Genomic DNA, 532,692 nt, shown 5'->3' on the forward strand with positions numbered 1-532,692 from the left:
CAGGCAGGCGATCGGATCGTGTATTCGTCGTTGGCTGAGCAAATACTTGACAGAGAGAGCGTGCGCTGTGTGTGTATGTGTCTGTGTGTGTGTGTGTATGTGTGTAGCTGTTGGACGAGCAGACTACCTTATTGCTGGGCTTACAGCAGAAGACTGACGATTGATCGACAGGTTCGTTGGCTAAATCGCCGCGACGAGACGCGAGCGCGAGCCACACGACCCAGTCAGTCGAAAGAGACACAGATACATTTTGCCTTTGTAGTTGTATAGTGTCTGTGTGGGTTGTTGTCGTCGTCGTCGGCGCTGCTACCTGTATGTGCTGTACCTAAGCTAAGACGGCCGCCGCGTTACTCATACGCCCCCTCTGCCACCACTAGCACTCTCACCTCCCAAACACACACACACACAGACACTCTAGCAGCACCAAAACTTCGGGGACATTTCTTCCTTTTTGGAAATATAAAAAACCCCTAAAAAGAATTTCTGATCTCTAGGTGGGATTCACAAGCGTACAGCAGCAGCAACGACATCAACAGACAAAGTGAGAGAGGGAGGAAGTGTGTGTGTGTGTGTGAGAGAGAGAGAGAGAGGTAGAGTGGCTCTGTGGATTGCTGATTCATGCGGCCAATGCGACGACAGCAGCAATATCGGTCCCATAGAAGGTGAAAATAGCAGCCGCCGCAGTCGCGCTCTACACGATATGACGCCACCCTAGTGCGACAGGTTCGAATCGGTCTCTCCCCTCTCTCTCTTTATGTGTGTGTGTGTGTGGATGAATGGTGGGGTCGCTAAACAGTAAACAAGATCACAAGGTTGCCTTGGGGCTGTGCGCACGCCAAGCGGAAGAGACGCAGTCACCACCCCAAAAAAAAAAAGCCAAAAAACCTAAATGATTAGGGCGCGGACACCTTGTACTGTCTATATGTGAGTACCCATATATGTAAACTCATTACCCATGCCACTCGCCACAAATGAGTGAAGGTCGCTTGAACAATAATTTTGTGTGTTTGATCGATGAAAACGGAATGGAAATGAAATGAAAATGTCCAAGTAGTGTGCAATAGAGGAGGGGGTGGCCATCGTGCAGGAGGGTAAATGGGTTTCAGTTTGTCGCCTAGACAAGGCTGCGTGTTATACACGTGCGCCGATCAATGCTTAGATTCACATTAATGGCAACTACGTGGGCAAGTGGACTTTCACGTTTTTTTAATTAAAGGCATACGGCCAAAAGGCCCAACGAAGAAAGTAACCCAAGATAAGTGTAATGAGTGCACAAGGATATTTTGGTCAGAGGCTATAAAAATATTACAAGTTATGTGGCTTTATGTGAGAAGGTTGCCCCATGTCTAGAATCGAGAAGAGCCCACAAAAACAGACGACGACGACGACGACGGACGTCGACAACACCTTCGCGTTCCAATTACAATTTGGCAGCCGATCAAAAGGCGGCCCGCCCGCGGTCAGCATATACATACATATTGCGGTGGCGGTAACGACAGAGGCAGTGGTGCTGGTGCCTGATGCTGGTGGTGGTGGTGGTGGCGGCACTTGTGCATGCCAATTTAATTGCACAGCGACCGAGAGAGACAAACAAAAAAAAAAAAAAAAAAAAAAAAGCAAAACGTTGGCGGCGTTTACATCATGCTGGTTGGCCAAAAACAGCCAAAGGTGTGGATGTATCTCACCACCACTACTAACACCAACACCAACAACTACAACAAACTGATACAGTTGTTTGTGTGCGGTGCCTCAACGCCCAATTTGATGCCCAATTCTTGTTGTTGGCGCGCCTGATCACATGCAGCGTCGAAAATAAACTGTGGCAAAAATTTATAGTCAAGAAAACAAAAACAGCAAAGAAAAAAAAATCAGAAGGAAAAAAAAAATCAAGACAAAAATGTGCGCATTGCTAATTGCGTCTAAATTTAGCCAGATCCCCAGAGCAGAGCAGAGGCATGTTAAGCCCAGCCGCTGTTAATGGTTGTTGGGTGATCTAACAGTGGCAGCGACGCCCACGCGCCAAAAAGCAATGCTCCCAGCGGCAGCAATGCTGCTATGCTGCGGTAACCAGTGTCCATGTAACTAAAAATAACAGTGGAAACGGCGTCAGACGACCAACAGAATAGACACACACACAGAGAGAGAGAGAGCGAAAAAGCACACCCTCGCTCCAAAGGGTTACATTAGTTGTGATCAAAAAGTTGAAAATCTCTCATTGGCTCTCAAGGAACTATAAATGAAAGAGTATTGCTAAATTCGTCAATAGTCAGGAGACCAATGTATGTATGTATCAATCTGCGCGCGACTCTCGCGCATTAAAATGCCATAAAAATCGCCAACGCGCGTTTGGATTTTTTTTCCTTTTGAAAATGCGCGCGCCATTTGGCTGCAAAAAGCAATGCGAATGCGATCAATTGATGTTCTTCCCGCTGTTGGTGCACTTAATGGCGCTGTACATTTTGGCAAACCAGTCACTGAACAGATGGATGGGAGTGGGCAGGCGCAGAGGGGTTGGGAAGATACAGACACACATTTCTTTCCCCACATATTTCTTGTTGTTGTTGTTGTTATTGTTGTTATAATTGTTATTGTGCAAAGTATTTTATTACTCATTAACGTAACGACGCATTTTGGGCCAACGGGCCGAATTCTGTACCTCTCTCGGCCTCTGTGATATTTGCCTCGTCTGGTTTCACCTTGCCCATAAGATGAGAAAGCAGCAAGGCAAAAGGAAAAGAGGCAAGAGAAATGAAGGGTAGTGGGTTGGGCTGAGGGGGTCGCTTATTTTCAGCTCAAACGTCAGCAGCAAACCGACGACAGACATTCTAAATTTAGCAACAGGTAAAAAGTTGCAAAAATAATATTGTTTTGTTTTTATTCTTTCCCCTTTCATTTTTCTGGGTTTGGGTGTGTGCAGATATTGAGTGTTATTTTTTTGGTACACGGAAAACAAACTTTTTTGATAAGAGATGAATGATGAACTTGTTTTTTATTTATGTACTAAATAACGGTTCAATAACAAAACATGTTTTCCTTTTAAACAAACTATTCCATTGCCCGGGATATCGAAATGAACTGCCTCATGGGGGGAGCAACGCATAAAAAGTATTTGAAAGCTTATAATTTGAATTCAGGAACTTAAGATAAATTCATTCCAATGGTCTGAAAAAGAATTCCTAAATCCATGACATCCTAATGACATAGATTCGCCAGTGTCATTTCTAGGACATGTTTCCAAAAGGTTATTTAAGACAATTTTAAACGCACTTTAAAGGAAGTCTTCAGCTCTTGAGTAACATGGTCATTGTTACTGAAACCATTAATGTCAAACTCATACCCTGGATATACATAGAAATCCACATCTTCCGAAAAGAGAACAATGTTATGGTAATCAGAGTAGATGTAACTAAGATCTGTATTATCCTTTGCATCCCCCTTCTCAATGTCCGATAATCAAGGGCTTAGCTCGAGGCTAAAATTTCCCAAAAATGCAAAAAGAACTTGACTTTTCGACTCTTTCTTTGTGGATCGATTGGTATTTGGGGTGGACAAAATCCTGCATGACAGTCCCGACTTAGAAAGTCAAAACAGCGGGCATATTTTGTGTAAATATTGAAAGGTTTTTCTAGCAAAAACAGTAGCAATGTCTGTGTACCACCCCCAAATTCTGAATTCCAACCAATACAATCGAATCGAAAAGCCAATCCTTTCGCTGGAAGTCAAATACAACCAAATTTAACCATTTTTCGGTAGTCAGTTAGGGCCTTTAGCAGTAACAACGCCCCCGTTACGTTTACGGGGCAAAACGAAAGGATTTAGCCCGGGGCTTTTGGATGCGACCGCGTTAATTAAATCGCTTTAGACACGCACTGAGCGTGGCCGCAATCATAGGCGAAAGGGTACCGAAAGGATTACCAGAGCAACGGAGAGACATATTCTCTGTGAGGAACAGTAGTTGGTGGTGATGGTGGCCACAGGTATCGCGGGTTTCTATTAACAGGATGATCATGCACATCAAAGGGCTAAAACCACACACCCATAAAACTGGACGTGCAACAATACTAAACGCGTGTGTGCAACCAAAAACGGACTTGAAGGATGTTCACAGATAGATAGCCCAAGCCGACCTTAGCCCGTTCATCAACTCTTCTGTTTATTGTGTACATACGTATGTATGTATATACCCCGTTTGGGCCGTTTTTCGGTTTTATTATCTATACTATACCCTTTGGCTGGCTGCTTTTTACCTAGGAGTCGGTGTCGATGTCGATGTCGGTGTCGAAGTCCGTGACGTGTTTGTTTATTTGCCATAAAAGGATTATGGGCGTGGGTTCAGGTAAAGGCTACCAGTAGGGTTACACCGCACGCCCCGGGTTTCAAAAGTTAACCCGTTCAACGTATCTAAACATCTCACTTTTCTCTCTCTAACACTCTATCTCATTCTAACTGGTTATCTATCTTTCTCTGATTATCTTCTTTTATTTAGTATTTACTTCCTGGTATTTATGTGTTATTTTTCCTGTTTTTTTTTTTTTTTGCCAACAACTCATCAATTTTTCACTAAAAAAGTCAACTGCAAATCATAAAAAGTAAAGAAAAGAAAAGGTTTTAACTTCTTCTAACTTCTTTCGGGTTGCATGGTATTGCGTAAAAAACTAACGCATTTCCCAAGAAAATTGCAAAAAAAAAGTACGAAATTGCATAAAAAAGTGATTCTTTGCCAAACAAATATTTACGAGTTCGTCTAAAAAACAAAAATCGCGACTCCTTAGAGATTCAAGGTGAGGATGGATGGGTAGATGGATGGTTGGTTGGATGGATGGATGGGTTCGCAGCATGCAGAAGGATTTTATGGTTTTATTTAGGGTTATTTACGGTACAGACACACACACACACACACTGAGAGAGAGATAGAGGCCTTTGCCATCTCTTTCTTCAATGTCAAATCAATTGGCGTGCAAACGTCAACTCGTCAGCGCGTCAATGTGAGGATTGAAGATACAGGTAAAGACATCACACAGTAGAGAAAGGGAAAGAGTGGAAAGAGTTCTGCTTGCTTACCTAGTACGAGTCTCGCGCCGAGACGAGAAAGAGGTTTTCGGGTAGAGTTTAGAGTTTCCACGGATTAGGCTGTGTGGCTGGCTGGGTTGGTTGAATTTTTATGATCCAAACGCTAATGTCTTGCATGTCCTTGATGAGCCATCGGCGATCGGCTGCCTGATTCGCAAAGAGTTTTACGACACGCACACGAAACACACTCAGAGAGAAAGAGAAACACAGCGAGAGAGGGAGAGGATGCGTCGGTTGAATCCTTGCCAATTTCCGGGAATATTATTTGCGTGGCTAACTGTTTTGCGGCAAATGATGCCGCCAGCCAACGCCAGAGGGCGATTGATGCATAAATCCATCCTCAAAGCAGCCGCCTAATTCGCCTCTTTTTTTTTTTTTTTGGCCAAAAACCTATCGAGTTAATTTGGGACTGGACTAATTTGCTTCCCCCCTCTCTCCTTCTCTCTCTCTCTCTCACTCTCTTTAACTGCTAATGATTGCCTGCTCACCGTTAGATGGTCTGACTAACTGCTAACCACATAACTACATAACTAACTAACCAACTAACTAACAGCAGCAGCTGCTGCTGCTTCTTCTTCGTGGGTAATCTACATACATAAATATTTAACTAATGACAGGATGTGTTTACTCTGGCATAGTTCGATCGCTTCGATCGCTTCAAAATTAATAGCAACAACACAAAGAGAAAAATAAAAACGGCCAACAAAAAAATCAGTTCCCACCGATTTCCTTTTGGCTGAGTGGGCGTTCTGTTTGGTAGCTGGAACAAAAATGCAAAAATGCCATTAAAAATGAAAAGGCAACAAGGAAAAAAAAACAATGCTGAACTGCAGTCATGTACGAGAAGTAGTATATAGATCGTTGAGGTGCTAAAAATGTTTTACGAGTCTCAACAAATCGTGACCAGACCCCAGGATCGATACCAGACCCAGGCGAATGTTGCAGTGCTTCCTCAGATTGAACTGAAACAGCAAAGCATTATCTGAGGACAGGACAGGACAGCAGGAGAAGGTGTTGAGCGTATAAAAAACGCAGTGAAATCAACCAACAACAACCAAGAATCGATCATGGATATATTAATAAATTATTAAACGAATTTATAATGCCCTGCAAACTTCGCAGACTTCTATTTAGCTAAGTGGTCGGATAAATACTTAATCCCCTCGAAAGTTACTGATTCTTAGGCGAAAATTTTAGACTTTCCAGATCCGTTCATGTTTAGTGGTCTGGTAAGACAAAAGTAAAAGTGGTTTAGTAAGACAAAATTATTGATATAAATTCTAATATATAATTTATAATTACAACTTGAAATAAGTCGTAAGTAGTACTCGGTCAAATCTTATTTCTTCAAATAATAACATCATTTTCATGATTTAACAATCTAATTTGCACTTTGAAAAAATCAAAACGACAACTGATTATTGTTAGATCATCTGATGAACAGAATATGGATAAATGATCAGTTTTAAGGATTACTTTGGATTATAGAATCTATCTTACTTATGAATTTACCTCCATTTTATATAACTATGCCTATATACATATAGTCTATAGTATCCTTTGACATCGACAGAGTATAATCAACTGACTCTAAGGGAATCTGGCGTGCAAAATAAAAAAAAGGAAGCATCCCAAACGACAACAATCACAAAAGGCAACCTCAAAGAAATCGACTCTGGCATCGATCATAAATGGGGAATGAAAGAATGGTAAGGGGAGAAAATTGTGGGGTCTCTTCTATAGAGATGCATGTCTGTGTGTTTATGCGGGAAATGTATAAGTGTGTGTGGATGTCTACAGAAACAAAGCAATCCCAGAGTCGTGGTCAGAGTCGGTTCGGCTGGTTGGCTGTCTGGCTGGCTGGCTGGCTGGCATTGCATGCACTATTGAACTTTTTGAATGAAACCGACAGGCTCCAGCAACAGCAGCAACAGCAGCCCGGCCCAAGTATCAAAGATTCAGCCAACGGGCAACTTGTAATTTACACTCCCCAGCACTAGGGTGGCGTTGCCTGAAGATGTTGAATGCAGAAGTAGCAGCAGCAGCCTTTAAATAAGTGGAAGAGGAAGACAACAGTCCAAGCATCATCGTCACAGCGGGCAGCTTGTCACGGCGGCGTTGGAGTTGCCAAGATCATGCCCAGCGATTACCTAAACGCACACACACATACACACCGAGGAGACATGGTAGACAGGGGAGTAAGTTGCAGATCCTTGAGCTGCGGCTGCATAAATTATAATGTGAGGGGTCTCAATGCTGCTGACCGGTTCCGTCCTCCATCTTCATCTCCATCTCCATCGTCGTCGTCGTCGTCTTCGTCTGGCACACTTATTGCGCAAAATGTGCGCTCCACGAAGCATGGCCACCACCAGATCTCTGCTGGGCTGAGCTGAGGCTAAGCTAAGCTGGAAGCTAAAAAGACTTGAAACTTGCGACCGATCGTTTTGACTCGCCTCGCCTCACCTCACCTCGTCTTGCCGCACGGTTGCATTGCGTCGCGTCGCGCCGGCGCATTGTTTTCATTTTATGGAGATTAACATTCTGCGTCTGCTGCCACCGCCGCCACCGCCTCCAATGTTGATATCAGCATCTCTGACAAGCATCCGTTGCAATAAACTTTTCTTGCTTCTTCTTCTTCTTCTCCCTTACCGATTTTTACTTGTTTTTCATTTCGGCAAGTCACGACCCGCGTAATGAGCTGCTGCTGCTGCTGCTCCACCATGGTGGTGGCTACTAGCTGGTGGTTGGTGGCCGTAGTCAGGGTCTCTGTTCTTCTCTTTGTCTTCAGAGGAAGACTGTCCCACCGTCTGACCGTCTGACCATCTAACTGACTGACTGACTGGCACTATTGCCAGTTGATCCATAAAACAAATGTTCAAAAAGTCAGCAACAAGACGAGATAAAAAAAAAACAAAAAAATGTTAATTTTTTCTTATTGGGCAATGCGCCGATAATTAACCTCGTTTGCATCGCCATGGAAAATTGTATAATGTGGCTGAAAATTGAAATTTAATTTATGAACACAAACTGAAAGAGACCGCCGCTGTCGACTTGCACATTAAATTGATTGATTGATTGTTAGTCAAAGTCCAGTTCAGTTCGGATCATTTCAGGCTAGAATTCGAGAACCGAGAAACGGAAATTTCATTTGAAGCCAGATTTACTTTGTTTTTTTTTTTTTTTTTTTTTTTTTGATTTTATGATCGGCACACCTAAATCCCGTTTTTAACTTTTAGCCCACAAAAAAACAAAAATCACCCCATGAAGCGTATCCTCCGCAAGAAACAACAAAAAACCCTTGTTGTTTCCATTTTTTTGCATTTGACTTTTTGGCTTTTCGACTTAAAAAAAAAACCTAAAAATCATTTCTAAATTACATAGATTCCACTGGGTGGAATCGAGCATCCAAGGTTAGGACCTTCGTTTTTTAAGCCTTTCTTCTTTCTAATCAACAGCACGAAAGTTCTGCGAAATTCCATAAATTCTGCTAAACCCGTTGCTAAAAAAAATTGCTCTTCTAAAAAATCGCGGCCAAAATCAGTTTCAACTTCGAAGAATTTCATAAAAAACAAAACAGAAAAAAACAGCAATAAAAAATAAAAATAAAAAAAGAGAAAGGAACTCTTTTACAACTTCGAACCTCGACCTGAAACTTGGTTCAAAAAGAGTTGAGAGCAGAGCAAAAAGGCTTAAAAAACGAACGAAAACAAGGATCATAAAATCGCAAAGGGAAAAAAACAGAGACTATCGAAAACAATGCAACACAATTACCACAAAAGGATGCAATTGTCTGCACGGGGCAACCCTTAAAAAAAACAACAAGAAGACCGCAACAAAGAAGTTGGCAAAGGATATCAGCTCATCAAGCAAAAAAAAAAAGGCTTGCAAGGATGGCGAGGGTTAAAAAACGAAAGTCAACCCGGGAAAGGAATATAAACAGAGAGGGAGAGGGAGAACAAAAGTAAGGCGCGCGTATTGCACATTATTAGCCTGAAGAATGCAAAGGGCAAAAAGGACAACGATGAAAGGATGCGAAACTGCAGACAGACGACGATCCCTTTTGGCATGTGGCAAACTAACAATATTTGCAATCTTCTTCTCATTCCGCGTTGGCAATGTCATAAATTGTCATCGAGCGTGGAATGGTAAGGAATGGGAAATGGTTTACTCATTTCCAAGGTTGCGAAAGGATATACAATTTTAATCCCTTCTGCTTCGTCAGTATTTGCCAATATTTTGATTTCGAAACAAAACAATACGCCCACACACACACACACAAACACAGACACACCACAACAGACCGGGTCAGGTCAGGGCAGTTTGAATTGAAATTGGTATCGAAAGGGCAACGGGAACGGGAACAAGAACGAAGAAGGGCTTACTGGAAGGATTAGTCGCGTTTAACCATGACGCGGATTTTTCACGCGAATTGCCATCACGGGGCGTTCTGTGTTGCTGCATTTAGCAAAGGATTACGGCCCATTTTAACCATAATTAGAGACAACAAGTTGTAAAGCCATTAAATGCCAATGCGACATGTCGACATGAATTTTTGGCTACCACCATGTCAAGATGGCAAATCAAAAGTTAAATGCAAACGATTCAAGGACACATTCTATGTAAATTCACATTACAAAAACTTCCATTGCACCAATTTTTTGTTACAATTATTGAGAAAAAGTAAGGAAACAAGAAAAAAAACACACACACACACAAAAATGAGAGCAAAAACGGCCTCATAAAACCCAAAAACCCATCCCAGTGAGTTCCGCTCTACTTTTTTACAATACTTCTTTGTGCCTTCCCTTTTTTTTTTTTGTCTCTTTGTGTCTGGTCGACCTAGTGATCTAGTTCGGGTGTCTATTTCGTTTTAACCCTCTCATTTTGGGCCTAAAAACCGCGTGCAGAATTTTCCTGGAATGAGTCCTAACTCCTTCCTTTTTATGATTCCTTGTGTTCTTTGCTTTACTTTGCTGTGCTTTGAGGCAATATTTTTGTACACAAAGAACTCTTCTCTGACCATTTCGCTTTAAAATGCCCAAATACGACTTTGGTTTTCTATGGTTTTTATGATATTTACTCCAGTTTAACATTTTAATTGTAGCAAAAACGAGAGGCAAAAAAGAAAAGATGAAAAAAAGGGTGCTGAATAGCCCAAAAACTATTTTTATTGATGGCAGCGAAAGTGTTTTTGGGCTTGGAAGCATATTGTCAAGGTTATTGGACCAAATGATGCGACCAACGACGATGGATGGATGACAACGACTTGGACATTTTCTCATTAGTAAAGGTTAAATTTGCTCATTAAAGCGAAAGGTAAAAGGCAAATATGACACTAAAAACGAAAGTAAAACAGTAAAAATAGAAACGCAGCGACAGACAGACCAACGAACGGACAGACAGTGAGTGAAAGGGTGAAACTACAGCCATTACTTCAAACTTATGACCCTGTGTAAATATTAGAAAAATATTAAAAATACTTTTTATATTTGTAGTAAACCATATTGCAATGTTGAGGGGGGCTAGAAATATTCGGAAAATTTTATGCATTTTCTTCACTTCGAAATGCCTCTTAAATGATTTTCCCTTGCAAAAATTAACAAGGAGATAATTATAATTCGCTGCAGAAAGTCAACTTAAAAGTTAGAGAAATTGTTCACCTTTATGAAAGGCTTCCGATCAACTTGATTTCTGTTTTTGATCCTTTTTTATTTGGGAGCGTAGACCATTAGTCAATCAGATTAGATCTATTTTGTGGTGACACGCTTCTGGAGACTATGAATTTGAAACAAAGGACAGTTTTCAGTTACCTAATTGCAAATCTTGAGAAAGCACGCGACTCAAAGAAAAAAAGGACAGAAAGACCACAAAAATTGCAACAATTATTAGCTAAAAATTGGGTCGTCAAGCCGCAACGAACAAAAAAACACCACAAAACAGCAGGAAAAACTACAATATAGAAGGAAAAAAAAGAAAGAAGAGAAAATCTACGTAATCCAGGTCAATGGAATGGCCAAATGTGGCTTGCCGCAAAGAAGTGCGACAATTTTTGCGCGTGGTCTGAACTCATAAAAAATAATTAGAACAAAAAATGCGAGCACTTTGGTTTTTGCTAAAATGTCTTCCCTCAGGACAATCGGGAGGCAGGACCTGCAAAATTCGCAGTAAATAGAGAGCAGGTCATTTAATTTTTTGCATTCTAGTTTTTCCTTCGCACTTATTTTGGGCTCTGCCTATTTTTTGCATTGTTCCTTTTTGGTCACGTCACGTGCTGTGTGTGTGTGTGTGCAGTATGCCAGGATACGCAAGGATCCTTGAAACGCGTTTTGTGTTAATAAATTATGCGAAATTATGTCATGCAGAGACACCGAAAATAAGTGAGAGAAAGAGAGATAGATCGACACATTTCCGCTAAAAATGAAATGAAACGAGATCAGAACATTGAGAGCGCGTTTTCAAAAATTTTCATTCTTATGCCGCAGCGTGGAGGAGAAGAAAAAGGAAAGCAAAAAACATTTTATGATACTCTCATATAATTTGTGCCCACTTACGTAAGAATTTCGTGACATTTTTCGATCTGTATCTGTCCTTTTTTGCAATTGTATGTGAATGTGTGTGCGTGTCTCTTGCCTTGAGAATTTACGCAAAAATCTCTAAGAGATGGCAAATAGTTTTCGACTGGCTTTTTATTTTTGGACTCATTAGGAATTTTTGCTCTCGCATTATGTATGGTCAATTTTTATTCCCTCTGTCCAAGGACACAACAGGCTCCGCTTTGCTCTTGGTCATGGTGTAATTAAAAAAATAAAGAAAAGAAAAAAAATTTCGGTTTTTAATAATCACACAAGTTTTGAGTCTCATTAATTATCATCAGGTCTCTTCTTCTCATTCGGCCAAATCGTTTTGCACATAAACAACATTATCAAGAGTCTTGGGCAAAATGCGATTAAGTTGGCAACATTAACTGGCGACAGCAGCACCAACAACGACCAAGAAAGGCAAAGAGGAAGCTCCCGGGGGGGAACTCAAACTCGAACTCGAAGATGGAGAGGAAGACATTGGGCATGATGCCCAGGTTCAGGTTCTCCCCACTCTACACTCAATGGTTGGCAATTAATCAAAGTTTTTGCAGTCAGAAGCTTAACTGAGATATACACAGCCACACACATACAGATTTCACAGATGCAGATGATAAAACTTTTAGATTTTCGTAATATAATCGTAATTGACTCAAGGGCCAAAAGGAATAAACATATCAAAGTGAAAACATTTAGAGATATGTAGATGTGCTACAAAATCAAACAAAAACTTTCTCTATACGAATTTCAATATCTTAGGCTTATTCAAGCATTCTTAACTCAATTGTTGGTAATTAAAGGATTTTCAAGGAAACTCCTATATTCTAGTTCTACTCAGGCATTATAACATCAAGGGCCCAGGATTTAGATTAGGTATCAGACTAAGAAGAAATATCTCAACTGGTTGTTGGGCGATTTAAGATAGGAGAATATACAATAAAAATCATAAAATTTCAATCAATCTAATCTACTAGAACAATAGATTGATTTGATTAAATAATGACTTGCTACAATCAATTGATAGGAATCTCAAATAGGGCTGAGGGCTAAATTTAAATACGCCTGGAAGTTTTGTTTTAACCTATAACCAACTAATAGAATTGTTCTGCAAACAACGAGTCTCTTCATCTAAGAATTGCCATCAGAAGAATTATATAAAAAAATTCTGTTTAGATTATCGCTTAGATTATCGCGGACTTGAATATGTTTGTTGTATATTTAAAACACTTCGCTTTTTTTGGCTTTTTAATATAATTAAAGTTTTTTCTTCTCCTATTTCTTTACATTAGATACAAAATACTACTCAAATACTTGTTGGCATAGCCGTCAGTAGGATAATGAAAATCAAACGCTACAAATTTACAGGCTAAAAATAATATATGAAGACTGAATCATGTGGTAAGTCGATCTTATTTAGTCGTATTTAGTTTAAGCATTAAGATATTCTATGTGAATGTTCGTTTAATGGAAAGTTAAAGTTAAATTCTCCAAAAACACGCCATGTGTCCTTTAAGAGATTATCGAACGATGTTGGAGATAAGTCATCCAACACACAAATGTGTAAGCTTTAAAACCAAAAACATATACTATACGAACTTCGCTTTATAATATTTATTCATCTGATCTGGATAGATCAATAAGGACTTGGCGTTTTAGTATATAAAAGCATATTAAATGTGTTCTACTTTGCAAGGATATAAACCAAAATTGACCTCATCGTATTTGCCTCCCCTAAAAAACTATTACCCCATCATCACTCTATTTAATTTTTTTTTACGTTATGTTTCGGTGTTTTTTTTTTTTCTTTTGCAATGCCCTTTGGCAAGAGAGCTTCTTTACCAAGTAACTCCTTGGCGCAAGAAAGGCATCCCTTTTAGACACTTTTACTTTTATATCCTGTTAACAACCCATAATTTGGCCAATTTAACACTTGTAAACGCGCTTTCGCCGCTCTAATGAGGTACAAAACGCTTGCCTTTTTGGCCAAGCCAGAAGAAAAAGAAAAGGAAAAAAATTAACATATAAAACTGGACTAAAGCAAGGAACTCCTCTCTGACCCAAAAGCTAAATTGCATGTTTCTTCCCCCTCAATTGCAGCGAGCTTATAATCTGGCGCAGGAGTTTTTTTTTTCGTTGTTGTTTTTGTTGAAGCCAGCTTAGGACATATTAAAATGTGGAAAAAAGGTTCAAGTTTCAGTTGCTAGTCTTTCAGTCTTGAATCTTGCAATTACACAAATCTGCTGGAAGATTCCGAAGACTGAAACTTGGGACCGACTTGGCTCTGCTGATGCCGTCTGGTGTTAATTTATGCGTTTGGGGTCCATAAGAAATCGCCACCAATTACCCACGAAATGCTTCAATTATGGCCTGCAAACAGCTGCTGCTGTTGCTTTTGCTCTTGGTCTGTTGTTAGCGGTGAAACCCTTTTTAGCACTTGCTTTAAATCCCCAAACCATTCACCAATTCTTTCCATTGAATTCTAACTAATTTAGCAGGCAAATTCTTTCAAGTTTTGCTTACTATATAACTTTGATTCTACGTGCCTCAAATGGATTTTTCTTTTGTTTTTTTTTTTTTTTTCTATTGTATAACTTCAACATACGACAAGAACAAAAGTTTAACTGGGGCGTCATAGTATACACGATGGCATCGGGTTTCGACAAAATCCAAGTAGAAAAAAGCTTACTCAACCTGACATTGACCATAAGCGTGTCAAAGTAATCGACAAAAGGCCCCACCTCTCCTCCACCGACTCTCCTCCTCCTTCCTACCAGTTTTCACTTCACCTTACCTGCGATTCGCTGACTTGTCGCTTGTCATTAGCTCCTTGTGTGTCATGCCATTAAAAACAATAATAAATGAATCAACAACTCGCAGCACATTCATTGGAAACCTTGAAATCGAAGATGCATCCAGCCATATCGTTATATCGTTATCGCTTGACAAAAACAAAACAAAAAATGAAGCAACAAATTTACATATACTCTGGCGTACTCCGATTCCAAGTTTAGAGTGTTTTGGTTCAGTTCGGTTCGATCCCATCCAGTTCTGCCCTACCCTGCCCTCTCCGCCTGGTCGTAATCAATTGAAGCTACCCGTTTCACGCAAAACTACCAGCACCTCGATTTGTCCAACTGATTAATGTGTGGGGGCCCTCTTTTCAATTGAGGACATGAACAACAAAAAAAAAGACTTGGGACTTGCAAATGGTTAATAAGGGGTACATGAAGATTCCCATTCGTGAAAGACTCAAGATGGAATTGGCATTGCTGAATGGAATAAAGGCACAACATCAATGTTAATTGGCGACAATTGTTGGTTTGTTCGAGTAGAAAGTTCGATTGCCAACTGCCAACAGCACCTGCTTGCCAGCAACAACAACAAAAGCTGTGATAATTAGCCCCAACAACGGGATACACAAATACAAATACACAAGCTCATTTGGCAAAAATCAAAATTAACAGAAAAAAAAATCAGGGGAAAAAGCTTGCTGACATTTTTATAGCTAGGACGGAATTTCTGAACTCAACTATAAGTGATTTAAGAAAAGGGGGCATAATTATATTGTCCCTCCCCTCCATCCTGAACCCTTACGATTCGTCTTGATGATTAAGCCATCGTGTGCTCGCTGCTCACAGTTCATAATAGGAATAATTCAGTCTCCCTCAAAAATACTAGAAAAATGTCAATACTAATAGAACGAAATTCCAATCGAGTAAGTAATCGTAAGGATATAAAGAAATATTCACAAACTGTGCACAGTTTAAAAAGGAAACTTGAAACCGCATCAGTATTACGTATTAAAAAGGATTTTAAATAATAAGGAAAATAAAAGGGCGTATTTAAATTTGCTCAAATTTAAAATTCTAGCCCAATTAAACATAAAGCCCAAAAATTTAAGTTGATGGGGCAAAACTAAGGAAAATAAGAGATGCTGCCTTTGCTGTGGCGAGCAACTGAATGAGGAAAAGTGCTTTGAATTCCTGTATTTATACCAGTTTCGATCAAAGCCTACCCCGATGAAAAGAGCAAAGTAATTAGTGTGGCCGTACTATTTTCCGCGCTTTGCAGACTATAGAAAGGTGCGCTATCTTACGTTCAACCAGAAAACTCCAGTCCTGGAATTTGCTGGTAGGCTCTACATTGGGTATCGCAAACTCTTTGCTCTTTAGAGGGTTATGAGGCAGTTGGACTTATAGAGAGGTTAAAGCTGTGATTCCACAAGTCCAGTCTTGTTTTACTGAAATCTTTGACCTACTTAAAAAACAGAATATTGGTCTCGAAACCGACAGGTGGGCTGTGATAAGCAAGAAATTGGGTCCATGTTCCGAAAAAAGTGTAACAAAAAATTGTCGAAATGAAGTTGCGATTTACATCGACGCTGATAGTGTCTAAACTGTGCACAGTTTAAAAAAGAAACTTGAAACCGCATCTGTATTACGTTTTTAATAGGATTTTAAATAATAAGGAAAATAAAAGGGCGTATTTAAATTTGCTCAAATTTAAAATTCTAGCCCAATTAAACATAAAGCCCAAAAATTTAAGTTGATGGGGCAAAACTAAGGAAAATAAGAGATGCTGCCTTTGCTGTGGCGAGCAACTGAATGAGGAAAAGTGCTTTGAATTCCTGTATTTATACCAGTTTGGATCAAAGCCTACCCCGATGAAGGGAGCAAAGTAATTAGTGTGGCCGTAGCTAGTCACAACGAAAAATACTTACCTAAGCTTATCTAAAATGTAACCTGGGCAGTCTTAATTGGAGTTGGATTGTCTTTGAGTCTTTTGGCAATTGTTTTTGGTAAATTAAAGTCAAATCTTTTGAGGGTAGCTTTAGTTGAATAGATTGCATTTTAATTAAAATGTCCTTCCTAGCTTTCTTCTCTTTATGGAATGAAATTAATTGTTAAATGTCGAAATAGAAAAAATTTGGTGCCCGTAATGTTGCTTTTTTTTTTTATAGAAAATATACCAAATTTATTTTGACGTTTTATCGATTACTTGATTCTTGACTTGATTTCTCAGTATTATACTTGAAAAAAACTCCAAAGCCATACGAGTACTTACATACTTTTTCACTAAAAACATTCAGTTTTGCAATCTCAATTGCAATCCGTACAATGGAAAGTCGAGCCACTCCCAGATTTTTTTTTTTTATTTTTCCTCATTTTTGTGTGTGTGTGTTTTTTTTTTTCATCGGACTTCTGTGTAAATCTGGTAATGGCAGGCCACACAAGAGCGCGCCCAGCCACTTGTTCGTTTGCCTCCTGGTAGCTAATGGATCTACACCTCTGGGTGTCCCTCTAGGTCTCCTATGCTACTTACATACATACTCTGGGCTACTTAGCAAATACAGCAGCAGCAGCAGGAGAAGTCAGCAGCCAGGGGACTTAAAAACTCGCTCCCCAGACAATTGCCACATCATGCTTGTTTGCGTGCACATTAACGCCGACGACGATGAAGATGAAGATGATGATGATGATAATGACGACGACGACGACGACAAATCCTTTTGGCTGCTTAGGATTTGGATAAAGAGAGATTGAGACAGAGACACAGAGAGAGAGAGAGAGAGTCATCTCTGGCTGGCATCGTCTTATATAAACATTTGCACAAGGCACGGCATTAGGACAAAGAGGCAACCAAGCGCGTGATCGTGATCGCACAAACAGACGGAATATGTACATATACATATGTAAGTAACGAAACGTAAATGGAAATATCTATTTTGCTCTTTCTCTATCGGCCTCTTCTCAATGTCCATTTGGGTGGGCTGGAACGTGTACAAAACTATTTTGATAGCCACCGTTTGCTTCTCTATATACATATGTACATACATATGTATACATATTTTGTAGTTTTTTGACCAGACATATTCATTGGCGTCAGTCGCGCGCGCTGTTTGCCTGAGAAAATCTCTTCAAAAGAAAAGTGATTAATGTAATGCACGGGGCAGCATCCCGATTCTCAAATTCCGAATCCCTTCTTTGGTAGTCGTAGAAGTTGGAGTTGAGAAACAACAACATAATCAAGCATCAACATTCTCACATCCGTTCCTCTCTCTCTCTCTCTCTCTGTTTCTCTTGATGTTATGCTAATGGAGCGTTGAGTTCGTCACCAAAGTCAACAAAGATTCCTGGAAACGTAGTCATTGAATGGGGACCCTTTTGGGAGCTTCTATTGTTTCAGGTACGGATTTTGTAGCTTAAAAGAGTTAAGCAGTTGAGATTAGATCCGCTCCTGACTCGGACCATAGCCATGCTTGGTAGATAAAGTCACGCATGGTAGGAAAACATATTCACATCAGCGGAAGTTGAGACCACGGGCACGCGCTTTTTTTTTCTTCTCTCTCCCTCGCTCTCTTTCACTCTCCGTTTCTGTTTCTGCATTTGCATTACATTTGCCTTGAATTGTTGCTGTTTGTTGTTGTTGGAGGTCTTTGGGATCTGGGATATGGGATCCGGGGTCTTGGGTCTGGGGTCTGGGTCGTCATATATCTAACAGAGAAATTTATTCAGACGCAACTTTGTCAACTGTGCCTAAGAGAGAGAGAGAGAGGGGATCGGACCAGACGGCGTCCCATAATTTGCAATTCGATGCTCTCTTTGCCAGGCGTTTTCTGCGTGTTGGCATTTCATTTGGCTGGTGGTGGTGGTTGGTGGTTGATGGTGACCAGCAGCAAATGGCCAGATTTGCATATGAATGAGCCTATGTCCATCCATTGTCTATGCCCAGTTGAAGCATTGCATGGCATGGCGTGGGTTAGGTCTCGGTCTCGGTCCTCAGTCTCTGAGTCTCTAAGTCTCCAATGATGAGCATACGTGTTTGTTGTCGCCTCGTCGTCGATTTGCAAACGCAATTGTGATGCACTGTCTTATTTTTTTCCTTGGTCTCTTTCTCTCTCACTTTCAGGGGCTTCTTTTTGTTTTTGTTTTTTGAGTTGGGGCTTTTGACCGTCGCCGTCGCAATTAGCATTTGAAGTTGCATTTACATTTTGTGCATAAATCAGTTGTCAGTTGTTTGGTTTTGCTTTGCTTTCGTTTTGGTGTTGGCTTTCTGTAAACAAAAAAGCCTTGAGAAAACATAAATCCTCCCCAGAAAGAGAGCACAAATTGACTCTTCATCTTCGCATGGGGCACCTGCTACTAGACTCGATCCAAAATGTTATAAGGTAGCCCTTTTGCTAATGACTCTTTCGGTATCTCAAAGATATCTTGAAAAAAAAACTCCCCAAACCTTATTTACATTAAAGGACTCTTTAGAGTTATATGTATATCATAATTTTTCGAGTGCTTTAATTTAAGTGGTCATTCTCATGATGATCTTTTAAATTCTCAATTGCTTAACCTTTTTTGTTTCTAATGCTTTGTCTGGTTCTTAATTAAAGAATTTTTGTATTTTAGTAATGTTTTAATAAAGATTTTCGCGCAAGAATTAAAGTGTTTTCAAAAATGCCGGAAAATGTGTAAGTAGCGTTTTTGATTTAGATATAATTCCCAACTTGTTTTGGCACTGAAGTACCGCCTTCTCTCTGAAAATCATTTTCTCGATCAATCAATGTATTTTAATTAAATTTGCATATGAAATGTTTATTTAACTCCGTATTGCAAAATAACAGTTCATCAATATGATATTCATTTATTGAATGGGAGCTGCTTTATTTATACATTCGTTCAAAATTTAAATCATTTCTAGAGTTTCAAAGTTTTTGATAGCTCAACGCTTGTAAACAAACTGCAATATTAATTGCTTCCACTTTGACCAGCAATTACATGGGGAAAAAATAAAGATTTCAAAGATCATTTTGGTTGAACGAAATATTTTCAATTTTCATTTGGCACACATTGCCCCATATTTGGTCACGTTTCCCTACTAAAAAGCAAGAGAGAGAGAGGGAGAGAGAATGAACAACAGCAATAGATGCTGGGCTCTGTGGCCAGTTGGATGGATCCAACTGGGGATGATGATGATGATGCTGACGTCAAACATTTAAACGTAGACCGTTTCGCTAATTTGGCTGTCAGTGCTGCGCGGCGTTGCGGCCCATTGATTAACAGAAAGAAAGAAATTGCGTGTGTGCGAAACAAAATTTTCGCTCAATGAGCTCTGGCATACAATGGGATAGATAGATAGAAATCCAGACGTAAGAGTCTTCATACATTTTTTTTTGCAGTCACATGAGTCGGAGGCGGCGGCAGCGGTAGCGTTGGCCAACAACTCATTATGGGCGAACGTGGAACAACTAAACGGAAACGTGCGTCAGCCGATTACGAGTAAAATATATACATACATATGTATGTACGTATGTATTTATGTACATATGTTTATGTTATATACCATGGTAGACGCGTGGCCCAGAGCTTTGACAGTATTTTACATACATATATTTTAAACACAATCAGTCCCCGTACCTGCATAAATGTTAATGCTTAAATTGTTGGCGCATCGCTTAAAATATATTACACTAATTGCACTTACGCACGGAATGTTTAACCTTCGTGCAGGATTATCAGCGAGTGGTGCAGGTTTAGTCCCAACTCCCCTGCCCCCACACACCGAGTCTCCATTACCAATTCGCATCTTAACAGTAGTTAAGCGATCGTTTAAAAGCCTCAGTCCTCAACTTTAGTTTCAGTTTTTCACTTTGTTTTTGTTTTCTTTTTTATTCTGTTGTTGGCCCAACAATTGGCAATTTTTCAATGCGAACAGCGCTTAAAAGGCGATCAGTGCGAGCAGATAATGTCGGTCGCGATATGGCACCTGTATGGCCAGTCCCATGCCCAGGCTAAGGCCCAGGCCAGATGAATTGCGCCAGGGAAAGAGAACGAAACGCAACGCAACGCAACGCCATGGATCGAAAGGCCGCCGCAGCGCTTTGAGGAGCTAAAGGTTGGCAGTGGAGAGAGAGATGAGATTTGTATGGGGGATTGGGATTGCTGTGCGTCAAGGTTGGTTGGCATTGGACAGACCAACAAGTCGTTGGCTTTATGCGTTGGACACAACACGCGACAATGAATTTCGCATATGTCACAAGGCACAACACACAGAGAGGACTGAGGCCAAGACCGATGCCCGGACCGAGACCGAATCACGAGAGCATGTTGTATGGAGGCTGTGACAACAACAGCAGCATCCCGTGTAAACAGACAACAACAACAACAACAGCAGCAGCAGCAGCAGCTGAAAGGCTGATGCTTTTTGAATGGAAACAATCACTTTTATTTGGGGGATTGTCACGCTACTGAGAAGAAAATGGGGCATATAAATAAGTTCAATTAAAAGTCCACGAACCTTAACCTTAACAAAACTAAATAACTTCTTTAATGTGGGGAACATGAGGGAAATCACCTAAGATTTTACCTCAGAAACTTCCTTCCAAAATGATAAGATAGGTCTGTAACTGGAATCAGTTGGTGGGAGATAAATCAATTTCATCTTAGGAAGAAATTCATTCTTAGTCAACGAAGTTTTAGTAGTTCAAGAGGTATTAGTCTAACTATGAAAATTTCCTGGTGATGCAATTAGCTAATACGTTTTTCAACTTAAATATATATGTTATATGGGTTTAACAACTATTAAAAATTGGGCTTTATCTGTTGGCCACTCATCAGGGGTTTGTGGTTTATGTGATGAGTAGTTTTTGGGTTTTTTTCTTCTGATGAGTAGTTAAAGCAACTTAATTTGCACCGCATTCGATGTGTCCCTTTGGCCGAATGATGAAATCACCTTTTTGGCAGGAAAATAAGAAACCTTGGCACCCTCAGATATCGTCAGAGTCTCTCGGCAATAAGCGGCGATCACAATAAATGCCAAGCATCGATGGTATTTTTGTAGTTGTTGTATTTTGTTTTGTTTTGTTTTACAACAACCACAAAAAAACGTAGAGAACGACTACGACGAATATCGGATAATTTTTTGTTTTGTTTTTTTTTTTTTTTTTTTTGGCATGTCTGTGCAATTACCTTTATGTTTATGCGATTTCGTAAACCAAAGACGAGGAAGAAGAAAAAAAAGGTTGTATAAAGCTTATATATGAATATATATACATGTATATGTATATATGTATAAGACACTTATATGACTAAAGCTGGAGGACAACAATGGAGGCAACAGGTGTCCAGGTTTGAAAATCAACGCTCACTTAGCCAACAGCCGCCAAAAGTTGAAAAGCAAATCTTTTTTATAACTATATTCGAAAAGAAAAGAAAGATAAGAATTGTATTCTCATCATCATCATCTGGCGGCATTTCGGGTTGAAATTGGATGAATGCTGATTGCAGACGATTTTCAGTGGATTCGCGAAGATATTTTGGCCTAATGATGGTTAATTTAATGCCCAGCAATGAACGGAAATGACACTAAAGAGGCTCAAGAGGATCTGTCTCTGTCGCTGCTGTCGCTGTCTCTTTGGCTTATAAGGATCTTCAGGTTCTTGGCAGCTTGTTTTCGGCAAAAGGATAAAGGGAGTCACGTGCGGCTACGCATGCAATTTACTAATTTGGTAATCACCCAGACTAACTAACCGGAAATTGCAAATGTATTACCAATTACCATCAGATATACTTAGTGTATATGTACATATATATATATACGTATATTAACCTGCCAAAAACAGATTTGAAAAACCCCGCCAGGTCTATTTGGCATACCATTAAATCAAAGTTTATGAAGTCGCCACCCACAGATAGATTGGTTTGTTGTTCCTGCTGGAAATATCTGTGTGTGTGCGAGAGGGGGGCCTACGGTGGCTAGAAGAGGGCAAACGTGTGCGCCCTGCCAAAGTAACAATAACAATAACATTAACAAAATGCAAATGCCGCACTACCCACCGTTTCGCCTGCCCCTCCCCTCCTCAGCCAGCACCTTCATCTTTACCACCTCCACGAATCTCTTTTACGCTTGTTTGCTTGATGTTGTTTTTGTTATTTTTGGCGATCGCGAAAAACAAATCAAAGGCAAGTTCACGCGTCATCGCCAGCAGCTAACAGCCAGCAGCCACTGAGGCGAAAAGACAGCCCACCCGCACACCTCCCCACCACACACCGCACACACACACACACACACATACCAAAGCACAACAACACGCCCACGTCTGGACTTAACAGACGCGAGGAAAAAACTTTTTCTCTAGTCCCTGGTTATTTTTTTTTTTTTTTTTGTGTTTTGTTGTTTTTTTCTTATTCTCAAAATTTTGACAGCCGCCGTCTCGCATTGACGTCATTGACGTGGTGCCAAAGAATTTGTTTTTCATGAAAAATATTTTTGCAAGTTTACAGTATTTGTTATACACTTGGCAAAATATGGGCATATCGAAAATATAAGAACCCTTTTTGAGAAAGAGAGAGAGAGAGAGAGAGCTCTGGAAAAAACGAACAGTTTAAAATCAATTTCAGAACAAGTTAATTGCTGGAATCGAAGATATTTAGTCCTCTATTCCTTTTAAATTCCATTTTGAGCGTAAGAGGATTTCCAATCCTTTTGGATGTAAATAACTGTCTTTGACTAAAAATTAATACAATAACTAATGAAGACTACTAGATCTAGCTTAAAAATTTTAAAAATTAAGTTGGTTAAAGTCAGCATCAAATGTTCTTCTTATAAAAAATTGTCTGAATATGATAACTCTTCAGCCCATTCTCGTCCAAATTGCTCCCTGAGAATGTAGAGGGAAATTTCCAAGGTCATGGATTCTAATTCCTACTTCAAAATTAGATTTAAAGAACTTAAATATCATTTAATGTACGTTTTGATTAACTTGAAAAAGTCTAGACAATGAAACAATGAAATTTCTCATAGCATTCAAAGTAAATGTACTGAATGTTAGCGTATTTTAGCCATGAGAACTTAAATGCAATTGGCAAGAAGCAGAAAAATGCAAATTGTTTTACATGTTTAAAGACTAACAACTAAATTTAAATTGTCAATGTCTAATAGGGGTTTCACATTCCTAGCATTTTCTACTCATAGTCCCATAAGGAAGAGGTGAATAACAGTTTTTTCCGAATGTCCGGTGTAAATATGAACTACTTTTTTTAAAGAGAGTATTATAGATTCGTTTTTCTTATGATTCAAATTGAATTTTGCTTTGTGTTTTTTCATCCGCATAATGAAAAACTCATTTTGAAGATGGTTTTTTAGGCCCACTGACGGCTGATGGCTATTTTCATTTCATTTTAGTTCAGTTTGGTTCAGTTCAGTTCCTAGGGGCCCCCATATCATTGGCCCGGCTATTGCTTTTTGCCAATTTTAACTTAACCTGATGATGATGATGGTTTTGTACCGATGATGATCGTCATCACCTGGTTCTGGAGCGCCCATGCTCCTTTCATTACCATCTCCCTTCCCTCTCGCATCCTCTGAGTGTGTGTGTGTGTGTGTTTTGGCCTCTGTTTAGAATCAGAATCTGCGAGCAAAACGCGTCATTGGCGCACGTCAGTGGCCATCGTCAGCAGCAGCGCCATCATTGAGTTCCGATTGAGGGGCTTCTGCAGCTTTTGGGTTACACACAGTCGATATGAGTGTGAGTGTGTGTGTGTGTGTGTGTGTGTGTGTGTGTGTGTGTGTGTGTGTGTGTACGGGGGCGACTATGGCCACTATTTTTAGTCATGAGACGAGCCGCTAAAGTATTTTGGTCATGAGTTTTAATACAACAACAACCAGATCTAGCTATTGAAATGGCATTTTCAAAAACGGACAGTTTTATATACGTATATGTATGTATGTATACATACATATATACCTATAGATAGAAATATTTTGTTTTGTTGTTGTTGGTGTTGTTGTTCTATATTCTCCAAAACAAATTATTTATACGCAACAAAGAATTTTTGCACGGAATTTTATTTATAAATCAACTGCGAGACGACCTTGTGTAAGCGTCGTCCTTCACCCTCAAAAAAATCCAATGGCATAAATTATTGATACACTTAAAAAAGGAAACGAAATGTTTATTAAATCAGGACTAATCAAAAGTACTTTAAAGTTTAATTTAGCCCACTTATTATTGTTTATTTCACTAGATCCATAGAATACATTGTAAATGCAATGTAATTGTTGACTCGTAATGAACAACTTTGCTGAGTTTGGACAAGAAACGAACAGTTCAAATGGTTCCTAATATTCCACATGATTCAAATTGATTACTATAGAAGCTTATTCAGATATTACAATCCATATACGAAAGATATTTATATTTATTATTCCATTGATCTAATGCTTATGAGGCAGAGATACATATAGACATAAAGTATCAGATTTAAAAACGGGTCTGGTAAAAGTCGTGTCTGTCTGCAATTAATCTTGGTACCTAAGGCTTTTCTATTCGTAGCTAGATTAAGTTGTTAAGTTCAACCAATTGGACAACTATGTCATAGAAGAACTAATTAAATTGCTGAATATTGCAGTGAACGATAGAGAATTACTGTGCATTAAAATGACAAATACTGAAAACTCATAAGATCTACTGATTCGTTGTGCTTAGCTAAATATACCAATTACTCATTGATAAAACTATTCATAACTGTGTCATAAGTGGAGGATAATACTAAACGTAATACTAATACTAGTCATCTAGTCACCTAGTCATTCTCAGTGCAAAAACGAAAAAGAAATGGGAATGATATGAAATGAAATCACTCATCACCTTCAATGCAAAGAGGCAAACAATAAACAAGATTCTTATAGTTAATAATATTGATATTTTTAGGAAAGAATGTTCTCGTCTTGTAAATAAAATTGTTTGCTATATCCGAGCGTGTGTATTTAGACGGAAAGAAAGGATAAAACGAAGAAGAGGATGGGAAAAAGTTCTCTTTTAGATCGAGCTCATTATAGTTATTGTAAATTTTTGCCACGCGCCTCTTCCAACCAACAAACACTGTGGCCCGAAGTGCGCTAATTTTTGTCTGTAATCTGGGCCAACTTTTTTTGTTCTGTTTATTTTTTGTTGTGGTTTGGTCAACCTCAGCGACACACGCAGTGGAAGAAAGAAACAAACAAACCCAAAACAATGCAAAAAATGGGAAAGAATGAAAAAAAAAGAAAAGAAGCAACCTCAAAAACCAAAAATATTTGCCAAAAATAAAACAAAAATATATTTTGCATACACAAGGAAAGAAAAAACAATTGTAACAAAAAATTAGAGCAGTCCAAAAAATTATGAGATGCTTGGGCATAGACAGATCCCTATGATCCTCTCACTGATCCTTATTTGGAATTCGTGAACCCAAAAAAAGAGAGCGAAATAAAAATCCCGTTTCGTGGAAGAACAACAGCGGGACATTTGGCCTTGTTTTTTGCTCGGAATTGCGTAAATTGCATTTAGTTCAGGTCGCGTTCAGTTTCGCTCTCAATGTCCTGAATTTTTTAACAACATGTCATAAACAAATGTTCGCTGAATATTTTTTCAGTACCAATTTGTGCCCAAAATACAGGCAAACAAACAGCCAGACGGGATAAAGATGCCCATTTACTGTGTTAGTAGTTCAGTGGCCATTTTTATGGGCAATCTATGTAAATAGATCTAGGTCTAAAGAGCGACTTTTATGGCCGCAGCAGCGGCAGCGGCAGCAGCAGCAGCAGCTATTGCATAACATTGCGTTCAGGTCTTTAGTTGCCTCTAGGGCATGAGGTCATCGTTGACCTTACGCAAAACTAGGCAGCAAAACATTACTCTCATTATGTCATCGGGAAACCAAGAACAATAGGAGCAGGCACACACAAACCCAAATCCAACACACACACACACACAGGCAGATCATAAAAATCACAGAGCAGCCTTAAGCCAAAATAGACAGATAGATAGAGAGATCGAGGCGAAGTATGGGGAATCAGTCAGTCAGTATCAAAGAGGAATTCATTATTATTTTGTGATTGTCTTTGTTTGTCGAATTGTTATTCAATCTTCAGAATGGTGCATAAATTCACACTCCTTTATGGATCCTTATTCTAACGGTAGCCACACACACATCCGCTTGCCAGCCATAACCATTTGTGATTATTCATTAGCATCCTGTGCACACAGGTAGCCCACATATCCTAGACCCCGCCGGGAGCTGTTTATCCCTTGACAATTATTTCCGGTATACACTCAACTGGAAATCCCTTTTTATCAAGATCGCCCTTTTTGCGTTACGCCCACACCAACTAGAGAAGATGAAAGGGCAGAAGTAGTGGCGAAAATCTAAAATGCTCGCAAGAAAAGGGAAAATTGTTATTTTGCGGTGATGTTCTCTGATGATGTACACAGCAAGTCACACTCTCTGGGGGGGCAACGTCGCCACTGCCAAAACCCAGTGCCACGCCGCCCGCCCTCCCTACACGTGTTAGTTAACCAATAACCCAAGAACTCTGTCTCTCTCACTCTCTGTGTCTGTGTCGGCATAAAAGTGACGATTAAAGCCAAGAGGACCTAAAAAGAACAAAACGTTGAGAGGGAACAAAAATTAATACCAAGACAGTCGTAAAAACTCAATGCGCTGAGCTGTTGTTGTTGTTATCCAGAGTTTCAGTTCAGTTTTAGTTTATTCGTCCAACAGTATCCTTTATGGTCGCCTTTTTTTGCCGCAGATTGAGCAGCAAGATTTGAAAGAGGGGCGCGTGATCGCCATCAAAATGCTCGTGGAGGCAATTTAAATTGCTGAGCTGAACGCTGCGGCGCGTGCAACATTTCCAGCAGGTCGGGAGCACAAACAAAAAAAAAGAAGAGAACGACTGAGAGCACCAGGTAGACATCGAATCGAGAACCTGCTGGCTGACGATGTGGCCCCCAAAAAGCAACCCAGCACTGAACGCTCCCCCATGGAAGTAGCGAAGGCAGGGAGATTACCTCCTCGCGTGCTGCCTGGATGGGTGTTGAAATATTATTTTTTTCATTTTTTCTCTTTCTTTTTACTTGTGTTTTGGTATTTTAGCCTTTTGTCTGTTTATTTATAACAAGCCGCGAGCCTTGACACTGACGAGAAGACAAGATCTCTTGGGCTCCTTCTGGTGCCATCCTTGGCGTGGCCAAGAGGGGGCGAGGGCTGAAGCCAAAGACAAAGAAACAGCAAGAAGTCAAGGTTATGTGTCTAGGCAACTGCCGCAACAACAACAGCCAAAGCAACTTAGTATGTGTCCAATTTTTGCTTGCTGTGTTGCATTGCAACATTGTTTGTGGCTAATTTATCGTTTGCCTGGATTTTTCGTTCATTCGCACTAAATTGCTGCGGGTAATTTTAGTGGCTTTAACTCCCCAGTAAGTGAGTGCAATTTTTCGGCCATTTGTTTGATGATCTTCTCCCAAGCCCCGTAATCACTCCTTCAATGGGGGCTACAATGTAACCAACCGACTAATGTCCTTTTAGGGCCTAAAGAAAAAGTGTAATCTTATTTATTTTTAAGAAATTTTCGTATTGTTAGTTTAATCTGTATTTAAAATGCCCGCCAAGTGTTATCGATTAATGATAACAACGCACAAGTAATCAATTTTTTTAAAGCGCCATCTGTATGTGCGTTTGGGAAACTTTCTTATAATTTTCAGACTTTCACATATTTTAATAATTGTTGAACTTAAGCTACAACTTAAGTTTTTATTAGGTACTAAAGGGTAGTTAATTGTCAGTTAAAGTTGTGGTTTTCGTTTCAAACTTGTTTTCAGTTTGCATTTGATTTGTTTGGCAGTCTGGCAACATTTCGTTGAACAACACATTGGCGCCATCTACATATGAAGCTTGCATGCATTAAGGATTTGATATGTTGAATTCATTTTGAGAATTAAACTAGTTAGAATATTTGTTAGCCAATTAGAAAGTGGTAACATAGAACACAATATTTTTCCAATGAAAAGTTAAAAGTTTATCTATAATAAAAATAACTTTTTTCACAGAAGTAGAAACTCTTAGGCCTTTAAAAATCAATCATAACATTCCAGCGATAAATTGTTTCTGAAGTTTTGTTCCTTGAACTTATATTTGAAAGTACCAAAACCCCATTTAAGTCGCCTTTTTTATTTAAACCACAAAATATTTAACACGTTTAATTTCAAAGCCTGAAATGTTTTTATTTTTCTTGTTCAAACTGATTTGTGTGTTGTACGCAAAATTATAGATTTAAAACAACTTTGCCTGAGCTCATCTTCACGCTTTCTTGGTATGAAATTTTCGATTTTTATTAACACAAACAAGCATTAATATCAATTTTAGTTTCACTTGACTTGGGGAAAGATAATTACAGGTTGTTCCTGCTTATTCGCACGAATAACAAGGGAACGAGGGTCAACAGCAGCTGCTGCTGGTGCTGCCTGGTAGTTGGTTATATTTACTTGATCCTCCCCTTTCAAAGTTTGACTGATGCGTGGCTGTCTAAAGAAATCAACGCCAATTGGCATCAAAACAAATATTTGCCCGAAGTGGCAGCTAAAGCTTAGTCGCCATGGCTAATGTCCAGGATCAACAAGGCTCGTCATCCGACTCGACTGTGGCTGGCCTGTTGCTGGCGGCTGTCTTTTCACACCCTGATCCCAATCCCTGATGCAGAAGGTGCGAGTTGGCACACCTTTTGCAGTCAGCTTTTGCTGACTGTGTGTCAATTCTGAGAAACTCTGATTTGTTGCACCAAATTAACGCTTTATTGCATGTTTGTTTGGTCAGCGAGAGAAAGAGACGAATGAGGCTACCTACCCTCAGGGTCTTACCTTTCCATTGATGGCCAGTGCCGTTAACTTTTGAATAAGTTCCAAAGTGCAAATTATAGTCAAGGGACAGGAAAAAATAAAAAACGAAACCAAAAAGACGTTTTTAAAACAAAGTTTAGATTGGGCTGCCTTATGTTTCTTTCCCAAACGATCCAAAATAGATATCTTTCCACTTTGAGCTTGCAAAATTCGATTTTCTTTCCAACTTTTTGTCAAAAGTGACTAAGTGTTGGTTAGTTCTTTCTTTTCTTGTCATTCAACATTGTTTTCAACTAATTTTTGGCCAAACAGCTCCAAATTATAATTAAACCGCCCCTGTGTTTTAAGATGCGTTTTGCTTAACTAAGAAATTTGTATGGAAATTTAATTTAAGGCAAACTTTTGGGTTTTTCTTTTCTTTGTCTTCATTTCTTTTTCTTGTTTATACAATTTGCATTTATCACAACTATTTACACTTTACCTCCTTCTTGTTGTCATCGCCGTCTTCGTCGTCGTCGTCTTCGTTGAGTATTCTCCTTAGAGGCATATATAGCTCAGCTACATAGCTTGTCGTCTTAAGGGGCTTAGGCTATTGGCCTGGCTATTTTGACGCCATTGCGCCTTATCACATTTCAATAGTATTTTTCGGAGTACCAGTTCCAGAGTTTAGCTTTCAGATTTTTGCTTTGTTTTCCATTGTATTCTTCATCCAGTTTGTATTTTGCACTAGGCCGAGACTTTTTCGGCCATTGCTGTATCCTTTAGGAATTGTGGTGTATAGACATTGACCACTGAATCCCAACCACAATCGGCCAATTGGTGGCTACGATGTGGATTCCAATCGAGACCGCAAACAAATTCCGTATGTTGTTCGTTTATCTCTTGTGGAGCTTCGCCGCAATCCAAATTCCAAATGCTAAATATACAGAACGACCAAAATCAATAAATTGACAGAGATAAAGAAACAAATCAAACTAACTAACTAACTAACCGTGTGGTGAAATCATAATTAGCCGATGCCAATACCGATGCCGAGTGCGGTGAGCAGGCCAAACGTCTGACTGCAAATTCGCCGGAATATAGCTCAAAGATATGTGTGCGCATCTTACGTAAATCCCAGCCACGTATTAGACCATCCGAACCTCCAGTCACCAGAATGTTCCTATCGAAATGACTCCAATCGCAGGCCAAAACCTCACTTGGATGCGCCTCGATGCTCATTAGGGGTTTACCTGCAAAATCAAGAGAATTCCATAAGTTCAATTGTCCATCGGTACTTACGCTAGCAAATAGATTCGCAATGAGTGGCGAAAACTTTGCACAATATATCAAATCTGTGTGCCCCACAAATGTCGTTAACGAATTCTGTCTGTTGCAGTCCCACAATTTGAGTGTACAATCCCAACTGGCCGAGAGTAGTGTATGATAGTTCCATTTCTCGCCCCAATCCAAACTGTATATCTCGTTCTTGTGTTCCTGCAGACAGATCAATGGCTGTTTCGGTGTCTGTTGTCCCATAGCCGCTTCAGCATCCAAACCCGACCATATTTGCAATGATCCATCCCCCGATGCAGTGGCTGCAATATCAGCGGCATATGGACACCAGGCCACATCAAACAGACCATCCGACCACTCCAAACGGCATAGCTCAGTTAAATTCTGGCCATCGACTGTATTGGGAGTTTGGGCAAGCAAAAAAAAGAGAACCACCGCCAGCAAGACCGTACAGTTGGCTGAAAAGGAGAGAAGAGAAGAAGGTTAAGAAAGAAGTAGAGATGGGCACCTGGCATGTGGCACTTACCTTGTAGCCAGCAGCAAATAATTTGCCTCGAAAGGTGAAAAGCGCAGGCTATAGCCATGACGATCGGTTGTTGTGTGGGTCTGCATGGTGACTTCTCTTAGGAAAAGTTTGCTGAAAAGGAAAACGTTATAGAACTTTTACTTTAATTCCATTTCAATTTCAATTAAATGTGTGCTTTATATTTCGCCAAGTCAGCAGCACAAAATCAATATATTGATGTTTTATTTTATAACACGTTGACAAAGTGCTCCAGAAATTTCTAAGGTTTCTCCAGGAACAACAACAAACAACTGTTGTCAAAGAAAACTAAACATGGACCAGACGCAAGCGATAAAAAAAAAAAAAAAAAAACAACAACAAATTCTTAGTTCTTGGAAAATTATGGTTAAACGAATAAGTTAATCTCTATGTAAAGACCTGTCGCCCTGTTCTGTTCTTTAGGGCGGCTGGAAACTTATTCAACACATGTGACATGACCTCGCACGAGGTCGCACACCATGTCTGAATGTCTGACTTGACATTAGACAATCTAGATATGTATGTACATACATATGTATGTACATGCATACACACATCTAATGCGGTCAAGTGAAAACTGCGCAGAAAAGCGACCCACCCACCCATTCGACATACGCCTGCCTCGTTAGAAACCAACTGCATAACGCGCAAATCCACTTAGTGGACATTGGGCCGCCAAATGGTGGTGGACAGGGCCAAGCCAAAGGTATATAAGCAAGTTGTAGGGCCCATGGGTTTTGCATTTTCCTCCGCTAACGAGAAATTGTGCACGTTACGAACGAGAAGCGTCGGTCGCGAAATATCAATTGCTTTTTTTTCCAAACTCTTTCTCTCTCTCTCGATCTATCTGTCAATCTATCAAACTAACTACTTAATTAAGCGACATGGTTGTTTCCGTCAAGGTGTTTAAGAAGGCCACGCCCAACGGCAAGGTAACCTTCTATTTGGGACGTCGTGATTTCATTGATCACTTGGATTATTGTGATCCTGTTGATGGTGTTATCGTTGTGGAGCCGGAATATTTGAAGAATCGTAAAGTGTTTGGCCAATTGGCCACCACCTATCGCTATGGACGGGAAGAGGACGAGGTTATGGGAGTTAAATTCTCCAAGGAATTGATTCTATCACGTGAGCAAATTGTTCCCATGACCAATCCGAATATGGAAATGACTCCAATGCAAGAGAAACTTGTACGCAAATTGGGTAGCCATGCCCATCCCTTTACTTTCCATTTCCCACCCAATTCCCCAAGCTCCGTGACATTGCAGCAGGAGGGTGATGATATGGGCAAACCCTTGGGTGTGGAATACACCATTCGTGCCTTTGTGGCCGATTCGGAGGATGATCGTCAGCATAAGAGGAGCATGGTCAGTTTGGTGATCAAGAAGCTACAATATGCTCCATTGAATCGGGGACAACGTTTGCCCAGCTCGCTGGTCAGCAAAGGTTTCACCTTCTCCAATGGCAAAATCAGCTTGGAGGTAACATTGGATCGTGAGATTTACTATCATGGCGAGAAAGTGGCTGCCACGGTGCAAGTATCGAACAACTCCAAGAAATCGGTGAAGAGCATCAAATGCTTTATTGTCCAGCATACCGAGATCACAATGGTGAATGCCCAGTTTAGCAAGCATGTGGCTCAATTGGAGACCAAAGAGGGTTGCCCCATTACACCAGGAGCAAATCTAACCAAGACCTTCTATCTAATTCCCTTGGCAGCCAATAACAAGGATCGTCATGGTAAGAGAAAAAGAGAGAGAGAGCGAGAGAGTAGTCTGTTCTTATCATAACTAATACGTACTGATCTCTATTAGGCATTGCCCTGGATGGCCATTTGAAGGATGAGGATGTCAATTTGGCTTCCTCAACCATGGTCCAAGAGGGCAAATCGACTGGCGATGCTTGCGGTATTGTCATTTCTTATTCGGTGCGCATTAAATTGAATTGCGGCACTCTGGGCGGTGAAATGCAAACGGATGTGCCATTCAAGCTCTTGCAACCGGCACCTGGTAAGTAAAAACGTTGCATACTCTTATCGGATCTCTTACTCGAATCTCACTCTCTTTAGGCACCATTGAGAAGAAACGTTCCAATGCCATGAAGAAGATGAAGTCAATTGAACAGCATCGCAACGTCAAAGGCTATTACCAGGATGATGATGACAATATTGTATTCGAGGACTTTGCCAAGATGCGCATGAACAATGTCAATATGGACGATTAGAAGCAAGACAAAAACAAAAAAAAAGAAAAAAATATTGACCAAAACGAATATGAAATGGCTCGGAATGATATAAACGGGATGAATTGTTGTGAAAAAAAACGCATCGAAAGCACTGAAAACTTTGTTGCAGCAGTCTCTCTTTCTTACACACACTTTGGAGGCCAACATCTTTGTATTATATAAAATATATATTAATCGTATATCGTAATCGTAATAATGCTCTCTCTACAACAAACAAAAAATAACTCAAACTTTAGTGGATCTGGAGTTTATCTATATGTTTATGTGTATGTTGAAACCATGTTGAAAACGCAGATCTCGTGTCTGAAAACTTCTATATTATAAATGTGTTATGACTATCTGAAACTTACCTTATTTGACTCTTCTTTTATTGCTTCAAATAATCCAAAGATTGCTCTGTGAAATATATTTTTTTTTTTTTTTTTTTTGTGTTTTTGGGTGCTTGGCTAGCTGTTAAGGCTTTCAACTTCAGAAGTCGAATGATCTTAGAAACTTTTCAATGCCACGACGAAGGGTTTTTGTTTCTCAACTCATCTAAGGGTTGCTGACAGGGGGTTGCAAAGCCTTACTGGCCACGGGTTCGTCCTTTTTACGCGCCACACACGCACACACATGCGCACAGAGGTAAAATTTAACCCCTAAATGGGCAGAAATGAAGCAACAGGCTGTCATCGACAACCAATCAGAGTAAACGCCAACTGGACATGGCTACATACATATCTAACGGAAACCGAAAGTACTATTATAATTATTATTATCATTACTATTTGAACTTGACTGACCTTGACGAAAGCTGGCAAAGCTGGCGGCCAGCTGGCAAGTTTAGCAATTCAAATTCAGTTCTTGTTCTCAACTCTTTGTCATCTAACGTATGCAATTTTTTGTTGTTGTTTGTTCGTTTGTGCCTTAGTTACTTATATAACCCAAAAAAAAAAAAAAAAAAACATTAACCCAACAACCGCAAAAAAATGAGAGAAAAACCAGAGCGGAGTAATGCAGAGTAGACTCCAATCCTCAGACCGTTGGACCATTGCACAATATGGAGAAAGGTGTAACTGGGGGGAGAGGCAGCAAGAGAATGTAGGAGGGGGGGACCAGAAAACTGCACCAGCTGCAGCAGCGTTCGATCGATTTCACACACCGCTGACTCCTCTGCTGACTTCCGGCATTGACCAAGCCCCAAAAACAGTGAAGAAAAAAAGAAACCAACCAAATACTGTAAACAAAATCAAACAATGTATAAATGCCAATGTTGTTGTCAAAATGCTGCCACAAATTTGACGAGAGTGCAACGTGATGGAGCTATTACCACTTAAATCGCTTATTTTACATCTATTGCTTGTGGCTGCCTTCCTTTTGCCTTCGGCCCAACTTCAATTGATTTATCCAAGGCACGTGTATTATGAAGCTCCACGTTTGCGTCGCCTTGAGTATGCAACCAATCATCAGCCATCAGCCGGTTATATGGCTGCTGCTACTTATGGCCCGATAGCACCGTCACCTGGAAACTATCAATTGATCAACTATCGACCCAACTATCAGCCACTGGCTTTGGATTATCAACAATCGCAGCAACAGTTGCCGTCAATCGTGCCACCGGCACCACCTGCGTTTCCCATCTATCCACAACCGAGTGTTCAATATCAACAGCGTGCAATTGCCCCTCATGCTGAATTGGCCAAATATCGTTATGAGGGCAACTATATACCGATTCAGAGGATTCCCATCTTGACCCAGCAGCAGCAGCAACAACATCAACAGCAGCACATTCAAGCCGCCCAACAGCCGCAGCGACGCGTCGAAGAGCATCTCTATAATGTACCACCGGCTTTATTTACCAGCGATGTGTTGCATGTGGTGCCACCACGACAAGTGGCAGCAGTACCACCACCACCACTGCCATCATCGACAGCTGTGGAGCGGCCAAGACGCTATGCTGCAGACCAGGATCTGAAAGATGCTCAAACCGCAGAGACTAAAACCAAAGAGACCAAATATTATCAGTAAGTGCTGTCCAATGTTCTGTTACGGATGGATTGAGTTTGTTTAGTGATATCCACATACATATATACATATGTATATATATGAAGTTACAGAGTCTTCTGACTGCTCCTTTTGGAGGATCGAACGACTATATTATGTAGCTCCCATAGAAACAATTCAGTGAAAATAGAATTTTAGAGCAGTATTTTAGGCGTCTATCAAGACAATATTCTTAACTTACTCGTTGTATATCAATACAGCACAAAATTATATCAAAATCGGACGATATAATAAAATATTGAGTTTAAAATTAACTGTTAATTGTTTATTCCTCAGTTTAGTAAAGAATCTCTGCTATTCTGTATCTATATTATAAATAGTGATTGCCATGATTTCATGCTTCATTAGAAGTATCGAATGACTATATATTATATATAACATTCGAGTTTAAGGTTTAGTTTCTTTAATTTCTTGGTAGTGAAATCCGTTTCTTTTATCAAAACTTGATCAATCAGCAGACATAATTTGCTAGATCCATAAAAGTTCAGCATCTCTAAGGGAGGATATCAGATCTGTAAGGAACCCCCGAGGAGAAGTCCACCGAGATTTCTTGGCTGATTAAAAGTTGTCTAATATTTCCAATTGTTATTATAGTGATATTTTTATGCGCTTCAATGGACCTACCTCACGTAGTCATGGACATGTATTAAATCATCCAAAGGCCCAGGAAAGACGCTTTGAATCGCAACGCGGCACAAATCGTTACAAGGGCGAGGTGAATTGAAATGTTTTTTGCAATGATCACTTTCTTTCTCTCTTCTCTGACATTATAAATCTCTTACAATTATTTCCCATCTAGGTGATTTGGACAGATCGTCAGGGCAGTCATGGCGAGCATCGTTGGGATTTGGCCCAAGGAAAACTCTGAACTGAAGTGAACTGAACTTAACCCATAAAATTTGCATATACATTTTCTTGTTTTTGTTTTTTTTTTTTATCACTCTCCCTCTCCTCTCGCTCCCATTTATATATATAAGTACGTATATAAAATCGTGACTTTTCATAATTTTGGCGTATTATTTATTTAAAGACAATGATTTGGCGTGAAATTTGAATGGAGAGACGAACAAAAGATTTGCATAAGAAAGTACTTTGGCTTCTCTCTCTCTAGCTCTCTCCTTCTCTCCTTGGATGATATCCTTTCGAATGGGTATGTGGTCTTAGGTCAGGGAATTTTCTCACGCCGCCCGAAAGTGTCCGGAAAGTGGACAGTCCGGTTACACTACTTTTTTTGCTTTGCTTCTTGTTTATAAGCAAAAAGGTCAATTTCTCTGTGGCTATTCTTGGTCTTGTCTTGCAATGGAAAAAAAACTGGTTTTAGGCAATGTCCTGCAGCAGGATAGTTACAAGACATATACAGAGTCCTGCAAATGCGGGTCATATGCAAATGCCAGAAGGAAAGGGGTTGCTAGGTTGCAGCGGATTCTTATCCTTATCTTGTCTTGTAAGTCGGTGACCTCTTCCAAAGGGGTTGACTGGGCTGGGCCAACTTCATTTGCATACAAGAAGATGATGATGATGATGGAATGACACACACACACACAGTTACATACTGCCCTCGGGCAGCAGTGTCCAGTTGTGTGTAGTTTGTACCCTACTGACCAAGTCAATCCTACATTCAGATACGGGGTGTAAAGGATTTAGGTTCAATACTGAGATATCTTGGCATATGTAAATTTTCATGTGTCCTTTTTATTCTACCTCTATATATACATATATGTGTGTCTGTGTGTGTGTGTGTGTATGCGGGTCATTAGCGCCGCTGCTGGCAGCTTCTCAAAAAACTATCTTCTCTGTCTGTCAGTCACTGTCCAGAACCGGTTACTTGTTTTCTTCTCCTCTCATTTGGACGATAAGGTCATCATCAAGAATGATCGGAGCTCGAGCTGCATGCATTACCCTTTGGCTCGCTCGGTTCTCACACTGTTTCCACTAATTTATGCAAGGACATTGCAAAAGGACACTTCTCAATCTATCTCCATCTCTCTCTCCTTATGTCTATTTGTCTCTGTGTCTATGTCTGTTTGCATTGCTGTGGCGTGAGTTCTTTCCTTCATTCAATGTTTTCCCAAAGATCAACCGGTTTGACCGGTCCGGCCGAAGCTTTGCCTGGCCTTCTCTTCTCTTGGGTGACCACGAATCATCATCAGTCTGGTCTTTGGTCGTCGCCTTCGTCTTCTTCTGGTGAGAACTTCCACATTTAATGACGAGGATGGCCTTTGCCTGGCCTAAGCAACTGGACGAACGGGTTACCTTTCCTCGATTGTAATTTCTGCCCGTTTCTGCCCGTGCGTCGTCTTGATCTTAAGGGTTAACACATTGATTTATGCGGATATAAAATTTGTTTACTTGTATCTTCACAATGACTGAGGAGCAAAAAAATAAAGAGCATATGAACCATAGAATTGCAAATTGTTTGCTATTCATGCTAACTTGAAAAACTCTTCAAATGCAAAGAAAACTTTTGTAATACAAGTAGAATCTTAGGATTATCTAATTCAGGAAAAAGAAAACGAACAATTTCTTCAAAAAAAACACAATTTAATTCAATATTCTAAAAAAGAATGTCGTGGGGGAGGGGAGAGGGGAGAGGGAATATGTAAATTCGCTTTTAGGCTATAAACTAAATGATGTAGATGCAGATGCAGATGATATATGTATATATATATATAAGATATATAATAATAATATTATAATTTCTCTGCCCCTTCGTAATTGGCATATTTACAAACTACATGGACTTTGCGGAACTTTCAAGAAAAGTAATCAGAGTAAATCTCCTTAGATCTGATCTCAGAGCCAATACTTTGTCTCTCACTGGTACTGATGATATTGCGGTTGCTGCTGCTGTTGCTGTTGATATTGCTGTTTGCCGGAACTATATTCCGATTGCACCTTATGCCCTCCGGCGCGCAACAATTGCGTTGGGGGTGGTGGTGTTGGTATTTTGACAACAATGTCGGTTGGTTCGCGAATAACCTCCGCCTTGAAACCCTCCTTGGGATCGGCCGTATACTTCACGGTGCGGATAAAGCCATCGGAATCAACCACCGAATAGCTGCCCTTAATGACCGAACCATCACGGACTTCCTTGCGATTCTGATAGTTGGTGAACTCGTCGTCTTTCACATCAAAGCCAAACTGGTATGAGGAGTTTGCCTGCAAGAAAACGGATATTCAAATGTTATATAAAGTGTGATTTTGGGTTACAACTCCACTGGACTGGAGGTGGAACTGGACTATTTGATTTATCATTTCAAATGCGTGAGGCGTTTGTGTGACCCACTTTGCGTGTGTGTATGTGTGTGTCTGACTGGCCAGAGATACATTTCGATTACATCATGGAGTTTGCGTGGGTCTGCCTACTGCACACCACAAACCCAAAACCAAACCAAACCAAACCAAGCCAAAGACTACCGTCCTACAGAGACGGACAAATCACGCACAAGTGAAAGTAATTTGAAGTTGCTTGCATATTTTTAATGGCCCACAAGCTCACGAAATCAAAGCGCAATTGCAACTCCAGTTCCCTATATCGATGGTGTGTGATGGACTTGGTTACGCCGCTTACTTATGCAATCCGAAAATATTAAAAAAGTAATAAAAGCTGGGTGCAGGCAGACTTCTCTCTTGGCCGAAAAAACACTTCAATAGACCCCCAATTGGAGGCACACTCGATTCGTATTCAACCGTAACCAATATTTGGCCCCGGGCGAGGTTGAAATTGAAGCATAATTTATGCACAAGGTTGAGATTACTGCAGCAGATCGGTGGCAGTTTTTCTGAGGATGCCACAACAACAAAACAACAGAAACCAACCAGAGACCTTCACCAAAAGCATTCTAGGCAAATACAATCGCAAAACAAAACAAAAAACGTTAACTGGGTTAAGGTAACTCAGAGAAACGTGGCCTAAAGGAGTGGCCAATTCTTTGCGATTCTTTGCGTCGTGCGCCCAAAAAGAAGAAAAAACTGGCAAAAAACAAGACATAAAATGAATTGGAAAGGCAAAATCCAGTTTGTTTGTTTGTCTTTTTTTTTTTTTTTTGCGTGTGAATGCATTTTCCTTACAATCGCAGAGAGAGGTGGGGGGAGGATATATTGTTGTCTTTTTTTGGTGTCTATATAGGTCGCATTTTAAAAGTGATTGTACAAGAATTTGCTGCCCACAAACATTTGCAATTTAATGGAATCCAAAAAAAAAGAGAGAGAGTGGAAGAACATTCTTAATAGCATTTTTTTTTAGATATATCTTTTAAAAGATCAAGTAAACTAAACTAAACTAACTAAGGCTTTTTAGGTCACTAAATAGGTTTTGTCTAAATAATGAAAAATATTCCTTAAATCAATTTATAACAAGATTTATACCAAGAGCTACATGTATTCTCAAGCTAGACAAGATTCTTTGATTTCAATGAGAAAACTAATTTGAAAGTATTATTCTTCAAAATGTTAGTGGCGGGAGGGAGAGAGGAGGAGATAGCCACCATAAAACATAAACTGGTCTATCGCAAGGATGGATTAACATTAATTCGGTAATGGAGATCTGTCAAGCTTCCGCATGAAAACAGAGACAATGTACAAACACATTCACAACATACATGCATATGTATACACGTTTTTGGTTAACTCGACTAAATGGCCAAGATACAATGTAAAAACATATATGGCCATTCATTGAATGGAGATGGTGGAGGGAGGCTGTGTCTGAAAACTGAAACTGAAAATGAAACTGAGACTGAGGCTGAATAAATGTGAATGAACTCTGCAAATATCTTGGTCTCCCACCGCTGTTGTTGGTTGCTGGTTGCTGTTTGTTGCATGCCTCAATTGTAATTATTAGCAAAGCGAAAAGGAAAGTGCGCGAAAGTCGAACTCGAACTTGTTATGGCTTTAAATGTGTACTTACATCATCGTATTGCTCCTCCTCCTCTTGTTGCTGCTGCTGCTGCTGATGATGAAGCGACTGCAATTTGTGTTGTCCTTTGCCCAACAGAGGTGAGGACGATGATTGATATTGAGGCTGGACACGTCTTGGTGGTGGAGCAGGAGCAGCCTGCACAGGCTGACGATAGACTGTTTGCTGGGGCTGTGATTGATACTGAGAATACAAGAATTGTCAAATTAGGACAAAGTCTTCTTGGGGAATTGGGATTGGATATGGGGTATAACCGACCTGTGGCTGCTGTAGATAATCTCTGACTGCGGGGGCCACATAACCCTGTTGTTGCTGCTGCTGCTGCTGTTGGGCACGTATCTGTTCTTGCACTGTATCCTTGAGACGAATCTGTTGTCCTGCATTCACGTATTGTTGTGTCTGCTCCGAATTCTGCTCATAGATGGGTGTGCCGTCTTCTGGACGGGCTTGTTGCTGTTGCAACTGTTGATAATACTGACGCAAATAGGCGGGATCGACGCCCTGTTGCGCATGAGCAAAGTCGCAAATCGCGACCGTGGCCACCACGATAAATAATAGCTGCATTGTTTCTATATGTATATGTCTATATACGTGTATTTGTTCACTTTAATATCGATGTTTTGGGGCGTCGTAGCATGCGGAGCACTCAACCCACTTCAAAGCCAAAAATGTATCTGAGTTGCTGGATACCAAATTGCACTTTTATATCGACAACGGGGCAATGTAACATCGACTCGTTCATAGATACAACAGTTCGCTCTCTCTCTAGCTCCTTTTCTCTCTCCCTCTCTCTCTCTCTCTCTGTCTGTCTGTCAGTTTGTCTGGTGTTGGCGCTCTCGCTGTGGCAAGTTTATTTCTCTTTGATGCTCTCGATGGGTTTTTTTTTTTTGGTAATTGTTGTAAGTAGTTGTGGTAGCCTCTTTTCTGATTTACAACAGCTGTTTGGCTTAAACAGATAGCATTTCCGTTCAGTTTGTTTGGGGCCAATGTACAAGGGGTGGATGATAAATAAATGGCCTTGATACTTTGGGATCCCTAAAACCTCATTTTAAACTCTATATTAATAACGTAGTAATTTATATTACTAAAAGTTATCGCTTTATCTCAACAGTGTCTCAACAGTTTTTGCGTTAGATCTTTCAGTTCAGGAGGAATTAATCTTTCTAAGAGCCAATTTGTCACTGATTTTAAAGGATCAAAGTTATAAACTAAGGACCTAGATAAAAAAGAATTATAACTGCTTAACCCAATGGAATTTGATAGAGCCTGAGCCTAGGTAAGCTTCTCTGCCAAAAACTTGTATAAAATGAAATTATATTCTATATTCTGAATTCAACCTCAGTCACATCGTAGTTCACTTTCTCTAGTTTCTCATCCACTTAGGATAACACTTTTCTACATTCATTCTACTTTGGTGATTAAAGAAGACCCAGAATAACAAAATGTAAGACTATCGCCGCATAGAACCCAAAATGTGACTCCTGAAAGAGGTTCTTTGAAACAGGTCAAAAGCAATTCATCAAAAAGAAGTCGTTGCTAAGGTAACTCCTTCTCCCGATTTAAGAGGTATGATTCAGTAGAAGATTCCTATATTTCTATATGTATATCTATTTACTTTATTTTGGAATATCTTATTGAACAGCCCTCGATAATAATAATCCTCGACCCAAACCCAAATTGTCATTGTTTTTTTTTTTTTTGCTTGTTTGTTTTGTTGGCTTTGCCGTTGGACCTTTTTGATCATTTGCATGGGGGGGGCTGAATGATATGTGTATTACGTGAATTTGTTACATTTTTCTATTTGTTGTTGTTGGGGTTGTTGTTGCCCAGTAACAGCGAGGGGAGACTGATTGTCTTTTAGCCTTAATGTTAGCTAACATTCAAGTGAGTGAAGTTGGACAACTGATTGATATTTGGGGCGTTAAAAAACTTTCACGAATTTGTCATTTAACATTAAAAATCGTTGACATGTCTATATACAACACGGATAAATAGATTTATATACACACACACACACACACACATACAAACGAACAAGCAAAGTGCATGTATTTACGTACAACGAGTAAAGTAAAGTCAAGTAAAGTATATCAATATGTGTGTTTATGGCAAATGTTGCAATAAATTTTCCAAGCTATGCAATCTCATAAATAAAAATGTAAATTACGACTATCTGTGGTTAGTCCGTCTTTCTCCCTCTCCCTCTCCCTCTCTCTCCAACTCCTTTGGCATGTAATCAACTTAACTGAAGATGTAAACGTATTTATTTTTATACATTTTTTATGCAATTATTACAGCTAATCTTTGGTTTTGTGGGTAGTGCAAATCTCAAATTCATCTTGAGTAATCATTCAACTCCAGTTTGATGGGGTTCACATTCTTGAGGTCAATGTATTTAACTAGACTTTGCCCAAAAAAAAAATAGAAACAAAAATGTCTATGGATAGGAGACGATATGGCCAACTATTGTTTTGAACGCATTTGACCCAAATCGTTAAACAGTAAAGACTGAAAGACAAAAAAACGTTATATCTGTTACGACCACGTTGCGGTTGAATAGTTCCAACGATCTTTGATGTCGTCGATTGCCAAATCTTTTGCATTTCAAGCCCTTTTACACCAGATGCGAATACCGTTGCCATGTGATCGATCGCACGTACAGAGACAGAGACAGGCCGACATATAGACAGACATAATGCCATTAAACACCGCCCAATATAATTTGATATTTGTAGTCGTTGATGCGATTACAATTACCTACTTAAAGTCTTAGAGTTACGCCCCAAATTTCCATGGAAGATATTTCAGTTTGTTCGTTTTTTCCCCCTCTCATTTGATGATGGAGATGTCGGCAAGGTCATCCTCTCTGACTGTTGACCATTTAATGGGGGCGCACTGTGTCTTACTTATTGTTAGCCATGAAGTGAAAGTACACTAAGTGTGCGTGTGTAACACACACACACACACACACACAGGCAAAACAATTGTTATGCACAATACAAGACATAGTTAAATTCACAATACACAGAGCCGGTTTATTATGGGGTGGTTGACGGTGGTTTAACCAGACTTTTAATTGAATATAGTACGAGATCTATTATCCTTTGGTGAAGCAAAAGATTAGATATTAACCAAAAGGGGGGACAAATAATGCTCAAGGACACCTTAGCAATATATGTACATATTCCCATCAAATACTTCCTTAAGACTTTTTCTAAACAGTTCTACGACTTTTCTTTTAAATATCAAGACCTACTTAGCATTTAGTTAGCTGTAGTTAAATCTCTTAAGTTCTTCCTTTCTTCTTTCATATGGCAATCCGCTCCTGGACATAGATTACTCACACGTGCAATGTACTTAAGTGACTTATTTCCATTCAAATTAAAGTCCAATTTATGTGCATGCTCATGTTATAGACACACACACACATATATGTATATAGAGAGTCTATATATAATTTCAATATAAATATGTTTAATTGCTTCAATGATTAATGATAGATTATGTGTTATGTTTGCATATGTCTCAAACACTTTATACATTTGCTTGGTCATGTTATGCAAAAGATATTCAGACTACATTTTCTATCTCGCTCGCTCAAAGGATAACCATTTCCAGGTCAGAAGGGTGACTTTAAAGGATCTGTAGCTACCTGATAGCGAAGAGTTGAACTGGGATGGACGACTCAGAAAGGTGTGCAAATTAGTGGCAAATAAAATTGTTTCAGTAAATTTTGTAAAAATTGTTTCTTATTTTCATTCAAAATTCCGAATCAAATTTTCAATTCACAATTTTTGAATTATTTACTCCTTTAAATCGAGGTTTTACTGTATATGATTGAGTAGTAACATCAGCCGAATCCATCTAGCAATGTCAGTTCGTCCATTTGAATACCAAGTTCACAAGTTCTCGGATTGTTGATGTTTAAATTTTTCCCACAACTAATATAGTATTATTATCAAATTTTGTACACGAATATCTACTATCAGTGTCTAACGGCATACTGAATTTCATAAAAATCCAACGACAAATAGCTCTGGTATGTGTCTAAATGTTTGTCAAAGTAGTTTTCTAGTGGCGCTAAGGTGCAAGAGTGCAACAAATTCTAATTATGATTTACATTAGTCTTGTCGTATTGGAACCCTTCGATGCACTTGGTTTATGGTATGCCATTGGCATCGACAGTGGCGGATTCTCGGGGAAGGAACCCCAAAAACTTGGGTTCAGCGATTCCTCTCCAAAGTTTGTCCAAATCAGTCAACTGAAATTATTGTATTTATGTATATATATTTATTATATTTTATTACATTCAAAGACTAGAACCACTCGCAATTGACATTGAGTCAATTAGAATAACATAAAATCGAAAATAATATTAAATTAAATTAGTTTACTTTCATTTGTTGTGTTTTTCTTTATTGCTATTGCAGAGATAAGTTTTGTTTTCAGTATGGTAGGTTCGTAGTAGATATGTATGTAGGTTTTAGGTAAGAGATTCCAATTCAGTTTTCATCACAAAAAAAAAAAAAAAAAAGTATATAGAACCGTAGTTTTATCCAATTTATCATTAAGCTGGTTAGTTGTTGTCGTTTCTTTTTTTTTTTTTTTTGGTTTTCTTTTTGTATAATTTATTTAATAAGTTAAACAGAATTTCATAAAAATCCGCTAAATATTTGTTATGAGTTTAAACTGCCCCCACTCTGATGTCGATGTTGTTGTTGTTTGTTGTTTGTTGTTGATGTTGGTTGCTGTTGTTGCTGTTGCAATTACTCCTTAGTAGTCGGTGGCACCAACGACGCTGTACATCAGACGATTGAAGGAGCCGCTCTGGCGTATATTCTCATCGTGAGTGTTTACCACCTGCAAAAAATAAAAAAAGTAATTATTATGGATTTAACTACTACTTAAGAACAAGTTTGTTCAGTACTTACATTGTACGGCGGCCGGGATACTGGCGCTGATACTGGTTTCTAAAGAGAAGAGAGAACAAGAAAATGTTTTTGATATCGCTTCGAAAATCTCTATGGAAAATCACTGTGGAAAATCCTATATATGTATATATGTATGTATGTATGTATGGCATGGCAAAATGTTAATGAGCGTTTTCAGATGTTAAAATGGCAGCGAAAAAAAACTATATACATATATATTGGCCAATTCATGTTGCTGGTGATTTGAGGAAAATATACATAGAGAGAGAGAGAGAGAAATGTTTGATTAACAATGAATGATGGACATACGACTTGCAGTTAGTAATTAACATTCTGCTTAGAGACATGAAACAAACAGATAGATTAGAAAGAGATAGATGTATAGTGACTCAGAGAAAGAGAAAGAGAGAGAGAGAGACAATAGAACTGTACATGAGAAAAATAGATAGATAGATAGATAGATTGAGAAAGAGAGAGACAGAGAGACGCAGAGACATGAAACAAACAGAGATAGCACAACTAACATTTAATTGACTGTACATGAAATTGTATGAAATAGATATATACACATATATATAGAGACAGAGATAGTTAATGGAGAGTAGTTGTTTTTTTTTTTTGTTTATACACATATTTTATGAGCGATCTAACGAGTATATAATATATATCCCAACATTTAGATTTGTTTTTTTTTTTTTTTTTGATTCAACACTTTTGTTTGATTGATTGATTGAGAGAGTTTTGGGATAAATAGACAGAGAGAGAGAGAGAGAGACAGAGAGCAAGAGAGAGAGTGTTGCGCACGATCTTACCTTTCCTGGAACCAATCTATTGGGCTGATAGACCCTAGTCTGAACAGGTATGGTCACTTCCTGTGGCGAAGCTTGGCCATGGCCATGACCATAGTTGCTGTAGTTGCCCTCTTCTTGAATGGCTCTGTAGGTTTCGCTGTTCCTTGGATCGTATTGGACAGTTTTCTTATAACTGTGTTTTTTTTTTTTTGAGAGAGAGTGTTTTGTGTTTTTTTTTTTTGTTTTTCATTTTGTTGATCGGTTTACATTTTCCATTTCATTTGAGATCGTTAAAGCGCCATTTTTTAAATTTAATTTTTTTTTTTTACATTTTTTTTTTATATTTTGGTTTGGGTTGTTTTTTGGGGGAGGGTTATGAAATATTTTTTAATTTGTAATTTGTAAATGTTATTTTTGTTGGTTTAATTCAAATGAAAATATATTTTTTTGTTGAGATATTGTTGTTGTTGGTTTGTTTTTTTTTTTTTACATCAGTTGAGTAGCGTGTGAGAGAGAGAGTTGTGTGTGTGAGAGAGAGAGAGAATAGAAAGAGAAAACAGGATGTGCACAAAATACGTTAGAATTATTTTGTTTTGTTTTTTTTTTTTTCGATTTTTTTATAATTTTTTTTTTTTTTTTTCATTGTTGTTGTAGTTGTCGTTAAACTTGACAATTTCGCAAACAATTTCCAAAAAAAAAAGGAAGTAATAATTAAAGAATTAAGAAATTAAATTCAATAACAAAAAAAAAGAATTGCTTATAAACTAAGTAAAAAGTAATTCAAACGAAACTGCATAACAAAAGTAATTAAAATTAGAAGTTTGTATGATCTTCTTGTTCTTATTTTGTTATTAGATTTAGCATGAGAATGGATTAATATTAGTGAGTGGTTTTTGGCTGGGTGGGATTGCTGGGGGGGAGGGAGGAGTGGATAAATGTCATGAATATTGTTTGTTTGTTTTTTAGGAACTTTTCGTTATAAATAATAATTCAGCAAGACGTCTTTTTTCTCGTTTATGTAGTGAAGTAAAATTTCTTGTTGGATTTTTTTTTTTTTTTTTTGATTAGTCTTAGAATTAGTTGTGGAAGGAACTCTCAATATAGACAGTGAAACTCCAATATAATGGACGAAACAAATGTCTCAGAAGTAGTGTTGGATAAAGCTTGATCTTGATTTGAATCAAATCACTGAATTTGTTGCTTACTTCAGTGATCAGTTCTTCAGTTGCTCAATTGTTGGCCTCTTCTACAATTTATTTTGATGATCACATCTTGAGCAAAAAAAGATCAACGAAGGTAGAATATGTTCAGTTGATCAGTTTAGTGAACAACTTTTTAACACTTTAATCAAAAGTACATTTGGCTAGTCAATGGATCTCACATAGAAATTTGTGGATCCCCTCAGATACATTATATCAAAGTTTCACTGTAGTTTGTATATACGCCGCCTGTAAGTCTGTATAAAGATTAGGCAACTGTAGGAATTTTGGCAGGGCAGGGCTAAGGGGCTGGAGGTTCGTGGCGTGGGAAAGGGAATCGAAGTAGTTTGGTAGGGGGGGTGGCGGGGAAAATATCTAGTAATTCAGCTACTAAATAATTGTGGATTATAATTGCTTATTTTTTGATAGATTTTTTGGTTTTGTTTTGGCTTTTGAATTTGTTTCATTTATTTTTGTTGATAGAGTTGCTGCAGTTGTTGTTGGCGTTGTTGTCGTTGTTGTTCAGCAAGTTGTTCTTTTTGCTTTTGTTGCTCCAGAATTTGACGTTTTTGTTCCAGGAAAGATAGATCGATGAAAATTCTAATATTAATCGTGCAGCTATGTTCTATAGTTGATAATCTAATACTATTTATTTTATAATTTGTTTTGGTTTTGGTTCGTTTTTTTCTGGTTGGTTTTTTTTTGTTGGTTGATTGGTTGGTTGGTTAGGCAAAAAGTAGTTAACAATTTGTTGTTGTTGTTGTTGGTTTTTTATGATGATTATTTTGTATGTACAGCATCTGTGCCTAATAATGATAATCAACGTTTTAGTTCCCCCTCCCCTTACCGCCCACAACTTTTGTTGCCACACCTTTGCCATCCTAAAATTTACCTCAATCATTGTCAAGGGAATTGGAAAATAGTTTTTTTTGTTTATATTAAAACTACTATAGGAAGGAAGTGTTTGTGTATTGCAAGAGAGAGAGACAGAGAGAGACAGAGAGAGAGAGAGAGAGAGTGACAGAGACAGATACATAGAGGACTGACATTAAGGTAAATTATACAAACATATAGACAGCAGATCACATGCAATAATATATATATATATAAAAACGTGTATCATGTTTTTTTTTTGTTGTGGTTGTTGTAGTTGTTGTTTGCTGTTGTTTTTGTTGTTCTGTAGTAAGACTTTTATATATAACATTGGATATTTGGTAAAGGATATCAATTGGACTTGCACTTGTTGCGGTTCTTCAGGGATACAACAATACATAACGGTTAATATATATATGTATGTATATATATTTACAGACAGGCAGGAGGATTTATGGATAATATGGGTATAAAAACATTGTCAAACATTCCGATTTTTAAGGATATTCAATATGCCTTCGAAAGTCAAAGTTCAAGTTTTGTTTTCAATTCAAAATACAATCCAAAAAAAAAATATCAATCATTATATCTATAGGAATCAGAATATGCTCAATAGATAAGAGGTTTTTTGTTTATATATGATTTGGTTTTACTTTTACCCGTCAAGTTTTGTTGGCAAAGGACGATGCAAAGGACTTTCCTTCAAGCGATTGCTATCGCTTGTGGCAAAGCTACAACAATATACATAGAATATATATATATATATATAGAGATATATATAGGACATACAACATCTAAGGGGGCTAATTTTTGTATAATGATGTTTGTGTGTGTGTGTGTGTGTGCTGTTTGCGTGTTTTGGTATTAGTAAATTTGATTTTTTGTTTGGAGCCTTCGATTAGTCGATTTAACCAATAGTTTCTATATTTATTAATATAAAGACTACTTAAGATCATGTCTCGCTTTATTAGTCTGAAGCTAATTGAGGCGCTTTTGTTTTTTAAATTTACTATTTTCTACAAAAAATTTTGATTTATATTTAAAAATTCTCAAATCAAAAAAAGAAAAAAGGTTAAATAAGAAAGGAAAGTAAGAAAATAGTTTGTGTTTAAACATTGTTTCAATTCTTTTCAAGCGTAAAATTCCAAAAAATAGAAGATTCAATAATTAGTGTTTAATTTTCGAGTTTGTTTTTTGTTTTTTAATATAGCATGAAACAGCTTTTGGGTTTTATTATTATTATTAATTCTGTTTATTTAGTTGCCGTGTGTTAAACAATTTTCATAGATGACAACTTACGGAACTGTTGTTCTGATGGTGTCCTCAATGTTGCTGTTCGAGTAGAGGCCGATGGGCGAGTTGAATTGCTTGTGGAAGACCTGGAAGTTGAATTGAGAGATGAGATTCGGATTCCGATTCGGATTTGAAATTCGGATTCACTTACTCTGCCAGTGTCGGCATCCTGACCAACAACCTTGTGCAACATTGTATCGGCAACGCGTTGCTTCATGATACTGTCATGGTAGTCGTGTCCTGGATGGGCGCGCACAGCCGGATTTGGATAGTGTCTCAGATAGGACTCTGTGGTGGGAGCATCCTTCTTCACTTTGGCACCGGGCAAGACCAGTGGAGTTGTTCGGTATGGCTGGAAAATAATTTCAAAATGAAAAATAGATCAGTAAAAGATTAACGACTTTGTTTATCCCAAAAAAAAAAAAAAAAATCAAACGAATATACACAAACATATCAAAATAAATCAAAGTGCGATTATGGTTTAGTCGAGTAATTTTCTAGAATTTTCTCTCATGTCTCATATGTATGTGTGTGTGTGTGTGTGTGTGCGAGAATTTTGTATAAAGTTTATTTACCAAAATTCCATTTTATGTGGGGCCCCGCTTATATACTTTAAAAATATACCAACCCCCAAGGCAAATATTTATAGGCGCTTACGTAAGCGTTATTCTTTGCCAGCAGCAGCAGCAGCAGGCATCAGACGGACACACAACATCCAGCGAATTTGTATTTTTCTACAATATTTTTGGCAGTTTTTATTTTTACCATTCTCTACAGTTGAACGAATGTGTAAGTAATTTAATCTACTGCGGAAATTAATTCAAGTAAACAGCTGCAGAGTTCTAATCAAAGAGTTCATATTTCATTAAAACCAATCACTTTAACTGCTGTAAGGAAAAGTAAATTTTACCGCCAACAGTTTGAATTTTCTGTGGCTCAGCCCTTAGGACTTTTACTTAACTTAGGACTTTTACTGAGCCTTAGGACTTTTACTCAACCTTAGGACTTTTACTCAGACCCTTAGCACTTGCCAATTTCTGGCAACACTGGCGCGCCTTTTTATTTTCCCTCCAAATGTATTTAATACAAATATCACAATTTATACCACAAGTCATTAGACTAAATTAATTAACGTGCTTTCCAAAGTGTAACAGTATTAACAAAAGGAAAAACTAAACGCCCCCTAAAAAAACACATAACATTATGGCTTCTGTGCGTCGGTCCACTCGCTTGAGCAGCGTAAACAAATCGACGTCGACTCTGACCGCTTTGCCGTCGTCACCGCTGCCACGACGTTCGGAAATTTGGCGTAGACGACAGTCCCGTCCAGACCCCGATAGCGAGGAGGAGGAGGAGAATGATCGAGATCGACATCGAAATGATGATGATGATGATGTTATTAGTGTAATTTCAGAGAATAACGAAAACAGAAATTTGTTGAATAAAATGGACAAGGCGGTCGCAAGACGGAGATCCAAATTGGGTGGCAAACCGGAGGCGGCGGAACCAAAGACGCCACGCAGCAGCAGCAACAGAAAGGCATTAGCCACAGCCAGCGACGAAGAGACAATTGGCGATGTGTCGCCACCGAAACAACGTAGGAAGCAACCATTGCCACAGCACTTGATAAGTCCCACACGTCTCATGAATCGTCTGAGCATAGACGAGCGCCCACCATCCACCATAGAGGAGACCAAGACTGAGCAACTGAAGCAGGTGGAGGAGGAACAGGATCAGGTGGTTGAGGTTGATGTGGAGGAGGAGGAGGAGGTTAAACGTAATAAATACCAAAATGCCCGGCGTGTCCTCAACAGTGCAGAGACACAAAATCTACCTGGTCGTGAGCAACAATTACAGGAATTGCGTGATTTCTTCACAAGCCATTTGGAGAAGCAAACCTCGGGCAGTTTATATGTATCGGGACAGCCAGGTACTGGCAAAACAGCTTGCCTCTCCCTCCTCCTACGTGATCCGGAGCTCTCAAAACGTTTGCAGCGTGTCTATATCAATTGCACCAGCATTGCCAGCGTTGGAGCTGTCTACAAGAAGCTATGCACCGAACTGCACCTAAAACCTACAGGGCGGACTGAACGTGATCATCTGGAGGCCATACAACGACACTTGCGGACAGCCAAGCGAATGCTCTTACTTGTTCTCGATGAGATCGATCAGTTGAGCACGGCCAGGCAAGCTGTCCTCTATACGATATTCGAGTGGCCAGCTCTGCCTGGAGCCCGTATACTTTTGGTTGGCATCGCCAACAGTTTGGATCTCACAGATCGGACGCTGACACGTCTGAATGCTCGATGCGAGCTAAAGCCAAGACTGATGCACTTTCCCCCATACACCAAGCAACAGATTGTCGACATATTCAAGTCACGCCTGGCCGAGGCTGATCTTCTCGATGTCTTTCCTCCCGTCACCTTGCAATTGCTGGCCGCCAAAGTTAGTGCCATCAGTGGAGATGTGCGTCGTGCTCTGGACATAGGCAGGCGTGTGGTGGAAATAGCCGAACAACAGAAACGTGATGGCGAAAAAGAATTCAATATGAAAGCCTTGAATTTGGATGGGCAGCACCAGCCCCAGCCCCAGCAGCAGCAGCAACAAACTGAAGGTGAGTCCATGAAATTCTCAATATAAATCACCCAACTAAACACCATTCACTTTCCAATAGATATTCTCAAACCCGTACAGGTTACCCAAGTGGCCGCTGTTCTAAACAAAGTCTATGGAGCTTCTCAGAATTTGGAGGAGGATATTGAGGCAGCTTTTCCGCTGCAACAGAAGCTAATGCTATGCTCTCTGGTGCTAATGTTGCGCAATGAACGCAACAAGGACATCAGCATGGGCAGACTCCATGAGGTATATCGACGTGTGTGCAGCAAGCGAAATATCCTCGCTCTCGACCAGGCAGAGTTTGCTGGCACTGTGGATCTGGTGGAGACTCGCGGCATAATACGCATCATGCGGAAAAAGGAGCCCCGGCTCAATAAAGTCCTGCTGCAATGGGACGAGGAGGAAGTCCATGCAGCACTCAGTGACAAGCAGCTAATTGCCTCCATACTGAATGACACGGCCTGTCTAGGCAAATGATTACAACTCTGACTCCCCACCCAATCTTCCAGCCACACATTCACCTTGGAAAGCAAATAGCAAAGAAACACACACACACAAGTATAGATATATATATATATATAGAGAATAAGTATAAATAATTTCTGTTTTTTTTCTTCTTTTTTTTGTCTTTCTAAATTTAAAATTCATGGCTGGCGCACAAGCATCAAAAATATTTTGAAATATCATTTGAGGGTCATTTTCAATATTTTGCTACTTTATTTTTACCTAATTCTCATATAAATTTTTTTTTTTGGCTTTTAATTGAATCTAAGTCTTAACGTATTTTATGTTCTACCGTCCCCCCTCCCCTAACCATTGCCTCAGTTCATATTTAGCTAAAATTTTGACATAAAACTCAAAAAAAAATATTGTAAAAAAAATCATTATACATACATATATATATATATACTTTTATTTGATGTTTTAGTCTTTAGCAATCTAAGAATAAGTATAGTAAAAACAAATCAAATAACTATCCTCTTTAAAAACTGTCTATAAAGTAGTTGAAGTGAAATTTGTAAATTTCTTGACTGACTCTGAGATTCTTGGCCCACATTCGATTCGGCTTAAGATCCAAGTCATTAATAGAAATAACTTTTTAGAAACTGTTTCGAGTTCAACTAAGTTAAAAATTACTCAAATTGAAATATTTTTCAAGTGAGAAAGCATTCGATCTATCTGGACATATAGAATAAGAACTTAAATGGCTAATCACCCTCAAAATCCGCCCCTGTATTTGTTGAGTCTTGTGCTCAAATTAACGCCAATGCTTTTTGTCTTGGATTTTGAAATTAATTTCATTTATAATCATATTGTTTATTTATTTAACTTGTTGTTGTTGTTGCTTGTTCTTAGTTCCGTTCTGACTATCCCCCTCTCTCTTTCTCCCACTCTCTCGCTATTTCTTGCTCTGTCTCCCTCTTTCTTGTTGGATTTCTCTCTGGGGGCCTAAAAATATCCCGACGGGATCGGATGGTATGAATTACAATTGAGCGCAAAAACCGAGCAAAGCAATGAAAAATGAAAAGAACAAAAACAAAAACAAATTATATGTTTTCATTTTTCAACAAAATGTATACGGAAAATTTGACTTTCGGACGCATATTGACGAAAGGCCAACAAATGTTTAATAAGCTATACATAAACATATAGCCATACATATATATCGAGAGAGAGATAAAAGAGATCAAAAGAGATTCATATATATAGGAGTAGTATATAAGAAGCCAATACCACAAGACAGGAGAAGAGAGAGAGAGAGAGAGAGAGGTATATATATATATTCTATATGTAAATTGACTTTTTTAATGATATTTTTAACAAATATATGGGGAATTTGTAGGTATATAGATATATATTCATATTCATATAACCATGGATATATATTATTTTCATTTCACTTGTATTTGAACTTGAATTCAATGTACAAAATATTTGAAGGCAAAAGGTGAGGCATTTCCATTCGAAAACGAATTGTTTATGCAGTTTCCAGTTTCAGTTTCATCCAGTTTAGCTAATCGATTAACGTTTAGGCGACATAACTTTAAACCTTCTACTAATACAAAGAGATTCTATCCGTAAGAGACCATTCCGCCTTTGCGATTCGAATTCCTTATTGGCTTAAGGCTTAAGCCAATTCATTTCGAGAACAATTAAGTCAACACTTTGAGATTTTGTTTCATATTCACTTGATTGGGCTTACTTGATATTGAATGCATTCATTAAGGTCTGGCTGCTCCTTGTAGTAGACGGGGGATCCGTTTTTGAACTGAACGTACTCCATTTTATATATATTCTTTGTGAAATTTGTGTTTAAATTTAAACTCCTTTTGAAATTAAACAAAACGAAACAAAAAAAATTACATACATATAGAAAAGAATATTATGGCATTAAAAAAAAAAGAAGAAACGATTATATAATTTTAAAAAAAAATGTAAAAAAATATAGTCCCGTTTTTTTCTTTGCTCTAACTATAGTTTCATATTTATTTGTTTTTTATTTTTTTCTTTCAATTTTGTTTGTTTTATTATTATTGATTTCGTTAACTTGCTTTTACGGCACGTTTAAATCGGCGCTGATTTGAGATATATATCTGCTTCTTCGACTTCGACTACGACTTGACCACTGACGGAGAGATCGTTTCACTAGGACTAGTTTTATTTTAAGGATCTTTTTGCAAAAAAATTTATCTTAGACTTGCTCTCGACCTCTTATTGTTGTTTATTTTTCAATATTCCGAACGCAACTGATTTCAAAATTTTCAAATGCTGGCGAATTATTGCTATTTCGACTGCTCCGAATTCCAATTTGTCTATATAGAGATGGCTACTATATACATACATACATATACATATATATATATATTTGTATATACAAAAACTGAAGATGTGTCAGTGCCATATACTGATTCTCTAATACATACATACATACATATATGTTGAGAATGTACCATCCCCATCATCATCATGATGATGAGGATGATGATGATGATCATCAGAGTGCCTAGTGCTGACGGTCAGAGGCCGTACGACCCACGCACCAATACCAATACATTATTTCTACATTAGTGTAAAAAGAGAGGGGATTTGTTCAGGTATAGATATATACATTTATCTATACATATTTGAAAAAAACAAATGTTTTTGTGCAAATAGATTATTCACAGAGCGTAACAAGAACAACAACAAGACCAAAACGTATAAACTTGGACTTGGATGTTGTTGGGAGCGCATTTCATTTACGCCCACGCGCCATTCATAGATCACCCACCAACCAACCGCACCCCCACCCCACCGCATCTCCATTCCCCTCCCATCACCATAGCTGTGGTCATAGCCATCTCCATCCACCATCACCTTCATAGCCTATATCTATCTACATATATACATATTTAATTTTGTTTGTCCTGCCTGAGAAAATACAAAAAATTGCCATATTATATCTATTTTTGCATATATATAGAATCAGTGGCGGATTTTCATTATTTCCAAAAGGAAAGTGGCTAGGATCTAATTTCTTTTGGATATGTGATAATCCCTGGCAATTAACGATTCGAAAAAGGATCATAAAAGGAATCTTCCTATATGGATTTGTTTAACTAGATTAAAGTTCTATTATTTCTATTTGCTTATCTGTTTTTACTCCATTGTGCTGTAATTCGCAACCACTTTAAGCATGATGAAGAAAAGTCTGCTGAGGAGAAAACTTTAATCTTCTTTGAAAAATCGAGAAAATCGACTTAAACAATAAGTTTTATACCCCTAGAGGTTTTTTGGGGTATTTAGATATTTTTTTGTTTACGAATTTAAAACTTGGAGTTCAAAATGATTTTCAAGAGAAGTTTCAAAAATATGTCAAATGGACTTTATTTTACTTATCGAATATGAAATTTTTCCAAAAATGTTTTGAGGCTTCCTAAAATCCAGTTAAAGTTATGTATTTTATGTCCTTGTATTGCTCAATATCTGAGTTTGTGTTCTCTATGAAATGAAACCCCTCTTGGCCTCCGCCACTGCCAACATATGTATATCGTTTAATTGCCGCTTTTGTGGAGCAATTTTAAATTTAATATTTCGAAAATTAGGCACAACTCGACAGACTCGAGGTTATTATTGTTTCGCCCGATTGCAAAAACATAAATTGTATGAGAGAGAGGAAAAAAAGAAAAGAAATATGGAAACGGATTTGCAAAACACACACAGAATATTGAAATATTTTACACGCCAACAAAATAATATTGAGCCCAAGAACATTATTGATGGATATTCATTTTGTTTGCCTTTCTAATCTTCTAATGGTTTAGGAATTTGTCAAATATTATTTCGTTACATGAATCTGTTTGACATTGCTCTCGTTGCCTGTCCAAGCCAATTGCCTCTGGACTGGACACATTATTTGATGTTTTGACACGTCTCATATCCAAGAAATATGAACGAAAACCAAAGCAAAAGCAAAAACAAATGCAAACAGGTGTAATTAACCTTGAGAGAAACAAAAAACAAATTGGGCGTCAAAGAACTTTCAAGTTCGTCTAGGTAGAGAGGTAGGGAACAGGGGAAAAGATGCTAACAAGAATCCAAGGAACTCATAATTTATACACGGTTATGCTTTGTTTTCTCGACCTCCCCCAACCCCCCAGTCCAAAAGTGAAGGCTGCAGTCTCCCATCTGGGGATATACGGAGAATGAAAAAGAGGGCTAGAATATTTACATTTATTGGGTGTTTATCAAAAAATGTTTCCATTCGTAACATTTGATATGTTTTTTTTTTCAAGGTGTGTGTCGTTAAATATTTGTATATACATATATAAGATCTTTTTAGCCTCTGAAATCTTTTAGATAAAGAATAGCACAGAATTCATTTCAAATGTAGATCAATTTGTGTAAAAAGTATTTTTAAAATAAATCTTTATTTTATATACCTAATTTTTGATGTAAACTTGGATAGATGTTTGGACAGAATATGAGATAAGGAGACCTTTTCGATTCCATTTCTAATACCGATATAGTTACACCTAAATGAGAAGTCGAGTCCATATAGCCAAAAGCTATTGGATTGGCATCTAAGCTCTTTATGACCATTTCGGATCAGCTTCCTATAACATTTATGTAGGTGAGAAATACCTCTTACAGTAGGCGTAATAGGAAAGGGACTTATTCAAGGATATCTGTTGAAGGAAGTAACGATTTTTAGCTTCTTTGATTTTGACTTTTTCTTTTAAATTATTCTATTAAATATTTTTCGTTTCAGACCTTACAAACCCCTCTCAAAAGCAGATTCAACTGAAGTTGTTTTGTCTTGGCCATAAGTGGATATGAATAGCCAAAATTGGTAAGCTAATGAAGTATATGGAATTCTAATTTAAATGTTCACATTGAGATATTTTATGGCATATTATATAGTGTGAGATTTCAAAGTGACAAGCAAGAATTGGTCTAAGTTTAAACAAATAATTAAGACAATTAAATTTCTCTTCTGCCTTATAAGAATGAAGATGCTTAAGTAAGATAATTGTTTATGCTTTTTGTTATTCTAATCTTTTTGTTTTATGTAGTGTGTAGTCTGTTTTATGCTTTTTATTGATTAAGTTTCGAAAGACTTAAAAGCAAAGCATTCATTAATTTTTCTAATTTTCCATGCCATTTTCTAAACTTCAATGATGTCATCAATTGCAACGCCAAAAGCTCTTAGTCGTTTTTCGACAAATTTCAGACTAGGAATTTCCATTTGGAAATATTTCAAACTTTAATTGGTTTTCATTTTGTTTGTGTGAAAGTGACATGATTTATTTATGGCTACTTTAGGAAACTTTGTAATCTATGACAGGTCTAAATACAAATGTATATAGAATTAAGGTTAATAAGTCTCTGACATCAGGAATATAATTGATGTCCCATTTAAGATTTCTCTAATCTGCATTACTAGCCTTGGGCCCAAGTAGATCGAGACTTTCTAAACAAAAAGGAATGCCAAAAATTGCACATACGAAAGTATTCGGAAACGGAAACATACCTGATGATTCTTTTTTAGACCATCTAATAGGGGAATATGTAGGGTATAAATATAAATGAACTACCTTGATATTATTTATAGTGCTGCACATTGACAAACACAAAATGTGTGGATGACCTTGACAAGTGGCAATTTTGTTTGTCTTGATTCATTAGCAACGTCATCACAATCATCACGATCATCATCATCATGGACAGAGTGACAGAGGGGGGAGGGAAAAGGTGTGAGGAGGACTTTCATTGGCATTGCCAAAAGATCACAAGTTAGCCCTCATGGCTGTTGGCTATTGCCTCTTGGCTCTTGGCTCATGCCTCATGTCTCACATGTATCACCTGCCTGCAGTCAAAGTGGCCAAAAATATTTCAAATAATTGTTGTTTATTTTTGTGCTCTCTTTTTCTATTTGCGTCGTATGTATAAAAGTATCTCTCTCACTACCGTTGTGTGTGTGTGTGAGGAGGGCATCTTTATACATACATATAGTTCTATATAGTTGGGAATCTAATGGATTATCATTCATTTCCACCTGCCATGCCTGCCTGCCTGTTTGGCTGCCTCTGGACTGCGTCACTGCGGCCTCTTCCTGTTGAGTTGAGAACGACGCCCACAAAAATTGAAATTCACAGCTAATATTTGTATCAATATTAGTCGATTGTTCTATATTTAGAATGTGTAAACAACAAAACCTTGACCATTCAAAATTTCAATCGTCTGATGTCAGCGTGATCAAAAATATTACAAAATAGATACCAAATTGAACAGGCTGTAAAATTATCTTTGACACTGTTAAATAGAAATTATTTGCATACTTTTAGGCTTTACGTTAACTGCATTAGACATTAAATTGTCCCACTGAAAGTTTCTTATTTCAAATTGCATTGGATCTTTACGATAAACATTATTATAATTTAAAGTTTTTGATTAGTAGCTACAAATGGGGCAACTTCTTCAGGACTCTTTTAGAGCTCATTATGCCCTTAATGGATACCTAATACCCTGTTAAGTAGTTAGCATAGCATAAAGTGGCGGAGGTAAGTTAATATGCAATAAGCATTTCAAGAAACATATGAAATAAAGCAAACATTGTGTTCAACTCAATTTTAAAGTTACAAAGCATTTGTCAGCCCATTGCATACTTCAAGGGGCATACAATATCCGAAATCTGGTATGACCGCAATTGAAACGGGGCATGTTTTTAAGGCTTTAATTTATTGACTTTGAATCATATTCCATGTATGAGATTGGACTATTAACGCACCTGATTAACAATGGCTGCCTGTTCCTCTTGCACATCCTGCTGATGATCACGTGTTGGTTTTGGCGTGAAGACCTCCGGAGGTGCCACATAGCCACCAGATGCGTTTAACTGTGGAAACACAGTCTGTGGCAATGTGTCCACCGGCAATTGCAAAGCACGCTCAAAATGACTTGGCCCTGGCAAAAATGGTGATGGACCACGATGTGGCAATAGATCCGGACTAACTGGTGCTAAAGTAGAGTTACTACGCGAAACGCAGCCGCCGCTGGCGACTCCAGTGTCCTGATTGACGCCCTGCGTATAAGCGATTGTGTTGTCCCTAAAGGAGGAAAATCACATCATGATTGATTTGGAGGAAATATCCCACTTGGAATGATTCTCACCTGTGCACCACGAGGCCGATCTCATTGCCGGCACCACGAAACAGCTGCTGGGCATCGGCGTGACTCAAATCGCGTGCATCATATTCGCCAATTTTGGCAATTATATCGCCCCGCAGCAGTTCGCCATATGAAGGGCTGCCAACTTGCACCTGACAATTAAATAGAAGACGAAGAAGAATGCATATAACTTAATTACAAACTAATTTGGCAGTTCACTGACTAAGAAATACCCTAAAGATGACGATCCCGAAATTATTTCATAAAGGATTTCTGTTCTAAGAATTCGCTTTTTGGAGCCAATATATTTCTTTGTGTTTCACTTCAAGATAAGTCCCTACAATAAACAACTTTGAAATGTAATCAAATGGATAACAAATGAAGATTTTGTGCATTTAAAACTTTATTAAAAGTATTTTGAGTATTTGAGCTAAGAATCATATCTCTTTCAAGTATTACTCTGAATATTCTGACTTCGAAAAGTAAAAATCTAAAAGAGTTGGAGTTGAAGGCGTTGCTTATGATCCCGTAGATCATAGTGTGATGGAAAAATATAAGACAAAAATAGTTTATGAGTAAGTATTTGCCTATGACTAGCTTCGCTTGCTGGAATCCAAGTGCCACAGTTCAGATTTGACCAGATTCGCTTAAAAGAGTTGGGCAAAAAGTGTTAATAACAGAATTGAAAGCCCAGTTTATAGCAAACATTGGCGTAATTATGCAAATTTTTGTCACAAGTTTGAGGAAATTGCTTTTCTAACTTCTTCTAAACTTTCCATTCTCCAACTGTGGCAAGCTAACAAATTGAATTTGGTCCTTTTGAAGCCCTTTCTATCTAAAATAAACACAACCATTCGAAAAGTTTGCGAATGACATTAGCCATTGAGTTTTCAGTTTTTTTACATCGTGATAAGTTTTTTGTGAATTGTTTTAGGGCTTGCAGCAACCAGGGGCAACCTTGACATAGATGGGAATGAATGTATCTACATATGTCTGTTTATGTAGGAGACGGCAGACATAAATATAATTATGCTCATGCCACATATTCTGTTTACAAAATGCAAATTCTATTTGCTTGCTGCGCCTCAATTAGTTTTACTGGCGTCGTATTGTTTTGTTATTGTTGTAGTTGCTGCTGGTTTTTTGGCAGCCAACGTTGCAACAAATTTGCTTTATTTTTTTTTTTTTTTTTTTTTTTGTTTTGCGCTTTTCCTAGTTCTCTAGAGATCTCTCAATGTTTGTCGGCAGGCAATTTTGTGTGCCAGTTTTCAATTTGCTATTTTGATTTGTTGTTGTTTATTTAGCCATTAAATAGTGCAAAAGGCGGGCAAAGGCCAAAAAAGAGTTTGGCAAGCGGGTTTTTGATGAATGGGCTGCTGCCGCATTAAGAGAGGAGGTGACATTAACCACAAAGCTACAAAAACCAAAAACCAAAAACCCAAAAAACTGACCAGAGGCAGATCTTGACTATACGACCATTACATAATAATTGTATTTCCTCCTTCTGGGTGTTGTGTGTCTATTTACCCTGGTTATAATCAACGGAGTATCCAAATCATTGCCACCAACCAAACGTATGCCCCATGGTGTGGCCTGACCATCACGTTGCAAGACCACAGCAAATTCATGCAACTTTGGGCTCATTTCTTCTGCTTTCTGTCTCTTGTTTCTTTATGAATGTTTTTCGTTCAACTTTTGTTCTTTTGATCACTGGATTTTCTTGCAATGGGCTTTCATTAGGCTTTCTTTTCTTTTTCTTTTGCTTTTTGTCTGTATATTTCCCCTTTTTGTTTAATTTATTGTGTATACATATATTAGACCGATTGCTTATCTTTTCGTTCCGAGGCGCAAGTGGCGCGTATTGCAGCCCGTACAGCGTTTTGTTCGATCGCAAAGCTGCTCAAGTACTAATTTTAAAATACAATTCGTATTCCTTTTTGCAACGGCAACGGCAACGGGCCAGATCGTGGTATACTACGAGAATGTATTGAGATATAAGCATATACTACTCGTATATGTATACAACCAACTGAGACTACATGCTGAGAAACATGAAATCAATTTGCGAATCTCAAATATTTCATTATCTCTCTTTAGCCCCACTGGGTATAGAAGATATGTCAATTGCTTTGCTGCCGTTCTTTTGAGTTGTAGTCATGGGTGATGGGTCTTAGAAGCCTTTTAAAACCCTTAAATTCCCCATGATCCTCCTTTTCCTCATTTGTTTTCGAAGCAAAGGTTTGCCAAACTAAGTTTAACTAAGTCAGTCTACCCCTAAGTCAGTATTAACCCTTAAAGAAAGGCTTGATAAAAATTATGATAATTATGATAATAATAAAAAATGTTTGTATAAGGATGTCTCTAGATTTGGATAAGATGAAAACGAAGGTTTTAGAAATTGGTCAACAGAATTCTGGGGAAAACTATAAAGAATAAGAAACGTGACGAATTCATCCGTTTCTACCCACCGGGCTGCATATCCTATTTCGGAATTAAATGGACTTTATTTGCGCAGCAGAAATTGATTTAATGTGTAATGTGTAATTTAATGTTAATGTGCAAGCAAACAAGCATGATGTGGCAATTGTCAGGGGAGCGAGTTTTTAGGTCCCCGTATGTCTTTGGAGTTTTTTTCAAGTATAATACTGAGAACTCAAGTCAAGAATCAAGTAATCGATAAAATATCGAAATAAATTTGGTATATTTTCTATAAAAAAAGCAACATTACGGGCAACAAATTTTTTCTATTTCGACATTTAACAATTAATTTCATTCCATAAAGAGAAGAAAGCTAGGAAGGACATTTTAATTAAATGCAATCTATTCAACTAAAGCTACCCTCAAAAGATTTGACTTTAATTTACCAAAAACAATTGCCAAAAGACTCAAAGACAATCCAACTCCAATTAAGACTGCCCAGGTTACATTTTAGATAAGCTTAGGCAAGTATTTTTCGTTGTGACTAGCTACGGCCACACTAATTACTTTGCTCCCTTCATCGGGGTAGGCTTTGATCGAAACTGGTATAAATACAGGAATTCAAAGCACTTTTCCTCATTCAGTTGCTCGCTACAGCAAAGGCAGCATCTCTTATTTTCCTTAGTTTTGCCCCATCAACTTAAATTTTTGGGCTTTATGTTTAATTGGGCTAGAATTTTAAATTTGAGCAAATTTAAATACGCCCTTTTATTTTCCTTATTATTTAAAATCCTATTAAAAACGTAATACAGATGCGGTTTCAAGTTTCTTTTTTAAACTGTGCACAGTTTAGACACTATCAGCGTCGATGTAAATCGCAACTTCATTTCGACAATTTTTTGTTACACTTTTTTCGGAACATGGACCCAATTTCTTGCTTATCACAGCCCACCTGTCGGTTTCGAGACCAATATTCTGTTTTTTAAGTAGGTCAAAGATTTCAGTAAAACAAGACTGGACTTGTGGAATCACAACTATAACCTCTCTATTAGACCAACTGCCTCATAACCCTCTAAAGAGCAAAGAGTTTGCGATGTGTCCTCATTAGCAGCGGCAATATAGAGTCTACCAGCAAATTCCAGGACTGGAGTTTTCTGGTTGAACGTAAGATAGCGCACCTTTCTATAGTCTGCAAAGCGCGGAAAATAGTACGGCCACACAAATTACTTTGCTCCTTTCATCGGGGGAGGCTTTGATCCAAACTGGTATAAATACAGGAATTCAAAGCACTTTTCCTCATTCAGTTGCTCGCTACAGCAAAGGCAGCATCTCTTATTTTCCTTAGTTTTTCCCCATCAACTTAAATTTTTGGGCTTTATGTTTAATTGGGCTAGAACTTTTAATTTGAGCAAATTCAGATACGCCCCTTTATTTTCCTTATTAATTAAAATCCTATTCAATACGTAATGCAAATGCGGTTTCAATTTTCTTTTTTAAACTGTGCACTGTGCAATATTTCTTTATATCGATTACTTACTCGATTTTCTTTGTATTATTACGGACATTATTTTCCTTATTATTTTAAAATCTCACTTAATACTTTCATTTTATCTTTAAGATTACTTACGATACTTTGATCATGTTTATAGGAATTCTAGTAAAAACCGCTCGATTTTTTTTAAATTTTACAAATTTTTAACAAACTTGGCCGTATAAAACTCAAGTTAAGTTCACAGTAAGTCTATGTACATTTAGCTAATCAATGAAAAGGATAAATGGCAACAATGAAACGAACATCGTTTAAAATCACTCAAAAACTTGATCAAATAAGGCAAATGCTTGAAAGTTTTAGTGTTGCATACTTCTAGGCAAAAAACTCCTGCGCAAAGAAATGGTTGGGAATAAGTTAATTTAATCTTGATTTTAAATTTTCTGTGTCCTAAGAACATATATAGCTATGTATGTATATATATTTGTGTCTAAAGGTTTTAAAGAGTATACAAATTTCCATTGAAATGGCCAAGACAAAAATTTAGCACTTTCGACGTCACTTTCGCTTGTTGAAAACTTTGTCCGATAAACTTTTCCATTTAATTGCGAAAAACAGTTGAAGCAATTTATCTTTAGCAACATTTTCAAAGGGCCACACTGTATACATATGTGTATGTGTATGTGTGTACACACAAACTCGGTCCAGCTGCAGAGCGACCCTGAATATGATTGCCATATGTCATCATCTTGATCATGAAGAACGTTCTGAATACCTTATGTAAATATATATTCTTTATGATGAACATTGATCAACGTTTTGGCTGCTCAGCATTGGGCATGGCCATCTGTTGAACGGTTTTATTAGTTTTTTTTGTTGCTTCTTTCATGAACAAAGGAAAGTGTAATTAAATTTATTTACTGCCACCAATCAAAAGAGCCCAGCAAGAAGTACAGACATAAATAAATTAGAGACTATATGAAAATGTTTGATGCATTAGTCAATGGAAATAGTCACGATCTCGGCAGTTAGGTAAGTTTTGTTTTACGAAAAAAAATAATTTAATATTATATCTGTAATAGATTTTGGGGGGAGGGAGAGCAGAAAAAAATGTTTCCTTTGTTTTTGCCAAGATTTTTACAAACGGAAAAATCGCTTTTCCTGCTTGTCTACTCTTGTTTGTTTTTCTGAGTGTGATTGGGGTGGGGGTGGAATGATAAATTTACATATAGAATATACATATATACACAATATACATACATATATACATTTAGTTTGGCATTTTAGTTTGCATTTTATTTATTTTTGGTTTGGTTTAGTTTTTTTTCTTCTTCTTTTTTTGATTCTGAAAATGAAATGAATTTCATTTCATTTGCTAACTATGTGATATGGAATTTATGTTTCCGATTTTGTAATCCGCCAATTTTGCCCTCCCCCTTTTCATTGACAGTTGGCCGCCCTTCTGGTGAATTTGAAATTGATTTTGTCAGTGTTTTTTTCTCAATTTCAGAGTTCATTTATGGCAAAATATTTGATCGATGCAATTAAAGGCATTCAAAAATGATATGGAAAATTGCAAAGGCATTTGGCAAAGATCATCAAGCACACAACATTTGACATTTACGTCAATTTTATATACATATGTATTTATATTTTCAAATGGTTTTTGGCCAAGATAATTTATGAAATGTGGAAATTTTGAGAGAAAACTGCAGCAGCAGTGGCCAATTAATTAAATTTTTGCTTGACAAATTTACGAGCCGACAGGCGTAAAATGTTATTGAACTGATTTCTGAAACGAATTGGGGCCACACAGACAGACTGACCCCCTTTGCTTCCCGCCCAGTGACAGCTACGACGATTGACAAGCCATATGAGCATGGTGGTTTATTCCCATTCTTTTTTGCGTTTTCTTTCTTTATATTTTCTTCGAACTTACCCCCACAACATTTTGTTGTTGTTGCTGCTCATCAGCGAAATGGACACGCTTCTTGAGACCGCTGCCGCTGCTGCTGCTCCGACGCCGCGATGTTAGACGACAAGGTGGCGGTAGGTTCTGATGATGATGGTAGTGGTAGGCAAATGGTTTGCCCACCTGCCCCCTAATGCTGATGATGATGTTGTTGTTGCTGTTGGTAGTGCTACGTCATGTATAAACTCGTAACCGGGTAATTTCCAAAATGCCGGTCGCTTATACGATGTTCTGCTGGTCGTCATTGCTGGCCAACGACTAGAGTAAACAAATTGAAAGGCTCCGCACTAGTCATAAGTACATATATGCATAAACAATTGAAACAAGAGAAAACAAGAAAACAGAATGAAAAAGAAGACCAAATGTGTGCGAAGCGCTCGCAAGTTGCTCGATGCGTCTGCTCACCGTTACGTGTGTGTGTGGAATATACACACACACAAAACAACCAAAAACGAAACAAAAATTAAAAACACAACCGTAAAGGAAAAATGTTTTGAATGGGTGAGCCAAAAAAAAACGAGCGCAAAATGCAAAAATTATTAATCATGCCAAAAGGCAACTTATGAGTTTTGGCTTGTGCATGTTTGTGTGCGTGAGGCCAAACAGCTGCTCAAAATCGAAATATTTAATTTCAATATACTTAAATTTAATATATCAAATCAGATTTTCAAGTTGATATTTGGTTCATATATTCAAAAAGTCGTTACGTTGCGTTGTAGCTTATCGATAAATATCTATCAATAGGCATTTATCGTTGCACATCGCTGCCTATCGAAAATCGACATTTCGGAGCAAGCCTATTGGTAATCGACATTATCGAGCAAAACCTATCGGTAATCGATAATTTCATGTCACGGGCAAAATAAAACAGCTGTTTTTCAACGCACAACAATTGCAAACCAAAAATGTCTATACTGTAATTATTGAAATTATTAATAAAAAATAGCAACAAAATTTATGCGTCGCCTATTTACAACGGCTCAGAGTCACATCATGTCAAAAGCGAAGGGAAAAACGAAGGCAACCAGTAAAACAACAACAACACCGGTGGAGAAAACGGAGTCGCCGCCACTTCCCATTAACTTGGATAAAAGCGGAAATATTGCTATCAAAATCTTGGCTAAACCAGGAGCCAAGCAGAACGGCATCACAGACATTGGCCTAGAAGGTGTGGGCGTACAAATCGCAGCTCCACCCAGCGAGGGCGAGGCCAATGCCGAATTAGTCAAATATTTGTCCAAAGTTTTGGGTCTACGCAAAAGTGACGTATCCCTGGACAAAGGCTCCAGATCTCGTAATAAAATCATCTTAGTCAGTAAAGGTGTATCCACAGTGGATGCGTGTCTGGAAATGATACGCAAGGAATGCGATTCATAGAAGCGCAGTAACTGTAAATTTGTTCGGAAATAAAACTTATATTTTTTTTATACGAATCCACTAATAATACTTATTTCTGCTTAAACTTTAGCTCCAAGTGTATACAGGGCAATTTGTTGAGGCCAGGACCACCAATGGAGAAAGAGAAGAAGACATCTCCGATTCCAACATAAAGTAGCTGCCTAGATGTCACGTCATTGGGAGCTATTGGGGCAGTCATGGGCAGATAAAGGACTACCATAACCTATAGCTGTCGATTGTTTCTCTGATGGAGAACTAACATTCACCCAGTTTTCAATGAGTAGATTTTGGCGAGTGGCATGGGTCATTTTAGGAGAGGAATCTGTTTGGATATAGTAGTTTTAGCAGTTTATGGGGAACGAAATGCTCCCCGTATTGGCCCCATGGGTCCACTTGTATCTCCTGGATAGAAATAAATAATACTTTCGTTCCATTTTCCCGCTTTAGCTAATCGAACCAATGATTCAGCTATCTACTAATTGAAAGAAAAGTTTTACTTTAAGGACTTTTCCTGGTTCTTTTATTATATAATAGTTTACTATTTTATTAGATATATATTTATATATATGTATATATCATCGATTCGATCAATTCTTAAGTCCAAACATTTTTCATTATTTTGGTTTTTTATGGCTATATCAACTATAAGTCTTAGTGAGCAAGTTAACATATAAAAAATATTATATATGATGGATTCAATGAGGAAAAGTTCTTAGACGACAACTGCTTAGTGTGATTTGTGTGATTTAGATGAGGTGCGGGGGTGATTACCTTGACAGATTACTTAAGCATATAAAAAAAAAAAACTATATATATATATGTCCGTATCTAAATTATGTGTGAATGATTTGGACTGTCGCTTATAACGCGGCAGCAAAAAAAAAAAAAAAAAAAATAAGCCAAGTAAAATAAAGGCCTAAAAATTCCGACAATTTGAGTTGTTGCGAGGATTTATGTGTGAGTGTGTGTGTGTAAATGTGCGGGAGAACATTAATGTAGTAACTATTTGGTAGCTTAATCAACCTCCTCCATCTGAGAAGCATCTTCAGTGTCATCCAAGAGATGATCGACAGCATCGCCCGCACTCTGGTTGTCTTCGGTGGTCATGGGCTCATCCTATTTGGTAGCTTAATCAACCTCCTCCATGTGAGAAGCATCTTCAGTGTCATCCAAGAGATGATCGGCAGCATCGCCCGCACTCTGGTTGGTTTCGGTGGTCATGGGCTCATCCTCATCAATGCCCAAACCCAGTTTGATCATGCGATAAATACGACTGGCATGGACTGCGGGACTGTCCAGGGAGAAACCAGAGGATAGCAGTGAGGTCTCGAACAGCAAGATGACCAAGTCCTTGACAGCTTTGTCATTCTTATCGGCATCGGCCTTTTGGCGCAGAGTTTCCACGATGGGATGATCGGGATTGATTTCCAAATGCTTCTTGCCGGCCATGTAGCCCATGGTGGAGGTATCACGCAGAGCCTGGGCCTTCATGATGCGCTCCATGTTGGCGGACCAGCCGAACTGGGAGGTAACAATACAGCATGGGGAATCCACCAGACGGTTCGATACCACGACCTTCTCCACTTTGCTGTCCAGAATGGATTTCATGAGTTTGCACAAATTCTCGAATTTGGCCCTATCCTCCTCACGCTTCTTCTTCTCGGCCTCATCTTCTGGCAACTCCAGACCCTCCTTGGTGACAGAGACCAGCTGCTTGCCCTTGTATTCCTTCAAGTGCTGGATCACATACTCATCGATGGGTTCGGTCATGTAGACCACCTCGAAACCACGAGCTTTGACACGCTCAACAAATGCAGAGTTGCTGACCTGGTCCTTGGACTCGCCAGTAATGAAGTAGATATGCTTTTGGGTCTCCTTCATACGGGACACGTAGTCGGAGAGGGAGCAGAAATCATCCCCCGATGCCGATGTATGGAAACGCAGGAAATCTGCCAATTTGGCGCGATTGTTGCTATCCTCATGGACACCCAATTTTAGATTCTTGCTGAATTGATCATAGAACTTTTTGTAGTTCTCCTTATCATCGGACAATTCCTCAATGAGCTCCATGGTCTTCTTCACGAGATTCTTACGGATGACCTTCAGGACTTTGTTTTGCTGCAACATCTCACGAGAAATGTTCAAAGGCAAATCCTCAGAGTCGACCACACCCTTGATGAAGTTCAAATACTCGGGAATCAGATCCTCACAGTTGTCCATGATGAAGACACGACGGACATAAAGCTTGATGTTGTTGCGCTTCTTTTGATTCTCGAAGAGATCAAAGGGAGTGCGACGAGGAATGAAGAGCAGGGCACGGAACTCCAACTGACCCTCAACGGAGAAGTGTTTCACAGCCAGATGATCCTCCCAATCGTTGGTCAGAGATTTGTAGAACTCTCCGTATTCCTCCTGGCTAATATCATCGGGATTGCGAGTCCAAATGGGTTTCGTCTTATTCAACTCTTCATCTTCGGTGTATTTCTCTTTGATGGTCTTCTTCTTCTTGGCATCGCCCTCCTTCTTGTCGGCATCTTCATCCTCGCCAACATCTTCAATTTTGGGCTCATCGGTATCCATCTCCTTCACCTTCTTCTCCTTGTCATCGCCCTCCTTGGTCTCATCATCGGCCTCATCATCGCTGACTTCCTTCTCGCGTTCCTTCTCCACCAGCAATTTGATGGGATAGCCAATGAACTGGGAATGCTTGTTAACAATCTCCTTTATCTTGCTCTCCTCCAGATATTCCGTTTGATCTTCCTTAATGTACAGCACGATCTTAGTACCACGTCCCAGAGGCTCCGAGTTATCAGCCCTCACAGTGAAGGAGCCACCAGCCGACGATTCCCAAATGTATTGCTCATCATCGTTGTTCTTGGAGGTCACAGTAACCTTATCGGCCACCAAATACGCCGAATAGAAGCCCACACCAAATTGACCAATCATGGAAATGTCAGCGCCAGCCTGCAGCGCTTCCATAAAGGCTTTGGTACCAGATTTGGCAATTGTACCCAAATTGTTAACCAAATCCGATTTGGTCATGCCAATGCCCGTATCAATGATGGTCAATGTGCCGGCTGTCTTGTTGGGAATCAACTTGATGTACAATTCCTTGCCGGACTCCAGTTTGGTGGAATCTGTCAACGATTCATAACGAATCTTATCGAGGGCATCCGATGCATTCGAAACCAATTCACGCAAGAAGATTTCCTTGTTTGAATAGAATGTGTTGATGATCAAGGACATAAGCTGAGCAATCTCAGCCTGGAAAGCAAAGGTTTCTGTTTCTTCTGGCATCTGCAAAAAAAGGAAACAAATTAATTACATGATGAATATACAAAATGCTTTTGGCTATTCTAGAAGAAAGGGCAAACATTTTATCTTTAGTACTTGAACGGATTTTTCTGGAAAAGTTATTGTTAATTAATTTTTCAAACAGTTTTTCTCCAAACCTTCATGTGAAAATGTAAAAAAAAAAAAATTGGTCGTCCCTTACCCCCTTTCATTCCATTAACAAGGAGATGGAACAAAGAAAGGAAGTGAGGGGAAAGGGGATCGAAAAATCTAGAACGGCAAAAGAAAAACGCATTTCGCTGGCCTTAAATTTGACTTCAACTGAATATTTTCTAGAACAATGACAAATGATGCAATTAATTTTGTTAAAATTTAAATCACTTGCAGACGGCGCTTTTTTTTTTTTTTTTGCAAATTGGCAACCGGCTAAACAAATGAAAAAATATTTGTATTTTTAAAAAGAAAAATTCATGTTGAAGGAAAAAGTTGCTGAAAATAAGTTTTAACAAAAGGAAGCCCAATTTTCATCACAGGACAAAGATTTTTCTAGCAAATTCGGTGCGAAAAAAAAAAAAACCGTTACTAAGTGACTAATCACAATTAAAAGACTTGCAAAGACTTGAATTTCATTCACAAAAAAAAAGGAGAACACTTTTTTTATAGAACTTTGCCAATCAATAATTTTGCAATTTGGGTCAAGGAACTCCTTTTGTTCTTAAGCCTTTACTTTTCACACACACACACACACACACACACACACACACAGACAGGGATATGCAATTTGTATTAAAAAAAAGAAAAAAAATATGTAACAGAAACTTACCTTGTTTAATTTTTATTTACTTTTATTTTTTAATTATGTTTATGCTCTTGTTTAACGATTTACTTTTGTTTGTTTGTTTGGTTTACTCTCTCTCACACACAAAAACAGCGAAACTGCTCGGCGATGTTCAACGTTCGAAATTTGTTTAAAAACTAGAGCCGGCATATGTCGGGCGGCCTGCTTTTATAGCAAAACCGGGCCCAAGCGTAGAAGTTTCAAGAATGTTCTAGACTATTCGAGAATCCAGGGCTGCAGTTAATTCCTGTTAGTGTTGTTAAACTCATAACTTGTCAGGGCTTATGTTGAAAATTAACAAGTATTTTTATATGTTTGCAAAAATTAATATGCTTAAAATGTAGTTTTGTTGATCAAATGAACAACAAATGAGTTAATAAATTATTTAACATTATAACATTATTTTTTCATAGTTGGCGCCAATTTGTGATAATGCAAAAGAGTGACTGTTAAATTTGACATTTACCTATGTTAAAGTTAACATAAGCGATTTGGCGGTAATGTTCGACTCAGACCTTAGCACTAGTTGGAGTTCGACCCAGACTTTTCTAATACCATCAGTGTTGCCATTTTGGCTTATTTTAAGCTAGATCTGGATTATTTAAAAATGAAATAGCTTGGAAAGTGGTAAAATGCTTATATCTTGAAATCTAGCTTATGGTGACTCTAAATTTCTGGCAACACTGAATACCATGCACCCATAAGGTGAATCAATTTATGGGCTTAATTTCACATGTAAGCTCAATTTATAATTTTAATCATTAATGGAGTTAAACCTAAACATTCTACTAAGGAACATTATGTTAGAAATAATTTTGGTTTACCAATTAGGCGATTGAGTTTTGCCTTATGAGGTCCTTTTGCTTGCGTTTATTTACATTGTACAAACGATTGCAAAAACCTTGCAAGGTTTAGTTGGTAATACTATGTATCTTTACTTATTAATGATTTGTTTCAATAGTGTGGAAAACGTTAGGAATGGAATCGTGATTTTGTGGTGGTCCGCAGCTGTTCTTCCCTCCTAGTCTTTGATTCTCCAACAGATGTCACCATATTGAGGAGTTTGAGTTTACTTCTTGGATGCCTCTGCATCGGGTTTGGGATATTTGGTATTATAGATGGGTATCCACTCGGTGATTACCTTCCACTCGGTGTAGTAGACGAGCGTGAGTAGACCGGCCAATCCGAAATAAGCCACGGACGGGGCACTGTAATGGAAGGACTTTTACATACATATATGAAATACTTCTCCGAAAGGTGGACACTTACAAGGACTTGACCAACTGCGTCTGACCCTTAGATGGCCGATGTTGGCAGTATAGATACAAAAACATGTCTTTGATGCCCATTTTTCAGATGATTTGATTAGACGAAGTATCGTAAAGTAATGACAAGTAAATGCTACGCCTGTCCCGATCAATGATGAGTGAAAGTAACCAATTAAAATGTAATCAGTTGATGAACTGATTACTAAACCATTGTTTGGCCCAATGAAAATGAAAAGGGGGCCTAAGGGTGTAGTGTTTCATGTTTTCATTGACGATTAATCAAACGTGGAGCGGAGGTTGGAGAAGGTTCTTTGCTGGATGGAGGAGGGAGAGGGAGAGGGGCTGTATCTCTATGCGGGTTGTGTTTTACGATGAGCTAAATTGAAACATTACGAATTTAATGATGGTCCTGACCATACACCGACCTAGTCTATGGATGGTTCGTCGGCGATGATGTTGATTTTGATGATGACGAAGGCCACGTGGAAAACTGCAGCAATTTGTCAGAAATGAAAATCATTAGCCTAATTTAAGTTCGGGTTCTATGTAAATGCGTGTGTAGAAACATTTCCTTTCACTCGATTTTCGTTGCCCCTCCCAGATTGTGTCTTGAAGTCACAACTTCTTGGCTTCCTTGGTTTTTGCCAGACACCATCAGAAGCAATTTAAATGCCACACCTTTTGTGTCTGTCGGTGTTCATCCACACACATATGACATTCCTAACCCACTGCTTACCCTTTTTAGGCTGTCCATTACGGACTTGGCGACAGTTCAAGGATATGCCAAAGGCTGGGCCTTCAACCAGCTATCCAAATTAAAGTTGAGAAATTTTCTTGTGTCAACATTGATAAGCAGTATCGAGTGATCCCAAGAGAGTGCATGTCTTTCAAAAAGTAAGAGCCATCAAGAAGCGCCAGCGACTGGAGAAGGTGAGCACACTTGAAGTGTTTGATAGCCTTTGGTTTGGCAAACAATAAAACATTTATAAACAATGAAAACAAATTACTATTATTTTTATTCATCTACATATGTATTTTCCGTTCACTTCATAATCAAAGAGTTGAGATGGTGAAAAAAAGAAAGCCTAAAAGTATGCAACGAATGTGAGCTTTGATTGTTTCTGTGTGGGAAAAGTCTCCGTCGGGGGTTTTGCTGTATATTTATAATAAAAGTCTGATCAATTCTATAAACATAAAAGTAAAGTTTGTTATCTCTAGATAACAAATTTTTGTTCTTTGGTTAATCTAGAATATTTAGGTGCGCCCAATTTTTCGAATGCGATAGTAACGTCTGTTAAACTGTTAAGTTAACATAATCATTAGAGATGGGCGCCGGCCTCTTGTTTAAAGCACTTTATGACCTGAACACGAATTTGAAATTAAAGGAAAAGAAGTGGATCGTGCTTGCAAATTTTTTGAACTATTAATTTCTTTCCAAAACTTTAAGCCATTCTTCTCGTGCCTCGTGACTCGATTTGAATGCTGATGCTGTCGATGTGCAGCACGAATCCCAAAGGTATGAATGTGCACATCTCTAGCTGGTTGATAAATTTCAAACCAAGGGCGGCAGATACATATATCTAAACACAGTTAGTTAGTTATTAAAGTTCTATTAATATTAATTTTACAACAATTTATGTCTGCATCACAGTTTATCCTTAACATCACTTTCTTGGTTTCAAAGAGTCGGAATTTTTCGAATATGTGTATACCCAAGTGGGCAGTCTATAAATTTTCCAGTCAATTTTAAGACAGATTGTTGCCATTACTTAAGTGACTTATCTTATCCCAAGAAAGACGTCATAACTGACGTACAGGTTAAGTTCTTTACGAAAAAATATAACAAATTGTTATTAAATTAATGCGAAAAGAAAACACTCGACTGAAGTCGGTTGAAATATGATAAAGATTAAGTACTTTCAATGTCCAATATTTATCTAATCTCCTTGGTCAGTCAAGGATCACAAAACATTTATAGATGCATCGATTGAAATGTGTCATTTTCTCTCTAAATTAGATTAGAATTTCTGACTTTCGAAGATTTCGCAAAAATATTTATTAAGACTTGTTGTTGATTTGAAGTTCATCGTGAACCCAGATCGTAGCAACTATTTATTACTTTTTGAATCAAAACTCATTTGTTATTACCATCATCTTCCAGTTGTAATGAACTTAGAGCAAACTTGAACGTCTGTCATATATGTAAGTAAACACATAAGTGAACGAGTATAAGTAGAAATACTTAAAAGAGGCCCCTGCCTTGCAACTAGCTCATTGTTTGTCTTATCATTATAGTTAATGACTTTAGTTTATACGAATATATGTATAAAAGTATATGTATATACATCTGTATAAACTCATGACATTTGCATGCCTATGTTAAACTGAACAACAAGACAATGATAGACTATTGTGGGTTATGGATCAGTGATGAAAACCAAAGAATATTGAATTGACATTTCGAATCGGTGGTAAATTTTGGAAGTTCTGATGTTAAAGGAATCCTTCAAATTAGTTTTGTGTTGTGGGAAACATCATAAGTATAAATTGAATCCATTATAAGACTAATAATAAACTCAATCAATTAAATAACTTAGTTGGAAAAACATAAAGATTATCGCTTGCCTTTTCTTCCTTTATCTTATTGAATCTTTGTTTAAAAATCTACAGAAAACTAGTTTTAACAAACTACATTCTACCAATTCAAAATGAGGATGAACTTGGCCCCCCTAAAGTATGCAATAATCTGAACAACGAATACTTTTCCAGCGTATTGCATATTTTAAGGAGCGAAGTTGCTCTCATCTCGCAACTCCAGACCCACATATGCTAGTATTATGCATCAAAGAGAGATCAAGGGTTTAAATTTTCCCATGCTAAGCAGTGTCAAGGTGCATTTTCATAACTCTTGTCGATTAGTGTACAATTTGAGTCAATTCCAGTGATTGTCATTGCATGATGTTTCAAGTGGTTCTCTTTTAACATATATGTATATAGTTCAGTTTGATATAGTTTAAGGGCGTGTCTTTTGCCCTCAACGATTCTTAAGTATGCAGATGACCTGAACTGCGGTCAGTTTTAGTTTTTGGCCACCTGCCCCCGTAGCTAGTTCCCACGCAATTTGTTAGACAACTCGGCACACACACACACACACACAACCTATTATCTCTTTGTTCATCTCTAGTGACAACATAGAGAAAGAGAGAGACACAGAGAGAGACAAGCCAGAGATACAGAGAGTAACAGCTAGCCAAAGAGAGAAAAAGACGCTAAATTTTACTGTTCGGCTAGCTGTCAATTTCAGTTTCATTTCAAACGTCAGAGCCAGCGGTTCGGTTGGCCAACAGAATCGTTTCGAACCGTTTCACAATACACAAACCAAAACCGAAACGGTTGACAAAATTCAAAATAAGAAATATTATTACAAAATTCCAAAACGTTTATTTGCATTTTTTTTTGTTGGTTTGTTTATAAATTAAAGAGCAATAAAAGGTGTGTGTGTGTGTGTGTTTGTGTTTTTAAGTGACATTTATTTGAAATTCGCTCTACGAAATTCAATTTCTATATCAATTTCTTATTTCAACATACACATATAGATATATATAAATATACATCGTTAATTGTCAAGTCTCTCAAATTTGTTGTTGCTTAGAAATAGACAATTTGTATTTGTTTATTTATAAACTATTGCTGTCATGCCAAACAAAAAAAAAGAAAGACAAAAAAAAAAACAGAAACAGGTTTTCCTCTTGACTTTAATAATCAAATCTAATAATTGTTATATAACAAAAAGCGGGATGGGAAATGAATAATTATAATATACATAATCCCCAGCTCGGATCAGATTGAGAAACACCTGAAAATCGGTTTTGATGAGCTCAACACAAAATGTTGATTCTAATATCTTTCTTTCTTTCGACCATTTCTTTTTGGGGGTCTCATTTTGCATATGAATGAAACCGAAAAACAAACACGAACGGCAAAACACACAAAACAAAGCAACATAAAATTGCTGAAATTTAAGTTACAAGTTACATTAATCAAGTGGGAATATTTTTTCATGTTTTTGTTCTCCAATTTCGTGGGATTATTTCTTTTAGCTGGCACGAATATCGTTTCTTTGTGAGAGACAAACTCTTGATTCAAGTTCAGGGCACTAAAGAAGATTCTTTATACCATGCACTCAAATGGTCGGAATGGTATACTAAAGGCTTTAAAAAGTATGTGAGAATCAGAAGGACCCTCTTAAGGATATATATTTTTCATCAGCAGTAACAGTCGAGTTAATCTACTCGTGTTGATCTGTACCAACACCTAGATCTCGGGGACTATGAAAGCTAGAGCCACCAAATTTGTTATAAAGACTTGCATAGCTCATACGCTGATCAAGTTTATTTTAAATGCATGCCACGCCCCCCTCCGCCCCCGCCATTAACGACTTTCCCAAAAATTATGATAGCTAGAGATATCAAATTTATGATGTGGGCTTAATTAGCTTCGATTTTTCTTGTTTGAAATTTGCGCCACGCCCAGTTTTGCCGCCTGTATTTCATTCAGAGCATGGTATACCAAAGTCGATGGGATGACTTGTCTTTTATCATGTTTTTGTTAAACTGTTTAACTAAAAAAATGTTGGTAAACAAAAAATAACAAGTGCCAATTTGTTTTTATTATCATTCGCTTTCTCTTCTTCTTCGGGACATAGACGCAGCAGTTAAAGGGTGATAGATAGACTCAACTATTTCTTCGAAAATAGAATTTGCGCTAAAAATTATGGCTAGGTTTCATGTTCGGTCTTTGGACTTTCCCTCCAGCCATCCAGCCCTCAGGTACTCCCTTGACTCTTACCTGCTTACCTCCTCTCATACACCTCTCCGGCCTTTCTGCACAACTTCACAGACCATTTGCAATCAGTTAAATGAGTTCTTTTCTCTTGCTTGCGTTTAGTGGCAACTAACAATTAAAATAATTAAGCTAAAGACAAATTATTCTAATGCTTGGGGCAATTAAAAAATGCTTTTAAATGGTTCCTGCTCTTTTTTTTTCATAAGACACCCAAGATAAGGTAAATTACGTAAACAAATGCCTCAGACTCCTTCGCGCAGGGACAATTCCTTAACAGATTTTCAGATTTATTACTTTTGACCCGGGCACGCGACACAAACCGGCAGGGCAGTTAACTTTAGCTTAATTAAACACACGCATAATGTCATAAAAAACAAACAGACAAAACGAAATATTAAATGGCCAAGTGTGTATGTGTTATGTAGTGAGTAAGGAAGTAGATCCTGACCACATGTCAACGCCTACAACTTGCACTAGACGGTATCCCCCTTCTTAGAGGGCAAAACCAAATGTCAGTCAGTGTCCTTTTGGTTGTCCTGCGAGTAGGAGGTGATTCTCATCAAGTAAGTCCTCTAGATCTATCCTTGCACTTGGACTTTCAATAACTATTTAGAGTATAGAAATGTCGTTTTGAGTTTATTATTTCTTTGAATTGTTGACACTTGAGTATTTGTTGTTGCTGCTTGTAGTTTGTTGTTACCTCAACTACCATTCAGCTTATAGCCAACAAAGAAAAAGTACTATGTGGGCCAACTGCTAGTCTTTGCTTTACCTGAAAATGAAAATAAACCGGTTTTCCTTTTGGTTTTTCTTTTTAAGTTATTTTTTGGTAGTTGTTTTTTTGTGTTTGACTTTATTATTATTATTTTTTGTGTGTGTGTTTTTCCTTCCCCCTTCTTTTATTTATTCGCCTTGGTGCGATCATTTTCATTTTTGGTATGGAAAAATTTCATTAGAGAATTTTTGAAATATTTTTCCTTAAGAAATTTCCGCAGACGTTTCAAATAAATTTTCATTCTGTGTGCTCTCTTCTTCTTGTTGTTGTTGTTGCAAATTTGTCAAACTGTTTTTAAATAGTTTTTGATTTGATGCCAAAATGCTTTTTGGCCATTTTCTTCACTTAACCTTAACTTTCTCACTCTTCTTCTGACACTTTTTTTCGCCACTGTCAAAGTCAACAAAAAGAAAAAAAAGTAGAAATTTCAGTTTCCTTTTCTTCTCTAACAATGAGTTGAATTCCTTTAGCACCCAATAAATTGTCAAAGGGGGGAGGGGAAGAGGGAAGAGAGCAATATCTCTATCTCTTCTGTGTCTCTGAATTTGGTTATGGGTTTTCTCTGATTGGGACTGGGACTGGGGCTGGTCTGTTTTGTCTTGTCTTGTACCCTTGGGGTCAAGCATAGGCGGCATAATTTTAAATATTTTATACATTCTTAACACACAACAGATCCAACACCAACACACTTACACACTCACACACACATCACACACCATCGAAATATTTTGTAATGTGTAAGGTCGCCTTGGGGGCCCATCTATCTCTTCTTCTTGTGGTCTACCCAAGTGATAAATTAGACATTTAATGCTCAGGCAGACTCTGATCATGGGTTTTTTTTGGCATACCCTATATATATTCCTCGGGGTGTATTCAAATAAAGAGTACAGTAAGTGTAGATAGTTTCCCCCAATGACAAGTTGAGTTTCCCGACCCTTCAAGTGATTATCTTTGTCTCGTCAAGGGCTTAAAATTAATCACTGACTCAAATACAGGGTATTCTCATAGTCGTCAATCTATTGTTTTTTCCATCAGATGGGCGGGGTGAAAGACTGGCGGGGTGAAAGATCGTAAAAGTGTTTTGGTATTCTTCTAATTAAACATTCCCAAAAGCAACTCGGTTAGTGCTTAAAGGGTTTTCGGGACTGAAGGTCTGGCATATTAACTACTCTTGTGTCTAGACATAACTTTAATTTATCTACATAATATACAAATCGAATCGAAATACATATATGTATGTGTATGTACATATGTATGTTCCGGTAGTTATATTTTTTATATGGCAATGTTTTTTTGTTTGTTGTGTTTTTGCTGACGTGTTTGGCATTCAAGTGAATTGCGCTCGAGAGGCATCGAGCATGGGGCTCGATGAGGGCATCATCATTATGATAATTGGGCAATCTTTTGGGTGCTTACGGTTGGGTTTAGTCTCTCTGTTCTGTGTAATATCTCCCTGTTTGCCATTCGTTTTCTCATTTTCCTTTCAATTTGCATAGATCTGCTAATTAATATGCATTGCCATAAAGTAATTTTCAATAAACATTAAACAGGCTTTGGTTTCTATACTACACAATTTCACAGGCAGCTGTCAAAAAGGGACCTAAAACGATATAGTGCTAAGAAAACACATTAAATTAACACTGGAATCCAACTTGAAATGGGCGAAAAACGAATCTAACAATGTAGAGTCTTCTCTGCAAAAAGATAGAAATTTAGTTTTTGATTTGTTCACAGAACTTAGAATCAAACAGAACCTTTTCTTCCCACAAACAAGATCAGAATTCGTTATGACCATTTTGATCAGAAAGAGTATTTGAAATGCCAAACTGAGAAGAGACGCTTTCAAATAGTTTTCCAAACAAACAGATTTGAAAAGTGTCAAAAATGCTTTTAAAAATGCTTTTTGATCTGCTTGCCAATAGAATACATATAGAGATTAATGACAGCGATTTCAAAACAATTTGTTATACGCTACCTTTTAATGGCAGCAACAATAACTAAATGGGAAATGTTTTAAAAACCTTGCATGCTATTTTAATTATCATTTGTTAGCAATTACTTTCAATATACATACATATATGTATTGAGATATGTACTTAAACATTTCTCCAGCATTGCATAATATGGGAATATAGCTCAATAGGTTCAAGAGTTCACTGATCTTTGGTCTAAAATATGATCAAACAATGGCAATCTGGTTTTCACTCTGCGGGTCTTCCCATTTTCCTGGTTACGAGGGGCCGCACATAGAAATGAATATTTGGATAGATGCGATTTTTATCTGCCAATGACTTTTAGTTGTTGGTTCCAAGCAAAAGTGCCAACAAAAAACGCCAACAATAAATTATAAAACTGTTTGCCATATGTCAAAATTTTGATACTCTTAGATTTTGGAATTCAAAACTGATTATCCAAAGGCGATGGGGAAACGATAACTGAGACTAGATGTTAAATTGGCTGAATCTGAATGGCTTAAAGGTATCCAAAATAATGGCAAATTGGTTGAGTAAACTTGGTATACCCTTTCGCATAGGGTGATTGCAAAATCTGTCTATAATTTATGGCCATGCTCTGAAAAACGTCAGAAATTCTTTGAAACAAGATGAGTAGAAGAAAAAAAATATTGAGAAACTTAAACTAGCACGAGGCGAAATGAATTTTTTTTTTTTTTTTTGTGGGGGGCCAGGAAAGAGGTATGGAAAATCTGCACTAAATTACCCAAATGTCACGTACGTTAATCTAAACATAAATATGAAACTTAAATATAAATCCAAAATGTTAATAACTAAATTCTGGGATGAGCTCATAAACGGCGAGAGGAGGATCGCATCGGATCGGATTGGATTGAGTGGAATCGAAATTGGAATTTTAATTTCGCATTTTGAGAAAACAAAGCGGCGAATAAAAAAATTGAGAATGAGCAATGAAAATGGAAAAACAAAGGCATAGCATTCAATTGATGATTAGGTGGGGCTATAAGCCAACGAGCGGGGGACAGTGGGGGGACTGTGGGGGCACTGTGTGCGGGGGCGTTAAGTGGGGGTTAGATGTGAATTTACATTGCCAATTACAAAGTCATAGAATGACGACTCGGCCAATTATTTGCACTTGAAAAAAAAGAAATAGAAAATCAAGAATACAGAGACAGACGGAAAGACTCAGAGAGCAGACAAAACGATTTCTTAATGGAAGTGGACGAAAGAATGAAACTGAGGCAAGCTAGAAGATGCGTAAGATACGGTTTTCTTTATATGAATTTCATTTTGGCCTTGGTGAGCCAACGAACAAAAAAAGTGGGCATAAAAATAAATTCAAAACAAAATTTCTCAAGCCTAATTGCAGCTGTTGAAGAGGGGCAGACGATGACGTCACTGGGGCAACTTATCTTCTTGTGGTTCTATAATCTGTAACAGGTTGCCCAATTGCAATTGCCGCATCCAGTGGCGGATCAGCAAGGCATTGGGGTTAACTTCTATAGATAGTTTGGAGCAATTGCGTGATGTTTTGTGGCCCAAGTGAACTAAAGTAGTCAGTAATCTTGTTGTATCTAATCACTGTGTTTAGTAAGGCCTTCTATATAATCGTTCGTTCTGACATTGCAATTACAATGTCGAATTTACAGTCAGTCCGGGACGGACCTGAATGTTGTAAACAGTTTTTCTCCTGTTCTGTTTCTTTTCGTTTACTTCCGAAGGGGTCGGTGAGGGGAGTGAGGCAGAAGGTCTAAGTTTCTAAATTCTATTTTTTGGGGTGTTTCTCTTTTTTCGTTATGTTTGTTGTTTTACGTTTTCTTGGGTCTGTTTTGACTGGCAGGCGGCATTTATTTACTTTGGCCAACATGTTTCACCAAAATGCATTTACAACAAAGAGAAAAAGAAAAAAACAATCAATAAATAACCAAAAGCAACAATTTGTTTAAGTATTTTTATGGTTTTCTGTGTATTGAGAATATTGGAAATGCCATTGTGGTTTTTCAGTATGTTCTTTTCTTGGATTTCAACTTCATTTCCAGAGTCTTTGATTCTCCAACAGATGTCACCATATTGAGGAGTTTGAGTTTACTTCTTGGATGCCTCTGCATCGGGTTTGGGATACTTGGTATTATAGATGGGTATCCACTCGGTGATTACCTTCCACTCGGTGTAGTAGACGAGCGTGAGTAGACCGGCCAATCCGAAATAAGCCACGGACGGGGCACTGTAATGGAAGGACAATTATATGAAATACTTCTCCGAAAGGTGGACACTTACAAGGACTTGACCAACTGCGTCTGACCCTTAGATGGCCGATGTTGGCAGTATAGATACAAAAACATGTCTTTGATGCCCATTTTTCAGATGATTTGATTAGACGAAGTATCGTAAAGTAATGACAAGTAAATGCTACGCCTGTCCCGATCAATGATGAGTGAAAGTAACCAATTAAAATGTAATCAGTTGATGAACTGATTACTAAACCATTGTTTGGCCCAATGAAAATGAAAAGGGGGCCTAAGGGTGTAGTGTTTCATGTTTTCATTGACGATTAATCAAACGTGGAGCGGAGGTTGGAGAAGGTTCTTTGCTGGATGGTGGAGGGAGAGGGAGAGGGGCTGTATCTCTATGCGGGTTGTGTTTTACGATGAGCTAAATTGAAACATTACGAATTTAATGATGGTCCTGACCATACACCGACCTAGTCTATGGATGGTTCGTCGGCGATGATGTTGATTTTGATGATGACGAAGGCCACGTGGAAAACTGCAGCAATTTGTCAGAAATGAAAATCATTAGCCTAATTTAAGTTCGGGTTCTATGTAAATGCGTGTGTAGAAACATTTCCTTTCACTCGATTTTCGTTGCCCCTCCCAGATTGTGTCTTGAAGTCACAACTTCTTGGCTTCCTTGGGTTTTGCCAGACACCATCAGAAGCAATTTAAATGCCACACCTTTTGTGTCTGTCGGTGTTCATCCACACACATATGACATTCCTAGCCCACTGCTTACCCTTTTAGGCTGTCCATTAAGGACTTGGCGACAGTTCAAGGATATGCCAAAGGCTGGGCTTTCACTTATCAATCCGAATTAAAGTTGAGAAATTTCCTTGCTATTGCAGTTTCTATAAAGATGCGTTTGCTGCTCCTTCTGATCCCTTTGCTGGCCGTGTTGGCCACGGTCTCTGGCCAGGATGACTATTGTTTTGGCAAGGATTCAGATCGCACACAGACCCGTCAATTCTCATCGAAAACAGCCTATCAGATTGTCAAGGGCACCAACATTGATAAGCAGTATCAAGTGCCGGGCTGTGAGCCAAAGAAAATGTGGATTTTCCACAGACATGGCACACGATTGTCCAAAGCGTCTGACATCAAGAAATCCACCCGACTGGAGGAGGTAAGTCCCAAAATATTCCTCTGATTATTTGCAGCCTTTCTTACAATTGTTTTGTGTTGATCTTCTCCTTCAGCTCCGGGATGCAATTGTGAAAAATTATCGCGTTTTGCGCCAGAAACCAGATGAGAATCCTTTGTGTTCGGAGGACTTGATAGCCATACAAATGTGGAAATGGAACAGCAGCATTACTCCCGATATGGAAGAGCATTTGACTAGTCAGGGCTACGATGATTTGCGTGGCACAGCAAAGTTATATCAACGTTATTATCCATCCGTGTTGCCCAAGCCATTCAATGACACATATTATCAGGTAGGAAAAGATATTGCTGTAAAATTTTCAAGTATAAACGTTTCGTTTTGATTGCAGTTCCGTCACACGGATACCCAACGCACAACGGAGAGCTTCAAGGCGTTTGCCGAAGGACTTTTTGGCGCAAATAATGGAGCTCATCCTGTGGATATACCCGATAGGGATTTGTTCTTGCGTCCCTATGACTATTGTACGGCATTCAAGGAGGTTAACTATAAGGGCGAAGGTTCGGAATATTATAAATATAAACAATCCGCCTTGTGGAACAATACCATGGCTGACATCTCCAGACGTTTGGGGTAGGTTAATGGCAGTTTCTTCTCGAGTTTGCGTGCTAAAGTTGAATGTTTCCCCCTTTGTTACTAGATTCCTATACACACTCGAGGAGGAAGATATCAAACTGATGTTCGATATGTGTCGCTATGAGCAGGCCTGGCAAGTGGATCGCACTAGTGTCTGGTGTGGAGCTTTTCTGCCCGAAGAGGTGACAGTTTTCGAGTACGCTGAGGATCTAAAGTATTACTATGGCTCGGGCTATGGCTCTGAAGAGAGTTCGCGTCTCAATTGTCGTGTCGCTCAGGATTTGCTGACCCATTTGAATAACCCCGTATCGCCTCATGTTGTGGCCTATTTCGGCCATTCGACGGGTCTGCAGACACTTCTCACTGCCCTGGGCATCAATAAGGATGACATTGCTCTGCGGGCCGATAACTATAATAGCTTAACAAATCGTCGTTGGAAGTCCAGCATTATAGATCCATTTGCTGCCAACTTTGTGGCCGTCAAATATGAGTGTCCGGCGGCTCTCGAAAAAGAGAAAGTAGTATTCTTCCTTAATCAGGATGCTGTGCAATTGGATTGGTGCAATGTTGGCCTCTGCAATTGGGCAGATGTCCAGGAGAAGTATAAACATATAGCCGATGCCAATTGTGATGAATATTACTGCCGCTCGGGCAGTCAAACGCTGATTGTTCAGTCCTTAACTCTTGTGCTAGCTGCCATTGTCTACTTAATGCATTAGCCAGTCTAAAGTGGCTTAGTTTAGTTATCGATCTTAATTCTTTTTTTTTTATATTGTGTCTTTTTTAATGTACAAAGTTCGTACCAAAATGAATGGCTAATGAACAAAGGCGGCTTGCTGCATGTCGGAGCACAAGTATTTTTCGATATACAAACATACATTTTGTTAATTTTTAATAATAATGACCAGCACCTACCTTTTTCTCACTTTTTTAACAACAAAAACAACAACAACATAAAAAAAATACAACATATTTTCTTAACTTAAAAGCCAGCAACGAAACGGTTAAACAGTCAGCAACAACAAAGTATAGCTTTATTGAAACTAAATCTAAATCAAAAACATATTTAATAAATAATTCAAAAAAGTAACGTTTCATGTTTCACTTGGCAGACGAAAAATGTATCCATTCAATTTGATTTGTTTATGCCATATATGTATGTATGTATATATATTATAAATATTTAAATTTATTTAAATTTAAAAAAATAACAGAATAACGATCGAGTTGCCACTGCGTGCTTTTAGAGTAGCCACTCCGTGCTTTTAGTGTTGGAAAATTCACACAAGCCAGTATTTTATATGGTTAAAATACAGGTTTTTAGTAAAGTGTTGCATAACAACAAGGGCGACCGCAGCTGTTGCCTGGGTGGCAACGCGATCGGTGGCCGCCGCTTGTTTTACAGCTAAGCTTAAATTAATTTGTATTAATAAAATTTTGTGCAGCCAATTAGAGTTTATAGATTGTTCTGGTAATTTTTTGAAATCAATTATGTGAAATTGAAACAATTAATAGAAATGGCGGCCATAAGACGATAAGTGCAACAAAACAATTGTCTAGATATCAACAGGTCAGTTACATCAATCCAATGGAAAACTCACATACACACATACATATGCAATTTTACAAAAGTATTTCTGACAATTATAAAGTTTTCAGATTGAAGTGGCCAAAGGGACTTAAGGAGGACTTAAAAACCTAAGATCGACAGTAAATAAACATTTGTCAAAGAATATGCGGGAAAGGAGACTCCTACAGGCAAGACGTTCTGCCGAGTCAAGATGGCGGCAACAGCTTCACTTGGTGTCTTGTATCGTCTGGTCCTCAATGGTATTTAGCTGTTTTACTTTTAAAATTGTGTCTTCAATGTATTTTCTTTCTAACTTTCTTTCAGGACTGTCATAATTTCAAAGAAATTTGTGTGAAACATCTAATAGATTAGTCAGACAGTTATACAATAATTGGAAACCAACGAAACGGTAATAAATTAAAGTATGTAAAATCACAGGTAAAGCATTTTAAAGCAAGGTTATATTCTAAACTAATACCAATAATTTTCCATTTCAGAACTACGTGTAAATATTACCAATGGCAAATCAAATTCTAACATTTTGTTGAAGGCTAAACTGAGAAGAATTGATGTTTTAGGGGTAAGCTAATAAAAGCTACTACAATTTATTGAGGACTAGTTTGCTGCGACTAAACTATTAAAACCAAATCTATATTGTATTTTCAAATTCAAATTTAAATTTCTCTCTGTTTAACAGTCCCTTACAAAATTCCCGCCGTGTTTAAGTGAACGAAAAAGCTTTCTACAGCTTTCTGCCTTTCCATATCTAACGTAAAGCTCTCGACTTGAAAATATTTGAATTTTCGTTATGTTTAACGTTCGCGGGCAATGTTTCAATTTTTGTTCAATTTCAATTTGTTTCAATTTCTTCTTTAACTACTACTGCTACTTGTTGAAGTGCTGCAGTAGTCAATTTGTTTTCGTTCAACTAATGAGATTAGATTTCCAATGTATGTACATATGAGTGCAATTAGGAACAATACTTTGATTTACATCTTTGAAAACTAATTGATCTACAATTTTAAGTTCAAAATTCTATTCTAGTATTGTTGCTTGACAATTTTATGAAGTTAGTTCTCAGTTTTGGAGACAAAAACTATGTCTAACAGTCAATCTTTGTTGGTCCTTTATTTGAAGGTCTCAAATTATGTTAGTTCTGTGGAAAAAAAGCAAATATTTCATTCTGCCTTAGGATAAGGTAAGGCCATATGCCAGTCGAAACAAATTCCATAACTAAGCCTTCTCACCAGCCTCTTACCAACTCATAGCCTTAGAATAATTTGAAATTAATTACTATCACATGAAGAGGGGGCCTCAGGGCTCTGTTTCTAACACTTTGCATAGAGAAGAGTCGGTTTGTTATACTTCCAATACATTTTTTCCCTTTTTTTTTTGCTCTGCTTCTGGTTGGCACTTTAAAATCCTCTCGCATGACAAATCCTTTGCGGCGTGAAATTTTTGCCAGAGGCATATACTGTTTTTTTTTCTGTCATCCTCTATGACCCATTTTTTTTGTTTTGCTGTTGTTGGGCAAGCTTTTTGCAAGAATCCAGAATTCAGGACCAGGAGCAGTAACCAAAAAGAGTGTGAGATAAAGACAGTGTGAGAGGGAGAGAGGAGAGGAGTGTAGCAGTCGGCTGGTAGATATGCTATGCAGTGTCACGTGTTTCCTGTTAAATGCTCTAATGATGGGTATTAGGCCAGACTAAGTGCCACTCATAAGTGCCGCCGCACACGCACCTGACTCTCATCTTTGACTCCAATGAGTACTCTGGGCTCCTGTGACGCCTGTGACTTTTGGCTTTGCCTTTGCCTTCACCTTTGACATCGAAATTTACGCAATATGCGTTTTTTATTTCCACTCCACTTCACTCTACCACCCCTCTTCGACCACTAACCACCTCCTTCATCCAGTCAGTTCTTCTTCTTAAAGAGCGTTGTCAAGGTAGACACTAACAAAGGTTGGGTCTGGTCCATGGGACAAAAATTTTCATGCTTTTTAGTTACTTTGCTATGTGCCAGGGCAGAGCTGTGTACGTGGCCCAAAACCAAAAAAAATCTCTCCTACCAATTTTCTTCATAGTTTTCATTAGCAAATATGACAAAACAAAAGTTGTATATGTGTACGTGCTGTGTGGGTGTGTGTGTGTGTGTGAGAGGAAATTGTGTGTGTGGATAGACTGGGAACCCTTGTTATGCCTTAAAACGTTATCCTAGATAAGTGTTGTCTACTTTTGTGGAATGAATTTAAAATAATTTTGGCGAAATTTTTAAGTAGCTAAAAGTTATAGCAATTTTTTAGCTAAATTTCATACACTTAAAGAAATCATAAGTTCTTAGCTAAGAAAATATGAACTTAGAATCGTTCAGAAATCCAAACCTATTTGTTTTCTGAAAAGCGATTTTCGTTTGGCATTGTAGTATTTGATTTGTGCTAGTGTATGTATATGAGATTCATATAGCAACTTTTTGGTTTCTCTCTAAGGAGGGGTTTAGTTTAACGTTAAAGTTAATGGTCGCTCATTTGTGCGGGTTTTGGAGCTATGAATAAGCAATTTCTTGACCCTTTACGCCAACTGCAAATGAAAGTTTTACGTTTGCCTCTAAATATGGCCTCGGGATGGTTGGTTGGTTGGTTTGGTTTCGTTTCGTTTTGGTTGCTTTTCGCCTGGTCAAATGGCAAAGGCAACAGGCAACACAGGCTCTGTGTGAACTTGTTTTTCCTCCAATCCTCTTCAAGTCCCGACTTTCTTCTAGCCAGCACGTGCTGTTAGGTAAACTGAGCCTTTTTTTTGCTGCTTCTATCTGTGTGTGAGTGTGTGTGTGTGTGTGTGTATGCGTAACCTAACTCTCCTGAAGCTTTTGAAGTGCGGCCAGGTAATTGGTTAATTATTAGGCTGCCAAACACTAGAGTCTCTTGTTGGTTTGAAACTTCTTTGCTTGCGGCTATGAATTTTCAACAAAAATTTCGTTTTTCTTGTTTTTTTCTACGGGACCTACTGACATTATGAGAACTCAGATTACATAAATGGTCAACGTCAACTAGTTATGTAGCAGCTTCTGGCACTAATTGGAGATATATGCACCTTGGATTTTTACAGGTAAAATAATTTCCAAGAATATGTAACAATATTTTCCCTGTTGTGTGCCAAAGGCGTAGTTCACAAGGGGTCAGTTTATCATAGGTTGATATAAAGGTGTGCTGTAAATATTTATTAGTCTTGTGAATCATGTTGAATGTCATCAAGTTCTCTAATAAAATATTTGATAAGAGAAGCTAGAAGAATGCAACTTAGATAGAATTGGTTCGACTTAATAGTAATTTTGATTCTCTTCATTAGAAATTGGGCCAAGAATCTGAATGTCCCGTCTCGTTTGCATACTTTCAGGCTGCCTTTGTAAAAAATTAACTTTCGATTTGAAATAGCCACCCAAAAGTAAACTACGAAGATTCCTCTCCTTTTAGACAGACAAGAAGACCTTGTTGTGTTTCTTCCTAGCATATAGACTGTGATTAACTCTCAAGTGGTGCCAAGAAAAACAATATTATTAACTCGACAATATTTGGAAAACAGGAGCATGTAGAATTAAATGAAAACGAGTGTGAAACAATGTGTATAAATGAATATTGCTTAAATGTGCATAGAACTCCCTTTGTTGCAGACAGTCCTTGCCATAAGCAAGTGTACAAGAAGACCTCTGCACATAAAAAGATCGCTTAGTCGTTATACTTTTGGTAGATAGTGTACATGTGAATTCGAAACTTGAAAACAGTTGCTTTGGCAATATTTTTCCACTTTTAACAATAGAAAGTTAGAAAATGTGTGTGCCGAGTGAATGAATTGGATACCATTTGGCAGAGAACATTTTCCCACCTCACTGTACCTCTTCCCATCCCAACCAAATCCCTGCTCTCTTTCTCTAGGATATCTCCGCTCCTGTTTTTGCAGTTTTATGCATTGTAATACTTTCTCTCACAAAGTTTTTTCCATTTTTCACCTGCACACACACACACACACACATTCGCATTGGAATTGTCCCCTGCTGTCCTCATACGGATGTCTGCATCAACATTTTTGTCTTAACTGGCAAAATTAATAGACTGACCACACAAAATGTTGTAATTTGAGTTTTCTTGGATTTATTAGGCCTTTGGAAATTGTGAGTAAAATTGCCAACAATGCACTAACACTCTCTGTGCCCCTCTCACACTCATCAGATTTTGCTTAGATAGATATGTGTACCCTGCAGTTGGGGTGGTAAAGGATATATTGCTTAACACATGGCCCAAACTTAGTTAGGCACACGATGATTCCAGGAATAAGAGGCATACATACATACGTGATGAAAGGTCTCTTTCAGCTTCAATTTTGGCTTCCGCTTTTTACAGGGATTCGTGTATAAAAATAAACTGACCCCAGAGGCTAGTAAGGATTTTTTCTTTCACATTCGATTGGAATTTCTTTTGCCCTTCATAAATTTCATTGGTAAGGCCGTGACTGAATGTGCCTGAGAATCAAATCAAAATCAATTGTAAGGTATCCCTGAAGTCGGCCTATTGGGAAGTCAAGTACGCATATTCTTCTTGGTGTTGTTGTTGTTGCTGTTTTTTTCTTCTTCTCCCATTTTAATTAAGTTAAAATGTTTGCATTTCACTGCAAAAACAAACAAAAGTAAAAATGTGTCAAAGTTGCTGTTGTTGCTACTTTTGCCCCTGAATTTGTTTTATTCATATTTTGTATTCGTGATTGTTTGTGGCATTTTGTTGTTGTTGTTGTTGTTACTCTCTTTTGTTAGTATTAAAACCCTCTCGTTTATAAACAGATTGCAAAGAGAGAGAGAGAGAGAGAGAGAGAGAGAGAGCTAGAGCGAGAGCGAGAAAGAAATAAATATATATCCATATATAATCTGCTGTATTAACTGGCTGATTTATTATTATTTAATAATGATTACATGGAAACAAATATGCATACATATTCATACATAAATTCATATATTATTTTATTCAAAGTAAACAAAAACACAAAAAAAATGAAAGAAATTTTATATTTTGTGGTAAATTGTTGTCAAATTACGAGAAAGTATTTCTGTTACGTGTCACCTTTGGAGTGCACGAGGAGAATGCAAATTTCCCAATCCACTCCACAATAATGAACAAATGATTGGAATTTTTATTTCATTTCAAATAGATTTAATTATTTTAACATGACACACAAAACCAAAAACGAAAGACAAACAAATGCCATAATTGTGGTTAAAATGTTTCAAATATATAAAATATAGAGCATACTTGATAAATTGTACCTTTTTCGTTGGTTTAATACTGATACACCGCTCCGCGTTAAAATATAAATCGTTTGATTTTTCATTGTTTATGCTAGCCTTGGCATTATAACATGATAACCGAAACATAACATAGTTTTATGTGCAGTTCCTTTCGATTATTGCCAGTGGCCAAAAAATGTTCAATTTTTGTGGAGTCCTAACGCAATTTAACGACAAAGATATTTTTCGTCGAGTTGGCTGTACAGGCATGAAATGGAATCGATTGACTGCAAATTTTCCTATTAAAACAACCCAAAAGGCCATGAGGCAACAGAAAAAAAACGAGCTGATGTTGCAATTTCTCTTTTTTTTTCTTTTCGAGGCAATTTCCTGTGCAAAAGAGTGGCCAGCAGTGGCTGATATGGGGATATAAAACAGGGGGATAGAGGCAATTTGCCCCTTAATGTATGCAATCTATAGAAACTACAAAGAACTTTTGGTTCTGTTTGCCATAGAAGATCACTGCTAATTGAAGAAGTGTTTTTTTTTATGAACGATAGAAGACATAAACTTAGTCTAACAAAACGATTACAATACGTTTATGGCTTTGTGCTTCCTAAATTCCAAAGGCAACCCCCTCCCAGGAAAGGAAAGAACAATAAAAAATTGTGTTTTTTTTTTGTTGGGGGGAATTTTGAACTCTGGTTGGCATTAAATTATGAATTCATTTTAATTTTCGTACTGTCTAATGTCATTTTTAGCGCTCAATTAGGTAGAAACCCCAAGCAACAGGACGCATATAAAGCCCTCGACACGCCCCCTGTAGCGGGCATTAAACTTCTCGACACTTGACACAGACGGCGGGAAAGTATTTTGCGTTTATTTTACGTACTTAATTTTTTGCCTTCTTTGTTTTTTGTTTTGTCTCTTTTCGGTTAAATTTTTATCGCTTAAAACACAAAGCTTGTATGAAGAACACAAAAACTCAAGTGCCAGGACATCAAAAAATACAAAAAAAAAAAAAAAAAAAAAACCAACAACCAAAATCGCAGTAAAAAAAGCTAACAGGAATGGGGATAAAGAACGAGAGGATAAATATTACGCATACGCCACATGTAGTGGAATTTCCAGCGATTTACGAGCTTCCCTTTTGTTTCTTCTTCTCTCTGTTATGTTACATATAAGGCCCTGCAGTCATTTTTTTGCTCTTATTAAACGCTTGCAATGTATCGCATAGCATGTGTAAGTGTATGTGTGAGTGTGTGTGTGTGTGTGAGCGTACTTTCATACATATAATGTCTCTGTCAAATTGCGTGTCTGTCTGTGGGTGTGTGTGTGTGTGTGTCTGTGTGTAATGCAGAAATTAAATTTATAAATATGCATAATTTTAAAATAACATGCCAGAGACAGGCTGTCAAGCTAAAGCACATCTCATTGAAAGAGAGGGAAAGAAAGAGCAAAGGACACACACACACACACAGAGAGAAAGAGAGAAATCAAAAATCCCTTACTTTACAATTTCAATAAGTTTTTAATGTGAACTTGACATGGGTAACCATGAAAGATTTTCGAAATGAAGCACCAAAAGTTATTTTTCAAAAGTAACCCATAAATATTTTATGCGGGAAATAATATTTAATCTTACTTCTTTGCTAGTAAATTCTAAAACCTTTTGCGTTTGGGTTTAGTTGTGAAATCGTTGGTCATTATTGACAATAGAAATATAGCCTAACAATTCAAATTAACTTCATGACACAATTTACACCTGATGCACGCCTTTAATGATTACATTCCCTGGTCTTGTTGTTGTTTAACAAACACTGATTGATCAAAAACACTTTGATTAGAAAATGTTTGAGTTTACCCTCGTGTATCAACATCATCATCTTGACTCGTATGTTTTTTTTTGTGACTGTGAAACAGTTTTCAAAGTTGATATTGACAAATTTCGTTCAATTTATTTTGGCAGTCAAAAGCTTATACACACACACAGACACACAGACAAACACATGTGTACACATGTTATAGTGTCCTTATTTTTTTTTTGACGTTCCTGTTGCTGCTGTTACTTCTTTTTCATGTTGTTGTTTGTAATGTCCTTCCTGGGGCTACTCCCATCATCATTGGATGATGATGATGATTGCTGGCCTTATTGTTTTGATTTTGCCCTCAACTTTGACAATTTAATATGCAATCAAGCGGGCTGTCATCATCAGGATATACATATGTATATATATTAATGGCGTATCCTTGTCTTATACTCGTATCCATAACCATATCCTTTAACTTTTCCCCCTTTCAATTGTTACTCATGTTCCGCTTTGAGATTCATTTTTAATTGCTCAACTTTTTGATTCGACTATTAAAAAGTATTCTTCACACAATTGATTTTCACACATACATACATACGTACATATGTGAGTATAGGTGTGCGTGTGTGTACAGATATGTGTTAAAAAACCTGAAAAAGCTGAAGAAAATGGACAACTCTCTGGTCCATTATCTCCGTGGGCAGCCAAACCAAAGTAATTTAACTTGATTGAGCGAGCACTTAATGTTGTTCTCTTGAGTTGAATTAACACGCGCAAGTGCATTAATTAAGCCCTAAAGGCGCCTATAGCCATGGCAACGACTGTGAAAAGGATAAGGCATAAGGCACAAAACATAGCGTTAAGGGATAAGGTAAATGAATGAGGGGAAAGGGAGTGCGGAAGGAAAGAAGCCCAAGTCATATAATAAAAACATCTGCATGATTTTCATATCGACCAAAACGCACACACAAAAAAAAAAGGAGAAGAAGAAAAGGCTTGAGAGCAAGCAGGAGCAAGAGCAGTGAACATAAACCCTGCACTAATTGTTGGCCTTCCAAAGGACCATATAAAGTTACATTTTTATCAAGCGTAATTTAAGCTTTAACCATAAACAGAGCCACAAACGGACCAAGGTCCACCCTCCCAAGAGCAACCTTTGAATAAACTATCTTTTGGCAAAAAAAAAAAAAAAAGAAAAAGTAGCCATAAAAACCTGCAACCAACATAAGATATTCACGAGTTTTATCTCTCGTTTTTGTATTGATTTAACCAAAAAATTGGAATTCATAGCCGACCTTTTGGTTGAAATTTTTTGTTTTTTTTTTATTGATATATAATATTTTTTTCGTCGTTTGTGTGAATATTTGGTGTAGGTCAACGATTTGCACGTTTTCGATATGATTGATGAATGATTGCGACGGTTACAGAGTGAATTTGCAATTCGTATTGCCAAAAGTCTGCTTTTCACTTTGATTATTAACAAATGGAAAAAATGATCATGTTGGGCGAAGGTTTTTAATGCAATAGTTAGTACATCGTTAGTATAGGCCTTTAATCTAACAAATCTCATTTAATATAGATATAACAAATCAACTTCTTCATAATGTTCATTTATTGGCCACCCTGGGCTTATCAAAATACTTTGCTTGATTTTAGCTTTCTTCTTGCCAATTGGTATTATCTGTGGGCTCATTTAACTCGCAGCCCCTAAAATGTACACACTAGCACTTGCTACCCACACACACACACACACACACACACACACACACACACACAAGCTCATTAATTTTTCAATAGCTCTGACAGCCTAAAGAGCAACTTGAGGTCAGGTAATCTAACCAAAACTGGCATCATCATTATTAAGAACGATGATGTAGCGGTGGCTTAATTACCAGCCTCCAGCTATTTTGTGATTAACAACAACAGTTTTCTGGCTAAACGCCAGATGACTAAAGTTAAGTTCAAGTTAAGAAGCTTTATATTTAAGCCAAATCCACATCCTATTTGCTGGCTGTCAGTCCGACAATCAGATGAGGCCCCTCGCATGAATTTATAGTCCAATTAATTATAGCAACGACAACATTTGAAATGCAGAATGCTATATATTGAATGAGCGATGCTAAATGCATGTTGTGTCCTTGCAAATTTGTTTCACACACAGAAAACGAAAAGGATTATCGTGTCGAGATTTCCCTCCTCATTCGCTCTCTCCCCCCAATCTCTGGCTCTCTGTTCCTCTCTTGTGTCTTTCTTTCTCCCTTACTGTGAGCGAAAGTAATTTCAGTTCCGTAAATAGCTTGTGTAAATCGATATCCCCTCTTGCAACCTTTTTGATACTCTTGCAAATGGATACATTCAACTTGGCTATAACTTGGGGTAAGGAATATTGCTATATATAGATAAGTATAGCCCTGTCTAAATTAAGCTAAGTTCCCGTCTTTATCGTAGACTATAAGGCCCCAGAACCTTGAGGGAATGTGCACTGTTTAGAGTATAGAAACTTCGTTTGGTTTTGTTTAGGGTTTCATCTCGAGCTCTGTCATTTTTTCCTATTTAAAATATGTATGTATATGTATATGTATATGTATATACATAAATATTTTAACTTAATAAATGCAGTTGTTTGGCGACCCCAAGTCTGTTGTTGCCTTCTATTCGCCTTAGACCCAATATTTGCATAAACTAAACTGAGTAAAAACACTTTACTAACTAGGCAGATCGACGACATGTTGATACCCTATATGGGCTAGCAGTACGAACAGCTAGATACTTACTTTAAGTGGCTTCGTTTGTTCTTAAATGAAATGTCCCTCAGTTGTGTATACCTTGATAGTATATAAACTGTAGGGTATCACAAAATGGGAGTAACGAACTCAGCTAAGAATCTGTCTTGCTTTTTCTGGCCGTGTGCCCTTTATTTTCGCTCCTGTTCTTTTTTCCTTGCCCTTGCCAACCAAGTTGCCAACGTTAAGCAAACACGAGAATTTTCAACATTCTCTAGAAGACCCGCGGGCGCAGTTCTTGAAAAAGGAAAAGAGTTGAGCTTAGTTTCGTTTTTGTTGTTCTTGTTGTACTCAGGTGAACTTTTGTCGGCTTTAAAGGCTAATGGCTGCTAAGCTAGGGTCGATAAAGGGCTTTAAGCTTTATTGATAATCAAAACAAAAAAAAAAAAAAAAAAAATAACAAAAATATTCTCAAAGCGCTGTAAACTAGTAAAACTTGTAAATAAAATGGCAAATGAAATCACAAGTCAAAGTCAATGAGGCTCGTACAAATTTATAGCTTAACATATTCAAGATGTGTGTGTACTATAAATTACAATCCCCTGGACTGTAAACCGCATCCCTCTCCATGCAACACACACACACACACACGTAGACGCATAAAATATTACACATGAGTGGCTTTTAGGCAAACAAATAGAAAAAAAACCCAACATGAGAATCATTTCATTCCATCTGCCACTTTAAAAACGTCAAGAAGATAAAAAAGAAGAATATTCAGCAACAAGTCGCAAGTCAAAAAAAGAAGCAACAAAAAAATGACTACTTTCTTTTTAGCACAAGTGTGCGTGTGTGTGTGTGTGTACACCTATTTCATGCCGGAGACTTTTCAGGCAACAAATTTTGAAGATGACACAAAAAGCGGAAATTGTTGCCGCCTTTTAGGCACGCGGCAGGCAAAATGCAAAAGACATCGCCCATGATTTATTTGTATTTGTATTTCAGCCTTCTTCGTGTTTATTAGATTAGGCAAGAGGGTGAAGAATTTTTTAGGTCCCCCGTCAGAATTTAATCAAATATACATATACATTATAACCTATAAAACCCATAAACTTGTTTAATTTTAAACGAAAACTCTTAGAAGGTGAAATTTTAAAGGCTAACGATAAATTGCACAAGTGAAATGTAACTAAATCTCTTGCATTTCGTTTGAATAACACATTCGTGGGTTATTTACATTTCACATGCCGATGATGATTATGGAATTTCTCGATTTGAATGCCAATAATTTGATCCCACCTTCCCAGTCCTGGAATTGAACATAATTATTATTGCAAAACGTTACCAAAATTCGTTATTCATTATGCCTGCGTTTGTTTTTGTTTAACTCACTTTGAATTTCTGTTTGAGGTTTACAAATTCCGTTTAAGCTCCCCCTTTAGTTTACCTCTAATTGGAGGCGGCTTAGCGAGTGATTTGTTTCATGTACACGGCCAAATCCCTTCCTGTTTTGTTGTCGGCAATTTTGTGTTTTATAAACTATGCATTAAATTGTTGCCAACCATCAAAAATCTAACAAAATGCACATGTCATATTATAAGTTGATGATTAAATAATGTATTTTTGCATGGCAAATAAATGTCAACAAAACTATTTTTTCTCTTTCATACATATTACATTACGAATTGGTCAGAATTGGTCAGAAAAAGAGAATACATAAAGAATGGGGGAAAAACGGAGAGAGAGAGAAAAGGGGAGAGAAGACGAAAACAAAACCTGAAACTGAACTTTAGAGTTTAATTGAAGAGTCTCTTCAATACAATTTTGGCCTATGGACAATTGTACTTCCTCATCACTTGAATCTGACGGTTAAATTAACACCTTAACAAAATATATATGTATCTATATTTATATATCTAGAGTTATAGTAAGAAAGGTCAACAGTTTTGGAGAGCGGGGGCTTCCACTTGACATTGCCCATGAATTCGAAATCGAAGCAAAGCAAAATGTGGAAGACTTCAACCAAAGTGTCCACTTCAAAAAATAAGAAGCCGAGGTTTGGTTTTTGAGCCTCAATTTTAACGAAGTTTCAATACTCTTGGTTTTAGTTTTGTTTTAAAACTAAATTAAAATAAAATTGCTTTGTTTAATTTGAAATATTCATGATATAACATTTACATTTGATAGCAAAAGTTATCTAACATTGTTGTCTGTCTCAAAGGAGGTGCATGATATGTTCACCTTGTTTTCAAAATGAATGTACTCTTGTTTGTAGAGTATACGAGACATATTTCCAAATTTTACTATAAAATCTGTTGTATCATTTGGTTAAATCATCAAACAACTTCAATCACTCGAAGCAAAATCAAGCAAAAAAAGCAAACATCTTTCAAAAATGGTAAGGACTAAAAGGAAAAAGGAATTAAAAGGAGCGTGTTATATAGTTTTTGCCTCTCTTTTGCGTAGAAAATCTTCTCTCTTGGCAGTGTTTTAACTCTCTCAGCAGTGGCCAGTTTGGCAGCAGCTAATCCCCGTTTTGCTCGTGATGTCTCCGAATTGGCAGACATTTCTGCTCCAGTTGACTACTTGCCACCTGTAACGGAATATTTGGCTCCCGCTGAGTTGGCTGATTCCACCGAGACTTCTCCCTTGGGTGATGATGGCTACGAATATCGTACTGTGCGTCGCCTCAAGCTACGTCACCGACGTGATGTCTCCCATTTGGCTGGCCCAGCACGGCAATATTTGCCACCTAGTAATCTCTATTTGCCGCCATTGCCAACTGTAGCTTCAACTGTAGCTCCAGCACCGGCTCCGGTCGATGATACCGAAGAAGTTATTTCGGCTGCTGAACCCAAGGTGAATCGTGAATATTTGCCACCATCGACCGAAGCGCCCGTGGAAGTGGAAACCGAGGCTGCTCCAGATGCCCCCACCGAAGTGCCTGAGGTTCATTCGGCTCAATTGCTTGACGATGGCTATCATTACAAGCAGCCAAATGAACAGCCCACCGAGTTGCGTGAGGCAGCACCTCGCGAGTATTTGCCACCTGTGGCAGCTGAAGATGATGTCCCTCCTGTAGAGGAGGAAGAGGTGGTCGTTGTGGAGGGTCCTTCGAATGGCGAGTCGGCCGTACTCACCAAGGATGGCTATCAATATCGTCGCGTTGTTAGACGTTTCAGATTTTAAATTTCTGATTTGATTTTCTTCAATTTTTCTTTCGTTTCGTTTCCGTTTTTTTTTTTTTTTTGTCAATTTGTTATATATATATATTATTTTTTTTTGCTTGAAATAAAGTTGTCTGCTCAAAATGTATTAAATTATAGTTTGTCTTTCCCAAAAAAGGAAATCATTATAATTTGTTACCATAAATATTTATAAAGTGAAAAAGTAACGACGCAAAAATCTAACAAAAATCGATAGCAATGCTAACATTTTTATTAGGATCCAGCACCCAGCTCCAGGTCCACACTTTTCGCCTACAGTCTGTGTCATATTTATAAGGTGACTGAGCTCAAGTGCCCTTGAATTTTCACTTTCAATTTTCCCCTCATGATTGCCTCTAGAAGCCTTTCTTAGAGGCACCGTATTTTAGCCATTCCAAAGCCTTACAAATATGTCTGGCATTGTTATATAAATCTTCTTGTTTCTCTTGTTTGGCCACTTCACCCTGGCCCCTGCTTCTCGTAAAGGTGTCTATGGGAGGCCTTTTGAATTTTTAAAATTCAATTTAAATTTATGTGGCACAGAAATTGCGTGTTAACCAAAAAACACACATACACACATGTAAGGGCCGAATCAACTGAACCAAATCGAAGTTCAACAATTAATGAGACATTGCAAACGAAAAAAGCAAGAAGAGAAACTGCAAAGGGAAAACTATGATCTAAAAATACCCCAAATGGAGCGGAGAGGGGGCTTTCCATAATAAACAGGAGGCAACATTTGCCTCAGTTAACCGAAAAATATATAAATTGGTTTAAGTCCTAACTCCAATTAGCTGGGCACTCAACCGTGATAATTAACTGGGCTCAAAAACACAAAAAACCGAAAAACCGAACGAAAAAAGGGATGAAAATGTGAGAAATTTCTACAATTTGTTAAGCATTGTTCAGCGTGGCGTATGCGTAATGTTCAACCGGAAAAAAGAGCGAAATTTCAAAGTGACTTGACGTTGACGTTGATGTTGATGTTGATAAACCAAAAGTCATATTTCATTAAAGACGAGTAAAAACCAAAATAAAAAGTGGAAAGAGGTGGGGGGCTGGGGCGAATAGGTACCTGCGGCTTTCTTAATTTCCCCAGACAATTTTTCGCAACCAGAAAAAAAAAAAAAACGGAACAAAATGTAACCCAAGATTCAGGCTAATTTCGTTTTAGCCAAAGTTTTTATACCCTTTAATGAAATTGATGTTTGTTGTGTGTTTGGTATAAATGATACAGTGTGAAACTGAATAATTAGCTAAAATGTGCAGATTCTGGGTAAGCGATAGAGAGAGAGAGATAAATAAAGAGACATCAAGTCTAGTCAATTTGATACTAATCCATTTCTTTTTGAAGGGCATTTAAAATTGATGCAGAAATGGAAAATATACATCCATATAGATATATTTTTTTTATTTTAACAACTTGCAACTTGAAAGTGGAAGAAACTGCTTTATGTTCTGTCCTCTGTCCCTCTTGCAAATGAATGAAAACAAATAAGAAGGAAATGAGAATATGGCAAGGCAGATAACAGAGTAAGTGAGAGAGAGACAGCAAAAGAGAGCGAGCGAGGTCAACGTACAGCAGGAAAAGCAAGAAGAACAATTTGATTTTGTTTGCTATACGTTTTGGTCCTTGGTTTGTTTGTCGATTTGTTGGCCAGCAACAAAAAAAAAAGTTTAAAAAGCGGGCTTAAGTTGAAGATACTGTATAGGCGTATAATGTATAAACCTTCAGGTTCCATCTGCTGACTGGCACAACGCACAACTCCCTTTCGTCCAATTTAATGCAAATGCAGCAAAATGAATGAAAGAAATGAGAACGCAAGTTCATTGAACACAACAGACAGGATAATGACTCTACCCGAAAGGTAAATTTAACGATTTATGTTTTTTAATTACATACCCCCCGCTCTCTCTCTCCCTTTCTTCTCTCTCTTTCTGTCTCTCACACACCAAAAATAAACACAAGAGGCAATTTGAAAAGTGTCTGAGGGTGGAAGGGGAGGAAGACAACATCTTGAATTTCATTCAATTTACTTTTAATTATTCGCCATTTGTTTTCATTTTCAGTTTCAGTTTCATTTTCACAATTTTCACTCACCGCCTTGTGCAAACTTTTCCATCTGCAACTGTTAACTTTTTTAATATTAAATAATTGTGCCAACAACTACAATAAACAGCAATTGACGTGTCGCTTAAATGACTTGACTCGTTGATCCAATTTGAGTGGCAACAGTCAACAAAGACACGCCATACACACAGAAAAAGAGAGAGACAGAGAGAGAGTGAGAGATACTGAGATGGATAGAGATAGATGGAGAATGGTTGCCATCGAGTATTCTCTTCGATTCCATTTGTTTCATTGTTTGCTTTAACTGTTAAAACACAGGCAAATGTCTATCAATTAAAATTGTAGCCTAGCATCAGAGGGTTGCCGATTTAATTAGTTGACAATTGTTGAAACTGAGGGCGAACATATCGAGAGCGTACAGAATCACATCATGGTCCATGACTTAATGTGATGCTGAACGTAAAATCTATTCTTAGTTTAAAACGTTTCCCTCGATCGAATTTATATAATACTCTCTGCTTACTTAGTTTGGTTTTTGTCTAATGCGGCGTATACGCAATGTACTTGGTTTGTAATTAAAAAACAACACACGCACACACACACACACACACATACACACATACAGACCCACAGCTGACATTTTCATAATTTCACACTTAGTTGGGCATAATTTTTAAAGCCTCTTCCTCTCCCTCTCCCAAAAAAAACCTGCCGTGTTGTAATCACAAAAATTTTCCAAAAAAAAAACACACCTAGATGTAAATTTTTGGGCCACTTTCTTTCCCTTCCCTCTCTTTCTCTTGCTTAGCCTTTTAAATGGGGGAAATGTGGGGCGGGGCGTGTGAAGAACACAAATTGTATTGCGCAAATATAGGAAATTGTACAAATATTGAACGGAAATATCCTGCGGCTTTGGTCCCTGTGTAGATATTGACATATGTATTTTGAAATACGTTTCGCTGTGAGTGGAGGATAACTTAACAAACAGTTGAAAAAAACTTTAATGCACACAGCTTCAGTTGAGATGAGTCTGTGTGCGTGTGTGTGTGCGTGTGTACTCTCTCCGTTGTGTGTGTGTTTATGTGGCTAGGGCTTGATGGTTGTGTGCGTGGCGCCAGCCTTGGCCACAGGATTTTCACTACTTTAAGCCCACAAAAGGACAACATGGCAGGTTGCAACTTTTGGTGGTTGACGTTGATAATTTTACACCGAAACTAATTATATTAACTTTGTATGTCGGTGCGTGTGTGTGTGTGAGTGTGTGAGTGTGTGTGTGTATGTGTATGCGTTCCTGTGGCAAATGCCGCGGAACGGGCTGGAGATGCAACACAATTGGAATCTGTTTATGTAATGCATATGTAAGTGCTCTTTGTATGTAACTTTGTCTTGTAATTTCCAATTAAGCTCAATTGAGGGCAACAAAGGAGCTATTGGAGTGGAGCTTAATTGCTACAAGAATCGCCACTTCAAGAGCTGAAGTGTTGTACCAAATAAGCAAAGGTGGAAAAGGCTTGCACATAATTACATTGACAATTTGGTGTGTGCACCACTTGAGCAGTTAGAATATTTTCAACAATTTTGCCAGTAAAAACTGGAAAAAAGTAGTCTTTAAACCTTACTGATGAGCCAATTGGAAGATGCCTGCCTCTACTTGGCTAGTATAGACAACTGTAGATAGAGTAAGCAGGCAAAATACACCCACGAAAAGAGTTTTAACATCATTTCAATTATTTCTTATGCCATATCCTATGCCATCCTTGCTAGAGTGAAACATTTCAATTCTCAATACAAAATGCTTAGCTGTAAGTTACTGAGAAAGTAAACTTTTGAGTATATTACCATTTTATCAAGCAAACTCGTTCGCCCTTAAGGCTCCATCTCTCTCCCTCTCTCTCTCACTCTCTGTCTTAAGCGACATCCTTCTATTGTCCCATGTCCCCTTTTTTGGGTTCGTTAATGAACGCACAAAAAGTGCATTCAACTGTGCGTGAAAATGGTGGCGACAATCTACTAAAACCAAATTCACCGCCGCAACTACAACAGCAATAACAACAAGACGAAGAAGAAACAAGAACAATACCTTAAGGGGAAAGTCACAAAAAGGGTTGGATGAAACTTTTTGAAGTTGCCCCGCAACCATCACCCATTCAGTACAACCCCTTCAACCTTCAGTCCCCGATGGTCTGTGCTTATCAAGGAAGCCATTCCTTGACACCGATGGGAAGAAAATTGCGTTAACTTTTTAGTAAGTCACTTGATTATTTTTGGGGTAGGTGCAAAATTGCTTCAATGAAGTTGACTTGTTTCTACCGTTTAACTTTGACCTTGGCTTGATTTGGGTTTGGGCGACAAATGGGCGACGTTTAGCGCATAATTGAGACAATTAAATTCACTTTGACAAAAAAGGGTAAAAAGAGAAGCTCGACAAATCAACACCAAAATGAAATGTAATAAATAAATGTCCAACCCAAACCACCAGAAAAATTTCCCAAAAAAAAAAACAGAAGACAATTAAAAATTTGCAAAAATATCTTAAGATATTTCTGCGCACAAAGCAAAAAGGAGTTTAGTTCAGACTTAAACTTAAAGAATGTGGTTTTAAATGAATCGTTTAAATTCAATTTTTGATTATAATAGAGGAAAAAGCAAAAGTCGGAATACCAAAAAAAGGTTCTCAGTCCTCTCATTGATTTCATTCGGTTCTGTATTCATTCAATTAAACTGAATGTAAAATGAATGAAAGGATTCGAACGCTATGTCAACATTGTGATACCCTTGCATAAAGGGGGCATATTCAATTTGGTCAAAAGTGTACACAGCATAATGTATCCTTTTATGCTGGCGTACATGACGTATGCGTTATATATTTCTTTGTGGCAAATTTGTTGACCTTTTGCATATACTTTTTCAGCAGGCACATTGAAAATGGGTTTAACCTTTAAATTGTAATTAAATTTGGTATATGTGAAAGGTTTTTCCGTTTTTCCTTTTTTTGATGCTGATGTTGGTCCTTGCATTTTGAGCTTTTACCTAAGCTGCTGGGGTTTTGTTTTAGATGCAGTCAGTCCGCCTGTTGCATAGCTGATATCCGTACACAATTTCTCCGCCTCCGCCACATAGTTGCTCTTTTTCCCTTGTTCTAGTTAGTATGCATTGCATTTTCCATGTTGGCAACGAGCGGCAACACACACACATGGGATGAAGGCTTAAGCAATAGCCTCTATGACTCTTTGGAATGATTTTATTATGCAGAAAGTGATATTCCATCTACTACAGCCAACAACACGACTCGCCAAATCCAGTGGGGAGTAGGATGGAGAGTTCTCCACACACGGCCTGCTGCGTCTTTCTTTTGCCTTTTTTTACTTTTTGTTTTCCCTTGACTTGGTAATTGGAGCGTAATGTGTTAAAGTGACAGGCACGTGAATTGCTTCTAATTTGTTGACTCCGTTTTCACTGCTCTCTATCCCCCCTCTCTCTCTCTCTATCGCTCTGTCTCTTACTTTTTCCCGCTATAACTGTTGCATATTTCATGGCGTGATTACATTCTGTATAATTTTTTATCTCCTCCAATGTCTTTGCTCCTCGTGCTTTTTCTCTCCCCCTCTCTCTCACTATCTCTCTCTATTTGTGTGTGTGTGTGTGTTAAAGTTTTCCCTATAGTTGGCAAGTTTTGCATGCAAATGACACCCAAGACCAAAAAGCAAACATCAATCAAAGTTCAGGCAAGGCGTTGAGAGCGAGAAGGATAGATAAAGACAGACACACAGAGAGAGAGAGAAAGGGGGAAAAGCAAAACAGATAGTAACCTAAGTAAGCCAATCGACTTGACTTGGCTAAGAGTATGTGTTGTATATGTATTTAGTTTTTTGCATACTAATGAAACGTTTTTTTTTTTTTACAAAAAAAAAGTTAGTGTGAAATGCTTAAGACTAAATAAACTTCATCTATCTTTTGAGGGGCTACATCATATAAAAGTATAAGGTTTTCGTAATCCTTTTTAGACTAGGTATCCAAGTTCAATAGAATGGCATTCTTCTCTGTTTAGCGTCAAGATAGTTTGCCCAATTTTAGCCAAGTTAACCTGTGAGGAGCCAACATCATTTGGAAGAACGTTTCGCCTCCTGGGCAAGTAGCTTATGCCTTTTTATTTGTGCCAATCCTTTAACGAAGTTCAATATGTTTGGGCACTCTTTCAGAAAGTTCAGTAGAATGTCGAAATCGCAGTTGAACTTTTTAGTACTTTTGCGCAAGAAGTCACAAAAATGATGAGGAAATAGAGTCGCGAGACAAGCTTTTAGGAACTGGCTGGCTACCTTTTGCCCCCATAGACAATCTGACCATCTTTATTGAAAAATTTTTGTTACATTTTGGAACAGGAACAGGAATGTGCGCGAAGCCATCAAATAGCCGTGTTGTGTTAGTTCATTAGCAAAAAAAAATGTGTTCCAGTTTGTTGGCTTAGTTTAGTTCAATCGGTTTTTGTGTTTTTTGTTTTGCGTTTCTTTCCTTCGTTTTTGTGTTGCCATCGAAATATCCCCAAAGTGGTCACATGAACGCACAAACATGCGTTTCCGCTGGTTATCCTACAAAATCCAAAGCCTTTTACTTCCAACCAACCCCTCTTCCCCCCCGTCCTGTATATACGAGTGCCGTGTACTAGCGTTGAAATATTTCTGGTCTACAGTTGCAATTGGGCAACAAATTGTTCAGGGTTTTGGGTTTTTGTTGTGTCTTCCTTTATTCTTTTACCTTCTCTTATTTTTTTTTTTTTTTTTTTGCTGGGCCAGGTTTCATTGTAACATTCCATTCGATTTGCTTTTTTACTTTCGGTCTAACCCACAGGCACTGGGCTCTGGCACCGGCACCGGCACCGTCACCGAGCACCATCATCGGGTACAGGCTAAACAAAAAGGAGAAAATTCTTAACTAAATATTTTGATTTTCTATTAAGCAAGAGCAGAGAACAATGTTTTTCCAATTTCTACTAATCCTTGAAAAAAAATTACATTTTGAATTGAATTGTTTTGTGTCGACGTGGGCGGTGGAGGGCAGCAACACCACAGTGAACGGTGCCGGTGGTGCTGGCGGTGTTGTTTGAGCGGAGTGTACAAAAATAATAATTTTTTTCTTTCGGTTTTTTGCTTGTTTGCCTGTTTGCTTTTCCCGCACGTTGAAAAATTTTTTTCCCTTGTTTGCTGCAAAACGAAAAAAAGAAACGCGGAAAAGAGAATAGACGAAAAACAAAAAATAACCGGAAATCATGCAAAGATAACGGAGACCAAACCATAGACACACCTACTCATCTGAATAAGTATATAGACAGACAGTCAGACAATCAGGGACGGAACCGAAAGAAGCTTCAGTAAATTTAAAAACTAATAGAATCATTGTATGAATTTTATCAAATATTTTTCGACAAAGGACAATCTATGATTGGGTGAGAGAAGAAGAGATTTTGGCAGCCCTGACAAAAAAAATCTGCTGTTTCTATATAATTTGAAGTAGCAAAATGGTAGACTAATATTTTTATTGATAAAATGGATTTGTGACAGCTTAACTTGGTTTATGGCATTTGCATTTGATTGAATATATTCTTAACAGGGAGCGATCCAGAGGGTGCGGGCCAGTCTTGGTTAGACAATGATATATTGTATGTGCGGTTCTAAGTGTGTGTCTTTTCACTTTTTTTCACAGCTTTTCATTCATTTCACTAAGCTGCTTAAGAGAGGAGTTTGGTGCCATCTTCTTCTCTTTGAGTGTATTTGTATGTGTGTGTGTGTGAGTGTGTGATAAGCCGCAACTTGAAAATTTTCAACTCTTAATTGCTTTACCATGATGCAGCAGCTATGTATGTATGTATATGTATATATATTTGGATGTATATGTTTGTAGGTATCAAATCGAATACCTAACAAATCGTCGTGACTTTTGTGCCACATTTATTTGGTTCTGACACAAAAAAAAAAAAAATACCGAAGAGAAAAACTGCTTCATCATCTGTAATTGAAGACACTTGACATTGTAACAGATTTACATTACATTTGACCTTGAAGTGCATTCTTCATGGCCGTCAAAATGAATGGAATTGAACTCTTTCAGTCTTTATCGATGCTGTTCGATGTCGTTTTCCCCTTATTTGTAGAATGTGAAATAAATATTTGACACATGAACAAAACAAAAAATAAGTCTCAAAGATTCTTCAGCAACAACAAAAATATACAATAAAATAAATATAAATAGAGCAAATAGATAAACAATTGATGATGATTTAAGACCCCAACAACAACAACACACACATGAGTTTAGCGATCAATGACCAAATACCAAATACCCCACCAAAAAAGTAAAAGAAACACTAAATTAACCATGAAAATGAAACGTTACCTGAAGACCATCGCGATGGACAGACAGTAAAGCTGGGGAGATGGGGACGTAGGAAGGTTTGGAGCTCAGTTACCACTACAAACAGGTTTAAAGAAGTTTACTTTTTGAGTTGGTGTTAATGTTGCGGAAACCCAAGCGCTAAGTGCGCCATGTCTTCGATTGCTTCTTCTTCATCATTATCGTCATTGTCATCATCATCATCATCATTTTCTGCTTCTTCCTCTTGCGGTCGGTCGCTAATTTATCGTATAAATAGTAAAACAATTTCATCAACTTTAACCATACGCAACTATCTAACACATTGAGCAGGTCAGACACAAGCTCTTTCAGTATACCAACATGGTAAGTTCAAGTTCGCATTCGTTGTGCCCTTTGGGTGGCCAAACGAATTCAAGGATTAAAAGGACACAGAAATGATAAAGTTTTGAAACATATTTCTCTTGGGCTTCTTTTTTTTGTTGTTTTTTTTCTTGTGCTTATTAAAAAGTGAAAAATGTGATAAAAGTAAAATCAAAATGAAGAATACGAATCAAAATTGAAAAATATCGTTTAAAAGTAAACTCACTTTGTCAACTTCTTTAGTAGCAGGCTTATAAGGATACGATTGTTCATCTTACTTTTTGTTTGCAGCAACAGTTTTCTGCTTTTCTTTTTGCCATTTCACTGGCCATTTGTGCCATTAATTTGGTCGATTGCCGAAGCTTGATCCGTCGCGATGTTTCCCATCTGCCTTTGGAGTACCTGCCCCCAGTGGTTTTGCCGCCCTTGCCTAGTCGTGACTATTTGCCACCTGTTGAACAACATGCATCCTCGTTGTCACACGTCTTGCAGCCACCTCGTGATTATTTGCCACCCGTAAATAATGAATATTTGCCACCAGTGGAGGAAAATGAGGAATTAGAACTGCCATCCACAACCACTGAAGCAGAGATCGAAGAAACCACCGAAGAAGTGATTCCCACAACCACAGTAGCTGCAGTTACAGAACCTCAAACCGAAGCCCAACCAGAGGCAGAACCAGAAGTTGAAGTTAAAACCCATGAAGATGTCATCGAGGATGAGCAACCCAAAGAGGAAGTAGAATCGGCAGTCCTAGAGGCTGATGGCTATCATTATCGTACACCCGAGGTGGTGCCCGATCTTTTGCCCACCAAGGAATATTTGCCACCCTTGGATAACAATAATGTCGTGGCCGAAGAGGTGCCCAATAGCAAGGAGGCTTCTGCTGCTCTACAAGATGATGGCTATCATTATCGGTCCATCAAGAGATTGCGTATCTAGTTGAGACTAAAGAAGATGTAGAAGTTGCTAACGAATTTCCTGTTGATTGCAAAATAAAATTGTTGTTTATTTTTATATTACTAATGCAAAAAACAAAAACCCACATACCCACATGAATGTATTTGTAAATGGTGTAATAAAGTGTAAAAATCAAAGTAAATGAAAGTCTTGGTTTGTTTGCATTGTGTTTGAGTCTTCTTTGTGCTTGTTAAAGTTAATGGCAATGCTGGAAGACTGAATTTCTCATGGACTAGCAGAAAAGATGAATATGGTTAAAAGAATAGGTTTACCTAGAAGTCTTTAACCTCTGGATAGACCTACCAACTTGACCCGGTCCTTACCTTATATGTAGTTACTTTGTATTTCTCTTTCCACATGTTGGTTAATCATCCCTGTACTGTAATTATTCTATTGAATAATTCGTTAATTTGGATGTATTAATGAACAAATAATTATTAGTTTTTATACCAAAACACTTTAACTCTTTTAATGTCCTTAACAATGTGGCGTGTGTCCTTAACTGTAAGCGTTATCAATCAATCAATGTATGTACATAGGTATCACATACAAAATGACCGCAATTTGAAACGTAAATGTAACTTGAATTGTGGTCGATATCGTTGCCATAATCTGTTTTACACCGTTTTGGACTTGGCCAACAAGAAATAATAATGAAAGGCTTACAAATTAATCCGTTTTTTGTTTTTATTTCGTTTTCTCTTGAACTATAAATAAATTGGTTCGTCTGTATGGGGTTGTGTGCGTATGTGTGTGTATGAGTGTGCTTTGTACAAGTCAATTAGATGGTTGCCACGCCCACTTATAGGCAATGCCTCCCTTACGCCGTTGCTTTGAAAAACATTTCATTTATATTGATGACAGGAAATTAGAAAAATGTTTTCTATCAGCCCACACAAACAACTTACAGAGGGCAACACGCACACACAAACACACACGCGGACTTATAAAACACACATACACACAAACACACCTACATACGCTTTCTTGTCGTCAAATGTCGTCCTGCTTGTATCCATGTATCCTCGTGAGGCTTCACAATTGATTTGTGCTGCTGCTTCTGGTTTACTTTTTCAATCCTTAGCTACTTGTTGTTTTTTCCCCACTAGCTCTTCTTTTACTAAAGGGTATGAACCTTTTGCCTGAAACTTTGTCTTCCTTTTAGTTTTGATAAGGCTTTGATTACCCTCGGTTGATTAATTTTAGATTTTAATTAATGATCAATTTATATAACTTTATCAATGTTGATTGAAATCAAAACTACTACATTTATGCTATAACTTTTGCTGAGATACAAGTAAGAGTATTAAGAATACGGTCTGCCTAAAGGCCGTGTCAAGAAGCCTCTTTGTTGTTGTTGTTGTTTCATTATCGAAATGAGAGTTTCAACTGAAACTCAACAAAACTTGATTCGACTTAACTTTCAATTGGTGGCATAAATATTTAAAAAACTTTGAAAAAAGGAGCACCTCTAATATAAATGGGCTTTTTATGTTGCGGTTGTTTTAGCTAAATTATTTATGAACAAACAAAGCCCGCCAGTTCGGCCGCTTGGCGATTGAAATCGAAATTGAAAGCAACAAGTGGCTTCAATCCACCAAACGATTCAATCAAGTCAAAAAGGAAACATGAACAAGGCATTCGAGTAACTTGTCTTAAGTTTTTCAGTTTGAATGCATATTGATTAAAATATATTTTTGCGTTTCAGTCTTTGTTATTATTGCGTTTCTTTTTATTATGTCTTTATGTTAGTTTTGGCCGAAAACAAATGATGGTGCCAAAACAAACACCTGTAAGATGACCGCCACATTTTGTGGGCGAAATTGAAAATCAACTTTCGTTCAGAATGTTCAGTTCAGTGCGAAAAGCTTGTTCGAAGGAAAAAGCTTTTCCTTCAACATTCGACGAAACTTTCGTCTCGAGGAAAATTCATATAAAAAGCCAATGCAAAGGAAAACACAATTCAGTTGCGGGTTAAATATTGCCGAAATAAGGAAAAACGGGCCAAGCTCCAAATAAAGAAAACGAAAACACAAAAATCAAACAAATCATATCGTAGAAAATCATATTTTTTTTGGTTTTTTTTTTCGTTTTGGCCATTTATTCGCAATAAAATAAAGAACAATGAACGTTAGGCGCCAAACCCATCTCAATGGATGGAAAAGTGACCCAAATGTTGGTGAAAATCAAGTGATCGTTAAATGCGATCGCCAAAAATGAAAAACGGAAACCAAAGTGATCAAGTTTTCACAAAAATTGCAAACAAGTTGATATCAAACAACAAAAAAAGTAAAAATAACGATATGAAAGAGATTTCTGAAATGATGATCAGTCTTCTGCCAAGGCAAACCGAAAAGCAAAAATAAAAAACATTTATTACGCAAAGTAAATTAAAATCACATTATGAATATTTAATAATTTTATATTGCAGTAACTGTAAATTAATTGTCAAAGATTAGTTGAAACTCTTTTCGTTTACAAGGAGAGAGATAGAGAGAGAGAGAGAGGGAGAGACAAAAAAATTGCAAAATTTAACAATTAAAATTCAATTAATTTACAAAAGTCAAATCTAACTTTGTTCGGGCTACCCTTCCCTTTGGCTTTTTCTCTATTTGTTTGTTCGTTCGTCATTTGTTGTAATGCCATTTTTATGAAGAGTGAAAGACCAACAACAAGTTGTTTTTGCAAATTGAATGAAATTGCATTTTAGCTTGGTTAAATGACATTTTTGTGGGCTACCACATTGATTCTAACCAACCAGCCACCACTCTCTGCATGCACACACATTCCCCTCCGCGCCTACGCCTCTGCCTTCTCTTACTCGTAATAAATGTACCTACGACAAAATGAAATAAAAAGGTTTATTAATAAAACGTTTGTCAGTACACACACACACACACACACACACACACTCACAGAGAAGAGTGAAAAAAGATAAAATAAAACGCGTATACGCAGTGCTGGCAGGCAAAATAAACGTTGCTCGACAAAAGGGTTGGGCAAGATGGTTCGTTAGATGTAATAGTTAGTTGCTATACATTGAAAATTGTTTTCACATTTCCCATAAATAAGACTATATAAAGATATATGATTCTCTGGAAATTTGTATCGATGCAAGTGCTAATGAAAAAGTGACAAAACTTTTTCCTGGGCTACCCTTTAAATGAAGTTGACTCCCACTCGAATATTGACTTTCAGTGAAGTGGCAAAAGATAAAAATTTCGAACTGCAATTTTCTGTTTTTTTCTAAAATTAAATTAAATTTGAATGAGAATTATTCTTCTTTCTAAATCAGTTTGAATTCCAAGTAAGTGAAATATTGCCCAAAAATTCAACGTTTTTAAGAGCAAATTAAGTGGATAATGTGATGATTTCTGATTTCAACAAATTTATTTAAAATCGAAAATCTAAAAGTTATAAACAAAATCCAAACTTAAAAAATATTACATGGTGACAAAACTTTCTTTCAATTCAGTTTAAAAACGATGAAATTTCTCTTTGCCAGAGTTAAATCGTCAATATCGCTGATCCAGATAGAGAGACTGTAGATAGAGGAAACATCTTCCTACCAACCTTTAACCTTTTGTGCCTTTAATGTGAGAATGATTTTTAAATGTGTTAAATAAGGAAGAACAATGTCTTAAGAAAAAAGGCAAAATCTGCTCTTGTTTTGTCAGTTTCTGGTATGGAAACAAAAGAGATACATTGTTTGATAGATTGCTATTGTCGCTATATCTAAAATATTAAAGCGGGATGGCCTTTATTCAAGTTAAACCTTAACATTAAAATAAATCTCTTTTTTCTGTTTTAAGGGATCTGAAATTGTAACAGAAAGAGAAATCTATTCGTGATAAGGATACCAAAAATATCATTCCAATGCCCAAAGTTAAATCTATTTAAGTTTAGCTGGAACATTTAACCTTTTAACACGTTGTTGACGACTTTTGTTCAAATTATTGTATGCAATTCAGTTAACATGATGAACAAGTTTCTAGTTTCGGGGTATTGTTTGACAATCAAAATAGCGAAATTATTTCGCCCATTATGTCAAGTGTAATGAGCTAAATAGATATTAATACATACATATGTATCTAGTTTTGTTTTTTTCTGTTTTACTTTTCGGTTTTGTCAATCGGCAATTGTTTGTTTCGCATTACAGTGGGTTAGTTGTGACAGTTTATATGATAGCTCTGAGGCCGTCTGTGGCTGATGGTTTTGTTTCACACATTTGTATCATTCTGCCTGATTTGTTGTTGCAACAGTGAGTGTGTGTGTGTGTGTGTTGAAGCGCGAGAGCGCGCGTGTGTGTGTGTCGCGCTGCTTTTGTATTTATTAATAACAAAGTAATCAGACATTGTAATCTCCTCACAAAGCGTATTACATGCTGTAATAACAATGGCAACCCAAAACACCTACCACACCATGTCAAACCAGGAAACATTCTCCTCCCTTTCATTTGCGTTCTCTCTCTACCCATCTCTGTGTTTCACTCTGTCTCTGTCTCTCATACTGTTTGCCACATTCATAGCCGATTTCAATGGCAGATTTATCTCTCCCGCTGACGCCGATATAGCCGCCTGCTGTTGGCTGCATCCTTGCTGAATCCTTCAGCATTGTTGTTAAGCGCTTCCGGCTCAAGTACCACCAGCAGCAGCAGCAACAACAACAGCAAGCGACAACAACAAAGCTACAGAAAATTGCTTCTGTTTTCTGTTTCATTTGCTGTTTTCGAAAATATTTTTCTCTTTCTATCGCATATTCGTTTTGTTTTTGTTTTGCTTTCCCTTTTTCTTTTTTGTTTCTGCATTATTTTCTAATTTTTCGCTTCATTTGCTTAGGCGAGAAATTTGAGCCGAATCATTTCTGTATTTCTGTATTTTTGCATTTTTAATTTGACTTTTGATTTGCGCTGATTTGCTGCTGACTGCCGCCTGCCTGATTGCCTAATCAGTGTTGTGTGGGTGAAGGAGGTGAGGAGAAGTGCCCAATTGCGGCACATTGCGGCGCGAAGGCGTGTCCTCTTGATGTCCCGTTGGCGTGTGTTTATGACTGTTGTTTGCCATCAAATTTGCCTCGTATGTTTTTCCAATTTCCTATGCAAATTGCCAACAATTCCACTTCTTTTGGTGTCAGTTCTTATACTTTTGTTTGCCCAATCATTGTTTTTCCGGGTCAAAGTAATAAGCAACAAATTAAATTTTCACCATCTAACTGGGCGTATACGTAATAAACGAAATACATTCTCATGGTCGCTATGACACGAAACCCCAAACAAGTAAATAATTGCAATCTAATTTTCGCAACATTTTTCATTATAATTCATCGAAATTTGCATTCGATTAGACTAATTTGAATACAAATTAAAAACAATTGAAATATAAACAGATATTTAGTTGAATCGATGTGCAGGACACAAATTTCTTGAGCTCAATATCAAAGCTATCAGCAAATGTCGCTGATATGGAAATCAACATACGATTTAGTTTGTATTCTTCTTTGTGTAGAAAACAAATAATTTAAAAGGAAACATTAAATTTCTCACACTTCTCTAAGCCCTTTGCTTTTAACCTCTTTAATTTCGTTTTTTTCTTCTTTTTTGATTTTAACCAACCTTTGGGCTACCAAATAAAAAACACGCAAAAGCAAGCTGTCAACCAACAACAAAAGTAACCCGCCAAGTAACAACAAAAACACCAACAACAAGTAACCACAACAAATCAGTTTAATTTAAAAATTTTTTTCTTTACGCTCGCGCTTTGTATGTGTGAAAAAAGGTAAAGGTTTTTTGTTTTTTTCTTTTATGCCAGAGATCCAACAGCAACAGAAACGCCAGCATGATAGAAACAGATCCAGTTGAACGAGGGAAAGTCGTCAAGTTTAGAATGTACAGTTTGTAGGAAAATTATCAATACTATAAATAACTCCAGATCGTCAGAGATATACTCGTAATATAAAATTGAGTATGACTAGCCAGACTATGCCAGTAATTGAACTAAACTAAATGGATCTGTGGGTAGAACAAGATTTGGAGATTTTACTAAGCAGCTTATAACTCTCGCCACTCAACCAGCCTTCAAAACACTTATTTGCTTTTCGTATCTAATAACAACACGTATAATAAAACCGAGAATTTGTTTCAAATTGTCATTATATCTTCATGAGAAGGGTTTCAGGTTCGATTGTTCATTCAATATTGACTCGAAAAAAAAATGTTGCATACCATATGGCGCAAAAATTTCATGTCAATGAAAGATAAATAAATCACTTTTTAAGAGTCAATCATTGAAATCTGAATAAATATCAATTGTACGCTTTCGGTTACAAAAAGCATAGGAAATAACAATGGAAAATGCTGCTATATAAAATTGTAAAGTTAACCCACGTAAAATTTATAATAATTATTTGAGATATATTTCTTCTTCGTTGCCTTAAACAAGCATTTCATTTTGGCAGCAACAATGTGAACGCTTTTTAAAGTTAATGTTATTCTTTAATGCATACGAAATGTTAAAATAAATAATCATCACAAAGACTAACACGACGATACAGGAAAAGAAACAGAAGCAGTGGCAGAAGCAACAGTAGCAGCAGTGAAAGCTGAAAAGCGAGTAGAGTAGCAAAAAAAAAAAAGAAGTTGGGAATAAGAAAGAAGAAGCGACCAAACTCACGCCTCGCATCCCCGTGTAAGGTATGTAAAAATAATACAAGACATAAATTCTAATTTTGTGTTGCCGAAGTTAACATAAAGCAAAAGCAACCTTCTTTGTCCCTTGGTCCTTGCTGCTTCCTTTAGTCCTTGTGTCTCTCTTTCTTCTTTATTTTGGTTGTGTTTGTTTTTTTTCCTTGCTTTGTTTTGTATTTTGGTAACTTTCTTTTTTGGACTGTTTTTGCTTTTAATTTCAGTTTATTCATAAGGCAGGCGACTACAAAAACAGCAGCAACAACTAAGCACTTAATTATTTAATTATGTTGCACGACACACACACAAACACACACACACACACACGAATATATTGTCCCCCGCCAACTCATGCTTCATTTGGTCCATCGACTCATTTTCCCTCTCTCTTTTGCTCCTAACCACGAAAGCTGCGTTTTTTGTGTTCTGTAGCCGGAACTCAACTTTTGGGCTTCTGTTTGTGTGTGAGTGTGTTTGTGTGTGTGTGTTTGTTGGTTTTTTTTTCGGTTAGATGTGTGAGGGACGGGTATCTACTACACCCTGTGGTTCTCACTTGATGTTGCTAGTGTTGGCTTGTTGCCTAATGTCAGCTTGTGGTGCACAGTGCACTTGGTTTTTGGTTTAGTTTCATTTCCGTTTTGCCAGCGTTGCGTATGCGTAATATGAAAATGTTGCTTGAATTATTAAGTATACGTAATGAGCTAGTAAATTTAGTTGCCACCACATACACAAATACCGCACACTCACACACAGCATACACCTGACATGTTAAGAGATAAAAATGCTGTTTGAATGTTTGAAGCAGGGACCAAGACTGGGGCGGTGGGCGGTTGGGTGGTAAAGGTTATATAGTTGGAGTAGATTTTGTGGTCTGAAGCGTTTAGCAATTAGTTAAACATAAAGTTTATGTTATGCTGGCATTGCATGTTATCTTTCTCGTTCCTAATCCCCCCGCATATTTGTATTTTCCATCTCTCTTCCACTTCCCTCTCTGCGTCTTCTGGCATTTGGCTAACTTTTTGGAGTATATACGCACTTACATATATTCTCTGGTATCTAGGAATTATTGTGGATTTATGTCGGCTCAGCAGTGAGCAAGTTTTTCAGTTCATAAGTTGAGCAACTAAATGACTAAATATCTGGTGTCAGGATAGGAAGGGGATTTCATTCCAAATATTTACTTATTCTTAGGCTTCGGGCTATAACTTTATAATTAACTTAATGTCTTCTACTTAACCAAGTGGAAGCTTATGAAAACATAAAGTACATACATACTTGCATGTAGTTTAATACATTTCGTTTAACACAACTATTTTAAATCAAATTTAACTGAGTAATGTCTCAATATCTACCAGCTTGATTTTTGAGCAATTTGTTATGAAATTAAATTAAATACTTATTGAAAGTTAAGTGTACAGTTGAAATAGACAAAAAGGAATAAAGGTTTCTCTTTAGATTGAGTGTTTGTCAATGCTTTAATAGGATCCTTTTTGTCCTCTTTAATCTGTTCTATTTGCTTTGCCATGTCTCAAACCATATTTTGGCTTGAGTTTCATTCTTTTGGGAAAGCGTAAAGGAAAAGGTCTCTTTTTTTTGTAATTTCGAGAAAAACCTAAAACCTTTTAGTGGTCCATTGAAATGGCATTGTATATCAATAGCATTCGGAACGAATCGGCACTTGATCAGATACACATGTATGTATCGTATCTGGCTAATTTGTTAGAACACGTAACTAATTAGTTACCGTAGACAGTTGGCGTGTGATTAGCATTGCTGGTTGGGCAGACGTTTTCCTTTTGTTCTCGATATGCCCAATTTATGTGCTGTGATATCGCCGACCAATTAGTAATTGAATATACATTTGTGCATGTATGCGTGTGCGTGTGATTGTTACAATATCTTTTAAAAGCCAAATCCAATCAGCTGTTGAGTGCGTTAATTTATTCATGAGTTTTTGCTAGATAAAGTTGACTGCTGTACACCCTCAAGGTCATCTCTGAATTAGTGCCGAACCCGAAGTTTGGTTTGCAGTCCACGCACGCATTGGATGGGAGACTCTGTTACAAGCTGTCCTTGCCAGAAGGATAATGGTGCCAAGCATCCAACCAAGAAGTCGTGAGAGGGTTTTTTTCCTTGTTGAAATCAAAAGATGTGTGGTCCAATTTGGTTTAATTCCATCGGGCATTAAAAGATGGAGATGTTGCCTTTGGTCAGCAGATGGTCTTGAGGTCATGCCCTTGAACTTGTCACTTGAATTACTTTGCAATGCCACAAATACCAATATTGTCTCTGATTGTCGCTCTCTCACTCTCTCTCTTTTTCTCTATCTATATCTATTACCATCTCTGTCTCCCGTAGTTTCTAACCGGGACTCAATAAAATTTCACAAATATTGCTCATTGCGGCTGCCGTTTTCCTGTTAGCCCGAAAATTGTTAAACAATGAATTGAAAAATGTTTTTGTTTTACATTTTGTTTACTCTCTCGTGTTGCCCATGAAAATGTAGAACAACAACCATTCAACCGAAGCCACCACCCCTTCCCCTACCCCTAACTGACCCTATATTCTTTGCCCGTATAATAAAAATAGTGAAATGTATAAACAATAATAAATTGTTGGGTTTATTGTGCAGTCGCCGTGCTGTATCGAGAGTCCGTCGCGAAATGCACTCGAAGCGAAATTTGAATCGAATCGAATTTTCACCAATCGGCTAAAGTTGCAAAGTTAGCACAATTGATAAACTATTCGGATCTGTATGTGGTCGGGGTTGAGAGACAGAGAGAGAGGGAAAGAGAGAGAGAGAGAGAGAGAGAGTGTGTGTGTTCCTATTTGTTGAAATACCACAGAAATTTTTAAACCAATAAGGCCAAATAATAGCTAGAAGGCACAACAGAAAAAAAGGGGAAAAGCAAATCCGGGGAAATCCGTTTTGCGAATTGGTTGCTAGCGAAATAAGTAATTAAATAATTTACTTTAAACATTACATTAACGATAATCGATTAAATGAAAAGTAATTTAAAAACGTAGCTAAAGGCATAAAAGACAATACTAACTGTTGATGCAATCGCTTGACCAAGAGTAACCAGCTAAACGATCACTTTATACTAAACAACGACTACTGAAAGTCACAGTGTTGTCTTGGTTTTGACTTGATGATCATCTTGACCTCTCACCTTATAGACCTGGACTCCAAGCCATCTGCAGTTGCCTTCAACTTGTGATGTCTCGCAGCCAAGACATTGAAAGGCGAAGGTTTCCTGTCGGCTAGCTGGCTGGATGTCTGCCAAATCGCCACTTGACATTGGTTCTTGGTGTCATTGTGGCCGACTCAGAGTCGGTCTGTGCGTCTGTCTGTCTTTAAAGTGTGCCAAGAAACTGCTGGGGCAATCCTCTGCATCTGCTTCTCGTCCTTTGCATAATTTTAATGAAATTGCATGAATGCAAGATGAAAGAAAGAAAGAAACGGGGATGGGGAGTGGGAGGCCTAGGAGGTTGGGGCATGTTGTGCTGGTCTTCTAACCGCAAACTAAATATGCAAAAGGACATGAGAATAGCTAAAGGCTCATTGAGTCTCAAAGCCATATATGCAGGGCATGTCCTGGCTGGCAGGAGCACAGTAGAAGAAAAACGCATAAAGGATAATGGATTTAAAAGGCAAGAATAAACACAAAACAAAACAAAAAAATAGGAAAACAAACAATAGAGACTAGTGACTACGAACTGAGTCTATGGGGCGTAGAAGAGTGTAGAAATATGGCCTGTTTGTTGTGTCTGTGCCTGTGTATGTGTGTGTGTGTGATTCGGGCTTTTCTTTAGCTGCCTTACAATGCATTTTCCTGCCTTTCCCTTGGAACAATGAATGAACGAATAAGGGGAAAACCATCTCCGTATGGACTAGAATAGACTGGGTTAAGCTCCACCCAGAAGAAAAATGCAAACGACGTTGCAGATGGAGATGCGGATGATGCCGCTTGCTGCTACTGCCGTCTTTTGTGTACAATATCTGTTTGCCTCCCTTCGCCCCAAGGCAATTTGTCTCTTTTTGGCTCGAGTTAACTTGATCATGTCACAAATTAGTAAGTCATCTTGGCCATTTTCCTGGCATCCTTAGATAAACCTCTTCACCTTTTTTTCCCCGTCCTCATTGATATCTTCTGCTGAACTAAAACTACTGGCATTTATTGCCTTTTACTTAGTACTTCCTCTCTTTGCTTAGCCAACAATTCTGTTTACTTTTCATATTCAATACAAACAGAAGCGGAGGCAGTGGGGGTTAGAGCATTACATTCAATGCCAGCCCAAACTTTGCAAAATTCATTTGCCTTAAGTACACTGCTTTCAATTACCCACAATCCTGCGATTACTGCAGTTAATCCTTCGAGTGTGTGAATTCCATTTACCCCCTTTAAGGCCACGCCTTTGCATTTTACACTTTTATTGCTTTAGTTTATGTTGGGTTTTTCTGTGTTTTTAATCAAATTTATAAGATAAACAAAATGTATATGGAATTTTGTGCATAGTTTTTCATTTGCTAAGTTTGCCTTTTGCCGTTTGATTTCCTTGCCACAAGCACACTAAGAAACAGGAAGAGGCTAAGCTATGCGATTGATAGAGAAAGAGGGAGAGAGAGAGAGACAAATGTGGGAGGTAGATAGAGTTTTCCCAATCCCAAGGGTATAATTTTTCATACTCACCTAATGAATTAATTTCCATTGCAAATTCCTTTTTTGCCACCTATTCGCATCAAATGAAATGCAAACAAATAGCAAAAGATGATGATGCGTAAACAAAAATGGTTAGAGATGGTGGAGGGGGGTTGGAAAATGTCGAATGTCGAAAAATGGAAGAATAAAAATTGAACAGTTTGCCATGGGGCTTAGTGGTGGGTGTGAAGTGAGGGTGGTGTCGGTGGGACGTGGTGCAGACGAAAATGTGGGGCATAAAAGAAAGGAAAAAACAAGGCAAAACACATGGTAACATAAACAATTCTGTCTGCGGCTAAAAATATATGGAAATTTAGTAGTGGAAGTGAGTAACTATATTTAGATGGGGGTTCAAAAGGGTTGCCAGCGGGGGAAGCACAAGTTCTCACTGGATAGATATGTATGTTTATGTGGCATGGCAGGGAGTGAAGGGGTTTGAGTGCTGATGTTAGTCGATGGCAGCAAAATGCCAGCAGCTGTTTTTGCCCAGTTAATGAATGAATATGCATGAGCAAGAAGAAGGCAACAGCAACGGCAGCAGCAGTAGCAGCAGCAACAGCAACAGCAGGAAAGTGTGTGAAAGTAGCTACAATTTCTCACAACACCCCTTCCCAGCCTGTTCTCCCCTCATTATCATCCTCTTTGCCTCTTTGTTTTTTCCACTTACACATGTCGCCTTTTTTGTTGTTCCATTAATTTGCTGCGCTTATCAAATATTGTTTCTATTTTGTTTTTTTTTTTTTTGTTTGGCTGTTTCTTTATTATTAATTTTTGGCACATGGTAGAAAAGTTTTGCTGTTTTAGGTTACGCTTAAACTTTTTTTTTTTGTGGTTTTTGGTTTTGTTTTTGTTTATGTTGTTATTGTTGTAGCCACAATATTTGCCAGACCATTAGCGCCATTAACATAATGAATTGCCATTGAACTGTATGACAGTTTATAGAGCTAAACGAGACATTGGAATAGATATAGATATGGCAATAGATACCAATACATACATATGTATGTATATGTACTTGTTTGTTGAGTGTGCAAATGTTTGTTTGTTTGGCTTTTACCTGGCGAAGCCGCTGACATGACAGTGATTAACAAGCTTTTTCTAAGGGATTTCTCAAGCTATATTCTACATTTTCGAAAATGTGTTAGAATTGACAAGATGAAAAATTGGAAACAGTGAAATGCTCTTTCTACGCTCACGAAAGTTAACTTTAAAACAGATTTTAAAGATACTTGGCTTAAAGCCAACAAACGTACAGTATTAATTATGAAGTATGCAATAGAAATAAAGGAATAAGATAGGAAAGCGTTTGTGACAAGTTGAGTGTCTAAATCGACATCATTGAATGTATGTTAAGTGATGCCTCGAAATGTCCTTTGACTTTTGGATGCCACATCATCGTCATCATCTATTCATTCCAACCCATACCATCCCATGCTGATGTATAGCAAAATTCTCAGCCTTATGGTAGGGGTAGAGACCAAACAAGGATGAGTGAGAGGAGGAGAGAGCATGTTATGGCTAATTAAATCAGCTGCTTGATTTCGTGATTGTTTGCCAGTTGTTTGTCAACTTGAGTTGCGGCTTAAAGAGCCATGAATATTCTGTATGTGACATTTAAAAGTCCCCCCTACCATCCCCACTCCTACACCCTTCCAACGCCACCAACTTGTTATCCACACCCGTTTTCATAATATTTGCCATAAATATTTAATACCAGATACTAAGCCTATTTGATGCTGACATTTATGAGTGAGAAATTTCCTCGTTTGCCGCGATTCAACAAGAGCTAACAGCCAACACAGCCAAAATGCCAGCCCCAATGTCTTCCTGCCTTCTTCCACCTTCCTGTCTGTCTATCTGTCTGTGTGTGTCAGTCAGTCTGTTTGCTTTTTTGTTGTCTTCTTGTCATAGAAACTAAGAACTATTTGGCATATGTGGGCGGGTAGGGCGGATTGAGTATCGTGTTTTAGCAGACTTCCTTTCTACTTTATGTCTATTTTTCATACATCTACCAACTACTACCGTATGCAAAGAAACTTTCTTTCCCAGACAAGACTTTTAGTGGCTTTTCAGTCAAAAGAGTTTCCGATTTTAAAACATGGCCCAAGAGAAGAAAGTATGTAAGTTGTAAAACAAAAAAAAAAAAAAAAAAAACGAAGAAAAGAAAAACGAAAAACAGATTAAGGTAAAATATTGTGAGGAGTGGCGTTCAGTTATTTTGATGTTAAAAATCATGTGAAAATTGATATATTATATACATACATCTACATATACAAAAGCCTTGTGGTAAAAATTGATAAACAAATTGAAATTATAAAGTGTTTCATTATGGAATTTTAACCTTCGTCTATAAAATTCAATTAAAAATACTTGAAATACTTTATGAAATATATGCATACATATATGTATGCAAATGTGTATGATTGTAGTTTATATTACGATCTGTCTGTCTATATGCCTGTCTATCTGTCTGCCTGCCTGTTCTCTCTGCGTGTGGTACGAAAATTTCCATTTAAATGGGCAAAAAGCAGAAATGAACATTTTCCAAATGATTTCTCAGTGAATGGGCAGAAACTTGAACTGATTCATGAAAAATTCGCTTTTTCTACGAAAAATTAATTTCCAAATAGTTGATTTTAGTGCTCTCAGTTGTTGGCGGTTACTTGTTTTTATTTTCTCTCTTTTTGAGCTAGATGCTCTTTTAGCCAAATGCCAAAAGGGCATATGAGGGCAAAAAAGTTGGCCATAACATTGAAAATTAAATTGCATTTTTTACCTGTAAACTGATTGAAATTGGCTTTGAATAATCTGTTTTGTAAAAATGTGAAGGGGAAATATAAATCTTTGAAACACAGTACAACTTTCTAGTAAACTGGACTGCATGTTTATTGTAGTGTTTTTGTTTTCAAAGGGTATTGACAATTCGGTGTCATGGTTTCACTTTTTTTGTGTTGTTATTTCCCACTTTTTCACAATTATCTGCTGACAGTTGTAATTCAATAGGCACCTGGTTTTGTCTCTCTTTCTCTCGCTCTCGCTTTCTATGTCTGTCCCTTTTGCCCTATCTTACTCACCCACTCTTTCAATGTTCATTGTACTCATTTCCATTCCATTTTTTGTTCAATTTTTCAATTTTCATTCGTTCGTTTTTTCTCGATTTTGTGTGTGTGTGTGTTTTGTGTTTTTTTTTTTATTTTTTGGCAACAAAACAATTTGTTTATAGCACGGCGCATTGTGTTTTTGACATATTTATGCCGGTGGCCGGGCACTTGTGTATCCTCAGTACACCCAACACCACCACTCATCACCCGCCAACCCACAACCCACCGCCCGAAAGCACCTCATCCTTGAATTTGCCACGCCTCTTGCTTATTTTTTTTAGCTTCCTTCTTCGTTTATTTTTTTCCTCTTTTTTTCGGCTGCACTGCCTTTGGGCCAAAAACAAAAGCTGACAAAAAGGCAGGAGCAGCAGCAGCAGGAACATCGAAACAGCGGCACCGGCACCGGCAAGGCAAGGAGCTGCCTTAGATGGCAGCGACATGGCCCCGGCTTTAAGACTTTGCTCCAGTCCCGAAAAAAAAACGAAGCAAAAGTAGAGGAAAGTTGTTTCCTTTGCCGCCTGCGCCTTATTGTTGTGGGTTCTTGTTGTCTGTGGCACAGTTTTGTTGTATTGTAAAGCTAATAGAGACACAAAGAGGAAGCTCACATATTTTTGGGAGCACTAGGATTCTTGTAGTTTGATTCTCATTATGTCAAGTTTTCAATATAGGATTTGTAATACCGAATGTTAACAAAATTATAGAACTTCGGATCCGATAATCGGATCAGGTTTCGAGCCCTATAATAATTACTATATAGATTAATTTCTTATATTCTTTTTTCTTCAAAGACTTCGATTTCAGCTGTTAAGCCTTCTCTTCCCGATTTTTTCATCTGTTTGCCTAAGTCATTTCAACTATTCTAATCCTTTTATATTGCACAACATATTTCATTTTTATTAATGGCTTTTCTTTTCAATGACCTTTTTCCTTTGAGTTGGATAGAAGTAAGAAAGTGTATATAGATTTCGCTCAATTGGATAAAAACCCATTTTGCAGCCTTAGCTCCTGGCTAAAACAGAAGAAAAAAAATTAAAAAGAAAAGAAAAAGAACCTGAACGAAGGAAAAAAAGAAATCCTCTCTTGCCGGGTTGTTGGTTCTTGTTCTTGTTGTTTTTGTTGGGGTCTTGCGTGTCTGAAAAGCATTTCGTGCAAGTTAAGTGGGCCGGGCCTTAGAGAAAAGTAGATACGATACGATGCGATACGATATATTTATTGGCATTGTCAGTTTTTGTTTTTGGCTTGAAAGTAAAATCGAATTTATTGTTTTAATGCCATTTTGGCTGTCGCCGTTTTGTTCGTTGCTGCGGCTGTCGAGCGCAAAAATTGGCAATTTGTTTAGAAATTAGCGCGCTCTCCTTTTCAACATGTAAAATGAAAATCAATTTTCTTTACAGAAATGAGCTCGACAACTGGAGCTGGAGCAGGAGCAGGTGGTGGAGGAGGCACCACCGGAGGCGGCAGTGGCGGTGGTGGCAGTGCCAGTGCCACAGCCACAGCCACTCATATCTTTCGTTCGTTGTCATCGGAAAGCCAGAAACGAGAATGGTCGAAGCGACTTTCCCTTAGGGGAATGCGACATGGTGGTGGTGGTGGTGGTGGCAGCGGTGCGGTTGCCGGAGGAGCTGGTTTATCAGCCAGCAAAGAGGTGAGCTAATTGACCTGCAAATACAAATCATTTCTTAACACTTGCCACTCTTCTGTCCTCTTCTCTCCCCCACTACCCCTAAAATGTATCCATCCATTCCGTTTGCCATTTAGGAAAACAAGCACAGAAAATTCTTTAGCCGTTCAGCTTCATTGAAACAGGCTGGAAGCAGCAGCACGCAAACCTCCATGGAATTGCATGTACCTGGTCAGTCATCAGGCGGAGGTGGAGTTGGTAGTGCTGGAGCGGGAGCTGGTTCACCATCATCGACAACGAACCAACAGCAAGCGCTAACACAGCCATCAACACCCAAGAAATCCAATTGGGAGGTGATCGAACATTTCAATACGAATGCCAAGGGAGGCAAGGCCATGGTTAGCAGCAGTTTGATTGCGGTGAGTCCCCCCAACAAGAAAATTGAGTAGAGGGAGCATGAGTTTGGACTGGAATCGCATAGAGTGGAGTGGGCTGTGGATGGTGGTTTGGCTGTGGATTGCGGTTGGGATTAGGATTGTGGCATCAATTAATTTACGCACCTAATGGACAGAATGTCGCTGGCAGACTTTGCCATTGATTGAGGGGGGATTTAAATATTTAATTTAATTTGGTTTGGTATAACAGCAGCAACAGGATAAGGACTAGGTAGGGAACAACAGCATCAATAGAAGCAACCGCACCAGGTGGCATCTAAATTTAAAATACAATTTACTATCAACCGAAGGAATAGGGCTTACAGCGTTAACAACGAAATCTACATACATACATATAAAGAGAGTTAACAATTGGAAACCGCAACACACTTGTTCTGTCTGCAGAAAAAATTGTCCTAAGAACTACGAACTGAGACGAAAATTCTTTGAAGTGGCATGCTAAACTATGGATGTAACCAATTAGGACACAACTATGGTTAATGTGAGAGAGCATAAATTTTGAAATGAAAATTGGTGTCATAATTAATTTACAAAACTTCACAGTGTTTCACTGAAATAGTATAGGAGTTAGTTGGTCCCTGTGGATTGGTTTTAACAGAGAGACCAAGACACCTGCAAGTGTGCCCAGCAAAACATTCAATGTCCTGCCCAAATATGTATACTATATAGTATATACCTATATTTGTATGTATGTATGTATATGGAGCATTTGCGAAAGTAAAATGCCAACTTGCACAAGGGGACACTTTACAACCATGTGGATGTAAATGTATGTGTGTATGTGTGTGTGTGGGAGTGTGTTTGTGGGTGTAGGTACATGAGTTTGTATTTGCTCTTCGTTGTCAAGAGTCAATTGAAAAAGTTTAGCAGAAGGAAAAACGCAGCTCTGGCATACAAACGCTTGGCAATTTGTTTAAAAATGCCGCGGGGATGCACAAATACGCATAGAAAGAGTGAGACAGACAGACAGAGAGAGAGACGTAGACAGAGTGGGAGAAAGTTCAGGGCAATTGTATATACATATGGTTGTGTGTGTCTGAGCGTGAAAAGAACGTTTAGTGGCAATTGTATTTAAGAATAAAAAACCATTGCATACTTATGAGGGCAAGTGATAATAATAATTCACTTTCACATTTAATGGCAAGTCCATTCCTTTATGTGTAGGTGTATATTCAGGTTAATGAAGGATAATGACAACTTTATTTTTTTTTTTTTTAAATTGCTTATATGCATGTTCAGTTTTTATAGTTTACAATGTGCGTTTATTTCTTTCTACTTACTTTTTACAGGCCGGCATCACGCGCTGTAATATAGATGAATCCATGGATTCAACAAACTCCAGTTCCACCTGCCACAGTCCCATGATCTATCAACGTGATGAGGCCCAGCTGTTGCAACAAAGTAAGTGGAAAGAAGCAGAGGATGTGCGGAAAAGTGAGAAGCGAGTAAACATTCTTGCGATTAGCTGGTAATGGACTCCAACATCTTCCATTCAGCTCGTTAGATGGACACGTTAGCTAGGACTAAGGGGCAATAAAAATGCCAACACGCATGTCACTCATCCCCTTACACAGCTCTCCGCGCCCCCTTTACAACGCCTCAAATGTCACAAGTTGATTGTCATTGTCATATTGAATTTGACGAGGCTATTTCTTTCCTCTCAAGCTTAGTCTCTCAGTCTCCTTCTGGTCTTCCCGCCCAGTCTTCCAATCTCTGTCGCCCATTCTCCCAATCTCATACTCAGATTGGCATTTCTCTCACATTTCATCCACACACACACACACACACACACACACACATCACATCAGGCACACTCAAACAGAGGCACACACATCTTTTCCGTTTTGGTTTTCTTTGCTTCTATCCCCTTTCTTTGCCCCTAAATCGTGATGTGTGAGCTATGTATGGTTGCCTCGGTTGCCTTCGGTATGCCTTCTCTAGTTTTTCGTTTTGCCCTTTTTTCCTCCATCATTTTCCTTTTCTTTCTTTTTTTTCCGATTTACTTTTCCTATGAAAGCAATGGGGTTTGCCTTTGATATACGCAAATTTCTATAGAAAATTTACATAATCACGTTTGGCATTTATTTATTGATGCATATAAAAACATATTTTCAGATGTGCGTATGTTGTGTTACTGCCTCCCGCTGGCCCCTCCGCCCCTTAACCAAGAACCTAGTCCTTCTCTCTCTACCATTCATTCAGTCGATTGTTGTTTGCGGTTCGCATTGTGGTCACTTTTACAACAAGAGCAACAAATAAAAGCCTGGTAGACGAGGGGATGCGGAGGTGAATGGTATGGGTGGTTGCGGGGTCAAAGTGACGGGGACAGTTGAATGATTTTAATATGCCGATTTGGCTGACATTCTCCATTTTACAATACAACATTTTATGGCATTGTGTGTTGCATTTTGAATCAAGGTTGCTTGTTGCTTTTTTTCTCTATCTTTCCCTCTCTCTCCCTCTCCCTGTCTCTGTTTCTCGTTTCCTTCCTTCAATTTTCCTCGATTCCTGTATCCCCCGGATCACCTCTCCCTCGTTTTTTCTCGTTTTCTTCATAAAATGTCAGACGCAGTCAATGGCAGAAAACATTGTTGAAGATGTCGACAATGATGACGTTAGAAAAGTCGAACAAATATATAGCCCCTTACAAATCTACAAGAAAAAAAAAAAACGTATATATACCTAAATATTATGTATTTGTGTATGTGTATAAGACGTTAAGTGAATTTCAATGCGAGTTGAAAAAGAGAAGTGAAAGAGATTTTTGGCCATTGTATTGTATGCTTTCATAGTGAAGTTAAGTTCACTTATCAACATCGGTTGAAATAAGTTGAAACTTGGTTTTTAAAAAGCAATTTCGTCTTCGGCAACGTAAGCTAGAACTTTAGTGATAGTTCTGTATAACACTTACCAACACTGTTTACCAATTGAACCTTCTTCTTGCCATGACATGATAAGACCACAAACAATTAAATGCACATTAACTTTGAAATTACGCATAGTATTTAACCAACTGTAAATAACAATTGTAAATTGGAATTAGCATGTCGAATTGCATTTACAATACATACAAAGGTCCTCCCGTTCTGCCATGAGCTAGTTCAGATATGAATGGATAACGTAGGAAGCCACATTGTAAATCTGTTCGTTCCAGCTCCCAGCTTGAGTCTGGCCACAGTGTAATTAATTTCTGGTCTTCGTCTCAGCCTTCGGCTCATTCATAAAGCTAATGCATATTTATAAGGACTTTGGCTCACATTACCACAAAATTCAATTTTATCTGCTTGTGCTTTCCACATTTTCCACAGGTGAATCTAATGCCAATGTTGAGGCGAATCATTCAACTAATTCGACTGGCGGAGGCGGCGGCGGTGGTGGAGGAGGAGCTGGCGGAACTGGAGGTGGCGGAGCACTTAGTCCTAGCATATCCTTTTGGTTTCGCTTGAACCGCATCATTTTACGTCTCTGTTCGACGCACCAGTTTAAGAATCTTCAGGTAAGTAGCTTAAGCAAAAGAAAGCTTAACAGGAAATCCTTTTTCAAGAAAAGTTTGCAGAAAGTTTTCTTTTTTTTTTTTTGTGGTTGCATGATTGTTCTCTTTCCGCATACCCTGCCAAAATAGAAGAGTACTTTACTATCGAATCAAAATAGAACCGAGTTCAATTAAACATATGTTGGCATTGCCCCATCAATCGACACGGAATCAAACTATGATTTCTCTCTTGATACATTGTGTGTTTTCAATTGATTTTTGATTTGATGTTCCCCGTTTTAATATGCAAATTCCTTGACCTTATTTGTTAACATTGTAGGTGGAAATGCTATATCAGCGATATTTTTTGCGCATGAATCAAAGTAACACAACGCATATTTTGGCCCTTCTATTGGCTCTCATTTTGGCCCTGTCGTGTACTCACATAGTTTTTACCACATTGCAATTGCGTCGGACGTTTGCAACAAACTTTGCCCCATCCTCATCCGCGTCGTCGTCAACGACATCGTCGTCATATGCAATAAAAATGGAAAGCCTCTATCTGGACATGAATGGCACTGCCGGTGCCAATTCCACATTTATCCCACTCAACACCATGCCTTCCATGGTCAGTGGCAACTTAACGACAACCGCAACGACGCCAACAAACGTTCAACAAATTGCCAATGGCAGGAATTTCAAGTCCAACCGCGACCTTGTTGATTTTGATGTTGATGTGGATGTAGATGCGGATGCGGATGATAATGTTCGCGACGACGACGGCAGGACCAGAAGGCAGAAACGGAAACATTATCGACGACGCCTCCACAAACATCGCTATAAGCAACATCATCCCCCATATCGAACCAGGTGAGCATCCATCCAACACGAGAAGCAACCAGCACCAGCCTAGCCGCTAGATTGATGATTTAGTGCTTAGGGTTTGGTGTTTTTGGGGTTTTAGGGTTTGGGGTTTGGGGTTTTATGTTGCGTTTCGGTTTCGGTTTTTGCGTTTGCGTTTGGCATTTTGACAGCCAGCGCTTTGAATGGCCTGAAAGTCAGCCCATCAACCCACCGTTGTCGGTCCATTCGAGCCGACCAACAAACGACCGAACGCCCAGGAAGGCGAACTTAAATTTTATGATTTTTGATAGACATTTTGAGGTTTGCAAATCAAAAATAAAGCAAACCACGGCGAAAACTTCTACGGCTTAAAGTGAAAACTTTTTGCCAGCGAAAATGGGAAGCAAAGCAAAAAGTGAAAAAGCAGAAGCTGAGGAAAATAACCAAACCATTGAAATAATCATGGTCGTAGCCAAAGGGGGAGAAGATATAACTACTCTGCTGGAACTATAATATATTGACATGCTTATTTTAATTTTTGTATTCTTCAGTCATAAATTCATTCTCATATATGTACATGAAACAGAAAGTGTTAACTTTATGAGCATTTACTTGTGAAAGCGTAGATTCTGTAAGACAATGATTTTAGGTCTTCTTCTCATAGGGCAAAATCTCAGCTAAGATAGTAATGGTTAGAGGCAAGATGCCGATTGGATATTATTATTTACTTTTCCTCATGCAAAACAAAAAGTAACGTGCATTGGCTACGCTTGTGGTGAGGTTATTTCATGAATTTCTTGGAATTTATGTGGTGAAATTGTTTGAGTAAAATGTTTTATAATTATTTTTATAAGCAACTTTTGGCAATGTTTTGCTAAGAGTTATATTGTAATCTTCTTGCTCTTGGGCCTTGCTTCCGAAATAGAAATTGAAGAATAAATATGTATGTATAAATATCTTTTGGACAGTCGCTTGTCATTGCCAAAGTGACAAATTGAAGTATCAAAATGAAAAGAAGCTAACAAAAGTTATCAATTGATGAAATTTTCATTTACATTTAGATTTATTTTTTTGTATAAATATTTATCAAAACAACAAGATGGATAGTTATATTAAGGTGTTTGTCTGTGTGTGCGTGTGTGTGTTTGCCCTCAACCTCAAACTGAATTTCAGATACAGAATGCGAGCAAAACGTAGTCAAAATGGGGATGTGAATGAATATGAAGCTTTGGTCTTGGCAGAGGAAGAGAATGACCAAGACCAGGACCAGATGGCCATGGAGTTGGAGAAGAAGGCTCAACTGATTGTTGACATTGCCCGACTGAATGCTGATGTTGAGCCTGATGCTGATGCCGTTGACGTTGCCGTTGCCAATGCTGATGCTGACAACAAAAACGATGTTTACATTGCTGATGGCATTAAACGCATTACGTATACGCCGCTTGTCCACCAATCGAATACCAACAAAAGCAGCTACAGTAACGGTAGTAACATCGAACGTGATGAAGTGTTCAGGAATACATCCTCCTCGAAAGTTGATGATAATTTGGACACTTCATTGACTTACTACGCGCACATTCTGTCATCGGTGATTACGCAAATTGATGAGTCTGTGTTGATTTTTCTTATTGTGATGCTAATCTGTGGCATTGTCTATGCATGTGAGTAGCAAAATTTCATCTACAATTGTTTCCATTATAGTTTCTAATTATATGAAATTTTCTACAAACACCAACATAAACACCAACACCAACACCAACTTATCCCCCCATTCTAAAATATTCTCTTAGTTCTGCTTTGCATACTCTCAAAGCCAGCAATGAATGAAATATTCCTTGTGCTTGTCTCCTATGTCATTTTGGGCACATTCCTGGCCATTGAAATTGCCGTTAGCTATGCCATGCAACCCAGGTTAGTATAAGACATACACACAGACAGACACACACACACACACACACACATACAAACATACATACATATATCATGCATAGAGTGATAGAAAGCGAGAGAGGAGGAGGGAAATGTCTTTGCAGCTGTTGCCTGGCAGCCAGAAAATTAATCATTTACGGCTCGCTAATTGCTTACCCAACAATCCTAACCGGGGAGGCAAAAAAAAAAAAAAAACAAAACAAAAAAACAGAAATGCCAGGGCAACGGACTGAAAGCAGAAATACAATTGCTAGAAACCAGAAACAGCTGCCTTATCAAGGACCACAACTCCTTTAACCATTAGACATTGGATGTAGGTGCATCTGAATGAGAGAAATCTTACACATAAAAGGAGGCAATTAAATGTAACAAAAATAGTCATCAATTGCCTGTTGTTTTGATATAAATCAAAAGTTATCTTTAAAGTGCTTTGATTTATACATAAATGCAGAGAGCTTTCTTACTCGACTAGCCAAGGAGATCAAAAGAAAACATTACTTGCCATGACAAAAACAAATGTTCAAAGATCGAATCTAATATGAATTTAGGATGAAGTAGGGATTTAAAATTAAATATTCCATGTTTTCTCTTCATGTATAGCAAATCCTTCAATGGCAGCTCGTGCTGCATCGTTCTCATCTATATGACATACACGATGTTGCCGCTGCGATTGCGGGAGGCTCTTATCGGTGGCATCCTGTTGAGTGCTGCACATATCTATACCTGTTTGAGATACACAACCAGTGCCAGCGAGCAGCAGGACGATGAATTCCAGTTGATAGAGGCCGATACAGGCGTGCATTGGCAAGAGGTGAGACAAAAACAAACAATAAAAAAAGAAGAAGCGATGATTGCAAATTTACCTCCCCGTGGGAGACAAAAAAGGACTCTGTGGATGGCTGCGTTTTTTTTTTTTATTGTTTATCAACAGGTTCTGGGTGCCACAGAAACCAAATTAATTTGCTAGCCAAACAAAGGCAGTTAGCTTTAATTGAGCGAGATGACTGTAAGAGAGTGGGCAGCGAGAGAGAGAGAGAGGGACGCGGAGGTGAGATTGGTGGACACAGTTGTTGGCAGGCGGCACGTGTCTGCTCAGTGCCTATCGAGAGAAAAACATAAATAAATGAAATTAAATTGCCGCAAAATTGAATGAAATCGAGCTGCTGCTGCCACCACCCAAGAGGCCATTTGTGTCCTTCTGTGTCCTCCTTTGTCCCTTCACCGCGGACTCATCTCTTGTGTTGTGTTGTATCCTGTCTTGTTCCATGTCCTCTTCTGAATCATAACTGCCATTTTATTGTATTTATATCTTAATGTCATTAATGCTTTCCATTATATCATTTTTTGTTGTTTTTCCTGCTCTCTCTCTTTATCCCTCTCTGTCTTTCTTCTCGCAGCTGCTGTGCACATCGGTGGCTTTGGTGTTGGCCAATTTGACCGGTATATACACCCATTGGCCCAAGGAGAAGGCCCAGCGCAAAGCCTTCATAGAGACGCGTCAATGTATCGAGGCTCGTTTGAGAACTCAGCGAGAGAATCAACAGCAGGTAATACAAAGATTTCACACTATGTGTTGTTTGCTCTCTTGCCTCATCATCATCATCATCAACATCAAAATCAACATCAAAAACAAAATGTGCATCAAAGAAATGAAAGTCAGCGGGGCAAATGATAAAGATTTGCCTTTTGATGCTGCTGCTGCTGTGGCTGATGATGTTGGTGAGACGACAAACATAACAAAGGAACCGTCAACCCACGCATCAACGTGCTGGGCGTGTAGAATAATTTAGGAAAAGTCTCCTTTCTTGCTGGCAGTCAGTCAGTCAGTGACTATGTCAGTCAGTGGTTCAAAGACGCGGCAAAACACACTTGCAAATTGGGGGCCCAAAAAAATGTTGAAATTAAATTTTCGCATATTCAAAAGTCTCTGTTTCGTTCTCTCTAACCATTTCTCTCCATAACTTAAACTCCCAAGGAAAAGCAAATGTTTTATTTACAAAAGAAAGTCTTTAGGCTTGGCAATGTTTTTCAATCGGATCCAGATAATGTGGTAAATCGTTTTCATTAACAATGGAAATTGGAAAATAAATTTTTAATGTCTTGAGATCTTTTTGCGATTTAATTGAATTATGGCCATGGAGAGAAAGAAAGAAGGAGTGAGAGCAAAAGAGCATTATCCTTGGCTACGCCACTGATAAATTTATATACATATATGTATATGTACATATGTATGTATATAAATGGATACCAAGTGAATTCTTGTTTACTGTTGCTGCTGCTGCCTTGAACTTGAATATCGGCTCCAATTCTTATGCTACGCATTCTGAAACCATTTTGTACATTTGATTTTCAACTTATTGTTGTTGCTGTTCTGTGTTGTGTTGTTCTTGTACTTGTTTCTCGTTAGGAACGGTTGCTACTCTCTGTCCTACCCCGACATGTTGCCATGGAGATGAAGGACGATATTGCGGGCCAGCCACGTGACACACAGTTTCATAAGATTTACATACAGCGCCATGAAAATGTCAGGTGAGAGCAACTACTGTGCGTGTGTGCTAAGTGTGTGTGTGTGTGTGTGTGTGTGTGTGTGTGTGTATGCTGAGTGTGTGAAGTGTGAATTTATTTGCATGCAAAGTCAATAAATTGTTCAGCTGAGAGTCTTTCTGTCTGTCCCGCCGGCTGCCTGCCAGAGTGTGTAACGTGAGCAATGAATTTTTATGCAAAAAAACACAGGAAAAAAAAAAACTGCACAACTCTTCTGCTTTACCTTTCTTTATACCCCCACCCACACATACACAGGCACACAAAAACAGACAAACACGCATACGCATACTCCTCAACATTCAACGCAGTTAGCGAGGCATAATAAAGCATACTTTTGGGAGCACCTGTTTGCTTTTTTTTTGTGTTTTTCGTTTTGTCTTCAAAGGCGAAACGCTGTGTACTCTGCACGAGAAAGATATGGTTTTGTTTTGAAGCAAATAAGTGGCTGCCACTTAAGTTAGATTGATGATGCATTGATTGATTCCACATGAAATACAATATATTCATATTTACCCATACATTTATTTACTTTTAATGGCACTCATAAACATAATTCTGAATCAGCATGAAGAAAACATTTGTTGATTATTGTATTAGATACAATTTAGAATTTGCCTAACCAACCAGTCTTTGATAGTTTCAAATATTAAGTTGGACTGAGTGCTACAAATTGTTTTCATTACTTCAGGTCAAAATCTAGATTTCGAGAGTAATTGGAATGATAAACTCTTCGTTCACTTCTAATATGTATAATATTTAAGTGTATTTATATAGAGTATTCAAACGCAAGCAATCTTCATACATACATACATATACATATTTCATTTTGAACTCCCGCTTTTGTATTAAATTACGCGCTGAGCCCGAGCCTGAGCCTTAAGCCGTTCTCAGTTACGAGTCGTAAAATCAGCAAACAAAAGTAAAAACTCTGCTAATGTGATGCTGTCGTCATTTTCCACCTAAGCGAAAAAGGATTTTCAATGTTGAATAAATAAACGAACAACCGGGAGATGTGTATAGAGGGATTGGGAATGGCGATGGGCAAGATTGTTGTTGGGTGGAAAACCCCCTTAAAAGTTGACAGTTGCCAGTGCAGAGTCTTTAAGCCTTAAAGCTTCTTGCCGATATTATACCCGGCTGTGGCTTTTTTTTTTTTTTTTTTAGTTGAATATATTAAAAAATTCCATTGAAGCAGCTGTGTGGAAGGCACACACTTACTCACAAACACACACATACACACACACACACTGAGACCCATCACATAACAACGCATATGGTCCAAAAAACTATGCCCGTCATTGACTTTATCAACATCGACAGACAACAGGCAACCGCAGATTGTAATATGCGTATTCTCCTCTATCTTCTCCTTGTCTTTTTTTCTTTGCTTCGCTTTGACCTCCCACTCTTTCTTTCTCACTTGTTCCGCCTACACTTACTTAAACTTTCTCCACTTTGTTGTTGTTTTCGGTTGTGTTCTGCAGCATTCTCTTTGCGGACATTTGCGGTTTCACGAGCCTCTCGGATCAGTGCACGGCCGAGGAATTGGTGCGTCTGCTCAACGAACTTTTTGCACGGTAAGTTCAGAGATGAATGATGATGGGTTGGGGGTTTTGGGTCGGGGGTCGGGTTGGAGTCGGAGTCGAGGTCGGGTCGGAGTCGGGGTCGGGATGAATGTAAAGACAACCTCAGGTTCGGGGCATAATTAATGAAAATGTCCCGACCTGCCTGCCTGGGCTTCTTGCCTGTTTTTGGGCTCTCGTTTTCTGTATGTGTGTGTGTGTCTGTGTCTGGGTCAAAGTTCTTGCCTCGAGAAAAGAATGCCAGACACACACACACACGCACAACCAAAAACAGAAACAGAGTGGAGCTCGGGGCCGAATTAATTGCACATTCGACTGGCCAAATAGAAATGGAAAAGAGGAACAAAAAAATCGGGGGCGGAGTCGGAGTCGGAGTCAGATCCGGATCTGAGTATTGCTTGATGTTGCTATACTGCTGTATGCTTCCTTCTGGGTATTGGCCAGCTTAGGACTCGTTAGCAAAATGCGGCAACAGCTGCAAAAGCAAACGAAAAAAAAAGAAAAGAAAAATAAAATCCCTTTTTCAGTTAGAAGGCTTCCTTGGCCTATTTGCTTGGTTTGTTCATTCGTTTGACCAGTTTATGGATTCGCTTCGTTTTGTTATTCACTTACCGTTAATGGAGTATATTGACTACCTGAAGAATATTATATATGTCTTAAAACTTTAATGAAATAAAATGAAAATCTGTGAAATAAGAACATGTATTTTAATAATTAGCAGTGCTTTGCCAAAAGGTGCGTAATATTGCAGGGCATTTCACATATTCGTGGTAGAGCACGGGGGAAAATGAAATTTTCTTTTGATTTTTCATCAACTAGTATATGTGTTTGGGTTTCTATATATACATATAAAGGTGGTATACATCTGCTTGTGTGTGTGCCTCAACTCTTGCAACTCAACACTGTCTAAACCCTCCGCTCACATCAACATTTTTGTCCTTTGTTGCAGGTTTGATCGATTGGCCGCCGAGCATCATTGTCTGCGCATTAAGCTCCTGGGCGATTGTTATTATTGTGTCTCCGGTTTACCCGAACCAAGGCCGGATCATGCACATTGCGCAGTGGAAATGGGACTCGATATGATTGACGCCATAGCGTAAGTAGTCCGGAAGAGACCGAGAAAGAGTGAGAAAGAGTGAGAGAGGGAGAGGCAACATGTGCATTGGCTTTTGTCTAAAACACATCCAGTGCCTCCTCCTTGACTCCTTTTGCCACAAGATTTAACCACCCAAGCCGATTCGAATTGCTTTTCTCTTCCACCCCATTCCCATTGCAGATTGGTGCGTGAGGTGATGGCTGTGAATGTCAACATGCGTGTGGGCATCCATACAGGACGGGTCCATTGCGGGGTTTTGGGCCTGGTCAAGTGGCAGTTCGATGTTTGGTCCAATGATGTGACCCTGGCCAATCACATGGAGAGTGGCGGCATACCGGGGTAAGTAACACAATAGAGTCACCATTTTCATTACATTTAGTGGGCTATTAATTACATTTTGGACAGATGCTGAGATCCTTAGATCCGTCGCTTACCACTTCAAAGTCTTTCCTTGTGCAAATCTTTTCTTTTTATACCCTTGCAAAAAGGGTATATTAATTTTGGTCAGAAGTGTGCAACGCATAGAACGAAGCATCTCCGACCATACAAAGTATATATATTCTTGATCAGCACGACGAGACGAGTTCAACTAGCCATGTCCGTCCGTCCGTCCGTCCGTCTGGATCAACGCAGACTCCTCCTAGACCGTAAGAGCTACAGAGCTGAAATTTTGCACGTAGGCTTGTATATACTGCAGGCGTTGTATATCTCGGATTCAGCCGGATCGGACCACTATATCATATAGCTCCCATACAAATCCCAAAGTCACGAACAGTGACTTTTCTCAATAACTTCGTTATTTTCTATGCTATTATCGTGAAACTTAATATTAGAGAGTTTACTACGCCTATAAGCGACTATGCCAAATTTGATCAAGATCGGGTGACTATATCATATAGCTCCCATACAAACGGCCAAGTCACGAACAGTGACTTTCTCAATAACTTCGTTATTTTCTGAGCTATTGTCGTGAAACTTAATATTAGAGAGTTTACTACGCCTATAAGCGACTATGCCAAATTTGATCAAGATCGGGTGACTATATCATATAGCTCCCATAGGAACGATTGGTCGAAAACAGTGACTTTTGTAAATAACTTCGTTACTTTTAACGCGATTGCTTTTAAATTAAACATTTCTTAATTTAATATATATGTTAATGACTGTGCCGAATTTGATAAAGATCGGGTGACTATATCATATAGCTCCCATAGGAACGATCGGTGGAAAACAGTGACTTTGATCAATATCTTCGTTATTTCCTATGATTGTAGGCCATTCTTTCGCAAACATAAGCCTTTTTAGATAAAACGTTCTTCCACATTGATGGCTAATAGGTAAGGATAGAGTTACCAAAAAAGTTGCAAGGGTATACAAACTTTGACGCGGTCGAAGTTAGCCCCGGCCCTCTGGTTTTGTGCTCAATTCAATTCAATCCGTATCCGAATCCCCAATATAAATCCCATTTCTGGTCCCACTTTGGTTCTTGTTTTTGGACAGCTGTAAATTATGTTTTTCTCACAAATGTAGGCGAAAGGGAGAAAGAAAGAAAACCACACAAAAGAATAACAAAAAATAACAAAACGCCGTTGACAAGTTTGTCTCATTTCCGTTTTGACAACTCGTCCTTGTGTCTTTTCCTCTCCCTTTCTCTCTCTTTCTGTGTGTGTGTGTGTGCGGCGCAATTAAAGCCAACTTTGGTCAGGCCAAGAGTTCCTTCTTTCAAGAGTTCTCTTCAAGTGCTCACCCAAAGCGCCTACATTTTGGGGCGCGGCCCATTCAACTTGTCTAAAAGTGTCGCCTCCTTTTGTTGTTGTTGTTGCTGTTGTCCTTCGCCGCTCTGAAGTGTGTAATTGTTGTTGCAAAATTTTGCATATTCTCCTTCTAGTGTACGTGGTGTGTGTGTGTGTGTGTGTGTGTGGGCGTCAATTTATTGGTAACTTGCCACCAGAAACTTTCTCTTCTCTCTCTCCCTCTCTTGGCCATCTCCTTTAGCCGCCAATCGATTATAAGCAACAACGAGAACTCAACTCAGAGCACGCCCCTTGATAAGTGCCCAACAATTTTGTATTTGAGTGTGTATTAGTGTGAGTGTGTGTGTGTGTTGCTGTTGATTCAGCTGCATTTTCAACACTTGAGCAATTTGTTTCTGCTTTCGCGTTATTTTTTTAAAAACCGCGTACCCTGTAAAATTGAAATATGCAAGTCAAAGGCATATAAATCTCGAGTAAAGAAACAAAATTTATGCTTCATTCAATTGACGCGGTTAACTACAAATGTCTTCTTCTTTAACGTAAAAGAGATTTACCTACTCAACTTGTTGAGAACAATTCATGGCTTATGTGTAGGATATATGCTAGTCTATGTTTTTGGTTGTAATGGGTTTCTTTCGGTTTTTTGTTTGTTGTGTTTTTGTGTTTTTGCTTGAAATTTTACTTCTTGCTTATTTGCATATTCAGTGCCAGAACCAGAGCCCTACCCAGCCTTAGGGCCAAACTTTGACTTCAGTTGAAGTTTAAGTAACTGCTGAGTTTATTTGGGTCAGCTGTGAGACGGCAGCTCGTTTGTTAACTTGTCTCGAATGAAATTAAAAGCAAATAACTGCAGTGGGTGGTTGGGTGGCGTTTGGTTCGTTTGGGTTGGGTTGGGTTGGAGCAGTAACCATTTTGCCTGATAAGCTGCAATTTGGAACAGCTTGGAGCTGGCATGCGAAAACTTCGTTAACCGAAGAAACGTTGCATTTGAAACTGCATCGTAGTCAATCCATAACAAAGCGTCATGTAATTATCAATAGAATCAACACACACACACACAGAGACACAGAGGGAAGTTTGCAAGGGATGAGAATCATCTCAACGGCACGTGGTGAAATGGCAATGGCAATTTAATAAACTCAAAGCCACTCTAGAAGCCAAAGCAAGATGCAGACAAACTGTAGCGGCAACATTAAAAAGTCTTTACCCGTACGATAAACTAGGGAAAGAAGGGATATGTAATGCAATGTAATCCAAGAGCTGCATCTATATACTGTTCCGGCATCTGAGGCCATATGGAGAAGAGAGAGAGAGGTAGGTTGAATTACGAGGAGGATATGGGAAGAGGAAAAGCTACTCTCAGACACATCCCGCTACACATGTTCTCTCCGTTTGTATGCCTTGCATAAGGATAAACAGATGCCTCATCTTGCCTTGCCTTGTTGTCTATTCAATTTGTTTCTCCACATTTCTCCCCACAAGTGTATACATATGTATATATATATATATATATATATCAACATTTTACAGACGCGTTCACATTACCAAGGAAACACTCAAGTGTCTGGATGGTGATTACGAAGTGGAGGCTGGCAAAGGAGCGGAACGTAATTCCTATCTCAAGGATCATCAGATTGAAACGTATCTAATTGTGCCTGGTGATATCTATAGGCCGGTATGTGTTTATGCAAACGGAATGAATGATTATGTTGAAGATGATTTTCAATCTCTTCCCTCTAACCCCTTTCGTTTGCCTTGTGTAGCACAAAAAGTCGAGAAATCGTTTGCAGGTTAATGGCAATATATCAAAAGAGCTTCGCATGATGGGGCACGGCACAGCTCAGAAACATACATCGAAGTAAGTGTAATTCATAAAGGAAAACTAGAAAATCTGAATTTTCTATTGCCTACTTATTGGGGGATCATTGAAGCCCTTATTACTCATTTTGTTTACGTTTTTCCTGCGTGCTTTTCTTATAGATTCGGTTTTGGCGATAGCGCTGAAAGTGCCAAAGATCCCGAAGATGAGGTCAACGAATATCTAATGAGAGCCATTGATGCTCGCAGTATAGATCATCTGAGGGCAGAGCATTGTCAGTCGTTGCTTTTAAGCTTTAAAAAATAACACTCTCGAGAGAAAGGTGAGTTAAACACACACACACACATACTTACACATTCACAAATTTCGCCATTGCATTCTCCCTAACCTCTCTTTCTCTCTATATATATTTTTTAGTATGCCAGTGAACCGGATCGCATGCTGTGTGTATATTTCTACTGCAGTTTGTTGGTGCTGCTGGGTACGACTATTATGCGCTTGGCTGTGTTCCAAAGGTGAGAGAGAGTGGAGTGAAATGGAGTGCTAACACGGGGGGGATGGGGGGTTTGGAGGATGACCTTTTCCAAGTGCTTATTCCTATTTGTATTTGCTTTTGTTAGTGTCAGTTCGCACACACTACACAATATAGAATACACAGAACACTCTGATGCTTCAACTCTCCTGGGGGGTGGAGTGTGGCAGGTGGGTCTTCCCCCCACCACCCCCCTTCACTACATCTGTACCTGTCTGTGTGTGTATGTATGTATGTGAACTGAGGTTGTTGGGAAAGTTGGGGGTGGGGGTGTTTGGGCAATATGTTGCCAAAAAATGTGTTATTTTATTTAAATTTCCACCTCTGTCTCTCTCTCGTTCTCGTTTTCGTTCTCGTTCTCTGTAGTTCCCTCCTGTCGCTTTGCCTGTCCCTGGGCGCTTTGTTGCTGTTGATGTTTCTGGTATTTCTGGTGGCTTGTCATAAAATCAACGCCAAGGTAAGTGAGCAAAATAACAGGGGGCGCAGTCCAGCATTCACTTCAGTGAAGCGAAGCAAAGTGGAGAGCGACGAGGACATACTGAATATTGCATTTCACATTGATAAACTATGTCCTTTTTTCATTTTGTTTTGTTTTATTCTCTTCTCTCCTTTTTGTTTTGTTTTTTGTTGTATATAAATTATTTTCAGCTGCCAGTTGGCATCAAACGCTTCTCATTGCATATTCATAGCAATCGCAGGTTATCGCAGTTTTTTGCCTTTGCCACAGTTGCATTGATTGCACTCACCACTCTCCTGGCCATGGTGAGTACTTAAGGGCAAGGGGGAGGGACCGGGTGGTAAATGGTCCATTGGACACCGGACATTGGATATTTGGTACACACGGAAAATTCGTTTCTTTTGCGGGGTGTGGGAATATCGACTTAATTTGTGCCCTGTTTAATTTTCCGCCGCTTTTACTCTATAAATATTTGATTAACCAAACGGCATAATCCTCTCGACCTTCTCGGGTTTGTGTTGTCAGGCTTGAGAGTGCCCCACCCACAACGGCTCATGGCCCCCTTTTGTGCCACGCTTAAATTGCCCAACACCTTTAAACTGCCTTTATATGCAAGTTTTCCACTTCACTCACATTCCACTCTGATGGTGACTTGTCAAATTTATATAAAATATTTGTCATATAAATTTCCCTTACAACACAGATAAAAAAGTTTTCGTCGCTTCATTTGACATTTGCATACATGGCGTATGCGTAACATGAATTTAGGCACAAGCCAAGACCAGCTGAGAAAGCAAGAGAAAGTGAAAGTTTGCATAATTTGGGGTATATTCTTTTTTTCTAACGATTCAATAATGGAATTTTTAAATGCCTTACCCCACCTCAACAATGTCTATATTTAATGTCCTCTACTCTCCTCCTCTTCATTTCATCATTCATCTAATAAAGCCTAGGAATCTTTAGAGCTCAATTGAAGTATTAGAGTATTTATTCATTTGAAAGATTGTCCTCAATTGTTTTTTTTTTTTTTCTGTGTTTGTAGTAAAGAGCATCTAAGCCTCTCAAAAATCTCAGTTGGCTTTTTCTCGATTTGCTGTTGTTGCTTTGGCTAACAAGTAAAAGTTTCTAGAAGCGTTGCCATGTGAGGGAAGCATACTGAAGGGGGGTTGGAGGGGGCAAGTGAAAAGGAAAATTTATGTTGCTTTTCCTTTCTTTTTTTGTAGGCTAAAATAAAATGGGGGCGCGCTTGTTGCGCCGGGGTTCAGTTGAGTTCGTGTTGCCGTTTTTTTTTTTTTTTTGGGGCCGCGTCAAAACAAAAGTTTTTCCATTAAAGTTGGCCATTGGCAAGACATTGGAGAGGGCCAAGAATGGTTCTATCTCTTTCTCACTCCCTTTTGCACTATATACGATGTTGGTTCATGCATGAAGGCTAGCCCCATTTATGGGCCACTTGTTACCTGAAATTTCACCCCAGTCCAAAAAACACGACAAAAAAAGAACTGAGACAGAGTCTAAGGCTCTGAGGCTGAGTTCTTTGACATTAAGCTGTCACTTTTCTGTGTTTAATGACACTTTAAGAGCAGGACGGCAGCTCTATATATATATAAAGATGTACAAGTAAATATATATAGGTATATTTATATGTATATACTTTGTGGGTGCCGAGGTTTAATGGCCAAAATGTGGATCGTAAAAGTGTCTCTCTGTCAAACTAATTAGCATTGCTTCTGCAATTCTTAGTTCCAGGAATCGTATAGACAATTGTCAGCATTGGAGAACAAGTGGTTTTATCTAAATATAAATAAAACATCGCATGTCTACGATATTAACAAGGATATGCTTAAACAACAGGAGCAACGCCTAACCAGTTATGATTTCTATTTGGCCTACAATGTGAGTAGATAACTCTTTCTTTCTCTCTCTCTCTTCGTATCTCCCTTACTTTAAAAACTATTTTAATGCATGTAATCTATTTCTGTCTTATTGCAGACATTTCTTCTCCTCACATTGCTCTCGATGATGAGCTGTGCCACGTATCAGGTTCTACGTATTCTACTCAAATTGATGCTCCTGCTCTTTGCCTCTGGTAGCTACATGGCCTGCTCAAGCTATCTCTATATGCGGCATAGACGGGAAATGTCTGTGGATGTCGAGTTGAAGTAAGTATGCAAAAAAAAAAGGGAAAATGGGGGAAACTGTCCTCTGGGGAAATGGTTAAGAGGCAAACGAATGGAAACGAAATTATGCTGGTAATGCAATTTAAAGTAGCAGCAGGCAAACCAAGGCAATGGCAATGGCAAAGGCACCAGCTGAATTGCATTTACTGCAGCCGCAAACTGCATTAAAATTGTATTTAGCACTTGCCAGTCGAGTTGCTTCATTTATCAGGAAAGAGGCTCTCTCTCTTCCTTCCTCTCTCTCCATCTTTCACTGCCAACAGAAAACCTGCATCTCAGCTCCAGCTGAGAAAACTACAAAATTTTTCCACCGCCCACCCTAGAAGAAAACCTTCTCACTCTCTCTCTCTCTTTCATTTATCCTATTTTCATTCATTTCTTCTTTTGCTTTCAACTTTTCTTGTTCTCGTTCCCGGTATCGTGTCATCATCGTCTACCTCGTCTATCGTCGACCTCGTTGCTCTGGTGACTGCATTACAATTTAATGGACTGGAATAAACTTGGTCATTGTCACCCATTTGGGTACTTCTTCTACTTCTCTTTCGTTCTTGGATTTTGGATTTTGGTTTCGGTTGTTCGTCGTGTGTTCCTGGCATTAGCAACGAGGTCGCTCTGCTGCGCTATATAATTGATTCAATCTTTTTGCTGGCCTTTATGCTAGCTTTGATTTTTCACAGCCATCAGACCGAGGCCACTTATCGTTTGGACTTCATTTGGAAACTCCAGGCAACGGGTGAGTGATGAAAATAAAAAACCTAAAACAATCCTTAAGTGCACTAGGAGAAAACTACCAAAAAAAAAATATTTAAATTCATGTCTTTTGGGACAACTACTTAATGAGCTCATCCTAGTATCTATCATGTTATATAGGAGATCAAAGTCTATAAATACATATATATCCCACTATTAATGATAGTTTCTGTGGATAAGTTGTTACCCTTTCCTTCTCTTTTTTTTGATTTTTTCCAAGTGCATTTTCATGTTATTCTTCTGTGGCATGGCCATGAAACCACACAACTTTTTGAATTGAGTTGGGCTAATTAGCATTTTGGCCAAATGAAAAGTTGGGAAATTATTTTTTGCAATAGAAGGGATAACTCTAGATGTATTTATGCAGATATATGTATATGTGTGTGTGTGAGTGTGTGGCTGCTTTCCATATTTGGCAAATTGACTTTGCTGCTGCTGCTGTCAGTCGGACGAAGTGAACAATTCAGTTGCCAAGCTTCCTTAGCCTGACAAAGTTTGAGCTGCTCCACAAAATTTAAGCCACTTCATTAGTATTAGTGCACGGGTCCACGCGCCCATTCACCCACTCAACCACTCATCCACTCTACGCGTGTTCCCTGAACCAAGCTTATGCAATGGGTTTGTGTTTCCTTTTCAGTATCTGTTTTTTTCCCCCCTCCTGCTTTCTATCTGTTTCTATACCCTGTATTCCAAAGGCGAAAGGGTCTAACCATGTTGCCAGAGCCTATCAATCAAAGCAGAAACAGTTGGTAACGGCTTTAGCCAAAGGAACATCAAGATCTTTAACTAAAAGTTAAGAAGAATACAAAAAAATAAGGGACTAGTTGGCCGATAGGTGCGTTAAAGTGCTATTTTACTGATAAGAAGTGAGCTCAGTTATCTGTTTTACATGTTGGGAGAAGGAAGGAATAGCCCTATTTAGTGCAGGGTAGACCATGGTCGGTTCGAAGACTTTGTTACTTAATATGTTGTTTTTTTCTCGGAGCTCATGCTTCGGTAAACTGATAAACTGATATTTCAATTTCACGCTCATGTTTTTTTCCTTTTCTCTTGAATTTTTTTCTCTCTCGATGGTTTTCTTCGTATTTCTTATTTTGGTTTTTTCTTGTTTTTTCCATTTTTGGTTGGTTTTTTTTTTTTTTTTTTTTGGAGCACAGAGGAGAAAGAGGACATGGAACATCTGCAGGCTTATAACCGTAAACTGCTCGAAAATATTCTGCCAGTTCATGTTGCCGAGCATTTTCTGAGCCGCGAGAAGCACCTTGATGTGAGTATAAGCCAACTTAAACATGTATATAGGCATATATATACCCTATACGTACATGCATACATACATATATACATACCTAACTTATACATATATACATATCTGGGTAGATGTTATATTTATGACGCATGCAGGCAAAATTTTCAGCATATTAAAAAACTTTGTGCCTGGTGAAATCGGCGCCAAATGCAGTCAGGCGGCAGCAATATGGAGAGAAGCGGCGTAGGCGAGGCGGAGGCGGAGGCGAAGGCAAAGATGCTGCTGCGAGTCACGGACCAGAGACGGCGAGGACAAGCGGTGGCTGAGGTTGTTGATATGACCGCGTGTGTGCGGCTTTGCCAATGCTTCAATGCACAACCAACAAGGGGAAACGGCGGCAACGGCGTGGTATCAAAACCGGAGACCGGAGTCTACAGGCCGGAGGCTGGAGTGTGAAATACCTTCTTTCCACACATTAAATGCAAATTCAACAAGCATCAAGCACGAAATGGCAACATTTGATAGTGTCTCACCAAAAAAAAAAGAAAAACAAAAAACAAAAATGCTAAGACTACTGAATAGCTGACTCGGTCTATGTCTCGGTCTCTGCCATTTGCATCTCCCGCTTCTTCTTCCTGCATCTCTGCATTTCTGCCTTCGAGTCGACATCCTCCTATTCGGATTCTAATTCTCAGCCTAAGCCAATGAGCTTTTTACCAGCAATCCGAAATCCCACAAAACCAAAGCACTCAATTGATGCACTGAGAGAAACCTTAAAAAACGAGAAGAATTTTGCAAATGTTTTCTGATATTGACGTACTTACTTAGTTAATTGGTTAACAATAAGATACAAAGAAGAAGAAGGAATCATCTGTCATTTAGGATCTTTCGGCTATTAATCAGTTAGTTAAATTCGAATGTTTGTTTAGCCCAAATTATGTTAGTCATTCTCTCAGTGCATCGTTTAGGTGAAGAGTTTTAGATAGACATTTGAACAGCTTTTCGCATATTTAATTTAATTTTGCTTTCTGGTTTCTACTACTATTTACCCATTTGCACTCCCCTTCTCTCTTTCTCCTTCTCGTTATCTCACTTTTCCTCTCTAACTCTGTATATCCCAGGACTTGTATCACGAGCAATGCGATTCGGTTTGCATACTCTTTGCCAGCATACCAAATTTCTCAGAATTCTATGTGGAATTGGAAGGCAATAACGAGGGAGTCGAATGCCTGCGTCTGCTCAATGAGATTATAGCCGATTTCGATGAGCTGCTAAGTGAAGAGCGTTTCCGGTGAGTTGCCAATCGAAAACCGACTGACTGATTCTGACTGACTGATGATGGTGTTCGAATTGAAACTCCCCTTCCTTTTCCTTCGTTTGCCACAGATGCATTGAGAAAATCAAGAGCACTGGCGCCACCTATATGGCTGCTTCCGGTTTGACTGTGAACACTTGTGACCAAGTGAATTTCACTCATGTCACTGCCATGGCGGACTATGCTCTGCAGCTGTTTGACAAAATTGAGGAGGTCAATATGCATTCGTTTAACAATTTTCGTATGCGAATAGGTAAGCATCGAAGAGGACCAGCAGCAGCCAGTTGACAAGAGAATAAGTTACTCCGGAAACCCTCTTTTTAATCTTTCTTTTCAGGCATCAATATTGGTCCTGTGGTGGCTGGCGTAATTGGTGCCTGTAAGCCGCAGTATGATATTTGGGGGAATGCAGTTAATGTCGCTAGTCGCATGGACTCTACAGGACTTGTCGATCACATACAGGTGAGTGTGAAATTCAATTAGATCCCTTTTTGCCTACACAAAAAGCATTACTGCTCTCACTCTCTCTCTCTATCAATCCGTCGATGTGTTACTCGTTCTATGTAAATCCGTGAACAAAAACAAATCTATCCACCAACACCAAGTTGACCATCAAAAAAGTAAAGTTTTAGTGTCGACGGAAAAGTTTTGCCAAAAGTAAAACTGAGGCCAACAGACTGTTGAGGCACGGACAAACGGACAGCTAGTCAGACAGTCAGTTAGACGGACGCATGTTTTCATACATCTTTCATGGGCTACACAGATACACAGCAGCTACAAATACAGATACAGATACAAATGCTTATTTGATTTTATTTGCCATCAATAAAAACGCACGAAAGGAAATTTGCAGAAAAGAGAAAAAAAAAAAAATGGAAGGAAGGCAAAAAAAAGAGAAACACAGCAAAAAAGAAAAAAGCAAAAAGCTTCGCGATAACATCGACTTTGACGAACATTGTATACCCTTGCAAGTTTCTCTGTGTTATCTCTCTCTCTCCACCTTAAGGGGTCATTCGGAATTGTTATTTATTTTGTATTTCTGTTTCTCTGCCTAAGAGAATGTCGTCCCTTTTTTGCATTTCCAAATATTACTAGACTCGGGCTAGGCATAAGGAGGAGAGAGAGAGAGAACTACACAATATAGTCATCTGATCACAGTCTGACATAGAAGATAACAAAAGTATTAAACTAGAACTCAATCCAACGCGATCCTTACCAAATAATGGGATAAGAGTCAGCAAAGTCCAAGATAGAGAAACAAGAAACTAAGCTACAAACAGATCAAACAGGATATATCCTTGATCCAGACAGAAGGACGAACTTAACCACACGAAATCGTATTTAGACGGATACGCTTTCTTCTTTTGCTTTGCAGAAAATGAATGTATCCTTTTTTCGCAAGAGTACACAAAGAAATGGAAAGAGCAGAGAGAGAAATAAATTATTAAGCGAATGACAAGTCGGTGCGTCAATGGGAAGCGGGAGTTTGAGCGGGGAAGGACAAAGGATGGAGCGTTTGGGACGAAAGCAAAGAAGGTAGATTGGGTGAGGTGGGAATAGCTGTAGGTGTTGGTGTTATCATGAAATATTGAACCAAGGGTTGCCTCAGTTTGCGGGTAAATAAATAAATACTCAACCCGCCGACGGGTTTGCTCCACTCCAGCCCTCCGCTCCCCTCGTTTGGCTTCTTTTGCTGTTGCTGCTGCAGCCATTGAACTTGTCAACTTGAATTTATGTTATCGCCTTTCCCTTCTTTTTCTCTCCCACATTTCCATTCCACTTTTCTTTCGGGTTTCGTTTGTTGGATTTTTTCAACACTTCTAGGTGACCCAAGAGACCCAACAGATACTTGAGAATCGTGGCTTTGAGCTCACCTGCCGCGGCAGCGTCAATGTCAAGGGCAAGGGGTCCATGATCACATATTTTCTGAAGGGGGAAAGCCAAGACGCCATTGGAAGATTTGACTAAAATCGAGATAGAACCACCCAAAACTCTCAGCCTGGCCAATGAAACGAAACCTCACGAAGATGAAAAAAGGAAGAGGAACTGAAGCTTAAAAAGGAGAGTGAAACGGAAATGAAATCCATGGTTGAACCTTCCAAAGAGGACACCAAAGCTGACACAGAAGACGAAGATGACATCGATCTCAATTCGAATATGCAAAATCTGACAGCTCAGCGTCGAAAATCTCTGTGCAGGCAGCATAATATATCCTCGTCGTTTGGCACCAATGTCAGCAGCTCCACTGGCATAACACCCTCGATCTCGAATAGCTCCAGTGTGGTAACCATTGGCACCCTGCCCGCCCTGCTACGCAACTCGAATAATGCCCCCAACAACAATGACAGCTGCTCCGATTGTGGGCCAAATAAGTGCGTCCTGACACCCACAGCTACGGTGCCGGCACGAACTTTGGTGGCCGATCTGAAAGATGAGATAGCCCGCGATGAGAAAAGTAATCTCAAGGATTCCATTGAAAATCTAGAGATACTCCTGAAGAATAACATCAGCCTGTCCGATTTGAGTAACAAACAGCAACAGAATCTGCGCGGCGAAATGGTTATTTCCGGAGGCACATCCACCGCCTCCTCCACTCTAAGGAAAAGGGACACCATTGTGAGTTTCAATGTCACCGAATCTCTGACGAATACATCGACAGCCACAACTCTGACCACGAAGAAGCGTCGCTCCATAGTTGCCACCATGGCCACAGCCAGCAGTTGTAACAGCAATCCCAATAGCAACAGCAGCAGCAGCACCACCACCACTAGCACCACCAGCACCACAACTGGCAGCAGCAGCACAACAACAACGACAACCACCATGCGTCTGCTATCGAACGAGAGTCAAAGTTCGACACAAACGGCCCCCGGAACACTGGAGACAACGACGAGTATCCAGCAAATGGGCCAACAAGATTGGCAGCCCAATCGGACGGCCAGCCTGGAGCCCAATCGCAGTCCCATCAAGACATCGCAGTCCATGAGTCCCATTGGGCTGACCACAGAGGTATTCGTTATACCCAACAGTCGTAGCATGATATTGATCAGTAGCAGCAATCACAATAGTAATGCAAGTAGTCCAAGATCGGGTCTCCTGCAAGATGTTAGCACATAGAGTGATCTCTCGTCGAGTTCTCACCCCCGTTCCCTTCCCCGTCAGTCTCTCATACAATTAGCTGTCTATATCTACTAAAATATATGTACATATGTATAAATAATATCAGAAGAAGAAGTTCTTCTCCTACTAGATCTCGCATTTAATATATATATATATATACTATACATACTGTATACTTATACATATATATATATATATAGAGCTTTACGTGTTTGTTCCACAGTTTCATATCACAAGTGAGGAGAGGAGAGTAAGGAAATTTGCACTTCAAATGGGTACCAAAATGAAAAATCGAAAGAGAATTATAGGCTATAGGGATATATACGATAGATGATAAACTGGCAGACGATTGATATAGGGCTATATATGTATATACATATAATATGTATGTATGTATGTGTGTATAGCAGATAGTTTCGTAAGGAATGTGCAATTTAGTTGATTAAGGTCCCTACTAAATATGTTTGTTAGTTATTTACTTATCTTATCTCCTTTTTTCCTTTGCATTAAGTGTGAACAAAAGAACCGAACAGAAAAAGAAAACGAATTTAAAAAAATCTAACGAAAAATCGAGAGGGAGAGATAAAAAACAAAGAAAATAAATCTCTTGATACAAATATTACTATATAGAAATACTATATGTATATGTATGTGTTAAGCTGGCAATTATATCTGTAAAAAGAGAAAAGTTAATACTACGAAATGAGAAAGAGAAACTTGTGAGGGAAAGAGAGAGAGAGAGAGAGAGAGAGAGAGGAAAGAAGTGTGAACGAGAGAGTGAGAAAGAGTTCATGGAAGAACAAAGATTCAAACAAATTGTTTAAACAAAGTTTTTTATCTTAAATATTAAACTCTAGAGAAGGCAAACATATCCCCGCATCTCCTTCCACCCCCCCCCCCATGACTGTCTCTCTCTTCCCCCACTCCTTCAGTTAAGTTAAACTTTCTCATATTTCTGCTTAGTCATAAGTTGACGCCTAATCTAGTCCATGTCTAATGGCCAATTATATTGGCTAACCTATTAAGACCATATCTGCTTCTGGGCCTGGGGTCTTAACTGCAATTTGAAAGCAGTTCATAAGGGATTGATCTCTTCCTCGAACTAAACCAAAGAACTCTGTCAATTTGAGGCTGTCGACAAAAACACAGAAGAAGAAAAACAGTCTAGAAAAATATTTACAACAAATACGAAACAGAAAATATAAAATTAATATATACTTATACATATATATATTTTTTTTTTTTTTTTTTTTTTGAAAACTTAAATGTTAATTGTCGTCAAGTTGTTGTTTTATGTGTAATGTTACAACAATATATAAAAACAAGCAAATTATTTCAAGTTGCGTGTGTATGTGTCTCAATGTTGCTGAAAAATCAACACAAAACAAAACAAAAAAATGAAGAAGAAAAACAAAAGAAAAATTGAAAATTTAAATTAAAAATTACAAAAGAAAAACAAACAATTCTCGCTGTGATTTCTATGAAAAACAAAAACATAAACAAAAATGAACAAAACTTAATTTTCTGTTCATTGCAAAAAGTCAAAAAGTAATAATTGCATAATTGACTAAACTAAACTTGCTTTTTGTTGCTTAGTTATAAACTATCGATGCCCAATTACATACACAAACACATACAAATACAAATACAAATACACACATATGTATATACATATGTATGTATAAATGAAAATGTCTTCTTTTCACTTGTCATTTCCACTGAGTTTTCTCTACATACATACAACACAACAATAAAACAAAACAAAAAATTGATGTGTACAATGAATTTATAAGTAAAAGCAAAAGATTTGTCGTTAAGTAGCTTTGATGTTGAGTTCAAACAAAAGAGAGTTCAATAGAAATCAACAAAACCACAAAAAAAAAAACCGAAGAAAAGAAGAAATAAACAAAAAACCATAATCCGAATTAAATGTATCAAGCAAAACGTTTAAACACAGAACAGACAAAACACATCCAAATCAAATCAAATATTAAATAAGAAATGCAAAATGTGTTAAGTAAATTATTTGAAATCTTAAAAAGTTAAAAAAACATTTTATTCATTTGCTTCTTTTATGTATGTTTAAATTTTATGGGCTCGTCGCCACAGACAATAGTAGGCCATCAGATGGAAGCCTAAATACAGACCCATAATGGCCAATATATTCCTATACAGATTATCCTCATTGAAGCTATACTTGTCCAGGACATCCTGGCCGGTGTGAAAGCATGGCAAGTCGGCGCTCTCTTCGAAGCAAGCTGCAAAAGGAAAATGTGAACAGAGACAGAGAGAGAGAGGGAGAATCGAAAGTGTATTGAAGTGCTCCAGGGTTTCAAGTGGCAATACTCACTGATGTTTTGCACTCCCGACCATTGGGCAATTGTCATGGCCTCGTTGGCATATAGCATCCAGGAGAGAAACTGTGTCCAGTAAAAGGCCAACGGCAAGGAACTGCATCGAACAGGTAAATGAAATGGAAAGAAAATGTCAAAGTACTTTAACTTTTAGGCCAAACAAAGAAAGAGTCAACATATTCAATATCAGATGTCTGTGGGAGGATCACCGATCTGAACAACTATTTTAAGGATGTCTTACGCCAAGTAAGCACTAAATTAAGTTTCTCTTAACTTTCCATTGATTAAAGGGCATGGCAAGAGTATTTGGTATAGGCGCATTAAGGACTGTGAAATGAATGAGTTTGCCCCTTAAAGTATGTGCCATTTCTTAAAAAGCAAACTCTTAAACTGCTTATTGCATACTTTCGGGGGGCACACTTTTTTCATTTCCCACGTCTAGATCCTTCTTTTCTTGCTTTTTTGTTTAGTTTGGTTTTCATTGTTGTTGTTAATTTTTGGCACTCACCTAATTTTAATAAAGATGCCCGATGTTATCATGAATATATAATCAAGTGGCACCAAATAGGCCATGGCCAGGGGCACAGAATTGAAGGCAGTGGAGAAAAAAGCAACCGCAGGCCGTGGCCACATTCATAACCAAAACCACACAAATTGCTGTGACGCCAAAGGCATGGAAGGTAGACCTCAGACCCGTTAACCAGTAACAAATGATGACAAAGAGTAAAGGTTCAATTATCATTCCGGGCAACTGAAACAAGAGACAAGGGTTAAAAAGCGACACAGATAGAAAGAGAGCGTGCGAGAGAGAGAGAGGAAGAAAAAGAAAATGTACACTTACCATGGCCAAAATATTTGCCACATAATATTGAGCGGTCGAATAGAGACCCGAACGTGTTTCTCTCATGAACAGAGGAAATCCCTGAGGGAACACATTCAACACCGAATACATGGGATGATATGTATTCTCCGATATCATTATGAACAGGGCACCCTGTACGGCCTGTACACCCAGTTGGGTTAGTTCAGTAGTGCCGGCAAAGCAAATGCCTATGATAAAGGCCATGGCAATCTTCTGCAAGAATCTCATCCATTGTATGGTCGGATCTCTGAGCAGGGTCAAAGTGGCTCGCAGCCAGACGACATGGAAACGCTTATACCAGGCAACACTGCGGAAGGACTCGACTTCGGTATCGAATGGAAAATTACCCGACTGAGCCATATGAATTTCCAGATTCACCAGCATATCACGCTGCTTGGCAGCCGAGCTCACTGCGAATTGATCGCACAAATGTTGAGCCGATCTCTGAGAGGCCTGCTCATAGCCCGGATCGGTGGCCAAGACGCCAATCAGAAAATCAGCTGGGTTATATGCCTCTGGGCAATAGTAGCCATGATTGGCAAAGAAGCTCAGCGCATGCTGCGGGGATCCGGTGAAGGCCACCCGCCCATCGGCCAACAGCATGACATTGTTGAAGTTATCAAACAACTGGGAACTCGGCTGATGGATGGTACACAGTATGGTGGTTCCCTTCTGGGCCAATTCGTAGAGCGTGGCTACCAATTGTTGGGCACTGAACGAGTCCAGTCCGGTGGTGGGCTCATCGCAGAAGAGTATGACGGGATTGTTCAACAGCTCGACGGCAAATGCCAAGCGTTTACGTTCGCCACCCGACAGAACCTTCTTATCATCGCCACTCCCGATCCGTGTATGGGCGGCCGATAGTAGTCCCGTGCGTTCCAGCAGCTCATTGATAATCAAACGTCGCTCCTCACCCGAAACACGACGATCCAAACGCAGATGGGCCATAAAGTTTAGATGCTCCATTACGGTGAGGGCGCCAATGAAGAGATCATCCTGATAGACATAACCGCTAATGCGATGCATAAATGGACCAATCCGACGACCATTTATCAAAATATCACCTTGAACCACAGTGCCAGCTGAAGGAAGAGAGAGACAACGATTTAGAGGCAGGCGTAAACTAAAATAATCTAAAACTGATCTGATGTTATCTTATCAATGCCATCATCACCATCATCACCTACCTGGCTGCCTGTAGGCAAGTGTTGACATTAACGTTGTCTTGCCGGAGCCACTGTGAATGGAATGTTATGCGTTAATGCGTGTGGGAGGGAAAGAGATAAAGTAATTTAAACCGACGTTGGACAATAGTTTTTATTATTTTTTGATAGTTTCCACTTGACTGACTCTAGCATATAAGTTTCTCGCCCTCAATTATCACAAAGAACAAGAGATCGAGACGAAAAAACTAGAGTAGCATTCAAATAAGTCTTGCATTTCTGTCCACATCGAATTTGAACTCACCTGGCACCCATTAGGGCCATCAATGTACCCGCCTGAATGGCTCCTGTGGAGTTATTTATAATACGTTTCATGCTCCTGCCCGATCCGCCAACATTTGTGTAGACACAAAGGTCGCGCCATACCAAAGTGGCCCCCTGCTCGCTGGGCGACCATTTGCTATAGCTTCTCAGAGGTAAGCTGCGTTCTGAACTATTCCTTTTAGACAGCTTCGGTGTGCTATCCAGACTGGGTATGTCGCTGGTGCTAACCAATTGAAGCTCATGGTGTTCCTGCGGTTGGCTAGCCTCTATATCCACAAGTTTTATTTCAGAATCTGACATTATCTACAGTGGATTAACGCAACTATAAATAATATCTTGCCTAGTTTAAAAAAAAAAACAAAAAAAAAAAAAACAACAACAGCAACAACAACGACAACCAAAACACAACAAAAGGTGCGCGTCTGCGAACCGTTGTAGGCGATAGCTAGAGGGCAACTAACCGAGCATTGTCAGTATAATCAGAGAAGTTGCTAGTAGACAGACGGCAAATGCAAATGCAAACATAAACACCAACATAGAGGGGGAGTGGGGGGAGATGGAACCGGCTCTTTTAGGGTGGCCCTCAGCTAGAAGTGGACGAGAAGTGTAGTGGCAGACATAAGCTTCAAATGTCTCCAATTACCATTGCCATCGGCCCATCCAGAGGGAAGCCCTCCAAGCCGTTTTGAGGCATCGAACCAGCAACCGGCCAGCCGCCGCAATAATGGGAAAGCTTCGCATTGCTAGCTGGAAAAGCTGATTGTTTGTGTTTTGTTTTGCTCTGTCTATTCGCCAAATGGCCGTAAGGCGACCACTAGCATCACGATGTTGCACTCTTTGGCATGACCGCGGCCATTAAGAGAACAAGGACTAAAACTACCGCCTGCTTGTCCAACGAACAATGCAACACACTAGTCCTTCACACCATGTTTCTCCAAAATCTTTCCTACAAATTACGAAGAAATGGTGATTAGTCAATTTTTCAAATAAGTCTGATTCCTGAGAACTTTTGCCTATATACATAGTATCAGGAGATTAGCTACTAAAGCACCAAAAGGTATCCCGAAATCGATAACCCTGCGATTTGTAATTTTTTTCTACCTAGTAAAGATTTTGCTTTAATTTTGCTGAGATATTAAGGATTTTGTGATTTTCTTTGTAAATTCTTCTACATAAAAAAAACAAAGAAAAAATGCAAAAAACTATAAAATCCTTGATATCTCGACTCCCCCGTAGGACTATCGCCATGTCCTTTGCACCCACTATAGCCCTTGATGATTCGAATCTTTTGACACCACCTTTGTCCTGATCCTTCAAAGGACTTGCGAGATATTTGCCTTTTTTTTCAGACAAAAAAGTCCTTTTATCTCAGATTCCCGAAGGATATTCCAGGATCTGTTAGTGTCAGTCGATGCGGGCCATCTAGGACTATCATTTGACCAAAGGACATCCTGATCGTCCTTGAAATGGCCGAGTTATAAGGACATTTATGGTATTTTTGCGACTTTTTGGCCATTTTTCTGACTTACCCCCTTAGAAAAATTCGAGCAATATTTTTGGAAGGATATTGAAAATCCTTGAATGCAAATCGATAGTCCTGATCCTGGAGGATCCGAAAAGGTATGTCCCGTCGAAATCAGTTAATGTCCTGCGAAGATATGGCCTCAAGAAAATTATCCTTTTTTTGTTTTTTAGCTCTAAAAAAAGCAATTCGTGGCGCAGGACGAAAGGACATGGTTTCCTAGGATGTCCTTGATGATATCTACAGAAAGGCATCAAAAAAAGTTGGTGTCATCTAATGATGCAGGTCACAGAAATGATCGAAAATGTCCTTTTTCTCATTATTTCGAAGGACATTCCAGGATCTTCCATCATCAGTCGATGCGGACGAACAAGGACTTCCATCTGGCCAAAGGACATCCCTCTTGTCCATAAAATAGCTGAGTTATGAGCACTTTTGCGGTTTTCATACTTGTAATTTGTAGCTTATTTAAATAAAAAATTTATGTTGCATACTTTTAGGGTGAATAATATAAATTTTAAAAAAAGCGTTGCCTACTTATTGGGGGTAAAAAAGGAATGTTAACAATTTCGAGTATCCTTTGAAGGATCGGAACGAAATTGGTGTCAAACGAATCCTTTCGCAAAGGACAATATTCCGGTAAAAGGACATCCAAGTAGTCCTACGAGGAGCTGAGATATTAAGGATTTTATATTTTTCGGAATTCGTTGCATACTTTGAGGCGTTTGAGCTTGTGGGGTACCAAAATTAATTTTTGTTGCATACTTTGAGGCGTTTGAGCTTGTGGGGTACCAAAATTAATTTTTTTTGTTGCATACTTTTAGGCGTTTGAACTTGTGGGGCACAAAAATCCAAAATCTGCTGCATACTTTAAGGCGTTTCAGCTTGTGTGATCCGCCACAAGTTCAAACGCCTAAAAGTATGCAACAAAAATTAATTTTGGTACCCCACAAGCTCAAACGCCTCAAAGTATGCAACAAAAATTAATTTTGGTACCCCACAAGCTCAAACGCCTCAAAGTATGCAACGAATTCCGAAAAATATAAAATCCTTAATATCTCAGCTCCTCGTAGGACTACTTGGATGTCCTTTTACCGGAATATTGTCCTTTGCGAAAGGATTCGTTTGACACCAATTTCGTTCCGATCCTTCAAAGGATACTCGAAATTGTTAACATTCCTTTTTTACCCCCAATAAGTAGGCAACGCTTTTTTAAAAATTCATATTATTCACCCTAAAAGTATGCAACATAAATTTTTTATTCAAATAAGCTACAAATTACAAGTATGAAAACCGCAAAAGTGCTCATAACTCAGCTATTTTATGGACAAGAGGGATGTCCTTTGGCCAGATGGAAGTCCTTGTTCGTCCGCATCGACTGATGATGGAAGATCCTAGAATGTCCTTCGAAATAATGAGAAAAAGGACATTTTCGATCATTTCTGTGACCTGCATCATTAGATGACACCAAGTTTTTTTGATGCCATTCTGTAGATATCATCAAGGACATCCTAGGAAACCATGTCCTTTCGTCCTGCGCCACGAATTGCTTTTTTTTAGAGCTAAAAAACAAAAAAAGGATAATTTTCTTGAGGCCATATCTTCGCAGGACATTAACTGATTTCGACGGGACATACCTTTTTCGGATCCTCCAGGATCAGGACTATCGATTTGCATTCAAGGATTTTCAATATCCTTCCAAAAATATTGCTCGAATTTTTCTAAGGGGGTAAGTCAGGAAAATGGCCAAAAAGTCGCAAACTTACCATAAATGTCCTTATAACTCGGCCATTTCAAGGACGATCAGGATGTCCTTTGGTCAAATGATAGTCCTAGATGACCCTCATTGACTGACACTGACAGATCCTGGAATATCCTTCGGGAAGCTGAGATAAAAGGACTTTTTTGTCTGAGAAAAAAAGGCAAATATCTCGCAAGTCCTTTGAAGGATCAGGACAAAAGTGGTGTCAAAAGATTCGAATCATCAAGGACTATAGTGGGTGCAAAGGACATGGCGATAGTCCTGCGGAGAGCCAAGATATCAAGGATTTTATAGTTTTTTGCAGTTTTTTTTGGTCTTTTGGGACGTGGAAGAATTTACATTTACATACTCGGCCATTTGGAGGATGATTTCCATGTCCTTTGGCTAAATTGTAGTCCTTGATGACATGCTTGAACCAATACTTTCCTTTGGTTATCCTTTCGTTTTTTTTTTTTTTGCAGCTGAAAAAAACGAGGGCCATGTGAATGTCCTTTAACCAGATTGGAGTTCAGTACTCGCAGTGATTTGCCAGTGGGACATTTTTCTTGCATTTGCTACATAATTGCATTTACTCTTGAACATAATAAAACTAAATATTACAAGAATTCTTAAAAACTGACTTTTTTTTTAAGGAAAGTTAATTTTTGTCCTTAGTTCCAGGATTCTTTGACGAGTTTTACATTCGGTGAGACCATCAGATAACAATGTACAAAGTATATTTCAAAAACTATGACAAAATATATATTTTTTTATTATACCATAAATTTTTAACTATTTACGCTAAGTTGAAATGGAAACAAAAAAAAAACAAGTCACTGCTGGCAAACCTGGAAATAAAAAAACAGAATATTTATACATTAGTAAATGTACCACATAAACTGTCACAAAACGATTATGTACATATTGTATTTTTCAAAATCGTAAGGCTATTACTGAGTTGAGTTGAAGCACTTCAGAATTTCAATATCAGTTGTCACTGATAAGAAACGGCGTGTCTGGAAGGGGGGCTGTAAAATGTAGCTATTGTAGTCAGTATATGGGGAGCCCTCTGACAGATGAGGTCGATTTCGTTATACTTATAGGCGCGTATCCCGAAAGAGATGAAATTTCTATACGAGCTGCAAACATTTGAATATTTTAAACAGTTTTTTTTTTTTTTAATTTTGTCGCGTTATTGTCGAGGATGTTCAATTTGTGTTCAAATCAGTGTAAATGAAATTACCCCTAGATAGGCGGCGACAACGTGCGGTTATCTCAATCAATTAGTCGGCAATTTAATATATATGAATCTCAACTCGAAATATTACCCAATGTTACGGCCACAAATATTGATCTTGAGCGGATAAGGTGCCCCAGTACGTGTGCAGGCTAGATAAGCATTTAATAGGCGGCGACTAAAAACCCATCATAAAAACGCCGGCCAAAGCTAATTAAGCAGGGAACAACAAAAAAAAGAAATTATAAAAGAAACCAGAAAACGCTTCTGTTGAGTCAAATCAAATTTAACAGCCAGCCACAGCAAATGGGCAAGTGTGAGGAAATCACAAGAAAAATGTTAAACTGCATTTTTCAAACAATTTCAGACTTGTAACGAACATTTTGAAAAGCTTTCAAACCCAAGCTACTCGGACTTGTGTGAGAGCAAACGCAAAAAGCTCTTGCTCTGTGACCCAAAATAAAAATAACAAAAACACATGCACATACAGAGCACAGAGCCCAGAGCATAAAGAGCCAGAACTCACCCCCTACTAACTCATCCATTGGCAGACCACATTGGCTTTGGTTTTTGGATTTGGTTCGCGCCGTGAGAGTGAAACGGAGTGTAGCGACTGCGCAGAAAAAATGAGTGCCAACGCTGCCTCAGAGGTAATATCAACAAATGCCGCCAAAAAAACATATTAGTTTCGGTTATTTCTTCAAGCAACGTGCGTGCGTGTGTGTGTGATTTTAGTTAGTTACTTATTATTTTTGGTTTATTTTATTTTTTGTTGTTACTGCTAAATTTAACAAACACGCCAAGTGTCGCCGAGAAAGCAGCATTCTCAATTCATTGTGACTAGCCAATTTAGATTGGAGGCACGCGAAATAAATCAAATCGACAGAAATAACATAATAAGAGACGATGCCGCGTTGTCTCATTGATTACGTATAAAAAGCGCCGGCGAAAACAACAAGAAGACAAACAGAAAACAGAAACCAGAAGCACAAACAGAACTAAAAAACAAAACATCGTCGTACAGTAACCGAAATAAAGCACATTGCCAGAGCATTCCGGTGACCTTGACCATCACAAGCGCACATCTAACACGGTCGAAGGTCAACATATTCCAGCCAATTCCGCTGCCAACCATGTATAGTGAAATACCAACTAATAATGTAAAGGCAGACATGAATCGAATATTGTTAATACTCTCAAACTGATTACATCTACATATGTGCATTTCTAATTCAAATCTCTTATCAATTTTGTTTACTACCTAAGCCAACTGTTGTGCACCATTGAGTGCAGATTTCTAGTAAACAAAACTGAACTACATAAGTAAACAAATGGCCGACCGGCAGTGTCATGAGTGGTTGAAGCGAAATCGAATTACAGAAGAACTTGATATGCTCGGGAGAAACGCATTTCCTTCGCTTGAAAACAGAAAAACAATCCGTTTGTTGTTGATAGAGTGTCGCGACTTTCGGTTACCCAGTAAGAGCATTTGTTGTTATTAGCTTAGCAGAAATACATAAATCCACCGTTTAATATGGAATTGAGATCCTTTTACAGTTACTGTTTGGCGAATTACACAAATAATGACATTATTTCTAAACGAATGAATTGCAATCAGCTAAGCATATAATTTCAAGTGGTTTGCACGGTATATTCATAGAATAGTTTATATAAATAAGTGACAAAACAAATACAGAGAGCACTTCGGTTAGTGTGAAAGAGTGAAAAAGGGGGGGTCGGTCGGTGGAGACGGAGGAAGCAAAGAGAGAGAGCAAGAGAGAAAAAGCTTTCAAAGCCGGTTTCCAACAAAATACATTCTACGTTGTCTACTTTCAGGCTGACGATGGAAATACACGACACAGGCATACAAGTCAGGGCAGTCTTACGGCTAGTCAAACCAGCCATGAGGATGCCATTCAGAGCAACCATGAGCCAAACTCCTTTTCCCTATGGCAATGGCTGTGGCATGTGATCACATCCATATCGGTGGAGCCGACCATGTTCCTATATATGTCCGCCTTCATGATCACCTCGGTGGTGGAGCAGAATTTCTTCGTCTACAAGGCATGCCGCGTGAACCATAATTTCAGTGAAGAAATCTGCAGCAACATCAACAAGGCGGAGTACAATGATTACAAGCTTCAGGTGCTGGTGACCACCGCTTGGTTTCATCAATGGGAGAACATTTCGGCACACATATTCCCCATCATTTTGGCCTTATTTTTGGGCTCATTCTCGGATCGTCGTGGTCGCAAATTGCCACTTCTAATGGGTTTGACGGGCAAACTAATTTACTCCGTTATGATTGTGGTCAATGCCAAGATGGAAACTTGGCCAGTGGAGTATATTATCTATACGGCCACTTTACCCTCGGCTCTGACCGGAGCCGATGTGGCCATATTTGCCTCATGCTTTGCCTACATATCGGACATATCCACCGTGGAGAAGCGAACCATAAGAGTGACCATATTGGATGCCATCTATCTGAGTGCCATGCCCACTGGTGTGGCATTGGGCTCCTATCTGTTCTACCATGCCTTCAATCAATCGTATGCCTATATGTTTATGGTGAATGCTTCGTTGTTGGCTCTGGCCATAGTCTATACAATAATCGCCCTCAAGGTGAGGCCAAGTGCAGAGTTCACAATTGTGCAGAAGTTAATCCATTTTGGTTCTTTTTGTTTTTGTTTTTGTAGTGGCAAACCAATGATCGGCAACGATCGCTGCGAGAATTGGGGTTGTGTGGCTTTTGGCCAGATTTCTTTGATAAGCAACATGTGATTGATTCATTCAATGTTATGATAAAGCCCCGCAGTGGCCATCGTCGTGGCTTTCTGATCATTCTGCTTGTGTCCATGATTTACTATACATTCCAACGAGATGAAGGCACTTATCTGTATTTCTACACTCTGGCCAAGTTCGACTGGGATGTTGACTTGTATAGCACCTTCAAGACATTCAAATCGTCAGCCTACGTTATTGCCATGCTCCTGGGTGTACCCATAATGAATAAGCTCTTCGGTTGGCGCGATACGGTAAAGTAATTTGAAAGCCAACACCCAAGTCGATCCACTATATCTTTGGTCCTTTGTGGTCTTCTCTTTCGGCAGACGCTTATTTTCATTGGAACCTGGGCCCATTCGATTGCCCGTGTATTCTTCTATTTCGCGGAGACACCGAAACTCCTTTATGCTGGCGCTGTCGTCTGCAGCCTGGGTCCCATTGTGGGTCCCATGTTGCGAGCCATGACCTCCAAAATCGTTCCCACTTCGGAGCGTGGCAAGGTTTTTGCCCTGCTATCGGTTTGCGATAATGCGGTGCCCTTTATTAGCGCCGTTTGCTATTCGCAGATCTATCAGGCCACCATCAATATCAACTACGGTGGACTTGTCTTCCTGCTGACCATTGTCTCGCAAATGATTGTCTTCTTCTTGATACTGTGAGTACAACTAACCAACTACGGACTAAGAGCCATGCAATCCCAATCTTTGACTACTTTCAGCTGCATACACATCAAGCTTGCTGGAAATTCCTTGGCAGTGGCAGAGATTACCGAAAAAGAGAATGGACTAATCACCAATGACGTCGAGTCGGTGGCCCAAAGAACACCGCAAGCAGAGACAACAGAATGATTCGAATGTTTCCTATATTTTATATATATTATATATATATTTTTTTTATCAAACCAAGCATGAAATTGTTATTCAAAGTGTTTTTTTTTTTTTTTGCTCATACATAATAATAAGACTTGTAAAACATAAAAGGACATCTTGAAATATACATATGTATAGTAAAGAGAGAGACAGAGAGAGAGAGAGAGAGAGAAATTTCTTAAACTTACCGCATTCTATTTGTTTTTGGATAGAGTCCTTTGCTTTTCAGCATGTTCCACCACTTGCTCATCGACAAATAGTCCTTTGCGTCGACGTACACTGTCCATATAGACTTTGGCCCGATTGGCTGAGTCGGCCTTCTCGCCAAAGTGCATCAATTCCTCTTCGGTTGTGGGCAACCAGAAGGGATCTATATCAATCACCTGTAGGAGGCGAAAGAGAAATCGAAGAGAAGAGATGAGAGAAGATGAGGGGTGGCGATTTTAGTGTTTTGAGTTGTGAGCCAAGACAGAACCTTTCTTCCTGGAAATCATTTAGTCAAACAATAGGGCCAAAGCAGGCGGCCACTTGAGCCAGGACAATGGGCAGACTGACTGGCAAAGAGGCGTCGCTAGGTCTATGCGCCTGCGCCTGCGCCTCCGCCTCGTTCTCAGCCTCAAGTGCGATGCGATGGCGATGCGATTTAAGGCTATTGTTGTTGCTGTCGTCATCGTCGTCGTTGTCGTCGTCGTCGTTTTGGGCAATCAGGGAAAGCGTGCATTTTCACATCTTCATTGTGTCGAACTGAACAGGACATTCAAATGGTTTTCTGTTCTTTAATGACTTTTATGAGGCAGAAGGACGACAGCGACAACGACGACGAGGACGAGGACGACGACACGCAATGCGTGATAAGGCACAACGGGATACGTGGAATTCTCTTACTTTTCGTGAATGGCGTGAAAATTGTTTACTGCTTTCTGCTTTGCCTAGTGATTGATGATACATACATATGTATGTATGTATGTATGTGCCTACATCTCCCTTTGCTCCCTTAGTTGCCATTGTTGTGTTCTGTTGTGGAAAAGGACGCGTTTGAAGCACTTGAGACACACACACACAGCGGGCGGGTGTCAGGCGTGCTTCGCAGCCTCCGTTCATTGGAAACCCTCAGAGTTCGTTTCATTATCATTCGTTCTTGCTTGGTTCATTTTTAACCATCAATGGACACGTTGGAACTTTTTTTCTTCTGTTTTATTTTTTTTATTATTTGTTTCCCCCTACCTTTGATTGAGTTGCCCTTTTGTCGAGCACAGGATTTTGTTTCTACGCGCAACTGGGGAAACTTTTTTCTCTTCTGCTCTTTGTTCCACCTCCTTTTTTTACTTCTTCATCTTCATCATCATCATCGTCATGATTTTTTGTTGTTGTTTTCGTGTACTTTACTCTGTGTGTGCCATCTGTTCGCAGTACGCTAAACTGCGGGCCTCTTCACCCGCCCCCGCTGCCAGCCTCCCCCCCGGAATCCTCCTACACCCTTCATGTAGATGATTATCGGGCTTAACGTTTCGCTTGTTTAACAACAACTAACAATGCTAACAGAGGCAAAACCGCATTTCCCCTAACCACCCGCCGCCCCTCCACATTTTCGACAAAGGTTTCTCCTCCGAGGATAGTTTGCTATCCTTTTGGGCTGAGCATGCGCAACAGCTTTCTGCTTGCTTTTTCATCGTCAGCTTCTTCTTACTCTTCTTCAAATGGCATCTACGCACAACGGTTAGCCATACCAACACACACACACACACACATGAATCTGTATATACTTGTGTATGTACATATATAATATGGCAGGAACCCTTTTTGGCAGCTGAAGTGCTCCAGAAGTGCGCAAAGCTTGCGTCTGAGCCAGACCAGACAAATGAGCAGCCGCATTCGTTGTCGATACGCAAATGCACTGTAAAAAATAAAGGTCAGATAAGCCCCTCACAACTGGACCAGAGAGAGTCAACCACTCGTTTAACAGAGAAAGAGAAATGGAGAGAATGAGGTTGAATGAGGAATGTCAAAAGGCACAAATGCCAATTTTCCTTTCAAAACTACGAATCGGTTTAGATCGTTCGTCCTGTTCGCCTCTTACAAACACATTGATAACACGGTAACAGCGATCTTCGTTACTCATTGATATAAACAATTTGTTAGTCATTGGATTCAAGTATTGAATATCAGTTCAAACTTCGGACTTGATTTCTGGCAGTGAACTTCTGGCTGGCAACTAAGTTCCCCTCAAGGTAGGCCCATAAAAAACACACACTCAAAGGTTGTTATCCACACCATGCTCCAGATTGCAGACAAGTCGAGAGACTGAGTCTCTCCAGCTCCAGCTCCGACTCCAACTTCAATTCCGAGCATCACAGTGCAGAGTGGAAAAAAGAGCCAAGTGCGAGGGGATAGCAAAAGAAATATTAAGAGGGAAAAAAATAATATTGAAACAGCCGCGAAACCAAAACAAAATCCAAAAAGCAAAACGACGTGACATAAACACAAACACACATGGACACACACACACATCTCTCACATGAATGAGTGTTTGTGTGTGTGTGTGTGTTTACCTGTCCAACAGAACGCGGTTTGTATGCAGGTAATTTACGCGGCAGCTACCGAAATACGCTGACGTCGTCGTCATCGCCGTCGCTGTCGCCGTCGCCTGCTCTGTACCTCCATAGCGGCCGTCCAAACGACAGTCCATTTGCCCATCCATCCGTCCGTCCGTCTGTCTGTCCCTCCATCCGTCCCAGCCAAGAGCAAGACGAAGTTGAGATTATTATCGCGCGCCAGAAACAGAGCCAAACCACAAATGGCTGGCCGATCGGCTGTCGGTCCGTTTGGGCGTTGCGCATGCGCGCAGAGTCGACTCGACTCGACGAAACGACGCGTCGTTCGAAATAAGAGTCGATAGGCCACAAATGGTGGGGAATGGGGCAGGGAGATGGAGGAGAGGCAACGAGCAACGGACGAGCATCATTTTGACAGGCACCACAATGCAAACCACGTTCCACTTAAGAGACAACAACAACAACAATGTCGAGAAAATCCTTTAGCATAGTCACTTGGATAAACACTTGCCGGCTGGATATATGCATATATACCGAGTAAACGAGGGTCACTTGAACAATTTGTTGAGGATTCAGGAAATGGTTTCAATTCCAACTTTAAGGAAATCTCTGATTCAAAGCTAATCTCAAAATGATAAAGGATTATACAAGATGTGAATGGAAACCTTAGGCATAATTCTCCTCCTCACTCTTAAAATGAGTTCATAGTTAATGCGAATGGTCCGATAAGATGAAACTCCTCTCCTCTTGGATGTGTGGATCAATCACTTGATTTAGCCTGGTTGACGTGGAATTGAATGTTCTTTTTGGGTAAACTTTTGAAGAAACCCTCGATATATATGTAAACACACCGATGCACACACATACACACACAGATGGAACCAGGCAGACTTTAGGGCATTTACTCTCCACTTCCACTCGTCGCCCTTCTTCTTCTTTGCCTTCTTCTCTACAACTTCTACTTCCCGCTCTTCGTTTCCCTTGCCACCATCTCATCTCTCAGCTCTCTTTCTCCAAGCCATGGCCACTTGGGACTTTCCCTTTGGTGGGGGATTACGGATTGTGTGCTATAGCGTGTGGGGGGAAGGGGTAGGATGAAATGGTGGGTGGGGGGCTAGGAGTATGAGGTCGAGAAGGAGGTGCGGGGTCAGGTACAAAACGAGTTATCAGATTATTTGTTCTTCGTTGTTGTTGTTGTTGTTGTTGTTTTTGAAGTAGTTTTCTGAAGTTGTGCCCTGCATGCAAAGTGCGACAACAACAACAACAATAAGCAAACAAACAACCAACAGCAGCAACAATCATATGCAACGCGTTAATGATAAACACTCCAAACAAGAACAAGCCAAAAGTTCCCTCCACATCCCCCAACCACCACAACCACCGCCATCGCCAGCACCACCAGCACCACGCTCTTTCTACCAACCATCAGCTCACTCCACTGTAGGAAGAGAAGTAAGACCAGTAGCCAACAACATTTCGTTGTTCAGTTTTGTTATTTTTGTTGTTGTGCGCGTGTGTGTGTGTGTGTGTGTGGTTGTGTGTGTTGCTCTTGGTGTGTTTGTGTTTGAAGTTAGAGTTGGAGTTGGTGTTGGTGTTGTTGGGTGGGGAGGGGGGCGACTTGGAATTGGGTTTACGTTTGGCTTTGCCTATGGGGTCGAGGTCGGTTGCCTGAACCTCTTCCTGTCCTCTGTAACTTAACATAACTCCATCATCTAACCACATCGCCTCCTCTAACCAATCTAATAACAATCTTCAGCATCAGCAACATCCCGATATATGTATTTAAAGGACATTCCATCTTGTAACTACAACTGAATGTGCAATAAAGTGCAAAAGTTATGATACATTAATAAGTACACACATACTCTTACAGACACACACACACACACACAATAGAATCGGACTACATTACGAGATGCAACGCATGAGCTAGCAAGCTCTTTTAAAGGACTACATGAAACATTTAACAATTCATTTAACGAATAAAACTATCCAAAGTGCAAATAAACATCTTTGTCTGGAAGATCACTATGTTTTTGACTTTCTTCGGATCTAGGGACGATGACAATCGAATGCAATCTTCTATAGATGCAGGAGAAAGTTGAGAATCACTTGGAGAAAAACAGAATTGAATGGAGAGAAAAAGCGAGTGCGGGTAGTTGTGAGACAGCGAATCTTTATGAAATCGGGAGAAAGTGCTAGAGTTGTTCTCGCAGTAAGTGGTACCACCATATAGCAAAATCTAGGGAAGAGGAAATCGGACAAGATGGCACATCGGTGAAGAGAAAGAACCTAGAAAGTGATGAGGGGAAGTGGGAGCTTAAATCGAGAGACTACTGCAAATAGCTCAAAAATACACGAGATTACTTTGCATAGAAAAAACCCCCAAACAGACATTGAATCAATCAAAGCGGGAAAATTCCCTCACCACAATCTCTCTTAGATCCACCAGATCACTTCCTGTTCCTGTTAACTATTTTAGTTACCCTTGTATCATTCTTTTAACTTAGGTTTCATGTAAAGTCTGATAACTTATTTTGCTTCTCACAATTATTTTCCGTTGTAGCTTTTGGTAATTTGCATCAAAAAGATGAAGAAATAAAAGGAAAGGGGACAAGGAGGGGCGGGGCATGTTGTTGGTATTAGTTTGCTGCAACTTAACGAACTTATTGTAGGCCATGATGCGGCAAGAAAATTTTGAAATTCTTGTGTCCATTTCCTTTTGTGGCCCATCCCATGGGCCGACGTATGGCCCCAATGGCCTCGATGGCCACTTGGCCAAAGAAGAGGGATAGAGAGAGAGAGACGCCTTCGTTTTGTTATTATGGGCACGTGACAACTGCTGCGCCCACGGTCCTACCGATTGCCCACACAATCCCCTGAAATCTGAAAGATGGGTGGGAAGTGGAGGCATGCCACGCAGAGACAGGGACAGAGAGACAGACAGTGGGCGATGTCCAGTGTCAAGAAACTTAACTGTTTTAATTGTTCATGCTAAAGCAAATCCTAATTGCTTTTAGCCTGCGACAACAAATAAACAGAAATATCTTGTTTTATTTTTTTTTTTTTTTTTATCGCCGTTCCTCTACTAAAAACTAGTTGCCAGTTAAGATTTCTACAACAGATATGTACATACATATATATAAATATATATATATATAACCAAGAGATCGAGAGATAGAAGTGAGTAAGAGATGGCGGACAGGCTGGTTGTCGAGGGAATGGGGCGTTTGGGGGTCTAGTTCCCCAGTTTCCTCATTTCCCTCACTGGAAATGCGTACAACAACTTTAACAACAGAAGCAAACAGCAACAACAACAACAAATGCAACGTTGTCGACAACGAACGACGCCGGCAAATAGAAAATCGCCGGAAGTCATTATACAAAAACTTGTTGTTATCGATTGGTTAAGCGATATATACTCTATACACTAACACACACACACATGCATCTACATACCTACATATATACATACATACATTCGTACACCCGACAACAGATTTTTAAATTTTTCATAAATTTATTATCAAATCAAATTGAATGTTACAAAAGTTTCTATTTCAGGGAAACTCTTACATCTGGAAATACCAAACAATTGAGAATGAAAGGATCCTTCAAAAGGATCACAATACCAGAAGAAGAATTCTTAAATCGGACTCCGATCGATTATGTAATAAGCTAATGCTAATATAGGCATCCTACGATTTCTACACCATTTAAAGGAATTCGTTTACATCAAATAATGTTTGGAATTATCTAAATACCATAAAAAAATAATCAAATATAACAAAAATGAATTCATTCAATGTAAGCAATGAATAATAATTCAAACATCTTAAGAAATTTCAACTATTTGGCTAACTCAAGATGCATTGTTTGGGTTTTATTGACCATTTCTTTTACTGAACTCATTATTGAAACATTTGTCGCCTGCTCAAACAATATTAATCATTTTTCATTCTTTTTGTTATTTGTTGGTGTTTTTTTCTTTTCTTTTCTTTTGAGCCCTGGGCTCATCCGTTGCTGCTGTTGCTGCTGCTCTTAGCTGTTTGGCTTACAGTCTGAAAGCGTTTGAAGTTGGTTTTTAGTGTCGTCGTCGTCGTCGACGTCCCAACTCTCCACTCTTAACTCTTAATTGTGGCCCGCGCCGAATTATGGCAACGACGGACGACGACGACGATGACGATGGCGGCAAGGTCAGAAAATTTAGAAGACCAAACCAACCCAAAAAATATATTAAAATTAAAAATTACAAAAACAAAAACCAAATGTCTGTCCCTCTGTTCGTTTGACCGACGTCTCATCTTCAAATGGAAGGGCGGGAGGAGTTGGTCTGTTGGTCGGTCGGTTGGCTGGTTGGTTAGTTTGTTGGCTGTTGCTGTTGCTGTTGGCTTCAGGTTACTCTTCTTCGTTGAAATATTGCACACAGCTGCAAGCCTCAAATGGACCATATAACTTTCAGTCCAACTGTTGCTGCTGCTGCTGCTGTTGGCTGCCGGTTGTGGTTTTTGCTTATAAGACTTCAGACAGAAGGTAAACTGAGATTTTTTTCTCTCTGTTGTTTTTTTTTTTTCTTTAGCGCTGACCAAGCAGCTAGAAGAAAAAGAGAGGTAAGAGTCAGAGAAAGAGAGAGAGAGGTGACCGCAGCAACAGATCACAGCCAGGGCACGCACATGGCACTTGTGCCAACAGCTGGAGCCAGAGACAGCGAGTCAGTCAGTCAAAATTAAAGTCAGAATCGAAGATAGCTCCCCAGGGGCGTAGAAACAAAACAGCAACAAGAACATAAAAGCCACAAGTAAAAAAACTTTAAGAAGAACTTTGAAGATGAATTCTTACATCTCTTTAAGTTCGAGTTATTTCATCTTTTAATGACAAAGACTAAAACTAAGAGTCAGACAATGGTCTTCATCTTCCTAGTCCTTTGAATTCTAAGAATCTCTAAAATCAGGCTGACCCACTGCGTAGATGTGTCCCTTTCAATTGGCAATGCTCCCCCATTGGAAATTGTTCCCATCGTAGTCCAACTGAGGCTACTTACCTCCCAATGACTGAACATCAACTGCGGACAGGCTAGGCCAGATGTTTGTTTGCGCATCTCCTGGGCAAAGTTGAATGATTCAATGACGGGCAAGAGGCAGGTTACAGCAAAGTTCCCACTGCCTTGGGTGAGGTCACCGGATAAGATTTTGCCATGTCTGCGTCCAATTACAGCATACATTTTGCCTGGAAACGATAAAAAAAATGAAATAAAATGAAAAAAGAGAGTTGAATTTGAAAAGTATCAGCTGATTTCTTTAGCTAGAGACCAGAAGAAGACAAAGTAAAGCCCTTCATCATAATGGGTCTCAAGGTAAAACTGGAAAAAACGATGGTGAAGCCTTATCGCTAAAAATAAAAGAGAGAACGAGCGAAAAAAAAAAAGAAAACCAACAAACCAAAAAAAAAAAAAAAAGAAGAAAAAAAATTGGCGCGCTTTCCGAGGAAACGTATAAACTGAACTCAACTGAACTGGAGTAGCTTCGCTGGAAGTTGTTGTTGATATATTTTTTGTTGTTTTCTGTTTCAGTTTGGGTTTTTTTTTTTTTTTTTTTTTGTGGCATGCGCTATAAACACATTGACGGCAACAGGAGAGGGACAGAGGGAGACCAGAAGAGGCAGGAATTAGTTTCCGGTCACTAAAAAACTATACAAAATAAACATCACTAGGCAAAGGCGAAGAGGCGCAGCCGCAGCAGCAGCAAAAAGGTCCCAAAGGATGCAGTTGTCCAGCACAGCGGAAGCAATGAAGGGTCTAGCACGCGAGCAGCAAGCCGAAAAAACACACACACATATACATACATACATAGAGACACGTACATACACTTACGCATATCGGCACACAGATACAAAGACATTTGCTACATAGATACTCACCTATACAATGAGCAATTGGATGCTGTACGCCAGCAACATTGGCAACCACAGGCCGAACATGTTCATTCATTCATGGCCTGACTACGTCACACACACGCACACCACAAGCAGTCCCTCTACCTCTCACACACACACACACACACACCTATATAACAAGCAGACACACACACACACACACACACACACACACACACACATACATGCAAGTGTCTGCTCTGACAAGCATTAAGGCAACGTCGTCGTCGTCGCTCTCTCGTTCTGTTTGATCAGTTCGAAAAGTGAGTTTGTTGAGCGCAGACAACGACAACGACGACAACGGCAACGGCAACGCGTAAACTGAAAACGTTAAGAACTGAAAACGCGAGAATGTAAAAGTCTTGTAAAAAAAAGAAACAACATAATAATAATAATAATATATATACCATATATATATATATTAATATTAATAATAATAATAATAGTAACTGCAGCAACAGCAACAACAATAGCCAAGAAAACAACAAAAAATCAACCACAATATCATATATTTATATTTCTATATATATATATATACATACCTAGTTACATTCACCCGAATACGAATCGTATATCAATATCGGAAACCTGATTTGTTTTATTTTTTTCGTTGTGTTGCCTGTGTGTCGATCATGTTAAGCCATGGGCCAAGTTCTAGGCATCTACTGTAATAGTAGGCAAAGCAAATAATACAACAACAACAACAAAAGCAACAGCAACTGAACACTACTTCCAATACATTTACAATTGCAAAATAGTAAAGCAAGAAGAAGAAAACCTCTATATTGACCACAACACAAAAAAAAAAAAAAAAAGTGTCAATTACCAAGATGTTGCCGTCGTCTCTGCAAATACAAACGTTGATGTTGCTGGTGTTAATAGTTCAAGCTCACAGCACGCGTTTACCCTTAGAGATATATGAACTGACAGCAACAGCAGCAGCAGCAACAACAGCAACATCAACATCAGCACAAGCAGCAGCCGCAGCAACAGCAACAGCAAACGCAGCAGCATCGTCATCGTTAGCGGCATTAACCGCAACAACAAAAACCACAACGACAGCAACATTGACTAGAGATAAGCATAAGAACTTGGAATATTATATCTATGATGCCAAAGATAATAAGCCTTCAACAACAGCGGCGGCAGCAGCGACGGCAGCAGCCACAGTTGCAACAGTTGCAGGTGCAGCTTTAACAGAGACTTTATCAACCGTTAAACCTACAACAACTGAGCATATAATGAGTGTAGTCAGTCTCTCAGCCGAAGAGCAGGAGCAAACAGAATTAGGACGAAGATCAAGGCAAATGTTGCAGCAACAGCAGCAGCAGCAGCAGCAACATCATCTCATTGCTAACAATATTAAGCATGGACATGGTCAAAAGGATTTGCGCATATTATATCAAGTGGGGGTAAGTTTCATAGATTCTTAATTGAATGGCTTCTAGGCAAGACTTTGAATGTAGTTAAATACAAATGTTGCTGCTGACACCGCAGCAACATTTATTTATTTCTTTCTTTTTTTATTATTTTCCTATCCATGTATGTGTATATTGATCTATGCAAACAACTTGGCATGGCAATGGGCAGCAGGTTGCATAATGTATAAGTCGACACCTGCTCAGGCAAGTTTGTAGTTGTTGCCATTTGTAAGACCCACACGCCAGCAACACCAATAATAACAGCAGCAACAACAACAACAACAACAGCAACAACATTATTGCCAGCAGGTTTTGTGCCTTAATGCAACGTTTACTATATACATTTGTTGTTGTTTGATTTTGGTTTTCGGATTTCTTTGGTCTCTGTTTTTGGGCTGTGGCTATATTTAGATGCCGCCCTATTGGAATTATTACACTTGACACCCACAAATCGGATAAACAACAACAACCACAATAAGAGAGCATATGGCACCATTTAATTGCACTTTTGATGTAGATGAAAAATGAAAGTTGTTTTGCAGCAGCAGCAGCAGCAGCATCAGGTCAGCCTTAGTTGAACCGCATTTGATCAATTAAAGTCAGTCGGGCGATACCTAAACCAATTAGCTGGTCTCTCGGGCAGGTCAAGAGTTCAATGTGGTCTTATTCTTTTTGCTGTTGGTTGGTTTTTTGTTTTTGTTTCTTTTTCGTTTCGTTTCGTTTCGTTTTATGACTTGGCAGCACGAACAGACGAATAACCCAAGAAAACTTATGACTAACACGAACATGGATCATGAATGAATGTTTATATGGGAATATAATGGGCAACATGACGATAAGATCAAATTGTTCTTACTTAAAAACGAGAAAAAAATTAAGAAATGTTGAGTCAATCACACTTACATGCATACATATGTACATACATACACACTCACACATACATAGGTCAAGTCTATTGTTATTTTTCATAAGGCATAAATCAAGTGACTATAAAATAGTCTTATATATGTATATGTTCATGTTAAAGGGAGAGTTAGACGACCAACATATCATAGATCAAAAATCTATTATGTCTAATGACAAATAAATAAAAGCAGCAACAACAGCAAAAACGCCCCAAACATATACGTTATTTGTGTTGCTGGTGTTGTTGTTGTTGTTGTTGTTGCGAGTCGCAAAGGCGTGAAATATCAACAACAATCAAAATGAAAATATTGACAACATATAAACACAAGTATGAATTGGGGCTAAATATGAAAATAGAGTCGACACGAAAATACCCTCGAATTGATTGATAGATGAATAAAAGTGAGAAGAAATCCCCTCAAATTTGAATCCTTAATCTTTGTTTTTTGTTTGGATATCGTTAATCAAGAATTTGTATATATCACATATGTGATCTTTCGCACTTACTGTCCCAATATGCCGTTTAATATCCATTCATAGCTCCACCACACCTCAGCATAATAATAGCAGAAAAAAAAAACAACACAAAAAATCTGCTTATAGATCGGTTTTCTGCTCTGCTTTGCTCTAAAACTCATCAGTTTTTTGGTGTGGCTCATAAATTTTGAAATCCAAATGTCTGCAATAAATTTTAAAGACATAAAACACACGCACATTTACACACACACACACACACACACACGTACACACTCATACATTGAAAAAGAACAACAACACCTAAAATAGACAACAAAAAACCGAAAACAAATTTCTAATGTTGTGTAGGAACTTGCAATAAAACCAAGACCGAGAGAGACTGAGAAAAGGAGAAAAGTTTGTTGTTGTTGTTTTCTTTTGGAGAGAAAAAAACAAAAAAACAAAAAGTTCCCATGCTTAAAAGCGCTAAACATTCAGTTCCGGTATTTAAAAACGTTGCCCGCCAGTCAGGGAGACGAAGAGGAAAAGGGTGGCGGCAGTAGGCTGCAGGGTGTCAGGCAGGGAGGGAGGGAGGAGCATTCAGCCAAAGCTGAATGAAAGAAAATTCATGAATGAAATACGACCACGACAACGAGATGGAGATGATGGGAGAACGAATGAGAAGTGCGGAGTAGAAGAATGGGGAAGTGGTGCTGGTTAGAGGAGATGTGTGCTGGGTTGCACGGCGGCGGGGATAGGGGCAATATGGGAGGAATGAATGAAAACGTAAAATGCTGGATGAGCAGAGGCTAAAGGCAGAGAGCAGCGGCAGCAGCGACGTCGTAATGACGACTTCAACTTGGAACTTTTCGCTTGGCTGGGCAAGTCAATCTATGAATGAATGGCAAAGCGACAGACCATTCAAATATTTGTATGAATGGATAAAGCCAACAACAGAAAGACAGTCAGACAGACAGCAAGACAGATAGATAGATAGACAGACAGACCGACAGACGAACGGACAGACGACAGATACACATAGATAGTTATACAGACAGCTAGCAACATCAGCAATTTGTTGGCCATATACAAACAGATCAGCTCCTCTCTACGCATATTTGGCCTAAACATCATCTCCTCCTCAACGCCGTCATCGTCGTCGTCGTCGTTTTCGTTGTCGATGTTGTCTGAGTGCGCGTGGCATGGCCAAAGGGGATCTATAGATAGAGAGAGGAATGAGGAAGGGGGGTTGTGATGATGATGATGATGACGATGAAATCAAAGTGGTAAAAAGAAGTCAGAAGACTGCTAGAAATTCCAATTGACTGAAAAATGCATAAACAAATCAAGCATGGCCTATAGCATAAACAACTTCTCAGTCTCATCTCTTCCCCAGCTCCACCAATTCTCTCTCTCTCTCTCTCTCTGTCTCTATCTGGCTGTCTTTGTTGGCCAAGTTTGCTTGGAATTTGTTCTTGTTGGTATTGCAACCAGCTGCAGCCAGGTGTGAAAATGGTTTCTCCATTAACAAACAGCAACAACGGCACTGCAAAGGGTCTATCTTTATGTGGGCGCACTAGACGTATGCGTAATGCCGAATGAATTCAATTTTCATTTTCGGTTTTTGTGCCTACTTTTTGATCTTCGTTTGCAAATTAAGACGCATGGCTTCAGCTTAGACCACATAGATTTGCAATTAACTCTAATTCAATGCTCAACAATACTCAACCGATCAGAGAGTCGTTGTTTGTTGTTTGTTTATGAAAATGAATTCTACGAATTTGATTTCCTTTCTTTTCATTAATATCGAATTCAAGTTCCAGGAAATCATCAAATCAGCATAAATAAATTCAGATTGAAGCCGAACTTTTTCATTCAAAAAGGTTTTTCTTGTTTTTGACAAATTGAAATTGGATTTGGATGTAAAATCAAATGTCAAAATGAATTTTGAGTAGATTCAAAGGGGAAGTTAAAAGCAATATGAGAATATCGACCAATAAGCAATAAATTTAATGTGAAACGACAACGGAAGATAACAAGAAACAAATCGTATTCTCTATCTTCATCTTCAAGTGTGTCTCCTTTCTATATGCATTGTAGGGCATTTCATTCAAGCCATTCACAAACTTGATCTGACTGATCGCTAGCTTTATCTTTGGCATACCCAATAAACACCTTTTAAGGAAAAGGGTATATTGGCATGAATAGAAAGCAGAGCTCCCTTTTGAAATGGGCAAACGAGACAAAACTGCAGGGTATAACAAAGTCGTGACATTGGAGAGTTTCTTATTAAGATTTTTGCATATTTCTTTCTTTTCCATAATTAAATATTTTTGTATTTAATTTTTGTTCTTTCTTCGTCTCTCCTTTCCGCTATGGAATTTTTATGCTAAATTTAGAAATTATTCAATTCCAACAGCGAATGGTTAGAAGAGAGTAGAACAACAACAGCAACTGGCAATATCGCATCAATATCGGTTAAGTATGTATGTCTGGCTTGGAATATTAGCATAAACAGACAACAGCAACAACAACAACAGTATTGAATACTTTTCAAGTCTCCCCATTGAGAAAAATGCCTCAAACCAGCAGCAGCAGCAACAGCAACAGCAACAGCAACAATAACACCAACGGCAACAACAACCTGAGCCGACCAACGGATGCTTGGATACCAAAAAACTAGTTTGCCCACTTTTTATGTCTTTTTTTTGTGACTGGCGCGCGCCTCGTCTCAACTTTTAGACTTTTTATAGACATTTATTTATTTACTTTTTTTTTTTTGGTTTTTTGTTTAGTTTGTTGGTTTTTGGAAATATATAAAATATTTATAAATTATATATCCATATCTGTATCTCTGTGTGTGTGTGTGTGTGTGTGTGTCTTGTATATGTCAATGGGAACTTCTTATTGAATTCGGAGAAGGGGAGGGGGGCTGGGAAGCTTATTTTTCTTTCTCCCGGAAATGTTTCCGTTCGTGAAAGAGATAGACCCCAGATAGTTCGCTTCGACTGACTGGAAGACCTTGTTACAGTTGTTGTTTTTTTTTTTTTTTTTTTGGTATTGATGGACACGTTCCAATTTGAAGTAGCTGTGGTGAAGGGGGGGCGATCGGCAAAAGGGGAGGGGAGGGGACCATCGTGTATAAGTGTGCTAATTACGTGCCCCAAAGGCGCAATTTGTTTACAATAACACAAAATGAACAAACGAGAGAGCAAAAAAACAAGAAGAAGAAGAAAAATAAAAACCGATGGCGAAGCACAAAATAAATTAAAACTATAAATAAAGAGAAGAAACGAGATAGACTATGAATTGTTGTTGCTGGTTGTTGTTGTTGCAGTTTCATTCATAAAACTCACGCGCTGCAGCCAGCCCAGTCAGTCAGTGAGTAAACAACAACAGGCCACTCGAGGGGTGATCGAGGGGGGAAATGGAGTCATACAGACGGGCAACTTGATCGTAATTAGCAACAAAAAACGCATGAGGCAAAAAAAAAAAGACGTAGCAACACACACACACACAGACACACACACATTCATTTACTTCATACACAGCCCAGTTTTCATTTAGGTTTCAGCTAGCTAACCATTAAGCATTTCATTCATAAAAAAAGAAAAAAAAAATCACCTCAGCAACATCAACGGCTGCAGCAGCAACATTGGCTACAACAGCAACAAGTCGTAGTCGTCGTCGTCGTCGTCGTAGTCATTGTTGTTGTTGTTGTCGGTATTGTAGTCAAGATTTATTTATTTGGCGGCTTCCACTGTAAAAGGAGACGACAGCAACAACGGCAAGAAACACAACACAGCAGCAACTGTTGCTGCTGCAACATTTTGCGGTTTTTTTTTTTTTTTTTTGGCCAAAGCAACAATTACAACAGCAGCACATACAAGAAGAAGCAGCATAAAAAAGCGGCCACGTTGTTTGTTGAATGAGTTAGTGAATGAGTGACTGAACGAACGAACGAACGAACGAATGGATGGATGGATGGATGGATGGCTGGATGAATGAATGAATGAATTGCTTTTTTCCGTTGAGGATGGAGAAGATGTGGATGTGGCTGCGGCTGTGGTTAGTGGATGTCCGTGTGCGTAGACTACAACAACAACAACAACAACAACAACAACAACGTTCATTAATTGTGACAATCAACAAGCTACGCAAAAAACAAAAAAAAAAAACACTGGGGAAGTTGTTGCTGTTGCCGCTGTTGCTTTAACTGCAATTGGCTGCTATCGGGGCACAAATATATATTTATATACAAATATATATACAAATATATATATATATATAAAGCTATAGTATGTTTGTATTGAGGCAAACCAGTTTGCCAGTTTGCCAAGCCAATGCAACAAACAATCCCCTACTACTAACTCCGCTTTCAGCTCCCTCCTAGCTTTTGCATCAACTGCTTTTTTTTGCCTTTAGTTTGTTTTCGTATTATGGATATACTCTTTCATTTCATTCAATGGGTATATGGGATGTTCCAGTGAAATTGAGCCATCAATTTAAGTTGTTGACAAAGTGTTGGTAATGTTTATGACATCTTGGAAATAAGTTGACTCTAAGCGTTGAAATAGTTGACAATTCTTCTGAAAATGCATATTCCTTTTCAAGTCAATGTTATAAGTCAATTGGTTTCCATCAGATTTAAGTGCCCATACATTTGATATATGTATTTAGTTAAAGCAGAGTAGAGTATCTAGTCTTTGGCTTTACTTTAGTTCAACTTCTTTGTTGCTGCTGCTGGCTGCTTCCTTTTAGCATTTTTGCACTTTTATGAATGAAATTTTTGCCCCGTTGTTGTTGTTGTTGCTGTTGTTGCTGGTGCTGCTGCGGTTGGCATATTTCCGTTAAGGCTGAGCAAAAGTGGCACGGCCAGTTTCAGTTCTCAGTTGCCAGTTCCCAGTTTCCAGTCTCTCTCAGATCCAAACTCAAGCTGTTCCCAATTCAATTCTTAAGCCTGAAGGCTATGCAAAATATTTTGAAATGTTTTAACTTCCGGCTGGCCGGCTACCTCTCTCTCTCTTTCCTTCTATTCCTCTCCCTGTCTCTAGATCTTTTGAGAGAAATTTTTACTAGAATTTTGAGTGACGTAACAACTTCCGTGTGACTTCCGCAGCAATAACAGCGATGCGATGCGAAGCTTCTTCTTCATCTTGTGTGTTTTTTTTCCATCTCTCTTCTTTCAACTTCCGTTTTCTAACAGCAACAACAACAACCACAACAACAACTAGAAGAAATTGTTAAAAATTTAATTGAATTTTCGTGTAAACAGAGAGGAGTTAAGAAGGTAGCGGAGAGTTTTTGGGGGTAGGAGAAACGAAAGATGATTGGTGTCCAGAGGCTGAGGCTACGGCTGATCCCGGGCATCTACATATAGCATAGTACTTCCGCCTTGCCCTACGGCCACATGTGCCCAACAACAACAACAACGACTACGACGACGCCAGATTGCATAATTCTTCTTGCTTATTGTTAAACAACTGTGTGAGAGGTGGCAGCAAGGGGTAGGGGGAAAAAAAGATGAAGGGAAAAAAGAAGATGAAAAAAACAATGTGAAAAGGAAATGTATAGAAAAATCATTAACGCACAGACAAAAGATAACAGCAGCAGCAGCAAAGAACGGGAAGGGAAGGGCCAGAGCCGGGGTAGGGGCAATAGCTTCTACCTGCTGCTGCACACACTTGTGCCAGGCGGCTGCCATCAACTCATCTAACGGCAGATCCTCTACCATATCGACTACCCCTACCCATAATAGTCTTACCCTTACCCATGCCCAATGCCCATGCCCATGCCCTTGCCCCTTGTCGTTGTCTTTTGTGCGTCAACGCCCTCATGGGAACTTAAAATGAGTGAGGGAGATGAGAAGCACCAAACGAATCCAAGCGATCCAGAGACCAACTGTTGAGCCTAACAACTGACATCTTCCGGGTTTTCTCGTTTTCCTTTCACTTCTATCTTTTCTGTTCTCATTTCTTCTTTTTTTTTGTGTGTGTTTGGATGGAAATTTATGTCACTGATTGGCAAAATATAAAATGAAAATTGTAGTTGTTTTCTATTTTTTTTTTTTTTTTTTTGTGTGTAATTGATAGGATGGGCAGGTGCAAGATGCAGTTATATCCATTTTCCTTGATTGATTGCCCCCTCCCCTCGGCACCTCTTCGACTGCTCGTAGTCTCCCCCATGTCAGCGTGAAATTCTGCCCAGTCATTGTCAAGCAGAAAACTTCCGCTCCGTTCAAGTCAACACATAAGAGGTGGTTGTTAGGGGGGCAAGACAGAATTCCAGTCATGAGGCAACAATGAGGAATGAAGATGCCACCACATGAAGCCGACGTTTGTCCAATGGGTTCCATGGGGTTAATTCAATTCAATTAACCAGAGTAAGACAGAGAGAGAGAGTGCAAAAACAGAGACAACTAGAGCTTTCCATTGAAATCAAAAGTCAAAAGAGTTCTTCAATGCTTGCCGACTCACGTTTTGCCCAAACGGCTTGTAAATTCCAAGGCAAAGGGGAAGAAGGCAAAGAGATGGAGCATTGCGAGTCCATTGTCTTTGGCGCGTTCTCAACTTCCGTTGGGGTCTTAAACTTTGACACATCGCCAGGCAAATAAGGGGGTTAGACGGCATCGGCATCGGCATCAACATCAACATCGGCACGGGCAATGGAACCCCAAAAGCAAATTATAAAGTGTGGCACCACCAGCTTCCATCATCATCATCATCGGCATCATCACACCATTCTTTGCCGCAATTCCAGGCCCAACTCCATACCCTCTTTATTTTTCCCTTCACACTGACTAACTGACTGACTGACTGACTGGCTGAGATGCTGTTAAACCGGATATCCGCTTAAAGTCTGTTTCTTAAATTCTTTTCATTCGTAAATTCTGTTATACTCTTGCCAAATTTGTTCACATGTATAAAGCTGTACGATTCTAGGAATCCATTTACCACATCATACTTATAATGCGCTGGCGATCTCATTCGAGGAGACTATTTAGATCAAAGTTAGCTCGATTAAATACTATGATTCCCATCCTGCAAGAGTACAAAAATTGTGCTACGTCATCTTTTCATTTTCCATAACGTGTTAGGCTTAGACTGTTTTGTTCTTTCATGGATTTTTGGCAAACTTTTGGTAAAATGCTTAGCATTTTCAACTTATATAGCAACGTTCGATATTTCTTTGAAGTTTTTCCCCTTTTTTCACAGAGTGAGAGAGAAAGAGCTCGAATTTCAAAGAATTTCTCACGCTGCTTACATCGAATATCGAAACAGAGAAAGAGAGGGACTCTCCTCATATCCTGTCACTACAAAGGAATCTCAATAATGTCGAGAGTATGGAGCTTGAAATCTGAATAATCAAAGCAAACTTGTCGGCAATGAAAGGGTTAAAGTGGAGTAGTGACAGGAACTACCCTAAAGAAAAAGAGATAAAAAAAACACAAACCGAAAAAGAACGAATGCAAGAAAAGAAAGAAAGAAAGCAGGTGTTAGCACCGGGAACACAATAAACTAGGTCAAAAACTGTATTGTGGGAAGCGAAAATGATTGGAATGGGGGCAATGTGGGTGGGGGACGGAGGGGCATCGGGAATAGAAACACAAAAAGCGGAAGTAAATAAAACTAATAAAGCAAGAACAACAACAAGGAAGCCGGCAGACTACTTCCGCGTAAGCAAAAGTAAAAGCAAAGGCAAAATGAAAAAGGTAAAAGGTCACGACGGCGATGACGATGAAGAAGTAAAAGGAGAGATGGATAAGAAGGAGGTACGAGGGAGGGAAGAAAAAAGCAGGCAACCTGTTTTTTTGGTTTGGATTACTTCCTGTTTCTGTTATTCCTGCCACAGTTCCATCCTGAACGTTCTTAGGCTAATCCCTTGCTTGCTGTCTCTTTCCCTCATTCACACACACACACACACACACAGACAGACACACTGTGCATGTTTCTCGGCGTTCACTTATTTATTTACTTCCGCTTTAGCCGACCGACGCCTTTGCACTAAATCACTTCCGGACTTCCGGTTTTAAGACAGCACAAAAATGCCATGTATGAGTAGGAACCGTCCACCAGCAGCAGCAGCAGCAGGTGCAAAATCGAAAAAAAACCTTTCTTTCTTTCTGTTCCTCCTCATTTATTTGAATGAAATTTTCAAAATTGAAATTGAAACCAAAAAAAAAAAAAAAAAAAAACAAGGATCAATCCACAACAAGAAAATACAGAAAGAGAAAAGGTAAAGCGACAGTTCCACTTAAAAAATTGATTGCTTTTCGATAATTTCATGGGAAACCTGTTGTTGTAGTTGTTCTCGTTGTTGTTGTTGTTATCGCTGCCAATAAAATCGAATGACAGAAAGGTGGAGAGATACAAATACAAATACAGATACAGATGGCAAGATACAGAAAAGATGAAGCCCTCAAGTTGCTAGTAGTAGTTGGATTTTATGTTATGGCCAACACCAGGCATCACAGCAGAAAGGGATCCAAGGATAACATCAGTTTTTATTGCAAAGGATTTAAGTAAACATTTCGCACATTTTCCCTCCCCAGTGTTGCCTTTCCCCCCCTTTTCTTTTTACGAATTCAATTAATGAAAAGTAGACCCGAAATCTAAACAAACACACACACAGACACACACACAAGCAAATCCGATATCCTTCTAAAGATATGTTAATCAAGTTTTTGTATGGACATGTGAACAACATGGAAAAAGACGAGTAGCCAGTCGAACAGCCGCTCGCCAAGTTAAGGTTAAGGGTTTTAGGCTTGGATTCAGATTGCTATTGAAATTGAAATAGGTTTTAGGAATGAGGGGGATGGGATTTTAAGTGTTTGCTCTCTTGCCAATTTTGTTATAATAGACAATAGATGGCAGTAAGAAGGCCATTGAGATGCCTAATTTCATATGCAAATGGTTCTATACATATGTATATGCTCAATGATTTTACAATAGCTGAAACTATAAATACGTTTATTATTCACAAGGACACAACACCGAAACGGAAACGCTTCGTTTTGAGTTAGCATTGAGTAGAATTCCGAATTAACCAAACAATCAGAAAACTATGAATAATCGCTTAAGGATTCATCAGAAATTAATGTGATTTTCCATTCGATTGCAGGACTCTGAAGATGATCTCCCAGTTTGTGCACCAAATGCAGTTTGCTCCAAGATCGATCTCTATGAGACGCCTTGGATTGAGCGGCAATGTCGTTGTCCGGAATCGAATCGCATGCCCAATAATGTGATCCTGCACTATCATAGCAACCATCAAGGAGGCGAGAGACATTCATCATCATCATCCTCTTCGAATTGGATGAAAGAGAAGCTGATGATGCAGCATAAACGTTTGCTGCTCAGTGAATTTCAGGATAAGAAATTCGAAAGTCTGCATATGAAGAAATTAATGCAAAAATTTGGAGCTGTCTATGAAGATGATTTGCAATTGCCATCGTCGTTGGATAACAACAACATGGAGTACAATGATGCCCTGCCGGCAGCTCACGAAGCCTACGAAGAAGTGGCGGATAATGAATTTCCTCGAGCCAACGCCCATATGCGTCACTCGGGTCACAGGGGGTTTGAAGGAGACCATGAGCTTTATTGGCGGCTGCCCCAGCAGTCTGGGTATTGAGGATGGCCACACCATAGCGGATAAGACGAGGCACTACAAAATGTGTCAGCCAGTGCACAAGTTGCCAGTTTGCAAGTGAGTTTGCCATCTCTTCAATTAATTAACAAACAGAACTCAATGAATGTTTCGTATTTTCTAGACATTTCCGTGATTATACTTGGACATTGACAACTGCCACAGAGCTGAATGTCACCGAGCAAATTGTCCATTGTCGTTGTCCCAAGAACTCGGTGACTTATCTGACCAAACGTGAACCCATTGGCGATGGCAGTCCAGGCTATAGATATCTCTTTGCTTGCTCCCCATTGACGGTAGGTCCTTGAATGACAAACATTTCCATTAGATACTAATCGATCTCGGTCTGCTCCCTGTTTGTCTTTTAGCGCCTTCGCTGTCAGCGTAAGCAACCATGCAAATTGTTCACAGTGCGAAAACGTCAAGAATTTCTGGACGAGGTCAACATCAATTCACTCTGCCAATGCCCAAAGGGCCATCATTGTCCCAGCCATCATACACAGTCGAGTGTCATAGCTGGTGAAAGCTTCTTGGAGGATAACATACAAACCTATTCGGGCTATTGTATGGCCAATGATTGAAAACTTCCAACTGAGCAAGAGAGCATTCCAAAACAAAAAACACAAACAATTGAAAAGAAAACAAAAACGAAAAATAATAATTCCAACACACACAGCAATTTTGTAAAGGAAGCAAAAAGGATTTAGGAGCAGCTACTATGTATATCGCGTAAAGACGAGTATATATATATATTTATATATGTATATATATTTATCGACTGAGCCAATTGAGTCTCGCCAAGTTAACAAATTTAGCAACTAAAGAAAAACAAAAATAAAACATCATAAGAAAACGAGCAGCATAAAACCTACAACTAAAAGAAGCATACATATTTTTTTTTTTTACTAATTTTATGTCATTAAATTGGAGTGTTTTAATTAGTTTTAAGCAGAGTGACAGAAACTAAATTATCAACTGTAACGCAAAGAGCATAAAGCATTTTCTTTTCGTTATGAATATTTATGCAAGAATTTCTATAATATTATGTGTGAGTGTGTGTGCGAGTGTGAATGCGTGTGTATATGTAATATATGTACTTTCTTATATAAATTGTATATACTACTAAGCCAGGTTCAATTTGTAATTTTAATTTGTGTAAAAAAGAAAAAGGAAAAAACAAAAAGCAAGAAGCAAAGAAAACAGCAAACTTCAAAGAGCAAAAAATTACCAGCTAAACACCGAAGGAAGAAAGAACTTAACAAAAACCCAACCCAATGTGTGCCAAACGGGGGTGCAGTTTCCTATCCTTTCTTATCCCATTTCCATTTGTTTTTTTTTTTTTTTTTTTTTTAGTTAGAACCATTTTTTGTGTTATCTTTAAGTCTTATATATACATACATACATATATACATAACTATATACGCCTTTTGTATATTTCATTAACTTGACAGAACGAGAGAAAGACAGTTTGAAACTGTTTCGAGTTTGGCTCTCTGACAGATGTATTTAGTGCAATTTTATATAAAAAAAAAAACACAAAAAATAAACAAAAATAATACAAACAAAAGAAAAATAAAAATAAGAAGCATTAATTAAATCTAAAGTGCAAAAGAAAAGTTATGTGCACTCTTTATAAGAATTTTGAATTGTCAAGCAGATGGAAATGCACTTAGCTTTTTTGTAACCTTCCCCCTCCTCCCCCTAAAAAAAAAACAAAATACATATATCACATATTACTATATTTTTTGTATATCCCTCAAATTATGCTTAATATTATTTAAAGAGCAACGAAAATCCAAGACAAATTAATTTTGTGTTTTATAATATAAACTATCGAATGAAACAAAAGCAGCACACGTAAGTCTTTTTTTGATGGGATATTTCTTTGGAGAGATCTGTTGGCCTTTTACTGAACGTGGATTGCTATGTCGTGAAACTTCTTCTATATTAATAGACAAGAACTTAGTACACTATAATCCTAACTTATATTTGTTGGTTCAATTATGTTGGTTATAGTTCTGCAGCCTAAAAGTATGTGCATATCTTCGTTCAGAGTTTTAAGCAAAAGAGTGAAAAGAATGCCTAAAAGTATGCACATTATTTTTAATACTATTAACAGAGCTCTGTTAGGTGACTGTTAACTTATGATAACAGGAGAAGGGTGTTTAAAAATCGATTAGAATGGCTATAAACTCAAAGTAAAGATAATAAAAGTCTCTGGAAACTTGTTAAGCAATAATTTTTTGAAAATTATACTATGTCCTGTGGTTAAAAATATTATCCTCGAAGTAGGTAGACTATTTCTATGTTATAAAGTATTCGAAATTTCAAACTTTTAATTTGCAAAGTTCCCCCAATTTCACAGCTATAGAACCGCCTATGATGCACATCGTTGCATTTCAATGACATTTGCCACTTTATGACCATAGATAGGGAAAATCTTTACTGGCACCTGCCTTCATCAGCTAATTTACCTATTTACCATTAAAAATTATTCAAGCAAAAAATTCTAACATTTATTTGCACATCTTTTGCTAATCTCTGCTCAACCAAAAACAATTAAAACCGAGGCAAAAAACAAAGAACCAAAGAAACAATGATTAAGCCAGCTGAAAATGCAAATCATTGGAGCAATGTTGATTAGAAAGCGGCAGCAGGCCAAAGTAGAAGTCAAACTCGACGGCAATATAATTAAATAAATGCCAAAGCTGCAGAGAAGGAAGTGAAGTGGATACAGGGCAACAGCGGAGCAGAAGAACTTGGTTGTGGCATGCCACAAATTCAATTAACGCCAAAGAGAGTAAAAACCAACAAAAAATAATATGGTAAGTATAAAAAAAAAACATAATAATGATAATTCCAAAACATAAATATAAAAACGACTCTAATCAAGGCATAAAATAAAAAAACAAACCTCAAAAGTAATGCAAAGAAAAAAATAAGTACGAATCGTAAAAGTATAGTCAAAAGAAGATCTTCTTTTTATGGCTTTAACCGGAAGCCAGTGGCAGTGGCAGCGGCAGCGGCCAGGGCAACAAGAGCAGACCAAAAAGAATTGTTGGCTCTCAGGCGAGTCAGTTGGCGGTGGAGGGAGGTAGGGCGGTGACAGCAAAGAGGTGAAGAAACATAGAATTATGAATGTTAAGACCTGCACTTACAAGTGCATTAAAACGAGCTATGTAAGCTGGAATTATTCATCATAAGAAAATCATAAAAATCTTATTAAGCGACTAATTAGGCGACAGCATCTTGAATCTTAAAGAAAAAGCTGTTAAATCCCAAAAAAAAAAAAAAAAATACATACATACATATCTCCCAAACAACAAACTGTCGGAGCGACAGAATGTAAGAGAGACAGAATGGGCACATTGACTAGTCAGTTTATAGGAGACCAACTAAACTGAAATTCAACTTGAATCAACTCTTTTTCTTAAGAAGCAGCCCAGCAAAACACATGAAACGTTAATTAGAGTTTAAGCAGCATCAGCGGCAACAACAGCCGACACATTTTTCATTAGGTTTTTGGAAGGGGAACAGAGAGGAAGACTCTCGACCTCGTACCCGTACCTACTCAAGAAATTTGCCGCCACAAATTGCAATAGTTAGGTAGGAAAGGAAAATAATTCATTCAGTCAGTCAGTCAGCCAACCAGCCAGCCAGCAGCAATCTCTTCCACTCCCTCCCTTCGCTCGCCACACTCCACCACTCACTCTCTTTCCACTCCATTCGAACGATATTGGGGTTAAGAAGCAATTTTAGTTGTTAACCGTTGACAATTTTCATCCAGGAGCTAAGTAGACAAAAAGTGGGTGACTATAAAGTTTCAGGTTAACAACAACAATAAGGAGAGACGGAATCCATAGACACAAGAATAAAGATTGGTATAAGCAAAAGAGCTAAGAGCACATTTAGTGGTAAATGGAAGGCTTTGCTTTTAACGAATAGTTACCAATCGAAATGTTCTATCACAGAAATAAACATTATTCTAATTTTATTAAGGCGATTATGCAAGACAGACAAAATAGCAAAATAATACATTTGTGGTTTTCTATGACTATTTTAAACTGGCTCAGGATTTTAAATTTATAAGTCCTAATTATTTGCAAATGCTTTGAGAGCTTCTTAACCATCTCTTTGCCATCATTAGAAAATTATTGGGCATTGGTATTGCAGATTTCCACTAATTCGATTGACTGATTAATCGTTACTTTTGTATCTCGAGGCAAATATCATAATTAAGTTTCAGTTTTTGCCACCACCTACTACTCAGTCACCTACTTAGCATATCTAATCGAACAACAATCGATTTCATCCATTGATTCACCACCACTTTGATCATTAGCTTCGTTTGCCGAATTTTTTTGGCGAAAGTCTTCAGCTGCTGTATGATGGAAAATTGTGCTACTGTTTTAGCCAAATGCTATTCGATCCGATAGGTAGATAGTTAATTATTACCATATATGTATGCATGTATGTATAACATGGCTCTCTTCTTCAGAGCTGTTAACTTGTCCCATTATGATGACTTTTGTTGTTCGAATTTACACATAAAAAAAAAAGAAAAAAATAGCTACTGTTCCTTCATTTGAGAAGACAACAGATATTGATTGATTAGCTTGGGGATCAATGAGTAGCCGCTGGCAAAGATTTGCATGATGCTGTGTAGTTAGAGAGAGGGCGGGTGACGGTGACTAGTCCAATGGGGTGGACGAGGTGGGTAGTATATCATCTAACAGATAATTTTTGTGTTTTCTTCTCTCTGTGTGTGTGTGTGTTGAAAAAGATTTATAAGCGTCATTAGAAAATACAACTTTCTTTCACATCATTAAAATCAACAGCTAACAAACAGCCAACAAATAGCCAACAAACAAATTAGACAGCATGACAATGTCCATGAGAGGTCACAGAGCTGAACGCAGAGAGCAACAACAACAACAACCCCAAGACCCTAAGAATCCAAGAAGAAATTTTTCGGTTACAACAAATTTCTTCATTTTGCCCCTCACTAATTAGAAGCGATTTGTGCGAGGTTGAGGCTGAACTGAACTGACATGCAATCAAATTCAACAAAAAAGAAATGTTGAGGAAAAAGTCCGAGGAAAAGGGGTGGCAGGCAGGCATCAACTCCATCTCCATATCCAACTCCATCTTCAGCTCCGGCTCCACCACATCTGCATAATTATGAGGTGCTTATGCATCTACATGAATTTAATTGAGCAACATTATGGCAAATGGTGGGGAAGGTCTTATCAACCGAACAAAATGAGCAAGAAGCAGAAAAAAAAAACCTACAAAATACAAAATACGAAAAGAAAAAAAGGTAAGCCCCGCTCTCAACTATAATTATTCTTAATATTTAATTTGGATTTTTATATACCTTTCTCCTCGACTTCATCTATATCATAACAGGAAGCTATACAGATTTCACCTGTCTTTTTTTTTTTATTTTTTTTTTTTTTTATTTATATATCTGTTTGTAGTTTCTTCTTCATTTCGATAGAAAGTGAAACTTTTTTTCTTATTTTAGGCCATTTGCTAGGCAATTTGTAATTTGGCTTGTACTTTTTGTTTACTGTCCAGTTCAAAATGCGATAATTTTAATGCGATAAGACATTAATCAATGCTAAGTATTTTTAGTACTACTGATTACCGATAAATTATACGGCAATTACTGCACTCGATCAGTTTACAAATAACGATTAACCATTGCACTCGAACAAATAAGTTAATCTTATCAATTTTTAGGTCAAGCCTTCTCAATCTTCTTTAGTTAGACAAGTCGAGTCCAAATGGTCTCGACAATCCGATCGTTTGGATCTACTAAGACTCCTTCTAGAATCCAGACCATTGTAAAGTTGTATAATTGGCTAATTGCTTCTCTGGGAGCTAGTGCTTTCATCTTGTTGAAACTTGGCACAGATGTTTAAAGCCGTATTACAGAAATAGAGTTATTAAAATTAGTTTTTCCTTCGATCAGAAGGCAGCGTTGATTCACATGACATTATAAACACCTCAAGTCCTGCTGATTAAAACAAATATATACTTTATAGTGGTCAAATAAAGTCAAATTATTCCTTCCTAAACAAAATTTATATACACTATTAGCAAAGTCATCCGGAATGTGCAAGTTATTGTTCTTCAAAGTTGATAAGACGTAAATAAACTTTAGAATTTTCCACTGATTATTCCTATGAGAGTTAAATGTTATTATTGTTTAAATTGTTTACTATATTTCTCACTACAATGTCTACTTATTATTTATTAATTATCTCACAAGCTGAATAATTATATACGTTCTTTATTTCTTTCTTTTCTGAAATTAATTGCCAAATTTTTGAAAAACAAAAATCAAAACAATTTCAACAAAATTTCAATATTTCGATTTGCTTTCTCTCTTCTAATAATCAAAATAAAGAAATAATTTGCTTCTTAGACTGGGAATTCGTTAATTGAGAGAAAATCTTGGCTTTTGAACAAATTATGTTAGAATTAAGTGGTCTTGTTGAGTGCATAAGACACAAGAATTTCTCAAATTTTTTTTGGGCTATACAAAAAAACGATTTATGCAGGTAAAGTGAAAGTATATAGCTATATACAATATACATATATAGACCATGGTATATGCAAAAAAGAAGAGAAAAGAAAAAAGACACCATTATTAATGGATTTCTAAGCATGCGATAACAAAGTTGGTCCGAATCTCGGCCATAAATTGCAACAATAAAGCCATAAAAAAAAAGCTGGCAATAACAATAACAATAACAATAATTGTAATGGTAATAGTTAAACTGCAATGCAGAGTCATCAGACAACCAAGTTGCTGCCAAGGTGCGGCTTCAAAAGAAAGCCTAAAAGATACAAATCATGCATAACACAAAACACACACAGAAGAAGAAGGGGAGAAAAAAGCACAAGAGGCCGCCAAGCAAATGCAATGAAATTGAAAGTAACGACGACGCGATGGCTCGGACTGCCTCTCAGCTCAGTTCAGCTCTCCTCACTCGATTATTTTCTAATTACAAAAGCAAATCTCATCTAGCAGCCAGAGACTTTGGGGCCCGCGCCTGCGTCCCGGCCATATACCAAGAGAGACACTGAGGCACATCCATCAACCCAAGCTCAGGTCCATAGTCGTCTTCGTCGTCGTCGACTCTCAAGTGCCTTTGCCATCGTCATTGTGCCTTTGCCATGAAAATTCAACATGAATTTTTCCAATTTGACGTCTACTCAACTCACTCGAAGGTGTTAAGTATGCAAATGACAACCGAATGCAACAGACAACAAAGTTATGTGTTGTAATATTTACAAAACCCATCATCATCATCATCAGCGCATTTTCATCATCTCCATCTTCATCGTGCTGACGATCATCTTTACATGATCCACGTAGCGGTGGCGGCTCCCTTAAATCCAAAAAAAAGCAGCCATTCAGCCAAAAATGTGCCTCATCGAAAGCTTTACTGTGGTAAAAGTTAGCTAGCGGTTTGACCTCTCAGGCAGATTCGCATCTTTCAGATACTTTTACATGCTCAGAGACCAACAACTCCCCAAAGTACTTTCTCTACTTAGAGTTTAGCTAGCAAATGTTTTTAGCAACTTTATCTTTGTTTTCTTTCTTTTTTTTTTTTTTTTTTTTTTTGCTGGCCGCTCCTAATCGAATCCGGCGAAGAGGAGCGAACAATCGTACATAGTTCATAGTCGTCGTTTTGATGTTGTAATTGAGTTTCATTACAAGGCAAAGCTGCAGCCAACCGCCCTGTAAACACTTGTAGAATTCCATTCGATTCACATGAGGATGATTGTGGAGGGTCGCGGTGTTAGATTTCGAAGCAACTAAAGGCCAACTTTAATTTCAAATTGAGATTTAGCACTTCCGTAAGCGTAAATGAATTTTACTTTTTTTGGGTTTTTAGCACTAAAATTTTACTTTCGCTACACAAATAAGTATCAGCACACACAATGGCAATTTAAAGTGTGTGCTATATTTATTTACTTGTTTCTACTCATTCTCATTTTCTCCATCAACTTCTTTCCTTCCTCTCTTCTCTCATTTTGTTTAGTGCTAGTATTTACTTGGGATCTACAAACAAAACGCAGACTAACCAAACTAAAAGAAAAAAAGGTACATACACATTTAGCATTCAATGGGGCCAACGGGGCGAATGATACCCTATTGGGTTAGCTAGGGATCGAGTATATGTTGAGCACGCTGCAGAAAAGGCTACAAAATGAGATTCGATTTCATAATTTGATATCTTTAAAGATCTTCTATTCCCAAATTGAAGTAAAGTCACTCTATATGAATCTTTTAGAATCTTTAGAGCATCATTGGCATCCTTTGTATCGTCGACCCTGTTTTGGACTCATTTCAGCTAATGGGTATAGACAATGTCGTTACGATTTAGTACAAACAACAAACAAATAAAACTTATTTAGCTGTTTTTTCAACTATTTCTTTTTTTGGTCATGCGAATTCCATTTGGCAATGCGGCGGGTTGACTGTTGTTTCTACTTCTTCTCAAAGAATTGGCCGAATGTCTAAAAAGACGCAACGGACCATGGGAAATTGAAATTTAAATAAGAAGAAAAAACAAAGTTCAAGTTGCCTCCCTCAAGCATGGGCGAATTTTTGGAAGAAAGTACGTGAAGAATCCCAGGGAGTTGCTACTCAGGCATGAACCGAACAATTTGGCCAACAGCCAAACAAAAAAAGCCACTTGATCATACAGTTGGAAGAGATCGTGTCCAAGTGGTCATGCTGAGTAGTTAATAGAGGCGAGAATGAAGGGAAAATTGAATTTGAAAATCTAAAGAAAAAAAAAAAAAACAAAACAACAAAAAAATTCAAATCATAACTTTCCATTTTCAATACTACAACAAAAAAAAAAATTGGCGAAAAAAAAAATCAAATTGATATATTGACAGGCAAAAACCCCCCAAAAAAAAAGGTGGAAACACAATTTAAAAGCAGAGAAAATCAAACGACGATTCACATATGAAGGAGTAGAGGAAAGTTCCCCCTTTTTACCCTATCTCACCCTCTTGGCTCACTGTTTGACATAAATGATGATGAATACGCGTTGGCAGGCATCATCAGCAACAGCAACAGCAACAGCAGCATCAGCATCAGCATAACCATCAGGCAACTGGCATCTGGCATCGGCCTCATCATCCGTAGTCCGGAGGCAGCAGCACCAAAACATCATCATCATCATCATCAGTTAAAGCAATGGCAAAGTTAATGCTGCTGCCAAAGTTGCCAACACTTTCAATGCCGCCACCAAGTTGAGGGTGTTGCTGTGGAGCCACCGTGACTGTCTGACTGACTGACTATCTGTCTGACAGCCTTATGTGACGAAAGGCCGGAGATTGACATGGAGTAGCTTTATAGTAGGTGGTTTGGTTTGGTGTATTGCATTTAATGAAGCTGCCGCAAACAATGAACAAAAAAATGAAGGCGACATCTTCTTGGTACCCAGAAAAATGCTTCAATAATTTAATGCAAATGCATCAAAATAATTGCATTAAGTTGTCAACCCGAGCATTGCTTAGCTGCTGCAACTTTGCCTCATAAATAAACCAACTTTTTAAATACATTTTTAATGAATCTCTCCTTCTCCCCTTCTTAGAGAGCTTGCATGTCTTACAGTCATCTTTGCGCGTGTGTATATGTATGTGTGTGTGTGTGGTCTGGATGACTGACTGGCTGCGAAATGGCAAAATGACAGATCTAGTTGATGTTGACAGATTGAACTCTATTATTTATCCGGAATTTGATATCTAAATATTCAATACAAAACCAAAACGTCAACAGAAATTTTTTCTTTTTAAATTTTCAAAGCTAAACATTATATTACACGTCGAACTATTTATTAAACTTAATCTCTGTTGCTTTATATTAGAAAATTAGAAGAATGAATTAATAAAAAGAGAGAAAGAACATGTGTAATTATTTAAGATGGTCTCATTAGTTGGTTTTAGGTAGTTTCAGTTAAATAATGTGTTGCTAACGCTTTCCAAATTGTTTTTCTCTAATTTTCATTGTTGGGCTGGGAAAATATAAATTTTCTAGTCTCTAATCCAAAGATAAATGTCTTTACAATCAATGAGAGCGTCAGAAGAGGCGGAGAGAAGGTCATTTGTTTTATGAACATTTTCTCAGTTTAATCCGTTTGATAAATAGGAATCAATAAGCCTTTTTTAGAAAACTTTTCACATTAAGACCATTGGCCATAATTAACAAAATATTTGTGACTGTGTGTGTGTGTTCTTTTGCTGTTTGCTGTCACTTTTTAAATCAATTTAATGCTATTTAAGATATTATTAGAAATGGAAAACCGCAGTCGCAGAATAAAAGAGACGACAAATTTAAGAAGGACACTAACAAAAGAGCCAACAATGCCAACTGAAAACAGGCACAAATACAACAACAACGGCAACAACAACTGCCATGTCGACCAAAAATTTTCACAGATTGAAGAAGATGGAAAACCCAAGTGCCTGAGTCTAAACTATAGAGACGAAGATGGCTTCAGAGTCAGAGTTGCAGATGGAAGTTTGAGATGAAGTCTGAGGGTAATTAAGAGCGTGGGATGAAGTTCAAACCGATGCGAAAATAGAAAAAAGTAAAAAGGAAAATCATGAAATATGATAAATATGCGAACATTTTTACAAGCAATGAGACGATGTACCTACACATAGCCACGAGTATCTATACTCTCCCTCTCTCTCTCTCGTTTTCTCTGTTACTTTTGCTCTAACTGAATTTGAATAGTTTCCCAAAATGAGGACAGGAAAAACACTTTCTTCATACATGCACGAACGAATGGTATGGTGTATATTTTTGATATAGGTATATATACTTGTAAATATATCTAGCAATTTTCTAGTTAACATAAGAATGCTTGAATTATGATTGGAAATTTCGTTTAGCATATTCTTCTTTAGGAAAGAAAAAAATCGAGAACAGTGAGAAGAACCAAGAGGCCAAAAGAGTTAAAATAACTTTATAAACAAAATGCAAATGCCTCAACGACTTGCGTACAAAAGATAAGGCCCAAACAAAAGGCCAACAAGATATTGCTGTTGCCTGTTTGTTGTATGTTGTATGTCTGTAGATGTAGATGTCGTTGTGGGTCATAACGTTTGACACCTTTTCGATTGGTTTGGTCGGTCAGCTGCAACTAACCCAGTTTTTTTAGGTTTAGTTCTCTCAGTTCTCTACCCAAAGCTAACTGTCATGCCCAACAACAACAACAACAAAAAGTGTCCCATAAATCCACGTTTCAGCTTCTTTGCTCAATGCTTCAACTAAAAAATTAAGTAACATTGAAATAAAGTGAAAACGCACAGTTCCAACTGGCGCATTAAGCCATTAGCTTTTTGGTCAATTATAATGAATGGAAATTAAAGAATATTATTTTTCGAAATATAATGTTTTGTTTTTCTGATTTTACTTTGTGATATGTTTTTGAACTTTGTGAAATGTTTCTTTTTATAATTTTGTTTAATACTGAAACTATCTCTTTTTTACATGCAAATATGTTAAACTAAAAAGTTAAAGAGCGTATTAGAATGACCCTTGGGTTGAAAAGTGATTCTGGTTAAGACGAAATGACTGTGTGCTGCCATAAACGTCTTACCAAGAAGCGAAAGCAATTTGGTTGAAATTTTGGTTTGTTATACCAAATTATAAAAAATGTCATAATTAGGCTCGGTTTTTTGTTTTGTTTTTCATGTTGGATAACTGTTTAGAATGGCACAGGAACCACTTAATTTTCCCGCTTTTGCTACCCTCTCTCTATCACTATCACCACACACGGTCTGGAAGGTGATAACTTTCAACGGTTTCACATTGGAAATTACATTTGGTGACTGTTGCTGATGTTGATGTTGCTGCTGTTTTTGTTGTTGCTGTTGTTGCTGCTGTTGGTTGGATTGTTGGTGTGGGAAATTAATGAATTAAGCAAAGAGTCGTCTTCTTTGCGCGTCTACTGTTTGGCGGCGGCAAAAATAAGAGGAAAATGGTAAAAGACAACAACAAGAAATAGAGAGAGAGAGAGAGGGAAGAAAAAAAATGGAAAATGGAAATGGAAATAAGTAATGCTCACATTACAAAGATGCGATATGCTGCCAAGTGGCGAGACTTTAACTCATTTCCACGACACTCAAATGAGCAGAAATTATTGCGGTTAAGTACGAAAGAAAATTTTCGGAAAATCGGAAAGTAAGCAAGATAACAACAACAAACACATTGATATGGAAATAGAAAGAGTAAAATCAAAAGGAGAGAAAGAAAAGAAAGAAGGAAAAGTTCATTTTAGTGGTATGTGTATGTGTGTGTGTGTGTTGTGTGTCTGCCTTGTTAAGAAGAAGAAAAATTGCAGTCATTGAAAGGGGGAAATTTTCCATACTAAAGCCATCTCGATTCCTTTCCCTCCGACGGCCGTCGGTCGTCTCTTTTGTTCGATAGAAAATCGTGAATTAAATTTAAACAAAATAAATAAATGGGACAAGTGAGCCTCACAAACGATAAATAGAGAAAGAGCGAAAGAGATGGAGATAGTCGAGTAAGAGGGAAATTATAGGGCCTCCTCTTTCGTCGTCGCTTGTCATTGATATAGTTAAAAATCTTTAAGGGTTTCTCTAAACGACTTTCAAAATGCCCTAAAATAATAAAATGTCTAATAATCTCTTCCCTTATTTGAAAGATATTAAATTTCTTTTAGCTCTACTAAATTTATAACTTATTTATAACTAAATATGCCATTATTTAAAAACTAATATGCCCAATTTTTACTTTACTTTAAAGAAGAGCAAGTGAGAGAGGTAAAACATCATCAGTTACCAATCTCAGCAGCTGATTTGCCATTTGCTAGAAGAAGTCAGCAATCAAATTGGCACATTAGACAAATTGTAGCCATTCGCAACCCCAGCTCCAGGCTCTTGCTTCGGCTTTGACTCGAACTCCATCTGCATTTCCATGATACCGCTTCCGCTCACCAAACTTCATCTACATCGATCTGCTCATCTTGAGAGCTGATGGTGGATACATCTCAATAACCCGACCGCAGTTGAAATATCAACACATTTTCTGCCCACACAGAGGATCATAAATCAAATGTTTGCCAATAAAACCGCATAAGTTAGTACAAAGTTTCCAATACCAATACCGAGCTAGAGAGATACCAATCAGCAATCATCTGTAGTGCAAGGAGTATATAACCCAGGTGCGATCAAATGTCAGTGGACCCCCACACACCTCAAAACATTTCTCCTGCCCCACCCACAAACCTAACATACCTTGCCTTACCTTACTTACCTTATACCCCATCATCACAAAATCTTCAACTGAACCTTCTTCTATCTGGCCACAATTTAAGCCATCATTGACCCATTTTTTCACACTCACTTGGGGAATTCTATTGCTTGACGAGAAGGATGATGACGATGCTGATGATGCCCCTGATGATGACGATGATAATGATAATAATGATGATGATGACGACGACGACGACGATGATGATGATGATGATGGTCCATGTTCTGTAACGTGTTGCCATTTAATTGGCTTCGTGTGAAGTAGTTCCAGAGCTGTCTGCCTGCCTGAATGCCTTCCTTCGTTTTTCTATTTTTTTCTTTTTTTTTGCCAAATACTTCGCGTATGAAGCAAAGTGTCAAAGTCATCAAACAGCAAAAACAACAACAAAAGACTGCGTAACTTTATCGTCGGCATTTTCTTTATACTGGAATACCCTTTAATAGGTTCTTTCTACTAAGAGGTAAAATAACTCACGGAATGCTCTAGGTATTTAGTCACTATGAAAGCGACCATAAAAGATTCCTAGACATTGAAATGATTAATGAGTGAATTCATCAGTCATTGTGCATTATCTGATCTTTAAGCCTAGGATGATAACCAGATTTGAAGCTGCTGCCAAATTAGTTAATTACTAAGCTAAAAGGTGACCCCAATTGAACTACTGCAAAACTGCATACATAAGTAGTTATTGTCGGGTTGATAAGTAATACGAATTCGGATCTATTTATCTAATTCTGTTTCTAATTCAGTTTCCCACTTGAAAATAGATAATGGATTCTAGACAAATTGGCAAAAGCTTTCTCAACAATATAAAATAAAGTTCTAAAGCAAAATTGAAACCTCTCTAAAGCTGAATTTCAAATATTTTTAAAAACTTTTTGTTGGTCATTTTACTGTGTCCTTCTAATCCTTATAGAGTATCTAATCTTCTAGCCTATCAAAGTCATTAATTTTCGGTCTTGTCGTCGTTTTTCTAAACATTTTTCATAGAATTTTTTTTCAACGCTTTTAGTGAGTTGTTTTATTGTTTTTTTTTTTTTTTTTTTTTTGTGTGTTGTCATGCGCTTTAATTAAATTTTGTCAGTTTGCTACTGTTTTTTTTTTTTTTTTTTGGTTTGTGTAATGTCATGGCCAGAGGCCTGACAATGTTGACAATGACTTGGTGTGTGATGTCACTCACAACAACAACAACAACAACAGCAGCAATAACAAACAAACAGGCAAGACCCAAGACAAACACAACAGAAACCGGCTAGTCTGATCAGGCCAATTGAAGGCGAGGAGCTGAAGCTGGTGCTGGTGCTGGAGCTGCAACTAAAGATGGGGCTGGAGAGCTGGAGTTCATGTTCATGGCTTTAAGTTGGCATGCCAAAAGACACAAACCAAATGCATAATTACAAATTCATTTGGCACAATTATTGTATGCCATTGCCAGTAACAATTGTTGTTGCTGCAGATGCAGTTTGTGGCATCAGTTGGTGGCACGACACACATTTAATTGCATTTGGCAAACCAAGTAAAGATAAGCCAAAAGGAACGAAAAACACGCGAATTGCGAATCTCTGGCAAACGCATGACATTAAATTAGAAACTTAATATGAAAAGAGACGACAATGAGGAGGGTAAAGATTGAGGTAAAGTCTGCAACCTGTTGCTGCCGTTGCCGTTGCCGTTGCAGCATGAAATGTTTATTCTTCCTCACATTTGCCACAATTTTTAATTTGTTTTTAGTGCTTGTAATTCATTTGGAGGGACGGAACGATAAATGGAAATGAGATGCAGCAATTAGTCGTGGGGGGTTCTTCTCCTCCTTCTTTTTTCAATATATATTTATATACACAGAAATATATACATATATATATATACATACGTATAAGAGGAATATCCAGACGACGAACTGGTTCGCCTAGCACCTAGCACCTAGGCCAGCCTAGCTACAGCAGGAGGCGGCTTATCTAATGGACATCATATATAAATTTCATTGAGATAAAATACAAGTTTGGTAGCTTTCACATGGCAAGAGAACTTACAGAACTCACAAATGCAGAAAGAGACGAAGAAGAAGAAGAGAAAAAAAATTGAGAAATAAGTGAAATAAATATATGATGATCATATGGGTAAACCGAATCAAGCTAGGTGAATAGTTTTCTTGAATTTCATATGGTTAGGTTAATCGATTCCATTCATTATTCTTTAGCATTAATAAAAGAAAAGATAAAAATTATTTATGATCCATATAAGCTAAAACAAATAAATGGAATTGGCAACTAGCTAGAGATTCTCATCACTGATGGTTAGAACTCTAAAATCAATAGGCAATCGTCGAGATACTTGTCTGACTGTTATATTAGCTAGAAATTTAGCATATGCAATGCTGTAACTTCAATTGCAACTGGCAGCTGTTGCTTGGGGAAAAATCTTAGTTAGTGATCTCCATGAAGTAATCATTTAGCTAAACATTCAACCAGCTGATTGCCGGTACTAGAATCAATTTGGGAAAAGAATTTTAACTCCATCACCAGCTGGCATCGAGAAGTCTCATCAAGCCATAGCATATTGTTGATGACCTAGAAAGTGAGCTGGGCGATCCTCTATGCAACTGCAACACATCCTCATCTAGCCACCGAAAATTGCTGACTTTTAAGCATTTCAAAATCAATTTGCAGTCGCTGGGTAATTACTATACACTGCCATAGAAAGAAAGAAAGACAGAGAGAGAGAGAAAGAGAGAGCTGTCTGACTGCTGGTGATGATGATGGTGGTGGTGGTGGTGGTGCTGCTGCTGCTCTAGGTGGTGGTGGTGGTGGTGGTGCCTACTAAAAAGATTATGCAATAGTAGCGTCACGTCAACTGGACGGGACTTGATTGTTTCAACACCCAAACTCAAGTCAACGAACCTGTGACAGACAGACTCACAGACAGACAGACAGATAGATGGATAGACTGGGCAGTAACTTGGTTAAGCAATCGCATATGCAACGGTATTAAGACCCAAAAGGGGAACATTAACAAGCCGAAAAACAAAACAAAACAAAAAAAAAAACCAACCAGAAGAACCCTCATGACCTGCAGCTAGTAGCGGGCCAATTGCCTTGAGAAAATATATATTCTTAATAAAATAAACCAAAAAAAAAAAAAAACAGAAGACTAACTAAAAGGAGTGAATAATGAAGGAGTAGGTTTTTAGTGTATAAATAGGAGTAGAAGTGGCTGTAGGAATGGGTAGGAAATCTTAGCTAATGAGCGCCCCAAGGCGCCATCATATGTCATAAACAGCCAATAGACATAGCGACAATTTGATTAATTGTAACTAAATGCAACTTGGGTAGAGATGGGGGGCTGGCAATGGCAATGGCAATGGCAACTACAACTGCCATCAGATGCAACTGCTCCTTTTGCGTGCTTGACCACAATTAGAAACGGTTAATGCAGGAGGCAGGAAATTCAACCAAGAACAACTTGGGCACAATTAAGCAAATGACAAATGGCATCAAATTGCAAGGAAAATGGCGCCACCAACATTCCAACAGCAACAGCAGCAACAGTCGCAGCCAACTACAGCAACATCTCCGTTAGCAGTTGAATGCAGTTTTAATAAATTTAAATGTGACCAGCTAACAGCAACAACAATTGGTAATTGTAGTCAGGCTTAACAGCAATTGTTGCCATGTTGCTGCCGTACAAGCAATTGTTGTTGCCAATGTAAGAACTAAAGCTGCTTTCTTCATGCTTATCACTACATTTTTGCCATGAACAGTGAACACTCTGAAATAAAGTCCATAACCAATAATCAAGCTAATAATTCAAATTAATTTCGGGGAGAGCATTAGGAAAGAATACCAGAGACTGAGAGGGAGCGAGAGGGAAACAGCTGGAGAGAGAGATATACCTAGATAGAGAGTAAGCTATTTTTCCTATCAAGATCACTATTAGAATAAAAATAAAGACAAAAACCAGCAAAGGAGAAAAAAAGAATCCAAAGTTGAGGAAAAATTACCGCCAAAGACCAAAAGATCAAACCAAAGAGAAATAAACTACAAACCACAGCAACTGCAGCAGCAGCAGCAGCGGCAGCAACAAACCGAGAGAAAAAGAGATGGCAATAAAGAGGAATAAAATAAGAAGATTGCCATTGGCACTTGAACAGCAGCAACTTCGTGCGGCGTCTTCTTCTGAGGCAAAGAAAAAGCATGGACAAAATAAAAAACTAAAAAGGCAGCAGCAGCACCACCACTATAGAGCAGAGGAGAAAAAAAAAGGGCAAAAAGCATTTTCCAGTGCCTAGTAAAGTTCAAGAGTTGCTAGTGCTAAGTCTAAGCTATAGCTGGTTGCTGTTTGCTAGTTACTTTGCTTGCTAGATGCTGCTTGTACTTTAGAGATGATCGTCGTTGCTGTCGCTGTCGCCGTCGTTGTTGCTGTTGCTGTTGTAGTTGCAGTTGCAGTTGGGTTGCATATTTTTATGGCCAGGCCAAAACGAAAACAAAAAAAGAATGCAGACGACGCCACCGCCGCTGCCTTTTTGCCTGTTGCATATGCATAAAAGATAAGACAGACAGAAGAAAGTTGGCCCCAAATGTTGCTGTTGCTATTACTATGGCTGCTGCCGTTCTAGCAACATTTAGCCACGCAACATGACCAGCACCCACTCAACTGGCAAAAAGGAGGTAACAGTTGCCGGCAGTTGCAGTTACAGTCTTCTTTTTAACATATTTTTATGCCATAATCATTATAAACGCCTTTTATGTGTGTCAAGTCACATTTCTTGATCTTTTCTATAACCCGTTTCCATATGCTAATGAAGCAAAGCCTTTAGCCTTGTCAACATTCGCTACCCTCTCTCTCTCTCTCTTGCCGTTTCCTTTCTCTCTCTTTTATTTTACTTATATTTTTTGTTTTAGTAAACGCCTTGGGGCGAATTTGAGCTCAATTAGTAGGGGGAGAGACCCTAAAAAAAGTTCATTTTCTCACAAATTATAGACACATTTGCCAGCGGGCAAATTTTGTGCAGCAACAGCGCTAGATTCATGGCAACAACCCAAGAGGAGAGGCATGTGGTGGAGTGGTGCAGAGAGAACAAACATTTCCCGCATCTATCAGGTGCATTGATCTATGGCTAGTTTTTTAATTAACGCTCAGTTGCTTTTATTGCCTTGTACTCTCTCATACTTGGAGCCGTATTTGCTTGGAGGTTTCTTATTGTTTTATTAGGCGAACGGAGTATCCCATAACGAAGAGCAGCACACAAGAATATAAATTTCCTTCATTAGGGCACGTCCCTGCTATTCAGCCAATAGATCACTGATAGAAAACATCATATTCAAAACAATGAGAATTAGTCTAATTCTTTCTACTTTCAGTTAACACAGTTGGCCAATCTTTGAATATTTTTTAAATTTCTTCATTAAGACATAAATTCATAATGCGGCTGGCTTAGCCTACAACAACAGCCTAATTGAGTTAATTTTAATCTTTCTGAAAATACTTTTTATTTGGCATCGCAGAAATACATCTACCCTGTCTTTAATGAAAAGGTATCTAGCAATTAAGAAAACTAACAACAAATTATACTTAATATCCTTAAAGTATTTAACTAAATTGAAAGAGACAGACAGAAAGAAAAAAGCTAGGAGAGAAACCAAAGAGTGAGTGAAATGGAGAGATTAAACATTTTCTTTAGATAGTCCAAGGTGTTAGTCGTCCAAATCGATGACAGTTTAAATGCAGCAAGTTGACATTGAAGCGAAAGCAAAGTCGTTGTAGAATCTGGCCGAATTGTTGAGAATTAGAAAAATGTCAGGTGTGTTATGCTTTTGTGTGTGTGTGTGTGTGTGTGTGCGTGGAATGACTAATTGAATAGTCTCTATGTAGTACATATTTATATATGTACATACTTATATATTTATGTAGCTAAACGTGTGCCTAGGCCAAGGCAAGCCCAACACAACATGTTGCTAATTAAAAGCATTTATTTGTCGTCATTTTCAACAAAGATTTACAACATTTTAAGCTTGGCAACATTTTGCTAAGCTTGACAACATGTTGACTGCCAGAGCAAGAGAGTGTTTAACTCTCTTTTAAGCTCTGCAACATGTTCGGCTTCAAACCGGTCTCTGGGCTTAGAAAGTGCTGATCCATTTTCTGGCTACATTAAAAGAAAACTAGCATATTTTGAATAGAATTGAACATTATATCATGTAAGACGAATCAACAAAAACAAATTTATGGAACATTTGATTGATAAAGTGGAAAAAGAAGAAGAAAAATATTATTTCAGTTAATCAACTTGAATTTTTCCTTACTAATTTTATCTGAATGACAACACAAGATGTCACTTTAGTGCAGACCTTTAAAATAGTCAACCCTTTAAAAGCTTTCTATGTTGAAAATGTCCAATTAAATAATTAGATTCTCTTATGCATAGACTACCTAAATTATTTTCGATTAGCCAAGCTTTTTAGCGTTTTTTAATATCTAGCTTTTTTTAGAGAAACAAAATAATGAGCATCACTGATCCGGCCTGGCCGTGAACTTGGTGAAAGAAGAGAAGTTGCAGATGATGATGATGGGTTAGTCGGTTGGTTGGCTGGTTGGTTGGGAGAAAATTTTTAAAAGACGCTGCAACTCGTTGGCCTGGAACATTTGTACTTTGATATTAGAAGTCTGCGGATCGTAAACGCTGTGAGTATTGTGTGTAAAAAAACAAAGCAGCAAACAAAATATACAACCACAGCAGAAAAACGACAGTGCAAAAAAAAAAAAAAAAAAACAAATAAAAATAATAAAAAAATATAAAAAACACAAGAACCGAAAAAAAACAGTGGGACTCCTTGGACATTTTTTTTTTTTTTTTTTTTTGTTTTGAGTACGAAAAAGAAACTGGGAGTGGGACTTGAAGTGAAGTTACAGTTAGTTGACATTAATACGACTAGAAAGAGAGAGAGAGAGCGGGACAAACAACCTCCTAAACGTGAATTGTGTGAATAAACCAAATAAAACCAAAAAATAAAAAGTCGAAAAGCAGAAAATCCTCAAATTTACAATTTACACCCGGTGCGCAAATTCTAGTTGAGTGTTAGCCCACAAAACAACGATGCGGAGCTATTCGCTGGCATTTCTGGCAGTTACAACAATATTCTTGTTGTGTTGTTGTTGCTGCTTTAGTTTAAGCAACGCCGAATATCCGGGCGTCATTGAGTTGGTCGGCTATAGCAATCGTCGTGCTAGGACATACTTTGTCAATGAGGCGCCAACCCTGACTCCACCGGCATCGAAAACCCGGGCAGACATTGAGACGGTGAAGAGGAATATGAAAAAATATGATCGCCTCTTGGAATTGGATACGAAAAATCTACCCGAACAGCAAAAGGATATGCTTGCGAGAATCGTGGAGCGTGTGGCCAGGCTTAAGGAGTCGTTGGATATCGAAGAGCAGCAGCTAATCCAACAGGAGGCAGCCAGTTCGTCCAGCTCATCGGCAAGAAGTAAGACCACACAAGAGACCGAAGCTGAAACGGAAATGGAGCAGAGTACTCTACCGCCCACAGGTTCAACGGAAACGGAAACCGATCCCACCCTTCTGCTAGATGAAACTACCTTGCTGGAATTGCAAAATACAATGAACGAACAGGCGGCCATACAGCAGGCAGCCGTAACAGCTCAAACGATGCTAATGAAAGAGGATATACCCACGACAACAGATTTGAATTTGGCAGGAACTAACCGGGATAGCCAGGAGACGACCAGCATACCACAACCTACCACTGCCGAATCGGAGGCCACCAAACAGAGCGATGAAACGGCTGAAGACGAAACTGAAGAATCTTCGACATTTAGTGTGGACACATTAACCGATTCTGCAATAACCTCATCAACGGAAGATGAGGAAGATGATCAGTTTGTGGCCGCCCGTTCGAATAATAATATTGCAGCAATCACAGCTGCCGATGCAGATCCTCCAAGTACGGCTACGACATCCGCCTCATCATCATCGTCAGCAGCAACAGCTGGCAGCCAGCAGCGCACATTAACCACTCACATGGGCAAGCTAAAGAATCGAGCCACCAAACGACCCTTTGGTCACAAGGTAACAGCGGCCCTTAAACGTGGTGGACAACGTCCTGCCGCTGCTTTGGCAGCAGCCAATTCCAAACCCAGCACAGCTAGCACCAGCTCCAGCACCAGCACAACAGCTGCCATTCAAAAGCAAAAGTTGCAACAGAAAATCGCCCAGCAAGCCACCAAGCAACAACAGAAGGTAACATCACCAGCTGCTGGTGGTGGCGGAGGAGGCACTGCATCATTGTCTTCGGGTGCCACAAATCCAGCATCATCTGCCACACCATCCTTGCCCATCGAACAGTTATATACCCGAACACCTCAGGCGAATATTCCATTGAGTGTGGCAGCAGCATCTTCCTCTTCTGCCGCTGCAGCAGGAGCTGCCGGAGTTGCAGCCACCACCTACAGCAACCAGCAGCAACAACAACAACAACAGCAGGATTCCATGGTCTATGATGGTCATGTGAATGCCTCAGCTTTGATTGATAGCCTCAATACACATGCCCGGGAGGAGTATTACCAACAGAAATTGGCAGCCAATAGCAATAAGGATAATAAGGTGAGTAGTTCTCTTCAAACATCCTTTCACATTTACCAAGTTTCAAACGAAATGTTCATTATCATTAAGTAAAAATGTCTTTGGGATTTCATTTCAAATCGAAATAATTAGAGAGTCCATCATAGAAAGAACTATTTATTAATATTTATGGATATTATTTATGCCATTCCACTCCAAACTCCATTGTTTTGGATTGGAGAAAAGAAAGCATTGCCAATCAACTTGTCAACGTCTGCGCTTCTGTGCAATCTGTTTCACCTAATTGAAATTCGAACACAAGGAAATTCCTTACTTTATTCAGTTGTCAAAATGGAAATTCATTGCCCATTTTTGCTTCTTGTTTAGTTTTTCTTTCTAATGCCAATGACTCGGCGATTAGGAGACAGTGTCTTTGCTTTGACTTTGACATCTTGGGTGCAACTAATTAGCCGAAAGACCACCGAAAAACCACAATTGTTTCTACTTTTTTTTTGTCTTTGTGTTTGTAATACAACTTGCTGTCATTTACGATTTTCCCAAGACAATGGCTTAAAGGAAAACCGTTTTGGAACTAGACGACGAAGAAAAAAAAAAAAAAAAAACCAGAGGGCCGGGGCTAACTTCGACCGCGTCAAAGTTTGTATACCCTTGCAACTTTTTGGTAACTCTATCCTTACCTATTAGCCATCTAAAAAGGCTTAAGCTTGAGAAAGAAAGGCCTACAATCATAGGAAATAACGAAGATATTGATCAAAGTCACTGTTCTCCACCGATCGTTCCTATGGGAGCTATATGATATAGTCACCCGATCTTTATCAAATTCGGCACAGTCATTAACATATATATTAAATTAAGAAATGTTTAATTTAAAAGCAATCGTGTTAAAAGTAACGAAGTTATTTACAAAAGTCACTGTTTTCGACCAATCGTTCCTATGGGAACTATATGATATAGTCACCTGATCTTGATCAAATTTGGCATAGTCGCTTATAGGCGTAGTGAACTCTCTAATATTAAGTTTCACGACAATAGCTCAGAAAATAACGAAGGTATTGAGAAAGTCACTGTTCGTGACTTGGCCGTTTGTATGGGAGCTATATTATATAGTCACCCGATCTTGATCAAATTTAGCATAGTCGCTTATAGGCGTAGTAAACTCTCTAATATTAAGTTTCACGACAATAGCTCAGAAAATAACGAAGGTATTGAGAAAGTCACTGTTCGTGACTTGGCCGTTTGTATGGGAGCTATATTATATAGTCACCCGATCTTGATCAAATTTAGCATAGTCGCTTATAGGCGTAGTAAACTCTCTAATATTAAGTTTCACGATAATAGCATAGAAAATAACGAAGTTATTGAGAAAAGTCACTGTTCGTGACTTTGGGGTTTGTATGGGAGCTATATGATATAGTGGTCCGATCCGGCTGAATCCGAGATATACAACGCCTGCAGTATATACAAGCCTACGTGCAAAATTTCAGCTCTGTAGCTCTTACGGTCTAGGAGGAGTTTGCGTTGATCCAGACGGACGGACGGACGGACGGACGGACATGGCTAGTTGAACTCGTCTCGTCGTGCTGATCAAGAATATATATACTTTGTATGGTCGGAGATGCTTCGTTCTATGCGTTGCACACTTCTGACCAAAATTAATATACCCTTTTTGCAAGGGTATAAAAAACAGAGAAGACAAAAAAAACACACACAACACTAAACCGTTTGAATGTCAAATGCAAAAAAATATTGGAACAACTCGACTCTGTTAAAAACTGTAACAAGAAAAGCCACAAGCGACAACACCAACAACAACAACAGAGACAAAGAGACAAGAGATATCGTTGAAAGGTGAAGAGAGGGGAAAGAAAGAGTTCAGAGTTTGAGGAGACAGTTGGGGAAATGGTTAGCCTGATCCGCTGGTCACTTGTTATAAATGAAATCCAAGTGAAGGCCTTCAGGCCTTCTAAAGTTGAAGCTTTCCCATTGCAAATCGATTGTCATAAGCTGGTGGTTGGTGGTTGTTGGCTTGGCGTACGAACGATTGTTAGACTGGGTCAGTATTTTTAGTTGCTGGTGTTTCTTTTTTTTGAGTGGGGGGGTGCCTTTTTAAAACTGAAGACAAGAGAATTGAAGTTCCAAGTCCAAAAAGTCTCTCATCTACAATGATCATGACGATGATGAGGATGCTGCTGCTGATGATGATGATGATGATGATGACGACGATGGTGGACATCATCATTATGATCATCTCGATTGAAGTAGAAATACTTGGCAATTTGTTGCCACTACTGACCTATAAATTTTTGATGTGCACCTAACTATGGATGATGATTGGAGGCAACTTTAGAGTTGGAGTTGGAGTTGAGTAGAGGTAACCAGAAACACCAACAGAATAACTGCAACAACAACAACAACAACGACGACATAATTTATGGCCACAGCCAACGACTCTTGCGATGATTCCTCAACGGCGGCAACGACGACGACGACAACGACGAAGACGACGATGACGGCGACGACACACATATGTACCTAGCTAGTCCAATTGGCTAACCAATATCCATCGACAGGTTAGGCAACTCCAATGACTACTACTCTTCCTTCTTGTATGTACAACTCCTTCATCTTCTCATTTTTAGCCTTCTCTCTTTGCCCCTTTTGCCGCTGCCTTAACATATGTGTGACACACAAACATATAATTCCAATCCACAACAGGTTGCCTCCAACATGGACTACGACTACCAGTCGGAATCCATATCTGACTTGATTCTTAAGTATGTTCTATACTTGACTTACCTGCAAATAGAGAATAGAGAAAATAGAGAATTAAATATCTATCTATATATATATAGATTGTATAAATACATATATATTTTGTATATACATATATTGTAAAATGGTTAATTAAAATTACAGTCACATAACCGCACCTAAATTGGCTTCACAATAGCTTGTCTAATGAAGTCTTTAATTGCAGTGCTCATTCATTCATTGATTCAGTGTTCGGTGCCATTTAAAGCTCGAACTTGAATGCCTTTTGCTTTTGTTTTACCTTTAACTAAAGCGAATGGTATTACAAGAATTTTTATTCGCATCCTTGATTGACACAATCATTTGCGAAACTTGATAGAACCCTAGAAGACCTAACATTTGGATTGTCTTTGGAAAATGCCACAGCTATGTGATTAAGTGATTAACTAAAATACATATTCTTTTAGTTTGCTTACACCTTTCTGTTTTTGCCATATGACCCCATTGAAAATTCTAAAGGTAAAAAAAAATCACCTGTTGTAGGGTCACGATGAAAGCTGAAAAGCCATTGTTGAGAGAACAATATGGGAAAAAGTAAACATGAAAACTGATAAATGTTTACTTAAAGTCACAAGAAAATCAAAATCATTAATTACTATTTTTTCAATAGCCAAAAGGTTATAAAGAATGTTAATGATCTTTGGAAATGGTCATAAAATCAAATCAAGTCGAAACTCTAGGAGCTACCCATGATGTTTGTATGACGATTATGATGATGATGATGAAGATAATGATCATGATGGCCATATGATCATGGTCAGAAAGTCATCGAAGCATTGCGGGTTGAGCTTTAAAGCTGATGAAAAAGAAGAAGAAGTCTTTTGATTGTCTGTGTTCTATGCTGTCGGTTACCGCTAGAAATAACATAAATTAACGATTAAGCGCAGATTTGTTGTACGGTTTATATAGGTGCCCTCCACACACACACACACACACACACACACCTCTTCACTCCTCCTTCTCCTCCTCCTCCTAAGCACCACCCCTTTTGCATTTAGAATAACGCGATGAAGTTAAAGCAGAAGCACACAACACAAAAAATGTTGAAAAAGAAGTAATTAACACATTGTTAAAATATATACCAAGAGGATGAGTTAGTGTGTGTTGCTGTGTGTGTGTGTTTTTGCTTCTTTCTTGTATTTTTGGCAAAAACACACACAAACAAACAATCGACAATCGGCTATCAACAAAAGAAAGCATAATTGTTAAACTTTTGCTAATTTACATGGAAATAATAATAACAATAATAAAGAGAAAGACTTTCGCTTGCCACCAAGAGTCAAATATATAATTTACACGCTTTCTTTCAACTTTAAGAACTTTCAAAAGATCATAAATGAATTCTTTTGGCTTCATTGATACCTCATGGCTTTTAATTATAGAGGCCAATATGCCGTTAGTTGGCTTTGAAATTGTAAATTTGCATATTATGAATGGCGAGAGGAAAAGAGAGAGAACCATGCATAGAGAACTGCAATCTCATTTCTCGCATCTCTCTCTCTCTCTCTCTCACTCTTTCGTTTACATGATTGTGATGCAATGTTTCTTGCCATTGAGGCGACTTTTTTTCCATTTCTTCATTCTGCAACTAATTAATGCTTAAATTAATTACTTGGGGTGTAGAGACGTTTGTAGGAAAAAGTAGCCGTCGAAGAAGAAGAAATAGACAGAAGAAACACAAGTTTCACTCGTGCCTAGTTCGTGCCTTCTTTACCTTTTACTTGCTGGCTGCCAACCATCCAGCCAACCAGCCAACCAACCAGCCAACAATGACACCCAACAATTTTATAAGCCATAGAGCATATAATCATAGAGCCCAAGTGGAATATACATACATATATGTATAGGGACGGAGAGAGAAAAAAAGAAACTTGCAGGGGAGAGAAGGTTGATCCGAAAAAACAAAAAGTGAATTGCAGTTAGGGTAATTTTTCTAACACAAATCATAAAACATACGTAAGAAGGTCAACAAAAAATACAAAGTAAAAGACATACAGGCCATTTGATCTGTGGAGGAGGAGATGCAGGAGCAAGAGGAGGCGGTGTAGCAGGCGGTGGCAAATCAAAGGCCAAAAATTTCCAATGAAAAAGTGTGAAAATTCCCCACATTGAAACAATTTGTCAGACATTGACAGCCTTTCAAACATCTGAAGGAGAAGGACTGACGCGAAAAGGCGTGACGACTGGTCAGCAATTGTTGGAACTTGTTTCAACATAATGATCACCTATCTACCTAGTGTGTGTGTGTGTGTGTGTCTGTTCTGTGTGTGTTTGTGTGTATGTGTGGGCTGAGTGTTAATGATTTGGTTAAGAGGGCAGCAACTTCAACTGGTCTAAATTTGTTTTAAAATAACTTGAGACTCTAAACTTACACTTAACCTTCTTTTATTCGCCAATTCGATTGAAATCTGAGTTAGGTTATGTGTATTAAATTGCCTTACTCACTAGTGTTATGGCCCTTACCTATTACCAATATTGGATCAATAAGTCTAATGTCGTTCTTTTTCTTCTTATGCGGCTTTTTAGAAGTCTGATGTCTTCTAATTTATTTGGTTTCGAAGGGCAATAAAGACCAACGAAAAAATCGCTTTCTCTTAACAAAATCATCCGAGAATACATAAAAGACTTAACAAAAATTTGCAGATAGAACGATTTTGTGTTTAGTCGCTTGACTTTTGTTAATTCTATAAGTAAACTGTGTGTGTAATCATTTCAGAGAACTAAAGAACATCAAATTGATGGCATGAAGTAGCTCCGGTTGGCTTAGACCATAACCTGATTAGTCGAAAATTAAGAGTTCTACTACAGCAACTAAATGTATCTATTGTGTTTGTAACCAATTAGCTTAAAAGATTATTTGACCAGTCTTGGGGTCTTCACACTAATGTGAGTAGTTTTCTTTTCTTCTTTTTGTTTTTGGTATTGTGGAATGGAAACTCGATTGCATAAGTTGGTTAAATATTTTTTCCTCAAACATTTACCGCTTTGTTTTATCAATTGCTTGTTAGGCTTGACCGTTAGTTTTTCCCAACTTCAAACAAGCGACATTAGATGGCCCAAAGTTATGCTAATTTTTTCTCAAACCGAAAGGCAAAAAAAAAAACGAGATGATGATGATGATTCCAGGGAAAACTGGCAGCACTTACAACAAGTTGTTGTTGTTGTTGCTGTTTCTGTGGTGTGTGTGTGTGTGTGTGTAGTTTGTGGTTTGCTTTTCTAGCGGAAGCTGCAAGCAAATGCAAATGAAAGCAATGAAGCAGAAAGCCAGAGAGAAAGGCCTAGCGAGGGGGTTTATGCGGCGGTGTAAGGGAACCGTCGACATTATTCATATGATTAGGAAAAATCGAACAATGAGCCAAAGAAAGCCATTGAGAAGAGACAGAGAGAGAGAGAGAGAGAGACTAACACACACACAAGCAGAGAGACAGCGAGAAAGAGGTAGAGATAGAGAGAATTTACAGCGACTTTGTCTGGCTTTCTAACTTAAGCAATTTCGTTATTGTAGCTGCTGTGTTTTTTTTTTTTTTTTTTTTTTTGGGAAAGGGTTTTCTCTCCACTTCTTTTCTTTCTCTCTGTTGTTTCTACGGTTTTAGCTCTTTTCTGCAATGATTTATTAAAACTTTTACTAGCAATTAGAGTGAGGGGAACAAACAAAACAAAAGGGGGGATGGTAACCGGGCAGATTGTTGCTTGCTAGACAATCTCCCACACTAATAATACCCGTAATTTATATATGTATTTATATTTTGGTTTTGGGCTCGCGGATAAACAACAACAAACAAACAAGAAACAAAATCAGCAACAAATTATAAAAAGTGAAATTTTTAAAGCCCTCCCCACCAAAAAAACAAAACATACTCTTAACAAAGGCAGCCAAATGAAACGCCAGACCCAAAACATGGCCACAAACTAATACATAGCAAAGTAGTAGAACTTGATTGAAAACTCCAATTGAGATTTTGAGAAACTGAAACATATGACTGAAGAACAAACCAGATTATAGAATTTTCAATGATCTATGATATTTTTAAATATCAATTGATATAAGTATTGTATTCCTAGTTGAAAGCGATCAACTCTTGTGAACCTCATCGTCATGCTATGACATCCGCTGATGAATGTTGAAAAATGCCAGCATTTCAATTAAAGAACTTGTATCTGAAACTAGCCCGTGTGTGTATCTTGAAGATTGCCCAGTGACTGAGTGTGCTTTTTATTTTTCCTCTTTTTGCCATAATTTATACGCAATTTATGGGAATGACTTGGAAATGCCAGAGTTTTACCACAGATTTTTAGCGAGTAAATGATTACCCAAAGATCGTGCAAGAGGCCAAATGGCCAACCAACCGACCAACCGACCAACCGACCGACCGATCGACATTGATGTACTAATGAGCTTGAGAGCACTTTCCATTAAACAACGTTAAACGTTCCCTCCTTCCACCCACCAGCACAGCACTTGCCTAGAGTGAGTGCCTACTGCGACTGACTGACAGAGGCAGAGAGACAAAGAGAGTGAGAGTGTAAATAATCGTTAGTGCAAGGGACTGCCAAAAACAAACTACATCAAGTTCAACTAAAACAAACCTGACACCTTAACTAAAACAAAAAAAATAACCCAAAAAACGACACTGAAAGTCATGTGTAGACCAGAAGATACCCTGTAAATGGAGAAACTAAGTATTTATTTAGTTTTTAATTGGTTTCCCCAAGTTTAACTTACATAATTCTTGAGAGAAAGAATTGAGGACTAATTATGGCCACCATGTATCCCTGAGTAGATCCTTATACACTCCACTTGAGGGAAGACATTGGGTAGCAGATGACTGCTACACCCGCTGCGACTCACACGACTTCACGACCCAAAATTAAGATCTCACAGAGCATTTGGCAAACTAATTGCACAAATGTATCTACAATGTTGTTGTCGACCTCTCGCTCGATCTCCTACCTCCGACTCCAAGTCCCAAGTTCCAAATCTTCCGACAAGGCACCAAAAACACAGAAGAAAAAAACCAGACTCCAAGTAGAAGTCTGAGCTGAGCTGCAACTATTTGCATTACAAACGACCCTACAAATAAATGGAGGAGGAGATAAAGTTAGACTCGAAGCCACATAGAAGATCCCCCGCAAAGTTGAGTCTCGTCTTTGACTTTGGCTTTCTTTTGCATTTTGATTCGGTTTTCGACTTTCTGCTGCTTTAGCTTTCTAGGTCGTGTAATTGTCTTATATAGCAACTCCAACAAAAAAAGAAAAACCAATTGCATTTAAATCACATTTTTGCTTTTGTTTCTTCTATTCTCCTCCGACTAATCCTCTCTTCGGTTCTGTTCTCTTGTTGATGGCTAATTCAATTGGTTTTTACCGCTGACTGCTGTTGGCTTCTTTTTTGTTTTTGTTGCCTTCAGACCATCAAAATTGATAAATAATTTATAGAGAAGTGGAAAAAAGAAGAGCCGCTATTTGTACATTTATGGTCTATAAATTTAATAAACATTTTCGGTACTTTCTAAGCAAACAATAAAAACGTGAAACATTACAATCAACGAATTATTACTAGAGAGTGCGCAAGAAATGGGGAGACAACAACAACAAAAATCAGAGAAAAATAAAAGAAGATCAATTTGCGGTTTGCCATTTCGAAATTGTATACAGTTAGATTAATAAACCAGAGACCTAATTATTACCAGCATAACCAGATGCAAACAAATCTACATTAATCCAGTTTTCATATGCATATTTCGTAAATCCATCAAAACATCCCTTCTATCCTTAGATTCAACGTGTTCGTATTGATAACACACACTTTTTTAGGGGAGGGCCTGTCAATAATTTTCTGTAATTGTTTGGCTAATTTACAAAGAATAGAAAAGCCCCACGTAGAGATCCGCAATTTATGGTAAACTCAAGGCATTTCACTTGAATTTGTAAATGAACCTTTGACCTTCAATTGAGTGGAGAAGGAGGCAATGTTTTTGGTAAACAAAAGGTCTGTGGGCCAAGCCAAAACTTAATTCAGCAATTAAAGACAAAGCTGAAGCAGGAAGATACAAATCTTAAAGAGCCTTTCTTCGACATGCAACATTTTCGAATCACTTTGCGGGGGAAAGAGCTGGCAGACTTGGCAGTCAGGTGAATGCAATCAAAGATGTTTGCCAAACTGAAAACGTTAATAATTTTGTCTTCATCTTCTGGTTGTGGCTTAACAACTTTTACTCCATTTTTTTTGTGTCTTTCTTCTTATTTCTGTTTCTAATACAAAAGAAAGTGCAAAGTGGGCGATAAAGTGGGCGTGGACATGTAGTAGGCTAAAAGCATTGACACCATTTTGGCAATGGGAATGCGCTCATAAATTTCTGGCGATCTGCAGCAACTTTGTTGCCTAGACTAATATTTTTTTCTTTATTTTTCCTCGTCGTTTTTTTGTCCTGTTGTCTTTTGCGGATGGTCATCATTATTTTGAATTGCTAATTTGGGGGTGTGGCTGCCCGCCTTTTTGGTGAAGAACCATATACATATATATAACTAAGCATAACCAAGCAGCTGCCTTTTCTCGTCTTCCTTTATGCATTTATTTATGTGCCTTGTGCCTTTTTGCGTATAAATTGTAAATTCCTGTCCCCACAACTAACCACAGCAACTAAATGTCCATAGGATGGGTGGTTGCTGGACTAATGGTCGGAGGGAGTGCATAATAATTTTATGGCCAGCATATGAAAGTAATACTCGAAGAACTGCATAATAGAAAATAGTTGAAAACGTTTCAAAAATGCAATCAACCAATCAAGAAAAAACTGAAACTCAAACTTTTGAAATATTTACTTAAGTAGAACAGATTAGAAACTTGTTTTCTATTCAACTGGAAAGTATTTAACATTTGAAGGGTTACCGTTAGCAAATTGTCAATGGATTTATTGTTGGAGTATATAGACAGAATCTTAGCCTAAGATTAAGGTATTCACTTACTTCATTCACTCTCCTACTCTCAATCGTTTCTCACAATTATCTGTTTTCCGAAATCCAAACACTTTTCATTTCTCAACATTTCTTTAACCCACATAAATTGCATTTTGAAGGAGACTACATCATTATTATCATCATCGTCTTCGTCATCGTCGTCAAGTTGAACAAGTGTGGTCAGTTTTTAGGCCATCAAATAGCAGACATATCTACGTATATGTATATCCATGATGATTGTTGTTGCTGACAACTTGACACAAATTTTAATAAGAAGAAAAGCAAAGCCATAGACTTAGAGACAGAAAGAGTGTTCGTCTGTGTGTGTGTGTGTTTGAGAGTGTGTGTGTAAGTGGGGCGGTGGCAAGGAAAAGTGTCAATTTCCATAAACAAGGAAAAGCCACACACAACAACCAAACAATGAGACATCCATCTAACAATGACTCAAACTCGATGCTGGTTTTTTGCCCTACAGACAAATATGTATAACTATCCATATATATATATATCTATATCTATATCTGTGCATATACATAAGTAAAACTGATTTCTGTTTAGTTTTCAATAGTTGAAAGGTTTTCATTACAATAGATAAATATTGATTTAGCATTGTAATTCAAGTCTAAGTTGAGGTTCAAATTGAAGTTGAAGTTGCTGTCAACTACTGTGTGTGTGTGTGTGTGTTTGAAGAGTGTTTTTTCTTTTGCTTTTTTTGTGTGGTTGACCAAGGCCAAGAAATTTGTAGGTTTTATTTTGTTTTGTTTTGTTTTGGAATTTGCTTTTTTGCATTTGAATAGATAGAAAACTTTCTCCCACACCCTCCCCCGGAATAACCCAGGAAGAAAATGAAAAACACTCAAACAGAAGTATTTGTTGGCCATCTCTGTTTCACTGTGAGTCAGTCAGTCACGAAGCCAACTCAATTATATATTTGCAGAAGATTCTCTTCCCGAACTTTTCGCTTCTCTTTTAGTGAGAATCATTCGATATAACAAATTGAGCACGAAAACACGCAATAAAAATGGGAAAACCGCAAAAGCAAAAAAAAACTAAAACCAAATAAAATAAAACCGAATAAGCAGTAAGGAACGATTGAACGATCGCATCGTGTATAGGGAAAGATGGGAAAAATCGAGGACTAAAGATCAAGGCTTGGCAAAAGGGGGCCAAAAACCGCAAACGTAAATGGTTCAACGAAATCGAGATGCACTTAGAGAAACAACGATTTCTTCGATACACTTCTTGGATTAACAATATCTCAGTAATAATTTATTTCTCTTAGTGTAGGATGAAAAATGCAAGCTAAAAAGCAATTATTAGGAGCCTCAGAAAGCCAGAGAAATAAGTTATTTTTTTTCTCCAAATCGAAGTCCAAGACTATCACAAAGTCATCAAAGTTTATCAAGTTTCATCAAAGAAACCAAAATGTAGGAAGAAAAAAAAGCAAAAGTTTTTTCTAGGCTAAAAGCGTGTGGATAGGGCGTGGCAGTTTCTACCAATGGTTATATGTGTCATTTTACAGGCCTCCTTTGCCAACAGCCAACCTCCAATTCGCCAGGCTCCTCGAATGAAAGAGACAGAGACAGAGACAGAGACAGAGAGAGAGAGAGGGATGCCAGACAACACTAATTGAGTTCAAAGATCGCACATGGAAAAGTGGAAAGCTGACTGCCAGCTTGCCTGCTGCGAATTCAGTGGAACTTCATTTTCAGACAATTGGCTGCCAGTTTTATTAATCATCTTGGCTGCTCAATGGTCGGACGCGGTCGGTCGGTCTGTCGGTCGGTCGGTCGGTGGTTGGTAGCTTTAGTGGTAAAAATTCCCATGCACCCATAACACGACCGCATCTTCAATCAACGTCAAGGCTAGACTAGGACTAGGACCCCTCCAACTCTATGACTCTAGATACCTGGCAAAACCGACTCTTCGGAGCAGCAGCAGCAGCAGCAGCAAAATCGCGAAAATTAATGAGCAAATATTTTTCCCTAGACATTTTACATACTGCCACAAAAAGGGGAGGGGATTGGAAGTGAGAGAGATATTCGTAGATGATGGGCCCCAGAAGCAACAAAGTAGCAGCTCCATGTGGCATGAGCTTCAAGATAGAAGAAAAATAATTGTGAAATGAGAAATGTGACAGGTTTATGCGTGTCAAACACAGATATACTCCTGTATTGATCATAATTTTAATCATGACTGCTGATTAACATAATGTTTATGCTAATTATGATTTGAATAGACTTGATTAACATGTTTCTTTTTAGATCTTATAACTAAATTCCATGGGATGTTTATGCCGAAAACTTTTCCAAAAAAAGATATTGCAATTTGAATTGACCTAATGTTCAGTTAATTGAAATGAAGAAAGTCTTAATGGTTTATATATTTTTCAAAGAAATTCATTATAATTACCAACGCATAAACATCAAGTTTTTGCCTATATGTATATTATTTGATGCTGGTTGGGTTAGTTAGTATGTGCAAAAAAAAAAATGCCATATATTTTACCACGTTGTTGTTGCTGCTGCTGCTGGTTGGTAATTTGATAGGCGACAACTAGCCAGTGTCAGGTAAAAAGTATCTCAAGGTGTGTGTGTGTGTGTGTGTGTATATATCTTTTACATTGCAAGCAGGCAGCAAGTGCGACTAATAAATTAATGTGGCTGGCAGCCAAAGCCAGTTGGGCCATGTAAACTACTCATAGAATGAGATGCTGCCAAGTAAAATGAAAGCTCTTCGCGTATAGCATCACCTCCTTTCCTTGGCCAGCACCGCCGCCGCTCTCTTTCACCAGCTTCCTCCTTGCACTACCTCTCGGTTTCTGTCTCTGGGCGTGCTAAATTTGCCAACGATAAGTTGGCATGTCAATTGAGAGAAAGAGAAGATGAGAAACATTGCCATTTCCCCATCCTACGTTACACACACAGACACACACACACACATACACATGCATATAGAGGAAGAATGTTGCTGATGTTACGTTTGCATACAAGATGAGCTTCAAGTTGAAGTTAGAGTTGCAGTTGGAGGAGCCTGACCTGCATAACGGTGCCGCAACGAAACTGAACTCAGAAACCACCGATTCCGATTCGCTCGATCTGACTTTGTTGCTGCTGTTGCAGCTTCACCTTCATTCTCTTGGTGTATCTCTGTGTCTCTCTGTGTCTCTCTCTCTCTCTCTCTCTCTCTCTCTTTCATCTTTCTCTGTTTCTCTTTTAGAGTTTATCATTAACTCTAATAACACAGACGGCGACCGCAACGAACAATGCCGATTGGGAAGCTGCAGCATTCATAATGCTGTCCATTTTGATTATCATTCACTTAATTATGATTGATAGCTGTAAATGCTGAGATAGCTGAGAGTTGTATCTATTAGATACATTCTATACGCCGATTGATTTTACTGTTAACGAATCTCTTTCTCTCTATCAAATCAGAAGAGTGGAAAACAACTGCCACCATCTGACCATATTCAGTTAAATGCAAATTGAGGTTACTCACAGCTAAACACAGATAGGGAGACAGAGAGAGAGAGACCAAGAGAGAGAGAGAGAGCGAATTTAGCTGAAAATGGTCAGCACTCAACTCTTCCTCTTTGTGCGATTTCTTCGCCAAAATCAACAATTTTTCACAGTCCTAGTCAATTTAATGTGAAACTACTGTGACGAAACTTCATCTCCAGGCGGCAGTAACAGCAACAAAAACAACAACAGCATCAGCAAACAGCATATTTCAGTGTCCCAAGTCTGAATAATCATGCCAAAAAAAGGAAATTCCCATAGATTTTTGAAAAGGCAAGGAATTTCATCTGTAAGTCAAATCTTTCCTGTCGTCTTCCCACCAAAAGAAAAAGCACTTACAAAAAACATTGAAAACACTTGACATTTTCTTTTTTGGTTGCGCCGACATTTTGTTGGCCTACATACAAAAAAAATAAACAAAAGTGAGTAACTAATGATTTAAACATCTCTATAATGCCGACTTGACCTATGGCTGAACTTTTACCAATGTGTTGCTAATGTTGTCTTATTTTCATTATAACCATTTTACTTATATCTATTCGCCAATTATCATTAAATCCATTATTTGAACCTAAGGACGTCTTGTAGGGTTAGGCTTAGATGAGTTAGGGAATAGACATTTCTGCCCCAGTTTGTTAATCAATTTCTTAATTGTGTCTGACACCCATTGACTATAAAAGACTTATGGCAATATTTCGATGTGAAATCAGAGAAAATGACAATTAAGCAATTTTAGCACTTTAATACGGTTCAATATAGTTCATAAACCTTATAGGTATACAGAAATCTGTAGCCTAATGATAATTTTCATATGTAAAAGAAATCATGCCCTTAGGTGAACATTTGCATGGGCATTAGTCGAATGCATTTAAAATTATTCATAGCTTACCCAATGAAAGTGTGCAACAGGTGAAGGGCATATCGAAATCACTGTTTTTATTCCCCAACTCAAATGTTGCTGAATCTTGGCTACATGTTGCTAGACTCAGCTATTTCAACAACACATTTTATGGCCCTTACATGGCCTGTTCTTCTGTTCTTGCTCACTCTCCCTGTTGTCTGTCTCTTTGTTTCTTTCTCTAATGATGTCGAGGCAAGTGTTTTGCCAATCAACTAATATTATGGAGACATTAAGAGTTGCCCTGCATCTCTCTTTCTCCTTGGGCAATGCAAGTTCCAACTGCATTCCAAGCGGAAATTTATAATTAACATAGAAAAGAAAATAAAAGAAGAAGATGAGGAAAAAACACAAGAGGTTGCGTAGCGTTAAAGGGGGCGGGGGTTGGGAGGAAAGGAAAAATGTTGGAAAATATAATAGGAAAAACCAGAAGATGAAAATGCAAAGCGCGTAATGTTGGCATTTTCTATATATATTTACCCACTCTCTTTAGCCGCAGAGTCTAGATTTTTCATGCGAAAAAAGAGCAAGCCAAACAAAGGCCAAAATGTAGCCGCAAGGGCAAAGATAACACAGGAAAGGAGAATTTGACAAAACTACTAGATGGGTGGAGGGCGTTGGTGGGGGGAGAGATGTGAATGAGATGAGATGCACTGCGCGCTAGTTTGATATGAAATTCAAAAGAAAGTCCCCGCCGCCACCAATGAGAAGAAAGTGTTTGGCCTCGAGGCTTTCCACCAAACGTACAAATGCATATTATAATGGCAAAGACAAAGACAAAGCTAGCAGCGCCAGCAACAGGCGGGGTTGGTTATGGGTATGGGGGGCAAACATATTTGAGAAAAAAATGCTACTATAGACAAAGACAATGAAAACAAATGCAATAATTAGAGAAGCAGCAGATGAAGGCAAAATTTGTAGATTGTTATAAAGTATATACATACATACTATATAGCTGATGCGAGATCAAGGCAAAACTTTTAAGATTTTTAATTGAAATTGTAGCAAGAGATGGCCAGACAACGATGATGATTACAATGCCTCTGACGATGATGATGATGATGCCATTAAAGCCATTCCCGCGAATACAATTGAGTTAAAAGAGAGAGAAAAGTCTTTATTGTGGGTCTAATCTCTTGTTTAAATTTCAATTGCGAAATCTCGATTGAAATTTAAATTAAAAAGCCAAATCGTTGAGATTTAAGGCAAAGAAGAAAAAAACCAAACATAAGGAAATTCTTTTCACTAATTTCGCTTTCTTCAACATTTACCATTTATTTTTTTTCTTTTTCTTGTTTTTTTGTTAGCAACATTTTGATTTTTTTTCCGTTTGTTAACAATTTTTAACCATTTTTCTTTCTTTTTTTTTTGCAGGTAAGCTTTGTCGGTTGCCGCCTTCCATAACAATGACCACAAATGTACGTGAGCGAGTGAGTAAAGGGTAAAGAAAGGAATCAGAGGTAGGGTTTGGAGGGGAGTGGGCGGGTTCGGTTGCTGCTGCTTTAGCAGAGATTTTCAACCAAAACAAATGTAAACATTTTGACCGTTTTGTTGGCCTGGCCATTTGTTTAAGGTAAATGACCATCAACAAAATCATTATCATCATCATGCGGTTACGGATTCGATTTTTTTCAACTCCTCCACCCTCTGTCCGCCCTTCAATGTGTTTGCTTTGAGCAAATATGAAAGAGGGGGAAAGAGAAGAGGACAGAAGAAAGTCAACCGACAAAGAGATCAAATGGAAAGTGAATTTTGTTTGAAGAATTAACGGATTAAGAATTCAAATTCAAAGACATTGTATTGATTAAATATTTTCATTTCTCAAGTGAAATGTATGGTAACGAGGTCAGTTTGTCCAAATGCAATCAATGAAATCAACAGAGAGTTGGCTAGGATCATTCGCATTACCATTATTTGTAGCATAATTGCAATTACTGCGACGATGTTTCAAATGAATTAAACTTATATCTCTAGCAGAATTTGAAGTTATTGCAAACTGTTATCTCCCAGAGCTCAGACATAATGAATTTGACGTTGCTCAGTTCAGTTTTGAAACTTTCGTCATAAACGAAAAGTTCAACTGCCTACTGCTAAACATTTCAAGAAAACAAGAATGGAACAGAGTACTGTTCCAACGACAAACTTAATTACTTAACTTTTTCAGAGTAATGACTTTATGCCAATGGCTAAACCAATAGACCATCCTAGGCGAACGACATTTCCACTATTCATACATACATATATTCATCATGTTTTTTGCGATCTTTGGCATAACTCGTTAAACGGCCGCAAACAAAGTCAAAGCTAAAGGCCAAAATAGATATGGTCAAGCCTAAAAGAGAGAGAGAGGATACGGGGAGTGGCTGCTAAATATAAGGTGTGTGCGTGTGTGTGCAAAACAGAGCAAATCTGAAGAAGAAAGATTGCATCAAACTGAGCAAACTGATTGAATAATCCAAATGGATGGACAACATGCAACATGGTCAGCAACATTCCGATCGCCAAGTCCAGTTCGAACCAAAATGGGAAATCCGTTTAAATGTGTCAAATGTTGCTGTTGTTTGTTGGTGTTGGTGTTGGTGTTGGAGTTGGTGCTGCTGTTGCTGTTGTCGGGTCTAAACATTAATTTGTTCTAATTTGTTTTGACCAAGCAACGTTCTTCTTTTCGGTTTGTGACTTGCCAGAATTACTGTGATGATGTTGTAGCAACGTGGGTTTTTATTTGTTGTATGTACAAAGACTTTGCTATGCTACGGTTTTGGTTCTTATAATGCCCCTTCCCCCCTTGTCACTTCACCACCTTGCAATGCCGTAATATTTCTCTTAGTTATGACTAAGTACTTGGCCTTTTTTTGGCCGAGTTTATTGTTCTAGTTTTGTGGCCTTAAGGTTCGGTCGGTGGTCCCCCTAGCTACTTATTTGTTAACAGTTCTTTTTTCGGGTTTGTTGAACCTTTTTTTTTTAATTTTTTTTATGTCTTTTAATGAGTTTAAATGCGGAGTATGATATGGTTTTTAATGTACAATTACCAAGTTTTATACTCTCATTTTAGGAGACATTTATTTTTGGGACAGAGTTAATGTTAAGCTATTAGATAAAAGGAGAAAAAGAGATGAAAGAGAGAGAGAGAGAGACAAACAGTGAGGAAGTTGAACATTAGATGATAGATGATGCCACATGATGAGCGGATGCTGTCCGCTTTTCGGTCATTTCACGACTGTTTATACACCAACAAAATTTGTAGTAATGAAACATAGCCACTTACTTATGTCCAAAACAATTTACCAACTTTCTAAGCAACTTTCAATTCGTTACTTCAAAACATAAAGTAGTTCATCCTTTGAATGCAGTTAGCCTATACATACATATGTCTCCCATGTGGATATAAATGACGTCATGTCAAGATCAAAAGTTATTAGAAGCCATGATCAATTGAAATCCCCAAGCTATGTATATCCCATAGGAAATGGTCAATTCAAACACAAAAACTGGGCAAAAGAACAAGTTTTCAATCAGATTCAAAAGCTTCCCCAATATTCCTACCTATTGCACTTTAAACCCAACAAATTGGTAAAAGTGAGGAAACAGAGGAGATATTTGTTTACTTTTTTTTGGGTCTCCCCTCCCTTTCAATCATCCGAATCACTGGCAAACATCCGTTAAGAGAGCAGCTGCTGTCTATGCCTTCACTTTTCATTTTCTTGAACAATTTATTGAACATTTTAATTACAACCCGCGGACATAATCAACTTTGGAGTGTTGAATGTACCCTGGAGGCTAGTTAAAAAGTAACAGATAGAGATTGTGAGACAGAGAGAGAGAGAGAGAGAAATAAATAAAAAAAAAGACCAGCTGCAACAACACAATATTTAACACTTGAAATGAACTTTTACTTGTACTTGCGATCAATTGCCCAGAAATGAATGAGCAAACAAACAAATAAACAAAATGAATTGCCGGGATTTGCATGAGAAACTTGCAACAACAACAACTTCAAGTGAAAAGTGTGTGTGTGTGTGTGTGAGTGTGTTTGCTTGGTTGGTCTTTAAAATCGAGAATGGGCCGTGAGGGGGGAGGGAGGTTAACTACCTAGCTGGAGGCTCAAGATGAGAAGGGGTTGGGGCTTTATTTTTCGGTAGTCGTGAGTAGACAAACTACTTGAAATTTCACGCTTTATAAACTACAACAATAAAGAAAGAGCACATAGCCCGAAGAACATGAAGAGGAGGAAATGAACACACTCACTCAACACACACACACACACACAACAAGAAAAAAAAAAAAAAAAATACTTGACTTGACTTGAGAAATAAATTTCATTTTCACTTGAATTAAATAACAAACAGGCAACAACAACAACAACAAACTAACAACAAAATTATAATGGCAACTAATTTTCTGTTCTTTTTCACTTTCACATAATTAAATTGGATTTCAAATGAAAATGAAATGATAAAATTATTCAAGGGGATGCTCTAAAGGCAACGAACCTATGCAAATTTTTATTTTGATATACCCATTGCAAACAAGAGGTATATTCACTTGGATTCGAATACATCTGTTGACTTCTAATGCCCTAATCGGCAATGGGTATGAAGGTATATTAAATATATATTTTTTGATCTCAGCAGGCAAACCACACTTTTGTAAGGGTTTAAGTCAGGGTTAATCCATATCAATAGACTAGATCCCACGTGTAAGTATTTAATGAAACTAGAGATTCAGACTGTTCAAAGTAAGAATTCGCATTACCATCAGCAGGTAGCCTGATTCTCCGTGTTTTTGGTTTGCCTTTTTTGTTTATTTTTGGTTCTTTGGGTAAAAGCGTTGCAAAACAAATGTCGAGGATTCGCATCTATAAGATACACACAGATACGCACAAGCTGCGCTGTCAGTTACATGCGTTTAACATTAGCTGTTGGCTGGCTGTCGCTCATTAAAAGTAAATTTGCTGCTGCTGCCGCTGCTGCTGCTGCTGGCATATAAATCAAGACTCTAAGTGAAGACTTTGAGATACAAGCTATAAGATATATGTACATATATAACGAGGATATATTACATATACATATCTGCTGCTGCTGATGCTTCTGATGCCTTCCTTTACATTCAAGTGCCTACAGCTAGTCAGGCACTCTTTAAAATTTTGAAAAGTGTGGCGAATGCTCATCTACATCATCTTTATGACTGAAACTGAAAACTAAGACAAAGACGGACACAGTGGAGTGGACGGATATGGAGCTAGAAGACTAAAGCTAAAAGTAGGAACATACATGCATATAAATGACATGATCCTTATAATTGTAAATTATAATACCCAAGCAAGATTTCACCTTTGCATTTACTTCAAAGAAACAACTAAACATAATTTCAGGTCAATAGGTCTGTAAGGCATTTATCTTTAAACCAATTCGACCTATTTCTTCTTTAACTTTAATTTATCTTATGGCATTTTACCTATAAATATGAAAAGTTACAGCTTAGCTTAGACTGAACTGCAAAGCACAAAAGATGAAACGTAAATTAAAATGGATTTTTCAATACAGACTGAAAGTGGACTGGCATATGACTTTGAATGGCTTTAGAAGAAGAACGTAAAATGCATTAAGAGAAAAAAGGCCAGAACAATAGATGTAAAGAAGATTGGTCAACAAAATAGAAACCGAAATTAACATATAAAAAACAACAATAAAATAAAATGATTTACAAAAGTGTTTATAGATAGAAAGCTTTAATGAAATATTGTAGTTGCGACATTTGAATAGATCTTTAGACAATTAAACTTGCACCTATTAGGCATTACTACGTCCAGCTCCTCCCCCGTCTCTGTTAACCCACAGCTTCTGTTTTGTTACATTTTATTTGCTAATTGTTGGTTGTTAGGCCGCCATTTTAGCATGAAATTAAACTCGGCTTCATTTAGTTGTGGAACTACAAATTGTTACCGTGGCTGAACAAGCCTTCCCATGCCAATCATTTTGTGGTACGTAAATCAACTGGAACTAGTCAGTCAGTCAGTTAGACAGTCAGTTGGACAGTCAGTCAGTTAGCCAGCCACCTACCAAGTTTAAGTTTAACTTGGTTAGACTAAGTTGCCATGTTGCCAGTTGGTGATTTACACTGAGTTTGGCATTATTATTGAATTATTTTTTGTATGCTTCGGTTTCAAGACCTTCTTCGGATCAAATACACTTCTCTACAACGTGCCCCTTGCCTTTGTTGCTGGCGTCAGCTGGTTGTCCAAACTGTCGCCGCATGGCATTCTCTCTCTATCTCTCTCTCTCTTTCTGTCTGTATAAGGTGGAGGGGAAGGGTTTTTACGAATTTGCCTGTCTCTTTCACTTTGGCTAAGTACATTTTTAAATATTTACCATGTAGCAGCAGCAACTGAAAATTTTTGCAAAAACGGGAAGGGTTTTAGGGCAATGGACGGCAGACCTACTAACTAGGCTTTTCTTTTGTAGTTTTCCACGAATTGCAAATTAAAGCGGTTGCTTTTTGCTGTTTTTATTTTTTTGTCTTCTCTCTTTTAGTCAGTTTAAATTTGGTTTCTTATGTTGCATTCAGGGTTAAAGTTCAGTCAGTGGCAGTTAGTATATCTCTCATTCCACCCAACGCCACCCTCCTCCACCTAGCACCCATCATTCTGCCTGCCTGCCTGCCTGCCTGTGTGTGTGTGTGTGTCTATCACTTGAAAATCGTGTTTCTTCTGACTCTTTGCTTGGGCTACCTTTCCGCTTTGACTGCAATTTGAAGCTTGACTCGACCTTTCACGGGCCTTGCTTCATGTTGAGTTTTTCCTAGTTGTTTTTCCTGGTTGTTTTTCCTTTTTTTTCCCTTTTTTTTTTTTTGTTCCTCTTCTTATTATTGTTGTTGTTGTATTCGAGTGCCATGAATTGCGTTTTGATTGAAAAGAAAGTGACATTTCCGTTGACTTCTTTTGCAGCTTGCATTTTCTGTTTCTATGTTGATTTTCTATGCAGCAGCAGCAAAAGTTTTCCTTTTTTTTCTCTGTTTTGTTTATTGAGACCTTTTATGGTTCTTTCCATTTCAGTTTTACCCGTTTTCCAAGTTTTCCCCATTTTTCGTTTCGTTTGGTTTTTCTATTTGCAATTTTTTTCTTTTAAGCTATTTGCTAATTTCGTATTTGACTTTGACAAGCTTTGTATTTTTATTGTTTGTTTGTTTGTTTGTTGAACATGGCGTATACTTGATATTCGCATACATTGATTACCTCTTCCCCGCTGACCGCCTAATGAACTCTATTCGCAAAAAAGGAAATTTACCATGAAATTTGATACGCAATTGACAACCACTCAAAATGCTGTGACGCTCAACCTGAGCGTTTCATTAGTTTACAATTGAAAAAAAAAACCAGCGAAATTCAAAAACAAACAACTAGAGTTGAAATTACTTTTATGACATCCCATCCATCGGGCATGGAGAAACAACAAAAATGTTTACTATTTCCAAATGTTTGCAAATTGTTCATTGGATCGCATAGATCCTACCCTTTAAGGATGAAATTCATCAAACTATCAGGTTAATTGCCATTTGATGCATCTTCTTTTTATCAATTTGTTATTGACATACATTTAATGGTAAAAAAAACTTTTACAAACTGGGCAAAATTGAATCATTAAGTTGCACTTTATTAAAATTAGTTCTTGTAAGTGGTTTCTACCTCGATGGTTTCAATTAACATTATTGAAATACCGAAAGGGAAAAACAACAAAATTAAATGCAAACTCTCAACTCAGTTTGCGAAAACAAAAATAAATAAATAAAAGGGAAAAGGTGCAAAATACAACAAAAAAAAAAAACATACAAAAACAACAACTAGACAAAATGAAAGGAACTTTTGATGTAAAAACTATGGAGGGGAAAACTTTTTAATAGCTAAACAAAGGGCCCCACTCTAATAACTTCCACATACCCCCGGAACCCAGATGATAGCCCACCCCATTTTCTACCCGACAATTAGATGCGTTGGCATATTTAAAAAAAAAAAAATGAAAAAAAAGAAAACTTTTCAAAGCGAACAACAGGGAAACGTTCGCTTTGCTCAGGAAGGAAGTGGCTGAAAGGTTCAGGGCAGGTTGAGGGCAGTGAAATAGTTAGAGGGGAAGGCATTATAAAGAAGTAGAAGAAGAACATCGAACAACAACATCGAAGAGGAAGCATCAAAGAGCATGGTATAAGTAAAAGTGCGTTTGGCAGTTACCCACTCGAGTTGCTCATCTTTACTCCACTCCAGTCTACACTCATTCTAGTCTACTCCGCTCACTCTCTTTCTGCCTCCTCTTCCTTGTGTGTTGCATAGCATCAATTTCTTAATAACTTTTCATTTCTTAGTAGTTGGTTGCTTGTAGTCTTCCGTTGACTAGGGTAAGGAATAGTTGGTACCAAGAGGAAGGGCAATGTTGTCAGCAGGGTTGGGATGGAACGGAAAGCGGCCAACTCCAACTCCATCGCCATCTCCATCTCTCTGACTGCAACTGCAACTTCAGCTGATGAGAGCAAGGCAAAGTGCAGCCAAAGCAATTTTGTGTGGCATTATGTGAGGGTCTCGTTTGCCATTAACCTGCTTTGAATGCAACACCATTGCACTAGGTAGTAGTAGAGCGACGACGACGCGAAAGAAGAAGGCCAAAGTCGTATTCTTCTTTATTACATATAACCGTTTTCAATTCCTCAAAAATTCCTCACTTCTTAGGTGTATTACAATACGACTTTGAATTACCTGCTAGTATGACTCACTAGTTCCATCTCTAATAACTTTACTGTCGCCTAAAGGCTAAAGATTTTAGTTAGATTGATGGAAGAACCTTGTCAAATCATTCACAATCCATTCTTTTCCTCAGGCAAGAGCTAAAATGCTCACAGTTTACCTAGAATTCTAACTATATTAATATGCCCCTTATAAATCAGTGTGCAGGGTGTTAAAATACAAACAAAGGAAAGAAGCAATTCTCTCCATCTTTCAGGGAGTTCACACTTCAACTCTAGCAGCAACACTTTGGGTCGAAAGCAAATATTTGTGAAAGGAACTAGATTTGTAGTTAAAATGATCATCGTTCACACTTTAATTACAAACCCATCACATACCAATCACTCTACAAATCCTTCTTCATTTGGCTTTGATTTGTTTTTATTTATTTTTTTTTGTTTTTTGTGGCATGGTTTGTTTTATTTTATTGCAGAAAACGGCCACAGCGAAACCAACAAAATATCATTATTATCCACACAATCAGCACATCTATCTGCTGCCCGAATGCGCCATTCAACAAGTCTGCAATGCTGTCTATGTTAGACTCAACTATACCCAACCATTGTGCGCCTGTCCATCAAGGTAAAGTTATTGCCTTAGTGCAGCAGCACATAGGATAACTCACTCAACTTGTCACTCGGGGGCAGAAAAGCTAAACTTCTCGGTTTCTAATTAAACCCTTTCTCGTTTCGCCAGATATCGTGATCCCTGCTCAGCGAGCCTAAATGAAGATGATCAGCACACCACTAAATTGGTTGGTGATAATAAAAAGAAGGTAAGTTCTCCGCCTAACATCAAACAGTAACTAGTATAAGTACTTTAAGTAGCTCCTAGCTATAAAAAATAAAATACATAGGGCAAGAGATACACCAAAAAGCAAATTACTCTAACTCTACGTCTAGTCTTTAAAAATGCTGATGTTAAGATTACAGATCAAGTTCCAACTGAGAAGAAAGACTGACGATCCAGGAGGAAATAAGAATAAGGAAACGGTTTAACTAGAATTAATCTAATGTCAAAAATATTTCTTCAAGATAAGATCAAATCAAATTAAAACTTATCGACACCAGTTAAAGAAATTTGCTCTTACCCTTCATATACACAGAGTTTTGCTTTGATTAGTGAAGAACAGACAGCAGATTTATAGACTTTTGGCTAAGAGCAATCCAATGATTAATGTAGAGGACTGACAAAACCATACAAATATCTCAACGAAAGGATCCACTTACGGATCATGATCGATTTAGTTATAACGATCACTCAACTCCCAAAGATCAATCCAATTGAGCACCCAATAAATGTTGCACACTCACCTTTTGGCACTTTTGTGCAAATTTTTCAAATTTTCCATCGCCATCGAGCATAATTGAGTTATAAATTCCACCCATTTGGCCTGACAAAGAAAGATGTGGAGTTGGAGCGAAAACTGTTCGCATGGAACGTTGCAAATAAATTAAATAATAAAACATTTTCTAATAGTTTAATGGTCAAGCCCCCGGTCCACTCGGAGGTGTCCACTTCAGTGTGGGCTGCTGTTGCTGTGGTTAAATAAAAATGGACATAGACAGAGTGAGAGATGGAGGAAAAAAAAAGAGAAAAAAGGCAGCAGCAGCAGCAGCAACACATTGTCATAATTACAACTTCAATTTACCGTTAAATGCAACACTTGTTGGTTGGTTGCTTTTGCCGGAACTGTACAGCAAATTATGAAAATGCGTTTAACAGCAGCAGCAAAAATAAAAGATAAAAAAAACAAGAGCTAGGAGAGCTGGAGCAGTGGAAAACTGGCACAGCAACTGGGGTAACTGGCAGGCCACATTAACCTGAATGGCAGTCAATTGGCAGCCAATGGAGCGGACAAGCGGGCGGGAAACATGCAAAACACAGCCGCAAGTCAATCAAATTATAGACAGACAGAGACCGAGCAGAGACAGAGTGACAGTGAGACAGGGAGACAGAGACCAAGAGACAGTAGCTCAAGTCGGTAAATCAGTTAAAGGACAACAACAATCATGTCAGGGGCAAATTGAAAGCGTAGCAAAAGTTAGCCAAAGCTACTAATGTGGCACAAGCATGCCCCAAGACCTAGGCAACTTGCCTCCCGACTTGGTTGGTGGCAGCAATTTGGTAGTCTCGAGCTTTGGGCGGTGCCTGTGACAGCCAGTGCAACGATTAACCGGCTACCCTGACTTGCATGTTAGCTTTCAATTTAGAGCTAACACCACAGATGATCAGCAGGACAAGCGCAAGGCCAAAGGAGATAGATAGAGACAGACAGAGCGAGAGAGGTTTAACTTTCTTCTATAAGCCCTGTGGGCCATTTAACAGACGTTGAAGTCAAAGTGAATGTCGATTAGACACCTCCAAACAACAGCAGCAGCATCTGTTACCCTTCTCCATTATTCCAGTCTAGACACATTAACCGATCTGTTTCATGGTTTTTTTTCATTTTTTTTTTTTTTTTTTTGTTCGTTCGTTTTGCCAGGCCATCACGCTAGCCAAGACCTGCGAGGCCACCACCGAAATGAGAGAATGCCGATCACCCAAGGATTGGTCCCTGCTGGCACTACAAAATACACGCACTGGCAAATCACATTATCTGGTTATATGCCGTTGTCCCGATCATTTCAAAATGGGTAAGTAACTAAACTTGGCTATTTAACTATTTATTACATGAGAGCTTACGTAAAATATGAAGAGTTCTCTTTATCGTTGAGATCATTCCTTGAAGGGTTTTAACACAAGGCCCTACTTTTTAGTGCAATTCTTAAGAGAAATTTAGACTATATGGCCAACTGAATAAAACAGTAATAGGCTAGAGATTATTGCGATTACCTAGTGATAAAGGAAAGTATGGGATTTAATTGGAATTAATTAATTGGAATTGATATAGAGGATAGTTTTGGGGCCAGATAATGATGACAAATGTCCTGGATCTCAACTCTAATTGATTTGCATTTTATTTCGCAGAGGGACCCATGGCTCATGATCAGCCTACATATGCAAGTGTGCCCGGCATTCGTGTATTTGGAATGATGTGCGTCAAGCCCGGTTACTCTGTACGGAAACCCAGTGCCCAGCCACCAAAGCGTTACCAACTACAGAAACCCTTCTATCGTCCAGGCAGCAGCAGCATCGGTAGCAATCAATTCGGCGGATCTTCATCGTTGAGCAATGTGCAAAAGGATAGCTACGGCAGACCCATATATGGCAACGGCAACGGCGGCAATCCCTCTTCGTCGTTATCTTCCTCATCATCGTCAGCAATTAGTTCCAACTATCAGCCACAGGATCAGAGCTTCTCGAATGGAGGCAGTAGCTCCTATCAATATCTAAATCGTCCCGAGAGCAGCCAGATCCATAGCAGTTCGTCTGCCAATTTCCGACCCGATCAGTTCTCAATCAACAATTTCCCTGGCAGCAACTATGGTCGCAACAATGAGAGGCGCGGCAACGAGCCGCCCATTGAGGCAGAGCCTCAGTCAAGCAGCAGCACCACTCAACCCAGTGAGGAGGCAAGAACGACGCAATCGGAGCAAACGGAATCGGAGTTAACAACTTTGCAGCAGGAGCAATCGATGCAAGAGGAAAGTCGCTCCAAGCGCTCCCTCGACACAGGTGATGAGCCCGAATTCCCCTGGGATCGTGTCCTAGAGTTCCAGCAGACAATTGTCTGGGATTAGGTTTACTAGACAATTGCAAAAAATACTGAATAAAATTGAAAACTAGCACCCAACACACACAACACCCACAAAATTTCATCAACTTATTATAACTTTTTTTTTTGTCAATAAACTGTGACTGAGACGCGCGAAGTTTAAAAATGATCACGTTATATTACGGCTATGTGACGTGAGGCAAAACGTAAAAACAAAAAACAAAAAAAAGGAAAACATTTAGCGGTATAAGAGAAACGTAGAAAGTTTAAGCATTCGAACTCATCCTTCCCACGCCCATCGCCCGACCTTTGCCCTAAACTTAACATTTATATATTTATTAAACATATAATTATGATAAAAAAGAAGAAAACAATAAGAAAACAAAAAAAAAACAAACATTTACGAATTAATTAAACAATTAAGGCGTTGAGAGACACGCCCACATTAATTATTTAATTAATTTGTTTTGCAATTTCTTAATAAAGGCCTCAACTGATCTATTATTTTTTTTTTTTTTGTATTTAATTTTTTTGTACGACATTAAAAAAGATAAATACCCGGATCGAAAAGTATAATTTTGTGGCAACAACTAAAATATAGACGAAAAACAAAACATTTCTTAACTAAAATTAGTTGCTTATTTATGTTTAGATTTAAGTTGCATTTACTAGTAGTTAAAAAACCTATTCGAACTCGAACATCGATATCGAAATCGCGATTCGTAAATGAAAAATGTAATAAATTATAATACATAATATAAAAATAAACAAATTGCAAATTGCACTTTCAATTGTTTCTCTTCTTTTACAAAGGGTGAGAAAAATAAACCCAAAAGGCATGACAGGATATTATACACACATTCTATTAGTAAAACATCTTCAAAACAACATGAAATTATATTTGGACTTACCCAACATTTCAGCATTAACCACAATGCTGCAGCTATACATTGGTGTAACCAAACGCTGTGGCTGATTCTGAAAGGCTTGACGCGTTACTTCCTTGGCGGCAGTCAATACTTGTCCTGGGATAAAAAGAGACAAATGGAGAGAGAGAGAGAGGGGAATTAGATAAAAACATCAATTTAATTTTTATAAGCTTGTACTCACCAGAGAATGGTCCACGAGAATTCAATTCCTCATGATTGGCTGTGGTCAAGGACCATTCGAGTAAGGCAAAGCAAACACCCTGCATGGGCTCTTCACACAGTGGTCCTGCCGCTGTGGTCAATTGAAAACCATTGATAAGAGAGCTACTGAAATCTTTTCGTATATCTGCAGAGGAGACCGAGGACGAGGATGGAGAACCATCAGACCAGAAATCAGGTTGTTGATAGTCAGTTAAATTGAGTAATATATTGGAGCCACAATTTCTGGGACCCAAACACCAGACACGTTCAACCAGTTCATCTGGCTTTAGAGATGTAAAGCCAAATACTTCGAGATCCCCCAGAGCAGCAATTAATTGAAGCTTAATGCTAGCCAAACGTGAGGATGACTTTTCCGAGAGCAATTCCTGGCGACGCTGGGTAAGCGAAAGTTCCTGTATAACAGAATTTACAAACTATTAGAGGAACTTTCTCAAAAGTGTTGAGAGAATTTTAGCAATTACCTTAAAGAAATCCGCATAGTTCTCGAGTAGTTCCACAGCTTGAATTGGCAGTGGAACTGCTAGCATACGCAGTTGGCCCATTTTATTGAGCGTCTGTTGGATAGCTATCTTTTTACCAACATCCTTGTCCTCTGCCGTCTTAACTATGACTTCATTGACCATATCTATGGTGGCAGCTGGTACAATGGTCTCCCTAAAGGATACAATCGGCTTGGAGACATTGACTTTGCATTTGGCGTAGCTCTGCTCCAGATCATGAACACATTTCTCCACATGCACTTCACCCAAAGTGGTAATCACATGCTCACCTGTTGGGGCAACTGAAACCTGTACACATGCATCAGCCTGATTGAGCAGCTTCAGCCCCTTTATTAGTTTAGGCATATCTTGGGGAAGCTCCGGTTCAATAGCCACACGTAGAATGGGCGTGGCCATAATGCTCAATTCACTGAAAGATGAGCAAGCCAAGGTACTACTCAATGTTGCTGTCTTGACAATGGACGAGTCCAAACCTGCAATGCCAACTATATTACCAGCTGGAACTTCATCAAGGAGTGCCAATTCGCCGCCCATAAACATATACAAATTGCCTATAACAACTCTAGAGGCGAAGGGTGCTTCGTCTGGTAGCCGATGCTGGGGCTGACGAGGATCATGTTTTGGGGAGAGATTAAACAGTTCCATGCCAGGTTTTAAAGTGCCACTGAATACTCGAGCAAATGCTATAAAGACATATTCACTGGCTGCCTCCACCGTATCAGTTCTTACTTGTGTCTCATCATTGGTTTTAGTGTTTAGCTGCACCATGCCTTGACTTAGCTTTTCAAGCTCCACTTGTGGGTCATTTTGAGTTTGCTGCTGTTGTTTCCTTTCCTCTATTCTTCGTTTTACTTCATCTCGGCGATCTTGTAGTTCCTGTTCAGTGAGTCGTTTGGGACGATTCTGTGGCAAATGGGAGATATGCACTGGCATCATTTTGGACACGAAAGCTATAACATTCGGATCCTCTGCCTTGCAGTCTTTGAAACTTTTCTTTAGATCCAATGACTCTGTGGGCAGTGTCTTGATATCCAAACCAGCTGGATAAAGTAATCTCTGGGCTCGCTCTTCGCTAATTTGATGTGGGGGCGGAACATGCTCCACCACCATGTGTAGCACACTTTTGTCTATGGGCAACCATTGACCCATTACGGCTTTAATAAGCAATTTCGGATCCGTCAGCCGTAGATCTCTAGTTGCCAATTTTAGGCCCAATTTCTCGGCTATGCCCGGCAATTTATCTTTATCCTTCCGTATGGCTATGATCTCGTACATTGCCCAAATGTTATCCAAGACAAATTGTACAAACATCGGCTTCTTGGCCTTTTCCTGAGCTTTGGGCAGGCATTGCTTCTTCTTACTATTGTAAAAATAATCTCCCCACAGAACTTTATTTAATTCTGATGTAGAGATTTCCAAGCGATCCGTGTAGAATTTGGCGAAATCGTGTATAGCGAATGCCCAGCCATCGTAGGCAGAGGAAAATATCACATTTCCCTGTTCGGGAGAAAAATACAATTCCGAATCATCTACATCCTCCAAAGCACTCTCTTGGTTATCTTTCTGTGTGATATCCTCTCGGGCCAAAACGTCGGAGGCAAAGATTGATCCCAAAACGGCATTGATCTGTTCGAGCAACTGCTGCAAATGTCCATAGGCATCGAGGGGAGTCATCTGTTTCTCTAATATCAAACGGTCAAGCTTATTGAGAACCAGAACCGGCTTCAATTGTTCCTCATAGATTTGCCTGAGGCAGGCTCTTGTCTGTGGACCAACTCCTTCAACCACATCTACCACCACAATAGCTCCATCACAGAGACGCACCGCTGTCGAAACTTCGCTGGAGAAATCTACATGACCGGGTGAATCAATTAGATTGATCAGGTAGTCGCTTTGATCCTTATTATCGTGATAGTGAAGGGAAATGCTGCTGCTCTTCATAGTTATCCCGCGTGCCTGCTCATCCTCACGATTATCCATGTAACGCAATTTGCCGGCCATGCGTTGAGAAATGATGCCATTGCTGGCCACCAGGGAATCAGCCAGTGTCGTCTTACCATGATCCACATGGGCCAAAATACATATGTTGCGCACTTGCTGCTGCCGGCGCTGTAGGTCCTTCAGATCCAGTTGAGTCTCTACCACAGCCATGTTTGTGCCAATTTTTAATATTAGAATTTCACAATAACAATTAAATTCCAATTCAATAGCCAATTGGCATGGGCGCTGCTTTATAAACAAAACCGAAACCAAAAGCTGCACGCGGCTAATTTCGCAAAGCAATGTAAAATTGTTATCGATAAATGTATGTATATTGTCAGCTGGTGCAACAAGTGAATAATAACGGCACAATCACAGCTGAGAAAACTTGACAATTTGCAGCAGATTGGCAACTCTGTTTGATAGCCAAACAGCTGACAACCACGCATGCATTTTCCATATCTCTTCCTCTTACCAACTGCTCCTACCGAATCTTGTGAAGCAATTTATAGGCGAAAAAATGGTTGAACTCACACCCGAAGAAAAGAAAGAGCTGATCACTCGCAACCTGCAAGAGACTCTGGGCGAGGATAAGCTCAATGCCATCCTCAAGGAGCGGGATTTGAAAATCTATTGGGGCACGGCCACCACCGGCAAACCCCATGTGGCTTACTTTGTTCCCATGTCTAAGATTGCTGATTTCCTGAAGGCCGGATGTGAAGTGACCATTCTGTTTGCCGATCTTCATGCCTATTTGGATAATATGAAGGCTCCGTGGTCATTGCTCGAGCTCAGAACACAATACTATGAGCAAGTGATTAAATCCATGCTGAGATCTATTGGTGTTCCCCTGGAGAAGTTACGTTTTGTCAAAGGCAGTGACTATCAGTTGTCCAAGGAATACACGTTGGATGTCTACAAGCTAACTTCGGTGGTGACTCAGCATGATGCGAAGAAGGCTGGAGCCGAAGTGGTTAAGCAAGTTGAATATCCTTTGCTGTCTGGTTTACTCTATCCAGGGTTGCAGGCTCTGGATGAAGAATACTTGAAGGTTGACGCTCAATTTGGAGGCGTTGATCAAAGGAAGATATTCACCTTCTCGGAGAAATATTTACCACAATTGGGCTATGAGAAGAGAATCCATTTCATGAACCCCATGGTTCCCGGCCTTGCTGGCGGCAAGATGTCATCCTCGGAAGAGGATTCGAAAATTGATTTGCTCGACTCGCCGGCCAATCTTAAGAAGAAGCTGAAGAAGGCCTTCTGTGAGCCTGGAAACATTGCCGACAATGGTCTTCTGTCATTTGTCAAACATGTCCTGTTCTCCTTATTCGCAGAAGGCGAGGGATTTGAAGTAAAACGTGTGCCAGATCATGGTGGCGATGTTACTTTCCTCAACTACGCCGATTTGGAGCAATATTATGCCGAGAACAAGCTACATCCTGGTGACCTGAAAGCTTCTGTGGAGAAGTACATTAATCGTTTGCTAGATCCTATTCGAAAGGACTTTGAGAAGCCAGAATTGCAGTAAGTTGTATTGATAAACTTTTGATTCATAGTCATCTGAATGTTTGTTCGATTTTTTTTTAGAAAACTTAGTCTAGCTGCTTATCCTCCGCCAGCAAAGGTTAAAGGTGGCGCTGCTGCTGCTCCCGCTGCTGGTTCTGCTGTAGATGAGGATTCACCAGCTCGCCTAGATATACGCGTGGGAAAAGTCTTGGAAGTCGCACGTCATCCTGATGCAGACACTTTGTATGTTCTAAAAATTGATCTGGCTGAGGCTCAGCCGCGTACTATAATCAGTGGTCTTGTGAAATTTGTCACCCAAGAGGAATTGGACCAACGACTTGTCGCTGTGCTATGCAATTTGAAGCCATCCAAAATGAGGGGCATCCTATCTGAGGGCATGGTTCTCTGTACCTCAAAGTAAGTTTGTCTTCCGTTATTGGGCTCCTTTTTCTAACGCATTGCTTATTCTTTGTTTTTAGTGCCGACCATACAGTGGTAGAGCCCATCGTGTTGCCCACAACAGCTTCGCCTGGCAGTAGATTAGCATTTGAAGGCTTCTCTGGCACACCCGATGAGCAATTGAATCCCAAGAAAAAAGTTTGGGAGAAACTTTCAGTGGACCTTAAGACAAACGCAGAGGGTCAGGCTGTCTGGAAGGACAGTTTCCTGCTTACCACCGAAGGCGACAAACTTTCCAGCAAATTGGCAAACTGCAGCATTAAATGAACACTTGAACTTCTTAGCCAGAATACCTGAGCCTATGTAATACTATTTTTTAGACAGAAAACTACAATAACAAATAACTTATTAACACTCTTTTTGCATTTTTCAAATAAAGTGGGCTTAAAGCAAAAAAAAAAAACGAAATCAACATTCTTTTATCTTTAAAAAGTTTAAAAACCTTATTCTCGAAATTCAGAACCAACCTTTTGAGGAGTTTTTTTTTTTTAAAGTCGCGCCAAGATAAGTCTAAGGAATAATCGATATAAAGTTATCGAAAATGACAAGTTTCTGCTCAGCTGATTCATTCAAAATGTGGGAGAGTTTGATTAAGAGGAGGCACTGCCTCAACATTCTACGGCATCTTCAATGGAAACGTTATTGCCACAGCTCCTCTTCTCCCTCTGCAGAAGTACGAGTCCGATTTGCACCTAGTCCCACAGGATTCCTTCATTTGGGTGGATTACGAACGGCTTTATACAATTTTCTCTATGCCCGGCATTTGGGTGGAAAATTTTTACTAAGAATTGAGGATACAGACCAAACAAGAATAATACCTGGAGCCAGTGAGCAATTGGTAGAAGATTTACTATGGGCTGGAATTGAAATCGATGAGGGTCCTGGCATATTTCAAGGGAAACATGGACCCTATGTCCAAAGTGAACGCCGTAAACTCTACAGGTAAGTCCAAGATCCTAAGTAAGTGTACTATCTATAATTAAATACCTCTTCCTAACCGACAGTAATGCCATTGAGAAGCTTCTTGAAAATGGAACCGCTTATCGCTGTTTTTGCACGGAGCGGCGACTGGAACTATTGCGTAAGGAGGCGCTTCGCACCCGCCAGATACCACGATACGACAATAAATGTCGCCATCTTAAACCGGATGAAGTGCAACAGCTTTTGGACAAGGGACAAGATTACTGCATACGCTTTAAACTGGAGGAGCATGAGGATCCTTTGGACGATCTTATCTATGGGCAAGTGCAGCATAATGTTAGTGAAAACGAAGGCGATCCGGTGATAATGAAATCCGATCAGTATCCCACTTACCACTTTGCCAATGTTGTCGACGATCACATGATGGGCATAACCCATGTCCTACGAGGTGTGGAATGGCAAATCTCAACCACAAAGCATTTGCTTCTCTACAAGTGAGTGAAAAGCGCGGACAGGCAAAATAAATCCCAATTTCTAATAGATTTGCTGTGATCCTTACAGGGCATTTGGCTGGCAACCACCACGCTTCGGTCATCTTCCTCTACTGGTCAATGCCGATGGCACAAAGCTAAGCAAACGTCAAGGAGATATAGGAATCCAGAACTTTCGCCAACGTGGCTACTTTCCTCTTAGCTTGGTCAACTATGTGGTTTCTGCCGGCGGAGGCTTTGATACCAAAGCAAATGCAAAGCCAGAATTGCAATCGATGAAACAACTAGTTGACAAGTTTCGTTTGGAAAGGGTAAATTCGCATCCCAGTCGGCTTAATCCTGAATTGTTAAACGATTTCAATCGCATGGAGATTCAGAAGAACCTTCAAGAAAAAGATACACAAAAGGAATTGGTCAATCAAGTCCATTATCTGGTCAAACAGGCATATCCAGATCAGTAAGAGAAAAACAGAGTCTTCTTTTTAAATGTCGGACTCATTGCAAATTCCACATCTTCTCATTGTAGTTCCAATCTGGATCTGGCAGAGCCTCACATACTGGCGATACTAAAGTGGTCATCGCAACGATTATCTGTTCTCCGGGATCTTACGTCTAGTAAATTGAGTTTCCTTTGGGTAAAGCCAAATTCCAATTCACAAACCAAAACTTTAACTAGCCAACAAGCTGAGCATCTTCTCAAGCTTTTTAACTCTATTGAGGATTACCAGAAGGATCATTTAAATAAGCAATTGAAAACGTTTGCCAAATCCCAAAATATGAAATTTCCACTTCTTATGCGCACTCTAAGGGCAGCTCTGAGTGGTCTCAACGAGGGTCCTGGTGTGGCTGAGATGATGGAAATTCTGGGCAAAACCGTTGTCATTGATCGTCTTCAAGAGAGTTTTTCCCAGGAGGCAACAGGAGAACAGCAAAAACATTTGTGATTAAAGTCAAGTTTACTAAGTGTACATATATAATTAGTATATATAAACAAGCATTCAGCTTATATATGAAAGAAGCCTTCAATCCGATGCAAGGCCATTTTGTTAAATAATAGAATAATACAGATTTGCGTAGAAAGAAACACTCATTTTCATATATCTCTTGTCAGTGGTCCTATCAGCTACATTACTAGCTGACATGGATCAATCCCAGGTACTGACTGGATCCGGCTTTAATACGATATTCTTTCGTATTTCCGCAACGTTTTTGTTTGGAATTTGCAAATATAAATCGAATACTTGCAGATTATATATTGATATTGTTACTAGATAATTTCTATTATAACTTGAGTAAACACCGAAAACATAAAGAATCAAAACTGTATTGTATAGTATATACGATGAGTAATCTTTTGAATCTTGAGTAATCTTGTCCAGCTCTAGCCAAATTTGGCAAATCTATTCTTTGTTTCCATCGTTTCGTTTTAAGCACCAATCCTAGGTATAATATATTATGTATGTATGTATATGGATAAAAGACTGAATGGCAATATGCTTAACTAAAATCGCGATTAGTTAATATAATGGGAGCAGCAAGACTCCATCCATAGATGAAGATACCTAGCCAGCTGGAAATGATTTTAACCCACATCGAAGCCTCATTGCCATTGAAGAGTTCAATATTGGAATTCGGTCTGAGGTAAAGAGAAGAGACAACGAATCAATTAACGAATTTCATTTAAGGAGAGCGAGGGGTGACGAGAGAACTTACTTGTACCAATTTGTTAGGGTCATCATGACATATAGCGAGGCGCAGACAAATACTATATGGAACATGGACCAGGAGTATGAGACGCCTTCCGTTTCATTGTCGGTTGATGGTTTGCCATCCGCATCAGGGCCCGCTTCTGTGTCTGATAGAGCTTCTGTTAGAACTATATTAGTCAAGGGTCAATGGGTCACTCAACGGGTTAGTTGGTTGGTTGGTTAGTTAATTAGTTGAATTAAACCAAGAAAAAGAAGGTGCCAAAAGAGATAAAAACAAATTATAGTTATAGCCCAATAACAACAAATCTACCCAAAATAATTCCAAATGAATGCGAATAAAGCGATATGAAAAAGATTGTGTAAGTGTGAGTGAAATAGAGCGAGAGAGACAGACAGAGCGATGATGCACTTTTAGCATATGGAACGAATAAAACCTACCACGTTTCTCACTGTGATCATTATTGATCTTAGACACTTCGACAGCGGAACTGATGCAATTATAGAGAATGCAGAGCAACCACACAATCAATCCAATGATATTGGTTGTATCAAAAGTCACTTTCGATTGCTGATTCGGTGTGGGTGGAGCCAATGTTGTTGTTATTAATGATGTCGATGATAGATTGCCTTGCATTGCGCCAAACATTCCCGGATTGCATTCCTTTTCAGGATTATTGGCCACAGCCGACCAAGTCAAATAGATGGTATACAATGTGACCAATGAACTCTGCAAGAGACCCGAATGAGGTAGGCGTTCCTGGACAGCGGGCAAAACGGATATGATACTGATAGCCAGACAGAGGATCATATTGAACGAAATAAAGAATTTATTGATGCCGCAACCAGTAGACTAAAATGGAGAGAAAAACAATTAAAAATCAATGTTACATTCATGAAAAAAGTCGAAAATGAAAACAACATTGGGAGAACACAGGAAAGAAATAATCTTAGTTGACTCGCCATAGCGTGTCTATGTGGACCTCTTCTAAATACGCATTAAAAAGCATGCCATCTCGCTCGCATTTGTGCTAGCATTAATAATCTCGTCTCTTGATGTCCTCGAACAATGAAAAGTTGCCAATATTTAATTCATACGTATCACATATGTACATACATATATGTATCTTTCAAGCATTTTAAATAAATTTAGTTTAGTCGGCACAATTCTGCCATATTTTTCAGAATACCATCAAAAAGTTTTCTCTGATACGAGTATAATATACATATATTCCATATAAAAAACTGTTTACTCACTGTGGTAAAGTAAATATAGAGCAAGGTTATGCCAGTGAGAGACAAAATATAGCCCAAAAGGGTGACTCCAGCCAGAGCATAATAATAGCCACGATTATTTTCGGCGCCCTCTGAAAAAAAAAGATTTAGATAAATGATGAATCATCTTTATCAGCATCATTTTAAGAAATATTCGTTCGTTCATATGTATGTATGGACATACATACATACATATTTGTGACTCAACTCGTTGCTTTACTTACCGATCCAACTCTCTGCCAAGCTATGGGCAAAATCCACAATAATGACCAATTGAATCAATATGAATGCCAAACCACCAATTAAGCCCACCCACATCATGGCCGGACCAAAGGAACCATCTGGTATAAAGATTGCACCAATGGCAGCTCCAAACAAAATCAAAAATTTCAATGGCCAAAATGCATTTTGTATATGAGAGCGCGGATCACGAGAGGATTTCACTCCTATCATTATCAATGCCATTAGGGCAAAGAAGCAGGCCAGACCAAAGCATAGACGATAAACGGCCATGTAGCCCAAGGCATATTGGCAATCCCATTGTCCCAGAGATAAGGCGTCAACTGCCTTTGCGCTTATTGATGAGGTTGAATTGATGCAAAAGGGTAATTTCTTTAGTGTATCCTGTAGACCCGGCGATAGGGCAATGGCTCCCAGCACAGTGCCCACCAGCAACATAAAGGCATACATGAACCGGGAGGATGAGGAGTTCTTGCAGGTGGGACAGGCCGAGCAGCACATGCTGGCTGCAGTTCCACCGCAGCAAAGGGCGCACTGTAATTATTTAAAAAAAAAAAATGCATTTCACCAATTTGATTAGGTTGCGGGATTTTAAGGGGCAAATGTGAATCTGAAACATATGGCCAGAGTTGTTTAGATTGTTATTGTTTTGTTTTTGTTATTGATTTGTTGCCAAAAAAAACAAAAACCTAAAGTCAATGACTTTCGTATGTTGCTTGGCCAATATGTTTGCTCTTAATGAACTTAATTTCCTTCTTCTGCCAAAAATACTCACCTGGGCAGCCGAACAAAGACCCAAAGCAGCTCCCATTTTCCAATTGCAAAGCCTAAATGACTACGTTATATCTTATTGCGTTTTAGCTAATAACGGAATTGACACAATCTTTTTGCCAAAAATGAAATTTGTCGATTATCGCTTATCTTAACGATAGTCTTGGTTAAACAAACGCGAAGGCTTGAGGCAGACAATTCTAGCCAGTTTGTCCGTCTAAATTGTATTTATAGTTGGATAAATATACTCTTCAATGTAATATTCCCCACACTAAACACACTAGTAAACACTAATTTCAGGGGGATGACAAAAATGCAGTGTTGAATAACAAATAAATTCAAGCCTCTGTAATCGGCTACATCAGAGAATCGATATTTATCGATTTTTAATCCTATCGTTCTGAGCCATTAACAGTCCTAACATTATGCTGTTTAACAGACTGCATACACACCCAAATAAATTTGCGGACGATTAGTTTTTCAACAAAAAGAAGCTAAATTTCTTCATAATTGTGCTTTAAAATAATTAAGAGAACTTTAATAATGCAAGAAAGTGCAATATTGCACGCAAATGCATTGAGTCTTTCGAAGACATCCTGTTAATTAACAGAGGCGAATGTTCAAAAAGTTGAGGCGAATGGGGCAAAATTGTACGGCGAATGGGCAAAATTTACGGCGATATAATTCCAAATTTCGGAAATATCGATAATATCTGCTGCGATATTTGTGCAGCACTAACGGCGAACCTTTTTTAAATTAACAGTCTATTTTTGAGAGCGGTTGCGACTGGTTGTGTTTTGCGGAAGAATTTGGTGAAGTCCTCGACGAGAGTAGTATCCTGTGGTGCATTTTTTTGAAGAAATTCATTTGTAGTGGTGGATTGCTCTCTGTGTGTGTAGCTCTCTGTTTCTGTATTCGTGCGAGTGTCTGTTTGTGTATGTGCATTTTGCGAACAAGGAAAAGTGTCAATAGAAGAAGAAAAATCTCTGCTTTCGAGTGCGAAGAGCAACTTTAAAGAAACAAGAAAACAGCAAACAAACAAGAAAAAAAAGAGCAAAGCAAATTAGCTAGCAAAAAAGTAAAAGTTAATAGAAAATCTAACTAAAAATTAAAAATGGCAAGCGAAGTGGCCCAAATACCCTCCGAGGAAACGCCTGCTGCAGTCGCAGCGTCGACAGAAAACCCAACAGCAGCCGCTGCTGAGCAGGAAAAACCTGCAGCGGCCGAGGAAAACGCCCAAGCGGCCGCTACTAACAAAGAAGATGCCGCTGCCAACAAGCAGCAGGAGAATGAAAACGCCCCAGCAGCTAACAAAGAGGAGGGCGGCAAAAGCCAGGAAAATGCCACGGCCGGTGCAGCAGCCGATGGGGAGGCAAAGAAAGAAGATGCCGCTGCCGCTGCTGCCCCAGCTAAAGCGGAGCCAGCGCCGCCAGCGCAAAAATTTAATGTGCATAAAGCCAATTTCGAAAAGGACATCATCTATCTATATCAATTCTCGAGGACTCCATTGCTGCCATCATTGTCACCATATTGTTTGAAAGTTGAGACCTGGCTGCGTCTTGTGGGACTTAAATACGAGGTAAAAAGAAAGAAAAAAAAAGATCTAATATATAGAAACCCCGAAGAAAATTCCTACAAAATTTCCCACACACATTTTGAAAATTTCCAAGTACAGAAAAAAAACTCCTTCAGAAAGGAGAGCGAGGAGCGAGAGAGAGAGAGAGAAAACCCGCCATGATTTTCTCTAAGCCTGCCTGTCTTTGTTTCTCCGCGTGTGCGTATGGTGTGTTTTTATATATACATATGTATACGTGTGTGTGTGTATGTGACCTGCCCTGCCCTGCCTTCACTTCTAAGGGATACATTTTGCTGCCACTCTTTCTCTGTCTCTCTCTTTCTTGCTGGCTCTCACGTTCTCTTCCAGTGAACCTGTAGCCTGGACCTAAAACCAAAGTATACATAAAATTTCGGTCTGCGCCGACGCAACGCTAACGCCGCTGTCGGGTTTAACAAAAAAAATACTTTTTTTTTGCACTTGCCAAGAAAGAGAGGAGCGAGCAATGGAGCGAGAGCGGAAGAGTGAGTTTTCTCTCTGTTGCTCTTTGTCTTCGAATGCAGTTTTCATTTTCCTTTTTCTTTTCAGCCTTGTAATTGCTTTTAATAAAAATAAATGCAGTTTACCCCCCGCTTACACCCCGCGACAGCAACGAACTAACTCGTTCGCTCTTCTCCCCTTTCGCTCGCTTAAAGCAAAAAAATCAAACTTCAAGTCTTGGGCTCTTTTTCCTTTTTTTTTTTTTTTTTGTTTGCCTTATCTTCTCGAAGACCGTTAAGTAGCTGTAATACATATATTAAAGAGCAGGCAGGGGCGGCGGCAGCAGAGGAGAAGGAAGTATGTAAACTGTCAACGACTTCCATTGGGTGAGCCGGCGGTTTGGTTCGATGGGTGGGTGGTGTGGTGGGGGGCGGCTGCTATTTGAGCTTTTGCTTTAAAAAGAAAAGACAGAAAAAAAAAACAAAAAGCGCGGCTGGCTATGCGGTTTGCATATGAAAAATTATTTTTCTTTATGCGCATACATACATATGCACATATATTTATGTACATTATTGATATATGTATATGTTTGTGTAGATGTAGATATATAGAAGGGTGAGGAAAATGGTGGGGAAGGAGTCAGAAGAAATGGGTGCGGTCTCTCTGGCTTTAACAAACAACGCAATTGTTAATGTTACAAACTTATTAATTACAATTTGGTTAAATGGAAAATGAGCCCCGAATGCTGCCGTCCAGGAATTTTAATTGAAGATGAGATCTGATCTAATCAGTTGAGTAGAACACTAGATGCAGCTCAACCATATGGTTCACACATACATTCATACATATGTATGTATGTAATTGTGTGTGTATGTGTGCATGATTGACAAGTCCCGCATTTACTTTCAATTTTTACCATTCTGATAAGAGACAGAGTGAGAGATTGAGAGAAGAAAAGGCAACTGAAAAAGAGTTCATTACACTATAGACCTTTGACATTTTATTTCCATTAATCACTCCCGTTCGTCCGTCTGTCTTTCTGTCCCGTCCCCCCTCAACCCCTTCCACCATCATAGGACTACCACACTCCCCGTTTTCCCTCTGCATGTGGCTTGAGTGCATTTTGTATACATTTAAGCGAGACGAACGATAAACCAAATGCATATTTTTTTCACACCACAAGCCGAGACGACGGCAGCGGCGCCCATTAAAAACAACTACAACAACATTTACTCGGCAAAAGCAAAGCCAGGCAGGGTAGGGCAGGGTCGGTCGGGCAGCAGGCAAACAACAGGGGCAGGGGCAAGGCAAGGCGGTGGCCCGCATAGTTGGCATACCAAACTGTCGCCCGCTTTTATAGATTGTGCAATTAATTCACATTTTTTTGTTGTTGTTATTGTTATTATTACTACTGCTAGTGCTGCTGCTGCTGATGTTGGTTTTTGGCTATTGTTTTTCCGTATAAGCCATTACAACAAACAATAAATAAATTTCAATTACAATTATTCATTAATTCAAATTCAAATTCAAATATGTCGCGCCATTCATTTCTCACTTATGGCAAGTCAGTCTGGCAACGCCATGACTGACTGACTTTACTGCAAAACTGTACGCATACATGCATATGTATGTGTGCAGCGGTGTATGCGTGTGTGGCTGTGTGTGTGTACATGAAAGGAAATGAAGTTTCGGTTTGCAAGACAACACACAACAAGAACAACAAAAAACTGTTTTTTTTTTGCTTTTGTTTTAATTAATAAACCGCATATTTGCATTTAAAACAACGCAGGCTTTTGTTAGTGTTCACTCAATCGTCTCTCAGTCATCCTCTCGCCGCTCTCTCTCTCTCTTTCTATTTGTCTCTCTCTCTCTCTGTCTCTGAGAAACTCAGGCAGGGTGTGGATACACACTCGCACACATAACTGCATAATTGCATGTGTTTCATACTGAAGCGAAAATTGAGCCCTAAAGCAAATAGCAGTCAGGCCAGGCCAGGCAACAAACATCAGCGGGGAAAGGAACAGAACCAAATTGGGCGAGGGACAGTGGGGGAGGGTGATGGTATGAAGCCGACGCCTTAATTGGCATAATGATTTAATAAAAAAATAAACATTTGCTTTGTGTATAGGCGCAAGCATAAAGCCGAGTCCGAGTTCGAGTCCAAGTCCATCTTCCATCTCTCATCTCTTGTCCAATTTCGTCTCATCTTTTCTCCTAGTTGTTGTGTTTGCTGTTGCTGTTACTGTTGTCTGCTGCGTTGACAGCGACGAACCGTTATGCGTTGGAGTAGGCAGATTTTTTTGTGGATCATTGGAATTAAATGCGTTGGCGGCAGTGTCGGTGGCGGTGGCGGTGGCTGCCGACTCCACCCTTTTTAGCCTGGACAACAGAGCAGCGATGCTGCTTGCTGCTGCTGGAAATCTCTCTATAACATGCCCCGGCTCTCTTTCATCATCTCTCTCACTTGCTCTCTCATTTTGTCCCTCACTTCCTATTTTGTATCTTTCCCGCTCTCTTGTATGTACTCTCTTGTATTGGTTTCGGAACCACACCCTGCCTCCTCTGCATAAAAGCATTCAAAAACTTATAAAACTTATTAATGGAAATTTCTAATTAGAAATTCTCTTTAGTGCTGCGCGCGCTAAAATTTGAATATAAAAAGGGAAAAGGGAAATGTCAAAACGCAGCATATGAGGCATAACTGTCACTTTTTGTCTATTAACCGTTTTTATAGCTAACGGTACGGTACGGTACACACACACACACAAACCCGCACTCGCACTGGAATGGAAATTGTGGAACTGGAATATGTCAAAAATATACAATTGGAATACTCCTCTACGTGCATGTGAATGTGTGTGTGTGTGCGTTCGAGCGTGAGTTTCCCCCGAGTTGTTCCCGGAGTTCCTTTTTGGGGGTAGTTGGGTGTTGGTTCTACATAGTTGGGAGAACGAACAAGCAGTACGAGAGGAGAGAGAGAGAGAGAGAGTAGAGTTTAAGTACAGTATTTTGAGGTGGTGGTGGTGGACGTTCCTGCTGGTGGTGGTGGTGATGGTGGTGGTATTAGTGGTTGATTTTTCCCTCAGCATCACCTTCTCTTTTCTCTCCCACCCCCAACACCAACACCCCCCCTTAGCTAGGCTAGCTAGATGTGTGTCATGAGCGGCATCTAGCGTTCTGGATTTGAACTACATTTTTGTGTAAAAAAAAAAAAAAAAAACATTAAGGATTAGTCATGAATTGGAATGTCCGAGATAAACGACCCGACCCAACCCATCCCAATGAATACCATTCAGCCTGCCTCGACTCACACACCCTCCCACCCCGTCCACCCGCCACTCATCCCACATTCCCATTCTGTGTTGTTGTTCACTTTAGCACAATTACTCATCACATCATTCTGCGGTGGTTTCTTTTATTATTATTATTACAGAATGTCGATCATAAGATGCGTTTCCGTTCCAAGAAAGGTCAATTGCCTTTCATTGAGCTAAATGGCGAGGAAATTGCCGATTCGGCCATTATTATCAAGGAACTATCAGCCAAATATGAAAAGAACTTGGATTCCGGTTTGACGGCTGAACAACGGAACGTATCGTACGCAACCATTGCCATGTTGGAGAATCATTTGATTTGGATTATCTTCTACTGGCGTGCCAAGTATCCCGACAATGTACTCAAGGGCTATAAGGTCAATTTGCAGCATGCATTGGGTCTACGTTTGCCCAATTCGATTTTGAACTTCTTTTTCAAAATCACATTCGGTCGCAAGGTAAATATTTATACTAAAAACAAAAACTACACGTAAAACATCTATACAGAACAAACGTAGTCGTTCTCTTTACCCCCCGTAGTGTGTTTTTTTTCTCCACATTATTAAACAAGTAGAAAAGGTAGTTAAATGAAAGATAATGTTGACTTGAACTTTATAATTTTTATTAACCAAGTTTTAAGTAGTATTAAATTGATTCGTAATTAGTATCATAAAACCGGCATAGAAACGATATCTAAGGTAAAAAAAACCTGGGAATTACATTTTAGAATCAACAAGTTTTCCATTGAACTCGATGAAATTCATTGGAATAAAGGAGTTGAATCAATAGAATTCAGTTTAAGCAAACGCCCTTAATATTTGTTTATAATGAAACTATATCCTAACCAAATTTACGGTGAAAGGAAGTGAACTTGGGTTGGGTAACGAGACATATAAGATTTATGTGAAGTTATAGATACATAGATTAAATCGAGTTTTTCTCAAAATCGACATTCAGCTTCCGGTGGGAGGGGGGGATATATTTTTTCCATTTTTCTTCGCCTATTTTTGTTTAAAGTAACTGGAGAAGATTGTTATTGCCGTTGAGTGAAGTTGCTGGCTTTGTGGAATTATCGATGGGTTTTTTCTTTAGTTTAGTTTAGTTTAGTTCAGTGTAAATAAACAGTTTTCGGTTCCTATTTTCTGGTTATTTTTCTCAACCCAATCCCACACTCACTCATTCATTCCCGTCCTGAAATCGATGAAGTATTATGTTGCACCTTCATATATTATTATTCTTCTAATTCTGCTGGGTTTCAACCCCACGACGACGCCGACAGACAGACAGACAGACATACACATTTGTAGAATAAACAAAAATACATTCCAAGAGAACTCTGAAAATACTTGTTGTTTATGCTATAACAAAAAATTGGATATATTTATACACAAAACACATAACATCGAGTTACCAACCCCCCACTCCACCTCTACTCATATGTAACCCAATTAAAAAATAATAAACACAAAAGATGTATACCTCCCCCCACCAATCCATACCGAATCAAAATCGGTTTAAAAAACAAAAGAAATCTAAAAAACAAAAACTGCTACTACTCATACATTATCACTAACTCTTGCATGGTTTTTCTCTTTTTTCTTTTTTTTCCGTTTTTTTGTTGTCGTTTTTTTAAACTCCCCGCTCCCGACTATAACTCTAACTGTAAAATTGTTGTGTATGCCCCCAAACTACCAAATCTTTTCCCTAACATCTCCATTGTTGTGCATCCAACCAACCCAACCGATCCACCGATCCACCCACCTATCCCGTATTCCCTCTCCTGCATTTTGTTCGTAATTTCTTTGGAAAACACATTTTTTGGGCGAATCCAACACAATCTTAACACAACAAGTGGTTCCAGGGTACGAAAAAGCTCAAGGCTCATGGCATTGGCGTACACAGCGCCGAGGAAATTGAGGAGTTTGGCAAAAATGATCTGAAGGTCCTTAGCGAGATGTTGGACTGCAAGCCATTCTTCTTCGGCGATGAGCCAACCACATTGGATGTGGTTGCCTTTGCGGTGCTATCGCAGCTTCACTATCTGTCCAAGGATATTGCGTATCCATTGCGCGATTATATGACTGAGAAATGTCCCAATTTGATTGGTCACGTCTCACGCATGAAGGACAAGTGCTTCCCCGATTGGGATGAGATCTGCACGAAGCTCGATCTGAATGCCCACATTCCCAAGCCAGAGTAAGTGAAAGTGGAAAACTACCATCCACAGGATATTTCAAGTTTATACTAATCGCAAATTTCTTTCTCAGACCAGAGACAAAGGAGGGCAAAGAAGGTGGCGAACAGGAGAAGTCAAATGAGCAGGAAGGACCAGATGGCGATAAGATTGAGAAGGAATTGGAGAAGGACAAGGTAAGTGGGAATCATATTTCATTGGAGATGCAAGTGGAAAGCCAAACGCTCAAGGATTTCCATTTGTAGGATCCTTTAATTGAATTTTATTTAATCGACAATTCTTCATGTCTCTATTTTATAGTCGAACGAAAAGGAGTCGACCGAGGAGAACAAAGAAAAGGAGGAGACAAAGTAAAGCGGTCCCCGTTGGAGTTATATATATATATATATCTACATATATAGTATGTATATATATATATATGAGAAAGGAAGAAGGAAAGAAAGTAAAAAACACCCCACATACACATTATATATATATACATATGTAGTACGATACTATATAGTAAGGCCCTATATAGCTAGGCGCTGAGCTCATATATAAGCATTCAGAAAATCAGAAAAGCATAAACCCATTTACAACATAGGACAACTGTAAAGCAAAAATGAAAAAAACATAAAAAATTACAAAAAAAAAAAGAAACAAAAAACAGGCAAAAAGAAACGATCCACTAAAATGAAAAAAAAAAAAAAAAACGTATATACAATAACGTAAAGTAAAAAAAAACTTTGGACATCTTTTTTTTATATATATACACAATGACAAAGAAAAAATGAAAAAGAAAAGAAAAACGGTAAAAACATTTAGTATAAAATTATAAAAGTTTATACGTATAAATATTAAATAAGAAGAAAAAAACGGAGATAAATATTATAAAACAAAAAATTAGTTAAAAAGAACTCGAATGATATGATGAGAAGAAGACGAAGCTGAAAAAAAGAAGAAGAATGCGAGAGGAAAAGAAGCAGCAGAAGAAAAAGAGAAAAGGAAGGTGTAGAACAGCATCTAAATACAAGCATTAACCATTAGTTTTCATTCAAATCATGCGATCTATATAAATACACTCACACCCACACTCTCACACCCACACGCGCATACAGCCATACGAACAACACACACTCACTCACACATACACACATCTACACCTACATATACATAGCATATATGCAGCAACAATTGCAACTCGATGGTATTGTTTACTCTCTTCCAACATTTATTAAGCTTAAAATAATGTAAAACAAAACAAACAAACAAAAAAGAAAAAAAAAAACAAAAGATAAAAGCAAAACAAAAAAAAGAAAAAAAAAAAACAACGTGGAGAAAAGCGAGAACAAGAAGATAAAGAAATTGGGGAAAAAATTGAGCCAGAATGATATATATATACACATATATATATATATAATGATGATGATGATGATATAGTGATGAATGTGTAGCAAGAAGGATATGCAAATGCAAAGCGAAAAAAAAAGGATGCATGGAATAGATGGATGGATGGGAATGCCCCCGACCGCCCCCCCTCCCCTTTAGCTGGCAATTAAGTTTATTTTTTATATATATATGATTGCAAATAGTAACTTTTTTTGATTCATGTGTGCAAATAATGGGAAAAAACAAAAACAAAACAAAAAAATTCATTACTTATAAATTACATCATATACTATATATATATATACCAAGGTGTTGTGTACAGTTTTCGGTTTATTTCGGTTCCATTCAAGTAACCGATTCGAATCTGTATTCCTTATCCAAAGAGAATATAGTTTCGAATCGGTTTTTTGATCATGGAACCCAAAATGAAGCAGTTCATTGAGCACAAGTAGCCCTGCTATATATATATATGTATATATATACGTGTATAGGAACAAAAAAAAAAAAAAAAAAAACAAAACAAAAAAAGAAAAGCCTAACAAAAACTTTTGTATGTTGGATCTTTTTTATATTACTTATATATTATTATAATTCAATTGTGTATTATTGATTGCTTTAACTTCGAGAACAAACAAAAACAAAAAACAAAAAAACTCCAAAATTCGAACCAAATCAAGAAAAAACAAAAACGAAATACTCTCGGCCAATCGAAAACTTTTCGTTAGGAACCAACAAAATTTTGTGTGTAGTATGTACTTTTTTTTTTTTTACACATTATGTTTTTTATATATATATATATATATTATATACTTTTACACTTTTTTTTTATATATAATTGACAAATATATGTATATCGATATATATATATATGAATATATATTTATAACCAGGGATGCGCGCAACAAAATGAAATGCCAGATGCCAATTTGTGGCGAAAGATTTCGAACTTTTTCTGGGTAGCATTGTTTCATTTATTTTATTTTGTTTCCTTGAACTGATTGTAACCGTTTGTTACCGATATCGGGGTATCGGTTATTCGTTTCGTTGCGTCCAGCCTCCTGGGATCTAAGCATAATTTCTATTTGTAATTAACGCTGCAAACAACAACAACAACAAGAACAACAACCATAAAAACACAAGACGTTAACTTTTCCACAAGAATTTTCAAATCAATCAACTGCTTCGGAATGGCTCAACCGTTTACCACCACCAGCATCCGGCTTACCGGTTTACCGTTAAGCGGTTACATGGTGATCCTGAATGATAAGTGATCGATACCCCCTGGCCCGCCCCCCTCAGCAACATCATTCAAACATAAGAGAACGAAAACACGAAACTCATGCAAATTATTGGCGATTACATTTCTTAATCAAAAGAAACTTTCGATTTCGAATTCTATTCTCTTTCTCTGTCTCTGTCCATCTCTTTCTCACTCTCTCTCTCGCTCTTTCGCTCTGTCTCTCCATCTAACTCACACACTTTCTCTCTGTTTCTCTCTCTCTCTCTGTCTGTCTTCAAAAACTTCTTCTCTACACCAAACATCCTTCCCCCTCCCCCGCCAAGCGAGCAAAGATACAAAAGAAAACAATGAAGAAACGAGAGAAATATTAAAATAAAAAATAAAAAAATGAAAGATTTTTTTAATAGGCTAAATCACTAACCGAATAGAGCGCTAAATGGGGCGCAACGACGCGACAAAGATGACGGCAAACAATTTAGAAGAAGGTCAAGAGCAAAGGCAAACCACACACACTCACACACACACACACACACACACAAACACACACAAGAGCAAGAAGAAGAAGATGATGATGCAGATGAAGAAGATGATGATGATGATGATGAAAGAAATGGATGAAATCTCTTAATAAAACAAAACAAACAAACAAACAAAAACAAAAAAAGAAAATGAAAAGAAAAACGATACGATTTGTAGACTATGCAAGTATTTTTATGTATTAAAGGTTATGTTGTAAGTTTTTATCACAATATTTGTATTGTAGCTCAGTGTTTTATATGGATTATATATATGTATATATATGTATGTATATATATACTTCTATATATATATACATGTATATGTATATGTATATGTATGTGTGTATTGAAAACTGCATAAAACGAAAAGAAAAGAATGAAGAATCAGAACAAAACAAAAGAAAAAAGAAAACCCAACCCGAAACCAACCAACCGGACAGATATTAACAACAAGAACAAAACCAACAACAAAAAATTATTGTATTACATACATCTTATATATAAAAATAAATATGCTTCTTAAATAAAAAACAAAACAAAAACCCAAATTATACACTTTACTTCAAATAATTTATAATGTTTATAAGGAAAATCCTCTTCAACTAGTTGCAAAGCGGCGTCACCACCAACCAACCAACCAGCCAGCCAACCACCCACCCACTTACCCATTGTGGGTGAATTCTCTTGTCAACCGATAACTCTATACATATGGTAAAAGTAAAGCCACCCTGGCTTACCTTAAAATTTAAGGAAAGAAAAATTTAATTATGATACTTGAACTTATCTTTGACGTGTGGCTTCTCCTGATAATTAAATTATCTTTTCTCATACCCTATAACCATTGATCGAATGGGTAATTCCAACCAACATATCAGGCATATCATTTAGTCCGATTCACGAGTCTTCTTAAGTCTTTGATGTTGGTGAGATATCTTCTGCTTTATCCAGTTTTTAGATGACATTATCATTATTATATCCTTGCTGGTCATAATGGATAACTCGTAGTCGGTGCCCAAAGTTCATATTGAAATTGATTTGTGTCTCATTGTTTCCATTTTACTGACTCTTTTTGGGGCTAGGCCCAAGAAGTTGTTCTTTCTATAGATAGCATTCGTGCAGTCCAAGTTCAGGCCATATAATGTTTAGATATGGGGGTATATATGGATAATGGCTAGCCTTACTAGGTGGCTAGTTGTTTGCCTGCTTGCTGATGGACTTCTGGGCGCGTCATGGTTGACGAGTCATAAATATAGATGAATCAGATATAATGCCAAGAGAGATATGACTAGTAAATTCAATTAGAATTATAGATCAAAGTTAAAGTGGCTGGAATAACACCCGGAACTGACATGTCATAAAAATAGCATTTCATCATAACAGGAATTTTCGAAAACCAAGCAGCTTGAGAAATTTTAAATGTTGAGTTACTGGAAAACATATTTCAGGTTTTTGGTTTGATCTGATTGGTACTTCCTTTCTCAATTTTGAATAGTTTCAAATTGGCCAAAATGAAACTTTTGTCTCTGACATTTTGGCAATGATTGGCTATAAAAACTGGCAAAGTTAGTTGATTTATATTACAGTTTGCCTTACCAAGGCCAGGTCGAACGTGTCTTATATTGTTAGGCCCAGATATGCCAATCAAATTGACATTCAATTCAAGTTGACCTAATCGATATTTGACCTAGGCCAATATAAGTATATAACAAAATAAACTCCCAACTTTACGTCCCTCCCTTTCTACAAATACGAACTCTAAATAATCGACAACTAATTTGATGTTACGCTAAATCGTTTCGAAATGGCAACCTACTATCAATGAAGGATAAACGGGGGGTGCAAGGAGCAAGGAAGGTGTTCAAAAGGTTAGCAAGTTGAATGAATGGGGGGTGCATAGTGGGTGGAGATTGGTTTGCGAGGGGGTGGTCGGTGGAAATTTGCCTAATCAATGCCAACACATTGAAAGAAATGCGGCAGTTGTGACATTTGGCAATTTATTGAAGACGAAGACGAATTCCAATCAGCAGCAAATCATGCGAAGCCTGACTTTATGCCAACCGCCCTTCCCTTCCCTTCCCACCCCTCTCCACAGTCCCGTTTTTGTTTTTTTTTTTTTGGTGGGGGAATGTGGCCTAATATGGCAAACGGAATTTATGGCCGCGTGCACAGAGGAACGTAAAAAATAAAAGGTAAGTGTGATTGTGATGATACGTATCTATACGCTCTGCTTCAATCCAATTCAAACCGAAACCGAAACAAGCCAACCAAAACTCAAACCCAAATCCAAAACCGAGCAAGCGAAAGGAGGCGAAACGTTTGTCCTTTGTGGCAGCATTGCATGCGGAATCGCATGCACAGTGGAACAAAATGCAAGTCAAAAGAGAAGCTTTCCGTTTGCCTTCTGATGGAAGAAGCCATTTCAAATCAACTGGCAACAACAATTAATCCAAAATATTGATATTCCTTAAGACATCCTTAAGAAAGCTGCAAGCATAGAGAAGAAAGAGTGGGGGAGGCGGAGTCTTTGCATTCATTTTCTGCATTTTTGTTTGCATGACTTTTGAATATAACGGTCATTATAGCCATTTGTCATTTTGAAATCCGTCCCAATGTGCGCGACAGCTGAAAACGTTAAGAACGTGGATGTGGATGGGTGATGAGGGGTATATGATGGGAATCGGGGGGTTACCCGCGGAAATAGATAACTATTGCAAGGAGCAGCAGAAGCAGCAGCAGCAGTCGATGCCAGACATTGAATTGGAATTGGTGTTAAGCACGAACGGAATGAAATGAAATGAAAATGGAAATGGGAAATGAAAATGGAAAATCAGCAATTGTCAATCTAAACGGAAGCTCAGTTTAGTTTCAGTTGTCTCCCAGTCATCATCATCATTCTTATCACTCACTCATCGTCATCATCATCATCGCCATAATTATTGTTATCAATATCTTTATCAGCCATGTCGAATCAGTTATTCTTTCTAAGTTTGGCCGACATATTCTCCGTCTATCCGGCCATATTTAAAGAGCAAAGTAAAAAACTGAAAAAGACCAAACACATTTATCTGCCCAGCGATGAGGAATGGCTGGACAAGATGTACTACATGCTGCTAGAGATTCAACGACAAGTGAATGACTCGGGCGATGTAAATCTGTCACTGCAGGACATTAATAAAAAAAATAAGCCAATGTTCGATCCGGATCGCATCATGAAAATCATATCGCCTGGCATAAGTCCTACGAATGGACGACGTAGTCGGTCCTTGAAATTCTGTCATTCGACCACAGTGAAGATTAAACTCAAAGCCGAGGGCACTGGACCACGTTGGACTCTGCCCACTATTGCCAATGGAGCCAAATTGCTCAGGAAGCCACCGATCCTGGTGGTTTTTCAGAATGAGCATGAAATGAGACTGGCTTACTCCCTGATCTACGATGTCTTTCGTTGTGGGTGAAGCCCCCTTCACACCATTTGGTTATTGAAATGTTATTAATATCTTCATTCCCTTAGATAAGGTTGTTTTGGCCAATGCACTGGATGACATTGGTTTCTTCAATCAGCATAAGGAATATATTGAGGATGAGCAACGAATTTGGTTAATGCTTTTTGAGCTATACGATCGTCAATTCAAGGGACGCAACTCGGAGGATCAACCACTGCAGCTGCAACTCTACAAAGAATCCCAAGTAACAGGCAAGTAAATATTAAAGGTTTCCCTAATGTTTCAAGGCAGTGAATAATCCTGTAGAAATCGCCAATGTGTTGTGGCAACATCGAATACGTCTAGCTGCGTCCATTTCACGTATGCGTATACGGGTAGGAGCTCTACGGCTATCCCAGTTGTTACCCATTCACTTGCAGAACGAAAAAGTGGCCATAGCAGCAGCTAATCCAGTTGTAACTGGTTGGATTAATCCTTTTTTGGTTCGTTCCAAGGCCGAGGCCGATCAAATTCTTACCGAAATGGGTTTCACCGTCCATGGCCCGGAAGAAGAGCAACCGCTTTTGGTTCAACATTGCAAATGGGATAATATCTGCCCGTTGGTCATATCCTGTATACCCAAGGATCGAAGTGAATTCACGAAATCAAAGCTAATGACTAAACATTATTTCATAATGCAGGTGAGAGAAAGAAATATACATACATAGATATTTACTGAATTGGTGTTTGACATTTTGAGTTTCCTTTTATATGTCCTTGCAAAAAGGGACATTAATTTGAAACAAAGGAATCATCTTTAAGCTTCAAGCGTATACATATATTCTTGATCAGCACGAAGGGAGAAATTCATATAGACTTGTTCGTCTGTCTTGATCAACACAAAAACTCCCAAACCATAAAATGTCCTTACTTTTATCAATTACTTCTTATTTTCCATGAAATCGGTATTTTAACTACGCCCAACTCTCTCTTTTTAGGATAAAAACTTTACATTCGGTCCGGCCATAATGTCCAAACTGACAGATTACTTTGAACTTGATGGTGACATATTGCAAACTCACATCGGATCACCTCGGTCCACAGCCTATTTGGCTGCTCTGTTCTATTCAATCAATCGGGTTAATAATTTCTATGTGTATGGAGCTGGAGCTAGTCTCAAGGAGTATCGCAAGTATATGGAATCGATTGGTGTCAATAATATTCGACTATTTGCCGATGCCTTCACCTCATTTCCCATGGAATCGAATCGTTTTCGCACTGTTGTGGGTATATTTGCCACGCCCCCGAATTCATTTAGTGCCATCTCAGATCCAATCGATTTGATATGTTCGCGAGGCGGTGATCTCAGTATGCTGGAAGTGCTGACCGAGTCCGAAGTCTCGGACGAAGGTCGCCAGCGAGTGGCATTGATATTGGAGGAGCAACTCCTAACCCTAACGATGTCAATGTCACGACCTCAGGTGCAATTCGTTCTCTATCAAACGCATTCGATAGTCGATACCGAAAATCAATTGATGGTAAAGCATGTCCTTCAGTTGATCAATAAATTGGCCCTGGAGAAGCATCGAAATGCGTATAGAGAGCAAAAACGTTTGGAGGCCATTGCCGAGGCGGAGGCAGCGAATATACCAGCTGCGGCCATGGCCACCACCAAGGAGTCGCCCAGGAAGAAGGACAAGCCAGAGATCAGCACCACCACAGCAACAAATCCTTCCTCAAACGCCGGTGCGGCACAGCCGCAACAGCAATTGCCCCGTGTGGACAGCATCGATTTGATAGTTACTCCTGATATTGATGAATTCGTTGAGGATCAAGTACCTGATATTTGCATCAATCAGGATAATTGCATCCGCCAACAATCGACGGGCAGTTTTCTTTCGCTTGTGCGTCGCAAAACCTTGACGCATCTGAATGAGAAGTATCTGATACGTCGGGCCGAGCAACGTGGACTCTTTGGCAAGCCGAATGACAAGGAGAAGGACAAATCGAAACCAAAGACTGTGAAATTACAATCCGAGGTAGCTGAACCGCCGCCCCTGGACATGACCTATGACCTGAGTCGTGGCCATTCGGGCACACGGTCAAGTGCTCAGCAAACGGTGAGTATCCACTGGCATCTTTTTTTACCTCTTATCTTTTGAGTCCAAAAATAAAACTCAACCCCATTATGGGATAGTGTTAGATTTTACAGTTTATTGTAAATAAGTTTGAAGGAGGAAAGAAGAAACAAAAACAACAAAAAAAAAAAAAAAAAAAGAAGAATGAAATAGAAATAGAAATAGGATTGGGGCTTTTTGGTGGGGGTCTTTATGTACATTTGGAATCTATGAGCTAATAATTAACATGTCGGTACTGCGATCATCATCAGCATTATTATTATCATCATCATCATCATCGTCATTATCATTATCATCGATGGCGGCATTCACCTGACTAATTTGTGTATTCTTATTAGATTGGAGATTGGTGACTGGGGTGACTTGGGTGACTGGGTGACTGGGCGACTGGTTGACTGGATTGACTTGGTAGTGTGGTGGGCAATTAGCATTAGGTTGATGCTGTTGGTTGGCTGTGTCTGATGCACTTTTCTTAGTCATAGGCTTAGGTCATGCAATTAGCGATAATTTGTATATACCTATGACTTAATCCAACCAAATCATAACAAATCAAACCAACTTCAACGTATCAATCCCACTTTAGTTCACCTCCTCTCAACTCAGCTCAACTTAACTCAAGTCGATTCACTTTCGCCAACCGCTGGTCATCTTCATATTTTTGTTCTTATTATTGGCGGAATTGTCCTTGGATTTATTTTTATCTAAGCCCATAAAACTATTGTTGCTGCTGCTGCTCGATCCATTATAACTAAAACTCGATTTGAATGCTGGATTACCGCCAATACTTTTGAACATGGGATTCGATTTGCCAGCACCCACCAAGGGGGCAGATTGATTGTAATAGTTTTTATTTTGCAAGCCCCTATCAGACATTTGCCTCTGGTATGATGAGGAGTAGGAGTTGCCCCCATTGCCACCGCCGCCGCCACTGCAGCTGGCGACGCCAATGCCCAGGCCCACGGTGCTGATGCCAACACCACCCATGCCCACACCCACGCCACTGCCGATGCCTCCGTAGGTCTGCTTGTGGCTAGTGCTAAATGTTGCCCCCTGATCCAGGCCAAGAGATCCGCTTTGCGTGTAGAATTGCTGCTGGACTTCCACTATGTATCTATAGGCCTCCTCCATGGACTTGGGATTGCGACGCAATATCATCGAATGCGTCGGCTCCGGCAAATGATCGCGAAACACTTGCAGTGTTATCCTTTCGATATCCTCCAACGAGTACAGTGTATCGTTGTGGGTCAATTTGCGATTAATTAGGCGATGCTTCAGTTTCGATATCTTTTGATAATACAATTCAATATTTGAATCCAAGACGGCACTACGTAACTTATGAATCAGGGCATAGCTACTCTCCCTTTCCGCATAATTGTGCAGCAATTGATCCTTGATTTTGAGCCAGGATTCGGTACGTTGAGCCCCACCACCATGAACGTTGGCCGGCCCAGCTGGAGCACTCATTTGGCGTGTGAATACGGCATCTCGGGCACGATCTGTACATTTATTTTTAATATGGCCAATCAATTGAGTTTTATAAAATTCATCAAAACTATTAATGGCCGGCATGAGTGCTTCGATTTTATTTAAAAACTGTGGTAACTTTCCGGGATCGGTGCCATCGAAATTCTCCACTTGCTTCAAACGGCTGAGCACCTGATTATATTTATTCACAAATTCAGGATCCATGATCAAATTGAGAGGATGAGGTTGTGTGCCACAGAGTTCTATCCAACGACTGGAATCCGTAGCGTTCCGTTTCACAGAATCGTTTCAATAATAATTCTATTGTCCGTTTTGCCAATGTCTATGTGTGTGTGGAAAACGCAGAGATTTTTTTTATATTTCTTTTATTGTTGTTTTCGATGTTGTTGTCGTTGTTGTTGTGGATTTTTTGTCGATTCTTACAAATGTATAAATTAACATTCATTAACATGAATTTTTTACTACTACCGTCGACTGACTGACTAACTGACTGACTGACTGACTACGCGACGACAGGCAGCGCGCGCGAATTTCGCCTTTCGAAAGAGTTAACTCTACCGCGTACGGGAAAACCAACAAAAAAAACAAAAACAGAACAAGAAATAGGCAACCAAACGAACGGTCGAGCGTTCCCAACAGAACTGAACGCCATTCATTGTGGGAGTTGTTTTGTGTACCCACTGGCTGAATCACAGACACAAAATATACATGCATACATATACCGATCGAGCAGATATACCCAGGCAGATAGAGATAGTGACACACTCACATGCACACACACACACACACACACACATACACACACAGCTGTGCGACAACAGCACGCACATACGGTACTACATCAAAATCAACAATATAGTTAGTAGAAAAGCGCTCACAAATCGTTTGAATCGATGGAAATGTTGGCAAACGGGGGGACAAACGGGTGGAAGAATCGTTGGGTGAGGTATACCGACTTTATATTGTCATGCAAATATTGAAAGTTTGATAGAATTAAGGGCTGCCTAGCAGCAATTATGACAAAAAGGAACGAGCAAACCCAAAAACAAAACAATAAAAATGATAGTGAAAGTTGACATTCTCAAAGCACTTCAGATCTGGGATTATCAAATAAGGCAAAGTTTGAAAATGATCGAATGTTTAATTTGAATAATCAATCATATAGGACCATCAATCTTTTCAAAGTACATATACAAAAATGAGTGCAAAAACCGTTGGCCTTGAACCAAATTTTCGTTGCATACTTTAAGGGTGAGCACGAACAGATGCAACATCTGGATTATTTTTCTAAAGAAAATTGCTTTAAGAATAACAAACTAAAGTAAGCTATCGCACCCATGCACAACGTGAAAAACAAATATTACTGAGTCCAGTGGAATTTGAATTCAGGGGGAGGAGGAATTGACTCACCTTAAGGATATTTCACCATAAATTGATCAATTTTGCCCCAAAAAAACTTTAAAATCGTTTCCACTGTCTGGCTTACTCTTCTAAGCTTCGTTTCTTCTATTGTAAAACGTTCCGACTTTTATGAAATTTGGAGAACTAATATACATTTACAGCAAGTAACAAACTTAATCTTAAGGTCTGAGAGACATATATAGACTCAGATGTTGCTGCTGATCTAGAACATGGACAACTTTTGGAGGACTTTGATATACTATCTTACATTCTGGGTGTGCATGGTATAAAAGGAAATTCTTATTTTCTAGCGTCATCTTGAACTGCTGCACCCCAAAAAAAACAAAAAAAACAAAAAGAACAGAGATGAACTCATTGTAGTCATCGTTCAATCTAATGCTCTCAATCAACCTTAACCTGAGCTGCATCTAATTCAAGTCGATTGCTTCCAATTCCAATCGCAGTCGCTGGGTATGACACACACTCTAGTTCTAGCTCTAGCATTAGCTCTGCTTCTGTCTCTGATTGTCTTCAGGTTCTCTGATTCGGGGTCTGAGTATCTAACCCGGTTGGATTCTCGGGTCGCGTTTTTAAGGTCTCTATTGCGCCGGCGTGCGGTGGTTCAGCTAATTAGCAGCAATTTCCGAATGTTAGCGGCTTGTAAAAAATGTTTAATAATAGCAAAAGTCATCGTAGCTATCGAGGACGCGAATGAACAACAACATTGCTTGAGGGTAAGGAAGGGGGGGCGGCTGGTGGTTAGAATAAAGAGAGAGAGGTGGGACAAGAGGGGGGTGGATGGTGTGCTAATTTGAGCCAGGGCTCTAAACTGATAAGCGGACTTAATTGCTATCTCAACTTCGACTTTGACTTGAAGTTGTCGCATCGAATTTTGCTCAAACCGCATAAGTCATTAAAATCAATTTACAGCCAACTTACAACTGTAGATTGTGTCTCTGTGTGTGTGTGTGTGCTTTTTTGTGTTTGTTGTATTTACAGTAATTATGAAAAAAAAACAACAAACAATACGCTTTGATAAGCAAGTTCAGGGTTAGTTTCCGCTGCCCCCTCTTATCCACACTTTTACTCCACCTTCGCTTATTTTCTTCAGTCAGTCTCAGTGTCTCAGCCAAGCAGTTGAAGGGAGTGCAAACAAAGCTTAAGCTTCGATTTGAATCATTTGCAAGCCAAATTTGGCGCGAATTCTTTTTAAATATTTTCATACTCTATACTAAACCACAAAAGAGTATATTAGGCTATATCTATGTCTATGCCAACCGCATACTCTCATGTCATTTAATTTGACCTAGGACAATATAAGATTAGATAGGAGATAGATTCGTATATGCATAACCATTTCAAGATGATAACAGGAAGACTTGGATGGGGATTTTGGGGTTGAGCACCCAATTGACATGATTGATTGTTTTGTAGTTTCACATGAATCACATTCTAAGGCTCTTTAAAACTTATTTTGTGCTTTCAATAGGTATAAGGGGATTCGTTCAATTGGGTTTGGTGTTGATTTTTTTTTTTTTTTTTTTCATAATACCAAAATATTTAATGTTTTTCATTTATTTTATTCGTTTGGAATATGCTCAATTGTTTTCTGTTTCGCCGTGTGGAAAGACTAATTACGTGCTCGTGCCTTTTGCAGCTTCAACGTCTTCAACGCTCGACAAGTGCCAGCGCCATACGCTCACACCTGACCAAGGTGTCGGCAACGCAGCGCCAAGTTATTACATTCAATTTTCGCCAGCGCGAGTGCAAACGCTTCTACGTTTTGCCCATCTACATGGTGAGTCGTCTACGTCGTCTACGTCGTCGTCGCGTTGTCGTCGTTGTCAATCTCGACGTTTTAGCCCATCATAAATGATTCGAAAATTCGTCATATTTAATATGGGTAATAATCATAATTTTTTTGTGCTTTTTCTGTTCATATTATAGCACAGTTCGAAGCAAGGTGTCCGCTTATGGTGGCAATACGCCTATAAATGTGTCACTAGAAATCGTGGCAATGGCAGTCACTGGAATTTAAATTTCAATCCATTGAATTTGAGATTCAAATTGCATTGCAGTCGACAGTTGCGCATTAGAAAATTGAGACGTAGCCACTGGTCGAAACGGCAGCCATTAACGGTCCATATAAAGGATATTGAACTGATCTGTCAGGTGAAGCAGATACAGCAAGTGCGAAGGCGCCAGAAGGCAAATAACAAATCAAATAATTGAACGCTAGTAAAGTGTTGGAAAGTGAACATATTTTTCTATCTGCTTCTTCGTCAAGTTGATGATCATCTATGTATTTTTAACTATTACTATTTTATTATTTTCGCTTACAAAGTTTGCAGTCTAGTTTGACTGGGTTTTGACTTGTATTGGATGCAATAAAAATAAAAGAAAGAACAACAAGTAAACAACAGCTGACGAACAATAAAACTTAATGTAAAAGTTCAAGGTCAATGTAGTAAATGTTAGTCAAATAATTTCGACCTAAACAGACTCCGTGACTAAGGCCCAAACACGCGTGGGAGAAAAACGTAATATTTGTATGTACATACATATATAAATAATTTTACTTTTCGTGAAGACTATCGGCCAAAAGAATCAATAATCAAAATAGAAAGCTAATATTAAAATTTAAAAATTAAGCTTTAGTTCTCGCGCTTTCCGTAATCGCTTTTTATGATTTCTGTGCTTGCGGTAATCAAAGAAAACTAAAGTTTTATAAATACATATTAAAGTTTCAAGAATCATTTTAAATAGGCTAATGGTTTGTGTACCAAATCTACTGCTTAAATATATCAATTATAATCTTTTAAATATACTAAAACAAGTATTGAAGAAAATGTAAATGCTTTTCATTACTTACCCATCAAAATAAACATAAATTAGTTTTAATTTAAATAGTGCTTAATACAAAGAAAGGTAACGGATAATAAAAAGTTTGAATGAGCTGGACTCAGCGTTGCCATATGAGGAGAAAAAGAACATCTGCGAAACTATCGTTTTAATTTAAGGGCTGCCACTCTGCTGAAGAAAATACTGCAAGCCATCGATAGCAAAACGATAATACTATCGATAACATATCACAGCCACTAATAGTACTCCAAGAACAACAATAAGGAAAGAGAAATAAACAATAATAAAAGGTATTGCTGACTGCTCTCAGAAATGGATAAATTAACCACAATAAGTGCTACGCTATTCATGGCTGCCGATGTCTTTGCCATTGTCAGTTTAGCCCTCCCGGATTGGATAATAACCGAAGAGGCTGGTGAGAAAAAGATGCAACAGAAGTACATATTAGTAACAAAAGCAGATGTTTTCTAAGAAACACTTCCTGTTTGTCACTAGACTTGGTAGTAATCTAGTGAGCTGCACTGATTTTTAATAATCCACATTTCAGGTGACATACGTCTCGGTTTAATGTGGACCTGCATGACCCTGTATAACCGTCCCCAGGTGTGCTATACCCCAGACCTGCAGCCTGAATGGCTGATTGCTTTAATCTGCATCTTCACCGGCTGCATATGCATTACAACTACCGTCATCCTGTTGGCCTCCTCATCATGCAACAGAAATGTAATACCCTACGCCCGCTGGGTGGGCTTTACCGCCATGGTCCTATTTTGCATGGCCGCTGTTGTCTTTCCCCTGGGCTTCCATATCGAGGAGATTGGCGGTCAGGCTTACCAATTGCCAAATACCTTTAAGATTGGCATCTCCTACATTATGTTTGTTCTCGCCCTTTGGATAACTGTCGTCTCGGAACTGTTTGCGGGGAAAGTTTGTCTGCCACACTTTTAAATACTATGAATTTTTAGGAGTTTCAGGCTTTTCAGTTATTTTTTGACTCTGTGATTGTTTTTTTTTTTATTGTTTGTGAATTTAGTATTTCTCCCATGACACTCCCCGTCCTATTCGAATAATGAAATTTGAATTTTTCCTAGTTTTGTAAGGTTTTTTGTACATTAAATATACATACATATAGTAAAATATATATATTACATATACCAGTGTATTTGTATAAATGTGGAAATTGACTAGTTTTCTTACATGTATGTATATTGGGTAAACTCTTTACCTGTAGATTTGTATGTTTATTATTTAGTCACTCAAAAAAAATCACATTCACATTATTTATCTCTGTCGCACTCGTTACATGGTACATACGGATGTATGTTTGCATGTATTTTGCGGCACTTTTTTGTGGTCTTCTGCGTTCTTCTTGTTCGCAGTCTTTTCTAAAAGATTTATTTTTGCACTTACTAAAACGACTTTAATGTGTTTAATGTCTTGATCTTCATCTCGATGTAATTTATTTTTGAAAATATGCACTTTAAACACCTAGAAAACAAATTTGATTGGTATTCGGCGCGCGAAACATGCGAACACGGCAAGCAGTCAAGAAAGAATAAAGAGAGCGAGTGGGCTTTAAGACTGAAGCCGAGAGCGAGTGAGAGAAAGAGTGTGGGAGGCAAGCTGACTATGATCCCGTTACCGTTACCTTTTCGATGATCGATAAATGAGAGACCCACGATTTTCAATGTGATCAACTTTATTTATTGGTTTATTCATCAATGCATATTTAAATACAGATTTCAAATCAAATTCTAATTAAACTGCGTTGGATATTCTATTTAAATAAGTTTGTATATTTTTGTTGTTTGTATTGTTCTTGGCAAAAACACAATGTGTAAGAGTCGTATAAACATAAATTGTTCGACTTGATATATAGACAAGTTGAGAGATTGCATTCAAAAGCAGGTAAATTTCATTTATCGGAGGTATAGAGTAGTAACATTGTTTTTTTTTTTTTTTTGGGATATGTTAGGTACCAGAGATAAACATACATATGTAGTTATTATTGTTATACACATACATTATACATATTAGATTATAATTATTATTGAGCTAAGTAGATATTCTTGTATGTATGTATGTAAATGTATGTATATATATGTATACAGTTTAGTTTAGTTTGGAACTTTGGCTAGATCCATTAAGTCGTATAGTCACCATTAAAAAATTAACAACATCTGTAGTAAGAAAATATATATAGAATTTGTTTAATTGTTTCAAAGAGCTTTCATGGCACACAATTGTTTGGGGTAAAAAAAAAAAAAGGAAATTGATAAGCGGTAAATAAACTTATTTTTTTTTTTATAAAATAACAACAAATTTTAATAAATAAATAACAATAATTATCATTATGTAAATTTTCATTTTTAAATTTTCGCTACATATATCGTAATTTGATTTTTGTTTTATTTTAAGCTGGATTATATAACTTTTTTTATATTGATTTTAGGGTGGGCTAGTGTTTTTTTCTTTGTTTGTTTAACTATTAAATATAATATATATATATGTATATTTAATTATGTATGTATTTATGCAGTAATTATGTATAATGTATAAATTATTCGCTGTTGGTGAATTATTCAGTAAATTTATGCTATTAACTAATTTAAAACCAAATACTTAATATGCTTAAATGCTTGCACAAAAATTTTCTTTTACAACTAAAATGAAAAGCTGTTAAAATAAATAACAAGATGTCTCAAAATGTATGCATGTATGTGTGAGTGTGTTTCTTCTTCTTCATTATTTGGTTATCTATTTTAAGCTGGCATAAATATCATAGTATTGATATACATATATGTATGAATGAAGGTATGTGTGTGAGTGTGTCTTAACTAGAAAAGACAAGCATTATCAAAATGTGATCATCATGGCTCATGGGATCTTAAATGAAGATCTCTCAATTTGCTTTGCTCGAAACGAGCTAGAAGTTGCTCTTCCTAGTTAATTCACAGATTACTAAATTATCGATATTTGACATAAAGAAAGTAGCCGATTTAATGAGACGCGAGACCAGAGTTAATAAGTTCTTCTGGTGGTAAGAAACAATTGGCATGAATTTACAATTTGCCGTCAAATGGTGTCTTTACGAAGTAAGTGACTAGATTGCCTTTGCCCTTGACGTAGGTGAGACCACGGCATTCGCATTCATAGCCAGCGGCCATCAATATCTTTGCAGTATTCTCGGTGGTCTATAGATTCAAACGAAATATGACACAAAATTGTATATAATTTTTGTTTGTGGCAATTATTACTCATACGCCCCATAATGATAATGCATTACTTACCTGAAGTCTTCCCATTACACCGCAGGAATCCATGCGGGAGGCAACATTTACGGTGTTACTCCAAATGTCATACTGCGGCTTTTGTGCTCCAATAACTCCGGCAATTACTGGGCCGTGATTGAGACCAATGCGCAAACGGAATCGTTGAAATGACTCGCGGTTAATTGAATCCAATATGGACATCAAAGCAATTGCAAATTCAACCAATATGACAACGTTGTGCTCCTCAGTGCGTTTCTCATCCTTTTGTTGTTTTGGCAAGAAAGCAACAACGCAAACACGGAGAAACGAAGGGAATGAAAAGAAAGAACGAAATAGAAATTGCTTTAGTTGGCCTTTATCTGTACTTTTGTTTATTGCTCTGTGCGCAGAAAAACCAATTGAGCGTGCACCCACCCACTCACTACTACTCCTTCTCTTTTTCTCCTTTAACATCTCCCTTTTTTTGACCTTAGCTAATCCTAAATCCCTGCCCAAATGGTCAACCCTCATTTAGTAGGGTCCCTTTATTTATTTTCGTTTGTTTTTTTTTTGTTGCAGCTTCTTTCTGTGTTTGCCCGAAAATTTCCTTTTTCTGTTTTGCTAGTTATAAAAATTTAATTAAACTTCTAAGCGGCTATTAAAAAGCATTTGAACAGTAAATAACATTAAGAATGTGTGTGATTGGGTTGGCATTAAATGAAAACCGATTGCAGGAAGGACTTAAGGAAAACTTCAACATTTTCAATTACTTTGGTTAATTCTCAGAGAGTTTGTCAGCTTGCAGCAACAGTTAACATGTAATTTTTTTAGCCAATATCGAGGTCAATCTTCAAAGAAAAATGTCAGAGTTGACATAACTAAAACTAGTTGGGAATTTCAGCCAAATGAAACACAACAAGAGTTGCAAAGCATACAATATAGAATAACCCTTAACCCATCTATATTCTGTTTCTATTTGGGGAATGTTTGCAAAATTTAAAAACATTTGTAATATAAGCAAAGTGAATATTGATTTGGAAAACTTACCGCAAAGCTACGAGTCTATACGATTGTTATTTATTTACAGGATTAGTAAAAGCAATTATGAGAAATATTAATTGAAATATATAGAGAAATTATAGCTGTGTTTATATATATGTTCCTTTTATAAATGTTGGGCATAATTATAATTACCGTGGCACCATCCTCTTTTCCAGGCCTCAAACCAGATGCACACATATATGTGCTGGCTATAGTCTTGATCTTTTCAATGCCACTAAACTTTGGTTTCAAAAGTAACTGCAATTGGGAGAGGAAAATCAATAGATTTGGAATGAATAAACTTGTGTTGGAAAACCTTTTACCTTATCAAAATCACAAATGATTTCATTCAATAAACGCAAACACTCTAGACCCTGTTTATTGACATCGGTTTCATCATAAAATTCCTTATAATTGGGTATAGAAGCAAACATAACTGCCACACAGGAATAGCTTTCATGATACAACTCCGTTGACCGCTCCAAATGCAGAAAATGTGTTGCCACATGAGCAGGTAGAATGTTCTCCAGAAGGATCTATGTATATACATAGTTGATAATTATTCACGTTATATGTAACTCTTCTTTGTTATGCAACTTAATTTGTACCTTATTGATTCCCCGCATTGTCTCCACTTCCTCTTGTTCGACCTTGAGCTTGGCCTTCCACAAGAAATCAGTACGTGCCACATACTCACCCTGACGATCCAAAGTGTGCAGTACCAAGATGACCACCAAAAGTAAGAGAAAACCTTTGATTTCCAATGGTAGGCTAAAGGAGAAAAGAACTTGACTCAGCAAAGGAACTAACCACCAAGCAATGGCTTATTTTTACCCATATTCAATCTCTTGTAGATTATATTGAGTATATAGATCACTGTAGCCAAGCACTGTGACTTGTCCAATCAATGCGATTAGCATGGCAATTAGTTTCAGTATAAAACCCGAACGCAGAAATGCCGAAATGGCAGCCAAACTGACCGCACAGCAGCATAGAAAGATTGGAGCTATTGGTATGGCACGGGCAATATTCAACGGTTGCAGATCCTCCAATATGACAGATGTATTATTGAAATCATTGGTGAAATTGCTGGCAATAATGGAACCATTGACGGCCTTAAATGTCACATCCTCGGGCAACGAATAATTGATCTAAAAGGCTTAACTTTTGAGACTCTGAGGGGGTGGAGAAAGTACAGCACTTACCACACTGAATACCGCACACGATGAGATAAGAATGTTGACAATGAGAAACATGGCCAATCTCAGGTAGCGACTACTAGCCACCACCTGACCAGGACCATTGCGTTCTGTGGCCGAGGCATGAACATCCGGCACTGACATATTACTCAAATAGAGGAACAGAGCCAACGATATAAAACTGGCCAACAGTGAGCCGAGTAACGCCAGATTCCTATAGAAAAAGGAAGGAAGAGAAGCAAATGAAGAATATTTTGTGCGCACAAATTCATGTGAAGTTTACCTACAATTCAATTACAATTAGCTGCACAACGGCCAACGATAGGAAGAGGACAAAGGCGCATATCAGATCGTAACGGAAATGGGTATCCGGCTGGGCACGGTACATGGCCTCACGGGGCGTATTGCGATACCACATGGTCAACGGCTTCAGCTCCGTTGGTGGTCCAAAGAAATTAAAATTGAAACATTTACGCTCTGGTGGCAATAAATTTGATTCAATCATGGCTATACTCTACAGAGATGGCAAGCAAGACAGATGGGTAGATGGAAAGAGAAATAATAATAGAGTTTGTGAAATTTGATTTGAAATCTGTTTTCACCCTCCCGCTTACCGCCAGTCCAATGTTTTTCACCAGCTTCGATTCGGCAATATTGGCAAAAGGTCGATCCGCTCCCCAGCATTCAACATATTTTGTCATCTTCGATGAGGGGCGATTACGTGTGACATGACCTGGAAGGGAGTAACATAATGTCAAAAAAAAAAACTATCTACACTGCATCTGAATTGATTTGAATACCAAGAAGCTTATAAGATATTTGGAAATTCACATATTCCCTCTCTCGCATTCGCTTTCTTTTTTGTCAATTATTTTATTTATACCTATACATTCTGATAGTTTTCCACTTCAATTTACCACAAGTTTGATTAGATAAAGTGACAATAAAAATCAAAGCAAATGTTTCTATCTTATCTTATAGATATAAAATGATTAAACAGCAAATGATTAAATAATTAATCCACTTGCAAACAACATTTTATGACAAAATTTAGTGGGTGTTGAATTGAACCTCGATAACAGAAACATTTTTATGAACATTGTTAACAATTTGGTTTACCATTGAGCCCATTGAAATTGTGGCATAGTTGATTTTGTTTGAGAAAAGAATATCCCATATATACTTACATACAAAATCTGACATTTTCTTGTATGTCTTCACTTGATTCAACAAGCGAAATCATTCTCTTGGTCAAGACCAGCCAGGTCAACTTTCTTAAAGTTTCTTTTGAGCTGGCTTTTGTTTTACTGTAACATAAAACATTGATTGGGATTATATAGCCCATAGGTATGCATAGGAATCTAAGGTCCTCGACGCTTTAGTTTATCGAAGAAGTGCCTATAATAGCATAAAGGTTGCATTGATGTGAAAGGACTTTTCACATGCTAACCGCATGGCTGGTTCAAATTTTGGAAAATGGCTTTCACTTTGGGCAAGCAGCTTTCACAATTTTCACACAGTGCTAGGTAATTGCCCCGGCAGACACGGGACTGCACTTAACAAACAAAAGGGCAAATCAAAAATTCCATGAAAATTGGCTTTTCCCAGTGTTAACCACCACCAGCACCACCTGCACCACCCGCACCACTTGCCACTTCTGCCACATGACGCACTTAAAGTCCTTGGTAAATTAAAACTCATAAAGCGATATAAAACCAAACTCATGCCCAGCATTAACCAAATAAAAATCCGTTGAAAAGCCCCCGTATTAAAAAAGGGAGGAAATAACACAAAACCGAATATTCGAGGCAAAAAAAAGAAAAAGCAGGAAAAAAGGGCGACAGAGCTCAGGCTTCAGCTATCAAAAGGAGCTTAATTGCCATTGACATTGCTATTGCTATTGCCGTACCGGAGTACAGGTGGACCAACCATGGAGGTCCGTGTGCTTACTGACGGCAAAACTTTCACACAAAAGCACACAAAATGCAAGGCAACCTTAAATTTACGATGCAAACAAAAAGAGACAGAGACACGCAGAGGGACACACAGAGAGAGAGAGAGAGAGAGTGAGAGGTACAGAGAGGAAAAAGTTGCTCCACAAGCGATAAAAATTATGCATAACCTGAGCTCATTTGTGAAAGTGATTTTCAACTGTTGCGTTTTTATAGGCTACACACTAACGTTTGTCCTCCATCTCCATCTCCATTTCCTTCCTTCTCTTTTTCTCTCTCTCTTCCTCTCTTTATCCTAGTCCATTCACCACTAGGGTAGAGTTTTCTTTTACCTACCTCCATGACTGCGAAAACTTTCACCGCTGTGAATGGACAGTTTACGTCCCTCGATGAAGGCGCCAGAGGAGCGACGTCTGTCGGCAAAGGACATGAGACCTGTAGAAGAAAAAACAAAACCAGAGAAAAGTAATAAAAACGCAAAACAAATTAAAAACAAAAACTAAAGTTTCTGTACGCGGGTTGATCGATATATTTAGTATAAATTATGTTTTCTTCAAGTAAAGTATAGTACACATTGATCGACTGCACAACTATTCAAGTTCTTTATTCCAGCTTTACTAGATTATAACCTCAGATCATGGGCAAATTAAGAGTGAAAAGTTTGCTTTCTATGCAGTGAACTTCATTCATTGTTTTCATGAAGTTTACTTTTTTTCCTTGGGATCTGTAACTTACAAATTGTCCGTGAAACAACATTTGGTTAAAGAATTTCTAGATTCTTGAACAGTATATTGCATACTTTTGGGTGCAAAGTTACTTACATTTCACAGCCCTAGATATGCCACTGCTTTAAATTATTTCTTCACTTTTCATACTTTTGTGATTTGAACTAAGATCAGAATATAAATTTTCCATCTTATTCATCGATTGCAACTAATTAACCTTCCTTCTTCAACTGACCAAAGAACCAGTGCTCGGGGTAAACTTTTTTATAAATTATCTAATGGTGCCTGCCCAGCTATTAAAACAGATTAAAATTTCTATTCCGTCTAGGCGCTACACATCTTACTTTCCATCGGCCTTGTCCCCTTCCATGTAGATAAAAAGTGAAGCTTTGACTTTCTCTCACTCCAAATTGGATCCTATTAAGACTATGTACATTTTTAAGCATTTCAGTTTATAACTTTTTAAGTTAACCCTCGCCGTGAAACTTGGATAAGAGTGAAACTTTAATGCTCCATACAGATCTTGATTGATTACCCATTGCGGTTAGTCGGGGATATTTTCGAATCGAATTCTGAACTTACCTTGCACAGATAACTTGCGCCTGGAGCGTTCAGGAGCCTCAGCTACTGTTAAGCTATTCGCCCCAGTTGCTGTTCCCGTTGCTGCCATTGACGTTGAGGTGCCCGTTGTTCCTGCTCCGGATCCAGCTGTTGCAGCTGTTGTGGGCATGAGATTCGCGGCATTGGCTGAGGCAGGATGTGCACCACTATTCGATATGCCACTTTCACTGCCACTCATGCTGAGCAGATCATCGGGTGGCAGTGAAAGAGCCGCCGATTTGACGCCAACAGACTCTGAGGCGGCAGAGTCGCCACTGCCTCGATGATGCTGATGATGGCGGCCATTTGGTTGGCCCAATTGTTCGTTGTTCATTTCTTTTTCGAATTCTTTGACCACAAGAGGTTCTGCCTCGGCATCTGCATCAGCTATGATTTCAGCTTCGGCATCTTCCTCCTCTTCGGATAGCTCTTTGATGGACATGGAGGCGGTCGATGCCAGCGGAGCATGCAGGGGGGCTCCCTCTTGACTATTAATCGAGGTGGGTGACAGTTTCTCGCTGCCATCGTGGCCATTTATGGGCCCAATGGACGGCACTGGCGAACTGGCTGTCTTCTCTTGGGACAAAAGTTTCTCGGTGACATCGTTTGGTTCATTGGGCGGACTGGAAACAGTAATCGAACCGTCGACAACATCCACAGTGCCGTTTGGATTCTCATGTGTGGGACTGGGATCATTCTGTTCGATGCATTCCACAACGCGGGGCACACTGTACGTATAGGCAGGCTTTTTGTAGAGATGGGGGGAGGGAAATACTACCCATTTGAACCATTTGACTACCAATAAATGTTTTTTTCCTGAATATACTCACCCTGGGTGGCACAATGAGATACGTTTCAATTTTATGATCTGCCAAATAGGCATCACGATTGCCACCTTCGCCCTGCTCCACCTCGAATTTGTCGCCCAGAAAGTCCAAAGTTTGCTTTGTGATATGAACGCGTCTGAGGAAAAATTATGCATAAATAATGAAAAACATGATAAATGATGATGCAAATTGAAAATTTTCCTCTTCCTTTTTTCTCGATTTTCTGTCTTTGTTCTGTCTGATTGTTTGGGAGGAAGGCGGGCCACAAAGTTGGTTTATCTATTTATGCCACACGCACACACACACTGGCATTCACTCCTATTTATTTGCTCCCCACTCATCTAGTTCTGTGTCTGTAATTTTGTTGGCTTTTTAGGCCGCAAATGGTAGTCGTGCGTGAAAAGCGGCAAAAACGAAAAAATAGACAGAAAAAGGAAAAACAAATAGGAGCTCGTCTGAGTGTTTTCCGGCTCATTGATTAACATTTCAATTCAATTTCAAATAATTGCATTCAACGTTTGTCTGAGTGTGTGTCCGTGTGTGTGTGTGTGTGTGTGTGTGTGAGCTTGTGTGTGACCGCAAGGTAAAATTCATAGAAATGAATTTGTATTTATTGAAACATTTCAACATGTTCCATTCCCATTAATCTAACACGAGATAATAATCTAACTTGAGGCCATTTCTCTCTCTCTCTCTCCCCTCTTCTACATATGCAAATACAAATTTTAGGCATACATACTTACGTATATATTCCTGATCAGCATGACAAGCCAAGCAACTTGTTTGCTTGAACCATTTGTCTCTTAATGACTTGAGGAAACATTTAACTACACCGTGAATGTATTTCACAGCTTTTTTCTGTATTCGGTCTCAATGACTTGTGTGTTTTACTTGTTTTCGCTTAAGCAAAATTGTAAAGTTTCTAAAGTTTAAAACCTTTAGTCAAGTTTTATCCAATATTAACTTAAAATGTCTCACTTAAAGGTTCATCATCCATATCACACCAAATCATAGTTTGTCTATAGCATACTTAACAGGGCAAATTTACTTTAAGAGAAGAAAGCAGATTAATCATACAAACTAATGGCAATTGCAAACAGTACTAGAAGGAGTCTAAAGACATACAAAGATCTGTATTAAGCTATTCGTTGATAATTCTTGCCTAAATTTGTTTAAAATGAACTTTTAGGGTAGACCACTCTTTGTAGTTAAATAATATTCTTATTACCCGCTTAACTCTTAACCTTTAGCTGTCATATATATGTAGAAGAGAAAAGGGTAAAGGGTGTCGACGGGTGGTAGTGATTGTGCCGACAAGCAACCTTGGGGGGTGGGCAGAACTCGTTTTATTTGCACCTTGCATGGAGGCTAATTTAAATTGTCATTACAACTCGCTCATTAATCCACCCAGCGCCATTCTATATTGCCCATTGCCCCGTGTGGCAGCTCCCAGCCTTCAGGGGCAACCCGCAACCTTAACACCTGCTGGTTACTTGTTTTTTTCCATTTCTTTGTTTTTTTTTTTTACTTTTCTTCAGTTTTTTGTATGTGCCTATAGGGTAGTGGGTAGATTGGATGGGGCAAAAGGGTGTGAGAACTGAACACACACTTACCCAGCCACGCCGCCACTCTCCATGTGATTCGCCAGGGTAACATCATCGCTCCAAACATCAAATTGCCACTTGCGTAGGCCAAGGACACCGCAGAGTACGTTGCCAGTGTGGATGCCAATTCGCATGTCAACATTTATGCCGGTCGCCTCACGCACGTGTCTGCCGGAATGAAAGTGAAGGGCACAAACACATATACATATACATACTTATATAGTCAAGAATCGAGGTGAGTAGAAAATAATACACCAAGAAAACAAAGGCAAACAAAATTGTGTATGAGTGTGGGTATATGAGGGTGTATGTGTGTGTTTGCATTCAAGTTCATACAAATCTACGGGCTAGTTTTGTAGTTGTATTAACAATTTTTATGGGTCATAAAGTACACGGAAGAGACAAAGAGATGGAGGTACAACCATCGACTATAGGCCAAGCAAACAAGGCCAAACGACCAAGCCAAAGACGAGTTGCCATATAGAGCCAGCTTGATGTATGATACAGTTGAGACTTAAACCAACCAACTGACCAACTAACAAGCTAACTAAATTATATGCGAGGGTTTCTTTGAAGATTACTGGAAGGGAACTTAGCTACAAGAAGTCAACCGATTCACCAATTACCAAAGGACCGAGAAAAATCTTTCTGCGATATTAGGAGAATCCTATTCACATTTAAATTTGATCGCCTATGGACTACATGGACACCTTAAACGGCCCTCTTTGTTTATATGAAATAACGAATCCATGTTGCCGGAAGCTCTAAAACTCAATCCCTGGCTAGACCAACAAGTTCTTGAGTTATTAACATTAACCAGCAATTCCTTTTTAGCTTAAGTGCCGCCTGCGTCAAATGAGCCGCATCGAAGCAAGCAAATTCACGAGGGAACCCTTCAGTCCTTTATTTGTTTTTTTGTTTAACGTTCGTGTGTGTGTGTGTGAGTGGGTCATTCTTAGTAAGTAGAAAGCAAGAAAATTCGTTTCAGTAAGGTGAAAAGTTTGGAAATTGTTCGTATACAATTGAATTATTAATGCTCTAAAAAGGGCTTTCAAAATTCCAAATGGAAGAAACATTGCCTACTTTGCTGCGCATAATGAAAATTGTTTTTTGCTGCAATTCACAATTAAATAATCGTCGCTCTCCTCTGATTCTCCGCCCGCCAACCACACGAAGTGCCAACAGTTCCTTTGCCTTCTTGGCCAACAACAAAAAAAGAAAAGAAAAAGAAAAACTCGAGATTAAAAGGCCAAAAGCCTGCAAACAAGCGAAATAAAAGAAAAGCACAGCGAAGGCAGCGAAAATGAAACAACGAAAAGAAACAAAACAAAAAAAAAAAGACCAACAATAGAAATAACGAAAAACCAGAAGAAACCTGACTATATCGAAGTTTGCATACACTTTTCTATACACTAGAAAAGGGCACACATATTCCGAACTGACTTTAACCTACCTATGAGAAGATCTCATTCCGAACTCATTCGATCAGCTTATTTCGGTCACCGATCTATTCTCAAAACATCTCTTATGGTACAGTGTATCAGAGAAGAGCATAAAGTGATAAAGGAAATGCCTTAAGCATGCGAAGCTGCCTGATGGGCAGTCAGCCACTTGGATATAAATTTTCGCGTGTAATAAAATGCCTTTTGTGTCGATATATGTATGTATGTATGTATGTAGGTACTTATTGTATTTTATGTTGTTTCCATTTTTTTGTCGGTCTCGGTCTCTGTTGACTTCTCCTGCAAGTGGTTCTGGTTCTATTGTATAAATTTTTATTGCATAATATGTATTTAATGGCGGACCCCAGACCTTGATGGCATGTGGCAGGCGGCAGACAGGTTATGAATAGAAAAAGGGACACGAAATTGCAGACAATCACAAAGCCAATAGCTATATATACATATCATCAATTTCAATATATAATATTATAACCTTTGAGGTGGTCTATATATAGGTATACACCTACATACTGCTCATTTTGTTGTTACTTGCCAGAAAATTAAACAAAGGTGCACATAAGCCACAGTGCAGCCACAGAATCAACAACAATGTTGCCCAGTGAGAGAAAAGTCAAAGGGAAAAACGAACACTCCCGTAGTTGAAATGCAAACACACAAACATGGCGTATACGTGATGTGACGACAACATTGTTGATTCACTCACCTGATGGCATCGATCATCTGGAGGCCCATGTTGACACAATTGCTGGCATGCTGGGGTCGAGATATGGGCAGCCCGGACACACAGTAATAGCAATCACCCAGAATCTTGATGCGCAAACATTGATTCTCCTGCACGAATGAGATGGGATGTCAATCGTTAAAAACTTCAGGCAAATTTTTTCTTTTGCTTTACATTAGCTAACGGGCAACGTGATTAAGATACTTAAATCAAATAACTCTTAATTATTATCATTAGAAAAGTAAAATAATTTTCAATGCTTGCTAAATAAAAAATTTGTATAACTTCAGTTCATATTCCCTTTAAAGATTTCTTAGAAAATGTTAAGGAATCTATGAAAATCGGGTCAAAGCATTCCCCTAATGGACGAAGGCACTAGAAAAGTTTTAGTTGGCTCACCTGGGCAATCTGATCGAAGCGGCCAAAGAGATCGTTGAGTGTCTTAACCAAATCACTGGCAGTCAGCGAGGACGATAATGGTGTAAAGTTTACAATATCCGCAAAGAGAATGGTGACATTCGTATGCCGTTGCACGTGCAGCTCATGGAAACGTGTTGCCGAAGTGGAAGCCTGACCCCCAGCACGTTGACAGGCATCGGCCATTTTTAGCATAATGCTACGTTTTACCTGTTATGAAAGTAAAGCCATAGTCTCTCATCTTTTTGCCTTTGGAGTTGATCAAATTAGGCACTTACCTCGGCAGCTATATAAGCGGGTATGACGCTGAGTAGCAGCTGCTCTTGTTGTTCCCTTTCGCACTCCAATTTGACGCGCTGCTCAATGCCTGTACGGGTGCCATCAACAGTGCGATTGTGTGCAGCATCGGACATGATGCGATAATAGAGACCGGAAACGGATGCGCTGGCCAGCATCACAATCTCGCCGAAAAGCTGCAAGGAAAACAACAAATCGAAGCGCAACACAACGTAGCGAAAAAATCAAACCAAAAACCAAACACATATACATACACATACTATTGCAGGCTTAGTAAATGTCTATGAATAATGGCTCTAACCGTGGCCGGAGCCAAATGCCAGCAATAGCAATTACGACAAGCAGACACAGGATACCAGAATGCAATTGCCAGGCCCAGTCCAGTTCAGGCCAACCCAGCTAATTAACGATACCACAATGCCCTGGCAATGGCAAAATGCGAATGAGAATTGAAAAAAAAGAATGAAAGAGATGCCAAAGCCACAGCACGTTAAGTGCTTACACAAGGCAAAATCTAAATGGAGTCAGACTTAAATTAGCTTGTCCAGCATAAAGCTAAAGGAATTCAATTTGAATGAATTCCTTTTAGGGTACAACAAACATAGACAAACAGAGAAATAAGTCTACCGCATATGAAGTATAAAAAATTTGATTAAGTTTTCAACAAATTAAATTGCACAATTTGAGAAGCTTTTTGTGTCTACTGTCACATATTGCATTTTAATTAGATTTAAAGAACGACCCAATGAATACCAGAAGTAGTCAATTGTTCTCTTTGCTGTTCCCTGACAAAATTGTGAGCGAGAGATTCTCTTTAGTTAAATCTTAACTCATCACTCTTTGTTTAAGCCCCCATGAGTTGTTTGTTTTGGTTTTCAGTTTGGCTGCGGGGTTTTCGTGGGTATCGTCGACACTTACCATTGGTAAATTGGGCGTGTATTCGGGACTAGCGCCAATCCTATAAACGATGTGGATGGCCGTCATAAATAACGCGAGGACCACAGAGACAGGCCAGGATATGGGCAACATTGTGTGGATGCCCTGCAAAATGCAATTTCAACACACATGAGTTTGTGCGTGTGAGTTTTGAATCCAATTCATATACACTAGAGAGATAGGGAAAGTTGACAGCTTACCAGAAACAATGCATACATAGGCAGGGGAGCCAACTCATCGCCCGTAATGGCCGCAATCGTGCCCAACGAGAAGGTGGTGACAATGGCAAAGGCCAAGGCAGCAGCTGGGGAACTAAGCACCGCCGGAAATTGTAGGGCCGTCAGTATAGAGCCAGAGATTAAGGCAGCCAAGGCCAAGAGTAAAGTTTGCACCAGGTGCTACAAAAAAACAACAACAACAACAGCAATGTTAGCACTCACAATAGATTTGCTTGAGTGCTTTCCACCAGATATCACACACACACACACAGCTAGCTTACCTGCTCGTAAACGATGCCAATTACTATGGACACCACGCAGGCCAACAGTGAGGTTAGTAATCCTGATCTAAATAGCGACTTGCGCAGCCTCTGGCGATAGCGTGTATACAAATCGTTCAGATGTATATCCTCAGCTGCGAAATAACCAAAATAGAGATAGAAACAGTGAGGGTGAGACAAAGTCAAGTGCCTTAGCCATTAACGTTGCGTGTTTATCATCATAAAAGAATACTGTAAATTGCCTTTACTTTTACCCTCCGACTTTGAGGTTTTTCTTTTCCTGTCATTTGAATTTGACATTTAACAATACAAAAATTAAATTACATTTAACGTGTGGGCACAAAAAGTAATGGTAATTTAAATTGTTATGTACTTAAGTTTATTGGATTAACGGAAAAGATTCCAAGTGATGAATAGAAGAGTATTCTAGTTATATATCATTCCCTTTTGTAGTTTAATGAGTTATTTAAAAGATTTCTTCACTCATTTAAGAATTTCCTATTCAAAATCAGTCTCCATATGATGATTTAACCCAGAGATTTCCCTCCAAACACATGGCTAATGGTTTTTCGGTTAATTTTCTATATCAATTATGAAATTCTTTGACCTATTTCATATATTTAATTTGGCTAAATTCATTTGCAATTGAAAGCCAAATCAAATAAATTCCTTTTGTGCAGCAACAAATACAAGTACTCAAATATCACAATTTGCATAGCAATCATCATCAACATCGTAATCGTCATGCAAAAGCATCGTTCATCATTAACTTAATCGTATGCAAATGCTGATGATGAAATTGTAAAGTGAAAAATTGTATAAACACATGCTCTGGTACTTTCATAAATCATCAAGCAAACACTGGAAAATTCAGCCGCAAGTGTCATATATGGCACGCACGTAAATTAGCATCCATCCATATACACACACAGACACACCCTCACACTCATACACGTAGAGAGACAGCACTCAGTACAGACTCTCTCTTTTTGGTAATCGATATTCACAGATTTATGCCTTTGCCTAATTGACATAGAGGCATTTAAAGTCATTTTAATGATTTATTTCTAACCTGCGTCAACTATTAATAGGTGAAATTTCGATTGATTTTCCAACTTTTTTGCTTTTGTTTTCTTTTTTGTATTTTTAGGCCAATAAATCAATAGAAGGCTGACTGGTTGAGGAGTGTGAAATTATGTGGGAGGCACGGAGTGGCCAAGGTTCGGGGGGTGGCGGTGGGGTGTGCTTGTTAGGGGTCAAAGGAGGCGCAAGTCTGTGCTCAGTCTGAGATCAAGTGTGCCTGATTGCTATGACAAAACAGTCTGGTTAATTAATGGAATGAAATTTGGCAAATTAAGTGCACAAAGTACAAATACTTTTATGATGGACACAACCAAGGGCCTACTCCTATACATACATATGTATATATATATGTGTGTGTGTATGTGTGTGGGTGTGGATGTATGTGTGGCTTTAATGAAAAGCTTGTGCAAACAACTCACGTTGAATAAATACAAAAGCAAATACAGTCAGTGCTCATGGACAGAGAGAGAGGGAGAGAGGAGAAAGGGCAAAGTAAACTCTAATTGCTGACATTTTTGTGTAGCGTACATTTTGGGGCCTACCATTCGGAAGTCCATTATCTGAACTTTTGCAATTTAAGCAACCTCAACCCAATCAAGCCCATAAAAAATACTATATAATGCATTATGATTATTTATATATCCCACAGTTTATATAGTATAATATAAAATGTATAAAAACATAAAAAACCAAAACCAAAAACGAAAAAAGGGGGAAAAAAATGGAAAAAGCCGCATTTAACCATCAACTCGACACGCATTAAGCAAAAGGATTTTTCATTCACCACCACCACCAAGCAAAGTGAAAATATACAGTAGACAACAGAGAAGGAAAAAAGGAAGAAGAATATGTACAAACACACACACACACACATAGATGACGTTGGTGCCTTCACTTGTTTATTCCCAGCAATCAAACAGAAATTCTTTTGACATGAACTGAAAGCGTTTTCACATATCTCCATCTCCTCTATACTCACTCTCTGCCTTTCTCTCTTTCTGGCCTTTTCTATGTGTGTTTGTGCGACAGATGCTCCAGCTTCTATGTACATAGTATACTATATATGTATGTATGTATCCATGTATATGTATGCCAGGCCATTTCAACGCTTTGGCTCATAAAAAATAAACCGGCTAAAGTGAAACAGTTGAAGATGAGAACGTAAAGCTTTTCCCATAGATTTTCTACACATATCCTGTCGTGAACTGAATACCGCAACGACTTCTCCTTCAAGTGATTAAGTATGTGTAGACATATTGTCAAGGCATGTAGCAATTGACGGAGTGAGATGCGCATAAAAGGTGAAGACGTTGAGCTGAGCCGAACCCAGTACCCAGCATCCAGTCAAGCCAAGCCAAGCTGAGCTAAGGTAGAGTAAAGTGATGAAGTGGAGCCAGTCAATGCCGGCAGTGGTAAGCGATTCAAGGGATTGTGTTTGGTTGCTAACAAAAATTTGTGTGTGCACTGTCTTCAGGATTAAGGATGCGGAACTCAGTATCAAGCTTTCCGTTTTGTAACCTTCTCAGCCAAGCCATAAGCCGATTTCCTATATGAATTTAAAAGTAAAATTTACAAAAAAAAAAATAAAGTAACGAAAAGCTATTATTATAAGCTACATATAAATTCAATAAAGTATTTATTAAATAGTCTGCCATTAAATAGTTCTGACCTCTTTGTGCTCTCTACAAACTATCAAACGATAACTTGAATCAGATATAAAGTTCCATTGATACTAAGGGCAACAAATTTTCGATAACAAACTCATGATTTTGTTATCGATTTATTCTGACATCAAGTAGGCCTTGTCGTTTGTGGAATTTGCTTGCCTTTGAATATCAGTTTACCCCTTCGTTACCTGACTACTTCTAAATCATTCACTACAAGGTTTTTCGGTTGTTCAGTTCAGTCTAAAACAAGTTTACACAAATAGAGACAAAATTACAGGTCTTTTCCCTAATTTCGAATTTATTAATTTTTTTCCTTTACTTTTAAAGTAGATATCGTGTCCATGTCGCATAGATTGTTCGGTTGTTATGGTGGGCAGACGCCGAGGGTAAGTATACTGATTTCAGGGTGCATACCGATCAAAGAATTTTCCATTTCTTGGCGACTTTTATTTGCAGTCTGAGGAGCTTGACCAAATATTTGCAGACAGCAACCGCTTAATTTACTCAGTTGATAACAAAATTAAGACTTATGGTAATGGATTTGGCTGCTCAAACTTCGTTGGCTCATCTATATCATCATTTTCGAGCCGTTTACGCAGCTATGACAGAGATTTTGATGGTTTTGGAAATTATCGGGAATTTAATGCGCTTTACGGTAATAACATAGACAAGAAAATTGCTTGATCATCTCTAGCAATGTGCATGGACTTTATTACATATATTTCCCTCCTACTGTTTAGTGCAAACGTCCTCTAACAATATGGGTAATCTGAATTTTATGGCCCCAACTGTCAGCTCGAATCGGCAGGGTTTAAATCCATATGCTTTTGGTGGTAAGTAAAAGTTAATGTTAATGAGTTTCAGCGTAGCAGAAAATCTTTTTTCCTTGATCATGTTATTGCAGCTTCCAATGCGAATTGCGTGGCAAACATTGCTGATCCTTTTATTTCGTCTTCATTTATCAATACATTCAATACAAGTATTGATCCGGTCACAAATCGTACAAACCTCCATTTCCTTCGCTCAAGTGTTGCTGGTGGTGGCGCTCTTTATGGTGGTGGTGGTGGTGATGTATCCACTGTGGGTCAATTCCTTGCATATCCCACTTTAACTAACTATAATGGTGGACATGGAGATGGAAATGAAGATCAAGATGGGAATCGTATTATTTTTAATGACGTTTCAACAAATCTATTTAATCGTCATCGTCGTCGCAATGCACTTCTGGCTGAACTCCGCACCGGAAGCAGCACAACTGCTTCAAAACATTCGACCGATCGTCCATCTAAACCAAACGTTGGCCCGAAGAAGGAGGAAAATGTGATAAAACCATATTTCTATCATTGTCCCATCTGTCTGGATAGTGTACAATTTCGTAAACCTTATGCGACCAATTGTGGTCATGTATTTTGTGCCGAATGCATAAGCATTGCCTTGACTGTGGCCCGCATTTGTCCAGTGTGCATGAATCGTCTAACAAAACGTAGACTATTCAGAATATATCTTTAAATGATTGAATAACAAATGTGTATATGCGATTGTATTGTATGTATACGTAGCAGACAAAATTTGTATAATTTACACAAACGCATATATATATATCAATTTGTACATATATGTCAAATGAATTGAAATCCTTTCGACTATTATTTGCGTTTAATTAAATCACTGGAATTTTGTCTCCCCCTTTTTTTGCACTGCATAAATCAGTTGACCATAATAACTTGATAATTAAATGCATTCCTCTGCAATCACATTTTTCAAGTGTATTGCGCTTAATTAATTCAATTTAATTTCACATTTTATTATTTTCTCAGTCGTTGGCGCTCCCCACATAATACCATTGGCAGCTTAAAAGTATGCAAAACATTTTTATAGCACACATACAGAATATTCTTATATTTCTCATACGCACAGTGGACCACATTCCAAACGACAAAACCAAGAATTCAACAAATCGATAATGGGAAATAAAGTGTATTAAATTTGCTTAATCGAGTGATTAGATTAATTAAATGAATAAATATAGCTGTTTTCCATTCCTTTCACTATCCACGAGTAAGAAACTTAAGACCGAAACCTTTATGTACCCATTTAAAATTCCAATTGTTTATAGAGGTAATTGACCCAAGGTGTTACAGGTGCAAAACTATGCGATGCCTTTTTGGCAGACAAAATGTACATACACACGCGCCATGTCAGCCAACGTTGGAGCCCTATTCTCTAAGCGCTTCAACAAATATGTACGTATGCGAATCTATGCATGTATGTGCATAAACATAAAATGCAACAAAATAATGCAAGACCACTCGATGTGGGGATGTGCTTCTTTGCCATGCCACATGCTTACCACCTGCTGCAACATTGTAAATTACATGCCACCAAGTTGAGACAAGTATTACAAGCATTTTACGCTCAATCCGTGTTGTGCATGGGGCTGTACAGCAAACAGCACCTGTGGAAATATAAGGTCAGATGGCAGAGGATGGAAGAAGCCTTGCCACAGAGATTTTAAGCTTGCCTATTTGTATGCCAAACGTTGAACACAATCTCCTGGCAATGCAACTGGAAAATTTATTCAAAAGGCTAAAAACCAGGAGCGAAAAAGAGAAAGCAGAATGCTTTTTATTTAAATTTATGGAGTGCACTTAAGTCCTTTTATCTCAATGTATCGACAACGAGAATTTATCCAATTATAATATATAAATATTAAACACATGCACACATACTGGAAGAAAAGGGTAAGAGATATGTTTGCGCTCTCAGCTCTCTGCTTAAAGTGGAAAAGGTCATAAGCTGATACTTCTGTTGATGGAAGATCTTATTGTTAGATTTGGCTTACTTTTTCGCTAATTCGCTGCAAAACATTTGCTAAATATGAACAAATGCTAACAAATTGTACTCGGCCCCCAGGAAATCCAACTGAATTGACACAACACACATGTGTTCCCTTCTAGCCAGAGTCCTAGAGTACGACGGAGTCCTGATGTCAAGGCAGTTGGCATTAATCAAGGTGCAGTCAATGCGTTTGGACCCTTTGGCCATTTGCCAATTTGCCATGGACAGCAGGAAACGAAATTGGCAACAGGACGTGTTTTGTGGGCTTACAGTCGCTTTTGTGATGGAATTCACTTAAAGGACACGTATTTTCTTCTCTCTGCCACTCGTTTGTGTATGTGTTTTTTTTATCTTTTTGCTGCCTCTCCAACTCTATTTTTCTGCCTTTTGTTTATTGGCTTCTGTGCGTGTCTTTTGCACTTGGCTCGTAAATAATGTCATGGCTAAGACAAAAGCCAAGGCATATCAACAGTGGCTGGTCGTAGCAGGCGTCGTCATTGTCATCGTCTGGCACTGACATAAGATGTTTTTCTCAACCATTTGGCTTAGCTTGCCCAATTTTTGTTACTTCTTACCTTTTGCGTCCTCCAAGGGTCATGCAAGTCAATCAGCCATTATGACCGACTGTGAGAGCACTAACAAAAAAAAAAACTAAGTAGGTATACGTATGCTTAAGCCTACGATTTTCGAAATTGGCCCAGCTACTAGATGCATGGATGATATGAGATAACAAAGGAAACGTGGAAAACGTGTCAGCCATCTGCTTCATCTAACTCACTAACGCGACAATCGGCCAAGTTTCTCTATCTATCTATAGTATATATCAGCATAAAACGATAATCTGCCCTAAGGCCAGCAACTTTGCTAGTTGTATGAGAACGTGTGTGTGTGTGTGGAAATCACAATAATCGTGAAAAATCTGTGACATGCAAATTGAATTTCGCTATGAGCAACAAATCAATTTACCATAAATTGGGCGATTTATTGTAGAAATAAGTATCTACATTTCCCAAGTCTCCTTTCCCGTCCACACTCCTTGTCATAGAGGCCACACAAATCGAACGATTTCCGCAAAATATATGTGTATATATAAATATGTGTTTGTGTGTGTGTATGTATGTATGATGTACATATATACTTCAATAATAGAACGTTGACAATGAGCCGCGCCGTTGACACGAAGTAGAGCTCAGGGCGCATTTTCCACTGTCAAAGCAATTTGCATTTTTTTTCTCCTCGTTTCCTTAGCACTTTTTTCCTCTATTTCTCTATATACTCTACTAACAAAATGTTGCAATTTATTCTAACATTTATTGATTTCATTAAAAGAAAACTTGTCCATAATAATTTTTGTATCTATATCCATCTAACTAAGATCTGAAAACGGATCAAGGGTTTTAAATACGCTCTCAAGAACTGCTCCCTCCTAAAATTTGGCATGGAAAGCCACAAAAGAAACTTAAAATTTGCATGCAATAAAATAATATCCATATAATCCAATTCAATCATTTAAGTCTTTCCATGGCCATCATCAATCAAGTCTAAGCTGTTTAAGGGTCTTAAAGAAAAAGTGTATATAAACTTCGTTGTGGCCATAGCCTTAGCCTCGGTCTCTATACTATTATTGTGTGATTTTTGTACGTATCTTTTTGTTGTTTTTGCTTTCTTTTCTTTTTGCATTTGTTGCTTTCACGCGCTTAACCTCCACAACATGCAAATGTGTTGCGGCATCATTGTCTGAATATTTCTTCTGTTGAGTGGCATAAATCTCATATCAACTTACATGGAATTCTATGGCCAAAGAGATGGCAGTTGTGAGTTAAGAGGGCGATGATAGGTGATGGGTTTGCTCTGGGTATATGTATTCGAGGGATAGCTTAAAAAAAAAAACTGCTGATGCTGATGCGAATACATATGCCACTTATTTTCATGTCTGTGTGTGTGTGTGTGACAGAACGAGATAGTGAAAGGTAGAGTCATTTCGTATGCAAGTTGCATTTCATTTGAATTTCTATTTGTGTGATTTTGGTTCGTTCTTCTTTACATGAAGATTATGAGCGTGTTGTGTGTATGTCTGAGGGTTGGCATTTTTAATGAAAAAGTGCAAAGTGTTGACTGGGATGATGACAATGTACAAGGAGAACAACGTGAGACACACATGCAAAAACTACAATTTGCCTAAAAGTATGCAAGAGTTCTTGTCATCCACACTTAATCAAATTACTTTAGCTAACAATTAATGTCCTTTAAGTGAAGAAACAAGAAAGAGATGCTAATTCAGATAATAAGCTATTCTACATTATATTTTCAATTATAAAATATACATTTATCTTAGCCTAATAAGTAATCCATATTAATTATGTGGCATTACTTTCACTTATTTGCTTCTCTCTCTCTCTCTCTCTCGTTCTATCACTCTCTCTGTAAGTGCGTGTGCGTGTGTGTGTGCAGTGTCAATTACTTGTAATATTATGTGGAAGCTCGCCTAATGATGCTAAGCAGATTAGAGAATTGCGCTGGGTCTTCATTAGAGCAACAACTCCATATGGTTTAGAAAATTGATAATGTTGTGCCGAGTATTTTGTGTTCTTCTCGGTTTTTCTTTTTTTGATTGATGGCAATATCAATTTATTTGTCATCAATATTGGTCGGTTGGACATTAAATTGGGTAAAGTAAAGGGCTCATGGCCCATTAAAAATCGAAAAGAAAACCAAGAGAGAGAGAGAGAAACGTAAAGTGAGAAGTGGAAAATGGTGTTTAACAATCTCACTTTCTCACTCACTCATCCATTTAGCTGGGGCTCATCTATCATCATTGGAAGTGCCAATGTGCACATATTGCACATATCTCTCTCTCTCTCTCTCTCTCTCTCTCTCTCACTCTCTCTCTCTCTGTCTCTCTGTGTGTATTGTGTTGTGTGTTGTGTACTCCCTAGAATGCTTTTACAGTATCCCAGTATCCCCTCTTTGGCCATTCGTATTTATAGCATCTTAATTGAATTTCAATTTTCAATTTCGCTTTTAATTGAATTCAATGAAAAAGTGTCGATGAAATGCTATTCAACAATTTTTGCTGCCTCTTTCCCTTTCTGCTTTCTCCTGTTCCCTGTTGCTGTTGGTGTTTTTGTTGGGTACCAACGAGGCCACAAAATAACCCAAGTCAACCTAGACTTCTCTCCCCCTGCCACACCACTTCACAGAACACAGCCATGCCATTTCACCGATACTATTTATTCCCTTTGCCAAACCCACAATTGACTTGATGTGATTGCGCTCATATTTTGCACTTTGATTGGTTTGTGATTGACTGAAAAGTTGTAAATTGATTGAAGAGGCGAGCATGCAGACTGCTCGATAGCAAAAGGGGTTAAAGTGAATCGTTTTGGGACTGGGAGAGGGGAGCAAAGATAAACAAAGCAATTTCTGACATCACAGAACATACATACATACATATAATTGCCATGGATTTTATAAAGCTGAACTAAATAACTATATAAATTCTATGGCCATTATGCAAATGAGTGCCCATATCATGGAATATATTGAGTCAAGCTTTACCCAAAAGTGCTTCAAGTGCTCAGCATAATGACTGGGGAAAATAGATGAATAAATAATGCAAATGTCGATTAGTCCTGCATGAGTGTAAACTTTAACATTTCGAGAGTATCACAGAATACACAAAAGGAGAAATATCCTCAAAAAATGACAGTGAATGACTACAGACTAGAAGCACTTCACTTTTGCGATCCAATTTTTGACCCATCTTAGAGACTAAATCGAATACTAAATGTTTGTTTGACTTTCTCAATGTTTCCTTTATAGAATTAATGACCCGTTTTAGTTGTTAAAAGTTGAATCTAAAAATAAAGATAGCTGACTACTGCTGGTCTTCCTTTAAGATATAGATCTAGATCCGTCTAGACCTTTTCTTCCTCCTGTTTTGAACATTGATTTTATATATTTACACTACACTATATATTTGACTGCTTCAACTTGTGCAGAATATCTTCCATATACATACATGCAATGGAAAAAGTTTTATGTTTCTTTTATAAACTATTTTAGGGCAAAACTTTAATCAGCTCCTCTATCGCCAACAAACATAATTAAAAAGTGCAAAATGATGTTTCAACATCTTTTGCCTGGCTCCGGATCTGAAATTCATCCATTCAGCCATTAGCCAGACATAATCATCAGCATTTTCCATCCTTCTCTACCAATTGATTGAAAGCATAATTTGTAAAACCACACAAAAAAAAAAAAAAATAAGGAGAAACGGAAAAGGAAGGAGAAAAGGAAACAGCGGAAGGAGAAGACGCAGCTGCCTTCAATTAAAACAATAAACAAAGTAACAAGGAACACAGGACAAAGTGAGGCCAGAGACTTTGTTGAACTTTTTGGCAAGAGCAAGAGAAAATCTAAAGGAAGAGAAGAGTTGAATATAAGTTTGTTGCCAAGTTTAAGGACTTGAGTGACCCGCAAGGTTGAACTCCACACACACACACACACAAAGAAACATATAAAGATAGATTTTAGGGCCGATTGTAAGACTAAGATACAGTTACATAGTAGTTGTTGTTATTATTATTAGTTAGTTTGTCTCCAAAATTTAAGTGAAATTTGCTTTGTCGTTTAATGTCATTGGATTTGAAACGAAAATTATATATGTATATATTATGTTCGTTTTGCGACGATGTTGCTTCTGCCTTTCGTTATATTGTGGTTGCATCCTAATTTCCTTCTATACGATATTGATTGGATTAATAAATGCTGCCACAATTGCCGATGAGGTTCACTTCTCAAAGAGTAAGTAAGTAGTTAAAAATCGAAAGAAAACCCATAGAAATTATAATTTACATCCATGTTCTTCATGTCTTAGCATACGATACGAATGCATTTTTGAAATGGTTCAATATCTTTCACACAAGTCTGATGGTTATAGCCGCTATTTTTCTATTGGTAACAACATTGACGGTAATTGAGTAAAACTTTTGTAGCTGGAGGAAAAGAAAAACAAACTTTTTAATCAATTCTCCCTTCTTTCTCCTGCTCCATTTAGACGATGAAATCAGCTTTATGGATTTGGTGTGTTTTGTTCCTAATTCATATGATCGCGTACTACATTATATTTAACATAATGGCAAAAAATCCATTTGTGACCAGCATAGTTAATATTCTACTCTATGCGTTAATTATTGTATTATCATTTTGTAGGATAACTTAACCTAAACCAAATGATTTCCATATGGTAATCTATTTTGATTTATATTTTCAGTATTGGACCTCTATGCCCTGTTCGTTGTCTATTCGTTTTATTATGAATTGGGCCATCCACCTAGAATTCCATGCCGTGAAAGTACTTGACAAGAAATAAAATAAGTTGCATTAGCTAAAGTTAAATTGAATTTTAGTATTAACCATTACATTTGTTACATTTAGTAATGCAATAGTAATTAAATTTGGAATATACATACACTGGTACATTTTCTCTATCTCTTTGCCCACAAAGTGTTATGCGATAATTTATAGTCGAACCAAGAAGCAATTGTGTGGAAACAAATTAGCATTGCTCCCAACGGCAACATTGGCTGCTTAGCAACATGGCTGTCTAGCAACATAGCAACATTGGCAACATTTAGCAGAAATGTTGCTGGAAAAGTTTCTATGACAATTTTTGATACCCTCTAGCTTCTGTGGAACTAAATAATTATTGATATTATTGGATTTCACAGCAAATATGTGGATATTGTTAAGCGATTGAATATGCTTATATCCATTAAATCGATATCCTATATTTGGGCAAGAATAACGAATTGTAAAGTCAACATAAACATTGTATTTGATTGCTTTATATCTGAAGATGATAACGCTCCATTATGTGGGAAAGGGAAGGCAACAACAGCAGGTGTAAAGTTAGAGGATGCTCCTCTTCGACGAGAGTGTTAATATCGTTGACTCAATTTTCCATTTTAATTTCATTAGCATCTTAATGAGAAGTCAAAGCATCATGTGGCACACACATGCTGCAGGAAAACACGTCTGGCTCCCCCAGCAACTCTCACGTTGTCACTCTCCCTCTCGCATTCTCCATGTGTGTGTGTGTGTTTGGCAAATGATAATGAGGCTATAATATAAATTGCTTAAATTGAAATTATGCAAAAAACGCAAAATGTGAATATTGTCGTAGATCAACTTTTGGCATAAAATTTCTATTTAATGTCAAGCAAATTTTTATCCGTATGGCATTTTTTCCTCTGATTTCTTTGGGGATTGGTAAGCTATAATAAGGTTTGAAAGCCTTTTTCATATTGATTGCCCTTTAACCAGATTTTTGATTACAAACTTCTTTTTCGTGTAAATCAACATTAGAAAGTTGGAAAAGAAAACGAACTAAGTATAACTGCTTTGGAACTAGTTTCTATAACTTATCGTATAAGAACAAGTCTTTTCAATTGCTCAAAAGTATTGAGAATTAATCGAAAGGCCATAAGGGTTAAAAACAACTTTTAACTTAAGAAAGAAAAAAAGGTTCTGAGTGGATAAACGTATGAAAAGGACACGGTTCATTCGTTAAACTTACTGATGAAGTTCAACAGGGGTCCCGCCCTCCGCCCATGGCCCAACAGCAAGTGTCAGAGATGTCAAGACCAACTGACAGCTTTGCACAAAAATGACGAGGAACAAGTGCTGATGATGCTGCTGTGGCTGCTGTTGCCCGTTGATGTTCCAATGATGAGCTAATAATTTTGGAGAAATCAATAAAATCAGACCATAAACTAAATAGCACGTGGAAGACATAAGGAACCTTTTGAGGGCTCTATTCAATACTCTTTAATAAGCCAAATGCACACACAGAGGAAAGGTTTTGTATTTAAAAATATATATACTATATCTTTTTATCGAAATCTGTATAAATAAGTTTAGCTTTTTTTGCCTTTCGATTTTGATTTTGATTTTAAATTTTGATTTTATTTCAATACAACGAAACTGGTAATCAATAAACATGCCTTGGCATACATTTTATACTTGCCTCTCTCTCACTCTCTCTCGCTCTATTTCATATCCTTCTCAGAGGAAATAAAATACCCAAAAGGCTACAAGGCTTGTCCATTCGGTAGCCACCCAAAAAAATGCAAACCACTCCCAGCCACAGCCACAGCCACAGCCTCAGCCAAAGCCACAACCACAAGCACCATCAACCACCCGAAGCAACGACAATGGAAACTCATGTTTAAATCATTATATTATCGGAGTTAGGCAAAATACGGATATTTTTACTCTTGTTACTGTTGTTGAAAGTCGGAAGGTTTGGGGGGTATACAGAGTGGGGGGCATTGGGCAACAGGTTGCCTTTTTCTTTCTTCTTTTCTTTTTTGCTTCTGTGGTTTTTCCAATTTCCACCATCTACCCTTGGGCATTGGCTGTCTGCCAAATATTTGTCAGTTTATTATTTTTTATTGATATATATAAATATGTATGTGTTTATTTTTTCTGGGTTATATTCTAACAATAAATGTCAACCTTAATGCTGGCTCAAAAAGAGGTATTTTAAGTATTTTCCCGAATATATTTATAGCTTAATTAAAACAAATATTTTTTGTCAAATTGTTCAAAGAATTTCAACAATTTTGCTAGCTAATTACTCTAAAGAGAAAGTCTGTGAGGCTTACCAATCATTTAGTCACTAGATGGCGCCAGTAGGCTATTGTTGATGTGTTTAATTGGCATCCCTATAACATTCATCTAAACTTGGCCCTATGAACTTGGCCAAAAATCTAATTTGCAAACCAAATAAAGCATAAAAGCAAACTCAAGAAAGAAAAACTAAAACAAAAAAATGCCTTTTGACTTGATTCTTAGATAAATGGTTTTTGTGTTGCTTCTCTGCCTCCGTTTGGCATTTTCCTATTCCTGCTACCAATTTCCATTCCCAATTGCCCAATGTCACGTAGTGGCCAGGCAAAACTTTTTCATCAATTTTTATGGTTAAACAAAATTAAGAAAAAACCGAAATTCAATCTTAAGAGAGTATACGAACTTTTGTCGTAAATTTTAGCGAAAGCTCAAAATAACAACAATTTGAATGAGTCTTTGTTCTTGTTCATAATTTAAATGTGTTGAAAACTCAATTTGGACAGAAAGTTAACAAAAGTTAACCAAGACAACAATTGGACTTATCTCAAAAAGTATATAGAAATAAAAACTAAAACATTATTATCAACATAATTATGATTAAACCCTACCGTGGCCAAGGTAAATTTAATTAAAACAACAAGCGCGACAGGTCAAAAGCTAAAAGGAAATAAGGGGTGTGGCCCGATGTTATCGTGACAAGCCCAAATTAAGCCTGGATGTTTGGTTACATCAGCCACCACCAGCCACCATTAGCCACTCACCCACTCATCCACTTGGTGCTTGGTCTGTGCTTGGTGGTAAAGAAACTTGTAATTTAATTTTTTTTCTCCTCCCTATCTCTCTCTCTCTCTGACTCTCTCTCTCGTTTTAAAGGCCAGCCAAGGCAACCAGTAAACAGCTAAATAGAACTTTGCCTCTGGCTCAAGATTCTTTGCTCACTTTATGAGACTAATTTGATTTGAACAAGCTTGTCTTTTAGCCATTCCCCCCGTGTCCATAGCTCTGCCTTCTCTTTCTTCGTCTTCCACCCCCCACACCACCTCCATTTCCCACTCAGAGCAAAAGAAATATATGTATGTATATGAAATTTAGAAACGTTTTTCACACTTACCCGTTGTGCCATTTTCATGTTCACTCAAATCGTCCAACGATGCCGCCGACAATGCGTCCATCATTTTTTTCGTTGTTGCTGTCATTTTCATCGGTTGCACTGCATTTCCGCTGGCTTTTACTACCGTCATCGGCGTCGTTGCCGTCGTTGCCGCCGTCGTATTGGTGCCATTTTCCGTTTTCACAATTTCCGCATTGTGTTTTACCATGCTGTGCGCCGCCAGCTGCCGCTGATTGACTGCGCCAGCCTAGAGCAGTGTGAATGGTTGGGATAATGGAGGTCCTAACACTTGTTGCCGTTGTCGTTGTTAGCGTACTTGTTCTTGTTGTTATTATTCTTGCCACTGCAAAAAAGAAACGAAAAAGCCAAAGAAAACGATTTTGGTTTACAGCTTTGCATAACATTTTCTCCATTCGAGTTTTTCTTTATTCAATTATTACAAAATTTATGCTGCATTTCATTTACCCAGTTTCAGAGATGAAATCTCGACTTTCCTGAATCTAAATATTTACATCAACGAAAATGAATTCAACAGGTTGTAAATCTAAGCTTAACAATTAAAAACCACCAAAATAAAGATATCCCTCATTTTCGTAGAAAGACAATTTGAAACTTAATTAAGTGAAAAATTCTAAGAACATCTGTAAAATCAAAGTGTTTGTGCTTCAAAAGATTTCCGATGAAACTTTGGCCAACACTTTGTAATTTTGTCTCAAGTCTAAATAAATGTATCAATTGTAAATGTAAACTTTATATATGTACATATATTTTCATACATACAATTGACGAGAAGTTAACTGTGGCAGAAAATAACAAAAGTGTCAAGAAGTTATACTAGTTTACTGTTGCTAGAAAGATGTTGAATTTCGCAGAGTTTTGTTAAAGAATTTGAACTTTAACATTTCGTTTTCGGTTGAGTTCAGTTGGGTTTAGCTTGGGAAGGGGGTGGAATGGCATGGGATGGAATTTGTGTTGGACTCTAGCTCTCTTCTCGTGTCTTGTCTTTGCAGTGGCCTCCCTTCCCCGCCCACACACTTAAAGTAAAAGTGTCTTTGCAGCAATTAGAAAAGTTTTTTGCACTAAAACACTTGAGCAAAAGCAACGAGGCGTCTCTACAGACACACACAAAAGAAGGAGAAAAAAAACGTGAGAAGGCGTGGCAAAGAAATTACATAAAAAGACAACTTTTTGATGGTGACAAAAATAAGTATTAGACATCAACCACACTAAACTAAACCGAATCTGAGACTTTAACTCAAAACATGCTAAATTCAAAAAACAATGCCGAAAAAATACTTTTAAAAAAACTTTTAAGAATCGCCTATCTCTTTTGAGTCTAAGACGCAAAACACTTCAACTTGTTGATCTCAAAATCCACTAATCCTAGGTAAAGAATGTCAAATCTTTTGTACATACGAAATAATATATAATGTAGAAAAGGATTCGAAAGCCATGCCCCAAAAGTTTTACCTTCAAATGTTGGCATGTGATGCGAGCATCTCAAATATCCTGCAGGCATGTCATAGACACATACAAACGAGTAAAAAGTTTACTTTCTTCGTTTTGTTGTTCTAGTTGTTTTTCCCTTTACTTAAAGTTGCATCTTTTTTACTTACACTTTAGCTACAGATTTCACTTTGACTTTGGCCTTGTTGATTTACTTTCTCTCTGTATCTCTCCCTCTCTCTCTCTTTCAAAAAAAGTTAAATTGTGTCAAATGGTTAAGTAATACTATATATGTACATACATTTTCTTGCCATTCAATTGAAGCGTGCCTAAAAAAAATGGCGAATATTGTACCATTGATGATAAAACAAAATGCTTGCCACACCACTGCGTATGCGTGATATTGAAGAATACAGTGGAGGGAAAGCTCATTTATACTGAAGCACTTTTTTTTAATCGAATTTCCCATTAAGATCTGATAAAAATTGGGTAAAGCAAAACATCTAAAGTATCTTGCTACGTACTGAACTGCGATTAGCTAAAAAGCTGTGTTCTAATGACCAGTATATGTGAGATATCCTTGGAAACTATTTAAACTATTTGTAGTTGCTATTGCCATAAGGCAACATCCCGACTAACAGGTCTTTTTAAACAAAATGTGAACGTTTCCAATCATTTCCATCGAGAGGTTAGAAATAAACAATTTTTCGCAAAATTTTAAACGATCCAATCAACAAACTGGAGATCTTAGTTGTTCCCAGTAATGCCCAAGTTAAATAAACTTAAAAGAATCAGCAAACAGCAAAATACATGATGAAAAAGAACGAACAAATGGCCCACATGTCGTATGAGTGATGACGACGACGATGACACTTCAAGGACTCTTGTCACATCCTAAATAAAAAACAACTTTCCACATGCTAATATAACCAAATATGAATAAATATTTGTCAATATTCTAAACACAAAATTTTATATGGTAATAAGAATGTAAATATTTGAAAGTAAAAACGGGAAACGAATGAAATTTATAATAAACAAAATAAAAACAGAATTTATATATATATATATAATCAACAAAACAAACAACAAATATATATATATATATATACATATGTAGTATGTGTGTAGGCATGTTCATACATATGTGTGTGTGTAGTTGATAATCATATTTTATATTCCACAATAATATCCGACCTAAGGCTTTGTATCAACAGCTGACGGAGCGACCGCCACTTGTAGATTCGTTCGCAAATTCAAACAGCAAAACGGAGGGAAAGGCGGCCACGCGTTTGACCTCTACACACAAACAGCGTAAAGTGTGAAAGAAACTTTTGAGTCGTACAGACTGTTGTATACACTCAATTCTATATAGAGTTTAGTTAGAATTGCGTTTAACATTTCATTATCAGTCTATAAACAACGCCTAACTAGAGGGAGGAAAACAGGTTGCCTCTAATTGTCACAGCAAGGCTCAAGGCCTTTACCGATATGAAAGGAAGAAGAATTTATCATAAGTAGTAATAAAGGACTTATCCAATTGTCGCTTCCTTTACAAACAATTTGTGATTTTTTTTTATATATTCGTTTCTATTTTGCTGGATTTATAATAAACAGACGATAGTTATATAAAAGGAATATACTTAGCCAGTGACTTGAACTGTATCTTACTCAATGCAAAACCTTTCCTGAGCTAACTATTAAGTCTAATAGTCAATGCGCTTTAATCGAGGAAGGGTAAAGGAAAAACTCGCCAAAAACTACTCATAAATAAATATGCAGTGCACTGGGGCAGCGAGGCAAAGGCCGAGCCACAGGCCCAGCCACACACATACACACACACCACACACACACACACACATACATAGATACTAAGAGTGGGGCATTGTTATTCAGCCTCTTTTTGTATTGTTTTGTTTGGCTTTGCTCACTGGCTGGTTCGTGTTTTCTTTTTATTTTAAATTTTTTTTTCTCTTCTTTTCTTGTTTTATATTTGTTGTATTTTGTATTATATATTTTTTTGTTTTGTTTTTTTGTTGGTTTTTTGCTTTGTTTTGTTTACACCGCACCACAATGACCGGAGGCGCCGCCGCTGCGGCATTTACCTCAGTTTAGAGAGCTCGGAATGGAATGAAAACAAATATGTATGAAAAAAAAAAAAAACGCGCAGCCCACCATGAAGCATGCAACTAACTTAAACGTTACAGCAATTTAATAACCACAGCAACGAAGAATGCGAAATTAAATATTTAATTTAATTTATTTAAAACAATTTTCACTCAAATTATCCACCATCCAAAATATCTATCTGGGGATTAGCTTCCTTTTCCTTTGTGATCTTTCATTTGATTAGGTTATAATTCACAATTGGTTTAGTCATTGAAAAAGTGTGTCTTTGTGGTGATTTTTTTTCTTTATTTTTCCACTACCTTAAAATAAACACGAGCTGGATAAGAGATAAGCTAAGAGATAAGGTAAATTATGTTTTGAGGATCATGGTCAAAGTAAGCGAGATGCGAGAATTTGCATACTCATGTATTTTTCTTTACGGCGTAAAGTTATTACGGATCGGACCCGACGGGTGGAAAAGTTTCTCAACGCCCTTTGAAAAGTCTTGTGAGCTCTGATTCTGATTATAAAAGTCAATCTTACGAGTAATATTACGAGTTTACAGGCAGCACAAAAATGTTAAGTTCAGAATCGTATTCAAAATCAATTCAAATTCACATTGGAATAGTAAATATATTGAATTTTCTGCCCACTGCACATTGCGAACGTAAACAAACGCATAAATTATCTGCATTTCGTATGCAGTTTTCTCCCGCCAGACCATGTGGCGTATGCGTAATCTAATGTATAGCATCTGTTGTTGGCCGAGATCAAATCAAAAACAAAAACAGCCAAACATAGAACCACAACAAAACGTTGACCAATTATCATTAATTTTTAGTCCAGTTATTATCATATAATTATCATTAAGCGAATGTAGCAACAAAAGACAGAAATGAGAAGGAGAAAAATGGCAATGGAAAGAAACAAACAAACACAACAAAAACGAAGCAAAAATGACGCCAGTTAATTGGCATTCATAAATTTCGGACTGATCTTTTTTGAGAAAGCAACAATTTAGTCGATTCGTTTCATTTCATTTTTTATTAGTTTTGCTCTATGTTGTTGTTGCGGTTATTGCAATTTGAAAGTTGCACATTTTTACTAATTTATTTCCATCAATAAAAAGTGACGAAAAAAAAAAAACAAAAAACAGCAAAAAAAAAAAAAAGTTATCTAATGGCTGGCCGCAGGCTATATTGCCATATCTTTCGTTACCCTTCCACCCCATTGCTCTCTCTGTTTCTCTTTCTCTTTCTCTGTGAAAATAAAATGTTTCAATACAATAAATATTTGCTTAAAGAACCTTGCATTCTTTTTAACGCTTCTTGTTTGAAATTGATTGCGTTGCCCCGAGTTCCCCAAACACTCATTCAGTTGATTGAATAAATGAATGTGTGTGAGTGTGTCTCTCTCTCTCTGTGTGTGTGTGTGTCTGTGTATCTTTGACTTTGATCGCGCATGATTAATGATTACGCCTGTGTTTATGGCTTTTGCCAACACACTTACACTCATACACTTATACACACACACACACACACAGTTGGGGAGCCGCCAAAGCAACACAAAACTTTTATCTACCCCCTATAGATACCCTATATAAATACCTAAATAAGGCTAAAGTTAGTCAGAAGAAAGTTAAGTTCATATGAACTTGAAAGCAGTTTACGAATAATAGAATAATAGATTCTATAATGTCATATACAGAGTTATATTTTCCTTTTCCCATAAAAAAGTGAAGAAGTAAAGTCATAGGATCAGCGATTTTCAATATAAGTCTTGGCTTGACTATAGGCTTAAGTTTTTTTCATCAAAAAAGTTGACGTTTTTAAAATTCTCAGGATCTATTTTCGTATGATTATATCCTAATGGGCTAAGATGAGATGTTTCTATTTAAATATGAAGTGTAGCAGTCAGAAAACTCGAAGAATCATAAATTTCATTTCATGCTTGACTTCCTTCACAATTTATATGTATATCCAACGGAATAAAACCTTGCAGCAAACAAAAAGGTTTGATATCAATCAAAAAGGTGGCCAAAAACAACAAATTTACCTAAAAGGTTATATAAATAAAGGAATTTACACTAAATAATGTTTTTTCAGCTGAGATATTAGATAAAACAGATAACAGATTGTATATCCTTAAGAGAAACAAAAGGATGGCAAAAGAAAATGAAATAGAAAAACTTTTAAAATGCTTCAACAATGAATGAAACAAATCCTCCTCTACGTAATAAACTGGTCGAGTTGAAGTTTCATGTAAAATGTCGATGACATTTTTGTTGTACAGGGTACATAAAGGACGTCACCTTAATTTCAAGTTCTCCATCCTGTTTTTGCCTTGGGGGTGTTGTGCATTTTGATAAAAAAAAAAAAAAAAAAAAAAAAAAAGAAAAACCCACCAAAAGCTCGTCTCATATTTCAACTTGAGCATCTCATTTCTTATGAATGTGTTTATCTTGTATAAAACTTTCATATGTGTGATATTACAAGGAAATTTTTAGCAATTTTCTGTAAGTATTATTGCGTAAAGATAATAACTATTTACCACAGCTGAAGAGGAGAAGGAGAGTGAGAGAAATAAACCCCACATGAACACAAATCGAATTCAAGACCAAATGGAAAGACATTGCCAATGGTCTCTTTGGCTTTTAACTTTTTTAATTGCCTGCCAAACTCTTGTTTATTGGCGATACAACAACAAGGACAACAAGAAAAGAAAGAAAAACACATGCCCCCCTTTGGCTCCTTCGCCCAGTCGTTTTGGATGATTCTCGCCAGGAATTGCACTCTTCAAGTTGGCAATGCAATTAAATTGAGTGCATGCTTCTGTTGCGTCTACCGCTGCTGCTACAAGATGTTGCATGTTGCTTGTTGCATATTGCATGGTGCACTCTGTTGTTGCCATTGCAATCAACGAAAGTTAACAATTTTTGTGGTTTTTTTTTTGTGAGTGGGTAAAACTTTTCAATAGCTAACTAATTTTTTGTTGGCAAAAAAAAAAAAAAGGAACTCAAGAGCTTGATGATGGTGCGGGGCGTGGAGAGGTGTGGCAAGTTGTTGGAGTTTTGTGCGAGAGAGGGGGGCTTTTGGGGGGCGTTAAGTGTATAAAGTTTTCCCTATGATTTTCAATGTGCGTATGAATGCTGATTCATTAAGAGGAAATCTTTATGGCAGCCATTCCAATTTGAACCAGAGGGCCGGGGCTAACTTCGACCGCGTCAAAGTTTGTATACCCTTGCAACTTTTTTTGGTAACTCTTTCCTTACCTATTAGCCATCAATGTGGAAGAACGTTTTATCTAAAAAGGCTTAAGCTTGAGAAAGAAAGGCCTACAATCATAGGAAATAACGAAGATATTGATCAAAGTCACTGTTTTCCACCGATCGTTCCTATGGGAGCTATATGATATAGTCACCCGATCTTTATCAAATTCGGCACAGTCATTAACATATATATTAAATTAAGAAATGTTTAAATTAAAAGCAATCGCGTTAAAAGTAACGAAGTTATTTACAAAAGTCACTGTTTTCGACCAATCGTTCCTATGGGAGCTATATGATATAGTCACCTGATCTTGATCAAATTTGGCATAGTCGCTTATAGGCGTAGTAAACTCTCTAATATTAAGTTTCACGACAATAGCTCAGAAAATAACGAAGGTATTGAGAAAGTCACTGTTCGTGACTTGGCCGTTTGTATGGGAGCTATATTATATAGTCACCCGATCTTGATCAAATTTGGCATAGTCGCTTATAGGCGTAGTAAACTCTCTAATATTAAGTTTTACGACAATAGCATAGAAAATAACGAAGTTATTGAGAAAAGTCACTGTTCGTGACTTTGGGGTTTGTATGGGAGCTATATGATATAGTGGTCCGATCCGGCTGAATCCGAGATATACAACGCCTGCAGTATATACAAGCCTACGTGCAAAATTTCAGCTCTGTAGCTCTTACGGTCTAGGAGGAGTTTGCGTTGATCCAGACGGACGGACGGACGGACGGACGGACGGACGGACGGACGGACGGACGGACGGACGGACGGACATGGCTAGTTGAACTCGTCTCGTCGTGCTGATCAAGAATATATATACTTTGTATGGTCGGAGATGCTTCGTTCTATGCGTTGCACACTTCTGACCAAAATTAATATACCCTTTTTGCAAGGGTATAATAGTGTTAAACAGGAGCGGATTCGAACAAAAGGAGGGAACTACAAATCATTTAATTGTTGGATCTGAAATGGATATCCCCTTAAAAATGCTATAAGCAGAGCTAAAAGTCATTATCCTTAGCTCTAAATATTCATAATGATCCTAAAGTTTTAAAAGGTCCAACAAATTCGGTCCTGTTTCCAACTCACTTTCAGTCTAAGGAGGGTGGAATGGGCGCTCTGGTGGGCGCGTCAGCAAGTGCGTTAGGTATGGGTAGTTTTTGGACTTGGTGTGTTGTGGTTTCGGTTTTAGACACGTACCACCACACACAATCTATTGCCTTGGCCAAAAGAGCGTGACTTCCGCGCAACTAACTTGCTTTTGAAAATGTTATTTAATTCAATTGATTAGCACAGTTAGGTGCACTAGGTGAAATCAAACAAATTGTCATTTCAAATGCAAATGTAAGAACCTCAGATCTCTAACAAATATTAAAGCCAACAAGTGCAGAAAAACGATTGAAACTCTGTCTCTCTTACTCTATCTATCTCTCTCTCTCTATCTCTCTCTCTCTCTGGATCTTGAAATTGTAAGAATCTTCTGTGAATGCTTGAAATTCTAGGAATCTAAGAATAAATTCCTCTGACATTCAAAGCATATTTATCTAACAGTGAAAATGTTTTTCCGAGCAATGACCTTGATCTTTGCAATGCATTTCTTTATCTCACATTGACAATGATAGGATATGAAGAATGAAGAAGCTGGCAATGGCACGGGGGTGTGTGGTGTGGGGTGTGGGGTGGTGGCATTTTCGCAATTTCAATTGCATATTTATTGCTCTGGGTCGAAATGTTTGAAACATGTGTTAAGCGCTTTTATTACCTTGCCTATCCAATAGGCATCCAGCTTGCATACATTTTACCCCACAACCCACATCCCCGCCCCCAAATCCTCTACGCCTCAGGGCCATAAAATCTGCGAAAAACATCAAAAACGTTAATCTAAAAATAAAAACCAAAAAGCTAAGCAAAGAACAACAGGTAATTAAGAAAAAAGAAATAAACAAAAGCGAAAAGAAACAAAATTAAATACCAATGCCGGTCGCTTTATTTGGTTTTTCTTTTCTCATACCCTTCATTCAGGCCATAATTTTGTGTGTGTGTGTGTGCGTTTGTTGGGTATGTTGGACAACTTACTCGGAGACAGATGAACAGAACATCTCTCTGAACATTTAGGTAAGAGATAATGACAAGGTTTTCGTTTTACTTTTGATGCCTGTTAAATGTCGCACTTTTTTGTTATCATTGTTATTTTCCCTTACATAAATCATTTGACTCACAGTGTTTACGAAAATTTGTGAAATCTCAGTAGAAATTCTCATTGATACCCTTGCAAATGGAGGGTAACTATAGCATCGCCAGCCATCTAAAGTCGAGAAATTCTTAGTCTTAGTCTCTTTAGACCTTCACAGTGCTAAGATGCTGGTACTCAGTTGATTCAGTCGGATCAGACCATTATATCAATCTATATAGTAGAGTATCTCTTTATCGACTAGTAAGGTTTTTTTTCTTATAACAATTGTTTTTTAATTGATATACAAGGCAATTCATTTAAAAATTTTACTTGATTTTGTTTTTGTGTCAAAATGTGAAAAATTTGTGCAATGTGCAAGACCCGAACCCGATTTGCCATAAAATCTAATTTCGCGCCCATTTTTTCTGTGTGTGGAGTGGGCCAAGAAAATACGCCCAAAGATTTGTGCAAATTGTGTTGGACAAACGCAATTGCCAACTTTGGGTCTACAGATCTCTGACGGCTTGGACGACATGGCGATGGCCTTTCAGTTATGACTGACTATAAATCAAATTGGCTGGCGTTGAAAAATGTTGTAAGATCGATGATTTTGACAAAGTGTGAAAAGGTGTGCAACAAATCTAGTAGGATTTCACAAATGAGCACAAATAAGCGCATATTAACAATATTCTGAAAACTACAAATTCTAAAAATATGCACATATGTACATACATACATACATATGTACATATGTAAATGTATGTACATCATTTTTAATAGCTAGCAAAAGTCAATAATAAATCAATAGAAATATTTTATCGCACTGACTTTGAGCACATTCAAATTAAAATTGTAAATATTTATTAACATTAACCATTTGTGACCCTTTTTTTGAACACAATGCTCAACCATTTAGAGAGGCAGACAGACAGTGAGACAGCGAGAGAAGGAGACAGATAGACAGGCCCACAACAGGAAGAGGAACCCCTAAGACAAATGGCTTCCATTCCTGTTAGGGGAAAGGTTCAAACACATTTAGTCCTATGTCAAGTATAGGAAATTATTTACCTCCAATAAATGCAATCAGTGTGTAGCTTTTCATTAACAAATAGTTACTCCATTTCCTTAGTTAATCACAATCATTCTTCTCTTTCTCTAAACCATTCTCTGCCTTAATTTAAAGTTGAAGCATTAAACTTTAATATTTTACATATTTATTCAAGTCTTATTTAATTACAAGTTTGGTTAACGGAAACGGAAAACCATCAACGAAATGTTTAAAATGGAAATTTAATAGCCCGAAACAAAATACATTTCCTTTCAAACATTGTTTGATTTCATTTTCCTAGAAAATTGTTGCCAAATGCCTCAATTTGAGACTAGTCTTGATTAGAACTAATTACTAGGCAATGTGATGTGATTTGTGATTTTCACATATAATTACAATCTAATCATTTTCATCCGCCATCCAAGCGAGAGAGTGAGACAGCGGGAGAGAGAGAGAGAGTCCCAAAGAGAGGCAACAAAATGAGACTGGGGAGTCCAGAGAGCATCATGTAAATTAGCCTTATAATTACGTTTAATTAAAAGCAATTAAAACATGCATTGTTTTATATGTTTGTCAGACGCCCACACACATACACACACACGCACACACACACATACACAATGGGTGGTTTTTCTTCTCGTTTCTTTTATGTTTGGTTTTTTCTTTGGCGGTCGCATAAAAATAAATTTTTTTTTTTGGGGCGCACAGCTTAATTTTATTTAAAATTTGTTTTATTCTTGTTGTGTTTGTTGTTATTGCTGCTACAGATGTTTATTATATATATTCTAGATCTGCCGCTCTCAGTCTCCCTGTCTCCCTCTCCCTGTCTCCCTCTATTAGGGTTCTCATACCCTGTAGAGACTGGGGATTGACAGCTCTCCATTTATTCGAACTGCACTTGAATTGCACGTCATGAACGTGAACGTATTGAAGTTGGAAATTGCCGGCTCCATCAATTTGATGAACTTGTGAAATTCTCCCAGAGACCAAAAACAAACTTGAGAGTAACGAATTCCATTACTCATACTTGGCATAGGATATGAACAATGTCGACTCTTGTGACCTAATGTATTTTTTTTTTTTTTTTTTGAGTTTGGCTGCTGTCGCCCGGCTTGTCATTGTTGTTGCTGTTTGATTAGGCGTCTAGGTTGACACATGGGGGGCATACACCCAAAGAGACTAATACACACACATGTGCATTATCACTTATACGTACATGTGTGTGTGTGTGTGTGTGTGTGAGTCTGAAATTTAACACAAATGTGCAAATTTAATTAAATTCAAACGAGAAAGAAATATATGTATAAATAAAAACTTTGTCTATATACAACAATTTGTATAACATTATATACATATATAAAGTACAGAGAGAAACGAGATGATTGTTCATGAACATCATTATAACAGAAACAACAACAATATAAAGAACAACAACTATATAAATAGTTCTAAAGTACTTGAACAGATAACTACAGGAAGATCCTGAAGAGTCCTGCAAAAACAAAGAGTAGTCAATTTCTAAGATAAAATTTGATCAGAAAGTTAATGTTTTCTTTCAAAGATTGTCACAAAAGAGGAAGAACAAGTTGCTGGTTACCCTTTGACAACGATGTAGAAATCATCCATCCAATTAAGGTAAATTAAAGGGTATACTCAAGTTGGAGAACACTTCAAAAGATGAATGAAATGACTCATTCGTATGCTTATCAATGCGGCTGACTGCAAAATTCTATATAATATTTATAAAATCTACAAGATAAGGGATCTCTCTAGTCTAGCCGATTCAATCAGTTAATGGAAAATATTACTCACTATTGATAAAGTAAAACATTTCATTAATTTCCCAAAAAAAAATCACCCTAAAACACCAATCAATGTGTAAATATTAACAATCGAACCTATCCCTCAAAAAAAAAAAAAAAAAAAAAAAAAAAAAAACATAAAACAAACAAAATAAATATAATTTGTCTCATTTTAAAGCCTATTGGGGTCTTCAATTTCCACTAAATATTTTATCGCCAGCAGCGACTTCAAAGCGGCGCTCCCAATTTGAAAGTCCCCTTCCCCATCCCCCCTTCCTCATCCCCTATTTACCACACCCCTTTACACTTGGATGGCCTTATCAATTGCAACATTTTGGCGCTGATTCTTTATGTGCCATAAAGATAAAGAAACAAAAAATGAAAATGAAAATAAAAGCAACAACAAAAACAAAAAGCTGAAGCGAAACTGAAAAATGAAAAATGTTAAGTGTGGGCGTTAATTTATTAATGCCAAAACGAAATCAGTGAGAACACTTTTATCACTTGATTTATTTAAAGCCAAACATTTGGCAAAACGATCGCCCCCTCCGTTCGGCCACCGACCACCCCGTCAACTGGATAGATAAAAGGCAACACCAAAACACACACACACACACACACACACACACACACACACACACACACACACACATTGCACACTTATACATACATATATAAAGAAACAAACTCTAATGGTTAAGGTCAAGTCAAAAATGTCGACACTTATTCATGTGGCCAAAAACAACAAAAAAATAAAAATTTCCTCTCAACTTTGAATCGAAGGAAAATTTTCTACCCAATTAAAGTATATCCTCATTATTTTAACAAATCGATTCAATGCTATAGAGTTTGCTCTTAGCAAAACTCTTTGAACTCTTTCTTTGAATAAATTTGAAAATGTGCTTCATTTCAACCTGATCCTCGCCTAACAGGTCTCCTTTCAACACCCAATTCGATCTAAGACAATTGTGAACTTGCTGCCTTCAAACAATTTTGGTTTGCATTCTGTAATCCTCGCTCCTGCTCAATTTGTTAAGAGATCTATAATCGATTCTAGGACTGAATGTTATGAGATAGAAACCAGTCTGCTAGGTAAAAGAAGTGAAATTCGATCAATAAAACGTTTACTTTAGTCTTAGATCGCAACCCCTTATTTAGTATGAAGTCCATACTAAGAACGTAAGCCCTGTGATTAAGCCAGGTGTATAATGATCTAGATCTGTATTTGAGGAACTAGGCTCATAGAAAAAGTTGGTATTCCAAGAAAGTGGAAAGGTGTAGCCAACTTTCTTCTACTTCTTTCTAAATGAGTAAATAACTTTAAAAGATTGATCCGTTAACAAGTTGTATTTAAGTATTTCCCCTGTCCTATCATTCCATTGACAATTATTAATTGCGCATACGTCACGTTGTTCCATCGGCTAATTTACTATATTTATAACATATTGACAAACCTCGTTTCTTGTTGATTTTTCAATGATGGTAGCAAAGAGAGAAAAGCAGACAAAAATATATACATTTTGTATAATTTTTGAGTCAGCCAAGGAATTAATTATATTAATAAAGTCAAAGTCACCAAAGTCAAAAAAAAAAAAAAAACCAAAAAGAAAAAAAGAGAATCACATACATTAAGAGAGAGTGAAGTCGACTAAAGCATTCCCTTGACTATTCATTTGCAAGATTAAAACTTAAAAAAAAAAGACTTTTGTCTTTAGAAGTTTTTAGAGAAAAGAATTGATCAACTGAATATTGTCTGTAAGGTTAAAATTACAGGGTATACGCCAAATGAGGTGAATTCTTTGGCATACATATTTCTACTCATACAAAGTATGCATATACATACATACATATGTATGTATGTATGTGTGTGTAGCTGCTAAATAAATTTATACAAGAAGCTGCTTTTTTTTTTTTTTTGTTTTTGTTTTTGTATCATTTCTTTCATCGCACACACACACACACACACCTATGTGTGTGATTCACACAGTTACACACAAAACGATCATCACTGACGCAAAGTGTCGCTGTTGTCCCCCAGCTGCCAACATTAATTTTTCCCTGCGGCCCCCACCCCCTTCCCTTAGCGATCTCTTCCCCCTCTCTCTCTCTCTCTCTCACTCATGCAATCTCTTTCTATTTTCCTTTCTATGTCATTATAATATATATATGTATGTATGTATGTATGAATATATGAAACAAAAATCCAATTTAATTTAATAACAAAAAACAACAACAATAAAAAACAAAAACAAACAGCAACGCCAACAACAGAAATAAAAAACAACAAAAAAGTATGAAAAATTTTTTAATTATAGAAATCAGAAATCGGAAATCAGAGACGATTAGCACTATCACAGTGAAATAAAATTTTTACTATTTTATTTTTAGACACAATAATTTAATTTTTTTCGCTTTTAGTATGTTGCTATTTGAACTAAACAAAAAACAAGAAATAAAAAAAAAATTAGTTACACTTGATTATGGGAAAAACAAAATAAAAAAAAATCACACACACATTACGTTGCTGTTGTTGTTGTTATTTTTCGCCGGTTTTTATTTCATTTTGTTTTTCCCCCCCTCCCCCACATTTTTTTGTGTTTGTTGCCCTAATTAACATTAACATTTTAGTGAACTAGATACAATACTATACCTAATTGTTGTATATAGATGTATATATATATATATGTATATATATATATGTATATTTTGCTTAATTATTTATTTCAATATGCATGTAGATAGAAATGTATATAAGAAATTTGTTTAATGGGCACATGGCACAATAAATTCACAAACACACACTAAATAAGCCCGCGAAATTCACAAAAAAAAAAAAAAAAGAAACAACAATAATAATAATAATAACAACAAAAAAAAAAAAAATTATTTGTAGGCAATGATGAAGAAGAAGAAGACGACGACGAAGAAGATGTTGTATGTGGATGACGATAAACCGTTGGTCGGCTTGTTGCCAGTGACAGCGCTACCGAAATGAGATAGTATGCGAGAGTGAATGAGTGAGAGCGCGTCGCGACTGATGGTGGGAGAACCGCTCTCGCTAAGGTTCTAATCAGAACTGAACTGAAATGTCCAACAGGCGGCTGCCTGAACGGAGTCACAGTTGGCAACATGACAGCAACAGCAACAGCAACAAGCTGCGCAACATGTTGCCGACCTTGCCTAACGCAAAATGTTGCTTGACCGAAAAAGAGACCGAGAAGTAGAGAGAGTGAGTAGAGTAGAACGGTAAGCTCGCTTGTGATATGGAGTGAGCCGTTCGCTCTCTCTCGCTCTCTCTAGTCCTAACCCAACTCTTTCTAATTCTCTGTTTTGTTTTGGTTCACACATTGTGTGCGCCTTTTTCGCCGGTTTTCTCAACTTCTTCTCTTGCCTGCTTCCCTCTTCTCCATCCGATTCGATTGTTTCATTCTGCCCAAATTGTGCGACTCTTTCCTCACGTTACTCGCACACACGTGGCGTATGGGTAATATTCTACATACATATGTATGCATGCATGTTCATATGTATATGTAAATGTAATTATTTGTATATTTTGTCTCGCTACCAATCAACTGAAACATTTTGCATACATTTCTATGGCAAAGTTTGTTTGTTTTGGTTTTGGTTTGGGTTTGGGTTTTGTTTCTTTTTTTCTCAATCATTTATGGGCTTAATCAATTAATCAATCAATATAAAGTTTTTTAAGGCAATTATTAAGCCAATAAAAGAACAAAAACAACAAAAAAAAACCCAAACAAAATTGGTAACGATTTTCGTGGAACACTTAACTATGCATATAAGCACACACAAATACTCTAACAAAAAAAGAGTCTTTACTTCATGGTAAAAATTGTAAGCCATAGCCTAAAGAACTCTTTGAAGGATTAAAAAATTAGTCACTAGAAAACATTTTCAAATCAATATAATGAATACTTATAATTGATGAAAAATTTCTCGATCTAAGAATTCTATATATACAATGTATATTATACGATTATTCTCCAAAAGAAATTTCAAAAATGATAGCCACTATCATTTGATAGTACCATGAAATTTGCATTGAATCTAAAATTATTTGCCAATTTAATTCCTTTACGAAACTGATTAGCTAAAAAAAACAAAACATAAAAACAAAACAGCAAAAGGATCAAAAAAGGATGAAAGGCAACAGCAACAGTTGAATAAATATTTAAGTTTATATTGTTCGTTTCTCTCAAGTAAAAGATTTACATTTATTTGGTTAACTTTCTTCTTTTTTTTTTTTTGTTGTTGTTGTGAAGGGGAATAAAATTTACTAGCTGCAACTAAAGCAATTGGTATTAGTTATCTCCTGGAATATATCTAGTTATCACTTGAACCTCAATTTCCTTTAAATTGAATTTGATTTGCAGAAAAGTCGTTGTGAGATTTTCACACCACTTTGGCACTTGTTAATTTCTGCTTAGCCAGGATATTGTCAACAGTTGTTTCCTGCCTCTCACGTATGTATGTAAGAAAATATTCCAATTTCTGTTGACGCACAGAACACCATGGCAAACAAAACGCAAAGTATATATATATAAATGTATGTATATATGTATGTATATAAAGTACTTTATAGCATATACCTACTCTGGCACTTTGTTTGCTGACTTGTGCAATTTCCGACTGACACAACACTGGGCGTATACGTAATGAACTTTGCTGATGCCAATGATGCTGATGTTGCTGCTGCTGCTGCTGCTGATGCTGGCTTTAATTCATTTTCAAATTGGTCGGAGTTAGTTCATTATTCAATTCTTCTAACTTGGCTCCAAAGTATTATCGACCCCAGAAAAGGAGTTAAACTGAAGAGCAGCTGCTTTACTCTTCCAAAATCCTATTCAAGATTTATTTCGCACTCTCAGAGTTTTCTGTCTGATATACATTTGATAACTTAGCCGCTTAATTATCAGGATTTATTAAATATTTCGAAATAAAAACACTGTAAATATGTTCAAGTATCAAAATTTAATACATTCCAAGAATATTGATCAATGTTTTCATATTCGCTCATTTACAACTTTCATCGCTTAATGTATTTCAAATTGTCAGCCTAAAGCCTTCATTTGAGGCCATTAAAAGCCAATTTAAAATATGTAAAAGCCACCAACTGAAATGTCAAAGTTCATAAAACACACGACGCACACAAATTAACAATGGGTTTTGCATAAATTGTTAAAAATGGACAAAGAGAGAGAATCAGAGAGAGCGCGAGAGAGAGAGAGAGATAGAGAGATCGGTTGCTCACCAACCGGGAATGAGAAATATGAGAGATATACATCAATAATCCCTCGATAACAGTAATTGACAGTCATGGTCAAGGTGAGTCTAGCACAACTTTTTTGCCCCTTCGCCTTCTCCCCAATATATAGAGCAAACGCCACCTCGTAATGGCCTGTTCGCCTTTGGGTCCTAACATCCATCCATCCGACCTTCCTTCCTTCCTTTCTTCCTTCCTTCCTTCGTTACTTCCTATCTAACTGTCTGACTCTCTGTCCTTGTGTAGGTGGGCATGCATAATACATTACCCGATTGAAATCAAAACATGTTTACCTTTCTCGCAGTTTAGCAAATAGCTGAAACTGACTTTAACCATACCCTAGATATCAGGTGATGATATCGCTGCGAGCTTTGGTTAATACTGTTCTTTGGAGTTTTGTCTTTAGCCATCCTTATATGTATATTCTGTTTATATTTGTTCGTGAGAGAAAATGGAAAACAAAGGGAATGTCAAAAATCCATACATGGCCATGGGATTGCAGGGTATACAAGAAGAAAGCAAACTTGAGCGTGGCCACCGGCAAGTGGGCAGCCAGCCAGCCACTTCATTCTGGGTGTCAGGACAGCTCCTTGGACTAAATCAAATTCCATACCGTTTTCCTTTCTTTTATTTTGTTTGTTGGTTGCTTGCAAAAAAAAAAAAAAAAAACCGTGGGAAAATTGTTCTAAATTATTCCAAGTTTTGCTTTTTTTTACTTATTTTGCTTGGTCTTGAATTTGTAATAACTTTGAGTTTGGCTGATTTTCAGAATCAACAAGAATACTGATACGGAAGTCAAATGAAAAGTCCGAAATGAAAAACAGCAAAAGGCTTTCCGTTTCCATTGTTTTTTGCCGCCTTTTTTGGTTTGTTGCAATATAATAAATAATTAACTCTGTCAGCGAATTTGGTTATTTAAAAGCAAAGCAGATTGAGTGTGGGGTGGAATATAATTTGTGATAATAATTAAATATTTATGCTGAAACCTTTTTCTTTAAGTACCAACAGAAATTTAAAGCATACTTTTAGGCACCAACATAATGACAAGCTGTTGCCGCATACACACACACGCTCACACACACACACACACTCACATCTGGCTACTGTTAATTGTGCTCCTGACTCGTTTGTTGTTGTTGTTGCTGTTGTTGACTTTGCAGTTTGTTGTTCTTTTTTTTCTGTTTTTTGTTCTTGCCGTTTCTGTAATTAAGTTGAGCTCGCTAATTAAGAAACATTTCGTAATTAGGCTTAACTCTGTCGTCCTCACTATTGCTAGTGGCGAATGTTTAAAAATTGCAAAGCAGAAATTGATTTTCCTTCTACGGCAGGCAAAGTTCAAAGTTTAGCCGATTAAATATGCAGGATTGAATTCATTGAATGAGTAACCCGTGCCCCCTGACCCGCCCTTCCCAGCTGAGTGACAAATGGCTAGTCCCCCAGGTTGCATTTACCATTGATTGCAGGATAAAGAGAAGAAGACAAGAGCGAAAAGTTGTCGGGTTGACCTTATTCTCATTTAATTCTTGTAAAGCGATTCTTTTTCGTTTCGATTCTTCAATTTCTTTGTGTTTTCCTTTTACTTATATTGGAAAGGATCTGCAGGGACACACATATCTAGAATCTAGGCTCTTCATTTGCTTTGTATCGTAATAATTGTCTAAATAGAGATATGGCTTAGAGAATTCGGGGGCTTATTGCATACTTTAGGGAGTAACGTTTCCCATTTCACAATCCTGGATCCGTCACTGTTGAAATTACTTCTAACAACATTGAGTTCGTAGTCGAAATTCGATTCCCATATCAATAAGATGAAGCAACTACAACTTTGCATACATTTTGAATATATATTTTTTTCCAGCAAACTGACAAAAAAAAAGCTATCCTTTAAAATTTAACCCAAAATTCAGCATTGTAATCGTTGTAAATGTTATTAACTAGTTTTGCATTTAGTTTGACTTGGGACTTACGTGTTTTATTGTATTCCTACAAATCCCCCCATTTAAATTGTCCTTTTTGGCCCCAAATTATAATTAGTTTCAATCAACTAGCTAATGTTTTGTCCCTTTTTCAACTTGATTTTGCTTTTGGGGCGCCCAAACCTATTTAAATTTAATTGAATATATACGACAAAAAGATTTTTCGGAAAACTTTTGCCTGCGAGGGTTGAGGGTCTGTTGTTGTTGGCTTGATGTAGTGCGACGTTGTTCCAAGCCTTCAGCCTAAAGCTCATTGGCAGGCCTCATTTGGTATGCGAGAGGCGCATATGAGAAGGAAACGTGCGAAAAGTTTTTCAGTTTCCCAGCAGGATACTAGGGATACGTGGCGTATGATGAATTTCATCTAATCTCCCGCCTGCCAGCCAGCCAGTTATTACAATTTACGTTAATATATTGAAACAATATATAAATAAGTGGCAAGCATATACAGATTTACATACATACATAAGTGGTTAGACAATTTCATACTTTTGTACAGATGAACTTGTATATGGGATTCTATCATCTTTTGCTTAAAGCAAAATGACAAAACTTTAGACCAGAACCATAAATATTTGAGCCATGATTGTTAATTTGTGGCTTTTTCAAGAATATTCATTTCAGTCCATGCTTTGTCTTGCTTTACTTAAACCGTCTTCTTATGCCACTATATTTCATCCCTTGCTGCACTTTCTATAAAAGTTTCCTACTTTAGTCCCATATAAATAAGTTTTTTTATTTTTTGCTCATATTTTCCCTTTTAAGCAGTTTCAGCTTTAATGGGGCTCACTTTAAAGCCATGTCCATAAAATGTTCCGCATGCTGAGAGACAAGCAACAGACACGCCCACCCACACACGTTCACAGCACACACATACACACTCACAGACACACCGCTTTACCATAAGGTAGCCAAAGTCCAGAGAGTTCGCTTCAAAAAAAAAAAAAAAGGCAACGGACAAAAAAAAAAAACAGATATTTCCCTCGACGAGCAAAAAAATAATTTGCGTTTATATTGAATTTCTCTTTTCATTTCGTTTCGTTTCTTTCTTTTCTTTTCTGTTGTTTTTTTTTTTTTTTTTTTGTTTTTGGTTAGAACATTTCATGGCAGGCAGGAAATTGCATGATTTCTGAATATATTTCCGAATATTTATTCAAATGGCCTTCTTCTCGGTCAGCGGACTTGGTCAACAAATTTCTGATTTCGCTAGTTGCATTGATTTTTAATGGTATGAAAGCAGAAATACTTTGAACCTAGAACACAATATTTAGGAAAGGATAGCAAGGATCCCAGGATACTATTCCATATGGAGTCATGGAATTTATGGCTACATTGCCAACTCGTATATTGCAGATACGGCGAACAGCTGCAGTTAAGTGCACCTACATGACAGCAGCAAATGGCCGCCTTTGCATGACCACGTACATAAAGGGTGTTTCAGTTGGAGGTTTACTGCAAACATCTTTGAGACATACATACATACATACATACTGCACATGTATTCAATTCAACCCGCATGCTGCCTCTCTCTCTCTCTCTCTCTCTTTCTCTTTCATAGCGGAATGCCTTTTGTCTCTCTCTCTGAAACTTTCAGCACTCAAACGAATTTTTGACTTTTCAACGATTTTTATTTGTTATAGTCAACCGATCGGTTCGATTTCAACAAGTGTGCTGCATATATAAGACTGAAACTTAAATATGAGGTTTTGTAGCAACTGCTCGAAAACTGAGAAATTAGTTGATATAGAAACAGACAGACAAATTCTTAGCAAGGAAAACATTTGGTAATTTCTTTGTTTGTCAAATCGTAGGAACCAATTGACCATTAAGAAGAATTTAAAATAAAGTGAACGGAACTTCAAGTCCCAGTCTTTAATGCATCTTCAAATTTAGCCTCAGTCTTTCTTCTCGAGTCTTTGTGATAATTATCTGTTTGAAAGTTAAAAAACAAATATAAAGAATTCAAAAAACACCCTTTATATATTTGTATATACTATATTTTGTATATATATGTACATATATTTGTGAGCTTGCAGCCTGTTGCTCTGTTTTTGTATAAACATATTTGTCAGGCATATGAAAAATTGAAGCATATGAAATGAGGCAAGGAGAGAAGGAGGAGAATCTGGAGAAGAAGAAGGTGAAACGAATTTATCGCTTGTATATCCTAGAGCTAAAAGTAAATTAAGTTTGGCTCGTTGAAATTGTCTTTTATGCTTTAACTTTTTGTGATTTCATTTCAGTTCTACGCTTATTACCGACAGACACTTTGCAGTTGTGCCTCTTTCGCTTTTCACATTTCATTGAGTCTCATTTGTGGAATTCAATGGACCATGGCTTGCATCTCGTTGGCAGGATGGCCTCCATCCATGGTGACAATCAAGTGCCGTCAGTGTGGACAATACGGATGACTGTCAGTCAAGTCAAAAGAGCAAAAGAGAGCGACGATGATGGACAAGGATGCCATTTATCCTCTTACAATTAAAGCTTCAAATGTGTGCCCACACAGATGATTTGATGCAGATTTCCGTACATTTTCCAATGGAACTTTCAACATTTTATTCTAATATTCATTTTGCTTTAAAAGTGTTGCCTACTTATTGGCTACCCATTTTCTGTATTGTATTAATATTGGTAGTAAATAAAAGATTCTGCCGAGTTTGCGAGTAAACGTCAATCACCTAAACTTGGCAACTAACTTTGGGACTAAATTTCAACCACACATTCATTCGATTCATCCATACACATACATACATAAGTGTACAAACATTTATACACATTCGCCGTAATTTAATTTTCTTCGCTTTCATCTTAATGACATTTCCGCATTCCGCGAATTAACGTAAGGTTAACGTACAACAAGGTCACCTTATCCGTCCCGTCTCCCATCCCAGGAAGCAAATGCCTTTAGATTCGGTCTTCAGCAATTTTTGTTAAAAAACAAACAAACACATTTATTAATTCATGCAATTATGCGCGCATTTTAAAGAAACGTGTGTTTAAATGTTTAATTTGTTATTGTCTTGACTCCTTACGGCTTTTTCAAGGCTTTCTCTGGCTACCTTGGGCCGATCTTAGGGCAACTTTTCGAAGACTTCCTTTCTTTTGGCTTCCTGAAGGCGTATCTCGAGACTTTCTGCCTTAGCTATGTAACTTCTTGAATGTTGACGCTCATGTTGGGCAACATGTTGCCCGCAGCATGTTGAGTGATCAATAGCAGCATGTTGCTTATGACACACTCATGGCAATATTTCACATACACACTTGAATGTATTGTAGTAAGTAATTAATATCCAGTAATGCTTGAATTATGTCTTTATGGCTCGAAGACTGCGTTAAAGTGTACGCTCAGAAACCTTATTCTCAAAGATTTCTTGAACTATTATGAAGCAAAATCAATAAGTGCGTAAATGTAGCTTCAAGAATTTCAAATAACACAGTGAGAAAAGATTTACAAAAAATGTTTCAACTTGTTTTATGGTGGAAAAACCACACACAGACTTCTTTTTGATTTCCATTTCCATTCCATTCAACCAAAAACACAAACACATACACAAAATTTAATATATATTTAAATATATATTTACTTTTTATTGCTTTTCAATTTCCTTCTTTTTTTGAGTTTTTGTTTGTTTAGTTTAATTTTACATAAAGACAGATAATTATCGTATAGTTTGAATCAAGAATCAAGTGTTCAGCATTGGTTGATTTACTTAGGTATAGAAGTATACATTTAAGATAATGCCAACGCCCAATGAGCAAAAAAAAAGTAAGAAAACATTATATATGAAATGCATTCCAGTTGTAATGAAATCATCATCTTTGGATTTTAATGTTCAAGTGCTGAATATTCTTGCTTAAACTTTACAATTAATTTGTTTAAATACTTGGCGCAAATGCAGGCAACTTTCTTAAAGTTTATATATTGACAAAAAATTTTATGTTAAACATATGCAATGGCATTTTAAAGTGACTGAATGACTGACTGACTTCTTTCTGATTTATCGACACGAGTGCTAAATCAAATGACAAGACTTATACACGAAAAAAACGTAGATTTAACCGAATTAATTTCACATTTTCATATTGTTTGTTTTTGCAATTTGTTTTTTTTTTTTTTTCTTTTAACAGATTTTTGATCTCTACACACAATTTCATCAATTGGATCATTAATGGGTATCAAAAATACTTTCTATGGTTTCCATTTTACATACACATTACAATTTACAATTACAAAAATATTTCAAAAATTTAGCTTAATAAAAATACTTGGTGATTTGCGTTTTGGAAAAATTTATCTCTCACAATTTATAATTACAGATGAAACATACGTACGCGTGAGTGTGTATTGTGTGTGTGTGTGTTTGTGTGTGTATGTGTGGTTTTAAGCGTAGGTGGATTCGTCATTTTTATTCCCAATCCTTTTTGATCTCAAATGTCCAATCCCATTTCAAATGAATATGCTTATCATCATCCGTGAATACTGAGGAAACGGAATAAGTGCCTCGTGAGATCATACCAGAGGGCGCCTCTTCGGGTGGTGTCAAATAGTTTTGGATTTCTTTCTTGGGAGGATACGAGCCGACCATATGGGCCATTTTATCAACTATATTACAAAACACACAAGAAGCGACATTGCAAATTATTAATTAAAATATCTATATAATCAATTTGTTGCTCTTAATTCAATCTCCTCTTACCCAAAACTTAAAGCCATGCAATTAAAGTTATCCATAATATGTTGTGCATTAAAGGCACAAGCGTATAAGATATTATATATAGATATAGTTAAAAAAATTAACAAATTAAAATGGTGGGAAGACAACTAAACCGGATATTCATTTTTTTATATAATATTAACACATAATTAGTGTAAATATGGCAAAAGTTATAAAGAATATATAAACCACACTGCAGAGACCGCACAATAGAGCTGTGCCATTAAAGCCACTAGTTCCCATTTTGCCTTGCGTTAGATGTGCTTGAAACCAAAGTGAAATAACAACTGACAAATCTACAGAAGGAAGCCAAAAGGCAACCCAAAACGAAGCACTAAAAGTGCTGACATAACATTGACTAATGGAACACATTTCTTCACTTTTGCTGCAGTTTAATCGATTGCATTTACATATATCTATCATTTTGACCATGAACGTTTTTCTCATAAAGATTTAGAGAATTGCAAGTTACTAAATGCTCTATAGATTATGAAAGGTAACTAAGATGCCCTCACAATTGCAAAAAAGTAAACAAATGTATTGTTTATCGCTTAAGCTAAAGAACGTTTGATGGCTTTCAGCTTAGCCCTCTTTCTTTTTAAGCTATTCTCATGTCCTATGTACAAATATGTACCAATTAAAATATACAAAAATAGATATTTATATGTAGCTTACCGGGAAGACTCATACGATAGGTTTTCTGCACATATTTTAATCCATGGACAATTTCACGTTGAACAATAAAATCAATGCGCACCTTATACTGAACACCCTCCTTGATAACAAAGACCTAAATCACATTTAGGAATTTTAAATTAATATACGTTTTTTTTTTTTTTAATTCGTATGTTTTTTTTCACCTGCTGCTTGAGTTGACTAATATCACCGGTTAAATCCAATTCCATATCATCACGTCCCTCCACAACAAGAGCCAATTTTTTAACTATTACCTTACGAGGATCATTTGGTTCTATAAAAGTGAACAGTGTACATTGAAATAAACATCATTCAAGCAGAATTTGTTTTGATTGTACTTACCGACAACAATTTTTTCAGTTTGGGCTGCACCAAGGAGCGCCTCTTTGTAACGTCTCAAACTCTCATCCTCCTGATCGGCAGCCATTATCTCTTCAATTGTTTTTTCTGGCGGTGCTTGGTAGTTGGCATCATGCACATCCTCATCATGATGATCGTCAGCATGATGTTGTTGGTTCAGTGTTTCGGCCATGGCGCTCTTTTTTTCTTTTCCCTTTTGTTGTTATGCTGTGAAATGTTTATATTTCCGATCAATTTAATAGAATTGTTTAATTGTTCTTTGCGTTGTTGCTCTTGCGCGCTGATGTGTCTTGTTTGTGAGTTTGAGTTTGAGATATGTACCTACATATGTATGTATTTCTCTTCGGTTTCGCTTTCGACATTTCTTTTTCTCATGCAACATGTGGGTCATAGGCATATTTTTAGTAATGCTGAGTAATACATACATACATACTACATGTATGTATGTATGCGATAATGAGATTCTACATAATGGTATGTATGTATGCACATACATATGTGCGGGTGATTAAGAAAGCCGTTGAGTATAAGAACTAATATGACGATGTCGAGAATCATCATTAAAGTTTATAAAACAAAAAGATCAAACGATGTGAAGAAATGATTAGCAACATTTTCCTTATTCTAATCTATATCTGAACCACTATAAAGGGCAATATGACTAAGGAAATGGTTAGACCTTAAAACTCACGATATCCACATAATCTATTCTAGTAGCCAATAAGTAAGTCCGTTAGCAGTTTATCTTCCTTATGATCCAAGCCCCAATAAATCAGTGGCTAATATTTACTTTGGTTCCACCCGTTTATTTCCAAAAGCTAGCCTAAGATTTGTTGTCGCTCTTTTTTTTTGGTTCTCGCTTTGACTATGCTCCGCTCAATAATATTGATTAAATTCCAATTATTAACACATTGTTGACCAGATAGAAAGTCGGTTGAAGGGCAGAAGATCCGGGGTGGGGGGTGAAATGAGGTGGACGAACGAGTGGCTTGGGTGGAATGATGGGTTGGTGGTTAGAGGGGACTGACCCTACCGACCGACTATATCGTCCGACCAAATACGGAACCATAAAAGCAGATAAGGCCATGAAAATATGCAGGGATACAAAAGAGTAAGACAGAGACAGAGTAAGAAAATGAGTGAAATAGAGAGTTAGACTGAGTGAGAAGGTATTGAATAATATTGACCAGAATGGAAATGGTTGACAGCTGCTTTGCTTTGCCCCTATCCAAAACTTCTCACCACTCGTTGTCACCTCCTCCTCCACCACATTCGCTCGTTCCTCCTACCCCCTCCTCATAACTGTTTCCCTATTTGGCTGTTGTTGCAGTTGTTGTTTTATTATCTTGCTTATTGTTTTCCCATTATCTAAATACACGTCGCCTTGCTTTATAACCATTACCAATACATACATACATACATATATATTTGTTTGAGTGTATTTCTTCTATTTTTTCAAATTAATTTTCCTCAGTTTTTACATTAAATAATGTTATGGTCTGAGGCAAGATAATAAAAATGTATTTTTATACAAGTTTTCTATCGTTTTTCCTAATTTTTTTTTTTTTGTTTTTGTTGGTTTGAAGGAAGGGAAAAGCGTTGGCAATGAAAAAAAACAGAGAAACAACGAAACAAACAAAAAAAAAAAAAAAGGCTAAGTAATAGAATTAATTAAGTGTGAATGCAAAATGAGCAGACCAAAAAGCTTAGCCAACGACAATTAAAGCAGTGCGAAAGAGAAACAAGTTAAATGGCAAGGGGTGTTGATATAGCCAAGGAGTAAGGGGGTTCCAAAATTACCCCCGTCAAAGTGTTGGGATAATTCAAGGAATGAAGCGTTGCCAGCCAGTTCCATAAAAAAAAATAATATGCATAGCCCAAAAAACGAATGAAAAAAAATGAATCACGCATACCAACTTGCACACACACACACATGCGGATACTAAGGCCGGCAAATGAATCGTTCTGCCTGCTGGTGTTTCTTTTTCTTTCTTATTGTTGTTTGACCAGCCACATTTTTAGGGAGTGTCGCAATTCCACGATAAGCATTTGTTCTTTCATATTGTTCAATACTAAACACATATTTTGGCAATAATTAAATGCTAATCATGGTATGCAAAGACTATGTATTCGCATGTGTGAGTGTTTTTATGTATGTTTTTACATACGTATATATGTTGGAATGAAATATAGACGTTTTTCACTTACCTTTTATTCTATTGGAATTTTGCGTAACGTCTAGTTTAACAGGCACTAGCAGAATTTATTGTTAACTATAAAAAAAACAAAAAACAACCAAAAACACGCAGCGGACAGAATTGTGCACAATCAACGATAGTAGAGCTGGGAAATCAATCGATGGCACCATCGATACTATCGATAGCACATCCAGAATGCGACAAATCGATTTTCTCATCGCTGGAACTATCGAATATATCGATACTAAAAAGTTAATAGAGTTGCCACCTGATAAGATAATAACACTATGCTTAACTATGTGGTAACACTAGATAAACAGCTGTTTGTTACTTCATCGCTATAGATATACTTTTTTTAATTTAGATTCGGGTTTTGTGGCTTAAAAATGCAGTCACAATTGTTAAATCAAATGCACACAGCTGATAAATTATCCGAAGAGCCCTGGCCAGAGGATGCCACACTTTATCAGGTAAGTAAGATTTGAAAATTCTAAGCCATACACTTACCTGTTTCTGTTGATCTCTGCAGCCATTTGACGCAGAGCAAATACTTTTGCCGGAAAATGCCAGTTGCTTGGCTGTGAAGGCATATTTAAAGATGTGTGGCTTGCCCTTCAATATTCGATGCTGCGGCAATGCTGAGAACATGTCTCCGGGTGGACGAATGACCAAGTTGCCGTTCTTACGTGCAGGCGCATTTATTTTTGCCGAGTTCGAACCTATTGTCAATTTTATTGAACAAAAGGATATGGCTATTGGCAGCTGGCAAGATCCCGATGAGAAAGCTGACATGCGTACTTATGTATCTCTAGCTGAAAATATCTTCACCATGGCCGAATTGTACATTAGCTTTAAGAATGAACGCGTCTACAAAGAGGTCACAGCTCCGCGCAATGGCATAGTCTTTCCCTGGCCGCTGAATCAGATCCAAAACTATTCAAAGCGTCGCAATGCCCTGCGATTGCTAAAGGTGTACCAGTGGAATGATTTGGATATTAAACATGTCATCGAAAAAGTATCAAAATGCTGCGAGACACTCGAGTATAAGCTAAAGGAGTCACCCACAACGCCCTTCTTTTATGGCGATCAACCTTGTGAATTGGATGCCATTGCTTTTGGCCATCTATTTAGCATTTTGACTACAACATTGCCCAATATGGCATTGGCGCACACAGTGCAAAAGTATAAGCTCTTAGTCGACTTTTGCGTTTTCATTGATGACAAATACTTTCAGACAAAACAAATTAAAATTTCCCACTAAATTTCCGCTTCAAATTGTTAAATAGTTTGTTTTTTTACCTTAAAGAAATTCGTTTACAAAATTACACAATTGCAATAAGCCATAAAACTTCAATATCTATTTGTCTTTTATTTATTGGTTTTAATATAATTCTCTTTCACAAAGGTTTTCGATACACTCGAGGATAAGGTCTACGAGAAGAACAAAAGTGCATGGGCTAGAAAGAGATCGACATCGATTCTTTTTCTCTTTCTGTTTTAAAAGTAGTTTCGAAATGAATTTGAAACCAAGCTTATTCCAATAACTTTCTTAAGATTTTTAAAAACCGCTTGTGTTTTCTTAATTAAAAGGATCTTATTTTTTTCTTGTTTTTTAAACGATAGTAAACAGTCTTTTTAGTATAAAAGGCAAACGTTTTGTTTGCGAATCAAGAGAATAGTTTTATTTTCAAATCCAAACGCAGACAGGTCTGATTTTTAAAAGAAATAAACTATATTCCAATTTTTAGTTTAACCGCGGCGACGACGACGCTCACGCCCCTCAGAACTTCTGTGATTAATCCTACGGATAATACGTCTACGGCGGTGATGAGGATGACGTGTACGCCTATGTACGGCAGCTTCAGTTGTTGTAGTTGTGGTGGTTGTTGTTGTCGTTGGTTCTGTGGTGGAGCTGGAGCTGCCTGTGCCTGTGCTGGTGCCGGTGCCAGTTCCTGAATCGACATCGCTAGTGTCGTCGGAGGTGTCGTCTGCACGCGAAATCGAAAAACAGAGAACCATTACGGTCAGTGCCAGAACCAAAAGAACTTTCATCTCTTCACTTAGTTACTTTAAGATAGATAGATTATAACTGTGTCCCAATTTTCGTTAAATCCATGGTATTTATACAATTTTGGCAACTGCGAAATCTTTACAGCTTTTTACGTTTTCAATTCATTGAGTGGAAAATTTTTGAAGTCGACAAAAGAAACTATTGTTTACCCATTTGAATGTTTGGGTTGTTGTTGTTAAAATAAGTTCTATATACATACACTCCGTTAGTTCAATATTTGCTTAATTATATTTAGATATTCTGTATCTGTATTTGTTACCAAATATTGAGTTAATTTTGGTTCGTTTCTTTTTTCTATAGTGGATAGGATGGATGAATTGGTTGTAACTAACTATTAAGTAAAACATGTGCGTGGACAACAATTGAAAACTTTCCACTTGCTTTTCTCTATTCCCACATAATGATTATTGTATTATTATTATAGGACTAACTACTCATTTACGATCTGTTAAGAATTCCTTCTTCCCCATAAATTTTAAAAGAAAAATCACAATGAATATTTTTCAATTTTTTTATTTTTTCCAATACGTTTTTTTTTTGTTTTTGCTTTTGTTGGTTTTTTTTTTTTTTGAAAGGTTTTTTTCTTTGCATTTTCTTTGTTGCCATTTGCATTTGTTGTTGTTGTTGTTGTATATTGTATACATAATTATACGTTTTGTTTTTGTTGTGAATTACAAGATTACTGTTCTTTCTTTCTTTCTAACTCTCTCTCTTTTTCTTATTTGTTTGTTACACATTTTCTTTTCATTCTGTAGGGGGAACTGACTCAAAGTGTGGGGGCTCGCGCATGATGGACAAAAATTGTACAACACAAAAAAACCAATTAAAGAATAATAATCAAAAAATTAACTATAAAAATACATAATTTGCAAAAACAAATTACTTAAAAGTTTAAAAAAAAAAAAAACAAAAATGATTTGTAAAATGTTTGTATAAGTATAAATGTATAATTATATATGTGGCTATATAGAATCTGATCTGATCTAATTGGCGTTTTCGCTTTTAAGTTATTTTTTTGTTTTTGGTTCTTTCCCATTTTAACCTCATTCAAGTTTTTATGACTAATTTTTTTTAGGTGTTCTTTCTTTTATGTTAGTTGTTGCAATTTCAAATTTGATTAAGATATATATATATATATAAATATATATGTATTTGCTGTACATATATATGTAAATATATATATATTTATCCAGGTATTGTGTATTGTGAATTTGAGATTGCGAATTTGGTTTTTCCGTTATTTAACAATTTTTGTCCATTAATGTTGCTGTTTGTGTTGCTTGCCCTTAATACACATTTTGAAACATAACCAAAAAGCAAAATTGTTCATTTTTTTTTGGTTGCTGTTTTAGATGTTGTTGTAGTAGTGTTGTGTTGTTGATGTAGTTGTTGCGGTTTTCCTTCTGTTTGTTGTTGTTGATGTTGTGAATGCTGCAACCCCTTGGATCTTGTTGTTGTTGTGGTTGATAATTGTTGCTGCGTTGGTTGCTTTATGTTGTTGATTGTTGGATATTGTTGTTGCCATTTTTATGCAGTGCTTTCTGTTGTTGTATTTTGCAGCTCTTGAGCGCCATTCTAAAGTTGTGGAGGAGAGTTGGTCGTTCGGTTGGTTGGTGGTGTAGGGGAAGGAGAGGGAGGTAGATTGTCAAAGAAATAATTTAGCAAATTATAATACACAAACAAAAATGATTCAAATCAAAAGCAAATAAATAAGATCAAGAAATAAATTAAATTTCTTTTGTGTAAGTTGTCTTTACCATTATGTTTAGTTTTTGTGTGTTTGTTAAATCAAGGAAGAAATGATAAGAGTTATTAGGACCCGAAAAGCCTCTCTCAATGAATGTTTAATGTGTATGTGTGTTTGGATGGTTGTAAGTTCTATCTCCTGCTGCTTTTCTTGTTCATGCGGCATATTTGTTGTGTGTGTGTATGTTGATGTTGGTTGTACGGTGTAAGTGGATTCTTGCTGTAGTTGTTGTTAGTGTCTTTTTAATTAAGAATGCTTCTTCTAATGCGCATCTTTAGTTAGTGGTTTTAGTTGTTTTTTAGTTTATATTTGTTGTTAGTGTTGCCGCCACCGATGTTGATGTTGTAGATGTTGTTGTTACAGCCGCTGCTTTTACCGCGCTGCACTTCTATATGCTGATAGTGGTTATAGTTGCTATCGTGGTTGTTGTTGTTAAATTGTGGTTGTTGTTGTTGTAGCTTGATGGCTGGTTTTGGTTTTTAGTTGATTACCTGCTGTGGCTGTTGTTCCAAACCACCACCAGGGCCATTTGGTTTCCGATTCGGGCGACGCACACGATGCTGTTGTTGCTGCTGACGCGGTGGTCCTTGACCTTGAACTGCAATTGCAACAAAAAAATTCAATATTTAATATAATTGAGATCTCGACCACTCCATAGACCTAGGAGCTGGCTATCTATCTGATTTAAAATGAGGTACTTACTGTACTCACCGCCATCACGACGTGGTGGTGGTGGTCCATTGTTGTAATTGCGCCGGAAGAAGCGTCTCTGTGGGCCGCCGCCAGGGCCACCGCGACGTGGCTGACCGCCATCGGGATTCTGATCATGTATTTGACCAGGATCAGCAGCACTGCTGCCATCACCGCCTCCCAGTCCTCGACGCTGCTGACGCGGATAATAGTTATTGTAGCGACGTCCTGGGCCACCGGCAGGTGGTCCACCTGGACCGCCACGAGGACCACCGCGTGGTCCACCGCCGGGTGGGCCACCGGGACCGCGACGATAATTGGGACGTGGTTGACGTGGTCCACCTGCCCCTCCTTGCAATTGTTGCTGCTGCTGGACATCAATCGGTTGCTGTTGCAGCTGGGCCGGAGATTGGGCCAATTGCTGTTGCTGGTCATCGCCTTCATCACCATCGCCGGGCTGCTTGCGGCGATTCTTCTTCATCCACGGGCGGAAATTGCGACGTTTGTCGGCAGCAAATTGGCTACCACGCACTGGTTCACCCAATGGGCCGGTCACATTGGCAGCTTCATTACCCTTCTCGCCAATAACGACATCAAACTCAACGACCTCTCCATCGCCGACAGAGCGTACCGCCTTCTTCGGATTGTTACGGGCAATGGCGCTCTGGTGTACAAAAACATCCTCTTTGGTGTCGTTACGATTGATGAAGCCATAGCCGCTCTTCACATTGAACCATTTAACGGTGCCGGTAACTTTAGTGGCTATAACCCAAACAAACAAAACGAAAAGAAGAAAACCCCAAAGCAAATGAGGTGGTTAAATTGAGGTTAGAAACGGTCCAACAAACATATACGTATGTATATATTACATACGTATGTATATAGTTATAGACTAGGATGAAAATCTAATACAATAAAAAAAAAAAGAATCTAAATACAATTTAATTCAAAACCAATACGCAAGGTAAATGCATGGTTGCATGTGTAAATACGTTTTATGTGTGTGGGTGTGTTTATGTGAGGGATTGCAAGATTAGTGGTGGGCACTTTCTATAATCATCGCTTTAAAGCAAAGACTCGATGAAAATTCTAGCAATTTCCTTGGCTGTCACTTCATTTGACAGGATACCCTTCTATGAATATGCAAGTCATCATTGACATCACTTTACATCTTACAATTTTCACATGCAAATTTTATTGCGATTTTCTTTTGAAAATGAACTCCTAGTCAGCTTTTGAGGCGGAAAAGAATATCGCTAGCCTTATGGCGGAGACCATCTCTAGAATGTATACAAATCAAATTTACCAAAACAATGCACACACACAGACACCCATACATGAAGACATGGACACACACATACACACGCACAACCGTCTTGCTCTCGCATTTGCTCTCTCCCTCTCTTCGCATCCGCGCCGCTCTGGTGAAGAGTGCGCGCGCGCTGAAAGGCGGTAAGTAATTGGGTTGAACGGGGGTGCGTGGGCACCGCCGCCGGTAAAAAGCAGAATTTTCAATTTCGTTTCTTTTGCGACCGCTTTTCATGCGGCAGCAGAGCCGGCGTAGTGTACGTTCCATTTACAAAATGGCGTCCGCGTATATTTTAAGACTCACACACACACATATACACTAATACACATGCACACACAGGCACGCACATTTTTCTTTCCTTTTTTTTTCGTTGGCTATTTTGGGTGCTGGGGCCCGCCGCTGCCATGTGTTTGGCATATGAATGAAAATTGAATATTACAACAATTAAGATGATTTTTCACCCAGCGGTGGGTTTATTTTTGCTTACCAATAATCTCCTTTGGGGGCGGCGCTGGTTTACCCTGCGCCTGCTGACCATCATCTTGCTGCTGCTGTTCATCCTGCTGTAGCTGTTGTTGTTCAATGGGTAGCTGCTGTTTCTCCGAGTCTGCCATCGTTCTCACACACACGCGCGCGCTCTACCCCAAAATGAAAAGCTAGAAAACTCAAGTTGGATCCTGCTAAAACACACTTTTTCTTCGCTTTTAGTTTTGCCTTTCGTTTTTTTTTTTTCTTATCTCGCGGGTGCCGCAACTTTTTTTGTTATTCTACGCTTTGTTCTTACTGAGGAGGACGACTGGTAGGGGATTCGATGTTACGGTTGTTATTGCTGACGCGGTCGCAGTTGTGGTGGCTCTCCACACTACCACACTTTAGATGTTGTTGTTGAGTGTGATCTTAAAACACTCGCCACTCGCAGGGTTTTCTTAGCCTTAACGATTGTATTTTGTTCACAAGCACAGGAAGTGAAACATGACAGCTAAGGCCAGGGATGCTTTGACCCGGCCGTAAAGTAGGGTTGTCAAGCAAAATCGACTAATCGATAAATTGTGGCTATAGTTATTGCTAACAAAAAAGGCTAACTAAGCAGGTAATTTAAAATTTCAAAATTTCGTTTTTATTTACAAATTTTAAATGAATATAATTGTATGAAGATTAGTCAAATGATATGTATATATATTGGAAGCTCTTGATTAGTAATTTTTATCTGCGGATAGACAAAATTCGTTTTTTCTCTACTTTTTAAGTTACCAGTTATTTGTTTACTTAACGGCTCACGCAATGCTTAATTGGCATACTCCTGGGTACAATTGTTATACATATATCCAAATCAGAAGCCATGCTTTTGAAGAATAATTCTAAATTCAGTTTATTATCATCATGTCCAGCTTTTGGTTATTCTTTTTATTGGCTCTTAGCACGGTTAATGCAGCGAAACAAGAACCATTAACTGTGGCGAAAATTGCCTGCCAAATAGCATTGAATCAGTCCACACAGATTACTTATATCTACCGATGTGTTACTTGCCCATTGTCTGTTGAACATATAGAACAAGAATTGAAACTTAATCAATGTATCGGCAGCCGATTGCCAGTAATAACCCGAAGCATAGAGATCCATGAGCTAGAACCAATGCGTCAAACGGATAGCACGAATATCTTTTATATACGAAAAGGACATTCAGGAAAATTCCTAGTTCGTCGCATAATAAACATGCTGAATCCTCGACAGCCGCGCAAACATATGCATAAGTATCTTTTCCTCTGGCCGGAGGCATCGTTGGATCAAGTGCAGCAATTGTTTGAAGAATTTTGGTTTACGAAGAACATGTTATACGGTTTGGTCATTATCAATCCAAGGAATATATACGATTTTCAGCCATTTAAAGATACGATAAACTTAAAATTGATCTACAATTCAGTTTATTTCATAGATAAATTGAGGAACTTGCATGGCTCTCAGCTAAGATTTTCCATGTTCAGTGATCCATTGATGGCTATCCCATTGGAACCGGTTACTCAAGCGGGTTTCACAGCCCTCGATGGAACGGCAGCCAAAGTATTGGCACAACTCTTAAATGCCACAGCCATTTATTTAATACCCCAGGATAATGAAACCTATGGCCGTTGTCTACCCAATGGCAACTTTACCGGAGTCGTCAAGGATCTTATAGAGGGACGAACAGATTTTGCACCGAATTCTCGCTTTGTTCTCGATTGCATTTGGCCGCATGTGGAAGTTTTATATCCCCATACCCGAAGGATAATATATTTGGTTGTGCCAGCAGCTGGGCTGAAACCGGGATATCTTATATTCTTACGAACCTTTCGTCCTGCCGTCTGGCTGTTGTTATTTGTCAATTTTCTGCTGGTTTTTCTAATATTTTGGCTGCTGCAGTATTTGCTAGCCAAAATACCAAGACCAGTTAATCCCTGGAAATGGTATGAAATAATGGCCATGTTTGCCAAGACACATTTGGGTGAACCTGTCACTGAATTTGCCCAGATCAGCTCTTTACGTGCATTTCTCATGTCTTGGATACTCTTTAGCTATGTCCTTACCTCGATTTATTTTGCCAAACTGGAAAGTGGTTTTGTTCATCCTACCTATGAGGCACCGTTGGATAAGCTGGATGATCTCAGTCATTATAAAAACATTCTGAAAGTTTATGCTGTTGTCACAATGTTTGAGGCTGTTGAATCAACGCTTTCGGCAAAACATTATCAATTAATTACCCAAAGGAGTCGTCAGTTGCCTTTGGGATTGACTTCCTCGTATTATCAATTGGCCGTTAGTCGTTGGAAACCTAGTCGGGCTGCATTTATTATGAGAGATTTTCATGCTCGCGATTTTCTGACTCACACCTACAATTCGCAGGAGGATCGTCCTTCGTATCACATAGTGAAAGAGTATTTAAGATCCATGCTATGCACTTATATTCTACCAAAGGGTTCACCTTTTCTCTATAAATTTCAATCCATTTTCACGGGATTTCATGAGCACGGCTTCTTCGAACATTGGCGACAAATGGATGTAATTCATCGCACTGGCACTTCATCGCAGGCAGAGGAATTTTATGAGAGTTTGGGTGAATCTGATACAGACAGAGATCGCACTGCCACAGCGGTAGCAGATATAAGGACAAAGAAAAAAGTAGTTTTGACTTTAGAAATCTTACAGGGTGCTTTCTATTTATGGTCAGTTGGCATTTTGCTCAGTGTGGTGGGCTTTATAATCGAGCATGGTTATTACTGGTGGAAACGATATACAAAAAATGATGTAGTCAATAAAATGGCGAATAAATGTTAGACCAACAGACTAAATTCAATTTTAAGATTTTTAAATGCCAGGGCTCGCAAAATATTAGATGACAACTCTAAAAAATGGGCTAAAATTTAACTATTAAGCAGCACTGGTACGCTGCCAGTATTTTGTGTACACATTTTTTTCAGTGCTAGTTAACTTTTAATCGAGGCAGGTCAGCTGTCAGTGTTGAAAGTTACTTGAACTTTAAAACAAAATAGAAGAAAAACAAAAAGAAAATACAACTACAAAAATTAAACAAAAACCTCCAGGTGCTTAAATATTATAAAACACGTTAGTTAAGAAGTTGCTTATCAAGGAAATTGTGAAAGATGTAATTGTCAGTTAATGAAAGTGGCGGCGAAGGTGGCTTCTTGTCGGTGTAATTGTGCTGTTGTTATGGGCTTCGTCAACATCGTATGATCGATGTGAGCTTTCTGATTGGTCAACTAGGCTTCTGCATGCTTTTCCACATGCATATAAATGTGTGTGTGTTTGTGTACTAATAGGCACAGTGGTCGATAAGTAATTAATTTTATGTACATATATAGGGAATTGTTTATTTTTTCATATATGTAAATGTGTTATTCATGTTATTGTTTCTTCCAATAAGATTGAGGTGGTCTTAATTTAGCTTTGTGTAGGTTTAAACAAACGGTATAAATACATCTTGAACCACTGTGCGGTATTTATTGCGCCGCGTTTGAAATTTCATAAACAAATCAGATAATTACGGCATAGAATAACAAATTCCATTTTTTTCCATGCTGCTTAATCAATAGCTTTGCCATGGACTCTCTAGGCGATACAATGGTCGATTGCCTGGATTTGTTCAAGGACGAGGATGCGCTTAATATCATACGAGATGCTCTCCATGATTCAGACATGATAGATAACTTCTTTAGTGAAATGGATATGGAATTGGATCAGGCGCAAATGAACGAATATGCCTTGCAATTGGATGAATCACAACCGATGCCAATTATATGTCCCACAATAGAGGAAACTCAGGCACAACAGCAGCAGCAGCAGCAGCCGGGACAGGATCTAATTAAAAGCGAACATAACTCACCGGTCCATATTAAGGAAGAGCTTCAACAGCAAATGCAACAGGGACAGCAACAGCAGCAGCCATCAATGCCATTGCCGATATACAAGCCAGATCCCTTGATGGCAGCTAATTATAATTTGCAACCCACAACAACTATACATCATATGGATAATCAGCGATTGCCACCCACAACAGCACTTATCTATAATACAACACCCACGCCAACAACAACGGTTTATCAGTCCACTCCCACTCCGCCTACACCGCCCGCGGAGAGGATACAAGCCCATCAGGCATCACCCCAAGCACCACCCCAAGCACCATCTACACCACAACAGCCCCCACAACAGCAATCCCAAAATCCTCAACCCTTTATTTTTTACACCACCTCCCCATTGGCTCCTATTGTCACGCCCTCACCAGTTAGTTTGCCCGTACTGCAGCCGGCTCAATCTGTAGCCAGTCCGAAAACCTCACCGCCCATAGCCACCGGGAGATCATCCAACAAAAATCGTGCCCCCTTGGTCCCTTCAGTCAACAACACGTCAACAGCGTCGGCGGCGGCGACTGTGACGGCTCCCAAGGTGCCCATACAACGTGTCCAACCCAAAGTAAAGGAGGTTAAACGTTCGGCCCACAACGCCATTGAACGACGTTATCGCACTTCAATCAATGACAAGATCACTGAATTGAAGAATCTTGTCGTCGGCGAAGCAGCCAAATTGAACAAATCGGCAGTTTTACGCAAATCCATTGATAAAATCCGTGATCTGCAGCGCCAGAACTATGATCTAAAGAGTGAACTTCAACACATGCGTGAGCTTATGGCTCGTGATGGCTCTAAGGTCAAGGATCTACTTCAATTGGGCGGTAGTTCGTCCAAAAAGCGTCGCCAGCAATCGATGATATCTGAGCCGGAAGTGGGTCTCACTCCGCCACGCAGCGATACATCAGATCCATCGCTATCGCCTCTACATTCGGATATATCATTGCCGCCATCGCCATATGGTGGCTCGACGGCCAGTTGTAGCAGCAAAGATGATCTGATGGTGACACCTCCACCCAGTTCGATGCGGGGCATGGGCAGCCATTCCCGATTGGCCCTCTGCATGTTTATGTTCGCTGTCTTGGCCGTGAATCCCTTCAAGAGTTTATTGTCTCATCCGGGTCCCGCATTCGGTGATGCCCTGGACAATGAACAGAGTCGTCAGCGACGCAGCATTCTGTCTTACGATGCCAATGATGACGAAAGTGGCTCTGGCTATGGTTTCTTTTCCGACGGATCTTGGTTATGGCTATTGAATTTGACTCTTATGCTTGGTTGTCTTATCAAACTATTGGTATATGGTGATCCTCAATTAGATTCCCAATCGGATGCTTATTGGCAGCACAAGCAGCGGGCCGAAACCCATTTTATGCAGGGACAAAGTGATCAGGCGTATACGGGTTACCTGAATTGCTTGCACATGTACGGTTTGAGTTTGCCCTCAACACGCTTGGAGTGCTATTTGCAAACATCTTGGCAAGTTCTGCGGTTTCTTTTCCATCGCCTCTGGCTGGGTCGTGTGCTATCCCGACGTGCTGGCGGTCTATTTTGCAGTGCTCCCCAACGGAAACAGGCTTTAGCTTCGGCCCGAGAGTTGGCTTTGCTCTACAATCGTTTGAATCAATTACATTTGACTGGCAATGGTAATGGCAATGGGCGCAGTGATGGCAATGGTTTGATGATGGCTCTATATGCCAGCAACATGGCTGAAGTGGCTCATCAATTGTTGACGCCACGCGAGACAATTTGCATACATGTGATGACGGCATTGCGCATGAAACGCAGTGCCCCCAAATGGTTCCAGCAGCTCTTTGCCCGCTACTACATGGGCAGGGCACGTCTCGAATGTAATCGCACACGGGCAGCTGAGGAGACACAGAGTTTACGTTGGGCATTCAGTGCTTATGGTTTTCGCTATTGCAGTACACACAATTTCCGTACAGCCGAGCAAGATGGTTTCTTTACACGCTTAAGGAATCCTTGTGATCCTGCTTCCCATGCCATTAAGGTAAATCTTATGAAGTAAAAAGATTTATTAAAGATGTTTATTAATGTTTCTCTCTCACCTCTTTAGCATTATCGTGAGCATTTGTTATACAAGGCCATACAATGTCTTGTGGGTGCTAGTGGTCATAAATCTGTGCCCACTTCCCCTAACGCAGCTTCAACTGGTGGAGAGGCCGAACAATTGCAACAACAACAACAACACTCTGGTACAATAGTCAGCAATGTTCTTAAGTATACATCACTTTTGCGTGATACTCTCTGGGCAGATGATGAAAATGATCCAGATACAAATGTAATTTGGTGGGCAAATGTCTTGGAAATATCTGTACATTGGCTCCTCGGCGAGGACACGCTAGCTGAGCAATTGTATGATAGCATTAAACAATTGCCAGCACAATTGCAACAAAATAGCCATGCCGAGCATTTACCCAAGGCCTTGCATGCCATACTAAGAGCTAAAATGATATTGTTAATGTGAGTGAAACAGAGTATATGAAAAGTAGAGTTTAAATAACTAAATTTTGTCTCGTTTATAGGAACAATGGCAACACTCTGGATAAACGTCTTAAGCATTCAATTAATAGTCTTTGCGATGAATCAAGTGGACAATTGCAGGAATGCCTAACAGTTAATCGTATTACCAATGCCAAGGGTATTGCTTTGGTAAGCCACATTAATGCCTTAGATCACATCGAGAAGAAGGAACCTAAACAGATTCAAGTTACACGAAGGTGCATTGTAGTCGCATTGTCTGTGCTCACAAAAAAAAAAAAAAACAGTTTCTATTCAGGCAATACAACTGCAGTGCAAGCTTCGTGTATCTTATTAGCAACGGCAAATAGTTCTATCAAAGGATATACTTTACTATAAATAAACTCGAATTGCCCAGTTAAGTTTAATCACTACTCGTTCTTGTAGCTTTTCCAATTGCTCACCTGTGATTGGTTACTCGAAACTCGTACAGCTTTGTGGGAACAGGAATATATGGATATAGAGGATGATGGTTATTATCAAGTGCCAGGCGAGGTACTTGAAAAATTCCAAACCGATTTGAATTCACTGCGCAGCATTGTCGGAAATATACCCGTAAGATAATTAGTACTTTTGCTTTGTATAATGCTTTATATCTTTTTGGTCTCTCGCCACAGAATGCCCAATCTCGAATTTATTTGTATGAAGCCGTTTGTCGTTTAATGGCCGGTGCATCACCGTGTCCTACGCAACAACTATTGGATAGAAGTCTACGTTCACGCTATGCCCATTCATCAATATTTTGTGGTAGCAAAGATCGGAGACATCAGAATTTCGATACCGGTGAAAGGGAACGAGCTGCTGCCGTTTATATGGCCTGTAAATATCTACCGCCTGGGCTGTTATGTTCACCTGGCGAGCGTGCTGGCATGCTGGCTGAGGCAGCCAAAACCCTGGAGAAAGTTGGTGATAAGCGCAAGCTTAAGGAATGCTATCAACTGATGAAAACATTGGGCAGTGGCGGTGTTACTGTCAAGGCTTGAACGGGGAGTGATGGACGGATGGAGGGAGGCAGGGAGGGGTAATACACATTAATTCAAAATTTCCTTTGCTTATTCTTAATAATTCTGAACTACATACATACATATATATTCCCCACTCACTCTGGCACACACACACACACACACACACACATAAGACACACCTCCTAATTGTGTTTAGTTAAGTAATTAGTTGTATTTGTGTACGTTTATTTTTTTTTTCTTCTATACATACATATGTATATTCTTACAAATTACCGTTGAATTGGCTATAATATATTTATTTGAATAAATATTTCAACATTTTGACGTTAACCCAATTGATGATTCGCATAAGAATTTACAAAACTAAATGCATGCAGTTAATAGGGCAAAAATCATTCAAATCGTTTAGGGCTGGAAAAATGAAGTTACTTAAGATGTTACTTAATACTTTGAGCTATATACATATAATACAAATGCAAAGAATCTTAAATTTTTTTTTTTTTATCCTAAATAAAAACATATAAATTTAGTTACAGAACATATTAAAAGTATTTACAAAATCCCCAGCCCTATGTTAAAATACTTTATATAAATATAAGAGAAAATCTTTTGGACGCTTTAGTAGAACTATTCAACATGTTGGCATTGGCTACTTACTGGTCAACAGTGTTAAGTTATCTTGGTAAGCATAAATTAGACTAACTTTAAGCTACAAACTTATACATATATATATATATATATATTTCAAATTGCCAACAGCTAAAGAATATCTCTTAGATTCCACATATACGACATGCATTTTATGGCATCCAGAATTTGATTTCAAATTGGATACCTATGTACCTTTACCGTTGCTTATACTGAACCCACAGACATGGCACAATGATGATGATACCGATAATGTGATCTATAAAATGAAACGTAAAGAGTTTAAGGAAAGGGGAATTTCATATAATAATTGGATCTTAAGACTAACTGTCGCCCTAGAGCGTAATCATTGTGAGGTAAGTCACTCAAAATGGGAATGGGCGTCCGTTTGGCAATGCTGACAATTGACTTCATGAAACGTTAATGTAAAATTATTAAGATTTCTAGTCAGATCACTTAACTGCAAAAGAAAACATTTCAAATATAAGAATGAGAAACAAATTTTAATAAAGTTACATATTTACCTTCTCTTGCCATTCAATGGAATTCACAAATTCCAAACTCAGGAGAAATGTGTTTTTAGCATTGAGTCGTAAGGTCTTTAAATTTTTAATGAATTTTTCCAATTCCTTCATCGGCATGGCTATATGTTTACCCAGTTTCAAATGTTCAAGATGTGGACAATTTATGATTATAGTCATTAGTTGATCAGACATTTCTTTGACCGATTCACAACATCTTAGAGATAAGCATTCCAAATGAATCAATTGACCCAATTCCTTTAGAAATTCACTTGGCCATTTGTAGCAAGCGAATGACCTCAAATTTTTCAGCTTAACTATATGTGGTAACTGATGGGTTTTGACCTTAATCGCTTTCAATTCCAAATGTTCCAAACGTTCTATATAGTTACCAGCTAGATATCTATATAGATTATCATTCATATCGAGATAGACACGTAATATCAGATGCAATGATCTCAGCTTATGAAACACACCCAGATCTTCGAAATTGAAAGCAAATCTTTCCAGAGTCAAGTGTTCCAAGTTTGGGCAATATTTGGGTAATTCATTAATTAGGCCACATTTGTTAATACCCCGGCCAAATCGAATTGACAATTGACGCAGTTTATCTTTGGAATGGAATAACTGAAGGAAATCATCATCAGACAGATGCAAATCAAGACCATCTAGATCCAAAGTTTCCAAATTTTGAAAATGTTGCAACTGACTGTTGACTGAAAAGTTCAATTAATTTAATATTTTTTGATACCATCTTGAATTCATAGGCTCACTTTGATTGGCTTTGGCATCTGTTAGGGTCAAACTCTTCAAACCCTGAAGTTGTTTCAATAATTGCAATATATCCACATTAATAGCACCAACCTCTATCTCGGAGTCCACAAATAGTACCATTATATGCCATAGACTAGGGCAATACAACTCCAAAAGGCCAATAAATTCGCTTGTTATAGAATCGCCATAGCCTCCGTATAATAGTTCACACTTCAGCACCTTCTCTCCGCATAATTGTAGAAAGAATTCCCAATCGGGAACTGTTTTCAACATGCTCCTTTGGATTGTGGCATATTGCTGTGGCAATTGCCCTGCCAAAACCTCACGAAATTGTGGATGGGCTCGGGCGAAATTCAATTTGTCCTCGAGTTTAGTTAGGTATGAAAATATTTCGGAATAACAATCGTAATTTAATTGCAAAATATTTATTTGATGCTTCTCGCTGAGAAATGAAAATGAAGGACAACCGAAAATGAACTTATCCATTTCGTTGTTGTTGATATTAAAACCAAAATATAAACAAAATAATAATGTTCTCATTTACAATTTCTCCCTTTAAAGCTTTAACAAAGTTAAATATGGGGAAATAAACAAAAGTCAATGAAAAAGCAAAAGCGAAATATCAAAACTAATATCATTTAGATTGAAATTTTGAATTTGAACATTTTCTTAGCGAAAAGGAAATCTGAGATGGAGTTATAAGCTTTTAAACCGAAAGCTTTACTAAATTTGTATATATGTATTTATTTTGCAACACTGGCAGCAAACAAAAGTCGCCCCGAAACACATATGTATGTATGTATGTACATACATGTATATCTCATCAGGATCAACAATAAGATTCGGGCACATTTTAATTTTTCAAAATTTTCTTTCTTTCCGTAGAGCTTTATAGTATTTCAAGAACAAATATCGGAATTTGCGCATTATTTCTATAATGCCAGCATATATTCAATTTGGCGCTCAACGCGAAGTCGTTTCATTTTTGCTTACACAAACGAACTAATTGAAGATGAATTTGTCTATTTCAATGAGTATATATTTCACGGTAAATATGTACATACATACATATATCGTTGCCATTTTGCGTCACCGTCAAACCCCTAAAATCTTTATACTTTTCAGATCAACCCCATATACTGTTGGTAAACGCAGAGTATCTTAATTCAAGCGTTTTTCATATTAAAACCAATCGTTTTGTCGGTCCGAGAGACTTTAAAGTTAAGCCGGAACCGGTCAGTTTGTATACCCTGCAGCTTTATGATGCACTCAATCAAAAAATCGTGTGGCAAAGCGACGATACATTGAGTAGTAAATTACAAAATCTTCAGGGACGTGAGATGGTAATCGGAGTTTTTGATTATGAACCATTTATGGTGGTGACTTATGTAAGTACACGATAATGAACTCAAGATGATTTGACACAACTTTCTTTTGGACTCATGCTACTAGGAAGGGCAACCGAAATTCTATGATCGAGCTCTGGATAAACCCCAAGTAGCCATAGATGGCACTGATATTCGGCTCATGTTGATATTTTGTGCACGATATAATTGTACAATTCAAGCGGATACAAGTAAGATATATGAGTGGATCATTCAGATACTCGGTCAAAAACCGAAATACGAAAGGAATATGTAGTCATTTGCATTGAAAATTGTATGTATGTATATTTGTTATAGGGTTCTTAGATATCTAAAAAACAATAGAGTGGCCATATTCGTTGATCGTCATATCATCATTAACGTGCAGATTGTGAGGAAAGGTCTGAGGCGTGATCATTAACCACGGTGTCTGTGGATTATCGTCTTCTTGTTGTGACAATTCTTCTTGTTCTTTTTGTTGTTCTTCTTATGATGACGCTTTACCTTCCAGTGGGTGACGTGCTTCTTCTTCGATGTGGTTGCTTCGGTGGTGGTAGTTGCTGTGGATGATGCAGTTGTGGTTGTCGTGGTGGCGTCACTTGCTGGAGCTTCTGTGGAAGCTGTGGATGTGGTTGGTGTCGATGTGCTTGGTGTTGAGGTGGTTGGTGTAGAGGTGGTTGGAGTAGAGGTGGTTGGGGTGGAGGTGGTTGGCGTGGAAGTGGCCGGTGAGGTGCTTGGTGTAGAGGTGCTCGGCGAGGTGCCCGCACCGGAAGCATAGGCCACCACACAGCTGAGGAATAGGACACAAATGAAACGCATCTTGGTTAGTTTTGGTTTTTGTTTGGTTGTTCTCAGCTGATGAGAGAATCGAATTCTGACTTCTGCTTATCCAGCACCGACTATTTATAGTGACAGACAGATGGCTAAAACCGTTTTAAACGTTTTGACTAAATATTGACACATCGAACTCAAAAAAAGCCTACTAAATAATACACATGTAGTCTAATTTTAATTGTTGACACATGATATCAAAGTAAACGATATCGAAATACTTAGTTTTTCAAAAATAGTTCATGCAAATAAAACTATCAAAATAAACATAAAAATGATTTTATAAATTTTCCATTAGAAATTAAAAAGTCAAGGATTTGTGTTTAAAAGGATGGAATGAGGAACGATTTTAGTTTATTTTAACATTTTTTTAAAACTTATTATAACTTATAAACAAACATAATAATGTAATTCTAAAAGTAGTTATAAAATTCAAGGTATTTTGAAAATTTTGCATAAGAATAGATTTCAATTCCCATAGTCCCAAGTTCAAATAAGCCGATTGTTTTGAAATTAGTTAAAAATACTCTTTGTATATTTCCAAATGAACCATGAATATTTTAAAGTCGAAAAAGAAGAAAACTGAAACCAGAAAGTAGGACTATAGAAGGACAGGAACTTTGGCTACAAGTAACAGTCAAATATATATATATATATAAAATTCGAATCGTTGATTTTATTTACTAATCTATTTCAATTCCAGCTGAGCCGTCCGATTGGGGCTATGTTTATCCAAATGCAACAGGCCTTGGTCTAGTGGGCATGGTCATGGACAGACGGAACGACTTCGGCATTGGTGGGATGTATTTATGGTAACTTAAGGTAAAAGAAAGCGATCTTTTGTTTAATATTTCAATGGGTTTTGCTTCTCCTTTCTTCAGGCTTGAGGCCTATCAGACCTTGGATATGACTCATTTCTTAGGTCGATCTGCTGTTACCTGCCTGGTGCCGAGTCCAAGTCGTCGAATTAATTGGGCATTGCCATTGCAACCCTTTCAGGCCATGTTATGGCTCTCTGTAATGATATGTCTCCTGATGGAGTCACTGGCTCTTGCAATCGCTCGCCGCTTTGAGGTAACAATGGTGACTGGTGAAACAGGATCAGGCCGTTGGCAAAGTTGGACAAAGAGTATTCAATTTGCTTGTGTTAGCACATTGAAACTTTTTGTGAATCAAAGTACATCTTATATAACCGTATCGTATACCTTACGCACCATCCTCTTGGCCAGCTATATGATTGATATTATTCTAACCACTCTCTATGGTGGGGGACTGGCGGCTATTTTGACATTACCCAGCTTCGAAGAAGCTGCCGATTCGCGTCAGCGTCTCTACCAACATAAACTCACCTGGACGGGCACCTCTCAGGTGTGGATAACGACCATAGACTCCAAATCGGCTGATGTAAGGGATTCAACATGTGTTTATATACTTACGCTTAATGCGATTTCTGACTTCCAATTTTATGTAGCCAGTTCTTATGGGTCTCATGAGTCAATTTCGTGTGTACGAGGCATCAAAAATTGCCTCTTATTCCCGCTCTGAGGAAATGGCTTTCGTTTTGGAACGCGTGCAATTTGGCCATCTGGCAAATAGTGAACCAATACCCAACGATGCGTTGAATCGTCTTAAACTGATGGTCGATGATATTTACTTTTCCCTAACAGTGGCATATGTGCCTCGTTTATGGCCTTTTCTCAATGTCTACAATGATTACATCCTGGCCTGGCACTCATCCGGATTCGACAAGTATTGGGAATGGAAAATAGCTGCGGATTACATGAGTGCCCATCGCCAGAATCGCATGCTCGGCTCACAAAAGCTTAATTTGAATTTGGGGCCAGTGAAACTTGGTCTAGATAATTTTATTGGCTTGATAATGCTATGGCTTATGGGCATGGTATGCAGTTTGCTGGCCTTCATGGCAGAATTGTGGTGCATCAGTGGACAAAAGAATCTATCAAAGCAATCAAACAATCAAAATTGATTCACAATTTACCTATCTGATTTCATTAATTAGAGCTTAGACAGTAAAACCCTTCAATATTTTGAGAATTGTAATTGGTTTATTGGTAACTTAAATATCTAGAAAACAATAGAGTAGCCATATTCCTTGATTGAGTCATCGTCATCTTATCATTAGCATGTAGATTGTAGGGATAGGTCTGAGGCGTGATCATTAACCGCGGTGTCTGTGAATTATCGTCTTCTTGTTGTGACCATTCTTCTTGTTCTTTTTGTTGTTCTTCTTATGATGACGCTTTACCTTCCAGTGGGTGACGCGCTTCTTCTTCGTGGTGGTTGCTTCGGTGGTGGTAGTTGCTGTGGATGATGCAGTTGTGGTTGTCGTGGTGGCGTCACTTGCTGGAGCTTCTGTGGAAGCTGTGGATGTGGTTGGTGTTGAGGTGGTTGGTGTAGAGGTGGTTGGAGTAGAGGTGGTTGGGGTGGAGGTGGTTGGCGTGGAAGTGGCCGGTGAGGTGCTTGGTGTAGAGGTGCTCGGCGAGGTGCCCGCACCGGAAGCATAGGCCACCACACAGCTGAGGAATAGGACACAAATGAAACGCATCTTGGTTAGTTTTGGTTTTTGTTTGGTTGTTCTCAGCTGATGAGAGAATCGAATTCTGACTTCTGCTTATCCAGCACCGACTATTTATAGTGACAGACAGATGGCTAAAACCGTTTTAAACGTTTTGACTAAATATTGACACATCGAACTCAAAAAAAGCCTACTAAATAATACACATGTAGTCTAATTTTAATTGTTGACACATGATATCAAAGTAAACGATATCGAAATACTTAGTTTTTCAAAAATAGTTCATGCAAATAAAACTATCAAAATAAACATAAAAATGATTTTATAAATTTTCCATTAGAAATTAAAAAGTCAAGGATTTGTGTTTAAAAGGATGGAATGAGGAACGATTTTAGTTTATTTTAACATTTTTTTAAAACTTATTATAACTTATAAACAAACATAATAATGTAATTCTAAAAGTAGTTATAAAATTCAAGGTATTTTGAAAATTTTGCATAAGAATAGATTTCAATTCCCATAGTCCCAAGTTCAAATAAGCCGATTGTTTTGAAATTAGTTAAAAATACTCTTTGTATATTTCCAAATGAACCATGAATATTTTAAAGTCGAAAAAGAAGAAAACTGAAACCAGAAAGTAGGACTATAGAAGGACAGGAACTTTGGCTACAAGTAACAGTCAAATATATATATATATATAAAATTCGAATCGTTGATTTTATTTACTAATCTATTTCAATTCCAGCTGAGCCGTCCGATTGGGGCTATGTTTATCCAAATGCAACAGGCCTTGGTCTAGTGGGCATGGTCATGGACAGACGGAACGACTTCGGCATTGGTGGGATGTATTTATGGTAACTTAAGGTAAAAGAAAGCGATCTTTTGTTTAATATTTCAATGGGTTTTGCTTCTCCTTTCTTCAGGCTTGAGGCCTATCAGACCTTGGATATGACTCATTTCTTAGGTCGATCTGCTGTTACCTGCCTGGTGCCGAGTCCAAGTCGTCGAATTAATTGGGCATTGCCATTGCAACCCTTTCAGGCCATGTTATGGCTCTCTGTAATGATATGTCTCCTGATGGAGTCACTGGCTCTTGCAATCGCTCGCGGCGAGAATCGCATGCTCGGCTCACAAAAGCTTAATTTGAATTTGGGGCCAGTGAAACTTGGTCTAGATAATTTTATTGGCTTGATAATGCTATGGCTTATGGGCATGGTATGCAGTTTGCTGGCCTTCATGGCAGAATTGTGGTGCATCAGTGGACAAAAGAATCTATCAAAGCAATCAAACAATCAAAATTGATTCACAATTTACCTATCTGATTTCATTAATTAGAGCTTAGACAGTAAAACCCTTCAATATTTTGAGAATTGCAATTGGTTTATTGGTAACTTAAATATCTAGAAAACAATAGAGTAGCCATATTCCTTGATTGAGTCATCGTCATCTTATCATTAGCATGTAGATTGTAGGGATAGGTCTGAGGCGTGATCATTAACCGCGGTGTCTGTGAATTATCGTCTGCTTGTTGTGACCATTCTTCTTGTTCTTTTTGTTGTTCTTCTTATGATGACGCTTTACCTTCCAGTGGGTGACGTGCTTCTTCTTCGTGGTGGTTGCTTCGGTGGTGGTAGTTGCTGTGGATGATGCAGTTGTGGTTGTCGTGGTGGCGTCACTTGCTGGAGCTTCTGTGGAAGCTGTGGATGTGGTTGGTGTCGATGTGCTTGGTGTTGAGGTGGTTGGTGTAGAGGTGGTTGGAGTAGAGGTGGTTGGGGTGGAGGTGGTTGGCGTGGAAGTGGCCGGTGAGGTGCTTGGTGTAGAGGTGCTCGGCGAGGTGCCCGCACCAGAAGCATAGGCCACCACACAGCTGAGGAATAGGACACAAATGAAACGCATCTTGGTTAGTTTTGGATTTTGTTTGGCTATTCTCAGCTGATGAGAGAATCGAATTCTGACTTCTGCTTATCCAGCACCGACTATTTATAGTGACAGACAGATGGCTAAAACCGTTTTAAACGTTTTGACTAAATATTGACACATCGAACTCAAAAAAAGCCTACTAAATAATACACATGTAGTCTAATTTTAATTGTTGACACATGATATCAAAGTAAACAAACATCTCAAAATGCAAATAAGAAATATTCACTACAGCTTCAAGATTAATTTTTAATTGTCAAAAAAATAAACAAATAAATTTGCTTCTTAAAATATATTTCAACATGCCATTCTGTTTTTTAAAAAAATCTACAATCTTGAAGATCTCCAGACTATTACAAAGGTTCTTTATACATATATGCTTGTACATGATCTTTTAAGTATTTGAATTAGTAAATGGTTAACTTATATATTTAATAGAAGCAATCACGTCTTTTTCAGCTGTAAATGCAATTTCTATAATAAAAATATATTTTTCTTAAGACATGAATCAATCATAGCAGATTTTATATGTTTTCTGTGTATTATATATTCTAGGGTTTTAAATGCAGTACTTGATCCGTGACACGAGTAATTAGGGGATCCAATTCGTTAGAGCCTAGCTGCTTCCCCCACAATTCCTGCAATGTATCAACAGCTAACTGAACCGAATTCGAGTTGGAATTCACTTGCTTCCATGTGTTCAAGGTTAAGAAGATAACAACACCATCCGCGGTAAATGTTTACTATTACTACTCGGGCCCAAAACGCGCTTAAACTACATAATTTTGGTATCAAACGAAAGAGAAAAATTCCACGAGCACGACCTCAGGTGCGCCTTGGCGATTTATTTCGTAGTTTTTGAGTAATTAACAAAAGAAAATTAATATTTTTGGCGGGACTATAGCTAAAAGTAGCTGTTTCCGGCTAGAAAAAGCTGTTCAATTTTGAGATGGTGTTGCCAAATGCCGAATTTTGGATACTCGAATACGCGGGCTTTTTGAATCTTTTGTTCGCACTATTCTCAACAAACGAAAATATTGTTGAGTTTACAATATTTCTTGATTTTATAGAACAAATATAGTTTAGAATACAATATTCGGCTGCCAGAGCAGCCGAATATTCCTCGACTTTTGAGTTTAGATTAAAATATTTGGCTACCAGGGCAGTCAAACAGCGCGCCAATTAAAAAATAGCGTTTGACAACACTGAACTCTAGCTTTACCCGATTTTTCCACTTTTCAACACTGAAATCTCGAGTAGTAATAGTAAACATTTACCCCATCCGCGATCGGATTAACAGTCTCGCATATCGTATGCAATGCTCGCGCTGCATTCGCCGGAAGCTAAAAAGAAATCGAATGAAACATTTAAAACATTTCAGTATTTACCAAAGCATCTTATCGTATCTATCAAACAGTAAGTAGACTGACTGACCTCGTTTAGATGGATAATAACCAAAACTTTGCCTTTTTTTATTTTTTGTTTATACATCTCAATGGCATAACCATAGTCATCTCCTTCTTGTGTGATAAAGTCTTTTCGTTGCATCTCGATGACTTCCTGGTTACCTATGAAAAAATTATGCTCAATTAAAATTTGAAATATCAGTCAGAGAATATGGCGTCTCTCCAATGTTTCTTACCAAAACATCTGGCTGTCTCGACGGCTATATCTTGAGTTAGTTTTTGTAGTTTTTGTCGATCCTGATACAAAAATAGATAGACATTTGGCGTTACTAGCTTTTTGTTCAACAGATTCTCGATTCCAACTTGCAGGGCTTTCCACACGTTTTGAGACTGAACAGGGTTTTGCTTTTGTAGCTTATCAAAACTGCAGGTCTTACTGGAAGGAATCATGAAATAAGCAAGTCCTACAAAGGCAACAAATAAACCAAAAAAAGCAGTTTGGATAGTGAGCTCGGCTCGATCTTTTGCTCCTTTGCTAATTTAACAGGCGTTCTTTTTTCCCTGATGCCAACTTCAGGTGTGGCTCGTTTCTTTGGTGAGCCTTGTACATCTATACTCTCTTCAAAATCTTTTTGTTCCTTATCTGGTTTCACAGGCGTTCCTTTCTCCCTGATGGCAACTTCAGGAGTGGCTCGTTTCTTTGGTGATCCTTGAACATCTAAACTTTCTTTAACATTTTCTCTGTCATACTCGATATTCCAATTGCCAGAAAATGTGACATTCGGCTTGGGACTGAGATGACAGTGAACTGGTTTTCGCGCAGTCATTGTGTCCCAATCCGAAAATTAATAAAATATCCTAATACAAATTTTTGCAAGTGCAAATTGTCTCTAGTCGGCACTCTCAAGACGTAGTTATCGGTTTTAAAATGCTATCGAAATATGTGACAATCGACATTGCGGCTGTCATCCGACTATCGAAATATCGTGTTTTTCAGCACTTTGGGAGAGGAATTTAAATTTTATTGTTAATTGTCCTGTTAATTGTAATATATGTTAAATGAATATATATATTATAAACAAAATATCAAGGCGTGCAATGCATTTTGTATACATCTGTAGCTACATACGCAAATTGTCACGATTAATTCAAAATTCCCTTAAATAAAGAAGACTATTCATAAATTTTAAATGTGTTTGTCTTTTATATAAAAGAAACATTTGTTTGTGGATTATAAATAACATGCTTTACACCACGACCGTAAAGTTATTTTAATTAATAATATATTTATATGTATTTATGTACATTTATGTATACTTTAATATTATTTGTTTAATTCTAGACTTATGATTAAAAACCCCCCACCTATTCGGCTGGCGGGACTGTATTCAGTGTTAGACGCCTTAAACGACCCAGGACAAAGATTTCATCGATAGCGCGCTTGGCAAAAAATTTTTGGTCTTCGCTCAGTTTGCGGTATTCCAAGGACCAGGTCTGGGCATATATGGAGGATTCATCTACCCCATTTATATCCCATAGATGTGAATTAGTAGATGTGGCAGGTGTATTAACAACAGGCTTGGCAACAGATGACACCGAACTTACATTCAAGGGATCAGCGTTATGGCTGCATGGTGGTTGGGAACGCAAAATGGTGGAAACGGACGCTGCAGTGTCCATTGAATAGACGCCCCCATCAGTAGAGCTATGTTTCTTTTCCATTAGATCCTCCATCAATGATTGATCAATATCATCTATATCATCGCCAAGTATTTCGTCATCAACACCATCATCGGCATCCTCATCCGTTTTAAGTTCAGCCTCCACTAAACTGTTTTCCACTGAGATTTCCGCATCATCAACTGTTTTGTACCAGTCTTTAGCTCCGGAACTCAAAGCACCAAGCCCACAATGCCTCTGCTCTTTGAGATATTGCATATGACATCGATGTCTACGAAGATTTGTTGTCGATTTGTGTGTAAAGGACTTCAGCCCCTTGCATCCTATACAGTATAAGACATCATCCAATATTGTGCCATCCTCCTTCTCAATTTTCCTATACACATGCCAAACGGTGCTTCGTGTACTTTTGCCATTCGCAGCTAGTGTGTAATCGCCGTTTTCGATTTTTAACCGTATATCCTCAAATTTTACGGGCATTTTTCTTATTTTTATTTACATATGTATGTATGTATCTCTATATATTAATTTCTTTATTGTTTTGACATGGGAACCCTAACACACTGAAAAATCTTCCTATATGGCAGCGCGCTGTTGTCGAACCACCAATACGGTGGCATCGCTCAGCTATCGATAGTCGGCGCCATCAATAGCCTTCCACCTCTAGTAGACACATTGCACCGGCAAACAAATAAATATAAACTTCGTTTTTAGTTTTTTGTTGGTTATTCCTTTTTCAATGGCGGCAATATCTTGCCTTGACTTTCTTGGGTTTCAAGTAAGATAGCCAACACATTAAAGTCATAGAAAACTAATCTTTAAATTGATTAGGAAGCCCTCAAAAAGATGAGAGATGTGGATGATAAAATTATTTACAGTCTGAATGCATTGCCCACGGAATCGTTTAAGGGACAGGTAAATAGCGAGAGCACCTGCCGCGACCTATATGCCAAACTTCAGCAATCCCACAGCTCGAGGGTAAATAAAATCTCATCTTGTACTTCCCATATTTACTAATTATTTTAATGGGAAATATCACAGCAAGACAACATACGGAGTTGCATAACCCTCTCCGCCAACACTTTAAAAAATCTAGGAGAACGTCGAAAGGCACAACCGGATGATATAGAAACCGATAGCAAATTTAAAGCCGAGCAACGAAAACTTCGTGTACTCCAATCTGAACTGAATGTCGAGGACATTATTAAGGAGCGCACCTATAAAGCATTTAATGAACGATGCCGTTCCTATTTCCACGCGGGACAATAATTGACATACACCTCAAAATGGCAATGATCACTATATATATATATATGCAGTGCATAGACTTGTTTAGTTTTAAGTCGAATTCTTAGTCGTAAAGAGAGGGAAACATATACATACATACATTATATAAAATAAAAATGTGCACTGCCCTAATGCCCAAATTGTTTCAAAATGACGATTTTTCCACATATGTATGTATGTATGTGTATCTGTGTTTTTGTGGTTTTTGTTTTTTATTTGCCGATTGGTAAATTATATTTTATATGCATGGATTTTAGTGAAACTCCATTAGACTGAGCCAGGGCCGCCAGGACAATTTGTGTGGCATCCTTGAGATCATTGTATTCATGCATCAATTGAATTAATCTCTTCTGATCTGATTTCTGCTCTTGATCATCTTCTGCCGCCTCCTTGGTGGTGTCCATACCTCTCTTTCGATAACGATATACCACGCAACTCAATTGCAACAGCTGTGCAGTGCAGTCGCGCCGAATAGTCTGGCAACTTTATTCGCCAAAACGTGTGTGCGTGAAATTTTGCTTTTTTTGTTTTTTTTTATAAATGCTTTTAAGCCTAACTAAAGAACATAAAAACCAAATACAGGTAAAGTGTTAAAGTTTTCTATACGCAGTGACAATCGACTGTTACCCATATACGGTGAATGAACAAATGGCAGGGCGTGTTCAGTAAACTAACACAAAAAGAAAAAATTAGAACTGACGTGCTGACCTAAGCCTGCACACACTATACAAATTTACGTATGTATGTATGTACATATACGCATACAACATACATATATCAAAATGTGAAAGTGTTGTCATAGTGCATATATATAAATGTGTGTGTGTGTATGCGGACATTGGATTATTAATAATTAAATATATGAAATTAATTATATACATTCAAACATAAAATATATGATCTCAGTTAGTCACAAAAATGAGAAGCAATATATGTACATACAAAGAGCTTAATGCATAATATCGTAGGAGTGAGTGGGAACCCTAAAGTGAAGGTAAAAGTGCACTTGGCGTTTCGAAAGGTAAATGCCAAATTAACACGGATGCGTATAGACTCTGATGGGAAGAAGAAGGAATCCAATAATAGTGGACAATAAAGCAATTCCTACACCGTAGAGATCGTGATTTATGAAAAGAGTAGCTTGACAATTTTTATTATGATTGTTATTAAAGTAAAACCTTTACATGAAAGAAAGTTGTTGGGAAAACTATCTAATGTTGAAATCCTCTTGTTAAAAGCCTAAAAGATCACCACCAGGACGACGACGACGACAACATGTCCGCCACTCATAAACAACGCTATAAAAATGTCGGTCTGGACTCTACGGAAATGCGGCGACGACGAGAAGAAGTTGGCATACAATTGCGTAAAACGAAACGTGAACAACAATTATTTAAAAGGCGGAATGTGGTCCTGGAACCCCAAACGGCTGGCAGTGGCATGGACAGTAGCAGCAGCAGTGAACTACAGGTAACATTAGCTTTATCCTTTCAATCGATATGCTAAACGAATTGTGTTTTTGTTGTGTTCGCAGTCCAACGATATGCAGATGGCTGACAGCACAACCAGCGGACAAATGGGAAAATTGTTGCCTGGAGTGGTGACGCAACAGTCAGATGCGACAGGGTTAAATCAGCAGCAGCAACAGCATCAACAGCAGCAGCAACTGCTGCAAACACAGTCGATAATCAATGGTGAAATGATACAAATGTTGTACAGTGACAAGGAATCAGATCAATTGGAGGCCACACAGAAATTTCGTAAATTATTATCAAGAGATCCAAATCCCCCCTATTGAAGAGGTCATCCAAAAAGATATTGTGCCACAATTTGTGAACTTCTTGCGGAATAATACAAATGCCACATTACAATTTGAGGCCGCCTGGACGCTAACCAATATTGCCTCAGGGACATCCCATCAAACAAAAGTTGTGATTGAGGCTGGTGCTGTGCCCATATTTATAGAGCTATTATCCAGTCCGCATGATGATGTCCAGGAGCAAGCTGTCTGGGCCTTGGGCAATATTGCTGGTGATTCACCAACATGTCGCGATCATTTGCTTAGTTCTGGCATCTTGGTTCCCCTCTTACATGTATTGAGCACATCCGAAAGGATCACAATGATACGAAATGCTGTATGGACACTTTCAAATTTGTGTCGAGGCAAGAATCCGCCAGCGGATTTTGCTAAAATCGTTCATGGTTTACCCATTTTGGCGCGCCTCTTGGACTACACAGATGTGGATGTCCTAAGCGATACATGCTGGGCCATTAGCTATCTATCCGATGGTCCCAATGACAAAATCCAGGCCGTCATCGATGCGGGCGTCTGCCGGCGTCTGGTGGAGTTGTTGCTGTAAGTACTGATCTTGATCCAATGAAGTCGTAATTATAATTAATTTTTGGTTGTAGGCATCCACAACAAAATGTAAGCACAGCTGCTTTAAGGGCCGTGGGCAACATTGTGACAGGTGATGATCAGCAGACCCAAGTGATATTAAGCTATAATGCCCTGCCCTGCATAAGCCATTTATTGCGCTCCTCGGCGGAGACGATTCGCAAGGAATCCTGTTGGACCATATCAAATATTGCGGCTGGCAATCGTGAACAAATCCAGGCCATTATAAATGCCAACATATTTCCACAATTGATGGGCATAATGCAGACGGCTGAATTTAAAACACGCAAAGAGGCTGCTTGGGCCATTACAAATGCCACCAGCTCTGGCACATCGGAGCAAATCCATTATCTGGTTGAAGTTGGTTGTATACCACCAATGTGTGATTTTCTCACTGTAGTCGATTCGGATATAGTTCAAGTGGCCCTCAATGCTCTCGAGAATATTCTAAAAGCCGGTGAAAAGTTTCAGGCACGACCGAATCCCTACGCCATGGCCATTGAGCAATGTGGCGGTAAGTCCATCGAGACGCATCTTAATTTCAGTTACGTGTAATCATTTGTTTGTTAAATTCTTTCAGGTCTGGATAAAATCGAATATTTGCAGGCGCACGAGAATCGTGACATTTATCACAAATCATTCTACATTATCGAGCAATACTTTGGCAATGAAGAGGAGGATGCCCGTGTTGCCCCTGTGGCTGGTAGTCAGCAATATGAATTTAATCCGCACGATTTACCCGAAGGTGGTTTCAATTTCTAGCATCGGCGAAAACCAAACACATCATTTACGCCGGCAACGGCGCCAGCGGCGGTGGCAAGCAGCGCCTAAAGTTGCATTGCATTCATTGTGCATTGGCAACAAAAGTCACTAAACTATGTACTACAACTACTACTAGCATTTAAGTCAGCAGTAGGCTCGTCGTTCATTTGTTTGACTTTTTGTTCCTATGATTTGTACTCTATCCCCCCTCTCTAAATATCTATCTCTATCTCTCTCTTTTTTGTTATATGGACACACACACACACACACACACAAAACATTCGCATAGACAAGACACAAATCATGCTCCAATTTTTACTTATTATGTATCAATATCATTTGAAAGTCTTCTTTTTATTATTTTTTCTCTATTTGGTCGTGGACCATCCATTCAATGACACACCTCGTCAGATCATAGTGTTTAAACTTTAGCTACCATACAGATATATATATATATATATACATTAAAAGGTATATACATACATATGTATGTATGTGTAAATTGTACTATTCCCTTATGTAAAGATATTTGCTTTCAAAACCCATTTCTTGAGTGTGTACATAAATAATTTTCATTGATTTTAAAGTTAGAGAAGAAAACAAAAAAAAACCACGTTGACACCTGACTTGGTATATATATTAGTTTTGCTATTTTTTATTAATTAATCTTTTTTGTTAATTAAAAACTTAAAAAGTTCTTTTTTATTCGATGATTATGTTACAACAAATTGATAAATTTGTAATTATTTTTAATTTAATTGAATTTAAAGAAAACAAACAAAAACAATGAGCAAAAAAAAATAAAACAGACCAGAACAAGAACACAACAACAATAAATACATACAATATACAAATTTGTATTGATTGTTAAAAAAGGGAATAAAATGATGCCTAAAACCACACAAACCAAAAAATAACTCCCAACTAAAATCGCTTTAATTTCCAAGTTTCTTACAGCAACAAATCAAGCTCTAAATATTTAAGGATAAATTGAATTTTTTTAATATCACTCAGTTAATAATTTTTTTTTAATTTTAAGTATAATTTGAGTAGACAGCGTTGAAAACGTTTTCAAATATGCCAAATAATGTATAGTTTTGAAGATTTTTTGTTTTTTTGAAATCAATGTAGGCCTGGGATTAAGAAAAACTCATAGAGTCAGATTTTCTCTCCATATCCCAGTCACAATCTAACAAGCAAACATACAGTGTAGTCACATATACAACAATATAATATATTTACAAATATATTCTCTATTGTTTATTTTTAAACAATATTTTTTTGGCATAACAAAAAGTAAACAAACAGTGCAAACATGTCCGAAGGTCACAAGAGTCTCCATAAAACACTTGGTCTAAATTCGACCGAAATGCGTACGGCAAGGACATCCAATTTCGTACAGTTGAGGAAACAGAAACGTGAAAATAACCTCCAGGGGCGACGCAATATGCTTATGTTGCCAACAAATGGGAATGAGAATAGTGAATCATCGGTAAGTTTAACAACCACAACAATAATAATAAACAGAAATCCAAACTATTTAAACTTTATTCTTTTTCTTTGTATTGGCAAGAGCAGCCACATCAATTGGTTTTAAGTGAGGAATTGTTGCAAAAGTTACATAGTAACGAGGAACCGGATCTATTGCAGGCCATCAGGGAATTCAGTATTCAATTATCACAGCTGCCGCACACAGACATCGGGAGATGATTCACAAACACTTGATGGAGCGGTTTGTGGAGATTTTGAAAAATAATACAGATAACACATTACATTCCGAGGTAATATCGATGCTGAACAACATTGCCTCCAATTCGCCCCACCAGATTGCCATACTCACCGATTCTGGTGCGGTGCCTGTGTTTTTGGGTCTATTATCCAGTTCATACCATAAGGTCCAAGAGGATGCTATGTGGGCATTGGGCAACATTGCCTTCGAATCATTAATGAATCGTGATCTATTGTTAGACTCGGGCATAATGGTGCCGCTGTTGCACTTACTGAGCTCCTGTCCCAACGTATCCGTGATCCGCAGATCAGTTTGGACATTTGCCAATTTGGCACGCTGGAGGAATCCACCACTTGATAGCACACAGATCAGTCAAAGTATGTTCATTTTGCAGGGACTGTTGCAACATAAAGATCCCGATATCCTAGTCGATGCATGCTTAACCGTATGCTATCTATCGAATGAGCGTGAACAAGTCCAAGCTGTCGTCGATGCAGACATTTGTCGTCATTTGGTGAAACTTTTGGTGTAAGTAGATGAATCTATAAAAGTAAACTCTCTCCTTCACTCGCTCTTTCTCTCTCCCTCCTCCTCCCTCCTTCTCTCAGGCACCCAGATCGTGGAGTATGCACAGCTGCTCTGAGGGCTGTTGGTAATGTTTTCCATGGTACTGACGAGCAGATTCAAGTGGTATTGGACCTTGATGCCTTGCCCTGCATTAGTCAATTGATGCACTACTCTTCGTGTATAATACGCAAGGAGGCCTGCAGAAGTATTGCAAATATCGCCACTGGAAGTTCAGCTCAAATTCAAAAGATTATTGATGCCAATATCTTTCCGCAAATGTTGAAGATGATCAAAACGGCAGATTCCAAGACAAGCAAAGAGATAATACGATCATTAGCAAATGCCAGCACATTCGGCAAATCAAATCAGACACATTATCTGTTTCTAATTAATTCCTTGCCATTAGTCTGTGATTTTCTAACAATTGACGATTCATCTGTAATTTTGCTGGCCCTCAAAACTCTTGAGAATATTCTAAGAGTCGGCGATGACTATCAGATATTACCAAATCCATATGCCCTAGCCATTGAGGAATGCGGCGGTAAGCCCGAATGAATGATTCAGTCCAGTTTTCGACTTCATCCCCCTTTTGCTTTTGCAGGTCTCGAAAAAATTGAATATTTGCAAACGCACGAGAATCTTGAGATCTATCATAAATCTTTCAATTTGATTGATCAGTTCTTTGAGGACGAGGATGATGATATGCGTATGCACCCTGTGGCTGGTATTGATCAATTTGAATTTAGTGCACAGAATCTGCCAGAAGGCAGTTTTGATTTCTAATTATTTGTTTGCACTGCGTTTGCATTTCCACATTTGCTACATTCTATACACATGTATTTAGTTAGTGATTTCGTTTAGAGGCTGCCTGCCAAAGTCAAGGAAAAAAAAGTTGAAAAAAAAAAATTAAAATTGTTAATAGTTTATACACTGCCATAAAAGAAATACTTGTTTGATTTGTTTATTTAATAACCAATTAAATTGTGTTAAGTCGTCTCGCCGACTTCAAGAGACCCGCAAACCAAAAGAAGTTTTGAAATAGTTTTCGAACGAAATTTAGAGTATGGAATGGCGAATCAATGTTTACCATATAGTTTTGATAATTATAGAGATCTTAATATATATGTAGGTTTCCTCTATCCTAGGAGAGAGACTCTCACTCTACTGCCGCTTCACGAACTTAACTTTATAAGGCTTTGGGGTAAGGGTTATTCCAGGCTGCAATATTAACGATGGCGTCTCTCCGTCTGGCAGAACGACATGGAAATGCTGCACAATACGCACCAGGAATGAGAAAATACAAGCACGAGCCAAGGCATCGCCCAAACAGCGACGACGACCCAAACCGAAGGGCATAAAGTAGTCATCTTTAAAGCATTTGCCAGTTGCCGAGTCCAGGAAACGTTCAGGACGAAATTCAAGTGGATCACCCCAATGCTCTTTATCAAGGTGTACAGAACGCAGACCAATTAATATTGTTGTATTCCTCGGTATATCATAGCCACCCAATTTTGTTGACCAAAGAGTACGACGTGGTCCTGTTATAGGTGTAATGTGGAAAAATCGCTGAACCTCCATAATGAATGCATCCATATAATCGAAGGATTCTCGTCGACTGAGATGTGGAAAGGCGGCTGCTGTGGATGATGAGGATGCTCCTGCTGTATTAATTGAGCAATTTGCCTCGATCTCATCAAGAAGTCGTTTCTGTATATCCTCACGCATGGCCAGGATCATGAGAGCCAAATTGATAGTATTACTAGTGGTCTGAGAGCCAGCAATGAAGAAATCCAAAATGGTCATAACCAATTGGGTCTCATTGAAGCTGCTGCTTTCATCATCCCTATTGGCCATAGCCTGCAAATAGGCATAGATGAGATCCGTATCCTGTTCACTGTCCGCCAATTGTTTGCGATGCTCGTCAATGGTGTTCATAAAGAATTGATAGAGTTCGGTATTTAACTGGCGGATAAGGTTGTAGCCCGTTTTATTCGGAGCCACATGCCGCAACCAAGGGAATTGAGCCAACAGACCTCCACAGATGTCAAATAGCTTGGACCGACGAGTCATCAGATCGAGCAGACTATGTAAAGTTCCATCCTCATCACTGGCTATGCGTTTGCCAGCAATTAGACACCAAAGAACATTTAAGACACTCTCGGCCAGCTTGGTAACTGGTTCAATGGGTGTCTCTTCGGTTCGGGCCAATTTATTAAGCAATTCCTCGGCCTCACGTTCGATATGGCCTTCCATCTGACTGCGTCCATAGCCAACATGACGCATTTGTTTCATGGCGAAATTTCTGTGCTCATACCACAATTTGCCATCCGTACAGGTGATGCCCTTTCGTGTGCCCATTGTACGCAATCGGAGAAAGAAATTATCGGGTCTTCCTTCAAAAACCTCTTGCAATTGAACCTCCCGGACCATGGCATTGCCCATGGCAACAACCACATACTCACTACCCAGTTTCAGGCCAAGCAATTGGCTATTATACTGCTTGGACCAATGCTCAAAGAGCACATGCTGACCACCAGCGGCTCGGGCTTCCTTCCGAAACTGCAATGTATTACCCAGCCAGGGCAGAAAACGGGGACCTGCAATGCAAATCAAATTACACAAATAAAATATTCGTTAACCATTTCGGCATTCAATTTCAATTTAGCTCATTTTCAAAGTGCATATATACAGACACACACATACATATGTACATATACATATATTTGTATATATCCTATAGTGTTAGATTTCTCTCATTATGCAAATAATCAAAAGATTTAAACAGAGAATATATGATAATGAATGGCAACAGTTGTTCTAAACAGCTAAAGATATTTGTTCCAAAGGTCCAGACTCTAGACTCTAGAGGGCTATATACACATAAAACTTCAATGATTGTTTTCGAATATACATAATTTGAGTAAGTCCTGAGTTGATAGAATTGTGAGGAACCTAAGTTACTCGAAATATTCCCAGTATTTCGAGTATTTGTCAAGCGAATGAATACTAGACTACTTACCAATCTTAGTATTCTAGTAGTACTCTTAAGTATCTAGTGTCTCCTACTAACACACACATACATAAGTGATTCTTTAAGAGCTAAGTGGCTTAATAGATCTCGAACCCCTTGCCTTATAAACAGAGTGAGTTTATTTGAGTTAGAATTACCTAGAGATTTAGGTAAAGTTTTCAAAACGTTCGAACGTTCCAATCATCCACAGACCTTTTGTTTTTGAACAAGCCCTGGAAGTGCGTACAAATAAAGTTGGCTTTTTTTTTTTTTTTTTTTTTGTTTCTAATCTTATCTTTTATATACATAATCGACCAAAAAAAACTACTGGCAATCTGTTTAGCCGGTAAAAATCTTTAAATCAAACCATTTACTTATCATTATTATCAATATAAGCAAGCACATGTTGATCTCTTATACTTGAATCGAATAGATATATACCTACATATGTACATATACATATAATGTATTTCATAATTGTTCGAGTACCCACTTAGTAATAACAATAATAAATGGGATAATAAGTTAATTGAAATGCGAAAATAAGTCCATTCTGGAATTGACACCTGTTCTAATTAACATAAATGATAGAAATCTATAGAACATATACATATATGTAAATATATACAATGCAAATTTGCCCTATAAGCTGGAACTATCCAATGATTGTAAACTAGAAAAGATTCCCTCAAACAGGGCCAATTCTATAACACTTTAGACTAAATATATGGCAAAGTGTCAATCAATTATTTTAATGCATAATTAATTGCATAAGAGGGGTGCATAAATGATGGGGAAATTAGTTAGTCGTTAGGCAAGGTAATGTGACAGTTTTATCAATGAGATGGATCCACACACAAACAAAATACTTTGAAATGCCAGACGTGTATCTATTTTGGGTCTCGGGTTGTGGGGCAGGTCGTCTATATACCCTTACAAGTGGAAAGGGTATCTATTTAGGCATCTTGTTAAGTTCATCTATATATAGCTAATATATATCAAACGCATTAATCTATCAATTCCTTAGCCAATTCTATCAAAAGGTGACCTTCTACAGTGATTGATCTATATAATGTGTGATATAGTCATAGTCAAAAGGACGATAATCGATTTTAATAATTGAAATTCTACAGAAAATTTACTTTAACCGACCTTCCCCCTTAAAAAAATATTTGCCATGAATTACACATAAAATATGTCTATTTTATAGGGACACGAATTTGTCACGTTTCACGAATTCCAGGTGCAAATTACTTAAATCTTGATCATTGTGATTATTATTTAATTGCCTCACCTGGTGGAAAATTCTTGGGACGTCGCATTGAATTGATAAGTTTGAATAGAATAAAACCAATTAATATGGTGCTAAGAAAAATCAAAGCACTCATTTTGAAAATATATTCAATTGTTCCTTTCCTCCCTTCGACAACAATTAATGATCATGAGATTTTTGTCCGCTAACGAGTTGATAAAACGATCCGCACCATTGACTAGCTCTATGCCAACTAAAAACACTCTCAGACCAAATGTGAACCCGAGACCCACGCGTCTAGCGTTTACTTTGGTTTTTTTTTTTTTTATTTCTCCTTTTTTTTATGTGGGCCCATTGATAGAGTGTAAGCAAATGGGCGAAAAAGCCCGTCTCAGTTGATAAATCTACTCACATTGCATATGTATACACTCACACACACATTCAGGCATGTTATACAAACAAATAATATACAAGAAATTAAATTATTAAGCATATTCAACGACCAGAGGAACGTGCTCAGTGGAACATTTTGTATAAGAAGAACCAACAACTCTGATAAAGACGAAAAAAAAATCGTCTCTTCGAAAAATTCGAAAAGAAAACCCATTAAAAAGTTCTCTCTCTGCTTCCCTCTTAATGGTGGGGGACATGATAATGGTGCACCCAAAATAGGATATTAATTTGCAGACTGTTTCTACTGTTATAGATTGTCGTCTTGGGGGGATTCAAACGCTTTCAGTACCAAATTCAAATGGGGGAAAAGGAGGCTCTAGTTTGCCCTCCACATACACTTCGTTCCTAGTGTGATATTGAATGATTTGTTGGTTATAAGGTCTGCTTGAGAATAACATTATAAACTATAACTTTACTCGAAGAAAAATGATTTATCGCCAAGTTCTATTAATATATTTTAAGTTTTAGTTTTTTTTTAATTTGTATAGTTTATAGTTTCTGTATTAAAGTTGAACAGGGTTTGTGTGTGTGTGTGTTTGTTGTTGAAATAAATTTTCGTACATCATTCTTATAAGCTCATCTTATTAGAATAGAAATTTGTTACTTGACAAAATTGGGATTCTTCTTTAGTATGACAAATCCTTCCATAACTGGAGTCAATGAGATGTACTCATCGGTGGCCAATTCGGCACGCTCGCCAATGGCCAACAGCACCGGTGTGGTATGCGTTTGAAAGCCGGTAATTGTCTTCGGTTTGCCAGCCTGGCCCACCACATCGATGGCAATGCCCACACGTACGGCCACTTGGAGTTGGTTCAGTTCCTCATCGAAGGTAATTAGCATGCGTGCCTGCATGGCTGGAACAAGCGTATACAGTAGATAATGCGAACGATTCAATATTAAATTCTTCACATCCAACAGAGAGACCAACGTGGACATTAAACCAGCCACGGCCATGGGATTCATTAGCTGGCGATCGCTGTGATATGGACTCAAGGAAAGGGTACCCTTACCCAAATGTGTTAAACTCTGTGCAATGCGAACCATGAACAAATTGCTTGGATCCTTCGAGTGATATTGGGCCAATTGACGCAACATGGAGGCGAGACGTGCATTATTGGTGCCGGCACCAACTAGACCCATCGCAAATATGGCGTTATGGGCCACTTCGGCATCGCTGTCGTGCGAGAATTTACTCAACGTGTCCAAGATATTCAGTTTGGGATTGGAGGCAGATATAAGGCCAAGGGCCAGTGGGACGGCGCGACGTATGGCTGGTTCGCAATAGCGCAAGAGATTGCCAAATGAACGATATGCCATTTCGGCACCAATTTCCTCGCCCATGGCTATAAGAGCAATGCCCAGAACGGCAATTGATTGAGTTGCCGACAAGTCCTTCTCGCGCTCCTTTTCCTTCTCTTTCTCCTTCTCCTTGTCCTGCAGATGAGAAATGGAATATAATAATTACCAATTTGATAGCTCAATAATTTCTATAAATTTCTTCTTACCTTCTCTTTGCTCTTATCCTTCTTGGACTTCTCCTTCTCCTCATCCCCACTGACAGTCTCATAGTGATCGGAGCAAATGTGCAATAACTGTTGAATCTTTAGAACATTACCAGTGCCTGCATAGGCACATATATCGACCATAGTGGTAGCCATACTGCGATAGGGATCCTCCAGCACTTCCAGAGTCATCATCACAGCTTCGGTAGACTTTTGCCGGCCCAAATAGAGTAGACCCAGACCCAGAAATAGGAAACGGGTGTAAGTATCCTTCAGATCAGTTTTCGTTAGACTCATTATGGTCTGTAGCAGAATTTCTGTGATCTCGGCATTACATGAACCGACACTAATCAGACCCAAACTTAGAGCAGTTATACCCAATACTTCCACACTGGCTGAAATTTTCGAATTGCCAAAATTGAAAACTGTTTTCAATGTATCGATCACAATGGCGCGATTTGAGCCGGCATAGGCTATGCCCAGGCCCAATATGGCTCCAATGCGCATACACGAATTCTGATTATCAATATAATCCGAAAGCAGCGCATGAGCCGGATCTACCTCATTGCGTATACCACAATTGACAATGCCGCATGCCAAAAGGGCACCAGATTTGATATTATCATCGGTTGAATACAAATATTTATCAATCATGGTTAAACCGCCATCGACATCCCACAGAAGGATCAGACCCAAAGATGCGGTGGCCGAGAGCATGCCATGCTCTTTGTTCTTATATAACCATTTATTGCCATCCTCGGATAGTAGCTTATCCACACCAAAGCCGGCATTAACGAAACCATTCACAAAGCTGGCTGCCAAATTCTGTTTAGCCGAATCGACTTGAATGGACGCAAAACGGGATCTCGAGTTATCCAAATGCGATTTGTATATATCCTCGGGCGTCTTTGGCTCCATAATATCCAATTCACGTGCCAAATTAAGGAAATGCTTATTCAAATTGGCATTGGACATTATCTCCATGAGATCATCGTAGTCGGCCACAGATTCATCCAACTCGAGGCAGACTTGCTGGCGTGCCAGCATAAAGGCTAATTGCTTCTGCATAGCCGGCTCCTTGGGCTCTTTAAAAATCTTCAGAATCTTGTCCATATTATTTAGCATCAAGGCCAAACGCATTGCCTGAGTGTGCTGTTGGAATTTGCATGCCAATTGCAGGGCAGTCTCCAAAATTATGGTATTATCGGGTTCCGGGACATAGGGATAGCATGACTGCAGATAGAGACACACTCGGGGATAAGCTGACTCATCTACATAGTCACTAAGCAAATGCAAATGATCGATCTCAATGAGAAGATCGCATGCATCCGCTTCGGCATTATGCTCCATATTGTATGGAATTATCTGCTTGACCAGCTCAATCAATTGAGTACGGAATTCACCTGTCGTATCATGATAATGCGCCGATATCTCACCCGATAAATGGCGCACATACTCATGGCCCCAGTCACCGATCTTCTGCTTGCGATCGCATAAAAAGCGATAGGCCAGACAATCCTTGCCACTGCCCATGGTCATCGATAGCACCGAAATGATATCAGCACACATCTGGCGAGTCTGCTCATCGGGCATATGTTTGTACACGGTTTTCATGGTCTCATAGTGGGGACGCATAAATTTCAACGGCTTGGGCACCGATGTCATTGATGTAGTCGAGGCTCTGATTAGCTTGGACATCGTTTCCAATGCCAATTGATACAATTTCTTGTCCGATTCTTGTAGACGTTGGACCAACATTTCTAATTCCTCTTGCAGCTGCTGATCTTCATCAGAGAGTTCCGGCTGCAAATGTTCCTTGTCATCCTTCTTCGAAGGTGTCGCCGATTGAGCCGCTGCCTGCTTGCCTTTTAGGTCCTTATCCTCACCAGCAGCGGGCTGCTGCTTTTTCTCCTGCTTCGACTCGCCCGCCATGTTCAAAACAAATTAAAATTTTATTATACTTTTTATTTTTTAATTGTAATTGCAGCGTTGACTCTGCTCTTTTTTCTTTTTGATGTTTTCTTGCAGCGTTACAAGGCGTTTTTGTGTCCTAAGTGTGACCAAGTGTTTGTAATGTGAAATAGAATTTACTAAATTTTACCGAAATTTTTGGCAATGTCATCGATGGCAATATATCGATAACAAATAACTATCGATTATAGCACAAACAAAACCATGTGCAACACTGACAGTAATTTACAACACTGGGAAGCACCGCTGTCGAGCGCGAGGAGATTCGAGAGCGCCATTGCATTATTATTTGATGAAACTAAATAAAAAAAACATATGTTTTATTGTAAAATTGGTCTCGGTTTTGAAACAATTAACACCCATAAATAATGCTAAAAGTAACACAAACAAAAAACGCCTTGCTAGACGGTGCCACAATTGCAGAGGATCTATACAGAACGCCCAATGATTTCGAGGAGTTCTTTCGCAATTTGGACAAGCCGGATGAAGTGGTAGCCAAACCACGTACCACCTGTAAGTAATAGATAATGTAGATTTTTTGATCCCTTTTCTTATGTTTGGCTTTCACACAGTTTTAAGGGCCGGCGTGCTGACTACAGTGCGTGGTTCTGCCTATATGGAATATGGTAATACCAAGGTAATGGCCATTGTGGCACCTCCACACGAAGTGGTCCGGGCTAGTGCCCGTCGCATGAACATGGGCTCACTGAATTGTTATGTTAACTACGCCGCTTTTGCAACTGGAGAGCTAGAAACTGTGCCCCGTCGAGAGAAACAATTGAGCAGTATGCTAACCAAAGCCCTGGAGCCGGTTGTCTGTCGCACCGAATTTCTTAATTTCCAATTAGATGTGCGCGTTCTTATCATTGAAGACGACGGATGCCTATTAAGTACAGCCATTAATTGCTGCGGTGTCGCTTTGGTCGAGTGCGGCATATCCACATATGATTTGATAACCGCTTCTACCGCATGCATTTATCGGGATCATATATTTATCAATCCCAATGCCATGGTGGAGGAATTACTGTGGAAACATCGTGGAGGCCATGCACTGCCCAGCAGCAGCGATGATACAAAACAAATTCAGGAGCATGGCTTGCTGATAATTGCTAGCATGGACACTTTTGATCAATTGGCCCAGTGTCAGCAGTGTGGCTATCTTTCGCCCGCCACCTACACGCGATTGTTAGACTATACGCTAACGATCAATAAAAGAATGAGGCAATTGATCCGACAAGTCCTGCTCCAGAGAGTGAAAGAACAACACGATCTCGATTTGAGAGAAAAGGCTCAGAATGCCTTGGAGGATCAGCGGCTGGCCGATATAATTGAACGACTCAAATCGCAAGGACTTAACGAGCTTATCAATCCGTCAAATATTAAAGAAGATCCATACACTAGTAAATGACAATACAGGCTCCAATTATAGACTAAGACTAACGAGTAAATTGGAAGACCACAAAAAATTTTAGTTTTTGTTTCTTTTGTTTATCCAAAGAGAGAGAATGTACAATTTTTCAAGTCGAAATGTGAAATCAAAAAATGTATTCCTTCTTATTCTTATCTTCATATATATATATATATATATAGATAAATGTATACTCGTTGATCTTATTACTGCTGCTGGTCCGTAGAGGCTTCAAGTACTGCTCCCGAGTATGCCAAATCCCAATAGTGCTCGACCTGATGTTTTTGGAAGAATTCTCGTGCCATTTTTTCCATGGGAAAGATTTTGAATTTGATTTCACCAAAATGCCGACGTTGACTAGTGCCCTCCCAGACGAGGACACACGAATTGGCTACATCCTGGCCATCGTTGCCCTTGACCATATCCTCCTCCCATTTGATGCGATGCAACATTAGTCGGCGATATTTCTTCTGCTGCTTGGGTCCACCCTCTACAACAACGACACAGCAATCGCGAAAGAGCACCACACTTCCGGTCATTTGCAATTGTTTGGCATTTGTTTCCACTTTGAATTTTTTACTCTGATTGTCCTGAAGATCGCGTATGCGATAAACGCTTACATGGACCCCACAGCTGGTGTCCTCCTTGAGTTTACGTTGCTTTTTCTCACTTTTCTGCTCGCTGGTCAATTTCCGTGCATTATTGGCATCCTCGTGGGCCTTCTGGCGCTTGGCCATTTGCTCGCGAACGTGCGCCTCGATTTTGGTAGGATCCTGAACAGCATCAGTGCCGAGCACACGCATCAGATTGGATATACGCAATTTGGGTTCGGGTGGGGCTACCAGACCCAAACGTATCTTCTCCTGTTCCTCTTTCCAGGCTTCACGACGATTTTGGCGGCGCAGCTTTTTGCGTTCCTTTTTAGTGAGGAATACAGGCAAGTAGACAGGCTTTAATGGTTCATCTAAGGCACGCAAAAAAAATAAAACCGATTAATAGAGAGGAGAGAGAGAGACTGAGAAGCAAACACTTACTTGGCGGCTTCATTTGCGTTGGATGCTCAATGAGATTGGTAATGGCTCCATGTCGAATGCTTATTTTACCGCTGGCCTCATCTACTGTCTGCAGATCCTGTACAAGAACAACCGAGTCCCACCATTCCATGGCTGGGACATCATCGGGCATATCCTGTTTGGGTGCTATCAAGGCCAATTTGGTGGCTGATGAAATACCCGTCTTGCGGGCTATTTGGGATATCTCATTTTGTAAACGCTCCAATTGACTCTTCATGCGCATTCGTTCAGCCATCTGCAGGAATTTGCCTGGCTCATGAAAACGTAATGTACGTTTATTTCGTACCGTTGGCTTCTGGGCAATGCGATCGTCGAAGTATTTAATGGCCTCATCTTGGGCAGAACTGGAGGCCTCGTTGCGATCACCTCCCGTCAATGTTAAGCCCGTTTGACGCTGAAATACTTCACGCTTTTTAGCCCGGATATTGGCTTTAAGTGTGGGCGTCACAGTGGGTATATTGATTGCTCTACCGCTCTTGTCCACAGTGCGTCCTTCCTCGTCCAGAATGAGAGGCTTGGGTCGTTCAGCCACAGCCGCGGTGGGTTGTATTAAACTGGCCAAATTCCCCGTCAACTTTGCTCGAATTTGCGCCTGGAGTTCGGCAATCTTCTTGGCCTTGTCGGCATCATCGTTTGTGGGTTTCTTGGTCAGTGCCTGTGTTGCCAATGCAACGGGCATACCGATCTGAGGCAGAGACGCCAACAGCGGATCCTTATCGCGTAGATTGCTTAGAGCGCGTTTACGTTCCTCGATCTCACGCTGAGCATGCGCCATCATCAGTTTAATTTGCGTGGAACTTAAGGATGAGGCGCCACCGCTCGCCGGCATTGGCAGAGTCGGTGGCAACAGTTCGAATGTATTGCTATTGTTGTTGCTCTTGCCATTCTTTTCCTTGACATCAAAACGGGATTTCTTGGGCGCTTCTATATCAGCAGTTGCCGACGCCGTCGCTGCCCGCTTCTTGGCCAATTTTTGTTCGGTCTCATCGCTTTCGTCGGCATCCGCATCCTTGCGCGTTATAATGGACGACATAATATTCGCAATTAAATTAATCTGTCTAAATGGTCAAATATTATTTACCAAAAACTTTTGCAAACTCCGTCTTATCCCCCTTTTTACTTTTTCTATTTTCAATTTCTTTCTTATTTTATTCACAAAACGTTTACGCAAGACAGGGTTGCCTTGTACACACAAATAGCGCTAAAATCAGTGACAGGGTTGCTAGGTATTTTATGATACTTTTTTTATTATGATAATTTTATTATGATAATTTTTTTCACAAAACATATACATACATATATATAAATTATATAGATTGTTTGTTTATTGATGTTTATTGATGACAAGAAATTGAATTACTTTCTAACTTTCATTTGAAAACATTAAAGTACAAACCACAATAAAACCACAGGTTTTGTTTTGGTGAATATTTTTATTTATGCAATATTTGGTTAATAAGGATGGTTTAAAAATATATCCTAGGTATCGTTATTTCTTAAAAAAAAAAATCATTGTTGGCTGTCCCATAGTTGTAGTTAATTTTTATTTTTTACTATTGTTATTTAATTTCCATGCGACACCCTGTATATGTATCGAAAAGCAACCCTGCGTCTCTCTCAGTTTTTTCTTTACATATTTTATCGCTCTCCGCTGCGCCATATTTGTCTATTTTTTTTTCTCGTCGTGTCTGTGTGTGCTTAATTATTTGTTGTGAAAATTAAGCGCTTTTCGTGTGAATAAAACGTTGAAAATTTGCATTTAACTGCAAGAATGGCATCCGAAGAAGATAATGATGATAATTTCCAAGGTAAGTGCCAAACATTTGTTCAATGGGGGGCAAAGGAAAAAAAAGGCCGAAATTTTTTTCTCCTTTTTGTATGTTGGCCCGAAAGAGAACCAAAACCAAGAAGAAGAACCGTGGTCATGTTCAAGCGAGGCGTCTGCGGTAGCGGCGAGTGCCGCTGTTGTCGGCCAAATAATTTTGCCGCGAATCGTTTTTTTTGTTTGTTTCCCTATTGTGTCATAGCAAATAAGAACGTGTTAATTAGACTTAAAGAATAATTAAGTTCCCTGTAATTATTTATAAATTATGTATATTCTTGTTACAGCATTTTGTGAAATCTTTACATGTGACGCCGTCTTTTTCTGTTCGGCTTCTTAGTATATTAGTGACAAAAAACATATGTTTTTACATAAAGTATATATGTTTCATTATTAGCAGCATTTGAATGGGAAAATATGAAGTGAATTTTCTTGTGCAATTGCGAATAACAATTAATAAATGAAAACCTATTTTCTAGTTGAAATGCCAGTAATTATTTGTTATTTAGCCAAAATTTGCAATCGCTTATCGATAAATTTACTTGTTTTGCACTAAAAATACCAAATTCTTATATGTGTATATTGCCATCTCCCTCGTACACACTAAATTGCCGTATGCGGCTTGTTTTCCGTCATTTTTCTGACGCTCAGTGTGTACACACTGACTAGCTTTGACTTTTCTGCCTGCCGTGACTCTCTCTCACTCGCTCTCTTAACGCACTCGCAGCCGCAACACTCGAAGACGGTTGGAAATCTTTTTTTTTTTTTTTTGTACAATTCATTGTGTTGCTTGGACGTGGCAGCCATGACGTGATTTCTGAACTCTTTTTTTTTTGCCTTCGAAAAACCAACAAGAAGCTACATATTTTTGTTACAAGTAATTAAGCAACAGTAAATAAATCTAACAAAGTTTTTTGATGTGTAACTCAAAAAAGGGGAAAATGTGCATTATAATTGAGTGAAATCAAATTTCAAATAGAGAAAGAAAGAGTGTGCGTGTGTGTTTCTGTGCAAAGAAAACTTTGAGCAAAAAAAAAAGGAATAGAAGCATAGTAAAAGAAAATATTGTGTAAGAAGAAAAGAAGCCAACAAATAATGTACATAATGTAGCTATGTAAAACGAAAAACCGAAAAAAAAGAATTGAAAGAAATTGTGTTTCAAAAATTCAAATTTTGTACATATGTATGAAATATTTTTTCCACTACCATCCCCGCCCGCCGACGTCAACATATCATCGTACTGCTGTTAGTGGGGGCACTCTTGATTGATTTCTCCACTTTGTGTTGTCGCGTCGTCGTCGGATCGTTACCGTGTGTTATATATATATATATTTATATTATATGTACGTACATATATATTTATACGTATCTACACGTACAAGCTTTTTTGTTGCTGTATGTGTGTGTGTATGTGTATTTATGTATGTGTGAGCTTTACGTGCGTGTTATGCACGCGCGCTCCTCCAGCTCGCTCTCGGGTTCTCTCTCGTTTAGTTGTCTGTCGGTCGCTCCAACCACCAAAAAAGTAGAAATAAAATTGAGAGAGCAAGAGAGATAGAGAGGAGGAAAAAATAAGAAAAACGTCAGACGTCGTCGTCGCCACCATAATTTACGCGATTCCAATTAAATTTATAAATAATTTTTCAACAACAACAGCGACGACTACAACAACAACTACACACAGACATCATCGACATCAACAACTTTTTGCAGCCCCTCAACTTTAACAAAAGTAAGCACACAAAAAATACAAAGGAAACAAAAACGAAAGAAAAAAGAGGAATTCAAAAGTAAAGGAAAGGAAGAGAATTTGCTGGAACAGACCAGAGAGAGTCGAGAACAAAAGCCGATAAACAAAATAGAATTATATTCAACCCCATTTTGAACAAAGTAGTTTCTGCCAAATTTTTTTTCATATTACGCCTCTTCTACGGGGACCGCGTCGTTGTCTGTCCCCCTGTTGCATTAGAATGAAAGTGTACATTTTTGTGTGTGTGGGAGTGTTTTTCTAATTTTTAGAATTGTTTGTGAAATGTTTATTCGTTTTCTGTTTTTATAGTATTGATCGAACTATCGATACGGCGGCAGGAAGGCACCGCGATACTATCGTTAAAAGTATTGATGAAATTGATGCTGTTGTGACGTCAGCACATGACTGTCCCCCTTTCAGAGACACAAGCAAGCACATACACACACTCTTCTCTACTCTTTGCCTTTGCTCATTTCGCAACTTCCACATTCCAACAGCTGTCGCCAAGAGACGAAAAGATTTCTCCTACCAAAATTTTCTATTGCTGTGTGTGCGTGCGTGTGTACATTTTTGAACTAATTCTCATTTATTAAGTGCCGGTGTTTCTTTTTATTTTATTTTTATATTATGGATGAGAAAGTGTTTATTTTTGCACCTGAAATTTATATATTTTTCATTGCTTATAAGGTTATGTGTGGGTGGGAAAGGGGAATGACAGCGGGATGTCTTAGTCATAGTTGCATAAAATTGCACAAACAACATGTGGAAATGTGTGTGTGTATCTGTGTATGTGCAAAATAGCTAAAGAGAGAGAGAGAGGGAGCCACCTGATTGAGTGGGAGTGTGAGCTTTATTGTCATTGCAGTAATGTACAAAATCAACAACTATACATAGGTGAAAAAGAGAGAGGGGAATAGTGGCAAGCAGTATGCAGTTTAAGAAAGAGCGAGAGAGAATAAGAGAAAGGGAGTGGAAGAGTTACTGTGACGTATATAAAGCTTTATATTCGTTCCACCAGGCTTCCTTTTTTTTTTTTTATTGTTTTTGTTGTTGCGCGTCAGAAGGCTATACGCATGGATAGAAGGTTGAGAAGGGGTGGAGATAAATAGGAGTGAAGAGCGAAAGGCCTACAAAGTCAAAGACTCTATATTCTTTGGCCAGCTGAGCGAGCCTGTCAGTTCTTGAGTTGTCAGTTTATTTGCTGTTGCACGTTGTGCATATCAGATTGATATACATACATATACCTTGAGATGTAAGCAAAAGCAATAAGTAAATAAAAACAAGAAAGTATCTGAATGCTAATTGTATTATTTAGATTCCACTCCCCAATTACTCGTTAGAAATCGACTTGTGGAATAAATATTTGACTTTATAGTTAGTCTGTGTCGTATGCATATTCCAGAGATTATTTCTGTTATATTTTTTAATTCGATTTTTAATAGTTTGCTTAAATTCTGTGCGCTACTTCCGAACTAGTTCACATCATTAATTTAAGTTGATGAGAGCAAAACAATTTAAAGAGGTTTTGACTGTATTTAGCTCTACTGGTGCTGCTATCTCTGCGCTAACACATACACAAAAAAAGCACGATCATCACGTTTGAGGTCAAACGACCAAACGTTGTGTTTTTATTGTTGCTACAGAAACATTTACACACACACACACACACACATCTATTTGCCGTTTATCTTTTGTTGAATTATATTGTGATTAAATATTTAAATGCATTTGATTAAGGTAACATAGTTTTTTTTCTTTGTGTGTATTTTTCTAGTTGTTACCAAGGGCTTCAACACGCACAAACACACGCGCACAATCTGCATAAATCTGATATAAAACAACAACAGCAAAGCAAGAAAAAAAAATCAAATTGAATCCAAGAAGTGAAAGTATATTGAGTGTGCGGTGTATATATATATATATATATACATATATAGTTCTGTGTGTGAATGTGGGCCTGGTCTGTCTATGTATTGGTGACGATCTTACCTTGCTTTTTTGCTGCTGCTTTTCTGTTGCTCATATTGTGTCAAGCATGCTATCACACTCGCACATATTGCATTTAATTATGCCAACAACAAGTGGTGTTGTTTTTGGTTTTTTGTATCCGCCTGATTTCATTGTGTGTGTATATGTATATACATACATACATATGTCTGTGTGTGTATATAAAGTTGGCATTTTAAATAGTTTAAAAAGCAAATAAATAATTAACTTGGTTTCTTCTCAATATTTTTGTCAATTTGCAAGCTCTCTCTGCCTCTGGTTCTCTCTCTTTATATCTCGCTCTTGCTCAGCATGACATTGATTACGGTAATACCTTTTCATTGTTGTGTGTGTGCCGAGACTTTTTTTTATAAATATTTGTGCAACTGCTTGTTGTTTGTGTGTTGTTTTATTTCACCTATTTACAGTAATTGTGTATTGTCGACCACGAGCCAAGCAAAAGAGAGAGAAATAGAGAAGGCCGCCACAAACACACACATATACCCATAGATACTTCTCCCTTACCCACTCGCACGTTGTGACAAAGTTCACACAGGCAAGCAGAAAATTGATATGGCATTTATGTATATATTTTGTTGCAATTTTCACCTTTTTTTCTGATATAAGACAAGACAAAAATTTAATGTAGTGTGAGGTGAAAGTGAAGGTCATTCAAAATATTTTTGCAACGGAAATTTTTAAGCACACAACAAGTTAAAAGAGAGCAAAGAAATAAACAGTACTTAAATGGTAATATGTGAAGTGCCTTGCACAGCGACTTACTAGAATTTTTATATGGACCTCATTTTTAGTTGTCAGATAAACAAATTTAGAGTCAACTGAAATGTTTCCATTTCAGTTGAATATCGTTTAAGAAATTTGAAATTATTGTAGGAAGTATAATTGGTCATTTTAATTCCATTAAAGAAATAATAATAATAATCGTTCTAGTAATATATTAAGTTTTAACGTAGTCTTATAAATAATGACCCACTGTGCATGGGTTGTGGCGGCGGCTTGCTGTGTTGTTGTCGTCATTGTAGTTTTTTTTTTCCAAGCCTTTACTTAAATTGGTTCCAATAGTTTTTAATTTTTTTTTTGTTGTAATTGTTCCGCTTTTTTGGTTCAATTGTTAACAACCAAAAATAGGTTTATGGCAAAAAGGAAGGTGAAATAATTTTTTTAATAGGTTTGTGTATTGTGCCAAAAAACAGAAGACAAACCAAAAAAAAAAAAAAAAAAAAAAAACGGAAAATCGATGACTTTTTGACATTTGTCATCGCAATTGCTTCAAAGCGAACCTGGTGGTAGTTGGTGTTGTTGTTATTATTGTCGGTGCTCTGTGGCGGGCTTATCTGTCAGTGTTGTTTAATTACTCAGAAATTAGTGTTGCAAGTTGTCAGCCAGAGCTTCACCTCTCAAACTGTATATGTGTGTATGTATGTATTTTGATTATTGTAATCCGTCGTTAACTTTGGCATAGTTTTTCGTTGCTGTAGCCGAGAAACCAGAAAATAAAACCAACATTAAAAGTTACCAACACAAAAACAACTACAACTATAACTGAAATTGTTGTTGTAGTTGCTGCTGCTGCCACCCGACTTGTTACATATTGTAGTTGTAGTTGTTGCTACTGCTGTTTGCGGTTGGTTTAGTCATATAAATATACATACACAGACATACTTACATGTATGTATATGTGTATGTACATACATTTACGCTTGCCTATAATGTTTATATAATTTTTGTTCGTATCTTATTTTTGTTTTATTTTTCACTTGCATACCCCAACTGAGCAACAGCAACAACTATAACTACAGCAACGAGGTTGCTGCCTCTGCCTCTGTCGCTGCGGCTTGTATTGGGTGGGTTGGGTTTTGGGGGTTTGTTGTTGTTGTTTTTTCTGCTGCTGCTACTTGAGCGCTGCTTTGTTACTCTTGTGTATGTGTGTGTGTGGTGCTGCACTCGTTGAAGCCCCGATTTGTTGTTGTCGAAAGAAAATAATGTATCTGAACGTAGTACAGACATTTTTTTTATCATTTATTTTGTTGAAAGCGAAAAATGGTATAAAAACACATATGTAACTTACTCACTCACACTAACACACAACAAAAATTATTAATTTGTTTTTTGAGTGATTGGAGAGAAATACACACACACGCATACATACACATATCACTGATAACTTTGAATTGGAATATATGTAGGCAAATGACATCTGAAAAAATTTTGAAAAAAAAAATCCAATTAACTTATTACATCACATTAAGCCAACTGCGTTGGCAAACAGTTTCATTTAAACATGATATTAAATGAATAGGAAATATGCTAATAATAATACCAAACAGAATGAACAAGAAACCGATTCATACGAAATGGCAAAATACTAAGAACCAAAGTAGCAGTCAGTGAGTGATACAGCAATAAATAGTCAAACATTCAGTCAGTCAGTCACTCAGTCAGTCATTCCGACCTAGTTGACCTAAATTGTCGAGAAATGTGTATTGTTCCAAAGTATAATTTGAACAATAATAGACTCGAAAAACGGCTTCTAATAGTACACAGAAAGCACCGGAAATACTACTCACGCGCACACATATTGGATAGTATAGATACGGATACAAGACAAGACAAGACAAGGTGAGGGCCGCCAACAACAAGCTTAAACAAACAATAGTAGAGAATGGAACATTAAACAAAAAAAAAAAGAAAAGAAAAGAAACAACGCTGCAAAAAACACACGCCAAAATCCCCCACTAAACTAGAAAGATCTATACATGTGTGCTTGCGTGTGTGTGTGTACGTGTGAGCGATTCAAGGGAAGCCTCACGGAAGTTCAATTAGAGTTAGCAATTTCTGAAATTTACAGAAGGAATGCAACTGGGATTGGAGCGGATTGCGTTTCGCACATATTGAAATTTAAACCTTTATTTGTTATTTATTTTGTGCACCACCATAAAAATAATAACAGTAACAAACAAAAAATTATAAATAAAAGTATTAAAAAAAAAAGTTGATTGTACGCTCAATTTGACTGACCTTCAGTCATTTTCAAAGATATAGCCATTTAATAAAGCGATGAGCGCCAAAAAAGAGATCGACGTAGTGGGAGAGAGAGAGAGATAAAGGGGGTTAAATGTATATACAAAAATGTATATTCATTTTTTATAATGAAAGACATGCCGTCAAGAGTCGTCGTCAGGGGGGAGAAGGTTGGCTGGAGTTTAATGAAATAAGGGGAAATACCAGTCAAGTTGTTGTTGTTGTTTTCCGTTTGCTTTGGTTTCTTTCAAGTCGTTTTTTTTTTTTTTGTTTTTCTGTTTTTAGTCCAGTTCCAAATTGCCAACGTTAACGTTAACGCTTTGCGCTGTTTGCTGGCTTTGCCACTAAGAAGAAATCCAAACTGAATCTGGGAAGACAAGTTTTATATACATGTACATTTGTATTTACGTATGTACATATATACTCTTAAAAAGCTTCAAGCGATCGCCAACGCCGACGCTGACGCCGCGTACTCTACTAAGTTTAAAGTCTTTTTGGATGCCTCCTTCTAGCTGAACCTCTGCTCTAGCCCCACCAATGAATCGGGTTTTGCAGTGCTGTTTGGTTTTTGGGTTTATTTTAGATTAGCATGCATATACATATACTAAATACAAAATTTATGTATTTTTTTCGTGTTGAAGAGGCTCACTTGATCGCGCATTATGAAACGAAACGAAACGAACATACCCGATAAATAAAAAGAAGAAAAATATAAAAAGTTCATCTTTATTTGAAAGTTATTTTAAAGTTTTTTTGATGACGAAAACAAAAAAAGCTTTATTTTCATTTAAACTAGTTTTCATACCGACACAAACAATGAACGAATATCGAAAACATGTTTACCCCCCTGAAAGTAAAAAAAAAACTACTCAATGTCTTGAACACACAATAGAAAGATCATTTAACAAACTAATGGAATAATACGTCAGATCAAGAAGTCGCGTGTCGTTTTAATATGGAGATAGAAAGAGAGAGAGAGAGAGAGAGTGAAGACTATATTTTCATATTTGGAAGAACATAAACTTGTACTAAAAGTCGAAATATTCTAATTACCACAAACACTTGGACAACAAGTTCATTTTGCAACGTATTAATATTTAATTTCCCAAAGGAGTATTCCAAAATTAAAAGAGAAATCCCAGTGTTAGATTTTTTAAAAAATTATCATCCCCTTGGGCATTAAATTTTATATATGTATGTACATATGTATGTGAAAAACAAAACCAGTTGCACTGACCCTCACAAATCAGAGAATAACAAACAAGAATCGACTTAGAGATACCTTGCACGACGAATGTAAGCTTAACTTTTTTCATGGCAATTATGGCCGATCTTGCACAATATTCCTAAACATTCTAGACCTTAAACAATATATATTTCTTTAGATTTGGGATAGTGTCATTGGTTTATAGTTTTAAAAGTTATTCAATATCAATATGCCAATATTTATTTTCAGATAAGAAAATCCGCCCAAAACATTCTGCATACAGGGTATATTCAAGTAAAAAATCCCCTAAAACAGGGCAACAACGGCGGCTATCTGGTTTGTGGTTTAGCGATAAAAAAAATTTAAATAGGTTTTTATTGTACGATTATTTTTTCTAGACTAGAAACCAGAAATTTGAATAATTTAGGTCTGTGTTTTTGGAGTTGGAAAAAAAGTAGCGTAGGTCGTCGTCGTCGTCGTCCATTTAAAGGAGAAGACATGTTGATTTTGCCTGAGTGAAGGGGAAGGGAGACCCAAGACCCCCTTCTTGTGGCTTTTTTTTTTGCTTTATCCATTGATTTGATGCGGTAATTTTTTTTTTTTTTTTTTTCGTCAATTTCTGTAGTTGTTTTTCAATTAACAGATAACGTTCGTGAAGTAAATAACTCACTCATACACACGAACACACAGTCGTTTTCTAATCTAATCTTGTTTTTGATGAAATTGGAATTAGTTTTATGCCAATTCACGGTCAATGTTTTTCCTACTTTTTTCCCTTTTTTCTTTTTTTGTCACGCATTTCCGTTAAACCTTTTTCTTCTTTACTTTGCTTTCTGTTTTTAATTTATTTCAAAAATATGAAATAAATTTCACCGTTTCATTGCCGACATAGAAATGCCCTGTAAGCCAAAACTCTTGTTTTCTCTCAAGTCTTTCTCTTATAGTTTAGTAACCTGAACTTTTGGCTTTTTGAGTCCAGGGTATACAAATTATGCAATTACCCATGGGTGTTTAGTGGAGGGTAGTCAGTCAGCCAGCCATGTTGAGGAGGTGGGAATGACAGGCAAAGCTTAAGTGCGGTGTTGTGTGTGTGTGTTTTTTTGTTTTTTGTTAAATCGGTCATTGAACGGTTGTTGGGGGAATTGGCCATGTTTTGTCGTCGTTCGTTGATTTGTTCTTTTTTCCTTTCATTCTTATATGATATGTTGATGTACATATATCTACATCCGAAATGTATCTCCAGCTTCTGTACCAAGAAGTTCAATGTACTTGCGCTACTTTTTGGTTTTTTTTTTTTAATAAATGAGATGCATTTCCACCAAATGACTAAATGTATGACATTTTCCAGCAGGAAAAGAAGGACGAATAATATGTTACATGGTTATTAATTATTTCCTTTTCATGTTGAAAACCAAGTTTTGCTTGGCTGATCTTTTTCCTTAATTGTTGCCATCCCTAATCCATAATGAACACAGTAAGAGATCCGGAGAGAGGATTTTATTATCGATTATAAAATTATAAGCAAAAGTGCAATATATGACCCCAAAACAACAAAAAGCAAAACAAAACAAAAACAAGTGCGACGACAACAACCGGGCGGCGACATCATTTAACACCTTATTTCTTTTTGTGAATTTTATTATTTAAAAAAAGTATTTCTCACATTTGTGTCGAGGGGGTGTCCCCCACTCCCTTCCACCTTCTTCCCACACTCCTTCTCCTTCTTCACTGACTCATCCCGTCGCACATATCGAATTCTCGCGTTCCGCTCACGCTTAAACAGCGCGAGTCTATAATTAGCAAACAACAAATAATTTTCATTTTACAAATATACATATGTATGTATTGTATGTATGCATGTTGTTTGTTTGTTGGGGAAAATGCACAAACAAAAAAATATATATATTTCTATGTATGTATCTATAAAGTATATACAATATTAATGAAAAAACACACTGAACAAACCAAATGCTGCTTGCGCTTGGCCTTTATGTACAATGTCCAAAGAGGCATTTGATTTTGGGATTCCCGTGTGGGCAATTACCCAGCAAGGCAAAGCCAAAGCCGGGCGAGAAATTGTCGTCGTCGTCGTTATTGCCGTTTGCTGTTCGTTTAGCTATTATCGCTACTCTGTGACAATTGATTATTCACTTCACACTTATATAATAAATAGTCGATAGAGAGTGAGAGGAATACCGAGAGACATTGAGACGCAGTCACAGAGAGAGAGAGAGAGAGAGAGAGAGAGTGAGAGTGAGAGGGAGAGGAGAAGCAGAAAAGTTGCATCCAGAGTACAAAGGTGTATTTAATATCAATCAAATATTTTCTATATTAATCTAGAAATATTTCAACCAAGAGTGTTAGATGTCACTTCAATTAGATGACAATGTGGGGAAGGGGGAAACGGAAAGGACAGTGACAAATGCCAATAACCAAGAGGAAGAATTATTTAGAATTAATATTCTAGTAAAAGTTTACTAAGTGGCGTATCTAAATGCCAATTATGCCACTAAAAGAGGTTCTTGAAATGTTAGAAGAACCCAGGATTTTTTTTTTTTTGAGTTGCCGTCTTACGATAACATTTGATCCGTTGCTTAGCCTAACAGATTAGAGACTCTCTGTGGTATGCATCGGCGACGCTGTCCTCCTCCCCAAACAAACACAAAATATTTATTCTAAAGAATTCAAGAGATATTTTAACTAAAATTTTCGGCTAGACAAAGACGCACATAGGCAGAGGTAGAGGCACGGCACATTTTAAAATATTTTATCGCGCTACATTTACACTACATTTTCTGAGTTATCAACAAAACCAGAAAAACAGAATGAAAGATAGAGAGAAAAAAGAGGAGAAATGTGTATTATATTGAACATCTGTCGCCCCTGTTGTCTGTCTCTCTGTCTGTGCGTGGGTGTTTACATATGTAGATACATTGTCCATAGATACATACATGTGTATGTATGTAATATATGTACATACATAGAACAATACACAGAGATTGTACGTATTTATGTATATTTTTTCAAGTGCTTTTTGCACGTACTATAAACCCAGTTAGTTAGTTGGTAGTTGGTTGGTTAGCGTATGATAAGCGTATTTCGATAAATTTACTTTTTGTTTTCGATTGATAGCCCCAGGGCGAAGCCGATGAAAATATACCACTACTACAATAACTAATTCGTGTGGCTGTGTTTGTGAGCCTGTTTCTGTGTGTGTGTATGATGGAAGATCGATCTGTTTTGATGTAGGTGGCAACACTGGGTTTTTTGTGTTTGCTTTCTGCCGCGTGCGTTGTGTAAAGATTTGCCAACTTATTGTCTCATTTCCTCATTTGACATTGTTGTTATCAATGGTTGGTGGATGGTTGGATGGATGGATAGATGGTGGTTTTGAATCAAGAGAGAGAGAGAGAACGAAAAGAGGGATAGATAGATAGACTAAGGGAAGAAGACTAGAAGAGGCAAAGTAAAGCAAAGCACAAAGAAAATTGTCTACACAGCTGTCAGCTGCTGCTGTTGCTGCTACGAAGACTCAAAAAGGGAGAGATAGAGAGAAAAACGGGGGGCAGCTCTAAAGAATATGAGAATGGAAATGGGAGTGTTCTGTGTATGTGTGTGTGTGTGTCATATATTTTATTTCAGATTGTTGTACTTAAAACGTATGTGTTTTGATGGTATTGTTGTTGTTGCAGTTGCATTCCTTTGCACACGTTTGTTCGCACGTTTGTCTCTTCTTGCATACATCTATCCCTATCTATACACATGGAAACATACATATGTACGTATGTACGTGTATGTACTTACAAAATGCATAAACAGTGGCGGAATAGAATGCTAAAGGGCGAAAGAAAATGATCCCCCAAGAAAACAAAAAACAAAACACATGCAATTAATAAACAAGACGCGCTTTGACAGAAGTATCTCTCTTTTGTGTGTATGTGTGTGTGTGTGTGTGTAAAGCCGATTACAAAACTTACAAAAGTATTTGTCAAGTATGTAAATACCTGATATTGTTTTGATTATGATGATTTCCTTGCGTCTATCTAATCGGATTTTTTGCACGTTGCACTACTTGTTAGTAGTTGGATCTACCATATAAACAGCAATGATTGTTATTTTGTGTTGTAAATTAGCGAGCGAACCACTCATCAACACAAATGATGATGATGATTTGTAATGATAATAGTTGACAGTAGATTGATTTGAAAATAAATAATGATACAACAATTACCATAATTACTTTTGATCATCATCTCATGTACATGAGGTACTTTTTGTGGATTGTCAAAAATGTTGTGGCCTTTCCACCACTCACAAGTTGATGTAATAAATCCTATTCTAAAGCACTTCCCATGGCAATATCTAGAAACATAAGTATTTGTGTGAGTGTGCGTGTGTGTTTGTTCTTAAGTGCACATGTATACCTTAATTTTTGGTGGTAGTTGCTCCTGTTGCCTGCGGCCAGACCAGACCAGGCCAGCTGTTGTTGTATGTGAATTTCTGCCCCTATATATCGTTGCGGTCCTTAAACCTCCTACTGTCGGTCCTTGCTGCTGCTTACTCCTTCCCCCCTCATCATTGTTGTCGCTGTCTTCTTGTTGTCGTTGCTGTCACGCGCAGTGCATTGGCCTTTTCGCCTGCTCGAACTGGGCTCTCAATGCTATTGAGCGGCGGTTTCCCCCTCATCGTTGCTGTTGTTGTCGTCGTCATCATCATCTCATCGTTGCTTTTTAACAAATGGCCGCCGACGCCGCCGCAGCACAACGAAACTTGAAATTATATACATGCATATGTATCTACATATGTATATGTGTGTGTTTGTATTATTGCTGTGGTTGTTGCTCATTGTGAGATACTCTCTTTTTTTTTTTTTTTGATTCGGCTAATTTGTTTAAAGTTGGCTGCAAATTTGTTATTTTTAAAGCACGCACCAGGGGCAAAACAGAGAGAGAGAGAGAGAAGAGAGACATACTTGAAGTTGTTACCTTGGCTAAAAGTTAATTTCTGTTTTTTTTTTTGGTTTTAGTTTTTGTGGCTTTATTTTATGATGTTTTTTTTTTAAATTTTGTTTTCATCGGAATCAACTCTTCTAGCGTTTTGGTGATAATTAAAATCCTATTTGAAATCGTTTTAAAAGATAAAATGTCGAACATTAGTTTAAATGCTTCTACTACTTAAAGACTTAAGGATAGAAACGTTAGGTTGAGAAGTAATTATTTTCTTCCCCAAATTCCGATACCTTTGGGAAGACTTGTTTTACCAAGCTTTACCTATGGAACCCTGTGCGACCCCTTTATGCTATTCCTTGGGTTGTCTGTAATTTTTACATCAAATCATATCAATATCCCCGAAAAGTACATAAAGTCGATGGGAGTGATAACATTCTTAATTCAAATCCATTTTATTTTAAATAGAACAAGAAGTATTTGCAAAATTCTCGATTCACCCAGTTTTTTTTCTTTGCAAACCGATTTCGCTCTTATCTTTTAAGATGAGACAAGACCTTTAATGTTCTCCTTTAGTCTCGTTTTTTATGACACATTTTTTAAACGGCAGCCTCTTCCGATAGGTTCGTCGGGGCGGGAAGGTGAAAAACCTCATAATTAAAGGGAAAGGAAGCATCACAGGTACACATAATACAAACAGGAAAAGGGGAAGCTCTGTTTAAAGGAGGGACTTGTGGACGGGGGAAGCCGGAGAAAAAACCCATTAAAGCGAATAGAGGATCTCATAAGGTGTGCGTGTGCGCCCTTGACTGTTTTTTCCCCCGCTGTCAAAATACAGATGAAATGGAAATATGTAGTAGTTATTAGAGACATGTGTATGGGTTCTCCTATGCATGTATAAACGTGTATGTATGTGTGTAGCTCAAATTCCTAGCACACAAAAAACAAATAGAAACTGAAACAGAGATAAGTCAGGCCACAGACTGGCTGGGACAGAGGTGGCACAGGCAGGCAGGCATAGACAAAACGGTAAAGACAAAAACCAGCACGACGAAACACGAACGAACGAAAATGCGAACACACCAATACAACTACAGACACGGGCAGCGTAAAAGATCTACGTACGGTACGGTAAATCTACCTGAAAGCGGAAAATTTTCGTATGCAAAAATGTCAAAAGTGAACAAACAAAACCAACAACAACAACAAGCCTTAATAATAAAAAAAAAAAAAAAAAAATGACTGAACGGACGGGTGTCCGGTTCACAGAGTTTTCGTGTCGTGTGCCTTACTCTGCGTTCTCTCTCTTTCAATTAAGAGAGTAGACTGTAGAGAGGGAGACAGATGTAAAATGAAAGAGCGTGCAAAACCTACGTAATGAAACGTAAACACAAAACAGCTGAGCGCTTACTAGAAGAAAAAAAACGTATGATCGTGCGCGAGCGTAACGGAAAAATGAAATTACAAGTGCAACGGCGCGGCGATATGATGTAAATAAGGAGGAACTGAGGTGGCAGTGGAAAAAATACGTCAACAAAAAAAAAAAACAAAAGTGTACCACATAAAAGTGCTAAATGATTTCTTTTTCTTTTAAAGTGCAGAGTGAAACATATTAAGAGAGTAATAACAGAAAAATCAACGAAAATACTCCATCCAACGGCAGCAAAAACTACAGTCCCAGCAGCAGCAGCAACAACAATACCATCTGCACATAAGTACGAAAAAATTGTCTCAAATATGCCATAAACGTGATTTTTACTCTAAAATTGGTCACAACTTTGTAGACAAGGAATCAACAACACCAACCAACACAGCTGCAACACAATCAACAAAAACAAAAAAAAAAAAAAAGAAGAGGAAAACATTCGGCCTATCGATTGACCGATAAACCAACCAACCTGTGTGTTTGTGCAGAGAGCAGCTCTTTACCAACACTGGAGCAAGCGAGCGAGTGAGCAGCAACAGCTGATTTTAAGGCTGATGTTTTGAGGCAGGGAGCGAGATAGATAGAGAGAGAGTGAGAGAGAGAAAGACATACACAAAGCAGAGCAACCAGTACGTGTGACGTGGAGGGGGCACTCACAGGTGGCAAAACAGCTGTTCCAACAACAAAACAATAAAGGAAAAGAAGAAAGGAAAAAGGCAGCGATAATCAGAAACCAAGAACAACAAATTGTAAGTGTTTCTCGGCTTTTTGTGGTGTTGCTGTGATATGTAAGCTTCTCCATTTTATTAAGCTGCGATTGTATTTCTTTTCCAGCAGCAACAACACAACTACAGCAACAATTAAAACAACACATAATAAGTAAGCTTAAAGTTGATAATTTTCATTTTGCTAAGACGTGCAAGCTTTTTTTTTTTTTTTTTTTTTATAAAACACACATACATTTGCACATGGTTATGCAGATAAGAGTGTAACTCAGCAAGAGAGCGCCTGAGAGAGTGTGAAAAAGAGAGAGGCGGCAGAGTGCCAAGTGCGCACATTATTAAATTGCAAACTTGTTTTCAATTTTTTTCCACTGCCTTTGGCTGCTCTCTTTTTCGTTTGTTTCTCTTGCAACAACTAGTAGGCAAGCAGGCAGGCAGAGTTAGGCGGCAGGCAAGCAAGTGATACATGGCACGTACAACAACGAAACGGCGAGACGTTCCGCATAGCAAAAGAGAAATATTTGTGGTTGAGAAGAGAGCGCTTAAAATTCTGCTGTTGCTAATGCTGCTGTCTTTTGTCGTCGTCGTCGTCGTTGCTGATCTGCTCTAGCTCTCTGGCACTGACACTCGTCGCTATGTTGGTCAAGGGGCGGGCGCGGTAAGCGGCAGTGTAATAAACGAGTGCACAGAAGGCAGAGGCAGGCAGCAGCAGCAGCGGCAGCAGAGGCAGAGCAGAGCAACCACTTGAAAGCAACTCGTTTCGATTTCATTTAGCAGATACCTTTTGTACGTTGATTAAGATACCTTGGGACAACGACAGAGACACACACACACATAAGCAAAAATACAAAAAAAGAAAGAAAAATAACTTTTAAAATGAAGAATTAATCAAAACCAAATATTAAATCAAAGTGCAATAACAACGACAATTGGCCGATCGAGCTAGCAAACAAAAGTAACACAATAAAAAGAAAGGCAATTCCACAAAAATGACTTAAGTAAAAGTGTGAAAAACCCAAAAGGCATAACAAAAAACTTGTAACAGAAACTAAACGTGCAACTACTTTAAATATGTTTGTGTGTGTGTGCGTGTGCCAAGAGGAATCGTAGGTATAGATATATACTGACAAATCTATCTCTATATGCATATATAGAAAAAATCTATATAATAAGCAAGCAGTAAAAATACAGATGATTTTTAGCAAAAAAAAAAAGCGAAAAGACCAAAAAAAAAAGATCAAGCAGCCATCAACACACAGCCAATCAAATACATTAGTTGTCTCGCTTCAACGCCTGGCACTGGCGATCGACACTGACAAACACTCACACACACACACAGAACGAGAGGGACGGAAAAAAGAGCGAACGAACGAGATCAACAGAGAGAGAGCGAGTGAGAGAGCAGTCACGGACGTGTGTGATTTTTGATTGCTGTTGTCTTTGATTTTAATATTTTTTTTATAAATTTTTTTCGTGTTTTTTTTTTGCTTGCTTGACCTGAGAGCAGTAGCAAGAGCGACTCTTGCATATATGTTTGTATATACATATCTACATATATACTAAAACTGTATTTGCGTGTGTGAGTAGTAGTGGCACCTGGCACAGGAGTTGCGGCGGCCGCACTTTCAACAACGGCAGCCAGCAGTGGCAGCAGCAGCAGCATCGATCGTACATGCCTACCTTAACCCAATTAAAATACCAGATTATTTAACAAAAGAAATTGTATGTTATTTGCGGAGAGAGAGACAAACTGACTGACTGTGAGACATAAATTGAAAAGAGAGAGAGAGAGAGAGAGAGAGAGAGAACAAGAGCCACTGATTGAATTTTTTTTGAAAGTTGTTGCCGTTGCCTTACGGAAGTGAAATTCTCAAACAAGAAAAGCGAAAAAAAGAGTTGCATTTCAAAAAAGCGAGCAAGAGAGACAGTAAGAGAGATAGAGAGAGTCCATTTGCATAGATCCCCTCTATAATTGCAGTACTCTCTTTAGCATCTCCAAGTGCATATCGGTGTGTGTATGTGTGCTGATGTGTGTGCGTCACGTCTTAGCAACAACGTAAAATTTGTTTACGATTACAACATACTAAAAAACAACAATAATTTAACAGAAACTACAACAACAACTGCAACTTCCAAGGGCGCGAGCTTTCCCCCCCTTACCAACAACAACTACAAACCCTTTGAAGAAACATCAGGAACCAACCGGAAGGAACCAGAAACAAGGAGGACGCACGGACCCCCTTCATTGCTTCTCCACATCATCAACAACAAAATCTCGTCGTTATCCATCCACCGTTGATTCATCATCCAATTTTGCCTGTATATAGAAGATCAGCTCCTCGTTTCCCAATTTGATTTGGAACCGTTTTGCGGGCTGGTAATTTTGGTTAGTTGGTACGCGGTCCGGTTGGGACGTTATGACCAATTCGATTGCGTCAACAAAATGCCTACCCACTGCTCTCTCGTCTGGCAATTATGGTATGTCCCAGAGTCAACACCATGATACCAAGGAATATATCATTGTTAAGCTAACCGATTCAGCCATACAAGCCTTGGAGGAATATCATAGAGATGATTTGGCCAAACGCCTTGCGCCTGGCCAGGGGCCCAAAATTCAATTTTTGGGCAACTCTGGGGTTATACAATTTCCCAGTAGTAGTAGTAGTAGTAGCAGCAGCAGCAGCTCTAGCAGCAGCAATCCTAATAATAATAATCATCCTAATACATCATCATTTAAGTTCTCCATTAATGACATGGAGGGAGCATTGGAGTGCATACAACAGCAGCAACAGGGATTGGATGTACTTGGCGGGATTACATTGCGTATGCGAATACATGCTAATGACGATGTCTACGATACGACAAGGACAAAAATGGCCATTGCCGAGGAGACGGAGAAGAGTAAATGCATTAGGGAGATTAAGCCAAATCAGTCGGATATTGGGCGTAAGGTGAAGAAGCCATCATCAACGACAACATCATTAACGACGACGACGACGACAGCGAATTCATTTCATCATCATCATCACAGCAGTAACAACAACAACAACAACCACAGTGGGAACAACAGCAGCAATAGTTTTAATAGCCAGAATAGTCGTAAGCTAGTTTCATCGCCATTTAATGGCCTAGGAGTAGGTTCATCATCAGCAGCATCAATACCAGCAGCAGCAGGATCGTCACGTTCACCCAATCCTAGCACTTTGGGTGCCAGCGGCACAATAGTCAATGGAATGGGAGGACTAATGTCATCCTCGTCGTCGTCGTCGGCTCTGGGTGGGGGTAGTCGATCTAATTCAGCCGCCTCCACCTTGGCATACACATTTGCCAATAGCGTAACGCAGGGTTATAACATGAGTGGCAACTCGCCCAATCAAAATGCCAATAACAATCACCACCATAACTCCTCCTCCGCAATCAGCAGCAATAGCACCTCCACTTCCAATTTTAATAATGGTCGTTCCAACAAAATGCCATCATCATCGTCGCTGTCTTCGTCGCGCAATAACAACAGCAATAACAGCAGCTCCAAATCTTCGTCACAGACCCAAAACAAATCTGATGTCTCCCGTCGTAATATACGCGAACGTTTAATCCATTTACTGGCCTTGAAGACCTTTAAAAAGCCCGAACTATTTGCCCGCTTGAAGAACGAGGGTATTAGGGATCGTGAAAGGAATCTAATCACCGGCATACTTACAGATATAAGCACTATGTCGCATAATACCTACAATTTGCGGCGCCAAATGTGGAATGATGTGGATGAGAATTGGCCGTATTTTAGTGAACAGGAATTACAGCAGCTAAAACGACGTAAACCACAAAATTTAACGCCACCGATGAGTTCGGATGCTGGTAGTTCTACATCGGGTCAAAGTCCAACGTCAACGCATACGGGCAGTCCGCCGCCGGCACATGCCGGTGGCGGTAGTGGTTTATCGGCTAATAATGGAAATGGCGGAGGTGTGAGTGGAGGAGGATCGTCATCCAGTTTGAAACGCACCAGCTTGGAGTACGATGAGAGCACGTTTAGCACAGTACAGCCGAAAAAGCAACGCATCAGTCATTACAAAAAGGATACACCGCCATCTTCCTCTTCCACAGGCTCCTCATCTTCATCATCTGCCATTAATTCAAACTATGCCTCCTCCTTGTCAAATCGCAATCGCAATACACCTCCACAGCGTACACAGGGACCCTTGGATGATCATAGTACGAATGATTTAAGTTATAGCGTGTTGGACAATATGGATGAGTTCATTAATCAGCATCAGCAACAGCAGCAGCAGCAACAACAACAACAGCAGCAGCAGCAACAACAACAACAACACCACCAACCGCAGCAACAGCATCATCAACAACAACAACAGCAGCAAAGAAGGCAGCAAAGGAGCAGTAGCAGCTCTTCACTAGGCAGCGGTGGTGGTGGTGGTGGATCTAAGGATAAACGCAGCTCAACCGGCAGCAATTCCAGCACAAGTTCCAATACCACAACAATGACAACAGGAACAGCTCGTAAATCTTCATCAGCAACGCCACCAAAACTAACTGCAAGTTTTGTTTCTGCGTCGTCAGGAGGAGGTGGAACGAGTGCCAAACAACGTCCACCACCAGCCTCGCAACAGAATGAGTACAACAATTCATATAACAATAGTCCGCATGCGGCATCCAACAGTAAGAAACGTACGACGACGGCGTCTAGTGGTACTAATAGTAGCAGTAGTAGTAGTAATGGCCATCATCAGCGTCAACGTAGCAGTAGCAGCAGCAGCAATAGTAACAACAACAACAACTATCAGCAAGTGCCGCCACCTAATATGCTGCCACAACGTTCGTCTATGCCGACTCCTCCTCAGCAACAGCAGCAACAACATCCTCAACCGCCTTTGTCATCGTCGTCGACGTCGTCTCATCATCCTTCTTCTAAGTCTTTGTCGTCGTCTCACCAACATCATCAGCCATCATCAACAATATCGCATCCACCTGCTCCTCCTGCTAAAAATCCTCCACCAACTGCATCGAAACATCCATCGCCCACACAACAATTGGCCGCTGCCGCCCATGCCTATTCCACACATGCGGCTCCAACTGATCCCAATTCGAGCTCAATGCCACGCTATGACTTTAGCCAATATTCTCCTATACGAACGCTGGAAGTGCGCCGGCGCTACAAGACTGAATTTGAAAGCGATTACGTTGAGTATTGCAAGCTATTGACTCGTGTCGAGGATGTTTGCAAGCGTTTCCAGGATCTATCAGAGCGTTTGGAGAGCGCTCGTCGTCGCGACACTGGTTATGGTGGTGATCATTATGATAATATTGAGCAGCAAATAGTATCCGAATATGAGAGGATTCATAGTGATCGGACTATAATTGAGGATAAACAGAGATTTGATTACTTGCATGCCAAATTGGCGCACATAAAACAGTTGGTAAGTGATTATGATAAGAAGCTGATAAGTGCAGCCGGTCAGCAGCAGCAGCAACAACAACAACAGGCTGTAGCTGCTGCTGCAGCAGCAGCAGCCGCCGAGCAGCAGGCAAGACTTTTAGAAGAGCAAAGGAGGCAGCAACAACATTTACATCATGCAGTGGAAACGATAGAACAGCAGCCGCCATCACAGCAGCAGCAGCAGCAAATGTTGATCCCTCAGCAACAACAACAACAACAACTACAACAACAACAACAACCGCAACAACACCAACAACAACCGCATCAAGGCAGCGACTCAGACGATAGCTCCGATAGCTCTGATTCCAATGATGATGACGACGATGACGAAGATGATGATGATGACGGCGATGATTCCAACTCCAATACCGATGATGATGACGACCGCTACTGATACTGATTTACATATATATATCTATATATGTATATGTAAATCTGTTACTACTTTGTACTCTACAAAACATACACCTTGTATCCCATCCTTCCTCCCCCATCTACTGGGGGCCATTAAAGAACACCAGCATAAAAGGAAATCAAGGGCAAACAACAGCAACAGAAACAGAAACAAAAAAACCCATGTAAAAAGGCAAAAAAAGAAACTATATTATTATAAATATTAAATATTACACACTATTCTAGTAAAAGCAAACAGAAAAACCAACAAAAAAAAAAAAACAAAACAAAAATTTATAATACAAAACACACCAACAACAACAAACAAACTACATGTTCTAAAAGAAAAAAAAAAAAAAAAATGTTGAAATTATGTTAAAAAAACAGAAAAAAAAAATGAAATGATGAGGAAATCAAGAAAGAAAAATTGATAGGTTTTTTTAAGGAGTAAAAGAAAAATGAAAAGAAAAACAAACCCAAAACACTTTATATACAAGTTTTAGACTTAATTTTTTTTTGTTGAAAGAGAGAAAGAGCGCGAGCGAGACAGAGAAAGAGAAGAAGAGATCCTTTTTTTTATCTATCTATATATATATATAAATATATATGTGTGTGTAATAATTATTTTATTATTATTAATGATTATCAAATGAAAACTTTTTAAATACATATATAGAGAGGAAGAGAAAGAGCGTACGATATGACGATGTCGCCAAGTTCTAATTCTAATTTATTTCTATTTTATTTTTTTTTCTCCTTTTTTGCATGACTCTTCTTCTTTTTATTCTTAACACATCTTTGTTGACTCTCGGATTTTGGTAAAGGTTTTTTCCTTTTTTTTTTTTTGTTCCTTTGTCTTTCTTTGGTGTAGAGTCGCCATCATGTAAATACATAGTTATAGAGCATATAGAGGAGGGGGAAAGTGTCTGTATTTGTGCAAAAGAAAGTATATCCCTATTTCGTTCATTTGACTATTTTGCTTGTCGTTTATCGACTTGTTGTAGAACGACGACGACCAACGATGACAATATCTCTTCTTCTGTGTGTGTTGGTTGTGGGTATGTCTGTGTAGAGTTAGCCTTTTGATTTGGTTCTGATTGGGTTTAATGATCCATGCTGAAATGCAAAAAGTAAAGAATAAAAGGTATTTCTCTGCAATTCCAATAAATATGAAAATATAAGCTCCAAAGTTTTTGAGCCATTCTATCAGCTGTTTCACACAGAGAGACGATGAGCCATGAAAAGGAAACAAAAAAAACCAGATATTTTAGCCATCACAAAATACACATACGATACCTGTGTGTGTGTGTGTGTGTGTGTGTGTGTATACATATATATATATATATTGTGTGTAGGTGTGTGTTTATGGTATGTCGGTACTATACATATATAGACTCTCCTGTGCGTGCATATGGTACAACCAGACTAACTATATCTAGACACATATAGATATATACATCATATATATACATTTTCCATTCTTCTTGCCCTCCCCTTCCTTTCCTTTCGTTCTTACACCCTCAATAACGAGGTATGTGGTGTGCAATGGTGTTGCGGCGCGGGCATGTGTGTTGCATGCCTCTTAAACAATAGACTGAAAAAAAACTAAAACTTTTTTAAACGGCTTATCAATAATTATGTGTGGCTTGTTTGTGTAGAACATTTTATTCATTTGTTTATTATTATTATTATTTTATATACACATACGGATAGTTTAGTAAATTTTTTTTTGTTATATGTTTTTGTGTGTTTTTAAACATTTTTTTTTTGTCTTAACATTCATTTTTACAATACTGACTACAACAAAAATAAATAACAAAAAAAAAAAAAAATAAATAAATAAAAAAGGGTTAACTTGATTAGTAGAAGGAGAAAGCGGAGGAAATATTATTTATTTCATAAATTTTTGCTCAATTTTTTCAAGATCAGATCAGATTTAGAATGTGGGGGGGATAGTGGGGTACACAACAAAAAAAGTCAGATCAACTGAGATTAGAATGGAAACATAGTTAGAGAGTTGGGATCAACCAGCAGAAGTGTTGAGTGGGAACAGAAATAGAAACAGAGATTAAATCAGAAGTGAATCAGAGACGACGAGGAAACAAATCTAATCAGAACAGGATCAGAATTGGATATCAACAAATTGCAATCAATCGTTTGGTGACTGGGGAAAACAGATTGTATCAGATCATATGAGATCGCTTAGGATTTAACGAATAAATATTTTATGGTTGTATTACCCAGAGAGAGCTATTTTCAACCTTTTTTTGTGTTTTGCTTTAATTTTAAAACATGTTTTTCAATATACACAGACGCTTCCCTAAATAAGCAAATAAAACATACAAAAAACCGCATAAAATACAAAATTGTCGCTTAAAAATTATTAAATAATTTGCTGAAACTCTAGTGTCCAAACAAACGTATAAGACGGAAACAAACAAACAAAAAATATGAAAATCCAAAAAAAAAAAAAAAAAAAAAAAAAAAATGAAAACAATTGAAGAAACAGAGAAAAACCAACAGATTTTATCTATTTCGTTGCAATATTTTTATATACAATATTTAAGTACATAGTAGGAAAAAGTAAAAGGTCAAAAAAGATTAAAAAAAACCAATAAAAAGAGAAGAAAGAATCAAATGCGAAATATATAAGACAAAAAGGAGAACCAACAAGTGACAAAAAAAGGAACTAAAAGAAAGCTAAAAAGGAAGTCAAGTGGATTTTGGGTTGGGTTTGGGTGAAAGGGTGTTTTGAAATCCGATTCATAGCAATGAAATATACAATTTATATACAACAAAAACAAATCAGAAGAAGGGGAGGAAGAATTATATATAAAATAAAACATTTGACATTTGATAAGGAAACTGACTAAATAGTTTTATATATGCCACGCCAATAACACATTTGACTCAATACACACATACATACTCACACACACACCCACACACTAACACACGCACACACACACACACACAAACATACAGAAAAGAAAGCAGAGCAAAATGTGTAACTTATTACAAATGATAAACGAAGATAGGCAAAAAGAAACATCAAAATGAAAATAAATATAAAAGAAAAGAAAGAGATGAGAAGAGCAGCAAAAAAGAAGAAAGAATAAATAGAAACATTAAGATGAAAGAAATTAAGAAGAAATAAATGAAAGGAAAGAGCAAGAAGAGAAAGAGATCGCGAGGGGCAGAGAAAGAGAGACCGAGAGCGAGAGAGAGTAAAAACCAGATCAAGAGACATGAGAAAAAAAAATATTATTATTATTATTATTATATTATTATTATTATTGTAAAATTTAAGAAGCAAAATCGCTGACAAAACCAGCAGAATGAAAAATCTTACAAAAAAACGAGATATTGTTATATACTAGTAATACTTAAGACCACAAACAACAACAACAAAACAGAGACAAAAAGAACTTAACAAAAAGCAAAAAAGAAAAAACTTAAAAAAAAAAAAAAATAGAATCAAATAAAATATTGAATCGAAAAAAAACCACAATCAACTTTTATTCTTCAAAGGGGAAATTTTTTAGTTTATCGCTTGAACATGAACCACAAAAACAACAAACCAACATACAAAAAGGACATGGAAATGATGGCGCCTTGTCAACATATGAAAAATATCTACCCGAATAATAATTACTTAATTCTTATTTAAATTCTTTAGAAGAGGAAGAGGCTTTAGAGGATAATGCACAGGTGGCCGAGTTGTCCAATGATTCTGATGCTCCCTTAAAACCAAATGTGAGTATAATCATATCTACATACATGTGAAGACGATTAATGGTAATTTTATTTGTATATAGAATGACGAAGATGATGATTACGATCCCGAAGATAATCGCAAGAAGAAGAAGGGTAAGAAACGTAAAACCAAAAAGGGCGAAGAGAAAGGTCGCAAAAAGAAGAAACGCAAGAAGAATGAAAGCGAAGAGGATAGCGATTTTGTTCAACACGATGAAGAAGTGGAATATCCCAGCACCTCATCGAAACGTGGACGTAAACGCAAAGAGGAGAAGCAAGCCGCCAAGGAGAAAGAATCGTCGGCAACTTCAGGTAAGAAAAACCCGTAAAGGCAACCCGACCCAATCCTCCAACACCTTATCCCATCAGAGATTGTCAATCACCTGACTGATTGACTGACTAGCTGACTAACTGACTGACAATATATATGCAATATGTATGATAATTTTGTCAGACAGCGCTCATTGACACATTTTTAATCTTTGTTGATAAGAAAGAAAGATTGTTGCGGTTGTTATTTCATTTTTGATTTAACCAACATTTATATTCAGACGATTTGAAATACAGATAGCATGCCAAATGAATGATAGACGGAAATAGTCGATAATAATTTATACAGCGGGTTAAGGGGAGGAGGGCATTTTGTAATGATTTTTGCAAAATGCGAAAACAGCAAACTGTCTCTGTCTATGTTCCATAAATAGATGAGATCCCCTTAGCTCAGACGGTTTATTAATAAGATCAGTCGATTCATTAATCACTTAAAATGAACTTCTCTAAGTTTCTCTTAACTACCTTAAGTTGCTTTTTTGAGGAGCATCAAGAAACCATAGATTTGCTTTTGATTGGAACATATTATCTGGGATAGTTAGTTCCTAGCACTTCCTAGTGCCCATCTCGTAGACAAATGTTTGGACAAGAGGAACTCACCAACTCATTTCACTCATTTGTTCACCTCCTTAGTTGTCGACTCACTGCTTTAGTTCTTGAGTCACTTGTTCAATTGACTCACACTCTGGTTCGATTCCTTACTTATTTGTTGGGTTGACTTATTCAGTTTCTTACTCATCTGAAAAGGATATCTTCTAAAGCATCTCCGACCAAAGCATATTAATGATGGAGCTTAGTTTCAAATCACTTATTCATCAGTTTATTTAAACTGCCCTACAAGAATGTGACTCACAATTTGAAGTAACTATGATTTTTAATGGTAGTTATTTTTCTCTATTGCTTGATTGATTGATTTATATGTATATTTGTTATTACTATTCACAGGCATGCCCTCTGTGGAAGATGTTTGCTCCGCTTTCAGTGTTTGCGATGTGGAAATCGAATATAGCGAAGAGGAGTTGCAGAATTTGACCACATATAAATTGTTTATGCAACATGTGCGTCCCATATTACAGAAGGAGAATCCCAAAATTGCGGCAGCCAAACTGATGATGTTGGTGGCCGCCAAGTGGCGTGAGTTCTGCGAAAGTAATCCCCATATTCAGCAGGAGCAGCAGGGACAATCGGGACGTAGCAATTCGGCTGGTGGTAATGATGAGCCCGAAGAGCCGCGTTCATCGCGCTCATCGCGCAATGAGAAACCCGATGACATATACGAGGAGGCCGAAGAGGAGGAAGAGGAAGAGGAGGAGGAAAAGAAACCCCGTCGCAAACGGAGTGGACGTGGCAAGAAGGTACGACGTCCATTGAGTAAGGTACCAACGTTGAAGATTAAGTTTGGCAAACGTAAACGCGATAGCTCCGACGATGAGCAAGATGCTAGCGGTGCATCTGAACGGGATTCAGATTTGGAATTTGAGCGTATGCTCCAGAAATCGGATGACAGTGCCGATGAGAAGGAGGCATCAACTGCGGCCTCCAGTAGCAAGGCAGACAAGGAAGCCGCCGCAGCAGCGTCATCTTCGGCAGCGGGAGGAGCCACACCGGCGGGCGGTGACGATGTGCCAGTGGTGAGAAAGAAGGCAAAGACCAAGATTGGCAATAAGTTCAAAAAGAAAAATAAACTAAAGAAAACCAAGAACTTCCCCGAGGGCGATGACGGTGAGCATGAGCATCAGGACTATTGTGAGGTGTGCCAACAGGGCGGTGAGATTATTCTATGCGACACATGTCCAAGGGCATACCATTTGGTTTGCCTCGAACCGGAACTGGATGAGCCGCCAGAGGGCAAATGGTCATGTCCGCATTGCGAGGCCGATGGCGGTGCCGCCGAAGAGGAGGACGATGACGAACATCAGGAATTCTGCCGCGTATGCAAGGATGGCGGTGAATTACTCTGCTGCGATTCCTGCCCGTCAGCCTATCACACATTCTGTTTGAATCCACCGCTGGACACCATACCCGATGGCGATTGGCGTTGCCCGCGCTGCAGTTGTCCACCACTGACCGGCAAGGCTGAGAAGATTATCACCTGGCGTTGGGCTGTCCACCGCAACGCTGCCGGTGATGAGCAGCCTTCGACTTCCAAGGGAGCTGCCAAGACATGTCGCATACGAGAGTATTTCATTAAGTGGCACAACATGTCCTATTGGCATTGTGAATGGGTCTCGGAGGTGCAATTGGACGTACATCATCCGTTGATGATCAGATCCTTCCAGAGGAAATACGATATGGAAGAACCACCCAAGTTCGAGGAGTCTCTCGATGAAGCTGATACTCGCTTCAAGCGTATCCAGCGGCACAAGGACAAGGTGGGCATGAAGGGTGGCGACGACGATGACGAACAGCAGCTGGAGGAGAAATTCTATAAGAATGGTGTCAAACCCGAGTGGTTGATTGTCCAACGTGTCATCAATCACAGGACTGCGCGTGATGGCAGCTCTATGTATCTGGTAAAATGGCGTGAATTGCCGTACGACAAGTCCACCTGGGAGGAAGAGGGCGACGATATACAGGGCCTAAGACAGGCAATTGATTATTATCAGGATCTGCGGGCTGTTTGCACATCGGAGAATACCCGCTCCAGCAGCAAAAAGAATAAAAAGGGACGCAAAGCCAAGTCCAAAGTGGAACTCGACGATGAGGATCGACCAGTTAAACATTATACACCGCCGCCAGATAAGCCGACCACAGATCTAAAGAAGAAATATGAAGGACAACCGGCATTCTTAGAGAATACGGGCATGCAATTGCATCCGTATCAGATTGAGGGTATCAATTGGTTGCGTTATAGCTGGGGACAAGGAATCGATACCATACTGGCGGATGAGATGGGTCTCGGTAAGACCATTCAGACGGTGACATTCTTGTATTCATTGTACAAAGAGGGCCATTGCCGTGGACCATTTCTGGTCGCTGTGCCGCTCTCCACTCTGGTCAATTGGGAGCGTGAATTCGAATTGTGGGCCCCGGATTTCTATTGCATCACCTACATTGGCGATAAGGATTCCCGTGCCGTGATACGCGAGAATGAGCTGAGCTTTGAGGAGGGCGCCATTAGGGGAACCAAAGTGTCACGTTTGCGCACCACTCAGTACAAATTCAATGTCCTATTGACCAGCTACGAGCTAATTTCCATGGATGCCCCATGTCTGGGCAGCATCGATTGGGCCGTACTGGTGGTGGACGAAGCTCATCGTCTGAAGAGTAATCAGAGTAAATTCTTTCGCATTCTGAACAGCTATACAATTGCCTATAAATTGCTATTGACTGGTACACCATTGCAAAATAATCTGGAAGAGTTGTTCCATTTGCTGAATTTCCTCAGTCGCGATAAGTTTAACGATCTGCAGGCTTTCCAAGGCGAATTCGCAGATGTGTCAAAGGAGGAGCAAGTAAAGCGTTTGCATGAAATGCTTGGACCGCATATGTTGCGTCGCCTCAAGACCGATGTGCTCAAGAATATGCCCTCGAAATCGGAATTCATTGTCCGGGTGGAGCTGTCGGCTATGCAAAAGAAATTCTACAAATTCATTTTGACCAAGAACTATGAGGCATTGAATTCCAAGAGCGGTGGTGGTTCCTGTTCCCTGATCAACATTATGATGGATCTAAAGAAATGCTGCAATCATCCATATCTGTTTCCCTCAGCTGCCGAAGAGGCACCCACCTCGGCTGGTGGTCTCTACGAGATCAACTCGTTGACTAAGGCGGCGGGTAAATTGGTTTTACTCTCCAAGATGCTAAAGCAATTGAAATCGCAGAATCATCGTGTACTCATCTTCTCGCAGATGACAAAGATGTTGGACATTTTGGAGGATTTCCTCGAGGGGGAGCAATACAAGTATGAGCGCATTGATGGCAGCATTACGGGTGCAGTACGTCAGGAAGCCATCGATCGTTTCAATGCACCGGGAGCTCAACAATTTGTCTTTCTATTGAGTACCCGTGCTGGTGGTTTGGGTATTAATTTGGCTACAGCCGATACTGTCATCATTTATGATTCGGATTGGAATCCGCACAATGACATCCAGGCCTTTTCGCGTGCCCATCGTATCGGTCAGGCGAATAAGGTGATGATTTATCGCTTTGTCACCAGAAATTCGGTGGAGGAGCGTGTCACGCAGGTGGCCAAGCGAAAGATGATGCTCACCCATTTGGTTGTGCGTCCCGGCATGGGTGGCAAGGGGGCCAATTTCACCAAGCAGGAATTGGACGATATTTTGCGTTTCGGCACAGAAGATCTCTTCAAGGAGGATGACAAAGAGGAGGCCATTCATTATGATGACAAGGCGGTGGCTGAGCTACTTGACCGCAGTAATCGTGGCATTGAGGAGAAGGAATCCTGGGCCAATGAGTACCTCTCATCGTTCAAGGTGGCCTCGTATGCCACAAAAGAGGAGGAGGAGGAAGAAGAGACAGAAATTATTAAACAGGAAGCTGAGAATTCAGATCCCGCCTATTGGGTCAAATTGTTGCGTCATCACTATGAGCAGCATCAGGAGGATGTCGGCCGTAGTCTGGGGAAGGGTAAACGTGTACGCAAGCAAGTGAATTACACAGATGGCGGCGTTGTGGCCACCGAGTCATCACGCGATGATTCCAACTGGCAGGATAATGGCAGTGAATACAATTCAGAGTATTCGGCCGGTTCCGACGAGGACGGCGGCGACGATGACTTCGATGAGCAGAATGGAGGCGAACGCAAGGCCAAGCGAAGATTAGAGCGACGTGACGATCGTCCGTTGCCACCATTGCTGGCCCGTGTGGGTGGTAATATCGAGGTCCTTGGCTTTAATGCCCGCCAGCGCAAGAGTTTCCTCAATGCCATCATGCGGTATGGCATGCCGCCCCAGGATGCCTTCAATTCACAGTGGCTGGTCAGGGATTTGCGTGGTAAATCCGAAAGAAACTTCAAGGCCTACGTCTCACTCTTTATGCGTCATCTGTGTGAGCCCGGTGCGGATAATGCAGAAACCTTCGCCGATGGTGTGCCACGTGAGGGTCTCTCCCGGCAGCATGTGCTCACCCGCATTGGCGTTATGTCGCTTATTCGCAAGAAGGTACAGGAATTCGAACACATCAATGGCTATTACAGCATGCCCGAGTTGATATTGAAGCCATGTGAGCCAGTTCGTGCATTGACCAAGGCGGAAACAGCTGCTGCGGCAGAGACCGCAGCTCCAACGGCAGCGGCAGCGGTTGCTGCCAAGCCAGCCACAACCACGGAGGTGGATAAGAGTGCAACCACTAGCAACAGCGCAACACCAGCTACAAGTGCTGCTCCAAGTCCGGCTCCTGCTTCAGAAAAGGGAGACGATAAGGAGAAGGACAAGGACAAAGACAAAGACAAAGATAAGGATAAGGATAAGGACAAGGAGGCAGCTGAGGCAAAGGAGAAGGGTACACCTGAAAAGACTGCTGAGCTCAAGCAAGAACAAACCGAGAAAACCGCTGCTGATGCCTCTGAGGCTTCTGACAGCAAAAAAATCAACATCTGCGGAGGTCAAGAAAGAGCAAGAGACAGACGAGGCCACCACTGACAGTTCCGCAGCCGCCACTGCCACCGCCGCTGCAGGAGAAGTTAAATCCGAATCGGAGGTCAAAACAGAAGCAGCCAAGGCTGAACCCAAGGAAGAAGCAGCAGCTGGAGGAGCTTCTACTGCCGCCGCCAAGGTTGCAACCAAGGAAGAGACCAAAAAGGATGACGATGAGAAAGAGAAGCCAACAGCCGCAGCTGCAGCAGCTCCAGTTGAGGATAAGAAGCCCACAACAATCATCGACGACGATGATGATGATGTGATGATTGTGAAAGAAGATGGCGAATTGGAAAAGCCCAGCGCCAGTTCACCCAAGGATCAGAAGGCTATAGCAGCAGCAGCGACAGCCGCCACTGCTACTGGTGGTGCAGCAGCCACAGCGACTGGAGCAAATGCCACGACTGCTTCGGGCAAATTGGTCGAGGATAGCCTGGAAGTGCTTAAACGTAAATTCATGTTCAATATAGCCGATGGCGGTTTCACTGAACTCCACACCCTCTGGCTGAACGAGGAGAAGGCAGCTGTGCCCGGACGTGAGTACGAGATTTGGCATCGTCGTCATGACTATTGGCTGTTGGCCGGCATTGTTACCCATGGCTATGGCCGTTGGCAAGATATACAGAACGATATACGTTTCGCCATCATCAATGAGCCCTTCAAAATGGATGTGGGCAAGGGTAATTTCCTGGAGATTAAGAACAAATTCCTCGCAAGGCGTTTCAAATTGCTGGAACAAGCTCTGGTCATCGAGGAGCAATTGAGGCGTGCAGCCTTCTTGAATCTCGCTCAGGATCCCAGCCATCCGGCTATGTCGCTCAATGCCCGGTTCGCCGAGGTCGAATGTCTGGCTGAATCGCATCAGCATCTGAGCAAGGAATCGCTGGCTGGCAATAAACCAGCCAATGCTGTGCTCCATAAGGTGCTCAATCAGTTGGAGGAGTTGCTATCCGACATGAAGAGCGATGTGTCGCGCCTCCCGGCAACATTGGCCCGTATTCCCCCGGTGGCTCAGCGTCTGCAGATGTCTGAGCGTTCAATTCTATCACGATTGGCGGCCACTGCCGGCAATGCCTCCAATGCGGGTAAGTTTAGTGTGATCTCTGAAATACAAGTTCCCTGTTAATTGACCTTCTTTTTCTGTTCCCTAGCACAACTGATGGCTCAATTCCCGGCTGGATTCCAGGGCACAACTTTGCCGGCCTTCACCGGCGGACCGGCTGGCAATTTTGCAAATTTCCGACCACAGTTCTCTGTGCCCGGCCAGCTATCGAATAACTCTGGCAATTAAATGCGCGGCGACGCATCTTCTCCTGCATAAACACACACTTCTCTTGTCCTTTAATCTCTAACTTAAAAGCATTCATATTCCATAAATGGAAAAAAAGAAAACACTACAAAAAAAAAAAAAACATATTTTACTCAAGCTTAGAATTTACAACTAAAAATATTTATCATAATCATTATTTGCAATGAAAATGTGCTAAGTTAAAGAAAGAAAGAAAGAGAAAACAAATTACCATTTCCACATTTGACACGAATCCACAAAATCCAACCCCCGCACCCACCTATTCATTCACGGACTGCTGGGAGTTGTGTGGGTGGGTGGGGAGGTTTACAATTAAATATAATGCTTACTTATCGTGTTAAAAAAATTAAAAAAAAACACAATATTCTCTAGATACAATATTATAAATGTATTGAATTCCATTGCAAAAAACAAAAATCAATGTGTTTTAATTTATATTTATGTGTATGAAAAAGAAAAGGAAGGCATGCTTCAATGAACGCAATCAGTCTCTCTCGCTTTCTTTAGATAAATGGAAGACATTGCTTGGATAATGATAATATTCTTGACACCAATCCTCCAGGGGAACATAAAGGTCCTGTGTTTCGTGGTTTCTATCAAAGTCAAGTCTTTACTGTAGACTGAAAGCTTGAACATCCTTTTTAGATGGCTTTTTATTTAACTGCAGTCAACCAACGGAAATTGCGCCTCATTGCTTAGGATGTCCAGGAATGGGTTGGACTACAGATACGGAATACAGGAAAATGGCCATCCTGATCCATCCAAGGCTAAGGATCTGAATAAGCCCCAGCTTTCTTCCAATGTTGCTACTGTGAATGCACCGTCAAAAATCGTCACCAGGGACATAGCACCCCGTAGATAAGGGCGTTCAATTACGTTTTGAAAGAAGAGATATCATCCAGGAAAGACCTCGGCATTAATATTATATTTTATTAGTGTGTATAGATTTTTTTGTTACATAGATCATTTGTTTGTACTGCTGCTTAGTAAGTAATTTGTATGTGTATTAAGGGCTTACTAACTTATACTATTTCTGCTTGTATGTGTATGCGTGTTTGTACGTATCTAAAGGGCATTTTATTTAATTAATATTTATGTGTATGAAAAAGAAAAGGAAGGCATGCTTCAATGAACGCAATCAGTCTCTCTCTCGCTTTCTTTAGAGAAATGGAAGACATTGCTTGGATAATGATAATATTCTTGACACCAATCCTCCAGGGGAACATAAAGGTCCTGTGTTTCGTGGTTTCTATCAAAGTCAAGTCTTTACTGTAGACTGAAAGCTTGAACATCCTTTTTAGATGGCTTTTTATTTAACTGCAGTCAACCAACGGAAATTGCGCCTCATTGGGATGTCCAGGAATGGGTTGGACTACAGGAAAATGGCCATCTTGATCCATCCAAGGCTAAGGATCTGAATAAGCCCCAGCTTTCTTCCAATGTTGCTACTGTGAATGCACCGTCCAAAATCGTCACCAGGGACATAGCACCCCGTAGATAAGGGCGTTCAATTACGTTTTGAAAGAAGAGATATCATCCAGGAAAGACCTCGGCATTAATATTATATTTTATTAGTGTGTAAGGATTTTTTTGTTACATAGATCATTTGTTTGTACTGCTGCTTAGTAAGTAATTTGTATGTGTATTAAGGGCTTAGTAACTTATACTATTTCTGCTTGTATGTGTATGCGTGTTTGTACGTACTTATCTAAAGGGCATTTTGTTTAATTAATATAGTTATATCTCCTTTAAGCCTGAAAGTTTATTGAAATTGTGCCTAACAATTTCTTGTGTGTATGTGTATCCAGGATGTAAGTGGAGTGTCTGTCTGCTTATTTTGTTTGCTTAACTTAAACTCGAACGTAAGTGTGTGCTGTGTATGTGTATGAGTCTGTGTATGTGTCTGTACGTGTGCTGTTTGTCATTTTTCAACGAATCAATGGCAAATTGGCTGCGGGTCCAGATGGAATCACAGCACTGCCTGGTCCCAGGAGCACTTGCTTCTGCTGCGATTTTTGTAGCTCCTCCATTTGGGCACGTTCGGTCTCAAAAATAACTGGAGCAAACAATATAACAGACGTGGTAAAGAATATCCAGGATGCACTGCATGTGAATTTGTAAAGGGTGCTAATGCCCTTCACAGTGTTCCGTGTTATAACATCGGCAGCATTGCGTACCGATTCCGGAAACATTTCACTCAATCCCCAGACGCGTTCACCCAGCGATTCATCGGGCTCCTAGAAAGTTCGATTTAAATATTACATTTTCACAGCATTTTGTTCCCCCTTCCCTGCGTACCCCCCCAGAACTTACGTCATCGTATTTCTCAGCATCGGGCTCAGCATCAGTGTCAGTAATCTGTTACCAAGGAGAAAAGTCAAAAATTCCAGATAGTTCTACGTAATAAAAGGATATGCTTAGCTCTAGATACTTACAGCCTTTTCTGGTTCTCCCATGGTTTCGTTTTTGTTCGATTGGTTTTTGTATTTCTCGGTTTAGTATTATATATATATTTTATATATATATTTATTTTACAGCGTTTAATTTAGAAATGTTGTCTCTACGAGCAACACAATACAACTAACTTAAAATATTTGCCATGCTGACAAGTTGGGACCGAACGGTCCGCATGGCCTACTTGTTAATGAAAAATAATTCCATAATTTCAGACAGGGTAGTCGACATTGATCAAGTTAAGAGGATTGCCAAAGTCAATCAAAGAAGGGTAGCCAAAGTCAATTAAAGAAGGGTAGCCAAAGTCAATTAAAGAAGGGTAGCCAAAGTCGTCGTCGAATATATCTTGGGGAATTTCCTTCTGTTCCTTGTGAAATTCGCAGAGTAAATTCATTGAAAATGGTTAGAGAATTTAGTTGGAGAATTTCGACAAGGTTTCCTTCCTTTTCTTGTGAGCGAATTTATTGCGGAATTCCCAGACGATTTCTGAAGGAACTTAAAAAATATTTACGCTTTCCTTGAGAACTCTGTGTACGATTTCTTGGGGTATTTTAATTGAAATTCCTTCACGCTTTCTTTGTGCGAGTTTTTTTTACTTAGTGAAACTTCTTGATGGATTCATTCCGTATTTCCTGGGACGTTTTTGACAAGGTTTCCAAATATGTCGCTTATTTTGAAATCGCAGACTGATGATCATACAATCTAAGGGTTTCTGTGAATTTAAAACTAGACCATTTAATTATTTATTTTTTAACAATTGGAAACAAAATATTTAAAACCTTTGATTTAATTACCTGGAATATTTCATGTTTTAGACTTGAATTTTAAAATAAACTGGAAAGTGAAATAAAAAAAAGAAATTGTTGAGCGTTTTGTGGTTTGTTTTATTTATTATTATCATTATTAATATTATTATTATATCGTTCATCTGTTTGTCTACTGCCATACGCCATTCGCACACAATTTAGAAATTATGAAATAATTAATACTTAAAATGAAATATCTACCATTTCGATATAGATATATAGATAATGTCTTAGGGTTTTTTTTTCTTCTCTGTGTTATAAAGACACACACACACACACATACATACATATGTATGTATGTATGTGTATGGATGTGTGTATATAGTAAGTAGTATTAAGTAATTTTTCGTTTCTTGAAATCTTCAACATAAACAACAATATTTTATGTAGTTTGGTATATATGTATGTATATGTAGGGTAAGTACTATACGTATATATATATATATATATATACTATATATAAGTTGTAGGTATATAGTCCTGCATAGTATATAGTTTTTAAGCACATTTAGAGGTCGTTAAAAAACTACTTTTGAGTTAAGGTACATAAACATATACACATGTATATGTATATATACTTATATATGTAGGTTAAATATAAATTGTTTTGAATTTGAAATTTTTGCCTTTTTTTTTACAATTCTTTTTATTTTGTTTTGTTTTTGTAAATTCCATACAAAATTTGATTTTTTCTTGTATTTAACTTTTCCTTGTAATTCCATTTTCATTTATTAGCTGAAACTTTTTGTACCTTTGACCTGATTTCCTTTGTGTCTGTGTGTGTGTTTCCCTCGAATCAAATCAAATCAAATCGAAACGATACGAAAAAATGTGTAAACCATTTTGAAACCGCTCAATGAATGAGTTCCCTTCTATATAGTATATGTATACATATGTTCTCATCAAGATCAAGCTGGGACGGCAATATGTAATGGACTTTTGATTTAAAAATTAATAGAAAAAATCTATTATTTAAAAGATTCGATACAATATGATCCAGGAAGATGGAAAAAATTAGTTTAAAAACTTTAACAAATTAAAGGACAATTAAGGAACTGACTAGAATAAGTAACTACTAAACTGTGATGGGGGGGGGGATATGAATGAAACGTTTTTGTTTTTTCTACATACATAGGTACACATTACATCTTCTTCTTTGTTGTAGTTGTTTGTTTGTTTTTACATCTTTGTGATTGGTTAAAAATTTCATTTTAAATTAACTTTCATTTGATTAACATTCAACATATACGCATATTGACATTAAATATATATATATCATATATGTATGTATATAGTCATGTATAAATATATATCTTTTATTTGTATTTTAGATTTATGCAAATTGTCCATAAAAAAACCCCGAAATTAAAATGTAATTATGTTTTTTTTCTCTTTTCTTAGATATACAAAGTTTTGTTTTTGTTTTTCTTTATATATATATATATGTATATATAAATTGTTAACATTTATTGTTTTCTTATGTCTAAGCAACTGTTTGTTTTGTTTTTTGATTTTGCAACATTTTCATTTGATTTGCATACATTTAAAGCATTCAAATAACTATTTAGTTTAAGTTTACAAATTCAAATAAATAAATATATATATGTATGTACATATGTATGTATCTACATACATACATACATATGTATATTGGTGTGTATGTCTGTAATTTAATTTGTTTTTGTTCTTGCCAAAAGTTTGTTTTTGATTTTTTATTTAATTTAATTTGCATATGCTCATTTTTAGATTTTTGCACCCTAAACACAATATCACTCACGCGTTCAGACTTATCCGAATATGCATAAATATATATATACATATACATATATATATTGATGTAATTATGTATGTATGTTGTGTATGTATGTATGTTGTGTATGCGATTTACATCAATTTATTTTTGCTCTACAAAAATATTTTTCACGTTTTTAAACCCACAAAATTTAATATTTTGTCGCTTCTCTTAAAGATCTTAAAACAAATAAAAAAAAAACAATTTTTATATGCATTACATGTATGTATGTATGTATGCGTGAATGGGTGGGGTGCTAGTTGTTTGGATGTGTGTATGTTTATTTTGTGTGATGAATGTCCAACGCTAAGTGAACAGCTCCTTGCACATTTTCCCTTGCCTATGATGGTTTCTCATTCTTTATTATTTTTTTTTTTTGTTGTATAAAACATTAAGTAATTGTTGTGGGGTTTTTTTTCATTTTCCTTTGTGTCTGAGTATATGTATTCATAATAGCTTAATAATTATGTATGTTTTTAAAGTTTCTTCTTTTTGTTGTTATTTTCTTTTGTTTCTCTTTGCCATTTCATTTTTAATTGTTGTTGTTGACCATTTAGAGCAAAAGTCTCGTGAATTCTGTAAATGGAATAAAACAAAAATGAAGAGTCTATTAAATTCAAAATTGAGGTTAAAAATATTAAATCTAGTAAGAGAAAAACGGTTAACCCAATATCGACGTGATCGCTTTGTTCATAGGATTTGTATCCAAGACCAAAACCCCAAGAATGGTCTAATTTTACTCATACAAACACATACACAGACATATGTATGTACTTGAGCCGCTGCAGAACTTCTCTTCTTCTTACTTAATCTTTCTCTCTCTCTCTCCCCATCAACACCCTCGTTAACAGTCACTCCCACTTTCTGTTAGTTGTAATTCACCGTTTGCCGAGGTTGTTGCTGGCTAATTCAATCTTTAAATTTAAATTTATTTCAAGTGTTAAAAGCCCTAAGAAGTGATTAATTTAATAAATTTGCATAAATTGATCTAAGTTATCTTTTAATTCGCACTCAAATTTAATATTTTTGACTAAAAAAAAAGGTTGAAAATTACTAAAGGAAGAAGAAGAGCAAGATCTCTGCCGACAAGACTTTTGCCGCGTCTTCACCCAAAGAGGGGTAGGCAAAGCAAAGAGAGTGAGAGACTAAATATCGTGAGTGTGTGTGCATATATCTCTGCCGCCAAGTCCTCTGCTGCCATTACCTCAGCCGCGTCGACGCACTAAGCAGACGCGCACGAAAAGCCAGAGAGAGAGAGTGAGAGACTAAATATCGCGAATGTGTTTGCATGGATCTCTGCCGCCATGTCCTCTGCGGCCACGACCTCTGCTGCGTCGCCCCACAATAAGCAATAGGCAAGGCAGAGAGAGAGAAAAAGAGAGCAAGGGAGTAAAAATCGAAAGTGTGTGTGTGAGTAAAAATTGAACAAGTTGAGTTGTTTTTTTTTTTTTTTAATTTTTTTTGTGTGTGTGAAAAACAATAGTAAAGAGAAACAATGTTTTGGTAAGTTCCGTTATTTCGTTTTACAAAAACAACAACAACCAAAGTTTCACATAATTACATTCTTTTTTTAATACTGCTCGTAAGAAAATATGTACGTGTTTTTTGGTTTTTAAGTTAAAATAACGGGTTTTAACTAACCGCAAAGTAGGAATGAATTAAAAACGCAACATTTTCTGGCAACGGCGAAAAATCTTTTCTGTTGTCGTCGACTCGCCTCAATAGCTAACAGATGCCTCTTGCAACTAGTTGTCCTTTGCTTTGAACTGGCATAAAAAAGGACAACAATAATGAAAGAAATTCCCTAGCGTGGCATTAAATTGTGTTTTACTAAACTTGAACTACACACACAAACACACACACACAAAAAAGTGTGTTATACATATGTGTGTGTGTGTGTGAGCCTTTGTCTTTTACAAGTTGTGGGACTTCTTGGGCTCAGGATTCTCTCCCAATGCGTGTGCGTGTGTGTGATTCTTCAGTCTGTCTATATCATTAGATTCATATGCCATAGCTTTTGCTAGTTGAAACTTTGACCTTGTAACGCATGCCAGTCAGAGAACCTCTGCCCCACTTGCCCCTTGGTCCCCTTTAGACCACATCTTTCTGATTTTTTTTTTTTCTTCTTCTTTCATTTGTGTTTGCTGGCATCTGCAATTTATTTACTCATTTTGTTTTTGTTGTTGTTGCTTTATTTACTTTACACCGGCATCGAGGAGGCATTGGCATAAGGCGGCAAGTGCGGGTACTCAATTCGTTTTTCTTTTTTTTTTTCTGTTCGTTATTTTTGCTGACATTGCAGCAAATGTGCCGAGGCAACTGGCAATGAGGCAACTGGGCAACTGGTAACACGTACAATGTACATACCATAACCTATGCTGTTGCCCAGAGGCAAAGGCAAACCTTTCAACATTTAAGCTGTTAAAGAATTGCCCATAAAGCCCTCCCTCTACTCCTATCTCTATCTCTGTCTCGCTTTCCACTTATGGTGTTATCAAAATGGCAACTAGCACAGGGCACTTCTTCAAAACCAATTTCAGTCTTCTTCTTGTCTTCTTACATCAATAAAATGAAATGGTCCAGTTAAGCTTAGAATGATGAGTATCAAGTTTCTATCAAGTTTCAACATCAAAAAAATATCATAGAAAATTACCAATATATATCGAACACTAGACAACAACAAAGAAACAACAATTCACTGACAACAAAATCTCATTTAATGCATTTTTCTAACTACTCAAATATTATCCAACAATTTTTTGTGTATATTTTTAAAAAACTGAAGCTTAAGAATTGTTTGGGAAATCGATTTGTGGTAAAAATTCTTAGTTTTGTTAGCCTTAATCCAACAAAAAAATTTTAAGAAGACCAAGACCAAGAAGAGAAATGGAAGACATGTTTCTTCAAATAATTTATATTACTAAAGTTCCAAGTATTGGGACGAACTGCCAAATAAATGATGGAAATAAGGGCCACAAAACTTCTTGGCCACAAAAGCGATAGTTTGCGAAAAACATACACCAGATTTTTTTAATTTTAATATATCTTAAAAATGTTGCCTATGTATGTCTTTAAGCAATTTGAAAGAATTTTCGAAATTTAGTCAACAAAGCACGCATACGCCGTGTTGTCTATAAATCTGGCAACCCTTTAGCGATCTGTCGTTACTGATTAAAAATTTTAGCAAGCTTTAATTCTACAAAGAGAACTTTTGATAGATGTTTGAAAATTCTTAAACGTTTCGTTTCATTTTTGTTTTTAATATAAGTTTATAAATTGTAATTACTACGAGCCAAGAAATTGTTGTGTGCATATTTTCATGTCGATGTGGCTTGATTTTATCACCCCGTTCGTTTCAACAAGGACCCTTTTTTTGTTGTGTGAAGGAAGATGGTGGGAATGAATTGACCCAAAAACACCAACGCAAATTCCCTTTACGAAATGTTTCTCATTTCGCCCAGGAGTTCATTTAAAAAAAAAAGTTTTCCGAGTAAACAAACAAATAAACATGCCCTCACATATAGAGTGCGTTGGCGTTATATGACGACGCATAGCCTTAGAGTCGGCGCCAACGAGGACGAGGACGAGGGCATCGAGAGTCATAGTCTTTGTCGTTGTGGCCCCGTCTTTGGGGTTATTAAACTTGTCTTTTGGGCACAGTTGTCAATGCACTCAATGTATGTGTATATGGAGTATTTGTCTAGCTGATTTATGAGTGAAAGTTACTGACAAATATTGTCACAAGGTTATATTTTATGCTATGGCTTGATTAACGCCAGCGTTTTTGGTTTTTGCTTTGCGGTTTTTATGGGGATATGACCTTCGTAAAAGAAGCGTAACGTAACGAAACGAAACGAAACGAAAAGAAGAAAATGAAAATGAACGGACAAAATAGCCTCGACGCGCCTGCGTCAGCAGTGTCCTTTGAGTGCTGCACTTACCCTCATAATTGATGCGACCATCCTGATCCAAATCGGCAATGGCCAACAGCTGCTCCAATTGCTGTTCGTTTAATGGCTCGCCAATCATTTCCATGGCGGTTTGTAGCTCATCGCGGGTTATAAAACCATTACCATCCCGATCGAATACTCTGCAAGGATTTCGATTTCAATTTCAAAATTTAATTTAACTTCAATTCAATGTACATATGAATGTATGTGGTTACCTAAATGCAGCTATTAAATCTTCAGTTACATCATCGGCCTCATCTGTTGGCTGCTTGCTGCTGCTGCCGCTGCTATTGCTGCTGGCATTGTCCTCGTGCTGTTGTTGCTCATCTCGCAATGCCTGGATTCTGCCTACCCATTGTAAGAATTCTGCCTCGTTAATTAGGCCATTTCCTTTAAAGAGAACCAAACAACAGAATAATGTAGGACATATTTAAAAACAAAAAGAAATCATTCAAATTATGTTAACCACGTGGCGTATACTTTATCTTATCTTTCTCACAATCAGACTCATCAGAGACGATTAATTTGTTATAAACAATTGAAAAAATAATTTGAATACGAAAATTGATTAAGTTTTATCCTTTCAAAGCTACTGGGACAATATATATTTCTCGATTAAATTGTTTATCATTTCAGACGAGAATTTCTAGTAATTTTCAGTGGAAACTCTCGGGTTGTGTTGGCGTTTTTGATATCCCTACAAGGACATGCAATCAGAATTGCTAGTGCCTTTGAATAGATTTGGCTTAAAATCAACATTTCTTTCTCCTTTGCCCTCCAATGTTGGCCAGGTTGGGTTGGCTGGGGAAAACTTTTATAATTAAACCTAGATACACGGCGTCCACTGGCTTTGATTCTGACTTACGTTGGCTTTGCTGCGCGTCTTCCGGCAATAATAACAACAACAACAGCCAACCTTGACCTTCGCAGGGAAAAAAATGAAGGGAAATTCCGGGTGTGGAAGTCAGTGTGTGTGTGTGCGAATGAAAATGAAGTTAAAATCAGCAATAATCTTGGCTCGCATAAATTTTCGCTGTTAAAATAAAAGTTTGTAAATCATTTTTAATCGCCTTGTGAAAAAAAGGTGGCGTATACGTAATATGCCAAATATTCTTGCAAATGTAAAAGGAATTTTTTGAGACAAACTTTTCGTTCGCTTTACACACAACAGCAAATATAAAGTTTAGAAAAAAAAAAACCGTTGCCAAGGTAAAGCGAACTAAGGACATAATCAAATAACCAAGTAATCACCAAGAATCAGGTAATTTTCATAAAATTGCAAAACTGTCCAAGTTTTATTTCGCCGCAGGAGCAGCAGCAGAAACTGTAGCTGCTTGGCAACAGGATCAAGGTGTGAAAGGGATTTACCAATGCCAAGGTCAAAATGCCAATAGAAGTCAAGGTAAGCAAAAAAAAAAACAACAAAAAAAAAGAGAGCTTGGCCTCAAATTTTATTGGCAACAAAAACGCAGGTAAGGTAATCGAAATATATATGGATGAAGTATTATCCTAAGAGACAGAGCTATGAATATGGGAAATTAGAAATGAATATGACATTAAGGAACAAAGTTTCCTTCAGTTTAAAGCCTTTGAAAGAACAATTTTCAAGTCTTCAATCAAGTCGACTCGGAAAATATTTTTTTTTTTTATCAAATGAACCCATTAAGGCGATTCTGGTTAAATCATGATTAATGTATTCATTTTCTCTCCATATGTATAAAGGATATACTTTCAGGCCTGTCTTTGAGGTATTTCTAAAGAAAGCTAGACGTTACATACATTAAATAATTGAATCAATTTTCATTTTAATGTCCTTGAAGTTCTCAATTAATATGAGATGATATGGAGAAAACAATGACCGCAATTAATTAGGGAAAGTTTACATAATATTTTTGCTCCGTTATCTCAGTTGTTGCATAATCAAATGTTGTTTCATTTTTGTGAGACAAATCAAGTTGTAGGTCATTAAACCTGGATCAACTGACAACAATTAGAAAATACAATTAAGATTTGAACACATAATCACACAGATACATCGAATAAATTTAGGCATTCAGCGGAATCCACTCAAAGTGCCAGATGGGTGACATTTATTGTTGACTTATCGCAAACAAATATTATTTCATCATTAAAGCATTGTCAAGTCAAACTGTGTGTCAATGTGTGTTTGTGTGTATTTGCTCATATGTTTCGCTTTTTTTTATTCTCACCAACTCGAAAGCATTTCCCGTTCCCGTTCTCCCATTCTCCATTCCCATTCACATGATGAGGCATCATCATGATTATTGTCATCAGTTAGATTCTCAGTTGTCTCCCCGAAGAGCACTTTGTCTATTTGCTGCTAGTTTTGCTGTTGCTGTTGACATCTGTGTGACATTTCTCTCTGTGTGTGCATGTGCGTGTGTGTATGTATGTATGCTGCTTAAAAAATATTTTCATTTGTGCTTAGCGCCCATCTCCCCCATTTTCCTTTCAGTTCATATGCTTGACTTGGGCTTGAGGTCTACTTAAGCCTCCAACTAAACAGGGACTTTTCCGCCAATGTCATTGTCTAATACCCTTTACTGTGAATGGGTATCACGCATATTGTGGCCATGAAGATTAGCCTTTTTTGTAACAAACCGAAAAATGGATGCCACACATTTTCTTAACGACAAAATCGTGTTTAATTCGCTTGCAACTGAATCAGCCACTAATATTAGTTCACAATGTCCTTAAGTTTATCCCTTTCTCAATACCTAAATCCACTTTTGAATATTTCTTATCCAAATGTAATTAAGGAATTTAAAAGAAACTTATATAAGACCTTTGTAATCTGATGATTTCAAGGGTAAGCAAGGTTTGCAGCATTCAAGAAGAAAAAAAAAGAAAAGGTTTTATACTATCTTGATTTTTCTCTTTTAGAATTTTTTTCTCGCATTGTTGTTGTGCTTTTTTAATACAAAACTAAATGTTTGCCTACTGCAATACACATTATCATTGTAGCGGGACAACAAGAAATGCCTGTCTGCCAAAGAAAGCACAAAAAGGGGGAAAAAAACAGAAAGAAAGAAAAGGAAAACAACACGAGAAGAAGGACAAGTCCAAGGATAATGAAAATGGCATCGCTGCTGTTGCTGTCGCTGTTGGCTGTGTGTGTGTGTGTGTGTGTGTTGCCATTGTCATGACGTTGTTGTCAGTGCCATTTGCCTGAGTGGCGCATAGGAAAGACTCTGATTCTTTGTGCATAACCATATACATAATATATATATATATATTTATATACTCTATACATTGGGGTTAAAGGGCACATCAACATCTTAAACATGTGTCAAAGTATACATTAACATCTAGCCTGGTTTTAAAGGCCTAAAGTGATGCCAAAACGAAATACTTAAAGAGGTAATATCCCTTTGACATTGTCACCCATCCTATTTTCTAGTCACCCATATTTATAGGATATCTTTGAGTTTGGATGAAATTTGTGTCCTGTATATATAAGTACATATATATGTATCTTATCTTGGCTCGTTAAGCACTTGACCTGCAAGTGAACGAAAGAGAGACTTTGGGTATTGATCGATGGTTAACGACTAAAACATCAAGCTTGAAAGGGCAACATACGTTTAAAGCCAGCAAAGGCACACATTTTCCATGGTTTAATCCTTTTTTCTCGCGCTAAAGGCGCTTCCTCGAGTAAATTAAGTGCTTAAGAGTTGATTCCTTCTCCGCCTCCTTAAGGGCAGCGAGCAACGACATCTTTTGTCTACCCCATAACAAATGGCAATTGCAGCTGTCAATGCATTTTACTCTCTACTTTTTTTCCACCCCGTTTTTGTTGCCAAAGTCAAAGAGGAGGCGGAGCAGGAGGAAGGACAACAACTTCATGCCAAAATGCAATCAATTATTGGCAAATGTACCTAGAGCTGCTGCTGCTGGTGGTGCTGTTCCTGTTGGTGTTACTGCTGACCTCATGGCAGCGGAAACGGAAGCCCCAGCCAGCCAACACAGTGAGGCCACAGAAAACGCTGTGTGTGTGTGTGTGTGTGTGTATGCGGGTGTGTGCTTGATTCTGATTGTTGCTTGGGCCAGGTAAAAACTCTGTCCCCTCCTCCAATCTCACCTCCCCTCACTTTTACTTTGAGCTAGTGTAATTTGGCTACATTTTGCTTGTAAAACATGCAATAAACGCTGAGCTCCTGTCTATGACCATATAACTAACACAAATACAAGCTCTCTATGTTCGCGTGTGTGTGTGTGTCGGTGTGTTGGTGGCAAATAAATTACCTAACTCACACAACTTGGACCATTAATTAAATGTTTACTTGCATTTTGGTAATTTTGCTTTAAATCAACACAAATTGCACCTGACCAAAACTTTGGCCCCATAAAACAAAAAAAAAAAACACCAAAAACAAATCCAAAAAAAAAAGATTTATTGAATTTAGAGGCCTTGAATTAGTTTTATTATGAAAATTAACTATTTATGGGAGATGGGAGATATATTGTGTACAATCTTTCCTAAAAGTATTTTCTAGAATCATTCATGGTCTAAATTGAATAAATTAAAGGTTATAGTTAGTTATGTAACTATCTCTTAGGTATTCCAGTTAGCCTAATTCAGTCCAATTCAGATTACCTAACTGAGCTTAAGTGTAAGCCGAATGGCTTTAATTCATTTCAAACTGGTAATCAGCAATGACATTATTTTCAATAGCAATTACCATAATTAATCATATTATTTTATGCATTGAAAAATTAATTAACATCAATTTGCGGCTGCGTTTTTTCTTCTTTCTTTGTGGCCATTTTGCTCTTGGCTGAATTTACTTTTACTTAATTTTGCCAACAGAAATTGATTTTTCTTTTTGCCGTTGCAAGGTCGACTCTGATTATATTTTGTTTGAGCTTTGCTTAGGCTTTGTCTGACCCCCAAAATGTGTTTTCTTGTAATTTCCATTTCACTTGGTCTGCATTTGTGTTTCCTTCTTAATTTTTCTTTTTCTTCTAGGACCGACAAAAATTCCTCTCGCATTTCTATTTTGTTTTTTGTTGGTTGGCATTTTAAGTTGATTTTAATGTGAGGGCAAGTTGAGTTTGATCATTTGTTATGTAAATTTCTATGACCGCAGCTGATTTGATTAGATGAAGAAATTCGACTTCAAAGTTTCGCTTAAAGCAATTGAATGCACAAAGGCAATTTCAATTTAAGTTTCAATACATACAAAATGAAGTTGAAAGGGGGAATCGGCGGAGAGTTGTTATGCGCATTTGACCTGTGGTAAAAGCACTCACCCACACACAGGCAATGCAATCAAATTTGCGATACACGCACACACACACACACACATAACACGCAAGCCACAAAATATTGAACAGATGCCTGGCTTGGACACTGGCAACGCCAATAGCAACAGCAATGCCAAAAGCAACATAGCAATTACACAATTTAATGGTCTAGGCTTATTGCAATTATCTATTTCCATTGAAAAGCCAGTGGCGGATCTACGCGATTTGAAATGAGATAAATGTTCAATAAAGAAAACTTTCAATGGAGCAGAAACTCATGAGTTCATCACAAATAAGTGGATTATAGCTTATGATTCTGGTAGGGACAACCGGGCATTTGGATGTTCCCTTCCTTAATCTTAAAAAGCGATCCGTTTTGGATGTTAAACTTTGGTTCTAATCGTTTGTGGATTCAGAAAGAAAACAGTCTTCGAAAACTTTTAGAATCCAAGGACGGAAGCTAAGATATCAAAAGCCTTTAAAAAAGTTGAAATTTTGTTTGCCGATTTGCCTCTTCAAATCAAATTCCGGCACTGCAGGTAACATGTTTACACTTTGAATGTAGATAAAAAGTAACCCCAAGAAATCCCCACAGTAAAAAATTCTTTTAAGTTTTGTAGATAAAGTACAGGATTCAAGGATTCTCAAAAAATGGTTGTCCTTTTCAAAGCATGATAAAACCTTTGCCATTGATTTGAAGATAACTTTAAGAAACAAAATGCCCGAGTGCAACTGGGAAAGGTGAGAGATTAGCGCTGTTTCCCAAGAATTGGTTTTCTTATTTCTTTTTCCTCTTTGGCTTTCCAATGAAAAGCCATTCTCGAAATCATTTATATGTTGTTTGTCGCGCAGGCCATAAAAATGTTTGCTTCTTTTGATTTCCATTTTTTCTTCTTTTTCTCTAATCCTATTGAATGTGAATTGGTTTTTAGTCTCCAGGTACGGCAGCTGGTTTATGATTAGGCTTAAGGCCAGAGACCAAAGCAGCCATCCCATAAACATAAAATGTCAGCTCAAATTCAGAGAGTGTGCGACGAACACACGAAAAATTAATTGCACGCTCCTAAAAGCAGGCAACAATTATTTTTAAATTGCCTTTAGCACAAAATGTCAATGCACATAAAAAATGAACCATAGCCATGCTTCTTAAGCGACAATTGACCTCAAGTAGGTGGTTATAAAGCAACAACAGCAACACCAACAAAATGTAAGGGTCGGAGTGGGGGAGGGGTGAGTCGAAACTGTTGCGTGTGGCCGGCAAATGAGGTGACTCCTTGCCATAAAGACACGCATAAATAAACGAAACGAAGAAAAAGTTCTGGTCTGCAGGGATCTGTGCCTTTTCTGTTCTATGTTGCTTTCGCGGGCAGGTGGTCACTTAGCAGTTGGCCCTCAATGAACCCTCACCCATCCAATCCACCGTCATGGCTGTGTTTCTGTGTGTGTGTGTGTGTGTGTGTGTGTGTGTCATTGAAACCTAAGAAATGTTAATGAAGCCATAAAGTGCGCGCTTTACGCAGCATTCAACAGTTTGCCTCGCTTGATAGAAATATTTGCACAAAGGATAATAGAAAAAATGAAAGAGAAACAGAGACAAAGACTTAGGCCAGAGACAGGGAGTTCAATGGGGAAAGGGACGGGTAGCGAAGGGAAAGAAAAATGAAGAGACAATGCAGACACAAAGCAAAGTGTTTGTCCTTTTAAAACGGCGTGGAGAATGCCACTTGCTTTTTTTCCACTTGATTTGATTATCCATTAAAGCGGAAAAACATGTCATATATACTAGTTAGATGTATATATACTTATATGTCTAGTAGTTTATATGGCTAATATATATCTCCAACACAGCGAAATGCATTCTATCAATGTCAAGACTGACAACTGATCTGTCTTCAATATTTGCAATTGTTTTCAAGTGCCTTGGCTCATTAACATTTAAAGAAACTCCTTTGATATGGGAAAAATGATGGATGAAAATTTTACATGACTTAATTCCCAACTAGTTTTAGCTATCGTGTAGTTCTTAACAACCTGCTTATTAACTTTGTTAGATTAACCGCGAGGTCGAAGTTCGAAATCTAGACAAATATTTTGCCCATTTGCTCGTTATGTTTCCTGCCCTTCTATACTGTATATTATACTGATCAATAGTCAGCTTTTCATATGAAACAGACTAAAGTCCTTCAAATATGAAATGTGATGTGAGTTTGTGGGTGGGGTGGGGCTTCATCTAGTTACATATTTTAGGGACATTTTTTTAAGGTTTTTGTTTTTCTTTTTACATATTTTGTATCAGGACCTATTGTTCGCCGCCGTCTATTGAGATCACGTGCCGCGGCCAGTGCTGTGTATTACATTCAGTTTCATTCTTTGCGCAAAAATAACCATACACACGTACCACACACACATATGTACATATGTACATATGTATGTTCCTATCTGTGTAACATGTGTATGGGAGTGTGGGTGAGTGAGTGGGAGTGGCAGTGGGAGCCCTGCAACGTTTCATCTGGTGTTGGCACTCATCACAATTTCGCTCTCCCTTTCTCCATCTATCGCTTCATTTTACGTCTCTTGACGGGCTGTCAGCAACAGTTGCTTGTTGTCACTATGTACTACGTACGTAATATATGTATATAATACATATATATTGTATATATATATTGTACATATATGATAAATGTAGTTGTTGTTGTTGTTGTTATGTACGTGACTGAGATGAAATTTGTTGTATTAATGGGCGAAAAATATGATTTAATACTTAAAATTATGTGACAATGATGGTAAAAACGCTTATGGTAGTCGGTAAATATTTGTATTATCATTAAAATATGAAATTGCAAAAAGGCTACCATAATTGCATCTACCAACAACAGCAACAACATTCACTTCAGCATGAGAATCATTATGCTCATCATAATGCATTTCATTTCGTTCTTAATAATCTTTTATCTACTTTATTTTCTCATATAAATTTTCTCTTTCTTTTTTTTTTGCTTTTCACTCTCTTGTTAAGCACGTATTTGCCTAGACATCAATTGCATTTTAATGTGAAAAATTCAATTTTCTGCTAGGCTGCATTAATTTAATTTTGATATGCGAAAAAAATCAACATAGCCGTATATATACTCTCTCTCTCTCTCTCTTTCTCTCTCCGTCTCTCACTCTGTCTGTCTCACTGTGTCCATGCCTTGTCACTCTCATTCCCCTGCAGCATAACTAAAATTCTTCAATTCAGGTCAGTATGAACGACTGAGACATACCTTTAAAAAAAATAAAATATTTATACTAAATATGCTGATAAGAATTCACTATCAAGAAGTAATAAATAGATTTGTAGCAAAAAGAACTGAAGGGGCTTATTTTCCTAGTATTTCCATTGCATATCCTTTCATCCTTTAAGTTACTGGGTATGTAAAACTAATAAAATGCATTTACAATATGACTTTAGAATCCTGTAAGGATGCGGCAAAAACAAAAGAGAATGGGAGAGACGAAAGATAAGAAAATAACAAGAAATAAACTGTATCCAAAGGAATTTTATTTAATAACTAGGGAGATTGACTTCACTTGGCCGCATTTCGTATACCCTTTCAAAGCCAGGCAATAGAATTCTGTAGTTTTCGATTCTTAAGATGACACTCAAATATCAAACATCATCAGTAAGGATTTTAGTTAAGAGAAAAATTCTAAGTCCTTTTAATCAAACTAATCAAGTAGATTAGATGTGTAACTGAATAGCTTTATTTATTGCTATGTAAGGGTATCAAAATTGCATTGCCTAACGAGTAAATTAAATAAACAAAGAAAAAAAAAGCGAACGATAAAAGGCAGTAACAAATTGGCTTAATTCGGATTGGAGGTGGGAGGGAAAATGTCATTAAGCCGCTTCGCGTATGGCTCGTTATCGATAGGCTGTGATTTTCCATCAGATTGTGTAACAATTTCAATTGTTACAACAAACAAAAAAAAAAAACACTAAACAAATGAAAATTAATACAATTTTTGCAATGATTTTTTGTGAAGAATTTTTATACAAGCCTTTTGAGATATTTTGCTACTTATTGCTTTTATTTCTAATTTGTCAAGCAGACATTAATATATATATAAAAAAATATATATTCGTAGGTATTGGAGTGGATCCACAAAATATATATATCTTTATAGTATCACCTAATATTTACCTAATTGAAACTTGAGGCTATCCTAAAAAGGTCGCCTACCAAGGTGATTTTGAGGCTTTTTTTGTAGTTGCTTTTGTTGTTTGGGGCATTAAAGTTTATTAAATAATTTACATGGCTCGTTCAACAGTTTAATTACAATTCCTTTTTGCTGATTGCTTTGACAAATAGCTCAAACGAATGCTTTATTAAAGGGGCATACACACATAGACACATAGAGAGAGAGACAGATGTAGAGATAGAGAGGAAGAAGGAGGCATGCCGCGTAAAGAGGTTGCACAAACTTGTTGCGCACAGTTGAGAGGGTTTTTGCGGTTGAGCAGCATGAGAACTTAAGGTTAAGTGGCCACTTTTTTATGTTTTTGTATCTTGTTTTCCCTTATTCCCTTTTTTTTTTGTCTGCGAGTATTGTAGGCGAGCATAAAGGGTGGGTGGGGTAAACTTACCTGAATGGCTGGCCTCACGTATGAGATCGTGTATGATTTCATCACGCACATTTATGCCCAGATTCTTGAGCATAAACTGTAGTTCATTGGCTGTAACGCGTCCGTCACGATTTCTGTCTAGTAGATCGAATGCTGTGCGTAAATCTGCAATAAGCCAAACGGAAAAAAACACCAACATAATGAAATTTCCATAAAATATATTCGCACAAGTATTTGTTGATGGATAAAAAGTATGTTTCTTCCGTTTCGGTTTCTTGTTTCATTTCATTTGACCTTTAAAACTTTTTACATTTTGTTTGATATTTGTTTTTGACTTTATTAAACGCACTTATATGATTTATTTGGGTCACCATTTCAAGTGTCCTTCATTCGCTATATACTAAACTTTTGTTAACATTCGTGAATATTAAGTATACGCACCCATGACCCACGCACACAACAAAAAAAAAAATATGAAAAAGTTTGAGCCATTCTAACCAAGTACCATTCAAACCAAACCAAAAAGAAAAGAGATGAGAACAACCAAAAAAAAAAAACACAAAAATCCCTCAGATTTACATACAACTACAATTGCGCCTTAAGTTTAGCTATTGCCACGCCCACACACACACACACACAAAAGCCTAAAACGCAAATTCGCCAACATAAAAACCAAAAGACTAGACCAAATTGAGGGTGCAAATAAAGTAAAAGAAAAACCAAAACGAAACGAAAAAGTCGTAAAAAATCAAAGTCAGTTTTTCATGGAAATTGCGTGATTTCTTATGATATATCCACTTTGCCAAAACGCCAAAACAATAACAGAATGTCGGGGTACAATTTTCTAAGGGTTGCCTTTTATTTGTTATCAATATGTATGTGCTGACAAGAAAATGTTTGATGTTGGCCAAACAAACAAACAACAAAACAATAATAATCATATTCGTAGCATACTGTTAGGCGCAGACACCAAATGGAAGGCGGAAATTGCACTAACTTTGACTATTATTTCCATACAAGAGTGTTTCAGAGTGTGTGTCTGTGTATCGACGAGCCTTGCACAATAATTAAGGCCTTGCGACCAAGACGACAACGCCGTTTGGTGACCTTCTCTGCGGCACGCCAAGACACAAGACCTTAGACATTGCCCATAAAAGAACAAAAAAAAAACGGATTGCTGGCTGCTTTGCTTGGCCTCAATGTCAAATCGATCAAACTTGCAGTTGACTAACTTTTATGGTCTCTAATAACAACAATCAAAATGCACTATTTAGTAATAATTTTTGCGTGTGCATACATATAGAAAAAGGATAATTACAAGTTTTAGTATTTGTTTTCCCGAATATTGACATGCAATTTCTTAAAAGAAAAATCCTGATAGACAACTGAGAAATTGTTATTTTGCTTGCTTGTGGAAAATTTAACTCTTCTTTGGCTTCAATAGTCTGATGACAGTTTTTAAAGGATTGCGAGACAGAAAACGTGAGTTTCTGGTGATGAATTTCGTGGCTATTTGTATATTTCATTATAATTATAGTCTAATCCTTAAAAAGTCCAAAAACTGACTTCCTTTGGGTCCAAATATAAATGAATGTATTCAAACTTATGATAATAAAGTATATGTCTGAGATAGTAGTTGGTTTGTAAGGGAAATCAATTAGGTAATATTTTCACTGCCTTATGGTATGAAAATCAAACAATATGTGTGCGAAAATTGAACGTAAATTGCTTAAGGTTCCAAATGACGGAGGGTTCCTTCGCCTCTGCCTCTGTCTCTGCCTTCGTCTCGGTCTCTGCCGTTAGCTATTCCCTCTTGGTGCCCTCTTCGTTTTTCCGCTTGGTTCATCTATACATTTGTATATGTGTGTGAGGAGTGCACTTCCGTTGCAGCTTTTGTTATGAAACCAACATGCTCAAGTCGTGTGTGTGTGTGTGTGTATAGCTTGTAATTACACACGTGTTTATACTTCACACATATGTATAGCACACTCTTTGGCTACAAGTCTATACATATATTGACACATTGACACCAATATTTCAAAGAGCAAAAACCGTCTGCACCTTGCCACTAGCTAACATGAGTGACAGAGCCACATACCACCAGAAGGCAGATGGAACATCAGGAATGAACTGATGCGGGGTGAAGAGGGGCCAGGGCATATTTATTGAGGTTACCAAACTGATGGCGCACAGACACACTCGCACACTCACACACTCACAGACACCAAACTGACAGGCATCTAGTTAAGTTGTTGTTGTTGTTGTTGTTAAAAGGGATTATGCAACAATTGCATTTGAGAAGTACCATACAGCAATTGGTATAAGGAAAACTTCATTTCGCATGTGCAATGTGACAAGCCAATGAAATATAACTAGATAAAATTATGATGAAAATGAAATAAGAACGACAGATGAATGAGAATATGTAATGGAATCTCAAATAGTGCACATTCGTTTCATAAATTAATTACATTTAATTTAAATCAATTAAGAATTCTTGTCATAAAACAAAGTAACGTTTCATCTCTTTGCTAATAAGATTAAGTGCTTCAAATGCATTTAGTATGAATTCATTTATCACGTATACGCACAGATGTACAGTGGAAAGCAAAATGGTTGATGGGAATTTAACCAAAACTAGAACTAATCAACTGAATGAAATTAAATTACTTTTATATAAAGGAGCATGAACATATTCGATTACTCTATACATGGCTAATATTATAGCTTATCCTTTTAAAGGATACATACATAGAGATAATATCTAAGTAACTTAATGAGTTTATATATGCAATTGACCAGTTTAAAAAGTTGCCATTGAGCCTCTTCTTTAGAATTGATCAGCAATATTTTGATAGACTAATTACACTTGATGACATCTATTTCTGTCTGATGGACAGCAAAATCAAGTAAATTGTCAAATTGCTGAGATACGTGCTCTGATTTCCTAATTAACGAAAATGTCAAATGTCAGGACACGCACCTGTTGTTGTCCCCATCATCATCGTAGTCGTCGTTGGCTGTGTGTCAGTGTGTCTGTGTCTCTGTCTCTGTTCGTGTCTGTGGTTGGTCAGTAACTGGCACTTTTGAAAGTGGTCTATAAAGTTTTCCTTTCTGTTGGTACTTGCAATTATGAAAAGTTGTTAATTGCACTATATTAAATCAGAACAAAAATATAAACTTCTGGCTATCCTGTCTTTCAGTCTCTTTCACTCCCCCCTCTCTCTCTCTCTTTGTCCCTTGTTGTGTGCGTTGAGGTGGAAAGTTTGCAATCTGTAAATGTCGTTGAAACTAATTGGCAAATGCAGAAACGGGCTGACTGACTGACTAACTGGCTGGCTGAGGCATCATCTATGTAGATGCTCAAAAGGACTATGAAATTTGAGTCAATTTGTCAAGACCAGACTGCGAGACTATTCCCGTTCTTTGCCTTGTATTGCATTTATCACTCACACACACACACACACACACACACAGAAAAAGTTGCTAATGTGAGGGGTAAAAACTTAGCATTTGTTATTTACTTTTTGCTTCTTTCTTGACACTTTGTTGTCATGGTTGGATTCGAGATAGTTGTTTGTTTGTTGCCATTGAACGTGATAATTGCATTACATGGCCAAAAAAAAAAAAAAAAGAGTTAAACGCTTTTGCTTTTCCCAGGAGTTCTATTAGGGGCAAATTTTCGTTTTGGCAACTGTAATTGAGTTGAAAAACTTGGCAAATTGTTTGTGTGTCTCCTGTGCTTACACACACACACACACACACACACATGCCCATATATGAGTTGCAAGTGAAATTGCACTTGCCACTCCCCATTTTACACACTCTCACTTCAAAATTACAGTTAAGCTCTGCAAAAACAAAAACTTTGCCAAAAGATTTCTGCGAAACAAAGTTTAAAAGCGTAAAAGGGAGAGGAAATTGAAGTTGCATAATGCCATCAACCAAAGTGGCCATGAAATATGGTTTACTTCTGCATAAAAAAAACATATACAGGACTCTCTCTTTCTCACCCCCCTCTCTCTCACTCTCTTTACGTTTGTATGGCTTACGTTGTTTTCAACTCGAACAATCTCTTCTTAACATGTATTCAATCTTAAATAGGATATTTGTGATAAGCTGTATATCTGGTTATTGATATATTTTTCTCTTCTTAAGGCTAAAAGAATTTATTCCGCGCAGTTGTCAGTTGCATTATACACTTGAAAAATCACTGCAAAACTACTTTTGATGGAAATTACTTGTTTCAAATTATTAACTTTCTTCGGCTTCTTATAGTAAGACTTCGAAGTGATCGTGCAATTACGAGACAATGTTCAATAGATCTACATATCATACAACTAAACCTCTGGTTCGTATTTGTACTTAATGGCGTTATAAAGCAGCGACTTAGAACTATTCGAGTTGAGTCGGGTTTCGATTCTCTAGAAAAACTCAAACTAAAATTATGGATCAGATAAATTGTAGACAATTAAAACAGACCCTGGACTTCTAGGACTTTCACATAATGTTTTTGAAAAGAATTTGGATTTTGTAGAAGTTTCCAAGTAAAAATAATAATTCTATTAAATTTGTAAAAAGGAAATTAAAATCAAAATATGCCCTTTATTTTAGGTTTTTTGTTTCTGTTGTGTTGTTGCCATCACCACAGATTTTGAAATTTAATTTTAGCGAAATTAATTCACTAAACCCGAACAAAGTATATCTATCTATTGTCTGGTGACTGCCTATTAATAGCCTGGCAACATGTTAATCCCTTTTTTGATCATCATGGCAAAAATTTAATTATATGAGGCATACACACACACACACATACACAGGGGGTAAGAAGCACTTGGAAATGTGTTGCGCGCTTTTCATTTGGAAACGTGTCAAGTTGAAGTGCCTGTTGGCCTGCTCTTGTCACCTTCACACACACATACATACATACATACACACAAGTTCTTTGTATGAGTGTAAATCCTTGCTAATAGCTCTGGACTCCTCCCCCAATACGAGAGTCCAATATGCAAAATGAAAAACTGAATATTGTCTCTTTATGGCACTTATATTTTCCATTTTCCATTTGTTGATAGGCTGCTAAGTAAACGGAAAAGCGAAATTAACAAGTGTTAAATACAGGATACAAGTATGTTAAGCATATCGTAGATGTTGTCATGTCCTGACAATATGAACAACAAAGTGACAAATACGAGTCTGTTTCCCTCTCCTAAAGCAAATGAATATTAATAACTCCCACAATCACACTAATGGCTTGGAAATAATCATGAATTTTGTGGCCAGTGATGAGGCATTTATTTCACAACAAAATCTAAATATTACGTTTTAAGAAGGAATCTAAGATCTCTGATATCGAAAAAAAAGGAAATTTTAAATGTGGTAATTATTTATGAAACTTAATTCAATGACATTTTCCTTTACTAATTTACATTAACATTAATTGTATTTTGTTGTAATAAAAATGAAAAACAAAAAACCTGCAAAATCCGTCCCTGATGGAAATGATTAATATTGCTGATTAGATTGCGAAATGCCGTTGAAATTTTTTGATCTTTGTTTGTATGGGGTTCGGTTTGGCTGGTCACACGATTCAAATTGTTGGTATGAGCCACTTCTTTGACCTTTCTCTCCAGCCAACTCTCCCTTCCAACCTTTTGCTCTGTTTATAGTTTTGAGGCATATTTAATAGATATGTAGTAGTTTGTGTTTATGATTATAATAATAGTGATCATATTTCGCCCCCAACACAATATATGTACATATGTGTAGGAAATTGATAAGATAATAACTGAACAAGATTATTTATATGGAATGTAGAAAGAGAAAACTAATTTTTAATTTGTTCATACTTAGCTCACCTCGCACTTGACTTGCGATCGCTTTGTGATCCATATTTTTGTGATTTTTATTTTTTTTGTAGATTTATTATTTTATTTTTACTTCGTTTTCCTGTTGTTTGTTGTCTTGTATTATAGTATTTATAGATTTTGCCGTTTTGGTTATTTTCACAATTATTTATGTGTTGCTCTATGTCTTTGCCAATTTAACTAGGCGTATGAGTAACTTTTAGTTGTGTGTTGGCTTTTGTTTGTTTTAAAATAGCCAAGCCAAAAAACAAAAAAAAAAAAAAAAAGAAAACAGAAAAAAAAAAGAAACAACAACAACAATTGAACATTAGAAAAACATGGAAATTATTATTATTTTGTTGATTGTTTTTGGCATAAACAAAATAATTATAAATCACTTTTGCATATGCCCCGCGATTTACTTGCGATTTAGTTGCAATTAATTAAACGTAAATTAGCTAGAATTGAGGTCAAAGTGCTTTGGTTGGCATATTACAGGGTCAAGGGTATTCTATCAAGTCCACTTAAGGCAAAAGGTCTGTCTAGAAATTTGGCCAAATTCTTGGCAGAAACTACGCCAGCCGTTAAAAGATTTAGAAGATTAAAACTCACATATAGTTTAGTTCTGCTTTTCATGGAAATGAATCAAAACGTTAAGTCATAAAGCCGTTGAGGGGTTTTTTCTTGGAAAGTTCATAGCGTGTGATTATTTTGTGAATCACTGAACACAGGGCGAACCATGACCCCTATAACTTTTCCTCTTAAGCCCCCTGCCGACCATTAACAGAGTCATTCGATTGTTATCATATCTATGTATATATATATACAAGGAGTATTTAGTGATAAATTTGCCAGCTTATTTTTTATCATATTGTGTCATTGTTTCTTCTAGATTGTTGCTGTTGTTGTTGTATTTTTTTTTTTTTTTAACGCCTAAAATTGTTAGTTCCCACTGAGTAGAATATATGACATAACCCTCGACTCAACATATTCTTGTCTCGGGGTGCAGCCTGGTTGCTGTCTAGTGATGTCTGCTGTCTGCAGTATGTTCAAACGACTTGCTTTTGTCGACACATCAAGGACGAAGGACGACACCGTGCTACGATATGCTTCAATTACTTGTATTATTAGTAAAAGTTCAAAGTATTTGGTTAGAAAGGCGTGCCACAATGCCAGCGACCTGCCAGAATGTCTGTTTGTCTGTCAGTCAGTCCGATAGTCTGTCTCTGTGTCTACTCATCATCTTCTAAGGCTGCAGTGCGACAAATTGATTAGTGTCGATTACCATTTCCCAACAACAAAAAACGAAAACCAAAAACAAAAAAAAAAAAAAAACACAAAAGTTAAATGCATTTAATGATTACCATAGAATTTGGAAATTTAATTGAAAATCTCGACAAAATGATAGCTCAATTACGAAAGAAGATAGCACACGAACGTAGACGTAGTTGTTGTGTTTAGTTTTAGTTAGGGCTTTTCGCTTTTTCTTTTCTTGTTTTTTCGGTTTGTTTGGTTTTGGTTTTCCCCCGGAGTATGGAGACTCCGCCGCGTTTTGGTTTGTTCGCAAGCGCGTCGACTTCGAAACTAAACTGAACACTGAACTGAACCTCATGAATGGGCCACGGTGATGATGCATTGGCAATAGCTTCGTGTGGTCTCCGGCAGTTCCTCCGCCACCCAATCGGCTCGGACTGGACGAAGGCATTTTTGCTTTGCTTCGTTGTTCTCATATGGCTTCGGCTTTGGGTTTGTTGTTGTTGCCAATGGGGGGGTGGTGGGTGATTTCGTGGTTTGATGGGTTGCTACGGGTGTGGCGGGTTTTTTGTTTCGCTTCTATTTGTTTTTGTTTTTTGGTAAATTTTCATTCATCGCTAACAAATGTTTTTGGTTTTTAGTTTCTTTTTGCTTTTTTGTTTTTGTTGCTGACTTTGTTTTTATAACGTTCTTCTTAAAAATTTTGTGCAAAAGAGGGGGACGGGGTGTGAAAAGAGACAATGAATGAGGAAGGGAGGGCGATAGAAACCAAAGTTGTTGGTCGTGAAAGAGTGTGGTTTTGGCGGCGCATTCACGTGATAAGCATCGTTTTGTTATATTTTCTTGAACACTTCATATTAAAGGACTTTGCAGCGTTGGCACACCGAATTTTTAACTACTTCGCAAACCACTGCTCAAAATAGACAGTTTTGAAAAGATATACATATGTAACTCTTTACATGTTGATGTCGTTTTTTAAGATTATTTCAACATTCAAATATCGACTATTTTGGAAATATTTCAAATATTTCTTGATACCTAAAATTTAGACAGTAAAAAATAATAAACAACAAAATTGTAATTGTGTTATGTAAAATTTAAACAAAACTTTCCCATTAAAGTATGCTATTGGCAGTAGAAAAATTGACCATTGCTCCTTTGGAATATTCTTCAGATAAGAAATGGTTCGACTGTTACTTAGGGTGACAAAGGCTACCTTTGGGATATATCGATTTATCTGTTGTTAAGGTCGGGGTTTCCTTGTGGAAGCATTACATTCGGTTCACATTGAAATTTGTTTTAATATAAAGGGTATCATGCAGTCGACTCGTTGAATGGAAAAGTCATTTTTCGTAAAAGTGTAAATCTGTGGGCCTAATGGTTTTGGCTTTTAGCAACGCTCTAAAATCAAGGTTTATGTAACAATTTCGCTGGCATGTACCACAAAAATTTCAATTGTATAAAATGAAAATATTTATATGGCAAAAAGGAAACTCAAAGAAATGCAGAAATATAAGAAAATATGCAAGAATAAAAGAGTTTAAATCAAAGGGAATCGCATCAATACATATGTACATATGTATGTATGTATGTATATATATACATACATCTGCATACGTACATACATATATACCAAATATCCTGCTTCCTTGTTAACTTTCATGGCTCTGATGGCACGAAAATTGCTCGGTTAGCCTTAAGCATTTGCTTCATCAACAATGAGTTTGTTATCCTTTTTATCCCATTGTTTGCTTTACCGGGTTCATTTGCCAGAGTTCGTTCAACTCGGCCAAAATGCAAAACGGGGCAAAAGAAAGTTTTTTAATGAAAATTAATTACGATAAATAAAAAACTTTTTGGGCTAGAAGAGCAAACCGAGAGAAATGCGCTTTTCCCATTCCCCCCGCAATACCCTTTACCTATTACAATTATTCACATTGCATGTGGTCTAAAGGATAAAGTCAACGGGCTGATTAACGGCCAAAACTTGAATTTGATTCAAATACAAATTACGTCGCAGAAACTTTTTGGCCAGACGAAAATTGTATTAGAAGAATCCAAAGAAAAAAAGGAAATACATATACACATACACACATACATACATACATGTACATGTGAGCGTAAGAAAATAGAAAAAAATCACATCTTGCTCTGATATATTTTTGCTGCACCGAAGTTAAAACACACTTAAACTTTTTAAGCAAGTTCCTTTGCAATCAACTCTTAATTCTTTTAAGCTCTCTTCAACTCTCTTCTGGAAAAAAATTACAAACCAATAGGAAAGATCAAAAACAATTCTAACGGCGTGTCTCTCTCTCTCTCTCACGCTCGCTTGTTCTTTTACAACTGTTTTCCAGCTCAGTTAAGAAGAGAGCGGCATCCAAGGAGCAAAAGCAAGCTTGCAAAAACAAAACACAACTACGACAAAAGTAAGCATGATCGTGTTTGTGTGTGTGTCTGCTTAGCTGTTTTTGTTTTTGCTTGCTTGCTTGCTGCTTGACTCATTCCTTTTCTTCATTTTGCTAGAGGCAGTCGCTAGGATTTGCAAGGCAAATAAGTACATACATATATGTAAGAAGATTTCATCTCGCTGCCACCAATTATAATTATAAAATAATAAAATATTTCTAAACAGATATCGGCAAAATAAGTGATCTGGAATACATGTAAGAACTCTTCAAACACTTTTATTTGGATACCAAAACAATTCAACCCAGTTTAATTTAATACTCAACATAGGCGTGTGGTGAAAAGAAATTACAAAATTGTACATACATACATATGTACATATGTATGTAGGTGGTGAGATCGCTTCAATTGTGTGATACTGTTTTTATTTTTTTTTGATTTCTTAAAGAATTGTGTTAGTAAACTATTGTGGTTTACAATTTGCCACTAAAATAGTGTTTTTTTTTTCTTTTTGTTAAAGTGTGGTGAGTATGAGCCTGTGCTGCTGCAAAAAAGAGCTCATTGCTAAGTGAAGTAAAATTTTTTCCATGTGTATCGTACAACAAGAAATGGTAATTGTTGTGTTTTTTTTTCTTTTTTGTTTTGTGTGAAGTTTTTCTTCTTACATTTTCCTATTATAATTATTTCTTAGTTCAAAAGGTGAGTTAATGCAAAATAACTTAAAGTATATTCAATTTAATTTATTTATGCACATATGTACTTATGTTTGTATGTATGTATGTACATACATATGTTCATATCAACGATCGAAGCGACGCGTCGCGACGCTGCTCTTTTTTTTAGCTCGCTGGTTCTCTTAAAATTTATGATTAGACTTTTCGCTCTCTGCCCTGCTAACGGTAATGTGATTGAATATACATACATATGTACATCATATGTGCATATATTTTTTTGTTACAAAAATCTTAACAAAACTTAAGGGCAACACTTTGATGTGGTGTATTTAAAGTAGCTGAAGTAACTTCAACGCCTACAACTGACACGAAACGAAACGAAATGTGTAGCCAACCAAATGAGGTCACGTGCCAACGCCAGAGGGCGCCACTAAACGGACTTTGGCCTGACATTTATTGCCAAATTGTTAATGCGCCTGATTTTCATGCCTGCCATCCTCCTCCGCCCCAAAAAAAAAAATTACCAAACAAAATGTGAGAAAAGAAAAATGCCCAACAAAAATTATAATAAATGGACAGCCAAAAGGCGTTAATATAATTTCATGATGCGTTGTGGTCTCATATGGACGCTTTAACTGCAATTCATTGACAGCGGTGCTAAATTCATGTTCATTCAAGTTCATGGTCAGCCATGCATATTGACGATCTCAAAAGAAGAGTGCGTGTGAAAGGTTTTACATTAATATTCAAAAATCAATTGACAACATAAAAATGTTAAATACGTACATAGATAACTACAGAGAGAAAGATAAAGAGTGAGTGAGACCAAGAAAGAAGAGGGAAAGTGAACCATAGGATGTGACTACTGGCTTGCGCTAAAAAGCAGGCTATAAAAAACTCACTCACTTTGAAATTGAATACATTTACGTGACCAAATTAGTGGTTTGCACCCAACTGGCAATTTCCATCGAGCTTATTTTTTACAAATTTGTTTATTCTGTTGTTTTTATTGTTGTTTTTTTATTATTCGGGTTCATATACATATTACACTAAAAAATCCAGAGGAGTGGCTCGAATAATAAACTGATTGTTTATTCACAAAATAAATGACATTACAATAAAATAAATACATTTGATAAGAAATATATGAAAATTTATCAAGTAATTAAATTTGGGGAATGAAATTTGAAATATGAATACAATTCCCAATCAGTGATGTGTTCATTATAGGCATAATATTGTTGTTCTTGTATAAATTTATTACTTTTTTAAGCAATTGAAATTGAAAAATTGCCTTTAAAGTGCAATAAAACTGTCGGACAAAAAAATCACTACATACATTCTTTGTCACTAGGAAATTGTTTCGTTATTTCACTCTGAGAATGAAAGATAGCATTTTTCTTATTGTCCATACCCTTACAGAGGGTAAAGTAAAATTACGGAAATGTTTGGGCCCCAAAAGCGTTCATTCTGATAGTGAATTCTTATGCCCATGTGTTTCAGAACAGATCGAATGAATAGTTGAAGCATGCTTAGCAGGTGCGAAAAGGACACAAAATAATATCAATTGTCAAGGGCATATAAACTTCAGTACACTTGGATGTTATCTTCTTTAATTTTTTTTAATTATTTCACTAGAAATTGGAGCTCTGTGCTTCTGGCTCGTCGTAACTCAGTTCAAGTATCATCCGGAGATGAATGGTGTGCGTCTGTGTGTGTGTGTGAGAGAAGGGCGGAAAAATGTGCCAACATTGTTGCGTAAGCATAAATCAAAATGCAGGCGTGTCCAAAATTTGTTGCCACTGTCAGTTCTCATCATCCGCAGCGACAGCGTCCGTGGCAGCGGCAGTAGCACAAGCCACAACACGCCCACTTTGCCCCCACCACGTAAAATTGAGATAAATTTTAAGGGCGATAAGTACTAGTTAGACCTAGAGGACAGGAGGTGAACGGAGGCTACTCAACAAAACGAGTGCGACTCGTTTTCTTTCTGACAAACGTTTAATTAGTTTTACAAGCGTTGCGACAAATTGACATTGGGTCTCTGTTTCGAAAAAGATATTGATGTTGCTGAAATGCTATGGTATTAGCAATTTTGGGTTTTCTGTTACACACACACACACATAGACGAACATATACAAGCGGCATGTTCGAACAGTGTCAACTCAATCAGACAAATGGCAATTGAACATAGGTATATATTCAGAATATCTGATAACAGAGGAACTTGTTGACACACGACAATAATATTAGTCGGCGTGTGCAAAATATATTTGTATATACATATGTTGATGATTGGACTAAAGTACGGTTTTTCTAACTAAGTATACTCACACTTATCATCTTTGCTCATATTTCCAAAATAAAAAACCCAAAAAATGCGCTAATTGAAGGCGTTCAACGATCGTTTAAGTTAACGCACTGACACAAACACACACAAACACACACACACAGTTATCGATCGTTTGATCGTTTGTTTGGTATTATTTGAATTATTTCGAATCGGCTTTGTGAAAACTCACGAGGAGGAACGAGGAGCCTTTTAGACACTTCTAAACGAAACGGGACATTGGATGGAAATATTTGTCTAGAAAACTGCGGCATGAACAGAGCGAACACTTTAAGAATGAGACCGAGAACGAGAACGGGAATGGTTTTTGCCGCACGATTTATCTACGAAAACTCCAAGATAATGACTGAAACACACTGAACTAACTGAACTGACTTTTGTTTTACCTTTTTTTTTGTTTTGTTTTTGTTTTTTGGCCATGCTTTCGCTTTTTGCCAGGGAGGAGAAGGTGGTGGTATAGCCTAAGGTGTGTGCGTGTGTGTGAGTATATTGTATTTCATTTGGTTGATAGGTATAACACCCGCACCTTCCTTTTTCCCCATCATCATCCTCAACTCAACACACACATAGTTTGTGAGTGTGTGTGCCCATGTGGGGCTGTTGGCAGCTGAGAGATAACTGCAATATAGTGAGTATGAGTATTATTATTATTATGATGAGAACGAGGCTCTTTTTTATCACTTAACACTTATCAGTTTAACTGCTAACTGATTGCCCCTGCTAGCTTTGTATCAAGAAGAATGGGCACTAGTCGCCGCTACTTCGAGCTGTGCTCTGCTCTCCTCTGCTCAGTTGATTTCATTAAATTCGTTGGCCAGATAATGTTTATGGTATGAGATATCAAACAGAAATACTAAAAAACCCAAACCCAAAAAAACAAGAGTTCTTACCTTTGCTCGCTCACGCCCTCTCTGAATAAATTTATATGAATGATTCTATTCTTGGCTTCTTTAACTTTGATTATTCGAGTGGTCATTAAACATTTCGACACAATTTCAAATCTTTCTATCGGCTTACTATCTATTCCAATTAGAGTCTCAAAAGCCGTTAAAACAAGAAATGTGTGATAATTTATGAAGTAATCGCTTACGTAAGGCTTACCATGTACACATTATCGATTCCAGTTCCAGTTCCGATTCGCTTACAAAACCGTTTACTTTTGGGACAAAGTATGATCACCTTCCTATTTCAATAGTATTGCTTATAAATCTGTTCCTACCGTTTTTATATATTTTTTGAAATGATATTAGTAAGAATATCGGCAAAGAATAATTAAATTAAAAACTGCTACAGGGTATTTTGGGAAAGTTTTATTATCTCGTATTAGGGTTTGCCTCCAATGAAGGGCATAGGTAGGGTAAAGATTTGAAATCTTATCATAATTATTTGAAATAAAGTATAAAAAAACATTTCATAACCGTTGACTAGTGTCACAATTAAATAAACTAATCAACAAAAGTTAACAAAAAAAATAAATAAAATAAATTAAAAATGATTTAAAGACGCCCCTTGTAACATCTTTGTTTAACTCTTTAATAGTTCTTTCAGCGATTTGTGCAATTGCTCTAATTTAGTTTACTCTAAACACTTGACACTCTGATAAGACTAAATGAAAGAGAGAGGGAGAGTGAGATATATAATTGTTGTTGTTTATCAAACAATTCATTTGATTTACCTTGTAGTAAATGAGTCATGAGTCAACACACTGGGACACCGGGAATCGTTTTTTGCCAAATATTTGAACATTTTGCATTGCTTAATACTCCTCGACAAGACCGATGACAGGGGCAATGTCAAATGAAAGTGGTTAAAAAACATTATGACAACTTTTTCCTAAAAGATTTTCATGTCTTGCCATGCGAGGGCGGATTGTAAAATAAAAACGACTACCATAAAAATAAAAAAACAATTTGTCACCACGTTATCAGATCGGGCAAACCTTTAGACTCCAAGAGACAGCAAGAGAGTGAAACTGTTCAATTTGCCCTCGTTTCGACTATATATGGTTAAGTTTATTATGACACAGAAAAAGTTTAACTGGATCAGCATCTTATCTGAGATAATATGTCTTTCACAAAAACGCACAAATATATATTTAAAAAAAAAAAAAAACGAGACAAAATGTTCCCTTGGAAAAAACCAATTCGACCTCATTTATAGCTATAGAAATTATACGGTATAGCTGGTTTGAGAGTTGCCTGCTAATTTCAACTGAACTGAAATTTTATTTCTGCGCTAATTTGTCACGTGATGTGTGGGTGAGCGGGGTTTATTTGTATTTTTGGTTTTTGGCGGCTCTATCAGTTATAAAGAAGGAGGCGTGTTAATTAAATTTCACACTGATTGTGATTAGATTGAACAAAAAAAAAAAAAAAAAAAAAAAAAAATGAAACATACAAACAAAAGGCAACTAAACGAAACGCCACTAGTCATTGTATTTTGCAATTGATAAACACCTACAGAAATTGGCAAAAATGAAAAATATTAAATATATTAAGGTGTCAGTTGGTCAGTCTATTGCACCTGCCATCTAAACGCTTATCTAAAAATATTTGGCGGCATGTCCCCCGCAAAAAACAACGAGACAAGCAAAAGAGGCGGGGCGGAGCATGCGGAACAACAGAGATGAATCCAATTTATACTCTTCCCTAATGAAGATGAAGGAAAATGTATTTATGCATTAGTTTTTTTTAAACCTGAATTCTCTACTAAACAGAATCTAGATGAAATTCTCAGAAGATAGAGTTGACTTACAAGAGATTATATAGAAAGAGAACCTCACCGATTAAAAAATAACAAGTTCTGAGGATTTGAGCCCAAGAAAAATACTAAAAGATGTTGACTTTCTAGTTTTTGTGGTAACAGTGAGATGATGTCGAAATGTCAAGATGACTTCCTTCTGTTTCTCCCCATTTAAATCCTCATATTCTTTGCCTTCTTTGCATTTTGTATAAAGATTACTACATACTAAATATAAATATTTGGAATTAAATGATAATTTAAAGGTCAATTACTTTTGCCAAAAGCAAATTGATTTCCAAATATTTATTTTTCAAATTTCAAGCGGTCAATAATATTGGCACTTACCTTTGATTTCAACTTCTGTGAATGGTTTCTTCTTGACAGACTTTTGGACAGGCCACAAAAAGGAACATGGAGAAAATCAAAATGAAAATAAAAGGAAAAATCGCAATTCAAATAAGTGAAATATGTGACCAAAAAAGGCACAAAAATTGAAATTAAATAAAATTGAAATTGAAAAAAGAATTCTCACAGTTTTCATTGTTTGTGTGTGTGTCTTATTGCTGTTTACCTTGGTGGCACGTTTGCCCAGCAGCGCTGTACCCAGCATCTGTAAAATAAAATAAAAGCAAACCAAAATCAATACAAAATATATACTAACACATTTTTATATTATATATATACTATATAAATATTGTTTGTGGTTTTCAAAAAAAAAAAAAAAAAAAACACTAAATTGCATGCGTCTCTGTCTATAAATTTTCTCGTCTTTTACTCGTTGGCGGCCGGCAAAGACTCAAGCGAAATGTTGGTCTGTCAATTGGGAATTGTAGCATACTTTTCAGCACTAATGAATATTTGCCAATATTTAGTTAGCCACATTGGGCCCAAAAGCCAATATTTTGGCATAAAGTTGAAAAATTCATCAAAACAAAACCAAGGAACAATCCATAACATCGATATTACAAAGCGAACCCGAAAACGGAACAGGATTTTGAATCGGTCTCATTACTTGGTGCTAGAACGAAACTGTATAGATATGTATACGCAATGTTTTTGTTTTCCATTTTCTTTACTGTTTACCTAAGATGAAAACGAGTTGAAAGACTCGATGACACAAAAAACTGTCTTTTGGTCCCAATGTACTTAGGTAGGAATGTATTTTTTTTATTTTGGTTTATTTTTGACATTTAGTTTATTACGTCGTTATTTGCTGTAAATGTTAAAATACTCAATTTTATATTTAGTTCAATTTTATTTTGGTTTTTGTAAAGAATTTCAAGCATTTGTCTCCCCCAAAATAAGTGTTTGCTTATTTGTTTTTTAATTTTGGTTTGTTCTGATTGATGAAAGAAAATGGTCCAAAGAACATTTAAGAAAAATTTAATCAATTGGCACTCGGACGACATTTACAGTTGGCATATCGGGCAATAAATAAAAACACCATATATGTAAGTATGTATATATGTGCATAAGTAAGTAAGTAGATACATATGTAATGTATTTGCAAATAAATTAAATACACTTACATTTATATGTATGTATGTATGTATATACATTTATTTCGATGTAGAAATTTTGGTGAAATAAATATTATACAGTTCAAATTTGGTCAAAATGAAAAGTATTTCAACAATTTTGATTAATTACAAAAATGCTAAAAATACACACTACAACATACGCACACACACATACAAAAAAATAATGCATATATATTTTGAATTACGCTTGATTCCATTTTATTTTCTTTTTGCTTTTCTTCTCTTTTTGTGTGTCAAATAAAATTGTAAATGCATTTCCATTTGTCAGATTTTTAATAATTACCAGCAAATGGAATTAAATAAACAAAAACATACAAAAATTGTAGGTGAAACAACAAAATTTGAGTACTTTAAATAGTTTTATTGACTATTTAAATAAAAATCTATTTGTGTGTAGGACAATTTTCAACTAATAAAAATAAAAATATTCGCAAATTGTTGGAAATGTCTTTTTAATTCAAACAAAATTTATATATTTAATAAATAATCGTTTTTAATAGAGTTCGGTGTGTATCTGTGTGTGGGTGCGTGTTTTGTTGTTGTTGTTCTTATACCCTTGCCAAAGAAAGGTTACATATAAATCGATTAGGAATTCGACGTCAGCACTATAAACAATAAATGTTGAAATTCCAACGAAATAACTGAAAATTGTCAGAGTATATGTAAAAAGGCAGGGTATACAGACTTCGACAAGGCTAAATTATTCTTTATACTTTGATGATGATGATGACTTCGCCTTGTCAAAATCATAAATTTCGTGCTAATACAAGCAGGTATTTTGTTCTCTTCTTCTTTTCTTTGTTATTCATAAATTTTGGAACAAAGTTCATAAAAGACAAGGATGAATACATAAAAATTCTGTTGATGACGATGTAGACGAAATTATTGTCAACAAGACAAGCTAAAAACAAACCGATGAAATCTAGACAAAACTTTACCCATAAATATTTCCTATTAGCCAGTACACATTTAAACAATATATTTTTGTCATTGTTTTGTGTAGCTTTAGAATACGTTAAAAAAACCTTTAAGGATGACAGAGAGTTCTTATTGGTTAATTCGTTCAAAAGGATTTTTAAAGACATGTGGCTAACTCAATCTTTTTAGGGAAAGATTTGAGCATAAACAAAGTGTGCCTATGGGCAATACTGACCCCCAAAGTGTTTTATTTTTTATCTACATTCAGTTTTAACATTATTTAAAACCGTCGAAATCAAATCATCCAAATAGTTTGGCTTTGATACCATTTTAAATTGAAGGCATTTTTGAGTAACTTTTGCTGTAGTATTTTGTCCCTAAAGATGAAAAAGTTATAAACGTTTCGTACAAAAGTCTTTTATTTAAAGTTAATGAATTTTTTACACTTTAAAATGGGCTTAATCTTTAAGTAGTGAAAAATAAAGCCTAAGGCCGTCCGCTAATTGTTAAAAGTAAGTCCCAATTGTATTGAATCTGATTGATGATGGAAAAGGTTTTACTATTCCTTTTATAGAAATCCATTAAGTTATATATTTTGCAAACTTTTCATCAAATTAAAAATAACCATTTTTGCTTTGGAAAGCAATTAACAAATAAGTAGAGAAAGAAAAAAATCTTTATAATTGCTGTTTTGTTTAAATTCTTCATAAATATTTTTTAGTAAACAATAACTTGTCTGTTGTTTGGTTTGTTTTTTTTTTTTTTTTTTTTTTTTAATGCCATGGCAAACATTGAGCAGTTGCCGCCGCCCTCCGTCCGCCGTCTGACAACTAAGCATTATGATGATGCTAAAATGTATCGAAAGGAACATTAAGAAGCCATTACGAAAAATATCTGATGCTCTTCAATAGACTGAGTGCGAGTACGCAGCAGCTAGCGGCAAAATGCTAATTTGCAGCCAAGATATATGTAAATATGAATGTATATACATATGTGCACATAGTATATCCCTAATATGTATGTATATAAATACATATACTATGTGCACTTTTAATGATGTGTTTTTGGCTACAATGTTCAATTTTTTTTTTGGCTTTCTGAGTTTTATGACCTACCCCGGCATGGCACGGCACGGCATGGTATGGTTAAATGGAGACCCATAAATGTTGTCGATCAATTCGAGCGTCATTTGTGATAGTGTAAAAAGATTTTGTTCCTCTCCCCAATCCCCAGTCCATATGACCCCCTCTTCCCTAGCATTTTTAAAATGGTGCACACAAAATGTCCACTCAAAGTTGTTAAATGAAAATGATGCAGAAATTACTAGAGTAACATGAGTTTTATTGGTGAAAAATAAAAAACATTCTGTCCAAGGAGTCGTTCCTATAATCTTCCATCTCAAGATAATCAATAACACCCCATAAAAAATGTGAAAAGATGTGCAAAGACAAATTTAAGTCTATTAAATACTTTGTTTTTGCCTAAAGTAAATTATTTGCAATGTAATAATTTGTTTGGCATTTTAAATATTGAACAAGTTATTAAAATAAGAATTTTAACACTTTTAACACTTATCTTAAATCTACATATATAAAGCAAAGGTTAAAGATCGGTTTAGGTTGGGCCCCTTTAAATGAATAATATATCAGTTGAAATTTAAGTTTCTCTATATTAAGATCATGAATCAAGTGTGGTGATCAGGATCGTCAGGGGAGAAAGAATATTTTATCTCTTAAAGGGAGGAAGTTTGGGTATCTGAACACGCCTGGTAATTTATGTTTTTCCAATAATTGTGGACCCTTTAAGTTTTCGTGGGAGTCGTATAATTTGGCAAAAATTACAAAATGTTTGAAACCAAAAATCTTGTGAAGTTGAAAAATTTTATCCAAGATTGTTTCTTGGAAATAGATTCTTTTCATACATTGAATAAAGCACTTAAATTTATATATGTATATTTCTAAATAGCAGACAAAGTAAAGTTGTATTGATTAAAAATATTTAAGCATATTAAGTTTCCTTTAATATTGATAACTAGTTGAATCATCTGCTTGCATATATATAAATACATATAAATGTATATGCATATAGTATTTGCTGTTTATTCAAATATATATTTTGTTTCGTTTGTGCGACGGCGTGAAGCGATCAAATGATCTGTCTGGCCCGATGTTGCGACCACTCGAAAGCTAAACAAGCTATAAAATATGGGACTAATATTTGTTATAAAAATTATTTATAGCCCCCCAAAACAAAACCAAAACAAGTCAGAAGCGAGGTCGGGGAGAGGCGGAGCGGCGGCAAAGAAGTCAACAAAATTAATATTGAAAAGAAAGGAAAAAGGAAAAAAAAGTGAAAAGAAAAAGCAAATATTGTGAGATATAAATACATACATATATAGAAGTATCTACCACATCTGAGCAAACTGCAAACGCAGTGTTTAATATTGCCTTTCCCTTAATTTAAAAGCAATTAAATAAATATTTACACAAATGCGAGCCGAGTCGGGCAGGTAACGTTTACGTTAAATTTAAAAAGATCACTTGATAATGGCCCAAATGCGAGGGGCCATTCAACGCTAAGAGGTCTATCAATTACATCAAAGTTTTGATGACTTTAGCTTGAAAAAGTCTCAGAAAAAAAAAAACGATTTCAGGGAGGGGAAGAAGCCTCTAACGTCGATCGGTCTTCACTTGAGTCGTTTGAACAGGTGAGCTGAGAAGGAGCAAAGTGCAAAGTGAAATATGCCAAACAGAGGCACTTTAAATAACCGTGTTGACTGTCGAACGATTTTTATTTGCTACTTATAAAACGATCCTCGTAATATATAAAGGAAAAGAAAGAAGAGTCTCTTGGTTTTTGCGGGGCTCCTTTTACTCACCTTTAGCTGATGACGTAGTCCACTCATGGGACTCATTCAATATTGATAACCCAAAGCAAAAAAAAGAAGAAGACAAAGAAGAAGCGTAAAATCAAACAAATCGCCTAAAGGCCCGGTGGCGTATGAGTAATATTTATTTTATTTATTTTATATGATTTTTCTTTTTTTAACTTGGCCTAGTTTAATTGTTGTTTAGTTTTCTTTTTGTATAACCTTTTTGTTTTTTTTATTGTTTTATTTGTTAACACTTTTCACTTTGGCACAAAAAAAATATATAATACGTATGGATAAAATTTGTATTTATGATAATTTCAAGTTTTAATTTTAATATATGCAATTATGTATATTGTTATTATTTATCTTCTTGCTAGAACTTGTTTCAAAACAAAAAAAGAGTTTGACTACTGTGATTATTATTATTTTAATTTATTTATTTAATTTTTTTTTTTATTATTTTCTATGTTTTTATTTATTGTATGCGCCCGCTTGCTTGCTGCTTGATCGTTTCGCCACGGAATACCAAACAAAATTGAGCGTTTCATGCGCTTCAACGCGCTCAAAAAGGCAAACCGAAATGTTGCCGAAACAACAACTGAAAAACATACAAAAAAAAAAAAAAATACAACAAAAAAAATTGTGAGAGCCAAATGAGACAGAAAACAAAAACAAGCAGTAAACCGGCAGGCAGCTAGGCAGTCAGTCAGGCAGCTGCTCTGCCAGACATATTGTTGTTGCTTTTTTCACAAATTTACGAAATCCCCTTTTCGTTTTTGTTAATTTGAATTTTTTGTGTGTGTGATTTTTTTTAGAATCTTTTGGCTACACACTTTCTCGCAGTAGTTTGGGAGCAAATGAAACTTGTAAATAGGTTCATTTTGGCCAGAAATTTGTCACTGCAAATGTTTCCTTTTTTTCCCCCAAAAGTTGTGGAAAAACATTGAGTAATGCTTTGTCCCGAAAAGTCTGAATAGATTTCAAAAACTAGTTTAAAATGTTGGTGAACTTTTTCATTAAACTAATCAAGAAACTTTTCGTGACTTCAAGAACTCGAGAAGTGTAAAAACATAAAAATCGTAGTCAAAAATAAAGCAGACTACTTATGAAAGGATTTTGAAATATTAAGAGTCCCTTTAATTCCTCTCTAATTGATAGTTTAGTCTTTTATAAGTGTATACAAAGTTCGTTTTCGTTTTAAGAATATTGTATGACCCTTTAAGTTTATGTATTATCATTGAAATGAGCCGGCTTTAAAATCTTGCAACTCTCATTATACAGACATATGTATTTCTGAATGTAGATTCTTATGTTTGATTATTTCGCATACTCTCCGACGTGCTCTTTGCGTATTTTGTTTATTCCAAACAATTTATTGAGTAGCATTGGGCGTTGAAATCTCAAAGTCAAAATCATGTATACCATACCATAAAAAAAAAAGAAGCAGCCATCAGATGAGAAAACTCAAAACTTAGCATAGATTTTTCATTATTATTTGTTGGTTTTAAATTTAAACTTTTTATTGAACATGGATTATATAAACATATTATTATTGTTGTAGCTATTGCTGCTGCTGCTGCTGCTATTTACATAGCTATATTTAGCTGCAAGTCCATTCAACCCGCGAGAAGAGCAACAACAACAACAGAAACAACAACAAAAAGTGTGACAAATGCGAGAAAATGAGCAAAATCTGCATGGTAAAAGTGCATATGATTTATTTTTGGCCCACAGCCACGCCTCAAATCATATCAGTATATAATATGTATTAATATAAGTGTTTGAGTGTGTGTGTAGATGTGTACCTGTGTATGCCAGCTAAAAGAAGGAGAGCCCACAAAAAAGAGAGCTGAAAGTGCTTTGATAATTTTAATTAGGCAGCTGTCGCATGTATTTGTCGTGCCAAAGGTGAGGAGACTTTCAATACACGCGCAATACACACACTCACACACACACACACATATGCATACCTAAGTTTAGGTTTACTCTGCGTATACGCAATGAGTTGCAGTTATTTATTCATTTTTAGTTTCTTCCACAAAATCCGAGCCATTTAGTGCTTTAGACTTTTTCACAATCACTTTTAGTATATTTATTTTGGTTTCAATATATTTAAGGGTGTTCCTTAAACATTAAAGTTATATTTTTTACTCTTATATTCTTTAAATTTTTTTTAGAACATTTAATCATTGCGTTTGGAGTAGCTAAAATCTGCAGATCTTAGCCAAATTGCATCACAATGGGTACTTTTAGGGTAAGACACAAAAAGATTGTTTAGTCCAAATTGTTAGGACATATCTCTGTTCAAAAAGTTATGGATTAAAAAATCTGATAAATTCTCTGCTAGGGACACCCTAAAATACATATATGCATCGTTTCATTAGCTCAATATGGGGAGGAAATATTTTAGTATTACTTTGTTGTCCTCATTTTAATGTAGCATATTTAATAACAAAATGTAAATTCTAGTTCAATACTTAGTTAACATCCCAAGTATATAAATGTGAATAGGATATATGTACATTAGGCCTATTAACTGAGTGTTGACTTAATGCATCAACAAACATCTTTGTAGCCTTTTATTAAAGTAAATTAAGTCATTTCTATTTCTTTTTGTTTTTTGTAGTGCCTAATTGCTTACGGTTCAATTGGCTCACCCCGAGAAATGTATGTACATATATACGTATCTATATCAATATGTGCCTACTCATCTACTTAACTGAGATAATTTTCTTTTCATTCTCTCATTCATTTCAAATGCAGAACACGTACTTTCACCCATTTTGTGTTGTAATTCACAAAGTGTGAAAACAATTGCTTTCGGTATATTGAACTTTGAGATGTCTTTTGTCTGGCCTGTCTCTGTGTTTTTTTTTTTTTTTTTCTACATAGTCAAAGCTGATGCTTTGAACCCAAAAAAAAAAAAAAAAAAAAAATAAAAAAGAAACACAAAATGAAAATCTTATCAATCAAGACATGTGTTTCTTGTCTACCCGTTTAAAAAGTATATACATATAAATATATTCGAATGAAGTGTATGATTATAATCGAATATGAAACGAAACCCTTGCAGAGAGTATAATAATTTTATCCATACATATGTTTGTAACGCAGAGATGCAGACGTTTCCTCGTCTATGTTCCTGATCCATTCAAGCTAATGAACGATCATTTTCATTATAATCTCAAAATGACATTTAAAAAAATATAAAGTTGAGACAAATTGAATTTAAAATCAAATTGTATCCATTTAAAATACTTTTAATGTACTGTTTACGATTTCATTATCAGTTCATAAACATCAAAGCTTTGAATATACATATATATGTATGTATGTATATGGAAACAGTCGAAATTTTGTGTAGGTGTACGCATATTATAGAATATTTATTAATTGCAAAATTCAAACCAGAAAATGCATAAAATGTTTGGGGCCCACCCATCGATACGTTTTTTTTTCCGTTTTTTTTTTTCTTTGGACAGAAAAACGAAACGAACCGTAACGTACCGTACCGAACCGAATCGAAGCAAATAGATTTTTTGTTAGGTGCCAAAATCTAGTCGAGAATTATGAGAAGCAAATCGTTCCGTGATGTACTACGGTCTCTGACTCTTTCTTTTGGGTCTTGCCATATTTTGTCCAATGTAAATATTTACAGAGTTTATTTTTAAACAATTTTTACAAAAGTCGGCATGGTTAGATTTTTGCTAAATACATATGTATGTATATACATATATAGATAAATATATATAGATGGCAAAGAATGCTTAAGCAAAATATTATGAAACTTGTGTTAGATATATTCTTGGAACTCTAAACAAATATTCACATTAATAATAATCCATATGTATGTATGTACAATAAGGCCATCTAAAGTCAGTTATCGGTAAATAACATAAAAAAAAGTCACACATTCTTGTTTGTACGATGATATCATGTGGAGAGAGACTACTACCGGAATTCACTAAGTAATTGTCTAACAAGCGAAGCGTAAAAAAAACGAATCGTAAATATTGCATGGGAGTCGGGAGTCGGAAGGTGCTACAAAGTATTGCTCTTTGATTCCTACTTACATCTAATGGATTGTTGTCGCTAATATCCATTTGTGAGAGTTATTAACTTAACTTAACGCAAGACACGCGACCTCGTTTAGCTGCCGCTGCGACACTTTTTGTACTGTGCCGTTGGGACTTGCTTCAGAGACCACCACCGATCAGCGACCAACACCAACAACAACAACACTGAGCAATTAGATAGAGGCGCGCGCATTCACATCTATATCGCATCACATATCCCCCTCCCATATATCCATATTCACACATTCACATTCAAATATCCCCACATAAATAAAAGTGAACAAACGACGAGATCAACTAAGACAGCAAAAACAGCGACAGCTACAATAACCGAAACGTTAATGATCATGATCGTGATGATGATGATGATGATGCTTGGTGATTATCTCCATTCCCATCGTTGTTTGGTTTTGTCAACCGAAACACTGTTGTGGGTGGGTGGGGTTTTTTTTTTGGGTTAGAAGAGCAACAGATGTATGCTGTGGGAGTGTGTTGGATGAGTGGGCGATTCTGTTGTGTTTTTTTTGCTGGTTATCGCATTGTCTCCATGCTGTGTGGAACATTTTATTGTGACCCTGCCAAAAGAAAAAAAAAAAAGACGGAAGGGTATATGCATTTTGGCCAATAATTTGCAACGATTTGAAAAACGTAGTCAAATTTGCTTTGCAGTTGGATCCAAATTTTCATCCTAATATTAAGTATCAGTAGTATAGTTCAATACTCCTATTGTAACTATACTTCGGAAGATTTCGAGCTCCGAAGTGCACCTACTTCGCGCAAACGCTGAAATGTACATAGATTTGGGGATAATGGAAAAAGAAAGGAAATGTCGTTGTCTGAGTTCCCGACGCTCTTTCATACGCATAGCATTCAGTTGCAATTTTGTGTCGAACCTTAAAAATCAGAAATTATAGCTTTCCGTTTAGATATAAGCTATCTGCACGAAATTCGGGAACAAGAGTTCCAAAAATGAGAGATTAGATCAACTAGTTTTAGTCTTCCGACTGAAAGATTTATCTGAAATGCGTTCGAAAAGTTGGAGATTCGTTTACCAATTGAAAAATAATTATTCAGGGGAAATTTTCAAAGTTGTCGGCTTAAAAAAGTGATGTGTCAAATTGCGAGAGTATTTAAATATCTATAAATTCAATTTTCATCTCGGGAATCTCTCTTTCTTTTTTTTTTTTGTATTATTTTTTTTTTTTTTTTGCACATTTCGTTTTTATCACTTATTTATTACGCCGCAGTGGCGTAATTTTTCCATTGAAAAGTGTAGGAGAGCGTTGAAATTTTCCTGAACTACAAGCTTAATGTGAAATGATATGATGGGAAAGATTGAAAAAGTTGTGATGTGATTTATTTATATAGACATTTCATTTAAAATTAAATTCAATTTTCCTAAAAATAGCAGAGCACAAATCGTTTGAGGAATTGACTAATTATGCTTTGGGGCCAAAAACTGTGAGAGAAAGGGAGAGCGAATTTGTTATTGGTAACATTTCTTTGAAATTCCATCAATAAATTTGTTGTTGTTGTTTTGTCGTTAAACCGATTCGCACCTTCTGAAGTCGACGATTTGTAAATGGCAACTAATTTAGCTTGAATGAAAAACAATAACAAATAAACATGAACGAAAATGTTTGCAAAAAAAACAAAAGAGAATTTAGAAATCAATCGATAGGATTACATGGGCACAATTTAGTCGTGATTATTTAGAAGGTAATTAGCGTAGTTTTCTTTTTATATGAGACAAAAAGACCATCAAGGTCTTTCAAATCAAGAAAATCCTATAAAAGTATATAAAATGTTTTAATACACAACGAATTAGAGTGAGATAGAAATTACACTATGGGAAAAGCGAGACAGTCATATTAAAAGCCTTTGTCCTCGTTTACTTGGCCTTTATTTGGATTGGATTTGAATAATTTATTATATCTTAAATTCATTTAATGGAATTAAAATTGTCTTAAATAAATAAATTTGCATTTATATTTTTGGTATTCTTTTATACTATAAATTTTGGAAGTTTTGAAAAATTGATTGTTGATAGTTTTAGTTTTACTTGTAGTATTTGTTGCTGTTGTGCGCTATGCTTTAAACTAGTTTGTAAGGGCTTGATTTTGGATTTCCTTTTTATCTAAATCTACAATCTAAAATGCTTAATTTTAAAAATATCACAAAATTTGGATATTAATTGATTTTGAATTCTATTAGTGAAATAATTATTGGGTTTGTGGAAATTTAATAATCCTAAGAGGTACTGTCATTAATTTTTATAAAATTTGTCTGGAAGTATATACATACAAACATATATGTTTGTATATATATATTTTCTAATCCTGTATGTAGTATTTGATTTCCTAAAAAAACTATAGCTAATTGTGCTTAAAGCAGCCCTAGTAAAGCATTTGATGATAATTGTTGAGAGTATTTTATACCTGCATATATCTATAATTGTTGATCCCCCCGCCACTACGATAATTACTTTCACTTAGCTTAACATATTGCCCCACGAAATTAAGAACAATTGGACTACGGCAAACGGCATGGATATAACCAAGGACATGGGGCGTCAATATGGTTGTTAATATATAGGCCAACTGGGGTATACGATCCGTATGCCCAATGGGGCAGAACCAATAGCCACGACGCACTGCATCTCGTGTATGATGGGTAATGAAGGCACAGAGTAGAGCACCCAGCATTAGGCTAGTGCGAAAGTAATTCAGGCACGCGGTGCATAAAAAGAAAAATAGCATAATTAGCACAATGCTCGAGCAATGTAGAAAAGGACGTCGCGATAGATTTGTGGCATCCTGCAAGTAGGTAATTGATTAGATTTTATGGACTTTAGACACAGGGGGGATTGTTGCCACACACTCACTTCCAAGTATAATGAACGTGCCTCCACAAAATGATCCAAGTCAATGAACGATGACACAACAAAGCAGGTGAAAATCAATATCCAGCCAAATAGTTGACTTGTCCTCTCATAGAATTGCACGGCAAAAGCTATGCCCGTGAGGGCTCCAATGGCAGCATGAGTTGCATTATCGGCCAGAGCCTTTAGCAATGGATGCTGTGTTAGCTCAACGAAATTGTCACCCAACAGGCATGTGATGGTCACCAAAGTGGTCAATACAATTCTCATATAGACCATTATGTGGCAGTGGGGCATCGATTCTTCGATTGTGTAGAGTTTATCCTTAGAGCAGAATAGTGAAAAGCTTCTTTGTGAAGTGTTGGACGGAGACAAAAGGTAAATTTCACCATAAGGTACGCGAAATAGTTAACTGAAATATGATAAGCAAATGGCAATTAATATATTTTCCATTTCCTGTGTTCAACAATTGATATCTTACTCTTTTACATAACTTGTTTAATAACTCTTCATTGACTTTTTAATCGTTTCAGTTACAAATTATTGGCCAAAATGTTGCTGATATCCTTTACCAAAAGAGGGAAAGAGAGAGAGAGAGACACAGTTAAATTTTGGTATGTAATTATGTTTGACATTTAATTATTTCGCTTACCTTATTTATTTGAATTTTTGAAATTCAAAATTTGTCAATTGGGGAAGAACCAAAAAATAAAATACAAATTATTTCCCTAAAAAACTAATTCTCACGTGTTGTAACTGCTGCACTGCAGTTGTAGGTTGAGATGTTGTAGGTATGTTGCTTGAGGGTTGCAAGTACACGTACACCATGCCACGGGCTCCCCAATAAGAGCAACAACAAGCACGTCATATTTTGGGTCCAAAACTACTTGCGGTGCCTCTCGCCACCTGCCTGCCCTGCTCCCCTCGGACCCAAATAAAGTGTTTAGTTTCTGCTGGCCCTTGCCATTTGTGATAGAGTTGCCACATCATTCAAATAAATAGTTCTTATTTACTTTTACAAGCCAGCTGTAGATATGTAAAATGTAATGTAAATAAACTGTAAGCAGTGTCTGCTTTTTTACGTGCACTGCTTGCCATAACAAGTGGTTGTTGAACTTCAATTTTGATTTGTACTTATAAACTTTTGTTGGAATTTCTTTTACATACTCTGATAATTAATAGAAATAAAGCTAATAAATATTAGTATTTAGTAATAGTATTTAAATATATGTATATATGCAATCCCAGCAGCTGCAGATCTTTGAGAAGGGAAATGTGGGAAAAATAAATTCTAAAACTGTTCAAATGTTGTTTATTCCCTGAAATATACCGAAACTGCTTTGTTCCTGCTTACTTAGCAAGTTGGCGGCAAACATATATTTAAATTTCACATTTGAAAAGCAAACAACGTCTCAAGATATTAATAGACAGCTTTTAAACTTGCTGTATACATATGTACATACATATGTATATGTACATTCCAGTCTGGATTTATAGAACTAATAAGCACATGTGCAGATCGAGTGGAATTTTCCATGCAAATAAATAACAAACTAGTTGTGGAATGCGAAAGCTCTCTCAGTCTTTCCCTCTCTGTCTCTCTCTTGCGAAAGTTTAGCACTGTCGAAGATCAGTTCAATAAAGTCTGATAAGGCCCTAGCTAATACATATACCCATAAATATACTCGCATACATACATACATACATATATGTACAAATGTATATGCGTAGGTGTGAGTAGGTAAATTAGTCTGCAACACTTGTTAGTAATATATAATATTTTGTATAATATCAGAATATCTGTAGAAAAACAACAACAAAAATCGGATTAAAACTCAATATGGAAGGGATAATTCTTGCTCTTAACAGCATGTTCCATGGGAATCAGACGTTCTCCTGTATTAAAAGTTTCCAGGACTGCATGATCCGAGGCATCCAATTTGAAATCAAAAATCTTAAAGTTTTCTTCAATGCGTTTAGGATTGGAGGACTTGGGCAGGGGCACAGTGCCGATCTCAATCTGTTTCGGGAAACAGGATTTAGTTTATTGGGAATTCATTCTTTGAGATTAACACTCACCAAATAGCGCAAAACGACTTGGGCTGTAGATTTCTTGTATTTATCGGCAATAGCTTGGACCTTGGCATCATAAATATAATCGGGCGTCTTCTTGACAGGATCTGGTCTACCCAAAGGACAATAGGCAGTGACCACAATCTCGTGTTGCTTGCACAAGGCAATTAGTTTCTTTTGATTTAGAGCAGGATGACATTCTATTTGATTATGAATTGGCTTGATTTTACAATTGGCCAACAGACGTGCCAATTGCTCTGAATTGAAATTGGAGACGCCAATGCTTTTGGTCAAACCCAATTCTACTAACTTCTCCATGGCACGCCAGGTGTCTAGGTAATCAATATCACTACCAGGAATAAAGTTATAGTTACGCGGCATTTAAGTTAGGTAGTTTAACTTACTTGAGCTCAACCTCACCTTTGGCGTCGGTTGGCATCAATTCGTTATCACCGCGATAGACATAGGAATATGGCCAGTGCATTAGATACAAATCGACATATTCCAAACCAAAATTGGCCAATGTTTTACGGCAGGCATATTCCACTCTCTCTGGCTCATGGAAATGACACCACAACTAAATGAGGCAAAGTATTAGAAACCACATAGATCGAGAAAAAAAATGTTCACCTTGGTTGTAATGAATATATCCTCACGCTTGATGACACCCTCCTTAATCTTTTGGTTGACAGCAGCGCCCACCTCACCCTCATTCTCATAGAAATAGGCGGTGTCTATATGCCGGTAGCCCACATCAATTGCATGTAAAGTGGCACGCTCGCAATCGCCGCCCAATGACTGCAAAGAAAAAAAAAAACAAAGTTGTTCATATGCATCAAATGTTTATCGTCATCCTCGTAGCACTGATACCATTTTATTAACCATCGATAGCCCAGAACGTGATCAGATGCTTGATGGATGGAAAGCGTTTACACCTACCGTATAAGTGCCCAAGCCGATGGATTGGATTTGTGTTCCATCATTGTTTTTAACGTAGGTCGCCGACATGATTTCCCCCACTCAACTTGATTACTGACTGTGCCTATGAGCAGGGGGGAGGCTTTTTTATACTTTCGTGCTGCGCTATTGCAAAAGTTCTGTTAAGAACAAAGCTTTTAATGTTCTAAAAATTAAGATTGTTGTTTAGAGTCGACTTACGAATATCCTGTAAGTTGTTCAATGTTTGATTTATTATTTTTTAGAGTGTTATTTTATTGATTAAATTTTTTTTCTTTCTCACTTTGCTTTTGGAAAAACGACATATAAATCATTTCATAATGTTTTCTCTCAAGCTCATAAATTTATTTGTTACGTTGACTATTAAATCATAACGAAACTAAAAATAAAAGAAAAAAGAACAAAGATAACCATTATTCGGGTTCACTACGTATAAACTTTTGTATAAAGGGTATACAAAAGAGCTTTTTTTAGAACACACCCAAATGTAACGGTAGATAAGTTTCTGTTTAAAAGTTAAGCCAATCTAATATGTGTATATTAATTAAATGAAAAACTGATTTGTTTTAAACATACCTTCGAATGCATAACTAAGAATCTCAAGTAATAAAATTCTATTTATTGATGCAAGTGATATTTATTTGTGATTTTTTGAAAGTCTTAAATAATGCAGTTTTGAATCAGGAAATACCTTTTCTTTATACCCTTGAAATCGGGAATGCAAAATAATACAACTTAGAAGAAACCTTTAGGGTTCAATAACTATTTAAAAGTCTAAAAGAAAGCACTTAAGGTTAGTTTAACTGTTTAATGTTTATATATGGATCAAGTGATATGAAAATTCGGAATTTTATAATAAAATAAAGAACGTGATTTCTCTAGACTAGAGAGTTCAGTTTTCAAAGGATCTTTGCCGCTGAAGTATTGCGTTGTTGAATCTGTTACATTTGAGCTTTCGAATATGGCGCATGGGCAAGCTTTTTGCCGTATCTTAGTAAGGGGATGGAACGCATGAAATTGGAACAACATCTGTTATTCAAAGTGGCACAATATAGTCGACGTAGTCCTTGCCTCTCTCATTCACATCACATGCCAGCACATTGGTTCGCAAACTAAAACTAAAGGAATTTTTCATAGGCTGGTAAGTATCTTTAGTAAGTTATCCTTTCGGATTGCCCGACTTCTCTGAATTTAAGATGTCAAGTGCTTGTAATCAAATGTGATTAAATGATGATAACTGCAATATGCAAAGAAGATGTGTATTAACAAAAGACTAAAAGAAAAACACACACAACCAAATTGAAAACGCAAAAAAAAAAAATTAAAATTAAGGGCAGAAACGTATACTGCCAATGGAAAAAGAAGTGATCAAAGAAAAAAGTAAACTAAATCAAAAAGAGATGGAAGAGTTGAAGAGTTCTTGTTAATATTAAATGCATGTGAAGTTAGAACCACATATTAAATTAGCCAATCCATCGAAAGAAATTGAAGAGAGACTTGGGCAGCTGAAAATTATTACTGTATTGTAATTTCAGTATACGCAGCACGCCTACAACTGCGCATGCCCCAGGCCAGACCCAGACTCATTCCCAGTGCCATATACAACTCGAGGCCGACACATTGCTTGAGCGAAGCAGCAGCAGCAGCAGCAGGTGAAAGCAGCGACACCTTGTGAAATCTCTCAAGGCTATATATATTGACATGGCCGCTGTGGTTCATGGCTGCAATAGTCCGCGGCAGCGTTCCTGCAATGGCAGCAGTTCACCAGGGGCCCATCATGGTGGTGGTGGTGGCGGTGTTGGTGGCTCTGGGTCCACACCCTCAAATCCTGCTCCTCCCGCTATATACACAACCATGCCGAAATATTCACGCACTGCCAGCCAAACGTTATATGCCACAAGTCAGCAAATCTTTGCAAGTGGCATGGGTGTAAGCCTACCCGAGAGCCAATATAATAATGGACCACTATATATGGGCAGTGGCGGTGGAGGGCGTCCTCTATCCGCTTCAGCCTTGCCAGAGACAGCGGCCGCTAGTCGCAGCTATTGGGGTGGCGGTGGTGGTGGTGGTGGTCATCAGCCGCAATCGCATGCTGCCTTCTATCATTCTGGTGGCAGGCATTATAATAAGCGTAAGTCGGCTGTGGAACTGCTTGCAGAATCCAAACCCTTCTATATAAAATCAGATGCTGTATTTGAGCGACTGCAACAGTCTAGCTATCGAGGAGGAGGAAGTGCGGCTGTGAATGGAGCCAGCGCCAAGCGAGGACGTCGTCCGGAAGAGGGGCATGGTGGTCATGGGCATTATCAGTCTCAATATGATGATTTAGAGGATCGTCGTTATATGAGCATGACCAGGCAGCAGCAACAGCAGGCCCAGCAATATCTGCACAATCATCATGTACAGCATTCGCATCAACAGCAACAGCAGCAGCAGCAACAGCAACAACAACAGCAGCAGCAACAACATTCACATCGTGGTCAGGGTCAAGGACGCTCTGGATCAGCCATGAACAATAATTTGCTGCAACATAAGCTACGCATGCTGCTCGGTTCGGAGGCAAGCAAAGAGCGAGAACGGGAACGTCGACGACACGAAGGCAGCTGTGAGCTCCTTGCCACAGACTATGGGGAAGAGGATGGTGCAGCTGCATTAAGAATACCGCCGCCTCTCTATATGCCTGGCCATGGTTTCGGCCGCGATTCGTCTGCCTATAATAGTGGGGGAGAGGAGCCTTTGGTACTCACCGAGAACTATAGGCCGATTAGTCCGCCAGCGGAATATGCAGCCAAATCTGGTCAAGCGCACAATGATCGGTATAGGTGAGCCCAGATCTGTAGTTTTCCTAAAATAATTTGCTTTAATCTTTATCCTTCTTAGGTACAATTATCAACGCTCTTATTCGCACTCTCATGAAGTTGCCCATAACGATGGGCGGGCCCCTTACCCGGGGAATGACTTCAATATCAACAGCCATAAGTCACTGCCGGATTTACATACCCAAATCAGTCGTCATTCGCCGCACAGTGAGATTTTAAGTTGCTGCAGTCGCGGTAATCGCTCCATCAAATCAGCCGGCGAATCCTCAATAAATCGGGATTCGGGTGGCAGTTCCGGCCACTATACACATCGTAGTGAACCCTGCTATAAGCGCGAACGTCAACGGGAACCAAATGCAGCTACCATGAGCGGTGGAACCATTAAAAACTGTTGCACCTTGGTGGCAGGAGGCCCACGACGAGACAGCGGCTCATCGACTCAGCATAGTGCCAATTCATATTGCGGCTATGTGACACCGAGTGGACGCACAACCGATTGTCTGGACTGTCGCTGTAAACAGGATACGGCACCCATGATGTCCAGTTTGACAGGTCTGGGAGGCTATGACATGAATTCAGGAGCCTCAGATTACCTGCTCAACTTTACACCCACGCCAGAGGTTCCAGAGGCCTTTCAGGATGACTATACACCGACACCGCCTTCGCCTCGGCCCAAAACGCAGACAACACCGCGCTACTCGAGTTCATCAAGCCAGCAGATGCACACCAGTTCGCAGGGCTACACCAGTATTAATCACTCGCAAAGCTCACTCGTTCAGAGTCCGGGTTCAGCTCCCTCGGTGGATGATATTAGTCCGCCGCCCATACAATTCAAGCGACAGCGTTGCATTCGTTTCAAGAATCGCAATCGCTTGCCGGTGCAGCCACAGCCGAGAACATCACCCATCAATAGCAGTGGTGTGGAGATGTCCAGTGGTGGTGGTGGTGGATACAAGTCCAGCGGCCAGCAACGTGGCAGCTTGGAGCATGAGAATGTGTTCTTTCCCAAAGGTTTCTCAACTGATGGTGGCTATGCGGCACACACCACCATGGATATGGAGAGAGAAGCACTTAATGCCAGTATTTCGGAACTGGAGAAGTTCTTCGATCGCCTGGGCCTTAACGATGAGGCCTTTCATGAGATCTACAGTCAGCCAAGAAGGCAACATAATCCGGAAACTGATTCGGATGACTCGAGTACGGTATTCTTTTCGGATGTCAGTACAGTGGATTCGATGCGTTTGCCCGATAGCACTGAGACACAGCCGCAGACAACACAAGCCTATCGGCCATCGGAGCCCCCGTCGATTGTGGAGCGGAATGCTCGGATTATTAAATGGCTGTGCAATTGCAAGAAAATGCAGTGTGCCTGAGGATTACCACCACCAGCAGCAGCGCCACTATTAACCTGTGGCTGTAGTTGTATGCGGCAGTAAATGATAATAGGGCGGATCTGTGAGACTTTGCCCAACACCAACACGGGACATTTCAAAATACCTTTAATGGACTGCTTCTGGCATACCTTATGGGGTAAAGCTCACAGCTCTTGATCCGTCGCTGATAGAATAAATTTACATAGATACTTAAACAAACATATAACAAACACTCTGCTCAAAAATCAAGTCAAGTCAAAGTCGAAGTTCAAATCAAATTAGAATTATTTAGTATCACCTACCTGTACAATGAAATTTCGGATTATGAAATATGTATGTGTGTTTTTCCTCTACTTTGCAGATCAATTACACATTTCAAATTGATATCGATATTGATTACAAAACTATAACTAATCAAATAGCTAAACAAAACAAAACAAAAACAAATATATATACATATATACAAATTGCTATTATACAGAAAGCAGAAAATTGTAATATGTATTATTAGATGAATTATTATTGTACAATTAGTTCTTGTGTAACATGTATGTATACTTAAAACAAATTTACTATATATATATATATACATATTTATATATATATTTATATATATATATATACTTATGTATTGTATTGTATGTACTTATTACTAGTTGCCAAAACAAAAACCAGATTACCAAAATCAAACCAAACCCAAATCCCACTAGAAAAACACACAACTCAAAATGTATTTGAAATTGATATTGAAATTGAAAATGAACCTACCTATTTATGTAAGTGTACATGGTTTGCATGTAGAATACAAAATACGATATTTATGATTAATCAAAAATAAATTGAAATATATAGAAAGCAAGAGAGATAACAATGTATAGAAATGAAATGACAAAATCAAACAGTCAGTGAAATATATAGATATAACTGTTTAATGTGGGACACATTCTCTATTAACTAGAACATTGAACTCCCATGTGTGGTGAGTGAATGGCGGCTTGTCATTACTCCTCCTCTTCACTTTGGTGGAAGGAGGAACAAAAAAAAAAAAAAAGTCGATACGGAATTGAAAGTCATTTATTTTTTTTTAATGGTTAAATTACGTATAATCACAGTAAGGACACTGAGTTCAGTTGTTAATCGGTTCTTTCGGGGCCAATTTTAAGTGGTTTTTCGCTTGTTCGTTTTTCTAGTTATTCAATAACTAGACTCATACATTTTTGATTACCTCTCCCATCTAATTTTAAAGACAGTTTTGACATATTTGATCAAATTATTATCAAACTGTTGTTAGAACCTCCATCTCCATTGCATCATAATCTAATAATACATACTTAAGTATGTATATGGATGAGGATTGGGAGGAGGGCTTTCTTGTAACTTTCTTGTTATTGTAATCAAAAGTTACATTCCAAAGAATTTGGCTTTTTTGGACTCGATTCTGCAAAACTCAAAATAATATTAATGATGCCAGAAAATAGACTAACTTTTTTCCCTAGTCTACCGGGCGTATACATTATATTTTGAAGTGGGGGCAACAAAAAACCATTGCATACTTATGGCGTGCATACAAAAAATGGAAATTTTTGATTTAAGAAACAAAATGAAAACCTTTTATTGGGCTTTATACGCATAAATTGTGTAGTCAATTGTGTTTCTTACACAATCGGCCAGTAGGGCTCAAGTGTTAACTGACCCAGAATAGACTGTCGTTATTTATATACAGACGACATCTGTTCAATTATTATTATTGGCCTAGGACTGGTATAAAAGCTTGAGATCATTACTATATTGACATCAATATTGGCAACGATATCACACTGTAGTCAATGGCAAAATTGCAGAAACATATTTTCGTGATCCTTGTATTGGGTCTACTGACGGTGGTGAGTGACCAAAACGATTCATCCTCGGATTGTTATTCACTTTTTTGTCTTTGTTTTAATTGATTTATGTTAATTTTTAGGCATCAGGACATGATGTAAGTAGCGGATTAGTAAAATAGATGGAATACGTATTAATTAATTAGAGGTATTTTATTAGCAACCGCCTAGGCCTATTAAAAAGGTTCCTGTGCCTTATCCTGTGCCAGTTCCAGTGCCGGTTTTGGTACCAGGAAAAGAAACTGGCGGTGGTGGTGGTGGCGGCGGTGGCGGCAGTGGTGGTGGCGGTGGTGTTACCACCCCTGGCAGTTGTCCACGTCCCTCGCCCGAAGCTCTGAAAGTAAGTCTTGCTTGACTGCATCTCTTAAATGAGCTTTAAAAACTTATCGATTTTCTGTGCTTTTGCTCTCTCCCTCTTGTGTAGTGCCTCCAGGAATGGGCCTGTCAGTATGTGATCCGTTTGGATCTGCGGTAAGGGCCAGCAACCGAATACACACACACACACACACACACACACAGAAGCTCAGCTCATATTCGCTCATATATTTACTTTATAATACTTTTGACAGCTGCCTGCTGAATTTAAACGGCAATCCCTTGCTGGGCAATCTCATTTCCATACCAGGAGTAAGTGGCGGCAGCGGTGGCGGTGGCATATTGGGCAACTTGCTGGGTCGCAAATGAAATGAGTGAATGAACGAACGAACTAGAACTAGAACTCTGGAATATGTGTCTGTGTGGACATAATGTCAATAAAGTGAGACTCGTTCTCGTTCTCTCTATCTGTAAACTAAATTTAACTATGTATATCTATGTATATATGGACTTTGTCTATGGGCCATTGAGTATCATCAGTGAGATTGGGATTTGCTTTTGGTTGCTGCTGTTAATGGTTACCCAATAATCTTTAACATGTGATTGCGATGATGGCAATGGCGATTGCAATTTGGTTTTGGCATTAAAATGGCGATAATCGTCCACATCCACATAACCGTTAACTCAATTATTGTTTAAGCGCTTTTTGCTCGCTCGTTTGCACCGAGAACTGGGCAATTAAGTGAGCAATTTTCAAATTAGCCAACCAACCCAGTCCAGTCCACCCAAACCGGTCAAATAGTCAATGTGTGTATGTGTGTGTGTGTATTACTTTTTTCTTGCATTTTTTTTTAAATTAAACTCTTTAAGCAGCAATTGGATTGTGACCAGGACCAAACCATAAAACCATAAAAAAGGAAAACTGTTTTTAAAGTCGCCTCGAAAACTTGTAGAGCTCATCGGATGTACGTACATACGTAATACGTACATACGTATGTATATATAAAGTCGCAAATCATTGAACCATATGCAATTATTCATTTTGAGGTTGAATGCGCTCGAACGCACACAATGATACAAGGAACACGGACATGGCATTGGCATGCCTCTACGAATTGCTCTCTCTCTCTATCTGCCTGTGTGTCTGTCGTTGTCTCGATCTATATGAGTGCGTGTGTCTCTCTCTCCCTCTCTTCCTTACTTTGTGTGCAGCAAGAAACACCAAAGAATTTTAAATTTTTAGCACCAAATTTTCCTTAAAAAAAAGACAGAAGAGATGAAATAGCTTTTTTTTTTTTACATAGTTTTATGTTGCTTGCCTTTTTTTGTTCTTCCCTTTTTTTTCTCTTGTTGTTGTTATTCAACCATTTTAATGCCCCATTCGTTTAATCGAGATAGCAACCAACATCTCCTCAAGTTGGCTTAATCCATCACTTGCATTCAAACGAAAAGAGATAAAAAAAAACGAAATGAAAGAAGAAAATGAACACACAACTCAATAGTCTGTGGGACCTTCAATTTCCTTTGCCCTTTTATAATTAACTTTATGTGTATGTATTTAGTTTTATTGCTCGTTAGACAGCATCAGCATCCACGCTGCCCGCAGACAGAGACAATGAAACAACAATTTGTGTCCCCGCCTCATCACCCATCACCCCATCCCCCAACCCCAGCCCCAACTAAAGAAGCAAAGCCTTCGGCTCTGACCGCAACGTGTGTAGGCCATTTTGGAATTTTACTTTGCCATCTAGGCATCGCCTTTACCATCGCTATTGCCATCGCCATCGCTATTGCCATCGCCATCGCTATTGCCATTGCCATTGCCACATAGCCCAGCCGTTGCCATTATATTAATTACAAACGTTTGCGGCTTGCACACAGCAGCTTCCTCTTCGAGTCTCTCCCTAATGGGCCCAACAAGTAAATCACACGCAAAGCTCTAAGGCGATTTGGAGACGAAAACGAAACGAACCAACCCAAATAATGTCCATTGAATGTGTGAAACTTGCAAAAGCAGTTAACGAGCCGAACCGGAGGCCAGGCAACCTGAGGGCCGGAGGTTGAGAGGGGACCATATACTCCAACCATCCTCTCTTACCAAAATATACACAAAGATTCATTTTAATATTCCAGACAGGCAGTTTTAGACGAGTGATGAAAGCAGTCGATTCACATTGTTGAATGTTTCAGTGTGAGCCCAACGAAATCGACAAAGTCTAAATTGACATTGATTTTAAACTTGACAATATTCAATGAAAAAATGATAGTAGTTCTAAAATAATAAATAGAACATGTCATAATAAACTAACATTAACAATGTAGGGAGAAAATTAGTTAGTTCCAAGATAATATTAATTGAATTGGGAATGCAACTCTAGTTGGTTAGCCAACTCTTCTTTGTTAAGCAATTCGGATTGCAATCCATAAATGGTTTACCAATTAATATACTGCCAATCTATGGTCATACTTTGTATTTAAATCTAGTATGAGAAACTAGTAAAAATTAAAATTCAATTAACAATTAAATTTGTTTGATTTTATAACCCAATTTTGTTAATTTGATTCAGCATGAACAACCAAATTGTTGTAGAAATCTCGAATGATACATAAAATCTGCATAAATTATTGAAAATAGGTTAAGAGAGTTTGAATTGAAAAGAGATCTTGGCGAATAAATTGTATTCCTGACTTGAATACGATGACTCAAAAGCCGTTAAGCCTATTGTGTTCTGGTCTGTTCTATAAAAATTCAACAACTTGACTCAAAAATATGGTTAAAAATATTATTAAAGTTTTGGTTCATTTTACTTACTTAATACAATTACACTTCACTTTTGAAAGATCGAGTTACCTATAGAATTCCCTTTTACAGATTTACTTTTGTGGTTGTTGTGGATTTAATTTATTTCTGTTTGTTTCACATGTTGTTTTTTTTTTTTTTGTGGGGGAAACGGGCATTTTTTGGTGGTGACAACTTTTGTCACTAGACTGTAACGTTTGCCTTGAGTGATTTCCTTTTGATAGAATTAACTTGTAAACTAAAGAAGTTTAACAACATTTTCGCATTCACATCAATTGAATTATTCCGCCTTCGCTTTGATGGCATCAAAACTGGCTATATCCGATTCGGTTGAGGTCTTTGGAGTTGATGAAATCTCCTCGGCATTTGGTTGAATTGTTGTAGCTGTAGCTGGGACTTCATCTGTAATCAAGTCCTACAAAATTGTTTCAAGAGAAAAATAGATTTTCACTTTAAAGGGACAACAAACAGCAAACAAAATAAAATAAAAGGGGTGCATACACTTACCTCTGACTGTAATGATGGCTTGGAATGGCCTTCTTTGAAGGCCTCGGCCAGACCGGGATGAATTTCACTTAAAGGCTCATCCCCAGTTCGTATATAGACGGGCACATGACCTTTACGCGGCTCTAACTCCTGGTAGGGCGCAGCTAAGAGAAATTTAATTACAAGCTATTAAATCATTTCGTTCATTTTGCTCTTGCTGCTAGCTTCTGCTGCTGTTGCTGTTGCTGTTACTTTTCCTTATCAGTTGGATAATCTTTAATTTTTGCTTTTTTTTTTTGTGTGACATACACCCGGACCCGGAAGCCTTGAATCACGACAACATAGCGTAATTATGACTAACGAGCTAACCCCCCATAACCCTCCCCTTCATCATGAATTGTACGCTCATGAAATTTTGTGTTGGATGACGCTTTATGAAAATCAAAAAAAAAAAAAAACAACTGGAAACCTGTTTTGATTCTCGCTCATCGGACAATTGTATTTTTTTGACCAGATGTGCAATAAATATGAAATATTTATTACTAATATAATCTAGGAATTGATTTAACGATTCATTTCGGACTTACCACATGCCAAATTGCAGATACTAAACACTAGAATAGCCACTAAAATGACACTAAACATCGATGACGACGACGACGACAACGACTTAACAACCATGACGATCTTTTTATTTGATTTTGCTGTTTTGTTTTGGGCATGCGAACGAGGTGACTCCAGACTCAAGACTCAAGATAGATCGGTCAGCAGCTGTGCTTAAATCATTATATTTCATACAATAGCTTTGCTGGTTCTCTGAAAACGCTCTTAGAGTCCACATCTCCATCTCTCCACCTTCACCGCCTTCGTCACCACCACCATCTTCTCCTTCATTCTCAATCTTCAATTTGGCTCCGCTCCGCTCCAGCAACAATAAACTTTTGCTTTGCAAATTACTCATGGGTAGATGATGATGATGGCTACGATGATGGCTGGTAATGAAGCTGTCGGCAGTGGCAGAGTCGGCATCGGCATCGGCATCTCAGCATCGACGTTGGCGGTGGCGAACTTTTGCAAGCTGTGGCATATAAAAAGCTTTGCAACTTTACTACAATTGTTAGAGAAAAAGAGATGGAGATAGAAAGGAGAGTGAGAGAAAGAGCGTGAATAGTAGAGTAGAGTATACGGCGGCAAGAGGGCCCAACAACATTTAGTGGCCTGTGGCGTTTGCTCCACCTACCATCTCCCAATCTCCATTTTAACTCGGCGCTCCCAGTTGCCGCGCTTCTTTCCAATTCAAACATTTTTTCTTGTTTCAAATTAATTGGGTCGTTAGAGAAGCCATTTGCGCCGGTTCGTCTTTTTTTTCTTCTTTTTTTGCTTTCCTTTCCTTTCTCCACCCACACTTGTCTCACTTCTGTTCTCTTTTCTTCTTCTGTTTTCCACTTTTGTGTGTCTTTTTTTATTCATTCTCTGTTTGAATTGTTTGCCCACTTTCGTTTTTGTTGAGTATTCAAATCGAGAAATTGCTGACATCTGTAGATGAATACCGCGGAATGGAGTATGCAGGATGGTTTGGGAAGGGGTGCAGAGTGGCAGAAGGAGGAATACCGCTGGTGCTGGGTGCACTGCTGAGAGCACAAGTATCTATTATGTACACCGCGATTTAATGCAAGAGAACTGGGGGCAGGAAACTGGGACTAGGTCCTGGTCTTGTTTGCCTACTTCGATTGTTCCGTCGGTGGGAGCAAGCAAGCAAGCGAAACGCTTCGCTCGCGTGTCCTTGATACAATTCCATTTTGATTTTGTATGTAAGGGCGCCATTCAGATTTTGAGAATCAAATTGTTGAGCAAATATTCAACAGAGTAAATATGTTTATGCCGAATCAAGCAATTTCATTTAAACACACTCCAAACACACACACACACACACACACACACACACACACACACACACAAACACATACCCACACATATGTACATAGAAATTTCGATTATGTCAGATATATATGTATGTACAAAATATATAGATTTAACTATAGATGTATGTATATGTACGCTCGCATGTAAATGCTGACAGCAATTTGTTGACTAAGCTTGTCCTCTGACTGAACCTGAATTGAATTAAACCGGTGAAGCATAGTTTATTAGTTGCCTTGGATCAGTTTCTAACTACTGCATATGTAAACAACAGTCGATGAGAACTGGCAGAACACCGCTCCCCTCCACCCATTTATCCATCCATCTGAAATGACTCGTAGGTTGTTGCTTTGTGTTATTCTAATTTTCACTGTGTGTCGTTAGATTTTCTTGCGTTATTTTGACTAAATACTTTTTTTAAAAAACAAATTTTTTTTAAAGTAATCCAGGCGGGAAAAAAGACGACATACTGCAACTGTGGACTGATTAGACAGTCATGTTCTTTAGGATATTGTGCATCGCTGCATTTTTCATCCTTTATTCCCCATTCTACTACCAGCGATCCGGAAAAGTGTCTAAATTGAGAAAAACTTTCATTTCTGGATTCAGACTTTATTTGCAAACGGTAGGACTTCCAAAAGGACGAAATGGATATGCCATTGTTGAATACCTCCCCCGACCACTACGTAAAATAAAGTTTTTCCAACAATTGTCGGAAATTACATTCCATCGTCTATTATACTTTTCTCAAAAAAATTTCCCTACTAAACAGCGCTGTTTCGGTCCAACAAGGTAAAAACCCCCTTAAATAGTTTATTTTGTTTTATTCCTTTTAGTCATAGCAAAAGCATTCCAAATATTGGAGTCAATATGACATAGTTGCTTCTAAAAAGGCGAGCAAGAAGTGAGCTATCCTAACACTTATTGAATGCTAGTTTATTTCAATAAAAAACTAGATAATGTTAACAGGATTTTACCGTGGTCGACTTGTTTAAATATTTAGGAGCAAAGAGCACACTCAATGCATACTCTAGAAAAATTTGAAGATACGCGCTGTCACTTGAGAGGACTATGCTGACAGAGTTGACGAAAATATATTGTGGTATAATAAGCATTCAAGTAATAAGGAAAATCTCTGGATTTGTTTTAAGCGTCATATTAAAGTAGGTAAAACATAATTACTACGTTAGTACATGCATTTGCTCAAGTGTATGTTCTAACTTAAAACAAAAACCCGAATTGTATTATTTAAAACGAAGATTTTAAAACGTTTGAACAATTTAGTTTTGCAGTAGGTTTTAAATTAATGTATGATGAAAAATAAGGAATAAGGAATAAGGAAAGAGCAGATGCTGCCTTTGATGTGTTAAGGAAGTGAATGAGAAAAGTGGGCAAAGTGCATCTATTTATACCCCTTTGGGTCAGAGCCTATTACGATGACAACAGAAAAAACAGTGTGGCTGTAGGTGTTTAGAATCAAAATATAGAAAAAATTTAATAAAAAACTGGATTATGTTAACAGGATTTTACCGTGGTCGACTTGTTTAAATATTTAGAAGCAAAGAGCACACTCAATGCATACTCTCGAAAAATTTGAAGATACGCGCTGTCACTTGAGAGGACTATGCTGACAGAGTTGACGAAAATATATTGTGGTATAATAAGCATTCAAGTAATAAGGAAAATCTCTGGATTTGTTTTAAGCGTCATATTAAAGTAGGTAAAACATAATTACTACGTTAGTACATGCATTTGCTCAAGTGTATGTTCTAACTTAAAACAAAAACCCGAATTGTATTATTTAAAACGAAGATTTTAAAACGTTTGAACAATTTAGTTTTGCAGTAGGTTTTAAATTAATGTATGATGAAAAATAAGGAATAAGGAAAGAGCAGATGCTGCCTTTGATGTGTTAAGGAAGTGAATGAGAAAAGTGGGCAAAGTGCATCTATTTATACCCCTTTGGGTCAGAGCCTATTACGATGACAACAGAAAAACCGTGGTCGACTTGTTTAAATATTTAGGAGCAAAGAGCTCATTCAATGCATACTCTTGAAAAATTTGAAGATACGCACTGTCACTTGAGAGGACTATGCTGACAGAGTTGACGAAAATATATTGTGGTATAATAAGCATTCAAGTAATAAGGAAAATCTCTGGATTTGTTTTAAGCGTCATATTAAAGTAGGTAAAACATAATTACTACGTTAGTACTTGCATTTGCTCAAATGTATGTTCTAACTCAAAACAAAAAACCCGAATTGTATTATTTAAAACGAAGGTTTTAAAACGTTTGAACAATTTAGTTTTGCAGTAGGTTTTAAATTAATGTATGATGAAAAATAAGGAATAAGGAATAAGGAAAGAGCAGATGCTGCCTTTGATGTGTTAAGGAAGTGAATGAGAAAAGTGGGCAAAGTGCATCTATTTATACCCCTTTGGGTCAGAGCCTATTACGATGACAACAGAAAAACCGTGGTCGACTTGTTTAAATATTTAGGAGCAAAGAGCTCATTCAATGCATACTCTTGAAAAATTTGAAGATACGCGCTGTCACTTGAGAGGACTATGCTGATAGAGTTGACGAAAATATATTGTGGTATAATAAGCATTCAAGTAATAAGGAAAATCTCTGGATTTGTTTTAAGCGTCATATTAAAGTAGGTAAAACATAATTACTACGTTAGTACTTGCATTTGCTCAAATGTATGTTCTAACTTAAAACAAAAACCCGAATTGTATTATTTAAAACGAAGGTTTTAAAACGTTTGAACAATTTAGTTTTGCAGTAGGTTTTAAATTAATGTATGATGAAAAATAAGGAATAAGGAAAAAGTAGATGCTGCCTTTGATGTGTTAAGGAAGTGAATGAGAAAAGTGGGCAAAGTGCATCTATTTATACCCCTTTGGGTCAGAGCCTATTACGATGACAACAGAAAAACAGTGTGGCTGTAGGTGTTTAGAATCAAAATATAGAAAAAATTTAATAAAAAACTGGATTATGTTAACAGGATTTTACCGTGGTCGACTTGTTTAAATATTTAGAAGCAAAGAGCACACTCAATGCATACTCTCGAAAAATTTGAAGATACGCGCTGTCACTTGAGAGGACTATGCTGACAGAGTTGACGAAAATATATTGTGGTATAATAAGCATTCAAGTAATAAGGAAAATCTCTGGATTTGTTTTAAGCGTCATATTAAAGTAGGTAAAACATAATTACTACGTTAGTACATGCATTTGCTCAAGTGTATGTTCTAACTTAAAACAAAAAACCCGAATTGTATTATTTAAAACGAAGATTTTAAAACGTTTGAACAATTTAGTTTTGCAGTAGGTTTTAAATTAATGTATGATGAAAAATAAGGAATAAGGAATAAGGAAAGAGCAGATGCTGCCTTTGATGTGTTAAGGAAGTGAATGAGAAAAGTGGGCAAAGTGCATCTATTTATACCCCTTTGGGTCAGAGCCTATTACGATGACAACAGAAAAACCGTGGTCGACTTGTTTAAATATTTAGGAGCAAAGAGCTCATTCAATGCATACTCTCGAAAAATTTGAAGATACGCGCTGTCACTTGAGAGGACTATGCTGACAGAGTTGACGAAAATATATTGTGGTATAATAAGCATTCAAGTAATAAGGAAAATCTCTGGATTTGTTTTAAGCGTCATATTAAAGTAGGTAAAACATAATTACTACGTTAGTACTTGCATTTGCTCAAATGTATGTTCTAACTTAAAACAAAAACCCGAATTGTATTATTTAAAACGAAGGTTTTAAAACGTTTGAACAATTTAGTTTTGCAGTAGGTTTTAAATTAATGTATGATGAAAAATAAGGAATAAGGAAAAAGTAGATGCTGCCTTTGATGTGTTAAGGAAGTGAATGAGAAAAGTGGGCAAAGTGCATCTATTTATACCCCTTTGGGTCAGAGCCTATTACGATGACAACAGAAAAACCGTGGTCGACTTGTTTAAATATTTAGGAGCAAAGAGCTCATTCAATGCATACTCTCGAAAAATTTGAAGATACGCGCTGTCACTTGAGAGGACTATGCTGACAGAGTTGACGAAAATATATTGTGGTATAATAAGCATTCAAGTAATAAGGAAAATCTCTGGATTTGTTTTAAGCGTCATATTAAAGTAGGTAAAACATAATTACTACGTTAGTACTTGCATTTGCTCAAATGTATGTTCTAACTTAAAACAAAAACCCGAATTGTATTATTTAAAACGAAGGTTTTAAAACGTTTGAACAATTTAGTTTTGCAGTAGGTTTTAAATTAATGTATGATGAAAAATAAGGAATAAGGAATAAGGAAAGAGCAGATGCTGCCTTTGATGTGTTAAGGAAGTGAATGAGAAAAGTGGGCAAAGTGCATCTATTTATACCCCTTTGGGTCAGAGCCTATTACGATGACAACAGAAAAACAGTGTGGCTGTAGGTGTTTAGAATCAAAATATAGAAAAAATTTAATAAAAAACTGGATTATGTTAACAGGATTTTACCGTGGTCGACTTGTTTAAATATTTAGAAGCAAAGAGCACACTCAATGCATACTCTCGAAAAATTTGAAGATACGCGCTGTCACTTGAGAGGACTATGCTGACAGAGTTGACGAAAATATATTGTGGTATAATAAGCATTCAAGTAATAAGGAAAATCTCTGGATTTGTTTTAAGCGTCATATTAAAGTAGGTAAAACATAATTAATACGTTAGTACATGCATTTGCTCAAGTGTATGTTCTAACTTAAAACAAAAACCCGAATTGTATTATTTAAAACGAAGATTTTAAAACGTTTGAACAATTTAGTTTTGCAGTATGTTTTAAATTAATGTATGATGAAAAATAAGGAATAAGGAATAAGGAAAGAGCAGATGCTGCCTTTGATGTGTTAAGGAAGTGAATGAGAAAAGTGGGCAAAGTGCATCTATTTATACCCCTTTGGGTCAGAGCCTATTACGATGACAACAGAAAAACAGTGTGGCTGTAGGTGTTTAGAATCAAAATATAGAAAAAATTTAATAAAAAACTGGATTATGTTAACAGGATTTTACCGTGGTCGACTTGTTTAAATATTTAGAAGCAAAGAGCACACTCAATGCATACTCTCGAAAAATTTGAAGATACGCGCTGTCACTTGAGAGGACTATGCTGACAGAGTTGACGAAAATATATTGTGGTATAATAAGCATTCAAGTAATAAGGAAAATCTCTGGATTTGTTTTAAGCGTCATATTAAAGTAGGTAAAACATAATTACTACGTTAGTACATGCATTTGCTCAAGTGTATGTTCTAACTTAAAACAAAAACCCGAATTGTATTATTTAAAACGAAGATTTTAAAACGTTTGAACAATTTAGTTTTGCAGTAGGTTTTAAATTAATGTATGATGAAAAATAAGGAATAAGGAAAAAGTAGATGCTGCCTTTGATGTGTTAAGGAAGTGAATGAGAAAAGTGGGCAAAGTGCATCTATTTATACCCCTTTGGGTCAGAGCCTATTACGATGACAACAGAAAAACCGTGGTCGACTTGTTTAAATATTTAGGAGCAAAGAGCTCATTCAATGCATACTCTCGAAAAATTTGAAGATACGCGCTGTCACTTGAGAGGACTATGCTGACAGAGTTGACGAAAATATATTGTGGTATAATAAGCATTCAAGTAATAAGGAAAATCTCTGGATTTGTTTTAAGCGTCATATTAAAGTAGGTAAAACATAATTACTACGTTAGTACATGCATTTGCTCAAGTGTATGTTCTAACTTAAAACAAAAACCCGAATTGTATTATTTAAAACGAAGATTTTAAAACGTTTGAACAATTTAGTTTTGCAGTAGGTTTTAAATTAATGTATGATGAAAAATAAGGAATAAGGAAAAAGTAGATGCTGCCTTTGATGTGTTAAGGAAGTGAATGAGAAAAGTGGGCAAAGTGCATCTATTTATACCCCTTTGGGTCAGAGCCTATTACGATGACAACAGAAAAACAGTGTGGCTGTAGGTGTTTAGAATCAAAATATAGAAAAAATTTAATAAAAAACTGGATTATGTTAACAGGATTTTACCGTGGTCGACTTGTTTAAATATTTAGAAGCAAAGAGCACACTCAATGCATACTCTCGAAAAATTTGAAGATACGCGCTGTCACTTGAGAGGACTATGCTGACAGAGTTGACGAAAATATATTGTGGTATAATAAGCATTCAAGTAATAAGGAAAATCTCTGGATTTGTTTTAAGCGTCATATTAAAGTAGGTAAAACATAATTACTACGTTAGTACATGCATTTGCTCAAGTGTATGTTCTAACTTAAAACAAAAACCCGAATTGTATTATTTAAAACGAAGATTTTAAAACGTTTGAACAATTTAGTTTTGCAGTAGGTTTTAAATTAATGTATGATGAAAAATAAGGAATAAGGAAAAAGTAGATGCTGCCTTTGATGTGTTAAGGAAGTGAATGAGAAAAGTGGGCAAAGTGCATCTATTTATACCCCTTTGGGTCAGAGCCTATTACGATGACAACAGAAAAACCGTGGTCGACTTGTTTAAATATTTAGGAGCAAAGAGCTCATTCAATGCATACTCTCGAAAAATTTGAAGATACGCGCTGTCACTTGAGAGGACTATGCTGACAGAGTTGACGAAAATATATTGTGGTATAATAAGCATTCAAGTAATAAGGAAAATCTCTGGATTTGTTTTAAGCGTCATATTAAAGTAGGTAAAACATAATTACTACGTTAGTACATGCATTTGCTCAAGTGTATGTTCTAACTTAAAACAAAAACCCGAATTGTATTATTTAAAACGAAGATTTTAAAACGTTTGAACAATTTAGTTTTGCAGTAGGTTTTAAATTAATGTATGATGAAAAATAAGGAATAAGGAAAAAGTAGATGCTGCCTTTGATGTGTTAAGGAAGTGAATGAGAAAAGTGGGCAAAGTGCATCTATTTATACCCCTTTGGGTCAGAGCCTATTACGATGACAACAGAAAAACAGTGTGGCTGTAGGTGTTTAGAATCAAAATATAGAAAAAATTTAATAAAAAACTGGATTATGTTAACAGGATTTTACCGTGGTCGACTTGTTTAAATATTTAGAAGCAAAGAGCACACTCAATGCATACTCTCGAAAAATTTGAAGATACGCGCTGTCACTTGAGAGGACTATGCTGACAGAGTTGACGAAAATATATTGTGGTATAATAAGTATTCAAGTAATAAGGAAAATCTCTGGATTTGTTTTAAGCGTCATATTAAAGTAGGTAAAACATAATTACTACGTTAGTACTTGCATTTGCTCAAATGTATGTTCTAACTTAAAACAAAAAACCCGAATTGTATTATTTAAAACGAAGGTTTTAAAACGTTTGAACAATTTAGTTTTGCAGTAGGTTTTAAATTAATGTATGATGAAAAATAAGGAATAAGGAAAGAGCAGATGCTGCCTTTGATGTGTTAAGGAAGTGAATGAGAAAAGTGGGCAAAGTGCATCTATTTATACCCCTTTGGGTCAGAGCCTATTACGATGACAACAGAAAAACAGTGTGGCTGTAGGTGTTTAGAATCAAAATATAGAAAAAATTTAATAAAAAACTGGATTATGTTAACAGGATTTTACCGTGGTCGACTTGTTTAAATATTTAGAAGCAAAGAGCACACTCAATGCATACTCTCGAAAAATTTGAAGATACGCGCTGTCACTTGAGAGGACTATGCTGACAGAGTTGACGAAAATATATTGTGGTATAATAAGCATTCAAGTAATAAGGAAAATCTCTGGATTTGTTTTAAGCGTCATATTAAAGTAGGTAAAACATAATTACTACGTTAGTACATGCATTTGCTCAAGTGTATGTTCTAACTTAAAACAAAAACCCGAATTGTATTATTGAAAACGAAGATTTTAAAACGTTTGAACAATTTAGTTTTGCAGTAGGTTTTAAATTAATGTATGATGAAAAATAAGGAATAAGGAAAGAGCAGATGCTGCCTTTGATGTGTTAAGGAAGTGAATGAGAAAAGTGGGCAAAGTGCATCTATTTATACCCCTTTGGGTCAGAGCCTATTACGATGACAACAGAAAAACCGTGGTCGACTTGTTTAAATATTTAGGAGCAAAGAGCTCATTCAATGCATACTCTCGAAAAATTTGAAGATACGCGCTGTCACTTGAGAGGACTATGCTGACAGAGTTGACGAAAATATATTGTGGTATAATAAGCATTCAAGTAATAAGGAAAATCTCTGGATTTGTTTTAAGCGTCATATTAAAGTAGGTAAAACATAATTACTACGTTAGTACTTGCATTTGCTCAAATGTATGTTCTAACTTAAAACAAAAACCCGAATTGTATTATTTAAAACGAAGGTTTTAAAACGTTTGAACAATTTAGTTTTGCAGTAGGTTTTAAATTAATGTATGATGAAAAATAAGGAATAAGGAAAAAGTAGATGCTGCCTTTGATGTGTTAAGGAAGTGAATGAGAAAAGTGGGCAAAGTGCATCTATTTATACCCCTTTGGGTCAGAGCCTATTACGATGACAACAGAAAAACAGTGTGGCTGTAGGTGTTTAGAATCAAAATATAGAAAAAATTTAATAAAAAACTGGATTATGTTAACAGGATTTTACCGTGGTCGACTTGTTTAAATATTTAGAAGCAAAGAGCACACTCAATGCATACTCTCGAAAAATTTGAAGATACGCGCTGTCACTTGAGAGGACTATGCTGACAGAGTTGACGAAAATATATTGTGGTATAATAAGCATTCAAGTAATAAGGAAAATCTCTGGATTTGTTTTAAGCGTCATATTAAAGTAGGTAAAACATAATTACTACGTTAGTACTTGCATTTGCTCAAATGTATGTTCTAACTTAAAACAAAAACCCGAATTGTATTATTGAAAACGAAGATTTTAAAACGTTTGAACAATTTAGTTTTGCAGTAGGTTTTAAATTAATGTATGATGAAAAATAAGGAATAAGGAAAGAGCAGATGCTGCCTTTGATGTGTTAAGGAAGTGAATGAGAAAAGTGGGCAAAGTGCATCTATTTATACCCCTTTGGGTCAGAGCCTATTACGATGACAACAGAAAAACCGTGGTCGACTTGTTTAAATATTTAGGAGCAAAGAGCTCATTCAATGCATACTCTCGAAAAATTTGAAGATACGCGCTGTCACTTGAGAGGACTATGCTGACAGAGTTGACGAAAATATATTGTGGTATAATAAGCATTCAAGTAATAAGGAAAATCTCTGGATTTGTTTTAAGCGTCATATTAAAGTAGGTAAAACATAATTACTACGTTAGTACATGCATTTGCTCAAGTGTATGTTCTAACTTAAAACAAAAACCCGAATTGTATTATTTAAAACGAAGATTTTAAAACGTTTGAACAATTTAGTTTTGCAGTAGGTTTTAAATTAATGTATGATGAAAAATAAGGAATAAGGAAAGAGTAGATGCTGCCTTTGATGTGTTAAGGAAGTGAATGAGAAAAGTGGGCAAAGTGCATCTATTTATACCCCTTTGGGTCAGAGCCTATTACGATGACAACAGAAAAACAGTGTGGCTGTAGGTGTTTAGAATCAAAATATAGTAAAAATGCCTGAAGTATTAAGGTAAAAATTTATAATTTGGCCACATTTGAATTGTTATCCCTTAAAAAAGTCTGGCCAGGTTCAAATCAAATGATGGTCAGTTGGACCTCCTTTATTTTAAGTTGATGACGAAATTACTTACCTGGTTGAATTGAAACGAATTTGAAGAAGAAAAAATAAAAAACAACAATAGAAATGATTTCTTTTCTTTTTGTCTGTCGTTTATTTAATATGTAATGTATTTTTATGTTTATGTTTTTATTCCGAGGCTCTAAAAATAGTTACATGGGCTGCACTAATGTGTATAGAGATGTGTAGCTTTTATAACTATGTATCTAATTTTTATTATTATTATTATTATTTTTGTTTTGTTTCGTTTCGTTTTTTTTTTTTGTTTGTTTATATTCCATTTTTGTTGTTGTTGTGTTGCGTCAAATCTTTTCTTCGTTTTGTTTATATGCATATTTCCATTGTGAGTTTGTGTTTGGGTTCGTTTGTTAATTTAAGAATGGATTAAGCTTGTCTTAGGGAATATAATATAGGTTATATTATATACTCTACATATTTGTTTCTTTCTTTGTATGTATGTATAAATGTATGTATGCATGTTGTAAATGTGAGGATAAAATGTACGATACATTTCGTAGATTACGATAGTTTCTCATTGTTTTTTTTTGTCATTGTTGTTGTTTTTGTTAAAAGTAGAGTTCGATCATCGATTATTATGGGGGAAGGGGGAAATTTGTTTTGTTTTTTTACCTCCTACATAAGCTGGAAACTATGTATATTTAATTGCTCGCTTAATCATTTCCCATATGTATATATGGGATGTGTATATTGTTGAAGAGGAAAACATTTTCTAACTAAACCGAAGGTGAGTAGAACAAGAACAAATTCTAAGTATATATATTTTTGTATATACCATATATATGAATATAGTTAGTATAAGTACAAGTACGAGTACATACATACATGTATGCTCTTTTCATTTTTTCTTTCTTTATTTTTCTTGCTAGTATGTTTTCAAAAATCGAAATAAATCTAATTGCAACGCATAAAAATCGTCGCTGCTATGGACCTAAATTATCATTGTTATACATACACATATATATACATATGTATATATATATATATATGTATGTATGTATATAGGTATATTTGTTAAGATCTCCGCATGCATTTCTATATTGTAAGTGGTCTTGGAGTACCATTTATGTATATGGTAAACACTGTATTGCAATTAAATATGATTTTGTTTTTGGTGTTGGTGTTATTTGGTTTTAGTTTTTTTTTTTTGAATACTTGAGGGCATTTCTATATTTAAAAACAAAATAAAAGGATTTTCTGTAAGCATATATATAAATAAGTTAAGTTAGGTATACATACATATACATACATATACATATATATATATTTATATGTATATATACACATACATATACATATGTATATATACATAGGTATATAAGTATATTGCAATTTTAAATGTATATATAACTGGTTCAAGTCTTTTTGCATCTCTAATATATGAATATATAAATTAATATCTTTTACGTTATATTTTTTTGGTTTTTTCCAGCGTTCTTCTTCTTCTACTTTCCCTTATCCATGTTTTCTTCATCATTTTATAAAATATCTCCTTTTTTGGTTTTAGATTTTTTTTTTTTTTTTTTTTCTTTTCATTTTGTATATAATAATCAAAATTTAATTGGTGTCCTTTGATCATTAAATTATTTGCATCATATGTACCTATAAGTGTTTGTGTGTGTATGTGTGTGTTAGTGTGTGGTGTAGGTGTGTGTGTGGGCGAGAGAGTGCTTGGGTGCATGTGTATATACCTAATAACGAGCCGGTTTCTCAGTGCCAAAAGCAAATTGTTTCACATCTCAATCTAAGTTTTATATCTTAAATTTACATATATATGTACACGAACTTTACTGAATTCATTTATTTCAAAACAAAAAAGCAAACTAGACTTACATATGTAGCTTATTAATAGATTATCATCAATAGCCTTTGTAAATTTATATCAAACCTGTTGTAAGGTTTTTTAAAATTGCCAAAAAAAAAAAAGATCTTTCATCTGGAAAAGCGATGGAAAGTGAATGTAAAGTTTTTAAAGCCTTGCAGAGGACTTAACATACTTTAAATCTTTGTAATAAGAAGAAAACGCTTTTTTTTACCCCAAAAAGTATGCTACATATTATTTTTATCAGCACAAGAAGCCAAATACGTACATACATATGTTGATCAAGTTCGATGAGTTGATTTGATAAAGTACGACTTGAAAAAGAATCGCGGGTGAATAGACTTATGAGTCAGACATAATTAAAACTAGTCGTTAATGACTACAAATATGTCTCCAAAAGAAGCCGAAACTGATTAAAGGAAGGTATCACAAACCATTTATTAGGAGTAGTCGTGGTTATGGGAACATTAACTCCCAAAAAGAAAGTCATTTATGATCATAGAACGCACTCATTTATGGCTATTTTATAAAATGCTGAATGGGAAAATCCATTTGCAGTTCGGGCCATTCTCCCCCCGAGCGAAGCAACAAGCAAAGGTGGTTACATCTTCCGCATGATTGATCATTTAGTTTCTAATTTCTCTTTCCATAGGAAGAATTTTTTACAAAAATTATTAGCTTACGGATTGAAATCAGTCTAACATATAACATACATACATACATAGTTCTGATGAAAATATATTACAATGTCCAGTCGATTGTCAATTTAAGTTAATTGGAAACACTGAGAAACCTAACTCCTGATCTGCGCAGTGATTAGGCAAATTGACAACTAATATAGGGGACTACTTTTGGGGGATTATGTGCAAAAATCACTCGAAGGAGCGTTTAGGTTTACCTTAAAAGCAATATAAAATCACCACGAAAGAAAAAAAAGGAGAAATATTTGTATATATACACAACACATTTTACCATAATGTACAATTTATAAAACAAAGTTTTCTTTATGTAAAAATATGTTTTTTTTTTATGTTTGTTTCTCTCTTCATTTTTGTTTTTGTTGTTTTGTTCTCATTCTTTGGTGGTGTATAATAATGTGTATAAATAAATCTTACTTGTAAATTAATTAATTAAACGCTTTTTGCCTCAATATATATATATATATTATATAATATATACACATATATATATATATATGTATATATATATATATATATGTAATGTAATTATTTCATTTATTTATATATATATACATATATACATGTATGTATATATATATTTTGAATGTAAAATTGCAAATCACATAATTGTTACCACTACTGTTCAATGGAATTGTTGTATTCATTTTGTTTTCTCTTTTTTTCTCATTTTTTTTTGTTTTTTATGTTGTATATATGTAAGTGTATATATATGTATGTATATATAGGCATTTAATGCTATATGTTTTTTTTTTCTCATTATTAAAACGCTACTCAATAATCATCAATAAAGCCATGCATAAACACGATTTCGAAACTATTGCTCTCTATGTATAAACAATATTCTGCACATAGCACTGTGTGGTCTAAATTCTAGTTTCAATTATTCTGTTGTTGTTGTTGTTGTTGTTGCTGTTGCATGTTGCATATGGCTTTTTTTTGTTGCTGCTATTGCTGCTATTTTCGTTATCATTTACATAATATAATTTCTGTTTTGTTTGCTTGTTACAAAATCTCTGTCTATCTGTGTATGTGTGTCTTTGTCCTGTGGGGTGGTTGTGTGTGTGTGTGTGCTTGTCCATGTACCTCCGAAATTTCTTTTTATAATATTAGAATTTTTTTTTTTGTTGGTTTTTGCTCGTTGTATAATTAAGTTCGAATGGTTTTCAATATTTGTTGTTGTTATTTTGCATTTACTATATTTAATTTTCGATATAAAACTGCCTCTTTGTTGTTGTTGCTATATATATATATATATATATATATATATATAAGTACTATGTTATGTATATATTTGTATTATTAATATATATATATATATATATATATATATATATATATATATATATATATGTTTTTAAAAAATAACCTCTATCATCAGCATGGGTTGGCTGCTGTTTTTTGCTTCTTTTTAATTCTTAAATTAAGAAATAAGTTGGTAATTGACAATTTAATTCAAATTGTTTGCCGTATTTAACGTTTTTTCTTTCTTTCTGGGAATTTTTCCGAATAAAAACTACGCGTAAAATAAATACATATTTGTTTTGCCGTTTGTTAATTTTTATTTTCCTTTCTTCTTATGTTTTCTTCTCGGCATTTCTTTCTGTTTACTTTTTGTTTCGTGTATATATATCAATACTATTCGATCTAGAGTTACAAATTTTGGGTGTTTTCACTTTTGGTTTTTTTTGTTTTCCTTTGCATTTTTAAAAACTATGTCACTTACTTTTGGAATTGCTTTTAGTTATCATTTCATTTTTTTTTTTTTTTTGCTTACTTTTATTTTTCGTTTCTCAAGTGCAACAGAATCCATCGCCTCTTGCAATATATTTGCAAACGCTCTCTGTCCCACCTTTATTTCTCTCTCCCTCAATCTCAACCTCTCACTCTCGACCCCCACATATACTTTGGGATAAATGTAATTCATGTAACACAACAAACTTACATATACATACATATGTATAGATGAGAGCTGGTCCACATAGAACTTGCAAACATTTTAGTATACTAAAGATTCAAATAACTTTCGTCATACCAAAATTACCTCAGATGGATATACGAAAAAGGTTGACTTTGGTTTCTAAAGAGTCTGCAAGAATCTGTTCTAATTAATGTACAAAGGCGAAGAAAGGCGTGGCAAAAACAATATTATACTGCGTATATCCTTAACGAGACTACATATTAAATTTAATAGCTGTATTTGTATTAGTATTCGATATCTAAATATTGAAACAGACGGACGGAGATGGCTGAATTCCCTTTGGTTATTTGGAAACGTTTCCTTCTGCCTGTTGCATGCATTTGGGGTCTTTAACAAGCCATATCAACACAGGGAGCATGGTATGAAAACAAATTTAAAGGAATACAATATCCAACAGTTAAAACCTGTACTAACGAATATATTAAATTGCTACTTGCCTCATTAAGGGCAGAAAGAAATCCTACTTTAAAGCAGACCTCGTGCCTCTGTATGTATACATATGTATATACGTATGTGTATTTTTATTGTTTTCGTATATTTTACTTTAACCTTTTGGCTGGGCCAAAGTTTCAGTTCTCTTTGTTTGTCTCTGTGTGTATGTCTATAGATGTGTGTGTGGGTGAGAATAAGAGTTGAGTGAGATGAGCAAGGGAGTAACTATAAGAGAATTTGTTGTATAAAATTGTTTATAACCTTTTGAATATATATTTACATACGTTAATTCTAATAATAAAATAACTAGTTTCCACAGTATTTTTGTAATGTATGTGGTGTGTGTGTGTGTGTGTGTGGGTGTGTGTGTTTATGTATAAATATCTTAATTGGATCTTTTCTTTTTTTTTTTTTTTTTGTTGTTTTTTATATAATTTCAATGTATTTAATGTTTAAGTATTGTCCTTGTGATATGTTTCTAAATTGTTTTCTTTTTAATTATTTTTTTTTCTTTTGTTTTTATCATTTCTAAGTAATTGAAGTAGGTTTTTGTTTATCGAGTTAGAGCATATGTTATGGAAGTAATTCATCTTGAATAGGTTTTAGATCGTAAAGAGTTTCGTTTGTTTTGGTTTTATATATATCTATATCAATATATATATATATTTTGGTTAAAAAATTGTGCACACTTGCCCGCCTAGATGGGCGTGAGCACTTTTGACGTGTTGTCTGAGAGTATATATATCTGTTTTGCTTTTGATTTTCCCCATTATTTTCCTTTTTTCTTTTCACTGGGAATCGATTTGTTGCTTTATAGCAAATAGGAGAGAGTGTTTGTGTGTGTGTTAGTGTTGCTTTTTTTTAAAGTTAAGTTTGATCAAAAGATTCTAAGAACAATAGGAAGAATAAGGGTGAGGGTTTAGGGGGAGCAAGAGATATAGTTAATACAGTGTTATAGTACAGGAAGTGGTGCTAGTTGATGTTAATTAGTTTGCTAAGAATTTGAAAAACTTGATCCGTTTCCTATTGAGCTCGCCGTGTCTTGGTATGTGTGTGAGTGTGTGTGTGTGTGCGAGCGGCAGGAATACAGACTAATACTCGTAATACAGTGTTGGATATATATATATATATACATATATATATGTATATGTATTGTGTGTATGAGTGTGTGTCTGTGTGTGTATGCATATGGTATATACCACCCTAAAACGATGCACTTAAAGATTCTTATTTTTCTTTTGTATTTTTCATATATGTATATATATGTGTTTACCGTTAAAACATGCAAATTGGTTCTGCTCGCTAGGTATTATTCATTTAGGTCATATATATATATATATATATATGTATATATATATATAGTGTGTATGTATATATAATTTGTTTGCATCATAATCATCATGATCTGTATATATGCTTATTTGATCTGTGTATATATAGAATTTCTACTTATGTTCCATAATATTCGTTGTGTCAGATTTTTACTATAAGTTACGTTTTGGATTTTTTAAACCTTTTTTTTTTTTTTTCCATCATTTTCTTTTTTTGTTTCCTTGCTTTTTTTTTTTTTTTGTTTCAAATCGTTTACAAAAAAAAAAAAAAAAATTAGAATTGCTCATTCCGCTATATATATATATATATATATATGTATATATATATATATGTTTAGTTAGAGTGCCCAAACCAGAAAAGTTCAGTTATTAAGTACATAAGTAATTTATGCATTTTTTTTCTTGTTTTTTGGTTTTGTTAAGTGTTAAGAAAACATCTTTCCCTCATTTCGGATTATCATCATCATTATCCTGCGTCTTGCCAATCGAACGAACTACTTATCCTTCTTTTTCTTCGTTTCTTCTTAAGCTGACTGATTTGATTTCTAATTTGATATAAGGGTGCTCGAGTATTGCTTCTAGGATTTTGGTATAAAGTTTTTATAATTTTGTTTTTTTTTTTTTTTTTTTTTTTTGAGTTTGGAATACGAGGAAGGGAAGGCGAAGGGGGCTTTAAGCTACCACTATATCCTGGCTATTCTCATCACTGTCCAACACAGTCTCCTCACCATCGTGCTCAAGTTCATCGTGATCATGCTTCATCAGATCGGCATCCAACATGTCATCATCATCATCCTCGGCATCGGTTTTGCTTTGATTGATGGCTCCAGCATCGCGAAGGCACGCCGATTCGAGATGCTTGTTCAGATAGGATTTCAGGGCAAAGGTCTTGTTGCAGCGATGGCACTTGAAATTCTTGTCACCCGAATGCGTCTGCATGTGGGCCCTCAGATTGGAGCGGTCGGCAAAGGCCTTGCTGCAATGGACACAGGCGTAGGGCTTCTCGCCGGTATGCGAACGCAAGTGTCCCTGTAGGAGCCAGGGACGCGAGAAGAGTTTGCCGCAAATGTCGCAGCTGTGCGAGAGTTTGTGCGTAAGAAGATGCATGGCCAGAGCCGGCATCGAGACATATGCCTTGCCGCAGGTGTTACATTTCTTAGCCGATTGCGAATCGAGGGAGCGATGCGTCTGCTTGTGACGCGACAGATTGCTAGAGGTTGCATACTGTTTACCACACTCAGAGCATTTGTAGCAGCCACGTTTGCGTTTGGCATAGTTTTCACCGTTTCCTCCTCCACCGCCGGCGCCGCCGCTGCTACCGTTAGAACTAGCCACAACTTCTAACGATGGTGAGGCTGCTCCGACACTACCCACGCCAGGACTACCCAAACCGACGCCGTTGATCTTGGGACGCGATTGTTTATCTTTGCCGGCTGCAGCCTTGCTGGCCTTAGTGCGTCCATCGAGCATATTGAGACACATCTTGAGGGCGGAGGCACGCTGTTGGGTCGGAGTTGCAGTCGAGGTCAATGAGGACGACTGCTTATTCCAGTGCGGTTGGCCGGATTCGGACGATGAAGACATATCAATATCCACATCTGAGCTATGATCGGAATTGGGCGGAGTCAGCGGCGAGCAATTGTTGGCGGCCTCCGGCGCTCCGTGCATTATGTCGTAGGAACTACTGCCGATGAACCGTATGTTCGACTGCGTCGATTGAGTGGCGGCCATGGACTTGTTGTTGTTGGAAGCGTTCGAGATCTCCTGTAAGTGTTCCGGTGACTTGTGGGCCACCTCCTGTTTCATAATGGTCACCACACATGGCGGTATAAGCGGCGGTAAGCTTTGTGACAGCGACAATAGATCGTGGGCTGCCTCCGTCTCCTCGACGCTGCGACCACGATATATCGACATGGACGACGATGATGAAGCAGCTACCTGATGGTCTCTCTCACGCTTAAGGGTCACCGGTTCTGGCAGACGGGCCACTCCGCTGGCACTTGCCGGCGGAGCATAGAAGATCACCTTCCCATCCTCGGCCGGAGCACGACCAACGGCAACTGGACGGTGCATCGATACTGTAAAACAAAATTCCAAAGTTGGTTAATTCCCCACGAAAAGCTTTGCCAACAAGATCAGATCAAACTAGACACTGACAGTCCAAGGGTAATTCGGGATTCCAATATTCAACCATTTTGTCAACTTTTTACCATTGACTTTAATTTCAGAACTAAACTATCATCTTTCAAATGATGTTCATTTGAAAAAAAAAACCACTTGTCCACTTGTCAACTTGTCAAAAAAAAAAAAAAAAAACAAAAACAAAAAAAAAAAAAAAACAAATAAAAGTTATGGTAAAGGACCAGGGCTACGCAAATTCCTGTACATGTGATTTTGTCAGTGCTGCCACATTGAAATAAAAGCCAAAACACAAAATATCAATTTTTTTTTTTGTTTTCAATTCATTTTTAATGTTGATAAACTCAATATTTGAAATTCTTAACAAAAGATTCTTCTAATGTGACTTCTACTAAGATAAAGATAAACTATACGTTTTTCTAAATCTTTTTAGCCCCAATCAAAAACTCAGCTGTATAAAGTAAATACACAAATATATAAACAAATGCTCAAATATGTACTATAAGAAATCTTTAAGTGAAATGTTGCTTTTAAATATAAACATTATATATTTGTATAAATACATATGTTTACATATATAACGATTTATGTATGTACATATCTACATATATATGAATGTATATGTAGTTCAATAAGTAAGAGTAGACTTTAAAGAGAAAGAGAGTCATTCCAGCTAGATTGGAAATAACGACCTAGATTGCTCGCATGCATACATATGTATGTATGTATGTATATGTATGTATGTATGTACATGCATAAATGCACATTTTGACATTTCATGGCAGACAAACTGACGCAATGCCCCGCACGCTCCACCTTAGACCCTTCTGCATTCAGTATGCCTTCTTGATGCCTTCATTCTCTCTTTCTCTTTTCATCCTACACCACCTCCAGCACAAGCACCATTGAATTTCGTAGCTGACCTGTTACATTTCAGTTCAGTTTTCTCAATCGATACGACGACATGTGACTGCTGCGACCCCACTCGACCCTCAACCCACAATTCCCCCTACCACACGCTCCACACTGAATCAAGCAACCCACCCACTCCCATTCCTCAAGCTGGCTGCCCCTTCATGTCAATGCCGCGTGTTTGCTTTCGTGTTTGCATTTGCTTCTTTGCGCCTTTGTCAAGAGCAACAAGCTAGGCAACATCAGCAGCAGCAACAGCACCAGCGACAGCGGCAGCAGCAACATCAACGACAAGAAGGCAACGCAAACATGAAAAATGCCAACATACGCTAAAAAGATTAGCTAACGGCGACAATGTCAAACACGAGGGAGCACTAAATGGTGGGAGTGATGGGAAAACGAAGGACCGACTACTGGCGGGCAGTAGCCATGGCTAACCACCAGCACCCAGTACCCAGTACCAGTACCTAGTATCCGGCAGCAACAAGAGTGGCCACAGTGGGTGGCCCATAAAACGTTGGCGGCTCTCGGAAGTGGGCAATAGATGGTTGTTGGATGGTGGGTGGGGCCTTTTGTGGGGGGATGGTGGGTGGTGAGAATACTAAAAATAAATACGAGTACACAAATTGTCGCAGCCACCTGTTCACATTGTTGTGACGCAACTTTTGGACAGGGGAATAGTCCAAGAGCCCTCCCCCCATCTACCATTCACCTCCTTTCAATTCGATGGAGGGTGGTGGAACATAAATAGGGAAACGGAAACGGAAAAGTGGTTAACTGTTGCTTACATACCTGAAGTTGGGACTGTGGCTGCTCCAGTTGTTGTTGTTGTTGGTGTTGGTGCTGTTGTTATGGTTGCTGCTGCTGCTGATGTTGTTGTTGTTGTTGGTGTTGCCCCTGCTGCTGGTGTTGTTGCTTTTGCTGTTGTTGTTGTTGATACTGGTGGTGGTGTTGGTGTTGCTCCTAAACGTCTCTGCTTCTCCTGCTTAGAATTCATTTGTACCAACGACTGGGCTGCTGACCATTCCAAATGTTCACATAATTGATCCTCGACACCACTACGAGCAATATTATCATTACGCTTGGCCACATTATCATGATCTTCGCCATCATCGTGGTTATTATCATCCACATCGTTGTTGTTATTGTTGTCATTATCAGCATTATCATTGACATCCTCACCATCATCATCGTCATCCAGTTCAATTATTTCCCGCTTGAGCATAGACCTTGAACTGCGTTTTGACTTTAAAGTCATCTTATTGCCATTCGCATTACGTAGAACCGTGGCATTCGATCTACCTCCGAATCCTCCATCATTGCTCTGGCGGTGTTCGGGCGGCGGCAGCGGCGGCGGCGGTTTCAACAATTTACGCAATGTCGGCTGACTGCATCTGGGCTGTTTGGGTTGTTTAGGACGACGCCAACTGCCACTACCAACGCCAACGCCAACTAATTGGGATTCATTGACGCCTGCTGAAGCAGAGGAATTAGCTCCAGCGGAGTATTTCTTGCTGGTTGCGCTCGCACTCGCATAGGCAATTGTTTGTATCTTATTCCGATTGGGCAGTATAAAGTCCACAGACATTGTGTCGTCGTCGCCGTCGTCTCTGCTCTGCCGCCAGTTGCCAGTTTGGGCGTTTGAAATCAAATCTTTGAAAAATTTGCCCCAGCTATGTTTTGTGTTTCCTTTCGTGCCTTTCGTCTCCTTAAATCACTCTCTTTGCTTTGCTTTTCGTATTAAATATTGTTTGCTTAAGTTTATATTTGGTTTTTTTTTCGTTTTTTTTATAATTTTTTTTTTATTTACTATGTAGATATAGCACAACCTTCTTTGACATCGACTGCAGCGTCGTCTGCTGTTTTAAAATGCTTTAGCTTTTTTTTTGTTTTTAGTTTTTGTCTGTAGTCTCCGTCGCAGTTTGACTTTGACTTTAACTTCAACTTTGACATTGACACAAGTTGCTGCCTTGAGATTTAGAGTAGCACGGTGGCTGCTGCTGCTGCTGTTGTTGCTGCTTCTTAATGTTGCTTGCCCCGTACCTGTGCCGGCTGCGGCTGGCTGGCATTCTTGAGATCTTGCACTGGAATGCGCGCCCTTTATATTTTTATTTTTTGCCGATTTTTATAATTTGTTTTGTTCTTCGGTTCTTTTTTTTTTTTTTTTTTTTTTTTTTTTTGCTACATCTGCAGCAGCTTTTATGTAACTTTATCTTCTAGCTGGCCTGCCAAAAATCACTTTGCCACAGTTTAAGGTATTGCTTTCGTTGTTGTGTTGCCGTTGCAGTAACAATTGCAGTTGCAGTTGCAGTTACATTTGCCGTGCGCATTTATCAAGGTTCTTTTTTTGTTTTTGTAGCATCCAACACACAAAATGAAGGGAAGGAACAGTAAAGCAGCAAAGGAGAGAAGAGAAGCGAAATGAAAAACAAAGGAAAACAAATCAAACTATTTATTCAATTTGACAAATCGTTATTTATTACTTGAAATCAATTTATATTAAATTCTTCATAGATTGTTCATTTGGCAAAAGCAAACATAAGGATACAACGGGAAACTAAATCGAAAAAAAAAAACAGTATATAGTATAGAGATGTTAAGAACTTTCGATAGGAGTATTGAATCTTAAATAATATTAAATCTAGAGTTTGAAAATCAAATCTACAATGTCTTTGGCTCATTCTTGTAATATTTTTCTCTCTTTTCTTTCCTTTTTGCGTATATTTATTGAGACGTATTTGAAGAGTTAATTGAAAATCAAAATTATTATGGCAAATTTATGAAAACAATTACAGAGAACATCGTCTTAGGGGCAATTATGTTCAGTTTTGTAGGAATTTAAAGAGTTTTACGAATTTATGAGCAACTTTACTTATGCATTTAAAATTTGTATAAGGTATAATTTAGTTCACCATGAGAATGGCTTGAAATTTGCGGGCGGTTTTTTGGGGCCGGTGGAGGCAATTCAAAATTGCATAATTTAGACGCTGGCTTCATTTTTTTTTTACACTAGAATTGTAAACAAGTTCTTGCCATAATATTTACATTATAAATGCAGCGGCTCCCCATGAAAACCGCAAACAAATTACGAAATCCTTGCCCCACCCCCAAAAACCCGCTTTCCCGCCACGCACACACACACACAGAGACACACACACACACAGACACTCGCCTACACACAACGAGAGACGAAGAGGGATAGCGAGAACGAGAGAAAAGGAAGGAAGACAGACACAGCACGTTAAAAGGAACATTTGGGGCCACACTTGATTATACTTAATTGATAAATTGTTATCCTTTTTTTTCAACTTCCACTTTGCACTAAATTGCATAGTTTTATGCATAGTTTGCAATTCATTTTCTATACTGAAAGTGGAAGTCCGTACACTAGTGGTAAGGGAAGTCGTGAGAGCGAAAGAACAAGAGTAAGTGATGGAGAGAGATGGACAGAGAGAAAGAGAGTGAGAGAAAGAGAGTAGATCACAAAGATGCGGACGGTCGATGGATGTGGTTGGAGATTGGTGGTTGGGGGAGATTTTGTGGGCTTACGAAGTGGCGCTCTTCCAATGGAAGGCGCACACGCACGCATATAAAACTATCTATCCCTATCCCTCTTTTAAAAATGGCGCATATCGCACTCGCTCGTCCGTTCCGTTGTTTAGGAAATGCAGACTAACAATTGCAATTCCAATTTCCATTGTCGATTTGTGTCGAATTTGGGGAAGAGAGAGAGACTTGCCTTTATTTTTTCTGTGTTTGTTCTTGTTTCATTTGTTTAACTGCAATTGCAGTTGTATACACTTCTTAACTTCATTTATCACATATTATGCATAACGCTTGATTGGAATTATCGTATGATAATTTTCTATGATATTAAATTGCTTTAATTTTGATTTTATTTCGAGTATAACTTGTAATTTTTTAAGATAGATATATATATGTATATATATATATATATATTTTTGTTATATATACATAAATATTATTTTTTTGCGTTAGTCGCTGTGTTTCAGCAACAACAACTTGTTTCACTCTGCACTTGTCGAATGTTTTGTGAATTGGAAACACTAAAGAGAGTGAGAGAGAGAAAGAGGGTGCAATAGAGAGAAAGAGAGAGCGAGAAAGCTGGCTAGCGAGAGCCAGAAAGAGAGCGATTCAGAGATGAGAGCCAACGTGTAGCGAGTAACGAGTAGGGCATACATGCAACAAATAGTCAACTGTTGGTTGCCTTAGCCTACCTCACTGAATATGTCGGGAACACCAATGCTTCCCTCTCTTTCTCACTTACTTTCTCCCCCGCACCCTTCATCATCTGCTGCTTGGTGGGGCCTCCCTCTGTGTTGCACATAAACAATGCGAGATTTTATTGCATACTTTGCAGCACTTGCTGATGCTGCTGCAACGAGTGTCGACATCGTTTCTTCGATGTATAAGTATACACACAAACACAAATACGGACACACACACACACATTCATGCGTCACTTTGTTGCATACGTCACATGCAACACGATATTTGGAATAAACTCTACCATTTACCATTACATTACAAAATCAAGTCCACGAGGAATAACAAAACACAAAACAAAAAAAAAAAAAACAATCCAAACATAAACTGATTTCTCTTTACACAAATTTGCTTTTGCCAAAAACTTGTATTTTCTATTAACCAGGAAATGAAAATAAAGGATTTATATATAGGATGTATGTATATATATGGAATGTATATATATAGATGAACTTTCGTACTCGCTATGATTTGTTGCCTGTTGTTAGAGATTTCACAGTTTCATACTTTGCAGAGTTTTGCGTTTTCTTTGTTTTTTCTCTTTTGTTATTTGTAAGTTGTTCGGGTTTCCTTCTTTCCTTTTCTTCTCTTTTTTTGTATTGTTGGTGTTGTTGTTGTTGCACTCCTTTCGCGTTGTTTTGATTTATACTTGCGTATCGGTTATCGGTATTATGTATTATCATTTATTTATGTATTATAATTTTTGTTTTTTTTGTTTTTTTGTTTTTGTATTTATTTATTTTACAGTTTTATTATGATTATAACTATGGACGCAGTTTTGCTGCCGCTGTGCGTCAGTTTTTGACGTACCACTCCCTTCTACTGTGCGCTTAGTTTTCGCAGCTTTTTCGCTGCTGCTGCTAGTGCTACTGCCGCTCCCGTCACGTCACAGTTGAGCTCTGTGTGTGTGTAATTTACAGCGAGTGTGCGTGATTTCGGGTCAGCAGCAAAAGCAAACCCAACACCAACGCACCACCAACAGCCCTAACACCATCATTACCATCGCCACCGAACACCACCACCACCACTAGAAAGCAAGTTTAAGTCAATCCAAAGGGGTGGTGGGTCGTTGGTAAGGTGCATAAAGGGTTGCTGGAAATATCCTTACCTATGGTTGTATAAAATTTTGATTTGTTAGTTATCAGCTAGTTAGTTACTGTGATTTATCAGTTATCAGATCGATACACCGACATTTGATAGATTATTGTTGTGAATATAGAGAGGGGAAGGTGGATAGAATGGGGGGCTTGGGGAAACGTAGTTAGGTCCTTGGGAGAACCAACACAAAGACACAACAAGTAGCCAAGCATCAGCCCATTCAAATTCACATTCAACAACCCCAAAAAGGTAAACGAGATGATATTCACTGCGTCTGCGCTATCGCTCGCTAAACTCAAAAAAAGTAACGAGTCAAGACACACACACACAGACAGGGACACAAAGAGAGAGAGAGAGAGTGAGCGAGAGAGATGAGAGATTGGCGTGCTAGGCAAATCCACACACACTTGTGGATTGCCGAAAATTATGCAACAGCACCAGGCACCGTACCATGCTACCCATACCCAAGCCAGTACAGGCCAAGCCGGGAGCAGGGAACAGAAAACAGGCAACTGGGAGCAGGAGGCCAGTACAATCAGCATTAGCAGTCAGCAGTCTAGGGGTTGGCAGAAAAAAAAATGGAAGCAAAAAACAAAAAAAAAAAGGAAAAATCACACACACATACACAGAGAAAGAGAGTATGTAGTCGTATATGACACCGCACCGATGGCAACCCGGGGGTGTGTTTTGATGTCTGCCACTTGGCTGCCTGGACTGCCAGAATTGGCACGGCGCTGGGTTTAAAAATACCAAACACGAGTAGCTCGAAAATATGCATAATATTTTTGCTGTTGCTATTTTGTTTTGTGGCGATTGAAGGCGGTGGCGGGGTGAGGATGTACGGATGTTGGGGGGAGGGTGCCGAAGGATTTAAGATAAATTATGAGGCTCGTTTTAAGCGCTGCAATGTCTTTCACTAAGCATTTAATTTGATATTGTACATTCCCTTTCGCTTAGCCTTTTTCCTTCTCTTTCATTCCTTTTTGTTCATTTAATTTGGTTTTTGTTTTTGTTTCGCTATCTGTGTATGTGTGTGTGTGAGTTTTTTTTTAAGTTGTTCCTTTTGTTAAATTTATACAATTTCCTGCATAGTTCTGCTGACCAAAAAGCTGACACAAAAACTTGGTCCTGCTTCTAGCATTCGCATTTGATGGTTGGCTACAAGCAGTGGTGGGTGGTGGAACGGGGGGCGTGTGATGCCGACTCTGTGTTGTCCTTTTTAACGTTTTGAGGTTTTGGGCTTATTTCGTTACGTTTCGTTTCGTTTGGTTTGCTTTTGTTTGCCTAGCCCCCCTCCCTGGAACTCACCTCTCACCATTTCAAAAAACCAAATCAAAAGGGGACAAATGGACAAACAGCAGGACAGAGAATGAGAAAGGAGAACGAGAACTTCATGGCCCGTGGCCCATTATTGTTCCATGCTTCTCCATCGCTCCAATGCCAAAGCGAAACCCGCTTCCATTTCTTGCCACCACCACCGCACCACACCGCAGTCTGCCCCATGTCTCTTGTGGTTATTTTTTTGTTTTTTGGGCCGCTCAGTGCCGCTGTTGCTGCTGTTGCTGTTGCGTTGACATCAGCGCTTCCGTTGCGGGCTTCCTTATTATTCCTGTCACTAAGCCGCCCTTTTAAATTCGCAATGAATGCCAAACAGTTAAATGTTTTTCGAGCTGCGGAAGTGCAACACCAACCAGAGCTAACCAAACCAAACCAAACCAACCAAACGAACCAGTCAACGAGGCAAGGCAAGGCAAGGCAAGACAAGGCCAGACCCCAGCGGCAACCGGAAGAGTCCGGGCTGAATGGAAACAACCGCAAGGTTACCCAGCCATTGGGGTTGCTGGTGCTGCTGCTGCCGCTGCCGCTGCTGTGTGATGTCCTGCCGTGCGACGGTCGCCTTCGCGGTTACATTGACCCTTTTCTTTTTGTCTTGTGTCTTTTTGGTTATTTGGTTTTTTCTCCTTCTTTTTTTTTTTTGGTTTTTGTTATGCTTCCTTTCGTCAACACTAATGGAGCTTAAAAAGTTGTCAAAGCGGCGCAGGATTTATATTTTAATTTCAAAGTGCCAAAATAGAAAATGAAATGGAGCAATTCGTGAAAGAGGAGGCGAAGAAGAGGTGACGAGGAGGTGAGCAGAGCATGGGAATATGGATAGCAATATACCGCCACTATGTTGTAGCTGATGATGATGGGGAGTATGAGGCAGAGTCATTAAAAAGGCTCACTGGCAGGCATCAAATCAAGCGAACCTCCCACTACTCCTTCTCCACCGGCGAACACAGCAACAACAACGGCAACAACACACAAATCAGACGCCAATCGTCGACAGTCAATGCGGGAGGAGGAATAAGATGAGGAGGAGTAGATTGGGAGCTACTCTAACTCATACTCCACGTTTCCTACTTCAGTTCAGTTGGTCCCTTTTTTCAGGCAGGCAGGTCCTGGCCATCGCATTTATTGCCATATGCTCTGACAGTGTTGCTCCAGGCAGTCGTCGTCGCGTCGGTGTTGCTGCTGTTGTTGCTGCTGTTGTTAGTGTTGGTTGGCGGTGATGGCGGCGACGGGGGCCAATTTGAGCTGTCATAAAAATGTACAACAACTGGCTACAAAGCAAACAATGCGACGAGTGCCAACAGCAACACAAACAGCAACAACTACTACGACAGCAGCAACAACTACATACAACAGCAGCAATGGCCGCATTCAGCAATTGTGCAAACAAATTGCTGTTGCACTTTACTTTTATTTTACGAGTGCGAATGCGAGTGTTTTCTTCATTCTATTCATTCTGTTTTCTTTTTTTTTTTTCTTCTTTCATGCCGGACCAAACTGCGGGACAGGAATGGTTTACGGCGAATAGCGGGGCAAGCGGCAAGTTGGGAGTCCTGCTGCCCAATTTGCATTTTACTATCGTTGCAGGTTTTATAGTTGTTGCTTTTCCTATAGTTTTTTCCTCCTATTTGGTTTTTTTCTTTTCATTTCATTTTTCTTCTTGTTGCCTGTATTTTGTTGATTCCTCACTTTCTCTCTCTCTCTCTCTCGTTTTTTGACTGTTCTGGTTTTATTTGCCCGCCGCAATTTTCTTTCGCTTCCTCATGCAGAGTGTTCTCTGGCCATAAAGTTTACTTAACATGCTGCCACCGCTCCTGCTGCTGGTGGTGCCACTGGTGCTGCTTTTTTGTGAAGCTGTTAGATTTCAGATTGCAAAAGTCAAGCTGCTTACCAGGCCAAGACATGAGCAGAAGCAGCAGCAGCAGGAGCACCAAGCAACAGAAGTAAGACCAAAAAGGACAGAGGCCACAATATGCTGTAGAATCCAAGGGGTCGTCGTCGGCAAATGTTAATTCTCCAAGTTAAGGGCCGGCCTGGCATTCCAAATGTTATATGTTTGTATGTAACTAGGCTCCATAAATTATATCAATGTTGGCGTTGGCATTCGCCCCGCACCTCCTTTTTTATATACGTTTTTTTTTTTTTTTTGGATGTGTGTGTGTGTGTGTGTGTGGCATAACCACTTGATGTGGTTCGGTTGCGGCCTCAGCGGTTCAACTTAGTTGGTTGGTTCCTTACAAAGGTAAATCCCCTCAACCAAAAGCATAAGATTCATTGACAACATCTGGTTAGTTTTCAAAAGACTTTTGCCGTTTTGAAATATTATTTATTTGATTTTTTTTTTAAGTTAAAAGGGATTACAAGAATCTTGAACTTTACTTTCAGTCAAAGAGGTCTGAAAAATACGAAAAGAAATGATAGAGATGTTTAAGTTCAGTTACGTCCTTTGAAAATATCAAAACAATGATAATAAAACAGAAATATTACTATATTTAAATGTAAATTCTCTTGTCTGTTAACAAAAGGCTTTAAATTGTTGGTGTATATGTGTCTCTGTGTTTCAAGTAAATGCAATTGAAATTTGTTTAATTGGCCTTCTAATTGGTTAATTTATCTTGATTGAAATATGCAGACATATTCTATTTGTTTTTGTGTGTGCATTACATACAAAATATAACAATATTATTATTATGATCACATCATTGTAAGTAGCTTGTTGTCGTCGGGGTTCTAGTTGAATGGCTTTTGGCAATGGATACCTATAAAATATCTATATTTTACTTTATGCTGCCTTTTGCCTTTTGGGTTGTTCAATTTTCACTTCACTTTTCAACCGATTTACAATCTGGTTTATTATGTCTGTCTTCAAGATGAAGAGAAAGGGAAGCCCCAGCAGGATTTTTGCCCATTCCTGCATTTTACAGCAACATTTCACAACATTTGTATTTATTTGCCGTCATGAGTTTAAGATGTTGTTGATATATGTTTACCGTTGTGTGACACACACACACACATACAGAAACACCACCCATAAACACACGTGGTCCTGATCCCGGGTGCTGCAGCTACACACATAAGTAAATTAGGATTTATGCTTTGTTCTATTTGAGCGCTGCAAAAGCCATAAACGATTTTTTATGCACAGCCACTTGGCAAAAGTGTGGCAGCAGCAGTAATAGAAGGGTGGAGGCAACTCCTGATGTGAAATCTTCGGGGCAAAATGTTGAAGGTGGAGAGTTGAAAGCAGTTCGCACCTTACCGAAATACGATTTACGACTTTGAGCATGTGAGAGCGTAAAATTGTTATAAATTTGCATGTGCAGAAGGCGATTTCTAGTGCAAAAAGTGGATGGGAAGTTAGTCAAGACTGTGTGGAATGGGAAGTGGAAAAGGGAATGGGTGCTAGAGCTGGAGTTGGAGTTGGGGGAATGGAGGACTATAAAACCCAACTTACAGACCAAGATCAATCGCAACGGCTTGCAAGTTAATGGGACATGAAACTGTACATGAGCAGCACTCGAAAAATAAAAGCTGACAAAGCTCTCTCTTTCTGTCTCTCTCTGTTTCTCCCCTTGGTTTTGGTCTTCCACCCACCAAAACTCACACTATACGCAGGGATGGAAGAAATCCTTTTTGCAAATTCTTTCTTTAACATTCCTTTCGTCTTCATCTTGCCATCTTTCCATCAAGCGACCATGCGTAATTAATGCTCGCATATTTATCAAGCTGCATTAGCGTCAATGAATGAAACCTGTAACTCATTTTGTCACAGCAAAGTAAACAACAGAATGTCAAGTAAACTGTTGCTAAGCTTCATTCGCGACATCGCCATAGCCCCATCCGTTCCCATCGCGTGTGTGGTGTAGGGTATGTATATTTATGTATACATATATATACTATATGTTAGGGTATGTGTGTGTGTGTGTGTGTGTACAATATGTCTTGGAATGACACCAAAGTTTTTCCTGTACCAGTGTGCCTTGTGCCTTGTCTCTGCAGGCGGGCGACAGTTTAATTTTCCCTGTGACCCACATGCGACCGACAAACCAACAAACCAAACCAACCAAGCCAAACCAAACCAAACCAAACCAAACCAACCGACCGACCAACCGACCACCTCATGCCAATGACGATGACGCAAATCTTAAAGCAGCAGTTACAACAACAACAACAACATGAACAGTTCTTTTTTTCCTTTCTTTTTTGGCAGTTGGCAGTTGGCAATAAGATGTTGCCGAGCAGATAGTCTCGACTGGATTAATGCTGCCATAATTCCTGTTGCCGTTGCCGTTTGCCTGTGGGGAGTGGCTCGTAGTCGACGTCGTCGTTGTCGTTGTCGCTGTCGCTGTCGTTTCGTCGTTGTTGGCGTTTCCAAGTGGAGTGGAGTTCATTTAATATATCCGATAAAAGTATTTGCAATAAATCCTGTAAAAGCTAATGATTAATTGCTCTGTAGCTTTTAACGTCAACGCGCATACTAGTAGGCACGGATTGTGTCAGAGACGACAACAACAACAACAACAACAGAGAATAACTGAGGACTACTACGGCGGACGTGGCGTATGAGTAATTCGACTTTGACGCCGCAACGCCGCGCGTGGTTTGCCTACAGCACTCTCTTACACTCGCACACACACACACACATTTGTCTTTTGCCGCTGTGTTGTTCAGTGTTCATGTTTTGCGTTATTGTCGCTCCAAGTAAAAACACAAAAATATTTATTTCAAATGAGTCTGTGTACAACTGGGACTGGCATTGCGGAACTGCGGAACTGGTAAACAGAATGGTTTCTCTGCGCTATTCCGACAACACCCTGCATCCCAAAAGAACTAAGTAAACCGTTGAGGTATATGCGTCAAAAACGAAATCAACATGAATATAGAGAGGGGAGTAGGAGATGAGAAAGAGAGAGCAGCCGATCTCACATTGAATAACTTTCTTGACCGCAATTTACATACATAGCCAACTAGAAACACCATGGATTCCTTGAAAAATGAGCATTATAATGCAATAATAAGACTGCTTATGTTTCTTAATACTAGTGACTAGGGTTGCCTCATATAATGCCTCATGCAATGCAATTTATTAACAACTTTTTACATTTAAGAATAACGTAAGCTTAAAGATATTAGGGAAATTTAATTAGGGCCGACCGAAGAGTGGTCAGAATCCTGACTTTAAGCCATTACATTACATTACGCTCCATGGACAAAAAGGATAAAAAGCGAAACAGATTTTGGTATTTGCTTATTCGATGACCAAACAAAAGTATAAAATTTCGTCATGTATTAAAGCTTTGCTTAGTTTCATTTGCCGATTGTTTATTTGGGAGACTCAAAGTAAAACATAATGCTAATTATTTAATTTTAATATGATAGGCAACACAATGAATAAAGTATCAGATGTAATTTCATTTTCAAAGGACATGAAATTAGATATTTACAGAGTAAATATTTTAAACATCAATTGACAAGTTTGACTTCAAGTATCAGTATCAAAAAGTCGACCCAATTTTGGATTGTAAATGACTTAACTTGTTTTTTTCCATTTTTTTGTTGTTGTTGTCGAATTTTACTGATGTTGTTGTTTTGCGTTTTTTTTTTTTTTTTTTGGTATTTTTTTCTGTTGTGTTTTTTTTTTTTTTTTTGGTGGGTGGGTGGCAAAAATTACAGTCAGAGGGGGTTGGTTTCGTTTCGTTTGTTGGCGCCTTTCCTGTGTGGCAGGGGCCAGGGTGAAAGACAGCATTTGCCATAAATTGTGAAAGTGTCAACGAAAGGCAAAAACACACACACACAGATACAGTCACACGCACGCACGCACAGTGGTAGAAAAAAAGCAACAACAATGACACACACACACATACACATACACAGACACAGCCAAGCATACAAACAAACAAATCTATACTTATGTATAAATTGGTGCGAGGAAGCAACACGCACGCATATTTATTTTGAACACATCTTTTTTTTTTTTTGTTCTACAAATGCCATATATAAATACATATATATCTATATGTAAGTATACGTATGTGTATTTATATATAAATGGAGACGACATATACAATTGCCATACATATTTACGCATATTGTTCTAATCAGTGGCTGTGTCCTGGCCATGGCTTTAATGACAGGCCCCGTGGCCTGGGCAGGAATGTCAATTTTTTGGTTGCCTAATTTATTTCGCTTGTCTCCACCACCCAATACCGATTTTTGTGGCTTGACTAGAACCAGATACAAACTACCCTGAAAATGGGGGAGAAGACCACTAGACCAGACCAGGCCAGACCACTTTTGACACCAACCAGAAGAAGAACCAGTAAAACAAGTCTAAGAAGGCACAATGAGAAGGTGGAGCTGAAGGAGGACCCTGCTGGTGGTTTGCTGCTGCTGATTATTGTCACGACAAATTCCAAACGATTGAAGGCATTTCTGGATGGGAGTGGCCAAAAAGACTTTCCTCCTTTGCATAAGCTGCTGTTTCGATTTCTATTCCGATTCCGATTCCTATTCCTATTCCAACTCCTGCTCCTGTTAGTGACATATCACAGAAGATAGATAGTTTTGTTATCCCATATATGTAGATTGCTTTCAGGTAGAATCAATACTTGGTACTTATTTATGATGGCCATTTGACCTTACCATGACCTCTGCATAGACAAGCGAGTTTACCAGAAAACAAGAGAGAAAGAGAGATAGAGGTAGAGGCAGAGAGGAAGCCATTTTTCTAATATTTTGTGTCGTTTTTTGTTTTCAAAATTTCATTGATTCTACTTGAAATAATTAATCTCTTCGGATTAGTGCGAATTAGCAAAAAGAAAACATAAAAACCAACAACCACTTACCACAATTATTAGATTAATTTCTTTTCGCTTTCACCCTAAATTTAGCTAGAAATTGCCAAACATTACCCTCAAGGGGAAGGACTCTCATAATAATCGTCTTGAGTGTGTGTGTGTGTGTATGCGTGTGTGTGCGCTTCAAGGCAAATTGCAGGCCTTAGATCTAACTCACACTCTTTCGCTCCCTTGGAGAGGGCGTTGTTGGTCCAGTGTTCCACTAAATTGGACACATCTGCACAGTTTTCCTGGTATTTTCCTCCTCAACATCGTAGCCGTCGTCGTCGTCGCCTTCTTACCCCTGAAGCATTTTTCCTGGCAGCGTTGTCAATCTTGCAAGTCAAATGGCGGCACGCATGGCAAAGTTTTCATCTGAGCTTGGGTGCTGCGGCAAATCCCCTCACGTTTCCACATTTCCACACTCACATTTGCATAGAAGGACATGCAGAGACACACACACACACAATTTGTATGCTTAAGTAAGCCAGCCGCCTGCGTGTATGTTTCTAATGGGCGGCACAAAAGGTTACCTGATGCTGAAAAAAAATACGAAAAACCAAAACCAAAAAAAAAAAAAAAAAAAAATAGAAGAAAAAATTGTAACCAAAACTGGAAACTCATTTCGCCCTCGGGCGTGACTTTTATAGCACTTTGTTCCCCAAGAACGAGAACAAGAAGTGGCAGTCGTAGAAGTAGTCCAAGAAGCAGGAGGCGGGAAGGGAGCTGGCATTGGTTAGGTGGCAGGAGACAGCAAACAACAATTTCATACTTAAAGTCAATGTTTCGGTTTTAAGGATACCCCGCAATGAAGTGGCTTACTCTTCCACAAGATTTTAGATAGATAAACAGATAATGTATTTAACAGGAATTACTTACTCTTATTTTGTGATGATATATATTTTTATGCTTTTGTATTAAAGGTTATATAAATAAAAAAAACTTTTAAAAATTTGCTTACTTATAACGCAAACTATTTGATTAGTATTATTAAAAATAATTAATTCATTTGGGCATATAGACTTAGCTTGGAACAAGAAGCTAATTCATAGAACTTGTCGTTAAATATACTTTTGAATTAATATGCATGTTATTTCAAAATTCGTAGTTCACATTTTTCAATCAAAAAGTTAACGATTTATAAAATTTTTGAATTTTTAAATCATGATTTTGAATGATTGAAAATGATGGGTTTTCGCCTCCCTAAGTTTCGCAAAGTCTTGGCACGAAAATATTTCATATTATTATTTTAAATTTGTTACTTTGTTTGTTTTGTTGTTCTTCTCTTCGAATTTGTTTTTGGATTTGGGATTTTGAATTCGAAAAATTAGCCTTTTCATTTTATAATACTATCAAAGGAGATTGAAGAACTTTTTCATCTCCCATTCCTTAAAACTATTGCTAAGGCTGTTATTGATATTAATATACCCTTTGATTATGCATGCAGGGTAACAAAATGAGTCGAACTTTTTGGGAAATGCCAAAATGCTATAGACATTTTGGCTCAAGTTGGCAATGTGATTCGGAGTTGCTGTTGTTGTCGTTCTTGTTGCTGTATGTTCTGGCTGATGTTGGGACTTATCAACACGCCGATCACTTGCGACAGTTTCCGTTTCACAGCACTCACACACACACACACACACACACACACACACACAGAGGTAGAGACGCCTAATTGCCCTCCACCTGAATTCCCAGTTGCCATTTAGTTAGCTACAACAACAAGGTGAGCAATGTAAAAACTTCCTGTAAACTCATTTGCCTTGTTGTTACTACTTTCCAATTCCTGCTGCGTTGTTCCTGCTGCTGTTGTCCTTATATAAGCGACTCTCACGCCTCACACACACACACACACACACCTACACCTATACACACAATAAGCGAACAATACAATCCAATACAAAAAGAAACAACAACAACTGTAAAAGGAGAAGAAAGAATGTAAGAAAAAACGGATATAGAAATTCAATACTTTGATTCGTGCCACAGTCGCCGGAGGGTGCAGAGAGTAGTGGTGGGGATGGGTAGGGGGTAAACAAAAGAGGCAAAAGCAATGTAGGAAGTGCAACCATACAACAAGGTAACCAAATAGCAGGACAACACGTACCAAAAGCACTTGTTGTTTTTGTAGACAAGAGATCCAAAATAAAAGAAGACAGAAGGAGAGTATAGAGGAGCGGAGAAGAGAAGAGCTACATATCAAGGAGTGGCAACGGCGGTTCAGGCTACAGATTTCCACTTGTCCAACTAAACTAAAATGTATATAAATTGTTCTTGTTGCTGTTGTTCTTATTGGCAAGCTGGAAAACATTGGTGCATTATACTTAGTGGTTTCCACTTGATTGATGCCATCTGTCCCAAAACCCACAACAACCCACACACAGACACAACCCAAAAAAAGCCCGCTTTCCCACTTCCCATGTCCAGTTGCAGGCCACATCCGACTAAACAGTAACGATCGACATCCACATCGACACACACACACTCAATTGTAATTGTAATTGCAGAGTGTTTGGCCCACTAATAATAGCAACAACACGCAATATGTCCTCCTGTGCGTGGGAAAGTTTGTGCACTATGTGAAAGAGTAGAGCATTTGAGGTCCTTACTGTTTTATAATTACTGATACTTATTTAGATATTGTATCCTGACAGAAACTAGCGTCGTTTAACTATTAACAGCCGGCTGGCATATGTATCCGGTTTTTTATACCCTTGCAGAGGGTATTATAAAATTGGTCAGATGTTTGTAACGCACAGAAGGAGACGTTTCCGACCCCATAAAGTATATATATTCTTGATCAGCATGAGAAGCTAAGTCGATATAGCCATGTCCGTCTGTCCGTCTGTCCGTCTGTCCGTCTGTCCGTCTGTCCGTCTGTCCGTCGGTGCGTACGCGTTTTACTCAGCCATCTTAAGAGCTATCGGGATGAAATTTTTTTTGGGAGCTTTTTTTTTACCCGGGTGAGATAAAGTATGAAAATCTTTGGGATCGGACTACTATATCATATAGCTCTGGAACAAAAATTTTTGCAAAAATTGGAGTATCCCCATGAAATTTACCAATATAATAGAATTTGATATAAAATCTCAGATCCCAAAATTTGACCCTGATCGGATAAATAGAACACAAGTTACAGTCTATATAAATCGGTTCAATCGCTGCCGGCAGCTCTGCTTGCTGCCTACTACGTCATCATCAAATCAACAGAGCACATGCATACACACACAGACGCAACGCTACATAAACTGTATGTGTATGCGTGCGTTGCTTTGCTTAGGGAATGAGGGAAGAAGAAGAACAAATTGTACATAGTATGAAGAGTAAAATTGTTTTGTTTGTATATTAATGAATTGAGTTGCAGAAAACAAATTTTGAACATGTGAAATTATTATTGTCAAGGACTGCAAGGGTATATAAACTTCGGCATAGCCGAATTTAACTTCTTTGATATTTTTTTTTTTTTTTTTGGTAAGACGCACACGGGAAATGGAGCGAATGGTGGAAAGGTGGGGTGGCGAGGTAGGGAAGAAAGCATGAGAGGCAGACAAGTGGAAGGTGGCGGAGGAAAAGCTCACAACTCACACACATGTCTGCCAATTATAAGCAACTAAACCGCAGATAACAGAGGATGCTGTGATGCCCCCCCGCCCTTCTCCCACACTCACACACACACACACACACATCTATGACTCTTCCTCTGTTCCTCCGAACGCCTAACCCCACCCCGGGCTCCGGGCCAGAGCTGTCAAAGCGACGTGACTAAGTGGTGAAAAATGATTTCGTGGAAACGTGTGGCTCTCTGTGGGAATGAACGGAACTGAACAGGGGCTAAAAAGGACGAGACAAGACGGGGCGTTAAGCGTTCACGGCTTCCTCCATCGAGAGGGTCACTTGACGAGCTACCTTAAGGGAAAGATTCTGAAGAGGGAGGGGGAGGAAAAAGATGGATTGAGATGGAGACGACGCAGACTACCGTTACTGCCTCTGCTAATGCTACTGCCACTGCCACTGCATGTTGTGCAATCGTCAAAGGATCAAAAAAGAAGCAAAGAAAAAAAGCGTTTCTTTTTGGCAAGTTTAGAGATGGATGTATATTACGTGATCGTAAGTACGTGAAGTTTTTTCTTAAGTGATTTACAAACAGTTGTCCTTCATCTATCCATTTGCCATTTGCATATACATACATGTGAAAGTAGTTCTACCCCTCTTACAACATTTGCTTTGCTTTCTTGCCTTTGGTTTTTGCCTTCAATTAGGTAAGCGAGATATTGATTGATTACTTTAAATCATAATACCTGATGATGATCATCATTCCTCTGCACTCTTCTTGTTAATTCCCTTGCCAATTTATAGAGTTTTCCGTACTAGCTATAACAAGGCTTTTGATATAGTTGAAAATCAAAAGTGAGTAAAAATGTAGAAGTATTTCCCCTTACCACCCGCCATATTGCCGTATGATTCACACCAAACTCGCTTCCATCTCAAGGGCTTTGCCTTGTCGTCTACACCGTTGTCCTCGTCGTCGTTGTCGTCGTCGTTGTCCTGATGTTGCCAGAAGTAGCAACAGCAGAGAAGCAGAGGCAATAGCAGCAACAGCAACAGCAACCACTCCAAGTGAGTTTTGCGACGCATTGCCGCATTGTCGCTACTTCATCAGCAAACGGCAACGACGACGACATCAAGTGCAAGTATCATGTCCTCCTCGCCTTCATGCCCAGGCTATATGGATGCTGCACTTGTCTAGCATCTCTTCATCTCGCCCAGAGAATGTTGCCAGTTGGCAACTGAGCGTCCGCAGGAAATGAATACGTGTTGAATATTTGTCGAGTTGAGAAGCTCGAGTATGTTGAAAGAGCATAGTGGATGGGATGGGTTGGGAATGGGTTCCTTTTTTTTTTTTTTTTTTGTTTAGGGTGTGGGGGGAGTATGGGTTTGCCTGTCACATTCGTCGCATCTACATAGCAAATAGGTATACATATATACATGTATATATATATATATTTCAGATTGTGTATGGCTATGTATTTATCCATTCTAACTAGAATATATGTGTGGGGCTCCATGTGTCGCTTAGCCTTGCCATGCCATGGACTGGGCTGGTCTCGGTTTGGCTCTACTCGGCTTGCCTTGGCTTGGCTAATGCGAAAACCAAATATGATATATGTATGGCAAATTCCATGTATGCCATGGCATCTGCTGCGCCGCAAAGATTTGCAAGCGTTTCATATTTACAATAATAGCAACAGCAACAGCAACGGCAGCAGCAACAAGCTGCAAGGACTGCCAGCTGCTGCAAATGGCACGCATTGAAAATGAAAGGCCCATCGAATGGGCGCGTTCATTGAGAATTTATTTCAATATAAGAGGCCCAAAGGTCCCAGGACTCGTAAGGGGCCCAGGCAAGAAGCAGCAGATGAGGCAGATGCGAAATGAGAGATGAGATGCGATGCGATGCGATGAGATGAAATGAGTGAGGCTCTAGCATAGAGGTAGCCCCGTATTAAAGGCCATTGGAAACTATACACAATCATATGTTCGTATGTGCTGGTGAATAACATTTTCTCTAGTTTCCTTTCCTTCCTTCTTTTTTTTGCAAGTGTAAGCTGTCAGGATATCGCTAAGAGTCCTTGTTGCATGCATCTGCATCTGCTGGTAGTTGAATGTTGTACCAAATATATCGCATTTTGTGGCTTCACATTTCATTTCTTTCAATAAAATTTATATATTTACATGTGGATAAAGATGTTTATGGGTATAATGAATTACCTTTATAGCAATTGACTAAATAAAAGACATCTTCGTATTTATCATAACTAAGTGAACGTTACTTATTACATTTTGTTTTTATCTCTCTGAATGTTTGGTTTATTCTATTCTATTTGATATAAAACGATCGTCTGAAATATTGTTACATTTATTATATATCAAATTAAAGTTGACACTAGAAGTATTATTTTTTAGTTTTTCCTCTTATTAGTATAAAGAGAAAATTATCGGTCTGAGGTTTAGTTCAAAGGATATCTAAAGAATAATACGACCTTCTTGAAATTAAAATAAATCCTTCGGTCAAGCCGGCTAGTGGTTAAAGAATAAGATTAATTCAAAGGCAATCCGAAAAGGTGAACAGGCTAACGATATAATTATTTAAAACAGCAACAAAGTCAGCTGGCTTTTTCCAAAGAACTCCAAAAAGAAAGAATGAAACAATGCAAACCTTTAAAATCTCCTAAATTTTTTAACTCAATCCCTTAATTTGTACCTATATTACTTCAAGCAAAATAAAAAGTGCATGGATATTTCCTGAGTTACACGATCAATTAGAAAGAGTTTATTGAATTAAAAAGTTTCAACGATCTCAAGACAGTTATTAAATGAAATTTGATAAAAAGTCCTTGCCCCTATTTGTTATTATTCCTTATGTCAAGTTTTTTTCATAGAATATATAAGCCCAGCAAGAAGAGCATATAAATAACAAAATAAGCCTATCAAATTGGAATTGAAAAATTTCCCAAAGTGCTTAGACACTCCATTAGTAAACTTAACTATACACAGACAACTTAATAGAATAATAATTTTTTCTGAAAAGAAAACACGCAACTGGCAATTGGCGGAAGGGAGAGGTGGGGGTAATGAAAAGGTTTTCCTTTTGTTTGCCTCATTTTGGCAGGAACCAATAAATTGACTTTTCTTTCGATGCCTAATTGAATCAACTGCTTGAGTGATCAATGCCAAATAGGAAATTTTCATTTTCCAAAGAAAAACTCTCTCTCAATATTTTTGCCTGGCATTAGAGTTTATGCAAAGGTACACACAGGATCACAGGATGAATAAACAAAGTGCCAGAGGGCACTAACCTAAGCCTGAACCCGAATTGAAATACAAGAACTATAACTGGGTGCAGCCGTCAGGACGCGAACGAGGACCAAGAGGACCAGGGTCAGGAATCAGCTGCTGTAAGGAAAAAAAAAGGAAAATATAATAATGCAAACGTGGACAGCTGTCGGGGAAAATTGCTGTTGTTGAAAATCGAATGAAAAGCCGCGCGCGCATTCTGCCCAAGCATCTCGTTCGCCCTGTGGCAGCTCTTCTTCCTTTTCCTTTTTTTATTTTACTGGCTAGCATCCCAATCATCATTATTATCATCATCATCCCATTCCATCCCATTTCATCATTCGATGCCGTGTGTTGTGTATATGTAGATCGTTCGATGATGTCCCGTCTATTAAGTTTGAGGAAGAGAGAGGGGGGATCGCAGCCCAGTCAGACAGACTGCCACAAAATATTTCATTTGGTCCTTTTTTTTGCCTGCGTCTCTCTACCTGGAACCTGGTCCTCTCAAATCGAGTGCGGCGAGTCCGTCTCCGGTACTGGGTCTGTCTGTGTGTCTGCCGGTCGGTCGGTCGTTCAGTCGTTTAGTCGGTCGGGGTACGTGCCCTTTCTTCGCATATTGTGAAAGGTCTTTGAACTCATCTAACGATTTGTGGGTTTCCATCGCTTTGTGTGTCGCTACAACAACAGCTGCCTCTCTTCCGCCGTCAGAGTAGAAGAAAGAATCCCTACATCCCTACCGATTCAATAGTATGTATGACCAGGATCAGAATGGCCGTGTGTTGATTTGTAGTGAGATTTCATTTGTCCAGGACTAGTACAACAACAAAAAATTCAACAGCAACAACAACAAATGTAATTAAAAAACACAAAGTTTCAAATTACCGGAATGAAAGCTGAACGCGCGTGTATCCATATCCATGTTGATGTCCATTTCCAAAGTGTCTGTGTGTGTGTGTGTGTCTGTGTTGGGTGGGGAAGAGGTGGGGAGGCGAAGCGAACGAAGGTAGATACTGGGAGAATCCGCACAAGTGTGGCCCAAGTTTCTATATCCTGTTGCAGGATATGCTAATAAGTTTGCCCATCAAAAAGAGTAAAGTGCAATTTGGCGATGACGTAAATGGTTCTTGTTCTTTTTTACTTGTTTTCTGTTTGCTTTTTTTTTGTTTTTTTTGTTTTGTGTTGTACTTTATTTATTTATTTTGTTGTTGTTGCTGTTGCTGATGTTGCTGCTGCTGCTGTTTTACCTGTTTCTATGCAGACGCCAAATGCCAAACCGGATTGCTCAGGGGTTGAGTTGGGTTTCTTTTTTTTGGGTGGTGTTGCCGCTGCCAATGCGAACGATGATGATGATGATGATGATGTTGTTGATGATGATGATGGGGTGGTTGCAAAGCCATTCAAAAGGAGTAACAATGAAATTACAGCAGGAACAGGAATAAATAGCATTTGGGAAAAACTCGACAGCGCCAGGGACGAGACCAAAAACCCCGACAGAACCGACTAGCGACAGACAGACATACACACAGACAGACAGACAATGCGAGTACAACAAAAATTCTAACAAGGCACAGAATAGAATAGCCCGAAAATCTCTAAACACCGACGATTTGTATACACTTTGCTTAGATAACCCAACGAAAAGCAGCTCAAGCTGGTTGTTATCTATATAATTAATATAAATGGTTTCTAATTCTTTTGTTTTGTAATATTAATGATTTAGTTAATGTTTTAAGTTGAAGCTGAGAGTTGTTTATTTTTCTTCAAAGAGCATCAACTTTCTCAACTCAAATGTCAATTATACAAAAAAAAAGAAACACAAAATAATTTCAACAGATGAAAAGGATGTTAGAATGATATGAATGGAAATTCTGGCATATCATTTTTTTTTTTCTTTTCGGCTGATAGAGTAGAGAGTGAAGAGTGCCTTAACTCGTGCTGTTTCCACTTTAATACATCATTGAATGGAAAACAGAATGAGCATGCCAGACACCTGGCTCACTTGGGCTCGGGCAGCGTCTGGCTTGCCTTTTCCCGTTTTTCTACTTCTTCTTCCTCTTCGTTTCCCTTTGCCGTAGTCACTTTTACATTATGTGTTGCTTGGGTGCGGGGCAGCAGCAACAGCAACAGCAGCAACAGCAGAAGGATCAACAGTTTCTGGTTATATTTCTGTTACAGCTGCCGTCACTTCCGTGGTCCGTGGCACGCGAGCGTCACACTTCGCTCGATTTTTAATGGGTTGGTTTTTTGGCGTGGTGTGGCAAAGGGGGATTGGCCGGGGGAGTGCTTAGAGACATGGGGTGGAGGTGGGGGCTAGGGCTATGGCTAGCTATTTTACTAGGCAACGAAAAAAACACATATACACCCACACACACACACACATATGTATATGTATATAAAGAAAGCTCAATTCAAATTGCTGGCCTTCCCTCCCCCCTCTCCACCCATCCCATATTTCAAACACCACCCACTTTGCATCGAGAGGGAGATGGAAATGGAAAAACAGCTGGGCCAGCTGCACTTGTAGAGCATTTCCTGCTTTTTGCACGCTCGCAAACGCGCTCAACTGGATCCCCTTTAAAAAGGAACTTTATTCCTTTTTCGTTTTCTGTTTTTGGGCTATATTGCGGTGCACCTTTGTTTGTTACCCCCTACAACAAGAATAACAACAAAGCTAAGAACTAAAACTAAAAAACTAATAACACTAGCAATAATATAAAACACGACAGGAAAGGCTGTCGGCTGCATTAACCATATTGTCCTTGTTCCAGGTGAGCGACCGTCCGTCTCTGTCGGCTGCATACTCGTAATTTGGTTTCCTGTCGTGACGCGTGTCCGCTCCGTTCAGTCCAAAGCCATATGGTTAGGCAGACAGACAGACAGAAAGAGCGAGCTTCCACCTTGGCTTGCTCTGCTTTGCCTCAGTGCATCTGGGCACCTAAACGCGTGGCTGGCGGCGATCAAGGATCGGCCTAACGAAGCGCAACAATTTCATTTGCGATCCATATAACCATATCGCTAAAGGGTCGGGTCGTTTGGTAGGCGGTGGGTTTGGCTTGTCTTAAGTTTAACTAGCAAAAGCAGATTACCATTTTTGTCTTCTTTTTAAATGGACACACATACACACTTACAAGGAGCAGTGACCATGTGTGGTTTCCATCCAAATGACAGTGGCCAAGCGCATATTTAGGGCTTCGATATGTAGGTGCGACTTGGACTGAACCCCCAATTGTAATTAGTGCATCTAAATTCCAGATGGTCTATACGTTACATTTACATACAACAAAACCATCAGATAGCAGACGGACCGAAGGACATTCCTTTCTGTTGTGTTTTCTGTTTGCCCCTTTCCAAGAATGGGCTAAAAGGTCCTTAAGAAGGTCTGACAGTGAGATGGATTGTCAATGAAGTGAATGAGGCCATATAAACAAAAATATACAAAAAACACAAAGGGATCCACATCTGTTTGTTAAAGGAACATATAAAGCTGCTCTTACCAATGAACCTGAAATGAATACCTTTTTTGTGTTTTTTTTTTTTTTTTTTGTTTTTGGAAAAAGTAGGCCCCCATTTTCCTCAGAAGAGGCAAAATAGCCTAGAAAAAGTCAGACAAATGCTGAATGACTTTTGGAAAATACCAAACTGGGAATCCTTCAGTGTCATTGACCGGATGAAATATGATATTTTTTTTTTGTTCTCCAAACATTCCTTTTGGTTAGCTAATATGTATTTAAAAAATTTTTCCCATTTCGATGAACGATTTTTCCAAATTTTCGATGGACATAAAATTCCAGCTTAGATTAGGTTGGAAGCCATCTAAATAACTTTTTTCCCATTCATATTTTAGGTAATGGTTATCGAAAATATGGTAAGTTTTCTTAACATTTGCTTAACAATGTTTTCCAGTTTATGTCTGCTTTTTTTTTTGGTGTGGTAAATCCATCAAAATATTAGAAAACCCTTTCGCAATAAAGTGTGGGGATATGTACATACATATGTATGTACACACAGATGACACGTACAACTAACTGTCAATCAGACTATCTTAAACATGTCCAAAATTAATCATATTCTACACTTTTGAAATTCCTCCCCCGCCGCCTCGGCCCTCCAGCCATCCATCTGAACTTTTGATCTATCTAAATAGACCACTTATTCATAGACATTCATAGTGTGGAGGAGTCCTGTGGCAGTTGACTATCCATCTTCTGGCTAACGGACTTGGTTAAAGGTCCCTAACGACTGTTGCGTCCTTCTACCACCCAATGCCCTGTGCATATATGTACATACATACATCATAGCATGCCCACCCCCGCGATCTCCCACCGTCGATGCCTCACCTCACCCTCGTTCCGCTCGCGTCTGTGGCAATTTGTTGAAAATCAGAGTTCAGCAACAAATGCAATGCAACAGCAATTAACTTGGCACAACTGCCACTGCCACATTCAAGGCATGCTGTTGCAAAAATCCACCCCATAATGTTCAATAACAAAAAAAAAAAAAAAAAAAGGAGCCAGAGCAAGAGCCAGAGCCAGAGCTATAGAGCTCTAGAGCTCTATATAGCCATGAGCCAATTCAGGTATCCTTGCCATGCCTTTCCTTGTTCGTATCGTTTCGTTGCGTGTCGTGCCGTTTTACTATATATGTACATATGTATATGTTAGTGTGTCTGTGTGGTGAGAGAGGCGCAACAATTTTGAATTGAGCGAAGCGCCAGCAAGAGAGAGAGAGAAAAGCGCGAACAAAGTGGCAATGAAACACTTCCTGATTGTTGACAGTTATCCTAACTAGGACCCCTTTACACTATATGATTTTTCATTCCGCAAAAAATTAATAGTAAATTCTACGCTCAAATAATTTTAAAATAAATAAATATTATATAATTATAATAATAAAAATAAAAAAAAATTATAAATAATTATTTTAGAGAAATGATATTTAATATTTAAAATTAAAAATCGAACTTTTAACAATTGCAGCCTCTGATTTAAGTATTTAGAAATTTCATTACGTTTATTTCAAATAATTAATTTATATTCTGTTGAAATGTACAAAAAAATTGAAAATGAAAGCTCCACAAGCTTGAGAAACAAATTAAAAATTAAAAAAAAGAAAAAAATTTAAGTACTTAAGTTATTTATTTTTTGCTTCTGTTTAAGTATCAATTGTTTGTCAATGTCATTTGCCTTTTGTCGTCTCCAACAGCCCTAAGAAACAAGCAACAGCTACTGTTCACTTTTTTTTTTGCTTGAATTTTTGTCTTGGGGGTTTGTGCTGTTTGTGTTTTTAGGGGCTGTGTTTCATTTCGTTCATTTCGTTGCGGCAACGGGCGGCGACGACGACGATGTCGATGTCGCTGACGAGAACGAGGACGAGGACGAAAGCGGGAATAACGGTGGCGGCATTCGTTCGGGTCAGTTCGTGTTCGTGTAGTCCGTTCTTCCTTTTACTTGGCTCTGTTGCCTTTTTCCCATTTCCATTTTGTTCTTATCTCGCCAGGAGCAAGTGAGCGAATGAGAGCGTCAGAAAGAGAGAGTGTGAGAAGGACAGAGAAAAAGCGAGCTGACTGTCAATCGGCTCTCTCTTTGAATCTCTGTCGGACCACCCTTATAAGTAGCCGTCTCGTTTAGTTGGGTTCTCATAAGCATTCAAGAGTTGCTTACGTTCGGTTCGTTCGCATTTCTTCTCTATCTTATATAATATTATATTTTTCTCCTAAATCAATTTTTTCACTACCAACAACAACAACAATAATAATAATTCAAAACTCCAAAACTAAACTATACTCAACTCGCGTCAACTTAACTTCACTTTTCTTGTATACAACTATATAACATCTATACTTTCTGTTTTATAAACAAAACAACAACAACAACAAAAATATAATAATAAATCAAATAAAATACAACAAATTAAACAAAAAAAAAAAAAAACACATCAATAAAAAATTATTTCATTCAACAATCAACATCAGCAACAACCAAAACCAAAAAGAGTTCAATTTTTTTTAAACAACAATTTTTTTCTGATTTTTGTGTGAAATCGCATAAGAGTAATAGAGCAGCAACAACAACAACATCATCAATAACAACAACATCAACAGCAGCAGCAGCAATAACAACAAACGTTATGTTTTGAGCCATGTTTGTGACAAAAACAACAACTAACCAAAAATATTAAAGTAAATAAGAAATAAAAATCATACACACACACACAACGACAACAGTAACAACAACAAATGTAAACGTAAACGCAAATGTAAAAATCGATAAGCCACACGCAGCCAACGCGAACGCAGCCAAAAACGTGTCCGTGTCGCAGACCAAACCGAAAAGTTAACTTGACCAACAAAAAAAAACCTAAAAACGAACCCCAAAAAAATTTAATATATATATATAAAATATACATATATATACACAAAAGAAAAACGGGCAAAAAAAAAGAACACAACACTCAACACGGAAAAGCAAAAACTAAATGAAAAAGGACAAGCCCCAACCGTAACAGTAACTGGGTCTAACAACACACACAGAACTAGGGAAGGACGAATACTAGACAAAAAATGCAGAAATGTGTGAAGGGGCTGTGAAATTTTCAAGTATCCTATAACTAAACAAAAAAACAAAAAACCAAAAAAAAAAAAGGAAGAAACTTCGAAACAACAACTCCAATTTACTCTTCAGAAAACTAACAAGCAAGGAAATGCTATACAAAACACGTCAATAGGAAACAGCAGAGCAGCAGCAGCAGCAGAAGAAGAAGAAGAAGAAGAAGGAGTTGAAGGAATTGGAGAAGAAGAGGGAGTAGAAGAGAAGAAAGCGCAACAATGCGTATGCCAAGCAATAACCTCTATAAGTAAACTCTAAATGCTATTTCGGCGAGCCAAATCTCTACTTTATCTACAACTTTCACATGCGTAAAACCAAAAGATTGCGAAATAAAAATAGCAACATTTCCTTTCCGCTTTGCCACCAACAAATACCCCCTACGAAGGTCTTTGCTCGTTCGAAAAAAAACCACTCGCTTCAGCACTTAATACACTCGACTTGATCTTTGATAACAACAACCAACCAACAACAACAACGACAAACAAACTACAGCGCCCTAGCCCTCACAATCTCACTAAACTCCCCCAGCCCCCTCGAAATACTCTCTATATATATTATTTACAAACTGCAACTGAAAACTTTGATCTCTCAACATGCCACGCTGTTTGATTGCCAAAAAATGGAAGGCCTATCCCTGGCTGGATCGTTCTTCCGATGATAACAACTCAACAGCAGTAGCAGTAACACAACAACAGCAACAACTGCAACAACAACACATTGCAAACACATCCGTAACTTCCAGAGATGAGGATTTACATTTATCAACGCTGCCCAATCTCAAGTCACGCCGTTCCACATTGGACGATGATGAGGAGATCGATGTTGTTGGTGATAAATATTTGACCAAATTGGAAAAGCAACGCACAATAATTGCCGCATCATCATCATCATCATCATCATCATCAACATCAACATCGCCATCATCATTATCAGCAACTGCAACACCAGCAACAGCAACAACAATAACAGGAGCAGCAGCAACAACAGAAGCCACAAGCAACGAGAGCATAACAACAGCCACAATAGCAACATCGACAACAACGGCCAAGTGCTGGGGACCGAGCTCACCAACGGCGGGCACCACAGCGCCCAGTCCACCGCCTCATTCGCCAGAGGCAGCAACACGAGTAGCCAGTAATGTTTACAATGGTAAGTTTGCGTTGAAACAAGAATAAAAAAATGAAAATAAAAAAAAAACCAAACGAAAAAAAGACAACTGGAAAAAAACTTTTGCCTCAACTCGCCGCATTGGCACGAAATTTCGATTACGAAACATTTGTAACTTTCATTCAAGTTAAGTGAAAAAACATTTGAGAGCATACTTTTAGGCAAATCAAAAGTCCTTTCTGGCATTTAGTTGCGAAATAAAACCAAATGTTTTGCATTTTTATTAAAAAAAAATTTTCAGAAATTTAATCTTAACAACAAGTTGTAAAGATTTTTCAAGAGATTATCTCTCTAACAACTTGTTTATTCTCAGTCGCTTCAAGTCTTTTAACAATTGGCTTTAAGCCATAATAAAGTATATTAACATGTTTTACTTTATGTAGGTAATAATGACTTGGATTCTAAAACTATGTTTGGAACATTTTTTATTATTTAAGTTCTTGTTTTCGTTTAATATTCAGCCAGATTGCTTTTTGTAGTAAACTGTTGCACATTTCATGGCAAATTGTTAATGTTCACATTTTTTTGGGTCTTGGTTTTTCTTTCCCTTATTTTGGACACTTTAGGCTACACCCGCGAATTGTCACCACTGCACTATACTGCGTACCTGCCCAGAATGGAGAGCGAGATCACGGTTATACGTGCTGCGGCTACAGCTTTAGTTGCTGCTGCTACAAGCAACAGTGCGGTAGAACAACAGCAACAACACCAGCAGCAACAGCAACATCAACATCAACATTTGGCCGCGTATCAGACACCACCCTCGTCGACCACCTCATCGCCATCGTGCTCACCCAGTGGCGATCGCTTTAGTCCGCTGGCGGGCATGGGCGGCATGCACATTAAAACCGAATTGGTGGCATCCAGTGAACGGAAATGCTTTAGCAGCACGGGAGCAACATTATCGTTGCCACCGAAAAAGAAAGACATTTACAGGCCATATTCGCTGGACGATAAGCCTGCACATGGCTACCGCAGACGCATTCCGGCCGAAGAGGACCTGCATGCTGCCCATGCCATACTCGACCTGAGCGCCTCGACTGCATTCCATCCGCCCACACAGCCCCATCAATTGCAACAGCAACAGCAGCAGCAGCAGCAACAGCATAATATGCCTCTGCAACAGCAGCAGCAACAGCATCATCAGCATCAGCATCTGGCCCACACCCACTCAACAACAACGGCGCCAGCGTTGGAGACGCATGCGCATCTGCGTAGCACGTCATCGATTGCCGAATTGGCTGCTGCAGCAAGCGTAGTGAACGAACAACGCCCCTTGAGCAATGCCTCCAGTGCCAGCATTGCCATGCCCAGTAGCCCGGCCAGCAGTGCCAGCAGCAGTAGCAGCAACAGCAGCAGTGGAGTTCAAAATGAGAATAGCAACACAACGAACACGAATCAGATATCACTGGATGGCGAGGCTCCATGCGATGCTGATGGCAATTCACCGCCAGCCAAGACCGTTGCCTACACCTATGAGGCCTTCTTTGTGAGCGATGGCCGCTCCAAGCGTAAACATGTGGCCGATCCGGCCGCTGTGGTTGTCCAGGATCAGCAGAAAACCAAATACACGTGCTCCGAGTGCGGCAAACAGTATGCGACCTCGAGTAATCTGTCGCGCCACAAGCAGACGCATCGCTCCCTCGATTCGCAATCGGCCAAGAAATGTCACACCTGCGGCAAGGCATACGTGTCGATGCCAGCTCTGGCTATGCACGTGCTGACGCACAAATTATCGCACAGTTGCGGTGTCTGCGGCAAACTGTTCTCGCGCCCCTGGCTCCTGCAGGGACATCTGCGTTCGCATACCGGCGAGAAGCCTTACGGATGTGCGCATTGCGGCAAAGCCTTTGCGGATCGCTCCAATCTGAGGGCCCACATGCAGACGCATTCGGTGGACAAGAATTTTGAATGCAAGCGTTGCCACAAGACATTTGCCCTCAAGTCGTATCTCAATAAGCATCTGGAATCGGCATGCCTTAAGGATGAGGAGGAGCTAATGATGGCCATGTCGTTGCATGGCCACAGTGGCGATAGCAACAGCGAGAGTGGAGCCAGTTTGGCATCGCCAACACATGAGTTTCTCGAGCGTGTTAAGGTGGAGACCATTGCAAATGGTGTGGCATCATCAGGAATAGGAGGTGCGGGTGCAGGTGGAGGAGGAGTTACCACTTATGCCATGTAAGTTGCAGTTGCAGCAAAACAAAGAAAGCAAACCAAAAATGCAGCAGTTGCAAAATGTGTAAAGGTGGTTTTAGTTAATATACCGTTGAAGTTAAAGTTATCGTTAGCAGTGTATATTTTTTTTTTTTTTTTGATATAGATACATATATATACACATCTATATATATACATATATATATAAATATATATTACAACATACTTGACATCACAATACGTCCAAAGCAAAAAACGCAAAGTGTAGTAGAAGTAACACAGAGACTGTAGAAATTCGCATTAGACACCTTAGGCAGCAAGTAAAAAAGAAAACGAAAACCAAACAAAAAACGACAAAAAAAAACATTTAACCAAAAAAAAAACCTAATCGGGTTCTTCTTTTAATCTTAAGCAAGTTAAACAACATATTCCTAGTCCCCAGCCCCCTGAACCCTCTACATAAACAAATACAGCCCCAACACACACACACACCCACACACTCACACACACACACACAGAGAGCCTTGTTGTATGAGGTGTTAAACCGAATGCAATCCTGCAAACCTGAAAAAAAAAACTTAAAAAGCAATTCTATCTATAACTTAAAAAATCTATCTACTTAACAGATACACATATATATATATATATATATATATTTAAAACAAATATATATATAGAGTATATATACAATACCAATATAGTGTACCATATAACCTGTAGCTAAACAAAACTTTTATCTCTCCTACACAAATCCCACACACACATACACATACACACACACTCTCTCTCTCTCTCTCTCTCTTTCTCTAGATCTTGCAATCTCTGAATCTGAATCTCAATCTCTCACTCTCTCTCTCTCTCTTTAACTCTTACTCTAACTCTAACTCTCTATCTATCTATCTCTCTCTCTCACTCTCTTTAATCGAAAACGTTGACGAAGACGAAGTGATTAAAATTAATGCAACGAATACAAAAAGCAAATGCAATGTTTCTCAAACAACGAATTAGGTCTTAAGAGCAAGCCTAACTATTAAGACAGTAATATTAGTAGGACACACAAATACACGCCCATTAACACACACACACACACACACATACACACACATTTTAACTAACTAAGTCACCTACTTAGAGCAGCAGCAGCGACTGCAACATTAACAACTGAACAAAAAAGCAAAACAAAAAGGGCAAATAGTAGAGCCAAATATTAACAGCACTTGAAATTTTTAGAAAAACAATACACACACACACACGTACATACAAAAACATTTTTCTATAAGAAACAAAATGGAGGCAACCAACAAGAACAACAACAAAATTAATCAAAATTTTTAACAGCAAATATTTAGCCTAAAAGTAGGCAAACCAAAAATGTTTCCATTAATTTACTCAATTTTAGCTCCAGCTTGCACATTATAAACCTATGTAACTATAACATTCATCATTATCATTACTATATATACAAAGGATGGATCAAACGATCGTCTCCCAACATTAGTTAACTCTGCCCCTTCCCCCTCTCTTACTATCTGTCTCTTTCTCTCTCTAACTCTTCATTTAAGGCTAGATTGGGCATTTTCAGGTCAAATGATTCAGGAGGGGAATTTGTAAGCATTTAGTTTTGTTTTCTTTTCATTCTTAGTTTCTTTGATTCCTCAAAAGCCCTATATACTTATATGTATATATATACTTATATATATATATATATCTTAAGACCTTATTACGCATAGTCAATTAGCATTCCATCAGAAAAAAAACAACTATATACAATACCAATTATTTATAAACAAAAAAAAAAAAGAAAAAGCAAAGGAAACATACATACATACATATTAACGAGAACATCTAGTCGCTGTTTAACAGCAAAAAAGAAACAACAACGAAAAAGCGTTTAGTTTAGCCAGCTGAAGAGCAAGCGAGCGAAGCAAAAAGTTCCCTTAGACCCAGTTAACAGTTTTTATATAGTCTAAAGTAATATTCAAAAACATTCATCAAGGCATTCCAAGACCAAAATCATGTTTTATATATGCATACATTTACATACATATATGATAGCGAGTACAGTGCAGCGCTTCACACACAGCCCCCTACCCTTCCCCCCTCCTCATGACGAGAAAAAAAGAAAAATAATACCGAGTGTGATCTAGTCTCAAGCATTTAACAGTACACTTCGTCCATGCGTGAAAGAAAACAAAGGCAAAACAGCGATGAAATGCGTTTAGGCGCATTTTGTTTTTGTTTTTCATATTTAACTTAAATCTATTATTATGTAACTGTAACTATCATTTTTCATACACACACTCACACACACACACACACACAGACAGGAAAAATTCGCTGCACATAATTTTGTAAATAGTAAACACACACAAAATTAAACATAGACATTCCCATTTAACTGAAAATCAGCTTCAGCAACCGATCTCAACAAATCGATAAAACGATAATCGATAAACGATAAGTGCAACGAATATATTGTGGCCATAGTTTTGTAGAATAAACTGTAGTCGGAAGGGGACATAGCAATCTTTAGATCAACCCAAGAAAACAAAAATTACTAAAAAAAATATCAAAGAAGTTAAATTCGGCTATGCCGAAGTTTATATACCCTTGCAGTCCTTGACAATAATAATTTCACATGTTCAAAATTTCTTTTCTGCAACTCAATTCATTAATATACAAACAAAACAATTTTACTCTTCATACTATGTACAATTTGTTCTTCTTCTTCCCTCATTCCCTAAGCAAAGCAACGCACGCATACACATACAGTTTATGTAGCGTTGCGTCTGTGTGTGTATGCATGTGCTCTGTTAACAGATGGTGACGTAGTAGGCAGCAAGCAGAGCTGCCGGCAGCGATTGAACCGATTTATATAGACTGTAACTTGTGTTCTATTTATCCGATCAGGGTCAAATTTTGGGATCTGAGATTTTATATCAAATTCTATTATATTGGTAAATTTCATGGGGATACTCCAATTTTTGCAAAAATTTTTGTTCCAGAGCTATATGATATAGTAGTCCGATCCCAAAGATTTTCATACTTTATCTCACCCGGGTAAAAAAAAGCTCCCAAAAAAAATTTCATCCCGATAGCTCTTAAGATGGCTGAGTAAAACGCGTACGCACCGACGGACAGACGGACAGACGGACAGACGGACAGACGGACAGACGGACAGACGGACAGACGGACAGACGGACATGGCTATATCGACTTAGCTTCTCATGCTGATCAAGAATATATATACTTTATGGGGTCGGAAACGTCTCCTTCTGTGCGTTACAAACATCTGACCAATTTTATAATACCCTCTGCAAGGGTATAAAAAACAAAGTTGTTGATATGAAGAACAAAATAAGGAATCTATATATACATACACCTACATATAAATATATATATTTCTAGATTTGGTAAAAACGCAGTGTAGTTTTTGCGTAATATACCACATAGGCCCACACACACACACACACACACACATATACTCATAAGTTAATCTAGTATGTACGGCGTACGAAATACATTAAATATAATCACAAAAATTATTTTTATACTGTTGAAACCAATGAAGAGATTAAGATAAAGATATTATAGAAGTAATAGACGGAAGAGGAGAAGAATGAGATGAGAAAGGAGATGGAGATGTGTAGCAAGTAGATCAAGTAGTAGTTGAGAATGAAAGAAGGAAGAAAGGAGACGAAAAAGGAAACGTTAAAGCGTTTCCAAACGAAATCGGCTAAAGTACCAAAGCAATACTCAAAATAAAAAATTAATAAAAATGGCAAAAATCACCCAAGCGAATGCAAATTGAAATTATTAATTAATTAACATTAATCACTAACTTATAGTCATTTATTATTTATTATTATCCAAATATTATTTCATCAAAAAAGTTGAAAGAAAACTAAAAACAAGAAAGAAAAAAAAAAACCAAAATGTTAAATTAAAGCTCGGCAATAATATTTAATTAAAAACGTAAATATAATTTTTTGTTTTTTTTTTTTTTTTTTTTTTTTTATATAGTATTAAAAATTATATAAGCAAAATAAAAGTAAACACAAAGGCAATTGCATAATGAATTATGCAAAAGAGATAGAAGAAGAAAGCAATAAAATTAAACAATTAAAAACATGAATAAGCAATTTAATAATGCTAAGGTTGAAACTAAATATATATATATTAGAAACGAAAGCACACACACATACATCCTCACACACACACAAACACACACACACACACAAGTTAAAATGAAAAATATATACAATATACATTTTGAAATCCTTACACATTAAAACGAAAAACAAAAACCAATTGTTTCTTTTTTTTTTTTTATTTGAATTGATTTTGTGTCCTCGCATGGGCGTAGCCAAAAGCAAAAAAAGAGAGATTAGAGTAAAATTATCAATCGAAAGCAAGTCAATATGGCCCAAATGAAGAAGGCCAAAGATATGTGTGATGGGAAAAGAACAAACAAAACTTAATTCTCATTGAGACTCCATGTCAATGGTCATCGTTAGGAGTCAAAGGACTCACAAACGAAGAATGGCTACGTCTTGAAATCAACACAAAAAGACACACACACCTTCTATAATATAATTTTGAATACCCCCTAAGGACCTCGGTGTGTTATTTCTATGATTTTCTCTTTAGTTTACCTTTTTTTGGTGATATTGAATATTAAGGAAAATCATGTCAATATTTAAAAACGAGTTAAAACCCAAAGCAATTCGAATATTGTGATATCCCTCAGACATTCACACACATACAGTCATACACCTACGCACACACACACACACACACTGCATTGTACGACCGAAAAGGAAATTCATTCAAATTGCTCAACAAAAATCATGATGAAAAATTGATGAACAAGCTGAAGAGCCAACTTATAAATAGATTAACGTGTATCAAAAAGCAATAAAAATTGTAGTGCTAATAATACTACATACATATATATATATATACAAAACATATACATATGTGTGTATATATATATGACGTATACATATATGTATATACAAGCATCTAGTGAGAAAACCAGAAAATTCAAAACGAATATTTTTCAAAACTTAACTAGTAAATAGCGAGAAAAAAACATTTATTACATTATTGATACCCTTACACAAACGATATATATGTATATATATATACATATACATATATATATATATATATATATATATGTATTTGGAAAAGCTTTACGCCAATGAGAAAGAAAAATAAAACCAAAAAGAAGAAGAAAATTAAAATGGGAATAAAACAAAAAGAAAACCCCAAAAACCGATTACATTTTAGGTTCTTCAATCACGCACACACACAAACACACACGGACACACAAAAACACAAACATGTTATGGTTATATGGGTTCGATTCCAAAAATCATGTTAAAAATTGTTAAAGTTGATTAAATTATTTAGCTTATAGTATTCAAAACTAAACTAAAAAAAAAAAAAAAACCTAAAGCAAACTAACCCAAAACAAAAGAGAGAAAAAAATGGAAAAGCACATGGAAAACCAGCGCAACTTTAAATACAATTGTTGAATTCAGTATTTTTTTTTGTTCGGTTGACATTTGGGTTCTATAATGATCCATTGTTTTCATTATCTGTTGCTGCTGTTGTATACCAAACCCCTCAACCTCCTAACCATAGAGCTCCACCTCCGTCTGCCACGCTTTGGACAACATTAAAACAATGTTGTCCTTTTTTGTGTGTCAATGCAGTCAGTTTAACGAGCGCTCGTTAGAAAGGACGACGACAAGCAAAAAGGGAAATGTCATAAAAATGAAGGTCCATGCTGACGACCAAGCCGAAATGTCTATACCCTTTGTCAATTTTGGCAGGAATTGGAAAAGAAGAATTGATTTTTTACAAAATTTTCCAAACCTATCTTGAATTAGCGTAACGTTAAACGATTATATATTTATTTTTCACATAAAGTTGTCCATAATCTTGTGGTCAGAATGCAGAAGAAACGAAGAAAGAAAAGTCTTTCAAAAGGGAAAGTACAAGAGCAACTGAAAGGGCAGAGATGCCAATTGGTTTTGGGGGTTTTTTGGGGCAATGTGGCCACATTTTAATTTCCCAAAACGTAAAAATGAATATACATACATATATACATATATGTATATATATGTACATATATTATGCAAGGGTTTGTAAATAGCTAAAGGCATTCCTTTAACCCTGCCCCATACCCTTTGATTGATTGATTTATTTATGGCATAGTAGAAATGCAACAAAAACAAACATTTTGTATAAATAATTAAACAAGCAAAAAGTAAGAACAAAACAAAAACAAAGACTAAGCACGTTAACAACTAATCATTCAGATAATGAACATAAACTAAGACCGATACTAACAACAACAACAACAACGAATAAACAGCAACAACAGCAAAATGAATATGAATTAAAATGACGAAGAAGATGAAGTAAAAATAAAAGACTTAACACTTTGAATATATATTGAATAATGAAACTTATTTACATCAATTGTATATTGAAATCTCTATATATATATTATATATAGTATATATCTTTAAACTATAATCAAGAACAACGAAAAATAAAAAAAAATAAAAACTAATAAGTAAAAGCAATAACGGAAAGCAAGAAAGTAGAAGAAGAGAGAGAGTGGTCCCATTTAAACAACAACAACAACAACAAAACAACAATTAAATTAAAAAAAAAAAAATTAAATGACAAACCAAAAAAACAAACACACAAAAAAAAGCAAAAAGTAACTAAAAAGTATTACAAAAAACAACAAAAAAAAAAAATCGCCCAACATGCATATATATGTATATACATATATGGTTAATTAGAGCGATAAACGAAAGTCGAATGAAATATTTATGGCACTATATACACTACACTATATATATATATATATACATATATGTATGTACATATATATATAGCGTAATAAAATATAATAATTATAATTAGTTTACAAGCCGTAGGGATTATTTGGCGCATCAAAGAATTGAACAAACCAAGAAAATAAAATAAAGAAAGCTAATTAAATAAAGCTAAATGGAAGAGATATCCAACAAAAACAAGTAAACAAATACCAATTATTAGTTAACGGTAGTGTGTTAATTTTTTTGCATATAATAAACAATATTTATTGTTATTGCAACCGTTTTTGTGCTGCTGCTTGAGATCGAGACCAATTGATGTACTCTTTATACAACGAAAATATGATATGATAAATCTTATGTTTCATATATATATATATATATACACACCAACATACACACAGCGATACATACAAACATACATGCATACATATATATAGATACATAAACATACATATATACATACATACATACATATAAAATATTTCATTTTGTTTATTGCATTTTAAGCATTTTATGCCATAATGCAAAATAGTTACATAGACATCACCCTGAACCCTCCCACAGCCCTTTCCGAAGTTCCTCTCCCTTGTCCCAGTCCATTATATACATACAATAAATATACATACATATACATATATATGTATATATATATATGCAAAAACATAGTTGAACAAAAAGTTATTGCGGTAGAAATCAAACATTTTAACTTCTATTAGAGCACAAACATACATACACCAACCAAAAACACAAACACAAAGACACACACACACAAATGTAGCATTGTAGAAATGTAGAGTTGAAAAAAAATAAATTATAAATACATAATGTATGTTTATTACAAGCGAAGAGAATGAGAGTTAAAGAGCGTTTAAACTTAAGCTTAAAATTAGTAAAAACAAAAAACGAAACTTATTGACTAACAACAACAACAACAACAACAATATAGCACCTTAGTGAGCCAGCAAAGAATTCTGTACCTAGAACTACAAATACATAAGAACTCACACACATACAGACACAAACATGCATACATACATAAATACTTATGTATTTTATGGCATTGATTAAAAATGATGAAGAAAACTAATCGTATGTTATATATATATATATAAAGACTATACATAATATTAAACAAAAGTACACACATACATGCATATACAACTATTATAAATTATGTATATGACATTCATGTACATACATACAGAAATGGCACACACACAAACACACCCTAGTCATGGGCCACCTGTCAATCAGCTAACTAACCAACCGACTGGGTCCAGACAGAAATACATGAATATTGTACCTACAAAAGCATACATACGCACATATTGTACATGTTTGTATGTAGGTCCAAGGGGAATTGATTGCCATCATTCCCGTTCATTTTCTTCCTCTGCCCGCCCCTCTCTTTCTTTCTCATCCCCATCTCTGATCGGCTCAGTTTGTTGTATGTGCTGGCCTAGGTTGGTCCATGTTCTAAGCCCTCAAATGTCAATTTAACTACAAACAAAAACGAAAACCAACAAAAACATAAAACGAAAAGAAAAACAAAAATACAAAAAAAAAAAACTTAACAAAATATGAAATTGTCAATTTTCGAACAAAATTCAAAAACCAAAATACTCGTTTTTTGCGCGTTTCATTAGTTTTATGCCATAAGTTTGTTGAACAGCTAATTTATAAACTACAAAAACAACAACCAGAAAAAAAAAAACAAGAATCAAGAATTTATCTATATAAATATATATACATCAAGCAAAAAGGTATATGAAAACGAAATGAAATAAAACATGATGAAAAATAATGTCTTCAGTTCGATGCGTGGTTTCCAAATAACAAACAGCAACAACAACAACAAATATATACACATACATACATACATATATTTTGTACTTAACCAAATTGATTTGGATAATCCAGTCTGTAGAGTCCATATATGCATACATACAATACCAATACATAACATGCATTAAACATACATACAAACATACATACATACATACATACATATACTATATCTGCACATAGTTATAACCCAACAACAAACACACACTCACACACACCAAATATGGCTAATTAATGCATAGTTACTAAAAACAACTACCAAGAACAAGAAGAATAAAATCCCAAAGCCAAGCATTCTCTGTAAAACATAAAAAACCAAGGAAAAACCCTCCCAGAAAAAAAATAAACACACACACACACACACACAAAAAACGATAACAAAATAAGAGAAATGAAGAAGATAAAAAAAACGAAGGAAAGAAGCAAACGAAAAAAAAAACATAAACTTACATAAGTATATTATATTTTCATAACACATGAGACAAATTTATACATGAAAAAGAAGTAAAAAACAAAAACAAAACAAAAAAAATGTGAAAGGAAATGTGTGGAGGAAAAGATGCGAAAAATGCGTATGATGCAAAACAACTTGCGTAGTAAATGAGAAAACAAAATATAGTGAATAAAAATAAAAATCTGACAACAACAAAAAATATACAAAAAATATACAAAAAACCAAAAAAAAAAAAAAAAAAAAAAAAAAAACAAAAAAAAACTCTAACAAAGTGTCTTTTATTTTTATGGAACGGGGGGTGGCATGGGGACAGGTGAACCAAATTGTGAATGAAACCAATGATGGTGCTCTGATGCTTGAAACTCACAGGATATATTGTCCTGGCAACGTTTTTGTACTCTGCTACGATTTTTCACTATATTCGTCACACATTCGCTTTTTTGATAAATTCATGTGAAAGCGATTTGTTGAAAGTCTCACAAAAAGTCAATAATGCTATTTTATTTCTTTTATCTAGCGTTTATTTACTGTTCGAAACAAAGTTAAGTTTGTTATGCGTCTACTCTTGGAAGTGAGACAAATCTATAGCATACTTGTTGGGGCCACTTGAGATATTAAGTATACCAAACGTTGGCCAATGTCTAGAGGCAACCATGGGAAATCTATTATGACAAGATGATGGAAATTAGTTGGATTTTGTTGCATACCATACCAGTGACTAATTTGAGCTTTGTCAATGCATATTCACAGAATATCTTATTCTTAACTTGTTGTTTATATAAGCAATGTATATGAGTACTTTGACTTTAATAATTACTAAAGCTTTAGATAATTACAAAAACAATTCTAGCTAATTTTCGTTTGAGTATTTCCTTTTTGCGGGGTGTGACTGTGATCAACTAAAGAATTACAAGAGCCATTACACTTATTATTATCGGTAGATATATAATTTGGTTGTTTGTGGTTTTCTTTTTCGTGAATATTTAAATAGATGAGACCATTGATGACTCTCATGGCAAAAATTCAGTTATAAGCAACAACAAAGTGAAAAACTTTAGCAATTTAAATAAAAATCCAGTGATAACTGAAATATAAATGTTCTCAGCTAAATAAAATCCCATCCAACTGTAACTGAACTTTAACAATTTTGCAGACCTCTTTGATGGTTTGGGTTTTTAGGTTTAAGGTTTTTGTGGTATGAGTTTGGTTTTGGGGTTGGGCTTGGGCTTGGGTTAGGATACCGATGCCGGTTGACGTTAACTTTGATATAACAGTTGTTATTGTTGTTGTTGTTGTTTTTGCGATTGCCAGTTTGTTTGTTGCGCCTACTATACATATTTTCACATATCATAAGTTTTTATGCTTATTAAAAGAAAAAAAAAAAAAACAGAATGGAAAAAAGAGAAAGAGAAAAATTGTAAGCATAATTTATATGATTTGCCTATGGTGGCGGCAATAATAACAAAGCAAAAATGCTGTTTATGGGCCCGATCAATGGCCCAGGCGAATGGCAAAGGACGCGAACAAGTACAAGGGCTAGGCATAGATTGTCCTCCTCTTTTCCTTCACTCTGCTTGCTCCCCCTTTTCGACGATGGGCATATTTATATGGCTTAGTAGTCGATTGCCCAGTAGCACACATACGAAAATGGCAACGAGATAGTTTTGTTGCTTTTCTTTTTGACTGCCTGGGGGAAAGGCATAAGCAACCCTCAGAGCGATTCCATCGCGTTGTCGGCGACAACGAAATCAAAATACGCCTGACTCTTCTGCTCCCAGTTAACATGGGTGTGGCTGAAGAGGGATGAGAAGAAAACAAACAAACAGCTCAAGCAGCTCAAGTCAATCAAGAGGAGATAGTTCTGTGTTTTTTCTGTCTTGATTTGACTTGATTATGGGATTGTTTGATTAGGAATTTCAGGAACTATTGAACTATTCCCAACTATAGCAGACTTTAAAATTATGTTCAAGGCTATCTAATCCTGTGTCAAATGTCTACGCCCATGGGCCTGTTGAACTAGTATATGGCAACAGGGTTTTTGAGGCAAGAAAGGATGGGAAAAAGCCGAGAGACAGAATTGTGATGGAGTAAAAGGAATGAAATGAAAGGAAAGGCAGGACAAAGAGAGCAAGAGGGGCAAGTCGTGGCCGTTATCCAGCAAAACAATCAACAGCGCGCTTTTTAAGCCATGCCCAGATATATTTTCTAATGCTTTTTTTCTGTAACTTTCCACATTCACCCTTGTTTTTCACGCTTCGAGCGCTTTATGGCCAACATCGTTGTCGTCGTCGTCGTATAGCCCTACTCGTCGTGGTAGGCTCAATTGGGGGTCTGGGATTGGGATTGGGTTTGGGATTGAGAACGGGAACTGGAACAGGAATGAATGACAATGGCAATGGCATTGGTTGTGGCATCGGGGGTGATGGGGAATTGAAGATTGGGGATAGGGCTTGGGATTCTCCTTGGTTTTTCGCTTTATATTTTTATTTTTTTGTTTTTGTCGTCATCGTGGTGGCCGCCGCCATGACCGTCATGTGTCGGACTGACTAACTGTGTGTGTTTGTGTGCGTGAGAGCTATGTCTAGAGATGTATCTACAAGCATCTTTTGCTATTGTTGCGCGTGAATTGTTGGCTTGTTTACTATGCCCTTCAAATTATGCACTATCTGGACTGAAGACAGCAAAATGGGAGATGGGGGCTGGGACGGCCAGTGTGGGAGTATAGTGGGAGTGGTTGGGGATGGTGGTAACGGTGGGGGTGGTAGTGGTGTTGCTGGTGCTGGGGCGAGTGAAGATTGCATTAAGATAAATTTAACTGAATCAATTTGCTTAATAGCCAATTGAAGAGCAAGCCAGCGAAAAAAGAAAAACAACAACAAAATAAGCAGAGCCACACAGTAACAGAGGAAACAAAAAACAACAGCAGCACACAAAAAAAATAAGAGAAAAGAAGCAGCAGCAACAACAACAACAAACACTGTCTCCAGTTTTAGTGTCATTTATTTTAACGTTGATTTCTTCCTATCCATTTATTTACATTGCATATTTCTGAGCGCGCCATGGCTGGTAGTGTCTATGCTTTCAGTTCTTGCTACTTTACTTCACACCCACCAACCCCCCAAACAACAACACACCTCCCACACACACTCTCACACAACACTCACTGGTAATGAAACGTCCAGCTGGCTTAATGCGGGCAACAACAAGAAACAGCAAAAAAATAAAAAAAAAAAAAACAAAACAGAGCGAAAAATAAGGAAAAAAAACAACGAAAATTTATAAATCTCAAACTGGCGGGAAAATTACATAAGCGTTTATATAAGCTCATTTAAGGCGTTCCTTTCGCAGCTTTCTCTGCGCCTTCACCATCAACCGCCCCTCTTCCCCGACCCTACACATTTTATATGTATGTATGTATGTATCTATCGTTATCTCTCCTTCAGCCACTGTCGTCCCTCTTTGTTGTGTGTGTGTGTGTACTGGTCAATTCCAATTTCAATTTAAAGTCAAACCTGTCTATCGCATATATATATTGTATATATATATATAGAGTGAGAGAGATAAGTCTATTCGTGGACGATTGCAAGTGTAACCCCATTACATAAGCAGCAAGAGCAGCAGCAAACTGCCCTGGCATTTAGAAGCGGATGTTCCGATTCGCATTTCGCAACGCAATGATAAACCTTGCCCAGTTCCGGCTGGAGCACCTAAACCAAACTGCTAGAACTGACAGGAGTAGCAGTTCACACAATTCACTAGCTTGTGACTGGCCAATGTTTTGGAATCCTTTTAGCACACATACATAAATATTTTTAGCATTTTCTGTATTTCATATTCACAGAGTAGCCAAGTATCTATCAATTTTTAATCATAAATTTTAACAAATTCTAAAAAATATAAAAAAAAACCCTCGATTACCCCTTTTTCTACGAATTTTTAAACAAATTTTGAATCTTCTTTAGACTTAGAAACAAACAACAAGTTTCCGATCCCTCCGATTTCTATATCTAGATCCGCCTTCATACATTACATTTTATATTGGGTTGGGTCTAATCTGGTGTTAAAAAACTATTTTTTCCAAATATTTCTAAAATTAACTTTAAGTTTTCAATTAACTTTGAATTTTTGAGTTCTGGTAGAAGTGTATTACGATCTTTTGCACAGCCGTCTGATGGTAATTTAAAAAATGAAGTTAAAGTGATAGAATACTGATATTCCAATCGAGAAAATCATCCGATTTGCAAGGAATATTGCAGCTGTGATTATTTTAGCAGCACTAGCAGCGAACCAGCAACACCTAGGTCGGAATATCATCGATACAGTTTAAAGACTTTTTTCTAATTTCACAGCCATTACGCATATGTGTTGTGTATGTGTGTGTGTGTGTGTGTCTCTCTGTGTATGTGTGAGTGTTCATACGGGGTGTGCGTGCGAGTGAATGTGGGTGGGGCTATAGAAAGTCGTAACTGAAACTGATTTGCATGACAGCAAAAGGTGCGTAGGCGTTTCACTCGGAACTCGGAACTGAAAACTCAGACAAAAAAAGAAAAACTTTGCTTATCACTAAAGTGAAATCTATTTCAAGCTGTTTCGGATTGAAGGTAATTGCGGCGAAGCGCCCATTTTTCGCACGGATCGCTTACGCACATGTCCATAAAGAATTGATAAAGAGTAGAAGATAAGATTAAGAGGGTGGGGATGGGTGGTAGGTGGGAATTGGAATTAGAATTAGAATTCGAATTGGAACTGGTCTCCTGTCTACAGTGTAAAAGAGGTCTAAGGGTTTTTTTGGGGCCCCAATGCAACTAATTACAGGGCGCGTAGCGGAATTTTAATTATCGCACTACCACGTTGAATAGCTAGCCAAGTCAAAGAAGTCAGCTGTTGCCATTGCGGGGGGTCCGGAGACTCTCTGTGGCTATTACTACGACTGTTGTCAGTTGTTAGTCAGTCAGTTGAGAGTCAGAGTCAGTTGTGAGCCCGGGGTTCTATGTAGGCACGCCCTGAACGACAGTTACAAACAGCCGGGCGGTGGCATAGGCAATCGATTGATTGTGGCCAAACACGCAGCGTATTTCAACTTGGACAGGATAAATCAAGCCCCTGACATTTTCTTCTGCCCAGGTTCTGGTCCTGCTTTCAGCTCCCTGCTTCTGCTCCTGCTCTTTGCTCCTACTCCATATCTTATGGCGTGCGTGAATTTCGTTAATGCACAAACAGAAACAGAATCGAATCGAATAGAATAGAACTAAACTAAACTAAACAGAAACTGAACTAAAACTGAATAGAGCAGGCAACAGGCCCCGTTTTTTCGCCCATTTTTGTTGCTGTTGTTATTGTTGATATATAAAAGCCGATATCCAATTCCCCAAAAACTCAAACGATGAACCGTAATGGATTTGAAATCCAATACAGAAATATGCATGACACACACACACACATACAGAGAGTCAGAAAAGGAGAAAGGGAAAAGAAGAGATAGGAGATAGCTGACAGAGGCACGGGCATGGGCACAGGCACAGTCACAGTCACAGGCAAAAGGAAAACACACACAGACTCCCCACACACACACACACACACACACAGATGTCAAGGAAATATGCGCCGTTTAGTCACAACTGTCAGTTTTCAATTGATTTGTCGAGTCAATGGGGAGAATGGGTCATGGGTATGAGTATGACTATGGATGATGGGTATTGGGTGTTTGGGTTGATGCGGGAATGATATTGGGTGGTAAAACGCCATAGGATGATTTTGGTTAGAATAGATGGGCCAATGGCGTCCATCAAAGCCAACAAAGCAAATGTGAAAACATTAAAGCCATTTTTAGACAAAAATATGAAATATGGACTGCGATAGTTGTTGCCATTCCCCGTAGCCCGTTCCCCAATGCCGATGCCGATGCCGATGCCGTTTCCTTCCATTTCAGTTGGCCCATGCGCTGTTCCGGTTGGCCGCCAAAAAAAAAAATAAAACTTGTTTGCCAGTCATTCAGAGCTGAGACGACCTGGGACCTGAGAGTTAGGCAGAAGGTACTAGGGAGCTGGGCACGAGGCAGTCAATTTTTGTATCGTCATTGTTAACATCATCAATTTGTGTGCTTAATTTGGGAAACTGACGCACAACAATGGAAACCATAGAGGTCTGACTCGGGCTCTGGCTCTAGCTTTGGCACTGACTCTGGCTCTGACTTTTCATATACATACATTTATATGTATATATGTATGTATATGTATATAGAGCAGTAGTCAAAATCGCTTCGTCCCGTTTCGTTCTTGCTCTCCTGGTCGGGGATCAAGACCGGAGGCACCTTAAAGGCCAGCCCATATAAATTGAGTTGCTGCAGAGCAATAAAGTAGCTGCTTCTAGCTTCTGCTGCTGCTGCTGCTCGCATGGTTTATTACTTTTCTCGCACACTTGACGAGCAGACCGAGTCAAGGCGATAAATACATATGAGAAAGTCAAGCCATAGCCGTACATATATTATTATTAGGGTGGACCCACAAAGAGTCCGAACATTGTCAAAAGAGAATTTGAAGAATTTACAATGTATGTAACTTAAACTGAAACTTTAATTCAATCCAATCCAAACCGAATATGATTTAAATTGGTTTAGACTTCGTTATAAAGACTTTCAATTTAGCATTAGAAAGAACTATCAATCAAGTTTAACAAACATCTATATTAATAATGATTAAGATAAATCAGATATTTGAGATCGAAATAAAACATTCGTCATGATAGTATTAATAATTCTCAGGCTGTTCTCGTTTTGTTGGCCATATGATTGAAAATTTAGATATGTCTGTGAAAGTAAAGTCTTCGGAAGGATATTGTAATAGATTTCAAAAAACTAAAAGTTTAATGCTAGGAGCTTCAACTTGAAGTAAACGAATTAAATGACAGTTCCTTTGGCATCCCTATAACTTTACATAACAAACTTTATGGTAACAAATTTTTTAAGAAAATAGGATAAGAGAAATTGAAACAACAAATAATATCTTTTGCATGTCCTGCTGCATATTCTATCAATGCAGCTTCTTGAGCTTGAGCCGTTCATCAAGCCTTCATGGGCTTTTTGTTCAAGATATTTACTGGGATGGTATAAAACAAATGTTTTCCTTGGATCGCCACATGTGTCCGCTCCAAAGTACTTATACACACACTCACACACAAACACACTCGTAAATAGATGTAATATATAGATTGGTGTTGGATTGCTGGTAGAGTGGAAGAATGGGAAGGGGAGGGAGGATAAGTGCCCCGTGGGCTAAAAATCAAAACAATTGCAACTCAATTCAATTGGAATTGGTGGCACTGGCTACCGCGCGAGAGTGATTGGGCTAAAGTTCATGAGGTTATGATTTGGGCTTGGGCAACCCCGAGAGTAAACAGTTACGATTGTGTTACAATTTGTTACATCTGTAAATGTGTGAAGGAGCGGCAGTGGAAGCAGTAGAAGCATTTCACTCTCTCACACTACCGCACTTTCTCTTCATCTTCGTCTCCGTCTCCGTTTTGTGTCTCTGTCTCACTCTGAAAAGCTCTCGAGGGACTTTTTAGCCAATATAAATTTTGATCCTTCTTGAAAAATGGAAGCAAACATAAATAGCATCAAGTGGAAAACTGAACGTTAACGAACAAGTGGTGCTGGTGGTGTGAGTGAGTGAGTGTGAGAAGGGGTGGAGAGGGGAGAAGAAGGAGTGCGGCTAGTGGGATGGGGTATGTGGGGTGTGAGTAAGGGTGTGGTGATGGTTCGGTTTGAATTCGACTGGTGGGTGGGGGTCGGGGTGGGGGTGGGGTTGAGTTGAAGGGCTGTGGCAGCGGCTGTGGCACATCGACGACATAAATGAGTGGCGGGGCTGAGCTTACATTTAGCAGCAAACAAACAGATTCACACACACACAGACAGAGACTGACAAACACGCACGCTGACTGTGAAGGACACACAAATGTTAGCTTCATATGTGTCTATCTGTGTTCGTATTTGTGTGTGTGTGTGTGTGTGTATGCGTATGTATGTTTGTAATAAAAGCGATGAAAATGGCAACAACAACAATGACAGCAGAAAGGAAAACGAAATGGCAAAATAAATTGAAAGAGAAACAAATAAAAATCAACGAGGAAAGGCTGCAAAAGTGGCGGAAAAAAAATAACACATATAAGAAGAAAGTAAGAAAAGGAGGAAACTCAGTCAGTCAGAGAGTCAGCAGCAAGCAAATATTGAACGCAAAGGCAAGAAAGGACGAAAAAAAAGACACACACACACAGAGAGAGATAGACACATAGAGCGAGAGTAAGAGAGAGAAATAGACACACGCACACAACAGCAAGAATGAGTATAAGAACATCAGCAGGAACAACAACAACAAGAACAGCAACAAAAACAACCAAAAGAAAATAATCGTCGATAAAAAGCTGGCGCCAAGATACCCGTAATATGAGCTAACCACTGGCCCCAGCAACCGATACCAATTCCAGCAACCAAACTGAACCCAAGCATCCTTCTGCTTACTCCCGTTTTCCCTCCCCCCAAACACCCATCCACACACACAGAGAGACCCACTCTGGCAAGTGGCTTCGGCACATCACAGGGCATTATTGGGTGACATGTGAAAGAGCTCTAGGCCTAAAGCCTCGAGAATGGCTTTAGCCCACTTGAGTTTGTGTTTTACAAGATACAATTCACTAATTCCAAACAAAAAGTTAGTCCTGCATGGCAGTTCTTTCTATTTCTTCTTCTGCTTCAGCTTCTTGCTGAATAGGCCTTCTTTAGTAGTTCAATCTGTGTGTGTGAGAAGCGACCACTTCACGCCATTTGGTGTTTGCTTTAGGCGAATTTTAAATTGAATAAGTATTAATTTGATGAAACATTATATAGCCAATACTTTTTATTTAGAGGGATTTCATACAATAGCCTCTTAAGATGATGAGAAAAAGAAAAAATTATATGAATGAATGATGGAAAAAAGTTTTTAAACTATAAGTATACACATATTCTAACGTTTCTTAACATACCAAGGTTAGTTGAGCTTCAAACCATCCAAAACTGAAAGCCAAACGATGGTTAATTCTGCTTTAGTATTGGATCAAATCTTGAAAAAGCTTATCGCTCTATAGTAAATTTTGAAACAAATCGAATTTGTAATTTGGAAATCGACATAAAAATGCCTTTTGAAAATAGAATACTTGATTTTGCAAAATCCATTGGATATTTTAAATATGCGCGCTACTTGTCTGTTAGATCTAACAGCTGCGATCACTGTTAATTTTAATTTTGATTCTGTTAGTGAGCATTCGTCGTTGATCAATGATCGGCAATGTTATCGAAATGACCAGGGTTGGCAAAATAAGTGTGGCGAACAATTCAAAAATGAAAAATTGACATTTTACGTTTCTTTGCAAAGGGTATTAAGTGGTACTTGGCCATTTATACATCCAACGTATTCCAATATCCTGACCAGGTAAGTCTGAGCTTTTTGCCAAATCACCTTAAATGACTTTACTTTCTTGCTGTTTGTTACTTAATATACACATTTAAAATACAAAATTTAAGCCCTAAAAATGTGAACCATAAGCTGACGTCACGTTCTTGTTCACAGCTCCCAATGGCTTAAAATTTATGACATAAATAAAAATACAGGATGAGTAGGGGCACAGGCCACCCACCCCGCCACCCATCAGCCACAACCCATACCCGGACCCATCAACCAACCATCCTAAAACCCCGCCCCAACAACACGCACCGAAACGAAACGTTTTCCTTTTCGTTTATTTTCTTTTTGTTTTTTTTTTTTTTTATTATTATTATTATTTTTCAACTTTGACTGGCGACGCTGGCGGGCAAAAGTTCGATTCGAATTGGATGCGCAAAGCCGCAGAGTCAGAGGAAGTCACCATCATGGTCAATCACCTGCCAATGCGCAAAAAGAAATGAAAACACAAATAAATTAATATTTGGCTTAGTGAAATTCAATTTCTTACAAAGTGGAAACCAAGGGAGCAAGGTGATGGTGAATGCTGATGGTAATGGTGTCGTCGCTGGGGGGTGTGGTGGCTATGGATTTGGATACGAACGTGAATGTGAATGTCCAAGGGACTGTTGGTTGGCGATAAAACGCTTTCGTTTTCAGGTAATTGCTTGTAACTGACATAAACCTTAAGCAAAGTGAATATATTTATGGATAGCCAAAAAAAAAAAACACGCTCACTCAAATTCAAATGCCAACGGTCATTGGTGGCTAAAACGATAATTCTGGCAGAAAAAAAACCAAAAGAGCATTTAACAACCCAGCCCTGTATTTTGTCGTGGCGGCAGCAAAACAGCTGATTGATATTTAGAGAATTTGTGTTGGATTATTATATTTTTGTGTGTTTAATTGTAATTGAAAATGAGTTCGGCATTGCTGGCCAAGCAATTACTTATACGGGCTGTGGAATGCGATCAAATCGGTCGGATATTGGAGGCACAGACTCTGTATCAAGACGGCATTGCCCAGTTGATGGGCTTCGTCAATGGCGAACCGGATGAGAATAAACGTAAAGGATTCCTCACACGCATTAAGGAATACATGGATAGAGCCGATGCCATCAAGGCCCGTGTCAATGGCAAACTCATGCTGGGCAAGGTTGTCTCACATATATGCATTAAGGACAATGATATTGGTTATGATTATGATGATATATTTGGTCAATACTTGGATGATAAGACAATCGAAATTCTACTCGAAGAACCATACATGACTCAAAATTATCAGGTGAATTATTGCATTGAACTGACGCGCCCGACGAGATTAAATAATGATAAATTATTCAATTTGTTCACAGTATCAAAACCTTGTACGATTTCTGGAGTTAACTGCTGTTAAATGTAAAAATATGAAATATTTTCGTTTAGTTACAAAGGAAGACACCAAAAATTTAGATCAACAAAAAACAAATATTGGCCAAATAAAGGCCGATCTTGAAAGAAGAAATATAACATGTTCTGTTAAATATGAGGAATCGCTGCATGATCGTAGAATATAGTGAGTAATCCTAAATGAGTGTCAAGAATGGGCAATGAATTCATCAAATTTACCTCTCTTATATGTATCTATCTCTTCCCCTCAAGTCTTAGCAATGGCTTTATTATTAAAATTGGTCGAGGATTGCATTTTTATAAGCCCTCCAATCCACTGTATTCGATTGGTCTGGTCAATTATAAATTTAGAAAATGCCTTCAAACAGATGTTGATATATGGAGCAATTCAAATGCTTAGTTAAGACAAATGACAATTATTTCCATGCTCTATATTTTTACCGACACTTTTTTTTTGTCATATACATTGAAATACAAAGATTTCCAATTTTTTACGTAGAACATTTCGGTGTTTTTTGTTCTATGCAAGCAAGGACCAACCCACAATTGTAGATTTTCGGGTAGCTATAAATCTACAGTTGCCAACGAAGACGACGAGGACACTGGCACTGGTCGTGGTGCTGGTCCTGCTGCTGTTGCACTAATATATGGATGTGGCCTGCAGCAGGGGCGTTCTTTTGGTTATTTTTTTTTTTTTTTTTTTTTTTTGGTGCTGCCAGCAAATGTTTAAAATTCATAACTTTCACGCCACATCGAAAAGCGAGCGAAGGCGGCTTGTGGCGGCACAGCTGGTGAGCTGGTGATGCTGAAGCAGGTCCTCGGAGCTGGAAGCTGGTTGCTGTTACTGGCTGTTGGCTGCTGTTTTGAATGCCGCTGCCAGCGGGTGGCCAATGCAGTTGCATAAAAGACAGAAACGGAAGCGCGAAACGTATCCTGGGCTCCATAGCATATTACTGCTCTCTGTTCTCTGTGTGTCCTATTCTTAACGTTTATACTTAAAGCTTTGCTGCCTTAAGCTCCAAAGGATACTAACGACAATGCCGGAGATATAGAGACAGCGGGAAAGAGAGAGAGAGGGGGAGGCTAGAGATCGAAAGACATGTGCGTGGATAATTAGAACTGTGACACAGTTCGCTGCACATTCTCATAGTCAGCCAAAGTGATACAGAGAGACAGAGAAAGTCCACCTTTTGGCTGGGGCAGGCAGACAAGAGACAGTGGCAAACGGTGGCAGCGGTAGCGGTGGCGGTGGCAGCACACAATATATTTTCAATTTACTTGGTAGCATGCCAAGGATTTATCAACAGATGAAGGCAATTGTTACGCAAAGGCACAAAATGCGCCGCGATGAGCCGGTCTAATAAATTGCACCAGAGCTAAAATGCTTTGCTCGCTTTTAAATTTTATGGCGCGTAAGAAGGGGCCCTGTACACAGACACACAGATACACATACACATAGACAAATTCACTAATGCGACTCAAAACCAAACCAAGCAACCGCCCACTTTTTGCCACCCCTAATTTCGGGTTTTAGCACGACTTGAGCCCGGACCCTGAGGGGTTGTGGAAATAATGGTAAGGGTAGAGTGGGGGGGCCTGCTACTCTGTAGCTTCTTTCCATTTGCCTAAGCTGGCTATTCATTGCGTGGATATTCTAAACAAGCAACAAGAAAAACCATCATCATCATCATCCAATTGTGGAATGCCTGAAGCTGTAGGGGTTACCAGCACTCTAATACTTCGACCGCCCCCCAACTGCTACCCCCATCAAAACGTGTGCCCTCTGCGGCTAACGATGAACTTATTGAACAATTAGATGGTTCAGTTATTTTAGATAAAGCCATGAACTAGATGAAAATACTGTAACCACTCTTTTGCATGCCACAATGACTTTTTCCCCAAAAAGCAGGCGGCAGAAATCGACGCCAAAAGAAAGCAACAACAACAAAACTGTAAAGACAAAGTTTATCCATTAAAAATCATACCTATACTTAACCAATTTATATAGTAATCATATTGATTTAAATTTCAAGTTTTGAGTTTAAAAAAAAAGTTTTGCAATACTTTTTTTTAAACTTTAAACTTTCGAATACCTTTATTCGATGAACACACAAGGAATGAGAGAATGAAGAACGAAGAATAGAAATCTTGCATCAACAGAATATTGATATGACAAATCATCGCTTCTAATCTGAAACTAGTTGAGAATTACACTTACATATATAACATAAAAAGGGCGAATCGGCATACAATTGCCGAAACCTTATTTCAAAACCCAAATTTAATAATCAGTTTAAAAGATTTAAGATTATTTGGTTGATATCCATTAGATATACATATACTTTCGAGTTTTTAGCTATGATGTTTTGATTTTGGTTCATCTAATTGTGTGTGTGTTAAAGTTTATGATTTTTTTATAATTATTTTGTATATTTCAATTAATTTAAAATGCTGTATAGATACGTTTTTAAACTTTTTAAACGATTTCAAAACCTTTTTTAATAAAAATTACACTAAATTTAAGTATATAGTATTTTGGCGACTAAACCCACAAACCCATGGGGATAGAAATAAATATAATCTTTGTATATATTAAAAGACATTATAGAAATATCCTTTGAAATGGAATTGTTAATGTTAACGTTTTGCTGAATTTGATTAGAGTTTTGTGTGAAATGGTTTTATTACAATAGTTTAATTAATAATATAAGAGAATTTATTGTTCGTTACATAAATCTCTATATATTAATAGGTTGAAGAAGGGGAGGAGGGCCTAAACCCGTCTCCGTCGTCCGTCCCTATTGGCAATATGAAGTACGTGACTGGAGCAACAATTTAAAGCTACCAATAAATGAGCGCGCACACCTTTTTTTGGGGCAATTTCTGGTAAGATGAGTGAACTGTAGCAGGAGCAGGAGCAGGAGCTGGCCCATTTGGGCCGGTAAAACTGGTCTTGATGATGGTTAACAAATAACTTGAGCAGCTAAATAACATGAATGAAATTTTCTTTTTCTCTTGACAAGCAACAGTTACTACTTGTCGTTCGTAGTATTTTTGGTATTTGGAAATCCTTCAATGTGTGCGTGTGTGTGTGTGTGTGTGTATGTGTGTGTTGCCTGCCAATTTGTGAGCAATGAATGCAGCAGTTAAGTAGAAAAGGAAACTACAATATATAACAATGGAATTAGTTAGATTTTTGGTATGAGAAGAAAGCAAGAGAAAATAAGAAGACCGAGAAGGAACACCAGCCAACTACCCTGAAGGCTGGCAAGGGCGGGCAATGGGGGCATGGCGGGCAGGCAGGCAAGACCGACCAACAGCATAACTAATCCGAATATTTTACCCCTCTGGCGTAATATAGAAAGTGAATGAAGAGTGTGCGAGGGTAACAGTGAGAGTGTGTGGCTGGGAAGAGGAAGGAAACTGGGAGACGAAGAAGCTACTTTTCTATTACGAGGACGAAGGATATGAGTGGAGCACGCTAAGCGCAAATGTTTTAGGTTCAGCACTTATGACATTACATTTTATGGGTTGTGGGAGGGTCGCACGGTGGTTTGCTAGGATATGTGCCTGCTTTTCTTGTTGTTGCTATTATTGTTGCTGTGTATTCTCTATTAATTTGCCATAGCTTGAAAAACAACCAACCCCCACACACACACAAACACACACACACACACTCATGGTAGGAATGCCTACGCACACACGATTGTTGTGGCAAAAGATTTGTGAAAGCGCCACGTAATTGACTTTGGCTGATGGGTTCTCCATCTTCTTCCCTTTGGCAATGTCTTCGACATCGACATCGACATCGCCATCGCCATTTGCCATTGCCATCGCTTTTTTTTGGGTCCCTGTATTTGTTGCTTAAAATTATCATAGAACACAGCAGTAGCAGGAGCTACTACAACTACTCAGTGGGTGGGGTAAAGGGCGAAC

At 37.9% G+C, this 532,692-nt stretch overlaps 61 protein-coding genes across 101 annotated transcripts in view; 33 read left to right on the top strand and 28 right to left on the bottom strand.

Moving 5' to 3' along the window:
- hry (bHLH transcriptional repressor hairy) overlaps positions 1-147 on the bottom strand; it is a 4,163-nt gene extending 4,016 nt beyond the window's left edge. The window contains exon 1 of the mRNA XM_068292967.1: positions 1-147. This exon is cut by the window's left edge and continues 568 nt beyond it. The gene's annotated coding sequence lies outside the window, so the exon portion shown is untranslated.
- A 29,634-nt stretch (positions 148-29,781) lies between these two features.
- On the bottom strand, positions 29,782-31,385 carry Pex7 (Peroxin 7). Its single transcript, XM_068293002.1, has 3 exons — positions 31,097-31,385; positions 30,287-31,028; positions 29,782-30,211 (listed from the first exon to the last, which is right to left on the bottom strand). The coding sequence occupies exons 1-3, from the start codon at positions 31,152-31,154 to the stop codon at positions 30,022-30,024; spliced, it is 990 nt and encodes a 329-aa protein (XP_068149103.1). The 5' UTR covers positions 31,155-31,385; the 3' UTR covers positions 29,782-30,021.
- A 463-nt stretch (positions 31,386-31,848) lies between these two features.
- Positions 31,849-33,707, top strand: Arr2 (arrestin 2). The gene is made up of 3 exons (XM_068292645.1): positions 31,849-32,854; positions 32,929-33,123; positions 33,183-33,707. The coding sequence occupies exons 1-3, from the start codon at positions 31,999-32,001 to the stop codon at positions 33,335-33,337; spliced, it is 1,206 nt and encodes a 401-aa protein (XP_068148746.1). The 5' UTR covers positions 31,849-31,998; the 3' UTR covers positions 33,338-33,707.
- Positions 33,708-34,326: 619 nt separating this feature from the next.
- On the top strand, positions 34,327-36,357 carry LOC137579332 (DNA translocase FtsK). The gene is made up of 3 exons (XM_068293063.1): positions 34,327-35,361; positions 35,996-36,116; positions 36,201-36,357. The coding sequence occupies exons 1-3, from the start codon at positions 34,655-34,657 to the stop codon at positions 36,267-36,269; spliced, it is 897 nt and encodes a 298-aa protein (XP_068149164.1). The 5' UTR covers positions 34,327-34,654; the 3' UTR covers positions 36,270-36,357.
- Positions 36,358-38,115: 1,758 nt separating this feature from the next.
- On the bottom strand, positions 38,116-40,886 carry Cpr66D (Cuticular protein 66D). Its single transcript, XM_068293100.1, has 3 exons — positions 40,578-40,886; positions 40,311-40,502; positions 38,116-38,560 (listed from the first exon to the last, which is right to left on the bottom strand). Exons 1-3 carry the CDS (start codon positions 40,881-40,883, stop codon positions 38,216-38,218), a joined length of 843 nt encoding a protein of 280 aa, XP_068149201.1. The 5' UTR covers positions 40,884-40,886; the 3' UTR covers positions 38,116-38,215.
- Positions 40,887-44,704: 3,818 nt separating this feature from the next.
- On the bottom strand, positions 44,705-65,811 carry Zasp66 (PDZ_signaling and DUF4749 domain-containing protein Zasp66). Of its 14 annotated transcripts, XM_068293216.1 has the most exons (10): positions 65,689-65,811; positions 65,519-65,635; positions 59,676-59,824; positions 59,293-59,611; positions 49,558-49,758; positions 49,413-49,492; positions 48,773-48,844; positions 46,063-46,234; positions 45,251-45,289; positions 44,705-45,179 (listed from the first exon to the last, which is right to left on the bottom strand). In XM_068293216.1, the coding sequence occupies exons 1-10, from the start codon at positions 65,794-65,796 to the stop codon at positions 45,093-45,095; spliced, it is 1,344 nt and encodes a 447-aa protein (XP_068149317.1). In that variant the 5' UTR covers positions 65,797-65,811; the 3' UTR covers positions 44,705-45,092. The 14 variants fall into 14 exon arrangements, 13 of the variants coding, with proteins under 13 accessions (XP_068149317.1, XP_068149318.1, XP_068149306.1 ...); XM_068293217.1 differs by lacking the exon at positions 48,773-48,844; XM_068293205.1 differs by lacking the exons at positions 65,519-65,635; positions 65,689-65,811 and adding an exon at positions 61,200-61,588.
- Cdc6 (Cell division cycle 6) lies at positions 50,447-53,128 on the top strand. Its single transcript, XM_068293204.1, has 2 exons — positions 50,447-52,020; positions 52,081-53,128. Exons 1-2 carry the CDS (start codon positions 50,610-50,612, stop codon positions 52,497-52,499), a joined length of 1,830 nt encoding a protein of 609 aa, XP_068149305.1. The 5' UTR covers positions 50,447-50,609; the 3' UTR covers positions 52,500-53,128.
- A 583-nt stretch (positions 65,812-66,394) lies between the features above and the next one.
- Positions 66,395-66,984, top strand: LOC137579248 (UPF0235 protein C15orf40 homolog). The gene has a single exon (XM_068292956.1). The coding sequence runs from the start codon at positions 66,509-66,511 to the stop codon at positions 66,926-66,928; it is 420 nt and encodes a 139-aa protein (XP_068149057.1). The 5' UTR covers positions 66,395-66,508; the 3' UTR covers positions 66,929-66,984.
- A 456-nt stretch (positions 66,985-67,440) lies between these two features.
- Positions 67,441-71,227, bottom strand: LOC137579426 (heat shock protein 83-like). Its single transcript, XM_068293199.1, has 2 exons — positions 71,067-71,227; positions 67,441-70,246 (listed from the first exon to the last, which is right to left on the bottom strand). The coding sequence occupies exon 2, from the start codon at positions 70,244-70,246 to the stop codon at positions 68,078-68,080; it is 2,169 nt and encodes a 722-aa protein (XP_068149300.1). The 5' UTR covers positions 71,067-71,227; the 3' UTR covers positions 67,441-68,077.
- Positions 71,228-71,916: 689 nt separating this feature from the next.
- LOC137579368 (cytochrome b-c1 complex subunit 10-like) lies at positions 71,917-72,462 on the bottom strand. The gene is made up of 2 exons (XM_068293106.1): positions 72,351-72,462; positions 71,917-72,289 (listed from the first exon to the last, which is right to left on the bottom strand). Exons 1-2 carry the CDS (start codon positions 72,428-72,430, stop codon positions 72,151-72,153), a joined length of 219 nt encoding a protein of 72 aa, XP_068149207.1. The 5' UTR covers positions 72,431-72,462; the 3' UTR covers positions 71,917-72,150.
- Positions 72,463-75,671: 3,209 nt separating this feature from the next.
- Mipp1 (Multiple inositol polyphosphate phosphatase 1) lies at positions 75,672-85,043 on the top strand. The gene is made up of 5 exons (XM_068292484.1): positions 75,672-75,841; positions 83,064-83,341; positions 83,415-83,651; positions 83,709-83,950; positions 84,018-85,043. Exons 2-5 carry the CDS (start codon positions 83,075-83,077, stop codon positions 84,670-84,672), a joined length of 1,401 nt encoding a protein of 466 aa, XP_068148585.1. The 5' UTR covers positions 75,672-75,841; positions 83,064-83,074; the 3' UTR covers positions 84,673-85,043.
- Positions 81,891-82,335, bottom strand: LOC137578879 (cytochrome b-c1 complex subunit 10-like). The gene is made up of 2 exons (XM_068292485.1): positions 82,220-82,335; positions 81,891-82,166 (listed from the first exon to the last, which is right to left on the bottom strand). The coding sequence occupies exons 1-2, from the start codon at positions 82,297-82,299 to the stop codon at positions 82,028-82,030; spliced, it is 219 nt and encodes a 72-aa protein (XP_068148586.1). The 5' UTR covers positions 82,300-82,335; the 3' UTR covers positions 81,891-82,027.
- A 159-nt stretch (positions 85,044-85,202) lies between the features above and the next one.
- Positions 85,203-151,532, top strand: LOC137579395 (uncharacterized). The gene is given in 34 exon segments (XM_068293139.1): positions 85,203-85,523; positions 85,606-85,783; positions 85,848-85,945; positions 86,021-86,103; positions 124,163-124,413; positions 124,527-124,808; positions 126,134-126,245; positions 128,153-128,340; positions 128,657-129,186; positions 130,333-130,820; positions 130,950-131,070; positions 131,689-131,899; positions 132,486-132,635; positions 133,496-133,617; positions 135,117-135,209; positions 136,165-136,311; positions 136,492-136,650; positions 139,596-139,740; positions 139,829-139,923; positions 140,046-140,181; positions 140,183-140,206; positions 140,302-140,399; positions 140,783-140,873; positions 141,065-141,178; positions 142,614-142,766; positions 142,863-143,032; positions 143,650-143,783; positions 144,958-145,067; positions 146,168-146,337; positions 146,433-146,614; positions 146,699-146,823; positions 148,186-148,296; positions 148,298-148,378; positions 148,417-151,532. Coding segments are annotated over 30 exon segments (5,853 nt in total). The 5' UTR covers positions 85,203-85,523; positions 85,606-85,783; positions 85,848-85,945; positions 86,021-86,103; positions 124,163-124,164; the 3' UTR covers positions 149,479-151,532.
- On the top strand, positions 85,735-98,511 carry LOC137579199 (fibrous sheath CABYR-binding protein). Its single transcript, XM_068292904.1, has 3 exons — positions 85,735-85,783; positions 86,021-86,103; positions 97,789-98,511. The coding sequence occupies exons 1-3, from the start codon at positions 85,735-85,737 to the stop codon at positions 98,509-98,511; spliced, it is 855 nt and encodes a 284-aa protein (XP_068149005.1).
- Positions 99,790-108,267, top strand: LOC137579200 (uncharacterized). The gene is made up of 3 exons (XM_068292906.1): positions 99,790-99,804; positions 105,445-105,495; positions 107,617-108,267. The coding sequence occupies exons 1-3, from the start codon at positions 99,790-99,792 to the stop codon at positions 108,265-108,267; spliced, it is 717 nt and encodes a 238-aa protein (XP_068149007.1).
- On the bottom strand, positions 151,516-154,625 carry st (scarlet). Its single transcript, XM_068293133.1, is given in 7 exon segments — positions 151,516-151,739; positions 151,832-151,932; positions 152,344-152,444; positions 152,446-152,586; positions 152,677-153,779; positions 153,885-153,934; positions 154,165-154,625. Coding segments are annotated over 7 exon segments (1,992 nt in total). The 5' UTR covers positions 154,485-154,625; the 3' UTR covers positions 151,516-151,563.
- Positions 154,626-158,064: 3,439 nt separating this feature from the next.
- On the bottom strand, positions 158,065-235,703 carry LOC137579391 (elongation factor-like GTPase 1). Of its 2 annotated transcripts, XM_068293131.1 has the most exons (6): positions 233,396-235,703; positions 232,894-233,326; positions 232,695-232,808; positions 169,931-170,115; positions 162,526-162,720; positions 158,065-158,295 (listed from the first exon to the last, which is right to left on the bottom strand). In XM_068293131.1, exons 1-5 carry the CDS (start codon positions 235,583-235,585, stop codon positions 162,532-162,534), a joined length of 3,111 nt encoding a protein of 1,036 aa, XP_068149232.1. In that variant the 5' UTR covers positions 235,586-235,703; the 3' UTR covers positions 158,065-158,295; positions 162,526-162,531. The 2 variants fall into 2 exon arrangements, with proteins under 2 accessions (XP_068149232.1, XP_068149233.1); XM_068293132.1 differs by lacking the exon at positions 162,526-162,720.
- LOC137579393 (lysosomal proton-coupled steroid conjugate and bile acid symporter SLC46A3) lies at positions 158,530-162,520 on the top strand. 3 transcript variants are annotated; one of them, XM_068293136.1, is made up of 5 exons: positions 158,530-159,334; positions 160,521-161,306; positions 161,381-161,719; positions 161,795-162,123; positions 162,187-162,520. In XM_068293136.1, the coding sequence occupies exons 1-5, from the start codon at positions 159,311-159,313 to the stop codon at positions 162,314-162,316; spliced, it is 1,608 nt and encodes a 535-aa protein (XP_068149237.1). In that variant the 5' UTR covers positions 158,530-159,310; the 3' UTR covers positions 162,317-162,520. The 3 variants fall into 3 exon arrangements, with proteins under 3 accessions (XP_068149237.1, XP_068149236.1, XP_068149238.1); XM_068293135.1 differs by lacking the exon at positions 158,530-159,334 and adding an exon at positions 159,401-159,844; XM_068293137.1 differs by lacking the exon at positions 158,530-159,334 and adding an exon at positions 159,402-159,819.
- aos (protein argos) lies at positions 171,094-185,046 on the top strand. The gene is given in 5 exon segments (XM_068293138.1): positions 171,094-172,232; positions 182,727-183,182; positions 183,184-183,314; positions 183,379-183,550; positions 183,623-185,046. Coding segments are annotated over 5 exon segments (1,554 nt in total). The 5' UTR covers positions 171,094-171,650; the 3' UTR covers positions 183,836-185,046.
- On the top strand, positions 203,666-232,340 carry dsx-c73A (doublesex cognate 73A). Its single transcript, XM_068292817.1, has 5 exons — positions 203,666-205,192; positions 228,559-228,707; positions 228,822-228,900; positions 230,611-230,761; positions 231,096-232,340. Exons 1-5 carry the CDS (start codon positions 203,666-203,668, stop codon positions 231,806-231,808), a joined length of 2,619 nt encoding a protein of 872 aa, XP_068148918.1. The 3' UTR covers positions 231,809-232,340.
- A 154-nt stretch (positions 235,704-235,857) lies between the features above and the next one.
- TyrRS (Tyrosyl-tRNA synthetase) lies at positions 235,858-237,784 on the top strand. The gene is made up of 3 exons (XM_068292482.1): positions 235,858-236,941; positions 237,005-237,340; positions 237,403-237,784. The coding sequence occupies exons 1-3, from the start codon at positions 235,935-235,937 to the stop codon at positions 237,647-237,649; spliced, it is 1,590 nt and encodes a 529-aa protein (XP_068148583.1). The 5' UTR covers positions 235,858-235,934; the 3' UTR covers positions 237,650-237,784.
- Positions 237,785-237,933: 149 nt separating this feature from the next.
- Positions 237,934-239,878, top strand: GluRS-m (putative glutamate--tRNA ligase, mitochondrial). The gene is made up of 4 exons (XM_068292744.1): positions 237,934-238,324; positions 238,387-238,797; positions 238,865-239,251; positions 239,321-239,878. Exons 1-4 carry the CDS (start codon positions 237,957-237,959, stop codon positions 239,736-239,738), a joined length of 1,584 nt encoding a protein of 527 aa, XP_068148845.1. The 5' UTR covers positions 237,934-237,956; the 3' UTR covers positions 239,739-239,878.
- Positions 239,732-243,066, bottom strand: Serinc (serine incorporator TMS1). 3 transcript variants are annotated; one of them, XM_068292747.1, is made up of 6 exons: positions 242,791-243,066; positions 242,000-242,549; positions 241,758-241,867; positions 240,942-241,353; positions 240,508-240,649; positions 239,732-240,430 (listed from the first exon to the last, which is right to left on the bottom strand). In XM_068292747.1, the coding sequence occupies exons 1-6, from the start codon at positions 242,824-242,826 to the stop codon at positions 240,292-240,294; spliced, it is 1,389 nt and encodes a 462-aa protein (XP_068148848.1). In that variant the 5' UTR covers positions 242,827-243,066; the 3' UTR covers positions 239,732-240,291. The 3 variants fall into 3 exon arrangements, with proteins under 3 accessions (XP_068148848.1, XP_068148847.1, XP_068148846.1); XM_068292746.1 differs by having other exon boundaries at positions 240,508-240,661; XM_068292745.1 differs by having other exon boundaries at positions 240,508-240,670.
- Positions 243,067-243,542: 476 nt separating this feature from the next.
- On the top strand, positions 243,543-254,003 carry fax (failed axon connections). Of its 2 annotated transcripts, none has more exons than XM_068292314.1 (5): positions 243,543-244,365; positions 248,255-248,593; positions 249,988-250,331; positions 250,403-250,505; positions 250,630-254,003. In XM_068292314.1, the coding sequence occupies exons 1-5, from the start codon at positions 243,901-243,903 to the stop codon at positions 250,681-250,683; spliced, it is 1,305 nt and encodes a 434-aa protein (XP_068148415.1). In that variant the 5' UTR covers positions 243,543-243,900; the 3' UTR covers positions 250,684-254,003. The 2 variants fall into 2 exon arrangements, with proteins under 2 accessions (XP_068148415.1, XP_068148416.1); XM_068292315.1 differs by having other exon boundaries at positions 249,997-250,331.
- A 2,341-nt stretch (positions 254,004-256,344) lies between these two features.
- Positions 256,345-264,495, top strand: LOC137579271 (uncharacterized). Its single transcript, XM_068292991.1, has 6 exons — positions 256,345-256,902; positions 256,967-257,149; positions 257,205-257,578; positions 257,876-258,997; positions 263,559-263,699; positions 263,849-264,495. Exons 1-6 carry the CDS (start codon positions 256,416-256,418, stop codon positions 264,131-264,133), a joined length of 2,592 nt encoding a protein of 863 aa, XP_068149092.1. The 5' UTR covers positions 256,345-256,415; the 3' UTR covers positions 264,134-264,495.
- Gagr (Gag-related) lies at positions 259,072-261,123 on the bottom strand. Its single transcript, XM_068292734.1, has one exon. The coding sequence runs from the start codon at positions 260,702-260,704 to the stop codon at positions 259,640-259,642; it is 1,065 nt and encodes a 354-aa protein (XP_068148835.1). The 5' UTR covers positions 260,705-261,123; the 3' UTR covers positions 259,072-259,639.
- A 500-nt stretch (positions 264,496-264,995) lies between the features above and the next one.
- Positions 264,996-265,943, top strand: LOC137579095 (uncharacterized protein C16orf52 homolog A). The gene is made up of 2 exons (XM_068292791.1): positions 264,996-265,178; positions 265,311-265,943. The coding sequence occupies exons 1-2, from the start codon at positions 265,076-265,078 to the stop codon at positions 265,709-265,711; spliced, it is 504 nt and encodes a 167-aa protein (XP_068148892.1). The 5' UTR covers positions 264,996-265,075; the 3' UTR covers positions 265,712-265,943.
- Positions 265,944-267,064: 1,121 nt separating this feature from the next.
- On the bottom strand, positions 267,065-309,543 carry Ac76E (adenylate cyclase type 2 Ac76E). 3 transcript variants are annotated; one of them, XM_068292390.1, is made up of 23 exons: positions 309,473-309,525; positions 309,136-309,286; positions 294,630-294,972; positions 280,296-280,429; positions 279,997-280,194; positions 279,779-279,901; positions 278,842-279,036; positions 278,546-278,773; positions 278,129-278,256; positions 275,972-276,130; positions 274,362-274,494; positions 273,514-274,276; positions 272,543-272,641; positions 270,869-270,987; positions 270,542-270,768; positions 270,261-270,468; positions 269,890-270,206; positions 269,664-269,826; positions 269,379-269,591; positions 269,209-269,313; positions 269,062-269,076; positions 268,054-268,296; positions 267,065-267,957 (listed from the first exon to the last, which is right to left on the bottom strand). In XM_068292390.1, the coding sequence occupies exons 3-23, from the start codon at positions 294,835-294,837 to the stop codon at positions 267,826-267,828; spliced, it is 4,110 nt and encodes a 1,369-aa protein (XP_068148491.1). In that variant the 5' UTR covers positions 294,838-294,972; positions 309,136-309,286; positions 309,473-309,525; the 3' UTR covers positions 267,065-267,825. The 3 variants fall into 3 exon arrangements, with proteins under 3 accessions (XP_068148491.1, XP_068148493.1, XP_068148494.1); XM_068292392.1 differs by lacking the exon at positions 269,062-269,076 and having other exon boundaries at positions 309,136-309,543; XM_068292393.1 differs by lacking the exons at positions 267,065-267,957; positions 268,054-268,296; positions 269,062-269,076; ... (6 more) ...; positions 270,869-270,987; positions 272,543-272,641 and adding an exon at positions 273,202-273,453 and having other exon boundaries at positions 309,136-309,543.
- On the top strand, positions 283,257-284,691 carry LOC137579279 (uncharacterized). Its single transcript, XM_068292999.1, has 4 exons — positions 283,257-283,431; positions 283,502-283,700; positions 283,786-283,878; positions 283,950-284,691. The coding sequence occupies exons 1-4, from the start codon at positions 283,387-283,389 to the stop codon at positions 284,552-284,554; spliced, it is 942 nt and encodes a 313-aa protein (XP_068149100.1). The 5' UTR covers positions 283,257-283,386; the 3' UTR covers positions 284,555-284,691.
- On the top strand, positions 290,557-291,358 carry LOC137579371 (uncharacterized). The gene is made up of 4 exons (XM_068293111.1): positions 290,557-290,689; positions 290,763-290,857; positions 290,943-291,093; positions 291,159-291,358. The coding sequence occupies exons 1-4, from the start codon at positions 290,560-290,562 to the stop codon at positions 291,245-291,247; spliced, it is 465 nt and encodes a 154-aa protein (XP_068149212.1). The 5' UTR covers positions 290,557-290,559; the 3' UTR covers positions 291,248-291,358.
- An 8,475-nt stretch (positions 309,544-318,018) lies between the features above and the next one.
- On the bottom strand, positions 318,019-321,883 carry RhoGDI (rho GDP-dissociation inhibitor). The gene is made up of 5 exons (XM_068292418.1): positions 321,725-321,883; positions 319,499-319,723; positions 319,321-319,430; positions 319,136-319,250; positions 318,019-318,348 (listed from the first exon to the last, which is right to left on the bottom strand). Exons 2-5 carry the CDS (start codon positions 319,686-319,688, stop codon positions 318,152-318,154), a joined length of 612 nt encoding a protein of 203 aa, XP_068148519.1. The 5' UTR covers positions 319,689-319,723; positions 321,725-321,883; the 3' UTR covers positions 318,019-318,151.
- On the bottom strand, positions 318,211-318,828 carry LOC137578828 (uncharacterized). The gene is made up of 2 exons (XM_068292419.1): positions 318,443-318,828; positions 318,211-318,348 (listed from the first exon to the last, which is right to left on the bottom strand). Exon 1 carries the CDS (start codon positions 318,701-318,703, stop codon positions 318,599-318,601), a length of 105 nt encoding a protein of 34 aa, XP_068148520.1. The 5' UTR covers positions 318,704-318,828; the 3' UTR covers positions 318,211-318,348; positions 318,443-318,598.
- A 140-nt stretch (positions 321,884-322,023) lies between the features above and the next one.
- Positions 322,024-323,068, top strand: LOC137579036 (metaxin-2). The gene is made up of 2 exons (XM_068292708.1): positions 322,024-322,184; positions 322,244-323,068. The coding sequence occupies exons 1-2, from the start codon at positions 322,101-322,103 to the stop codon at positions 322,973-322,975; spliced, it is 816 nt and encodes a 271-aa protein (XP_068148809.1). The 5' UTR covers positions 322,024-322,100; the 3' UTR covers positions 322,976-323,068.
- Positions 323,069-324,521: 1,453 nt separating this feature from the next.
- Positions 324,522-328,506, bottom strand: yps (ypsilon schachtel). Of its 2 annotated transcripts, none has more exons than XR_011032772.1 (4): positions 328,019-328,506; positions 326,235-326,984; positions 325,543-326,130; positions 324,522-325,360 (listed from the first exon to the last, which is right to left on the bottom strand). XR_011032772.1 is itself a non-coding variant. In XM_068292423.1 (4 exons), exons 1-4 carry the CDS (start codon positions 328,143-328,145, stop codon positions 325,313-325,315), a joined length of 1,032 nt encoding a protein of 343 aa, XP_068148524.1. In that variant the 5' UTR covers positions 328,146-328,505; the 3' UTR covers positions 324,522-325,312. The 2 variants fall into 2 exon arrangements, 1 of the variants encoding a protein (XP_068148524.1); XM_068292423.1 differs by having other exon boundaries at positions 326,024-326,130; positions 328,019-328,505.
- A 287-nt stretch (positions 328,507-328,793) lies between these two features.
- On the top strand, positions 328,794-330,840 carry Ir68b (Ionotropic receptor 68b). The gene has a single exon (XM_068292907.1). The coding sequence runs from the start codon at positions 328,912-328,914 to the stop codon at positions 330,838-330,840; it is 1,929 nt and encodes a 642-aa protein (XP_068149008.1). The 5' UTR covers positions 328,794-328,911.
- Positions 330,841-331,003: 163 nt separating this feature from the next.
- SREBP (Sterol regulatory element binding protein) lies at positions 331,004-335,769 on the top strand. Its single transcript, XM_068292406.1, has 6 exons — positions 331,004-331,106; positions 331,617-333,939; positions 334,006-334,412; positions 334,475-334,601; positions 334,857-335,024; positions 335,087-335,769. Exons 2-6 carry the CDS (start codon positions 331,624-331,626, stop codon positions 335,450-335,452), a joined length of 3,384 nt encoding a protein of 1,127 aa, XP_068148507.1. The 5' UTR covers positions 331,004-331,106; positions 331,617-331,623; the 3' UTR covers positions 335,453-335,769.
- Positions 335,665-337,874, bottom strand: LOC137578819 (uncharacterized). The gene is made up of 3 exons (XM_068292407.1): positions 337,377-337,874; positions 336,607-337,319; positions 335,665-336,542 (listed from the first exon to the last, which is right to left on the bottom strand). The coding sequence occupies exons 1-3, from the start codon at positions 337,861-337,863 to the stop codon at positions 336,444-336,446; spliced, it is 1,299 nt and encodes a 432-aa protein (XP_068148508.1). The 5' UTR covers positions 337,864-337,874; the 3' UTR covers positions 335,665-336,443.
- Ir76a (Ionotropic receptor 76a) lies at positions 336,068-341,616 on the top strand. Of its 2 annotated transcripts, XM_068292409.1 has the most exons (8): positions 336,068-336,116; positions 336,194-336,438; positions 338,263-338,425; positions 338,503-338,765; positions 338,830-338,953; positions 340,276-340,384; positions 340,454-340,976; positions 341,044-341,595. In XM_068292409.1, the coding sequence occupies exons 1-8, from the start codon at positions 336,071-336,073 to the stop codon at positions 341,557-341,559; spliced, it is 1,989 nt and encodes a 662-aa protein (XP_068148510.1). In that variant the 5' UTR covers positions 336,068-336,070; the 3' UTR covers positions 341,560-341,595. The 2 variants fall into 2 exon arrangements, with proteins under 2 accessions (XP_068148510.1, XP_068148509.1); XM_068292408.1 differs by lacking the exons at positions 336,068-336,116; positions 336,194-336,438; positions 338,263-338,425; positions 338,503-338,765; positions 338,830-338,953 and adding an exon at positions 339,968-340,009 and having other exon boundaries at positions 341,044-341,616.
- A 135-nt stretch (positions 341,617-341,751) lies between these two features.
- LOC137579202 (protein new-glue 1-like) lies at positions 341,752-342,138 on the bottom strand. The gene has a single exon (XM_068292908.1). It carries the CDS (start codon positions 342,136-342,138, stop codon positions 341,752-341,754), a length of 387 nt encoding a protein of 128 aa, XP_068149009.1.
- A 1,329-nt stretch (positions 342,139-343,467) lies between these two features.
- Positions 343,468-346,271, bottom strand: TORIP (Torsin interacting protein). Its single transcript, XM_068293084.1, has 5 exons — positions 345,671-346,271; positions 345,463-345,596; positions 345,307-345,371; positions 344,601-344,751; positions 343,468-343,975 (listed from the first exon to the last, which is right to left on the bottom strand). The coding sequence occupies exons 1-5, from the start codon at positions 345,882-345,884 to the stop codon at positions 343,781-343,783; spliced, it is 759 nt and encodes a 252-aa protein (XP_068149185.1). The 5' UTR covers positions 345,885-346,271; the 3' UTR covers positions 343,468-343,780.
- Positions 345,310-348,552, top strand: Ccdc58 (Coiled-coil domain-containing 58). Of its 2 annotated transcripts, XM_068293085.1 has the most exons (4): positions 345,310-345,444; positions 346,777-347,892; positions 347,946-348,092; positions 348,156-348,552. In XM_068293085.1, exons 2-4 carry the CDS (start codon positions 347,854-347,856, stop codon positions 348,381-348,383), a joined length of 414 nt encoding a protein of 137 aa, XP_068149186.1. In that variant the 5' UTR covers positions 345,310-345,444; positions 346,777-347,853; the 3' UTR covers positions 348,384-348,552. The 2 variants fall into 2 exon arrangements, with proteins under 2 accessions (XP_068149186.1, XP_068149187.1); XM_068293086.1 differs by lacking the exon at positions 345,310-345,444 and having other exon boundaries at positions 347,752-347,892; positions 347,950-348,092.
- LOC137579351 (uncharacterized) lies at positions 346,696-347,695 on the bottom strand. Its single transcript, XM_068293083.1, has one exon. The coding sequence runs from the start codon at positions 347,592-347,594 to the stop codon at positions 346,800-346,802; it is 795 nt and encodes a 264-aa protein (XP_068149184.1). The 5' UTR covers positions 347,595-347,695; the 3' UTR covers positions 346,696-346,799.
- A 295-nt stretch (positions 348,553-348,847) lies between the features above and the next one.
- On the top strand, positions 348,848-352,415 carry LOC137579348 (importin subunit alpha-7-like). Its single transcript, XM_068293079.1, is given in 6 exon segments — positions 348,848-348,983; positions 349,640-349,871; positions 349,936-350,187; positions 350,189-350,757; positions 350,814-351,313; positions 351,380-352,415. Coding segments are annotated over 5 exon segments (1,698 nt in total). The 5' UTR covers positions 348,848-348,983; positions 349,640-349,676; the 3' UTR covers positions 351,562-352,415.
- A 182-nt stretch (positions 352,416-352,597) lies between these two features.
- Positions 352,598-354,802, top strand: LOC137579350 (importin subunit alpha-7-like). Its single transcript, XM_068293082.1, has 4 exons — positions 352,598-353,053; positions 353,140-353,818; positions 353,899-354,398; positions 354,459-354,802. Exons 2-4 carry the CDS (start codon positions 353,268-353,270, stop codon positions 354,638-354,640), a joined length of 1,233 nt encoding a protein of 410 aa, XP_068149183.1. The 5' UTR covers positions 352,598-353,053; positions 353,140-353,267; the 3' UTR covers positions 354,641-354,802.
- Positions 354,803-358,360, bottom strand: Cyp305a1 (Cytochrome P450 305a1). The gene is made up of 2 exons (XM_068293080.1): positions 358,162-358,360; positions 354,803-356,454 (listed from the first exon to the last, which is right to left on the bottom strand). Exons 1-2 carry the CDS (start codon positions 358,253-358,255, stop codon positions 355,019-355,021), a joined length of 1,530 nt encoding a protein of 509 aa, XP_068149181.1. The 5' UTR covers positions 358,256-358,360; the 3' UTR covers positions 354,803-355,018.
- Positions 358,361-359,002: 642 nt separating this feature from the next.
- Rpn1 (regulatory particle non-ATPase 1) lies at positions 359,003-362,148 on the bottom strand. Its single transcript, XM_068293097.1, has 2 exons — positions 360,081-362,148; positions 359,003-360,009 (listed from the first exon to the last, which is right to left on the bottom strand). Exons 1-2 carry the CDS (start codon positions 362,007-362,009, stop codon positions 359,173-359,175), a joined length of 2,766 nt encoding a protein of 921 aa, XP_068149198.1. The 5' UTR covers positions 362,010-362,148; the 3' UTR covers positions 359,003-359,172.
- Positions 362,149-362,275: 127 nt separating this feature from the next.
- Mtr3 (exosome complex exonuclease Mtr3) lies at positions 362,276-363,514 on the top strand. Its single transcript, XM_068292778.1, has 2 exons — positions 362,276-362,561; positions 362,621-363,514. Exons 1-2 carry the CDS (start codon positions 362,417-362,419, stop codon positions 363,454-363,456), a joined length of 981 nt encoding a protein of 326 aa, XP_068148879.1. The 5' UTR covers positions 362,276-362,416; the 3' UTR covers positions 363,457-363,514.
- Positions 363,515-365,723, bottom strand: Prp3 (pre-mRNA processing factor 3). Of its 2 annotated transcripts, XM_068292777.1 has the most exons (3): positions 365,611-365,712; positions 364,491-365,538; positions 363,515-364,420 (listed from the first exon to the last, which is right to left on the bottom strand). In XM_068292777.1, exons 2-3 carry the CDS (start codon positions 365,356-365,358, stop codon positions 363,663-363,665), a joined length of 1,626 nt encoding a protein of 541 aa, XP_068148878.1. In that variant the 5' UTR covers positions 365,359-365,538; positions 365,611-365,712; the 3' UTR covers positions 363,515-363,662. The 2 variants fall into 2 exon arrangements, with proteins under 2 accessions (XP_068148878.1, XP_068148877.1); XM_068292776.1 differs by having other exon boundaries at positions 364,491-365,723.
- Positions 365,724-366,188: 465 nt separating this feature from the next.
- Mi-2 (chromodomain-helicase-DNA-binding protein Mi-2 homolog) lies at positions 366,189-397,123 on the top strand. The gene is made up of 4 exons (XM_068293166.1): positions 366,189-366,337; positions 390,955-391,031; positions 391,094-391,343; positions 392,307-397,123. Exons 1-4 carry the CDS (start codon positions 366,301-366,303, stop codon positions 396,962-396,964), a joined length of 5,022 nt encoding a protein of 1,673 aa, XP_068149267.1. The 5' UTR covers positions 366,189-366,300; the 3' UTR covers positions 396,965-397,123.
- Positions 367,090-390,279, top strand: Su(Tpl) (Suppressor of Triplolethal). 4 transcript variants are annotated; one of them, XM_068293168.1, is made up of 5 exons: positions 367,090-367,228; positions 380,879-380,997; positions 381,067-381,457; positions 381,543-381,587; positions 383,539-390,279. In XM_068293168.1, exon 5 carries the CDS (start codon positions 383,848-383,850, stop codon positions 387,274-387,276), a length of 3,429 nt encoding a protein of 1,142 aa, XP_068149269.1. In that variant the 5' UTR covers positions 367,090-367,228; positions 380,879-380,997; positions 381,067-381,457; positions 381,543-381,587; positions 383,539-383,847; the 3' UTR covers positions 387,277-390,279. The 4 variants fall into 4 exon arrangements, with proteins under 4 accessions (XP_068149269.1, XP_068149268.1, XP_068149271.1 ...); XM_068293167.1 differs by having other exon boundaries at positions 367,116-367,420; XM_068293170.1 differs by having other exon boundaries at positions 367,116-367,420; positions 381,546-381,587.
- Positions 397,124-397,223: 100 nt separating the features above from the next.
- Positions 397,224-398,249, top strand: LOC137579203 (chromodomain-helicase-DNA-binding protein Mi-2 homolog). The gene is made up of 2 exons (XM_068292909.1): positions 397,224-398,043; positions 398,110-398,249. Exons 1-2 carry the CDS (start codon positions 397,224-397,226, stop codon positions 398,247-398,249), a joined length of 960 nt encoding a protein of 319 aa, XP_068149010.1.
- A 1,567-nt stretch (positions 398,250-399,816) lies between these two features.
- Positions 399,817-400,918, bottom strand: mge (translocase of outer mitochondrial membrane 22 homolog mge). The gene is made up of 3 exons (XM_068292597.1): positions 400,703-400,918; positions 400,581-400,625; positions 399,817-400,504 (listed from the first exon to the last, which is right to left on the bottom strand). The coding sequence occupies exons 1-3, from the start codon at positions 400,721-400,723 to the stop codon at positions 400,196-400,198; spliced, it is 375 nt and encodes a 124-aa protein (XP_068148698.1). The 5' UTR covers positions 400,724-400,918; the 3' UTR covers positions 399,817-400,195.
- A 663-nt stretch (positions 400,919-401,581) lies between these two features.
- Positions 401,582-441,925, bottom strand: Eip63F-1 (Ecdysone-induced protein 63F 1). 9 transcript variants are annotated; one of them, XM_068293174.1, is made up of 7 exons: positions 441,823-441,925; positions 432,990-433,028; positions 432,764-432,803; positions 417,165-417,308; positions 407,485-407,659; positions 407,261-407,409; positions 401,582-403,895 (listed from the first exon to the last, which is right to left on the bottom strand). In XM_068293174.1, exons 1-7 carry the CDS (start codon positions 441,850-441,852, stop codon positions 403,873-403,875), a joined length of 600 nt encoding a protein of 199 aa, XP_068149275.1. In that variant the 5' UTR covers positions 441,853-441,925; the 3' UTR covers positions 401,582-403,872. The 9 variants fall into 9 exon arrangements, with proteins under 9 accessions (XP_068149275.1, XP_068149273.1, XP_068149274.1 ...); XM_068293172.1 differs by having other exon boundaries at positions 432,951-433,028; positions 441,823-441,867; XM_068293173.1 differs by lacking the exon at positions 441,823-441,925 and adding an exon at positions 437,756-438,030.
- Positions 441,926-443,714: 1,789 nt separating this feature from the next.
- Positions 443,715-445,672, bottom strand: LOC137578973 (transmembrane protein 267). Of its 2 annotated transcripts, none has more exons than XM_068292612.1 (4): positions 445,454-445,672; positions 445,188-445,272; positions 444,710-445,118; positions 443,715-444,641 (listed from the first exon to the last, which is right to left on the bottom strand). In XM_068292612.1, the coding sequence occupies exons 3-4, from the start codon at positions 445,001-445,003 to the stop codon at positions 444,258-444,260; spliced, it is 678 nt and encodes a 225-aa protein (XP_068148713.1). In that variant the 5' UTR covers positions 445,004-445,118; positions 445,188-445,272; positions 445,454-445,672; the 3' UTR covers positions 443,715-444,257. The 2 variants fall into 2 exon arrangements, with proteins under 2 accessions (XP_068148713.1, XP_068148712.1); XM_068292611.1 differs by having other exon boundaries at positions 445,359-445,672.
- Positions 445,673-446,466: 794 nt separating this feature from the next.
- On the bottom strand, positions 446,467-447,874 carry LOC137578852 (aldo-keto reductase family 1 member B1). The gene is made up of 5 exons (XM_068292453.1): positions 447,719-447,874; positions 447,410-447,577; positions 447,184-447,356; positions 446,786-447,128; positions 446,467-446,726 (listed from the first exon to the last, which is right to left on the bottom strand). Exons 1-5 carry the CDS (start codon positions 447,785-447,787, stop codon positions 446,535-446,537), a joined length of 945 nt encoding a protein of 314 aa, XP_068148554.1. The 5' UTR covers positions 447,788-447,874; the 3' UTR covers positions 446,467-446,534.
- Positions 447,875-448,762: 888 nt separating this feature from the next.
- LOC137578970 (uncharacterized) lies at positions 448,763-452,359 on the top strand. 2 transcript variants are annotated; one of them, XM_068292606.1, is made up of 3 exons: positions 448,763-448,877; positions 449,272-450,558; positions 450,617-452,359. In XM_068292606.1, the coding sequence occupies exons 2-3, from the start codon at positions 449,438-449,440 to the stop codon at positions 451,926-451,928; spliced, it is 2,433 nt and encodes an 810-aa protein (XP_068148707.1). In that variant the 5' UTR covers positions 448,763-448,877; positions 449,272-449,437; the 3' UTR covers positions 451,929-452,359. The 2 variants fall into 2 exon arrangements, with proteins under 2 accessions (XP_068148707.1, XP_068148709.1); XM_068292608.1 differs by having other exon boundaries at positions 449,272-450,552.
- Positions 452,360-453,901: 1,542 nt separating this feature from the next.
- LOC137579204 (uncharacterized) lies at positions 453,902-454,492 on the top strand. The gene is made up of 4 exons (XM_068292910.1): positions 453,902-453,906; positions 453,980-454,148; positions 454,233-454,279; positions 454,378-454,492. The coding sequence occupies exons 1-4, from the start codon at positions 453,902-453,904 to the stop codon at positions 454,490-454,492; spliced, it is 336 nt and encodes a 111-aa protein (XP_068149011.1).
- A 2,517-nt stretch (positions 454,493-457,009) lies between these two features.
- LOC137579314 (uncharacterized) lies at positions 457,010-458,146 on the bottom strand. The gene is made up of 3 exons (XM_068293045.1): positions 457,997-458,146; positions 457,431-457,573; positions 457,010-457,338 (listed from the first exon to the last, which is right to left on the bottom strand). The coding sequence occupies exons 1-3, from the start codon at positions 458,088-458,090 to the stop codon at positions 457,204-457,206; spliced, it is 372 nt and encodes a 123-aa protein (XP_068149146.1). The 5' UTR covers positions 458,091-458,146; the 3' UTR covers positions 457,010-457,203.
- A 15,199-nt stretch (positions 458,147-473,345) lies between these two features.
- LOC137578931 (uncharacterized) lies at positions 473,346-483,534 on the bottom strand. 3 transcript variants are annotated; one of them, XM_068292554.1, is made up of 3 exons: positions 483,209-483,534; positions 479,207-480,755; positions 473,346-477,441 (listed from the first exon to the last, which is right to left on the bottom strand). In XM_068292554.1, the coding sequence occupies exons 2-3, from the start codon at positions 480,000-480,002 to the stop codon at positions 476,036-476,038; spliced, it is 2,202 nt and encodes a 733-aa protein (XP_068148655.1). In that variant the 5' UTR covers positions 480,003-480,755; positions 483,209-483,534; the 3' UTR covers positions 473,346-476,035. The 3 variants fall into 3 exon arrangements, with proteins under 3 accessions (XP_068148655.1, XP_068148653.1, XP_068148654.1); XM_068292552.1 differs by having other exon boundaries at positions 483,163-483,534; XM_068292553.1 differs by lacking the exon at positions 483,209-483,534 and adding an exon at positions 482,154-482,350.
- A 20,923-nt stretch (positions 483,535-504,457) lies between these two features.
- Positions 504,458-517,813, top strand: scrt (scratch). The gene is made up of 2 exons (XM_068292439.1): positions 504,458-506,555; positions 507,140-517,813. The coding sequence occupies exons 1-2, from the start codon at positions 506,000-506,002 to the stop codon at positions 508,756-508,758; spliced, it is 2,175 nt and encodes a 724-aa protein (XP_068148540.1). The 5' UTR covers positions 504,458-505,999; the 3' UTR covers positions 508,759-517,813.
- Positions 517,814-528,202: 10,389 nt separating this feature from the next.
- On the top strand, positions 528,203-529,257 carry LOC137578854 (MIT domain-containing protein 1). The gene is made up of 3 exons (XM_068292455.1): positions 528,203-528,652; positions 528,723-528,922; positions 529,009-529,257. Exons 1-3 carry the CDS (start codon positions 528,287-528,289, stop codon positions 529,154-529,156), a joined length of 714 nt encoding a protein of 237 aa, XP_068148556.1. The 5' UTR covers positions 528,203-528,286; the 3' UTR covers positions 529,157-529,257.
- Positions 529,258-532,692: the final 3,435 nt, after the last annotated feature.

This window comes from Drosophila tropicalis, unplaced genomic scaffold (genome assembly GCF_018151085.1).
Source record: "Drosophila tropicalis isolate 14030-0801.00 unplaced genomic scaffold, ASM1815108v1 contig_694, whole genome shotgun sequence".
In the NCBI taxonomy this organism is placed as follows: domain Eukaryota; kingdom Metazoa; phylum Arthropoda; class Insecta; order Diptera; family Drosophilidae; genus Drosophila; species Drosophila tropicalis.

Bases quoted from the DNA above. Each gene is read 5' to 3' on its own strand.
- Pex7 (XM_068293002.1), bottom strand. From the start codon at position 31,154: ATGGCTATAGCCTGCGCTTTTCACCTTTCGAGGCAAATTATTTGCTGC. The intron at 31,029-31,096 runs GTAAGTGCCACA...TCTCCTTTTCAG, and splicing joins TATTTGCTGCTGGCTACAAG to CCAACTGTACGGTCTTGCTG. The intron at 30,212-30,286 runs GTTAGTTAGTTA...CTGTATATTTAG, and splicing joins AATTATGATTTCACCACACG to CATTTGGAATTTGGATTGCG.
- Arr2 (XM_068292645.1), top strand. From the start codon at position 31,999: ATGGTTGTTTCCGTCAAGGTGTTTAAGAAGGCCACGCCCAACGGCAAG. The intron at 32,855-32,928 runs GTAAGAGAAAAA...GATCTCTATTAG, and splicing joins CAATAACAAGGATCGTCATG to GCATTGCCCTGGATGGCCAT. The intron at 33,124-33,182 runs GTAAGTAAAAAC...CACTCTCTTTAG, and splicing joins GCTCTTGCAACCGGCACCTG to GCACCATTGAGAAGAAACGT.
- LOC137579332 (XM_068293063.1), top strand. From the start codon at position 34,655: ATGGAGCTATTACCACTTAAATCGCTTATTTTACATCTATTGCTTGTG. The intron at 35,362-35,995 runs GTAAGTGCTGTC...TTGTTATTATAG, and splicing joins AAAGAGACCAAATATTATCA to TGATATTTTTATGCGCTTCA. The intron at 36,117-36,200 runs GTGAATTGAAAT...TTTCCCATCTAG, and splicing joins CAAATCGTTACAAGGGCGAG to GTGATTTGGACAGATCGTCA.
- Cpr66D (XM_068293100.1), bottom strand. From the start codon at position 40,883: ATGCAGCTATTATTTATCGTGGTGGCCACGGTCGCGATTTGCGACTTT. The intron at 40,503-40,577 runs GTCGGTTATACC...TTGTATTCTCAG, and splicing joins ATTATCTACAGCAGCCACAG to TATCAATCACAGCCCCAGCA. The intron at 38,561-40,310 runs GTAAGTACACAT...GTTTTCTTGCAG, and splicing joins AGGAGGAGCAATACGATGAT to GCAAACTCCTCATACCAGTT.
- Cdc6 (XM_068293204.1), top strand. From the start codon at position 50,610: ATGGCTTCTGTGCGTCGGTCCACTCGCTTGAGCAGCGTAAACAAATCG. The intron at 52,021-52,080 runs GTGAGTCCATGA...ACTTTCCAATAG, and splicing joins GCAGCAGCAACAAACTGAAG to ATATTCTCAAACCCGTACAG.
- Zasp66 (XM_068293216.1), bottom strand. From the start codon at position 65,796: ATGACGACCAGCAGAACATCGTATAAGCGACCGGCATTTTGGAAATTA. The intron at 48,845-49,412 runs GTAAGTTGTCAT...ATATTGTTGTAG, and splicing joins ACCATCAGAACAACAGTTCC to CTTTGCCACAAGCGATAGCA. The intron at 45,180-45,250 runs GTAAGTACTGAA...TATTTTTTGCAG, and splicing joins TATCCCGGCCGCCGTACAAT to GTGGTAAACACTCACGATGA.
- LOC137579248 (XM_068292956.1), top strand. From the start codon at position 66,509: ATGCGTCGCCTATTTACAACGGCTCAGAGTCACATCATGTCAAAAGCG.
- LOC137579426 (XM_068293199.1), bottom strand. From the start codon at position 70,246: ATGCCAGAAGAAACAGAAACCTTTGCTTTCCAGGCTGAGATTGCTCAG.
- LOC137579368 (XM_068293106.1), bottom strand. From the start codon at position 72,430: ATGGGCATCAAAGACATGTTTTTGTATCTATACTGCCAACATCGGCCA. The intron at 72,290-72,350 runs GTAAGTGTCCAC...CTTCCATTACAG, and splicing joins ACGCAGTTGGTCAAGTCCTT to TGCCCCGTCCGTGGCTTATT.
- LOC137578879 (XM_068292485.1), bottom strand. From the start codon at position 82,299: ATGGGCATCAAAGACATGTTTTTGTATCTATACTGCCAACATCGGCCA. The intron at 82,167-82,219 runs GTAAGTGTCCAC...CTTCCATTACAG, and splicing joins ACGCAGTTGGTCAAGTCCTT to TGCCCCGTCCGTGGCTTATT.
- Mipp1 (XM_068292484.1), top strand. From the start codon at position 83,075: ATGCGTTTGCTGCTCCTTCTGATCCCTTTGCTGGCCGTGTTGGCCACG. The intron at 83,342-83,414 runs GTAAGTCCCAAA...CTTCTCCTTCAG, and splicing joins AATCCACCCGACTGGAGGAG to CTCCGGGATGCAATTGTGAA. The intron at 83,951-84,017 runs GTAGGTTAATGG...CTTTGTTACTAG, and splicing joins GACATCTCCAGACGTTTGGG to ATTCCTATACACACTCGAGG.
- LOC137579199 (XM_068292904.1), top strand. From the start codon at position 85,735: ATGGCGGCAACAGCTTCACTTGGTGTCTTGTATCGTCTGGTCCTCAAT. The intron at 85,784-86,020 runs GTATTTAGCTGT...TTTCCATTTCAG, and splicing joins GTATCGTCTGGTCCTCAATG to AACTACGTGTAAATATTACC. The intron at 86,104-97,788 runs GTAAGCTAATAA...TCTTTTGCGTAG, and splicing joins GAAGAATTGATGTTTTAGGG to AAAATCTTCTCTCTTGGCAG.
- LOC137579200 (XM_068292906.1), top strand. The intron at 105,496-107,616 runs GTACAGGCTAAA...TTTTGTTTGCAG, and splicing joins TCACCGAGCACCATCATCGG to CAACAGTTTTCTGCTTTTCT.
- LOC137579393 (XM_068293135.1), top strand. From the start codon at position 159,818: ATGTATAGTGAAATACCAACTAATAAT. The intron at 161,720-161,794 runs GTAAAGTAATTT...CTCTTTCGGCAG, and splicing joins TCTTCGGTTGGCGCGATACG to ACGCTTATTTTCATTGGAAC. The intron at 162,124-162,186 runs GTGAGTACAACT...GACTACTTTCAG, and splicing joins ATTGTCTTCTTCTTGATACT to CTGCATACACATCAAGCTTG.
- dsx-c73A (XM_068292817.1), top strand. From the start codon at position 203,666: ATGCGGAGCTATTCGCTGGCATTTCTGGCAGTTACAACAATATTCTTG. The intron at 228,901-230,610 runs GTAAGTTCTCCG...TCGTTTTGCCAG, and splicing joins TTGGTGATAATAAAAAGAAG to GCCATCACGCTAGCCAAGAC. The intron at 230,762-231,095 runs GTAAGTAACTAA...TTTATTTCGCAG, and splicing joins TCCCGATCATTTCAAAATGG to AGGGACCCATGGCTCATGAT.
- LOC137579391 (XM_068293131.1), bottom strand. From the start codon at position 235,585: ATGGCTGTGGTAGAGACTCAACTGGATCTGAAGGACCTACAGCGCCGG. The intron at 233,327-233,395 runs GTAATTGCTAAA...TCTGTTATACAG, and splicing joins ACTATGCGGATTTCTTTAAG to GAACTTTCGCTTACCCAGCG. The intron at 162,721-169,930 runs GTAAGTAGCCTC...CGCCTCCTACAG, and splicing joins TGATGTTCAGTCATTGGGAG to GTGATTGATATAGATCCCTT.
- TyrRS (XM_068292482.1), top strand. From the start codon at position 235,935: ATGGTTGAACTCACACCCGAAGAAAAGAAAGAGCTGATCACTCGCAAC. The intron at 236,942-237,004 runs GTAAGTTGTATT...ATTTTTTTTTAG, and splicing joins TTTGAGAAGCCAGAATTGCA to AAAACTTAGTCTAGCTGCTT. The intron at 237,341-237,402 runs GTAAGTTTGTCT...CTTTGTTTTTAG, and splicing joins ATGGTTCTCTGTACCTCAAA to TGCCGACCATACAGTGGTAG.
- GluRS-m (XM_068292744.1), top strand. From the start codon at position 237,957: ATGTGGGAGAGTTTGATTAAGAGGAGGCACTGCCTCAACATTCTACGG. The intron at 238,325-238,386 runs GTAAGTCCAAGA...CCTAACCGACAG, and splicing joins GAACGCCGTAAACTCTACAG to TAATGCCATTGAGAAGCTTC. The intron at 238,798-238,864 runs GTGAGTGAAAAG...TGATCCTTACAG, and splicing joins AAGCATTTGCTTCTCTACAA to GGCATTTGGCTGGCAACCAC.
- Serinc (XM_068292745.1), bottom strand. From the start codon at position 242,826: ATGGGAGCTGCTTTGGGTCTTTGTTCGGCTGCCCAG. The intron at 241,868-241,999 runs GTAAGTAAAGCA...TTTTTTTTTCAG, and splicing joins CTTGGCAGAGAGTTGGATCG to AGGGCGCCGAAAATAATCGT. The intron at 240,671-240,941 runs GTAGGTTTTATT...TGACTAATATAG, and splicing joins TGATCACAGTGAGAAACGTG to TTCTAACAGAAGCTCTATCA.
- fax (XM_068292314.1), top strand. From the start codon at position 243,901: ATGGCAAGCGAAGTGGCCCAAATACCCTCCGAGGAAACGCCTGCTGCA. The intron at 244,366-248,254 runs GTAAAAAGAAAG...TTATTATTACAG, and splicing joins TTGTGGGACTTAAATACGAG to AATGTCGATCATAAGATGCG. The intron at 250,332-250,402 runs GTAAGTGAAAGT...TTTCTTTCTCAG, and splicing joins GCCCACATTCCCAAGCCAGA to ACCAGAGACAAAGGAGGGCA.
- LOC137579271 (XM_068292991.1), top strand. From the start codon at position 256,416: ATGTCGAATCAGTTATTCTTTCTAAGTTTGGCCGACATATTCTCCGTC. The intron at 256,903-256,966 runs GTGGGTGAAGCC...TCATTCCCTTAG, and splicing joins GATCTACGATGTCTTTCGTT to ATAAGGTTGTTTTGGCCAAT. The intron at 257,150-257,204 runs GCAAGTAAATAT...ATAATCCTGTAG, and splicing joins CAAAGAATCCCAAGTAACAG to AAATCGCCAATGTGTTGTGG.
- Gagr (XM_068292734.1), bottom strand. From the start codon at position 260,704: ATGGATCCTGAATTTGTGAATAAATATAATCAGGTGCTCAGCCGTTTG.
- LOC137579095 (XM_068292791.1), top strand. From the start codon at position 265,076: ATGGATAAATTAACCACAATAAGTGCTACGCTATTCATGGCTGCCGAT. The intron at 265,179-265,310 runs GTGAGAAAAAGA...TCCACATTTCAG, and splicing joins GATAATAACCGAAGAGGCTG to GTGACATACGTCTCGGTTTA.
- LOC137579279 (XM_068292999.1), top strand. From the start codon at position 283,387: ATGTCGCATAGATTGTTCGGTTGTTATGGTGGGCAGACGCCGAGG. The intron at 283,701-283,785 runs GTAATAACATAG...CCTACTGTTTAG, and splicing joins GGAATTTAATGCGCTTTACG to TGCAAACGTCCTCTAACAAT. The intron at 283,879-283,949 runs GTAAGTAAAAGT...ATGTTATTGCAG, and splicing joins AAATCCATATGCTTTTGGTG to CTTCCAATGCGAATTGCGTG.
- LOC137579371 (XM_068293111.1), top strand. From the start codon at position 290,560: ATGTTCGTTTTGCGACGATGTTGCTTCTGCCTTTCGTTATATTGTGGT. The intron at 290,858-290,942 runs GTAATTGAGTAA...TGCTCCATTTAG, and splicing joins TATTGGTAACAACATTGACG to ACGATGAAATCAGCTTTATG. The intron at 291,094-291,158 runs GTAGGATAACTT...TTATATTTTCAG, and splicing joins AATTATTGTATTATCATTTT to TATTGGACCTCTATGCCCTG.
- Ac76E (XM_068292390.1), bottom strand. From the start codon at position 294,837: ATGGTAAAACACAATGCGGAAATTGTGAAAACGGAAAATGGCACCAAT. The intron at 269,592-269,663 runs GTACAAATTAAG...GTATATACATAG, and splicing joins CAATGCGGGGAATCAATAAG to ATCCTTCTGGAGAACATTCT. The intron at 269,314-269,378 runs GTAAAAGGTTTT...TCCCAATTGCAG, and splicing joins TCATTTGTGATTTTGATAAG to TTACTTTTGAAACCAAAGTT.
- LOC137578828 (XM_068292419.1), bottom strand. From the start codon at position 318,703: ATGGGAACTAGTGGCTTTAATGGCACAGCTCTATTGTGCGGTCTCTGC.
- RhoGDI (XM_068292418.1), bottom strand. From the start codon at position 319,688: ATGGCCGAAACACTGAACCAACAACATCATGCTGACGATCATCATGAT. The intron at 319,431-319,498 runs GTAAGTACAATC...TCACTTTTATAG, and splicing joins AACTGAAAAAATTGTTGTCG to AACCAAATGATCCTCGTAAG. The intron at 319,251-319,320 runs GTGAAAAAAAAC...AATGTGATTTAG, and splicing joins TTAGTCAACTCAAGCAGCAG to GTCTTTGTTATCAAGGAGGG.
- LOC137579036 (XM_068292708.1), top strand. From the start codon at position 322,101: ATGCAGTCACAATTGTTAAATCAAATGCACACAGCTGATAAATTATCC. The intron at 322,185-322,243 runs GTAAGTAAGATT...TGATCTCTGCAG, and splicing joins AGGATGCCACACTTTATCAG to CCATTTGACGCAGAGCAAAT.
- yps (XM_068292423.1), bottom strand. From the start codon at position 328,145: ATGGCAGACTCGGAGAAACAGCAGCTACCCATTGAACAACAACAGCTA. The intron at 326,985-328,018 runs GTAAGCAAAAAT...TTTGGGTTATAG, and splicing joins GCCCCCAAAGGAGATTATTG to CCACTAAAGTTACCGGCACC. The intron at 326,131-326,234 runs GTAAGTACCTCA...TTGCAATTGCAG, and splicing joins TCGTGATGGCGGTGAGTACA to TTCAAGGTCAAGGACCACCG.
- Ir68b (XM_068292907.1), top strand. From the start codon at position 328,912: ATGTCCAGCTTTTGGTTATTCTTTTTATTGGCTCTTAGCACGGTTAAT.
- SREBP (XM_068292406.1), top strand. From the start codon at position 331,624: ATGGACTCTCTAGGCGATACAATGGTCGATTGCCTGGATTTGTTCAAG. The intron at 333,940-334,005 runs GTAAATCTTATG...TCACCTCTTTAG, and splicing joins CTGCTTCCCATGCCATTAAG to CATTATCGTGAGCATTTGTT. The intron at 334,602-334,856 runs GTAAGCCACATT...TCGTTCTTGTAG, and splicing joins ATGCCAAGGGTATTGCTTTG to CTTTTCCAATTGCTCACCTG.
- Ir76a (XM_068292409.1), top strand. From the start codon at position 336,071: ATGTTGGCATTGGCTACTTACTGGTCAACAGTGTTAAGTTATCTTG. The intron at 338,954-340,275 runs GTAAGATATATG...TTTCAATTCCAG, and splicing joins TACAATTCAAGCGGATACAA to CTGAGCCGTCCGATTGGGGC. The intron at 340,977-341,043 runs GTAAGGGATTCA...AATTTTATGTAG, and splicing joins TAGACTCCAAATCGGCTGAT to CCAGTTCTTATGGGTCTCAT.
- LOC137578819 (XM_068292407.1), bottom strand. From the start codon at position 337,863: ATGGATAAGTTCATTTTCGGTTGTCCTTCATTTTCATTTCTCAGCGAG. The intron at 337,320-337,376 runs GTGAGCCTATGA...TGAACTTTTCAG, and splicing joins AGATGCCAAAGCCAATCAAA to TCAACAGTCAGTTGCAACAT. The intron at 336,543-336,606 runs GTAAATATGTAA...TTTCTTTTGCAG, and splicing joins CCATTGAATGGCAAGAGAAG to TTAAGTGATCTGACTAGAAA.
- LOC137579202 (XM_068292908.1), bottom strand. From the start codon at position 342,138: ATGCGTTTCATTTGTGTCCTATTCCTCAGCTGTGTGGTGGCCTATGCT.
- TORIP (XM_068293084.1), bottom strand. From the start codon at position 345,884: ATGATTCCTTCCAGTAAGACCTGCAGTTTTGATAAGCTACAAAAGCAA. The intron at 345,597-345,670 runs GTAAGAAACATT...ATTTTTTCATAG, and splicing joins CGAGACAGCCAGATGTTTTG to GTAACCAGGAAGTCATCGAG. The intron at 345,372-345,462 runs GTCAGTCAGTCT...ATTTCTTTTTAG, and splicing joins TTATTATCCATCTAAACGAG to CTTCCGGCGAATGCAGCGCG.
- LOC137579351 (XM_068293083.1), bottom strand. From the start codon at position 347,594: ATGCCCGTAAAATTTGAGGATATACGGTTAAAAATCGAAAACGGCGAT.
- Ccdc58 (XM_068293085.1), top strand. From the start codon at position 347,854: ATGGCGGCAATATCTTGCCTTGACTTTCTTGGGTTTCAA. The intron at 347,893-347,945 runs GTAAGATAGCCA...TAAATTGATTAG, and splicing joins TTGACTTTCTTGGGTTTCAA to GAAGCCCTCAAAAAGATGAG. The intron at 348,093-348,155 runs GTAAATAAAATC...GAAATATCACAG, and splicing joins AGCAATCCCACAGCTCGAGG to CAAGACAACATACGGAGTTG.
- LOC137579350 (XM_068293082.1), top strand. From the start codon at position 353,268: ATGATTCACAAACACTTGATGGAGCGGTTTGTGGAGATTTTGAAAAAT. The intron at 353,819-353,898 runs GTAAGTAGATGA...TCCTTCTCTCAG, and splicing joins CATTTGGTGAAACTTTTGGT to GCACCCAGATCGTGGAGTAT. The intron at 354,399-354,458 runs GTAAGCCCGAAT...TTGCTTTTGCAG, and splicing joins AGCCATTGAGGAATGCGGCG to GTCTCGAAAAAATTGAATAT.
- Cyp305a1 (XM_068293080.1), bottom strand. From the start codon at position 358,255: ATGAGTGCTTTGATTTTTCTTAGCACCATATTAATTGGTTTTATTCTA. The intron at 356,455-358,161 runs GTGAGGCAATTA...TTTGCATTGCAG, and splicing joins TCCCAAGAATTTTCCACCAG to GTCCCCGTTTTCTGCCCTGG.
- Rpn1 (XM_068293097.1), bottom strand. From the start codon at position 362,009: ATGGCGGGCGAGTCGAAGCAGGAGAAAAAGCAGCAGCCCGCTGCTGGT. The intron at 360,010-360,080 runs GTAAGAAGAAAT...TCTCATCTGCAG, and splicing joins AGGATAAGAGCAAAGAGAAG to GACAAGGAGAAGGAGAAAGA.
- Mtr3 (XM_068292778.1), top strand. From the start codon at position 362,417: ATGCTAAAAGTAACACAAACAAAAAACGCCTTGCTAGACGGTGCCACA. The intron at 362,562-362,620 runs GTAAGTAATAGA...GCTTTCACACAG, and splicing joins AGCCAAACCACGTACCACCT to TTTTAAGGGCCGGCGTGCTG.
- Prp3 (XM_068292776.1), bottom strand. From the start codon at position 365,562: ATGTCGTCCATTATAACGCGCAAGGATGCGGATGCCGACGAAAGCGAT. The intron at 364,421-364,490 runs GTAAGTGTTTGC...TGCGTGCCTTAG, and splicing joins AACGCAAATGAAGCCGCCAA to ATGAACCATTAAAGCCTGTC.
- Mi-2 (XM_068293166.1), top strand. From the start codon at position 366,301: ATGGCATCCGAAGAAGATAATGATGATAATTTCCAAG. The intron at 366,338-390,954 runs GTAAGTGCCAAA...TAAATTCTTTAG, and splicing joins TAATGATGATAATTTCCAAG to AAGAGGAAGAGGCTTTAGAG. The intron at 391,032-391,093 runs GTGAGTATAATC...ATTTGTATATAG, and splicing joins ATGCTCCCTTAAAACCAAAT to AATGACGAAGATGATGATTA.
- LOC137579203 (XM_068292909.1), top strand. From the start codon at position 397,224: ATGATTGTGAAAGAAGATGGCGAATTGGAAAAGCCCAGCGCCAGTTCA. The intron at 398,044-398,109 runs GTAAGTTTAGTG...TCTGTTCCCTAG, and splicing joins CGGCAATGCCTCCAATGCGG to CACAACTGATGGCTCAATTC.
- mge (XM_068292597.1), bottom strand. From the start codon at position 400,723: ATGGGAGAACCAGAAAAGGCT. The intron at 400,626-400,702 runs GTAAGTATCTAG...CCTTGGTAACAG, and splicing joins TGGGAGAACCAGAAAAGGCT to ATTACTGACACTGATGCTGA. The intron at 400,505-400,580 runs GTAAGTTCTGGG...CGAACTTTCTAG, and splicing joins ATGCTGAGAAATACGATGAC to GAGCCCGATGAATCGCTGGG.
- Eip63F-1 (XM_068293171.1), bottom strand. From the start codon at position 437,791: ATGAGTCCCATGAGTGGACTACGTCATCAGCTAAAG. The intron at 433,029-437,755 runs GTGAGTAAAAGG...TTTATTTTACAG, and splicing joins GACTACGTCATCAGCTAAAG to ATGCTGGGTACAGCGCTGCT. The intron at 407,660-417,164 runs GTAAGTTTACCC...TTCTCTTTAAAG, and splicing joins ACGTGAGGCCAGCCATTCAG to GAAATGGCCTAATTAACGAG.
- LOC137578973 (XM_068292612.1), bottom strand. From the start codon at position 445,003: ATGCCCCACTGCCACATAATGGTCTATATGAGAATTGTATTGACCACT. The intron at 444,642-444,709 runs GTGAGTGTGTGG...ACCTACTTGCAG, and splicing joins CACGTTCATTATACTTGGAA to GATGCCACAAATCTATCGCG.
- LOC137578852 (XM_068292453.1), bottom strand. From the start codon at position 447,787: ATGTCGGCGACCTACGTTAAAAACAATGATGGAACACAAATCCAATCC. The intron at 447,129-447,183 runs GTAAGTTAAACT...TATTCCTGGTAG, and splicing joins AAAGGTGAGGTTGAGCTCAA to TGATATTGATTACCTAGACA. The intron at 446,727-446,785 runs GTGAGTGTTAAT...TTCCCGAAACAG, and splicing joins AAGTCGTTTTGCGCTATTTG to ATTGAGATCGGCACTGTGCC.
- LOC137578970 (XM_068292606.1), top strand. From the start codon at position 449,438: ATGGCCGCTGTGGTTCATGGCTGCAATAGTCCGCGGCAGCGTTCCTGC. The intron at 450,559-450,616 runs GTGAGCCCAGAT...TATCCTTCTTAG, and splicing joins GCGCACAATGATCGGTATAG to GTACAATTATCAACGCTCTT.
- LOC137579204 (XM_068292910.1), top strand. The intron at 454,149-454,232 runs GTAAGTCTTGCT...CCTCTTGTGTAG, and splicing joins CCTCGCCCGAAGCTCTGAAA to TGCCTCCAGGAATGGGCCTG. The intron at 454,280-454,377 runs GTAAGGGCCAGC...TACTTTTGACAG, and splicing joins GTGATCCGTTTGGATCTGCG to CTGCCTGCTGAATTTAAACG.
- LOC137579314 (XM_068293045.1), bottom strand. From the start codon at position 458,090: ATGGTTGTTAAGTCGTTGTCGTCGTCGTCGTCATCGATGTTTAGTGTC. The intron at 457,574-457,996 runs GTAAGTCCGAAA...AATTTCTCTTAG, and splicing joins TATCTGCAATTTGGCATGTG to CTGCGCCCTACCAGGAGTTA. The intron at 457,339-457,430 runs GTAAGTGTATGC...ACAATTTTGTAG, and splicing joins AGCCATCATTACAGTCAGAG to GACTTGATTACAGATGAAGT.
- LOC137578931 (XM_068292554.1), bottom strand. From the start codon at position 480,002: ATGTCTGTGGACTTTATACTGCCCAATCGGAATAAGATACAAACAATT. The intron at 477,442-479,206 runs GTATGTAAGCAA...TTTGTTTTACAG, and splicing joins AGCCACAGTCCCAACTTCAG to TATCGATGCACCGTCCAGTT.
- scrt (XM_068292439.1), top strand. From the start codon at position 506,000: ATGCCACGCTGTTTGATTGCCAAAAAATGGAAGGCCTATCCCTGGCTG. The intron at 506,556-507,139 runs GTAAGTTTGCGT...TGGACACTTTAG, and splicing joins AGCCAGTAATGTTTACAATG to GCTACACCCGCGAATTGTCA.
- LOC137578854 (XM_068292455.1), top strand. From the start codon at position 528,287: ATGAGTTCGGCATTGCTGGCCAAGCAATTACTTATACGGGCTGTGGAA. The intron at 528,653-528,722 runs GTGAATTATTGC...ATTTGTTCACAG, and splicing joins ACATGACTCAAAATTATCAG to TATCAAAACCTTGTACGATT. The intron at 528,923-529,008 runs GTGAGTAATCCT...CTTCCCCTCAAG, and splicing joins CTGCATGATCGTAGAATATA to TCTTAGCAATGGCTTTATTA.